We start from the raw sequence: 531496 nt of genomic DNA on the forward strand, positions 1-531496 counted from the left end.
GTTAGCAGGAGGCAATAAGCTGATGAGAGCAGCTGTAGCACAAGCACAGTCATTTTGATTGTAGTCACAGTTTAAGAATGCAGTACTATAGGTTTGTTGTAAAAATGGTTTGGCATGTAGCACTTCAGGAGAATAAATTGCCGCAGCAATGGTAGTAGTAGTAGAGAAAGGGGAAAATGAGGTGAAGAGAATAGCTGTGTGGGGTAAAGCGATAGAGGAGTTAAGAAATGACTCAAATTTAAGATAATCTAACTAAGTGGCTAATTGGCGTGGCTGCAATTCTAGAGATGACAGAAGAAGGCCGGGTGTAGGTTTGAGCTGGTGCTCTCTGTTGTGGCTGTTGGAACAGCTCTGATGCTTACTTATTGTGCATGGTGAAGTTGTGAAGTTTCTCTTTACAAGCACAGTGTGGCAGTGCACCAGGAGCTTATGACAGTCTTTTTGCCTGTATTTTGTTTTTATGTGGCTTGGTCCTCATTTGCTGGGTAATTTTGTTTTGCATGGCTGTTACTTTTCTTTCTTCTTCATTGCAGCTAGACATTAAAATAGGAGGCTAACCAAACTGCAAAAGCAAGCTAGAGGCCAAGCGAGACACTTTTTTAGCCTAGAATCAGGGCGGAACTGAAATAGAGTTCTTGATGTTCTGGGTGTGGTCTGGAGCCTAGAAAGAAATCCTGCAGATTGATGCTGGCCAGTCCTCCTCTCTGCTGCTGCCTGTAATCCAGTGTCGGTACAAAATGCTGAGTTAGCGGGACTGGAGCAAAGTACTCAGTTTGTCTGAAGACCAGGCGCATGGCGGTCTGACATACCTCTGGCTTCTGCAAGCGGACTGTCAGTCTCTGTCGAGTCGCCTCTGCAGCCCCTAACATGGTATGATTTATCCACTGCAAGCAAGTTCCCCTCTACTTGTTAGTAAAACCAATCCAGTCACGAGGCTCACTGGACTCTTCACCTCACCTGTGAACTGATGAACTGCTCCTGGGTGTGTCTATGACTTCCCCGGGTAAAAGCCCAGACTGCAAAGAGCTGCTTTGCCCTCGTGAGGGAGGGATGCGTCTTTCCTGAGCTGTAGCTTGCTAACGGGCCTGCAAGTGACATTGCATGGCCACGGAGCAGTCTGGAGTGCTCTGGACACACAGGGCAGTTAAAATGTCAGAGTATTTCAAATCGTTATCTTGAAAAGGCTATTTAGGATGATTAACTGACATTATCCTCACTCAGTGCCCCCCCCTCCCCCAAGCGTCTTCGGATGGTTCTGTACCTGGGATAGCTAGCCTGGAAGGCCTTCGTTTGATCTCTGACAGCCCTCTCGGGGAGTGTGAACCTGCCTCTTGTGATTGGTCGGAGGGGAGGCGGAGGAGAAGAGGAGCTTCTTGAGCTGCACCAATAGACCCTGGCAATTCTTGACTTCAGTTCCAGGCAAACAGGCTGAAAGTGAAGAACAGAATGGCTAGCGATATGGCTGAATGCAATTTTAGTGGGGAAGCATCAACACGGTTGTAATAAAGGGAAATCCTGTCTCCCCAGTTTATTAGAGCTCTTTGAGGGGTCAACAAGCATGTGGACAAGGGGGAGCCAGTGCATATAGTGTACTTGGATTGCCAGAAAGCCTTTGACAAGGTCCCTCACCAAAGGCTCTTAAGTAATCTGTCATGAGATGGGTAACTGGCTAAAAGACAGGAAGCAAAGAATAGATATAAATGATAAGCTTTCAGAATGGAGGGAGGTAGATTGGTGCCCTCTGAAGGTCTGTAGTGGGACCAATCCCATTCAATATGGAAAAGGTGATAAACAGGGAGGGGACAAAACTTACAGATTATACTAAACTGCTCAAAATAGTTAAGTCCAAAGCAGATTGCAGGCTCATCTGTTAACTGTGTAAGTGTTACACTTTCACATCCCTAGCCTCAATTACAGTGGTTACACAATCACATAATTAAGTGCATGTTAACATCCCGAACTGAGGATTAGCTACAGAAGTCATATAATTAATTATGGAGCATTTTCTCATTGATAGATTTTAAGGGATCCTTTTCAGGTTTAAAAAAAAATCTAAACCAAGCAGAATGTGGTAAGTATCGAATCAGTGATCAAGTACATCTGGTGAAATCCTGGCTCCTCGAAGTCCATGATGAAACTCAAATGAAAGGTTTGCCATGGACTTCGGAGGGGCAGGATTTCACTCTTACTGCATCTCTTGCAGGTACAGTTGGAAGTTGCCCTACAGCAAAAGCTGGCGCTCTAAGGCTAAAAGCAAGCATGTTTTCTCAGTTTTATTGTAGGGATGCCCATCTACATATGGCTGTTGTGACTAGCAATATTTTCCTTTTCTCACTGTAACAATGTTAATGAAACTTGATGTTTCGACAGAAGCTGTTTACGTTTCTGTTGTGCATAACAGGCCAGTGCTAATGTCCAAGACATCTTTTCCCTTTGGGCTATGTCTACACTCACGGCTTCTTGCGCAAGTAATATGCAAATGAGGCTAAGCGTGGAATAGCGCCGAGCCTCATTTGCCTACATAATGAGCCATCATTTTTTTCAGAAGAGACTCTCGCTCCAGAAGGAGCGTCGACACTGCCCCTTCTTGCACAAGAAAAACCCTCTTGTGCAACGCCGTTCTTCCTGTCGAGTAATAGGTGTAACGGCTTGCGCAAGAGGGTTTTTCTTGCTCAGGAAGGTGCAGTGTAGACATAGCATTGGAGTTTAATTTTGTCCCAAATGTGGGTTGATTTTTTTGAAAAGAACCAATGACTTTTCCCTCCCCTGCATAGAAACCTTGTGAGGAAAGACCTTAAATTTCACTCAACTCTTTTAAACTTGGACATGGGTGGGCATGACCGTGTCTTCAATCCCCAGATGGCCGTGTTGGCTATGGAGCAGAAGAATTGGAAAACACAAATAACTAGAAACACCATGGCTGCATACGTTTAGCGTGAGTTGCCAACCTGAGTGAAATGTAAGAGGCCCAGTCCGTAGCGTGCCAGGCCATGATACGATGCACATCCTACTTCTTGACGGGGAACTGCTCTTCTTCCACCCAGGTCCCTTCACATCTTTAAATCCTCCTGCAATCTTGCTACCACCACTCATTCCTAGCTTCGTATCCGCTCAGTTCAGAGACTACGGAGTTCGTTCAGTTTTCTCAGTCCATAGCTAATATGTTAAATTGTTCCTTCGCCTGAGCCCTGTGGGAGGCCAATTATTCTTCCAAAGGGATTTTCTGCCTGGGGACCAGATCTTTGCCTCTGTTCCAGCCCTTCCCCATCTCTCCTGTGGTGGAAAAAGAGTCTAACAATGACTTGCATAATGATCAGAGCATTTCTACCTGTTGGGCAGTCCCTGGGGGACGTAGATTGCAATTTGGCATTCCCTGACTGGCATGAACTTGAGGATGGAGGTGGCTGGGTGGAATTTGAAGGATCTCTGAGGAGGGTTGAAGGATTTAGAAGCATGGGGAAGATACACCAGTCACCTCTGATGTCCCTTGGATGCAAGCAGGGCTAAGGGATGAGACTCCAACTTTTAGCCAATGAGAAGGAAGGGCCTTGTCTAGTTTGTTCTTCAGCATTGCCTGCATTTTGGATCCCATTCACGGCCGCCGGTGCGAGATCGTCCGACAGGCGTTAGTGAAATCGAGGTAAATTGCACAGTGGGCCTAGTCTGCGTGGCAGCCGGTAGGCAGCACAAGAACACTGCGTTGTGCGAAGAGCAAGCGTGTGCAAGGCAGGAAAGGGCAAGGTTAGGGTCGCGTCACAAGCGCCCCCTGGAGTGACCTTGATCCCTTAGTAAGCATGCAGGGCCCTGAGCCGGGTGTGTCGTAACCAAGGAAACGAGCTGGGAGAAGGGACCAGTGGAAGTGCTGCTCCCCCGGCGAGGCGGAGGCCTGCAGGTGCTGTGGAGAGTCCGAGGGTTCCTGCCCAGTGCGGGGTGCAGGCTGGGGCCCAGGGTGACCAGCTAATGGGCCCCCACATCCGTGTGGCCGTGTTCTGCCTGACGTGTGGGTGGTGCAGGCTCAGGGGGGAGTTTGAGTGTGGGAGGGGCCAAGGGGTCAGGCTCTGGGAGGGAGTTGGGGTGCAGGGTATGGGCTGCAGGAAGGGGCTGGGGGTTAGCATTTGCCTTGGCTCCCAGAAGTGATGGGCCCACTCCCTGGCAGCGGCTCCTAGGTGAAGGGACCACCCTGCAGCTCCCATTGGCCACCGTGACCAGCCAATGGGAGCTGCGGAGTTGGCGCTCAGGGTGGAGTCAGTGCACGGAGACCCTCTCTCTCCCTCCACACAGGGGCCGCAGGGACTTGCTGGCTGTTTTCGGGAGAGGTGCGGAGTGAGGGTGGGAGAGAGCCTGCCTTAGCCCTGCTGGCGGCAGCTGGGGGAGCCCACACCCTTTAAAATCGCCTGAGCCCCCAGGTAAGTTCCCTCATTGCGCCCCCTCCCCCCCATCGGTGGGGCTGCCTGGGAGAATAGAGAGCAGACACCAGCAGGTGAAGGCTGCCAAACTCCTCAGTGTGAGGAGGGAATGGGACCTGCTGAAAGACACTTGGCCCCTCGTAAGGAGGTGGACAGTAATTACCTAAATTACTCCAGCTGTTGGGGAGAGGCCGAGGCTCCTGCTATAAGGAGACATGTAAAGACTGAGAAGAAATCCCTGAGATGGCTGGGAGCAGAACCATGGGGCAGGCTTCAGAGGAGCCCTGAAAACCAGACCCACTTTTATTTATTTGGGACTTGGGATGGAGCCTTTTGCGGGAAGTCTTGCAGTGAACAAGCCACTAGGACGGCATTGTTGGGTCAGACGTGCCTGAAGTCAGCTATGGGCTTCCTCAGAAGGGCAACTGAGGCAGGGATCATTGTGTTCCTGGGCCTCAGGATAGGACAAGGAGCAAGGGGCTTAAACTGCAGTGAGGGAGGTTTGGGTTGAACATCAGGAAAAACTCCCTACCTGTCAGGGTGGTTAAACACTGGAATAAATTGCCTAGGGGGGTTGTGGCAGTACCGCACTGACACAGCAGGGGGTGCTGCAGGGCAGGCAGGCTCTATGAGATCTTGTTGACCTAATTGATGATTTCCGAGCACCTTGGCAGGCTGCTAGTTGTGCTTAGGCTGAGCGGCGGAGCTGGGACAGCGCTGGAGCCCTTCCCTGCAAGGAGCAGACAGATGAGTTTTCTGCGGGCGAGCTGAATGCACAAAGGCCCTAGATTTTCCTTCCCTCGTCTGGCACCGGAGCGAGAGGGGAGAACCTTGCAGGGCCCTGTAATTCCAAACTCTGGAGCGGGCCTGGGCCCATGTCTGGTGCCAGATGAAGTCAAGTGCCCTGGACAGGCTTGCAAAGGAGCACTCCGAGAGACAAGTATTTATAGAGTGGAATTAAAAGGCGGGCACCATATGCGCTGCCAGTCTGGTCAGGGTGGCAGAGCCATGGTTGGCGCATTCCCGGTGCGAGAGACCCACAAAATCTTAGAACCCTAGAACTGGAAGGGACCTCGAAAGGCATCAGGTCCATTCCCCTGCCCTCACGGCAGCACCAAGCACCTTCTAGAGCAGTGTTTCTCAACCTTTTTTTATAAAGTAACCCTTTAAAAAAAAATTGTAAGTACCTCCAGTACCTACAGTTTTCAGACATACAACATTTTTTCTGCCATTGCAACACATTTGTTTAAACAACTTAATTGTAACCAGGCGGGTAATGAAATTTTTGGGTGTAAAATGTACAAAAAATAATAAAATGCTGTAAAACTTAACACACACATTCAGTTTTCTCCAAAATTCAGTCGTGTTGATGTACACCCCAGATTTCTCTCAAGTACCCCTAAAGGTACTGGTACCACTGGTTGAGAAACACTGTTCTAGCTCATCCCTGCCCGGTGTCTGTCCAACCTGCTCTTAAATATCTCCAGAGATGGAGATTCCACAACCTACCCAGGCAATTTATTCCAGTGTTTAACCACCCTGACAGTTAGGAAGTTTTTCCTAATGTCCAACCTAAACCTTCCTTGCTTCAGTTTGAGCCCATTGCTTCTTGTTCTGTCCTCAGAGGCCAAGGAGAGTGATTTTTCTCCCTCCTCCTTGTGACACCCTTTTAGATACCTGAAAACTGCTCTCATGTCCCCTCTCGGTCTTCTCCTTTCCAAACTAAACAAGCCCAATTCTTTCAGTGTTGCCTCATCGCTCATGTTCTCTCGGCCTTTCATCATTTGTGTTGCTTTTCTCTGGACTCGTATGCAGCTTATGGTCCACTCTGACCCTTTGATCCCTCTCTGCAGGGCTACTGCCTAGAGAGTCGCTTCCCTTTCTGGGATAGTTCAGCCTAATCCCTGAACCCCACATGGTGGCTCTCTTGGGGCATCCCTGTGAAAGGGAAGCTGAAGATGTGGGGATGGGGGAAAGCAAAGCCATTGCTTGAACCATTCACATTCTTCAAATTCTGTGTAGGGACGTTCCAGGTCGAGTCATTGAATAGTCGCTGCAGTTTGCATCAATTATTTGATTAGTCGATAGGGCGCCTCCGCCTTTGCAGTGCAGCAACAGACCTAGCGCAAAATTGCTGCGTGGAGCCCGGGGTCAGCTGAGGACTCCCCACACTGATCCTGGTCTCCATGCGGTGCTGCCTCTTTGAGATGCCATGGGGAGCATGGGGGCTGGCCCCAGGCTCCACACCACTCTGAAGTACCCCCTCCGCTTCCCCCCCTTGCTGCCTCTTTCTGGGGGGGAAGGGGGAGGAGGGAAGTGACTAGTCGATCACATCCCTAATCCTGTTAACAACCCATATTAAAACTAAACTCCCCAGATTCCTTACCAAATAAAAATTCCTTTGCAGGAGCTGAGCAGAGATCCAGAAGAACAGATGAAGCTGCTTACTGAAGGGTGGAGGAGCCAGAGAAGGTCAGATATCAGCTGTGTATATGATGAGATATCGACAGGAGAGCAGAGAAATATCTACCTAGCTGGGAGAGGCAGCTAGCGGATTTGGGTCCTTCCAAAGCTGATCATTCGAGGGAGGGAGAGGGAGAGAGGCCGAGCCGAGCCACTGATGGGCCAGTGACTCTTGACAAGTCCAGGGATGTAAAAGCGAGTCCAGCTACCAAGTAAATAGAGCCCTGCAAATCTGTGGATACGTGCTTTAGATCCGCAGCTGCAGAGGGGGAGGCAGATATCCGCAGCTCATGTTTTGTGGATATGAATGTGGAGGTGGATGCAAACTTTGTACCTAGAGCCCAGCAAACTTGCGGCTATCCGCTTTGTAGCCGCGGGTATCTGCAGCCGCGAACGTCAGGGAGGAAATCTGCAGCTCATTTTTGCAGATACAGATGTGGATGCAAATTCTGTATCGGCCCAGGGGTCTACGAATAAAGCTAAGAAACTCAAGGGAAGAAAGCTGCCCTGTGGAAAGGCATCATCCAGGCCAGACCGTGCATACCTAGACATGGGTTGCACTAGTTCTTTATTTTGGGGGGGTCTGCCTTTGAGCCCATATTTGCACACCAGCCGTGATGCAAGTCCTTGCACCGTGCATACATTGGTGCAAGCCCTTGCACACTGCATGCACGGGCCAACAGGAGGCTGGGTGTGATGAAAACCAAACTTCCCTCCCGCCAGGCACTGGTAGATCTCAAGACCCTGTCAGGCCTGCTTACTCCTTTACTTATTACAAGGAAAAAAGGGAGCAGGCTGAGAGTGAAAAATGGGCATGTCTGCAGAAACCTGGATTTAAGTGCATTCCTCTCTGTGCAAATGAGGCACTTAGCAACCTCTTGGGCCTTACGAGGTAGGAAAACCTTGGCAGGCGCCCAGCAGCGTTCTGAGGAATGCAGGATCAGGTTCCCATGTGCTGCCTGGCCCGGCTCATCGCCTTTTCCCGGGAGTTTATACACCCTGCACTCCACGCCAGCGCTACGCAGAGCAAGCCCAGCACGCGGCCCCCGAGAAAACCGTCAGCGGTCGTAATATCATCCTGGGATCCCGCTTGCCCATCGCCAGAGCTGACTCAGCAGCATCCGTGTGAGATGGATTTCCTTAGTGCTTTGAACCTGGACCGTTCATTTCATGCACACAGTGGACGTACCTTGCCTCTCGTTTATCATTGCTTTTTCCTCCTTGCAAGAGGATTGTGTACCATATTATCCCAGAAATTTAAATCCAGGCCTTTCCCCTCTGCAAGGGCTTTTCTGTGGTTTGAACTTGGGATCTCACCAGCTGAAGCAAGAATCCTGACGCTAGAACAACCCACACTTTTTGGAGCAACCACCATGTTAGTCTGTTTCAGTATAAACAACAAGGAGTCCTGTGGCACTTTTAAAGGCTCACAAATGTATTTAGGCATAAGTGTTTGCAGGCTGGATCCTACTGCCGCAGGTGCCTGACGTGGAAGTGTCAGTTTGGCAGGTGTGTACACACATGCGAAGCTGGGCGTGTTACATTACTACGTGGTGGACCAGCGCTAAGGAGGTCAGTTCCATCAAGGTGAATACCAAAAGAGGGAAAATGACTTTTTGCAGTGAGCCAGCAACTCCCATTTTATAGTCAGACCACAAGAGTTTGGTTAAAATAGTTTTCAATTTTTTTATCATATGTTACAGGTACATATACAATTTGTGGTTTGTAAGCTGGTTCTCTTGGCTATTTAAATATGTTGGAATTAGTTAAAACAGTGTTATAGGCTGGCCCCGTGCATGAGTGAGATGAAGTGCTGCATAAGAGTCCAGTAAATACAATGCCCTCCGTAATTACAGCCAATTACTCTTTTATAACGCTCCCGGTGAACACAGCACGGACCAGCAGAGACCTGTGAAAATACATTTCATCACCCGATAGCTTCTGTTCTGTTGATTATGGGAAAATGGGTCTGAGACCGCATTAAGAGCCGGTGCAAAACAGAGCTCTCGCAGAGTGTACTGTGGTCTTAATGGTTTGTGAAACAGGTCTGCCTGCAAAATATTTGAAGGCGAGGCGTGAGGTAGCCCTCTGAAAGCAAGCCTGTTCCAGCAGGGCAGCAAGAGCTCTGGGAGTGACCGCTGTTCTCCAGAAACCAGTGCTGAAATCCGGAGAGGAGAGGAAGTGAAGGAGTCCTTGCGATGTTCCCAGGGACGAGTAACCCAGAGAGCGGACCACAGGGAGTCTGCATTAACAATCCCCATAAAACAGGCTTCATCAGTCCTTTGAATGAGCTGTGGTACCGTTGTATTGGACCGCTCGTTTGCTTTCCTTCTAACTCATAACTTTATGCTTTAAAAACCAAAAAACCCTGTTGCTCAGAGGCCACTGTAAGAAATCTGGAGTCACATTTTGATGACTTCGAACTTCACTAAGGCGTGTACGTGTGTGTTTTGCACGGGCCACAGAAATACAACTGTTGCAAATCCAGCCACGTCCCCCATGAGAAGTAGCACAAGGACCAAGCATCTGATGGGTTGAGCTAACAGGCCAACGGGCCCCAGTTCTTCCTGCTGCAGAGCTGATCTGGAAAGCTAATCTTCAACAAGAAGCGGCTTCTCCCTTGTCATGCTATTTAAGATGCCAAAAGAGTAACAGGGTCTGTGTTTAGTCTGACAACTGGCAAGCCACGGAAAAGCAAAATTCACTGCCTAGGCTGCCACCTAGTGGGGCTTTGAAATATCGCCCATGGTAATGGATTGGGCGGCTGACCTTCTGGAGAAGCAACCTGCCTGGCTGCAGATAGACAAGCTGGGGGCGGTGATCTCTTTTATCGGTGTGAGGGACGGGCCAGGTCTGGGCGAGGTGCTGCCACCCTCATGGCCATGTGCCAGGGGGAAGACAGGAGGTCTTAGCACAGTCTGTAACCCACTGCGCCCCTCCCTGTGTCCTGCGACTGCAGGGGTGTTAACGGGTCGCTGCGCCCCTCCCTGTGTCCTGGGACTGCAGGGGTGTTAACGGGTCGCTGCGCCCCTCCCTGTGTCCTGCGACTGCAGGGGTGTTAACGGGTCGCTGCGCCCCTCCCTGTGTCCTGCGACTGCAGGGGTGTTAACGGGTCGCTGCGCCCCTCCCTGTGTCCTGCGACTGCAGGGGTGTTAACGGGTCGCTGCGCCCCTCCCTGTGTCCTGCGACTGCAGGGGTGTTAACGGGTCGCTGCGCCCCTCCCTGTGTCCTGCGACTGCAGGGGCGTTAACGGGTCGCTGGGCCCCTCCCTGTGTCCTGCGACTGCAGGGGTGTTAACGGGTCGCTGCGCCCCTCCCTGTGTCCTGGGACTGCAGGGGTGTTAACGGGTCGCTGCGCCCCTCCCTGTGTCCTGCGACTGCAGGGGCGTTAACGGGTCGCTGCGCCCCTCCCTGTGTCCTGCGACTGCAGGGGCGTTAACGGGTCGCTGCGCCCCTCCCTGTGTCCTGCGACTGCAGGGGCGTTAACGGGTCGCTGCGCCCCTCCCTGTGTCCTGCGACTGCAGGGGCGTTAACGGGTCGCTGCGCCCCTCCCTGTGTCCTGCGACTGCAGGGGCGTTAACGGGTCGCTGCGCCCCTCCCTGTGTCCTGCGACTGCAGGGGCGTTAACGGGTCGCTGCGCCCCTCCCTGTGTCCTGCGACTGCAGGGGTGTTAACGGGTCGCTGCGCCCCTCCCTGTGTCCTGCGACTGCAGGGGTGTTAACGGGTCGCTGCGCCCCTCCCTGTGTCCTGCGACTGCAGGGGCGTTAACGGGTCGCTGCGCCCCTCCCTGTGTCCTGCGACTGCAGGGGCGTTAACGGGTCGCTGCGCCCCTCCCTGTGTCCTGGGACTGCAGGGGCGTTAACGGGTCGCTGCGCCCCTCCCTGTGTCCTGCGACTGCAGGGGCGTTAACGGGTCGCTGCGCCCCTCCCTGTGTCCTGCGACTGCAGGGGCGTTAACGGGTCGCTGCGCCCCTCCCTGTGTCCTGGGACTGCAGGGGCGTTAACGGGTCGCTGCGCCCCTCCCTGTGTCCTGCGACTGCAGGGGCGTTAACGGGTCGCTGCGCCCCTCCCTGTGTCCTGGGACTGCAGGGGCGTTAACGGGTCGCTGCGCCCCTCCCTGTGTCCTGGGACTGCAGGGGCGTTAACGGGTCGCTGCGCCCCTCCCTGTGTCCTGGGACTGCAGGGGCGTTAACGGGTCGCTGCGCCCCTCCCTGTGTCCTGGGACTGCGGGGGCGTTAACGGGTCGCTGCGCCCCTCCCTGTGTCCTGGGACTGCGGGGGCGTTAACGAGTCGCTGGGCCCCTCCCTGTGTCCTGGGACTGCGGGGGCGTTAACGAGTCGCTGGGCCCCTCCCTGTGTCCTGGGACTGCGGGGGCGTTAACGAGTCGCTGCGCCCCTCCCTGTGTCCTGGGACTGCGGGGGCGTTAACGGGTCGCTGCGCCCCTCCCTGTGTCCTGCGACTGCGGGGGTGTTAACGGGTCGCTGCGCCCCTCCCTGTGTCCTGCGACTGCGGGGGTGTTAACGGGTCGCTGCGCCCCTCCCTGTGTCCTGGGACTGCAGGGGTGTTAACGGGTCGCTGCGCCCCTCCCTGTGTCCTGGGACTGCAGGGGTGTTAACGGGTCGCTGCGCCCCTCCCTGTGTCCTGCGACTGCAGGGGCGTTAACGGGTCGCTGGGCCCCTCCCTGTGTCCTGCGACTGCAGGGGCGTTAACGGGTCGCTGGGCCCCTCCCTGTGTCCTGCGACTGCAGGGGCGTTAACGGGTCGCTGGGCCCCTCCCTGTGTCCTGCGACTGCAGGGGCGTTAACGGGTCGCTGCGCCCCTCCCTGTGTCCTGCGACTGCAGGGGCGTTAACGGGTCGCTGCGCCCCTCCCTGTGTCCTGGGACTGCAGGGGCGTTAACGGGTCGCTGCGCCCCTCCCTGTGTCCTGCGACTGCAGGGGCGTTAACGGGTCGCTGCGCCCCTCCCTGTGTCCTGCGACTGCAGGGGCGTTAACGGGTCGCTGCGCCCCTCCCTGTGTCCTGCGACTGCAGGGGCGTTAACGGGTCGCTGCGCCCCTCCCTGTGTCCTGCGACTGCGGGGGCGTTAACGGGTCGCTGCGCCCCTCCCTGTGTCCTGCGACTGCGGGGGCGTTAACGGGTCGCTGCGCCCCTCCCTGTGTCCTGCGACTGCGGGGGCGTTAACGGGTCGCTGCGCCCCTCCCTGTGTCCTGGGACTGCGGGGGCGTTAACGGGTCGCTGGGCCCCTCCCTGTGTCCTGGGACTGCGGGGGCGTTAACGGGTCGCTGGGCCTCTCCCTGTGTCCTGGGACTGCGGGGGCGTTAACGGGTCGCTGGGCCCCTCCCTGTGTCCTGGGACTGCGGGGGCGTTAACGGGTCGCTGGGCCCCTCCCTGTGTCCTGGGACTGCGGGGGCGTTAACGGGTCGCTGGGCCCCTTCCTGTGTCCTGGGACTGCGGGGGCGTTAACGGGTCGCTGGGCCCCTCCCTGTGTCCTGGGACTGCGGGGGCGTTAACGGGTCGCTGGGCCCCTCCCTGTGTCCTGGGACTGCGGGGGCGTTAACGGGTCGCTGGGCCCCTCCCTGTGTCCTGGGACTGCGGGGGCGTTAACGGGTCGCTGGGCCCCTCCCTGTGTCCTGGGACTGCGGGGGCGTTAACGAGTCGCTGGGCCCCTCCCTGTGTCCTGGGACTGCGGGGGCGTTAACGAGTCGCTGCGCCCCTCCCTGTGTCCTGGGACTGCGGGGGTGTTAACGGGTCGCTGGGCCCCTCCCTGTGTCCTGGGACTGCGGGGGTGTTAACGGGTCGCTGGGCCCCTCCCTGTGTCCTGGGACTGCGGGGGCGTTAACGAGTCGCTGCGCCCCTCCCTGTGTCCTGGGACTGCGGGGGCGTTAACGGGTCGCTGCGCCCCTCCCTGTGTCCTGGGACTGCGGGGGCGTTAACGGGTCGCTGCGCCCCTCCCTGTGTCCTGGGACTGCGGGGGTGTTAACGGGTCGCTGCGCCCCTCCCTGTGTCCTGGGACTGCGGGGGCGTTAACGGGTCGCTGCGCCCCTCCCTGTGTCCTGCGACTGCGGGGGCGTTAACGGGTCGCTGCGCCCCTCCCTGTGTCCTGGGACTGCGGGGGCGTTAACGGGTCGCTGCGCCCCTCCCTGTGTCCTGGGACTGCGGGGGCGTTAACGGGTCGCTGCGCCCCTCCCTGTGTCCTGGGACTGCGGGGGTGTTAACGGGTCGCTGCGCCCCTCCCTGTGTCCTGGGACTGCGGGGGCGTTAACGGGCTGCTGCGCCCCTCCCTGTGTCCTGCGACTGCGGGGGCGTTAACGGGTCGCTGCGCCCCTCCCTGTGTCCTGCGACTGCGGGGGCGTTAACGGGTCGCTGCGCCCCTCCCTGTGTCCTGGGACTGCAGGGGCGTTAACGGGTCGCTGCGCCCCTCCCTGTGTCCTGCGACTGCGGGGGCGTTAACGGGTCGCTGCGCCCCTCCCTGTGTCCTGCGACTGCGGGGGCGTTAACGGGTCGCTGCGCCCCTCCCTGTGTCCTGCGACTGCAGGGGCGTTAACGGGTCGCTGCGCCCCTCCCTGTGTCCTGCGACTGCAGGGGCGTTAACGGGTCGCTGCGCCCCTCCCTGTGTCCTGCGACTGCAGGGGCGTTAACGGGTCGCTGCGCCCCTCCCTGTGTCCTGCGACTGCAGGGGTGTTAACGGGTCGCTGCGCCCCTCCCTGTGTCCTGCGACTGCAGGGGCGTTAACGGGTCGCTGCGCCCCTCCCTGTGTCCTGCGACTGCAGGGGCGTTAACGGGTCGCTGGGCCCCTCCCTGTGTCCTGCGACTGCAGGGGCGTTAACGGGTCGCTGCGCCCCTCCCTGTGTCCTGCGACTGCAGGGGCGTTAACGGGTCGCTGCGCCCCTCCCTGTGTCCTGCGACTGCAGGGGCGTTAACGGGTCGCTGCGCCCCTCCCTGTGTCCTGCGACTGTAGTGGTGTTAACGTGTCGCTGCGCCCCTCCCTGTGTCCTGCGACTGCAGGGGCGTTAACGGGTCGCTGCGCCCCTCCCTGTGTCCTGCGACTGTAGTGGTGTTAACGTGTCGCTGCGCCCCTCCCTGTGTCCTGCGACTGCAGGGGTGTTAACGTGTCGCTGCGCCCCTCCCTGTGTCCTGCGACTGCGGGGGCGTTAACGGGTCGCTGCGCCCCTCCCTGTGTCCTGCGACTGCAGGGGTGTTAACGGGTCGCTGCGCCCCTCCCTGTGTCCTGCGACTGCAGGGGTGTTAACGGGTCGCTGCGCCCCTCCCTGTGTCCTGCGACTGCAGGGGCGTTAACGGGCTGCTGTGCCCCGGAGCCTTTCCACTCTGTGCTACCTGCACCCCTTGCGGTGACACCGGCAGCGCCACGTCCTGTGCGCCCCGTCCAGCAGGGGTCAGCGGTTCAGGTTTGGATTGTGCTGTGGGGGCGCTGAGGAGCACGGCAGTGAGTGCACTTCAGGTAAGAGAGCAAAGGGGTGCACAGACCCCCCCTTCCCTCCCCCGGCACTAAGGGGTTAATGGGCGGGCAAGCCTGCTCCTCAGCGGGGCTGATTGCAGGGCCAGGCACAGCCCAGGGGCTAAGAGGCTGCAGCTCAGCGGAGGGGGAGGCTGCCAGAGACCCGGGGCCCAGAGAGGCGCGGCCCTTGGCAGCAGCCTGGTAGGAAGTCGGATCCCCAGCGAGGGAGAATCCGAGACTGGGAGTCTCTGTGCAAGAGGGGTAGGGGCAATAGATTGTGGGGAGCTGTTCCCAGGCAGGGTCCCTGGACTGGAAGCCAGAGAAGCGGGGGAGGGAGCTGAGCTCCCCTGCCAGCCCCCCAGCAGAGGAGATAGTAAAATGCAGACGAGCAAAGGGGGCAGGGAGTCTGCAGTGGCCTGTGATTATTGAGCCCCTAGTGAACCAGACTCCTCATTGCCTCGGAAGGAGAAAGGCTGTAAGGCTACGTCTACACTGGCGGCTTCTTGTGCGAAAAATCTTCTACAAGGGGGCGTCTACACTACCATACCCTTTTGTGCAAGAGATGTGCTTTTGTGCCAGAGCATCCGTGCCAGTGTAGACGCTCTCTAGCGCAAGAAAGCTCTGATGGCCATTTTAACCATAAGGGCTTCTTGTGCAAGAAATTCACATTGCCTGTCTACAGTGGCCTCTTGTGGAAGAGCACTTGCTGAAGAGGGCTTATTCCTCGTGGGGAGAGGAATAACTCTTCCGGAAGAAGCCCTGTTTTCCAACTCTGTACTGGAAATTTACTTGCAGAAGAACGCTCATGCAGTGTAGACAGCAGGCAAGTTTTTGCGCAAGAACGGTTGTTCTTGTGCAAGAAGCTGCCAGTGTAGACAGAGCCTCAGAGCTGCAAGAGGAGACTCACCCAGCACAGGGCCAAATGACTAGTGGTGGGATGGGGGAAACTGAGGCCCGGTTGCTGAGACACTGTGCACAACCACCGGAGGGTGCAGGCTGGCAAAGCCATGCCAGGACGGGACAGGACAGCTTTTCTGGTTTATTGGTTCCATGGGATGTATGCCCGCGTAGAGTTTGTCAACCTCAAGAGGTTGGCTTGAAAACAGGGCTTCTGATTCTAGGCTGTAGCTACCAACCCCTGATAAAACACCCCAGTATCAAATAAATAGATGAAAATTGGTGTTGAGCCAGTAAACACTGGAAATGGCTATTCAGTGTGTGTGTTGGCTTCACCTCCTACCCAGGGCCGTTTGCTTACCGAGGGGACGTCACTGTTCCCTGGCTTGTCGCTAAGGGCTTGTCCACACAGAGCAGTAAAGCAGGTGACAGGGGTTATTGCTAAAGCTCTCTGTGTAGCACAATAATTGACTTATACAGACCCTCCTGGAGTACATTAAAATGTCCTTAGTGCTCTTTAAGGCAGTGCAGTTTCAAACGGTGTTATGTGTATGTACAAAGCAAGTGCCCCCAACTCTTCCAATTATTGAATATAGAGCACAAAATGGCTGCAAATGAACCCTGAAAGACAGAAGCCCGACTTAAATGTTTTCCTATTGGTTCTTGAGTCTTTGGGTGTCGTGCTTTCTAGTTTTTCTCCACAGCCAAGAGGGTATACAAGTTACTTTTGTTAAATAAAAACCTGGATTCTCACCTAATCCCAGGACTCCAGAAGGGGAGCTTTAAGAAAACCACTAGATCAGTGTTTCCTGATTTTATTTGGCCACCGAACCCTTTTCAGCTTAAAATAATTTCAGGGAACCCCTAGGGTTCCCAGAGTAAAATTTGGCAAGCAAAAAAAAGAAAAAGCCCCACCAGACTTGGTTGAGCAAAAAAACCTGCAAAATGCTCTGTCTCTTTAAGAGGGGGCGGGGCAATGCCGCGTTCGCGCGGAACCCTGGGGTTCCACGGAGCACCAATTGGGAAACACTGCACTAGATAGTGGGAGAGTCACAGAAGAATTGGCACCGTTCTCCATATTGCTCTTGCAAAGCAGTGAGCTGGAAATTTTTGGAAAAAATGATGGAAGATTTTGCTGAAAGAAAAAACCCCAGCAGGTGCCTACTCCGTGATTCCACCCTTATCCCCTTCCTGCCACCATTACCTCACTTTTCCATCTCCAGTCTGGTGTACTACTTGCATGGGAAGAAGGAAGCTCTTTTGGGAGCGAATTGGGGTGTGGAGGCTGTGAGCATCAGGGCCAATTCATCCCCTGCCTGCATGTGGAAGTCTTCCTAGATCATTTGGCTCGGGAGGAATTTGTGGAGCTCAAAGACCCGTGGCATCTTCATTAAATTCTGGCTCACTGTGGAATCCAGCTGGTAGCCTTTCCAGCTACCAGGGCCCTGAAGGTTTGTAACCACAAATTCTATTTGCCACTGATATTTTCATTTATTATCTGATCTCCAGAATTGGGCTGCCAACCTCCAGGACTGTCCTGGAGTCTCTAGGAATCTATCCAACCATAATCAGCAGCCCTATGCCAATAGTCCTTGCGGAGCCAGTCGGGAAGGAGGCTCTGTGATGGCAGCAGTATGGCCAGGCCATAGCAAGGCTAGTCCCAGAGAGGGCCTGGATGGAGGGTGAATTTTGGATGAGTAAACCAAAGTATGCAGCCAGTTGTCTGCATGCGTAGAGTTATGCACAGGGTAAAGACACGTCATGTTCCTGCATCATCCGCTCAAGATAGAACACTTACAATGCACCGCTAACGAGCGCGCTGCAGCACCACGGTGATTTGTGGAAATGACTCTGAATTTAGAATGCGGAATAAATTAAGAGAAAATGATGAACTGTTTGTGGAGAATCCAGGAGCAGAGACTGCTCCCCCCACCCTGCAAAAACGGTTCCCTGCAGATGAGTTGCTCAGCACCGTTCAGAAGTTTCCAATGATCAGAAAAACTTTCTGCAGGAGGAGGAGGAGGAGGGAAATCACTTAACCTGCCTGAACCTCGGCTTCTTCCTCTCGAAGAGGGGAGGATATTACCGAGTGGTATTTCTGGGGAACTGGGACTCTCTTCTCAGCATTTGCAAAGTGGTTTGAGTTCCGTTGTTAGCAGGTATAAGAACAGGAATAATCTGCAGAATATGAACATATGGTGGCAATTAAGGAACCAAGGTGATCAATAATTGCAGAATTGTTATTTTTTATTATTTAACTGTTAGGCTTTATTCGAGGCAAGAAATCATCGATGCAGAACTTGGACCAGTAACCCTGGTACATGGCATAGTGTGTTCTGGGCTGTATCCTAGTCTAAGGAGGCGGGTCTGCAATCCTAACAGCTCCAGAGTAGGCAGTTGGCAGCAGGAATCAAAGCCGGGGTCTCTGAAGCATGAGCTAGTTCAGCGATGGGCAACCAAGGCTAGTGAATGGGCCGTCTGAGCGGCCTCCTTCATCTCCGGGCTGCAAGATTGTCCTAACCAAGACGGTCTCCCGCGAAGGGTCATTTTCTATCTGCACTTGCGTGCCTGGAATTTGTGGGGGTGCCGCGGGAACCGTAGCTGTGCTGTGATTGGGTGCAGAGGGAGCACCAGTTCACGTTGTGCCAATCAGTGCGCTGCTCACGTCACGTGCGTGTCACTTTAGTAATGCCGGTAGGGGAAAAACGACGTGGGCGGAAACTCGCGGAATCGCAGGATGCAGAACCCCGCTTGCCCACCACCGTTCTGCGGGGACACGGCTCTCGAACTCCGACCGCGGCAGCCCTCGAAAATCCTTCTGTGATCCAGCCAGGAGAGGGAGACAGCCATACTGTGGGAGCTCCAGGGGACCTGTGTGTATGAGGGCTTTGCTAGCTGGCAGTCGGGGGCCGCGCTGGGTGCCCGGCATGGGAGGTATTTGCTACATATCAGGCCAGGTTCCACAGGGCAGCACGTAAGGAAGCGTAGGTCCTGCAGGGGAAAGAGCCCATCAGGGTGCCTCTTGCTCATAACCGAGACAGCTACGACAAATCCCAAACAGATGCTTGCACCTAAGCATCTATCACGGCATCTCCAAATGAAATGCAGCGATACCGTGCAAGGGGCGTGGCAACCAGGAGTTAACATAACAAGGGCGCCGGAGACCTGTGTTCCCCTAAGGACGTAGGACCCTTGGATGCATCCACTGGCCCAAAATCATAGCCGCTTTTCAAGAAAATAACAGAACAAAAGTAAAACTCATACACTGTAAAAGATCGTCAAGCCCCAAACACCCTTGCAGCAGCTGGTCTGGCATATCCCCCAAAAAGCACATCCTTCGCCGGGACGTCACGTCAGCAGAACCTCACGCAATGTGCTGCGTTGAAGGACAGGAGAGAATCCATTAACTCGGAAGATGGGGACGATCCAGGGCTGTGTCTAGACTGGCCAGTTTTTCCGGAAAATCAGCTGCTTTTCCGGAAAAACTTGCCAGCTGTCTACACTGGCCGCTTGAATTTCCGCAAAAGCACTGACTTCCTACGGTAAGAAATCAGTGCTTTTTGTGGAAATACTATGCTGCTCCCGTTCGGGCAAAAGTCCCTTTGCGCAAAACCTTTGCGCAAAAGGGCCAGTGTAGACAGCTGAGATTTGTTTTCTGCAAAAAAGGCCCGATCGCGAAAATGGCGATCGGGGCTTTTTTGCGGAAAAGCGCGTCTAGATTGGCCACGGACGCTTTTCCGCAAAAAGTGCTTTTGCAGAAAAGCATCCGTGCCAATCTAGACGCTCTGTTCCGAAAATGCTTTTAACGGAAAACTTTTCCGTTAAAAGCATTTCCGGAAAATCGTGCCAGTCTAGACGTAGCCCAGCTGTCTCCCTGGCCGTGTGGCTTTGTTTCCTCTACGGCCCAGAATCACAGAGTGCGCTCAGCTTCCAATGGCTTTTTTCTTGTCTAGCTGCTCCATTTGCCACGTCCGCTGGGTACTGTGGTTCTCAGCACTGGTGGGGAGGGTGAGCAATGGAAGGGAGGTAAATGCTTCGTGAGTGTGTGTCCTGAAACACAGCGGTCTCCTGTCTCTGTTTTCTGCTTTCATGTCTTTTAAATAAACAATCCAAACCTTCTAGTTGACTAGCGTCCCCGGAGATGGCAGAGCTGTTTGTTTATTTCAGGTCGCTCCTTGCGGCCCAGCCCCTTTTAAAAAAGTGTGTCAGTAAAAAAGCGCCAGACGGCTAGCCCAAGGGACTGAAACCCTCACCGAGCCATGGCCTGTGCCTGAAACGGCTAACAAAGTGGTCAATTTCACCTGTGGGCTGTGCGCTTGATACCCATTGGGTCTTTGATCTGTCACCCTGGAACGCACGGTCAGCAGATGAGAGGTCCCCCTCTCAGGCCGAAGATCCAAACAGGCTGAGTTCGTGCATAACTGGAGGGGTTACATTTACCTCCCCTAGGGATTTCCTGGGACATGCATATCCCTTGCTGCCCACCCTCGGGGATGGCATATTGTGACACAGAGAGAAATGTGAAGAGAATGGTGCAATGATTCCAGCGAGGGTGGCAAGCTGAATAACGCACCAGGTTCAAGTCTGGGTATGGACTGAAATGTCAGACGTAGGTACCAGGGAATCAACAGGCAAGAGAGAACATCCGTGTGTTGTCCCTTTTATCTGTGTCACATTCTACCGTAGGTTTGGCAAACGCAGTGACCCAGGGCGGGAAAGTTTTCGGAATAGAACAAGAAACGTTTCCTCCTAAGGCACATGGCTTTCCAGCCTGCAATCTGTGTGGCTGTGCTGAACCGGATTTTGAAGGAGTTATACCTTCTTGGCTTTGTGATGCATGCGAGAAGTCCTTTAGCTGTAGATCTCTTTTCTGTAGGCCTCCGCCGTGATTGCCCAGTGGCAGAGAACAGCAAGCGGGTTTCAGGGAAGATTTTAGACTTTGGGGCAAGTTTTGATTCCTCTTTGAACATCAAGCATGTGCCCGCTTCCTTTGCCTTTGGAAGTTTAAGCTCTGGCAGCAGACGATGGGACGATATCCTGCTTTCTGCGGAGGAGCAAAAGCCACGCTGTCCTCTGTACAGGAGCGGCAGCACTAGTCTCCGTGGTCAGAGCCACATGTTCCGGGGTTCTCCCAGGAGCAGTGATCACAAAGGCTACTTTGGGGAAAGGAAACAAGCACATTGCACTGGAGGGATGAGCCGGGTGGAGCTTTGAGGCCTATGTGGGGGTCCCACGTGAGTTGGTTTGACGGACACCTGACATTACTTCCTTTCCCAATAGGCTCCCATGTGTGCTGAGCTGATTACCATATGCAAATGAGCTTGATTGGGATGGGGCCATACAGGGCTGTTCTCTGGGAGGCTTTGGAGATCTGGGTCTGACAATTCCCCCTCCTCCCTGGAGCACCCAGGTGGGCTCTCTTACTTCTGTAGGTCCCTGAACCGTTGGGCCTCAGTTAGCTCCAAGGGGGTCCCGGGGGCTGCACGCTTTGGAAAACGTGGCCCAGCGCGTGTCCAGTCGCCTGCATGGATGCCGGTGATGGCTGCACAGACTGCAGTGCAGAGGCGGCTAGCAGAACGACTGCATTTTGTGTGCCCCTCCCACAGTGCTGGCCACGTGGCATCCTCATTCTGCCCCACGGCCGGGCAGCTGCGTGTGGCACCGCCAGGCAGCAACGGGTATCCTGGCACGTGGCTGGGGGAGCGCGCGGGGGCTTGGCCCATGGACCAAGTGTCTGCTCATGACACCGTTTCCTCCCCCAACCAATGTTTTCAAAGCCTGGATTACAAGCTCTTTGGGTCACGCACTTTGTGTTTCCTTAGAGCACTGAGGGCCTGTGGCCGACTGGCCTGAGACACAATCTGCTCATCAGCCCAACTCCTGACTAATCTGTTGGCTCCCCTGCACCTCTCTCTTGTGTATCCCTGTATTGCAGAGAGGAAACTGAGGCACACAGCAGTTGGGTGACTTGCCCGGGACCATAAAACAAGTCAGCTGGGTATAGAACTAGAGCCAAATGGAGCTGCTGGAAATAATTCTTTGTTAGACTGATGTGAGGCAAGGAAAAAGCAGCAAAATCAAGCTACGTTTTTGGGGGGTTCCTACAACGAAGAAATCTTTTTCATTCTTGCTTTTTCGGGAGGGCTGGACAAGGAGGGGGGGGCGAGGAGGCAGGATTCTCCATTTCTTCCTTCCTACTCCAAGCATCCGTAAATTAAACCACAGACCAGAAGCAGGGGTGATGACAATCCTGGAAGTTGCTTTTGGAGATGCCCTGGACCTCCTGGGATCTTCTCTCTGGAATCGTTCCTGCTGCTCTCAGCGTGACGTGGGGCTAGACCCCCTCGCTGCATGCTCCAGTCAGCGGGGAGGAAAGGCCGGGGGAAAGCGGCTCTCCGAGGCAGAGAAACTCCTCCCACCTCTGGAAACACCGGGAGGAGAGGCTGAGTGCTGTTGAGAAGACAGGACAGTTTCCGTGACTCCTGCTGCTTCTTCCAGGGGAAGAACCCGGCCTCCCCTGGACTGGGTGGGGGACCAGACCTGCCCGGGGCCACGTGTCCTTCAGTTCCCCTGACTTGGGCGCTGAGCAGCTCCCGGGATGAGCCCGAAGTGCTCGGGGAGGAGGAGTTTCCTGGCCTCCGACTGCAGAGCGTTCATTTGTCAGAACTAATTAGAAGCTGAGCTCCATTCTAGCAGGGAGGGGGAGGGGAGTGTGACAGGGGACCCACGGTGCCCTAGATTTATTAGCATCCAGCCACGGGCTCTAAGGTGTGAACCCCGACTTACCCTCAGCAGGGGCGCTCTGTGCCCACTTGGCCCTGCTCTGCACTAGGGAGTTTTCTAAATCACCCCAATTTTGAAATAAGCGGCTCGTCCGCACGACCAAGCCCAGAATTTCGACCGAACGGGCTGGTTACTTCGAAATCCAAACTGCTGCTTTCCTCAGGGAATGAGCTTGTTTCGAATGTAGCTATTTGGAAATCATTTCCTAGTGCAGACATGCCCGAAGAGAGGTTAGGGACTGTGTGGGGCTTGGGCGCTTCCTGAAATCGACAAGCTCACAATACATGAAGAGGGAGGAAGACAGCCGAAGTTCAAAGGACCCCTGTGTTGCTCTGCTGTGCCAGGAAGCTACCCAAGTACACTGGCTTGCTGCTTTCCTCCGAAGCAGGCAGAGCCCTGTGGCTTGCTGATCACATTCCGGCACAGGGTGCTGTGTGGCAGGTGTCACTGTCCACTGTACAACCCAGCCTCAGCAACCCCGCCCCGGCCTCGGGTCGACAGTCACTGGTTTGCTCCTTTGGCTTCAGTGGCACAAGCCACCTTCATGAGCCTGCAGGGTCACCCCAGGGTTCCCTGTCAGCTGGATGCTTGGGTGGCCTTTCAGGAGGGATTCAGGTGTCACCCAGCTGATTAGCAGAGTACTCACAGCCAGTTATGTTGTTTCTGCTGGTGGTGCACATGCCTCGGTGCACATGCAAAAATTATTCTACACACGGATGGAAAAGATGAGAGGGAAATTGGCTCACACCCATAATCAAGGTTTAACCGGAGAGAGGATGGCTGTACCACTGCTTGCTTGTAATCTTTGGGTCCAATCTTCTGCCAGCACAAGTTACGGACTTCAGCGGAGTTCTGTCAGAAGAGAATTCGGCTCATACTTGCTCTCCTTGTATTGGGCTAAATAATGATGAGACTTTCCCCCCACAAGAAATGTCTTCTGGTGCTGTGGGAGGTAATTTCTGGGGAGATCCTGCAGTGAAAGGAAAGCTTTGTTAATGTGGGATGATTAAATCACAACAGAAAAATTAAGCTGGTGAATTCTTGAGCAGCTGGAGCGAGGAGCAGGCGTGGTTCCTGCGGAGGCATAAGGGGAGGGGATGTTTCTGTGCTGGTTACTCTGTTCCCTTAGAACATCTTCTCCAAGGCTTACGGGTGGCGGTCGGGAGTGACTGTGACTCAGTTCCCGGGAAGGGGAAAACGTTTAATCGGTTGCTGCATCTGGCCAATCCTCGGGCAGCCAGTGAGTGCCGCTGGGCCGCAGCAGAATCACCTGATTGGCTACGAGGGTCCGGTGCCTTGCTCTGAAGCCCAGCAGCCGACGAGGGTCCGCAGCTGCTCAGTGCACGTGGTGTCTGGCATTTGGAGCCGGACACTGATTCTGATCGTCAGCTCCCAGCCCTGGCTCTGGATTTGGGCTCTGACAGTAAGTCTGTGACCGCTAGGCAACCTGGTCTCCCGACAGGCTGAGCTGCCCCTCAAAGGAAGGGATTGGTAGGGAGGAGAAGGGTCTGGCTCCTGGGCCTGGATCCCAGCAAGACCAATGTCTTCCTGTGGGAAAAGGAGCCCCGCAAGCACAAGCCATTCCACCAGTCACCCCAAACCTCACCTCCTGGAACTGAAGAGTCCGCTGCCGGGTCAATTCCATGAGGAGATCCAGGAGGAGCTGGCCTGGCCTGGATGCCTGCATCAAATTATCGCTGACTGACGCAGGGCTGGCAAGAGCAATGCTCAGTCTCCCAGGCCTTGCTGGGCTCCCTGGGCTTGCAGGGAGATGAGGCATTTGGTAACTGGAGAAGCAGCCAGCCCAGGACTGCTCAGAAGTCCCCTAAGCCCTGGTCCCGCTGCTCCCAGAAATATCATAGAATAATAGGACTGGAAGGGACCTCGAGAGGTCATCGAGTCCAGCCCCCCGCCCTCAAGGCAGGATCAAGCTCCGTCTACACCATCCCTGACAGATGTCTATCTAACCTGTTCTTAAATATCTCCAGAGAGGGAGATTCCACCACCTCCCTTGGCAATTTATTCCAATATTTGACCACCCTGACAGTTAGGAATTTTTTCCTAATGTCCAATCTAAACCTCCCCTGCTGCACTTTAAGCCCATTACTCCTTGTCCTGTCCTCAGAAACCAAGAGGAACAAATTTTCTCCTTCCTCCTTGTGACACCCTTTTAGATATTTGAAAACCGCTATCATGTCCCCCCTTAATCTTCTTTTTTCCAAACTAAACAAGCCCAGTTCATGAAGCCTGGCTTCATAGGTCATGTTCTCTAGACCTTTAATCATTCTTGTCGCTCTTCTCTGTACCCTTTCCAATTTCTCCACATCTTTCTTGAAATGTGGCGCCCAGAACTGGACACAGTACTCCAGCTGAGGCCTAACTAGTGCAGAGTAGAGCGGCAGAATGACTTCACGAGTTTTGCTTACAACACACCTGTTGATACAACCTAGAATCATATTTGCTTTTTTTGCAACAGCATCACACTGTTGACTCATATTCAACTTGTGGTCCACTATGACCCCTAGATCCCTTTCCGCCATGCTCCTTCCTAGACAGTCGCTTCCCATCTTGTATGTATGGAACTGATTGTTCCTTCCTAAGTGGAGCACTTTGCATTTCTCTTTATTAAACCTCATCCTGTTTACCTCTGACCATTTCTCTAACTTGCTAAGGTCATTTTGAATTATGTCCCTATCCTCCAAAGAAGTCGCAACCCCACCCAGTTTGGTATCATCTGCAAACTTAATAAGAGTACTCTCTATCCCAATATCTACATCATTGATGAAGATATTGAATAGTACGGGTCCCAAAACAGACCCTTGAGGAACTCCACTTGTTATCCCTTTCCAGCAGGATTTAGAACCGTTAACAACAACTCTCTGACTACGGTTATCCAGCCAATTATGCACCCACCTTATCGTGGCCCTATCTAAGTTATATTTGCCTAGTTTATCAATAAGAATATCATGCGAGACCGTATCAAATGCCTTATGGAGAGAACTCGTGAAGAGGGCGTCAGTTAGCCCCAATCCTAACGAACGGGCCGGCTTCACTACTCCGCCTGGATTCCACGATGTACAGCTAAAAAGCACAGCGAGGCTGGGGAACGCTGCAGTCGAGAGAGCGAATGGGGACTCACCCTCGTTCCTGTGACAGCGCGTCGGGGTTCCCCTGATCCCACAGCCCCGTAGCAGCCAGCATAGACTCTGCCAGCCAGTAGAACAGAGCGGGGTTATTGCGTCTCCGGGTTACAACCCAGCACAGATGTGATGAGGATGCCTCCGACCCCTTGGATCTGGGGGTCCATTGTCACCCCAATCCCCTCAGCCCAGGCTGTTTCCTTCCTGGCTCCCAGCCAGCAACTGCCCCTTCCCTCAACACTCCCTTCCTTTGTTCCATCCCTTCCCTGAACCGGTCGGACCGGTTCGGTCACTGTCATGGGGGCCCTCAAGGCGCCCCTGCTGGGCCGTGCTTACAGACAGAGGCCAGTAGGCGTCATCCACAGCCCAAGCACAGCAACCAGCAAGGTACTGACACTACATCCCAGTTATGAAGCCGGGGGCACCTGTTGATCATATGAACACAACGAAGCCACTGCCTGCCCCGAGGAAACAGCAGCAGTAGACACAGAACACGCATGCGGCAGGGGAAAGTGAGAAAGTATCTGACAACTTGGCTTCGGTCCCCAAAACTACCTAACCCTTCTGCAGCAATGACATGCTCAGCAGTCTCTGATCTGTAAGGAGGAATAATTCTGCGGCCCTCGTGTCCTCCCTTCTCGGAGCACTCCCCACAGTACCGTTGTATGATTTGTATTATAGTATCACCGGGAGGACTCCTGGAGTCAGGTGCTGTACGCACAGAGAGAGACAGAGCCCGCGAGATAAGCAGACAAGACACAGGGTTGCGAAGGTGGGAGGGAAGCGCCAGAGAGATTAAGTGATGTGCCCTGGTTGCAGAGTTAGTCAGCAGCAGAAGCTGTAGGAACAGAAATCGTGTCTCCTAGCACTCCATCATGCTGCCTCCGATCGGCTCATATTTCTAAGCAGCCCCGGGACATAGACACTCAGTGATACTAATGCAGGCTAATTCCTGGCCAGCTGATGGCTTGTTACCCCAGCTCCCTTCCTAGCTTTGTTCCTGGTCCCAATTGATTTTAGCCATCCGTGGCTGTAAAAGTCAGATCTTTTACTGGCCCTTCTTCCGTTGAAATCAAAGGGGGGAGCAGTGCCAAGCAGAGAGAGCCTGCAGGATCGGCTGGCTACTGTTGCTTTACGGAGCCTCATACGATATGGGGGTCAATAAGAAAGCAAAAAGCCCAGAAGCACGACATGGACCACACAACAGAAACATTCGGTGTTAATGGGCAGAACAGCTAAGGAGCAGAATGAATCTTGGAGGGAAATAGGTTGCCACTTTTAGTCTTCTTGCTGAATTTGCCATGCTCCTTATATGTTTCTTTTTCTTTAAAAAGCTAAATGCCTGGGGCTAATGGTATGAACCAAGAAACAGGCTAGAATGCTCATTTCTTAAGCATTTGAAGGAAGTTGGCAGAATACTAAGCTGGAAATCAGACAGAGTGTCAAAAGACAGAGGACTGTAATGCTGCCAATTAGCTTTATTTCTGGCCAGCATGATGTGTGGCTGGTTGGTGTAGTAAGAAATCTGCACTGCAGGGTTTAGTCCACACAGAAAAATAGTAGCAATGCTCTGCAGCTTTCTTGGGTGTGTGTGTGTGTGTGTGTTAAATGCTTTATAAATGGTGGTATTCATATTTTCCAGATGGGGAGAATGAGGTTAAGAGACTATCCAAGGTCACTCAGCACACCAGTAGCAGAGCTGACCCCTCCGATCACTAGTCCACCGCCCCCCGCGCTACATCACATTGGTTCCCTGTCTCTGATAATCTCGGGGCTAACGCTCCCTGTCATTCTCTCGCTTTCCTTTCTCGCTGCCAGTTTGGATCTCCCCATCCCTGGCAAACGAGCCAGCAGAGACCTGCCAGTTACACTTCTCAGCAGCGTTCCTGCTCTGTGGGGGCCAAGCGGGTTATGTGCTTGCCTCAGGGCTGCTCCGGTTTGCAAACAGCCATGGAAGAAGACAGTGAGTTCCATGGGGCAATATATGAGCCCCGTGCGCCAGCTCCTGTGGGGGGCGATGCTCCCCTCGTACGGCAGCCAGAATTAGAATCCTCTTCCGCAGCTTTGTAGAGGGCAGAGACTCCCTGGTACTCATTAAGTCTAGCGCCTGCTGGCATCCGCACCCCAGAGCAAGCAATCCAGAGTCCTGCCTCCTGGCACCGTGGGGAAGGACTTGGGGAATTAGGCGCCTGTGGGAATGTCAAAGGCAGAAGAATCTCTGTGTCACTGTAAGCAGCACAAAGCCAGGTCTGAGGGTTTGGCTGCTTTGGGCGAATCAGCAAATGCCCTCTCCTGCCAGCTGTCAGTCACACAAACATTTAATGTGGAGCGGATCCTGACAGTTTGCTTGGTGATTCTCCTCCCCCTAGTTCTATCTAGCAGCAGAGCACAGAATCCTAGAACACAAGAACCAGGAGGGTCCAGTCCCCTGCCCTCAGGTGCCTTACGGCTTCCCACATAGCAGGACCAGGCCAATTTTGAAGGGGCAGTTTCATCTCTAAGGTTGTGTCTTGACTGCAGGGTTTTTTTTCGAAAAAAGTAGCCTTTGTTCGAAAAAACGTCACCTGCGTCTAGACTACAGCCACGTTCTTTCGAAATGAAATCGAAAGAACGCGGCTTTTCTTTCGACAGCGGTACTCCTCATTTCACGGGGAATGATGCCTTTTTTCAAAAGCGCTCTTTCGAAAAAAGGCGGTATGTAGTGCAAACTGTGCTTTTTCGAAAGGGAGTATCCAGACTGCCTGGGTGCTCTCTTTTGAAAAAGCAGCTTGCTTTTTCGAAAGTATGGATTGTAGTCTAGATGCTCTTTTTTGGAAGAAGCTTTTTCGAAAGTATCTTTCAAAAAAGCCTCTTTCGAAAGAAGCTTGCAGTCTAGACGTAGCCTAAGGAGGAGAAGCATCCCCAACAGAGAAGAGCGCTTGAGCTGGTCCTAGAATAGTGATAGAGATGTAGCCGTGTTAGTCTGGTGTAGCTGAAACAAAACACAGGACTATGTAGCACTTTAAAGACTAACAAGATGGTTTATTAGGTGATGACCTTTCGTGGGCCAGACCCACTTCCCCAGATCCTTTGACTTTCCTTCCCGTGCCATAGGAATGTCACCCACAAATCCCAATAGTCGCAGAAAGGGGCTGGAGCATTCCAGGACCAGATCAGATCCCACAAGTGTGTTTCCACAGTGCTCTTTTCCTTCCCCTCGCGCCGTTCAGCCAGTCATCCCGGGTCTGCTGTTTGGTTGGCAAGTCTTATTTTGGTGCCTGCTCAAAACATCAGGAAATGGTGCCAGTTCTTACAATAGGAGGGTATCCTAGGACATAAAGGAGGCCAGCTGGCACAGCCACACAGCAAACGTCACTGGTCGAGGAGAAGCGATCTTGGACGAGATGGTGCAATCCAAACATCGGATGTTCTTTGAAGTGGTGGCCTAAGGCGGAGGACTGGGGGGAGAGGGAACGCATTGACCAGAGGACTGACAACAGTCAGAGGTTCTCAGCCTAGGATCCCCAGGGAGGTCACAGTTAATGTCAGAGGTCAGACCACACTGCCAACTTGGAGGGATGACCACCGCCTAGATGGAAGGGGGAGTCCCAGGCTGGTCCTGCCCTGGAAAAAATCAAGAGCCACTGGGCTAGGTCACCACATCAAACAGTCCAAATGCACAGCCTCCGAGAGTTATTGCTGCTTGTTGACCCGTGTGGTGCAGGCTGGTAAGTCTTAGGGGAGGGCTTAGTGGGCAGATGTCCACACTGCAGGAGCCACCGACATGACTGGCAATCGCTGGCACCTTTATTGGCAGTCTCAGTGCAGAGAGGCTGAAGATTAGAATGGGGCTAGAGCCTGAACCTTTCATCCTCAGATGTGGTCCCTGCAGGGCACGGGAGAAGGGCTGCATCCATCCCCCCTGCCCACGTGGCGACTGTTCTGGGAGTAAAGACACGGCCCCAGTGTCGGGGGAACGTCGCCTGGCGCAAAGGCTGGGATTGTCAAAGACGCCCCAGGGAGCAGTAAGGTGACTAACAGCCAAAGGTGCCACTGAATATTGTATTAGAATTAATTTTATTGACCCCACTCTCGGACTAGGAACCAAACGCCTCAGCTCCCAGGGGTGGGTAAGGGAGATCGAATCCCAGCCTTAAATCACCACGGACAATTAGAAATGGAAAATACATCAGTGGGTTGCCTCTTGGAAGTGAGTAGTAGGCCCGGAATCAGCAAGGAATTTAAGCACCTCGTTAAGCTTGCTTTTAATGAGATTAGTCCTGCTTAAAATTAAGCAGAGGCTTAAGTACCTTGCTGAACTGGGGCCTTACTGCAGGTTTCTCTCAACCTAAAAAAACCTCAGGGTCATGTGGACATAGGGAGGTGTAGGGGAGAAGCAGAAAGCCAAAGAGAAATATGTTACTAAGTATATAGGGTACGTCTACACAGCAAGGCTAAAGTCAGATTAGCGTAGCACGAGTCAAAATAGTTTAACTTGGCATTTGGCGCTGTTTACACAGCAGGAAGTGGAAGGAAGAACAGTCTTCCTTTACTCCTTGTAAAATGAGGGTTACAGGAGTTGGGAGTGAGAAGCCCTTTATTTTGAAATAAAGCCTTGTGGTGTAGACACTCTTTGTAACAGGGCTGTGTGGCTGTACCCTATGATAAATGTGCCTAATAACACAATCCCTTGCTTGAAGTTGAAGAAGAATGACTCAGACAGACGACATGCTTTAAGTATCCCGAGTAGTGGGAGAAGTATGCATTAAAAAACAACCCAAACCCAGATGGCTTCCTACCCGCTGGAGATCTGAGTGGACTCATGCACTATCAAAAGCCAGGGGTAACTCGTGGGAGAAAGGTACATGCATGACACTGATTTCAACTCTGCACGGGAAAGATGGTGGAATACAAGGAATGTCAGTATCACTACTTCCACCTGTTCTGGATAATTCCACCCCCATTCCATTCTGATTTGGAGATACGGATACACGGGCTGACACCCCCTATTGCACCATCCTTACCCATCGCCCCCAGTGATTTGCAATCCCATTCTTGTCTACCCCCCTGGGAGTTTTGCGCTGAATTCTTGCCGGACTTTGCCTGTAGAGCACCGAGCCCTGCCTTTCTCCCTGCCAAGGACACTCCCGGCACAGGAGCCCCGTGCACGTGATTGGGGCTGCCCCCCCCACTGAAGTCAATGGTAGACGGCGGCAAAGCAGGCAGGCCCAGGCCGCGGGATCCCCCCCCCCCTGTGTCATTTTCCACCCCAACGGGCAGCCCCCAGGGGCAGAAGGCGCCTCTGAAAAGCCGCCGCTAATTAACGGCCCGGGAGGCCCGGAGCGATGGTTTTCGAGCGGATTGCGGGGACGTAAAGCGGGGCGCAGCCTCTCCGGAGACGCGGCTTTTCTGGGGTCCCCTCGCCGCCCCCCTTGCTCGGAGCGTGCGTGTCTGAGGGAGGCAGCGGGCCCCCCCTGGAAGGAGCCATTTTCTCCTCCTTCCTTAGGCCAGTTCGCTCCTCTCCAGCCCCAATTCCCAGGTAATCCCGAGCCGAGCCAGCGGCGGGGGAGGGGCTCGGCCGCCCCAGGCGCCCTGCCAGCTCGGAGCCGGGGCCTCTGCAGCGCCGGGGCCCCTGACTTGGCGATTCCGCTGCAGCCGGGTAAGCGGCGCGTCCTGCCCGGCCGGCGTGTGGCTCCGCGGGGCGCGAGGGGATGCGAGCGGAATGCCAAGGGCTGCAGAGAGCGGCTCGGCTCGGCGCGCTCCCCAGCCCGGCCCGCTCGCTCCAATCGGGGGGGGGGGCGCTGCCCATGTAGCCCAGGGCCCCGCCTGCTGCAGCCACCTGCGCCCCGCGTCCTTGCTGCAGGCGGAGGGGCGGGCGGGGCCGCCCGGGCTCCAGGCCTGGCACGGAGGTAGGTGCCTGAGCGCGCCCCACGGGGTTGCCCGGCGCCCCCGCCCCGCGCTGCATCCCCGAGGGGGCGGGGAGTCCTCGGCACCTCCCGCAAGGGCGCGGGCTCCGGCTCTCCCGGTGCGGGGCGGGGAGTCCCGGAGATCCCCCGCGGGGGCGCCGCGCGCCGGATTCCCCGGGATCCCTCCCCAAGGGCGCTCCGGGGGACTCACCTGCCCAGCTGCGGGGCCGGCCCGGCCCGGGGGACAGCGGGGCCGAGGCGCGTCCCCTCCGGGCCCCGGAGCTGCCTCGGGGCCCCGGCCCCCCGCGCGCGCTGCGCCCCGGCGGGGCCGCCCGGGGAGGTGCCGGGCGGGCGGGCGCCGAGCTTACGCCGTTTCCGGTCCTCCAGCGCCTCTGTTTCCCCTGCCGAGGCGGCGGCCCCCCAAATGGCCTGGCCAGAGGCGGCCGCTCCGCTGCTCCGCGCCGCCACTGCAGGAGGCTCCGTGCGCCAGCAGCAGCAGCAGCGCCCGCCCCGCTGCGCCTCCCGAGCCGCCGCAGCCCCGCAGCCCGGACAGCAGCCGGCATGAGGCGCGCCCCGACCCCCGGCTTCTCCATGCTGCTCTTCGGCGTGTCCCTGGCCTGCTACGCCCCCAGCCTCAAATCGGTGCAGGAGCAGGCGTACACCGCGGCCGTGGTGCTGGAGGGCAAGGTGCAGGCGCTGCCCGGCCCGGGCAATGGCACCCGCGAGCCCCCCGCCCCCGCCGGCGCGGTGCTGGTCAAAGTGCTGGACCTGTGGCCCCGCAACAGCGGGGGGCTGCAGCGGGAGCAGCTGATCCGCGTGGGCAGCGCGGCGCCCTGCTTCAAAGTGAAGCGGAACCGGCGCTACATCTTCTTCCTGGAGCCCACGGAGCAGCCCCTGCTCTTCAGCCCGGCCTTCGCCCCCCTGGACACCAGCGGCAAGACCCTCAAGAAGGACGTGGCCAGGATCCTGTGCGCAGACTGCGGTGAGCGCCGGGAGCGGCTGGCGGGAGGGAGGGGGGCTTGGGGTGTGTGTGTGTGTGGGGGGGCGGACGCAGCGGGGGGGCCGGGCAGGGGCGCGCACCGGCAGCCCCCCGTGGGGCACCACGTCGGGCGGCTGGAGCGACGGGCCGTGCGCCACGGGCTCCCGCCGCCAGCAGAAGTTGGGTGTCTTGAGCGTGCGAGTTGTGTCTGCGGGGTCGGGGGTCGGCGCCTGCCCGCCGGCCGCTGGGGACTCGCCGGGGCGGGCAGGGGGGCGACACTGAATTTGGTTGGCGGCTCTGGGACTTGCTCCGGTTTCCAAACTCCTGCTGGCTGCAGGGCGAACTCTGCTCCTGTAAACAGCGCCAGGCGGGCGGCTCCCCGCGACCCCGGCCGTCGGCGTGTGGAGCGCGTCTAGCCCCGTGGGCCGCGCTGCGCTTTCCAAGGCTCCGGAGGGGACCCGAGCCAGGCCTCGGAAGGGGACCATCCCTGGTGGCTTGATCTGTCCTTTCACTGACGAGTCTAATGCAGCCTGGAACAAAATCGCCTCCCGTTGGCGAGGATGATCCGTCCCGGGAACTTATTCCTGCTGGACGTTGTCGGTTGCGTTCTCACACCTCGGGGCAATCCGAATTGACCGCATCCCTCCCCTCTCTGCTAGTCGCAGCGCGAGCGTGCAGGTGATCCGGCAGCTAACGCCCAGGGGTCTGGTGGAATGGGGTAGAGCTCACAACGCAGTCCTCGGTGTCGGAAAGTCAAACAGACACAGGCTGCTTGGATACAGTTTGCAGCTGAATCCAGAGTCAGGTTTGCAATTAGACTCTGCTGCTCCTCCAGACCTGTTCTAGCACCGCAGTAGTTGGGGTCAAGTCTCTTCTAGTTTCTCATATTTCGTGTTTCTTTTTGTTGTGGATTTTCTTTGATGGCCGCAGCCAACCTACTGAATGAAAGACCTTGTCATGTCCGGAGGCTCCAGCTCTATTAACTGTAGCTACTGAATTGTATCTGAGGCATTGCTTTCTTAAAGGAGAAAGCATGTTTACAAATGCAGACAGATGTTTTGTTGACAGGTGCATGGGTTTTGGAAGAGACTCGTTTGCAGGGAGGTGTGACAAGTTTTGAATCAGTCAAAATGGCGTGATAATGTTCTGAATTTTTTTTCTTCCACCATATTTAGTTTTTCTTTGAGTAACAAATGGTGCGATGTCTGTACTGTGTAAAGCCGCATTTCTCAAATTGTGGGTCCCGACCCTCTGGGGGGTCGTGAGCAACTTAGGGGGGGGGGGGGGTTGTGGTGTCACAAAGTTTGAGAACCCCTGGTGTAAGGACTTTTGTTTTCAAGTAAAGATGTCAAATGATTCAACAGGAAAGTGTTGGTTTATGACTGCTTCTTGCCCTGAAATTTCATCTCTGTGATCTGGAAAAGCTGGTACATGGGTTGAAATGTCCTGGTTTGATGACCTTTGATTATTTGGGTTGCATGGAATGATTTGGACCAGCTGTAGGGTGTGTGTGTGCACTACGTAAAACTGGCCCGTAGTGTGGTTTTAATTCTCAGACACCACCCCACTGAGCCCATAGGCAGAAGCACTGGGATGCAGTGGCAAATGAACAGTGAATTTCTCCTTAGGACAGGTTCCAATTTGGTCAATGGATTATAAATATACACAGTGCATATCTCAAGATGATTCAGATTCCCTATATAGGCACTCGCTCATCAGGTTAATAGACCTTTTTCCCATTAACGGCTATTTGACATGCTAGTTCTACTTAGCTCTATAATGAGCAGCTAATAGCTTTTTTTTTTTTAAAGTAGGCTTTCCTGGGGCAAATCCTTCACCATTCAAGAGGATTGATCCTAGCCTGTGAAAACAGGCGCTGTATGTTTTCTAATTATCACAAGGAGAAGTTTACAATTGTGATTGCTGGGAGACAGGGACCCATCCACACCATAAATTGCTGAATGGGCTAAGAATGTCAGGAGACCTGTGCTTAATGTCTGTATTTGGGCCAGCATGAACATATGACGTTTAGTGAAATAACTATCACAAAATGAAAAAGTACCTACAATGAACAATATTGGTAAATTTTCATGGGGTTGTCATCTGGAGTCTGATGGTACCACAACAGCTAGTAGGTTGCACACTTGTCCCTCAAGAAAAGGCACAATCCTGCAAGGTCCTAGGCAACCCCAAGTGACTCCTGCAAATCACAGAACGCTAGAACTGGAAGGGACCTCAAGAGTCATCAAGTCCAGTCCCCTGCCCTCACGGCAGGACCAAGCACCGTCTAGACCATCCCTGACAGGTGTCTGTCCAACCTGCTCTTCAATATTTCTAGTGATGGAGATTCCACAGCCTTCCTAGGCAACTTATTCCAGTGTTTAACAACCCCGACAGGAAGTTTTTCCCTAATGTCCAACCTAAACCTCCCTTGCTGCAATCTAAGCCCCTTGCTTCTTGTCCTGTCCTCAGAGGTCGAGGGGAACCATTTTTCTCCGTCCTCCTTGTAACACCCTTTTAATGTACTTGAAAACCGCTCTCATGTCCCCTCTGTCTTCTCCTTTCTAAACGAAACAAGCCCAGTTCTTTCAGTCTTCCCTCATAGGTCATGATTTTTAAATCTTTAATCCTTTTTGTTGCTCTTCTCCAATTTCTCCACATCTTTCCTGAAATGTGGTGCCCAGACCTGGACACAAGACTCCAACTGAGGCCTAATCAGCGCAGAGTAGAGAGGAAGAAGGACTTCTTGTGTCTTGCTCACAACACTCCAGTTAATGCAGCCCAGAATCACGTTTGCTTTTTTTGCAACAACTTCACACTGTTGACTCATATTTAGCTTGTGGTCCCCTGTGATCCTTAGATCCCTTTCTGCCGTGCTCCTTCCTAGAGAGTCGCTTCCCATTCTGTGTGTGGGAGACTGATTGTTCCTTCCTAAGTGGAGCACTTTGCATTTGTCCTTATTAAACTTCATCCTGTTCACCTCAAACCATTTCTCCAGTTTGTCCAGATCATTTTGAATTCTGACCCTGTCCTCCAAAGCTCTTGCAACCCCTCCCAGCTTGGTATCATCTGCATACTTAATAATCGTACTCTGTATGCCCTCATCTAAATTGTTGATGAAGATATTGAACAGAGCCAGTCCCAAAACAGACCCCTGCGGAGCCCCACTTGTTATGTCCACCCAGCATGACTGTGAACCATTAATAACCATTCTCAGAGTAGTTATCCAGCCAGTTCTGCACCCACCTTACAGTAGCCCCATCTAGGTTGTGTTTCCCTGGTTTATTGATGAGAAGGTTGTGCGAGATGGTATAAAATGCCTTACTAAAGTCTAGGTATCCCACGTCCACCACCTCTCCCTTAGCTTTCTTTGATAGGATAACATGTTTTGTGGGTATCAGATTGGTTTGATATGATTTGTTCTTTACAAATCCATGCTGGCTGTTACCTGTCACTTTATTATCTTCCAGATGTTTGCAGATAATTTCCTTAATTACTTGCTCCATTATCTTTCCTGGCACAGAAGTTAAACTGACTGGTCTGTAGTTTCCTGGGTCGTTCTTATTTCCCTTTTTATAGATGAGCAGTAGCTTTGCCCTTTTCCAGCCTTCTGGCAAGGAATGCTTTCAGCCTCCCTGGCTCAGAGGGCTACAGGAAGGCGTGTAGCTTGCTGTAGCTAACGATAAGAGCTGGAGTCTGACCACCTCGGTGCCAATGCTTTGATTTCTGTTTTTTAACCATCGGAAGGAGGTCCCCTGGCTTAACGAAGCTGCAGGTTGTCAAGGCCGTTGTCTCTTCAGAGCCGTTTGGCAGGTTGCAAAATAATAAAGCCGGTTGGTAATAACTGCCCTAAAGGTAGTTACGTTAAGCAACAGAACCGAGCAGGAAACATCATTGCACTAAGCTTGTGGCAACCTGCTCTTGTGTGTGCCGTCCCATACTGGGAGGTTGGTGTCGACGGGGTGATCTTTCCCCTTGCGATGCCCCCAGCTGGTGGATGGGGTGGGTGTTGGGCAAGCAGGCGACGTTTTGTCTTCTCCAGTGCAAGGCAAGCGGGGAGAAGAAAACTGGCTTGTGTGGCGAGTTGCTCCCTGCTGTGAAAGAGGGAGATGGAGGTGGCCCCGGAGCTTGAGAACGAACACGGGATCGTGGGTGCCTGGTTGGATCGTGGGGTGCTCTCCAAAGGATCGTGGGGTGCGCCGTGGCTTGGAACGCTGAGAACTAGACTGTGCAGAGCTCGGGAGACCGGACACGAGGGACCCATCCTCCCCTGCCAAGGAGATGGACTCCGCTCCAAAGTCCTTTCGGCCGGGCCGGGGAATTCAAGTGGCTGCTTGTGTCCCCTCTCGGGCCAGGCTAGCCTGGTGTCTAGTGGTCTGTGCTCTGCGCTGCAGGAGGGGGCCGGGGTGCCCTCTGCTCCCAGTGACTTCGCTGGGAGCTGAGCGTGTCAGGTGGCGCTCAGCCTCTGCCAGAGTCAGGTTGCTGGTTTGAGTCACGGGCTGGCACAGAACAGTGTTGGAAGGAGGGTCTTTTGAGTATCCAGCCGGAAGGCTGTGGGGCAGGCTGCACAGGAAGGGACAGGCCAGGTGATGAGGGTCCCTGCTGACTTCTATTAGAGCAATAAGTCTTTAGGGTGCAAAAGGGCAGGACGATGCATGTGATAGGGAAAGTCTGCAGCCATCAGGAACCTCCGCTGCATCTCCCTTAGCTGTGTCCTGAGGTTGGGGGTGGCATGTCCCCATAGCTAGACCAACGCTCTAGGAGTCAGGGCGCCTGGGCTCGCTGGCCAGCTCTGCCCTTCCTGACTTTGGGGAAGTGCCTCTGGTTCCCTATTTGTAAGGTGCGTAGAAGAGCCGTCCCCTTGTCTCGGTGGAGCTGGGGGGTTAATGAATGCTCGGGAACCTGGCGGGTTGCTTACAACGCGGTGGTGTGGGGCGGGTGTTGCGGGAGAGCGTGAATCGGATATTCATCAGGCTGACAGGCCATTTAAACAGCCTCCTTGACAGCCAGTATTCTGGCTGTGTTGTTGCTTCCTGTGTTGCTATATAATCATTTCCCATCCTCCGTCTCCTTTGCATGGATTTTCTTTTGGCCCCAATTTGCTGCTTGTTTTGGGGTGATCTAGATCGCCAGGCCTGGGGGGGGTGGGCTGAGGAGGAAGGAATACGTCTACAAGGCAGCCTCCGCTTCCCCTCGGGCCGTAACAGGGACCCGGCTTCGGCCTGCTATTGCAGACGGCGTGGTGGCGTGCCACGGGCTGACTTCAGCATCTTTGACGGGTTAAGTGCCTAAATCAAAACCACGCTGCGAGCTTGATAGCTAGTGTCGTGAGGGGGAAGGTGGGTTTGTGGCTTCAAGCGCAGGATATGGAGACCTGGGATCCATTACTGACTCCCTCTGTGGCCTCTTTAAGCAAACCAGGTGAACCCCCTTGTGCCTCAGTTTCCCCACAGGGACTTCACTGCCATCCTGTCTTGCAGAGCCGAGAAAGCTCGGTGGAAGTCCAATTCAGGCCACGGTGGTCACCATGACGATGAAATAGGGCTGTTCCCAGCAGAAAGAACGCTGCCCCATTGACAGGAGGTCTGGGCTTGGAATTTATTACTCCAGTTGATGTTCCTTCCAGACAGAGCGTCTGATCTTGCCTGCGATAGACGTTCAGCATTCTCCTTCGATGCCGGGGCAGTTTTGAATACGCAATGACTGCAGGGGGGTCCCTAAATGTCACCCCACTTGTGCAGGGAGGCCTAGTTCTCGAGTGGGCAAGCGTGGAGTTGCCTTTGCAACACCCCCTGTTGTTAATCGGAGGCGGGCGGCCAGCGTTTTGAGCACCCGGTGGCAAATATACCCCCGAGAACGGGATACACGCGGTCCCATCCCAAACAGTATGTAACACTCAATGCTAGCAGCTCATTCACCATCTGCAGAAAAGGCTCTTTCCTTTCCTTTGGGTAATTCATTCAACACATTGAAAACAAACAGTGAACTGAATATAATGCTGGGGAAAGGTGCTGGCTTGACAGTCTCTCTCTATCCCCAGAGCAAGTACAAGCCAGGCAGCAGCGGTGTCAGCTCCCCCTGCTCGTGGCCCTGCTAATTAGAGCGGTCTGAAGCTATTTCGCACCCACCTTCAGAAAATCACACTTCCTTGGGCTTGCGGGAGAGCGAACGCTGTTTCCTTCCAGCCTGGCGCGTTTGCAAACGGAGCGCGGTGGTTTTGCTGCAGAAAGCTTTCCCTGCTTGCAAAGACGGCGCCTTCACGCGGGGGGTCGACTCACAGCTTTGCTCCGGTGTGGGAGTTTTGCCTCCACCCTGCTGCGGAAGATGGCTCCGACTTCGGGACCTGTTCCGTCCTTAGATTCTCAGCCGAGCCTGCCGAAAAGGGGGCCACGGTATTTATTGCACTGATCACTTTCGGGGGCATGGACTTGGCTGATGGCAGGTGCACGTGTGTTAGAAATAAAGGCTGAAAGAGAGGTCGAGCCATTATTAAAATAAACCCAGGCTATGAAACGAAGACCAGTTGCTCTTCTGATTCCGCTTAGCTCAGAAGAGCTTGGGTAAAAATGCCGGTCTTGCCGCCAGTCCTGGAGGTCAACAGAGACGAGGGCAGGATCTGAACCATAAAAGGTTTTATAAGCAGCAGCAAGGGGCTTGAATGGCGTTTGGGAACCCATGGGAAGGCGGTGATCCAGCACAGCCATCTCCATGAGAAGCACCCCGTGTCTGTTAGGAGCTGCGCTTTGCAGCAGCTGAATCTCCAAGTGTTCCTTGTGAGTAGGCCTAAGCAGAATGCGAAAGACTAATCCATGCAAAGCCTCTGTCAGTGTCTGCTGCCACGGTAGTTTTGTGGTGAGGGAACATCTTGGGAATGAACCGGGAATGAACATCTTGGGAATGAACCATTCGGCCAAGGCCACTAAGTAGCAGTCCCCAAACGGACTGATCACCCGGGTAAAATTCTCCAGATCTTTGTAAGAGCCAAGCCAATTGACAAGTGACACAGCCGTCCTCCCGGCCAGCACCCACGCCCCAGGAATTCCCGTCAGGCAAATTGCGCAGGGCTTTGTGCATGTGTCGTCCAGTAAGAATTAAAACAGCACAGGCGGGTGTAGACTTTGACATCAAGGAAATCCTGCTGCAAGCAAATCTGTGGCGGGCGTTTCAAAAGGGCTGTGGCCCGTGCGGCAGGAAAGCAGAGAGCTCCTTGCTGGCTGCTTTTGGAACTGGTGGAATTGCCAAAGCTAACAGGAGCCAATGCTCAGGCGTGGAAAATTTGTCAGCTTCCTGGGAAAATCTTGGCTGTTGCCTCTAGACAGATGGTTAATAAAGTAGCAGGGCTAAGCACGAATTCCCCTGTCTCACCTTTGCCGCATGCCCTTCCTAAGGCATCCCTGTATCCCGCAATCCCCACCAGCCCCTGACTCAGACGTGGCCCTGTTGCCTTGCACCAGCTGTTGGAAACCCCAGGGGTTAAGCAGCACAGAGATGGTCAGATAGGGGCCTCCTGACGAGCAGTGCCGCGGCCACGGATGGTTCTCTGCAGGGCTGTCCGTGTCTGCGGGATGGAATTAAGCCGAGGGCTGTTAAAAACCTGTATTGGGGTGAGCAGTGAGGTTCAGTGCAGGTGGTGCAGCCGGTGGCTTTGGCAGAGAGCGTGAGAATGCGAAGAGAGCCCTGCAGACGTGAGGCCAGGTGCCTGGCAGGTCCTGTGCTAGCCCCAGAGGCAAGGAGAGGCCTAAGGGACATGTCCATTTGCCCCATCAGAGAACGTGGACACCCCAGGGCTGGCCAGGCACTGAGCGCACCAGTACCCCCGCTTGCCACGGGTGTGCAGCGCTGTTTCTCGACACACATGGCTGTGCATTGGAGGATGTCACTTAGGGTCTCCTGCCTTCCTGCACAGGGCAGACGTCCCCCGTCCAACCCACACAACCCTGTTCTTTGTACCACATCCAAGATCCACTTGTCTCTGCCACGAATTGGCCTGGAGCGGGCAGCTGGGGCGTCCTCTCCTCTGACTGGTGTCCGGTCCGTCTGTTGTGTCTACTCGACCTCTGAGGTGAGCTCAACGCCTGGAGGGCCCTCCCGGCAAGGCACGGGGTCCCTGGTGTGCTCAGAGCAAGAGAGTGAAGTCACCATGCTCATGTTAGCCCCAGCTGCTCCCCCGTGGCCCTCCAGTCCAGTCCTTCCTGGTGGCACCTGCATGCCACAAGAGACCCATCCCTCGTACCTCGGCCTGCACAGCCAGCGCCTCCTGACGGAGAGGAGGAGGTTGTGGAGGATGAGGCTGGGCCTGGCTCTCCATCTGTACCTCCCCGTGGGGAATTCACTGGTGCACTCTCCTCTTGTGGACGGTGGGGTGACAAGAGACCCGTTAGACAGGGAGAGGCCGTATGTAAAGATGCAGCGGTGGGTGGATCTGTGTGGGGGACACATTGGTTGGTTTGAGCTCTGCTGGCCAAGGCCCATGGGGCAATATTCATGCCTCGGACCCTTCTAGTCACTGCCTGTGGCGCGCGATACCTCAGGCACTTTGGGCTGTGTTGCTGCGGGCTAGATTTGGCGGTTGGGGTGCGGGTGCTGGGGGGTGTTGGCGACCTGGGAGATGCAGGGGAGCAAAGAGGTGATTTCAACTGCAGATCTGTGGCAATACGCAGAATCCCCAACACAGCGCTGGTGGGCGTATCCCTCACGGCCGCTGGGGCGCGGAGAGCTCACCTCGGAACCCACGGAGACCTAGCAGGGCCAGCTCACCAATTCTGACAGCACGTGACAGGGGATGGACCGGGGAGGGGGGGGGGAACGGGACAACAGACAATATCTAGCTGAAAAGAGTTTCATGCCTGGGGTTGCCAGATGGTTTCCACAAAAATACCGGACACACTTGACATTCCATCACAATCGACATTACATCTTATTTAGAAAATACCGGACGTTTCTATTTTCTCAATTTGTTTCCCAAACAGAAAGCTCAAATACTGGACTGTCCAGTTTAAAACTGGACACCTGGCAACCCTATTCTTGCCCCATGGCTGCCTAAGAGAAGTGTGTGTGTGTGTGTGTGTGTGTGTGTGCGCGCGCGCGTGCATGTGCACAAGTGCACACAGTGTTTGGTTCAGGGTCGTATGTGAACAGGGGCCATCCCCCCAGCCCCAATCTCGAATTTCTTCCTTGTAAATTCCAGCCTTTTGACTTTAGCTCAGGTTCTCCATCAGGCTCATGTCGATAAAAGCAAATACAGGCAGTCCCCGGGTTACGTACAAGATAGGGACTGTAGGTTTGTTCTTAAGTTGAATTTGTATGTAAGTCGGAACTGGCGTCCAGATTCAGCCGCTGCTGAAACTGACGCCAGTTCTGACTTACATACAGAATCAACTTAAGAACCCCAAGCATCCCCAAGTCAGCTGCTGCTGAAACTGATCAGCAGCTGATTCCAGGAAGCCTGGGGCAGAGCAACTCTGCCTTGGGCTTCCTGTAGTCAGCGCTGGTCAGTTTCAGCAGCGGCTGACTTGGGGACGCCTGGGGCAGAGCAGCTGGGGTGCTGCTGGGTTGCTCCAGTAGCACCCCTCGGCACTACTGGACCAACCCGGCAGCACCCCAGCTGCTCTGCCCCAGGCGTCCTGATTCAGCCACTGCTGAAACTGACCAGCAGTGGCTGAATCAGGACCTGGGGCAGAGCAGCTGGGGTGCTTCCGGGTTGGTACAGTAGTGCCCAGAGCGGGTGCTGCAGGACCAATCCGCAGCGCCCCAGCTGCTCTGCTCCAGGGTCCAAAACAAAAGCCTGGTCTGCTGGGGGGGGCACACTATCCGCGCCCCCCCCCCCCCAGCAGACCAGGGACACAGGGAGCAGAGCAGCAGCGGCAGCGGGGTGCCGCACCTCTGAGGCTTTGCTCTGGCAAAGTCTCAGAGGCGCGGGCCCCCCCCCCACCCGCGGCTGCGGCTTCAGTCCCGGTGCCTGTGGTCTGCTGGGGACGGTCCCCAGCAGACCACAGGCACCGGGTCTCAAGTGGCAGCAGCGGCGGTTCCCCGCGCTTCTGAGGCTTTGCTCTGGCAAAGCCTCAGAAGCGCGGGAACCCGCCCGGTGCCCCTGGTCTGCTGGAGACGGTCTCCAGCAGACCAGGGGCACCGGAGCAGCTTACGAACGGGGCTTTCTCGCCCCGGAGCTCGCAGGTAGCAATCCACTACATTGACCTTCGGGGCGAGAGAGCCCCGTTCGTAAGTGCAGATCCGAAGTAAGTCGGATCCGCGTAAGTCGGGGACTGCCTGTACAAAGGACAGGGCCAGAGCTGGTTGCAGGGAACGCTGTCCGCTTCTCTTCCCAGTTCCTGCATTGGAAGGGTTTCTACGAGACTTCTTGGGAAGACTGTTTGTGGCTCAATAACCGTCCAGTGCTGTGACGTAGTGGGGGTACCTGGCTGGTTTCTATGCTGCTGGCTCTGGGGTAACCCCCACTGGCTGCCGTGGGTACCAGGACCCAGCAAAACAGGATGAGTCACTATGCAAACCAGTATGGCCAGACACCCCCCATGGAGAGGAACAAAGGAAGGTGGATGCTGCCCTGGCTGGGGGGCAGGGCTGGAGGAGAGTGAGTTGGTTGCTGGCTGGGAGCATGGAGGAGACAGCCTAGGGAAAGGGACTGGAGTTTAGGGGCCCAGTCTCCCCCATCTCAAGGGGGCCTGAGACATCCTAGCCCAGCTCTGTGACCAGATTACATCTGTGCTGTGCTGTATCCTGGAGAGGCAATAAACTTCCTCTATTCCACCGGCTGGTGCAGTCTGTTCATGCCATTTTGGGGTGCAGGAGACGGGGGACCCCCAACGCGCCGTCACAAGTGCGTAGCAGAAACGTGCGGCATGGCAGCTCCAGCACGTAATGGTTCTGTTGCAGGGAGCTTGGGAAGCAGAACTCCTGGGGCTTGGTCCTGCTGACCACCCTGACTAGCTGTAAGATGCTGGGCCAGCCACGGAACGCAAGAGCGGCCAGACAGGGTCTGACCAAAGGCCCATCTAGCCCAGTGTCCTGTCTGCCCACAGTGGCCAATGCCAGGTGTCCCAGAGGGAGTGAACAGAACAGGGAATCGTCACCCCTCCCGTCGCCCATTCTGACAAACAGACCCTGGCTAATAGCCATGGATGGATTCATCCTCCATGAATTTATCTAATTCTTTTTTGAACCATGCTCAAGTCCTGGTCTTCACCATGTCCTCTGGCAAGGAGTTCCACAGGTTGACTGTGTGTTGTATGAAGAAATACTTCCCTTTGTTTTAAACCTGCTACCTATTAATTTCATTTGGTCACCCGTAGTTCTTATGTTATGGGAAGAAGTAAATGACTTTTCCTTATTCATTTTCTGCACGCCAGTCATGATTTTATAGCCCTCTAGCATGTCCCCCCTCCTTAGATTCCTCTTTTCTAAACTGAAAAGTCCCCATCTTTTTAATCTGTCTTCGTATGGAACCCGTTACAAACCCTTCATCATTTTTTGTTACCCTTTTCTGAACTTTCTCCAATGCCAAGGTATCTTTTTTGAGATGAGGCGACCACGTCTGTAGGCAGTGTTCAAGATGTAGGATACCCTGGATTTATAACTGCTCTGTCTCTCAGTTTACATATCTGTACAATGGGCATGGCCATTCATGTGAGGCCTAACTAATTGTTTGCAAAGCGCTCTGGGATCCCCAGATGTTAGATGCTATAGAAATGCAAACGATTGTTGTTTAGCTTAGAGTCGAGTTGACTTACCTCTGCTGGAGGCTGGCGCAGGATTTCGAGCAGTTGTTTCTTTCAGAGCTGTAGGAATCAAGACATGCTGAGGCTGAGGGCATGGACAGCTTATTGAATTACCCCCCAGCTCAGTGGCTGTGCGGGAGAGACTGCTCCCCACGTGGGAAATCTTAGGGACTCGGACACACAGCTTCCACTGAAATTTGACAGGGGGTGGGCACCTAAATCCCCTAGGCTGCTTAGCAAACCCCAGCCTGAGTGGTCAGGCTGAATGGAGGGAAACCAGCCAAGGCAGCAAGTAGTCAAGGGCAGAGCAAGTCTGAACCCCCCCCCCCCGGATGAGACCGAGGTTCAGGGGGGCTGTCTACACTGCCCTGCGCCCGGGGCTGCGGACAGCAGAGCGCGCCAAAGTGCTGTGCTCTAGCTCCCCCGTGTGGATACTGCAGGCAGGAGCTTAAAGATCCCTAGTCCACCTGAACATGGTCTGGATAGAGGCAGCAGCGAGGGGGATGTGGGGGGCAGGAGGCACCGTGGAGACAGTTAGGGGAACCAGCTTTTAAGTGGGCTCCCCCCAGCACCGGCTCCTGCTTCCCCCTCCCCTTGCTGCCTCTGATGCAGAGTAAGCGGTTGGGAGGGGGAGAGAAATGCGAGTAGTTGACTCAACTACCCCATAAGCCCAGGCTTATGGGGTAGTTGACTAGTCGGCAACTCGCTTACATCCCTAATAAGAAGCCCAGAGCTTTACCCTCTAGCCCGGTGTCCTGTCTGCGATGGTGGCCCATGCCAGTGCCCCAGAGGGCATGAACGGAACAGGTAACCGCTGAGTGATCCATTCCCAGTTTCTAGCACACACGGGCCAGGGACACCATCCCTGCCCAGCCTGGCTAACAGCCATTGGTGGACCTAACCTCCATGAATGTATCTAGTGCTTTTTTGAGCCCTATGGTAGTCTTGGCCTTCACAACATCCTCTGGCAGGGAGTTCCACAGATGGACACTGCCATCTCTTAACCAGATTGATTCATCCCCCATAGGATAGAAAGGAGCATTCTCCGCTTCTTTATCATTTTCCCCGGAAATTCATCTCTGCTGCTGAGTCGGGCTGGGGCGTACCACGTCCCCAAGGAGTTGATGAGATTTTCTATGAGGAAAGGGTCCTGTGACACATGCATGAGTCACATGTCATATTTTATTTGTTAAATATGTAGGTACCCTGTGAAATGGAAAAACGGCCACTTTCATATGTATTCATGCGAGCCCCTTACATAAAACATGTTCTTATATGTAGCGGGTGTATAAGCTGCATCGGTTTTTGTTCCACTGATGGCTTTGGATTGGTTCATTAGACCCAGAGACAGGTGACCTGTGCTCCATTTCCATCTCTGACCCTGACCATGGATAAGTCACTTAGCAGCCCTGTGCCTCAGTTTTCCCCATCTGTGAAATAGGGACGATAATGCTGTAAATGGTGTTGGGATGGATAGATGAAAAGCACCAGGTCTGTTGTTACACCTCAATGTCAGTTATTTGTGTTAATGTTGCTAATAATTAAAACCTTCCGTTTTAATTGTTAGCAGTGCTGGGATCTCAAAGCACGGTAGCAGTGTGAATCCGTGCCAGCCTGCCCTTGAAGGGAAGCCCTCATCCCTGTCCCCATGCTGTTTACGGCTGTGTCCTTGTGCACACCTTGTGGCAGAACCAAGAATAGTACTTAGATGGGCTGGCAGGTGTTCACTGGAGATTGCTAGCAGGCAGGGAAAGCCCTGTGTTTGCTCCTGGGACTGGCACAGCGTGGGTAGAGTCAGTGCTGGCTCCTTTTGCCCACCATGCAGCCACCAGCCAGCTGGTCTTGCCCCTGTGCGGGGGGCCAGAGCGATGGGCTGGGCTGAGCCCAGCCCACAGCAATGAAAACTCAGCGAGCTTCAGGTTTGCACGTGGCATTTAGTGTGTGTGTGTGTGTGTGTGTGTGTGTGTGTGTGTGTGTGTGTGTGTGTGCGCGCGCGCACGCGCACTACAAAGTACACATGGGAACTTCCACTGTGGGAAGATGCAGTGTTTTCTGAAATCCAAGCTGCGTTTGTTACGCTGTCATGTCCCCAGGACTGCCACTAGAGGGCCCTCGCAGCCCTGTGAGCACCTCACATTGGTGCATTGCATCCTGGAGAGAGATTTTTTTGAGGCAGCGTCAGGACTGGCTTTGGGGAGACTCTTGTGACCGTGGAAGACGTGGTCTCTAGGGCAGACCCGACCCTCGCCTTGGGGAATGCAAGTCCATGTGCAGTGCACAGGCCTTTCGTGTGGCGTCTTGCCTTTGCCCGGCTGGGTTTGAATGGTCCTGAAACTTGCAAACAGGGTCCCCTGAAAGCCAAGTGATGCCCACCCAGCCCCAGACAGGACATCTTGTGCAGCCTTACCTGCCGAGATCCCCACTCATGGGGCGTGGGGAGAATTCACTCTCTTCTCAGACAGCTGCTCTCTGAGCCATCCAGTTCTCCATCATGGTCAATTTCAGTCTGTCCTTTCACAAGCACAATGGGCTGGAGCTGCCTCCTGGTCAAACTAAGAAGTCATGCCGGTGATGGTGCAGAGGTTGGGGGAGGGGGGGAGTTACATTGGGTGAAACGGGTGTCAGGGGAGAATTGGGATCTGGCTTCCTTTGGTGTAGCAATCTGTGTTTCTGCTCTTGAGATCCTTCGCTGGCTGTCAGCCTCTCCTCTCTCGGGCGGGAGATCTGCAAGTCCAGCAGCGCTGGCTGGAGGAAGATGGGACGTTTTAGTTCACTAGTCTCCCTGGCTGTGGATTTGGGGCTCTGCTGGTGCACAGTGCCCCTCTGAGGTGCAGGGTGCACATCCGTTCCACTCCCAGCTCAGCTGTCTGGGTGCTGGGTGACCCCTTGGGCAAGCCAGGTACCTGCTCTGTGCTTCGCCCCACCCCTTTGCCGTAGGGGGTGAGCATCTGCTCTGAGTTGTTCCTCAGCCTGCGTGCGTGTGCGTGTGCGTGTGCGCTCCAGTAGTGCTCAGAATGCATTCACCGGCTTTTCCTTTTTAGGCTTTAGCTCCCTCCTGTGGCAGTGGGACGAATGCAGGCAGCCCGCCCCCGCCAGCAAGGAGCTGTGATTCCAGGGCTCTCCTCTGTGGCTGGCCTGCGGCCCCGTGCACTGCAAGGCGGCTTGCAACAGGCCTGGCCTCTCCTCTCCCGGCCAAGGCCTGCGTCCTGTGTCCTGAGCTCTGTTTCTCTGGCTGCCCGACCAGCAGCGCGGCGTTTGAGCACAGCCTCCTGCCCTCTAAGGCAGGGCCTGAGCTGAGGCCCTGGCAGGGTGAAATCCGCAGATTCCAAGGGCTGATGCGCTAGCCGGACCAGCCCTGTGGCGCAGGCAGGGGTCCCTCGGGTCATCGCCCTTGCCCAGAACAGAGCCAGTCTGGACAGACACGCTGCCCGTGACGGCGGTGCCCCGGGTTGAATTCTCCTGCCGTTTCCCTCAGGGCAGTGGCAGCCGCGTGCGGGCTGCACGGGGGCTGGGAACTGGCTGCTGAGGGGGAGAGAAAAGGGCGAGTTGCTCACGTCTGAGCTGGGAACCGTGTCGGGAGCAGGATGGGAGACACGGGCGCCATGCCTCCGAGGCACCCGGCTCCCTGTCCTGTGCTGCCAGCCTGCCGGGAACCTGCTTACCCAATGCCTCCTCCTTCTGTCCCATCACACCCCAGCCTGTTCAGTTGGGCCCCGAGAGCGGCCAGATTACACCTGCCCTGCACGGGGGGAAGGGGAGACGGGCCAGGCGTGACCCCACGTGTCGAGGGGCTCGCAGGCCCAGCTCCAAAGGGGTGGTAGGTGCCAGAAGGAACAGGGGAGGCATGGCCCTTCCCCGCCGAGTGCATTGGGTGAGCGGCTGCTCCGGGCGAGCGTGGCCGACCTGCCGCTCCCGGCTGTGCGGGAATTCCCAGTTCTTCCGTTAGTGATGTCTGAAGCATTAAGCGTATTGCATGGGGGGCTGCAGCTTGCCCACATGCCAGGCAGGTTTTGTGAGGCAGCGTGTGGCTAGACACGCAGGCCGGATGCCTCTGGAGAAATGCACGACAGCCCCTGACGCTGCATGTGATCTCCGGCACGGTGTTTCCCGGCTCCCTTCCGGCCCGGATCCCCACCTGTCAGCCCAGGGTGAGGCTTGAGGTACCAGCCCCGGGGGCAAAGTGCCTGGGCAGGGCACCCAGCTAGAGATGATGCGGAGGATTGTGATGATCCTCCATCTGCGCCATGCCAAGGGGGTCTGTATTTCTGCTGATGGCCGGGGGAGGGAGACGTGTCTGCCAGGATGGTCTTGGGGCAGACCAGTCTCACTCCAGCACACGTCAGTATAATGCAGATGGCGGCTATAGGGTGCTCTGATGGGGGGCGGCAGCCAACCCGGGCAGTCAGCCTCATTGTCTGAAGATAAGAAACGTTGAAATCCTCTTTCCAGTGACAATGCAGGTGCCTTTCTGCTGGTCCTGCCTGCAGCGCCCTGGGAGAAGTGGCACCGATGGTGGGCAGGGAGACCAACCCAGGGAGATCAATGATTCCCATCCCAGAATCTCCGCACAGTCGCTGTGTTTGTCTCCCCACCTTGCTAGGCTGTAGGGCCAGAGGGGATCTCTGTGTCCCGGGGCTGATGCCTGCATATCACCGGCCAGAGAACACGAGCAGTCCTGGGCATGTATATCGCATCACTCGCTTTTGTGGGCAAAACCCCCTTTGTCAGATGAGCTGGAGTGGAAATAACAGAAACCAAGAGAGAGCTATAACAGCAGAGGGCCTGCCAATTCTAGGACCTGTGTTAATGAGGCTAATTAAGTGGGCTGGATGTGGCCCATTCATTGCTTTTAATGTGAAGATGCGGACGTGAAAGGCAGGAGAAACTGGCTTTGTAGTGCGCCAACTAGTTAAAGTCTTTGTTTGAGCCCAGGGTAACGGTGTCAAATCTGTAGATGAATTCCAGTTCTGCAGGCTCTCTCTGGAATAAACCATCTTGTTAGTCTTTAAAGTGCTACATAGTCCTGTATTTTCTCTGTAATTGGTGAGTGAAATTCCTTTGTAGAAAAACGGCGACTTTTAAATCCATGTCCGAGTGCCCAAGCAGGTTAAAATGTTCCCCTGCAGACCAGAGAACTTCCTTCAAACAATCTCTAGGGCAGATCTCTTAGAAAAACACTCACACTTGGTTGAGAAATGGTCAGTGACGGAAAATCCACCCTGGCCCTTGGTAAATTGTACCAGTGGTTAACCATCTTCATGGTTAACAACCTCCTTCTAGTCTGAGCGCATCTAGCTTCAGGTCCCAGCCACTGGGTGGAGCCAGATCTTTCCCGGCTCGATTGAAGAGCCCGGTCTGAAACTTTTGCTCCCCACATGGGTACTGTCAGACTGCGAGCAAGTCACCCCGGCCTGTCTCTGTTCAGCTCTCATGGCTCCTCTCTGACCCCTTTCCAATGTATCAACCTTCCTCTCAAAGTGTGGAACCAGGCCTGGATGCAGGAGTCCAGCAGTAGTTGCCCTGGAGCAGTGCTTCCCAATTTTATTTGGCCACAGAACCCCTAGAGTTGCCTTAATAAAAAAAAAAAAGGTCCTTGCCACACTTTGTTGAGCAAAAACAAAACCAAAGCCCTCTTTAACAGGGGGCGGGGGAGTGCCGGCTCTTCGCGGTACCCTTGCTTTTGCTTCGCGGATCCCCAGGGTTCCCCGGAGCACCCATTGGGAAATACTGCCCTAGAGCCAATACAGCAATAGAACAACCTCTCTGCTCCAACGCGCGGTTCCCCTCGTTATGCACCCAAGGTGCATTACCTGTTAGCCTCAGAGTTGCACTCCAAGCTCGTGTTCTGCTGCCGAGCCGCAGTGTTGTATGGATTTCAGTGTATACCGTGTCCATATAAGTCTGGACTGGCTAACTGCATTTCATTGTGGAGTCCATGTATTTCAATGCAGCGTGTATTTATTTTCTGACTTGCGTTTATAGAGCACAACTAGCGGTCATGTCTGTCTATGATTTTGGCACGACACACAAGATCCAACAGATTGAATGAGGCCCCTTCCTAAAATAGAAGAGCATCAATTCTGTGTTGGCAAAACAACTTTCTTAGGAGAGAAATCATCAGCTGGGGTAGAGATGGGTGAATCTGGAGAAGATTGTGGCAAACAGCTCCCCGTCCCATCTGTGCAGAGGCAGGGCATTGCTCGTGTGCGGTCTGCTGTGCTAATAGGCACCGATCATCTTGAAAGTGGGACCATCCAGAGGGATTTTATTCAGAGCAGTTTGGCAGCTTAAGGTTGTCTTTCAGGGAGAGGAGAGCACTCAGAGCAATCTACTGGCTGATCTGTCGGAAGGAAAATCCTCACTCTAGAATTCTGACTCTGACGCGCGGTTCAAAGTCATTTTCTCTCTGGTCTGTAGAGCACAAAGCACAGGAAGCCAGCTTACGGGGAAATAAACCCGCTTCTTCCCGCCGCAGCTTGACTCGCCCGTGCAGAGTTGTCCTTAGGCCTCTTCTTGTATTTTCCTTCCCCTGCCCAAGCAACATGGGTCCTTGTCTCGTTTGCCGTCCGGCGGCTTTGAGAGCGTGCGTTCGGGTGGACGCTGGGGTGGTTCTAGATCGGCCAGAGGGGCGCGACTCTGGTTTCCTGTAGGCTTTCCTGGCCGTGCGATGGGATTTCACGGCGGCCACCCGATTCTCCTTCCAGTTCTGGAGGTTCTAGAGTCCTTTCAGTAGCTCTCTGCTGGGTTCCATCCCTGTTGAATTCTGTAGGCGTTTCCCTACGGGAGGGCCGGTTTGGGGCCAGAGATGACCCTCAGCACGCCCCGAAGTCCTGTACATGGTTACCCCGCTCCCGTTGCCCCAAGGGGGACCTGGCAGTTGTCCTGATGTTCTCCCTGTCTCTGCGGAACCGGTGACCCCAAGACTCTCTGGCTGCCAGCATTCTGGCCCTGCTCCCGCTTGCTCTGAGCCTGCTCCTAGGGAAGGAGAAGACCCCCTCCCCCCGACCTTGGTGGCAGGTGGATCGGGCCCTTGGTGAAGAGCAGGGGCAGGAAAAGGCTGCTGCTCTGTGGGGCAGGCCTCCAAAAGCGACTTAGTCTATTGAGGAAGCTGCTTTTGAAACTCTCACCCGGTCTCCTTTCGCGCGGGAGCTCAGAGGCAGCCCCGTAGACGTGCCGATTGGAGGATCTACGAGAGCGACCGTCCCCCCGGCTAGGAACTGAGAACAGCTCCACCCTCCCGGGCACAGCCCTGTGTCCGCTCCCGTGAGAGCCTTAACACGGACGATCGCTCCCTGGGGTGGAGGGAACCCATGTGACGCCCACAACGCCTTCTCCGTCCCATCCACGCCTGCCACGCCAGCATTCCCTCGTTGGCCTTGCGGAAACACACCAGCCTTGCCTGTTTCCCCAGCTCATCTCTGCTCCGGGCGTGCTCGTACCAGCCCCGCCCCGACAGTGCCAATCCAGGCGCGGTGACGCCCGCTGCTCTGGGATGAATCCTCGGCAAGGAGATACCAGCTGCCAGGGGCTTAGCGCTGGGCGGAGCGACGGCCGGGACCAGCCTGGCCGAGGGCCTTGGCAGGGCGAGCTCCTGGGCGCTGTCTGGGCAAGTCCCTGCTCCTTGCTCTATCTGCATCCTGGGTAGGAGGGGGCCAGTCGTTCAAGGGCAGCACTAGCACGGCCTGTGGGGGTGCAGGAGGCCAGAGTTTGTGTGTGGGCAGCGATTCACCCAGCTGGCCAGTCTCCTGCCCTCGGGGGACGCGGGTCCTTGGGCCCGTGCGGGTGGAAGCTGTAGGGTGAGAGTGAGACTGGCCGGAAAGGCGGCCGGTGATGGACGCGACGGACGCCTTGGCTGCCCAGCTCTCAGAAGGGGGGCAGGTGGCTGCCACACGGGACAGTTACACACCCAGGAAGGACCCCGGGTTTCCAGGACACGTCAGTCGCACGTCATGTGCCTGGCGAGCGTCACAGGCACCGGCTCATCGTCTGCCCTCCGCCGCCTGCTCTCTGCTTGCTGGGAGGCAGCACCCCGAGCTCACCGGCCCTGCAGGGCTCATGCAGTCGGTGCGCCGCGCCCACCAGCCCCTGGCCGTGCTGGGCGCTTTCGTCGCCCTGAGCCAGGGAGCAGAGGAACTGTCTGTAGGCAACATGGCTTGTGTTCGCCTTCCCGCCTAACCCACAGCTCTTCGGTAACCCTGCCTGGGTTGATTGACCGAGCTGGCAGCTAGCGGGCCGTGCTGGGCTTGCAGCCTGACAGAGAGAGGCGAATGAACCCCTCCTCTGAGGAAAACCTGGTTTTTGCTGCTTCTGCTGAGTGATACCTCGCTGCAGCCTCTGTCATTTCAGTCCATGCACCTTATTCCTGCCCCCCGCAGCATTGGGGAGCCCACCATCTGCTGTGCCCCCCCCCCGCCATCATCCTGTGGGGCTGGAGCACACAACTACTAGCCCGGGCCCCCGGGGCTCTGGTGTGTGAGGGGAAGGTGGGGAAAGTCTTTCTCCTCAGTTGGGGCCGCCTCCGTGAGGGGTTTTTTCTTTTCTTTTTGCTTCTCACTTCTGTGCGGCCCCCAGATGATTTTTCTGTGGGTCAATGACCCCCGACCCTAAAAGGGTTCCTCACCCCACCCCAAGGCACCCTGTGGCCCGTGTCCGAGTCTCCTTCCCCCCCGGAGGAGGAAGAAGTCTGCGTGTTGGTCAGGAGACGGGGCGTGAGGCGCAGAGAGCGGAGGCGGGCGGGCGGGGGCGTTGGTGCCGGAGAGAAGTGGGAGACAGAGGAAGGGCCGGGTGCGGTAGGTGCAATAGCTCGGACTGATTTCTCTTTGGCTAATCCCGGGCCCTCAGGGAAGCGCTGGCTGCTGGAAAGCCAGATGCCTGCCTCCGCAGGGCCCAGGAATGCAGGGCGTCCATCTCTGGCCGAGTTTACTAGCCTGTCTGGCGTGGTCTGACTGGCATCCTGCTCCCAGCGGACACCCTCCTCCTGCCGCCGCGTAAAGAGGAGCTGAAGAAGATCTGTGAACCCAGGCACATGCCGGCCCAGGGGTAGGCGTGATCCAGGGGATTAGAAGAACTCTTATGCAAGTTGATGGCTATCCCGGGCAGGGATACGTGATATTTAATGGTCTTCTCCCCAGCCTGGCTGTCTCTAGATGCCCTGAGTTGTAAAACGAAGGGGGGGACACAGAGCAGACGCCAAAGGAAAGCTCTGATAACGCAGTATCGATGACCTGGAGACCTCATTAACACCCCGTCTGGACGGGAGGTCTGGCATTGGGGTGCCTAGCAACACCGTAGTTCCTTCAGGGGGTGTGGTGTGTGGTCACGTTGCAGGGCCCTGGCTGGCTGGCTGGTGTGGTGTTGCTGTGGTTGACCTCACCATCGGCATATTCCAGGTTGGAAGTGGGCTGCGTTTCAGTGGTGAGTGGTTACTGTGTTGCCAAATCTGGTGCTTTGTTGAGGAGTCTTGCCTATTGGGTGTTTTTCCTCACAGCCCCAATTCCTGGAGTCCTGTGATCACGAGAGCTTAACAATCTGCGTGTCTGCGTCAGCAAGAGGGGCCGATCGGTCTCTTGCATTTTTAAAAAATTCATCACTTGATCTGGCTCCTAGGTGCACAGTATCGATTAAAGACGCTCGCACGTGAATTTCACTGCCCCGCACAGACAGCTGCTCCCAGCCTCCCAGAACCCCAGCGAGGGTCTGCTGGGCCGCTGTGGTTGTAGGACCCCGTAAAAGTCAGTCAGCTCTGACTCCTCCATACAGCCAGAGACCCTCCATGTGGATTCCAGCCCTTGGGAGCTCGTGTCTCCAGAAAGCCAAGAGCACCAGTCCCAAAGGTAGCCAGGCGTCCGTGTTTCTCCAGCCTGACCTGCGCTGCTCCCGTTGCTTGTGGCGCTCTGCTTTATAACCCCCTGGGCAAGACGCAAAGGGCAGTGGGGTGTGTCGGGGGATCAAATGGCACGGAGATGGGCAGCGTTTGGATACAGGGCAACGGGCAGCTCACGTCAGCCTTTCAGACTAAAGGCCTACGGGTCTAAACGCTCCAGAAGGGGCAGCCCAGCGGCCACCTCTCCCTGGGAGGCAGTTTGGGACCAGAGCGTAACAGGCCAAATGAGACGCAAGAAAATAAGCGACACATTGTGTGCTGGGGTGAGCCTGAGACACTGGGTCTGATCCTGGCCCGGAGTTTCTCCTGTGGCTCCAGGATGCTCCTGACAGCTTCGCCCAAGGCCGGGGCATAGCCGATACACTGGGGACCCCGTGTCAGGAGAGCTTCTCCTGCGTGGGGCCCTGCATCACAGAGGGCCTCCCTGTCTATCTGCAGAAGGACACCTCGGGGGGCCGGGAGGGGACACGGGTCCATGCGGTTCAGCAAAGGGGGGCTGGGAGGAGATACGGGGGGGCCGGGAGGGGACACGGGTCCATGCGGTTCAGCAAAGGGGGGCCGGGAGGGGATACTGGGGGGCCGGGAGGGGACACGGGTCCATGCGGTTCAGCAGAGGGCACCGTCGCTGTAGTGGACGCAGAGCAGGGCCGCGCCGCCGGCTTTGCAAGTGACGAGAAACATGCCGGGTCTCCCCGTCACTCAACGTGCTGTGCGGCACTCGGAACTGGAACACCGTGTCCTGAGTCCTGCGTCTCCCACGTGGCCACTCATGCAGTGCAATCCGGTCCCATGAACACGGGGAAGGAGAGATCTGATAGAACCTCCCGGCGCGCTCCCAGCTCTCGACTGGGACTGACCGAGCAAGACCGGATCTTGAAGGGATCGTGGGATTGCTGATGCAAACCATTTGCAGCTTTCCCAGATGCACAGAGAACTAAGGAGGACGTGATGAAGATAAATATTAAAAACCCAGCACATGGGGCTGGATTGGGCAGGCTGGGCTTGTTCTCTGTGCCTGGCATTTCACAAGGGCTAATTAAGGACCTGTTAATTGATTAGCATCACCTGAGAACAAAGAGCAACTTGATTAATTAAGGTTAATAGGTGGCACCTGCCTTTACTGGGGCACAGAAATGTTTACTGAAAAGGACTGTGAGATCCTAGCCCATACAGCATGGGTTCCCAAACTGGGGGATGTACCCCCCTGGGGGAGCGTGAAGAGATTCCAGGGGGGGTGCGAGGTGATTCAGCCCCCCCCCCCCATCAAGTTTTGCTGCCCCAGTCAGTTCCTTTTTTTTTTTTTTTGCTAAACATGTTTTGCTGCTGTTTTTTTGGGGGGGGGTGTTCAAAAATCAAAAAGTGGGGGTGTGATGCCGAAAAGTTTGGGAACCACTGCCATACAGGGTGCGGTTCTCCCCTGCTGTTGCAGAAAAATTCCCCCAAATTGGGTACTTCGAAGTAAAAAGATTACCACTTCTTGTTTAAAGAGACATTCAGATTAAAATCACGTATTTGCAGATAATTCATTTCCTTGCATCTGGGATTAATAACACCGTGGATTATAAAGTTTAAAATCTATTTTTTCCTGCGAGTTGATTTTTTTTTTACATTTTTCTCAGTTTGCATGATTTAAAATCGACTGGTCAGTTTCATTTGCTTGCCAGGTCAGTTTGACTCTCTGGTTCTCCTGTGCTGACACACGCCTGCCCATATGCATGGGATGATATTTGCTGACATGACAACTATTGGTATTGGATTTGGACAGGTTTGGGAGTACAGAGGCTCCCATAAAAACAGGAGTAGGGAACTGAACTGGGATTCCTACAAGTGCACTATATCTAATTACATCACAAAACCGCATGTAAAGAAAGATAAGTTTGCAAAATCAAGTACTCACAATGTAAGAAATGCTGGTGTTAGTGTTGCCTGAGCTGTCTTGGGCCTTTACATTACGAGTCAGTCTGTCTTTACAGGGCTAAATGTAATGGAGAACGGACGCAAGAGAGGCACCAAGACGTTCATGCCAAAAGGGTGCACTCTGGAGGTTCCAGTCAGTCTCACTGGCTAAAATTTGTCAGCGATAATGGAAAATCAGGTCTTATAATATGCAGCATCAGGTAACCTTAACGATGGGCATCGCTGCCTGCACTCCCTGTAGTAATAATTAATCGTTGTAGGAGTTGAACCTCTCTGGTCTGGCCACATCCATGGTCCGGCGTGATTCAGGTTAGCTGGATGCCCTCCTAGCATGGGGGTGGCCAAATTTCCCACGGTCCCTCCGTGGCTCTGAGCCCAGCAGGCAGTGCGAGTGTTGGTGATGCCGCCAGACAATACTGACCTCCCATGGTTGGCAGATGCTCTGGTTTGGCCCCGGTCAGGTCCCGTGGGTGCCTGACTAGAGATGTTCAGCCAGTAAGTACTCTGCAATTCTGAGGCAGCTTTTGCCTGCACGTCTCTCGTGAGCTGCGAATATTCATGAAATATCTCAGACGCCCCCCTGGGATAACCCCATTTTACCAAGGGGGAGAGGGGGTTGGAAAGTTTGAGTGTCTGGACCCTGGTTTCTGGCCAGTCGGCAGTAGGACGGGGAAGAGAACCCAGGCGTTCTATTCGAAGTCCTTTGCTTTCAGCTGGGAACGCCTCTCTTCCTCTCCCGGCCCTTGTGGGGGAGCTGGGCTGCCTCCGAGATGGCAGGAGGTGTGAGCCCCTTGTGAAATCTCCTGGCGGTGCCCTCACAGCAGGGTGCAGACCAGGGAGGGAGGCCTCAGCAGGTGCTACAGGATTTCTGGCCTGATTTTCGGAGCGGCTGAGCCGCCGATGTCCATGGGAGCTGAGGGTGTCCTGCACCTTTGGAAACCAGGGCACGAAAGCGCCGTCACAAACAGGAAGGAGCCGCGGAGGGCGGGAGAGAGGGGCCTGAACCACATCCCTTCGTGAGTTCGGAATCAGACCGTGGCGCTGGCTGAGATCCTGGCGGGGCAGAGCTGGGGGGTGCATGCCAGGAGCTGGCTAGATGATCCCAGAAGGTGAACCGACGCCGGCCTTCAAGGCATTATTTGCTTCTGTGAAGCTGCAGAATCGTGGGTTCAGCACTGGGCCAGTAAAAGTCGATGGAGCTGATCTGCATACCTTTGAAGATGCTAACCTGGGTTCATACCCACCGACACGGCGCCGTGTTGCTGTGTAGCTAGGGCGCTGGAGACGGACCCGCTATAGCTAGTTAAGCCAGCGTTACTCATCCAGCATCTAAATGAGACCAGCACAGGTTGCTGGTTACGGTTGGTTGTTGCTTTAGCTTGAGGTTGCTGCTGCTCTTTGTTGCTTACGTATTTTAGAGACAATTAACTGTAATCCGTGGCCAGTGCTCCTCAGACGCCATCTCGGGTTTGTCTGGGCCATGCTCTGAGCTGGTCCACGTCTCCCGCTCTCTGTAGCGGCAGCCTTGGTCTCTCGGTGCTGAGGTGTTCCTGAGCTGCTACCGTGCCGGTTCTGAATTCCTTTGCGGTTTCGCGCAGGTCTCCTGGTCCAGGCTGGATGACTGGGGGGTGGTGATCTGGGCTGTGTCAACATCGCTCTGTCTGTGTGACCAGAACGTTTGTGGATGGAGGACGGGGCAGGAGGGGAGCCAGGGAGTGGCCTGAGAGGGAGCCTGTGGTCTCTGCTGCAGGCTCCGCTCCTCATGGGGCAGGGCCTTTAGTGACCGCTAAGGATCTCCAGAGTGTACAGCCGGGACTTGACTAGCGTTGGCTTTGTACCCAAGGGACCAGCTCTGGGCCAGCTGGGACCAGACTCCATGATCCAATTGGTCCCTTTGATTTCTGATGGCTCAGATTCTCCCCTGATCCCCCCTGTAATGGGACCTCCCCCATGTCCGGGTCCTGCCCTTCCCAACTTCCCGTTTCCCTTTCCACTCCAAACAGCCAAGCTACGCCTGGGGTCTGGCTGCCCCTAAGCCTCGGCAGACCCTGCCCCGGCTCTCTCTGGAGCTCCTCACAACTGGATCGGTTGGCAGCCATTGCAAAATGAAAGCATCTCCTGCAGCGGTTTTCAGTGTTTTCACCAAAACGTTCGCGCCAGCGGCTTCTCCGGCAGCCTCGCCCGCGCTCGGCGACCTGGACGGGACGTGCGCGTGCCCGTTTGGCAGCGCTGGGAGCCCCAGCAACCATGTCTCTCATGTAAGTGCTCTCAAAGTCCTGATTTGCTCCCAAGGCGCGGTGGGCGTTCTGGCATGAGACTGACAGGTGCCCGCTGTCCCCTTTTCTTTCAGACCTGGCGTGGTGCCTGCCTGCCTCTGTCCCCGCTGGCCTAGAAGGGAAGGGCTGCCCGGTGGGTCTCCAGCTGGCCACCACGATCCCAGACCCGGCTGCTGTATAACCAGTCAGCGGGCCATGTGTGGGTCGTGCCAAAGCAGACGGGGTGAGTCCATCTGCAGAGAACAGCCGGCAGGTCCGGTGGCAGCGTGGGCGTGAATTCCCAGTGGAGCAGCAGTCAACAGGGCTGCAGAGCTGTGGCTGAAGCCAGCGTAGAAGCCGTATCCTGAAGGGCTGCTGGCGGGAGGAGGACTATGACTCCGTGAATGGGGATCATGTCGCATTAAGGTGTCCGCTTGTCAGACGTACTGGTTGGGTTGCTCCACCTGTCTTTGCTGGTTGCTCCCTGTGGTCTTGCTGTTTGCTTTTGTTGCTCAGGGCCTGCGCCTTGGTGCTGAGACAGGAAATGGGACAGAACCTCTGTCTGTTGTTCCACTTGGCCAGCGCCGTATCATCCCAGCCTTGGCTTCACTGAATACAGCTGAGGAGGTTTCTGCCTCGCCCTTGGGGAGACAATTGGCCAAGACCACAGGGGGAGGGGAAAGTTTGACCTCCCTTTGCAGCCCAGGTGTGGGCCTCTTGCTGGTTGGAACTAGAGTAAACGGTGGATTCTCTAACCTTTGAAGCCTTGAAATGGAGCTCGGAGGAGGACCCCAGGCAGCCTGTGCAGAAGAGGTGGGTGAGGTTCCGTGGTCAGACGAGACGATCGCGCTGGTCGGCCTGGCCCCGAGAGCTAGGAGACGGTCAATGTACCTTACGGCTAGGATGTGCTCTTTGAGAGTCTCCCTTACTTCCATCCCATGTGCCTGACGTTCTGCTGCAACGTGGCCCATCCGGCCCCAAACCGTTCCCCTCGGGCCTCCACTCTGCAGCTATGTCTAAACTACACAGATTTTTCGAAAGACGATATGCAAATTCCGCGGGAATTTGCAGATCTTCTTCCGATCCCATTTTTGAAAGAGGCTCTTTCGAAAGTGAAAGTAGTCTGGACGTGGTTTTTTTGGGGAAAAAAACCCTTTTTGAAAAAAACCGCTCTTCCTAAAAAAAGGAAATTTATGTGGGTTTTTTTGAAAAAGGTTTTTTTTTTTTCTGAAAAAACTCACATCCAGACTCTTTCACTTTCGAAAGATCCTCTTTTGAAAATGTGATCGGAAGAAGATATATGCAAATTCCCACAGAATTTGCATATCCTCTTTTGAAATCAAAACGTAGTCTAGAAGTGCCCCTTGCGTGATACACAGTGACCCGTGATCTGTCGGTGCTTATGGGACGGCTTGGGGCCAGACCTAGCTCGTGCTGTCGCGAGCAGGGGGCTGGGCATACGGATGCCTCATCCTCTAGTCCCACCTGGAGCAAGCACATGGACCCGTGTACGCCATGCGTGTAATGGCACTGCAGCATGGCTGAGATCTGAGTGCCATGGAAGACAGTCGCGAGAGAGGGGCAGAGGGTTCTTATTAAAGCCAACCAACGCCCAGTCGCTGATCGACTGGATCCCGACGGCAGGGAACGGGACGCGGTTGCTCACTCGTCATCTCCATGCCAGTGACTTCCCTACGGACTTGCGACCTCCTGAGGCCCAGCGATTCTCCAGGGATGGTCGTCAGCAGCTGTCTGCCGCGCCGGGGCGAGCGTGGTGCCGTAACAAGCGGTGCTGGGAATGCTCAGCCCGCCTGATGGATTTGGACTCTGGTGCGTCTTCCATGGCCATATGAGTCAGGAGGGCAGGGTGCAGCAGACTGGGAGAGGCCGAGCTGCCTGCAGTGAGGCAGATGGACTGGTCCTCTTGGACTCGCCTGCTCTTGCGTTTCCCGGTGAGCTGAACCCTGGGGTGTCCAGGTTGTTTGCAGAAGTGCCCTGTACAGCGAGGAAGCCCCGGGGGGCCTGGGAGGCGTCCTGCTTTTCTCTCTCGTTTCCTAGGGACGAAGCCGCAGGAGGAAGAAGACGAGCGCTCCAGGGAACCGGAGAAGACCCAAAGAAGCGGCAGGGACAAGACCCTTGGGCTGAAACTGTTATCCGCCTGCTTGAATGTCGGGAAAGGGAAGAGGGGATCATTTCCAAATGCACGGGGTGGATTTTTGTCTCCTGGGGCCGTATGGGTGTCCGGCCGTCGTGCTCCAGTTTGCTCCTTCCCTTGGGGACCTGCTCCCCCCGCTCAGCCCTGTATGCAACGGCCGCATGTGCGTCCAGCCCCCCAGAATCCCCAGTGTCCCCTGGGTGATAACCTGGGGAAAATAAAAGGCGCCTGCTCTCCGGAAGCCACTCGCTTGGCCGCGTTGTCTTGGCGGCTGTTCGTGGCGCGAGCGTGGGCGCGGGATCGGTTGCAGGCAGTTGGATGGACCTTTGGTCTGAGCTGGTCTGGCCGTTCTTGCGTTCTGAATCACAGAAACTGGGGCAGGTGGGGCGGGACTAGGCTGCCGGGTAACCGTCGCTGGCATGGATCCCCTGGTGAGGGTGATGCTTACCCGTGAAATCGGTTAAGCAGTGAGCCCCTCCCGCCCGGGAAGCGATGACGCCCTGCGTGTTTTCCCATCCCAGCACTAGGTGTCAGTGCAGCTCCCCACTGCTGACATGGCCCCGCGAGACGCAGACTGCAGCCGCTGTGCTCGGGCTGCGCTTGGCCCTGGGGGGGCTGAGAATGATGCCGCCCACCCTGGGCTCTCCCCAGTGGGACTCTGCTCGCTCGGGCGGTGCGGCTGTTCTCAGGGCCAGTAGCAGGGCACAGGGGGGTTTGCTCCTTTCCAGCGTGGGGTGCAGGACGGCTGTATCCCCCGGCTTGCCTGGCATGGCCGAGTCCCCCCCACTGCCCTCTCCCACTGTGACCGCCTGTGTCTGCCTGACCCTCCGCCTCTGCCACAGCATTTTACCTTTGCTGGCTGTGATGGGGCAGGGCTGGTCTCTGCCGCTGGTCCTGGAACAGGCACCCGGGAAACCACAACTCGGCTCCAGCCCCCTGGCCCACCTCCCTGCTTGGTGTGGCAGGGCCCTCGTCATCCCCCCCAGAGGCTGGGTCATCAGCATGGGCCTTTTCATCTCCTGGATGCAGAGTAGCAGCCAGGCCCCATCTCCTCAGGACTGGGAGCAGGGTCCTTTCCCCACAAGAGGGTCAGCTGTGGCCACGGGGTCCCAATACTTACACCCTAACTGCTGTGTTACCTGCGAGGGGGGGTGGGCTTGGCCCGCTGCACCCTCCCTCTTGCCACCCCCGCCGTCCTGAGCAGCATCCCCCGAGCTGGGGGCCTGAGCGTTAACACCCCACCGGGAGGCAAGGGGGCGGTTCACCCTTCTCAGAGCAATCATCTCGGGCTGTCTGCCCACTCAGGCAGGCGGCGCTGTGCCCGCCGTGCCTCGGTCACCTTTTCAAGCTTGGGTCTTGGCTGCCACGCGTGCGAAACGTTTCCTTTCAGAGAAAAAGGGTGCGGTTGGGTGTCGCCGTGCCGGGGCCGGGCCAGTTGTGCGGATGCTGCCACCCGGTTCGCTCTGGCGTGGCTGTTGGAGCAAAGGTGCCCAGAGAGTATCTGTGATAAAGCCCCCCCTTTCACTGACTCCTCTGTCTTCTAAACAGGCCTCTTGGGCTGAGACGCCGAGTACCAAGTGATTTGAGATTCCGGCCTTAGTTGGATTCATGTGGGGCCGGGCAGCCAGCAGCCTGGCCTGTATCTGCTGGCTAGCGGCCATGCCCCTGCGGTGTGTGGGAGCGACCGCCCAGCGCTTAATTTGTAATAAGGGGGCCGGGCTCAAACGCTTTGAGAACTGCGTGGCAGGCCAGGCTGCGCTACCACGCCGAGAGGTGCCGGGGCTCAGTGGCAGGCCGTGGCCCGGCATGCCCAGAGAGAGGGAGCTGTCGCCTCCAATGGGGCTGTCTCAGGACTCCTCGATGCTGGGGCTTGGTGGGAGCAGGCACCACATGTGCAGTTGGGCTGCAGACACTGAGGTGTGTGCTGGGGGGCGGGATCATTCGTAGGTATAAAGCGACGTCCATGGAAAAGTCCGAGTGGGATCGGGGCTCCAGCTGGTTCGAGGAACTTACCAGCTGTTTCTCCTCCAGGAATTCTGCACCAAAAATGGAAACCTCTGTTCCCAGACCCCCCCAGAATCTGTGCACAATATTTTACAACGCTGTGCATTTTCTTTGTCAGAGCAGCGCTCTGTAATCACGCCAGTTTCCATTATTTTGGTCATTTATTTTGCAATGCCTGTCAGCAAGCATGTCTGTAACAACACAGACACACGCCAATTCCCCCAGGAGCAGAGCGTAAACGAAACCCCAGCGACAGCCCGATTCCCAGTTCTCTCTCCCCTGCCCCCCAGCCCAGACACCCACCCCTACCCCTGAGAGGCCGAGGATCCAGAGGGATCAAGCCTGATGCTCAGTCCTGGGCTTGCAGTTTCCTGCCCGCCGGATGTGCAGGGAACTGCAGCTGTTGGGAACCCTCCATCTCTCTCGCCCTGCCCCAGCAGTGTCTTCTCTTGTGAGCTGGACTCTACCAGCTCCAGCGGCCCCCACCCCATTTCTGTGGGGGAGAGGAAGGAAATTGTGCATGCTCAATGCTAATTTCTGCAAAATTCTCCAGCGCCGAAGTGGAGAATCCCTCTGCCCCCTGGAGCAAAGCCATGCTGTGCAAAAGTTGGGGAACTTGCAAGGTCTGCAAGCCGGTTAGTGCTGGAGGTGCTGACAGAATCTGCTGGCTACCAATGACGTAGTGCCTGAGCCAAAGGATCCGGTTATCTCGGCAAGGTGCATGCCGCGTGGCAGGGCCTAAGGAGGCAAACGCAATAGCTCGGCCAGTTTTCTCTTCCCTTTGAAAAGCATCTCACCGCGCCGCCTTTTGCTTTCCAGGTCTCCTTTAAAACTGTCTCCGCAGCTTTTGCGTTTGTCCACGTGTAACTTTACCTGCGTAATTTTACTCTTAGTGAAGTGCAAACAGGGCTCCTGATCAGAGTATTAACGAGCTTTCTTTGCACTTGCTTTCCAGTGGAGCAGGTTTGCTCTTGGTGTCGCTGCCTGGGGATACACTGGATCGGGAGGGCTGCACGCATCCACATCGCTAAGCGGGGCAGCCCTGTTGTCTCGCTGTAACTGGGCCTTCCACGCTGGCCGCCTGCTTTTATCTGATCAATACGCGCCAGCTGTGGCGTGGACACCTGACACCACCAGCTCCTTTCTGAGAGGCTGCCGAGTGTGGTTCTAATGTTGGATCGCTCTCGGGTCAGGCTGGATTGGAACTGGTGACGTGGAGCAGAAACGCTCTAAATCTGAACTTCGTGGGGGGCGCGCTGCCAGCTGGAAAACAAGCAGATGAGATGGCCGAATGTACACAAAGGGGTCTCGTTCACTAGAGAAGGCCTGGAGATGTCTCCTTTGGTGAGTCGTTGAACTTCAGGGTCATTAAAACTGCGATGACCGGATGTATAGTCGGGACTGGACCTTCTCTTCAAAATATGATTGTTAGGGGCTTTTGCCTGGTTCTTTCACCCAGGGCGCAAGACCTGATGTAACTGCCACTAGCCATGATGAAATTCCGCCAGCTGAGGGAGTAATTTCGCAGGCAGGGTACAGTATCTTTACATGGAAGTGTGGACATAAGAATGTAAGAACGGCCGTACTGGGTCAGGCCAAAGGTCCTTCTAGCCCAGTAGCCTGTCTGCCCACAGTGGTTAATGCCAAGTGTCCCAGAGCAAATGAACTGAACAGGTAATGATCAAGCCATCTCTCTCCTGCCATCCATCTCCACTCTTTGACAAACAGAGGTAGGGACAATTCCTTACCTACACTGGCTAATAACCATTAATGGACTTCACCTCCATGAATCTAGTTCTCTTTTAAACCCTGGTATAGTTCTAGCCTTCACAACCTCCTCCGGCAAGGAGTTCCACAGATTGACTATGCGCTGTGTGAAGAAGAACTTCCTTTTATATGTTTTAAACCTGCTGCCCACTTGTTTCATTTGGTGGCCCTTAGTTCTTTTATTATGGGAACAAGTAATTAACTTTTCCTTATTCACTTTCTCCGCACCACTCATGATTTTATAGACCTCTATCCTGTCCCCCCTTAGTCTCCTCTTTTCCAAGCTGAAAAGTCCCAGTCTCTTTAACCTCTCCTCATATGGGACCTGTTCCAAACCCCTGATCATTTTAGTTGCCCTTCTCTGAACCTTTTCTCGCGCCAGTATATCTTTTTTGAGATGAGGAGACCACATCTGTAGGCCGTATTCAAGATGTGGGCGTACCATGGATTTATATAAGGGTGATAAGATATTCTCCATCTTATTCTCTAGCCCTTTTTTAATGATCCCTAACATCCTGTTTGCTTTTTTGTCTGCCATTGCACACTGCGTGGATGTCTTCAGAGAACTATCCATGATGACTCTAAGATCTTTTTCCTGATTACCGTATTTTAGCGAATATACCCCACACCCAAATATACCCTGCAGTTTTTCCGAATTGAGTAAAAAAAAAATTGTATACCCCGCGCACGAGTATAACTCGCAGGGTATACAAGACTTTTCTTTCAAACTGTTCCGGGGTATATTAGCTAATTTATGGTGCTGGGGGGTGGGGGTGGGCGGGGGGAAATTAGCCAGCATAAATGCCCCGGTTCCTGTGCAGCCGCCAGCCTCCGGGTGGGGGAGCGCTCATCTCCTGGTTCCTGCACAGCTGCCAGCCTCCAGGCAGGGGAGCGCTCATCCCCCTGGTTCCTGCGGCTGCGCAGGAACCAGGGGGATGAGCGCTCGCCCGCCCTGAGGCTGGCGGCTGCGCAGGAACTCACCAGGTGAGTAAAAACGATATTGTATACCCTACACCTAAGTATACCCCGTGGGAGGGAGTGGGGGGCATATAACCTGGGGGTTATATGTGCTAAAATACGGTAGTTGTAGCTAAATTAGCCCCCATCATATTATGTGTCTGGTTGGGGTTATTTTTTCCAATGTGCATTACTTTACATTTATCCACATGAATGTGCCAGTGTCTCTTGCGCTGCTGCCTTTCCAGAGACTCTCCCCGTGTCCTGGCCAGCCTAGCTGCAGCAGCGCTTGAAAGGTCGCCACGTCCAACGCTGGCCCGAGGACAGGTTCAGGACCCTCGTATCTGCAGAGCGTGGCATCTGGTCTGGAGAGGGGAGGGGACCAATGGTCGGCGGGCGGGCAGGCTGGGGCATGTACCAGCTTGCTGCTTTTGCAGCCTTTGGAAACTAAGCAGGTTCACCAGGCTGCGTGCTGCTGTAGCACACGCCTGCTGCCCGTTGGCGACCTGCAGCTCGAACAGGCTGACTCTTGCAGGCGATGGTTCCAGTTGGGAAAGGGAGCCCGGGGCAAGCAGAACGTTGGCGTTTTTGAACCCTGGCCTGGTGCCTGGCCCTTGTTTTGTGCTGTCCATCACAGGGTGAGGCTTTGTGCCACGTGGATGTCAGGCTGATGAGATGGGGCGTCCATTTTCTGAGGGCCCTTTTCCTACAGGTTTGGGATTTGAGCACCTGAGACGTGGCAGCGCCCTGAGCAGCCAGCATGAGCACCCCCTACTGTTCAGAACGCTGCATGCACGAGTAGCAGCACTGTCTTCCAAGAACGGTGGGTGTGTCACCGTTTGGAGTTTGGCCTTCCTCCAGCAGCAGAGCCACTGAAATCAACAGGAGCAAAAACTAGTCCTTTAATCCACATGCTCCCTGATGGCTGGAGATCCAGCAATGGGCTAATGTGATGGATTGTAACTAGAGCTCATCGGGAAATGTTGGCTCGGAAAAGAATTTGCTGAAAAGCATTTTTTTTCTTTGTTTGCATTTTTCTTTGACATTCTCCAGGTTTTTGATTAAAAAAAGAACCACCTGGACACTGGACATTTTTCAGTTTTTAGGTCTGGGCTTTTTTGACCAAAATGGGAAAAATGCCATCGAAAATTAAATAGCCCCGGGAGACGTCCATTTTGATGAAAAAGCCATTGGAAAAAAAAAGATAAAGAATTGTTTCTGCTTGCTGCAGTTGTAACTCGCAGTGCCTGTAACCCTCTTGTGAGCATCTCGGCTTGTCGGTCTAGCCTCTGCACATGTGATAACTTACCCATCAGGGGTTCTAGGCCTGGAACAGTGCTGAGGCTTAACCGATTTCCTAAGCAACTGGTTTAGGCTCTGCAGAAGGACTCGCTGACTTTTAGATGAGAATTCTGTGCTGTACGCAGCACATTTCACAGTCACCTCTGCACTGGCCTGGGCGCACCAGGTCCAGGGTTGGAAAAGTTCCCAGCCTTTTTTCGGGGAGTGCATGTGGTTATCTTCAGCTGGGTTTTGGGGGCAAAGGTGACTTTAAACCTGCTTTACACACCTCAGATGCTGGAGATTGCTTGGGGTTGGGTTGGCTGCAACATTAACTAAACACTTATAAGGAGGCAGTGTTTTCCTAGAGGTTAGAGTTGCAAACTTGGATTCAAGACTCCTGGGTTCTAATCCCACTGCTGCCACCAATTTATAGATCATTTACTCATAGGGAGAACAGGAATAATATGGGTTGATATTTTAATGTTTGTCATAAAATAATTAAAGTTTCTACAAAGTTATAGGATCCTGTGATGAGAGATGTAAAACATTATGATTTCAGCAGAATAAATGCTCAGAAATGACTAAAATAATCCTACAGGGTGATAGTTCCTATGAAAATAATGATCCACTATTCAGCCTCGGTAGAAATAGATAAGGTCTTGCCTCAGGACTAGGCATGGCCTCTTGGCAGGGCCCCATTCAGAAGAGATGCTCTCTTGGCAAGAAGGGGTTAATATGACAGTGGGTACTGTGATGAAGCAGCATGTATAATAGAGTTAGCTCCTGTACTGACACACATAATCGTAACTATGGACCTGTGATCTGGGCACCTTCCTTTCACTCAGATGCAGTGATTGCTGGTACCAGCCACAGGTTATAAACTCCTTTTGGCAGAAGGCCATAAAACTCCTCCTCGCAGGGAGACACAGCGGCGTCTGGTGTCAGGCTGACACAAACCATTTCACCGGGGGAAAGTTCCTCTCCCTGTGGGATTGTGTAGGGCTGCTCTCTTGAGCGGTGTGCGAGGTGCACAGAGGGGCTGATAGCAGGCATTCATATTTACGGCTGTGGGGTTATCGGGCCTGCTGCTCACCCAAACTCCTGAGCCTGCTTTGGTTCTTATCCGCTGAGCGCAACAGGTTTATCGGCAAGTTCAAGCACGTTTGGACTGCCAGGCCGTTGCTGGTGTCTGGAATGCGAAGCTGCCGGAATCTGCCGTTCGTATCCTGCCCGTCGCTCAAGATACCGTTAGGCAAATTCCCTCTCGCCGCCAAGCCCCTCTGCTTTGCTTTCCTAGGCGCCTCTCCTAGGGCCACATTTCCACTGTGCAGGAATGGGAGGGGCAGGACAGCAGGCGCTGACGGGGCCTCATGGTACAGCCGTGTACAGCGGCTTTCTAGGAGCAGGCTGGGAAGAGGCTAGGTCGGAGATCCAGCTCTGTGGGAATCCTCGGGTGCCTTGCTCCTGTAAGACACCCCAGACAGCGAGGTGACGGGCGCTAAACACCTGCAATAACGTAGGTTTACGATCCATGGACGCTAGAGCCAAACCGGTGGTGATGGCTCGTCGTCTGCAACCGTCTTTTACGTTTAATTAGAATCTTCAAGTGCTTGATCCAGCAGCTCCTGCTGCCAGTGATGGGAGTATTGCTTGAGTAAGAACTGCTGGACCAATTCGTCAGGGGTCACCTTTGATTCTTCTTCTCCTGATGGTATATCCCCATGTGCCTCTAGCTGGCACATGCTCATTGTTCCTCTTGCACAAGCCACCTGTCCACCGGGATGGGCACAGCGTAAAAGTGGCTTGTTCTAATCGCTTGAGCAAAAGGAAGTGAGTTATTAGGTTTTGCTTTGTGATAAGGTTTTAGTTTATTGTCTCTGGGCTCGTGAGCGCCGGCAACCAAAGCTGAGACCGTTTGGACAGAGACGAAGTGTTGGATGCAGGCGGATAACGTTTCCTGTCTGATCAAGGCCTCACAGGTCCGCGTAATGACAACTGGAAAGGCTCTTCCGTTTTGTTGTGACGGAGACGATTTCCTTGTTCCGCTCCATCCCAAGGGCAGAGGGCTTTTGGGGACGCTTGTGAACGAGGCCTCCATCATCAGGGTTGCGGCCTTTTTGAAAAAGCTCTCTGCCTGTCCAAGTATGCAACAGCGGAGCTGAAAGCTTCCAGCCGCTACACCTGTGGGAACAGGCTGAGTGTGTCAAGGAATGATGCAACTCCATGCAGAAAGAATGCTGCTTAGATAATTACAGCGGGTAGTTAATTAGATAATAACAAGGTAACAGAAAATACGAAAAAGCTGCTGTCGTTTCCAGCACACGTCCGTGGTGGGAGGGGTCATTAACGCGGTGGGCGAGGGATGCTCCAGTCAGGGTTGGGAAGCGGGATTGCAGAGGTTGACAGTTTCGCCAGGCTGACGTCCTTCCGGGCCACACTGGGCCTTCACCTCCAAATAACGTGCCGGGAGCTGTTTTTCCAGTTGTCAAACAATGTCTTGGGCTTCCTTTGGACGTGAAAGGACGTGAAAACCTCCATCACGTGGGCTTGGGAAGGTCGGACGGAAGGGAGCACCCGAGTTTGTCTCAGGTCTGCTCTGAGAGACCCCGACACAAACCTCCCGAGTCTGGGGCGCAGTGAAAACCAGTGCAGCTGAGCCACAGTCCTTCACGCCCGTCGTCGCAGTGTGTGGGTGCCACTCCCACCGATAAAAGGGCCCACCCAACTGTTATGCAGGGAAGGCCCCCAAGTGTCTGCCCTCGCCTGGCGTGGCTAGCCCCCAGAGCCATCCCCGAGGCGATTGTTGTACGGATCTGGCGGCTGCTTTGTTCATCTGTTACTCCGCGGCCGTTACTAACGGATGCCCAAGGAGATGGGTCCTGAAAGATGGCTGACAAGCACCCACATTTGGTGGGAAGGGAATCTCACAGCCACTGGTCCCTGACTGGGGGTGGAAGCAGCATCCCTGCGCAGGTGAGATGGCTGGAAGGGGGCTGTCCCTTGGTCAGACAAGATGGCCACCAGCCGAGGGGCGTGGGGAGAGGAGAGACCCTTCTATTGGGAATGCCCAGGGTTTCAGCCAGAGGCCGTTGACTGCAGCGTTCCCCTCGGCTGCAGCAGGAAGACCCAGATGGAAAAGTGGTGTCTGAGACCGTCTGGGTCTAGCCGTGAAAAGCCAGCACTGGGGATTGCGCAGGGAGCCAGCGGGGAGGCGAGACGTCCTGGGCTCTCTCCCCTCAGACCAGGAAACGAGCGGTGGCTTCCGTGTCCTCTTGTTGGTCACACCCGAGTAGAACGTCTTGCAACAGTACGACCAAGGTGCTGGCGCCGAGCAGTGTCCCTCCTGCGGAATAATTCAAGGCAGCTGAGGTTCCCTGGGACCGCCCAGACTCTTGTTGTTGCGCGTGATTGTCTCTGTGGCCCGGGAGATGGCCACGGCGTTGGCTGGGCAGGGGTTGATTGGAGGGCCTACGGAGAGCGGTCGTGTGGATGGAAACAAGCAGAGACTGCGACAGAGAGGAAGATAGGCCTCTCGGCCGTAGTCAGAGCTGGGCCAGTCCTCATTCCTACCCAGCCTGGCTAATAGCCATTTATGGACCTAACCTCCATGAATCTATCTAGCTCTTTTCTGAACCCTGTTAAAGTCCTAGCCTTCACTGCATCCTCTGGCAAGGAGTTCCACAGATTGACTGTGCACTGAGTGAAGAAGAACTTCCTTTTGTTTGTTTTAAACCTGCTGCCTCGGCCAGAGGAGTCTGAGAGCTGCTTTATTCCTAGTTGGTCAGGCTCAGGTTGAGAGTCCTGCCACTGGTCTCAAGGTCTCTGTGCTTACCCTTCCTCAGCCAGTCTGGGTGCCCTGGGGGTGCTGGGTGCCTGGGGGGCACCAGTCAGGAGTGGGGGTAGGAGGAGAGAGGAACATCACTCGGTTGTCATAGAAAACAACCTGCCACCAGGGTAGGTGCTCAGCAGGCTTCTCGGGGCCCATGGATCGGCACCTTCTCTGCCCTTGACATCTGCTGAGGCCACGGGGGCCTGTCACTGTCTATGGCGCATGCAGACGCAGCGCGGAAAGGGGGCCAGTGGCGACAGGCCGCCCCGGAGCAGCAGCTCCAGTGTGGACTCCACCCTGGGCTGGCAGGGCAGCGGTGTCTGTCAGCCCTGGGACACGGCGGGTCGTCCGCCTGTCGGGCCTGCACACCGGCTCTGCTGAACAGGCGACTTGCTTCCCTCCGCATGGGGGTTGGGGAGTGGCAAGCGACCAGCAGCAGAACAAAGCTGCCCTTGAAGCCTTTAAAACGGACTCGTGGAGGGACGCCTCAGGGAGGGGCGGAGGAGGGGAAAGGGAAGGATTGGCCAAGGAAAGTCGGGGGGAAGACTCCATGTTTGAAGCCGTGTACTGCAGCCAAGACGCCTGATTCCAGACAATGCTGCGCCCAGCCCAAGCATGCTCCGGAGTGGGAGGAAACTGAGGCGGGCGGGGTGGGGGAGGGGGAGCAATGAGATCTGGGTGTGACCAGAGCCTAGGTTCCTTTCATTTACAACACCTCAGGATTCGGCAGTTGGGTCCCCCTGTGCCGTAGTGGGGGGCTGTCTGCTCTGTAACGGGGTTCCCCTGCCCTGTGATGTGCGATTCCCTCTGACTCACCCACATGTGGATTGGCCCAGACACTTAGTCCCAGCCTGAGCAGATGACAAGGGGGGGGAGAAAGGACGGGAGGGGGAGACAGCCGCCTGGCTGGGGGGCAGAGCCTGGGAGCTGCACAGTTTTGGGCTGGGAAACACGAAGAGAAGAGAATAAGCTGAGTACTGGGGATTCAGGGCCTGTGGACCCCACCCCAAGGGGCCTGAGGCTGCCTGGTCCCTCACCTGTGGATGCCCTCATAGAATCCAGGCTGGGCTGTACCTCGCAGAAGCAATAAAAGCTCCCTGTTCTACTGGCTGGTGGAGTCCCATCTTGCTGCAGACGGGGTGCAGGATGCGGGGGTACCTGCCACACCGCTCAGAACAGCCTGCTGCGTGGCCAAGAGGGGTGCTTGACTGGAGCTGCACTAGCCGGACATGTCACAGTTGTGCTGGTGTCTGGCCTGACGTGTCTGGGCTGTGCTGGTTCCCGGGGCCCTGACACGTTTCTTTGCAGAGGTAAAACACTCCCAACGTTTTATTGCTTGCTGGGTAGATGCAGGAAATCTTATAGACAGGAAAGTGTCCAAATCTCCCCAGACTTGAGACTCTTCGCCCGGGCCGAAGGAGGGTGTTGCTTCCTATAAAAAAAAAAAAAAACCGCTGCAGGAGCAGAGAGGCCTCCAGCCAGAATTGTTCTTCCCTGCCCAATGATGGGCAAACCTGTGAAGAGAGTTTATTTGTGTTGGGATCATGAATCAGCAGGAAAAATTGTGGGTGGGCGTGTCCCCGTGGAGGGCGACCAGCGGCCGTCTCCGAGCACCACATCGGCGCCGCTTCGAGCAAGTGTTACTCTGCCAAATCCATGGGGGCGGCCCTGCTTATGCCCTCAGTACATTTAGTCCTGGGGGATGGGGTACTTAGAATGGGCACATCATATCATGCACAGACTCATACCGAAGGCGGTGCTCAGCCAGGACACAACTCAAGCAGAGACGTTTATTCGCCTGTTCCCTGACGCTATTGCTTGTGACGTGTTCGGCGTTTTCACCCATTGCTGGTTTCTTACACGTTCTCCAAGGAACATCTTCTCGGCGGGCGAGAGCAAACACGTGGAAAACGTACCCCTGTGGGTGGATAGCACCTTCATAGTTTGTGGGGGGCCTTTCCAAGCATGGCTCAGTTTTGGCATGAAACGTTTCTCAGTGAAAGAAATATGTGGACGTAAAGTCTATGGGTCCACGTTGGTGCAGTTAGACTCTGAGGGACATCACTACACTAGGCCTAAATACGTAAATGGAGGACATGTTGAGGCAATGTGCATTTAATCATCCGAATGAGAGACGCATTAAATCAACTGGCCTCGCGGTGGCATCCATGTGACTCAGGAAGAGCACAAGCGTGGCCAGACTGGGTCAGACCAAAGGCCCATCTTGCCCAGTGGCCATTGCCAGATGCCCCAGAGGGAGTGAACAGAACAGGGGATCATCTAGAGTACGTCTACCCAGCAGGGCTAACGTGGAATTATGGTATGCAACTTCAGCTACCTCAGTTGCATAGCTGAAGTCGAAATAGCTTAATTTGGCTTTAGGCACTGTCTACACAACAGGAAGTCGAAGGAAGAGCTCTCTTCCTTTGACTTCCCTTGCTCCTCGTGAAATGAGGGTTATGGGAGTTGGAGTAAGAAGTTCTCCAGCTCGGCATTATTTCAAAATAACAGCTTGTAGTGTAGACAAACCCGAAGTGGTCCCTCCCCTGTTGCCCGTTCCCAGCTCCTAACAAACATTCTTACCCCTCCTGGCTAAGAGCCATCAATGAACCTGTCCTCCAGGAATGTATCTTTTCTGAACTCTTTAAAATCCTAGTCTTCACAACATCCTCTGGCAAGGAGTTCCACAGATTGACTGTGTGTAGAAGAACTTCCTTTTGTTTGTTTTAAACCTGCTACCTATTAATTTCATTTGGTGACCCCTAGTTCTTATGTTATGGAGTCACCTTTTTCTTATTCACTTTCTCCACACTAGTCATGATTTTATAGACCTTTATCATGTCCCCCAGTAGCCTCCTCTTCTCTAAGCTGAAAAATCCCAGTTTTATTAAATCTCTCTTCATATGGAACCTGGTCCAAACCCCTAATCATTTGTTGCCCTTTTCTGAACCTTTCCAGTGCCAATCTATCTTTTTTGAAATGAGGTGATCATATCTGTACGCAGTATTCCAGATGTGGGTGCACTATGGATTTATACAGTGTCAGTAAGATATTCTCCATTTTATTCTCTATCCCTTTTTAAATGATTCCTAACATCCTGTTTGCTTTTGTGACTGCCGCTGCGCACGGAGTGGATGTTTTCATAGAACTAGCCACAGTGGCTCCGAGAGCTCTCTCTGGAGTGGTAACAGCTAATTTAGTCCCCATCCTTTTCTATGTATCATTGAGGTTGTGTTTTCCAATGTGCTACGTTGCATTTATCAACATTAAAATTAAATTTAGTCCCGTTTAATTAGAGTAGGGCAGCCAACTCCCCTGGGTTCCTTTCCAAGGCCCATGGATCAGTGCATAGAGAGTGCCCATTGGACCCAGTCCTGCTGTCAGCTGCGTCATCCCTGGAAGTGAGTGGGGCTCTCGCATGGTGGCCCTAGGGGGAATGCAGGGGCTCGGGTATTACACAGCTCTGCAGTCGGGACTATTTCCCATCGGTGGGATTTTTCTTGGGTTCTGAGGTTTGTGCTCCCCCAGCTGGGCAGCTAGATGTCCTGCCGTGGCAGCTACGTGTGATCCCTGCAGCCCTTTTGGGTGCTGCACCTTTGTCCTGTAGAGTGGGAAACTGCCAGGCCTTCCAGAGAGAATCGGTTTCCACTCGCTCGCCAGTTCTATCATAAACTTCTGCTCGGACCCGTAGCGTTTCCCTGCCTTTCTTTCGGGTCTACACGCAGGTGCTACACACAGGATCTGGGTTCGTCTGCGCCAGGCAACCCCCCTTTCCAGGCTACCAGGCCTGAAAAGGACTCAAGAACCTTCCACAAAGCGTTTTCTTGTGGGATTGTTAATCGTAGAAATGTCCCGCACTGCCCAGGCAGGTGTCCCTCGTCCCAGCGTGCGAGTGCTCCGTGCGTGCCGGCCCCGGCCCTGCAGGAAAGAGCTGTCTATACACCATGCCAGGGACGCGAGAGGCGTGTCACACGGAGCTTTGACTGAGCTCCGTCACTTTGGCCCAGTTTTTTAAAGCACTTTAGGCCTTGCATCGCCAACGCCTAACTGATTTAGGAGCTCCGATCTCACTTCCAAAAGGGATTTAGGCACCGTGTGAGTGAGGGTCGTGCAATCTGGCCTGCAGGGAGTAGCGAATTGGTTTTCCAAGGCATCTGTTAAAATAGCTCCATGCCAGCCTTATAATTAGGGATGTTAGCGAGCAGCTGAGTGGAGTACCTGACTTCCCCCACCCCTCGCTGCCTCTATGATACAAATTGTATCGACTATATGATTAGCCAGATAACCGCTACTGAACATCCTTATTTATAATACAGTTATCTTGGTCTCATAAATACCCCGCTCGCCCCACAAATATCTGTAAGGAGGCTACATTGCGAACCTTGCACGAGCGCTGCAGAAGTGACCATGCCCCAAGTCACAAAAGGGAAACATGGCCAGGCTAATGAGACTTTCTCCTGTGGAGGTACCAGCATTTTATGCTACCGGCGCCTCCAAAGGCGGATGCAGGAATCCCTGGGAAGAGGATTATCTGCGTATCGAAAGGCTCTTGGTTCATTGGACTGAAATCGGTAGGAAGCGAATGCGGAGGGGATGACTGGCAAAGGCAGCCAGGAATGGCAGTTTGCAGGAAAGATGCAAAGATACCTGTCAGCTCTTCTGCCTCACTTCGCTTCCCGGCTATGGGTAGCGGATGAAAAAGGAAGGAACGTGACACACAACATGGGGCAGGGAGTGAGAGGTCCCTGGGCATGAATGTTAGCGCCGTTTGTACTAGCGCTCAGTGGAACTGACTGTGACTTTTGGGTGTCCGAGCAGAGATGGCGAATGCACTCAGCAATATTATTTTCCTGCATTACTGTGAGCGTTCCTACTGAGGATGCGCCGGTCCACTCGAAGCCTTTTTGCTCTTGGCCACCTCGATGAGACTTTTAAAGAGCCGATTCCCCGAGAGAGGCCAGCTTTGGGCAGCTGCCATTTTACTGCAGAGGGAAACTGGAGCTGCAGGTTTTTCCTCATTTCACGCTCCTGGATTTCTCTGCCTAGGAGAGGTGTCCTGTTGGTGTCAGGGCAGAAGAGGTCACGTTTACAGCGTTGGGGGGATGTTTCTTTCCCCTCTCCCACTCTGATAGCAGCTCTGGGTCTGCCTGTGCCTTGATTCCCCACTGCTAAATGTTCGATAGTAGCAGGCCGTCCGCTTGGCTGTGTACGGCGAGAGGGGTCATTGGGTGTTTACGTTTTGCATGATGATCAAGCAGAGTGAAGAGGCAGCTTCCTGACACTTATTTACATTGCTCTAGCTGCGGGGGGAATAAAAAGGCAAATTTCTGTAAGGTCACATTATGAAAGCAGCGTTCCCTGACACGAAAGGCCCAATCCTGCAACAAGACGGGCTACGTTTTGTGCTGCATTTTTGTGACAAAGTGCGCAAGCCGCTTAGGCACGCTTCCCTGGGCGAGCAGGTAAACAGGATGGGAGCTGTGCTGCTAGGCACACGCTCCTGCTTGCGTTTTCCAGCCTGGAATGGGCACTTCTTGGATTTCACAGCCCTCCCCAGGCCCTGACCTGCTGCCCCGCCCCCTTCCCAAGTGGAGAATTTTGCTCCAGGTGGCCTGATGGGAGATGGTAATCCTCCGACTTGTTTCAGAGCTCGCTGGATCCCCTGCCAACTGGCTGCTTTTGTCTCTGTGGCTCAGAGAGGTAGCGTGATCTGGGGCTCTCCGTCGCTGACAGGTCTTGGTTGACAGCTCCCCTTCTTGTTTTGTAAAACCGGGTTGCTAGTTGAGACATGACGAAGTTTTGAAAGAGGGAATTTTGTTACTTGTGTAGTTTCCTGAGAAAGGTCAGGATGCCGCCCACGGTGCCACGCCGGGTAAATAAACACACACAGCTGCTGCGGCTGAAACTGACGCACATCAGGCTGTTTGAAAGCACGCAGGGTCGCGATGGCGCTCAAGGGAGGGGTCTACATAGAGCTCTGGAGGAGGGGTCTGTGTAGAGCACTGGCTCTATATGGGATCACTGCGGTGTCAGCTCCAGCCAGGGTCTCTGCACAGAACTGGTACAGACACCTGCTCTAGTTGGGGTAGGTGGAGGTATAGAACCATAGAGCTGGAAGAGATCGTAGAAGGCCATCAAGTCCAGCCCCCTGCCCATGGCCCAACTAAATCAACCCAGCCGGGGCTTAACACCTGTAGGCGTGGAGATTCCAGTACTTCCCTAGGGAACCCATCCCAGTGCTTCACCCCTCTCCTAGGGAAAGAGTTTTTCCTAATATCCAACCTGGACCTCTCCCACTGCAACTTGAGACCATTGCTCCTTGTTCTGCCACCTGTCACTACTGAGAACAGCCTCTCTCCATCCTCTTTGGAACCTCCCTTCAGGAAGTTGAAGGCTGCTCTGAAATCCCCCCTCACTCTTCGCTTCTGCAGACTAAACAGACCCAAGTCCCTCAGCCTCTCCTCATAAGTCATGCTCCAGCCCCCTAATCATTTTGGTTGCCCTCCTTTGCACCCTCTCCAATGTGTCCACATCCTTCCTGTAATTGGGGGCCCAGAACTGGACACAATACTCCAGATGTGGCCTCACCAGAGCCGAATAAAGGGGAATGACGACATCTCTGGATCTGCTGGCAATGCTCCTCTTAATGCAGCCTAATATGCCATTAGCCTTCTTGTTTACAAGGGCGCACTGTTGACTCATGTCCAACTTCTCATCCACTGTAACCCCCGAGTCCTTTTCTACAGAACTGCTACTTAGCCAGCTGGTCCCCAGCCTGTAACAATGCTTGGGATTCTTCCGTCCCAAGTGCAGGACTCTGCACTGGTCCTTGTTGAACCTCATCAGATTTCTTGTGGCCCAATCCTCCAATTTGTCTAAGTCACTCTGGACTCTATCCCTGCCCTCCAGCTTATCTACCTCTTCCCCTAGCCAAGCAAGAGCCGCGCGACAAGACATCGCTAGAGTGTGCCAGCTTTCTGCCAGCAAACTTCCATTCGCACAGCTGGAGAAATGCTCAAATTGGGAAGTTAAAAATGTCGGCTATTCGGCTCTCTTCCCCACAGTTTCAGCTACGCCTTGCACCAGGGGCAGCGTGTGCCACCTGGCTGAGTTAGCCCGGGGTGGGAGCCTGGGCTTTGGTTGGCACATATTTCATCTCTCCCGAGGGTATTTACTTCCCCTCATTCTGGTTTAATGGAACAAGAGTAGCAGGTAAAAGGGAATCGTGGGGAGGGAGGAAGAAATAGAAGCAAAAGCCCTGGGGCATGCAGCCATGACCAGCTGCGGCATCATCCCTCCATCCTGATGGTTCGGGGGATCTGTTTCTCAGCATGTGATGCAATTGCACTGGCGTTACGGCTGGTTTCCACCGCTGTAACTGAGAGCAGCATCGGGCCCTCGAGCACTCTGCTCCCGCTGGGGCGCAACCATCCTTGGGCTGAGCCCATGTGGTGCTTTTGTCATGAAGCTTGGGGAGGTGTGACTGTCGTTTGCAATGGATTTGGGGCGGGGCGGGTCACAGCGATGCACCTTTCCACGTGTTTCACCTTGGTTTTGTATGGATTCAGAACAGTGGTTCTCAGCCCCCAAGCTCATGGGCGTGTTGGCCAGTCCCACGGCGCTGGCGTGCCTCATTCTCCGCTGTCCGTTTGGGTTACAGAGCAAAATATATTCAGTGCTTTCCTGGTTGCCCTTTGGCGATAGGGTTGCCAGGTGTCCAGTACTGATCTGGACAGTCCGGTATTTTCGCCTTCTCTCCGGGTAAAAAAAAAAAATCTGAAAATACCGGTCACCTAAAATGTCTGGTATTTTCGGATTTTTTTTTTCCCCTGCCAGGAGGCGAAAATACCGGATACCTGGCAACCCTACCACCCTCAACAACCGGGCCCAGCCCCCGGGCTCCTCCTGACCTCCCCCTCAGCTCCCTGAACCCTCTCTCCTCCCGACTTACCTGGTTCCGCAGGGGAACTCTCTTCCCACACTGAGTAAGAAAACAAGATGGCCGCCGGCAAAAAAACCCCCAAAGACCTTAAAGGGGCCATGCTGTTTTTTTGTATTTTTGTTTTGCTTAACTGTTGGGGTTTCTTTTTTTCCCTCAACAACTTTGGTCTCCCCCCCTTTTTTCTCTACATTGTTGGGTTTTTGGGGGTGGGTGGTGGGGGCGTTGGTATTTTTGGTTAAAGCATCTGGCAACCCTATCTGGTGAGCTAAGGAGTTTCAACATGGAGCCCTCGTAGCCAAGAACACTGGCAGCATATTGGGGCTGCATTAGGCGGAGCATTGCCAGCAGATCTAGAGAAGTGATTATTCCCCTTTATTCAACTCTGGTGAGGCCACATCTGGAGTGTTGTGTCCAGTTCTGGGCCCCCCACTATAGAAAGGATGGGGATGCATTGGAGAGGGTCCAGAAGAGGGGCAGTGCTTAGGGGACTGGAGCACATGACTGATGAGGAGAGGCTGAGGGAGAAGAGTGAGGGGGGATTTGATGGCAACCTTCAACTCCCTGAAGGGGGTTCCAAAGAGGCTGGCGAGAGGCTGTTCTCAGTGGGGGCAGATGGCAGAACGAGGAGCAATGGTCTCACGTTGCAATGGGGGAGGTCTAGGTTGAAACTCTTTCCTTAGGTGGGTGGGGAAGCGCTGGGATGGGTTCCCTAGGGAGGGGGTGGAATTTCCATCCCGGGAGGTGTGGAAGGCCTGGCTTGACAAAGCCCTGTTTGGGATGATTGAGTTGGGGTGGGCCCTGCTTTGGGCAGGGGGTTGGACTCGACTCCTGAGGTCTCTTCCAACCCTAGAATTCTACTGGTCACGGGATGTTATGTGATGGTGAATGAAAGAGGAAGTGATCTGGTGGGGGAATAGGTGGGGGAGTATCTATGGAACAACCGTTGTAAGGGTCAGGTACTGCAAAGTCACGGGAAGATTGTCCCAGCAGATCAGGAAAGAAAATACCAGTCTGTCTTCCAATGGACCGTAGCAGCTGAGATGAATAACAGATTCAGAAATTACCGCATCACTCCTATTTCATTGTATTTGTTTCTTATAAATTGACAGAGAGCAGAGCCAGCTCCGTTTGTTTGTGTGCGCAACATGTCTTTAATTTTCCCTCTCTGTAAATTTTCATAATTAAGAAATAACTTTCCATGGTTAGTGGAGGGGGAAAAATGACTAAGTAACATCTGAGCTGCCAACTGCACACAGATCCATTGGGCAGAGCTGTGTGCCCATGAGGAGCAGGACTTGAATGGGGCTTTGTGTAGGCATCAGGCTAGGCCCAAGTGAAACAGATGATAAGACTGGGGCCTTACTGTTTGCAAGTGACAAAAAGGTAAGAAAAGAGTCTCAGAGCCAGGCCAGTGTATTTTCTCTCCCTTCTTACCACACACTGACCTGTGGGGCTGAGACCAAGCCTGTGATATTCTGCCCAAATGAGGGTTTTTGGAGAAAGTTGTGAACACAGCACAGGGGGTGGAATGTCACCAGCTGAGATCTGTGTTTGTGTATCAATCTCTGTAGATTCTACGTAGTGTCACTGCCCTGCACATTTGGCTCCTGAAAAAATCCAGAGTCATTCTGTTGGCTGCACCAGTGTAAACAAGGACAGAATCTGAACTTTTGTTGTTTTGGATAACTGCATATTGGAGGTCACTGGCTGTTGTTGTCCTTAGTCTGAACCAACACAACTGGATCTACTGAGTGGATTTTTACCAGGGCATTACATATCCTTAAAAGCAGCCTCGTGTCTGAAATAACGATGAAACTGACTATGGCTCAGCAAAATATTAACCTTCACTTTTAAACAAAGTTTTATATTCGGACTGCAACACATTAGATAGATAGGGCTGAATTACTCTAGACTGGCAAAATGCCTGATGAAGACAACAAGAGATTGTCCTCTGTTGGAATCAAGTAGAGGCCTCATCCTAATCGTTAATCTTTTTCAGGATTTAGTGCATGGGGAAAATTCTTTGCTCTGCAGGGTTGATTAAGTTAAAACTCTTCCATGTGCAGGCAAGATATTTGTTAACCATTCAGTGTAATGGGAGTCGGGAGTAGCGCCGCTGACATTGAGTGGGGGTGGAGAGGAGTGCCGAATCCAGCCCGATGGCTGGAATACAAGATCTCATTGTTGGCACATGAGGCTAGATCTGCCTTTGCTCCGGGAAGAGCCCAGAATAATTTGCATGGCCCGGTGCCCACACGAATTGCTGGGTACAGAATGGGGCCCATCGAATGTTTTCAGACCGCATGGAAACGATGTGGCGAGAGGGACCCTAGGGAGAGCTGCGGAGGGGGCAGGTGCTGGGTATTGTTACTCAGCTGTGGTATGACAAGAATCGTGTGGGCATCTTGCACGCAGGCTGGGCATGTTCCGACAAATGGAAAACTTCCGTCTGAAAACAAAGGAAATTCCACAAGCGCGTCTGTTACAGCACGAGCCTGATAAAATGAACACGGTGCCAGTCGACAGATGTGGCCCCAAATTCCCCACGAACGCAACAGGAGTTTGTGAAAATGGCCATTTTAATTGCCAGGAGTGTCCCAGGACAGGCCCAGCAATGGACTAGGGCCTCAGTGGGTCCTTATGGTTTGCATTGCAGTAGTGACAATGCCCACGGCCTTGATACTGCATACTTGCTGCAGGGACGCTATGGAGGGTACTGGAGGGAGAACCGGTCCCCTTTCCTGCAACCCGCCGGCAGAGCAGAGCCCTCTACGGACCCCGCTACGGCGCACAGCCGAGCTGCCCCATGGATGCAGGAGGCCAGATGAGAATTTCACGGCATGCTGGTGCTTACAGATATGTGATCGCAGCCTTGACTTGCCTGACCCCATCCCTGGGCACTTCACTCTTGATTCCTAGAAGAGAGCACAGTGGTCAGCGAGCCTTACCTGTGCAGCACAGGCCAGAGACCTGCCCCGAATTAACTTCTGTCTGAGCCAGAGCGGGTCTCTTAGGAACAACATTCAGTCTGGACTTGAAAATTGGCTGTGATGGAGGAGCCACCACGACCTCAGTAAATTGTTTGTTACAAATTTGTGCCTTGGTTCCAGTGTGAATGGGTCTCTTTAGCTGCCAGCTGTGGAATCAGGCTACACCATTGATAGTCCTCATGGCTCTCCTCAGGACCGCTCCGACTTATCAGCATCCCGTTTGAACCGCTGACACCAGACCTGGACACAGGATTCCAGTAGCACTCGCATCAGAGCCAAATACTGAGGTAAAATAACCTCTCTAATCTGACTGGCGGTGGCTGTATGTGTGTCCAAGGATCGCTTTGCTCTTTGGGTCACAGTGGAAACTCGTATTCGGCTGATTATCCATCATGACCCCCATCTTTTTACAGTCACTGCTTCCCCCCCACGTATGGCCCCCAGTCTTTGTTCCTAGCCTTTACTTTTGGCTAATTATATTAAAACACAGGTTTGCTTGTGTCCTGCTTTCCAGGTGACCCAGGCCTGCCATCTTCATCACTGATCCTGAGGTGTTGCTACCATCCAAATAGCCTGCTCCCACTGTCGCATGGTGTCCGGGCAGGACGTGGGCCTGTAGCTGGATTGTTGTCACGGGGCAGGTGTAGAAGCCGGCCATTTCTATTTTACTGAGCTTGGGTCACAGTTCCTTCAGTTCAAAGGAGTGGTAGCTTGGACCCAGATCACAGGCAGCCGGTATAAGAGTCTTACTGCTCAACCTGTCCCCTCTTCCTAGCTTTATTCTGACCGTTTCTGTAGGTTCCCATAGCAGACTGGTGTCTCTTCCCCTGAAATGGATTTGTTAACTTAACAGCTTGCCAGACCTATTAGCATAACATTGGACTTGAAGGCTAGGACTATAACAGAGTTTAAAGAGAAGCTAGATAATTTCATGGAGGTTAGGTCCATAAAAGGCTATTAGCCAGGGGATAGAAATGGTGTCCTTGGCCTGTTTGTCAGAGGCTGGAGAGGGATGGCAGGAGACAAATCGCTCGATCATTGTCTTCGGTCCACCCTCTCCGGGGCACCTGGTGCTGGCCACTGTCGGCAGACAGGCTACTGGGCTAGATGGACCTTTGGTCTGACCCAGTACAGCCGTTCTTATGTTCTTATGACTTGTGCAAGAGCCATTAAGTGGCAATGAAACCACTTAACAGGCATGTGCCAACCCCGAATTTCCTGACATAACCAGTTGTGCATCACTCTGTCGACAGGAACTTTAGTTTAAAACTTGCTTTAACGATTTCTTTAATTTGGTGCTGAAAATTATAAAATCACATCTCTTAAAAAAAATCCATGCATAGATATTTAGATGCACCAATCTGAGTATTCAGCGCTAGCCTTAAAGACTTGAATCTTCAGACATATAGTTTTAAAATAAATTCTTCAAAAGACCACCCTTATCTAAAGTACATTTTAATTTTAATTATTATAGTACAAACACTTGCTTCCAAAGTCTTCCTGTCCTTTCTACCCATATCCACTCTTTTCACTCACTCCATTGAAGGAAGCCCATGGAAGGGACAGCATTAATTTTCTTCCCAATATCTAGACAAATATGTTTCCCTTTTATCTGATGAACTCATTTTAAGAGAACTCTCCATCAAAATCAGGACCTTACCAAGATATAAAATCCTCTGTTATGCCCCAAATCTTTGGAAACATATTTTTAACATAAACATATAATGAAATACTATAAATATGTCTCATTATGAAAAATCACACAAAATAATTTAGCGGTCCTTTTTTCTAAAATAAATTAACTTGGCTATGAACACACTGCACCACTCTGACAATTTAAAATAATGTCTTTGTTTCAGTGAGTTTAAATATGTAGCAATCTGGAATGATTACTTTATGAAGGCTTAAGAGTATATTTAACATCTAAAATCAGCTTAGAAACACTGATGAAGAAAATATAAAACAGAGAATGTCTGCATCATCTGTTCCATAATATTTAATGTTGTATTCAGCAGGACAGCTGACTTGCCCTTACTATAATGTTTTTGCTAATAAATCTCTGACTGACATTTTTTTATTCCCAAATTTAGTGGTTTTAATTAGGTACCTTCTGCATGTCCAGTCTTCACAACCTGGCCTATAGTTGAAAACATGCTTCATTTTCTTCAGAAAGAAAATTTAGAGTATCTTTTTCCAAATGTCATTTGCTGCAGTTGGGTTCAGGAATTTGACTGGAAGGTGTGAGCAGAGGGGGCAGGGAAGAGAAGAGGGAGACAGCGGGGAGAGGGCGGAGCCTGGGCACAGTGGGGGCGGGGCCTGGGCAGAGCAGTGGTGGTGTATGGGTGGGCCCACATGCTGGCTTTATGGCCTTGGTGAGCAGTAAATACAACAGCGGAAGAGGCTCTCGGAATGAAGACAATATGGAGAGTGAGTGATCGGTCGCTGTGACCTGCACAGGACGGGCCGTGTTTGTTTTTCTCCCAGAGGATAGAAGCGACTTCGTCTGTCCGAAATGCAAGCTGGTCTCCATATTGAATGGGAAGGTTAAAGGACCAGAGACCCGGGTATCAATCCCGCAGTACCTGAGGAAGGGAAGAATTCATGTACCCCCAGTGCAGATAGATGTAAGAAACCGTTTTCGGGCTCCCTGCACAGGTACTACAGAGTTACTTGAGGAAAGGGATTAAAAGGGGACCCATCGGCTGGAAGGCCTGGGATGCATGGTCCCAAGAGGAGGAGATGGAGGGTTGGTGATCAGGGATTCACTTCTAAGGGGGAGGGAGTCATCCCTCTCCTGTCCAGACCAGGAAACTCGAGAAGTGCTGCTTGTCTGGAGCTAGAATTCAGAATGTGACGGCGTGTCGGCCGAGACCGATCAAGTCATCGGGCTGCTACCGCTTCCTCCTTTGCCACCTGGGCACCAGTGATACTGCCAGGAATGGCCTTGAGCAGGTCACTGCAGATGATGTGGCTCTGGGAGGAAGGATAAAGGAGCTTGAGGTGCAAGTCGTCTTCTCGTCCATCCTCCCCGCGGAAGGAAAAGGCCAGGGAGGGGCCATCGAATTCTGAAGGTAAATGCGTGTTTGCGCAGGCGTGCTGGAGAGCGGGCTTTGGATTCTTCCACTATGGGATGTTGTTCCAGGAAGAAAGTGATGGGATCCACCTAACAAAGAGCAACTTCACAGGCAGCCTTGCTAATCTCTAGAGGAGGCTTTAAACTAGATTTGCTGCGGGATGGTGACCTACAGCCTGAAGTAAGTGGGGAAATGGGATACTGCGAGGAAACACAAGGAGGAGAGTACAGCAGGGAAGGCTCCTGATTCATACTGAGAAAGTAGGACAGTCGGCAAGTTCTCTTAGGTGCCTGTGTACGAGCACAAGAAGCCCGGCTGCCCCTCCAACCCAGTTTTCTACCCAGGGTGCGATGACACCCAGCCGCCATGTGGGCTCCTCTCCGAGTCCTGCCCTGACTGCTGTGGTATATTTCCCGAACGACGCCAGACTGCAGTAACCTGGAAGTTCAGGGGAATACACCCGCCGTTTGATCGCGGCCTGAGATGGGCCCCGCTTCAGCAATGCACGTGCATGGAGTGTGACAGGCGTGTAAGTACTTTGCTGAGGGGCCGAGTGACAATATTTGGGTGGCACTGACAGCTCTCCCTCGGTGGGCCTCATTTGGGACATACCGCAGTCATCTTGCTGAGAGGCAGGCGCTGCTCCCGCTCCTTCCTGGCGTTGTCTTTGCCTTCCAGATACTGCATTTTGAATTATCCACAGCAATTAGGTTACCTGCTCCCATAACACAGCACCCCAGGGACGACGGTCGCGCCTGGTTGCCTCTGAGAATCATTCGTTCTCGTCTGTTTGGATACTGAAATGGCCTGGCATGCCAGGTGGCACAGAACGGACATAACTCCCCCCTCGTGTTCTTTGTGGCATAGGGGGAATCGCTCCTGCCTAATTGGATTGGCCGGCCTCTTGAGCTTAGTCTTGTGTCTGCTCAGCTTAGTAGGCTCGGTCGTCATGTGGGAACCTGTTTTGACTGCTGTGTAGTATCTGAATGAGTGCGACCCCTTCCCCGACCGAATGCTGCAATTCGGGAACTCTGCCTCCGGCCAGGACAGAGCAAGCTTTGTGAGGCCAATCCGGCTGGAAATGGGCAGTGCCACAGATACGCACTGGTGTGTGCTCCAATTGCTGCTACCAGAGCCCTGCGTTGTAGAAATTAGCAGGAGCCTGATTCCTCGATAGGTGCCAGCAAGGTCAGATCACTGTAGGTTCCTCCCAATGCACCTGTAAGTAAATGTACCGCACCTGTGTGCAAATACCCCAGTGCTGCGTGCGGGGTGTCCACTCACCTGTGTGGTGAAAGGTGGGCACAGTCCCACCACAATGGGAGGTTGGAGGGAAGAGGGAGAAAAGCACCATGAGAGGAGGAGGAGAGAGGTGGATATAAAGAAGGTATCCGCGGAGTTGCAGGCTCTACTTATTCAGCATCGGTTGAGTATTTGGGCCTAAATAACCCGCACGTGGCTGCACAGCACATCCGTGGCCCAGCTGGGCTGAGGCTGCAGAAGCTCTGATTGCGGCGTTCCTGCTCTGCCAGATGGCCTCACTGCAAACATCAAAACTAAAGGAAAAGGCTGTTTCTGGCTCTGGAAAGATCTTTCCGCAGCTGCAAAGCCAGTGCAAGACAACAGTGCCCAGAAGGGCTGTCTCACCCCTATGGGAGCGGGGTGGGGAAGGGGCTGTGGTCAGTTTCAGGGATCGGACTCCTGTCGAGTGGTAATTAGCCCGAGCCAGCCCATACAGCTCTTTGCGTGGTTTTTGTACGATTGCCTACCTGTGTGAATTCCTGTCATTGGATTGTGCTCTCTGCAGTGAAAATTTGACTGGGCCCTTAGCGTGTAGTGTCATATGCAATGCCGTATGATGTGAAATATGTGCACAGGCCAAGGTCTTCCAACGTGATTCATAAGAACATAAGAAGGGCCAGACTGGGTCACACCAAAGATCCATTTAGCCCAGGATCCTGTCTGCTGACAATAGCCAATGCCCCTTAAGGAAAGGCTTTTTTGCTAGTGGCCATTTTGTTTTTCTGCTCTAGCCACAAGACAAGCCCCTGCAGAACCAGGTAAGCAGGGGAGTGGAGGGCTGGGCCCGGTTGCTGAGTGTGTCGTAGGGTTGTCAGGTGTCTGGTATTTTCGCTGGGTCAATACCGAACACCTGGCAATCCTATTTGCCAAACAGGCTAGGGACACCATTCCTGACCATCCTGGCTAACAGCCTTTGATGGGCCTATGCTCCATGAATTTATCTAGTTCTTCTTCAAACTCTGTTAAAGTCTTCACAACATCCTCTAGCAAGGAGTTCCACAGGTTGACTGTGTGCTGCATGAAGAAAAACTTCCTTTTGTTTGTTTTAAACCTACTACTTGCTGAGAATCTTTGGATGTCTGACTTTGGATGTCAGAAAGGGGAACTGGTTTTCAGAGTCTCTTTGGTGTCTCCCCTTGGGCACCCCAGGCTCACTAGTGACTATTGAAAATCCCGGCCTGTACGACCAGGGCAGAAGTTCTATGGGAACCTGCGCTTGCATTTCTCGAGTTCTAGTGATGTGAAGTGGAAAAGCCTGACCCAGGTGCTGCGAGCATCCCCGTGTCTCTGGCAAAGGGCCTCTGGTTTTGCCTGTGTCCAGCCAGGCAGAAATAGCAGCTGTTTGCCCCAGGGCGGAAAAGGCCAGCGGGCGATCTCGGGTGGGAGAGGGGCTTTGCCATAATGAAGGAGGGAATAACACCTGCTGCTCCAGGGCGTGGGCTGACCAGCTGCTGGGCTCAGAAAGGAATTCAAGCCCCGCCCCACGCATTGTTTGGGCCTTTTCGCGCTTTCCGGTCCTTGGCTGCCAGAGACTGGGACCAGACCCTGGGCAGCCCAGTGCGCCGGGAGGCCCTACGTGGGGTTTGAACATCTCCCGCCCCTCAGGAGGGACCCTTTCCCCTGACTCCATGACGGTGTGCGCACTGATGGTCTGCGGTGATGTCAGTGTGGGGGTGAGCGGTGCAGCGCCCCCATAGGGCCCTGAGGCGTGCAGTGCAGTCGGGGGGGGGGGAGCGGTGCAGCGCCCCCACAGGGCCCTGAGGCGTGCAGTGCAGTCTGTGGGGGAGGGGGGAGCGGTGCAGCGCCCCCACAGGGCCCTGAGGCGTGCAGTGCAGTCTGTGGGGGAGGGGGGAGCGGTGCAGCGCCCCCACAGGGCCCTGAGGCATGCAGTGCAGTCTGTGGGGGAGGGGGGAGCGGTGCAGCGCCCCCACAGGGCCCTGAGGCGTGCAGTGCAGTCTGTGGGGGAGGGGGGAGCGGTGCAGTGCCCCCACAGGGCCCTGAGGCGTGCAGTGCAGTCTGTGGGGGAGGGGGAGCAGTGCAGCGCCCCCACAGGGCCCTGAGGCGTGCAGTGCAGTCTGTGGGGGAGGGGGAGTGGTGCAGCGCCCCCATGGAGTTTGGGGCTCCCCAATGAAGTCAGTGTTCCAGGGCTAATTCATTCCCCGCAGCAGCTGCCGAGAAGGGCGGGGAGGGACCTGCCCTGTCTCCCTCAGGGAGGGAATTTGGGCTCCATCAGTGCAGTGCAGCGTCTCCTGAGGACGTGCTATCGCAGGCTGTCGGGGGGCTAGACGTGGGCCCGTGGGTCCAGGGCGTCCGGCAGTGGGAGGCCTGTCGGAGCCCCTCTCGCAGGGGAGCCCCGCGCGCTAACGCCAGAAGGGGAGCTGTGCTGCGGCGGGCGTGGAGTCACTGCAGCCCAGTGCGGGCATGAGAGGAACTCGGTGGCGGTCCGGTGACTGGACAAAGGCAGACCCAGGAGGGTGAAGAGAGGTTTGAGAGAATCCTTTATTCACTTCCCTGCACCATTTGCCCAGTGAAGTCCTGGGTAATGTGTAGCATGCGGAGGAGATGGGGAATAGGGGGGTTCCCTGTGGGGCGGGAAATCCCCTTTTGGTTGGGGTTATTTACTAGCCTGCCTCAGTAGATTGTTCTCCTGGTTAATGATGTGCCAACTATTGTTTGGCTTAATTGCCTGGAATATTAACAGGGCCAATATAATGCTATTAGGTTAAGGAAAAGAATTTCTTCCCTGAAAGGAAAAGATGTTTGAGTAACAGGCTTGCAAGACAACAGTCTGTGGCCAGACACTCAGATGGCTACAGGACTGGGTCAGATTTCTCATTCGTGCCTTGCTCCTGGGGCCGGGGAGGGAGCGGACGCACATGAGCACACATGCCAGGGAGCCCAGAGAAGGGCTCTCGGTTCAAAGCCAGTGCTGGGGGCCTCGGGCGGGATGGGTCGGGGACCCAGCGACTCAGGCTGTACAGAACGAGGCAGCACAGACTCAACCCAAGATCAATGGTTGAGGTGATGAAGCTGGGTTGTCGAGTCCTTCACTACGGAGGGCTGGGTTGCAAAGTGACCGCTGCCTGGGAGGAATTTTGACTGAATCCACTAGTCTGCCTGCCGGGGTGCACAGGTAGGAGCGGCCACTCTGCCAGCAGGGCGTGGTGTGCTCTGCACCTGGTCTCTGCCCACCCCTCTGCCTCCCTTTAGGTCCTTGCCAGGAGCAGTGTCCCTGCCTGCTGGCCTGACACTGGCTGCCTAGTGGGCAGAGCGTACTGCCTGCTAGCATCCCTGTGGAGTCAGGCACGGTGGAATTTTCTATTAGGAACACAAGACGTGGAAGAATGTTTTCTGTTGCCCAGACATCACAACAGATCATAAGCGTTGTCGGGGGGAGCACAGCTCGCACGGTTCAGAAATCACAGCTGGGCAAACCCACAGAAAGGGTGAGTGATTTTTCCCGGCTCTTCAGCAGCAATGGGCAGGAAAACTGGCAAGATGACGCTTTTGGATGGGTTTGAGGGAGGCAGGAGATTCCAGCAAAGCAAACATGGAATGTATCTCCCCAAAGGCTTTGGTTCTTTATGGGGCTGGAGGAGGACAGAGGCATTTAACCAAGTCTGTTCTTTCGTGAGTCCTTCCGCAAGACCCTGACCTTTGCTGCTAGAAAAGCCATCAGGTTAGCATTAAAATCCAACTAAGTTAGCTGAGAGACCTACATGCATCAAACAGCCCAAATCAGCTTCCCTTCTACCCAATGTTGGCTTGAATGACTGAACCGTGGGAGAGGCAGGAATTTTTCTATCCAGATAAGAGCACAGATCCTAGCTGCGGAAAAAGACCATCTTGGCCAACACACTGAGTCGTTTATGGTTTCAGCCTAATCCCACCATCCGGCTTCTTCCCCAGATGCCTTAATCCTCTCCCTCCCCAGAAACCGCACCAGGTATCTCCTGAACGCCGCTGCGTCAGTGGCCTTCGTCAGTTCGTATTCCATGTGCTCCCGGAGGAGAGTGAATGCAAATGCAGTTTGCACGCTGGGGTCCGTCTGATTTCCATTTCCCAGCTCCTGCCTGGACGTCGTGGCGCTGGTTGCTCTCTGCGGGCTACCGTTCCATTTCTCTGTTTCTCATTTGGGAGAATTCTGCTCTCGTTACTCCCTGCTGGTTTCTGCTCTATTTTCCTAAGCCGCCACCGAGTCCCACTTGATTCTGGTGGGAGACAGTTGCCAGGAGGCAGCGTTCCCAGCTCTGCCGTTGGGGAGAATCCCTCCCTTTGCCCTTCCGTCTCCTCACAGCATATCTCCGGCATGGCCAGCCTGAGACCAAATGGGGCACAGGCGGGGAGGGTCTGTGGTGCCCCCTTGCATTTGAGAAGGGGCGGAAAGCCTTGCTTTGTATTGCATTTCTAGCCCAGGTCACCCCTTGGATGCACGATTTGTAGGCACGGGAGGCCACTGTACCGCCCTTTGGGGCAACTAGCCTCTGTCCCAGCCTCTTCTGTCTGAGTCCTCACCCCTTGCCCCCTTCTGCCTCCCCTCCCATGCAGGAGCTCAGAGTGCACCCCTCACAGCCCCCCATCTCAGCCCGGGGCCGCCCGAGCACCCCCAGCCCTAGAGCTCCCGGCAGGCTGCCAACTTCAACCCCAGCCTTGTAGCACGGGGCAGCAAGATGGCACCGTCCCAGCGCCCTGTGCAGGTGGCGAGGCCCCATCCGCAGCTGCCCCACATCTCACCCCCGCCCTTGCCAGCCTGGGCTACGGTAGAGCAGGAACCAGGAAGGAGGGAACCGCAGGAACGGGCTTAGGGGTGGATTGTGGGCAGGGCCAGCCTGATTCCCCCACCCATGCTGGCAGGCCCGGTCGATCCCGTCAGAGAAGACAATAAACATGTAAATTTGTCTTTGTATTTGTGCATGCTATGCAGAATCCCTGTCCCAGACATAGGCTGCACGGTGCAGCTGGCTCTGGGGACCAGTGGGTGGGGGGACACCGTGTGGTTTTGGCAGTGCTGAGGGCTGGCTGCCCCCGCCCCGCCCCTTCCACCCAAGGCCTCATCCCATTCAGGGGCATGAGGCCGGTCCCCTCCATGGTGCCAGGGGTGCAGAGTCCTGTCGGCTTCCCTGCCATGCACACTGGTTGCTTTCAGTGCGCTGGCTCGAGCGCTGCTCGCTGTCTGCCCAAGCTACAGCACGGCCCTGGCCACAGAGAGCCGAGAAGGGCAGAGGCAGAGACAAGCGCTCTCCAAGACAGCAGCAGGGCCTGAAGACACACGCTGGTCTCTCTTTGGCTGTGCCTATCCTGCAGTAAGAACCCCCCCCCCCCCCACCCCCAAGCTGGCTTGGGTCAGCTGGGGCTGCGGATCTGTCAAATGGCAGGACATGGGCAGGCTGAGTCCAGGGAAAGGGGTGTGAGGTTGGCTGGGAAGTTTCCTTAGCAGGGTCTGGATGTGGAGATTTCCTGCATCTCTCGCTGACCCCAGGCATGGGCACTTCTGGAGCCTGACGGGGAGAAGCCGCATCAGGGTGGTGGCCTCCGCCCCATGCTTGTGAACTGTCTCAGTCTCACCTTGTATTTTGACTCTCCAAGACTTAGGGATGCTTGGATTTTGTGCGTTTCTGCTCTGGGGAGAATCCCACCCTTTAGGGGCAGAGTTGGGCCCTGAGTTCTTTCTAGGCATTATCCATTATACCCCTTGTGCTACATCCTTCTGCTTCCTGGGGAGCTTTGGAGGGCAATGACTGCATGTCCTGAATTTTCCATCCTCAGAGAAGAAGGAAAAGAGAAGCAGAACGTTTCTGTTAAAACGAGAGAGCAGACGGAAGGCGGGCTTTTGTTACCTAAATCTCGGGCTATTAAGGGTGAAATGGATGCCAGAGAAGGTCATTACAATTTCATTATAACACAAAAGGAAGAACAAACACTTCATGATGCTAAACAGAAGAGTTATGGGCAAGAGAATAAGGCAGGGAAGCTATTAGCTAGGCTAATTAAAATAGAACAAGATGGTTGAGCAATTCCCTGCCTGAGAAATAATTCATCACCCAGGAGGGGAAAAGAGAATGGGAGGTGGGGGAGATTGGAGGACTGTGGTGCCAGGAATTCTGCTCCTTCAGAGCATTTGTGCTTAGATGAGATTGTACCCGTGCCTGCTGAAACGTAACTGATTCTCCAGAAATCTCGAACGCAGAAGATGCTCCAGAACGAGCAGCGCAAGAAAGCGAGGAACAGAAGCGTGTCCTAAGGGTCGTAAGGCTGGAGAAGGGATCCCTGGCCCAAGGTGCCAATCTTGTGGGGCCCAGGCCACTAACCCCTCCCACAGCACCCGCACACTCAGCCCGACAACCGAAGTGAGGCCAACGTGTGTCAGCCCACAGGACACAAAGAATGTCAGAATGGCCACACGGGGTCAGACCAAAGTCCATAGAGCCCAGCGTCCTGTCTGCCCACCGTGGCCAGTGCCAGGTGCCCCAGAGGGAATGAACAGAACAGGGAATCCTCAACTGATCCCTCCCATCGCCCATTCCCCGCCTGTGACAAACAGAGGCCAGGGAACCATCCCAGCCCAGCCTGGCTAACAGCCATCGATGGTCCTGTCCTCCATGAATGTATCTAGCTCTCTTTTGAACACTATAGTCTTGACCTTCACAACATCCTCTGGCAAGGAGTTCCACAGGTTGACGCTGCACTGTGTAAAGAGTTACTTCCTTTTGCTTGTTTAAATCTGCTGCCTATTCATTTCATTTGGTGACCTCTAGTTCTTGTGTTATGAAATGGAGTTAATGACACTTTATCTACTTTCTCCCCAACAGTCATGATTTCATGGATCTTAATCATATCGCCCCTCAGCCACCTCTTTTCCAGGTTGAATAGTCCCAGTCTGATTAATCTTCCCTTGCATAGCAGCTGTTCCAAACCCTTAATCATTTTTGTTGCCCATTTCTGAACCTTCTCCAAGATACCTTTTTTTGCGATGGGATGACCACAGCTGGATGCGGCATTCAGGGCGTGGGCCTGCCATGGATTTATGCAAAGGCAATATGTTCTGCTCAGTGCCCCGGCCTTCCCTGTCCCGTGTCCTGTGTCCGGCTGTGGCCATTCCTGAAGCTTCAGAGGAAGAAGCTTGACCCTGCTCCGCAATGCATTGGTGAGGGATGCAGGAAATCCCCATCCCGATCCCTGCAGGGGCCAGGCCGTGCATTGTCCCATCAGATGTGTGTCTCTTGTCTTTCACATCTGTGCAGATTGTCTGTGCTCAGCGTAGGCATCAGTCAACCTTCTGGCTTAGCTCTCTGGGGTGCATGTAACCCTGCATGTCAACTTCTGCTTGTACTAATGGCTGCTGTCCCGATGGCTGCCCAGTCTCTCTTCCCATGCTTAAAATGCTTCCCTTTGGGAGTAGAAACCATGCCAGGGGAAAGCTGTTGCCCTGGATGCATGTCTCACATTGACTGGTGCAGGTTCATGCCTTCAGCTATCTGCGAAGAGCGAAAAACCGATAGGGGAAGCCAAGGGCCGACGCTTCTCCACATCAGCTATTTCTCAAATGTTCACGAGGACTGAAGACGTTTATAGAGACCCGGGGTGGTTCAGGAACATTTCACAAACAGGAAGAAGGCTTCAATTCCTCAGTTAATTCATTTGTAACATATAATTAATTCATCCAGCTCTAGCTATTAAACTAGCTCTAGGCTGGGAAGCCAGGAACCAGCGGCTTTCTGATTGATTTGAAGAAATGTGTTGGGCTACATAATTTTTATGTGGGATTCCAGAGCTCTCTGTGGTTTGCTATGGAAAGGATTTCTTTCCATTTTTAAAAAATCACCGGGAAGTAACAAATTCCGTTCTTGTTTTAATATCATCGCTGTATGAATTGGGGAACGTCATTAAATAAATACAAAGACCTGTCCCTTTCCTTGAGTCTTGACTGAGGTCTAGAATTGGATCAGCCTAGTTTTTTTTCTTTCATGTCTCCCTTTTACCAAATGTTTTTTTAAGCCTCCAAACTTTTGAGTTTTGGCTATCACTGGAAATGGAAGTGTCCAAATAAATTGAGCAAAGTATTTCATTTGCAATTTCTAGATGTCCAGAAACCTCAGAAGAGACCCCTTGCCTGTGAAATATTCCCTGATGGAAATGTCCTCTTAGACTTTAAGGACAGAAGTGAGCCTGATCTTCTGAATATTACAGGCCACAGAAACTCACTCACCTGCTCCTATAATAGGCCAAGAACCTCTACCCCACATCGGAAAGTTGAAGATACGCAGATCCTGGAGTTGATGTATCTTACTTCGCATTTCTGCCTGGACCACGCAGCTCCTTGTGAGGTGCAGGAGTACTAGTGCTGACGGGGGTGCCTTCTGAGATCGATTTAGTGGGTCTATACTAGAGCTGCTAAATTGAACCCCGGAAGATCGACCATGGCAGCGTCAATCTTCCACGTGGGGAAGATGTGTCCTGGCTGAGTTACTGAAATCGTCAGCTCTTGATTGAAATACTTCAAGTTCCAGAAAATCTACCGCTTCCCCTAGTGCAAACCAGCTGCATGCTGCAGAGTTGAATGTACTAAGATAACCTTTGTGTAGAACAATTAATTCAGCCTATAGAATCTTACACCAGGGATCTCATTCCTACTAAGCCTCTGTAGATTTATTAACATTCCATTATCGTATTATAATTATGAATTGTTACAGTACTTTTAATAGTGCCATACACGTATGTGGCACTTTACACAGGCTAAAACTGGACTAGCAATTCAGAGTGAAACCTGAGCGAAGCCCCATTTGGGTGCCGAATGTCTCTGGTAACCAGATGGCATGGCTTGCTCAGTCCAGTAATAATCTCGAACTCTTCCATGCCAGACAGGACCTTTGTGGTCATTTAGTCTGGATCGCACAGGCCAGAGGCCAGCTAACCACGGCTTGCATAGGTGAGAGTGGGACCTCTGGAATTAGAGCGATGCCCTCAGGGAGCCGGGACTTACTGGCAGGCTCACAGAGGGGAAGAAATGCAGGTCGGAGTGAGAGTGTGTTGCTGGGCTGAATCCTCCTGCAGCCTGGTTAGGGAGAGGCCATTCACTGCTCACACCAGCTCTGCTTTGCCGGTTACTGCCACACTAGCACACGTGCCAATCACCTGTGTTGGGGGCAGTCCTGTCAGCAGCAGCGCCCCTCCTGGGTGTAGTCATGCAGTGGACAAGTTTGGAATGGGCAGGCCTGGAGGGGGCAGCTGTGATGTGTGTGGGGGAAGAAAGGGGTGGATGTGGAAGGGCTGGGGGCAGAAGGGATGAGGCAGGTGTGATGGGGGAGGAATGGGTGGGGGCAGAAGGGATGAGGCAGGTGTGATGTGGGGGGAGGAATGGGTGGGTGCAGAAGGGATGAGGCAGGTGTGATGTGGGGGGAGGAATGGGTGGGTGCAGAACGGATGAGACAGGTGTGATGGGGAGGAATGGGTGGGGGCAGAAGGGATGAGGCAGGTGTGATGTGGGGGGAGGAATGGGTGGGTGCAGAAGGGATGAGGCAGGTGTGATGTGGGGGGAGGAATGGGTGGGTGCAGAAGGGATGAGGCAGGTGTGATGGGGGGAGGAATGGGTGGGTGCAGAAGGGATGAGGCAGGTGTGATGTGGGGGGAGGAATGGGTGGGTGCAGAAGGGATGAGGCAGGTGTGATGGGAGGAGGAATGGGTGGGTGCAGAAGGGATGAGGCAGGTGTGATGGGAGGAGGAATGGGTGGGGGCAGAAGGGATGAGGCAGGTGTGATGTGGGTGGAGGAATGGGTGGGGGCAGAAGGGATGAGGCAGGTGTGATGTGGGGGGAGGAATGGGTGGGTGCAGAAGGGATGAGGCAGGTGTGATGGGGGAGGAATGGGTGGGTGCAGAAGGGATGAGGCAGGTGTGATGGGAGGAGGAATGGGTGGGGGCAGAAGGGATGAGGCAGGTGTGATGTGGGAGGAGGAATGGGTGGGGGCAGAAGGGATGAGGCAGGTGTGATGTGGGGGGAGGAATGGGTGGGTGCAGAAGGGATGAGGCAGGTGTGATGGGGGAGGAATAGGTGGGTGCAGAAGGGATGAGTCAGGTGTGATGGGGGAGGAATGGGTGGGGGCAAAACGGATGAGGCAGGTGTGATGGGGGGAGGAATGGGTGGGAGCAAAACGGATGAGGCAGGTGTGATGTGGGGGGAGGAATGGGTGGGGGCAGAAGGGATGAGGCAGGTGTGATGTGGGGGGAGGAATGGGTGGGGGCAGAAGGGATGAGGCAGGTGTGATGTGGGGGGAGGAATGGGTGGGTGTGGATGAGACAGGTGTGATGTGGGGGAGGAATGGGTGGGGGCAGAAGGGATGAGGCAGGTGTGATGGGGGAGGAATGGGTGGGTGCAGAACGGATGAGGCAGGTGTGATGTGGAGGGAGGAATGGTTGGGGGCAGAAGGGATGAGGCAGGTGTGATGGGGGGAGGAATGGGTGGGGGCAGAAGGGATGAGGCAGGTGTGATGGGGGAAGGAATGGGTGGGTGTGGATGAGACAGGTGTGATGTGGGGGGAGGAATGCTTGGGGGCAGAAGGGATGAGGCAGGTGTGATGGGGGAAGGAATGGGTGGGTGTGGATGAGACAGGTGTGATGTGTGTCTGGGGTCTACACTAGACCTGGCCACGCAATTTAAGGTACACAACTCTAGCTACATAGGATACATAGCTGGAGTCATCTTTCCTTAAGCCGAGCTTGGCAGCGTCCGTACAGCAGGAGGCCGACAGGAGCAAATGCTCCCGTTGGCTTTCCTTGTTCCTTGCCAGAGGAGGAGTGCTGGATGCTGGTGGGCGTGCCTTCTGAGTTTGACTGAGCGAGTCTTAACTAGACTGGAAGATTGATTGCAGCAGCAGCAATCTTCCTTTTAGTGTAGACAAGGCCTTGGAGGATAATGGCATTGGAAGCAGGCACCATGGGGTGTATAAGAAACAGACTATAGCAACAGCGTCTTCCTGCGTAATTAAACAATTAAAGGAAAGCAGGAGATAGAAAATCACTAGCTTTGAGTGAAGAGTGTGATATGGTATAACAAGGATCTTAGTTGAGACATCCGTTCAAATTGGGCTGGATACATCTCTTGTGACAAGGGCCAAGGACTTCTTGGTGGGTGAATGACAGCTGCATCTAGGCTGGGGCAGGGAGGGTAGCAGGTAGAACCCTCCAGGGGGCTGTTCTGGGACCTGTTTTGATGTTTATCTCCCAAGCAATCGAGAGGAGGAAGCAGGAAACATCTTAATTACCTTTTAGAAGAGATGTTGCAAATGCCCTGGGAGAACAGCAAGAAAAGAGGCAGAGAGGCTGGAGGATGAGCAGAAATTAATAATGTGGGTTTGACATCTGTGACGACTCAGCTAATACCTTTGGGCAAGAATAATTCTGAAAGCAATTGTGTAATGCCAGGGAACGGTTTAGAAAGAGATAGCACGGACACCGATGAGGGCTGAGAGCAGATGACAAGTCAGATGGGTTGTGGCACTGCTGAGCCGTGCCTTCACAGGCATGAGACCACAAAGCAAATCATGGAACCAGACGCAGATGATTCCTGCTTCCACGCTGAGGCTGCGGCTACCCTGGGACCTTGCTCAGGGAGTGAGCTACTGACGGACAAGACAAATGAGGGAGGGAAGCAAAAGTGACAAAGGGGCCGGATGAAATAACCGTCCAAGACAGGCGCAATGAAGGAACAAAGCGTGCACAGGTCCCCGACGTCAGCGGAGCCAGCCCGGAAGGCTGTTTGGCCCTCGCTATGTGCGGTTAGTGGAAGGGAAGTTAGGAGAAGGGAGGCAGTAAAAGGCTGACGTGCTGTCGGGGCTTCATCTCATTCAGCATGTGCTTGGTAGTTCTCCCGCCTGTCCATTCTGCGACTGCCTTGCAGGAAGGAAGTCCTGTGGATTCTCCTTGGCCCCTCACTGACCCACACGATTTCCTCTCACCCGCTCGTTGTTCTGGGCTGCCCCTCCGGCCGGACGTGGCATTTTGGCGACTCTCCTTCACTTCTGCTCCTCAGGGTGTCAGCGTCTGCTACCAAGGGGGCTTGTTCTTCCAGCCAGGTCGCATGCTGGCTTTGCCTTTTCTGGGGTACCAGTGTCCCGTGCAGCGCCGTGGCAGAAGTCGACACGTCGAGGTTCCTCTTTGGCATCTCTCTTCTTCCACAGCAGCGGCAGGTAGGGCTGCTCCCTTGAGTGCCTCAGACCCACAGACCAGAATATCATCTTAAGTAACTTCTACCCACCCTTCGGCTCACCCCTGTGCTCCACTGGTTGGCAGAGTACCGACCCACCGGGCTGAAATTTTGCTCCCTTTTCAAGGCCCCCTATAGCAGCTAACTCTACTCTGGTAGTTTTTGCATAGTTCTGCCTCCATCTTGCTCCTGTCAGCTCCTCAGAGTGGGAACGCCAGAGCAAACTTGAGCTACCAGGTGCAGCTGCGCAGGTTTCGGTCCATGTGGGGTTATCCGCCCCCCCGTCAATACTTCCTCGCTGTCTTCTCTCTCTTCCGGTGAATTGAGACCCGCGAGAAACGGCTCCACTGAGAAATGCGCCCCTTGCTGTAGCTCCCTCCGAACTAGGAGCTGACCCGGGCGTCTTACGCTTTAGCAGTTTGGCTGGCGTTGAACTGTAAAAGCTTTTGCGTGTCTAGAGGCGAGGAGGAGAAGGCTTTGAAGGGGTTTAAATAGGACGGGATGTGGTCAGCTGGGGCAGGGGCATGGCAGATGGTTTTGCGAGTCCATTTCGGGTGCATTGGAGTAGGGGGTGAGCCAAGGGCCTGGGCCTCCGGAGAGGAGCCTGTAACAGTGTCACAACATGGCGCAAGCAGGGAGAGTAGAGCGAAATGGACTGACAGGCCGTGGGAGTATTATGGCAGGACTGAGGGACAGTCTCAACATGGGGAGAAAGAGAAAAGGGGAAGGATCAAAAGTGACACAGAGTCAGGGAAGATGGCGGAGTGATTGAAAGAAGCTTGCAAACGTGCGGTGCGGGAAGACAAGCTACAGTGTGAGGTCCCTGTCTGTCCTGGGCAGCAAGTCAGCACAAACCCAATGATGCTGCACTGAATTGCCAGCCTTGTGCTGTTGCAGGCATCGTCTTCCCAATAAGACATAGACATGGTGGCCTGGCCGCTTTGGGTCACACAAGATCCCATGGCAGAGCCTGCAAGAGGAGTGTCATGATCTTGAGAATAGTGATAGAAATGTAGCCGTGTTAGTCTAGGGTAGCTGGAACAAAATACAGGAAGTGTACATACATAGTCCTGTATGATCTTGAGAGTTAGCCAGCAGCCTGGGGACTAAGGGGTTAACTATGCCCCTTACCTAGCCAGGTGGAGTGGCCAATAGGAATGTAGGTAGGAATTTCAAACTGGGACAAAGGAATTTTTGGTTTTTCCCTCCTTTGTTCTGGGCAGTTCTCTCCAGCTATTGAGGGGGACAGGCACTACGTCTCCCTCCAAACAAAGACCCTTTCTTCACTGTCTGTAAGTAGGATAAAGTTGAGATAAATCCATTAGGTTTTATTGTTTATGGCTTGGGTCTGGGATCTGATGTCTGTGCACTGTTTAAAAGATGTTTGGCTTTTCTTTGTAACTAAGTTCTAGGCCCATGGAGTTGCTCCATGAGTATATTTTGTGACCTTTCCATCTAGTCATTATGCTTGCAACAGGAAGATTGAGGTGATAATAAAAGTTTTCTCTTTTCCTTTTGTTAACCTGCCATTGGTTAGTGGCGGTGTCCTGCTTTTTACTTTAGGGGTGAGATTTTCCCAAATGATCTCTCCCCTGGTTTCTTTATTAATTTGGGTGGTGACAGTGGAGAGTCTATCCCCAAAATCGAGGGTTTTACGATGTTGGGGGGAAGTTTTATACCAAAGCCTGGGAGATAAGGTTTTGGGGTACACTGGCTGGCCCCCACTTCTGCATTTATCGTGCTAGAGTGGGGAAGGAGCCATGACAAGGAGCAACGTTGCTGGGTCCTGGCCAGGTTCTGCCTGGGACTGCTCTTGTCCACTGCCCAGTTTCCCCTGTGGAATATGGCGTCGTTTTGCCCGGGTGCAGTGGGTCGCTGCAGCGTGTCGAAGTGTTGGCTGGGAGGGTTTGGAACGAAAAAAGCTAGTTGCAAATGTTCAGTGTCTTTGGAACAAGAGAGGTTTATAAGGAAAATGCCGTCTGCAAAATATCGTCTCCCCTACGCCGATGCAGAGCTGTTCCTTCCAGTCGTTTGTCCAGGCTTGCTTGGAATATCCTGAGCAGTAGAGTTCCCGCTGCTTCCCTTAGGGAGTCCATTCCTGAGCCAACAAGCGGGGAAAGGTGAAGCGTGAGATCTCAAATGGAGCTCAAAAGGCAGATTATGTAGATTTTATTTCCCTGTAGCATGTCAGATTCCGGAGTGTGGCGCCAACGCACACAGAACAGCGTTTTGCCCCATCTAGCCCACCGGGGGTAGTGCGCAGGGACTTTGCTCTTCACGGACGGCCAGAGATGTTTCTGGGGAAGATTTTGTGTCGTTGCCAAGTGCGTTCTATTCCTGTTAGAAATGCAACGAACCCCCCTCCTCCGAAGCTCCTAGACACGGCCATTCCTCTTCTGCTCGGAGCCGGGTCCTCGCTCCCATGTCCCAACGCTGCGTCACTCTGCGATAGCCGTGGGGCCCGCTGGAAGAATGCAGGCAGCACGTGGCGCCAGAACTGCAGGGTGCGTGGATCCCGTTGAAGTCTGTGCCGAGAAACCTGCTGCCCCCCGAGATGTACGTGCCGCGCTGCACTCCTGAGGCGACTCACAGGCAGACCTGACCTGTGGCTCCTGGACAATGGGGTCGTTGGAAGGCAGAGGCTCTAGATTGCAGAATGGACCTTCCTTTACCTAGTCCCACTCCCCCCCACTTCCTCCGTGTGCTGCCACCCTCAGCTCGCTGGGCTTGGCGGTGTTTGGCATGTTCATGCATTGCGGGCGGGGCGGGGCGGCATGCTGGGAGCAAACCTGCTTTCTCTCTGGCCGGGCTGCCTGGCTACGGAATCTGACACGTGCCACCGCGACAAGCGAGCGCCTCACCATAGCCTGTGGGTTGGCCCAAGGCAGGGCCCTGCAGAACTCGGTCCGCTGGCATGGGAGAGCACCGCCCGGCCTCAGATTGCAGCTCACCTGGGGTGCGCGTGGGGCCGGGCGAGGGGAGGCAGCGCTGCAGCCAGGCCGGCCGTGCTGCACTAGCTGAGGGTTGTCTTGCTCCCAAGGCAGCTCAAGCCTTGCAATGCATCTCTTGCTTCAGGCTCAGTCCGTGAGCCTACGCAGGGCCTATGCCGGCTTGCAGCCCTCAGCATGAAGGCTGGCCCCTAGGGCCGTGGGAGAGAGGCCACGTTGCTATCACCTAAGTGTAAACACTGCTGAAGGTAAATTCCCGCTTTCTCTGGAGCAGGCTGCAGTGTGCTTGGCCATAGCAGCTGCACCAACATATCAAGGACACACAAGAAGGCCTGGGATTTGCAACCCACTGGCTCTCGGGTCAGCCCGACCGGTTGTTGGGCTCTGGGCCAGCCAGGGCTCCGTTGATTTGCTTCCCGTATACGTTGTTCAGGTGACTGCAGTAGGGGTGAAGTGGGGACACAAACCAGGGAAGATCGTTTGGAAGGAAAGCGCAAAGCTCGCTAAGCTCTCTGAGGAACGAACAGGGGAAACTAGAGGGCACTCGGAGGGAGAGGAGGGCTAAGCTGGTAGGGATCGAGTCCAGCTAAATCAATAGCAAGTGATTATCTATGTGCACAGGCTGCACCAATTGAACTGAATCAGTTTCCAAACTGAATTAAACTGGTCCAGTTTCACTTGTAAACAAGGCCTTGCTCTCAGACATGGCGCTTGAAGAAGGACTGGAGAAAGATTGCCTCTGGTAAACTGTCCCATGCAGAGAGAGAGCGGGAGCTACTCCCTGTTTGGCTCCACGGGGGGACTATGCTCCGGCTGAGCCGGAGTTCCCTTATCCGTCGTTGAGAAGAACCCGCGTGTCTCGGCACTGTCTTCGCACGCATGGGTAGCCTCGCGCTAAGCGCCACAAGGCCTGCAGGCGGCAGATACGGGGACGGCAACGTTCCATTTGCGCTCCAAGTGGAGGCCAGGTGTTGGTCAGCTGGAACTTATTGGAGACAAGCCAGCGCTGCATGTTTCTGAGCACTCAGAACGGGCGGAGTGAAACGATGCAGGGAGGAGTGAAACGATGCAGGGAGGAGTGAAATGGTGCAGGGATTGCCAGCATCTCTAAAGGAAGCTGCGGCGCAGCCGTCCCTGCAAGTGTCACCTGCGACTGACAATCCAGTCGTTGGCCCATCCAGGATTGAGCCATCTGTAGGGTAGGATTGTAGACCGAGACAACTCTGAGTACCTAGCTGGCTCAGATCCCCTTGACCCTGGTCCTTCTGGGGACAGACCTGGGGTTGGCAGGAGGGCATCTCTGTCTCAGTACTGCCCGTCACAGGCTTGGGGTCGTTCTGCAGACAGCAGGCAAGGTTGCTCTTCAGTGACTTGGCTCCAAGGGTTCTTGTGTGGGAGGGTCTGTCCCCTGGCTTGCCCCCGCTCTGTTCAATGCACATAAGGAGACAGGGCCAAGAGAGAGACTGGTTATTACAGCTCTTTATTTCTCTCCTCTCCGGTGCTTGGTAGAGTTTGAGTGGAGGGTAACTGGTGACTGGCTGCACCTCGCTCACCATTGCGATGTAGGAAGATACGGGCCGGGAGCCGCAGCGTTGGGCACCTTCAGGAAACCCTGCAAGTATTTCCCACTGTTGCCAACTTTGAGTATGCCCCCAACCAGCCATAACACATGGCCCCAGTGTGGACAAGTCAGAGAACCTTGCTCAGAGCCGGCTCCAGAAGCCATGTTAGTCTGTTTCAGCAAGAGCAACGCCAAGTCCTGTTGTGCATAAGCCTTTGTGGGCTGGAACCCGCTGCTTATGTCCTACCGTTGGCTATTGTTGTGGAGTGTTACAGGGCACTGGTACAGTTCACCCCAGAAGTGGCTGCAGTTTAGCTATGGATCAATTCAGTTTAGATATAATTCCGCTCTATAGCCCCTCCCTTTGTTAAAGGTAAGATGGCTGCAGTGAGTAGAAAATAACTGCCAAGTATGTCACAGGTTCAATGGAAAACGACAACAACATTTACAAGTAAGTCTTCAATGCCGTTTCAAGCTAACCATTAAGTGACTGGTGAGAACATAACTATTAAAGCCTGTGCAGATAAGATAAGGTACTATACACAAGATCTGAATTCCTTTGCAGTAAGGATGTTCCATCACACGAATCTAGCCATGTGAGTTCTGAAGTATTATTACGGCCTTACCATTTGTTGTCATTAGAAGCGCATTCAGATTGTTCAGCAGGAAAGGGGTTTTATTAGCCCTGACCCTGCAACTAGATCTAGATACGCAGATGCCTGTACAAGGGGCTTGCCCATTTGGATGTGAAAGCAAGATTCATACCTGAATGTAAGATCGGTACCTGCCAAGATAAAATTCATATCCGGGAGTGATTTCTGATTCATGCCACAGAGTTGATCATTAACACTGCAAGAATGTCCACGGATCTATTTTGTTTTGTGCCACGGATGCTGGTTTTTTTGCTGTTTGCATTTCCCACGGCTAGGACACTGAGGCTAAGATGGACCCTTTCATTTTTGTTTTTATCCACCTTTGCTATCTGGTACCCTGGCTTTCCTGTGTGCACAGGGGTTTGGATGCGCATTCACCCTTGCAAGAGAAAAATGTTGAAATTAAAAAATAAATAAATCTGTGATTATTCATTGGCTTGAAAAAAAATTCTGGAAAACATTTCTTGCCATAGTCCCACCAACACGCCCCCCAGAGTCTGCCATATACAATATAGATGGTGTCTCTTTAACTGAAGCCCTCAAAGCAAGATTTAAAGACTTAAAATGACAAAGAATCCACCATTTGCACTAGTTTAAAGCTGCAAGCAACCCATGGCCCATCCTGCAGAAGAAGCTGATGTCTTTTTAACTGTAGTTTAGACCCTAATTTATGAGGGAGGGAGGGAGAAACAGGCATGTGTAGCTTACCTTAGAAATTAGGAAAAACCAAACAAACAGCCCCTCAGCTCTTCTGTTAAGTGATTGTCCATGCAAAGTCCTATATGTACCAGCATTCCAGAGTGTGAAAAGGCTTGCCCTGATTCCTCAAGCAGACAGGCCCCGAGCTTTGCCTCCCGTGACTTCTGTGCCATACGTCTATGCTGCTATTAAACAGCCCGTCAGCCGGAGCCCTGCGAGCCCGAGTCTGCTGATGTGGGCCAGCTGCAGACCTACCCTGAAGGGCCAGGCTGTGCTGTTATAAAATCCAACTTCATGTTCACGTGCACCAGGAGAAGACTTTGCAAGGACGATCACGGACAGAAGAGCGGAGGGCTGTTTGTTTGGGTTTTCCTAATTTCTAAGATCAGCTCTGGGCTGGACCGGCGATGTGCAGGAAGTCAGACGAGGTGATCATGCTCGTCCTTTTGGGTGTTATCTGTGAGATGAGAAGTAGGTTTAATGGGCTGCTAGGGATTTTCCTGGCATGAAGTCCCCAGGAGTGTTAAGGCAGCATATCTGGGCTACATCACACAACCATCTCGTCCCTGGGCCACTCTCAAGGGAAATGGGGAGGACACGGTAGGTATTTCTCACTCTGCCATGGCTCCTGGGTGTTAGAGCAGCCTTTGGGTCACTGACTTGTGCAGGGAACTGGGCTAGTCCCCAGGCAGTCCCAGGATCCAAGGCCACGGAAGTGGTACGTGTAAAGCCACCTCCATCCACCCGTCCTCATCCATTCTATGCTGGGTTAGCATCCCAGAGAGACTCTTGAGTCCCGATGCTGCCTCGCATTCCTGGGAGCTGCTGCCTTTGGCTTATATTTACATTTTGTTTGATCTCAGGTACAGAAAAAAAATCCAGCTGAAAAAACGGCTGTAACATCCTGCTGCCTCTTGGAGCTGTTCCGTATGCCCGGCCAGAGGCAGAATCACAGTGAGGGAAATATAAGCAGCTGGATTTAACATTGTCAAGACAGCTCTGATCGCAGCCGAGTGAAATTAGCTCTGCGTTTCCCCTGCTCTCCCTCTCCTTCCCTTCCCACTATAATTCCTGCCTCTCTTTAGGTGTCTGACAACGGGGGCAGCAGTAAGCAAATAGTTAAGTTTTGCTTCTCCACCCCGTGGAGTGTTGGGGGTGTTGCCTGTGTCAGAAACAATATAAGAACAGTCGGAAGTTGCAGTTGGCAAGTGAGGCTTGGCGTAGCAGTGGTGGGGCATTTAGATCTGGTGGGGACTGTTTTTTCACTGAGACTGTAGACACTTGATCTGCCCAGAATGCCTGAGAACAAGAGGAAAGGGAGAGGAAAGGGCAAAAAGAACAAAGAAGGGAAAGAAAGGGAAAAAGAACCAGACCCAGGAAAAGGTACTTTCAATTTTTAACAAATTTTACTGCAATTAAAAAAAACCCTCTGGCAAGTGTGTACTTGTAGATTGCATGAGTCCACCGCAGTAATAAATAGCATCTATCAAGCCAATCTGTCTCCATCTCATTCATATCTGAGGCAGGTAGAAATCTTGCTTTCTCAAATCCTCCTCCTTGCTAATCCAGCTAGAATTTGGGGCAGTGTGTTCTCTAGAAATAGCAGCACTCCTGATCTCCTTTCCAGTCGGGACATACTAATTACAGGGTTTCAAGCTAATCCTTTTTTTTCTTTTCCTAAGGTACAATTCAAAAGTCTCTGGTCAGGCATGGGGGGATATACCTTGGGATAGATGAACGATCATAGACCAAATCTGATTTAATTTACTGCATCGTTATTCAAGCAACTGTATTGCATGTCAGCTAAAAGCACGTGTAGTGGAAACCTCCATGCTTGGGTTTGGTAGTGGATTGTTAATTACAGGCGCTGCAAGATGTGCTGGCTGGTCCCTGCACCTAGCACTGTAATTGCTTAGCTGATGATGGGAGGACGGTCATGCTGCGTTGCATTCATAGTGTTTTCTGCAGCACTGTTTTGTGCTGGGGAAGAATGGACAATACGACTGTTCTGGTGGCGACGTAGCAGTGTGGTATCTCTCTTTCTCGCTTGCCTCCATTGTTCCTGGGGGTTACTGATGTGCTGTGTCTGGTAATTTATCTGGACAGTGCCGCGGCTTTGTAATGGTTTTGCTTTTTACTGGTATGAAGAGAAACTAGAAGCTGGACTCCTGTCCTGGGGTAAACTTTCCAATGGCTTAGCTCTACGGGGGTTCCTAGCTTGTGACCCACATTCTGTTCTTCCCACAGCTCTGAACAGACTTGCCCTGGGTTTTCCCTGGTGTAACTGATGGCAGCATTTGTCTCTGCCTTCGCTCATCATCTTTTCAGGGCTGTCCCCCTGTCTCCCGCCTGTGCCCAGGCCGCGTGACCATGTTGGGAAGCCAGGAGAGGGGCTGTGCGGGGTGCTGTCCAAGCTGCTACGTTGTGGTGCCATGAACAGAAGGGTCCGTCTTTGCTGCAGGACTAAAAACCAGCTGCTGGAGGAGGGAGAAAGTTCCGATTCACAAATAAACACTCCCATGATGGGGCAGCTGTTTCAGAGCAATGGGAGGGTGGGAGTGGCGTCTGCCCTGTCCCATGCGCAACTGGGGAGGGGCAGTGCCTGGGGAGTTGGGTTGTGATTAGGGTACATGGGGGGGTACCTAACACTATGTGGTTGGGCTATGGTGGGTGGGGGGCAGGATCTGGGATGGGGGTGGCAGGAGGCAGGGGCCCGGTTCTGGAGTAGAGGGGCTGCAGGCGGTGGGGGGTGTGCCTGGCCCTGGGGGAGAGGAGCTACAGGAGGGGGGGTGCCTGGCCCTGGGGGAGGGGAGCTGCAGGAGGGGGGTGTCTGGCCCTAGGGGAGGGGAGCTGCAGGCGGGGGGTACCTGGCCCTGGGGGAGGTGGGCTCTAAGCTGAGAGCTTGGGCAGCAGCCCAGGAGAGAGTCAAATGCCGCCCAGCTGATTAGCAGAGCACCCACAGTTCCTGCAGCTGGCAGCCGGTGTTTCCACTGGTGGTGCCCATCTGCACATGTCTCAGTGCACAGAACAAAATTTTATTCCACCCAGGGACTGAAAAAATTAGAGGGAACGTTGGTGGGGTGATGTCTCTGTTGGTTTCAGCCCTCCTGTGCAAAGCTCCAAGTGAGACCGAGGGAAAAGCAAATGAGAAAAGGGCCCCACCTGTAGCCCCCTACCCTAGGGCCAGCCTGGAGAGGTCCAGAGTCCGGGGTTGGCCTGGTTCCTTTCTGCTGCCCCCGACTCGCCCTCCAGCAGGGTGTGCCCCGGCACTCTGGGGACCCATTTCCCAGCAAGTGCGGTTCCCTGGGGAGGAGAAACGTGCCCCGTGTTGCTGCTGATCTGACTGGGAGTTGCATGCAGGGCAGTTCTCTCCCTTCCCACCCTGTCACCCTTGGGAGAACCCGGAAAGGTCCCTGGGAAGACAAAGGAAGGCATCATGTAGCGGGGGGGGGGGGGGGGCTAAACACCCTGTCCCATTGCCTCTGAGGTATTAAGCTCCTAACTCCCATAGAAAGGTGTGCAAGTTGGGTGCTTAAATACGTCTGAGTAGCTGGGGCTTGGGCCCTCTTCCCCCCCCCCCCCCCCCCAGGAATATGAAGGTACCAAATTCGGCTCCTCCAGCTCTGGCTCTCCCCAGGCAGCAGCGAGCGAGAGTGCGGGCCTTCCTTCGTACTAAGCAGATGTCTTACTGGCCTAGCACACAAGGCCGGAGTCTCTCCTCACGCAGTCCCGCTTGATGGAGCCTGCAAGGCCTCTCCTCCCCAGTGTGTGAGGAGAACTAGCCCTCCGGGGGGGGGGGGGTTTCGTAGCCAAGCCTGGGACACCCCCTGGAAGGGGAGATCCGTGAGGCCTGATGGGCCCTGTGGGAACGGTCTTTCTGACTGCCGACTGTGTGACAAACGCGGGAACAAGCTCTGATTTTCCAGAGTGTGATAGAGGAAAAAGTTACACCTAATGTATCTGCTTTCTCATTTAATATACCTGGAGCAGGCTGAGAAACTATAGGAATGTACAAGGGGAGAGGCATCGAAAAGGGGACTAGGAATGGGGGATAGAGCCTGTAACCAAAGGGTCATTGGTTCCAATCTCAGTGACTCTGTGCTGTTACCATATTGTTACTCCTTGGTGACCAATGTGAAATGACGTTTGGGGGGCTCTGTTGCTTCCAGCAGAGAGGTGTCTATAGATCCTTGCAAGTGCTCACACAAATTCCTCTTGTGAGTCAGCAGCGGGACCTGCGCTGGGTGATACAGGGACAGTTTAGTCTCCAGATCTGTCAGTTGCGGCCTCCCTCTCCAGCATGGAAGTACTGCCGGCGGGAGCACCGGTGAAGGGTTGTAACTTAGGGGAAGAGTTTCCCAGCACAGATTTCAGCTCCTGTTGGCTTTAGGCGTCCACGGACATGCAAAAAGCACAAGCGGCAGGCTGACCTCCGGGGCGGGCTAGCCCCGTGTGCGGATGAGGAACCGAGGGAAGGCACGCCCTGCCGGTTCTGCCCACTGCTCTTGCAGCAGGCTGGGGTGGAAGACTTGGGGGATGCAGGTCTGGAGGAAAATGCCTCCGTGGGAGTGCAGCTGAGAGGGCGGTGGGTGGCGAAGGACAAGATTTTGGGAGGTTGTTGCCAGTCTCCTTCCTGCTGTGACACTTATGGGACGGACCTCGGAGAACAGGGCCAAAGTCACTGGTGACCGGAGGGGAAAAAAATCTTCCCAGAGCTGGAGACCAGCTGCCAGAAGAGCCGCGACCAGGGGAGCAAAGGTTGTGTGGAAGCCTCCTTGTTAGGATGAACAAGGGGGAGATGGCATGATGCCAGGGCACTGGAGAGCGCCTAGTTCCCTCGAGGGTGCACGGAAGCGTTTATAGCATCGTAAACAAGGGGAAGAGAAGCCAGACTTCCAGACGGGAGGAATCCCGAGAGGTTGGGACCCTCAGCTGTGGGCTCGAGGGCAATTTGCAAGGGAAAGACAAAGAGAAATGGGCAGTACCTTTTGGCTGAGTTCCTGAGCAGTTCCATGCGTTCTCTCTTCCATTCTGGTGGCTGCACGGAAACTATTGTGTGTGCAGAATTGTGGGCTGTTCCCCATTGGCGATCAGGCAGGGAGACCGCGAATCACGCTGGGAAGGGTAAACTCTGAAAATCAGGGTGTAACGGGAGTGAGGAGGGAAGGTTTCCAACGCTCCCTTCTGAAGAACATGGCAACAGATGCGTCCTTCTATGTGTGTGGTTTTCACAAGAGTCGGGATTTGATCGTAATGTCCCTCTGGGAGATGTCAGCAGGCAGAGACAATCTGCATGAGAGAGAAAGTCTTTCTGCGGCTCTTCTGTGCTTTGGTGAAGAGCGTCAGGTTAGAAATAGAAGGGTCAGTCTAATTGTCCACATTACGAATCTCCCAAGAGTGGAGCATCAGACCCGAGCACGAAGGTGAACTCTGATTCGCCCAGTAATTCTCGACGGATACGATTTACTCCCCAGTGCCGCGTAGGTAAGAACGCCCCCTTGCGGTAAGTATTATCCTGGGGTAGGCTTAGTTCTAAGCACTTTGCCAAATGGCAGGGCATGCGCTAAGCCTGAAATGGGTCCATGAAGATGGGAAGACCCCAAAGCAGGATCAACCTCAGGAGCCAGGCCTGTTTGTTCCTGATGGAGAAGAACTGAGGAAGGAAGAAATCTGTCCAGAGCTCCTTAGACCTATTCAGCTTTTCTCTCTTTGCAGTTCCTCTGGGTGTTTTAAGGGGGGGGCGGTAAGTGGATGTATCCCCAGGAATGAATTTGGCCATGTATTTATTGAATTTTAGGGAGCGCTATGCTTCAGCATGGTTAAGGGCTACGTTTCTTCTGGCTCTCAGAGGGGGCTGTTTGCGTGGGGTGGAATCCACGCAGGAGCCCTGGTTTGTGCATTCTGATCCGGACGCGAACAGTGTCTGAAGAGACGCTGGAGAAATGATTTCCTTGTAGTGTCTGGGCCTGGGGCCCCTTCAGGCCTGGCCATGATGCCAGCTTCCTAGCGCTGCTGAGGTGTTGCGAAGGGATAGCTGGGTGACCCCAAGTCCTACAGGCAGCATAGGCGGCCCTGACTTACTCGCTGCTCCTCTTTCGTGGAGAGGCAGGGAGCAGAGGGCCTGCCTGGGGCTAGAGGGGTGGGGCAGGAAGCCCAGCGTCCCAGCCAGCAATCCTGGTCTAGTGCAGCAGTCCATGTGAGACAGCGCCTGCCGACAGCACCTAGAGCATCCCTTTGGCTGGCTCAGGATGGGGGAGCAGAGAGACGCTCCCCTCAGCTGCCTGAGCGTGGACTCGGCACGGCCGAGGGCTTTAAACCTGTTCCAGGCGGGACTCAGGAGCCGAGGAGGGCTGGCCAGGAAATCTGCCTGTGGCAGAGGTTTAACTGAGGCCAGGCGAGTCTGCCCAGAGCGCCCACCTCCCGTGCCCTGGGCGAGCTGGCCCGCGATGACCGCCAGGCAGGCAGGAAGTCGGAGAGGAAGACGGACCTGGAGAAGGTGAGGCGAGACGGGCTTCTTAGTCACATGAAGAGCAAGAAGTGCCGTCCGTGCCATCCACAGTGCTGGTTTCCTGAAAGGGCCGGCTAATGGCCAGCCCCGGTTCTCTGCCTCAGGGGTTCCTTCCGTTCCAGTGCCTGTCGGGGCTGCTCTGCACGAACCCACCGAGAGTCACCCGTCCCCCCCCCATTGAAGACTCTTGGCGCGGGATCTTGTGGCTGGGAGACCAGGCCCATTTTAGCCATGGCTTGCTTTGGAAGTAGGAAGCTATTGAAACAGTGTCGGGGCCACAGGGGTCTCTTCCCCGCGATGAGGCTGGTGTTTATGCAACTGGTTTTCTTTTGGCACCGTTAATGAGAAATACTTGTACTAAACTCAGGGTATCCTTCGAGAGAAAGATGCAAATGAAGACATTTGAAATTGCAAATGAAGCCGGGATTTAAATATCCCGTGCTTCATTTGCATATTTGCGGTATGGCACTATTTCAAAATAGCTCTATTTTGAAATAACAGACGCTGTTAAGACACGGTTTTTTCGAGAGAAAACCTTCTTTTGAAATAACTGGTAAACCTCATTGTATGAGGAATAAGGGTTATTTTGGGAGAAAGGTTTTCTCTTGAAATAACCGCGTCTTAACAGCGACTCTTATTTCAAAATAGCGCCATAACGCAAATATGCAAATGAAACACAGGATATTTAAATCCCGGCTTCATTTGCAATTTCAAATGTCTTCATTTGCATCCCTCTCTTGAAAGAGGGTGCAAGTGTAGACATACCCCCACAAGTAAATATTTAGGTAATTAACAAATTGGTAATTGTGTTTGGCAGAGTCTCTCACCAGGGCTTAGCTGGGATCTCTGGGCAGGTCCTGCAAAGAATTAGAAGTGTTCTCATGTTTTGTTGGACCAGTGGTAGTGATGTGATGAGGAGACGTTTGTGGAGCCTTCAGTCTGAGGATCCCAAAGTGCTTTACAGGCTCCTGCTGATCCTCGTAGCCTCCCTGGAGCACAGAAGTTGCACTTGTGATTATGGACATCATTTAGTCTGTAAAATATTTGATGGGTGATGTGTGGAAAGGAAAGAACCCAGACTGTTCTCAGATCCCAGTCTGAGACGATCTGGCTGGGGGTTAGGAAAAAAACCCTTGCTAGGTGCTAATTGGTTTGAGACAGAACAAATAAGGAACTCCAGAATGCCCTCCGGAGTCACTTTTTGAGGTAGAAGTTACTTTAAACTGTGTTAAAACCCTATGAAACACAGGGGAGCTGGCATGAAAGTTTGATAGAAACCCTCGCTCCAAGGGAGCGTGTTGCCACATTCTCTACGTTTACAGTCATTTCAAACAAACGCTTCTATGTGTGTGTACCCAGATTTGCCCACGGCCATCATTTCAGAGAAAAACAGGTTCAAAAGAATAGGCCAGCTTCTCAGTGGATGTAAATTTGGCTTAGCGGTGCTGGCTGCCATGGAACTGTGCTGAGTTGACCCCCGTTGAGGGTTTGACCCACTAGTTTTCAACTGAGGTTCACTTTGAGGATGGGAACCATTTGCAGCTACCTGAGGGGGTTGAAACCAAAGCCAGGACTGCTCCCGCCCAGGGTGTTCAGTGCATTTCGAATGGCTGTGGAAGGCAGCGGGTGGCTAAGCTGTTCTTGGGAGATCTCTCTGTGTCTCCCGCTCCTCCTTCTCCAACCCTCCATGCAAAGCCTGTGCAAGGGTTGCCAGGTGTCCGGCATTCTACCGGACAGTCCAGTATTTGCGCTCTTTGTCCGGTAAAAAAATCAGAGAATACCGGACATGTGCAATGTCCGGTATTCTCTGATTTTTCCGGCTGCGCACCGGACGGAAGCCTGGCATGGGCGGGGGAGCGGCTGGAAGGCGGGGCTCCAATCGGCACTAGGAGCCTGTGATTGCTCAGAAGTCTGGCAGGAGTAGGGGAAGTGGCTGGGAGTCCCTCCGCCCCCTGCACTTCTGACGCGCCCAGGGCGGTGATCGCGGGAGTCCCAGCTGGGAGGCGGGGCCGTGATTGCCAGTGTGGGAGAGTGGTTGGGAGAGGCAGTACTTATTATCCTGTGCTCCTTTTTTGGGTGGGGGGGGGGGGATGGTTCTGGCAACCCTATATGCAACCCCAAGTGAGCGGAATCTCTTTGCCAAAGCAAAGCCTGAAAAGATTCCCACGTATCTGACCGGATTCCACGACCTCCCGTGGCACTGTGGCCAGCTCACCTCCATCGTGCAGCTCCTGGTGTCTTGCCCAGGCCTTGCTGAGTCGCTTGCTTCCCTTTTAATAACTCTCCCATTGAGAACCAGAGTGCTACTGATCTGGTGGGTGGCTGGCGACGGCCCCTGGCTGTGTGCTGCAGTGCGTGGGATGTGCCATTCATCTCCAGCTCCCTCGCTGCTGCGACACTCACGCGGTGTCTTTGCCAAGCCCAGAGCCACCCGTAAAAAGCTGCTGTCAGTTGTTGGCAACCTTGTGAAATTGCTCGATTCCAAAGGCAGGCCTGCCCGCTACTGCTCCTAGAGACTGCACGCTGGTGTTAGGCAGAGGGCCTCTGGAGCGTCAGGGTTTTAACATTCTCTGGTTTTGACTGATTAGGAAAATATTCCTAAAAAGTCAGCACATGTGTTTAGTATTTCAGCTTTGTATGGTTTTTCAGGGCCTTGCAGGTATCTATTACCAGCAAAAGCACTCAGAATTCACCAGTTGGAACAGTTTGCTGCTATCCAAAAGTGCTTCCTGAAATGGCTTGAACATTGGAATGAATCCAGAGACCCATGGCCCTACCAGTCTTACTCAGGCAGGGGCAGAGGAGCACAGTCAACTTGTGGAACTCCTTGCTGGAGGATGTTGTGAAGGCCAACGCTATAATGGTTCAAAAAAGAACAGGATACATTCAGGAGGATGGATCCATCAATTGCTATTAGCTGGCATAGGCAGGGAGGGTGTCCCTCGCCTCTGTTTGCCAGAAGCTGGGAATGGGCAGCAGGGGAGGGATCACTTGATGATTCCCTGTTCTGTTCATTCCCTCTGGGGCACCTGGCATTGGCCACTGCAGACAGGACACTGGGCTAGATGGATCTTTGGTCTGACCCAGTCTGGCCGCTCTTCTGTTCTCACCTGATGCTCTCTGTTGGAGGGCAGGCAGGCAAAAGGCCTCAGCTCCCAAAATGCGCCTGACCATCTGAGCGCTTTTGAAAATCTGGCGGTACTTTGATGATGTGGGTGTCTCCGTGAATTTCCTTGCAGCCGAGTGCTTTCATCGTGTAGGCTGTACATTTGTGTTCAGCGGCCAGTGCGCCCTTCCACCGATTCTAGCTCCAGCTGCAGAAAGCGTTGTCAGGGCCGGAGAAGAGAAGAGCCTGGCTGAGCAGAGAAAAGGAGGAAAGGATCATCTTCATCCTGGTAGCTAATGCGCAATGTGTCGATCACTTGCATAATGCTGCTAGCCCTGTGGAGCATGGAGCTCCAGTTTCCGAAGGCTGTGCTGGCTTCCCACTGCCGGGTGCAAAGCCCATATACTAAGCTCCATTGTTTTGGTTTTGGCTGTTTGTGACACGGGCTCTGTGTCTTCACAATAACTAATGGCAGCAGGGTTTCTGGGCAGGTCCCGGATTGGTAGATCTGGATACTGCAGGGGGGATGCTACAAGTTTTGGGAATTTTCTTTCCCAGTGTGTCCATCAGAACCAGAGTTTGTTGACCTCGCAAGGATCCTGCATGTTTTGCCTGTGGGGTGATCCTGAGGAATGTGATGAACTTTACTCTGGCATGGTATTTTGTTTAGCATTTGTCAGTAACAAGTTTTGAGTTCCTGTAATGTGCCTAGAGATTGTCTGATAGGCACATTTAATCAACCCTAAAATATCTACAATCAACTCTCCCGCTAGGTGTTGGGTAACAGAGTCGAAGAGGTTCATTAGGAAAGAAGTTCAAGGATTAGAGAGATGTCAGTTATATGGCCAGGAAAAAGGGACTCTGCCCGGAGGAGAACCCTTCCTGGCTCTAGCTATGGAATGACGACTGAGCACCAGAATACTGAATTCTGTCCAGTGAGGTTCACGTAACAGAGCAGGACAAGGGGATGAGATTTAAGGATGGTAGATTTAGGAGAAATGAGAAAAGTCGTCAGTAAAATGCAATGGAAGGACGTATTAAAACCTGTGGGTATGGAGAAGCCATAAAATGCACCGCAGTGAAGGTTCATTAGGACCAGTGGTTCTCAACCAGAGGTATGTGCACCCCGGGGGTATGCCGAGGTCTTCCAGGGAGCACATCAACTCGTCTGGATATTTGCCTACTTTTACAACAGGCTACAGCATTAGCGAAGTCAGTACAAACTACAGTGTCACACAGACAATGACTTGTTTATCCTGTTCTCTATGCCGTACCCTGACAGGGAAGTACAATATTTATATTCCAATCGATTTATTTGATAATTACATCCTAAAAAAATGAAAATGTAAGGAATTTTCAGTCATTGTGTGGCGTGAAAGTCTAAGTAAAAATACTCTTGTACTTTTAGTAAGCAAGTAGTTTTTCAGTGAGGTGAAGCTTGCGGGTGTGTGTCTTTCTATCTATCTATCTGTCTGTCTGTCTGTCTGTAGCGCCCCCTCTCCACCTGGTTACCTTCTTTTAAAGCCAATCTCCTTTCAGGTTCGGATGGATAGGTCTGGATTCTTCTGGATCCCGCCACCCACTCAATTTTATTCTTTCTGATTGATGTACTTGGCAGTGCCTCCACCCCCCCTCACTCCTTCCTAGCAGGGTCACCAGGGCAGCTTGGGAGGAAAATTCTAGCCCAGGATAATCCCCACGTATTTGCCAGATAGTTGGAGACTCCCAGAAAATAACACAAACACATACACTATAACAAACACAATTATATTAAACAGGAGACAATTGTAACAGAACAGGGTAAAACACTATTTTTAGGGTCACCGGTGCCCAGCAACTGTGAGGTTAGTGTCCCGTTGGTACGCGTACTTTGTTGGGGCCCTTGATGACTGTTGACCACACAATCCTTCTCTGCAGTGGTTTAGCAGTGGAGCTGACTAGGTCCAGTACAGCCCAAAGGACTCACACATGGGAGAAGGCAGCAAATCCCTCCACAGTTTAATATGCTGCAGGTAATAAAATCCCCAAACAAATTCCCTGCCTGACTAACTAAAAATTGGTGCACTCACACACTCCTTGAATGACCTCAGGTTGAGAGATGACTCAGTCTCTGCAAAGGGCTGCTCTCTTCTCACAGGGGTCCTCTTCAGGCAGGAACCAGGCTGCTTCTGTCCCAGGATTTCCCCTCCCCGTGAAGGGGTGCAGGGCTCAAGATGCAGGCCACACAACTGCACCAAAATTCAAAACTATAGCCTCCCCCCCAGCATGCAGACCCACCCAGCAGGCAGCAGCCCTGAACTTGCTGCTAGAGCCCAGCTGACCATGCGGTGACTGGTCTCACCCAGGGAGCCGGAGCCAACTCAGCCTGGCGGGGGAAACCTCCCAGCAAACTCCACAACTGGAATCAACAGGGGAGACACAAACCCAGCTGAGGGATCCTGCCTTCAGGTCCCTAGAGGCCAGTTCTCAGGGGAACCCTGCATGCAGGCCTGGGGCTTACTAGCTCCCACAGCCAGCCTCCCCTTCCCTGGCTGGCTCCAGACTCCCCCCAACAATGGTCTCTCCTTCCCCCCCGGGAGGGGCATCTCACTCTATGTGGGTTGCCGGGCAGACTCTGGCCCTGGTAGGGGGGGGGGAGCCAAAGCAAACTCAGAGCCTCTCCCTGAGCTGCCAGCAGACAAAGCCCCGGGAATCCAAGCAATCTCCTTGGGGGTTACATATCTATCTATCTATCTATCTATCTATCTATCTATCTATCTATCTATCTATCTATCTATCTATCTATCTATCTATCTATCTATCTATCTATCTATCTATCTATCTATCTATCTATCTATCTATCTATCTATCTATCCCCACCCACCCCCTCTATCTATCTGTCTGTCTGTCTGTCTGTCTGTCCCCACACCCCCCTCTATCTATCTATCTATCTATCTATCTATCTATCTATCTATCTATCTATCTATCTATCTATCTATCTATCTATCTATCTATCCCCACCCACCCCCTCTATCTATCTGTCTGTCTGTCTGTCTGTCTGTCTGTCCCCACACCCCCCTCTATCTATCTATCTATCTATCTATCTATCTATCTATCTATCTATCTATCTATCTATCCCCACCCACCCCCTCTATCTATCTGTCTGTCTGTCTGTCTGTCTGTCCCCACACCCCCCTCTATCTATCTATCTATCTATCTATCTATCTATCTATCTATCTATCTATCTATCTATCTATCTATCTATCTATCTATCTATCTATCTATCTATCCCCACACCCCCCTCTATCTATCTATCTATCTATCTATCTATCTATCTATCTATCTATCTATCTATCTATCTATCTATCTATCTATCTATCTATCTATCTATTCGTTCAGGCGTGTGGAAAGGATGAGAACCGCTGAATTAGATGGTGATTTTCCAGAAAAAAGGAAGGTGAAAGGAACTAGAATTAGTCAGGGTGGCTTCACAAGCAACAGCTCAAAGATGGGAAACGAAAGCTGAGAACCTGTCTGGGAAATTGAAATGGGAGAAGTACAGCGCCCCCTCACTCTGGGGAAAATAAGGCATCAGCCTGCGGGGGGAAGGGGAATATTAAAGAGAATCAGAGGCTCAGCATACTTTGCATTTGATAACATTGTCCATCTGAGGAACCCAAAGAGCAAACATGAATGAATCACGTCCCATTAACATCTTGTCCAATAAATTCGTGTTACTGTCTCCTTTGACTAGAGGGGAGACTCCGAGGAGGTTAAATGACTTAGCCCAAGGCCAGGCAGGAAGTCAGGAGTAGATTGTGTGCCCCACACATTGCTCCAGGGGCCCATCGGGACACAAAATGTGTTGACCAGGCTAGTGGAGAAGCCCTGGTGGCAGGGGAAGGGGGGCTTACAGTGCATGGCGCAGTGTGATCCTCGGGGGCACTGCGGCCCACAGGCAGTCGCGGGTGGGCTGCCATAAAATAGCCCAGGTGGGAACTGCTCTGATTCATGCAGGTAGCCTTCTCAGTTCCCAGAGTGCTCCAGAATCTGGAAGGCACAAAGGTGAGCGGAAAGCCACCAGCTTCCTGTCCGGAATGCAGCTTCTTGCTGTGCTTCCTGGAGCCGCGTCACAGACTCACCCCCACCCCGCCCCGATGACTGAGCTGGGAACAGAATCCCAATCTTCTGACTAACAGCTGCTCTAATCAGGGGCACTAGCTGGCCTGTTGGTCATGGGGAGGCTGGTAAATCCTGACCCAATGACTGAGATCAGGGCTTGAAAAGGTCGCGTCCCTGGATGACTAGGGAGCTTTCTTGGGCAAGTGCTGTCAACTTCTGCAAAAGCCCAGCCTTCGTTTCTTAAATTAGGACAGTCACTCTTCTGTTTGCAAGGTTCATCTTCCCCAGCCAGAGGCGTCTTCCTGAGTCTGGTGACAGACAGGCAGCTCCAGTGTCTCTGCTGCTGCTCAGAGCTTCTGTAAGCTTCAGAACCGTCTCTCCTCACCTCCTTTCTGTGCCTGCCCTGAGTCTCCCAGGGGACTCCGTTTTTGATTGCTGGGGCTGCACAAAGCTGCCCGGACTGGCCTGGTTGGTTTGCCTGGGCACACCTTAGGGGTCTGGTACCAGAGTGTCTCTGCCTCTCAGGCCGACAAGTAACTAGTCAACAAAACTCTGATTCCTCTGCCGGACCCAGCAGCCATATACCAATAGTATACGTCTCTTGGAATCCACTTGAATTCAGATAGCTGAGCATGGGGTTGATTGAGGGTCTCCGAACCCATGTCCTCTAGGAGGTTTGGAAGATGTCTTCAATTCATCTGGCCCCCAGATTCGTGGCACTACTTAATGTACTTTTATAGGTAATTTTGGAGCGTTGACAAGCAATTCTTAAGCTACTTGGAACTCTGCCAAAAATTCTTCTCTTGGCCTAAATTGAATACAAATCTTATGCCCATATCTGCGTCTTATCAAAAGTTAGGAGTGTGGCAGCAGTGGGTGACGATAAAACTTACTTGCGTTCAGTCCTCACCTTTGCATTGTAACTGGTGCCTCCGTAATAGTGGCCCATGTGTCACTGACATATCACTAAAATGCAGGAGGAAATGGAGCCGGGAGCTATAACCAACCTGGGCTTACAGAGAACAAACTGTACGAGAAACACGTGATGGTTTTGTGGATAAAATGACAAAATAGCTGCCTGAAACGAGCCAGGATGCATGTATGTCGATTTTAGCAAAATCACGTGGTACGCTATCTTGGGAAACCGTAATGCTGCAAATGAATTCCAGCTGGCAGGAAAGCTGACCCACGGCTTGAAAACTGGGTGGAGGCCCATTATGAGTGGGTCATGAAAAATGGCAGCGTGCCAGATTTCTGGGGGAAGGTGCAGTTGTGGTACTTGCATGTTGCCAGTTGCCTTACATAATAGCTAAGTTTTGCCAAGTCTCCAACGGGTTGCCGTGTTAGTCTGCATCTGCAGAAACAAGGGGCAGTCCTGGGGCACCTTAAAGGCTAACAGATATAGCTGGGCACCAGCTTTCATGGCCAAAGACCCACGGAGTGCCTCTACATGAAGTGGGCCTTTGGCCACGAAAGCTTTTCTCAAATACCTGCCAGTCTTAAGGTGCCGCAGGACTCTTCATTAAGATTTGCCACTAGCGAATCTCAGCAGTATTCCGGGTGTTTCCTATTGTAATTAAACAGAGTGAGCAAGGGAATGCTGTGGACTCCGACGTACCCAGAGCTGTTCATCTTAAGTCAAGCTGCATGTGGGTCAGTCCCCTCTCTGTCACAGGGTTCGCGTTAGCTCCACCCAGCTCCCCTTAGAGTTAGTAGACAGGCTCCCACTGAATTCAGGAGTGGTTTGATTGGCTTTCTCCGCTAAATTAGGGCCCAAAGGGCCAGGGAGCGGTTAGAAAAATGACATTTTTGTACCCCTCTCCCCAGTGATAGCACGTGCCGTACAACAACTGTACAATGTCCCACTTTCCCTCACGGGACGGAGGAGGTTTTGGCCTTACCCTGCAGCACAAAATGGGGCTTCTGCCCGGAAGGCCCATTAAGGAGGCAGCACTCAGCTCTAGGGTTGCCAGATGGTTTAACCAAAAATACTGAACCCCCCCCCCCCCAAAAAAAAACCCACTAACGAGGAAAAAATTCTGTTGAGGAAAAAAAAGGGGGGGAGACCAAAGTTGAAGTTGTTCAGCAAAGCAAAAAAAAAAAAAAAAAAAAAGAGAGCGCTGCACCTTTAACTGGCCCCGGGCGCCTCACGCCCCTCCCCTCGCCAGACGCGGCAGGGGAAGATTGTCCCTGCCAGGCTTCCGGCCGAGGGAAACAGGAAATACTGGATATTTTACATGTCCGGTATTGTCTGTTTTTTTTACCGGACGAGGGACGTGAATACCGGACTGTCCGGGTGGATACCGGACACCTGACAACCCTACTCGGCTCTGTATAGGCCGTGCATGCCCTCGCCGAATGGAGATGCTGAAATCATGTTTCAGGCCTCTGCACGAGGGCGTGGAGGCTTATGTTGGCTCTGGGCTCTTGCTGTGAAGGGAGGCTCCATAGACACAATTGCATTGATTTGTTAGTAAGGAGCCTTTTCTCATTCTGGCCAGTTTCCTGAGGCCGTGGGAGCGCGTGCGTGTCCCCTGCTAGTGACTGGCAGGACCTTCTCCGGCTCCTGGGGCCGAGGCGTGCGGCGTGCGAGTGGATGTTCCCGTGCGACATGGTGTGTCCCGGGCTGCCATAGGACGTGCACTAGGGCTGTGTCCTGCCCCGGTCCTGACTGACTGCCCGTGGCTGTTCCCGTAGTGAGCCCTGGGCCCGGCTTGCCTCGTGGTGCCAGCGTCAGTGAGAACCTGCTGTGTGGAAGTGATTGGCGGCGTGTGCCATGCTGGATACATAACACTGTGAGTAAGGCTGCCCCTGGCCATCGTGCCTGCTTTGTGCGGGTGCCAAGGCACACCGGGCTGGTCCTGCCCTACAGGCAGCCCAGGCAGTTTTCTAGGGCAACGGGAGTGAGGGGGCGGCCCAAATTAAACCTGGCAGGGAAAAAAACAACAAAACCCTTGCCTGGCCGCACCTTGCGCTGGGTCCTAATGCCCCTCCTGTTTCTTGCCTTCCCCTACTCCTTCCTAAGCAACCATTGCTCAGCCCTGCCCTTTGGCCCTCCCTGCATGGACTCCACCAAGCACAGGTGTTAGCCGAACCCCGATGGAGGTGCTCAGAGCCTTGCCCCTCCAGCGTGGGGGAGAGGGCCCCCCTCGCGTGGGCTCCAGCAGGCGATCTTCTCCCCGGCGTGAGTCAGTGCAACCCTTGAGCAGAGGCAATGTGCCATGCGGAGCCAGGGTCTGTGTGCATGGGCCTGTGTGCGCCTCTGGGGCACTGCGGGCAGAGCCTGAGTCGTGGGGGGTGGGCAGGGGGGCGAGTGAGTGATGGGAGACAAAGGAGGAAAGGAAGGCAGGAGTGGCTCAGTGGGGTGAGCGAGAGCGAGATGGAAGGGCAGGAGCGAGGGCGAAAAGGCGGCAGAGAACAGGAGGAGGTGGAGGGGTTGGGCTGCGCAGGGAGAAGCAAAGACAAGAAGGTTCTGCACTGGAGGAAAACCAGCCAAGGAGGGAGTAAAAGATCCCCCAGATCCAGTCGATGGAAAGAAGTGAGAGTTCCCTGTAAGCTGAGCGCATAGGCGGCCTTCCAGGAGAGATTCAGATAGCCCCAGCAGAGTGCCCATAGCAACCGCGGCTGGCAGCGTGTGTTGCTACCGGTGGTGCACATCTGCACATGCCTTGGTGTACACAAAATGTATTGCGCACATGGATGGAGTGAGTTTTAACAAATGTTGCATCAGCAGCAGTGGAAATTGAAAGTAACTGGTTCTGTTAAAAGCTGTGCAGGCGGGGATGGGCAGGAGGGGTGGATGCGTATGTGGCAGGGTGGGAAGGGAGTTGAATGCACGGTGCTTTGCCCGGGGCAGCGAGGATGGAGGGCGGGCCCTGAGTACCAGCACTTGGTGAGCGTGGGCGGCGCTGTGTGGGGAGCAGAACGAGAACGGGCGCTGTGAGGCTGTGCACCGGGAGAGCATGCCGTGGGGTGTTCAAAGCCCTGCCCAATTCACAGCCAGCTCACCTTGGCCTCCCACCCTGCCCGCGAGGAAGAAGACGCGGACGGAGGGGACATTAGGCCTATCAGCCACCTTGTATTGCTGGTAAGAGACGTCACGCTTGAGATTCGAAAATGACCTGATGGGCTGCCCAGCCTGAAATCCCTTGACCCTGGGTTTCAGAGGTGCTGAGCCAGGGCAGTGGCTGGAACTGTGGGTGCTCAAGGGGGCTCTGTGCTTCCTCCTCTCAGAAATGGAGGCGTTGCTTTGCTCAGAGCCGCCCCCAGGCCTAGTCTTGCTGCACGTCAAGTGCACTCAGGAGCCAAGCTGTCAAGGCTGATTAATGCAGAATTGGAGGCTCACAAAAGTACCCCAAAACCTTCTCTCTCCAGTCTTTGGTATAAAACTCCCCCCCCCCCCCCAAATCCTAAAAACCTAGTTTTAGGGATAAATCCGCTGCCACCATCAAGTGCTTTTGAACCCACAAGCAGGGGTGGACACTTGGAACCAACCCCAGGGGCTGGTTTGAAAGAGCTTGAAAAGAAATGAGAAAATACAAGCTGCCGTCTGCAATTGCCGCCCTTAGTCAGAGGCATGCAGATCCCACAGACAGACGTTCCAGGACACAGAAATGAACCAATACCAGGTCCAGTAATAAAAAAGAAAGAACTTTATTTCTCAAAACAATACTCCTGTTTCAAGCATAATGAGTAGAAAGAAAAGTCACCAGTGAATACACTCACGGGGGACTCCCATGGGCCAAACTTAGTTACAAAGGAGAGGAAACCCCATTTCTAAATGCACAGACATCCCATTCCCATTCCCAAACCATAAAACAATAAAAGCTAACGGATTGATCTAGACTTTGCCCTACTTACAGATGGTGAAGAGTCTTTTCTTGGAGAGGGACATGTTGTCTGTCCCCCTCAGTATCTGGAGAGTCAACTGCCCAGGGACAAAGGAGGGAAAAACCAAAAATTCCTTTGTCAGTTTGAAATCCCTGTCTGCATTTCTATTGGCTGACTGCTACTTGGCTAGGTACAGTTAACCCCTAGTCCCCAGGCTGCTGGCCATCCCTCATGACCATGACACGAGCGCACTTGGAAAACGAGGAGAAGGCTCCTGAGTTGAGCAAGGCCTAAATCCCCAAATTCTCCTCCAGGCCATGTGCAAAGCTGGCACCCAGCATGGGGCCGTGTGCAGCGGGGCCCGCTGGAGGAAACGACTCCCGCTCTCGGCGAGGAAGGGAGAGGCCTGGCTGAGGCCTGCCCGTTAGCGCAGCTTGTGTCTGGGGGGCGGGGGGATGCGGTCTGGGTATCCCTGTGCAATGTGTGTCGGGGAGCTGCAAGGGCTCTCTAAAGGCATTGCGGGAGGGGGAGGGACCCAGGAACCTCGCTGCGTGAGCAGGGTGGTGATAGCTTGGGGTCACACAGCAGGCATGCGAGTGATGTTGGAGGAACAACGGAGGAGATATCCCAAGGCACAAAGGGGCAATAAGAACTGGGCACCATTTGTGCCGTGGCAAACCTTCCCCGTGCGTCTTGGAGATGCTCCGAGCCTCTGACATTCATAGAGAGGTGGGGCTGGAAGGGATCTCAGAGGCCCTGTGCTAACTAGCCCTAGACCAGCCCTGAGCGGGGTTTGTCAAACCTCCAGTGATGGGGATTCCACAGCCTCCCTCGGTGCCCATTCCAGAGCCTAGCAAGCTGTAGAGTGAGATGTTTCCCCTGTGGCTGTGTCCATTACTTCCTGTCTTTGTACTTTCAATGGGCTTGAAGAACGGTCGATTCTCGGCCCCTTTCTAACAGCTCTTCATGTATTTGAGGACTGTTATTGGGTTTCCCCTGGGCCGCCTTGTCTCAAGGCTACCCGTGCCTCGTAGGTCAGGCCTTCTAACCCTTCCCCCGTTCTTCTCACTCTGCTCTGCACTCTCTCCATTTTGGACCCCAGGCGAGGCTTCACCAGCGCCAAGTAGAGCGGGACAGTCTCCTCCCGTGTCTTGCCTATCACCTGCCTGTTAATACACCCCAGGAAGAGTGTCCTTTTTGCAGCTCCGTCAGGTTGACTCCTTTTCTATTTGTGCTCCCCTATAATCCCCAGATATGCCGACTGCCTCCCCAGCTCTTCCCCACTTTTGAGTTATGCACTTTTCCTTCCCCAGCGTGGTTCTTGGGATCTGTCCTTATTCCATTTCGTCTGGCTGATTTCAGACCGATTCTCCAATTTGTAAAGATGAGTTTGAATTCTAATCCTGCCCTCCAAAGTGCTTGCAACCCCTCCCAGCTTGGGGTCACCTGCAACATCTATAAGGGTATGTCTACACGAGCCACCCTAGTTTGGACTCATTGCAGGAGGAGTAATGGTAGTTCGAATTAGGAGCTTTAGTTTGAACTACCTAGCCCCTGCCGCGTGTAGCCGCGGGCAGGTAGTTCGAACAACCGGGCATTTAAAAATGGCGGCGCCCGGAAACATTCAAATGAAGCCCGGGATATTTAAATCCTGGGCTTCATTTGCAGGTTCGAATGACTACATTAGCCACCCTAGTCCGAACTAGGATGGCTAGTGTAGACATACCCCAAGAGTTCTGTCTAATCCAGTATCCAAGTCCTTGCTTACAATACTGAATAGTACTGGATTGAGGTTATCCCCCATGGGATCCCTCTGCATGTGCCCTCCTTGCCTGACAGCAAACCATTGGTAAATACTCTTTGAGTACGATCTGTCCACAGTTTTGCATCCTCTTTTATAGTAACTGCACACAGACCACACCCCTCTAGTTTGCTTATGAAAATGTCATGTGTAACTGTGTCAAAAAATCATGGCAGCAGTTTCCCCTCTCTCCACTAGGCTAGTAATCCTATCAAAGAAGGTTATTACGTTGCTTTGGCATAATTTATTCTTTACAAATCCATCCTGGCTATTACTTACAATACTGTTATCCTCTAGATACTTACAAATTGGCTGCTTACTAATTTGTTCCATTATCTTTCCAGCTATAGAAGGTAGGCTGATTGGTCTATAAATCCCCAAGTCCTTTTTTCCCTCTTTTTAAAACGATAAGTATGTTTGCTCTTCCCCGGTTCTTTGGGATTGCACTCATCCGCTGTAAATTCTCCAAGAGAATTGCTAATGGTTCAGAGATTGTTTCAGCTAGTTCCTTAAGTATCCTAGGATGAATTTCATCGGTCCCTGCAAACTTGAATACGTAGCGAAAGATTCTTTAACATGCTCTTTCCTAGTTTGGTTTTCTCCTTCCCCTGGTTGTTGATATTAATTGTGTTATTGAAGTAAAATAGGCATTAAACACCTCAGCGTTCTTGATGCTGCCCATTATTAGCCTGCCTTCCCCGCTAAATGGAGGAGCTTCACTTTCCTTCCTCTGCCTTTTGCTCCTAATTTCTTTCTAGAACCTCTTCTTATTCCCTTTTTACGTGCATTGGAAGGTGTAACTAATTTTGTGCCTGAGTCCTTCAGAGTTTGTCGCTCCACGCTTGTGGTGTTCTGTTGTACTCCGCCGTAGCAATTTGTCCGTATTTTCCATTTTTGTAGGATTTTTTTATTATTATTTTCAGGTCATAAAAGGACTCATGATGGAGCCATATTGGCCTCTTACAGATCTGGCAAATTTTCTGCACTATCCTTGGAAAAACCCAACTGAATGAAGTTTAAGTATCTCTAGGGTCCATTGTAGTAAATGCAAAGTTTAGGTAGTGTTGTGGGCTGGGGTTGTGTGTATCCTCTCTGGGGGCAGATGGGATGTGAGTTCTGGTTGTTCAAAAGACTAAAAGGCGACCCCATTGCCATCGCCCTATACTGGAAACCTACTGATCATTATTCTTACCCACATGCATCTACCTGCCCTCCAGGACACATCACATGGTCCATTGTTTACAGCCAGGCTTAAGATACAACCGGATTTGCTCCCATAGACAGAGACCAACACCTACCGGATCTCGACCAGGCATTCTGAAAACTTACATACCCACCTGGGGAAGTGAGGAACAGACTGACAGAGCCAGATGAGTACCCAGGAATCTGCGTCTTCAAGTCAGGCCCAACAAGGAAAACAACAGATCAGCACTAGTCATCACCTACAGCTCCTCCAGCGCATCACAGGCAGTCTGTCCTGGAAAACCCTCCCTCGCTCTCACAGGCCTTGGGAGACAGGCCAGTTCTCGCCTACAGTCAACCCTCTAACCTAAAGCAAATTCTTTCCAGCAGCCACACGTCACACTTCAGACACACTCACCCAAGAACCCACCCCCACAATAAACCCTTGGCCAACTCAGTCCACACCCCCACAAAAGCAACACCATCACAGGGCCTAAGCACACAAGCCACAATTACAAATTGCATGTCACAATAATACAGGCATTGATAACGTCCCTTGGATAGGGCCTCGGCTCTATTTTCACACGTGTTGGTAATGTGAAAACACCCCAAAATCTTGGTGCCTCCCAAGCCAAGATACTGCCCTTGCTCCATAGAGCTTACAAATCTAGGGCTTGGCCTACGCTTACAAATGAGATTGACCTATTTCGAGACATCCCTTATTCCTCGTGGAACGATGTTTACAGCGATGCCGAAATAGCATGTCTGTTATGTCGAAAATTATTTTAGCGGACGCATTCCTTGTATGCGGGGTAGCTATTTCGGGATACTTCCGGTATCCTGGAATAACCTGGCAGTGTAGACATATCCTTAGACCTCCTCTGCCGCGCATGATTTTCCAACTCCACTACCGTGAATGCTCCCACGTAGTTATAGTGACCAGGAAACATTCCCCGCACTTAATCTCTTTAAGGAAGAAGCACAGAGCACTTACTAATGCCCTGCCACTGCGGGCGGTCCCTAGGATTTGGGGAGCCCTAGGCCGTGCCCCTATGCCCGATGGCCACCCAGAAGGGCGGGGGATAATGATTTTTTTAGAGAAGGGATTTTATCATCTTTGGCCAGGCATGGAGGCCGTATTGGAAATTCAGTTTTACGTGCCGATCCCGCGGCCTGACGCAGTCAAGGCAGAAACGCACCGGCGCGGGCAAGAGCCTCGTGAAATAGCTTCAATACCATTTGAATGGCGCGGGCACAGGCTGGATGTTCTGCTGGTCGCTCGGGCAGGTTCCTTCACTTTTAAGTTAACTAGCTCCTCCCCGTAGAGCCACAGAACAGGGATAGTCAAGTATCAGAGGGGTAGCCGTGTTAGTCTGAATCTGCAAAAGCGACGAGGAGTCCTGTGGCACCTTATAGACTAACTGAAGTGTAGGAGCATAAGCTTTCGTGGGCAAAGACCCACTTCGTCAGATGCATGTAGTGGAAATTTCCAGAGGCAGGTATAAATATGCAGGCCAGGATCAGGCTGGAGGTGACCAGGTGGATCCAATCAAGGAGGATGAGGCCCACTTCTAGCAGCTGATCTGGAGGTGTGAATTCCAAGAGAATAGAAGCTGCAACAGAACAGGGATAGAAAGAACAGAACAGGGATAGAAAGAGGCAGGTGGATGGACAGGAAGACCCAGCGGTGCCTATAGGGCACCCCTGGGTCTTCATGCCTATGCTTATTCTGCATATGGGGAAGGACGGCTCTCCCTGTATCCCCCCTCCCAGTGGCATGGTTCTCACACTCTCCCCCTGCACTTGTTTCTTTGGCTGCAGCTACCCTGCCTGGCTCCTTGCGGCAGCGTGGCCCAGAGGGCGTCTGTGGGGAGCCATGTGCCGCAGGGAAAAGCAGGCTGTGTCCACACCAGGCTTCCTCAGCAGGGAGCTGCCAGGGTCTTTCCTTGCAGCCGGAGCTTTCCTGGACGGGAGACATTCCTGTAGCAGGACCTGGTGTTGCTAAAAGCAGCCGGGTAGACATGGGCAGGCACAGAACTGCATAGGGTCCATATCCCCAGGGCTGTGGCGTGTCTCTCCGTGCCTCAGCAGTGCTGCACTGTCCACACTGCTATTTATGCCCCTACTGGGGGCGTGTGGCGGATGTGCTCTGTGTACTGCTGAAAGGAGGCTGTAGTGTAGATGGACCTTTCCCCGCCTGCTCCCTTTCCCTTCCTTTCCTCCGGCACGTGTTTTCTTGTGTTGCTGGGCACACTGGGCCAGAGCCTCAAACCGATTTACACTAGCTACCTGCACTGACTGCACCGGTTTATACCAGCTGGGGATCTGGTCTGCTCCCTGTCCCATTCGCTTCTCTGCAGCCTTCGCCCGGGGGCTGCCTCCAATCTCCAGAGACAGCGGCCACCCGCTGCTTTCTCCAGCTAATTCTCCGGGGCTGGAGTGTCCCGTCTCCATCCAGAGCTGAAGGGTTTTTAAAGTTTGATCAAGCTTGAGTCAGCTGTTTGGTGTAGGCCTGCATAAAAAAACACAAAACTTCCTTCCCCAGGCATGTAGGCAAGATTTAAAACTGTGCCTTCCAGGAGAATCTATAGACTTTTCAGTACATTGAGCATATGTCTTGGCTAGTGTTATTACTTGGCCTCTTTTCTTTTGGATATAAAAATCGTCAGTAAAGAGAGTATTTAAAAATCCCCAAGAGTCAAGGATTATTTATCTTGGCAAGACAAATGAGAGGAAATATAACAAGAGGTTTGTAAAATGATGACTAGTATAATGAAGTCCAGCTGATTTTCTGCCTCCAATTGCTGTCCCATATCACAAGGACAGAGTGCACAGTGAAATGAAAAGGCAATAAATATATATTACATTGTGGAAATACTTTATCTATGACATACAATTAACAAGTGGAATTCACTGCTGCAGGATTTAAAGACAATTAAAAATGCACTTTCTTTTAAAAAGCAAAGACTTTCTTTTAAAAGGCAAAGTTTAAAAAAGGACATTTCCAGAGAGAATGGGTGGTGCGTTAAGTGTTAACCTTATCCAATTTTCTGAGTGCATAGTTAATAAGTTTATTTCCCTTCTCTGAAGCGTCTAATAAAGGTAACGCTCAGAGGCCGGTCTCAGACTAGAAGTCGACCTGTCTGGGTGTTCCACTTCCTAGGGGTTTGTAAAGATCTCGCCCACTCAGCTCTGTTTGAAGCAGAATATAAAACAAGTTTATTAACCACAGAAGTGCAGAGTTTAAGTGATTCTAAGTAGCAGGCACAGAGCTCAGAGTTGGTTTCTTAAGAAGCAGAAAATAACCCCCCAGTCTAAGTTCTACAAACTAAACAGGATTTGAATCAAGCGACATCTGACCCCTGACGGATGGTAGAAGAAGTCACAAATCCTCGGTGTGCAGGCGGAGACTCTCTCCTGGCCTGGGAGCGCCTTCCTTCCCAGGCTTTGTTCTCCAGACTGCTCCAGGTGTGGAGGTGGGAGGGGAGTGAGGCCAAGTGACGATGTCACTCTCCCTCTTTTATAGTTTCCTCCCCTCACTGGAAAGCTCTTTTGCCGTGATGTCTAGCTGGTGCTTGGTCCTGCCGTGAGGGCAGGGGACTGGTCTCAAGGACCTCTCGAGGTACCGTCAAGTGCTATGATTCTGTGATTCTGTACCTCCAGCTGTGGCCCAAGGCCTCCTCTCTTAGCTGTTTGCACAGGTGGGGCTTTCATTGTAGGAGCCCTGTGTGACTGTAGTGTTGACCACCTGTACCAGCGCTTGTTTCAACCTTCCCCTGTTAGCAGCAGAAGAGCTAATGCTCTTAGCTCTTCTGCTGCTACGAGTCCATCTCCAGATTGTACAGAGGGAAACTTGACTGTATAACTTACCTTGCACTAGGGATGTAAATCCTGTTTAGTCAGGTAACCAGTTAAACATTACATTTAACCAGTTAACCACTGGCGAGGCCCCTGGCTAATCAACACCCGGCTAGGCCGCTGGCTAACTGACACCTGACGAGGCTGCTGGTTAACTGGTTATCAGTAAGCGTCAGCTGGGGAAGTTAACCCTGTCTTGCACTGTGCCCCTTACAGAAGCAGGTTTTCACACTGGTCTGATTTCTCTCTTCCCAGCGGTTCCTCCGAAACTGAAGAAACTGAAGAGCCCAAACGTTCACGTGGGGGAAAAGATTTCGCTGAAGTGTGAGGCTACTGCGGGGAATCCCCAGCCCTCTTACAAGTGGTATAAAGATGGCAAAGAACTGAAGAAGAGCAAGGACATCCGAATAAAATACGGGAACGGCAAGTAAGTATGCAAGGTGATTGCTTTGCATTGTAATAGTTAACATGGGTCTGGTCCAAATTCATTGGCTTGCCCCCTGCCAGCAGACTTGCAGCTGTATCTGTTTTCCCTGTACTCAGACCTCCTTCTGCAGGGAGGCTGTCAGATTTCACAAGCTATGTAGGCTAGTCTAGGTTGGTGTTTGGAGGGGAGCTCACCAAAAAACTCCTACGTGTGTTTTCAGAGTTACTATTAAGGGGTGCTCTAAGGTGGTGTTGGAGGCCAACGTGCTGCTGGAAGACTGAAACAGGCCAGTTTCATTAAAGTGGCAAGTTTTTTGCAAGGGTAGCATCGTTAACTGCAGTGTCCTGGGCAAATTCCATCACCGATGTCCTAAGCATGACTTGCAATTTCAATTGGGTGCACTGCTCCTCTTCACTTCCTGCGCTGCACTTAAACTGTGGTGCACTTTTGCACTTCCTCTTGGCACAGGAGAAGGCCTGGGGTGGCAGAGGGACCAAGGAGAGTGTCCAGAAAACCACACAGACAGTTGCTGGGGCAGAGTCATTTTACACGCCTTGCTTGGCATTGTTTGCGTAGGAGAATCCTCCCAGAGCAGCAGTCTTCCCTGTAAGCTAAACGCTTGGGCAGCCACCCAAGAGAGATTCAAACGCTGCCCAGCTGATTGCCAGTGGTGAGTGCTCTGCTAGCGTGTGTTTCTACTATTGGTACACAGCCACACTGGCCTCAGTGCGCATAACAAAATTTATTCCACACATGGATGGAAAAAACTAGAGGGAGCACTGCAAGGCAGCCTTGGGGCCTGTGTAACAGGCTACAAAACAAGACACACTGATTGTAATGAAGCCATTCTATATTTGGTGAGAACCAACACCATCGGAAGATGAATATGTCATTTCTTCAGCATAATGATCTTTACCAGCCACTCACCCATTGCTTCTGGCATGAGACGGACTATGCCTTGGGCAAGTCTTCACCGCACTGTGCCTCAGTTTCCCCAAGTGTAAAATGAGGATAATTACACTGACATCCTTTGTAAAGCACTTTTAGATGTACTAATTAAAATCTCTGCAGAAGCTGGTTGTGGTTAATGCATTCATGATAACATTTCTGGGGTCCCATGACACCAGACACAGTATCCCCTTGCATCATTTATTGGGGTGAATAGAATGGAGCCATTTATTCAATGTCGTGGAAGTACTGGATGTTAAATATTTTCCATGACACTTTCTCCATGGATAACCCTTTGGCGTGACAGAACAGCCGACTGATAAACAGGAAGTAACTGCAAAGAGGTGGCAAGCGATAGCAGGAGTCGAGAAGGGTTCTCTCCTGCAAGGCTTGGGAATGTGGCAGCCGACCAACAAGCCCCGCAGGCGCTGAGTCACCATAATTTCACAATTAGTCATTTAGTGTTGACATTTGATGTGTCACGTACCTTCCAACCCATCCATCCCTAGCTTGGTACAACCTGAGACAGCTGACAAAGCAAGAGACTCTAAATATAGAGCTGGTTGGTCACTTGGAAGTCTGAACGTTAATTTTCAGCTTCCCTATCCAGTTACGGTGTGTGTCGAATGTACATGTTAAGATTAGAAGTGATTACAATCAAATAAAACACGTTGAGCCATTTTAGCCCCTTCCAATGTTAACTGCCTGCCGTTAGAACAATCTTACTCCTCTTCATGCTGATTGTTCTGTGGTTGAATGGAAGTATCAGTACAATCTAACCGTGGCTCTGAGGCCAGCCCCCTCTGTAATTGTGTATCCACACAGTCTGAAGGCAATAGTGCACAGACTAATATTCACGGGCATCTAGGATGTTATATAGAAATTATCTGTGAACATCCTTGGTAGGCCCAAAGTGTATGGAACTGCATGTGTGTTTCTCTCTCCCTGTGGAGTAGCTACAGGGCTTTGTTACCACGGTACCCGAGCGCCTCACAATCTTTTATTCATTTACCCTCAACGGCCCATGAGGCAGGGCAGTGCTGTTACACCCATTGAACAGATGGGAGAATTGAGGCTCAGCAAGTTAAGGGACTCTTCCCAGCTCTCCGGGGAAGACTGTCTTAGAGTCCTGTTTATCAGACTAGCTCCGTAACCTGTGGGCCACCCTTCCACCCTTTCTCCTCCCTCAACCAGCGACCTTCTCCTCCCACCGGCTGGACCATGTTCCTGCCTCTCTCCTTGGTCCCAGAAGCCCTCTGCTTCCTGTTTGGCGCCCTCTGACACAGAGTGAGGCTGGCAGGCTGGAAGCAGATGGCTTCCCACTTGCCCGGAGCATGCCTGGGGACCACGGGGACGTGTGGCTAGTGACTCCCGTAACTGAAGTGACAGCGTGAGACAGAGCCAACCCTCATCTCTCGAGATGCTCCTGTCAAACCACAAAGCGGCATTTACCCCTTTCCAAGGCACCAGCTTGGCCTGCAGCCAGCGACGGGCGAGACCAGCACTTCCTTCTGACAGAATCAAAGGCCCCAATCCTCACCCGGCCCAGTGCCAGAGTCCGGCCGTGTCCAGATCCTGAGGTCTCCTGACCCATCCCAACCTGCCCCCCGACAGACCTCCATCCCAGGGCAACTCCGCCTTTGGCCCCCAGCCCCGCTTCCAGTGAGAGCAGCGTAAGTGCACCCCTGGCGTTTCTGACTCTCCCTTCCCAGGGCTGGTTCCCAAGGCAGAGGCAGGGACGTGTCTGCCCAAGGGCTACTGGAAACATGCCTGCCCCTGCCCGGATGAGTAAGATTCCACTTTCCCTCCTCTGTCGCACACACAGCGCTAGGTGGCTGCTGGCTCGCTTAGCTGTCGGGTGCAGGCAGGCAGGGGTTCGGCAGCGATACGGGATGTTCCCCTCTGCACTTGGCGGAGAGCAGGCATCCCCATTCAAAACCCAGGTGAAGGATCCGGGAGCTGCGTGTTTGTCTGCAGATACCTCGCCCATCACAACTACGAGTGTTCCAAACCAGGCCCTAGGGGAGAGCAGGGGGCCCCGGGAGAGAAGCCAGGAGGGACTGAAGGCCATCCCTGCTGAAGGGTTCCCTGAAAGCAGCAGGAGATCCCTGCTCTGTGCTCCGGGGGAACCCAACCAAGGTGGCCTTGGGAATGTCTCTGAGCCAAACATGGACATAGGACAGGAAGAGATCGCCTGGACCCAATGCCTTCTTTCACAGGCAGCCCCGTTGTGCCCGTATCTGGCTCCACATTCCAGCTAAGTAAGTGCCCACCTCCATGACTGCTATGCCACCATGGCAAAATAGCCGAACCCCTGTGGGCATGTCGGCCTCCTGGCCAGGTGGGACCTCCTGGGGCAGAGGGTTCAGATCCGTTTCCCTTTGGGGGGTAACGGGGAGAGAAGATCTTAGCCAGGAGAACAAGGAAAGCCTCTCTTCTTGCAGAAAGCAGCGAGGGCTGTATCATGCTCCCACAGCGTGCGTTTCCGGTTCTAATCCAAGGGGCCCGTTCACAGTCAGCGGAACGCTATTCTGTGCACTGTTCGAGCCAGGCCAAGGGCATCCGGGCATTGCACAGAGTTGGGCTTTTTGGTTTTTAGGAATCCCGCACATCTCCGAGGGATTGTTCGGTCACAACCCCGTCTCCAGTTCTTTGCGATCCTCTTGAAACAGTTGATTCTCGGTGCAGCCCAAGAACGGGAGTCAGGAGACCTTGATGGCACCTCCCTGTCGCACCGTTTCTCCACTTCTCAAATGGGGGTGCACGCCTTGCACTAAGGTGCTGTGAGATCAAGAGGTGAAAAGTGCAATGGACGCGCTAAGGGCTGGTAAAGAGGGAGGGGATGGAGACTTCTTCATGTCCCCCAAATGGGAGCCACATGCCATGAAACCGAGCGTACGGCACCAAGCAGACTAGCAATTACCTGTAAGTCAAAAGCTCAGATTTCTCATCAATTATCTGTCCGCGTTGTTAGCTACAAGCACCACCTTCCAGCGCCAGAGGGCAGGGGTGTTGTCTTCAACGAGTTCACAGGAAGGAGGGGGAAATTCCCCATCCCTCCTTACTGAACTGCATGTTCCCCTGCTAATTAGGAACAGGCTTGGGCCAGCCTGCCGTGCACTGGAAGAAAACCTGCCTCTTGGGTGCAAGAGAGTATTGGCTGGCGTCGCATCACCTGCTACATTGAAATACCAAGCCACTGATGGGACTGGAAAGAGCGGAGTGAGCTAAGCTGTATTCAGATCGCCAGAGCAGACCTTCCACCGCCCAGGCTGCTCCGAGTCTGGTAGATCTTTTCCAACACCCTGGGAAATACAATGACGATTGAGTTACTCTGCTTGTGGTGCCTGGCCACGCGGTCCAGCCCTGGCCGGGACAGGTGTGCGGGGGCTCCCGTTTGTCTAGGAGCAGGAACTGTCGCTGGCATTTCTAAGCTCTTCGTTGTCACGAGCTCAAACCAGAGAGCGATGCACATGGCTCTTCCCGGGCTCACACGCTGGGCGGCCTGCTGGTTCAGGTTGCTTTTCTGTCCCAGGCTTGAGGCGAGCTCTTTGCTGTGGCACGAAATGTCTGACTGAGACGGCGAGGCTTGCCCGTCGCGCGCGTGACGTGCTCTGGATGCTCCGTTCGGACGAGGCTGACCATTGGACGAGCCTGCCGAAATGTAAACACCTCTGTAATTTCCCCCTTGGGGTGTCTGCGCTGCACTGTCTAACCCTGGTGCACTGGGGTCTCTCAGCTGTGTGAATGCATCCAGACTGTACCAGTACCGGACACCTAGTAACCCTAACCAAGCAGGTGGGGCTTGTTGGGCGGAGGAATGGGGTCAGCTGGGGTATGGTAGGACACCTGGCTGGCTGAGGGCAGCAGCTCATGGGGTGCTCAGCATGGGGTTGCTCTTTCTCCTGCCTCGCTTCAGTCCTGTTCTGGGCTTGCCCCCGATGCCGGCTCCACCTCTCGGCTCCAGTTCCAGGTCCCCACCCCGGCTCAAACCGTGGAGCTGGGCTGTGGGTCCCTGGCCCTGCCTTGGGGGTTGTATTCTGGCTGCGTATCACACTCCATGCGTAGGAGCTGGTGAGGGCCCGGTGTTCCCTAGCTCGAGAGATTGGGAGGGTCTCTAGTGCGTTATGCGAATCAAACTGCTCCCTGCTCAGGGCGAACTCCTGCAGGCTAGGGTTGCCACATGGTTTTTAACCAAAAATACCAACCCCTTCTCTCCCCCCCCCCCAAAAAACACCAGGGAAAAAATTCCGTTGAGGGAAAAAAAAAGGGGGCGACCAAAGTTGTTGAGCAAAAAAAAACAACAACCCCCCGAGAGTTGTTAAGCTAAGAAAATAAAAAGCAGCACGGCCCCTTTAAGAAATGGTTTTGAGGCTTTGTGGCCCTAACAGGCTGCCGGCGGCTGTCCGTCACCTTGCCTCCCTGCTCCGGGCCGGACAGCTCCCCTGCGGAACCCGGTGACCACCTGGGATTTTCTCCTCCTGGCCGGGAAAAAATCAGAAAGTATCGGACATTTTAGGTGTCAGGTATTTTCTGAATTTTTTTACCGGACAGAAGGCGAAAATACCAGACTGTCCGGGTCAGTACCGGGCACCTGGTAACCCTACTGCAGGCCCCTCCGTGCCATGGCCCTGGGTCTCGGGTTACAGCCTCGCCCGGCACCTGGGCAAGGTGGGGGGAGGGCTGGCTCCATGCTCTTGAAAGGGGTGGGGCAGGGCCTCAGGAAAAAGGGGCGGGGCCAGAGCTAGTGGGCATGCCCCCCATTCTCACTGCTTCCTGGAGTGTGCCATGCAGCACCCCGGCCTCCCCAGGAATGCCTAGGGGCCGCCCAGGGCTCTGGGGGCAATTTAAAGGGGCCAGGCTCCAGGCACCACCACTACTGCAGTGATGCAGCAGCCAGCGGCCCTGCGCCCTTCTGAATCACCAGCCCCTGGGCAGCTGCCCCCCTTTGTCTGCCCGGATTGTCTGTTCCTGTTAAACACAGTCAAATAAAACTCGAGTCTTTTCTTTAAACGGACTTGAAGCCCCCGCCCCCACGTTTCCAGGTTCCCACCTGGGCTGCTGGAAGCTGGACCTGCCTCGGGACGGAGTCCATCTTGCTCGGGAGCACCCAGGCTGTGCCTTGGGGGCAGCACGGGGGCGCTGTGGGGTTCCCCACGTGGCTTCTTGCTCTGATTGATGATTGACAAGGATGCTCGGCCCCGAAGGGAGTCCAGGTCCTTCAGCTAGATTCTGCAGGGCAGGGGGATGTGTAATTTCCATTCCCTCCCGTGCCGCCGGCCTCGCCAGCTCTGGACACGTCAGGAGCCCCGAGCCGGGCAGTGAAAGGCTGCTGGTGGCGACAGCTGCATAGCCAGACAGCGCAGCGTCATCTGAGGAGGGTCTTAACCCTGCTTCCTTGGAAGTGAGGCAGGGCAGGGCGGTCCTGCCCGCTAGGCAAAACATGTAGCGACGTGAGGCACCGCATTTCATAATGCCCAGTGCAGCGGTGTGCTACCTCTGGGCCCCGGCTGCCCCATCCCCCTCCCGGCTCAGTTCTGGTCTATCTCCATCCCCCGACTTGTCCCCCCAGCTCAGCCCCCTCCCAGGCTGGAGGGTGGAGCAGGGGGCAGCTAGAGAGAAGTGATGTTTTCCCCTGAAAAGTGCCCTTCTCTCCAGCCGGCTGCACGGCCGGCTGCTTCTCCTCTGGCTCGGCTCCCTCCTGGCCTGCTCCTGGTTGCCAGCTCGCCCGGCGCGGACGGACATGATGTCACTACAGTAAATGGCGTTCAGTCTGGGAGAGTTGGCACCGGTACTGCCCATGGCTGCAGCCTCCCCCGCAGGGGTCCTGGCCCTGAGTCGGAGCCAGGGGAGAGTAGGCGGGTGAGCTGAGGGAGTGTCGGAGGTGGCTCCCGGAGCCCCAGAAGGGCGCTAGTGGCAGGAGAAGGCCTGGCAGGGCCACCACAGGTAACGGGGTAAGGGGGGACAGGATAGAGGGACCCCAACCCTCCTCCCCCGGGCGAGGATGCTGCTTGTCTAACCACTTCCACACCTCATTTCCCGCTTTTGTTCATTTTCGGCCATTTTATGTTTCCTGTTTGCTGCCTGTTTTTATTGCCTAATCTCGACATTGTGCACTGGAATACAAAACTGCCCGGAGCCATGCAGCTGTGCATTGTTTTTCTACCCTCCAGGTGTGTCTGGCTTTCAGAATTGTATTCTATAAAAAGTGAACAAAACGTCAGGTGAAGAAATAGGTTGGGTCAAGTTGGGAGAAACGTCAGGGTTGTGACTCATTTCTGAACCAGGTGCTTTCCCGTGGCCATGTTCTCCACACAATCCATTATACTTCCTTCTGAAGCCATTGATGGACCTACCCTCCATGAATTTATCAAGTTCTTTTTTGAACCCTGTTAAAGTTCTGGTCTTCCAACATCCTCTGGTGAGGAGTTCCACAGGTTGACTGTGCGCTGAATGAAGAAGAACGTCTTGTTTGTTTTAAACCTGCTGCCTATTCATTTCATTTGGCGACCCCTAGTTCTTGTGTTATGAGAAAGAGAAGGGATAGATGTTTGGGCCAGGGCCTCCATAAGATGAGACCCCACGAAAATCTGTGCCTGCACACCCCCTCCCCCATTTCACTTCCCCTTGCTCCCCTGCTAGCAATAGGGGTCAGGGCAGGGGTTTGCCCCGTCCACATACCTGGTGCTTCAGGGAGTGTGGCAGGGGCTTCTTCTGCTCCGCTGACCAGTGCTCCCAGCAGGGGAGTTGGGCTACAGCATGGAGGCTTGCAAGCCCCCCCAAACCTACTCCCCTGGCCCATCTGGAGCAGTGGGTGGAGACTCGGCTCCCCTGGACTCTGAGCCGAAATGATTCAGAGCAACCCAACCATAATATTCTAAGCAGCATACAAAGGCCACAGTATCATCGGTACGGAGGGTTAACAAACCCAACAGTGTAGAATCTAACCAGCCAATGGAGTTGCACCAAGGATGAATTAGAACACGATCCTGGCCCTTTAGCTGAATGAAGAGAACATGGGAGCCAGGGTGCTGCCTTCCTCAAGAAAAATGCGATGGTCTGCCTGGCGGGTAACACTCCTGAATGGATCTCAGCAGGGAATGCGAAATGAGTGAGGAGGGAAGACTGAAAGAATTGGGCTTGTTTAGTTTGGAAAGGAGAAGGCTGAGGGGGGACATGAGAGCAGCTTTCAGGTATCTAAAAGGGTGTTATAAGGAGGAGGGAGAAAATTATTCTCCTTGGTCTCCGAGGACAGGACAAGAAGCAATGGGTTTAAATTGCAGCAAGGGAGGTTTAGGTTGGACATTAGGAAAAGCTTCCTACCTGTCGGGGGTTAAACGCTGGAATCTTAGAACTGGAAGGGACCTCCCAGCAGGACCAAGAACCATCTAGAGCATCCCTGCCAGGGGTCTGTCCAACCTGCTCTTATATATCTCCAGGGATGGAGTTTCCACAACCCCCCTAGGCAATTTATTCCAGTGTTTATTATCGAATACATTTCTTAGGGAGGTTGTGGGATCTTCATCACTGGAGATACTGAAGAGCAGGTTGGACAGACACCTGGCAGGGATGGTCTAGCTGGTGTAGGTGCTGCCGTGAGGGCTGGGACTGGACTCAATGACCTCTCGAGGTCCCTTTCAGTTCTAGGGTTCTATGAAAAATTGTCAAGATAGTAGAAAAATCTCAACAGGATGAAAGATCAGAGTCTTGTAACCTTTGGAACTCAGATCCCTGAGCGATCAGTGTCAGCACTAGCCTCTCTGCTTTCAGAACTAAACTCAAAACCCCGTTGTTTGACTTACATTTCCCATCCTAATTGTACGATTGTTTTAAAAACGCACAAACCAATCAACCTCAATAAGCCCTTCCCTAGGGGAAATGTTAAGTAAGCCAAGAACTAATTCCTTTGGCACCTCCCTGGAAACACCCCAGTTAAAGATGATTTCCTATTTACAGTAACATTTTGAGACTTATCAGTTTGCCCAATGTTTAATCTATTTAATTGGCACCAGGTTAATTTTATACCATTCCGGTTTTTTTAATCAAACTAATGTGCAGTACTACGTGAAAGTATGTTATGCCAACTCTGTTGTGCTGTGTCAGCCACACTTTGTAATCTCTTCAAAAAAAGATATCAGGTTAATTGCACAGGATCTGTTTTCCATAAACCCATGTTGACTTGTGTTAATTATATTACCCCCCTTTAATTCTTTATTAATCAAGACCTATACCAGCTGCTCCATTATTTTGCCTAGGACTGATATCAGATTCAGAGGCTTGTAATTATCTAGGTCATCTCATTTATCCTTTTTAAAATATTGGCAAACAAGCTTTTTTCCAGATTTCTGGAACATCCTCGCTGCTCAAAATCTTACTGAAAATCAACATTACCAGTCCAGTGAGCTCCTCAGCCAGCAATTTAAAGACTCTTGGATGCAAATTATCTGAGCCTATGGACTTAAAAAATGTCTCTCTTTAGCATATGTTGTTTAGCATCCTTCTGAGATATTAGTGGAATGGAAAGAGTGTTAGGATGTTCTTTGATGATATCGTCTGTTCCTTCCTCCCCGAATGTAGAACAGACATATTTATTGAACACATCTGCTTTTCTGCTTTATTATTGATAATTCTATCAGTACTATTGATGAGATTCTTTTTGTTCCTAATGTACTCACAAAACTCCATTCTTTTGTCCTTTTACCTCTGCTGGCCATAGATTTCTCCTTGTGTCCCTTTGCTTCCTTTATCAATTTTCTGCAATTGCTAGTTTCTGATTTATATTCATTACTATAAACTTTTCCTTTCCTTTTATTTAGTTATGCAATCATTTATACATACATGCAGTTGCCTTCATTTTTCTTCTAAATTCTTCTTCGATTGGGGCTTTTAGGGCATCTAGCAAAGTGTTCTAAAACAATTCCTGTTCATCATTCACATGTGTCTGATTAAATTCTTTCTCCTAGCAGACTGGGCTCATAATTGTTTTCAGCATTATGAAATTGGCCCCTTTAAAAGCACCAAATATCTAATTCTGGACTGGACCTAATTCTGTTTACACACGCTAAATGTAATCAAATTATAATTACTTATTACTAAGCTACCATTACTTTTTAGTTCTACAATCAGCTTCCTTTTTTCTGTCAAGGTCTAGTATAGAATTCTCATGTGTAGGATGCAGAACTTTCCGAGCTAGGAAATTGTCATCTATAACATTTAGAAATTCCCAGCATGGTCAGCAAGAGACCGTTCAATTGGAGTGATGCATGGAAGTCCCCTATGATGTCCCCACTCTTTTCCCATTCGTATTATAGGAGGAGCCAATTATCCTGTTCCCTGGTGTCATTGATGGTCTGTAGCAGACACCAGCAGCTACCCCGTCTTGTGCGTTATCTGTTGGGACATTCAGGGTCATTTTCCTCTGTGTTCGGGCGCCGGCACACTTCTCCCTAGGGGCTGCCGAGCTGCTCTCCCGAATACCTGTTCTCTTGCTAATTAAGCGCAGATGGTAACGTTAGTTGCAGCCTGGTCCAGTGTGTTTGCTCCAGGTGTTTCTAGCCGCTTGGAACCCTGGAACCCACGTGGCCTTCGGACCCTGTGTGTTAGCAGTACCGAGGCTGGGACACTACCTCTAGCTGCTGGCCAAAGGGAGGCTAAAACCGGCCGCCCTGCTAGCTCCAGTAGCAGAGGGCTGGAGTGTGAAAGCCCTGCATTCAAGCCCCGCCTCCAGCTTCGCCTGTGTCCAATCAGAGCATAGTACACACCACTACCTTCGTGGTACAGGTTGAACCTCTGTAAACTGGGACTCTCTGGTCCAGCAACATCTCTGGTTCTGAAGGGCCATGGATGTTCCAGGACCAGAGAGCCTCGGTAGAGGTCTGGCGCCCGGGCGCGACCCAGCTGGGCTGCCCAGCAAGGCTGGGAGCTGGGAGGGGCAGGGGGGATACCGGCAGGGCATCATGGCTGGCACCTGGCGCGGGGGGGGGCAGGAACCAGAAGGTCAGTGTCCAGTCCAGGGCTGGGGGGCTGGTAGCAGTGGGGCCAGTTATGACCTCCCCTGGTCTGGCAAAATGCCGCATCCAGGACGGGTCAGGCCCCAAGGGTGCTGGACCAGGGGGGGTCCCATCTGTACGTGATCCTTGAGGAGTTCAGACTCGGTGGTGCTGGCTTGCAAGGAAACGTGTAAAACACGGTGCTCGAGTTCATGTCTCCCGCCAGTGGCTGGGTCCGGCGGCTCTGCGGAGGCGTGGGAATACTCACCATGCGCCAGTAGCCAGTTGCTGGACCTGGGTTCCGCCCACCCCAGATAACTCAGATTGTCTAGGTGTCATTCCACATCCACGGGGAGATAATCAACCCTTTAGTTACAGGGCTGGAGCATAACGCTCAGCTCCCAGGCTGCTGGCTTCATCGGGAGACAGACCCTGCCCCCGCGTCCGCGAGTGCCGCTCTCCGGCCTCGGCTCCCTGCTCGCTCGGGGCAGAGCATCACTTCCTGCGTTACGCCCGAGCGCTTTCCTGGAGTGCTTGCAATTTCCCCACGCCGATCAGACTCACCCCGCAGTCGTGCCTGAGCTCAGACAGCCTGCCATCCGCACCACGTGACTGTGCCAGCCAGGCACAGGTGGGGGGAGAGGGCGCTGTGTTTTTAACCTCATAAACAGCGTTCATGGGAAAGTAAAAAAAAAATATATTTTGTTTTTCGACAGAAAAATTTCCAGGCTGCAGTTCAATAAGGTGAAGCTGGAAGACGCCGGGGAGTACAGCTGTGAAGCAGAGAACGTGCTAGGGAAAGACACGGCCAAAGGCAGCCTTGCTGTGAGAAGTGGTAAGTTGAGAAGCCAGAGGCTGTCGGGAGACGGCTGTTGCCTTTCTTACACGGGGGCGGCGTGCTCTGCACAGGATCTGTCGTGTGTGTGGGCTGGGGCTTCCATGCACTCCTGGGAAGCCATCGTGGGAGACAAAGGAAAACGCAGCCTTAGCATAAGTGTTTATGGTCACTCCCCACTGCTGGCGGAGCGGGTGAGCGACACTTTACACCGGCTGGAAACAAAATACGATTCGAAAGAACAACGGGAGGCGGGGGCAGTGGAGGGTTTACACTCTGAGAAGCAGAGTTGAGCAGAAGAAGACGATGGCTGGGGCAGGTGGGGCTTGTTGGAGTGAAATGCCAACAGATGGGCATCCAGTGAAGTGTGCTCCCTCTCTCGGAGGGTCATGTGGGCTAGTGGGTGGAGCCTGTTTCAGTGTTACTGGAGTTGGGCACGTCACATGATCCACTTCCTACTGCACATCACAATAAGCTGCATTGCTCCCAGCTGTATCTTCAGCTCGCAGCATTGCCTCGCCGGTGCTCGTAGGCTTGGGCCTCCATTGGTCACCTCACGTCATCACTGTCTCCCTGCATGGCTGAGCTGTCCCATCTGTAAAAATAAAAGGTGCACGTCTGTGTCTGTACAGGCCTCCGGATGCTACATGCTGGCTGTGTGTTAAGCATTGTGTGGAAGAGGCTCTGCTGCCTCTTCCAGTTTAGGAAAAGAACCCAGAGTTCGCTAACTGGACAACACAACCCCTTTAAACAGTTAGAACAGCATTCTCAAGCCTAGGCATTGCATGGGCAGCAGGTGATCGTGCCTGCAAATCAGACACAGCATATACTTGGTGGCCTCCGCTTAAGCAGCTGGGTTTTGAAGATGTAGCCCTTTCATATTTCATGCATCTGAGACTGGTAAGTCACTGGCAGGACAGGTCGAACCTCTCCAGTCCGGCACTCTGGTCCAGCAACCTCAGTGGTCCAGCATGATTCTAATTAATGGGATGGCCGCTTGTCATGGGGGTGGCCAAGTTTCCCACGGTCCCATAAAGTTTGTTTGCAGCTCCCAGCCCTGGCTCTCGGTGCTCTGAGCCGTTATCTAGCTCTACTTTACCCCGACATGTCCGCTACGAGCCCAGCAAGCAGGGGAGGCGTACCTTAGGCGTGTGGCCGCTGGCTGCATTAGCAGTAGCACCTTCACTCTTGGGCCTGCCAGTGCCAAGCCTCAGTGCAGAGTAGCCGATGCTGAGCACAAGCCTGGGGCTCTCCTGTTGACGGCTTGCGCGAGGTAAAGAGAAGGGATGGTCGCTGCATGCAGCCGCAGTCCGGCACGGCGCTGACCTCGCCAGTCTCTTCTCCAAAGTCCTTCCCTGGCTCCCTCTGCTTCTGCACTAAATTCAAACCTCCCCTCTCCCATGCCACCTGCACCTCTGCTCTGTCGCCTGCCAATCCGCGCTGCTGCAAACCTCCCTCCTCAAGGAGCGTGTGGTGCCTTTCGGCGGCAGCACGTTTCCCTTGGCGCCGGGTCCTCTCTGAGGCGGCAGCGAACCCCCCTGTCTTATCTGCCAATTCCATCGTAAGTTGCTTGGGGCTCGTGCCTGCCTCTTTCTGCATCAGCCTGCCGCTTGAATCTCTTTCTCACTCCACCAAGAACATGGAGAAAACAGGAAGGAAAGCAAGGAACACAAACGCAGCGCAATAGGATGCAACATATGCATGCCAGAGCAGTGCAGGCTGGACGACACAGGCAGTCAAAGGAAACTGGACATAGGTTCCCCGCCTGATCTTTTTAGGCCTTGGAATCTTAACTCCATACAATGGACGTCACCTGAGTAAAGCAAAGAAGAGAAAAGGACGAAATAGGAATCAAACGCCACTCTAGGAGAACAAGCGCTGCCGAACCCAGGCCTCCGGCAAGGAAAATCAGTCCAACAGGCGACACCTTTGTATGGCGATAAGCCGAATGCCACGTTAAATGATACGATAAATGTTCTGTCTGACCCAGACCCTGGGCGTTTGGCAGCTCCATTGTGCCATGTACATTGTGACACCGCTGTGGGGTTTGTTTGGTTTTGTATTTTTAATTAAATGATGAGTTTAGCTCCGTTGAAATGTCCTGGATTGGCACCGTGCCCTGAGATTCAGAGAGCTGGTGCCTGCTGCCGACCCTCCCAGCTGAAGCTGTAATGAAAGAGACCCTGGGGCTCAAGGATTTACTTGTTAACTTTAATCTCGTTCTGACTTTGGGTTGGTATTGATACCACCACACTACATTCAGTCCTAGCGAGTTTGACAGAGTAGCTACTGGAGGTACTAGTGGTAGATATTACAGCCAGGCGTTTGCAGCATATGCGAAGCGTGTGCAGAAAAAAATTAAAAACAACTTCCGGGAGAAAACAGTGTCACTGTATTCCCTAGCCGCAGACCTATCCACCTTTGCTCTGGCTCTCTTCCGGTGTTGTTACAGTGTCATTCTCACCTCTCCCTCGTTCTCTGCCCTCCTGCGACTCCCTGCCCTCCGAATGAACACACACACACACACACACACTCTCTCTCTCTCTCTCTCTCTCTCTCTCTCTGCAACCTGCCTTTGTTCAATGGAACTAACAATAGCTGCAGTCTCATGTTGCACTGATACTTAACAACCAGTTAAACACGTCAGTATATAAAGCCGATGGACCCTGGTTATCAGCAGGTGGAACTGAACCTGGAACCTGCGGGGCTGATGCCACGTGCCCCTACTGCGTGAGCTAAAAGCCAGCGGCCCCTTTGTTAAGCGGACTTCGCTCTCCCTTGTCAGTGGTCTCAGTGCCTCTGGTGACAAGTAACATAGTTAGCCATGTCCTCTTTGTTCTCTACATTATTAAGGGGCATTGTTAATAGAAATTGCCAACGTATATTTCAGTGTGGCCCGAGCAAATGTAACCTCACTGGGGGAAACAAACCGACGTAAGAGCTTTCCCTCCCCTGATCCTGCAGTGCTTGGGCAAGCAAATATATCTGTGCCCTCTACAGGAGCCCTGAGCTGGACTCGCTTTCCAGTCCTGCTCCCGCCCCGCCCCACCCGCTCCCAGCTGCTCCCACCTGGTTTGTGGGAATGTTTATCCTGCTCCTGCTGTTGTGGCGGCAGGTCGTGCGGGGTCCTAGTCCCAAGGCGGGGTACTATTCCCTGCTGTTTTTCTGTCCTCCTCCCCTCCTCGCTTTGCACCCTGGGGGCCGCAGTGCTTGACCCTCCCCGCTTTCAGTCCTGCTGGGCACCACTGTGCTGGGAAGTGTAAGAAAAAAACATTCACACCAGAAAATAGAGAGGTTTTGTTTTTTTACTTCCTTAACGGATGTGAGACGCCCACGAAGGCCCTTTTCTGCTGTTCTCTCTCTTCACCTCTGGGCGATGGGGGGGGGGGCTCCCAGGTCTCCCCGCCTGCGGTGATTTCCCAGCAGTATCGCCGAGGTCTCGCGCCCTGCTGATTTCTCCTTTTCTCGTTTGCAGATTGTGAGGGAGAGACGAGGCTGGGCCCTGGGTAGAGAGAACGCCCATTGGCGAGGCCTCTCAGTCAGTGTCTAGCATTTTCCAGTATTTCTTATCCACAGACAATTTCCATTGCAAGGCAAGTCGCTAGCCTATCTAGACTGGTATAACTCCTTGGGCGGTGGCCAATGTTCCCTCTAATCTTTTGCATCCATGTGTGGATTTTTTTCCACCCACGTGCAGAATAACTTTTGTGATGTGCACTGAGGCATATGTGAATGTGCACCACCCGCAAAAAAACCCCCACAAGTTGTGGGTGCTCTGCTAATCAGCTGGGCAACATTTCAATCTCTCCTGTGCAGCAGAGGAAGGTTAAAAAACTAGCAGTTAGCCATAGTGAAGCTGAGAAATTCCTTCCTGTCTTCTGCAAACTGATCAGTCTGAGCCCGTAAGCATACATGTTGACCATCTATTGCCTTCCTTTATCTCGCACTGCCGCCAATGTTGCGTACAGTAATAAAATGACCCTACCTTTCCTTAAACTCACTCACCGCTTGTCTCGGTGGCTTCCTGTGGTTCTACCTTTGGATACCATCCTGTCAGGGAAAGAAACATCATTCCACTGTCTCCTCCCCATGCCAGAGTCAGGCCTGTATCTCCACTTCCTGAACTCCTCCGCATTGTAAACACAGGGATGCTAGCTGAGTGAAGCGCCTTCTATCAGGTGGCTCAACAAAGAAGTGCACTCCTTAACGGGACTCCTTTGTGTGATTATTCAAATGAGAATGCTAAATAGGCCAATCACAGCAAACACATTTAAACACCTCCTTGTGTGTTCTGTACCAGCAAGACCCTCCCCACCTGTTCCAACACACCTTCCCAAAATAGCTATTCCACCATGATCTTCAGCTGCCAATGGATATTCATTGCTTTCTACCTTAATTTCCCCAGGAACAACGAATGCACCACAAGTCTTACCTGCCTCAGAAACTAAATTAGTTGTAATGGAAGAAGAGCGTAAGTATCATTTTTCCCCCTCACCCAATTTTTCTCTCTTTCTTTACTTTGCTTCTTCAACACATTCCACTTTAATACTTTATTATAGTCTGGCATATACTTAATCTCTGCTTCTGCTCCATTTCCGAGCAAGGATTTGACCACTAAGTAGATCCTTCAAAAGAAATGTTTGTTTCTGACATCTAAGCTGCAGAGAGAGATGGTATCCTAACTTGAGGATCAGGGAGCTTTTAATGTCCTTAGCCACATTTTAAGAGATGCAAACTCTTTCAGTGAATATATTTTATTTATATAGGTCAGATATATAACTTTCTTTTCTGTTTTTCAGTTTAAAGTTTCCCCTACTCCCAAGGTGAAGCAGGAACATAGGAAAACCAAGAAAAAAGTCCCTGCTTAATGTATACATGCACAGGATGGATAATAGCAGGAAAATAGAGTTGCACTCTATTGCTGCATTTTTATCAGACATTTCTCGAAAGTAAGAGTAGATTTACTGAAATATTTCATTGGGCAGAAATGTTTTTGTCATTCATTTTTATTAGATTTCTCCCCAAAAGGAATATAGACCATTAAAAATAGAACTATACTAGCCACCAGGCAGGAACTATATAAAAGCCCAATGTCTGACAGATATATGTATTATCCCGCAGTTTGTTCAGGTGTATAATGCTGTTTCTATAAATGGGTCCCCCTCTCTTTTCAAAGACACGTGACTAACCTAACACAGACAATACCCTGGACATCCCATAACAATTGACTCTCAGCTGGATCTGTAGACCAAACGATGTTGAGTTCCTTGGTACATTTCCACTTCTGTAGAGTGAGTCCTGCGATTAACAGTACAGAGCGCTAGGGGGAAGATGTCAAGAGTGGGTCCAAAATCTTTCTGACGTGAGAAGGTCGTGCTCATACTTAAGTCTGCAGGATCAGAGCTTCGTGTTAGCCCTTAAATCCCCTTGTATCCCCCACAGTCTTTTCAGCATGTGATTTCTCACCCATGACGGCACTTCATTTTTATAGCTAAACGTTTCGGTAAAACGAATCCACGGGGGTTACAAACCAAGGGGATGCCGGCTGTACGTTTCTAAGGAGCGACTGATGGCCCTTGCTGTTCACTAGGGCACTGTGTGACCACATGTGGCAGCACAACCACTTCGCTCAGGGAGATGTTATGTAGGGCTGGGTCCTTACGTGAAATTGAAGGGCCTGATCCTGCAGCCCATACTGCGGGCTAGTTCAGCCAGGCTCATGTATTTGTTGTCATTATCAATACCATGTGATATGTGTACACGCAAGGAAACAATAACATCCCTGCCCTGAAAATGTAGAGTCTAAAGCCGGGGTCGCCGATGGGGTGGGGCCAAAAGGGAAACCGCCCCAGAGCCCGATGACTGAAAAGGGTCTTCTTGCTGTCACTGCCACTATCACATGCCTGGCCTGAGCCTGGGGCCCTTTAAATCACCGCCAGAGCCCCAGGACAGGGCAGTGCTGAAGGGCTGGCTCCGCCCCTCCCGCCCAAAGTCCGCCCACCTTGCTCAAGGCCCAGCAATTCTATTGGGAGTCCTATCTAAGGCGGGAGTTCTCAGTCCAGGATATACGGACTCCCGGCTACACAGAAGTCTTCCAGGGCTACATCAGCTCATCTAGCTATCTGCCTGGTTTCACAACAGGCTACATAAAGAGCAGGCGCGAAGTCAGTACAAATTAAAATTTCACACAGACGATGGCTTGTTGATACTGCTCCGTATACTGCATACGGGAATGTCAGTCCAATACTTATATTCCAATGGCTTGATTTTAGAATAATATGGTAAAATGAGAAAGTCGGCCGCTTGTCGGGAGCAGCGTGCCGTGACGCGTTTGTACATTTATGTCTGATTTTGTACTCAAGGGGTGAGGTGAATTTGGGGGTACACAGGACAAATCACATTGCTGACAGAGGGACAGTCGTCTGGAAAGGGTTAGGGTCGTAAAGGCTGTACCTTGCACGATTTATCCACGTGAGTGATCTGAACACAAGAAGCCCTGTTGGGTTGGATTGGACCTGGGGAGTCAAGCTCTCAGGAGAAGGCTGTAAATTAAGATATGCCCCCCCCCCCCCCAAAAAAAGTTAGCAGATTCTGGGTTTGGGGAAAGGGTGATTTTAATGTGGTTATAATTTTAATGTGGATGCTTCTGTTTGGCAGGATCCATCTCCTGGCTGTTAAAACTCCCTACCAACAGACATGATCGTTCTGGTATATTGATAGGTATATTATTAAGATTTCTTAGGAGACAACATTAAGGACTTTAAGCAATCTCCCAGCCTGCTACCCCAATGATTTAAGGAAATAAAAATCCACGTGTATCTAGGTAAACTCTTCAGCCCATGTATTTATAGTGGGTGAAGATTTCAAGTATATCAGCTACCAGAGTAATACATCTGGATACAATTTTGTTAAGGTTCCTAATGAGAAAAGCGGTTTGTCTTTAAAAAAGGCTCATTGTTTTTGAGGCCGTCTAATTTAATCTTCTAATTTAATCTTGTGCTTATGCTAAACGCTGCGTGAGCCACATCAGGCTATGATGTGGCAACTTATGGCATCATAAACACAGGACTCACCAATCTGCTCTCAGTGACGCCAGGAAGAATCCAGAGTCATGATCTGCTTCCCTGGAGTCCCTCTGGATTTGCACAGGTTTAACTGAAAGCTGACTAGTAGAAATCCCCTGCATCATCGAGCTTTTATGGGATTTTTTCCGGGGTAACCGGTGTGGAAAATGGGCTCACACTGTGTCTCAGCACAAAAAGGAAAATCAGAAAATTGCTATGCAGGAAAACGTTCATTGTTTGTCTCTTTCTTTTCCACCCCAGCTTGCCTCTGGGTGAAGGTCTCCCTCTTTCGGTAAATGTCACCTCCACTTTGACAGCAGGGACACCTGGTTATTTTGAAGCTGTGCTCTGATTGTCGTTCTTATGGGGAGGTGGGAAAAGCGCCATCACTAAGGCAGCAATTGGCTTTTTCTGTTATAAGCCTTCCTGGGAACCCCATCAAAGCTCACCAGCATGAAACTGCTGTGCTGGACATTTCTTACGTGCTCACTGGAAACCAGGGCCAAGTCCGTGTATTGAAGTGTGAAGTCAGTGGAGAAAGGCGTAGGAGGGATTTACATCGTGTCATCATATTTTCTGTCTTATTAACTTTCTCTTTCCTAGTGGTTCCTAACATGGTGTGAGGTTTTGTGACTGTGCTACGCACGGAACAGATGTTTTCTTCAGAGAACTATCCACAGGGACCCTTTTCAGCAGTACTGTTGCCTATGGAGTTATTTCCTATTTTGTAGCTGGGCAGTTACTATTTCCTAAATGAAGCATTTTACTGATTATCTGAACTTCTTTATACATCATCCTCTGCCTTGCTTATTTCAGGGTGTCTGGGGTTGGGGCTTTTAACCCTAGGCAGCAGCATGCTGTGTTCCAACTATAGATGGACTATAATAGGTCCTATAGGTACATAGCTAGAAAATGTTCCACCTAGGTGGTGTGTGCAAGAGATGAAAAAAAAAAAACCTCCTTGAGGGTATGTTTACACTACGCAACTATTTCGGGATACCAGAAGTATCCAGAAATAGCTACACTGTTCCTTAAAGAGCCACCTGTTATTTTGAAATATTTTTTTAAATAACGGGCGTGCTATTCCGGCATCCCGGTAATAAGGGATGTCTTAAAATAGTGCTTTATTTCAAAATTTGGCGCCATGTAGACGTGCCAAATTTCAAAATAACCTATTTCGAAATATAGGTTTGTGTAGCGCAAATTGCATATCTTATTTCAAGTTTATGGTGCAATGTAAACACACCCTGAGATATATGAAGCAGTTTGTCTGGAGGCAAGAGAAGAGAACTATAATAGCAGAGTGGATTGATTTAAATCACATTTAAAATAATGAATTAAATCTGCAACCAGAGAGCCTTGATCTGAACTAATCAAATTTAATCTTATTTTGCATTTGTGATTTTTTTTCTTCTAAAGAAAGATTGGTTCTCATTTTCTGGTAACCATTAAAACAAGTTGATTTGTAACTAAACATAACTTTTACACTAAATTTGGTGGTAGTGTGTGCTAACCAGAAGGCCACATTGTACCTAAGTACATTTATTTAAGCGGCTATATAGCATAACTTACATTTATCCAGATTCCTAATATTTACATTTTTATATTATGTTGGAAATAGTCAATGACATATTTTGTACTTAGTAGATGATGATTTATGTCACACACTGTTGGAAATTGGAATTCCATTAAAAAGTCACAAATAACATTTTAAAATTGTTTTAGCTCAAGAAAATAAATGAGACAGTTTATTAAAACAGTTTGCATTTAAAATCGATTTTATTAAACAAAGGGCACATTCTCTTTAGTGAACTAAACTGATTATTTCTGATCATCATGGTCTTCAAGATTTTAGAACTAGTAGAACTCATCCTTTGGCACTTCATTTTTATTCGTAGACTAGAAGTGGAAAACAAGCATTCCTACTTCCAATTGATTTTTCCCTGTTTAATGAACTACAACTTGGACTGAACTAGCTGAATAAACCAAAATAGGAAACTATAAATATTTACATTAAATAAAAAGAGCAATATTCAAACTGTTTGTTCGCTGCCAAAGTGCTAAAGCAAGTCGATTCACTGAATTGGCACCCACCCTACAAAGTCTGGTGTGTGCAGCTTCACCAGTTGACTTCTGCCAATTCAGTGAACCGACTTGCGTTAGCGCTTTGGCAGCAAACACGTACAGTCTGAATATTGCTCTTTTTATTTAATTTAAATGATTTTGAGAGGATGTGGCAAGTTTAGGCCTTCATGTGGGTTGTTATTTACACTTTAAATAGGTTTGTTTTAAAAATGAAAGTCTATTTAATCAAAATTTTAAAATCCAATTAAAATAAAAAAAATTTTGTATCTTAAAAAAACTTTAAAAAAAGGAAGTCAGGAGAGCTGGGGTCTATTTCCAACTCTGTCATTGGACTGTTGTGACCATCTCCAGGCTTAAGTTTCCTCATCTAATAAGGCACTTTAATATGACTGGAAAAGAGCATCCTTAGACGGGTACATTTATTGTTGGGGTTTGCTGTGGGTTCAAGACGATGGATGCTGTGATGCTGGCAGGTGCTTTTGGGGCGCAGGAGAAAATGAATCAGACAACGGAGCTTCAAGAGATCACTTGAGAAATTCCTCTTGAAGCTTGACAAAAGCCATGTGCAGGTTTGCTCTGACTTGCAGCTGCGAGGCATTGAAACAAGATGCCTCTTTCTGTGGAAAAGCTCAGGAAAGACAAGTGCAAAGTGCTTCATTTAGGAACCATTAACTGCCCAGCTACAAAATGGGAATGAGGCAGTACAGTAGTGCTGCTGAGAAGGGTCATTGTGGACAGTCCTCTGAAAAAAGCATCAGTTCAATGTTCCGCTCAGCCAAAAAACTCACAAACTTAGGAGCCATTAGGAAAAGGGCTGTTAATAGCACAGGCAGCCAGGTTATGTAGGTAAAGGACTATTTGTAATCCCTTCTCTGAAGAAGCCATAATGCCATAAAATGGACTGACCTTGTGAGTGTGCCGTATTGTTGTTACAAGTGAAGTGTCTGTCGTGGGTGCTTGTGTCACACTACAATCCAGGAGTGTGGTTTCCCGGCTGTGGAGCCGGTGTGACTGAATAGCGGCGTATCCATAGTGACGCAGGTAGCAGTGATGGAGGAATGGCTGAGCTGGGCCAAATACAAATGCACGTGAAAACCATGGTGCATCGGCCTAGCTGCTCCTCTGGGGCCGCTACCCATGCGACCAAACCTTCGCTGCTATTTATCCTTGCGCTAGCCTATTTCAGCATCCGCGACTATGTTCGCATGGTCCATGTTGTATGGATAGCGGCCTCCGGGCTCCAGTTCATCACATAGCCCTAGCCGGTGTGGCACGTGCTTGTGGCACCCTGTGTTGTCACTCTGGGGGGCCCTCAAAGCCCTTTCGCCAACAAGATGAGGCCATTACAGATTAGGCCATTTTAAAGAAGATCTAAATGTTGGGATATGCCCAGAGCAATAAACATGCAGGCATGGAAGGCCTCCAAAATCCGAAATCTCCCCCCATCTACCGCCAGCCTTGTGCAGGTCTGCTCTGACTCACGTGGCTTTATTTAGGAGGTTCAGACACATTCACGGTTCTTCAAATAGCAACCCCCTCGCATTAAGGGTCAGCTCGGACATTGAAGCGCGACCCTTTTGACAGTGACAGCCTTTGCCTGAGAAGATGGGAAATATCCACATAGAACCCCATGCTTCGCTATGTCCGTCTGCTTTCGTTGTCCCTTCATGGACTTCGGTGAGTTAATCCAGAATTACACCAAGAGGATAACTTGGTCCAGCGACCTCGCTGTATTTTGTCTCTGATGGAAGGTTGGGCAAACTAGTGCAAAGCAGCCTCGGATTCTGTGTTTTATCAGAAAGTGCATTAGGCATAGACAGAGCGAATGATTTGTATACACTCTCAAACCTGCTGAATTCATCTGTCAAACCTAATGTCTAAATATTGAGAGAGTGAAGTGTCTGTACGCTATGAACCCAGCGTTCAATGCACACGGTGAAAAGCAGGGCTTAACCAGCACGGTTCTCCTGCTCTGATAAACTGTAGCTGTCGTTCATAAAAAAACCCTACAATTTGTAGCCCACGCTGCATTAATTTGGAGACGGCAGCTATGGTATCGCTGTGACCTCCTAAGCGGTAATTTGGTTGGCAGCACGTTGAAAATCAGTGGTCACAGGGTTACATCGTATCTGATGGATGAGTGGTGAAGGGTGAGTGGCATCATTCAGCCTTGCTTTCTGGGCGCGGGGAGCCAATCATGGGGATGCTCGCACCATCTGTACGGGTGTGTGAAAGGTTTTTCTTGAGCAGAGTCCCTTAAGGGTTGTGCATGTGACCTCCACGGTCTTACGCTCCTCCTCTTACGTGCCTGGAGAGCGAGGTGACCCCATCTGCCAGCCAGTTCCAACAGAATGTCAGAACTTCTCAGCATGCCTCTGAGCTAGCCCCAGTGCAGGACGGATGGGCAGCTTACCATCATAGTTGGCAGGCGCTTTCTTTGATGCGTGTGTGTTATTGCCTGCTGGCAAACAGAAAACAAAACTAGGCAGCGGTGGAGACGGGCTTTTCAAGCTGTTACGTCTTGGTCACCCTCGGCAGGGATTAAAACTCATCTGTTGTGTGGAGGACTAATTCTGTTGGAAGATGGACGTGATGTGCCCATACTGATTCAGGGAGGCCCATATAATGGCTAAGTGTGATGCCCTTGAGAAATGCACATCAAGGTCCAGAATGACCTCAACATTCTCCTCCAGGATAAGTCCATGACAACAGCTTCTGACAAAGAGATTCTGAAAGAACAAGGAACCCTCCCTCTGTGTTCCTCGAATACACCAGAGAGGAGGGGAATCACCCAGTCTTAAGGGTTCAAAGAGCTCTCCCAGATCTGAGGGGACCTTGTATCGGCACGCTCAGGTCATTTGGGGAAAGGATGTCTTCAGTTCCTTGCTTGTAGCTTAGTGTTTAGAATGACCATCTCCGGCAAAACTGGTGTCGTATAACTACATGCAATGGGACAGAATCAAAGACTTCCAAGGTAAATTCCCAGCAGAGTTAGAAGAATCGACTTCCATCTGCTCCGGAGGAATGCTGATTGCAAAAATGTCAGCAAGTGGCACTGAACTCAGACAATGTGACCTGTGGGAACTGTCCCCATGAGAAGAGACTCTTGACTTATTGCATTGGGCTTGCTTAGTGAGGTCCAGACTACACTCCGGGCCTCCCTTTCAGTGGGCAAGATCTCTTCTGTGCGAAGACAGGTGACACGTTGCATGTGTTAGAGGACGCCAGGCCACATGAAGGTTGTTTGGTCTCCATGCCCTGGAGGTCAGAAGAAAGCAGTATAGACCTCAAGCTTTTACCAAACAGGGTTCTCAACCGGCCACTTCGAAATGTTTCTTCCATCAGAGACCTTTAGATCAAGGTACATGGAGATCAAGATTCCAGAGGAGGAAATTCTTTGATCCATCTAATATTTTGGCACCATCTGCTCATCCTGAAAAGAATCACTTTTGATGCGGCGGTTGAGGATACATATACAATCGACTGGAATTTATTTCCCTCCCTTTTTTTTAAGAGGAAGGTCATCCAGAGGGGCAATATTATACAGTCCATAGATTCCTGAACACAAGCAATCTGTCCTGGGGAACTCCATGTCAGCCCCTTTTTATCAAGAAGCCGTGTTGCAGTGGGAAGGTTGCAATACTAAACACAGCAAACACTGGAGTCTCCATCTGCTGGGACAGGCCAATTCTGTGCTTCATCTGGACCCTGCATCTCTGGACTTGGCAGTGTGGAAGATTCTGGGTTAATGCCCAACTAAGGGGAATGTTTATTGTCGGTATAAACAGTCGTCTTGCAGAATAGAAAACATTCTTCTAGAAAAACAGAGTTGGCAAAATGAAAGAGAATTTCAGCTGGGGTGATGACAAGTGGATGTGTTCCTACCTGTTCTCCTATTCCACTCTTTCTGGAATACCTTTGAAATGGCTTAATTTGTCTTTAAGTTCTATTTAGCAGCACTTTTGGCACATCACCCACCCATTACAGGTTTTTCTGTCATTTCCCATCAAACAGTTGTCAGATTCCTAAAAAGGTTTGAATCTCATGTTTCCCCCGGCTAGAAACATATCTCCCCCGTGGGACTTTGAATGTAGTACTTTTGGCTCGAACACTCCCTCTTCCCCCCCCCCCCCCCGCACACCGTTTTCCATACTCAGAGTCAGATTAAGACTTCATCCTAAATTCTTACCAAAGTGCCGCTGGGACGTTCATATTAACCAGTCTGTTGAGTGACCACTTTTCTTCCTAGGCCTCGTGTATCAGACATGCAGAGTATGACATTTTGATCTCAAAGGGGAACAGCCCTCTTATGCCACCCAAATAGCATGAGAGCATTTCAGAAGAGCCTTAGGTTGTTCGTAGCTCATGGCAGCCCTCTCTCGACTAACAGACTGTCGTGGGCTGGATTAGAGCAGCCTATGGGTCTGAAAACTGAACCATCCTTTGGACATCTTGGCTCACTTTCCCTTCAGGAGCTGGCTGCAGCAGGGTAATTAGTAGGAACATGCAGGGCGGCTACGTGGTCACCAGCTCATGCATTTACTAGGCATTACTCATTGGAAGCTTCCTCCAGGGTGAATGCTCAAACTGGAGGAGCAACCAGTCTGTCTGCTAGTCTTGGTTCAGACAAACCCTGTAGCTCCCTCCTCCAAAGAGGTGAACAGCTTGACCCTCAGCATGGGTGGGACCCAAAGAACGAGTGCTTGCGTGCCTTACTCTGTGATTCTTGGAGGTGTTCTGTGCGTGTGGAGCCCATGACCCGCCCTTCATCCTCACAGTTCGGCGTCTGCTCATTGAGGCTGTGGGCGGTGAAGGATGTGGCTGGCCGTTGGGGGTGTCCCATTCTTTATGCTCTCGGGAGGATGGATTGCATCTAGGGGTGGGTTCCCCACCCCCTGAACATCTCACACGATCAGTTACTGTACGTTAAGTGACCGTTCTTTTCTCTGCACAATTGTTAGCTCCTTTTCCAAGCGTGCAGTGTGTGCAAGGGAAAACGGGCGGGGGGGAGGAAGGGTGTGCGATACTTATGTCAATGTGAGAGCAAGGAAACAATGCACATTTCCATTTCGGGGCCAAACTAAAAATTCTGGAAAAAGAATTGATTGGTCTTTAAGCAAAAGCGAATATTTTTGTTTTTTCTCAAGGAAATTAAACATTTTAAAAAATTGTCCGTTCGAAGTGACATTTCATTCTCAGGTGCTTTAAAATGATGGTTTCCAAACGGTCCGTTTCAATATTTTTCAAAATGGGACACTGACGTTATTGAAATGTTTTCATTTTTGTGCTGCTGAAACTGTTTGCTGAGTTTGAGCCACATTTAGTAATAGTTTCAGTGCCCCCCAAAATATATATTTGCCAAAAAAGTCACCTCTCTCTGTCACCCAGTTTTATTACTTTAGAGCAGCGATGTCTTTTCATTACTCTCTTCTGTTACTCCTGAATGTAGCGTACTTGGATTCCTAGATTATTCAATAACTAGAGCGCTCGGCGTAGGTATCCAGAATTCCAGCTGGGCAGGAAAGGGTTTCCTAACTCACAAACACTTTTGATAGTTTAAAAATGACCATTCCCAATTGGGATGAAACGCTGAAGTCTCAAAACATTTCATGAACCAAAACTCAGGTCAATTATAATGTGGGGTTTTTTTTCAAGGTTTTTTCCTTATAACCTTGTCATTCTCACCATTTATTTGAAAAATTCCTGATCCGCTTTAGCCACAATACTCAATTTGTTACATAATATTTTTTTTAATTAAACCCTGAATGTGTATTTTTGATGATGTTCTTATTGATGTGGTGAATAATAGCAAATAATCTGGTCTGTTAGCACTTGCCAAATCTCCGTGCTACTACATCCCTATTCCCCCTGTGTTCCTTGGAGGATCCTGGGGGCCGACAGGGGAGAGCTGCGTGTGTGGCTTAGAATCTGATGTCTCATTGCTGTGAGTCGGCGCAGAAGGGTGTTTTGTGTCGGTTCCGCCTGCGTCCATTCAGAGCTCCTCTGTTGGCTGGGGAAGGTGTCGTTAATACTGATTCTTCACATTTGCCTTTCACCGCTTTTTTCCCCGTCGTCGGCATCACGACTCCCTGCAGCATTTTGGCACCCAATTCATGTGTGAATGGTGTTGCTGTACCAACAGCGGGCTGGGACGTGGGGGTGCTAAGAGCCACTGAACCGAACTGTAAACCCTGTTTATCAGGGGTGGGGAACCTCAGGCCCGGGGGCCGGATAGGGCCCCCAAGTCTCAGGGTCCCCCCCCAGCATTGGGGAGCCCTCACTGGTGCGCCAGCCTCCCCACTGCCCCACCACAGGGCTAGAGCACACAAAATCTACTAAGCTGGGGCCCCCCAGGCTCTGGTGTGTGTGGGGAATGTGGGGAGCGTTGCTCTCCTCCGTTGGGCGGGGGCATGTCAGTGAGGGTTTGGGTTTTTTTTTGCTTCTCACTTGTGTGCAGCCCCCGACTGATTTTTCTGAGTCAGCAGCCCCCAGCCAAAAAAAGGTTCCCCACCCCTGCTATAATAGAAACCACTTTACGCTGTGGGGGGGGGGGGGGAGGGAATACTTCAGCATCCCCCACCCCTTCTTCCAGCACCTCTGTGTGCAAACCTCCTCTTAGCCACCTGTTTTAATAAAAACAATATACTAGAATGGAAGCTTCCTGCTACCTGAATTGCACCTCCCCCTTCTCTTCCACAAATGGTTCCCTCCAGTAATCAGACTCCCAGCTGTGTGACACTTCCCGCATCTTGCAAGGCATGTGGGATAAATAGAGTTGTCCCGAATAAGGGCTTGATCCTGTGAAGTGAACCAAGGGGGTCGGAGGTGCTGCGCCCCGGGGGGGTGGGGGGGGAGGAGAAGGCCTGGAAGTTGGACTGTGCTGGACGGCCCAGCAGAGGGGGCGGTTCTGGAATTGCCTTTCTGGGTTGTCTGGTGTCATCGTGAGGCATTCAAACAGATGTAGCAAGGGAATGTAAGCAGGAAACGCTCCCGGCAAAACACACCCTCATTTCTGCACTGTGGACACGGTGCTGTTCTCCGTGCAATTAGCGACAGACCTCCCTTTGACTTCAGAGGCTTTATATGACCACCCATCAGATGGCCCACGGTGACGGGAGATAGAAATACACACGAGCCTAATCTAGCATAAACAACGAGAACTTCTGTAGCACTTAATAGACTAAGAGATTTATCGGAGCATAAGCTTTCGTGGGCAGTTTTCCCTCACTGGGGTCAGGAAGGTTAGCATCATCGTGCTGTTTTTCTGACAGGTGAGGAAGTGGGCTTTTGCCCACGAAAGCTTATGCTCCAATAAATCTGTTAGTCTATAAGGTGCCACAGACTTCCCATTGTTTTTGAGATTCAGACTAACTTGGCTACCCCTCTGATACTTGCCTAATCTAGTGTGTTTGCTTGTAAATCTGAGACTTATTCTCGCAGGTTATTTTAGGGGAGAAATGCAATCCTCACTGAAGGAGGAGGTATCCGACCAGCCTAAATTCCTCATACATTTTCAGTTGGCTGAATTATTCCTCACACTGACAGCTCAACTAACTGTTCTGTACTCTGGTGTGTGCAGCTGCACCAAGGCTGCATTTCACTCCAGAAGTGGCTGCATTTCGGAGATAGATGAAGTGAGGTCAGTGAATAATCCCATATGAATCTCTATTTATGGAAAGTAGTTTGGGATCCTTTTAAAACACAATAAAAAAAAAAACTGAACAAGGCAGTGGTAGAAAAACTACCTGAGTGTGCATTTTCCAGGCAAAAATCACTCCCCTAAAAGATCTGCTTTCTAGGTGCGCCATATGTGAGTTTTAACCAGCGACAGAAGATTGATTTTATTTCTGTTTCATTTTGTTTAAAGAGCAGTGTCTATGTAAAATCCGATTAAAATCACATGCAGTCCAAGCTAGAGCCCGTTCTGTAGTGGAGTATCCCAATTCTCCATATCTGTTGTGCCTCCCTTAATGCGATGTATATAAGTTCTACCTTCTTATATTGAGTGATTTATGTGCTTTCTGCAGTAAGGGGATATAGAGTCTTGCTCCATTATTCTTCCCCTCTCTCCCTTCCTCACCCTCTTTGTTTACTATGGGAAAACATACTCCAGAGCATGGGCTTTCCCTGCATGATTTGCGAGGTCTGACTGTGCCAGAGTAGAGCCGGGGAGCTGCTTGCTAGCAGTTGACAAATGCCCCAGTGCTGAAGTTGGGTGGCCTTGTTCTGGCTGAACGTGTTCCTCTGGAACGTGCCTTTGGCTGGGCACTTGGGCAGGTACCAGGGTGTTGGCAGCATGCTGCTCAGAGCGGACTCGGCTGCTCTTGCTTTCAGCTTAAAGGAGCTGTTGGAGTTCTCCCATTCGCGGTGCGGGGGGTGGCAGCTTTCTTCGGAGTCGGAGGGGAACCAGTGTCCCTTTGGTGGGCCACGGCTGCGGCTCTCAAAGTGCGGCGGCTCCCCAGCCTCGTCTTCCCCCGCGAGGTTGGAGCACCAGCTTGCAGGGGAAGGAAGCAACTCCCTCCCCCCCCCCCCCCCGGCTGGGGCAACGGCAGCACAGGAAATGGCTCGTCTGCAGACTTCCCTGCGGCTCCCATTGGCTGGAATCACAGCCAATGGGAGCAGTAGGGGGCAGTGCCTGGGAGTGGTGGGAAGTACAGAGCCAGGAAAGCATCTCCCATTCCCCTTATGCCCAGACCTTGCACCCCCATCGCCCTCATGCACTTCCCCTCCCGCCAAGACCCGGCAGCCCCATCCTTCTCCTGCACCCACCTTCCTGTCCAGTCTCCCGCCCCGCTCCTGCACCCGCCTTCCTGCCCAGTCTCCCCGCCCGGCTCCTGCACCCGCCTTCCTGCCCAGTCTCCCCGCCCGGCTCCTGCACCCGCCTTCCTGCCCAGTCTCCCCGCCCGGCTCCTGCACCCGCCTTCCTGCCCAGACTCCCCGCCCCGCTCCTGCACCTGCCTTCCTGCCCAGTCTCCCCGCCCGGCTCCTGCACCTGCCTTCCTGCCCAGTCTCCCCGCCCGGCTCCTGCACCCGCCTTCCTGCCCAGTCTCCCCGCCCGGCTCCTGCACCCACCTTCCTGCCCAGTCTCCCTGCCCGGCTCCTGCACCCGCCTTCCTGCCCAGTCTCCCCACCCCGGTCCTGCACCCGCCTTCCTGCCCAGACCCTCCGCCCTCAGTCCCCTCCGGCACCCTACCTCCCATCCTGGCCTTGCACCCCCTCCTCCTGCACTCATTTTGTCATCATGGGTGGTTGGTTGGTGGTCCATGGAAAGGCCCAACAGTTTGAGACCCACAGGGCTAAGGGGTGCTGTGCTGCTGGATAATCTCTCTCCTAGACGTGACATGGACTGTGCAGAGTGGTGACTTTAGAAATTCCACAGTGATTTGGACACACAATTCTCATTAATTTTAATAGGAACTGGGCATCAAATCCCCCACAGCAGCTTTGGAAATCTGTCCTGCTCACTAATGATCCCATGATGTTTTTTCAAGAGCAGGGTTAACCCCAGAGTGGTAGCTGAACGTGATTCTGCTTCTCTTAGGACCAGTCCTTCTTTTAATGTATGTTTCATAGTTGTTGCTCTTTCTTCTAATCGGCTTGGCTCTGCTATGAACTGTTACAGCATCGCCGTGCTCCACGCTAGGGTCAACTGCATCTCTCCCATTAGTGACGTGCTTCCTCTATCGTTTGTAAAAAAAAACAACAACAACCCACCAAAGCAAATAAAAATGCTTTGGGATGAAAGGAGCTGCTTGCTGGAAACCACAGAAGTTATTGTGATTAAGAAGTTGAAGGAAGCCAACTCAAAAAGCCCTTCTGAGATGCGCAGTGTGGAGATAGCCGTGCGGAGAGCGTACCCCGCGCCTGCTGTGTCACGGCTCAGCACAGCTGACAATGGAATGGTTGTGTTGCCTAAGCACACAGCAAACAGTGGGTGTTAAAATACACCACTTCATTATACAGGTTGAACCTTTTTAATCCGGCGCCCTTGGGAACTGACCAGCGCTGTACCAGAGAATTTGCCAGGAAATCAATATTGTCTAGCACAGTGGTCCCCACATTTTAGGGCTGCCGGGCGCCCGGAGGTGGGGCCGCTGTCGTGCCGTGCATCCGGGGGCGGGGCTACACATGCAGCAGGGCCACCCACGCACCCGGGGCCAGCACCGCACGTGTGCCGCGCGCCCGGGGCAGGGGCCAGCCCAGATGATTCGGCGGACACACATAAATGCCTCGACGGGTGCCATGGCGCCCGTGGGCACTGTGTTGGGGACCACTGGTCTGGCACAATCACCAACACTTCCACGGCTTGCTGGGCTCTGAGAAGACATTCAGGGGTAAACTGGAGCTAAATCACAGCAGAGCACTCGGAGCCAGGAGGGGGGGCTGTAAGCAAACTTTATGGGACCCCGGGAAACTTGGCCACACTCATGCTAAGTGGACATGCGGCTAACTCAAATCCTGCCGGACCAGAGAGTGCATCACTAGAGAGGTTCAGCCTGTATATAACAGAAAGTAAAATGTGAGGGTAACAGTCTGGGTCACGACTGGCTGAGGCAATGTGTGATCTGATCCGCTTCCTGAGCATAGAGACGCCACGCGACGACAAATCCGCCAGCAGGTCCTCGTAGAAGTGAGAGTTGCTGAACAAACCGTTTCGGTTGCTCTTACACCAGGCTTACGTGTGTGAAATTGTCCAGCATATGCGAGGGGCTCCCCGAAATGGCAGGACTTGCCGGTCAATGGGAGTCCACTCTTCCTGACAGTGCTAAGTTGGCTCACCTCGTGTGCTCTGCGGGCGAAGTTGGGAAATCGGAGCAGAGAGTCTTTTGCCACCGGGTTGTCGTGGATGTTTGGCTGCGTGCGTGTTCTCTTGGTGTGTTGTGCTGCGGCGCCAGATCAGATCACCCATACAACAGGATTCATTCAAACTTCCCAAGGAGACCACAAGGCTTGGGGTAGTAAAGCACCTGGCCAGGTGTGTTGTGGATGCAACAGGATGTCTCGGCTCCAAGGTGGGGTCAGGTGTCCTAACACGTGTATGCCCGTGACAACAGACAGCTCACTCCGTGCCCACCGAGTTAAAGCAAGGGCGTCCCAGCGCTGACAGACTGAGACAGAGTCTGGGGCAGCAGTTTCCAGATCACCGTGTGTTTTCCCTGTTTGTTACCTCCCCTGGGCCTTTCCGCCTCATGTTCCCAGCAAAATGTCCCAGCTCGTCGCTCTTATCAAGCTATCTTACTGAGGGCTCGGCTGGGGCGGCCTGCTGGGATGTTTACACGTTCCGTGTGTTTCGGCAGTGCTCGCAGTACCCTTGCCGAGTTCATACACCAGACCTTGACTTGCGGGCAAACATCTGCTTTTGGGCCTAACTTTTGCTGACTTTGGCCTTGCACCAGGCCCAAGCTGCCGGCTGTCTCTTTCTACAACACAGACCACAGACTCACATCCAGCCTCTGGCTTTAGTTACCGCCTGATGGCTAGTTGGTGACCTGTTGAAAAAAGGCCTGGGGGTGAGGAGACAACATTTTTTCTTACTCTTCGTCTCTGGTTCCTGGCAGTTGAAAGAGATGTTTGCACAGAACTTGTTCCGCTTATAAGAAGCACATGGGATCTTTCCAGGGGGGATAAGGCAATATGCCACGTTTATTGAGAATAGAATGGTAAAGCAGTTAGCATATGTTTACAGAGAGACACACACGCAGACACACGCTGTCTCACCAATCAATGTTCTATTTACCAGTCCATGGTCCATGGCCAATCAGATTGATCACAGATGGAGGAGCAGGGGTCTATTGGTCCAGACTGGTGTTCCATTCTTGGCAGGACGTCCCCCCAAATTATGGCAAAGCAGCTCCTTTTTATAAAAGTTTTCCCTCACAGGGATCTGTAAGTTTTGCTTCTGTTGGGTGTTTGTTGTCTCTGGTTGTTTATCTTGCTCCTTCTCTTCTTTGCTCCGCCAAGCTGAGCTGGATTCGATCATGAATATCTTGTCCCAACAGATAAATGCTCCCCTCTTTCCTCGGTGGCCCAGGTTGCCAGTCTGCTCTCGTTTGATATGTAGTCATCTTTGGCACCTCCTAGTCTGTTGTCAGATCCTCCTCCTAGCATCTGGTTGACTTTCACACTTCTTTCCCACACGTTCCTCACTCTCACGCACAGAACAAGGGTTACAAGCAGAATTTCCAAAGAGCAGATCAGGCCATTCTTTCACTATATTATATTACAATATCTACTTCAGAACTAAAAACAAAATAACAACCAGAAGAATCTAAAACTATTTCTACTTCAAAATGGTTTGGCAGAGTATACAACCATGAAACATATTAAGACTTAATACTTAAGACTTAAATGCTTAGAATATTCTATCTCTATCTCTATCTCTATCTCTATCTCTATCTCTATCTCTATCTCTATCTCTATCTCTATCTCTATCTCTATCTCTATCTCTATCTCTATCTCTATCTCTATCTATCTCTCCCCACACACACCTGTATCTATCGATCTATCTAAAAATAGGAAATAGTAATTTTTCTGGTACAAACTGTCCCCCCACACTTTGTATGCAAGATGCACTGCTGTGATTGGAGCATGAAGACTGCCATTCAAACCTCAGAGGCTCCATGTAGGTCTAAAGCTCCGACAGCCAAGTCAGCTGACTCCCCCCCCCCCCCCCCGGTCAGGGAGCAGATGTATGGTGCGAAGGAAGTAACCCCGTACCTGCTTGTGTCCTTTGCAGTGACGACCACGCTCTCCTCCTGGTCGGGACACGCCAGGAAGTGCAACGAGACAGCCAAGTCCTACTGCGCCAACGGCGGGGTGTGCTACTACATCGAGGGGATCAACCAGCTGTCTTGCAAGTGAGTGAGGGGTGCGCTCGGCTGGGCGCAGAAGCAGCTCTCAGCGGAGGAAGGGGTGGGAGGAGAGACCTGGGCGGACGGAGGTTTCCTGGCGCTTGTCCCGACCAGCCTATGCAGGGTTAGCAAACAGGCGTTTCGTGGCGGCATTGCCTCGTCCCAAGGGCCAAATTCACAGCCATGGAGAACGCGTCCCAGTGTGTGAAATAAGCCTTTGCTGTGCAATCTAGCTATCGGGGGGAGAAAAAGGGGCAGAGCTGGGGCGCCCCATCCAGGGTCCTACCGTTTCCCTTGAACCGGCTGCTTGTTCCCAGGCTGGACGGGATAGGGCCTGCTTTTCCCCGACAGCCGCAGAGCTTCCTTCACCAGGAAGAGGGACCCCGTGGTGGGTTTCATCTGCCCCCTCCCCTCTAAGAGCAACTGTGCCAGGGAAGAGCAAGTCCTGTCCCTTCCCCAGCCTAGTGGGGAGCCCCGGATGGGCTCCCAGCAGCCGGAGGCAGATTAGAGCCATCTCCGGGAGCCTCTTGCAGCTGCAGGTAGCTCACAAAAGGGGGGGTGGCAATCCCGTGACTCCCACCCTCACAATCCCTTTTAGGTCGGGACCCCACACTCACAACACCGACATTTCAGATGTAGACTGCTGGGAACATGAAACTGACTAATTTGCAAATCCTATGGCCGTGAAATTGACCAGAATGGGCCGTGGATTGGGTAGGGCTCTATTTATCCCTAAGTACCATAGGTCAGTGGTTCTCAACTAGTGGTTCAGGGCCCGCTGGGGGGTGGGGAGGCTGTGAGCAGATTTCAGGGAGTCTGGCAAAATAAGCCAGAAGAGCCGGGCCAGCGTTGGACACACTGGGCCAGCGTCCTCCCCATTGAGAGAGGATGGAGCCTTCCCTTGGAGCATGCACATCTCAATTCTCAGCCCGAGGGGACCCTGACGAGTGACTCAGAGCCCCCTGCTTTCCTCCCTCCCTGGTGGGCCAAAGAACGGGGCAGCCTCCCAGCTGGCAGTTAGAACTCTTGTGCTTCCATGCTTGACTTCCTGAGGATCTTCTCGGGGCATCCGAGTGTTGTGTTTACTGTTTCCTTTTTATAGTAGGACCTACCGAAAGCTCAGGGAGACGTAGTGATTCATCAGTGAACCTGGAATGTCCTTCACAGGGTGGAGGGCAAGTAGTAATTGGCCGTGAGAGCCTTTCACCTCTAGATCACTGTTTCTAACCTAGACCAGGCCAGCGGTAACCCAAAGCTAAAGCCATCGGGCAGCTTCACATTGGCAGCCTATGTGACTCGTGGGTTGCCGGGCTCAGTCTAACAGGCAGCGTCAGACACCTGCACGGCAGAAATAACCAAGCCAGTTTGCAGTCGAAGCGGGCAGGCCTAGAGCAGGAAAGCATAAACCCCTCGAGTTGCCTCCGAGCTGAGGACAGCCTGTCAGGCCTGGAGTCGCAGGGTTGCTCTGCCATTGGGGACGCCGTATCAAGTTGGTGGGCGAATTCTGGGGAAAATGAAGCCTCCTTGTTTTTCCATCCCGCCTCGTCTACGTTGTAACATGTAGGAAAAATAGCAGTTGCTCAAATCCGTTCAGTCAGGGATAGGCCGACAAGTCTGGCTTCAAGCAAGTACTTGAACTGACTAAACGACAAACTATTTTGGAAGGTCAGCAAAGTTTGGCTGGGTTTTGATTGTGTTTATTTCCACCGTATTTTGCATGCTTTGGCTCTCCTTTGCTTGGCAGGGAGCACAAGCTACGGGCTGAAAATCAGCCAGTGAGCCTGGTTTCCCCATATTTATGACCCTGGAGTGAAAAGCTTGGATGGATACTTGAGCCAGCGAGCGTAAGTGGTTCCATGTGAACACAGTACCAGTAACCCTTGTATGTCATGGGCAGGCCTGTCCCTGGGGGGAAAGGAGGGGGAAGCAAAAGGGACAGTTGCTCCAGGGCTCCCAGCTGCGACAGCAGGCCCTTTAAATCGCCACCAGAGCACTGTGCTGCACGCTCCGCTTGGCTGTGGGGGGGGGGGGGGGGTGGTCCAGCACTGTGGTCCTGGCAGCACTGAGGGGTGGCTGCCCTGCCCTGCCCCTTCCACCTGAGGCTCCGCCCCTTTCGGAGAACGGAGATGGGCCCCACCACACCTTGCCTGGGGGCTGCAGAAGCAGTTAGTCCCACGATCAAGGGCTTGATTTTCAGAGCTGCTGAGTTCCTTCAGCTCCTGCTGACATCAGCTGGCATGGGGAGGGATCCACACCTCCTAACTGCAGCCCTTGGAGCCTGAGCGCTGTCTGGAGGAAATGCAGGAGAAGCTGTAGGGAGCCGTGCAAGGGCTGGTGCAGCACAACCCTCATTTTTATATGGAGATATACCTGTCTCATAGAGCCGGAAGGGACCTTAAGAGGTCGAGTCCAGTCCCCTGCCCTCATGGCAGGACCAAGCACCAACTCTGACAGATTTGCCCCGATCCCTAAATGGTCCCCTCCGGGATTGAGCTCACAACCCTGGCTTTAGCAGGCCATTGCTCAAACCACTGAGCTCTCCCTCCCCCTTGGATCAAGCTGGGAAGGCAGCAGAACAATCGCCTCTGGCTTGTCACAGGCCGTAGGGGTTGACCCCATACACAGTTCAGGGTCCAGATACACTTCAGACGTCGGGCAGTGGTGACGGCTTGGGCCTCCTCATCCCGAACAGTCAATAAGGTGATGACTGACGAGCACAGCAAGAACAAGAACTCCACGGGCTGGGTCTGTGCACAGTTTGCAGATAGAGGAGCTAAATTAGTTGGATAATTTATTTGCAATAAATAATTTGGCCAGCTGTAGAATTTAGTCTTTCCCTCTTCCAGCACATGGTTTGAGCTGAGCCAAAACACTAGCGCTGAATGCCCTCCCGCTTTGGGAAAGGGTCAATCCACATCTGGATTTGGCCATTCAGGCCCATTTCTATTTCCATATGGCGCGAAATGCCTCGTGAAACTCACTGCACGGTTCTCTGCATCTGCAGCTCACTTAGCTCCCCAGGCCAGATCCTTCACTGCTGTATATGGGCACAGCTGGGAAGCTGGCTCAAAAGCAATCAGCAGCTCTTATGGGTGAGCACGTTGTGGTGTTTCTGAAGTACTCCCGGACATGCCCATCAGAGAGAACCATCAGGCACCCGGGAGATCCCTTTAGAAGAGGGGAACAAGGATTTTTTTTCCCCTTTCCCATCACTGGTTCAGGAGCAGTGCAGAGCAAAGCATTACTGGTCCGGGACTGCTCTTGTCCTAGCTTAGTCATAAAAGCATACCCCTGGCAATTAATAGAGAGGGAGCCGTGTTAGTCTGATCTTGCTAAAACAAAAGGAAAAATTATGTAGCACTTCGAAGACTAACAAGATGGTTGGTTAGTCTTCAAAGTGCTACATCGTTTTTCCTTTTGTCCTTACAATTAAGACATTGACTACTCATGAGGATTTTTAAGAACTTTAATTCCATCCTGATTTTAGCAGCCAAAGCCTCATGCAGCCCTGGAAATAGACCCGAATATTTGATAGATGATCCTGTTGGGAAAGCTGCAGGTTTTTGTTTTCAGATGGTCAGAGGCCTTGGTTTGCACCTCTGATGAGTGGCTGCTAAGAACATGTTGGGATTGACAGGCGTGTGCATGCTTCGGTAGTGGGGGAGGTCAAGCACTGACCAGAAGTGATTTCTAAGGTCCAAACTATAACTGTCCGCCTGCCAGAGCGTGGTAAGAAAGCCCCATGCTAGTGGAACTCCAGTTCTATAGTGCGACCCCTTCATTTCTAGTCCTGGTGTCCTGAGAGACACGGGGCATGAAATCTGGTACCGGTCCCTTGGTCTGCCAGGAATTTGTAACCACTCCTTGGAGACTGACCGTGGCAAGTTTGGGTTTCGGGTCGTTTACAGCCCCTAGGGAATTGGAGGCAGCCTCTGGCTACCTCGTGACTAGTGTGACGTTTGAATGTGGACCTCAGAACCCTTGATCTTTTCTTGTGAAATGAGGGATTCTTAGCGGCGCAGAGAAGCTGACTTCCACTGCAGGCTGGCGGAAGGTGAGCCGAGGGAACAGATGCTTTCAGAAAGTGTGCTCTCAGGTCCGCTTGGGATCCGCGGCAGCAGTTTGGAAATGACAAGTTCAGAGACGAGCGTAGAAGGGGAAGGCGGGGTGGGGATGAGGAGAGGAATAAAAAGTTTGATCCGTACTCGGCCTTCCCACATTGCATGATGGGTCCTGTTCCTGTCCTCAGCCCCTCCCCATCTCCCCTGAAAGGGACTTGGCCATTGGTCCTTTCCTTGTGCAGCCTGTTAAAATACTTGGAATCCCCACAAACTGTTTCTGGCCAGGGCTGGGTAATGAAACGGCGGCAAGTCGCCAGGATTAGCCTCTGGCGGGCCCCTGCTGCTGTACTGACCTGCATCTCCGCAGGTACGGGCAATTGCCACTCCCATTGGCCAGGAATGGCGATCCGCGGCCAATGGGAGCGGTGGTCCCCTGTACCTGCAGCGGCGCAGGTAAATCCAGCTGTGTGAAGGCCCGGCGTTGGCTAACCCCGGCAGACCGGATCCAGCCCCCGAGCCGGTATTTGTCCATCCCTGGTTTGCAACGCTCAAAATGTAAAAATTAAAATACGGTTGAGAATTGCCTCCCATTAGAAAATACAAACCTGCAGGTGGGCCCAGCGGCGGGCTCTGGCGCGTTTCACGCCTGGATCGAATCGGTGTGGCTCGGGCCCGCCTCGTCGTAAACCACCCCAGGCGATGCAGCGAAACCGGGGCTGATAGAAACGTGCACAGTCCTCGCTTCCAGCCTGCCCTTTGTACCTCTTCCTCCCTGGCAATGAAGCCACTATTGGGATGCTCAGACCTTCTCCCAGGCCGTATTATTTTCCTTTAGCCGTGCGGAAAGCCGCCTGGTGTTATCAGTTTTTTCAGCGTTCCCCTTCTGAGATTCAGCAATTAGGAAAACTGACGGGGGAACATTCCGCTCGTCCGCCATGGGCTTTTATCTCCTCAGCCAACTTACCGGAACGTATTTAATTATACAGAGTGGTCCACACAGACAGGGGATTCTTTCTGTGGATGTTATCGCGGTGCTCTGGAGCAAGAGAGCCAGTCGGCCTCTGAAAAGAATACCTCTCCTGACGTGGCTTCATGCCTGAGATGGTGCAGATATTTCCCAATGAAAGAGGGGGCAGCCCATGGTTGAGACTGAACTTTTATAGCGGGGTCATCAGCAAATTGCTCCTTCCAGCCACCAAAAACCCAGGGAGGAAACTGCAGTGAAAGCGTTGCCTGGAGCTACGTGCCAGTACAGTTCAGCATTGGAAAAATAATCCCGCTGGAGGGGTGACTGGAAATACATTTCTAATCTGCGGCGGATTGCTCCAGCCATGCTTGAGTGTGTGCCGAGGTTTTGCATAATTTAGGCTTTAATGTCAAAACACCCTGCACATTTTGGTTGCTTATGCCCCAGGCAACGCTGCCATCCTGAATCTGCCAATGGCCCGCCTGAAGCTAACCCCTAGAGGGGCATGACTGGCGGATTCCAGCCTGTCCGCATCAAAACTAGAAGGGCTACACCACGTACATATGTAATTGACCAACTGCCTCTGACCCCGAGGGAGATGGGGAAGGGGAGGGGGAGAATAAGAAGTCCTTCCCCAGGCCATCCTGCTAGGAAAAGTCTTAGAAATGGGCCTCGTAGCTTCCGTTGAAATTACAAATAACGCTCCCCCTCCGTTCCAGAGCCTTTAAGAACACCTGCTGGCTGGCAGGCAAATCGCCAGCCTCAGCCTCGGGGGTGCCAGCTCACCAGGATTGCCCTGGCGCTCCAGGAATGAAAGATTGATCTTTAATGAAAGATTACGTCCCGTGTCGGAACCACCAGGCAAAGAGCCAGCCAGCCCTGCTTGAGGATCCCAGCACGTCAGCTGATCGCTGGGTCTGGTTGAGTTGTGCTTGACCGCGTATGCCCAGCCGTGGGGCTCTTCAGCCCCCGGCACAAGCTACAGGCGCCTTAGGGTTGCTCCAGTTGGTGTTGGCTATCAGACCCTTGCTCCAGTTTGGGATTGCCCGTGCACGTAGGGCACCCTCCCACCTCTCTTCCCCTGCAGTTTATTGGCATGCACCCTCTGCTGGGGGGTTGGAGAGTTGTGCCAAGCCGGGGTTCCCCCACAGTGGAGCAATCAGCTACCCAGTTAAGGCAGCTCATCAACCCTTCGACGTCTTCCATACAGCTGTGCACAGAGCCAGTTTTACAGTTTAGTGGCCAGACTGAAAGATGGAAAAACCAACAAACAGGTTTCCAGTTGACCTAACATGATATAAAAAAAAATATTTTGGGAACCAAACAAGTTGACTGAATTTCATGTCAGGTTGAATGAAATATTTGGATTTGCTTTGGAGGTATTTTTTTTACCTTTTAAAAGACTTTAAATCAAATTTAAGTAAAATTTTAAAAAAAGTTGTTTCTGGTGGAAAGTCTGTTTCTAAACAAAACATAGTGCCTCTTTTTTTTTTTTTTGGTCCAAAGGAATCCTGTGAATTTGATACAAACGCATAAAATGTTTTCACAAAATCTGCATTGTTTGGTGAGGAAATAATTTAGTCGAAAAATGTTTGCTCAGCTCTAATTATCAGCGGGGTAGAAGGCAGCTTTAATACAGGCCAGATCTAGTCCTCAGCTTCCAAATTACAAGCCACCAGACACCATCAATTGCTTTATAAATCAAAACCAAAATGATGAAAAATCATATCTGCAAGAAACCGCTTGCAAGATTTAATGGCCCCAATAAATGAACATTCTGTCCTTGTATTGGCCATGAGTACAGGAGTGTAGAAGACCCAGAAGGCTGGAAGATCACAGGCTGAAAATGAACAATTTCAGAGGCAGGGAAAGATTTTACTAAGAGACAAGCGTTTGCGATAAATAGTCACTTTGAATTAAAACTGCTCCAAATGGCCATCAATAATTTGCTAAACAAAGCAAACATTTTTTCATGTCTTCTGCGGCAGGTTGCTTCAGAATTTCGGATTCCCATCAATAGTGTCCTCACAAAACCGCACAAGATGGGAGGAAAAAAATCCACCCAAGTTTGTGAAATTTCAGACACGCCCGCCCCTTCCACAAAGTGCCGCCTTTGTGAGTCGAGCTGATAGTTTGCACCCAAGGTCTCCCAACGCTCAGAGCTGCCTCGCACAGTGTCTGCTGCTCCTTTTCCCAGTGTCAGGATCCATGCATGGCTTCCTCACACGGCAGGCACAAGAAATTGCAAAGTTGTGCACTGCTGGGAAAGTGACCCCAGCCGCCTTTAGTTTCTTTCCCAGCCTTCTGCGCCGTGTTCTGCTGCTGGTTCCCCCAAACAATTCCTACCATAGGGCTTCAGGAGAAGAAAGGGTTTGATTTATTTTGGATTTATTACTCTCGCTATCCCTGAGTGCCAGGCCAGATTTATAAAATTCACAATGGCACGGTTATAGCTGCAACTCCTCCCCTGCCCCAGGCATGCCAATTGTGGGGTAAACAGCTTGTCATTTGGTTTGCATTATGCTCCTATTTAAAAAGCTTCGGTCATCCAATTGCGGGGAGAAGGGGTGTCGCGGCCCTGCCAGGTGACTTAGCTGCCCTGTTCACACCAAAAGCCACAAGCAGTGAAACGGTGAAGGGAACAGGCTGCAGACAGTCAATAAGGGGATGGCTGACACTCCCGGCAAGAACATTGTCAGAATTCAGGGTCTGTTTGTGAACAATTTGCAAACAGATACAAGGGCTACAGTAGTTGGATAAGGTATTTGCAACGACTGATTTGGCCAGCTGTAGAATTCAGCCTCTCTCTGCCAGCGCAGGGGCCGGTCATGCTAGCTGCGGGGTTATGGTGTCCTAGGAACTCCAGCCGTGATTGGCTCCAGCCCCCAAGCTGAGGCCGGACAAGGAGGCCTAGAATGGGCCCCTGCCTCCGTGGGCACCCCCCACTCGGAACGAGACTGGTGCCCACCGGCTCACGTCACATAGGCCGCCAAACAGCCACTGGCCGCTAGCGCCTGTCCGACACCGTTGGCGTTATCTGGGCAGGGTAGGAACTGGCGAGCTAGAGGTGAAACTCCCCCTCCCTGTGCCAAATCCCTTAGCCAGTCCGTAGGCCGTGTCGGTTGCTGGCGCTGCGGGGCTGTGGTCACCCTGCCACCCCTCCCGCGACTCTCCTGTGGAACGTGGTGAGCAGCCACAGAGCCTGGACGTCTAGCTCGCTGCTGCTGCAGGCAGTGAGAGCCGAGCCGTTGTCAGTGGCGTTGAAGTGGGCCGGCTGTAGCTCCGCCGACTGTAGCGTGGGTGTCCCTGTCCCTGTGGCTCTGGATAAGGCCTTGGCGTTTGCTCTCTGCTTTCTCCTCTGCACGGCGGTTGCCTGCTCCGGCCTCTGTGGGACGGGCCAGGGGACAATGACAGAACAAGCCTCTTTTTGACCCTCTGCACACGGAGCAGCAGGCCTGATTTCTCCATCCGCTTCTTTCAACGGCGGGCGTCCTGCTGCTGCCTCTTCTCCATAGCCTCGGCCATCCATCCGCCTGCATTGCCATGCTTTTCTTAGCGGCGGGGGCATCCCAGCTGGGGAGGGATCTCAGCTCGCAGAACAGCGCAGAGACCCAAGGGCATGTGCCAGGCCTTAGCGCCTGGTGTCACCCGAGAGCGGGCACGCGGGACCGGTCTGCACAGGGAGCTGGTATAGATGGCACTAGGTGGATGGCAGATTTGCTCACCTCTCGGGAGCTGGGTTAGCTATGCCTGCGGGCACACCTCTCTCAGGCTCGCTGGGGCCGGGTCGGGGGCAAAGGGCGCAATTTCCTGGGGCCTGGGGTTCCCAGCTGCCACCTCCCTGGACCCTTTAAATCGTCACTGGAGTGCTGGGTGGCACGCTGCAGGTGGCTCTGAGGGCTGCCAGGTGTGGGTGTGAGGGGGGGGCTGCCCCACTCTTTCTGCCCAAGGCCCCACCCCTTCCAAGAGTGCGGACCCAGCCCCCCCGCTTTGCCCAGGGGCCCGGCGATCCTGTCAGCCCCCTTGCTCCCACAGTGCCGGTGTCTGTAGCATTTCATGTGTAGGCCAAGCCACCAAGAGCCCCTCGAAGCCCGTAGCAGCAATGGGCGGAGAGTGGGGGTGTCCGTGTGAGGCAGGGACCAGAGGGTCCCTTGAGCCGTGTGGCTGCGCCCAGGGCAGCGTACGCTCTGCGGGCAGCTGGAGTCCTGCTGCTGGGGGGGCGCAGAGCTGCTCTGTGGTGACCCTGCGGGGCTGGGTGCAGGTGGTGCCGAAGGGGGACGGGCAGAGGCAGGCCAGTGACGCCAGTTCCTACCAAACCGGCCCGGCACAGCGCAGGAACTGACGGTGGCTCCTGGTGCGCCACAGGACCGGGAGTGGGGCTATAGACCTTCGCTTGCGGCCGCCTGGGCCTGCCCCCTGGCTGCGGGGCTGGCGCTGGGCCTCGCTGGGCGCTGACCGGAAGGTTGGGAATGAGGGAGATTCCTGCTGTGGACAGACCCTGTCCCCCCGGCGGGCCAGGCAGGAGCGATGGAGCGGGACGGGGCGCCCAGTTCTGAGGGGGATGGGGGCGCCCAGTTCTGAGGGAGATGGGGCTGCCCAGTTCTGAGGGGGACGGGCCGCCCAGTTCTGAGAGGGACGGGGCCGCCCAGTTCTGAGGGGGACGGGGCCGCCCAGTTCTGAGAGGGACGGGGCCGCCCAGTTCTGAGGGGGACGGGGCCGCCCAGTTCTGAGGGGGACGGGGGAGCCCAGTTCTGAGGGGGATGGGGGCGCCCAGTTCTGAGGGGGACGGGGGAGCCCAGTTCTGAGGGGGACGGGGGCGCCCAGTTCTGAGGGGGACGGGGCCGCCCAGTTCTGAGGGGGATGGGGGAGCCCAGTTCTGAGGGGGACGGGGCCGCCCAGTTCTGAGGGGGACGGGGGCGCCCAGTTCTGAGGGGGACGGGGGCGCCCAGTTCTGAGGGGGACGGGGCCGCCCAGTTCTGAGGGGGACGGGGGAGCCCAGTTCTGAGGGGGACGGGGCACCCAGTTCTGAGGGGGACGGGGGCGCCCAGTTCTGAGGGGGACGGGGGAGCCCAGTTCTGAGGGGGACGGGGCCGCCCAGTTCTGAGGGGGACGGGGGAGCCCAGTTCTGAGGGGGACGGGGCGCGCCCAGTTCTGAGGGGGACGGGGGTGCCCAGTTCTGAGGGGGACGGGGCGCCCAGTTCTGAGGGGGACGGGGCCGCCCAGTTCTGAGGGGGACGGGGCCGCCCAGTTCTGAGGGGGACGGGGCTGCCAGCAAAGGCTCCGCAGGGCGGGCCCAGCTGACGGGCGGTGACGGGCACACAGCAGTGGTAGCCGATGGCGCGCCAGCAAGGACCCAGCCCCAGAGACCTCCGCCGTGGTGGCCCAATCCCTGCCCGTGCTGTAGAAAAACACCGTCTCGAGTTCCCCCGACCCTTGGCGATTGGTCCAAGGGCGAATTAGCCTCCCTGGAACCAGGTACGCTGCACTGTGGAATCTCCATCCCTGGAGATAGGGAAGAGCAGGTCAGACAGACACCTGGCAGGGAGGATCTAGATGGTGCTTGGTCCTGCCGGGAGGGCAGGGGCTGGACGCGATGAGCTCTCAGGGTCTCTTCCAGCCCTAGTGCTCCAGGAGTCTGTGATTTCCAGTCAGCTCGGCGGGCCCGTAGCCCCAATGGTGTGGCAATCCGTGCTGTAACCCGGGAGAACAATAGCAAAGAACGATACCCCTCTTCGGCTGTGTCTACACTGGAGCGATCTTGCGCCAGAGATATGCAAATGAGGCAATATTCCGAGCCTCATTTGCATATCTAATGAGCCACCATTTTTGCAGAAGAGGCTCTTGCGCCAGAAGGAGCTGTCTACACGGCCCCTTCTGGTGCAAGAAAGCCCCTCTTGTGCAATGCCGCTACGCTGATTATTTTCAGGAATAACGGCATTGTGCAAGAGGGGTTTTCTTGCGCAAGAAGGGGCCATGCAGACAGCTCCTTCTGGAGCAAGAGCCTCTGCCGCAAAATGGCGGCTCATTAGATATGCAAATGAGGCTCGGTGATATTCCACGCTTAGCCTCATTTGCATATCTCTGGCGCAATATCGCACCAGTGTAGGCATAGCCCTCCTGAATGTAGTGCGGCAGGGACTCCGGGAACAAAAGCAGCCCTGGCTGGAGACGGTGCCCGATGATATCCCCGTGTCAGGCGCCGCGTTAGAGTGAGCTAATGAGTGCAGAAGGCGTGTGGCCGGTCTCAGGCAGCTCCCACCAGTCGCTGCCCAGCTGTGGGGCAGCATTGAGGATGGGGAAAAGGGCAGGACGCTAGAGGCTTCGGGATCAAGCAACCGAGCATTGGCAGTCACCAAACTTGCTCCGATTCATGTTTTTCTCTCCTGCTGCATAAAAGCTGGTGTTTCCCCAGCCACGCTTCCATAGCATTGACAAACCAAAGCCCCCTTTTGGGCAGTGTTAGGGACCCACTGATCTAGACCTGTAGTAAGCAGGGAAGGTTAGCAGTGAGCTCCGGAGATCGTGGGTACAGGAGTGGTTATTGCATTCGGACTTCTCCGCGGGTCTCTTTTCACAGACACCAGGTATTTATTTTGTTGCTTAATTTCTCGCCATTTTCTTCCACAGGGGTTTATTCCCGCTCCTCTCATTGTTCAGTCTTGCCTGAGTGGGATGCAAATGCAAGGATGTTCTAGTTCTGGCCCGCTACCTGCAAATAAGCTTGGCAAACTTTGAGTGCTCCGGGGCGGTGCCTCTGTTATGACACAGTAAAACCTCCGAGTTGCAGACACCTAAAGGGAGCTTGGCTGTAACTCGGAAATGTGCCGCAGCTCTGCACAGGACGTTATGAACGTCAGCCGTGCGGGCATGGGGTCTGCAGGTGCAAGGGCGGGGGTGGGAGGGGAGGCTGTCACGGTTCCGGGAAGGCGGGGTTGGAGCTTCGGACCCTTGAGACCACTGGGGCTCCAGGCTTTTGCCCCACAGGGGCACCAGGGCTCAGGGTGTTAGATCTGGGGGGAGCGCTTGGTCTTGGGGCTTTTGCACTCCAGAAAGACGGTCTGAGATGGTGCATACTGCAGAGACAAGGATGACAGTTTCAGTCCCCTCAGTGACTTAGAAAGCTGGCTCCCTCTTTCGGACGTGACTTGGGAACTTAGGACCCTCACTGAAAGGAAATGGGATTTAGGAACTTCAGCACGGTGGGAGGGAATTGTGCTCTCAGATACACGGCATGCAGAGCTAGGGCTGGGACTGGATTATGAGCGAGCCCTCGAAGGGAAGGGACTAGAGGATTGGGGCCCCTGTACCTGACTGGAAGGAAGGACCAGTGAGAGCCCGCAGCGGGAGAGAGATGGGGAAATGGAGTAGAAAGGACCGAAAGAGTGGGCAGGCTCTTAGCTTGCTGAGACTTGTTTTTCCATCTCAGAAATCTTCCCATAATAGAAGTTACACGTATCGGTGCATTTCTGGAGAGACCTTCACCCAGGGGTGCTGGAATCCTAGAATAGACTCACAGAACACTAGGGCTGGAAGGGACCTCGGGAGGTCATCGAGTCCAGTCCCCTGCCCTCACGGCAGGACCCAGCACTGTCTAGATGATCCCTGCCAGGTGTCTGTCCAACCTGCTCTTAAATATCTCCAGGGATGGAGATTCCACAACCCCCCTAGGCAATTTATTCCAGTGTTTAACCACCCTGACAGGAAGTGTTTCCTAATGTCCAACCTAACCCTCCCTTGCTACAATTTAAGCCCATTGCTTCTTGTCCTGTCATCAGAGGTTGAGGAGAACAATTTTTCTCCCTCCTCCTTGTAACACCCTTTTTATGTACTTGAAAACCACTATCATGTCCCCTCTCAGTCTTCTCCTTTCTAAACTAAACAAGCCCAGTTCTTTCAGTCTTCCCTCACAGCTCATGTTCTCTAGACCTTTCATCATTTGTGTTGCTCTTCTCTGGACCTTCTCCAATTTCTCCACATCTTTCTTGAAATGTGGTGCCCAGAACTGGACACAATACTCCAGTTGAAGCCTAATCAGCGCAGAGCAGAGCGGAAGAATGACTTCTCGTGTATTGCTCCCAACACGCCTGTTAATGCAGCCCAGAATCACGTTTGCTTTTCTTGCAACAGTGTCACTCATATTTAGTTTGTGGTCCACTATGACCCCTAGATCCCTTTCTGCCGTGCTCCTTCCTAGACAGTCGCTTCACATTCTGTGTGTGTGAAACTGATTGTTCCTTCCTAAATGGAGCACTTTGCATTTGTCCTTATTAAACTTCATCCTGTTTTCCTCAGACCATTTCTCCAGCTTGTGCAGATCATTTTGAATTTTGACCCTGTCCTCCAAAGCAGTTACAACCCCTCCCAGCTTGGTATCATCTGCAAACTTAATAACTGTATTCTCTATGCCCTCATGTAACTTGTTGATGAAGATATTGAACAGAATCAGTCTCAAAACAGACCCCTGCGGAACCCCACTTGTTATGCCTTTCCAGCATGACTGTGAACCATTAATAACTACTCTGAGAATGGTTATCCAGCCAGTTCTGCACCCACCTTACAGTAGCCCCATCTAGATTGTATTTCCTAGTTTATTGATAAAAAGGTCATGCAAGACCATATCAAATGCTTTACTAAAGTCTAGGTATATCACATCTACCACTTCTCCCTTCTCTACAAGACTCATTATCCTATCAAAGAAAGCTGTCAGATTGGTTTGACATGATTTATTCTTTACAAATCCAGGCTGTCTGTTACCTGTCACCTTATTATCTTCCAGGTGTTTGCGGATGAATTCCTTAATTACCTGCTCCATTATCTTCCCTGGCACAGAAGTTAATCTGACTGATCTGTAGTTTCCTGGGTTGTTTTTATTTCCCTTTTTATAGATGGGCACTAGATTTGCCCTTTTCCAGCCTTCTGGGATCTCTCCCGTCTTCCGTGAGCTGTCAAAGATGATAGCTAAAGGTTCAGATACCTCCTCTGTCTGCTTCTTGGATGCATTTCATTAGGCCCTGGTGACTTGCAGACATCTAACTTTTCTTACTAATGTTTAACTTGTTCTTTTTTTATTTTAATTTCTAACCCATTCCCACTGGCCTGAGAAAAAAAAAAAAGGTTGTTAAGCAACTCTGCCATTTCCAGGCTTTCTGTTATGGAGGGACCCCTCCTTTTTTCCTTTCTTAAGCGGGCAAAAAGGGGCAGAGAGGAGTGAGTGGCAGGCGGGGCTCTGGAGGAAAGAGGCGGAGTGGAGGCGGGGCCCAAGTGGGCACCTGGGGGGCGAGGGTGGAGTGGAGCTGGGGCGCAGAGTGGAGGCGGGGCCCCGGGGGAAAGAGGTGGGGCCACTGTTAGGGCACTGGTTTGCTGCCCAATTTTGGGGAGTGTCTGTGCTCCTGCCCTCGTTCCCCTGCCCATAGGACGTTTGAGGACATACTTTCCATACACTCCAAATGTCGGAACGTCCAGACCCACCACCGTCCACACGGGACTCAGGCGTTCCCCCCGCCCCCCGCCGCTCTGAGCCGACCGGGGAGAACTCAGCCCTTGACTTGGCTCCGCCCGGGGCTAGCCATGGGCGGGAGAAGTTCTCCTTGGACAGCGCCCTGTCCACATCGGCACTTAGACCCGTGTCACATCACATAGGGGTCTGGCTTAGTCTCACCCCTTCCCGACAGCCGTTATAGCGCAGTGAGCTGGAATGGAGCCACGGCCTAAGTCGGGTTGCATCGGCGTGGTCAGACAGGCCAGGGTCTCCCTCCCTCTGGCCCCCGTGACCACAGATTGTGTGATTGGCAATTGGCTCCTCTGGGACTCTGACACAACACCACAGCCAGGCCTGCGGCCAGGGGGCGGGGAAAAGGGGCAGTTACCCCCGTGCCTGGCAAGGATCCAGGATTCTGACTACTGCTGCAGTAACAGCAGCTGGAGCTCAGACCTTTTAAATGGCAGCAGGAGCGCTGTGCACTCCACACAGCACTTCGGCCTGGGGCAGGGGGCTTGTCTGTGCTCTGGGAAGCACTGCAGGTTGACTGCCCTCTGCTCCGCCCCTTCTGGGCGTGTTGAGCTGCCCTCCCTCATAATACGATATACAGAGATACACCATCTCATGGAGCTGGACGGGACCTCGAGAGATCATTGAGTCCAGCCCCCTGCCCTCACAGCAGGACAAAGCACCATCCCTGACACCCCAGATCCCTAAATGGCCCCCTTAAGGTTTGAGCTCCCAACCCTGGGTTTAGCAGACCAATGCACAAACCACTGAGCTATCCCGCCCCCGTCTTGCCCAGCGCCCTGCAGAGTGGCCGCAGTAATAGCCGAGGGACTGCCTGACCCTTGAAAGTTACCAGGAAGGGGGGATTTTCCTGCTCGGGGTTAGCAGCAGCCCTTGCAAATGTTGAATGATTGCACACGAGCATGAGTAATAGCAAAGCACCCTGGCCAGCAGTGCCTAAGGCGCGGCGTGTGCAGCGGATCCAAGCGAAGGCTGTGCTGGATTAGATGACCGTGCGAGCGACCCTCCGGGGGGTGCCAGTCCTAGATTCCAAAGGGCTCCCTGGCCCAGGGGGACAGCTAGAACAGGAAGTTCCAGCCAAACACATTCCAGCCGGAGCCAGGGCAAGTGTTTCGTAGGGAGGGATCAGCCCACGGTACACACTAGCCAGGGAAGCGAGGGATTCTCCTTCTCCCAGTCTGGAATGTGCTCAGGGCTGGGGCACCGGGTGGCCAACATCCACAGGTCAGCCTGGCTGATCTCTTGCGCCCTTCTGGCCCAGCAGGCTACGATGCCCATAGGCTGTAGTCTAAGGTGCGCCAAGCACATTACAAACTCGGAGCTGCCCTGCTTCCTAGCAGAGTCTGCACGTACAAGGGGAGACCTGGAGCTGCCTGGAGCTCCACTCAGTGCAGGAGGGAGGGGCCCAGCTGGGCTGCGAGCTGGCTTTGTGGTGCCTGGGATGCCCCAGAAGGGAATTCTCCAGTTCAGAGGCACGTGCCCCCGCTTTCTGGTGGCTGCTGCGGCGCGATGGGGAGCGATTCGGTCTCTGGCCTGCTCCACATGGGGAGTTGAGGTCGAACTTACCCGCTTTAGGTGGAATTTCTAACCAGCGAGTCCACGCTGCCACACCCATTCCATTGACTGCGGGACGTCAGCTTTCCACGAGACCTAACCACAACATTCGACCTTGCACGGTCGACTTTCCAGTCGTGCAGGCGCAGCGCTGGTCTCACAGCCCTCCCTCGCCCAGCTGGTGCACTGTGGTCCCCGTCCCGCACTCGCAGGGCCTGCAGGGTGTGTGGTTCCACCAAGGGAGAGAAATGTTCCTGCCCAAAGCCAAAACCACATCCGCTCCTTTGGTAAAGGTCCATTCCTGAATGGTCATGACTTAGATGGGTTGAGAATTCGGTCACACCGTGGTGTCATGCCATGTGCCACAAAGCGCTGCCCGAGTCACGCTGAAGAGCCGCTTGCAATCCGAGCGCTGCTGGGGACTGTCAGACCCAAACAGTGCAGCCTGCCGGAGCCCGGCTGGCCAAAGGTTAGGGGGCCGGTGCCAGGCGAGGGAGCCCATTTGGGATCGGACAGGGGTCTGTGGGCTCGACAGAGGGTGCTGAGAGTCATGGGCAGGTCAGGACGGGGTTGGGCCATGGCCTCGTTACGCTAGGAGATTGGGTGCAAGCAGAGAAGGAGGAAGACAGGAACCTTCATGGGTTTTTTGAGGAGCTTTAAAATTGTTCACGGTTAAACCTCCAGCCCCCAACTTTCTGGGGTCCATTCCTATGGGGGAGGTTACAAGAACCTTCTGACAAAGCAACTTTCCTGTCCTTTTGGACCGGCCTTGCCAAGCTCGTGCGAGGTGCCTCAGCGCTCACCATCCTGCTCCCGGGGCCTCCCCTGCGCAACTCTGCCTGCCACACTGTCCCCAAGTAACGGGACTGACTCGGGACCTGGTCCGGGCCTTTCACTGGCTTGCCGCTGCCTGGGCCCCAAAGCAAAACCTCCACCCTGGTGCACCAGTGTCAGGACTGCAGGGAAGGTGCTCCGGGTTTGCACGTGTGTGACAGAGGCGGAATTTGGCTCTGTGCTTGCAGATCATCCTGGCCCAGTAGTGGTGACTGCGGGAGCCAGGAGGTGCCAGCAATTGGATAGATTTTCAAGGACTTGTTCTAGTGCAGCTTTATTTTCTATCCCTGAGCATCATGGGTGGCCGGGAAGGCTGGGGCCACAGCATGGCAGCGCTGCTCCCTGGCTGCCGGGGAGGGATGAGGTTGGGCCGCAGTACGGCAGCCCCGGCCCTCCAGGTAGCCAGGAAGGATCGGGTTTGGAGTGGGCGGGGCTTGGCTCCAGGGGCGGGCTTTGGACAGAAGGGGCGGGGCTGGTGCTGACCTTCCCCAGCTGGGCCTTCACCCGCTGCCTGTGTTGAGCATGGAAAGCTATGGAGAACGCTCTCTCCATAACCCCTGGCAGAGTGGAGGAGTAGCGCATTTGCTGGGCACTTCTCACCCCTGTGGGACTTGCTGCCAGTCGATGTACGGCGTGTCTGAGCAGGGTGCTCATTAGCATAGAGCCCGCCTCCCGCTAGAGTGGCAGCTGGCAGAGGTTATCAGCAGTGCGCATGTGAGTAGGAAGGCGATAGGCCTAGGAAAGGCGCCTTGCCGACACCTGGCTGCCTGGAGCCTAGAAAGAAGAGACGGTTGATCTAAAGGAAGCCCGCAGAAACAAAGCACAGATTAAATGCAGGGACTGCACCTGGCGCTTTTGATTTGATTTTTCCATTCATCACGATGCACTTTTATTTCTAACCATAGCCTCGAGGATGCTGCCAGATTTGTTCTGTGATTTGTCCCCTTTTCCTCCTCCAGATGTCCAAACGGATTCTTCGGACAGAGATGTTTGGAAAAACTGCCTTTGCGATTGTACATGCCAGATCCTAAGCAAAGTATGTGTGAAGACAAAAAACGCACCAAACTCCTTAAATCTCCTGGGCACAGCGCAGCGCTGGACTTAGCGAGGTCTAGCCAGGGCTGTGTTTTGATATTATGCTTGGGCTAGGGTTTAGGGAAACAGGTAAGGGATCAGGCTGAGAGCAAACCTGTAGGACTCATGGAAGGGACCCGAGGTGGCGTCAGGAGGGGCCGCATTTCAGTCCACGTGGATATCATTTTGCTATCTTGTTTCTCTCTTTCTGGTTTTCTTTCTTTCGTTAGGTGTCCGATCGAATTCACCGGGGACCGGTGTGAACACTTCGCAATGGTCAGCTTCTCCAGTATGTCTCTTTCTACTTCTCTTTCTCCCTGATTGCCTTAGCGCTATGTGACAGCTTTACAGCAGGCTCTTCCCTTCCTTCTCCTCTTGTCACGCCTGCCTAGCTCTGGCCAGCATTACTGGGAGCTAAGTGACTGTGGCTAAGAGGAAAACGAAAGCTCGCAGTGGCTCGCAAGCATTCTGAATGGGTCTTGCTTTCACTGGTCATCCAATGCCATGTAGGATTGTGCAGTTTGCTCTATTCGTGCAAAATCCAAATATGCAAACATGTTCGAGTGTGCTGTGGAGCACAGCCCGAGCGATAAGAAACCTCCATCGAGGTCATCACGGGAAGCCGCTCTGCCCCGTGCGCAGGGATTTTGTCCTGAAACTTTGAAAGTGAGTGGGCTCCGTGAGTGTCTTGGTGCCAGTTTGGAACTCATGGGTGGAATTGGGCTGAAGACCGCCAATTATTTCGGAAGAACGGTCAGACTGGGCCAGACCAAAGGTCCATCTTGCCCACTATCCTGTCTTCTGACAGTGGCCAATGCCACACACGTCAGAGGGAGTGAACAAAACTGGGCAATTCATTGAGCATCAATCCCCGTTACCCTGGTAGCGAGAGACTTAGGGGCACCCAGATCATAGGGCGGTGTCCCTGACCGTCTTGGCTAATAGCCGTCGATGGGCCTTTCTCCCAGGAACTTGTCTAATTTTTTTAAACTCACTTGTAATTTTGGCCTTCACAAGATTTCTCTGAGATTTCGCATAGACCAGGCTGTGTTAATTTTCCAGCAGCTAAGCCAAATGTCATTCACTGTGAAGTTGAGATGATCCATTACAGGCTTTGGATTAAACCCAAAGTCTTCTCTACTGGCTGGATTATGGCTGTTCCTTTCAGACGTTCTTGGTGGTGCAGCTCCTGAAGCGGAGTAGCCGTAGAGATCCCTCCTGCGGACAGAGTTCCTCCTACAACTCCCTATGGGATATGGCATCCTCCCACTGCTTCCAAAGTGGGACAGGACCTGATGTAGATCACTGAGGCCTTCATTTTCACTAGGTGCCTGATCAGACAAACTCCCTTTGTCTGGAAGTTTGTAGTGGGAGTGTGAAACTCAGGCCAAAATACTGATGAGTGTAAATCAGGAGTAACACCACTCAAGTCATTGGACTTGCTCTGGTTTTACACCAGTGTGACTAAGAATCCAGCCCCAGGCCACACCATTAAACATTGGGCTTCTCAGATGGTCAATTGTGCAGCCTGGACACTCAATAGTGCACATGAGTAGCCCCAGTGACTTGAGTGGGATGCTCGTGGGGGTGTTACTCAGCGTGACAAAAGTTGCAAAATCAGGCCGTGAATTAGTGGCAGATACTCGGTTAGACAAAAGGTGCAAGCAGTGTTGTGTCCAGTGACAAGGGGGGTGCTCCCTGCGAGGTCCTGGCTACCTGGCTTACGGGTGTCTCCTGAGTTCTGGCAGTGCAGATGTTCGTTCAGAATGCATGCATTTATAACACGGCTACATCTCTATCACTATTCTGCATTTATAAGGTTTGTGAACGTGGGCTGCGACGTTCTAAACATTCTAAAACGTTTGCCTAGATATTTCTCCTTAGCGTGGGTCATTGTTTCTCTGCTTTGCAAAATGTGCACCAGGCGCAATGTAAGAATTTAGGGAATTGCACTAGATGTATTTTCAAAACTTGCTCAGTTCTTCTGGCGGTTATTTGCCCCTAATTTTCATCAAAGGTAAGCCTCAGAGCTAAAGAACCCCAGACTGTCATGAGAGGCCCCCGAGATGTGACTATTTGCCAAGGGTCACCACAAACCCAGTGATATCTAAGTTCTGTCCTTACACCACTGTTTCTCCTTGTAAATATCAATAGTAAATGTGTAGTAACAGCTGGGAAATGTTAACTTTATAACAGTTTCTACTGCATGCACAAACAAGATGCAATGGGTTTTGTCAACAAGGATTTGGCTAGAGATGCGTGAAAATTGGATTTCTGTCCCATGTAAAATTTAGCTATGTTTCCATCTTTTTTTTTTCCCCCCAAATTAGGATGCAAAATTTAAATGTCAATTGTTTTGCTGAACAAAACATTCCAAAAATTAAATCTGAAAATGGCAAAGTGTTTTTGTTTCACAATTTTTGGTCAATATTACACAATTTCCTATTTCCGAATCAGGCCAATTTTTGAACTGACCCAAAATGTTTCATTTTGAGCTTGTTCAACATTACTCCATATTTCCCAATAGAAGCACATTACCTTGTGGGCAGGATCGGCCCAAGGGGTTTTGGCACCCTAGGTGAACCAGGACTTTGGGGCACCCCTCATTCAATATAGAGAAAAAGGAGAAGTCTAGAATCCGATTTTACTGGTATTGACTTGGCATTCGAAATGAACACTGCAAAAATAAAAATTAATATTTGTATTGATTTGTTCTACTTTTCATTAATCGTAACATAAAAAAATGACGAATTTGCAATGCCACGGGACATCCGAGCATGTAGCTCTGCCTGCTGAAACTAGTCCTGGTGAGTTACTGCACATGCCAGGACATCACAGTACCATACATCTGGTAAATTGTAATTTACTTGATTATTTCAGTGTTCACTTAGGACTATTTAAACATTAAACAGAAGAGCAGAATTTCTATTCTTATCACACCTTATTGCAATTTGAATGGAAAGGAATGTATATGTTAAGTGGCATTTGCTAACAATAGCAGTCAGGTGTTCGAAAATTAGGGCTTTACTATTACTTTAATGATAACAGTCTACAATAAATATACACTCTTACAAATCTTACACGTACTTATGACTCTCCTTTTACAATCTTGTGAAAACTTCTTACCAAGTTTTTTTAAGACCAACACAATTGAGTCTCTTTGTGGGCACGGCGTCTTCAGGGTCACGGCTCGGAACAGGGCAGACCAGCTGTTGCGGGCCGCTGACTGGCCTTTGCTAAGCCGTGAGCAGCCCTGACACAGCTGTGTGACTGGCCAGCACGAGGCTACTGAGAATGACTAAACTGCCAGGCCCTGCCTGCAGGCAGCAAACGCAGGTAGCGCTCTTTTGAAACTAGGCCGTGACACATTTGAACTGTATTTACATACACAGCCGTGCTCCACAACGGGAAATAAAGAATAGAACTCGACTTCTGACGTGGCCATGACGCCCCACCGTTTGACGGTATTTTGCCATAGCTGATCCTTTCATTGAGAAGAGATAACATCTACATACATTTTTAAATAGAAAAAAATTCACTTCCATCTCTTTTTGTGCCCCTTAAAGCTTGGTGCACTAGACAACTGCCTAGTTCATGTATATGGTTGGGCCGGCCCTGCTTATGGGAATTCTAGTTCAGGTACAATTCCTCCATTCTCTCCTATGGACTATCTGACCAGGCCACATTTACTATGCTGAACCCATAGCAATGTGATTCCCATGATGCACCATATCAGTCGGTCAGAGGGGAGACCATAGAGTGCATCATGGGCGATGTAGTTTGGTCTCAGAGAGGTGTCATCCTTTGTGCAAAGAAGTTTTGCCAGTTACTTGCAATAGGAATTGCTTTTTTTGGGCATGCAAACAATGAATTTTTATCAGTGGGAAGTGCCTTTTGCTGGAGTATTCATGGCAAAAACTAATTATGCTTTGATTTTTTTTTTGCAAGACTGTAAAAATGTGATTTTTTTTCCATTGGTGGTGAGAGCTTTTTATTATATTCATAGCTTAAAATGACACTGTCACCTTTAAAATCACATATTACAATCAAACCCATTTCTTGGCTGACATCCCCTACTGATGTACTCATAAACAGGATGAGGTTTAATAAAGAGAAATGCAAAGTGCTCCACTTAGGAAGGAACAATCAGTTCCATACATACAAGATGGGAAGCGACTGTCTAGGAAGGAGCATGGCGGAAAGGGATCTCGGGGTCATAGTGGACCACAAGTTGAATATGAGTCAACAGTGTGATGCTGTTGCAAAGAAAGCAAATATGATTCTAGGTTGTATCAACAGGTGTGTCGTAAGCAAAACTCGTGAAGTCATTCTGCCGCTCTACTCTGCACTAGTTAGGCCTCAGCTGGAGTACTGTGTCCAGTTCTGGGCGCCACATTTCAAGAAAGATGTGGAGAAATTGGAAAGGGTGCAGAGAAGAGCGACAAGAATCATTAAAGGTCTAGAGAACATGACCTATGAAGCCAGGCTTCATGAACTGGGCTTGTTTAGTTTGGAAAAAAGAAGATTAAGGGGGGACATGATAGCGGTTTTCAAATATCTAAAAGGGTGTCACAAGGAGGAAGGAGAAAATTTGTTCCTCTTGGTTTCTGAGGACAGGACAAGGAGTAATGGGCTTAAAGTGCAGCAGGGGAGGTTTAGATTGGACATTAGGAAAAAATTCCTAACTGTCAGGGTGGTCAAATATTGGAATAAATTGCCAAGGGAGGTGGTGGAATCTCCCTCTCTGGAGATATTTAAGAACAGGTTAGATAGACATCTGTCAGGGATGGTGTAGACGGAGCTTGGTCCTGCCTTGAGGGCGGGGGGCTGGACTCGATGACCTCTCGAGGTCCCTTCCAGTCCTATGATTCTATGATTCTATGATTATTAACTGTCCAGATTACCTTTAATTAATTATTTGTTTCTTGTTTATATTTGTCTCATCTTTATTATTAATAATAATAATAGAAGTGAGATTCACCTTTATGTATAGCTGGTCTCATTTCCAGGTTTCCAGAACTGCAATGTTTAGAATGCAAAAATGGCAGAGGACTGCTTACTTAGTTTCAACTTTTTCCAAATGGAAGATTGAAAGGAAAAAGCATTTCGCTTGGGGTTTTTTGTTTCTTTGTTTGTTTACAAAATCTAAATAGGGGGCCCACGCAAAGTTAGCACTGCCCCTTCCATTATCTTTCCACTTCACGCTATGCAAGTGAGACCGATCTGAAACAGAAACAGATTCAGACAGGCCCAGGAAAAATGTCCAGGGGAAAAAAAAAGAAACGTGCCTTGTGATTCATATTCCCAGCACAATGTCAATGAGTAACATCATTAAATAAAATCATGAATCATTGTGCCCACTCGAAAGCCTTATTAAATGCATGTTGTTGTGTTTAGATGCTCGTATCCCCACGAACCTGGGTGTGCTACTACAGTGTAAATATTACATAGTCACAGGGAATGTTGGGGTGGCAGAACCAAAAGGTTGAGGCTGATACCAATTCAGGATCCTGGCCAGACATGCAACTTGGTCAGATCCTGAGATGTAGTTTGCTTCCTGAGGGTGACTATGCCTCCTGGTTGGGCTAAACCCGAGAGTCCCTACTCTGTATTTACTCCAGCCTTGCTCAGGTAAAACGCTCATCGACCTCGGTGGATGCAAGATATTATTTATTTGCCAGAGAGTAGTGGAGGGTTGTTCTTCTCTGATAGAAGAATCTGTTCCCAGACTCTGTGGGTATGTATAGACTGCATCATAAGAACATAAGAACGGCCGTACTGGGTCAGATCAAAGGTCCATCAAGCCCAGTAGCCTGTCTGCCGACAGTGTCCAGCACCAGGTGCCCCGGAGAGGGTGGACCGAAGACAATGATCAAACGATTTGTCTCCTGCCATCCATCTCCAGCCTCTGACAAACAGAGGCCAGGGACACCCATTTCTATCCCCTGGCTAATAGCCTTTTATGGACCTAACCTCCATGAAATTATCTAGCTTCTCTTTAAACTCTGTTATAGTCCTACCCTTCACAGCCTCCTCTGGCAAGGAGTTCCACAGGTTGACTACACGCTGTGTGAAGAAGAACTTTATTTTATTATTTTTAAACCTGCTCCCCATTAATTTCATTTGGTGTCCTCTAGTTCTTCTATTATGGGAACTAATAATAAGGTCGACATTGCAGATGAGGCAGGGATTTAAATATCCCGCACCTAATTTGCATAAAAACGTCCGCCACGTTTTGCTGATTCAGCACTCTGTCGGCAAAAAGTGGCAGTCTAGAGGGGGATCTGTCCAGAAAGAAAGCCTTTTTCGACAGATCCCTTCTGTCTCCTGCACAATGCGGTGGCCATTTTTATGCAAATTAGGCACGGGATATTTAAATCCCTGCCTCGTTTGCAATGTCGACCTGCCTACTCTACATCCCTTTGTCGACAGAGGGATGCAGTCTAGACATACCCTGTGATATGGAGAAGCTGAAATAATTGGATGGTTTCTCTCCCCATAGAAAGGTTTTCCACTCTGTTCTTAGGATCATGTGATTGAGTAGCTATTGCAAGTCCCTGCTGCTAATTTTTGCCCTCCTATATTTTGCACCATGCAGTACCCCCAGAAGCTTGTTCCCATGAGAAATTCTAATGATATTTGTGGCTATGTGACCATACAGTTAAAATACTGAAGTGGAGTTTTTTCTAGAGATCGTGCTTATGCTATTTCAGTTATCATCTGCTGGCGGGGGAATCTTTTCCAGATGAGTACGGAGAAACTCACTGCCATGAGCACTGTCGGAAGAAATCTGGAGATTTCGACTCTGATTTTGCCTCTAGACAGGTGAATGGCAGTTAACATTAGCTGGCGTTTGCCAGAATAAAACTTGAATAAGGATTTCCAGATTTGTCCACAGAAGGTTGCAATGACTACTGCGTGTAGTTATTTTTTAGTTGTAATGCAAAAATAATCAGAAATGTGTGGAAATACTGGAACAAAACCAAATGCGTGGGAAGAATACTTACTTTTGTATGGGTAACCGTGGTCCTTGGAGATGTTTTGTCCATGTGGATCCCATGTATAGTGGGGTGTGTGCATGTGCCATATGTAGGAGCCACAAGGACAAATACTCAAATTAGATGGGTCCTTTTCTCCCGTTTCACACACAGAGCCACAAAACATTGCTAGAGACATCTGCAAAAATGGTTAAAATGGTAGGGGAAAAGGACAGATTTACCGAGATGGAGAGCTGTCTAAGATGCAAAGGATAAGTAACATAAATGAGGTCCTGATCCTGCGTTGGATACATTGTGAAACGTATTGTAAGATTAGGGCCTAAACTGGGATCATAGCGTTGAGATGTTCGTTGGTTGAGATGTTGGTTTATAGATACCAACAGGACTGCATCCTACATTAAAAAGACTGTTACATCTATTTTAATTTAGATTGAGGGAGAATAAATAATGACTTGAAAAGGCATACCAAATGTAATTAAATATATAAAAGAGAGAAGAACCTTTGATATTTTAGAGTCCTATTAAATGAAAAGGAATAGTCTGGGCTTATCTGCACTGCTTATGAATCATCATATCTTCTTGTGAAAGTATTTTTCATTTCACACGCTTCATGTTTGTGTAATTATGTCTCTTGACAATTATAATTACAAATGTATGTAATATCTACATCAATAGGGATATATAATAATCAGAGATCGCAAGCCAAGAATGTTGAAACATACAGCAGCCATGAGATTCTCATCCAGCTTCTAAAAGTCACATGGCACAGCTGTGATGTAATCAGAGGATTGTGAGGGTTACAGCGTGAGATATGACCTAATGGTGTAAAACCTCAGTCCAGTGGAATGACTGTGGCTGCATTTTAACCAATAAAAATGTAATGTGCAAATGAAGAGAAGTTTGCTTTCCTGATTGGCTGGGTTGACTTTAATGTCATAATCTTGCTACCAGCTCTCTCCCTATTTAACTGTTCATAACAATAGCTAAATCAAACAGTAAGTTTAAAAGAATGACACTATTGATTTTCCGTGTTTGTAACTGTTCGGTGTTTCGGTAAGCCCAGGCTGTGTGCCATAGCTCATACATAGCAGCATTCTTTTATATCTGTGCATAATCTTAGGTCTTGTCTACAGTATGAGGTAAGGTCGATTTTTAGCATCCAGTTTTGTAAAGTCAAAGGTGCATGTCCCCACTGTGCGCAAGAATTCAATGTAGTTCAAAGTAATGTGACCCCAGGAGGATGACTTCTGTCGACTTTGAGAGCGATGCATTTTGGGTAACTACCCCACAGTTCCTGCCCCCCTTTGCGGTCTGGGTACTACTCCCAGAGTAAGCTGGAACCACAATTGTGCAGCGGGTGGTTCCGGGTACATGTCATCAGCGTCCCATAATGCACTTGTCCCCTCTTCTTCCTCACTTGAGAGCAATGGCAAACGATCTTTTTGCACCCTTTATTTCCCTGGTTATCCGTACAGGTGCTACTGCAGAGTAAGCATGGAGCCCATCATGGAACCGTTCAGCAAAATATTATGGCCATCATATTAGCCATGGTGCACCGTATGCTGGAATATATGCAGAGCATTTCCAGGGCCCACCAGAATGAGGACGAATCTTGGGAGCCCATAAACATACTCTTCCATGAAGCACTTGAGTTGAGCGAGTAGCAGATGTCACTGGCATTTGATCCTCTTGATCCAGGAACACCGGTCACGGTGCCACGAGAGATGCACAGCCTGGTGGGACCACGTAGTTATATGCAGCAATGGGACGATCGGCAGGGGCTGCAAAACTTTTGCATGTGTAAGGCCACTTTCATGGAAGTTTGCGAATTGCTCTACCCCTCCCCCCCGGGAGGGCAGGAAGGCCAGAACGAGACCCGCTCCGACAGGAGAAGCGTGTGGCAATAGCCGTATGGACGCTTGCAAGGCCAGACAGCTACTAGTCAGTTGAGAATCAGTTTGGAGTGGCGAAACCTACAGTGGAGGCTGGTACGGCCCAACAGCAACCGAATGGCAGCCAGTCAGCCTCCTCGGTGTTCTAGAACCGCACCAGCCGCGTGGCACCCTCCGCACAATAAGGACTTGTCACCCCAGTCCCCCGTGGTCTGCTGAAAGAATCATAGAATCATAGAATAATAGGACTGGAAGGGACCTCGAGAGGTCATCGAGTCCAGCCCCCCGGGTGTAGTGGAGGGGGAAAAGCTAGGAGCTGCCTCCCATTCAGTGTTGTGCGCTCATGGAAGGGATGGAGAAACCACCCAGATGGTGACTGAAAAGCACAAGTGTCCTCGTGTCCTAAAGAGCCCTGAAATCGTCCCCCGCCCTACAGAAACCGGTGCATGGAGGCCAAATCTGCGGTCTGAGGAGCTGCTTAAATGACAATCCCCTGGCTCGCTCAGCATCAGTCACGCTGTCACGTTAAAATTCTTGCTTCTGAACACAGCCTCTGCCGTGCAACCAGCGCACGTGTGTTGTTAAAAATGTCAAAGGTCACCATGGTGCTTGTCTTCAGGTAGCGGCCTGTCTGGATGCCGACCCACACCTGTGAGTGGTGGATTTTCGGGACGTAATAGTAGAGTCAATTAACCGATAAGCAAACGGTTATAGGTTAATGCTATAGACTACATGCATTTCCCTCCCCGCACCCTTGCCAGAAAATTTTTTAGCGGGCTGGCCAGCAGCCCAATTCAGTTCTGGCTTGCACCGGGTCCAGAACCTACCCCCATTGTGGCTCTGCATTTAAAGGCTGTGTCTAGACTACATGCCTCTGTCGGCAGAGGCATGTAGATTAGACAGATCAGCAAAGGTAAATGAAGCCGCGATTTAAATGATCGCGGCTTCATTTACATTTACATGGCTGCCGCGCTGAGCCGACAAACAGCTGATCAGCTGTTTGTCGGCTCGCGCGCTAGTCTGGACGTTCCCCCTGTCGACATCAAAGCCCTTTGTCGGCAGCCCCGTTATTCCTCGTGGAATGAGGTTTACCGGGGCTGCCGACAAAGGGCTTTGATGTCGACAGGGGGAACGTCCAGACTAGCGCGCGAGCTGACAAACAGCTGATCAGCTGTTTGTCGGTTCAGCGCGGCAGCCATGTAAATGTAAATGAAGCCGCGATCATTTAAATCGCGGCTTCATTTGCCTTTGCCAAAACAACAAATCTACATGCCTCTGCCGACAGAGGCATGTGGTTTAGACGTACCCAAAGTGTATTAGGAGCAGGTTCGGCAGGCAATCTGACTCAGTTCTGTCTCATGCTGGTCCAGGCGTTCAGATCCACCTTAGACAGGGGCTGCTGCCACCCCATGCTGCTGCCTCTTTATCAGAGGCAGCAGCACTGGGCAACAAGCAGCTGGTCCACTAGGGGAGCCGGTTTTTAAACTGGCTCCCCTCACAGACCAGCAGCTCCTGACACCCTGCACTGCTGCCTCTGATACAGTGGCTGCTGCCCCTGGGGACTATAAACTAGTCAACTAACGGATAAGAATTCATGAGGTTACTGGACTATTCAATTTACTGATATTTAACAGCCTTAGTGGATGTTGCCAAACCCTCCCAATCTGATTAACTGCATCTTGCGACAGAGTCTGAGGCCTCTGTTCTCACCTTCGGGAAAGGGAGGGGTTTCACCTGCCCCTAATAGCGGGCACCGATGTGCTGGCCAGTGCTGCTTTGTTCCTGAAAAGCCAGCTGCAGAGGAGCGGGAGAGTCTGACAGTCCTGTGGAGATGGAAGAGGAGCTTGGTGGAGATGAAAGAGGAGCTTTCTTATGCTCAGTGTCTGGAGGCAGCAGCTGCTGGAAAGCCCCACCAGACTGACGTGGCGTCACAGTGTCTTGAGGATGAACCCGAAGAGCGTTTCTCCACCGACTAGCTCCGTGCCTGGGGCATTTGTGGCAGGATATGCGAGTCGTGGCGTTGGGAGTGGTTCTGAGGCTGCATGCAAAACTGAGGAGGATCGGCAGGCAGGGGGAGCAACGTATAGAACCCAGAGAACGCTGGACAGGTTTTGTTCTTAAAACATTTCTACTTGTTTTGTTTCTTTTTGTGTGTTTGTTGTAAAATCTTTTTGGTGTTTAATTTGTGTGACACATTAGGAGCCCTAAGTGCAGTACTGTTCAGCCAGAGACGATGTGCTGGAAGTGTTGGATAAGTGTTCTCTGGGGGGTTTTAAAAGCCTTTGCTTCAGGTAGTACTGCCGAGCTGTGTTCCACTTTTCAGGACTTCCTGTGACATGCATCAAATGGAAATTTTCTGAATTTGCTTTAAGTATTGGGGTACATCATGTTTCCATTACTGTGTGCCATGTTTGATTTTCTTTATACTAGAACATAAGAACGGCAATACTAGATCGGACCAAAGGTCCTTCTAGCCCAGTGGCCTGTCTTCTGACAATGGCCAATGTCGGGTGCCCCAGAGGGAATGAACAAACCAGGGAATCATCAAATGATTTATCTTCATCACTCATTCCCAGCTCCTGGCAAACATCAAAACACCATTGCCACCTATCTTGGCTAATAGCCTTGAATGAGATATTCTCCATTAATGTATCTAGTTCTTTTTGCACCCTGTCATAGTCTTGGCCTTCAAATCATCCTCTGGCAAGGAGTTCCACTGGTTGACAGTGTGTTGAGTGAAAAAAACACTCCCTTTTGTTTGTTTTAAACATGCTGGCTATTTGTTTGATTTGATGATACCTATTTCTTATGTTATGAGTAGGAATGGAAAACACTTCCTTATCTACTTTCCTTATACTAGTCATGATTTTATAGACCTCTAATAGAGTCCCCCCTTCATTGTCTTTTTTCCCAGTTGAAAAGTCCTAGTCTTATTCAGCTCTTCTCATATGGAAGCCATTTCATACCTCTAATTGTTGTTGTTGCCATTTTCGGAACCTTTTCCCATTCCAATCATTTTTTTCTGACGTGAGGTGACCACCTGTTCACACAGTGCACCATGAATTTATACAGAGGCAGCATGATATTTTCTATCTTGTTATCTATCCCTTTCTTAATGATTCCCAATATTCTGTTTGCTTTTATTGATTGTCAGTGCATGTTGAGTGGTTGGTTTTAGAGAAGTATTCCGAATGACGCCAGGATCTCTTTCTTGAATGGTCACAGCTAATTTAGATGCCGTCATTTTATACATATAGTTGGGCTTATGTTTTCCAATGTGCATGACTTATTTTGTGGCCCAGTCACCCAGTTTTGTGAGGGCCTTTTGAAGCTCTTTTCTGTCTGCTTAGTTTTGTATCATCTGCAAATTTTGCCACTTCACTTCCCTCTTTCTCCAGATCATTAATGAATATGTTGAATAAGACTGGCCCCAGGACAGCCCCCGGGGGGACAGGAGTTACCTCTCTCCATTCTGAAAAGTGACCATTTCTTCCTACTCTTTGTCTCCTGTCTTTTAACCAGTTCTCAACCCAGGAGGGGACCTTCCCTCTTTCCACATGACAGCTTACCTTACACAAGAGCCTTTGCTGAGGGACCTTGTCAAAGGCTTTCTGGCAATCCAAGTACACTACATCCACAGGGTCCCCCTTGTCCACATGCTTGTTGACCCCCTCAAAGGATTCTAGTAGATTGGTGAGGCAGGATTTCCCTTTGCAGAAACCTTGTTGACACTTCCCCAACAAATTATGTTCATCCATGTGTCTGACAATTCAGTTCTTAGTTTCAACTGGTTTGCCTGCTTTTGAAGTCAGACTTACCGGCCTGTAATTGAAGGGTTCCCTTCTGGAGTCCCTTTAAAAAACGGGCATCACATTAGCCATCCTCTAGTCCAGTGTTTCTTGAACCTTTTCAGACCGAGGAACACCAAACAATTTTTTTTTAATGAAGCACACCAAGGATTTTTAGTTGAGCAAAAAAAAAAAAAAGTCGGAAGTTTTTGAGGAAAAAAAAAGTCACCTGCCCCTTTAAGAGCAGACATTTTGAATTCTGTTGTTCTCTGCAGCCGTGGAACACAGTTTAAGAAACACTGCTCTAGTTTGGTTTAAATAATAGGTTACAAACCACAATGAACAAAGCTTCCCAACTAGTGCCCCGTACAATGCATCCGTGTCCTGTGCTCATTAGTCTCTGTATCCCCCCTAAAATACGTAGCTCATTGGCAGCTTTCAGATAATAGCAGCTTTTCACTGGGACCTGAGAGGTGGCTGTTAAACAGAATCCACTGTGTCTGTTAGAGCCCAGTCTAGTTCCTTTTGAAGTCAAGAGGAGTCTGACCCAAAGTGAGAGAACATAAGAACGACCAGGCTGGGGGAGACCAAAGGTCTCAGTGTCCTGTCTTCCGTCAGTGGCCAATACCAGGTGCCCCAGAGGGAGTGAACAGAACAGGGAACCATGACATGATCCTTCTCCTGTTATCCATTTCCAGCGTCTGACAAACAGAGGCCAGGGACACCATTCCTACCCATCCTGGCTAACATCGATGAACCTCCATGAATTTGCCTAGATCTTTTTGGAACCCTGTTAAAGTCCTGGTCTTCAAAACATCCTCTGGCGAGGAGTTCCACAGGTTGACTGTGGAAGAGAAGTCTTCGTGTTAGCCGTATTGTAAAGATATGCTTGAGCCTTTTGGGGAAGCGATGATTTGGACTCACGCTCAGTGCTGGTTTTATGCATTTGTGGTGAATTCGCTCCCATCCACTACCTCAATATAGGGTTTAATGGATCTTCAGCTTTTCTATGCACACCACTTAGTATATTCAACAGTTTCTTTCCTATGGGATAACCAGGATATAGTGAGAAGGGTAGAGGGCAAATTCTTTACTTCTGTTTGTTACCGACTGGATCAAGGAAGTCCGTTCCCCTAAAATGAACACACTAGTAGACTCTTCGTTGTCCTTCCTCTTTCCCCTCCTCTGCCTCTTATTCATCCGAATTCAGCATCAACAGTGAGTAACACGTTACATTCCACAAGGATCACACATCTACCCTTTGGAGGATAACTGCCAACCACTTAATTGCAGGGTAATTTCTGTGCCATATTGTGGCCAGGAAATTACAGGGAGTTAATGGTTCATCATAGTAATAGGGTTATTTATCAGTCCTGAACTGTAGTGCAGGTTACACACTGAGTCCAACAAGGTTAATTACATAGTAATCACAGGAGCCTGCTAATATGCTGCCATGTACAGGGTATTTCTGTACAAGCAGAAACCTGCTGTTGTTTTTATTAATAAGGTACTGGGCAAGCTAAGCTGCTGTGCAATTAATGAAAAGTTATGGGCTAATTGCAGCCTGAGATTTGAAGTATTACCCATCATGCCCTTCTCTTCAATGCATCATCTCCCCTCCTTGTGTTTCTAAGGGGAGTGTGTGACTTTTTCTCCAGACATTGTGGCGCAAAGCTGAACCCTTGTGCAATGAGAATTGACTTTATTATCGGGAATTTTACATGCCTGCCCTCGGATGTTTTTCCAGCTGGCTTTCTTTCTCAGACCCGTTGGGCTGTGGAGGCAACTCAACACGGCATGGAAGAGGATAATTTATGATTGCACTGACCTCCTGACCTTTGTGTTGAGGTTCTCGAGGGCCCGGGAGCTTCAGCAGAGAGACCTTCCCTGAAATCTATAATTCCGCAATGGCCATCTTGCCTGGGACTGTTAGTCACACGGAGATGCTTGTTTCACATTTGTAATGTGGCCAGGAACTCAACAAGGACCCTAGAGCCAAAGGTCTGCCACTGCTACACCCACCCTAGCTGCAGCGAAGAGCCACAGCAAAGCTCCAGTGTGCCGTCCCAATAGGCAAAGGAAGTGCTACTGACAATAGTTGTCCAGACATCCCTAGTTTAGCATCTTACCGTTTTAGTTGTAGGGTCAGTCTCTCCATTTAAAACCATATGCTCTGAACAAGTGCTGGCGAGCTGCTCACGACACCACAAAGCAGCGATAGCACTTGCAATCAGATGGAGTCCTCGCTGTTTGTATGTTTTATTTCCTCTGGGTGAGGTCCGCCCCTGGGCAGGGGCCAGCCCAAGACATATGTGTTACTTAGTTCCCACGCAAGTCCTATTTTGAGGAGTGAAGCAGTGACCCAGTGAGGGATATCGCTGTACTGTGGGACTCAGTCCCTGAATCACAAACATGAGACAGGAAGTGTAGAACCTACATATTTTATTGTATTAGCGCAGGAGACCTTCCTACCCATCCTGGCTAACAGCCATTGACGAACCTAACCTCCATGAATTTACCTAGATCTTTTTGGAACCTTGTTAAAGTTCTGGTCTTTACAACATCCTCTGGCGAGGAGTTCCACAGGTTGACTGTGGAAGAGAAGTCTTCAGAACAAGGAGCAATGGTCTCAAGTTGTGGTGGGAGAGGTCCAGGTTGGATATTAGGAAAAACTATTTCACTAGGAGGGTGGTGAAGCACTGGAATGGGTTACCTAGGGAAGTAGTGGAGTCTCCATCCCTAGAGGTGTTTGAGTCTCGGCTTGACAAAGCCCTGGCCGGGTTGATTTAGTTGGGATTGGTCCTGCCTAGAGCAGGGGGCTGGACGTGACCTTCTGAGGTCTCTTCCAGCTCTATGGTTCTATGATTCTATAGGACTCACCCTCATCTCCTTGTTATTTCCCCTCTTTTGTCCCTCTTGCTGTTCCATTACCTTGTACCTTGGAATGATCTTTCATTAAACGTACAGTTGGTGGGTGCTTAACCACTTCTACACCTACTCGTCATAAAAAATCGGTCCCGCGCGCCTTGGGATCAGAGCGGGACGGGCGCGGAATGGTTCTCATGGTGGCCTTGGTTTGAAGTGCCAATCCAGGCCAGGCCTCACCCTCCAGCCGTTGGATTCAGTGAGGTTTGCTCTCTTTTGGAACACGCTCACTTACTTTGCATATTTCGTGGCTGATGCCACCAATTTTCCGCTCTGTCCAGGAGCATTGTAGCATGGGGAAAGGCGTTCTAAGCGCCAGCGTTCCTTCTTCTCATCTGTTCACTGCCCTTTCCCGGGGCGGCTCCAATGTGAAGGAGAGGCCTGGCCCATCCATGCTTGATTCAGATGTCACTTACCAGCGTAAGTCATCTCCCGTGTATTTCCGCGCTGCTGAGGCCAGCGTATTTACCATCTGACACAGCTGCTTGGATCTAAGCGCGTGTAGAGCGTGATTTCTGTTTCCAGGGACTCTGTGAGAACAGAAGCAGACCCGGATTGTTGTGTGTTGTGATGCCAGAGTTGTGGGAGATGACACACTGTCTGATCGTAAAATCACTGGCCTGGGATTAGAGAGAACTGGCCTCTGGTTTTGGGTGTGACACTGACTTGCGCTGACTTTGGAAGCAAGTCACTGAAAGCAAACGTTTCTGAAACTTGGGTGCCTAAAGGCTCACACCTAAATCCATAGTGGGGCATCTAAATACAAGTGGTTTGACTTTCAGAGTAGCCGTGGGTGCTGAATATCTCTGAAAATGTGGTCCTTCAGCCCCAGAGATTAGCTGAGATGCCTGCGTTTAGGAACTCAGGTGTGAAAATTTCGGTCATCACTTTTTTAAGCTTCCACGATCTCTACAACTTTTCAGGAGAAATCCCGGATGATTGGAAAAAGGCATTGGAAAAGTGGCCATCTTCAAAAAAGGGACGAACGACGATCCAGGGAACTATTGGCCGGTCAGTCTTACCTCAGTTCCTGGAAAAATCATGGAAGGGATCCTTAAGGAATCCATTTTGAGGCACTTGGAAGAGAGGAAAGTGATTAGGAATAGTCAGCATGGATTCACAAAGGGCAAGTCGTGCCTGACCAATCTGATTAGCTTCTATGATGAGGTAACTGGCTCTGTGGATGTGGGAAAGTCAGTGGATGTGATATACCTTGACTTTAGCAAGGCTTTTGATACGGTCTCCCACAATATTCTTGCCAGCAAGTTAAGGGAATGTGGATTGGATAAATGGACGGTAAGATGGATAGAAAGATGGCTAGAAGGCCGGGCCCAGCGGGCAGTGATCAACGGCTTGATGTCAGGATGGCAGTCAGTTTCTAGCGGAGTGCCCCAAGGTTTGGTTCTAGGACTGGTTTTGTTCAATATCTTTATGAATGACCTGGATGAGGGGATGGATTGCACCCTCAGCAAGTTTGCGGATGACACTAAGACAGGGGGAGAGGTAGATACGCTTAAGGGCAGAGATAGGGTCCAGAGTGACTTAGACAAATTGGAGGATTGGGCCACAAGAAATCTGATGAGGTTCAACAAGGACAAGTGTAGAGTCCTGCACTTGGGACGGAAGAATCCCAAGCATTGTTACAGGCTGGGGACCAACCAGGTAAGTAGTAGTTCTGCAGAAAAGGACCTGGGGGTTACAGTGGATGAGAAGCTGGATATAAGTCAACAGTGTGCCCTTGTAGCCAAGAAGGCTAATGGCATATTAGGTTGCATTAAGAGGAGTATTGCCAGCAGATCCAGAGAAGTGATTATTCCCCTTTATTCGGCTTTGGTGAGGCTACATCTGGAGTATTGTGTCCAGTTCTGGGCCCCCCACTATAGGAAGGATGTGGACGCATTGGAGAGGGTCCAGCGGAGGGCAACCAAAATGATTAGGGGGCTGGAGCATATGACCTATGAGGAGAGGCTGAGGGAGTTGGGTCTGTTTAGTCTGCAGAAATGAAGAGTGAGGGGGGATTTGATAGCAGCCTTCAACTTCCTGAAGGGAGGTTCCAAAGAGGATGGAGAAAGGCTGCTCTCAGTTGTGACAGATGGCAGAACAAGGAGCAATGGTCTCAAGTTGTGGTGGGAGAGGTCCAGGTTGGATATTAGGAAAAACTCTTTCCCTAGGAGAGTGGTGAAGCACTGGGATGGGTTCCCTAGGGAAGTAGTGGAGTCTCCATCCTTAAAAGTGTTTAAGTCTCGGCTTGACAAAGCCTTGCTGGGTTGATTTCGTTGGGATTGGTCCTGCCTAGAGTGGGGGGCTGGACTTGACGACCTTCCAAGGTCTCTTCCAGCTCCATGGTTCTATGATTCTAAGCTTCAATTTTTCCTTCTATAAAATGAAGACCAGTTCCTCCAAGTAGCTCCCTCACGATGTCAGTCTGTACGCTGAGATGGAAACCAAAGCCCTGTAGGTGGAAAGAAATGGGTGCAAGTGGACTGTACTGCCCCAGTCCCGCTCCGAGGAGGACTGTTAGACCCCTCTGTTGTGACCACAAGAAGAGAACAGGCGAAGGGTTCAAAAATGCAAAACTTTTACTTCTCTGGAGTGTCACGGGGGAGCTGTATGCACGCGCTCAAAGTCACTTTCTCAGCGCAAGGGGATATTGCTTTCCTGCTCAGTCAGCATGGAACTGAATTGCACCTGGCATGAATTGAGTCTCTGGTGGACTTTTCAAAAAGGTTTTTTAGGGGGCGAGGCACTCAAGCGCCATTGACTTTCAGTGACAGTTGGTGTCTACAGCCAGGTTTTCATCGGCCTGAAGAAGCTGGACTCTACAGAAGCACCCAAGGGAGATAGGTGTCCCAGTCCTAGTGCTTAGATGTTTTGGAGAAACCATCTGCCTGCATCTTTAGGCACCTAAATCTCTTTGAACATCCCCACCCGCATGTGTCCATATGCTTGAATAAGTCTTATAACGGTGCTGCTGCTTCAACGACCTTCTGAGAGGAGGTTAAGTGATCTTCTTAGCCAATAGCAGAGCTGCCACGGTCAGAACGGCAGGCAGCTTGGATGCATTAAATTGAAAATTTTCCCTCGGGTTTTACTCTGTCCTTGCGTATTTAAATCAGCCTTTTACCCCCCACTTCGAATCTTCGTTCTCTGGGGCAGTTCAGGGTTGAAATGATTTTTCTTTTCGCCTCAACTTTTCCCTGTGGTTGTGTTTCCTCCCGTGTGATAGACACAGGAGAGCACAAGAGCCAGGAAACGGGCTTCACAGTCCTTCACTGAATGTGAAACAGGTTCGGATGTCTCGGATACAAGGTTTGTGCCGCGAACGTGCAGACTCTTTGGCCCCCTGCCTCTGAAATTGTATTAACAAATACCTAGGCGGCGAATGCGTGTTGGCGAACGTGTGGCAGTAGGAAAGACACTTTACATCAGCAGGTCCCGTCTCAGCTCTCTGGACGGCATTTGGTTGTCCAAGGACGTCACAGCTGTGCGTTTGTACAGTGTTTATTGCGAAACCGCAGTGGCGTGAATGCCTCGTTAACGTTAAACGTTTATCTTGCAAAAAAGCCAGGAAGTGTTGGTTTCATAATACTATTAACTCCATCACTTCTAGTAGGCCCCAGTGAAAACGTGCTTGGGGCGCGCGGTCCTAATTCCCCAGTGTAAATTCCAGGTAGGGAGCCTGCCCCGACCACTGCAGCAAGACGAAATACCCGAATGCAGATGTTGGTTGTTGAATGGTGACTCCCGTGTTGGTATCATAAATTATGTTTTCAAGCCAGAATTTTCAGAAAGGCTCAGTCACCACAATGAGGACCAGATTTTCCAAAGAGTGTCAGCCCCAACATCTGGCTGTGATTGTCACGATGGGCTGAATACGTCTGGAAAGACGGCTCCAACAGTGGAGGCTCAGCCAATGAAAATCTGGCAGGACAGTCTTGTGACAAACATGGGCCTAAGCACCCTACGCAGTGATCAAAAGGATGCTCTAGGCAATATGGATTTATTATTGGTCCTATGAGAACTATGCAGGTCCTAGGCCTCAATATGTTATCTTATTACTATCTGCCCCTGTGGATCCCGTTGATGTCATTAGCAATCACTAACGTCCTTTGAGTAGTCTTCTTTCAAGGACGACTAGATCAGAGCATATTAGTGAACTGTTACTGCAGGGCCCACAGGGACTGTTAATCCAAGGCAGCTTGGTCCTGCCTTGAGGGCGGGGGGCTGGACTCGATGACCTCTCGAGGTCCCTTCCAGTCCTAGTATTCTATGATTCTATGATTCTATAAATGTGCAGGCCCGTTTGCTGCAAATTAAATATTTGTGTGGACAAACCCATATAAATCCATTTAAATTGAATTGAGAGTGTCTACACTGTGTTTTGCAATGGCTTAATTAAATCAGTTTAACGACCAATTCAGAGTTAATCTGGTATAATCTTCTATGGATTTTAGAGAGTTTGTCTTTTTGTCTGTTTGATCAAGAACTCCTCCTACATGGTAACAGTTAGGACCACCACACTCGGTGTATAGCTGGAAGCAAGAGAAGGGTTTGGTTGTGCCAGGAAAATGGAGTGTACCTGGAATGGGATTGCTTCTCATAAAATCAAACAGAAAGGAGCCTGGACCTCCAAAGCAAGTACCGTCCTCAAAACTGACATAACTGAGTGCACGTTGAAAGAGACTGAGCCAAGATGAGCCAGAAAAATAGGGTGAACCTGAAATAGGATTACTTCTCAATCCACCTAACAGAGAAGAAATAAAATGGAGACATTCGGAGTAGTGCTCTGTTTTGCCACAGCTAAATCAATGCTTAAGGTTTGAAAACTAAAAGAAAATATCATTGAAAACCAAATTGACTATACCCCTTTAAAAAAAAAACACAAATGATAACATTTTATAGAAACGAAGAAAAAAATACACTTGATGGAATTCCCATTTTAAAAAGTTATTAAAAAATAAATGGCGAAAATGTCACAATCCCCTTTTAAAAGAAATATGAAATAAAAATCAATAAAAATATAACGCTATTTTTGAAAAATGCAATCATTTAAATAAAGTATGTACATTTTCCTTTTATTTAAGAAAAAGCCTTAATTGAGTTAAGGACCTGAGCTAGTTCTGAGTCTAGAAACGGCTGGGCTTTCTTTTGTTTCTTTGTTTTGGAAGAAAGCAAAGGGGACAAGAGAGAGGATTTTCCCCGTGTGTTAATATTTCTGTGTTCCCAATTAGGGCTGTGGTTGTTCCCACACAACATTTACAGTCACTTTTATGTCAATTGTCCCAGCAGCAGCCTGGTCCTGTCTAGCCAGACAGGGAAACCGCATTGGGTTGTCAGAAATAGTCAGGATTTCATTTGGCTGTGCTAAAATCCCAGCAGAATCTAAGGGTACTTCTGCACTGGAGCTGGAGGTGCTAGCTTTGATTGATCAAGTGCACTGCAAATAACAGGGTAGTCCTGGCAGCACAGAGAGCAGGAGGGGCTTAGCTGTCTTGAGTCTAAACCTAGGTCTTCGGATTGGACTCAGGGCAGCTAGATTTGGCTGTTTTTCGAATAGATGTGCACTGAGTTATTTCGGAGACATTTGTTGTTACACTAGATTTTCAATGATCACGTGGTCCCTTCTGGCGTTGGAATCTGTGACCACAGTCAGGCCATGTTTCCACTTGAGGCACCGGAGATCAATCTTCTGGCGTTTGACTTAGTGGGTCTAGTAAGGGCCTGCTAAATCAAACATGGAGGGTGCCCCACAGTTGGCGCTGATACTCCTACTCCTCACGAGGAGTAAGGAAAGCTGATGGGAGCATCAATCTCCCACTGTGAAGACAGCGCCAAGATTGGCTTAACGTATGTCGATTCCAGCTCTGTTATTTACATAGCTGGAGTTGTGTACCTTAAGCCGACCTTCTGGGTCTAGAGTAGACCTGGCCTCAGTGCATGTGCAGATACCCAAGCTGGAGATTACGTGCCCAGCTAGTCCTCGTGTAATTTTCCAGCTTCACCCTTATGGAGTTTGCTCAGAGTGATGTGACGTCACGTTCATCATTTCGATGCTTACCTCCTCTCCCCAGACCTAGTCAAGCTGCTCAAAGAGATCCATTTCTATGCAGTGTTGGCCGGGGTTCGAGTTGCGCTCGTTTTGAGTTATTGGAGGCAAAGAATCTCCCAAGTCTTAGGCAATGTCCACGTTACAGACCTTACAGCGCCGCAGCTGTACCGCTGCAAGTGCACCACTGTAAGGTCTCCCGGGGGGAGAGAACTCGCCTGCTGGCCTCATTAAACCACCCCTAATGAGCAGGGCGAGTCTCTCCTGCTGGCACACCGGCACTTTTGTTGGCGAAACTTACGTTGGTCAGGGGAGTGTTTTTTCACATCCCTGAGCAACAACATTGTTACCAACAAAATGTCTAGTGTAGACAAAGCCCTTCAACTCTGCATCAACCTCCCTGATCAATGGTTCAAAAAAAGTAATGGGATTTCTTTCCAACTTTCAACAACAGCAGCACAGTATCTCCTGCCGGAGACCAAACTAAACTGTGGTCCCAAAAGAGACGTTTTCAGAAAGTTTTATGTATATGGGAAAGTGAAAGTTACAATGGAAGCTCACATGTAACCTTAGCGATAGAAGTTACTACAAAAATGATACACTCTAAAATACAAAAAGGATACGTCACACGTGTGTACACTCTGTGCGTGGAGGCATTCCCCAGGGGATAAATAGCAGAACTGCATGATAAATTGCAAAGCCGGGAAGTCAATATTTTTCGTTCACATTGGTGCTCTTTTGTTTAAAAGAATTCCACCTGCCCTTGAAATGTTTCCTCCTTTGCTCCCCATATATGGTGTTTCTTGCAGCTGTCCCCCTGTCCAAGGCCCGGGGCAGGGGGAAATCCCCCATTTAAGAAAGCAGGGAATGATTTCCCAGCAGATTAATTTAATTGGAGGTGGCGCCGGTGATGATGGCTTTCGTAAAAGTTGCTTCTAACTTGCTATTATGATCCTCTGTTTTCGGTTGCTTCGAACCTTGCCACACTGAAGTGTGAAGCCTTTTATATAAATGTAAAGAACTGGCTGAAAAATAAAAGTAGTTCACAAACATGCCAAGAACTTCCAAGATGGTTTTATTATTTTACTTTTGGAAATGGGTTGATTTTCATTTTGTGAACATTTCTGCTGAAGTTTAAGCACCCTGTATCAGTTTACAAATAGAACATGGTCCGCTTTTAAACATTTCACTGTGGGACTTACCTGGCTACAACGGTAGGACAAGAAGCAATGGGCTTAAATTGCAGCAAGGGAGGTTTAGGTTGGACATTAGGAAAAACTTCCTGCCTGTCATGGGGGTTAAACACTGGAATAAATTGCCTGGGGGGGTTGTGGAATCTCTATCACTGGAGATATTTAAGAACAGGTTAGACAGATATCTATCAAGGAGGATCTAGACGGTGCTTGGTCCTGCCGTGAGGGCAGGGGACTGGACTTGATGACCTCTCGAGGTCCCTTCCAGTTCTCGTGCTCTGTGATTCTATGCCCAATGAAAACTGACAACGAAGAAGAAAACCCCTCACATAAAACCAAAATCTAATAGCACACCCAGAGAATAGAAATGAAAATGGGTGATGAACAAAACATGAAATGTCAGTTGAAAACTGTTGAGATTGGAGAGGTTTTTTTGCCAAAATTTCTTGTTTTGGAAACTGGGTAAATATTGTTAATATATTTTTAATCATGTCCATCTGAAGTTGCTCAGGCATTTGGAATGTTAGAAGTACTGAGGATATGAGAAAGGGGTAGAGCCAGGGAGCTCGATAACCATGCATGAAAAATTCATTTATCAGATGTATCCACAAGTTAGCCCGTTATCTAAAAGCTGAAATAAAGCCAGGCTTGAATTGACTAGACCCAGGGCTTGTGTGATGAGCAAAAGTTTTCAAAAGAAGAGGTTAGTTGGACCCATTTCTCTCCTGTCCTCCAACCTGGGGTTGTCATTTATACCTGCAAAATGGTTGTGAAATGCTTCTCGATGGCCGCATTTTTCTCTCTTTGGCCAGGTATAAATGGTGACATGGTGCAAAGCAGAGGAGACTCAGTCTGTGTGGAAAGAAAATCAGCCAATACTCAAAAATGGAGTTTAAAAGAGAAACCTGTTTAGATGAGAGTTTTCTCTAGTCCATAAGGGTTTGTGCTAATCTCCCAAAGGTCAGGACAATAGGGGTATGTCTACACAGCAAGGTTATTTTGGAATGCCAGAGGTATCCCGCATCTTTTGAATGCGTCTGCTATTTTGAAATATAGCAGATGCGCTATTTTGCCATCCCTGTAAACCTCATTTTACGGGGAGAAAGGGATGGCTCGAAAATAGCGCTTTATTTTGGAATTTGGCGCTGTTTAAACAGTGCCAAATGACTACATAAGCTATATCAAAATAAGCGACATGATTTGCGTGGCGCAAATTGCGTATCTGATTTTGAGTTTCGGGTGCTGTGTAGACGCACCCTAGCAGAGCAAATCTTGTCTTTCTCTTATGCAAAAGTGATTCCTGTGAAAATTGGAGCATAGCAACGTTCACTTCCACAAATCAGGAATGATCATGTTTTGTGTATGTTGGCTTGAAAGAGCCACACTCTGTTTTATATGCAACACGGGGTCTGAATGGGCATTCAGACGAATCTGCTGTTGATGCATATAGGAGGTTTCCTGTATAAGGCTGCGCCATCGACACCCGCTGGGTGTGATGAAATACAGAACATTACGTGAATCAAAGCATCACCGCTATTTTGAATATTTGCAAGTCCAGTCAGTGAAATGTGTTTCTCTTAGCAATAAATTCCCAACCCAAATCATTTCCTTATTTGCAATGGCTACAAAGTTTAAATGACACATGGTCAGATTGGTGTTTAATTCAGCCCTACTCCTGTTCTTCGGAAAGAAAGCAAGGGCACAGTTTATGCCAAAGGTGGAAGAGTATTAACGTCACAGAAACTTGGAGAACAATTCTAATTTCTGGATTCACAGCGATTTGTCTTGCACGGGCAGCTACATATTTGTCGAATTAATTATATGCAGGGCCTGCACACTGAACTACACCCCCGGAACAGCTGCTGTAGCCAACACCACCCGCCTGCGTATCAGTGAATTTTAAAAGCCAGGCCGCAGGCTGCACCCGTGTATCTGAGATCAAACTCAGACAGTGTGCACAGAACCCTTCTTATTAAGTGAGGGTAATAATTGATCTTCTTTGGCTTCGTGCTGGGTGGAGGCCCGCTGGCCCAGAAAGGGTTGAGAAATTCACTAGAGCAAGGTGGGCAAATACCAGCCCACGGGCTGGATGCGGTCTAGCAGGGTTAACTCAGGCAGGCCCCCACACCGCCGTATTTACCTGCACCTCCTCAGGTACGGGGAACACAGCGCCCATCGGCCACAGCTCGCCGTTCCTGGCCAGTGAGAGCTGCGATCGCCCGGACCTGCGGAGATGCAGGTCAATAGAGCAGCAGTGGCCCACACGGGCTAACCCTGGTGAATTGCCGCCGTTTTATTGCCCAGCCCTGGACTCGTGCCTACTCCTGGCATGTACGTTCAGAAGACCGTTTTAGGAGATTCTAGTGGCATTATTTGTGCTGGCCTGTCTGGTGCCAGGAGATGTCTCTCAGCAGGTACATGTATTCTAACTAAACGCCTGACAGACCTGCCTCGTTTCTTGAGAACTCATGATTAAGTGCCATTGTGACCTGGCCATTTCTTTACATGGAGCAATTCTCTTGGAGGAATTTAGAACACATGAAAGCACACGTGGTGTTCCTAGTTACTGCTGCTGAGCCAATGGCTAGGAAAAGCTAAGCTGCTTTAATCGCATACTGTGTGTATATTTTGTGTATTTAGAAGTCTCTGACAGACCTGTTCTTGTTTTTTCTTTCTCTTCCTCGTCCTCTTTCTGCATTGGCAGAGCATCTGGGATTTGAATTAAAGGGTACGGAACAACCATTCATTTGTTAACCAGAAGCCATTAAGAGCTGCCCATGGTCCTAAACATTACGGCTTTAACGGGATGATTAAAAAATCAGCTGTTCTGCTCTTTTTCCTGACACCCAGAAAGATATTTGGATGAAAAAAAAATTCAATGTGAACTGAGAAAAATTACCTGCGTATTTGTAGCAGCACGTTATCCTTTGCCGTGGACAGAGGCACATTGTGGAAGGCAGTAGTGCAATACCAAATCGCTATATGGCTCCTCACTGCAAATTTGTATTGATCTGGAAGGGCTGGGGATTGTGTCAATTTGGAAGGTGACCAGCAAATATCGCTTGGTAATGGACAAATATTCCGGTAACAGAATGTCTAGAATTTTGGCTCCTGGGGAGGGAGAAGGCCGGGAGTCTGCATGCAGAACTCTCCGTGGAATCACGGAGGATCGGGCTCCGAGTCAGGCTGGGTTTGAAAGACACTGGGTTCAGGAGAGAGCCAGCAAAGTTCTCCTGGAGGAGCGTTGGGGAGTGTTTTTCCATAGAGGGTGCTGGGCTTTCAGCAGCCCTGGGAGGAGAGGTTGTCCTTTTCAAAAGCACCTGAGGCCCGGACCCTCCAAGGCATACAGGCCATACGTTCTTTTGAAAATGTTAGATCATTTTAGGGAAAGGAAAACCCCGTTTGGCCCAACACCTGGCTCCTTTCTGGGGCATCATAATCCCACACGTTTACCCTGTGTTCCCCTTAGTTCTCCCCAGAAGTACAGTGCGAGGGGGCTCTTGAGTTCGCATGTTGTGCTGCCTTCATCTCCGCCCGCACTGTCCCCCCTCCCGTTTCTTTGCTGCGTGTGCCATAGGTCTGTGTACCCCCTAAGTTCTGCATTGCCAACCCCCGAAGAGCCCGGCCCTTATTTGTGGCCATGCTGGGTTCTAGAACGAAGGAGCTGGCATAGAAGCGGACGGCCTCGTTCAGCCGCTAGTTCTTACTCCGAGCTCAGTTTCGCTTGGCTCAGACGGCGGGATTTGGCCTGCTGACTAGCTGCTGCTTCTTTGCAGACTGCTCTCGCACTCCCCAGGGGCCGTGGTCTGCACTCAGCTGCGCCCATGGAACCGCATGGGCGGCGGTGGGATTAGGCGCAGGTATCTGAGGGCAGAATTCGGTTTAAACGTCCAATCAAAGTGACCCGTGCTCTGTAATCCCGGCCTTGGCTACTTCCCGCGGGCCCCTGGGACCTGCCAGCATCCCTGTTGCCCTGTGCTGCAGCCTACGTGATCTGATTCATGCCCAGAACGGCTTTCCCCTCGGCCTCTCCCTCTTTGCGCCAGCGTCAGGGCAGCTAGAGAGAGGTGGCGGTGCAGGGGAGCAGTGGGGGCTTTTGGGCACCTACCTCTTTAGCTGGTGCTAAAGTCTTCTCTTAGCTATTAGTGCGAATCACCAGACACTAGTGTAATGGGAGTGAACTTTGTCTCCGGGGGACTCAGATCCTTTCTTCCCCAGGGGCCAGTCCTAGCTCGCATGGGTTTGAACGGAAACGAGGGCTAGCGTCTTGCGTCAGGCTCCCGGTGCTGGGTGTTTTCAGTCCCCAAGGGCTATTTGTCCACCTTTCCGAACTGTCACAACACCGGGCAGGACGGGGCCCAGGGAGTCGCCTCTGCTCCAGAGGAGCCAGACCCCGCCTGCCCGCAGTTCTAGGCTGCTGCTGGGGAGCTGCTTTGGGAGAAGGAATTCTAGAGTAACCGGTGCTGCTATTCAAATACCGCTTGGAAATGGCATTTGGAATTGAGGATTTTTGGCATCCCTTTCAGTTTCCTTCCCTCTTGTCTTCCTTGTTCATTCCCAGTGTCATTCTTAGGCAACAAATCTTCACATGCCGGCTCTTTCGCTGCCTTCTCTCCTGCATCCATTCCTCACTGCCCATCTGTTTGCTGTCGTACCATGGCTGGAGCGGTGCCTCTCTCTGCATTACGTGACACGCAATGATTTGTCCCCCACGTCACTGGTTTAGAATGAGGAGGGTGATGGCTATTATTGATTCTTTGGGGAGCATGGCACACCACAGACTAAAGTCCACTGACCCTACCACAAAGACCTGATCATCTGAATGAGGCATTCCATTGTGGCATCCGCTTGCGTGGTGTTTTCGGTCACTGTCCCCAGGAGTTTATGTGACCGGAAGGTTTGAGGTTCTGAGCTATCAGTGTCATGAGATTTTGTGGAGCCAATGAGTTGTTTTAATCTCAGGTTTGCAGCAGCGACAGGTGGCTCCAAATGTCATTGCTGCGGGCTTGTCACAAGCCCAGGCTCCCGATCCTGCATTTCTGGTGCATCCAAAAATTCTCCGTGAAATGAAATGGGATTTTTAGCACTTGCCAGGAAGCCAAAGTCAGGGTCCTGCATGGGATTGTGCTGCCCACTGAAGCTGGGTTTTGATTCAAGGGGAAAAGTTTGTGGTATAGATGAGAGTTGGGGGATTAAAACCAGCTGATTTGGTAGCTGTGCCTCCCCCATCAACCCCTTCTCCTTTTCTCCTGGAAATAAAAGGCAGGGTTTGCATCAGGAAAAAAAATAACATTTTTGCAGCAAAAAGTGTGAATCAGGAAAATTCTTGATGAAAACGTCATTTCACCTGGGTAGAATCCGATCACTTCCTCCTTCCCGCCTCTGATGAAGCACGTTCACGCGGCAGAAATTCTTGAACAGATTCACCCATGAGCAGTGCAAGTCACGTCTCGCTGTTTTGGCAAATTATTATTAAATCTTTCAAAAATCCAGGCTCTTTGTTCACAAGCACAATCCTCCACCAGAGTGATCAAGCGGAGAACAAACGGCTTGCTGTCTGCATGGAATTAATCCCACCGGCTGTGAACAAGAGACTCTCAGAACTTTCCACACGTCTACCAGAGTTAACTGTAAATGAAGATCCCGAAAGGGGCCTTGTTCAGCCATCCATTTGTTTTTAGATTGGATTCAAATCAACATGAATTTGGAGTTTGCATAATCCAGGAAAAAGCTGTTCCCCCCCCCCCATGTTAAATATGTGATTATGTCCACTCAAAGAATAATATAATGGAGATATACCATCTCATGGAGCTGGAAGGGACCTTGAGTCTGGTCTCCTGCCCTCACAGCAGGACCAAGTACCATCCCTGACAGATTTGCCCCAGATGCCTAGGTGGGCCCTTAGGGTTTGAACTCACAGCCTTGGGTTTAGCAGGCCAATGCTCAAGCCACTCAGTTATCTATTCCCCCCCCAACCACTCCCTGGAAGCAGTTCACAAAATCCATGGAAGGGAGGCATTTCTGGACTTGGGGCAGCCAGTCCTGACAGCTCCGAGGCGGGATAACTTCCTGTTTGAGAGGCAAGCAATGCCTGGAGCCCGTGGATCACGGCTCCCCTCCGCAAAATAAAATCCTGCTTGCTGCCGGGGTTAGCCGCCCTTCTTGTTTTTGTGCCCCTGGTGCCACCAGCTGCAACAGCCCAGTTGCTGCTCCTTCGCTATCAGTCACAAGTGTCGTAGACCAGGGTAGCCAGTGAAAATCTCCCAATCTCTGGTCCCTGCGCTCAGGGCATGGCCCCTCTGGGCTTTCTCCAGCTCAGTGACTTCCCACGATGGAATCTACGTTTCCGTGAATGATTCCAACAGCAGCACGGGGAGAATGTGGAACATTCGGCAGCGTGAAAGGAGCCAGACGGATGAAATCCAGGCACGGAGAGGCACAGATCTCTCTCTTTCCACCCTTCCCCCAGTGTAGAACATGCACAGCATCCCGCACCAGGCAAAAAATACAGGGCGGGGGGAGGTAAAAAGCAGAGCTAAACATCCCAATCCAAATGGGAGCGCTTCCCCAAAGAGGACACTGGAGGATTTGATGGAATGGGGAGGCCAGAGGGCATCCGATCAGACCGCAGGCTCCAGCCACCTAAGCATCTGTATGAGTCAGCCGCACAAAGGAGAGCCATCACCACTGGGCAGAAGGTCAGGATGGGACCTGGGCACCAGGAGGCCCCACCTAACCCCATAGGGCCAATGCAGAACCTTTGGGCTGCCCTTCTGCATAGGGGTAAATCTGAGCCCAGTTGAGGAGTACCTGGATGAATTGCTTCTCAGAGGGCACACGGACCCGCACTCACTATCGGCCAAGGAAAGCACACGGAGGTACCAAAGCTTGGGAGATTCTTGCTGCCACCCTCTCGAAGGAAGGAGGCTGCTGGTAGTGGTGGAACTAGGGTGCAGAAAGGACAGATTAGGTAAGAATTTCTCTGTTCCTGTCACCTGTCGTAACGACTCTGGTCTGCAGTGCGACTCTCCATCGATCCTGCCTTCGTTCCCTACCCAGAACCCGTATTCGGTTCACCAGACACGTGACAAATGGGGCATGTGCTAACTGTGCCTTAGAGATTCCCGGAGCAGCGTGGACTGAGCGAGGGGGGGTTCCTGCCCCTTTTGGAACGAACGCTCGCAGGTGCAAAACACAAGACTTCGGACTGATTTTTCCATGATGATAATGAATCTTGACACCCTCTGGCTTCTCAAGCAGCCATTTCTGTTTTGCTCCTTCTCTCAGAAAGAGAATCGTTTTTGCCACATTCGATACTTCCAAAAGCGGGGGGGTGGAGTGGAGAGAGGCTCAACTACCAAATTATTTTCTCTTAGCTTTGTTTTTATATTTATTATGCTCCTCCCATGCACGACCCTAGCATTCCTAGCACCTACTGCCATTCTTGCTCTCCTTCTGGTTTTACCTCCGATAGCTTTGCTGGGGGTAGCAGAAATAGTCTAGTGCGAGGGCGCCATTTTGGGCGTTCGGGGGGACAGCCACCGTGCGCTCCAGGACGTGCTTGCTTTTCATCCAGTGCCCCGGACACTAAGGGAGTGAGAGGAAAGTGCATGCATTCCGTGCATGCCTCGTACACCTGCCTGGTGAAGGGAGTTCACCAGCCAGGTGTGAGAGGAATGCAAACACTTTCCCCTCATTCCCTTAGTGTCTGGGGCATGGGATGAAAAGCCAGCTGCATCCTGGAGCACATGGCTGCTGTCCCCCCCGCACACCCGAAATGGCGCCCGTGGTCTAGTGAGAGCACATAGGGTACGTCTGCACAGCAGCGCTCTTTCGGAATTGCAAAGAGCGTGTCTACAGTGCAAGCCGTTACTTGGAAATATTGTCGAGCTGAAGGACGTCTTACTCCGACTCCTGTAACCCTCATTTCACGAGGAGTAAGGGGAGTCGGAGGAAGAGCGCCCTTCCCCTTGGACGTCCGGCTGGGTAGAGAGTTCCAAAAGCCGAGTTAAGCTATTTCGACTTCAGTCCGCAATGGACGTAATTCGACTTTTGCCCTGCTGTGTAGACGGTCCCGTAGTGTCCTCGGGTGGAACATTCCACCATAATGAGTTCCGGAGGGTTTTTCTGGCTTAATGTACATGAGAAAATGTTTTCGAGACTGGTAATGAAAGGACAAACACCAGGGATTCACGTTATCGGGGCAGATGGACTTACTCATGGGACAGGTCTTTTTTGGGATTCTCCCTCCCAGCAGGTAGTGGGCCAAGTTCTTCTCTGAGTCCTGCGGGCAGAAAGCCACAGTTACCCCAGCGATTTCAGGGCAGAACTTGGCCTCCTGCATTCATCCACGAAAAATGACTGTCCTTAGCCATGGGACGGGTCTCCTTGAGGATATCTGGGTTGAACGGCATTGACACAGTCTAAATAAGAGCTTCCTCCCAGCTCCATTCTGAAGAGTTTTAGAGACCTGGCCTGTTTGGATCAATTGCTTTCTCTCCAGGAGTGTGCTCTTAATCTCTTGCAAGTGACTGATGTCAGTGGCACTGAGAAAGCTTCCATTACAAATAACTATGGAGCTTTCTGGCTCGTTCCAGCCCTCTCTTGCTAGAAGCAATAGCTCGCTGTTGATGTGCATGTTAATTTCACAAGTGACTTGTACAGTGCGGTTGAGACCACGCAGTGTCCCATGAGTCCACGCATGCCTGGAACACAATGGCCATTGTAGATTCACTGAGATGAATCGGGATAGGTGGGAAAATTAATGTAGTTGCTTCCCAAGATTTCATTGAAAAAATCCACGGCTTTGGTTGGTTCCTAGATTTTCAATACTCTATCCCCTCCCTGTCTTCCGGCAGCCTCGGCACCTCTTCTCTATGCCTACCCAACCTTTGAGTATTTCAGAGTTTTTCTGTTCAGCACCCGAGTGCTTTTGTGCACCAGACTGTGTGGTCTCTGGAATAGTTCTAGAACCCGTAGCTTGCAGCTGTTGCAAGAAAGAATAAACCAGTCCTGAGACCATCAGAGAGAACCCAGAGATGCTGGACCTTGTGATGAGGCTATCAAAGGACCAGTGTGTACGGGTGGGCGTGACAATCAGAGGGCGGAGGTTCCAAACGCCAAAGAATAAGCAATGGTGCCAACTGGCTGTATGGGAGGTTGTTCTGTGTAGGGATGTGTTGGGTCAGGTCTTGTATGAAAGCTCGAAATGTGCTGGCCATGGTCTGTAATATTGTCACCCCCACCAGGTCTCTGAGGTGTGTGGAGTGTGTGTGTCAAAGTGGACTGGTAGTTGGGGATTTCAGGTCCAGTGTTCCCTCTAATTTTTTCCATCCATGTGCAGAATAAATGTTCCGTGCACCAAGGCAAATGCAGCCGTGCATCACCACTAGACGCACATGCTGCCGGCTGTGGACAGCTGAGGTGGCTCTGCTGAATAGCCGGTCGGCCCCTGAATCTCTCCTGAGTGGCCGCCCAAGCGCTCAGCTTGCAGGGAACGCTGTTCAGGCCCCCTGCAAGGGGTTGTGAGGCTGGTGGAAGACACGGGGAAAATGTACGTTCACAGGCTGAGCGCTGCTCTGAGCTGTGGCTGCTTAGCATTAAGGCACCACAGGTCACAGGGCAGGTGGTGACCGGACCCCGTACTGGGCTGGGCGGTCCCCAAAACGCCGCAGCGACGGTGTTGGCAGGATTCGGACTTGTGTGGGGAATGTATCGGTAGCCAGCCTACCAGCCTAAGGGTGACCGCCACATCCCCTTTCCGGCCCAAGTCCCTCTCAAGTTACCCAGAAAACAAACAGAAAGGTGCTCTCCACCCGGCACATCTGAACAGTTTCCCAGCATGCTCTGTGTCCAAAACAGGCGCTTCACTTGGAGGCTGATCCTCCGGTTTTGGGTCTCCTTCACCTCAGAGCCTCCCTCTGCCAAGGCTTTGCCAGTTTTTGCCTTGCTCTCAGACTACCGTAATTCATGGAGAGGAATCCCCTTCCGCTCCTAGGCTGGGTTCGCAGCCCCATAGTAAGTTGACTCAACTGCTGTGTTGCTGGGAAGTGTGAAAAATCCACAGCCCGAGTTACACTGTTAAGCCCCCGGGGTAGATAGTGGTAGGTTAGTGCCAGGGTGCGTCCATCAACCTACTTATGAGGTGGATGAGCTCCAGTGATGGGAGACCCCCTCTTCTGCTATTGCGAGGGTGGCCAGATACTAAGGGTGCAACATCCGGGTGGAGCCAGGGGCTAACAGGCGCCTTGTCACGGGGACATGTCCCTAGACAATGGGACATGTGCTCACCCTGCCGCGGGTGGGCACGCTGCCTACAGCCGTTCAAGTTTTGCAAGGCTGCACCCTCTACCCCACGTTGATTCTGCGTTTTCCCGTTCACTCGGCTGGCCCCCCGTGGTCACGTCCATTGTCCCAGGCAGTAAGTTCTGTGTAAACAACTGGCTCAGTGATTGTACTAACAGCTGCCTGCTAGTGTAGTTCCGGCCACGAATCCACTAGTCTGTATACACAATGACACACCCGCCTAACCCCAGGCGGCACGTGGCCCGTCCAGTCGCAACACTCCCAGCTTTCATGAAAGACCTGACTTGGCATCGTTAGAAACCCAGCAGCATTGTATCCAGCCAGCCGATTCAGTTGCTTATTCTTTGGGGCTTGGACCCCCCCCTTCTTTCTGTGAGCTGTCAGGACCCTCGCTGTCGCCGTGGACACGGTCAGGGTCCTGTTTGTTGGACACCCGGGGAATCTGCTGGGAAGGAAAGAGAAGAGTTGTGGGAGCTCATGGGCTAGAGGGAGAGCGGGAGGGGAAGGAGAGTCAATACTAAGTTTGCTGGGGAGCAGAAGGGTGGGATCCCTAGATGGGAGCAGGGAGAAGAGAGATGAAGAGGAGGGGATGGCAGGAGATCTCAGTGTGTGGGGGTAGGTTGGGGATAATCATCCACCTCTTTGGGTGCTTCTCAGAGCTGACCTATGGGACACTTTGAGATCTGCCCAGGCGTAGGCCATATCGGTAGGATGCTGCTAGTTCTCGTGTGTTCAGAACACGTCCTCTGCAGAGGAGCCGGGGTTTAACTAGCCTGTCATTCTCCCCTTTGCAGAGGCCGAAGAACTCTATCAGAAGAGAGTGTTAACCATCACGGGGATCTGCGTGGCTTTGCTTGTGGTCGGAATCGTGTGCGTGGTCGCCTACTGCAAAACCAAGTGAGTGGCAGCCAGCAAGCCCAATTGGACAGCTATATTCCAGGTTGGGTTCACGTGTTCCGCGATAGCCCGGGCCGACCTACGCTGTTGCACAAAGGAGATGCTGTGGAGTGCTATCTGCGTCCACCAGAGAAAACACCAGGTCTAACAGGGCTGGGAAGTGGAAAGCGAAAATCTCTCTATGCCTGCCCTTGCCCCAGAGTTCATAGGTGTTCCACGAAGTGCAGGATGTTCTCCGGTTCAGCCGAATCCACCCCGTTTTACTAAGTGAGTCAATGCCCCGTGGGTGCGAGAATGAGGCTCCGCTAGTACCGGGACCTAGTGACCACGGCGTCTCGTCCCAGCCCTGCTGACGGTGGGCCGTGTTTCAGCAAATTCCGTAGCAATGACCATTGAGCAAAGCTTCGTAAGCATCCCTGGCAGACAATCAAAGAGATTTCCCTCCATTTCACAAATAAGTCAGCTGAGAGGTGGCACAGGGTGGTTGGTGGCAGTAGTGTGATTGGAACATAGGTCTCCATGGCGCAAACCCAAGTCTCCTTCAATACCTCATCAAATCAATATGCCACATCTATGTGCCTGGCTGCTCTAACCACTAGACAACACTTCTCTCCCAGAGCCGGCAGTAGAACCCAGGACTCCTTATTCCCAGCCTTCTGCTGCCCTCTAGAAAATGGTTATCTAACCTGCCGGCAAAGTGCATGTTCCCCTCATCCCCCCTTCGGTGGCTGCACCTCCCTGAAGATGATGGTTGCTCCTTGAGTTTGGGCGCAGAGGTCCAAAGGTCCAGGGCTCAGGTCTTGCTGACGGCCCATCGGGAGAGTTCTCTGGAGGGCTGAAGCTAGAGCGGGGAAGCTGAACTTAGATTCAGGCCGGAAGTGAGGTGTAGCACCTAACCGTGAGAGTACTCCACCATCGGCGCAGGTGACCGAGGGTCCTGGTGGAGTCTCCCTCACTGTCCATTTTGCAGCCTGTATTGGGTGTTTTCCTAAGAGATCTGCTCTGGGGGTTATTTGGGGGAAGCTTTCTAGCCTGAACTAATATAGACAGTCAGACTAAGCCGGCCACCATGGTCAATTCTGGACCTGTCATCTCGGAAGCTGTGAATTTTCTTTTGAGATATCTACGGGTTTATTTAATTCACGGAGTGAGGAAATAGCTTTAAAAAGGGGTGTCAGCCCAATAACCTGTCCGTCACGGTGGGATGTGCGCCAAACCCCACATGTTCCACATGGCGGCCAGCTGTCGCACGTCAGCTTGTGTCGCCCCGTGACCGGCTCGAAGGCCAAGAGGTTCTCCGCGGGAAGGACAAAAGCACCAGGTGCACAGATACTCTCTTGGTTACTGGCGCTTTTGAACACGTCTCCCATTGGCCCAGGTAGAAATTTTCATGTCATCTGCACCGGGGGAGGGGGAAATCCTGCACCCGGAGCGGGCAGGATGCCCCTACGAGATGAGAAGGGAAGGGGAACGTGTCCTTGTTGCACCGGCTGGGTTGGCCGGGCCTGGGCGGTGGAGGAAACATCTGTGCTTCCGTGGGACTCCTCCGGGTGGCCCAGGACAGGCAGTGGAGACAAGCTACTGCAACTCTGGCCCAAAGACCATCTGACTTCAGACCATCCGTTTGGGTTTGGGCCCACTGTGGCGTACGTGCTCCGGGAAACCTCAGCCGTAGAGAGGCCCTACGCTTGTAGACTTCCCTGCTGTAAGCGTCTCTGGGACGGGAGGTAGATGCACAGCGTCGCCCTCGTTGTCTGTCTTCCTTGCAGGCTTGGGTGTGAAGAGTCCGGTGAGCTATCAGAATTGCCAGTAAACCCCCTTCCTGCATTTCTCCTTTGTGTGTTTGTAGGAAGCAGCGAAAACAAATGCACAGCCATTTGCGGCAAAATATGTGTCCCGCCCATCCGAACCGAAGCCTGGCCAACGGCCCCAGTCACCCCCAGCTGGACCCGGAGGAGATTCAGATGGTGGATGTAAGTGGCATTGGTGCAGAACGTGTGTTGAGAGTCTGTGATTTTGGGCAGGTTCTCAATTGGACGTTAAAAGCTGAGGACTAAGACATGGGGCTCCGGTTCCGAAAGCTAACGTTGAATGGACGTTTGTTTTTAAACATGGCTGGGCCAGGACAGAAATGTAGGAACTAATCACGTTACATCCTCTTGGCCGCTCTGTGGATTGCCCCGGGTATTTCCTGTTCCTTCAGGATATCCCAGAATGCACCATTCTGAGCCACTACAGATACCACGGACTCCATAGCTGCGTCTCTCTTTAGGAGCCATCGGTGTGCATGGCACTTTACATGGGGTCTTATCCGGCCACCTGCTTCCACTGGGTAGCACTTTGCTCAAGGTGGAAGGTCTCGTCGGTGCCACTCGGAGAGGCCCCGTTTAAAACCCAGCAAAGGCCTTGGTCACACGGTCAGTGTAACGTACGTGGGTCGCTCCATTCCCTTCAATGGGGCTTGGAATGTGACTGGGTTGATCTGGGGCATTGCAAAAACGAAAGCAGGAGGAACTCAGAGGTGGGAGGAGAAAACACGCAGGTCGAGATTCCCTCCTGTGCCGGCAATTCCCAGTGTCCGAGCGCTCCACTTTGCAACCGTCACGTTGGACCAACAGTGTGACGTGTGATGGTTTCTATATAGCCCTGTTGGCCCTGGGGACAGGTCTGGCGGGTCCCTTGCCAGCTGCACACATGCTACACTCAGACTCAAAGGCGGGAGCTAGGAGTATAGACAGGCATGAAGACAGACAGACAGAAAGCAGCACTAGCGCCTGCACAAACCTGTGCAAAATCTATTCATGCTGTGAGTAGGACCAGTCCCTGCGAGACCTGTGGCTGATCACTGCCAGCTCAGGGGACCTGTTGGTATAAACATACAGACTCATCTCCATGTCTCCCAGTGTTCAATCAGTGGTACATGTAGTGGCCCAGAAATCGATGGTATGTGCAGTGGCCCAGAAATCCCTGGTACGTGCAGTGACCCAGAAATCACTGGTACTTGTACTGGCCCAGAAATTGATGGTACATGAGTGACCCAGAAATCGCTGGTACGTGAGTGGCCCAGAAGGCGCTCAATGTTCATCGAGGCGCTCTGGTGGCGCTCCGGTGAGGCGCTCCGGTGGCAGCCTCTCTATGATGCAGTGAAGAGCCCAGAGCAGAGCCGCAGAACAGCCACGGCTTTCTCACGGCCTGTAGCTGCTGTTGGCCTCTCTCCTGTGCTCCTTGCAAGCTCTGCTGTGTAGACTCAGGGGCAGTCCAGTGCGAAGGGACCGGCGTGGTCCGCACATCGCAGGCCACGGACCCGCGCCCACCCGACCTCCAATCCCGCCACCGAGATTCCAGCAGCAGGGACAGTGGGTATCGCAGGCCACAGGCCAAGCCTCCGTAACCCCGAGTTGTGCCCTACCACAGCCTGGCCCAGTGCCCTGGCCTGGCTCCCCCCGGCCCTGCACAGCCGGTGAGGGTCCCAGCACTTGGGGGCCAAGCCCGTGTCCTGGAGCCGCTTGAGAGTCGGGTTGGTGGCCCAGGGTCCGAGTTGTTTGGCCAAGGCTCCTCCAGCCGGGGTGGGGTGGGGTGGGGAGCTCGGAGCTCTGGCAGGTGGAGGTGGGGGCCGGACCTCGCATAGCAGGGGCAGGGCTGGGGGGCTGGTGTCCCTGCAGGGGTATTCCTGCCCTGCGCGTGTCCCCCTGCGTTACTAGCTTGAACCTGCCCATGACCTGGGCTCCTGGCTGCGGAGGAAGGAGACCCCCCCCCCCTCCAGTTAATCCAGGAGCCGTAGTCTGAGGCTTGGGACTCTCTTTATTCCAGTACATTTCTAAAAACGTTTCTGCCACTGAGCACGTGATACGGCGGGAAACGGAGACGACGTTTTCGGGAAGTCACTCCTGCTCCCCATCTCACCACTGCTCCACAGCCACCCCGACTTCAAGCCAGAGGTGAGTGCCCCCATCCCTACTCTCCCTCTCAGACTCTCTCCCGACTGTAGCGAGAAGCCCATCGCGTGAGTCACAGCAAACGCAAAACGGTTTTGCTTTTCCCCGCCTTGCTCACGGCTCGTGGGTCTGCGCAATGTCCGGTCACTTCGGGAGCGTCTACACGGCCCCCTCGCTCTGCAAGTGGCACCGCTTATTTTGAAGTCATTTCGAAATAAAGGGCTGTTCCGAACGTCCCTTAGCCCTCGTGGAACAAGGCTGACAGGGACGCCGGAACAGTGTGCCCGTGATTTCGAAACCGATTTTGAAATAATGGGCATGCTCAAAAGATGCGGAATAGCTGTTTGGGGATACTCCCGGTATCCTGCAAGAGCGCCGCAGTGTAGACGTTGCCCTAGAGTGGCGCAGAGGAAATAGAGACGCGAGAGAGAAGCCGTGGCAAGTCTTTGCATGCTGTTTGATTTGGTAATCGTTTTGGACGAAACCCTTATCGGCTGTGGCGTTGGGAACACACACAACTCGGACAATCGGCGCACACTCGACACCGGGGAACATTTTCAAGAGTAACGCAGGAAAAATGTTCAGATGCTCCTAAGTCTCTTTTACCAAACAAAAAGAAAAGAAAGTAGGGCCAGATGTTTAGAAATATTTAGGAGCCTGAAGATGAAAAATGGGCTTTGCAAAGGAGCACATTCTGTACTGTCCGACTGTGGATCCATCTAGATCATTAGGCACCTACTTATCTGTAAAAGTCCAGCCCTCAAGTGCCTACGTCGCTTCTGAAGATGGGACGTAGGCTTCTAAGGCATGTAGGTGCTTTGAAACCCTGACTCTGTCTCTCATCTGCACGCTGCTGGCCTCTTTCTTAAGTGCTTCAGGCGGCACTAGAGATGGAGTTGAACTGCACAGTTTGGGTTCTGATCCCTGTGTTGAACAACGCACATTTCAGAGGTATTCCCGGGGCATTTCCAAAATACAGATCTGGAGCCAGGCGGAGCTCTGGGAAGCCCTGACGTGTCAAGAGGGCTTGGAGTCCGGGGTTTGGGTTGGGACCCTCACTCACAGTTTCCCTTTTCAAAATGTCAGAGCTCAGACCTCTGACCCCAGAGCTCTGAAATACAGCTTTCTCGTGGCCTTGTGGGGGCAACGGTGCTTTTCCTCCGCTAGCCATGAATATGCTTTGCATGTCTGCACGTCGGATGAAGGCTGCCAGGAAACATTTAGCACTAAACTTCAAACCGAGCAGTCCCTTCGCAAGCTACACAAACAGGAAGTTGTCCACAGGACAGCTCACGATATCTGTACATACATTCGTCCCTGAAGTGCGCCTAGCTGTGCATTTCGCACAGGCTGTTGCCTGCATATTTTAGACATACGAATGAATTCTTTACTCACATTAGAAATTATTCTACTAGACACTCCCATCATGTGTACGAAGAGAGGATGATATATATTGGTAAACGTTTAGGTGCAGATTTTCAAAATTAGAGTCCGATTTGGCAGGTGCACTTTTGTCCAACAAAAACTTGTTTGTGTAATTTGTTGCAGGCAAAAAAACAAAAACCAACGTTGGTGCAGATGTGCAGGTGTGTGCCTTACACCTACCCATTGGTGGGTCATTCTGAACATCTGGATCTCAGTGTTTGTGGGGTGAGGTCATCGGTGAAATAGCATAAGGCAAGGGATGTCAGGGCTGATTCGGATCTCAGACCAGTTGCCTACCAGTGTAACTCCAGCACTGGCAGGTGCTGATTAACCCTTTGCACACCAGCTGTTCTGTGAGGGAGGCCCAGACAGCAAATGTTACCTTCTCTAGAAGACATTCTCCTACGTAAGTTGCTGGAGCCGTGTGGCGGTTCTCTTAGCCAGGCCTCAAAACTTGGGGACAGAGACATAACGTTTTTAGGGATTGTGCATTCACGAATTGCTCACACAATGCACACGAGGACGTGCAATTCTATGCAATGCACAAGAGGGCATGCAAAAGACTTTGCATGCCCAACCCCTGTGTACGTGGTTGTGGGAGGTGTTTTGCACTCACTTCACAAGAGTTAGGCCTTATGGCAGGCAGGTACCCATTTGGGATTTGCAAAGTGCCTAACTCCCATTGAAAGCCGGTGGAAGTGAGGTGTCTAACTCATTTAGGCATTTGTAAATCCCACGAGGCACCAAAATACTGCTGTGAATTGACTCTTGGTCTCTGAAACCGTTTCTCTGAACAAACCGCATGGAGCAAATCCTCCTTAAGACATGCCCGGAGCAGATCGGTGGCCATTTCACTCCTCTTTTCCAACTGGAGTTGTAAATGCAGCTGGTGATGGAACCTCGGGTCTGTTTTCTTGCTCGGGCATCCCTGTGAAACCTCTGCGGGTGTAACTCCATCAGCTCTGCACGCTCATGCCCGTCGGGAAGGGCGGAGCAGACTGGGGCGGCCTTGTGGAAACTCGGAGGCCAACCAAATGCTGCACACGTTGGGCTGATTAGCACTCCCTGGAGACCGACTGTGCTTTGCTTTGCCTCGGACCGCCTGTGCTCCCTCCCCTTCGCTGCACACTGGCTCCGAGTGCCCCTAGAGGTGTCTGCTGGTCTGACCCTCTTCCAGATAGCGCTGGCCTCTGCCGCACGGAGCGCTCCCTGCAGGACGGGTGTGAGCAGCACCTGGACTTGAGCTGCTTTGCTCTAATCATTTTGCCGGCACAAAGCGGCATTCACCGGGCCTCGCGTTTAAAGCCCCGGTGCCCCGGGCACCCTGTGGGTGAGTAGCTACAGGGATTGCTTTGGGGGGATCTCTCTGAGGGTGTCAGTGCGCATGTGCAGCTGGCCACGTGCCCGATCGCCACGTGCCTTGCGGCTGTTTGTCCTGCTGGAACCCAAACGGCACCCGCATTCAGTTCTCCCATCGCCGATCTGTGCTTTGCTCCGCAGGCAGGAGAGCCACACGTGGAGCTTGGACCGGACGGAGAGCCTGACGTCGGATTCGCAGTCTGGCGTGATGCTGTCGTCGGTGGGCACCAGTAAATGCAACAGCCCTGCCTGCGTGGAGGCCCGCGCCCGGCGAGGCGCCGCCTGTTGCGTGGAGGACTCGCGACGGCCCACGATGCACTACAGGGATTCCGTGGATTCGCTGCGAGATTCGCCGCACAGCGAGAGGTTCGCCCTGACACCACCGCTCCGGGGCGGCAGGCTCTGTCCTGGCTCCCTCGGCTCCCCTGGGGGGTGGGAGAGACAGAAGAGAGGGACAGATCCAGGCTGGCCCTAGAGCTTCCACCAGAACCGCGAGGGGGGGGGCGGCTTTGAGAATGGGCCCAAGCAAAAGCTTCTGAGGCCGATGCCGAACTAACTCCCAGATCTCTCCCTCGCGCCGGCGGGTCCTGGTGCTGTGTGGAGTGTCCTGCAGCCGAGCGGCGGGCGGGGAGCGTGGGGCGGTGGGTTGCCTTTCGTGGCAAGAGAGGAGTGTCTGGATCGGAAACCTCCCCCGCCTGGCTCGCTGCTACATTGGCCCTCGACTGGGAAAGGTGGTCCATTTTGTTCCCTTTTCGTGAGGAGGGAGGGGTTTCCCCCCGCCCAGTCCCCATGGGCGGTGGGTGAAGGCCCAGCCCCGCCCCTTCTGCCTGAAGCCCCGCCCCAGAACCAAGCCCCGCCCACCCCAGCATAATCCTTCCTGGCTACCTAGAGGGCTGGGGCTGCCATGCTCCGGCCCCGGACCCAGGCCTCCCTGGTGGCTGGGGAGCTGGGCTGCTGCGCCGCGGCCCGAGCCTTCAGCAGCCAGCGTGTAGGCAGTTTGGGAAGGCAGTGCCTTCCGCCGCCCACCCCCGTCCCCATGGGCTGCTGCAGAGTCATGGGGCTGGCCCTGGGAGAATGCCCCCGGATGGGCGCTGCATCAGGCTGCCGTGTGGCCTCGGGGAGGGTCCCTGAGCCCTGTGCTAGGGAGCGCGCTGGGGCCGGGAGGAGCGTGTCGGGGTGGGAGGGAGAAGAGCTGCGGGGACCGCCCAGCGCTGCCGCCACGGGGACCAGGGAGGCCCTGCCTGCGATGCAGGCTTGGCCCTAGATCAGCCTCCTCCCTGGACTGCCCGGCCGGGCGCTCACAATCGCTGGGGCAGGAGCCGGCAGTGGGACGTAGGGCGCAGCAGATGCGCGTGACTTGCCTCTCACGTGATCTCCTCCTGGCCAAGCGAGATCCGTGTGGAGAGGCCCCAGCCAGCCACCATCCCGGCTTAGCAGCCCATAGAGACAGTGCTGCTCTGTTGGGCACCCGGCGTACCCACACCGCTGCTCCTTTGGTGGCCTCTACGGACAGGCTCCACTGTAAACAGCAGCAGGTTCACACTGACTCTCCTGTGGTACCTCCGGATTAGCTACATCCGCCTCAGACGTCCGTGTTGGCTCCCGGGCCCTCTCCGCTCTCTCTTAGCTAAGGGCCTGGTCTGCACTTTTACTCTGGTGGGATCTGCCCTGCCCTGCTACTTCCTTACTCGCTCATCGGGACCCGCGTGGCCACGCTCTGGTTTTCTTCTCTGGCCAGGCAGATTTCACTAGCCGTTACCTCCCTTGTCCCCAGCGCAGGCATCTGTCTGGCTTTCCCCTCGTAGGGGTCCAGAAGCAATAGGCCAGCTTTCCTGTCTCCCCTTGCTTCCAGCAGCCCGGCCTGCTGCCTGTCCAGTTCATCTCCTTTGGCCCCGGGCTTGGGACGTTGTAGTCAGCTCTCCTGGCCTTCCCCCGGCGCTGATGGTACCGTATGTGCTGCGCCCGACAACCTCCGTTCAGAACAATGGTGCACTCGCTCACGTGCCCTCGGGGTAGTGTGATAGAGCAGGCCCTTTTGGAAATCAGCCCTACAGTCTGTAAAACCCCTTGGCACTTGGTTCTTCCGGATGACATTTACATGAGGGCGCAGATGTATTAGTTACCATGCAAGGGGTGTGGGTGTGTCAGTTACGGTGCGAGGGGTGCGGGTGTGTCAGTTACTGTGTGAGGGGTGCGGATGCGTCAGTTACTGTGTGAGGGGTGCGGGTGTATCAGTTACTGTGTGAGGGGTGCGGATGCGTCAGTTACTGTGTGAGGGGTGCGGGTGTATCAGTTACTGTGTGAGGGGTGCGGATGCATCAGTTACTGTGTGAGGGGTGCGGATGCGTCAGTTACTGTGTGAGGGATGCGGATGCGTCAGTTACTGTGTGAGGGGTGCGGGTGTGTCAGTTACTGTGTGAGGGGTGCGGATGCATCAGTTACTGTGTGAGGGGTGCGGATGCATCAGTTACTGTGTGAGGGGTGCGGATGCGTCAGTTACTGTGTGAGGGATGCGGATGCGTCAGTTACTGTGTGAGGGGTGCGGGTGTGTCAGTTACTGTGTGAGGGGTGCGGATGCGTCAGTTACTGTGTGAGGGATGCGGATGCGTCAGTTACTGTGTGAGGGGTGCGGGTGTATCAGTTACTGTGTGAGGGGTGCGGATGCGTCAGTTACTGTGTGAGGGGTGCGGATGCGTCAGTTACTGTGTGAGGGGTGCGGGTGTATCAGTTACTGTGTGAGGGGTGCGGATGCATCAGTTACTGTGTTAGGGGTGCGGATGCGTCAGTTACTGTGTGAGGGATGCGGATGCGTCAGTTACTGTGTGAGGGATGCGGATGCATCAGTTCCTGTGTGAGGGGTGCGGGTGTGTCAGTTACTGTGTGAGGGGTGCGGGTGTGTCAGTTACTGTGTGAGGGGTGCGGATGCATCAGTTACTGTGTTAGGGGTGCGGATGCGTCAGTTACTGTGTGAGGGATGCGGATGCGTCAGTTACTGTGTGAGGGATGCGGATGCATCAGTTACTGTGTGAGGGGTGCGGGTGTGTCAGTTACTGTGTGAGGGGTGCGGGTGTGTCAGTTACTGTGTGAGGGGTGTGGATGCGTCAGTTACTGTGTGAGGGGTGCGGATGCGTCAGTTACTGTGTGAGGGATGCGGATGCATCAGTTACTGTGTGAGGGGTGCGGATGCGTCAGTTACTGTGTGAGGGATGCGGATGCGTCAGTTACTGTGTGAGGGATGCGGATGCATCAGTTACTGTGTGAGGGGTGCGGGTGTGTCAGTTACTGTGTGAGGGGTGCGGGTGTGTCAGTTACTGTGTGAGGGGTGCGGATGCATCAGTTACTGTGTTAGGGGTGCGGATGCGTCAGTTACTGTGTGAGGGATGCGGATGCATCAGTTACTGTGTGAGGGGTGCGGGTGTGTCAGTTACTGTGTGAGGGGTGCGGGTGTGTCAGTTACTGTGTGAGGGGTGTGGATGCGTCAGTTACTGTGTGAGGGGTGCGGATGCGTCAGTTACTGTGTGAGGGATGCGGATGCATCAGTTACTGTGTGAGGGGTGCGGATGCGTCAGTTACTGTGTGAGGGGTGCGGATGCGTCAGTTACTGTGTGAGGGGTGCGGATGCGTCAGTTACTGTGTGAGGGGTGCGGATGCGTCAGTTACTGTGTGAGGGGCGCCTGTGCATCAGTTACGGTGCGAGGGGTGCGTGTGTGTCAGTTACCGTGCGAGGGGCGCCTGTGCATCAGTTACCGTGTGATGGGGTGCGTGTATGTCAGTTACCATGTGAGGGGTGCAGGTGCGTCAGTTACCGTGCGAGGGGTGTATGTGTGTGTCATTTACTGTGTGAGGGATGCAGATGTGTCAGTTATTATGCAAGGGGCGTGGGTGCGTCAGTTACTGTGTGATGGGCGCCTGTGTGTCAGTTACTATGTGAGGAGTGTGGATGCATCAGTTACCGTGCAAGGGGCACATGTGTGTGTCAGTTACCACACGAGGGATGCGGATGCATCAGTTACCGTGCAAGGGGCACATGTGTGTGTCAGTTACCACACGAGGGATGCGGACGTGTCAGTTACCGTGCAAGGGGCACATGTGTGTGTCAGTTACCACACGAGGGATGCGGATGCATCAGTTACTGTGCAAGGGGCACATGTGTGTGTCAGTTACCACACGAGGGATGCGGACGTGTCAGTTACCGTGCAAGGGGCGCGGGTGCGTCAGTTGCCATGCGAGGGGCCCGGGTGTGTCAGTTATTGCACAAGGGGCGTGGGGTGTCACTACACAAAGGTGTGGATGTTTTCGTTCTGTGGCTCTGGTGTCTGGAGCCCAGGGTCAGGTACTCTAGTGGAGAAGAATTATACCAGGGAAACTCTTGTTAAGCGGGACCGTAACGTGTTGTTTCTCTTTTTAGGTACGTGTCTGCTCTGACAACACCAGCCCGTCTTTCTCCCGTCGACTTCCATTACTCACTTGCTGCCCAGGTCCCCACCTTCGAGATCACCTCCCCCAACTCCGCTCACGCCGTGTCCCTCCCGCCAGCGGCGCCCGTAAGCTTCCGCGTGGAAGAGCAGCAGCCGTTGCTGCGACGCTACCAGGTGCCCTTGCAGGAGATGCAGCGGTACGACGGCTACTACCAAAGGAAGAGCTACTTGAACGAGAGCATGGGGAGCCTGCCGTCCAGCCCCTTCCGCATCACGGAGGACGACGAGTACGAGACCACCCAGGAGTACATCACTGCGCTAGAACAACCAAAGAAAACAGCGAGCAACAACAGGCGGTGGAAAAGATCCAGACTCAACGGGCAGGTCTCGCACAGAGCCCGGACGGTCAGAGACTCCTTCTCGGGAAGCAGTGCTTCCTACAGCGAGTCGGATGAGGAGCTCATGGCGGAGAGCACCCCGTTCCTAAGCATGCAGAACACTGAGGCAATGAACATAGATTCCCCGCCGCTCTACCGGCCGGGAGACAGCAGGACTTACTATTCCTTCGAGAGACGCAGCGCTCAAATGGACAGCGGACACAGCAGACTGACGCACACAAGACCCAAACAGGACTCGGCTCCTCTTTAGAAGCCACACAAACTCACGCACCCGCAAACACCCCGGTCTCGAGGAGGAGGAGAGAGATTTTTATTTTGTATAAAAGAGGAAAAAAAATATAACAAATCAAATGTTTTATTTTCATTTTAGCAAAGTTGTCTTATAATAGCTAACAGCAAAGACTTTTTTATAGGGAATCTCTATTTATATGTAACATCTTGACTTACAGCTTCCAAGGGGGTGGGCGGGGGGGACACAAACAAAAAGAAAAGAAATAAATAATATAAAAGATGGGCCAATTTTTGACTACTTAAAAATAGAAAAAAAAATATCGTGGTGCCTTTTTTTGCTGTATGCTAATGCCAGAGTCCGTACTGAGGATTACGTTTCAGTAGCATTCTAAAGATCATAGTTTGTTTGGTTTTTTTGTTCAAGTGTTAAGGGCACTTTCCCATTTGAAAAAAACCAGCATTCTCCACTTTGTTCCGTCTCTGGATGTGTGTGATCTTGTCTTTTAAAATATTGTTATAACACACAGACAAATGACACGTGTGTGTATTTTTCTCATTAATTCTGCCTAAACAGTATCTGCCTTGCCCAGTAAAATAGTTGTAGTATTTGCTTATTTGGGGATGAGAAATTACATACCAGAATGCAGAAATAATGGGGCTTTTTTTTTTTTGCAACATAGTAGGAAGAGGAACAAAAAGCATACAGTAGCAACAGCCCTTACCGTATAGTTGCTGATCATGTTACTCGTGGGGTCCCAAGCAAAACTGACTCATTTTGGCACCATTTTGTGAAGTTGTAATCAAATGAATAAAACGTTTACATGAATGTGGTCAAACGTTATGTTTTTATACATGGTTGAATCCACTCCATTGGTGCAGCCCCCGAGGGGAAGGGAGACAGCTCGTTGCAGATAAGCACTCACGGCCGGTAAAGTGCGTTAAGAGACGGCCCTATTGCAAGAAACTGGCGCTCCAGCAGGGTCTTGTATTGGCTGTGACCATGCGGAAGAGTAGAGCAAAGAATGAGGCACGTAGGTGATAGCAGGATCGCCCGGGTAGCCCTGCTAACTGCTGTGCATCAACTCCAGATCGCATTGCGCATGCTGCCTAGTCAATGAATACCTAATTAAAGTCACTGTAAAGTCCTGCCCTGGTCAATGAAAGGTGGGCGATGCATCAGGAAAGCCATTAAGTGGATTCTCCTGTACCCATGTGCCGTGGATTGTAAAGGAAGTTGTTAGCACAATGTGCCATGTTACATAATAACTTGCTATCCAAGATGGGTGCCGTGTTTGGGGCAGCCCTGGCCGCCGGACCCGTGGCTCTAAGAGACTCGTGTGTCCAAGCGGCAGAAAATTCACATGTGAAAGTGCCCCTCCTTCCAGTCCACCGCAGCAACCCCGTTTACATTGTAGCCGGCCTTCTTCCTTTGTATCTTTTCACTTCTGCATGTCCTTTGCATTTCAGACACTGTAGATTGGATGCATGGGGAGCTGTGACTGAGAAGATAATACAACAATTGACCGTGTATTTCATTTAACTTTTAGCAATAAAGTAACTAAACCCGCTATTCCTCATCCACGTGGGGTCAGATGGAAACTGCTAATTTGCCATCAGATGATTGTAACCATTTGCTCTGGATTGTCAGAATGTCTGAACTCTTGACTGTTTAACACTTGAACATTTTTTTAATATTATAAATAAAATAATAAATAATTAACATGTTTCCAGCATTACTCTTACAGCAGTGATCAGACTGAGGGCAGGGGTGTGGTGTTATACAATCGCAACCTCCACCCACAGTCTGAAGAACCCTCCACAGCCCTGAACTTCACTTCTAGCCCAGAGAAGCTGCATGTTGGAGCTAAGATTCTCAGTATCAAACTGATGTGAAAGTGACATTTCAACTCTCAGCATTAGGGTTCAGAGTTAACACCTCATTGAGATGAATGGGAGGGTGGGGCCAGGCTATTCAGTGCTAGTGTCACCTTCTCTGTTTGCAGACCAAATAAGGCAGGACTGCATCCAGAATGTTTCTTTTGCGACTGTAAGACTCAGAGACACGCCTCCAGATGCTCACACATGGTCAGTAATATTGGGGGCTTCCCTCTTTGCAGGGCCAAATGGACACCTGTTGAGGTGGGAGGTCTCAGAGGTGCTAAAAGATGGAGTTGCTGGAGCCCTGATGGAAATCAGGCCCAGCGCATCTTACGATGGACACAAACAAGGAGGAACGCAAAATCTGAGGCCACTTTTGAAAATGTCGCCCTTCAATTTAAAAATGATTTCACTTACTTTTTTGAAGACAGGTGACATTTTGCCGTTGCTGGCAGGGCCAATGGGAATGTGCCAGTATGAAAAGCCAACCCAAAAGTTGCTTGCTGCCTGTAGCCGCTGTTCACAGGATACTTGACAGCGGCCTTGACCACTTGCCATGCTTTGTAACCGGTCATGACGCTGGCGGGTTTTTCTCCTCATAACACCGGATTGTGTTTACAGCTGATTAACTCCCCTCAGGAGTTGGCTACGTGGATATGGTTGCAAGAAAAGCAAACATGATTCTGGGCTGCATGAACAGGAGTGTGGTGAGCAAGACAGGAGAAGTCCTTCTTCCGCTCTACTCTGCGCTGATTAGGCCTCAATTGGAGTGTTGTGTCCAGTTCCAGGCACCACGTTTCGGGACAAATGTGGATCAATTGGAAAAGGTCCAGAGAAGAGCAACAAAAACAATTTTACTCCCTCCTCCTTGTAAAACCCTTTTAGGAACTTGAAGATTTCTACCACGTCCCCTCTCGGTCCGCTCTTTTCTAACTAAACAAGCCCAATTCTTCCAGTCTTTCTTCATAGGTCATGTTCTCTAGGCCTCGAATCATTCTCCTCGGCCTCTGAGGACAGGACAAGAAGCAAAGGGCTTAAACTGCAGCAAGGGAGGGTTAGGTTGGACATTAGGAAAAACTTCCTGCCTGCCGGGGGGGTCAAACACTGGAATAAATTGCCCAGGGAGGTTGTGGAATCCCCATCTCCGGAGCTATATAAGAGCAGGTTGGACAGACACCGGGCAGGGATGAGCTAGGTCAGGGCTGGGCAAACCCCCCTGCTAGACCCCCAGGCATGGAGCTTAAAGTTCACTCCCTGCATCCCTGCAGCAGGGGGAGGCTTCCTACAATCTCCCCGCCCCCAGCCTAATCCTCAGCTCCGATTGGCCAGAAGCAACCGGCCAATAGGAACTGACCCCAGCAATCTCTTAGCTCCTATTGGCTGGAAACAACCAGCCAGTAAGATCTGAGAGCTGGGCCTGGAGGGTGGGAGCAGCACAAATCCCCTCCCCCTCCCCAGCTGAGAGCCAGGGGCGCTTTGCAGCTGCAGTTGTGAGTGAGCTGGGGCTGCAGCGGGGGGAGCCCGGCCTGCCTTGGGGGGCTGCAGGGCTGCTGGCTCGGGCAAGCGCCTCCCAGCCAGAGCCTGCCCCTGCCCCCCAGAGTCTCCTGCGCCCCAGCTCAATCCCCAGGTCGCCGCCCAAGCCCTCCGCACCCCCTGCCCCCGTCACAGCTCCCCCCCAGACCCTGCACCTCCCTACACCCCTCCCCCAGGCCAGAACCCTCCCCCGCATCCAAACACCCCCCCAGACCCTGCACCCCCCTACACCCCTCCCCCAGGCCAGAACCCTCCCCCGTACCCAAACACCCTCCCAGACCCTGCACCCCCCCTACACCCCTCCCCCAGGCCAGAACCCTCCCCCGTACCCAAACACCCCCCCAGACCCTGCACCCCCCTACACCCCTCCCCCAGGCCAGAACCCTCCCCCGTACCCAAACACCCCCCCAGACCCTGCACCCCCCTACACCCCTCCCCCAGGCCAGAACCCTCCCCCGTACCCAAACACCCTCCCAGACCCTGCACCCCCCCTACACCCCTCCCCCAGGCCAGAACCCTCTCACTCACCCAAACTCCCTCCCAGACCCTGCACCCCCCCAGTGCCCCTCCCCCAGGCCAGAACCCTCTCCCGCATCCAAACACCCCCCCAGACCCTGCACCCCCCCAGTGCCCCTCCCCCAGGCCAGAACCCTCTCCCGCATCCAAACACCCCCCCAGACCCTGCACCCCCCCAGTGCCCCTCCCCCAGGCCAGAACCCTCTCCCGCACCCAAACACCCCCCAGACCCTGCACCCCCTCCTAGCGCCCCTCCCCCAGGCCAGAACCCTCTCCCGCACCCAAACTCCCTCCCAGACCCTGCACCCCCTCCTAGCGCCCCTGCCCCAGGCCAGAACCCTCTCACTCACCCAAACACCCCCCAGACCCTGCACCCCCTCCTAGCGCCCCTCCCCCAGGCCAGAACCCTCTCCCGCACCCAAACTCCCTCCCAGACTCTGCACCCCCCCAGTGCCCTTCCCCCAGGCCAGTATCCACTCCTGCCCCCAAAGCCCCACCCTGCCCCTACACCCCTATCCCCTGACCCAGATCCCAACCCCCTCCTTTGCCTAAACTCCCTCTCAGACCTCACACCGTCTCCTGCCCCCCACTCCCTTACCCCGTGCGCCCTTCTGTGCCCAACCTCCACCCTAGACCCTGCGCCCTCCACAGAAAAGTGCCGCCCTCGACCACCTTCCAAAATCTTGACGTGGCCCCTCGCCAAGACTCATTGCCCACCCCGGATCCAGCCGGTGCTTGGTGCTTCCGGGGGGCAGGGACTGGCCGTGATGGGCTCTCCGGGGCCTTCCAGGTGAGTGTCGTAATGTCCACGTGTCCACGTTTACACGGTCACATCCCTATCGGACCGAACTGAGCCGCTCCCTCCCTCCGCCTCGAGCCGCCACGTTCAGGCGCTAAGGGGTGTCTGGAAAAGGCGAGAGAGGCATAAACATGGCACCTGACGTCTCTCTCTCCTTTGGTGCCGTATTCTGTTTCCACGTGTTGGCGTCGGATTGCGGCGAGGGGCCTGAGACGCTGGCAGTGGCCGCCGGGCCTTTCTGGAGCTGTGACAGGGCCCGAGGAGAGACTGAGACTGAGACGCTGGCCCCGCCAGGAACAGCTTGGCTAAAGCGGGGTGGGGAACCTATTTTGGGCAGGGGGGTCCCTGACCCACAGAAAAATCAGTCGGGGGCCGCAGACTAGTGAGAAGTCCAGCCCCTCATTGGCGTGGCTCCTGACAGAGAAAAACCCTCCCCACGGTCCCCTCCCACACCAGAGCCTCGGGGGGCCCGGGCTGGTAGATTTTGGGACAGCAGTGGGGGAGGGGCTGGCACGCCAATGCAGGGGCTAGATCCTGTCACGCCGGGGGGCCACATCCGAGCCCTGGACCTCAGGTTCCCCACCCCAAGCGAAACACTTCTCTTTGACGTGGGCAATGGCGTTACGTGGCCGGAAACTGTCGCCCCGGCACAGGGCTGGTGACTCCGCTTGCGCATTTTCCCAGCGGCCAGTGGCACGTTGCCTGGCGATGGGCCCGGGGGGGGCCCGTGCACGCCCCACGCACGGCTCACTCCATCCGTGCGATGGCTCGGACACGTCGAACCCCGTGCACGGCAACCCGCCTTGTCTGCCACACGCGGGGTCTTGCTTGTTGGCCGGCGCCGGGGGCTTCTGCAAGGGCTGGCCGGAGAGCACCGGATTTACGCCTGGGCCAGCGAGGGGAGCTCTGGGCCGGCCGGTTCCAGCTCCGGCTACCCCCGGGAATGGGGCTTGCTCAGCGAGGGGGCGTCGCCCGCGGGTGGGGTGTAAGCTGGAGACGGGGGCTGTGCTGGCTGCCCCTCGTTTCCCCGGCTGTGAGACCGAGCCCAAGCCCAGCCCTGCGTGGCAGGGTGACTGTTGGGGGGCTCGGCCGTGAGGGGAACAGGCCCAGCACAGCCCCTCGCTGGACACCAGTGGCCACAGCAGCAGAGGCGAGCTGGCATTCGCCCCGGGAGAGCAGCCCCGGCGCCGCCTGTTCTTCACCGTCAGACTGACGAGCCAGGCCCTGCGGCCCCGACCGGCCCTCGGCTCGGCTCCAGGTGCTCCCGCGCCGCTCAGGGACAGCAGCTGGGAGCCAGATGTCGCCCCGTTCGTGGGGCCATTGGGTTTGTGGCACTGGGCGGATTGTTAGTGTTCCCCGCCAGCTGCCTCCCTGCACACAGAGCACGAGCCGGCTCCTTACTGTTGGAGCACTAATGCATTTAGCCTCACTCGACCCTGCTGCGGCCGGGCCCTGCGGTTCTCTCCTTTGCACCATCCGGGAATCAGGACGGGGGGAAACTAAACTGCACTGCCAAGGTCATAAGGTGAGTATGTAGCAGAGTGGGCATTCCCGGCTCCCTGAATTCCTACGGAAGAGCCCTAACCAGTGTCCCCTATAAGCTGGGTGCTTGGGCAGCAGCCCAGAAGAGAGTTAAATGCCACCCAGCTGAATAGCCGAGCACCCACAGCCTGTAGAATGTTTCTGTGGGTGGTGCACATTCACACATGCCTCAGTGCACAACGTAAAATGTATTCTGTACACAGATGGAAAATTTAAAGGGAACATTGACCCTAACTCTTAGGTCACACTCCTCCATGCTGGTAGCATGACTGGTTAGACATTTCACATCCAGACTGGGCACATACAGCTGTTTGCCACCAACTTTTTTTTTTCCTTGCGTCCCGATGAGTAGGAGGCTGCAAGTCGCTATCATATGGTGGCTGCTGGGACATGAGATGGTGAGCAGGGTTCCCTGGAGGCCAGGCGCTTGGGCGGCCCCTCGGGAGAGATCCCAAAGCTGCCCCACTGATTAGCAGAGCACCTGCAGCTGGGTGTTGCTTTTACTGGTGGTGCACATTCATGCCTGCCTCAGTGCATGTAACATTATTCCACACATTGATGGAAAAGATTCGAGGGACCACACACTGGCCCACCGGCATCCATGGACCCATGCTCAGGTGAAGACGACTAGGCCGGGCGAGGATAACACACACTGCCCTTGATCTTGCACGTGCTCCTTGTGCGCTGCAGACGTGGGAACCCGAGTAGCTGATCAAAACTGCAGCCACCGCACGAGTGCCTTGGCTTCGCTGACCTCGGTGCTGAGCCGCGGCTGGTGGCAGGACACCTCGGGCTGCGCCGTGGGCACGGCCGCTGCGTTCCGCGGCGTGGTCGCTCTAACAACGGGCTGCCGGTGTACGGCAAAGTCACGTGTCTAGGTGGAGTTTTGACTCTGCTGGGGCTCTCTGCCCGGAGCCGTGTCTGTCTGTGTGTGTGTGTGTGTGTGTGTGTGTGTGTGTGTGAGAGAGAGAGAGCGAGAGAGAGATACGGCTGTTCTGTGGCAGGCAGTAACAGGCCCGGGTACCGGCTGGAGCTGGCTACACACTTGCCCCATGGCTGTATGCACAGGGGCAGGGTGTATACACTCCCCAGGGGGCTTGGCCACTTCCTGCAGCATCAGCACCACGTGCTCCAGCTAGAGAGTCACGCCAGCAGCGAGCAGGGTTTTACCCCTCCCTGGGGCTGGCTGCACGAGGGGGGGGATGTCAACTTTTCCTTACTGCCCCCCCCCGAACTCCTTCCAGCCAGCCAGGGTCTCCCTGTGACCCCACTTTCCAGCTAGCACCATGACCCCGGCTTGTCACCCCTCTGGGGACTGCCCCTCGCTGGAGGACTCCTGAGCTCCTGGTACAGGCGGCCTGAGACTGGCGAGCAGGGTGGCCCCCGGCTGCGCTCAGGTCACGCCTTCAAGCACCGGGCTGGGAACCCTTTTTTTTCCCCAACGGAAGGAAAAATCGGGTGACTAACTCCCCCCCCCCGACTAGTTCACATCTGTCATCACGCCCCAGGTGAGAACCCCGCCCTAAGCCAGTGGCTTCCTCCTCCCCAGCTGAGCGCAGTGCCCTGTTCTTAGAGCCCTCACCCCGTGTGATTCCGCCCCAGCAGGACCCGCCGAGGCTGAAAAACCTGGCGCCAATGGGACTTTCGCCAATGAGGCCGGATTCGCAGCTACACAAAGGGAGTTTTCCGTCCAGAGGGGCACCGTGCGGCGCGTGGCCACGTGATGAGGTCGAAATTCAAGGATCCGGTACCCGGGGAGACCCTGGACGTCGTGGCAATGCACACGTCGCCGTGAGAAATGGACTTAGACCAAATCCCTTTATCAACCGATTCAGCTTTATTGTTATTTCTTCATTTGACATGATTCTTAGTGCGTCCTTTCAAAGAAACTATCAAACTGTACAAAGAAACCGAGAGACCAAAAGAAGAGGTGAGGTAAACGAAGAGGTAAAATTGGGTGGAGGTGTTATGCGCGGTAAGAAACATCATGAAAACCCAAGAGTCTATAAACCCTCCGAAATGGACAAGGGTCCAAACAAAAATCTTTTTTTTTGCCCCTTAAAAAAAAAAGCTGCAAAAATATAAACTGTAAATTGCTGTAACTAGCAGCTACAAGATCCTTGAAAACCGGAACTTGGTTACTGTGAACATGCCTAGAAAAAAACCTAACGAAAATAAATAAATAAAGTGCCTCAGGCATCTGAAATGCAGTGGGATCGTTTCTATTACAACAGCAAATCATCGGACCACAGACAACCGCATGAAACAGCAACACAATATCCCGCTGAAAGAGTATAGCCGGCTCATAGCAACATGGAGGAAGTACAATACAACTGGACAGGAGTTACGGCTCCCCCTGCCCCGGCCGTGTAGCGAAGCTCGTATCTGCAGGACAGCTGCTCCGATGGGGCCTCCGTCCACGGACACAAAAGAAGCAGTGGGGAGGCGGGATAGTTCAGTAAGCGCCAATAGCAAAGCCAAAGGGGATTGCATTGCAAATGGAAACCAAAATGGAGGCAACTGCATTTTTAAAAAAAACCCAACGTTCTGCTACGTTACGAAGACCCCTGTAGCCTCAAATCGCCTTCCCAGCCGTCTCGCCCTCGCCGTGTTGTAACTTTGACGCCACCTTTCAAACCCACTGTAGCGTTTCCTTATATATATTTATTTATATATCTTTTATATGTATAAAAACCAAGCAACAGTGCCCGGGAGCTCACGCTTGCCGTGCACAGATCGCTCTTTGCACACGCATGGTGATGCCACCCCGTGCGCCTCAGTAAATACCCTGCTGGACTTGTATTATTGCAATAGGGAGAGGTTTGCTCCTCGATGTTGTGTTTCCTCCTGCTGTGTGGTCGTAAGTGCTGCTGGTGCTGCAGGCCTGCTGCGGGTTGTTGCAAGGGATGGATCCGAGGCCCCGAGAGCCGGGCGTGTCTCCGTGTGGCAGCAGTCTGGAAACGTCGGTGATGCAGGGGCAAGCTGCTGGAGAGTGAGCAGCCCAGCCCTGGTACAAAGAACGGGTCCCTTTATTGCACGCACACAGGGAGCAGGAGGGAAAGAAACACTGATGGGGAGACAGACGTGAGGAGGAAACAGTCAATGACGCTGAAATGTCAGGGCACGGGGTGGGGGTGGGGGAATCAGCCACGAGTGAACTAAAGCTTCTTCGATTTCGTTCGCTGGATCCGTCTCCACGGCGCGTACGGCTACCGGTTTTGTTCGCGTGGTTTCCTAGGTAGAATTGTGCTCATCGATCTAGTCAAGGAGTTCCGAGCCTCGCCGACTGGTGTCTCCCGCACCAGAGTGACCTGTTAAGTGTTCTGCGCTCTAGCGTCCTTTTCCCCTTTGCCGGGCAAGCACGGGTGTCCTTGGCTCAGGGAAGGGCTGGAATGTGTCTTCCGCAAGGAGACGTCGTCAGCTTCCACCAGGAAAAGGCTGGCTTCGATCTTCTCCAGGTCGTCCGTCCCCACTTTGATCTTCACGCACAGCAGGTTAATATACGTCTCGTAGCGGCTCTTCTGCAGGGGGACACAGAACAGAACAAGCAGGCGGGTAACAGGGAAGGCACAAGACACAGATGTACTGAGAACGCTGAAGAACCAGCTGCAGTCACCCCTCATCATGCACTGGGCAAACCCCTTTGCTCCCAGGCAGGTGGACAACATGGATTGACTGAACCTTGCGGTACATAAGCAAAGTGGGAATCACAGTGGGATTGGGGCTCCTAGCGAGATGACCCTGCCTCTGACTTCTGGTCTCAGTCACCTCCAGCGGCAGGAAGAAACACGAGCTCTAAGCCAATGTGGGACTGAGCTGTGGGCCCGACACTTGGTTCCCCGCAATTAGCGGCTCCCTCTGGGGACGGCCCGTGCGTATAGGCTGACTCAGCCATCGCCTAGGGTGCCACGTTAAACACCATTGAGGGCAGTGGAGGCAGGGGCGCCGATCGCGCATTCCGCCTGGGGCGCCAGCTGCCGGCAGCCCGCCTCGGGCCGCCCCGGCTCCCTCTCACGTTGGTGTACAAAGGAGGGGCTGCTCCTCGTGCTTTTGTGCAGCATACGGCATTTCAAAGCTAGCTCAGGTCGGTGTTTGCGGTCCCTCGTGACACGCAAGTCCTGCTGCATCTCAGACCGGCTTCCCGGCAGCTGCTGGACCGTCCGAATCTCCGCCAGCTGGCCAGACTGGAGCACCGTGCTCCGAGGGAGACATTCCCCAGCCGGTACCTAGCCCCGGCTCCCTGCGTGGGGGGGGTGGGGGGGTGGGGAGTACGTTCAGACAGGGACGGGCCATTCTTCACCCCAATGTCACTCTCAAGTGCTCAGTACCCCGCGCCTCCTCTGGGCATCTTTAGCGATGTGGGGTATCCTTCCAGGGCCTGTTCCCTGCTAGGCCCCTGCCATCTGAGAACCCATCAGCGCAGTTGAACGGGTAAGCCAGGGGTTCTAAGCACAGGACAGGTGCCCTGGGGGTACGTGGAGGTCATCTAGCTAGCTGCCTAGTTTTAGCAGGCTCCATGCAACGCAGGAGCAGAGTCAGGACCAGCTCCAGTGCCAGCCCCGGACATGCGCGTGGGGCACTCTCCACTCCGCGCGGCAAGGGGAGGACGATATTTCTGTCCCAACGGACGTATGAAGCTGGGCTCAGAGGAGCCCGGCAGCCGGGTTTCGGGATGGGCGCGGCGCTTGTCTGGGTCTGCAAGCCAGTCGCTTCCAGTGGCGTGGAAAGCGAAGCACAATGGGGAACCGTTGCCGGGGAAAGCTGAGGGCCGCGGGTTGGAGCAACAGGGAAGTGTGTCCTTTTCCACCTAGCCAGCTGGCATTGGGCCTGCCACTGTGGGCCTAGTGGCTTGTACGCGGGGCTACGCGACCTGGGGGCTGGTCCCAGCGCTGCCACTGGCTGGAGGCTCTGTGGGCCCTTCCGGGGAGGTGGATTCTGCAGGTAGCCTAGATCCCTGTGGCAGCAATTCTGTCTCTCCTCCTGTCCAGTGCTGGCGTCTGGCGGGCGGGGCCGTGGGTTCCTATATGCAGCTCTTGACTAGTCCCTGGGGCTGCTGGCTTGTGTAGGTTAGTGCAGCTAGCCCAGGGGTGGGCAATAAAATAGCGGCGCTTCACCAGGTGAGCCCCGACGGGCTGACGCCGCTTCATTTGCCTGCCCCTCTGCACGTACGGGCGATCGCAGCTCCCGTTGGCCGCGGATCACTGATCCCGGCCCATGTGAGTGGAGGGAAGTGGCACGGACTGGGACACTGCTTCCCGCAGCTCCTATTGGCCAGGAACGGCAATCCAGGGCCAATGGGAGCTGCGATCACCTGGGCCTGCGGAGGTGCAAGTGGATACAGTGGTGGCCAGCCAGGGGCTAACCTGGCGACCGGATCTGGCCTGCAGACCGGTATTTGCCCACCCCGAGCTAGATCCAGGACTGGGAGAGTCACAGGTCCTGTAAAGCCAACCTTAGCCCCTCTCTGGCCCGGACAGGGGGTCAGACTGCCTCCTTCCGGCAGGACAGGGACTGGTCGGGCGCCAGGACAGCGGGCTGGGGGCTGAGTTCTCTGGTTTTTGTGGGGTTTACAAATTACTATGGAAAATCCTTTTTTTAAATATTTCAGAAAAGACCACTACTGTCAGTACATACTGCTCCGTCTGTGCACATGGGCTTTGCTGCACCCCCGTGAACACGGACATGCACACACGTCTCGCCCCCGTGAACACGGACACGCACACATGTGCACCCCCCATGAACATGGACACACACACACACACCTCCCCCCTGTGAACATGGACACGCACATGCACACACCCCCATGAACACGCACACGCACACATGTGCACCCCCCATGAACATGGACACACACACACACACATCTCCCCCCTGTGAACATGGACACGCACATGCACACACACCCATGAACACGCACACGCACACATGTGCACCCCCCATGAACATGGAAACACACACACACACATCTCCCCCCTGTGAACATGGACATGCACATGCATACACCTCCATGAACACGCACACGCACACACCCCCATGAACACACACACGCACACACACCCTAAACACATGGACACACACACACAGAGGAGCCATTCCAGGCTCAGCAGCTCCTGTTGGACTCCTCCCTGGCCTGATTTATCATAGGAGAGGCGAGCGCTCCCTTACCTCGAATGTTAGATAATGCTCCTTCAGCTTGTATTCTTCAGCCTCTTTCGACTTGAGGCTTCTCTCCACAGGATGCAGCTTGTGCTCCGTTAATTCGTCCGCAATCTGCCTCATCTTGCTTTCATGGGACCTCAGCTGGTCCTCCTGTGGAGAGAGGCAGGTCACGTGTTGGGCGGCGCTTGCGGGCCAACACACAGGCCGGGCGCGGGTTCGTCTGGTCAAGGTGGTCCCGGCCCAGCCTGGCCTCTGTGCTGGGGACAAAGGGCTGCATTCGAGTCGCAAGCTCACCTGAGAAGTAGCCCAACGGGGGGGGGGGGGCGGGGGGGGGGCTCTGAGGGGGACCAAACCCCATCGGTCCTTGCTGTGGGAGTGGAGGGACATGGCGCCACAGCACCTCTGTAACGCACATGTGGACTGGGCTGTGGCCTTGAACGCCTGCCCACCACCGACCGGAAGTCCAGATTCACAGACACAGCTGGGTTCTCAGCCTCCAAGAACCACAGAACTGGAAGGGACCCCGAGGTGCCCTCGAGTCAGTCCCCTGCCCTCATGGCAGGACCAAGCACCATTGAAATCACTGTTTCTTACGCTTTTGAAGACCGAGGAACACCAAACAATTTTTTTTATGAGGAACACCAAGGATTTTTTGTTGAGCAAAAAAAAAATAAAAAGGTTGGGGGGAAAAAGGGTCAGGGGGAAAGTTATTGAACTAAAAAAAAAAAAAAAAAAGTCGCCTGCCCCTTTAAGGGTGGCCATTTTGAATTCTGTTCTCTGCGGCACACCTCCGACTGCCCCGCAGCACGCTGGTGTGGCATGAAACACTGATCTAGACCCTCCCCTACCAGTGTCTGTCTCCAGTCATGGGGATTCCACAACCTCCCTCAGCAGCTCGTTCCTCCCTGCGTCTTGTTCCTTCCGGCCCAGGCACCCCCCGACCTTGTGCCGTGGTAGCCATGGGGTAACGGCCTGCCCGGGGTGCATTCCTGTGGTGACCCAGGGCGCTGTGTTTCACCTGGCTGCTGAGGCGGGTTTGTGGTGTGTTCGTGGAGGCCCCCGCCCCCGGCCTGGGGGTGGTTCTGCCAAGCCGAAAGGCAGAAGATGGCCATTGAGCGGAGTGGGGGCGGTCGGCAGGACCAGGCTGCTCCCAAGGGTCTGGGCCACCCTGTGCTAGGGCTGGCTGGAACACCAAGTCGGCGGCACAAAGCAAGCCAAAGCGCTGCCCAGCCCAGGCCTTCGGGCACCCACACATGGGAGGGCCCCAGAGAGGAGCCCCGGGATGGCCAGGTGGTTCAGATCCTGAGCCCAGCCAAGACTTGTACCTGCATCTCCTGCCTTCTAGCCACCAGTCCGAGTCAGCCCCAATTCTCGGAAGCTCCTGTTCCACTCGGTAGAGCTAACGTTCCTCAGGCCAGCAGACTGGCACCCAGCTGGGCCATGGGAGACTGAGCTCAGACAGCTGGGGATGTGACGCTGGGTCTCTCCCATGGCGGCTGAGTGCCTGACCCCAGGGTGCTCTGAGAGTGGGGTCTCCATCTCGGAGACCTTAGCCTGCAAAACGTTTGCCCGAAGCAATTCCTGGGCCCCTGGCCTCTTGGCCCAATAGTGTTGAAAGAGCCTGACTGAGGCTGGCCCGGTGGAAGCAAGGCAGACCCAGACAGCAGTGGCTACGGGCTGGCTAGTGCTGGGCCCAGGGACGTAGGAGACAGGCTGAGCAGTGTCCAGACCATCCCAGGACAGAAGGAAACAGCCATGAACAGGGCCAGCGAGAATGACTCCGAAATGGAGCCGGGACATTACGGCTGCAAAGCCTGCTGGGTCAGCGCGGACTGGCTCTGCCTCAGAACGAAATACGGCGCCTGTGGCTAACCCAGTCCCCCCCGGGCCTCCGGAGGGGCTGGAAGGCGAAGGTGGTGTAAGAGCTATGGACGCTGACAATTCAATGCCTGCTCATGGATTGCCCCAAAAAGTAACCAGCTGGCCACTCCTGGCTGCACGTCCCAAAGCGTGAGCAGTCGCTGGCCACCGAGGGAGCCGTCTGGCTGCACGGAAATCCAGGGGCGTTTGGGCCCGGAGGCCGAGGGGAGGCAGGTTGTGCTTTCCATTGTATTCTGGGTGAGGGCTGGATTCGATGCTCTCAGTATCCCCATGCTCCAAATGACATGGGCGCCACATGCTCTGTAAGAAGGGAGGCTTTGGCGGCCAGCACAACCAGCCACAAGCCAGCGGGCCTGGCGCACTGCGTGTTCTCCTTGAACATGGCCATGTGCCCCGTGGGCTAGTGGGGCACCGTTACTGCCGCCAGGGCACCGGGGCATCTGATTCCTACTCCAGGGTGGGACGCAGCAGCGTGCCCAGGTTTCCATCAGCATCCTGCCCACTCTGACCATGCCCTCTGCCCTCCCTGCCTCTCTAGACTTCGGCAGGCACTACTGGCGCCTGCAGGGCCTGGACTACTGGCGTGCCAGGGTTTGTGCACCGCTGGCTAGGACAGGCCTCAGTTAGGGATGCCAGATGATTGAAACAAAAATTCCGAACACTCGCCCCTCCCTCCCGCCAAAAAAAAAAAAACAACGGGAAAAAATTCAGTTGAAAAAAAAATGGGGGGGGGAGACCAAAGTTGTTGAGCAAAAAAAAAAAAAAAGTAAAATAAAATGAGACAGCATTAAAACAGCATGTCCCCTTTAAGAGTGAGTGCAGGAATAGGAACAGGGGAGTGGTTGAGCACTAAGACCCAGGGGAGTCATTGCTTCCCGTTGGTCTTTTTGCTGGCTGCCATTTTGTGCCGGCAGCCTTGTGGAACCAGGTAAGCATGGGGGCTGGGGACTGGGGGTGTTGGGGGAAGGGGAGGCCGGGCGCTGAGTGTTTGTAGGGTTGCCAGGTGCCCGGCATTTTCGCCTCCTGGCCAGGGAAAAAAATCAGAAAATGCCAGATATCTTAGGTGTCTGGTATTTTCTGAATGTTTTTTTACCAGACAGGAGGCAAAAATACGGGACTGTCCAGATGAATACCGGACACCTGGCAACCCTAGACTCAGTCCCAGCCTGCAGATCGGGAGCGGGGTTCTCTGCTCATGGCACAAAGCCTGGGTAGAAACCTGAAAGGAGCAGCAGATCCACCTTGGCCACATCCCACAGTGCACCCGGCAGCTACCAAAGTCTGCCCCATGCCGGCCAGCGTCCCAGCCCCTGCCGTTCCCGCAGGCCTCACCTGGCACAGCTTAGTCACTGAGGACGGCAAGAGGGGACGGCAGAATTTCTTCATGGAGCAGATGGCAGCCGGGAAGGCGGGGGCAGAGAAAATGGCGGCGACGAGGTTTATTCTCAGTATCCAGGACAGCATTTCTTCCTTGCTTCTGTCACGGGGAGAGAGAGTTAGGGTCTGCCCCCGCGCTCAGGCCTGCGAGCGGGAGGGACGCTTCGGAGGCAGCCCTGTCGCCCGCGGCCTCGCTTGGAAGTAGCCCTGCTTTTCGGTGCCCGTGGGTTTGTCAGGGTTGGAACCCAGCAAGGTCTCAGCTGTGTCCAACCTGCTCTGAAGCAGCCATTGGAGTAGCTCCTGTAGCGCGCTAGCCACATTATTCCCACACGGGAATAGTGGCTTGCGTGTTGGGCACCATGGGGCTGTGGGACTGTTCAAAAGTCTCAGAGGGAGCCGGGTTAGTCTGTAACTTTAAGAACACTGAGCAGTCCTCCGGCGCCTGAGAGACTAACAGCTAAATAGATACAGCGTCATGAGCGTTTGTGGGGAAACCCGCTCCCTCTGCGGCGCCTGGGTGGAGAAACCAGGGGAACTGTCAGACGCAGGACAGGAAACAAAGGGAGAGGAAAAACCGTCCCCGCTGTGGTCGTGCCGGGGCCAGTGAGGTGAATGGAGTGGGCTGGACGTGTCCTGTTCTGAACTTTTCCCCACTCGAGCGCGTCTGGGGAAGTGGGTTGTGCCCACACCAGCTCCTGGTTCTGTCTACGCATTTCTGAGTCTCTGAGGTGCCACAGGACTGCTCCTTGTTTTTATGGGATTGTTAGTTACCCTCCTCCCCATCCCCCCCAAATTGTCCTAGCGAAAGCCCGAGACGCCAGCTCTCCATCTCTGTCCACACAGCCCGAGCGATGCCATTTGGTTTTATGCCCAGGCCACGCAGCAATGCCGGTTCCCAGCTACGGGCCCTGCCTTGTCCTGGGCGGCTCTGAGCCCCTTCCAGCACCTAACCCCCCTCCCAGGGCCCACACCCTGCACCCCTGGCCCCAGCTCCCACACTCTGAGCCCCTTGGCCCCAGCCCTGAGCCTGCACCCTCCCCCCAACTCCATCCGCCTGTCCCAGCCCAGGGAAAGTGAGTGAGGGTGGAGTGAGCAGGGCGGGGCCTCGAGGAAGGGGTGTGGCCAGGACAGGACCTCGGGGAGGGTGCAGGGTTAGGGGCGGAGCCAGAGTGTTTGTGTCTGTGTGATTGGACAGCTGGCCATCCTCCCGGTCCTTCAGTCAGGCCTGCGCAACAGCCAAGTAAGGAGCCCGGGATCTGGCAGCCACACCGCAAGGAACGGCCCCACTCTGGCATCCCCAGCTGCCTCTGCGAGGTGACTTAACACCCGCCCGTTCGATCCGGTCCATCCTCACACCCCATTGCACAGGGGGAAGCGACGTGAGGTGACCAGACCACAAGTGTGACAATCGGGGAGGGAGGTAACAGGCGCCCCCGTGAGACAAAGCCCCGAACACTGGGACCGGCTCCATAAAACCAGGACATCTGCTCACCCCAAAGCGGCTGCACCCTATCGGACAGAGATGCACGAGGCCAAACGCTGCCGTACTCACGGAGCTTGGAAGAGAAAAACTCTCCAGTCGGCCGTCTTCAGCTTGAGCACGTTGGCCTTCTTGCTGTAGTCGGAGGCTCTGGTGGCTAAGGCGTGGTGGACCCGGATGGCGTTTTTCAGATCCACTTCCGACAGGTCTTTGTCGGGTTTATATTCGTCCTGCCACGAAGGAGCAGTCACAGGAGCATGACCACGCTGGCGTCTGGGGGCTCTTTAACAAACCTGCGCCGGGGGACAAAGCACCCAGGCCAGGAGAAGACTCGGCTCTACATGAAATGCTCTGGGGTGATCATGCTAATTAACGTCCTTCTGGAACCTTCTTCCACTGTTCCCTTCCCCGGGAAAATGTCAGGTGCCACATCCCCCCGCCTGCTAGGGAACGGACAATACGGGCGTCCGTCCTGAACCCTCGGCTCACTTGCCCGGAGGTCGGCACAGCCCCTAGAACCTGAACAGAACTGATTTTCAGCGGCTGGTGGCTGGTTTCTCGAGCTAAGCTGATGGACATCACCAGAGATGAACCTGCCCTGCGGCTAACGCTTTCCCTCGCTGCAGGAGGATGCGCGGCATTAGCATTTCAGCGCAAAAGGCCTCTCTCCATTCAGGCTACGTCTACACTACAGGGGTTTCACGCAAAAGCCCACGGAGCGTCCACACCTCAAGCGTGTTTTTGTGCAAATAAATGTACAGTAAATCAAAACAGGGGGTTTTGCGGTGCAGGTATCCCTCGTTCTACGAGGAATAACTCCTTTTTGCGCACGAGTGTGTGTGGACGGGTAACGGGGGGGAGGGGAGAGGTTACACAAAAAAAGCCAATGGAGAAAAGCACAGGTGCTCCGGCGGCTATCCCGTGACTAGTAATCAGACCTGTCTTGCGAGAGAGCGTCCATGCAGTCTGGATTCTCTCACGCAAAAGCGCATCGTTTTTCCGATGTGCTTTTGCAATGTGGGTGCGCTCTTGCGCAAGAAGGTTTTGCAGAAGATCAATTCCGCAAAAAGCTTCTTGCGCAAGAAGTAGCCTCAGATGCGCCCCGAGAACCCTGCCTCCCGTTCAAACACAGCCCAAGAACAGGGGCTCACAGGCGACCCAGACCCCATCTCTAGTGTCTCTAGCTGACGACACAGCGCTTTGGCAGCCAAAACGTATTTGTCCTGAGCTCCCAGTGCTCCCTGTGCAACGCGGGAGGCCAAAACCTTTCCGCGGCACGAGAGCCGCTCTGTGCAGAACCCAGCTGAGGGCTTGCCCCTTGCTCGCCTAGATGGGCACAGACTTTGCAGGGCTAGCACGAATACAAGTATCTCTGCCCGCAGGGAGGAGCAGCAAAGCCGTCCAGCCAGCGGCCGCCGGATGCTGAGTGAGAAGGGTCCATCCGTACAGAGCTGTGCGGCTGCCCGTAGAAGTGCCTGAAAGCTGCTTTTCGGAAGCAGACAGAAAAACCCATCTGTGGTGAAATGCTGCGACGTGTATGAGCACACGGCCGCCAGGCCTCCTGGGATGAGATAGTCAGCGGAGCCCGGCCAAGAAAAGTCTGGAAGCAAATGCCTACCTGGAGGGCCTGGCTCCTTACAGGCAAACCGCAGAGAAAACGTGAAGGTTGCATCACCTGGCAGGGAAGGGGGTGGAGGGACAATGGGAGGCAGGTCTGAGGGGCTTTTCCCCACCGTAGGGACTCGGGGTGTGTGACCTCGACTTCCCCGGAGTGTTCTAACATCGCAGCACACCACGGGGCTGGTCTGAAAGGGCTGTGGGTTTGGAGATGCAGCAGTCTCACGTTTATGTGGAACAAACCATGGCCACATCCATAGAGACATCAGGAACCGAACCCGGGGCCCGCAGCACTCAAAAGGCCAGTGCCTCTGGTAGCAGAGCCGGTCCTCCGTCACACCCCCTCCTCAGCCAGCTGGAGATAGCCTGCCCTAACTGGGAAGCAGAGTCAGCTTCTCCCTAAGGAGCCTGGGGCTCCATAAAACCCTCCAGAGAAGGACTTGGTAGGGACAGGTACAGGAGGGGAGTAGAAGCAGGGAGGTAGCTCTCCCTTAGGGACAGGAGCAGGAGGGGAGTAGAAGCAGGGAGGTAGCTCTCCCTTAGGGACAGGTGCAGGAGGGGAGTAGAAGCAGGAAGGTAGCTCTCCCTTAGGGACAGGAGCAGGAGGGGAGTAGAAGCAGGGAGGTAGCTCTCCCTTAGGGACAGGAGCAGGAGGGGAGTAGAAGCAGGGAGGTAGCTCTCCCTTAAGGACGGGAGCAGGAGGAAGGGAGACAGGCAGGGAGTAGAAGAGGGGGAGGTAGCTCTCCCCTCCCTATGATGGAGGGTTCCTGTAAGGGTGAAAACCGGGATGGGAAGATGCCTGTGAATAAGCTGCGCCGTGGTTACCAAACCCAGGGTCTCCGAGTGACTCGAGGCCTGTTAGGGACAGAGTCCAGGCAGCCCCGTTACACATGGGGGCTTGTCCGGGAACGCCCGTGCCAGCGCAAGTGGCAGCCAGCCCAGATCCCCTGCAAGGCTGGTCAGGCAGCAGGGGGCAGTGCAAAGGCAATGCAGAGCCTTGCCACCAGCTGGAGAGCCAGGCCGTGCTCACCTGGCCAGCAGACGGGCCTGTGGGGCTTTGTGCCGGGGCGGGCCGCCAGCCAACAGCGGCTCCTGCAGAAAGTGGCAGGTCCCAGGGGAGGGGCCGGTGGCTGGGCGTTGTAACGGGCCTGACACGTGACCCTAATGCCTTCCTAGGCACCTTTGAGCGGGTAGCCCCTGGGCTGGATGGGGCAGGCCAGCTGGGCCCTGCGAGTGGCTCCCTCCCAAGTGGCCTACCCGACTGTAAGTGACGAGCAGGCAGGAACGAGGAAGCGGTAAAGGTGGCCATCTTGGCTGGGGCGGGGCTGTCTGCAGAGAAGCGGCACCCGATGCTCCAGTCGGCGAGGTGGACGGGCACACGCCCAAGAGTCGACGGGCCGGGCCACCTGGTGGCTGAGGCCGGCTGCCCAGACGGGGGGCGATCATAAGGTTTAACCGTAGGCACTTTTAAGAGCCCCCCAGAACTCACCGACGGGGTGAGGTACCACCGAGCGAATGCGGTGGAGGTGGCTGCACGCACGGGGCGGGGTGCGGAGACAGACTTCCCCAGGAGGGAGGGGAGGCGGAGAAGGGAAGTGGAGAGCGGGAGGAGGACCCGAGCGACCCAAGGCTGGAGAGGCCCCGGGGACAAATGGGAGGAGAGCTGAGGACCTCCCCGGGGCCCCACTGGCAGCATGGATGACAGGGACACAGGAAGGGGAACTCCCCCCACATGGCTGGTGGGGTGGGGGTCCCGTCAGCCCCACTGGCTTCCCTGCCACCTGCTGGCCCTTGGGGTCCTGTCATCCGCCAGCTCCCCCCACACAGGGTCCGCAGCCTGCTGGCTCCAGGTCCGGGCCTCAGCTGGGTTCCTCTGTGGGCGACGAGGGGACCGACCGATGGGGCAGGGTCCTTGGAACAGTTGTGGGGCCCCGGTGGCTACTGAACCCCGGGTCTCAGAGTGACTTTGGGACCTAGCAGCGGCAGAGCTGAGGCCGCCCTGCCGCAGGGAATGTTTGGCTTGGGGTGAGGCGCATGAAAAATTGAACAGAGAAAAAAATCGGCTGAAAAATTGAACCTCGTTTCTCTAGGGTGTTGCTTCATGGGAGTTGTAGTTTGGGCCCCCATTGTCCGCGAGGAGTGAGGCTGCCTGGAAGACTACAGCTCCCACAATGCAATGGGGAGTGGCTGGGCAGCCCACAGAGGGAGGCATGGCCACACACAGGAGACAATGTATTAAATGTCCGTTTCCAGGCGCTGCCCACCTGTGAACAGGCTTCGCCAACGCTCTAAACCTCGCGGGGCTGCAGGGAGACCGCCAGCGGGGCCGGATGCATGGCGAGAAGAACGTCTCGGGGTACGTGGACTCACCTGTTTCCCATCCCCGCAAGCACAACTGACAGTGAAATGTACGTGCGTCTCTCTCATTGGCTGCCACATTTCTTGCCCCTTGCTGATTTCAGTGGCAGATGTGCTCACTTCACAGGCCAAGAGACATTTTTTCCCGCTGCTGACTCTAGGGCCGGCGTGGCAAGCCAGGTCATTTCTGGCTTGCGCATCATCCTTGACGGTCGGTTCTGCCCAGTGACTTGTATGTATCATTAGCTCGCTGGGGCTGCTCTTTTTATTCCTTGGCTACGTCTAGACTGGCAGGATTTTCCGCAAATGCTTTTAATGGAAAAGTTTTCCGTTAAAAGCATTTGCGGAAAAGAGCGTCTAGATTGGCACAGACGCTTTTCCGCAAAAAAGCCCCGATCCCCATTTTCGCGAGCAGGGCTTTTTTGCGCAAAACAAATCTGAGCTGTCTACACTGGCCCTCTTGCGCAAAAGGACTTTTGTCCGAACGGGAGCAGCATAGTATTTCCGCAAGAAGCACTGATTTCAGACAGCAGGAAGTCAGTGTTCTTGAGGAAATTCAAGCGGCCAGTGTAGACAGCTGGCAAGTTTTTCCACAAAAGCAGCTGCTTTTGCAGAAAAACTTGCCAGTCTAGACACAGCCCTTGTGTGTAAGGCAGCTAGAACAACAGGCACTGGGGTATAGAGGTACTACCGTAAGACTAATACTACTAGCTGATTTATAAACTATCCCTGGAGATCACATGCCCTGAAATGCAGCTACCTCTGGGGCGAAATGTGGCAGCTACTGAACAGCCCACAGCAACGATCCGCAGACAGTCTGCATGGATGGGTAGCAGAATGACCCAGCAAACAGAAACCGCAGGAGGGACTCTAAACTGGCCGATTCTATTTACCCCCGTTGGTCTCTGGAGTTAATATGGCTTCAGACCTCCCGAAAGCCAGCCTCTTCGCCAGTGTGGTGGCTACCCGGGGGACTGGCTGAGGACTCACAGAGGTAGCTAACATCACCCCTCTTAGATGCCACAGCCTCCCTGCTCCCGGGCTGCCCTAGCCGGACTCCGCTACGCTGGGTGTGACAATCCAAACAGGCGAGAGCAACAGGCATCCAAGCCATTCCCATCAGCCTCGGGCGGATCGCTGAGCGTGCGGACCTGGCACCCATCAGGGTGCGAGCGTGGGGCTGAGTCACAGCTTGGTGCTGCCCCGAGGGCCCCGCGTGCCTCTCTTATATAATTGCGTTTGTTTACCCCCGTTGTGCTGGAGACGGGAAGGCGACAGGAAGGGCCCTAGGGGTAGACAGGAGGCCACCGGTGACAACAGCGCTGGGCCCCAGGGGTGGGGTCCTACAGCTGTTCTCTGGGGCGGGGCTGGGGCTTTGCCTTGCCCCTGGGCACACAGGGTGAGCAGAGCCGTGGGCGTCCATGGCCCCTTAGGGTACGGGCTGCCAGAAGAGACTCCAGCGTGGATCCCGCCTAAGGCCCCGGCTCAGCAAAGCCCCGGAGCCCATGCCTCGCCGTAAGCAGGCACGTTTCCCATGAGTCCACTGGACTATCTGTGTGGGCAGTGGCAGGCCCATGTGACCGCCTCGCTGGACCCCACACCCACCACAGCAAAAGACCAGCCTGACCCTCCACCGACCTCAGCAATGCGGGTGCCCCCCTGCCGCCTCCCCACGGTCTCGCCTCATTTCCCCTCCCACCTCAGAACGTGGCGCCTCGTGCTGCCCTCTTCCGTGGCCTTCCCGTGCCACGGCAGCACTGCTCTGGAGCCAGCTGAGGGCCTACAGACCAGGGCGGGGCGGCGGTGGATGGTTTTACCTTTTGCAAATACAGGATGGTCCCTTTCAGCACAGCGTAAAATTTCTTCCATCCTCTTCTGCCTCTCGGGGCTGCAAGGAAGCAGAGCGGCTTGTTACCCGTGGCTGGGACCAGGGTCCTCTTCTCATTGGCCACGTGCAGGGAACGTCCGTGGGGGCCCTGGAGAGTAGCTGCATGAGGGGTTGTCCGTCGTGGGCAGGGAGGGGCTGCTCAGAGGGGAGCCCTTGGGGTGTCGGGGGGTCTTACTGGGTCTCTGCGCCAGGCCCATCCATCTCCACTCACAGAAGGAATCCCTGGGGGGGCTGCTAATTGCCGGTCATTGCAGAACCTTTCCCTGCCTCTCTCCTGCGCTCCCGTTTCTCGGCGCGTGACTTGGCATGGTGGCGCTCAGGCAGGTAACGGCGCTATGGAGAGGGGCCAAAGCTGCCTGGGTTCAGGGGCTGGCCGGGGCGAGGCTCGTACTAGAGATGGGCGCTGGGGCTGGGCGTTCGTTCCCTGTCGCTCAGGGCGCTGGGATGCCCAGTTTGGGTTAAGCCCGGGATCGGATGGGGCCAGCTGCAAAACGGCCAGTCGGTGCCGGGCGGCAGTGCTCTGGGTTTGCCCCCCTGCTCGAGGAGTGTTCGGGGCTCCAAGGGTGGGGTGGGATGGAGATACACAGCCCCACTGGGAGCCCCAGGGTGCTGTCCTGGCATGTCTGGGGCTGTCCTCTTTGCCCTCGGGGGCCCTGCCCGGCACGCCGTGCTTCTCTGCCTACCACCTACTTCTCTTCCCGTCCGTGTCGGCGTGGGTTTTCCGGGTGAGGACGCCGTGCTTGTAGGTGACCGCGTTCAGCGCCTGCGGCAGGTCCAGGAAGGGATTGCTGCCGTCTACGATTCTCGTCACCTTCTTGGCGCTGGCTCCCAGTTTGTCGTCCACAAGTTCCGAGAGCGATTTCCTCAGCTCGTCCTCGTCACTGCGAGAGAAACCCAGAGAACGTGCTGAAGGGAGGGCGCTCGCCTTTGGCACCGGGCCCGGCTTTGAGCGCGGCGCAGGGGCAGTAGAACAGGGAACCGGCTTGCTGGGAATTGAAAATCCTGGCCACTCATCAGTGCGGGGCCAGACTCCCCTCGCGTGAGCAGCAGCGCTGCAGCTTGGTGACATTCCCGAGCCGAAGGGGAGACCGGGCGTTCGTGTGGCCGTCAGCGGCATCCTGGCCCAGGCAAACGAAGCGTGGGGGAAGGGCGGTTCGGCCTCACGCTGCAGGGTGTAGGCCAGCTATGAGCAAGATCTGAAGTGGGGGGCAAACTACCCCACGTCAGGGCTCCCGCGGCCGCATCTGGGTACTAGACTGGACAATAGGGACGCAGAACTCCGTGTAATTAGTTAACCGGTTAAACGTTATGTTTGACCAGTTAACCTATTAAACCGGGCGGGCAGGGGGTTGCTCCAGCCCCCGCCGGTTAACCGTAACCGCTAGGCCTCAGCTGTGGAGCTTACTGGTTAGATGGTTAACCTTTCACGCCCCTCCGAGAGAGCCGGAGCCTGGCGGAGTGGGCTGGAGAGCGCGGGCCAAGCCAAGCCGAGTATGGAACGAGGCCCACCTGAGAGCAGCAGGCAGCTGGCGCTAGAGACGTGAGAGCCAGGTGCACGTGGGGAGGGAAAGGCACCGATGCTCGGAGGGAGGGAAGCTCGCCGGGCAGGAGGTGCTGCAAGAGCCCCTGGGCGGAGCGGGGCGGGCAGAGCTCTCCGGAGTGCTGGGTCAGTCTGGACAGGATCTGAACTGCCCCAGCCTTGGGACGCTGCTGCCCTGCGGCTCTGTTCTCCCGCCTGGCTGGGTGTGGGCGCGGCTGTGCGCAAGGTAATCCAGCCTTGTGCAGTGGCACCGTCATCCCTCCGTCCCTGCCTTCAGCTGCACTGTCTCTGAACTCTTATATAAATCTCCTGCCAGAGGCCAGGGCGCTAGAGCCGCGGTCCTGGAGCCAGAGAGCGCCCCCTGGTGGCTACGTTACAACAATCCTCGAGCTTCTTTGCTGAGCTCTGGACCAGGCTACTTTGTCTGCCAGGATTTCGCTCTGTCTCTCTCTCTCTCATTTATTTTGGGTGGGATTTTCAACAGCACCTAATATACCTCGGTGCATAATTCCCATGAATAACCACCGACTATTTCGAAATAAGCTATTAAGTCTAGAAATGCGACCAGACCATTTGTTCTTTCTTTCTGTAGCAGACTCACTCGGCTACCCCCTGAAGCTCCTATTCCGGAATAGTTATTCCAAAATAGCTTCTTTTGAAATAGCACGTCTACACTGCAGCAAGGCCTCAAAATGAGTCCAAGGCAGGCTCCCCTACTGTAGCCGGGCTATCTCCAGTTAGAGCCCCAGGAGGCACTGGGGAGAAATTCCTTAGAAAGGCCCTGGTGAGGGGCTATTTCAAAATAGCAGCAGTGGAGCGTCTACACACGCCTTATTTCGAAATAGCTATTTCGGAGCAGATGTTACGTGTCGTGGAATGAGGTTTACAGACGTCGGAATGAGCGGTCCGTTATTTAGAAATGCTTTCGAAATACCGGAATGGCCGTGTAGACACTCACACATTGTTATTGCGAAATAACGCGAATGATCTCGAAAGAACGGTGCAGTGAAGATGCACCCTTCGGGTATGTCTACACTACTAGTTCGAACTAGGGTGGTAATGTAGGCAACCGGAGTTGCAAATGAAGCCCGGGATTTGAATTTCCCGGGCTTCATTTGCATATTGCCGGGTGCCGCCATTTTTAAATGTCCGCTAGTACGGAGTCTGTGCCCCGCGGCTACACGCGGCACGAACTAGGTAGTTTGGACTAGGTAGTTCGGATTAGGCTTCCTATTCTGAACTACCGTTACTCCTCGTGGAACGAGCCTAATCCGAACTACCTAGTTGGTGCCACGTGTAGCCGCGGGGCACGGAGTCCGCACTAGCGGACATTTAAAAATGGCGGCGCCCGGCGAGATGCAAATGAAGCCCGGGAAATTCAAATCCCAGGCTTCATTTGCAACTCCGGTTGCCTACATTACCACCCTAGTTTGAACTAGTAGTGTAGACATACCCTTCGTGAAGTAGAGCCACCTACAGCAGAACAGCCAGACCAGGCCAGACCAAAGGTCCATTTAGCCCAGTATCCCGTCTTCTGACGGTGACCAGTGCCAGATGCCTCAACGGGAACATCTAGAACAGGGCAATTATCAAGTGTGATCCGCCCCCCGTCATCGAGTTCCAGGTTTAGGGCAGGCAGTGAAGGAAGACTTGCCAGAGGAGACTGTGAAGGCCAGGACTGTAACAGAGTCTAAAGAGAAGCTAGATAATTTCATGGAGGTTAGGTCCATAAAAGGCTATTAGCCAGGGGATAAAATGGTGTCGTTGGCCTCTGTTTGTGAAAGGCTGGAGAGGGATGGCAGGAGACAAATCGCTTGATCATTGTCTTCGGTCCACCCTCTCTGGGGCAGCTGGCATTGGTCACTGTTGGCAGACAGGCTACTGGGCTAGATGGACCTTTGGTGTAACCCAGTATGGCCTTTTGTTCTTAAGACTCACCATGGGGCAGCCTCCCCGATAATCATGGCTACTAGTCACTCGTTTATCTAATTCATTTTTAATTCCAGATATCCTTTTGGCCATCATGGCATCCCCTGGCAAGGAGTTCCACCAGTTGACAGTGCACTGTGTGAAGAAATCCAGTGTGTGTGTGTGTGTGTGAGAGAGAGAGAGAGAGAGAGAGAGAAGTCCTCTTGCTTTTCTTTGAATTGGTCATTTATGGAATAAAATTGGCTGGTTTGAAATGGCTCTTGCATCATTAACTATTCAGAAACTAGCCAATTAGCCCGCCATAAGACAGGATTTTCAGGTCTCTCCTGAGCCTCCGGTCTCTCTCTCTCTCTCTCTCTCTCTCAGCTCTCCTCTGCCTCCTGCCTCTCTCTCTGTCTCTCTCTTTCTCTTCTCCTCCCCCTCCTGCCTCTCACTCGGGGGACCGCGGAGCCCAAATGGCCGTTTGGGCTCCGCACTCCCCGTGCTGCATGGGGGCTGCGGAGCCCAAACGGTCGCTTGCGCCACTTGCTCCCACGCGGTGGCCCGGCTGAGCGGTGCAGAAGTCAGCTGAGCGCCACGGCAGGAGGCAAAGGGGGCGGGGTGGTGACGTTCACGGCCGGGGGCGGGGCCTGGAGCCGCTGTCACGCCGCACGTCGCCGCCCCCTCCCCCTTTGCCTCCCGCCATGGCACTCGGCTGACTTGTGCGCCGCTCAGCCGGGTCCCCGCGGAGGACCAAGCGGCGCAAGCGGTCGTTTGGGCCCCGCACGCCCCATGCAGCACGGGCCGCTCAGAGGGAACAGCCGGCATTCCGGCGTTACTATATATACGATATGAAAAATGGTCCAATCCAAACAACATTTTTTGTTCATCCCCCAAACAATGCCCCCTCCCCCCCCACACTACTTTTCAATTCACCATTTTTTAAAAATATCTTTTCTCAGGCATAATGATTCCCCCGCCCCCAACTTTTTGAAATGGCCAGCGAACCAAAATATCCATGATTCCCCCGGCGCTATTCCTCGCCCAATCGCTTTCCAGGAACAATCAAGCCAGTCGACGCATTCACTAGCGCAGGGCCCCTGCCGCTGGCATTGGTAACTGGAACCCTTTAGCCACAAGTCACTCGTGAGCATCTTGGCTCTGGCCGGTAGTGACCACTAGTCCTTATCACCTGATGGCCCCCTTCTGAAATGACTCAGGCGTCTCAGGCCCGTTCCTGATACCGAGGCGGGTGCCTCATTAACACCAGCACCACCGCTGGTAATAAACCAGCCTGGGAGAGTGAGCAGGAGGGGAATGGGGCAGGCTGAAAACGGGTCTCTCCCGAAGAGCCAGGGGAGCAGCTCTGTGGGAAAAGGGCTTGGGTAGTGCCGCACGGCCCTGAGGTTCTCCGGCTAAGCACAAGCTCCCAGGGCCGCCAGCTGCTTTGCAAGAGCCACCCAGGGCATCTCCGGGGTACTCACATGGCCCACTCCAGCTTCTCGTTCTTGATGGAGTTGTACAGCGTCTGAAACAAGAGCACAACGTGAGCGGGGGCTTTCGCTGGCCTGCCGGCTCCTCACCACGCACGGCAATGCCGACGGCAATGCCCTGGCCATCCTGGGAATCGAATCCCGCCCTGCCCCTCCCACAGGGCAAGGGCAGGACGGGGCGCTCACCTTTGGAAGGGAGGTAAGGACTCTGGCAGGGCGAGACACCGGCCACTGGGAATTCCCTGCCCCACGCCCGGGCAGGTCAGCCCGGGGCCCAGCTGTGAGCTTGGTTCATAAAGCGCCGGGCAAGAATGGGAACGGTTCCTGGGCGAATTCCTGCCTCCTGCAGGGCTCCAAGGGACGCCCCATGTCCAACATGACAGACCCCGACTGGAGTCCCACTGGGACTTATGTGGCTGAGGAGGGCGGGTGGGCGGGCGGGGGGGAAGACAGAGCTAGTAGCCCTTGGAGAGGCCGGAGTAGTATGAAGGCAGAGCTGTGGCAGCAGCCAGGCGGAATCCCGGCTCTCTTCCCGGGCTGAACGGAGCAGGAGCTCTGAATCCGGGCTGGGCCTCCCTGGCAGGGAAGGGAGCTGACCCCGGTTATTTTGGATGCCTTGCTCTTAGCTAGACACGCTGGCACGGTGGCCATGTCACGGCTGAGACAAACGGCTGCTCCTTGCTCCGCCCCGAGAGCAGCAGGAAACCGAAGCGCGCAGAGAGGAGGGCGCAGAAAATGGACATTCGGACGTGCCCAGCGCCTGGCGCGGTGTCCGCTGAGCTGAGGAGCTGCAACGCCCCCCTGGAGGCGCAAGGGAAGGCACCTTTGGACAGGCAGGTGGGGACGGCATGAGGTAACCCAGCAGCAAGGGCCGCAGGCGAGGAATTGGGCTCGCCAGATTCTAGTCTGAGCTCTGCTTTGCACGAGACACTGTCTGGTGGCCGCCCCGCCTGCCTGGGGGCTATTTGATGCTCATCTCTTCCGGGCCACGGCAGTCTCTCACGACGTGTACGTACAGCACCCAGCACATCGGGCCCGCCTCGCGGACGGCGCCTGTCGGTGTCACCACACTCACACGGGCGCAGAGCCCACACTACCTTCAGCAGATCCTTTGCAAAGTCCTTCCCGTCATTTAAGCCGTCCAGGTTTGCTATAAACTGTTGGCCCGACATCTTCTTTCCAACGTTCTGCAATGCAAACAGGCAGCGCATGAACGCCCCGGATCGCTCCCGGCTGTCGCGCTTGGGGCAACCCAGCAGCCTTACGCTAAACACCGGGGACATGCCGGTTCCTCTCGCCTGCGGTGTCGGGGGCCTGCCGGCGGAACCTGCCTCCACGTCCCCGCCCCACACAAATCCGCAGCGTTCCCAGGCCAGGCCTGGCGCCGGCCTTCCCCGGCGGGCTAACCTCGGGCAGCCACCCATGCCTGACCCCAGACTGAGAGCCCCACACAGCAGCTGTGTGCCTGAGCCCATGCCCTCGGCTCCCGCCCGAACAAGCAAGCCCCCACAGCCCCAGTCCTGGCCCGTTGCCCGTGTTTCTCGGATAAACGCTGCTGAAGCAGCTACAGCCTGCGCCTGCCCCGGGGCCGAGAGGGGCGGCTGTCCGTCAGCAGGTATTGGGTCTGGAGCAAGAGGAGACCCAGCGGTGGGCTGGCTCGTGTGCGCCCGGCAGGGCCCCGCCTGCAGTGCGTCAGTGCTATGGGCACTGGAGGGCGACAGGATGGAAACGAATCGCTAAATGCCAGCGAAGCAAGCACCCCCCCGAAGTGCGCCCCAGGCACTAGCCCTAAACCCTCCAACGCCATCAAACAGCAAAGGTGGAGGAACTGGGAACGTGCCGCCTGCCCGGCCTTGGAGCTCTGGCCCGGGCCACTAGCTCACTCCACAGGGCAGGCGTGGAGCCGCAGGGCGGGCGTGACCCCGCCGTGTTTGAACGGAGGCCGCGTTTGGCTCGCAGCTGCTCTGGTGGCCGGTGCCACTTGTGACTGACGCTGAGGTTCCCAAGGATGCCTGCTCTCGCGAGCAGACTGTGGCTTAGAGCTCCCGGGGAGGTCAGCGAGGACAGCCTGCCAGGGCTTGGTGGTCGGCTCCGTGGCCCTGCAGAACGGCCCGGCAGCCACGGAAAGCCGCTCCTCGGAAAGCCCAGGGCCACACTGCTGACGTGCGCAGCCATGGAACGGATGTGCCGGGCTTTTCCAAGCAGCTCCCGTGGAGGCCTGAGCTAGGCCTGGAAACCAGGGGGCCATCTAGAAGCCGAGCTTTCGACTGTAGCGTGTTAGAGACTCGCTGTTACAGAGCAGGCTGGGCAATCGTTTTTTGCTGGGGACACTTGAGAAATTTCTGAAGTAGCTCTGGGCTGCACTGGAAGGGGCGGGGCCTCAAGCAGAAGGGGGCGGGGCCAGGATACTCTCCCCCCCCCCCAACCATGATTGGTCTGGGGGTGGGGGAGCGTGTGAAGTCTTTGCTCCCCACCATAGGTTCCCTGTAAGCGCCCATGCTCCTGGCAGTGGGAGGAGACTTCGTGTACCCCCTTCTGCCCCCAGGCCAATCAGGGCTTGGGGCGGGGGAGCCTGCAAAGTCTCCTCCCACCCTGCCAGGAGCACATGGTGCTTCTAAGCTCCGCGTGCTCCTGGCAGGGCGGAGGAAACTTTGTGCGCTTTCTCCCGTCCCTAATGGGGCCCTAATCCGCATGGTGGGCCGGATCCGGCCCGCGGAGGCCCCTTTGCCCACCCGTTATCGAGTGAAGCGCTGGGACGGGTCCCTAGGAGGGGGGTGGAATCTCCGTTTGCGTCCCGCCGTGCCCAAGCCCTGGCTGGGACGGATTAGTCGGGTTGGTCCTGCTTGGAGCAGGTGGGACTAGACACCTCCTGACGTCTCTTCCAGCATTCATCCCTGCTCGGGAGCTAACGCGGGCAGCGCTGGAGCTGGGGTGCAAGGGGGAGCAGGGCCTCGCTGGCCAGGCTGTGGTAGAGCGACAAGCTGCCCCGTCGCTGTGGGGACGGAGCTTGGGGGAGAGGCAGGACAGACCAGCGCTGGACCTCCCGGAGAGGGACCTGGGGCCGGCGACCGAGGGGTGGAACACGAATGTCTCCGCACCTTGAATCCTCCTACACACGAGCCCCCCAAGCCCTGCGTGGTTTGACTGGCACCGGCCTAGCTCTGGAATGACCCGACCTGACTCCGAGCCCCCGAAAGCTGATCATTAAGTGGGCACGCACGGCGGATCAGGGGACTCTGCCCAGTGACCCACGCCGCATGCACAGCCGAGCTGGCTGGGGGGCCAAGCCACTGGGCTTGTTGTGTCTAACGTTTGGAAAAAAATGCCCTGTGATTTTAGGGCTCCTGAGCCGCCGTGCCGCACAGCACCAAGCTGGCGATGGCAGAGATCCTGCCCCAGGCGGCTCCCAAAGCAGGCTGGAGAAACAGCAATTTGGACAGAGGGTCCTGCAGGCCTCATACAGGCCAACGCTCACTTGCGTTCACGGGGGGCTTGGCCTGCAGGAAGCTGGCACGATCCGAGTCAGACCTCAGTGCCGGCCCTGGGCAACTCACGGGTGCAGGGTCCAACCGCACAGGGGGCCAGATTTCCTACTGTCCTCACACTGCCGACCTGCCGACCCCAGACACTCAAATGAGCCAGGGCCCCCAAATCATGAGTCTGTCTTACCAATCCCGAGATTTTAGAAGAACAATGAGGCGGGGGAGGGTCTAACTGTTGCGCTTTTTGGGGTCACATTTTCCCTCAGGTTATTAGTTCATCACATGACTCCAGAGGTTGGGGCTTTATGGAACCCCCCCCATGCTATAAACAGGGGTGTGACAAAACCGCCAGGCTCAGTAACGCCGTGTTAGGCCTCAGTGTTGCCTGAGGTGCCACAATCAACAGCGGTCGTGCTCTAAAAGCCCTTGCCAACACAACCCAAGAGGTGTCCGGCCTGCAGTAGCAAGCTCCCGTCTGGCACCCAGAGGCAACAGCCAAGTCACACTGTAGTGCTGCCACCTTGCATGATTTTACTGCAAACGCCTGTTCTTTGATGCTGCTCCCAAAGCCCCAGCTCCCGGAGTCAGGGGATTATGGGGCACTCGGAGCTGTCATTCCACAGACGTTCCCGGAGCCTTTGGGCCAGCGAGAAGAGCTTGAAGTCATCACCCCAGTGTGCCCTGCAGTCGTCAGCTCCACCTACCCCAGCAACCAACTGAGGTGAGCCCCTCCCTGGCCACCTCTCGGCAATACAGGGCCATGTGCTGAAACACGTCTCCACTGATACACAACGTCCCAGGCGAGCTTGTTACAGCGCCTGTAGCCACGCAACGGGGAAGGTGGAAGAGCAGATCACATCTTCGGCCTCACTTGGCATTTAGTTTACAAGGGGCATTGTCACTGGATCTTTGGTTTGTCATTAACGCACGGTCCCCGCCCCTGGAACTGCGCTGTAGCGAGTGAGCCTTGGGCAGACGATGCCTGACCCACTGAAATGCAGATGGTGGGAACCGTTCAGGATGTTCGTAGGGTCTGCAGGGAGGGGGTGCCAGAGCGGGTGCTGGCAGGGTCAGGGAGAGGAGCGCACAGGCTGATAGGTGATCAGGAGCATGTTAGAGGAGCCCCATTGCTGTTGGTGTCTGGGAGTTGTGCAGAAGCAAGGAGTCATCCTGTGGCTCCTTGGAGACTGACAGATTTACTGGGGCATCAGCTTTGGTAGGTAAAGCCCACTTCATCAGCTGACGTGGCGTGGGAGGGCAGAGGCAGGGGGGATATATGCAAGTACCACAAGGGGAAGTCGATACTTCTCAAGTGGGGGAGCAGTGTTCATGAGGCTAGTCATGTCAGGGCGAGGGGGCTCGTTCACAGCCACCGTGGGGGAGATGTGGCTCTGAAGAGGCGTTAAATCTTTATTCAGGCCTCGTGATTGTACTGACCAGGCAAACGAATCCGAGTGCAGCCGGCTCCCTAGGTGAGCAGGGTTTGAAATGCTTTTGCAGGAGGATGGCTACTTTCCAACCCATTACTGACTGGCCAGGGAGGTTAGGGGGTTCCCCTGCAGGCGTGTGTGTTCCTTTCCTGCCGTCTGATTTGTGTCCATGTATCAGTGTCCACGGCCGAGGGGCGTAGCCGGCACTTGAGGGCAGGGATCACTTTGGAGGATGAGTCCCGGATGTGGCGGCTTGTGGGGTGGGCAATGATTCTTGGCGAGGGGCCACTTCAAGATTTTGGAAGGTGGTCGAGGGCGGCACTTTTCTGTGGGGGGCGCGGGGTCTAGGGTGGAGGCTGGGCACAGAAGGGCGCACGGGGGAAGGGAGTGGGGGGCAGGAGACGGTGTGAGGTCTGAGAGGGAGTTTAGGCAAAGGAGGGGGTTGGGATCTGGGTCAGGAGATAGGGGTGTAGGGTCAGGGAGGGGGTGTGAACGCAGGAGAGGAGTCTGGCCTGGGAGAGGGCCACTAAGAGGGGGTGCAAAGTCTGGGAGGGAGCTGTGACCTGGGAGAAGGGGCAAAGGGGGTGCAGACTACAAGGTGTGGGTGGTGACTTGGGGCAGGGGATTGAGCTGGGGCGCAGGAGACTCTGGGGGGCAGGGGCAGGCTCTGGCTGGGAGGCGCTTGCCCCAGCCAGCAGCCCTGCAGCCCCCCAAGGCAGGCCGGGCTCCCCGCCCGCTGCAGCCCCAGCTCACTCACAACTGCAGCTGCAAAGCGCCCCTGGCTCTCAGCTGGGGAGGGGGAGGGGATTTGTGCTGCTCCCACCCTCCAGGCCCAGCTCTCAGATCTTACTGGCTGGTTGTTTCCAGCCAATAGGAGCTAAGAGATTGCTGGGGTCAGTTCCTATTGGCCGGTTGCTTCTGGCCAATCGGAGCTGAGGATTGGGCTGGGGGCGGGGAGATTGTAGGAAGCCTCCCCCTGCTGCAGGGATGCAGGGAGTGAACTTTAAGCTCCGTGCCAGGGGGTCCCAGCAGGGGGGTTTGGGCCGGATCCGGCCCCCGGGCCGTATTTTGCCCAGCCCTGGCTTAGGCCCCGTGCGGGTGTCACTGTGCATGTGTGGACAGAGCTGGCCGGGGGCTGTTGCAGGGCTGGGTTCCTGGGGGAGGTTCCTGGGGTGCTGGGTGGTTGCTGGAAAGACTTAGGTTCAGGTCCAGGGGGGGCGGCTGTCTAGGCGGGGACTGGCCCGTCCCCCCAAAGCCTGTGCGAGCGAGGGAGGGTTTTCCAGGACAGGCTGTAGCTGGTCCGTGATGTACTGGAGGGGGGGGGGGCCTGGAGGCGATGACCAGTGGGGCTGTGTTATTTTCCTTCCTGTCCTGAAGTAGGTGACTTGTGGGTACTCGCCTGGCTCTGTCCGTCTGGGTCCTCACTGCCCAGCAGTGCTAAGTGTTCAGAATGCCCGGGAAGGAGAGTTCTGCTACTGCCGGCATTTGGTAGGAGCAGGACGGGGCCGCTGGGGTGTAGCATGTAGTTCAGACACTGTGTAAAGTACATTGTTGTAAAGCACAAGCACGTAGGCAGCCACACACAGGACGCTTTGCACAGGACCAAAGCAAATCAAAGGCCAAGACTTCGAAGCAAAACACCACAGTCACTGCACTTACCACCTGGTAAAGGGTTAAAGAGCAGAAAGAGGGTCCAGGCGCAGGAGGAGGAAAACGAGGAGGAGAAGAAGAAGAAATTAATGTCACCCGTGCAGGAAAACAAAGAAAAGAACGTTCACGGCGAACAGAGCCCGTCAGCCTGGGAAACCACCGTGAGCCTCATTCCTACCATTGCTGCCCCTGGACAATGAACAAAAAGGGCTTTTGAAACGTGTGATACTTCCCCAGTTTTTCAGTGTCAAACTGCACATGCAAGGCTTTGGGCCCCTGGGAAATGGTCCAGTTTTCTGGAGGGGCTGGATTTTCATCCCAGTGCAGGGGAATAGGGGCCAGAAGGGGATTCCTGGCTTTAGCTGGCAAGGCGTTTGGTTGGGGCAAAACATGCTTTGATGGACAAACAGCTGAGCAGCAGGACTCAGTCTGCGCGGAGGATTAGTGAGATGGGCTGTTCTTGCACAACCCCGCTCCGAGCCCAGAGTGAGGCGCATGAAACACTTGCTCGGTGCAGATTTCTGCTCCTGAGCGGAACTGGGAAATCGAGCGCACGTGACGCTGGGGACCCTGCGATTCATTCGCCAGCGGGTGAGAGTCCAGCCAGCCGGGGACAGCCCAGACTGTTTTATGGGACTTGTCATGTTGAGCACTCCGCATGATCTGGGGGGACTCCAGCTACACACATTCGGGGGGGGGGGGGAAATCCAGCTACATACATTCAGGGAGGGGGGGGGAATCCAGCTACACACATTCGGGGGGGGGGGGGGAATCCAGCTACACACATTCAGGGAGGGGGGGGGGAAATCCAGCTGCATACATTCAGGGAGGGGGGGGGGAATCCAGCTACACACATTCGGGGGGGGGGGGGGGAATCCAGCTACACACATTCAGGAGGGGGGGGAATCCAGCTACACACATTCTGGGGGGGGGGGGAAATCCAGCTACACACATTCGGGGGGGGGGGGGGAATCCAGCTACACACATTCGGGGGGGGGGGAATCCAGCTACACACATTCTGGGGGGGGGGGGAATCCAGCTACACACATTCGGGGGGGGGGGGAATCCAGCTACACACATTCAGGGAGGGGGGGGGGAAATCCAGCTACACACATTCGGGGGGGGGGGGAAATCCAGCTACACACATTCGAGGGGGGGGGGCAATCCAGCTACTGGAAAGCCCAGCTCAGAGGGGCCATGAGAAATTTTCTATTTACATGGTTTGCATCTCTGTTGCACTAAAAAAAATTTTCTTTGTAGCTTAATTTAGCAATCTCCCCGGCAATCCTGCACCTAGCTCTCTGCCCCACACCCAGCTCTCCCTGCTCCAAGCCAGCCCCATGCTCTTCCCCTTTACTCTGCCCCTAGCTCTGTGCTCTCTCCCGTCTGCTGCATCTCTGCTTCCCCACAAAGCACCTAAAGGCTCCCACCCACCCACGATTCTGCAGACGGGGCTTGTCCAGAGTCCCCTTCTCTGCTTCTCCCCACAGGCTGGGGCTGCCCAGGGCCCCGGGTGTCAGAAGGACTTCAGAGGTGGAGGGGGTCCTCTCCGAGCACGTGAAGTCACAAACACCGCCTCTCGCTCTGTGCTGACAGCACCACTCACATTTAATCTGCCTCCCTGGAGCCCAGACAGCCTTAACAAATGTTCCCTCCAATTTTTTCCATCCATGTGCGGAATACATTTTGTTCTGTGCACCAAGGCATGGACAGATGTGCACCACCAATAGAAACACATGCTGCTGGCTGGGGTGCTGTGGGCATCCTGCCACTCGGCTGGGCAGTACCTGAATCTGTCCTGGGCTGCTGCCCAAGCGCTCAGCTTATGGGGACACTGCCCTTAAGCGCCTGCAGGTCTGTGATTGTAGGGAAAAGCCAGCGGGCTCCTTGCTCAGTCTAGACGTCTCCAGCCTCTCCCCCCCGTAGCCCTCCAGGCTGAGGGGCAAGAGGAACATGGGTGGGGCAGTGCTGGCCACGCAGGCGCCTTGGGCAGAATTAGAGTTAAATCTGATCTGGTCCTAAAAACGCACCAACGAACCCCAACGCTCCTCCTGCGAGCAGTGTGCGCGTGGGGAGGAGAGCTCGCCAGAGGGGCCGCTCGGGCCGGGGCCTGGCAGGCCAACGCTTGCTTCCCTCCGCCCATGAGTGTTTGCAGCCAGAGGCTCGTTCTAGGGGCGATGCCGGTGTGCATGCCTGATCTCCACCCACGCAGGCGGGGAGCACAGCGGGAGGGCCCAGGCTGGCGCCTCCAAGCCAGGCCAACCCGCTCCCGGTAGTGCCTCGGTTTCACCCCTCTCTGCTGAGACCCCTGCGAGATGGAGGGACAGCCCCCGGCTGAAGAGGGTCCACACAGGGCAGGACGTGGCCCTACTTGCAGAAAGCTAATCACAGATCTAAGGGCCAGGCTGCATGCTGGGGTGTGGGGTGGGGATCTCGGGAGGCCCACGCCCTTTCCTGACATGCCAGGGGCTACAGTGTGGGGGGGGGGGGGGGGCTCACGGCCACACCCCTTTAACCCCCCTCCCCACCTGATCCCTTGGCAGGACTGCCATCCATGGGGTGAAAGTGCACCTGGCTTTCACCAGGCTGTGCTCATGGGGGGGTGGGCAAACATGGGGTTAAACTGGGGTACGGCCACCGGGAATCCTGATTTTATAGGCACAGCCCTGATGTTCGGGGCTTTGCCTGAGATGGGGGGAGGGGAATTTTTCAGACTTACTACCCAGCCCCCAGGCTGGTGGGGAATGCTTCACGCCCCGGCCCAAACCCCGCCCGTTGCCACCCCTAATGCTGATGGGGCAGGAGGGGAGCCCCTGGGAATCAGGGCCCAGGCGCTATTCCTGCGCCAGTTTCGCCCAGGCCAGCCGGGCCCAGCCCCGTGGGGCAGCGCAGGCTGGGGGTGGCGGGGCTCTGCCGGAGGCCTTGCCCACACGCGCATGCTGTAGGTCAGGGGGCGTTTTGGCACCGTCCCGGGGCGGCACACAGCACTAGCGGCAGCCAGGGGCCCCGCTGGCCCCAGGAGTGACAGCTGTGCCCAACAGGGCTGCGTGGGAACAGGGACTCTGGGGGAGGCTGAAGCAGCATGAGGCCGGGTGTGAGACTCCTGGGGTACCCCCGCCCACGGGCATTTCTTTGCACTGCACCCTGGGGGACAGGCAGGCCTGGGTCGGATCAACTGTGCCCAGCAGCCTGGCAAGGCCGACCCCCTCTCCCAACACCCCCACGGCTGCGCTCTTGCCGGCACGAGAGGTGACAGGACCAGCGCCTACGTGGGGCAGGGCTGGGGCCTCTACCACTTTCCCTGCATTTCCCGGACTCCCCGCCAGGTACGTGCCCCCCCAGACACGGCCTGGCCACCAAGGCTTCCTTTCTGACCTGACCCCTCCTCCAGCAGCAAGATGAATAGACCCCGTGGGCAGCGCTAGGCAAGAGCCCTCGGCCAGCTGGGGAAGTCGCCCCAAAGAGCTCAGGCCGGGGCCGGAGCAGCCGTCTCTCCCTCCGCGGCTTGGCCGGGGCGGACCAGCGCTGGGGCCCGGTGCTGGGGGATAGCAGCTGGAGGGAGGCGTCAGTCCTAGCCAGCAGGGCTGACTCGTGTCTCCGGAGGAGAACCAGCCGGGGTGAATTTAACCGCAGCCACCCCGCAGTCGGTGGCAAACCCAGACTGAATGCTCAAGGAGAACCGAAGTCCCTCCCCCCGGCTCCGGGGCCCTCCCTCAGCAGCGCGGCCCACAGGGCAGGAAGGAAGGAGGCCCCCAGACGCTCTACTCACATGGCCGTGGAGATCCGTGTTCAGCAGCATCAGGGCACAGGTCAGCGTGTGAATCCCGTCTGAAACACACAGCAAAGGCAGCCGGCTCTTAGCGCTCTCCGGAGCCTGGTCCTCCATCCCCTCAGCCCCCGTGACGGACACAGCTGGGCTGGGGGGAGGCTTTCATGCAGTTGGACTTAATCCGCTCAGCGGTGCTGCCGGGTCCAACGGGAGGGCAGAGGGTTTGTTACGTAGGAACGTAAGAGCGGCCAGACGGGTCAGACCGTAGGTCCATCCAGTCCAGGGCTCGGTCTGCCCACAGCGGCCAGTGCCAGGTGCCCCAGAGGGAGGGAACCGAACAGGGGACCCCTCCCGTCACCCATTCCCAGCCTGACAGAAGAGGCTGGGGGACCCCTCTCTGCGCAGCTTGGCTAATGCCCATTGACAGACCTACCCTCCCTGGTCGCCACACAGACCCCTGTGGGACACGAGTTACTGCTCTCCAGTCTGCAAACTGACCATTTATTCCTACCCATTGTTTCCTATCTTTTAACCAGTTACCTAGGAAGATCTTCCTTCTTATCCCACAACCGCTTATCTTGCTTACGAGCCTTTGGTGAGGGACCTTGACAAAGGCTCTCTGGAAATCTAAGTACACTACATCCACCGGATCCCCCGTCCACATGCTTGTTGACCGCCTCAAAGGAGCCGAGTGTATCGGTGAGGCAGGATTTCTCTTTACTACAACCGTGTGGGTGCTTCCCCAATAAATTGTGTTCATCTGTGATTTTGTTTACACTGCCAATTGAGTGAGAAAACTTTTGTTGTTCACAGGTACGTAAAGCCCCGCCCCCACCCCACACAAAAGTTTTTTCTTTTTTGAACCCTGTTAAAGTCCTGGTCTTCACAACATCCTCTGGCAAGGAGTTCCACAGGTTGACTGTGTGTTGCATGAAGAAATACTGCCTTTTGTTTGTTTTAAACCTGCTGTCCATTCATTGCCTTTAGTAATCCCTAGTTCTTATATGATAGAAACAAGTAACTGACAAATATTATAAGAGGCAAGAAGGAAACTGGATTGTCAGTGGACGTCACTCTTCGGGCAGTCTCAGTAACACGAAGAAAGACCGTTTGTTTTTAGATGTAGATAGGCCCGGGTTGATTCAGGGGTCAATGCGCCTTCTGCACAGGGGCCAGGTGGGTGATGGGAGATAGAATTAACATCCCCAGGAGCAAGCTGGGACGAATCCTGTTCCCCTTCGTAAGCCAGCTCTACAATGTTATTGGGGGCCTCCCACCCGGGAGTGACTCTGGCTAAACAAACCATTTCCACGTGATTGATCATCCCCAGCAAGCAACTTCCCAACTTCCTGTGGCTGCGACTGAAGATACGAGTATTTAAAAGAGGGTTTTCCCCATCTCTGCTCAGCCTGTACAGCCAGGTCACGCGGCGCTCGCGAGGGTCTAATGGGGGCCATGCAGGTGGCTGTGATGTCACTGTCACACACTCACACACACACACACACACAGTCACCTTCTCTCGCCCGGACGCAGAGGAACGCTGCCTGCACCTTTTGCCCGCCCCCGCGCACCTTGGAGTTCATCCTGCCGCCACTCGGGTGAGGGAAAGTCTCCGCCCGGCTGGATGGCTCAGGAGCAGATGCTCCAGGCAGCCCCCCAGTTCAGCAACACAGGAGCTCCACCAATGAGCCGACTCGCGTGTTTAAAGCAACACGTGTCTAAGTGGCTGGCTGGATCGGAGCCGTAGGCAGGGACCGGTCCCCCAGTGGCACCTGAGTTCACAGCCCAGCCCAACGCCCACTGGCAAGGGCAGGGGAGCAGTGTCCGAATGAGGCTCGTCACCCGCGGCTGCTTGGACCTTTTTATTGTTCTCGGACGGAGGGTTTTCAGAACGGTCTCAGCTGCACTTCGGACGCAGCACTGAGGGCAACGCCGTTCCTTTGGTAGCGTTCGCCCCAGCGCGGTTCCTCTCTCCTTCCCACGCCGTTGGGCACCGCGGGTCAGGCGCTGCAAGAGAGCAGAGCAAAACCTCATTCTTCACGTGCCTCGTCCCATGCACACGGACAGACCAGCACGGCAGGTCTCGCCCCAGGCCGGGGAACGGGCTGTGAGCCACTTCTCCTTGCTGTTCGATGCCCAAAGCCTTTGTCTGCTATCCCGAGAGAGAATTCAAGCTGAATGAGCCGTGCTGACGGATCTTACCTCTTCCTCCTGCAGGGGGCAGCATCACCTCCACGGCAGGGGTCAGTGCGCCCCCTGGTGGCCTACAGGCACACTGCCTTCGGCTCCCTCTTCCTATCCTTTACTCAGCCCCCAGGAGGACAGACACACATGCCCCAGCGTGGGGGCTCGGATTTATGAACGCAGCCCCTGTATACAAACCCCTCCTCAGATACACACGCTGCTGGGCTCCCTTTCCCCAGCTCCAGCATCTCCAGGCCTTCTCCTGGTGCTGGGTTATCATTCCCACGCTCCCTGAAGCAGGAGCTGGGGTGTAAGTCAGGCCAGCTGCAGGCTTCAGACAGCTTGTCCCCAGGCAGCCCTTTCTCCCCTAGCCTGGGAGGGGGCAGCAGGCAGATAACCCTGGGGCGTGGGAGGAGACACCTGGCTGGTGCAGAAAGCTGCCCATCCCGCACTACACAGCTCCTGGTCTCAGGACCCCCACGGAACAGTTGTGGGTCTTCCCTCAAACACTGATTATTTCCCGGGATCGCGCCCTCTGCGCGTATCTGCCTCCACCGCGCCCTCGGCCCTTGTGTGTGTCAGAACATCCAGCCCCTGAAGAGCCACACCCAGGGACTGGCTGAGCCCTCCTCTCCACGGCTCTTCGCGGGGCCAGCTCAGCCCGGCATAGGGTGGCTCTGGGAGGAAGGCTGATGCTGATGATGAGGATGGTGACAATAATCCTCTTTGCTGTGGCCTATCTATAGTTAATCCCCACAAAGCCCCTGGGAGGGACATCAATGATTGCCCCTGTATTACAGAGGGGTAAACTGAGGCACGGGACACTAAATGGCTCGCTCATGGTCACACAGGGAGTCAGAGCAGAAGACGTAAGCCAGGATTCCTGATTCTCGCCCCCTGCTGCTGTAACCATTAGGCAACACTCCATCATTTTACATCACTGAAGCAATGAAGAGCAGGGATTGTATTGTGCTTCACGCTCTGCCCAGGAAACACCCAGATGCCAGAGAGCTCTGCCCTACCCAGGTTTCTGGCCTAGCTCCTGAGACACGCTCGGCTAGTGTTTAGGTGCCTAACCCCCTTTGGATCTGGGCCACAGAGCACACAGGTCTGGTCTGATCACCAAGCTGCTGGGAACATTTCAGGGGCGCAGTATATTTAAACAATGATGAGAGAAGATCTGGAAACCGGTGGGTGATGAGGAAAAGAACCTGTCCAGGCAGTCACCTCCTCACGAATGTGTCAATGAAACACATGAATGAGACCACACAAACTTACCAGGGTGCACGGAGCGCTGCTCCCAGGGACACAGTTCCTCCCACGCGTCGCTCCGCCGAGCCGTCCACGGCACACGTCTCGTCTAGGTGACACTCGACTCGCTGTCAAAATCTCTTTTCTCTTCCGGAGCTCGGCGCTGCGGGGCCGGAAAACGTCTTTGCTGTTTGGAAAGATGTACGAGAATGTGTCCCGTGCTCATTCACGGAAGGGACATTCAACCCAAATTGTGCACAAAGGCTGTTGGCATTACTTGTGCAGGCATACCTGATGGGGCGGGTTAGGGTCCAGCGATGAATTCCGGGAATTCCAGCACTTGTCACGGTCCTCGTGAACGTGATCATCCAACCGGTAGCAGGAAGCTGGCCCCCATGTCCGGAGAGTATGTGTCAGGGCCACCAAGGGGCCATTAACATTGACTGGCTCTGCCCTGGTAGAACAATGAGTTTGCTACCGGCAGAACCATTGACTTTTGATGACTATGCCCCAGAAGTTCCTAGGGGATTGGAGCATGGAAAATCCCCGGCAGAAGTGTAGAAACCAGCAAAGCTGGCACCGATTGCTTGGAAAAGCGGCATGCTCTGTCAGCCCATGGAGCCGTTCCACCACCCACCCTGAACCCCCTCGGGCAAGTTGCAAATCCCAAGGACTCTGTAGCCATGAAGACTCAAGAGCGGGGTTGTGATAAAGTCATGTGTTGATTTGCCTAGATTGGTAAACGTCCTGTGCTATCTAAGTGCTGTTTACACTGTAACACTCGGGAGATTAATCCACATTTACTCTAGGTGTAAATTTAAAGTAAATGAGTTAAATGAACTGGCATTGGAAAAGGTTCAGAAAGAGGCAACAAAAATGACGAGGGGTTTGGAACGGGTCCCATATGAAGAGAGATTAAAAAGACTGGGACTTTTCAGCTTAGAAAAGAGGAGACTGAGGGGGCGGTATGATAGAGGTCTATACAATCATGACTGGTGTAGAGAAAGGGAAAAAGAAAAAGTTATTTACTTGTTCCCACAACATAAGAACTAGGGGTCATCAAATGAAATTGATAGGCAGCAGGTTTAAAACAAGCCACAGGAAGTTTTTCTTCACTCCGCGCACATTCAACCTGTGGAACTCCTTGCTAGAGGATGTTGTGAAGACCAGGGCCTTAATGGGGTTCAAAAGAGAACTGGATACGTTCATGGAGGTCAGGTCCATCAATGGCTATTGGCCAGGATTGGCAGGGAGGGTGTCCTTGTTTGTCAGAAGCTGGGAATGGGCGACGGAATCATCACATGATCCCTCCCGTTTTGTTCTCTCCCTCTGGGGCCCCTGGCGCTGGCCACTGTGGGCAGACAGGATGCTGGGCGAGATGGGCCTTTGGGCTGACCCCGTGTGGCTGTTCTTAGGTTCTTATGTGAACTGCATTAGAGCCCCATATGACCCCCTCATTCAGAATCAAAGTGGCCTTAATTTATTTAGCTTAATCTGCATTGGGATTCATTTTCTAGAGCGTTCCTTTGTAGACAAGCCCTAAGAGCGGCGTGTGCGTGTTGAAGTTCCTTGCAAAGCCATGTGTCTCTGAGGAGAAAAACGAGAAACCAGACTCCCTCCCCCACCCGGGGCAGAGGCGGGAGGGGGTGCGCATGGGAACGTGCAGAAGCCTTGGAAGGTTCAGCCGTGACCGTGGGGCCCGGGGCAGCTGGACTGTGAGTGGGCCTAGTGGAGGCAGCAGAGTCAGTGCCTAGCCTCTGCAGGTGGGATCCAAAGACCACAGCCGCAAGGGAGACCCCCAGCCAGGCCCGCGGCCTTAGACAAGTCGGGTATAACTCGCGGCACCACACAGCCCGACGTCACAAGCAGCTGGGCCACCATGGAACCGCAATCTTGTCTTGAGCAGGGGCGCACCCGCGAGGCAGCCGGCGGCTGGGGCACGGTCTAGTCCACAGGCAGCCCAGGCCTCCCATGTCTGACTTTCAGCCAGCTCCCAGCTGTTGGAAAGGCACTCGGCCGCGGCGAGTATCACTGGCGAGCAGCTACCCCGACCGAGCCTGGACTTGCTAGCGTTTTAGTTGGCGTCTGTACAGTGCGCTGTAAGAACACGCTCCCGTCGGAGCACCAAAGCTGGCCGGGCATTGCAGAGGCATGGGGGCTGGTTTCGATTCTACAGCATGAACCTCTCTAGTCCGCCACCCTTGGAACCTGACTGGGGTCGAACCAGGGAATTTGCCGAACCACGGGAGGTCAGGATTGTCTGGAAGCATTACCAGCACTGCCGCTGCTTGCTGGCACTTAGCAAACACGTGGGGCAAATTAGAGCAAGATAACGGAGAGCCAGGGCTGGGGGCTGTAAACAAACTCGATGGGTGTGACCGAGTTTCCCAGTGTCCCATGCTACGTGGACGTGCGACTCACTCAAATCCTGCCGGACCACGGGTGTTGTCGGACCCGAGAGCGCCGGACCAGAGAGGTCCAACCTGCAATATTGTGAAAAGCAAACCTATGGCCAACGTCGGCCCTGCATTTGGAATCTGCCAGTCTTACTCGCACAGAGCAGCACTTACTCGCACACGCAGATTTGAAAGCCCCGTGGGAAGCTGAAAGAATTGGGGCCTTAGATTTAATAAAAATCAGGCTCTGCAAAGGCCTGTGTCACCCAAACTGTGTTGTGAAATCCAACAGCCAGCAAAGGCAGCCAGACCAGCAGGTTGGTTTGGATTTAAACATTTCCTTGCAGGGACTGCGACCAAGTTCGCTATTGGCTACCTCCTCCGCCATATTGGCTACCTCCCCCCCCACCGCCGCCCAAAGCCTGCTCTCTCTCCAGTCCTGCCATTGAACTGAAATTTCACTCAGGTGGCTCCCTTTTCCTGACGCCTGGCCCCTCTCAGCCAAAGGCAATAATGCCTGGCATGAACGGTGAAGCAGTAAGATTCGTGTTTGCAGGACGTCACGATAACGGGCTGCCCAAACTTCCGCTTGCGAAGCACGCCAAGGACATGGCAATGGCAATACACTTGATCTTGCAGGCCTCGTCCCCAAATCTCCAGTTTCTCTCATCTTTGCGGTGGGAATTGCCCGAATAAATGATTCAAATGAAAAATATTCCCCCACCCCAGCTATGTTTTTGTAGGGTTTGCTGGGGCAATATATAGACGGTGGGAGCAGCACTATATTCGTAAGTAGAGCCCCGTGCAGATACAAAATTTGTGTCTGCATCTGCATTTATAGCTGCAGAACTGAGCCACGGATACCCACAGCCACAGAACTGAGCCACAGATATCCACAGCCACAGAACTGAGCCACGGATATCCACAGCCACAGAACTGAGCCACGGCCACAGAACTGAGCCACGGATACCCACAGCCACAGAACTGAGCCACGGATACCCACAGCCACAGAACTGAGCCACGGATACCCACAGCCACAGATGCACACACAGAGCAGATATCTGCAGGGTTCTAGACACAATTTGTATGAGCATCTGCTTGCGCAGCCACAGAAATGAGTTGTGGCGATCCGCATCCACATCCACAGAGGTAAAGCGGATGGCAGGGTCCTAGCTGGAGGAAGCTGCTCAGATGAAAAGCTCAGCTGTTTCTCTAGACAATGGGATCACAAAGATACTGACTAGAACCTTGCACGTGCCGTTGTACGATGGCAAGGAAATCACCACCGCCAGTCGTCTAGATGGGGGTTCTCCAACGTTTTCCATAGAGCGGATGAGCATCCGAACGTAGAGATTCCTGTGGGTACACCTATTTCCAGCTGCAGCCCCATCCGCCGCCTCCTCTCCCCCATGTGTTCATGCCACCCCCTTCTGGGACGGTATCATAGGATAATGTATCTGGAGATTTTAGTGACCTTTAGTGAGAAAAGCCTGTTGGGTTGCACTTTATTTCAGTCAAACACTGGAATAAGTTGCCTAGGGGGGTTGTGGAATCTCCATCCCTGGAGATGGAGAAGAGCAGGTCGGACAGACACCTGTCCGGGACGGTCTAGACGGTGCGTGGTGCTGCCGTGAGGGCAGGGACTGGACTCGATGACTCTCGAGGTCCCTTCTTGTTCTAGTGTTCTGGGATCCTCTGATTTATAGGAAAGTGCCATTTTTAACTTGTTTATAAGGGCTCATAAATATTTAGTAGCAGTTTTAATGAGCAGAGAGGGCCACAGGGGCATGGCTTGGACCCATCTCCCACACCTTGCACTGCTGGTGTGGAACCCCCCAGCACTACAGATTGCTCCTGCCTGTCTCATCCATTACGAGCTACGGGCTATTGATAAATGTCCCCTTCTCCGAAGTGCGACCCGGCTTCGTCCTTCAGGAAGGAGTCCCTCCCACCCTCTGAGTCAGCACCCGCCGCACTGGGCACATTCCCAGCAGGTGGCTCCGGGCCGCCAGCTGGGGAGGGGAGGTGGCCGACGGGAGGTACCTTCGGAAGTGCTCTCTTCCGGGTTGCACTGGCAGTATCTCCGGGAGAAGTGGATCAGCACCCGCTCCCGCTCCTGGGTCTCTCCCATCAGAGGGAACGCCCTCAGGAAGGTTCTGCAAAGAGAAAGGGACGGTCCAGCTTAGTGCTCTAGAAGTGGGGAGCGAAGGGGCATCAGCCTCTCCCCAAGTCTACGGCGCAAGAGGGGAGCTGCTCCGTGGCCTGTGTGCTCCCGTGTGACCCCAGAGACCAGCCCCCTGGCATGCCGGGATCCGGGCCAGCTCTGCTCCCAGAATCCAGCCCTGCCCCTCGCCCAGGAGAATGGGCCCGGCTGGCTTTGTCTCGTGGTGAGCCAGGTGTTACTTCAAGAGGGGGTCCCAGCTAGAACCCCGGCCCCAGGGGAAGGGTATTCAGCCCATCGTCTCATCGAGGTAGAACTCTGACCACGGCCTGGATCCCTGTGAGCGCGGTGGGGAGGGCACTTAGTGCGAGTCGGTACCTGCTCATGGGCAGGCTCCACCCCCCGGAAGGGGCGGGGCCGGGACTAGCTTCCCCCAGAGTTGTGTGGGGCCGGAGGCTTTGGATTCGAAACACGGCAACGTTCTCGCGGCTCTCAGCCCCGCCATACCGCGTGGCCTGGCAGCCGCACAGGGTTTCTGGGGCTATGTCAAGGGCTCCGGTGCCTGCCGGGTAGCGCCGCGACCGCGAGCCATTTAACTCGGCTCCTGCTAACTGAGCCGCTGTCTGGAAATTCCGGCAGCGGGATGGAAATAGAAAGGGACCAGAGGCAGATCGGGGGCTGGATCAAAGTGTTAGGCGGGCTGGATTCGGCCCCGGGCCGCATCCCGCCCTGCCCTGCGTTAGAGCCACACATCCGCCAGCCTCCAGCTGCCATTATACACACACCCCCGGTGTCAGACCTTCCTGGCAGAAGCAGGGCTGTGCTACACGGCCACGAGCCCCCGGCAAACGGGACGCACCGGATTTCTCGCGTTCAGCGCGTCGCGAGCGGAAACCGAGCGGCTCACCTGAGCGCTTTGTCCAGGCTCAGCCCAGTGAAGTCGAAGAAGCGGAGATATTCTTCCGCGACCAGCTTGCTGAATTCGTTGCTGCAATTGAAGAGGGAGCGGTCAGCTGAGCCAGCGGGGAAGAACCTCAGGAGTCTGGTCTCCTGGCCAACCCACTTCCTGCAGGGACTCTCAGAGATCCTACAAGCCCCCAGGCAAAGCCGCAAGCAGTAAATCCTTGGGGGAGATTTTCACCGGCACGAAGGGCACCTTGACGGGTGTGTGATGCGAGCTGAGCCGCGTGCTGCCCTGTGTGCCGGTGAAAGTGGAGCTGGGGGCTAGCTCCCCGAAAACCTGCCCCGTGACCCCTGGCTGCCTACGGGAGGGGCAGTTCAGCTCCGGGTTAGGACAGCAAGGAGCGGGTCTTTGCTGGGTCCAGCCACTAGAGGGAGACATAGACAACGACACAGACCAAGCCAACGAGGTCGATTCGGTGAGCTGGTTTGATGATGTCACAGTGCCCAGCTGGGACCCGCTCACCGAATCACACACGTGGCCCTCACGCCCATCACCTGACAGGGTGGAAGGGACAGCCGGGAAGACCACAAGGCCCCCTGTGGGGCAGGAAGGAACGATAGAAGAGGCTGGGGAAGGGAGGTGCGATGAGGGGGATGAAGAAAAACATGAGATTTGGAGTGGTGCTCTCACCCACGGTGGCCTTTCAGCTGCATCCCGGCCCGGGCCGGCTGACACCACTTGGCAGTCCGAAGGGTTTTCATTGGGAACCACTCACCGCGCCACATTTTAGGAAGAAAGTTTCATAAAACAGACCCCCTGGACCGCAGGCCAGAGAATGTCACCTGGTTACCACTGAACCGAGCCTGGTCTCTGGTCAGGCTACCAGTGTCCCTGTCTGTAGGATCGTCACGCCGAGGAGCCCTCCTCCTCCTCACGCGCCAGAGTCCCGCCGTGCTGGCACTGGCCGAACAGAACAGGCAGGCAGCCCTGGCCCCAGACAGCGTCCTGTCTAGGGCTAGGACGGAAACCACAGAAAGACACGGAGACAAGGAGGCCATGCTGGCCTGCAGGAGAACGGGCCTCCACCCCGGCTACGGAGACCTCAAGAGCTGGAGAGGCTGGTCACGCGTTCCCGGGGTTAATCACCCGCATTCGCAAAATTCTCAGCCTTTTTACTGCAATTTGTCTGGCTTGAATTTCCAGCCTTTGGTTGGCCTTGTGCCATTCTCGGCGAGGTTAAGGAGTCTCAGGAGCCAGAGTTTTCCTGCTAGGGACGGTGCTTGTACGTGGTGAACGAGTCACCGCTCGAGCTCTCTCTTTTCTTTTGGTGAGCTGAACAGGGAAAGCGCCTTATGCTGCCGGGGGCTGGGCTTGAGGGGAAGGAACCCAAATAAAACTGTGGAATGCATCAAACAGGGCAGCTTGAAATAGGTATCGCCCCACCCCCCACGAGGGAGAAAAGCATCTCCCCTTCCCTTTATCCCTCTCCTCCTCCGGCAGGGACTACATTTCAGAGTGGAAGGAGACAGTGCAAACGCCCTCCCCAACTGCTGTTAAAGGCCGAGATGCGTGGTGGGCCGTACTGGAAGGACACGGCGGCTCCCGGTTCGGGGGCCGCCCCGGCAGACAGAACCCAGTGTTCTGACTTGGAAACCGAGCCACGCTGACAAGGGAGGCATGAGCGGGCACAGCCGGGGGGAGCCCCTGGTGACGTTTTCACGGGCTCCACTTTTTTCTGACTGTGGCGCTCCAAGAAGTGACATGGCAGCTGAACGCAGGGCCCACTGCCCAGGAGAGAGACTTCGGGCAGGGCCAGCGAGGACCAGCCACGTCTCCCAGGTGCAAAGGGCCTGGTTCATGTCCGAGGAGCCTCGGTGGTGGTGGGTGTCACTCGCTGCCTTTCATCGGAGAGCCGCTCCCAGCGCAGCCAGGCGGGGTGGACCCCAGGCCATACACAGCTGCTGGGGGCGCCGGGCAGACCTGCACTGGGCTGCTCTAGGGGACCCACAGTGAACAGCCAGGCGGGGTGGACCCCAGGCCATACATGGCTGCTGGGGGCGCCGGGCAGACCTGCATTGGGCTGCTCTAGGGGACCCACAGTGAACAGAGGCTTGGGGATGGAGCTGACGGGCGTGGCTGACTGAGGGGAGGGGCGGCGCACACACCCCTGCAGCCATTCTGGGCGCTGCCGCCCCCACGGGGATCATGGGTCAGCGTTCCCATCCCCCGCCCTGGCAGTGTCTGGCCCAGGCTGGGAGGCAGCGAAATCCGGGGCTGACTCTTGGGCACGTGCCATCGGGAGCACGAGGCGCGCCGGCTAAGAAGGAGCAGCCTCCACTCTGGAGGTGTCAGGAACTGAAAGCTGCCCTACCCCCCGGCTCCTTGGGCCCTCCGAGAATCTCACCCCAGCCAGTCGCCCAAAACAGCAGCTTGTTAGTGGCCAGGACCGTCAGCCCCGATCCCAAAGTGCGGGCTGAAAACTTCTCGCTTGCCGGAAGAGCGCTGCACCAAAGCCCACGCGTTTCCTCTGGCTGTGGCGCTGCCGCCCGGCTCGGAACTCTCCGCGTGGCGCGCGTTGGCCGTGGCGCTGCCGCCCTGCTCGGAACTCTCCGCGTGGCGCGCGCTGGCCGTGGCGCTGCCGCTCTGCTCGGAACTCTCCGCGTGGCGCGCGCTGGCCGTGGCGCTGCCGCCTGGCTCGGAACTCTCAGCGTGGCACCCGCGCGCTGGCCGTGGCGCTGCCGCCCGGCTCGGAACTCTCCGCGTGGCGCGCGCTGGCTGTGGCGCTGCCGCCCTGCTCGGAACTCTCCGCGTGGCACCCTCGCGCTGGCCGTGGCGCTGCCGCCCGGCTCGGAACTCTCCGCGTGGCGCGCGCTGGCCGTGGCGCTGCCGCCCTGCTCGGAACTCTCCGCGTGGCACCCGCGCGCTGGCCGTGGCGCTGCCGCCCTGCTCGGAACTCTCCGCGTGGCACCCGCGCGCTGGCCGTGGCGCTGCCGCCTGGCTCGGAACTCTCCGCGTGGCGCGCGCTGGCCGTGGCGCTGCCGCCTGGCTCGGAACTCTCCGCGTGGCACCCGCGCGCTGGCCGTGGCGCTGCCGCCCGGCTCGGAACTCTCCGCGTGGCGTGCGCAGGCCGTGGCGCTGCCGCCTGGCTCGGAACTCTCCGCGTGGCACCCGCGCGCTGGCCGTGGCGCTGCCGCCCGGCTCGGAACTGTCCGCGTGGCACCCGCGCGCTGGCCGTGGCGCTGTCGCCCGGATCGGAACTCTCCACGGGGCGTGCGCTGGCCGTGGTGCTGTCGCCCGGCTCAGAACTCTCCGCGTGGCACCCGCGCGCTGGCCGTGGCGCTGCCGCCCTGCTCGGAACTCTCCGCGTGGCACCCACGCGCTGGCCGTGGTACTGTCGCCCGGCTCGGAACTCTCCGCGGGGCGTGCGCTGGCCGTGGCGCTGTCGCCTGGCCGTGCTCCGTTAGTATTTGACAGTGACTCAAACGTTAATGGAAGAATGCTTGATGGATGGTTACGAGAAATGGGTAATTATCTCAGCGTAACGGCACATGCCCTTTGGAGGCCCAGCAGTTCCTGGAATGATGGCCCTTTTCCGTCTCATGAAAAATGCAGCGCTAATGCTAATTCTCCCGCAGAGAGAGCCCCTTTCACCTCAACGAACCCTGAAGCATTTTACAAATGGAGAGGGATCACTCATCCAGCCTCGTAATGCGGCTGCTTCTGGGGTGAAACAGTGCTCCACAGCTGGACACAACTGCCGAGGCCAGGAAGAGCAGAGCCTGCAGGGTTAGTTTAGGGAGGCAGAAAGCAATGATCTGCCTTGGAATTTGTCCAGGACGTTGGGCTAACATCTGCATCAGCACAAAGGGGCCCTGCAGCGTTAGCATAACACAACTCAAGCGTGCAGGGAACTCCGCAGAGCAGAGGAGATTATGCCCCGAAGTGTAGACACTTGCAATAGAAGTGTAGCCATGACACCCGGCGAGGACAGAAATGCCAGATGAGAGAGACAGGAGAACAAGGGCCCAAGCCCCGAGCCTGTAAGTGGATCCAAGTGCAGGGTTTTACTCCTGGAGTACAACGGAAGAAGAGCAGAGCTGTGCTCACGGCTCCTTTCATAGACTCATAGATACTAGAACCAGAAGGGCCCTCGAGAGGTCATCGAGTCCAGTCCCTGCCATCACGGCAGGACCAAGCACCAGCTAGATCATCCCTGATAGACATTTATCCAACCTGCTCTTCAGTATCTCCAGAGACGGGGATTCCACAACCCCCCCCAAGCAATTTATTCCAGTGTTTAACCCCCCTGACAGGCAGGAAGTTTTTCCTAATGTCCAACCTAAACCTCCCTTGCTGCAGTTTAAGCCCATTGCTGCTTGTCCTGTCCTAAGGCCAAGAACAACAATTTTTCTCCCTCCTCCTTATAACACCCTTTTAGATACCTGAAAGCTGCTCTCATGTCCCCTCTCAGTCTTCTCTTTTCTAACTAAACAAGCCCAATTCTTTCAGCCTTCCTTCATAGCTCATGTTCTCTAGACCTTTCATCATTCTTGTTTCTCTTCTCTGGACCTTCTCCAATTTCTCCGCATCTTTCCTGAAATGTGGTTTCCAGACCTGGACACGATCCTCCCACTGAGGCCTGATCAGCGCAGAGCAGAGCGGAAGAAGGACTTCTCGTGTCTTGCTCACAACAGTCTGGTTAATGCCTCCCGGAATCATGTTTGTTTCTCTTGCGACAGCGTCACACTGTTGACTCCTATGTAGCTCGTGGTCCACTCTGAGCCCTAGATCCCGTTCTGCAGGGCTCCTCCCTAGACAGTCGCTTCCCATTCTGTGTGTGAGACACGGATCGTTCCTCCCTCAGTGGAGATTTGCAGGGTCAGAGGCCATAGACATGGAACTGCTTGTTTAGCCAGGTGGGAAACTTGCCGCTGCTGCCGTGTTTTTGGTGGCGTTGGCATCAGAACTGGCCCTGTGCTGTGAGTTTGTGCCGGGAGAGCTGGGCAGGCGTTCGTGGTCACAGCTGGGCAGGACTCGGGCTTTCTGGCTCAGCCAAAGGGAGGCGGAACGACGCTTCCAAGCGGCAGCCTGCGGAATCGGCCCAGTGCTAAGTTAGAGGGAACCCGGCCGCCCAGCTGCATCCCCAACTCCACTTCCCATGTGCCGGGATTTCCGAGGAGGGCTCCCAGCCAGTGCTCATGGTGTGCCCAGGCTGAGCCTGGCACCTCTGGGCCTGGCAGGTCCCAGCTCCATCACGTCCGGAACCTCTGGGCGCGCTGCATCTGTTCTGAACATAGACCAATTGCTTGTGCGCCGGCCCCGCTTCCATGACAACCGGAGCACCCGCTGGTGCGGCCGATCTTGCCGCGCTCGTGCGATGTGACGGCGTCCCACCAGAAAGCAGGTGGTGTGTGATTTCACTGGCACGTGTGTTTATTTTGAACGCATGGTGGCCTGGACCCCGTGCTGCCGGCGCCCCACACGCATGAAACACGTTCGACACTCAGCACCATGGATCTGGGGGTACGTCTACACTACATGACTTTGTTTGTTCAGCAAAGGCAAATGAAGCCGTGATTTAAATGATCGCGGCTTCATTTACATTTACATGGCTGCCGCGCTGATCAGCTGTTTGTCGGCTCGCCGCTAGTCTGGACGTTCCCCCTGTCGACATGAAAGCCCTTTGTCGGCAGCCCCGGTAAACCTCATCCCACGAGGAATAACGGGGCTGCCGACAAAGGGCTTTGATGTCGACAGGGGGAACGTCCAGACTAGCAGCGAGCCGACAAACAGCTGATCAGCTGTTTGTCGGCTCAGCGCGGCAGCCATGTAAATGTAAATGAAGCCGCGATCATTTAAATTGCGGCTTCATTTACCTTTGCCTACAACCCTAATCTACATGCCTCTGCCGACAGAGGAATGTAGTGTAGACACAGCCTAAGATAGTGATAGTGAGCAACACAACTGTGAGCGAGCTGTTCCAGCCGCGGCGTGGCCTCCGTGTTCCGCTCCCTCTCCTTCCCCAGGAGAGTGTGCTGGTCACGCAGCGTGTCCTTCAGTCGTCCACTCTGGCTTTGAGAGGACACACGCAAAAACCCAGGCCGCCCCTTGCCGGGAAAGCCCTGCGCCAGCTCCTTGCCACTCCATCCAGAGCCTGTTCTGCCAGCAACCTGGGAGAGCTCAGCTCCCCTGCCGTCCCGGAAGTGAAACGTCCCCTTTCCTCCCGTCCGTTCACTGGCGTCGCTCACCACCTCCGTGCCTGGCCCCAGAAGGCTCTCTTGCCAGGGATCTCACCCAGGCAGGAAAGGGGCCCCAAAGGCAGCCAGCCCCTGCAAGGAAACAAACCCCATGCTGGTTAGCAAACAGGTTTCAATGGGAGACAAGAGTCCCCCGGGAAAGATCCCAGAACGACGGGGAATCAATAGGAATCTTTCTATTAATGCCAACGGGCAGGCATCGAACCCTAAACGGATACAACCAGGGCAGCCTGGCCCTCCATAGGCTCGTAGTATAATTTACAGAGCCCAGGAAAAGCCGGGCCTGGAAAGAAATGAGATTCCCATGCAGGGGTGAGAGAGGTCCCTGGACTAACGGGCCAAGCCAAGCAGAAAATCCCACAGGGCCCATATCTAACATTATGTCTCAGCCTGGTGTTTTCTCCCCTCTCCAAATTCCGACCCTCTTGGGAAGAGCCGTGACCAGTACGGTTATCAGATTGCAGCAGTCACCAGCGTCTTAGTCCGGAGCCAGGAGTAGGACTCCGCAGATCTGAGCTGTTCAAATGTGTCTCCCCGGAATTCCGGCAGAGGGTCAGAAGTGGATCTGCACGGCATTGGCTGAAGAGCCGTTCACGGGCCACTCTCGTCTGCGTAACCAGCGGGGTTGCTCTCCCAGCTCAGTTCTGCCCCCTGCTCTGAATTCAGAGATTCCCTCGTAACAGTACGTAGCGAAGGGCATAAAACCACTTACGTGCCGGGGAGAAGGTCCGATTGCTACATCCTACAGGTCCGAAGGGTGCGCCCGGGGGTGGGGAGCGTGCCAGCCCACACCAGGGCAGCTGGTGGCGCCCGGGGCAGTAGAGTAGCTGTCGTCTCCGTGCGCGTGCTCCATTATTGCGAGTGGTTTGGTCAACACGCGCTCGGGTTCTTATTCCCTGGCTCGCAACGCAAGCGGCATGCTGAGTCGCTGTCCGAAATGCCCTGCCGGGGGGCCCCCGATTGCCACCGGAGCCTGGCGTTGGTTCCTGCCCTTTCATGCAGGTGTGCGCGGCAGGGAGTGGATGACCAGAGCTGGTCTGACCCTGCTCCGTACAGCGCCCCTGTTCGTTCCGGCAGGCGCTGCGGCCGCAGGACCGATAGTCTAATTGCCACGGGGCTCGTGCATGACAGTGGCACTTTTAACAGAAGCTGCTCCTGACCCGGGGTCAGACCTCCGATGGAAGGGAGAGCGTGGGGCAGTCGCTGGCAACAGGCGCAGACCACACAACTGTACACAGCAAGGAAAGGCACCATCGGCCAGGCAACAGCCTCAGAACCAACCCTTCCCGGGATCGCCCGGGGCAACCGACTGTGCAGCGCTAGGAGAGGTCCCTTCGCAGTGACCTCGGCTCTGCTTTGTGTGGCAGAGAAAACGAGGTCCCTGATTTATACACGGCTGAGCCCACTGGAGGGCTGCAATAAAACCACCGCTCAGAGTCCTACTGAGCTTCTCCCCAACAGCCACCTCTTCCAAGCAACGTCCCCGGGGGGCTTACGTCAGATTTCAGTACGTCAGAAATGGGTGCAAGTCACGAAGGGCAGACCCGGATCTCCGAGCCCTCAGACTCTGGGGGCAAGTTTCAGGGCTCTGGACTGGCCTGTTCTAAAGTCAGGAGGCATTTGCTCTGTGGGGCAAGGTCTGGTTCATCTGTAATCGGCAGCGAAAGGGAGCCATGGTGCTGCCCGACACGCTCAACGCCCCCAATGCTCAGGAGTGTCTGGATCGAGAGGCGTGGGCGGGGCCCATGTCAGTATCACCCAGCGCTTATTATCCAGAACCGTGCCAATGCTCTGACCCGACCCTGGCTCCCAAGCAAGCCCCAGAATGTCCTGGCCCGACAGAGCTTTCCCCTACGGAGTCCCTCCCATCCCCAAGCGAAGCAGCGTTCGGTCACTTCCGCCCCATGGAGTCGGGCCACGCTTCCATGCCGGCTCGGAGCCCAGCCAGACCAACAGCGGCAGCCTCCTCTCCAGGGTCCACGCCCTCTCACGCTTGCCGCGGGACCTGGCCACTTACTTTTTCCCGAGCTGGCGCGCCACATCGCAGCGCTTGAACCCTTCCAGCTGATAGAGGCGCTTGGCTAGGCGCTTGGCGGCGGCGCTGTCTGCCCTGCAGCCGTTTGCTAAGGTGTCCGTGCTGCCATGGTCGAGCTGTTCCGTGCTGCCCAGGTCGGAGTCTGAGTCGGAAAGGGCGTCTTTTAAGCTGGCGTCACTGCGGGGTAAAGAGGAATCAATGAACGAAACAGGCAGGGGATTTTCCGGAGCCCTCAAAGCAAATCCCCAACTGCTCTGTCATGGAGCTGTTTGCAGAGAAACTCAGACACCTTCCCTCAACCAGCTGCAAGATGTTTGTCAGAAACCCAGACGCTTGGTCAGACCTGGGCAGGATGGTCCCTTTCTGGGGCCACGTCTCCACTTGCTGGAGGATTGACGCGCTGGCGATCAATCCTCCAGGGTTTGATTTAGTGGGTCTAGTAAAGCCCTGCTAAATCAAATGCTGAGGGCGCCCCCATCAGTGCCAGCATGCCTCGCTGTCGTCAGGAATAAGGGAAGTCGACGGGCGCATTTCTCCCATCGTGGGGCTGCCCCAGAAAACTGGTGCATGGCACGTCAACTCCAGCTCCGCAATTTACATGATTCTTCCACCCTGCCCCTAGTGAAGGGAAGAGTAATGGAGCTCATTAGAGTTCTACATCAGCCGAGTTACACAGCTTCAGCATCTCTAATTCAGACCGACCCCGTTTCCTTGTGTTACGGCAATTCCTCTCGTAAGCGGCTCTGGCGTGCACCATCCTTCACGCTCGCCAAGGACTCTGTGGCTGTACAGGAAATTCATAGAATACTAGGACTGGAAGGGACCTCGAGAGTCATCGAGTCCAGTCTCCTGCCTTCTAGGCAGACCCAGTACTGTCTAGACCATCCCTGATAGACATTTATCTAACCTGCTCTTCAATATCTCCACAGAGGAGGATTCCACAACCCCCCCGGGCAATTTACTCCAGTGTTTGACTACCCTGACGGTTAAGAACTTTTTCCTAATGTCCAAGCTAAGCCTCCCTTGCTGCAGGTTTGTCTGTCTACGTCTCGCCGTGATCCCAGGCTTGGGTCCCACTAAGAGAGAGACTGATGGACACGCGTCCCCCCAGATGGATACTGGCTGTTCATTGCCATGGCACGTAGGGAAGCACAAGATAGAACAATAATAGTCGGCAGTGTCGAGGAGCACGAGTTAGGTGGATGGGCTCCGCTGTGCTCGGTGCTGTACAAACACAGAACAAACACCACGCCCAGCCGCCGCGCTCCCCGCCTGCCTTACCTGATGGAGCTAATCAGCTTCGAGGCGTCTTCCTCCGCTCCCTCGACGTGGAACCCGTTGGGGATGTTTTTCAAGGATAACCGGCTGAGCACGTTCTCCGACCGGCTGCTGGTAATCGAGTGCCGCAGGGGGCTCCCCAAATCGCCCTCGGCTGGCTTCGCGGCGGCCTGCTCTTCCTTATCCGCCTCCAGGGCTGCGTTCTGCTGGGCCCCCAGTTTCTGGTCCCCGAGTTCTGGGCTTTCCTTGGCCCGTTGCTGAATGAGGGGGGTGAGCGGCGCCTCGAAGCTGACACAGCTGTCGGTCTCGTCGGTGAGGGAGAGCACGTCCAGGGAGTCCAGGCTGCTGTAGTACGTGCCCTTCATGAGCTCGGACTCCACGATTTTTTCAAAGGTGGAGCTGAATCCATCCCTGATGTCTTTCAGCTGCAGGTGCTCCTTGTCCTCCTCCAGGCAGCCCTGCGCGGCTTCCCCCGCTGCCAACCTGCAACACAAGGGCAGTCGTGTGAGCCCCGGGGCGCTCGCGCAGGCTCAGGGCGGCCCAGTGGCCCCAAGCCCTAGGCCACCTTGGAAGCAGCCACCGGCTCAGTCCCCGACTTGTGGGCAGGTCACTTAGGCCTGAGGACACAGGAACGTGACTCCTAAGTCCCTATTCTGGGACCAAACCCAGGGCCGGCCACAACATTTTGGTACCTGAGGCGGGGAGCTGAAATGGGCCCCAGGCCCCCTCGCTTGGGCCAAAACTTTGCAAGGTCTCGTTCTGCCTCCTTCCGGTTCCGCTCCCCTCACGGGGCTGCTCCGCTCCCTACACAACGTTGTGCACTCTGGGTCCTAACGGCGCCTCCCCCAGAGTCTGGCACCCGAGGCGGCCGCCTCAGGTGGCCTCATGGCAGGGCCGGCGCTGCCTGAGCCCCTCAGCGTCTGTGGTTTGGCAGTGGAGGTTCCCTCACTGGCTGTTTCTGCCACTGGGGACCCTCACCACTGCCTCCCCCGGGCACCTGCCTTCGCCTCAGCCCCACAGCGACGCACGAAGCCAGGTGCAGGGCCCCGTCCTTTGGGTGCGGAGAACCACCTGCCTCCTCAGGCAAGCTCACACACACGAGCGGGGGGGGGAGGCAGAGGGACCAGCCCCCTCACCTAGGGTTAGGGTGCTCCCCCGGGATGTGGGAGACCCCGGTTCAAATCCCCCTGCAAAGGGATCTGTCGCCTCTGTGGTGAGACTCCAAGTGCTGGGCTTCGGGGCGCTCTGCCTGCCTGGCTGCACCGTGGATAAATCCCTGAAGAGCTTTGCAGCAGGACCCCGGAGCTCCCCGCTGGGCCCGTGCTCGACTCACCAGGCTCCGGAGGCCCGCGCTTGCCAGCCCAATGGCTCTTGGAGAGCGCGTTGAGCGAGAGCTGGAGCCGAGGCAGGCTCCGAATCTGAGCTCCACCGCCAGGACTGGGGAATGCTGGTCCCAGCAGACCCCCATGGCCCCACCGCTCTGAACCGAGTTTGGGACTTGCCTGTTGCTCCGGGAAAGTCAGGAGCAACAAACCAGAATGTACGTGGATCACTTCAGGGTTCCCTGCTCTGTTCCCTCCCTCTGAGGCCCCTGGCGCTGGCCACTGCGGGCAGACAGGACCCTGGGTCTGACCCCGTCTGGCCGCTCTTCTATGGCCCGGCTCGCCCCCGCCGAGCACACAACGCCAGGACACGCTCCTGCCGGCTGGGACGGACTCTCCCACGAGCACAGCCCTGGATTTGGAACGTCAGGGGGCCACGGAGGACTTCAGCTCTGACAGCCCCAAACACAAGCCTCTCCGGCCCGCCCCGGGTGTGCCCATCCCTCTGGGCCAGCTAGCCCGGAGCACTGTGCCGTGTGCGGGGGAGTTTGCATTTCCCCTCTTCCCAAGGGGGGGGGAGGCTTAGCTCCAGCGTGTGCCAGTGATAGAAATGTACATAAATAAGCTGTGATAAATGAGGGCTGCTTCCCAGCAGGGAACATGTTAATGAGCTACAGGCAGAGACGGAAGACAAGGAACCAGGGCCAGCATGTCCCCAGCAGCCTCACGCGGTTGCAACTGAGCAAAGAAAGCCCAGGGGCAGCACATTTAGAGGGTTTTAAAAGGTGCCCCCAGGATGCCTCCACCGGGTAGAACCTGCCCCTAAGTCCACCACTGTCAGAGTGCACCGGGCAGAGCATGCTGGACGGGGGTGGTGGGGCTGGACTCAACTGTACCCCCTGCCTGTGAAAGGAAACCCCTCGAGCCGAGGGGCGCAGCAGCCCCCCAGCACTGGTGTTTCAGTGCCCGTTCTGCTGAAAGCGCCCGGAGGGGCGGCGCCGAGCGGGACTTTCTCCACGCGGCCCGGCGCCGCTCCAGGGCCGCGTGAACAACGCCAGGCTGACGGGAATACCCGCGTGGGGCTGCCGCAGCTGGACGCCGGTCTGCTGAAGGCCCCTTGCTGCCCTGGGCAGGGGGCAGGGAGGGGCGGCACCTCGAGGTCGGGTTTGCAGCCAGAGAGGCAGCCAGAGAGGCAGCGTGCCGGGTGGGCGCCCCGTGGCCCGTCCACACGCAGCCCGTTCCCCACTCGGCTCCAGGGCCGGGGCAGGTCGGTCTGTGTTGGGAGACCCCAGCTCCCAGCCCACTGGTGCGAGGCTGCCCGGGCAGCCAGTGTCCCTTCTCCAGGGCTCTCCTGCCCCGGCCGCCGCAGCCTCCCACTCCCGGGGGCTGGGCAGCGCCTGTCGCACCTTTCCTGGGGGGTCTCGACCCCCTGCGGGCATGGCTGCATCCTCCTGAACTCCCAGGGTCCTCTGGGGCAGGGGGGCGAATCCATCCCCCCGGCTGGGGGAGGGGCATTCCCAGGGCCGGCCGGTCCCCTACTGAGAGCAGGGACCCCACGGCGTCCCCACGGCGATCGCAACGGAATCCTGGGGTTCCCTAGCAACTGCTGGCTGGGTGCCCCATCGTCCTTTGCTCACGGCCGCCTCACTCCCCCGGGGGTGATGCTGGGGTCTAGCCTGGCTGCCTGGAGAGCCGGGGCAGGCAGGGGGCACTTCCCGAGGAACAGCCTGACCCCAGGCAGATCTCCTACAGCCATGCCAAGCAGCCCCCCGAGGCTCTGCTTGGGGTATGGACCCAGCCTCCTGGCCAGCCTGCGGGAGCCTCAGAGGTGAGGCGGGACGGTGGATCGCTGGAGACGGAGAAGGCCTGACAGGCAGCCTAGGCCGGGGGTGGGGAGCCCCAACACTGTGTGCCCCCAAATGCCGTGGGGGGGAGGGGCAGGGGGCCAGAGCCTCTGGCGGCCGGGGGAACACGTGGAGGAGGCTTGCATTTGCAGCAGTGGGTGGCCCCAGGCATTCACCGGAGGCAGCTGGGGGGGGAAGAGGTTGAGAGCTGTGTCACTCCACTTTTTCCTGCCCCCCGGGGGGAGGGAAGGGGTGTGTGTGTGTGGGTGTGTGTGCGCGCGCGAGCTGCTGGTGCCAAATGCCCGCTAGTTCCCCATGTGGCCTTGCCCATGGGAGAGATCTTGGGGGAAGAGGCAGGGTTGGGGCAGGGGCAGGGCGGAGTAGGGGGAGAGGCTGGTTAGAGATGGGGTCGGGGCAGAGAAGAGAAGGACTTGTCCTGACATCCCCTGGGCCGGGGGGGCCTGGGGAGGAGTCACGTGGGGGGCGGTCACAAGGCAGGTGAGCCCCTGAGCCCCCCTCCTCAGCACTCTCCCCTGCATGGGGCCGGATCCAATGCATCCGGAGAGCGGAGGGAAATGGCTGAGGCCACTGCGGAGCCGTCGGCCATTCTCTGAGGTCTCGTGGTGGCCCCGGACGGGTGGAAGAAGGCAAATGTAGGCCCATCCCGGAGCAGGCCCTCGAGGGACCCGTTCTGGAGCACGTGGAGAGAGGGAGGTGACCAGGATTCACCAAGGACAAGTCCTGCCTGACCTGATTGCCTGCCGCGCTGGGGGAACCGGCTCCATGGACATGGGAAGAGGGTGGATGTGACCTACCTGGACCTTAGCACAGCGTGTGTTACTGTCTCCCCAGTTAAAGGCGGCCAGGCTGGACGAACGGACTGTGAGCTGGCTAGATCACTAGGCTCAGCAGGTAGCGATCGACGGCTCGATATCTGGAGTGCCACGGGGTCAGTCTTCTTTAACACTCTGGAGGGGCTGGTTGCACCCTCAGCAAGTTCCCGGATGGCACTACGCTGGGGGAGAGGCAGATCCGCTGGGGGGCGGCGATAGGGCCCAGAGTGACCTGCACAAATCGGAGGACTGGGCTAAAAGAAATTCGAGGAGGTTCCCCAAGGACAAGTGCAGGCTGGGGACCGCGGGGCGAGCAGCCGTTCGGCAGAAAAGGCGCTGGGGGTTCCAGCGGAGGAGAAGATGGAGAGCAGTCGACAGGGCGCCCCTGTAGCCAAGAAAGCTTGTAGCTGGGCAGAGCACAGCCTGGCACCCCCTGGCTCCACAGCCCGCCGAGGCGGTAGCAGGCCCCAACACTGGGTGTCCGGGAAGGAGACGAGGGTGAGGACAGACATGGAGCACAGAGGCGTGGGTCAGAACGCGGCAGAGCGGAGCAGGGGCCACCCTGAGGAGGGCCAGGGCCCAAGCTCTCCTGCTCAGTCGTTCTTAGCGGCACCTTTTCAGACTAGCACCTAGATCCCTTCACCCCCGCAATCCAGGGCTGCACGCAGAGGCCTCCCAAGTGTTGCTTGGAGCTGGGGAGATACGGAACGGTTGTCCTGGCTCAGGACAGTGGTTGAGAGTTTCTGAAGTGTCTTTCACACCCAGAAGGAGAAGAAGTTGAAAGTTCACGGGGTGTCCTAACCCCACAACACACAAATCACCCGGCCGGATTCGTGGAAGGGTTTTCTTTCCACGCTTTGCTTTGATGTTGTTGGCCCTTTCGTGAACTGTTTAACTACAACCAGCTTCACTTCCCCAACCAAAAGTCAGTTCAAAGGGGGGCAAAAACCCGACGCTGATTTCCAAGAAGGTCAAAACGGGACTTTTCGATAATGTTGAAGAGAAAATTTCCAAACAAACGTTGCAAGGAGAAATTCACGGAGGAGAACCGCTTCCTGCTAACGGGCTCGGTTGCGAGGAATTGGCGTCTGTCCTGACAAAAACGAGCCATGTGACGATTTCCACCGTTCTCCGGAGCATGCACGTTGGTTATGACGCGTCATGGCCGGCGGAAGAGATTGTCCCACGTGAGTTGCAGTGTGTGGCTAGTTTCACGGGGAAACGCTCCTTGTGCTTTGGTGTGTCCTTCTGCCTGTCCTCGGGAAAACATTCACCAGCCGTGCTCCTAATGGCCAAGCAGGTCTCCGCGATGCTTCGCCCAACGGTTCCATCCATGAGCAGTTTCCATGGGCACCAGGAAAGGAGGCTGGCCTTTCGGGGCACCAGGAAAGGAGGCTGGCCTTTCGGGGCACCAGGAAAGGAGGCTGGCCTTTCGGGGCACCAGGAAAGGAGGCTGGCCTTTCGCGCCACCGCTGCCAGCAGCAAGATTCAGGCTGGGAGGGTAATAGCTCGGGTCTTGCATCCCTGCAGGGCAGGAGTCGTTGTTCTCTGCAGAACCCTCAGGAGCGCTCCGCTTCGGTGACCTTGCATACGCCTAGAGACGGTGAGTCCTCACCTGCCCAAGACGGGGCCGTCTACGCTGCAGAAAGGCCTGTGCAGAGGGCCTGGCTCATCTGGCTTCCAGCTCGCAGGGCTCGTACCATGGAGCTGAAATAGCAGTGAGGCCGTTTAGCTTCCTGCTATTCATCAGGTGTTGCCTGCCGTCATCGGGGACCTGCCCCTTAGGCTGGGGCAGCAGAGGGGCCGCCCTTCCCCAAACACACCAGCGTTGAGGCAGCGTGGTTCAAGCCATATTTCCACGGACACTCGTAGCCAGACGTACTTCTCCGGCCCTGTTCCCGCACTACCTGAGCGCCTCGTGGTGGGTAGGGAAGGGCCATCGAGCCCCCATTACAGATGGGGAACTAAAGCCCAGATTCTCAAGGGCCCATAGGCTCCAAACTTGCCCTGAAGTCACTACTAGAGTGAGGTATTAAGAGACTTGCCCAAGGTCACACGGAAGCCTGTGGCAAAGCAGAGACCATAACCCCATGTGTTCTGATCCAGCCAGCTGATCCTTCTCCCCTCCACTCCCCAGCCTGTCTCCTGGGAGAAGATCCTTTCGCATGGGGCCCTGGCTCCACCCAGGCCCAGGGTCTGAGATCAGCCTGAGCCGCTGAGGGCAGAGAACTGAGCTCGGGGATAAAACAGAGTGAAAACTTTAGGGAGGGCTGGGGAAATGAAGGCTTTGCCGAACATTGTGGAGTGGAATTTGCATAAATCAGAGTAGAGATGCATGGAAGTGCGCAAATGTATGCTAATGGATGCAAACGACAGCAGACACTTCCAAAGCGGTGGCTGCTTCCTGGTTTGTTGCTAAATATTTCATGTGAAAAGGTGGCTAACGCACTCATGGGCAGGGGACCGGACCCATGGAGGCCAGAGCTCTTTGCCAAGCTTGGACACTGACTCCCTGCATGTCCTTGGGCGACTCAGTTGTCCTGTCTCTAAAATGGGTTATTGCGACTGTCCGCCCCACCCCCCTTTCTGCAAAGTGCTTTGAGATCTCTGGGGAAACATTCTGTACAAGTGCAAATGAATAACTAATGACTAATTAGGATCTATTATTCAGGGCTTAGATGCCCCAGGCGAGGCATCCAGCACACACAACGGGTGACAGCAAAGAACAATGAAATCGCTCACAGAACGTAAAAGCAAGTTAGAGCTGGCTCAGCCCCACGGACTGCCACAGAACCTCGGCTCCTCCCCTCAGCTCTGCATTCCGTCTTTCTAACGGCTTCGGTACTCACGTAACGAATCACACCGGCTCTTAAAGGCCAGAGCGTAATGGGGGGTGGTGGCCGGCCTGGCAGTTCCTGAATGAAGACTTGAAGATCCATTGTGTGTGATATATCCAGACAAACTCAGTCCTCGTGCAAGCAGATGGATCTCTGTGGATTTTAGTAGAGCTGCACCTGCTTACACCAATACTGAATTTCCCCCCACCTAGTTGCTTCCACGTAGCAAAGCATAGGTAGCAGGTTTAAAACTATCAAAAGGAAGTACTTCTTCATGCAATGCACAGACAACCTGTGGAACTCCATGCCACAGGATGCTGTGAAGGCCAAGACTTTAACAGGGGTCAAAAAAGAGATTGGTAAATTCATTCAGGTCCCTCAATGGCTGTTAGCCAGGATGGGCAGGAATGGGGTCCCTAGCCTCTGTCAGGGCTGGGAATGGGTGACAGGGGAGAGACCATGATTGCACCTTTCTTGTGCCCTCAGTCTTTGACAAGGGAGGCTTTGTTCCTCTGTCAGCCCGGAGCCGGCACAATGCATTCCTGAGTCCGGCGGCAGTCGCATGCATCACTGCACACCCGTTCTCTTCTTATCCGTGGAACTGGCGCCCTGAAGCCATGTTGCTGCTCTCCCGGCCTGGGAGCTGGGTCAGTACCATGGTGTCCAGGCTCAGGTTGCGGGGCTCACCAGGCGGCACACTGGGCTCTGTCCTGCAGAAGACCTCAAGGGACAGCCAGGCCCCAGCCGTTGGCGTAGATTAAACTCGCCCTTATGGAACGGAGGAGCCGCGTGCGACGCCCAGAGACCTCGGCAAAGCGCCACTGGCCCGTGCGCTGGTTCTGCCTCCCTCGCGCAGTGGGGCAGCCGCCTCTTTTCTGAGGAGACTGCCAGACTCGCCCCCTCACCCTGGGAGACGGCCCCAATCTGCAGCCCCCATGTCCAGGACGCCAGGGCAGCCCCTGACGCCTCACTGTGCCCCAGGGCTGTCCCGAATGACTTGCTGCCCTGCTTGGGACGTGGGGCAGCCCTGCGGGAACGTCTCCCATCCCCGTCCAGAGGCCCACGCACCCACTAATCATGCGCCTCGCGGTGGCTGTGCTACCCCCAGGACAGCGGCTCTGTTCAGGCTGCTCGTGCCCCTAGAAATGCCTGAGGGGAACAGGAAATCCCGCGCAGACCCCCTCGCAGAGCGCCCTCCGGTGCATTCCCCAGGGAGTGCCGGGGATGGACGGGCCCCCACACCCCATAGATCCTGGGGGACCCAGCAGGGTCTCTGCTCTCTGCCTGGAAGCCCAGGGCATCCCTACCACTTCTGGCCCGCCCAGGGCAGCTGCATGGGAGGAGATCCCCCTCCCTCATCAAGTCCGCCGGGGGAAAAAGCAAGCCAGGCTCTGGGTTGTGCATGAGGCTTGGCAGTGGGATGGTATCTGCAACTCCAGCCCTGCGACCAGCCCGCTGCACCACCCCGGTGTGCCCCTGCAGAACCCCCAGCCCCGAGGGGGCTCGGCCGGGCACTGGGGTATGGAAGCATGGTGAGCCGGAAGGAAGTGCTCCTTCTGCCCAGGGAGCAGCCTTCCCCTCGCCCAGCACCAAAGCCGGTTAATCCCCCCCCCCCCTCGCACCCATCAGAGCACCTGCGGGGAGTGGACCTCACACCCCTGGATCTAACACCTGAGCTGCTGTTGCAGGAACTCAGGGTCCAGGGCAGGGACCAGTTTGTCCAGTGGGGGGTGCTGAGAGCCCTGGAGCCAAACTGTGACCCCCCGTGTGGAACGGAAACCCCTTCCGGCCCCGGGAGCCCACGTTCTAGCCCTCCTGGTACAGGCCCAGCTTGAGATAGGTGTTTAGGCACCTACCGTCCATTGGTTTCAATGGGAACTGTGGGTTACTGCAGGGTGGATGTAAGTCCCGGGTGGGGGGTTACGGCAGGGCGGATGTAAGCCCCGGGTGGGGGGTTACGGCAGGGCGGATGTTAGCCCCGGGTGGGGGGTTACGGCAGGGCGGATGTTAGCCCCGGGTGGGGGGTTACGGCAGGGCGGATGTTAGCCCCGGGTGGGGGGTTACGGCAGGGCGGATGTAAGCCCCGGGTGGGGGGTTACGGCAGGGCGGATGTAAGTCCCGGGTGGGGGGTTACGGCAGGGTGGATGTAAGTCCCGGGTGGGGGGTTACGGCAGGGCGGATGTTAGCCCCGGGTGGGGGGTTACGGCAGGGCGGATGTTAGCCCCGGGTGGGGGGTTACGGCAGGGCGGATGTAAGTCCCGGGTGGGGGGTTACGGCAGGGTGGATGTAAGTCCCGGGTGGGGGGTTACGGCAGGGTGGATGTAAGCCCCAGGTGGGGGGTTACGGCAGGGTGGCACGTAAGCCCCGGGTGGGGGGTTACGGCAGGGTGGATGTTAGCCCTGGGTGGGGGGTTACGGCAGGGTGGATGTAAGCCCCGGGTGGGGGGTTACGGCAGGGTGGATGTAAGCCCCGGGTGGGGGGTTACTGCAGGGTGGATGTTAGCCCCGGGTGGGGGGTTACGGCAGGGTGGATGTAAGCCCCGGGTGGGGGGTTACGGCAGGGTGGCACGTAAGCCCCGGGTGGGGGGTTACGGCAGGGTGGATGTAAGCCCCGGGTGGGGGGTTACGGCAGGGTGGCACGTAAGCCCCGGGTGGGGGGTTACGGCAGGGTGGCACGTAAGCCCCGGGTGGGGGGTTACGGCAGGGTGGCACGTAAGCCCCGGGTGGGGGGTTACGGCAGGGTGGATGTAAGCCCCGGGTGGGGGGTTACGGCAGGGTGGCACGTAAGCCCCGGGTGGGGGGTTACGGCAGGGTGGATGTAAGCCCCGGGTGGGGGGGTTACGGCAGGGTGGCCCATGAGTGCAGAGCTGCTGGCATTAACTTGTGCCAGGAGGAGAAGGAAGCGAACCTCTTCTCTGCACACCCCCTGCGTGCCACGGAGGCACTGGTAGCTGTGTCACCCCTCGCCGGAGAGGAGGAAATAGGGGCTCAGTCCTGCAGGGCGCTGGGTGCTCTGGCCTGACCCAGGGCCAGCTGCTGTCTATGGGAATCTCTGCATTCACTCCAGGCCGTTTTGTACGGGTGCACCTCTCTAGCCCGGCATTCTCCGGTCCAGCAACATCCCGGGCCGGCAGGTTTAGCCGGATGTCCACTAGCACCTTACCCGCGGTCCCATCAAGTTTGCTACCGCCCCCACCCCTGGCTCCCCGTGCTGCGGGTTAGCTCGAATCCCCCCCATGCCTCTCGGAGCCCGGCCGGCAGCGGGGCGCGGGGGGATGCTGATCGCCCAGGGCTGGGGCAGGTCCCGCGGGTGCCGGACTAGCGGGGTGCAGCGCGGAGCCCGTGGGGGGGGATGCACATGCGGGACCCCACTTACCTGCGCCGCTGCTCCGCGTCCTCGGCACGCAGCGCCTCGGGCGAGTCCGGGGCACTGCGCGCGCCCCGCAGCCCCCGGCTCGGCCAGGCTCCCTCCTGCAAGCCGGCCGCCTCCAGCCCGGGGTGCACCCCGTTCGCCAGCGCCGCGCCGGCCGGGCTGCTGCTGCGGCTCCCGGGCGGCTCGCGCTGCCGTCCCCTTGGCACGTGCGGGCTCTCATTGGCCGGGCTCCGGCGTTCCTTCGCGCTGAGTGGCTGCGGGCTGGCCCGGGGGCGGGCCCTGTCAGCCGCGGGCTGGGCGCGCCCCTCGTGGTGCTCCGCGGCGGCCGGCTGGCGGGGCGCGTGTTCGTTCATAGTCCGGGCTCCGGGCCTGCGTGGGGAGAAGCAGCGTGAGCGGCCTGGCCCTGCGCCCGGGGGGGCCCCCCTTGCGGACCCCCGCCTGGCTCTGCGCCCGGGGGGGCCCCCCTTGCGGACCCCCGCCTGGCTCTGCGCCCGGGGGGCCCCCCCTTGCGGACCCCCGCCTGGCTCTGCGCCCGGGGGGCCCCCCCTTGCGGACCCCCGCCTGGCTCTGCGCCCGGGGGGCCCCCCCTTGCGGACCCCCGGCCTGGCTCTGCGCCCGGGGGGGCCCCCCCTTGCGGACCCCCGGCCTGGCTCTGCGCCCGGGGGGGCCCCCCCTTGCGGACCCCCCGGCCTGGCTCTGCGCCCGGGGGGCCCCCCTTGCGGACCCCCCGGCCTGGCTCTGCGCCCAGGGGGGCCCCCCTTGCAGACCCCCGCCTGGCTCTGCGCCCGGGGGGCCCCCCCTTGCAAACGCCCCCGGCCAGGCTCTGCGCCCAGGGGGGCCCCCCTTGCAGACCCCCCGGCCTGGCTCTGCGCCCGGGGGGCCCCCCCTTGCAGACCCCCCGGCCTCGCTCTGCGCCCGGGGGCAGGGGGGGCCCCCGGGCCGGACCCTTTGGAAACTCGCCCCCTCCCCTCGGAAGAGCAGGGGGCGCAGGGCAGGGGCCCGGCTGCGTTATGCCCTGCAGCGGGCAACAGCTGCAGCCCCCGCAGATCGGACCCGGGGCCCGCGCGTGGCCTGCTCCCCTAAGGAACCCCCCAGGGCTTGTGCACCCGCGGGGTCGGACCGATAACCCGTGCGCCCCGATCCAGCGCACCTGCCCCGCGGGGTCGGACCGATAACCCCTGCGCCCCGATCCAGCGCACCTGCCCTGCGGGGTCGGACCGATAACCCCTGCGCCCCGATCCAGTGCACCTGCCCCGCGGGGTCGGACCGATAACCCGTGGGCCCCGATCCAGCGCACCTGCCCCGCGGGGTCGGACCGATAACCCGTGTGCCCCGATCCAGTGCACCTGCCCTCGCGGGGTCGGACCGATAACCCCTGCGCCCCGATCCAGCGCACCTGCCCTCGCGGGGTCGGACCGATAACCCGTGTGCCCCGATCCAGCGCACCTGCCCTCGCGGGGTCGGACCGATAACCCGTGTGCCCCGATCCAGTGCACCTGCCCCGCGGGGTCGGACCGATAACCCCTGCGCCCCGATCCAGCGCACCTGCCCCGCGGGGTCGGACCGATAACCCGTGTGCCCCGATCCAGCGCACCTGCCCTCGCGGGGTCGGACCGATAACCCGTGTGCCCCGATCCAGTGCACCTGCCCCGCGGGGTCGGACCGATAACCCCTGCGCCCCGATCCAGCGCACCTGCCCCGCGGGGTCGGACCGATAACCCGTGTGCCCCGATCCAGCGCACCTGCCCTCGCGGGGTCGGACCGGTAGCCCGTGCGCCCCGATCCAGCGCACCTGCCCCGCGGGGTCGGACCGATAACCCGTGTGCCCCGATCCAGCGCACCTGCCCCGTGGGGTCGGACCGATAACCCCTGCGCCCCGATCCAGCGCACCTGCCCCGCGGGGTCGGACCGATAACCCCTGCGCCCCGATCCAGCGCACCTGCCCCGCGGGGTCGGACCGATAACCCGTGTGCCCCGATCCAGCGCACCTGCCCTCGCGGGGTCGGACCGGTAGCCCGTGCGCCCCGATCCAGCGCACCTGCCCCGCGGGGTCGGACCGATAACCCCTGCGCCCCGATCCAGCGCACCTGCCCCGCGGGGTCGGACCGATAACCCCTGCGCCCCGATCCAGCGCACCTGCCCCGCGGGGTCGGACCGATAACCCGTGCGCCCCGATCCAGCGCACCTGCCCCCGTGGGGTCGGACCGATAACCCGTGGGCCCCGATCCAGTGCACCTGCCCCGCGGGGTCGGACCGATAACCCCTGCGCCCCGATCCAGCGCACCTGCCCCGCGGGGTCAGACCGATAACCCTTGGGCCCCGATCCAGCGCACCTGCCCCGTGGGGTCAGACCGATAACCCGTGGGCCCCGATCCAGCGCACCTGCCCCGTGGGGTCGGACCGATAACCCCTGCGCCCCGATCCATCGCACCTGTTCCCGCGGGGTCGGACCGATAACCCGTGTGCCCCGATCCATCGCACCTGCCCCCGCGGGGTCGGACCGATAACCCGTGCGCCGCAATCCATCGAACCTGCTCCCGCGGGGTCGGACCGATAACCCGTGTGCCCCGATCCAGCGCACCTGCCCCGCGGGGTTGGACCGATAACCCATGTGCCCCGATCCAGCGCACCTGCCCCGCGGGGTCGGACCGATAACCCGTGTGCCCCGATCCAGCGCACCTGCCCCGCGGGGTCGGACCGATAACTCGTGTGCCCCGATCCAGCGCACCTGCCCCGCGGGGTCGGACCGATAACTCGTGTGCCCCTATCCATCGCACCTGCCCCGCGGGGTCGGACCGATAACCCGTGTGCCCCGATCCATCGCACCTGCCCCGCGGGGTCGGACCGATAACCCGTGTGCCCCGATCCAGCGCACCTGCCCCGCGGGGTCGGACCGATAACCCGTGTGCCCCGATCCAGCGCACCTGCCCCGCGGGGTCGGACCGATAACCCGTGTGCCCCGATCCAGCGCACCTGCCCCGCGGGGTCGGACCGATAACCCGTGTGCCCCGATCCAGCGCACCTGCCCCGCGGGGTCGGACCGATAACCCGTGTGCCCCGATCCAGCGCACCTGCCCCGCGGGGTCGGACCGATAACCCGTGCGCCCCGATCCATCGCACCTGCCCCCGCGGGGTCGCACCGATAACCCGTGGGCCCCGATCCAGCGCACCTGCCCCCGCGGGGTCGGACCGATAACCCGTGCGCCCCGATCCATCGCACCTGCCCCGCGGGGTCGGACCGATAACCCGTGCGCCCCGATCCAGCGCACCTGCCCCGCGGGGTCGCACCGATAACCCGTGTGCCCTGATCCATCGCACCTGCCCCCGCGGGGTCGGACCGGTAGCCTTTGGGCCCCGATCCGTTGCTCCGGTCCATTCCTAAAGACTTCGGAGCCTTCTGTGACCTCTGGCCCCGTGGGGCGCTCGCAGGCCGCCAGTTTCATGCTTTCGAGTCTAGAGGGGCCCGGGTCCAGCCCTCCTGGGGGGGTGCCCGTCAGGCCAGAGTGGGGCAGGAGCTTTAGGCAGGGCCTTTAGGCTAATCCAACACGAACTCATCGAACCCAGGGCCAGCAGGGACCTCAGCAGCCATCCAGCTCAGCCCCCTGCCCGAAGCAGGACCAGTCCCAGCTCAACCATCCCAGCCAGGACTGGAACACCTCTAGGGTCGGAGATTCCACCCCCTCCCTAGGGAACCCAGCCTGGCGCTTCCCCACCCGCCTAGGGAAACAGTTTTCCTATTATTCTACTCAGACCTCCTCCACTGCAACTTGAGACCATCCTCCTCCTTCTGTCACCTGTCCCCTCTGCCTCTCTCAGCCTCCTCCGAACCCCCTGCCGGGAGTCGCAGGCTGCTCTCAAATCCCCTCACTCCTCTTCTGCGACTAAACAGACCCAAGTCCCTCAGCCTCTCCTCACAGGCCATGTGCTCCAGCCCCCTCAGCATTTTGCTCGCCCTCCGCTGGATTCTCTCCAATGCGTCCACATCCTTCCTGTAGTGAGGGCCCAGAACTGGACACAACACTCCAGACGTGACCTCCCCAGAGCCGAATAAAGGGGAATAAGGACATCTCTGGATCTGCTGCCAATGCTCCTCTTAATGCACCTAATGTATTATTAGCCTTCTTGGCTACAAGGATTCCTATTTAGCACTCGGTGGCTGCCGACGGGCACACCGCTCCCTCTATGACCCTGGCAGCCCCAGCCGCCTGCAGCTCGAACACAGCACCCTGTCCCAGCACACACACAGGCTGGTGCTGGGAAGGTGCCCAGCGGTGGGTTGACAATGCGGGCTGCTCCTTGTTTTAGTTTCACCCCGGGCCTGGTGCTAGGGCTGCAGCCATCCAGGGAATGGCCCAGGTAGCACCAGAAACGCTCCTGCTGTGTCTGCCCCTCCGCTTACAGCCCTCCTCCGCCGTGAGGCCTACAGCCACCCGAGCAACGGGGCTGCGGCCGGCTGAGCCCACGGCCTGTCACGCTGACCCAGGCTGCCTCCGGGTTTCCCTGGGCTTTTCCGCCTGTTGTCTCCTGTCTTGGGCTTGGACTGGAAGCTCCCTGGGGCAGGGACCCTGGTTTGCTCTGCATTTGCACAGCGCCTATTGAGATGGCCCGTGGCCAGGACTTGTTGATGCTGTTAGACTAGAGTGAAGCTCAGGAGATATCCGACTCCCAGGGGCGTGGGCACCAGGCCCCCACCCTCGGGCGAGGGAGAGATACTACAGGGTTAGCTGCGTCGGGGGCGGGGCTGTTTGGGGTTAAAACAGCATGATGGGTTCATGGCACTGCAGGCGTGGGGGCAGGGGGCTTGTCTCCCAGATGGGTGTGGTAAGCCTTTACCTCCCAGTTCAAGGCAGATTCAGTCTGGGGCAGGGGGGTGGGAATCACGGGGGGAGTTACAATGTCGATAACGCCTTGTAGTGCAGCCGAGATGTGCAAACTTGCAAAATGATTCCTGCTGACTCTCCCTGTTTAAAAATAGCCCCTTGGCTGGCAGCGTAACGCTTCTTTCCCTGTCCCGCACAGACTGCGGAAACGTGTCACCGGGCTGCCACTTAAGACCATCACAAACGTGTCCTTTATGACTAGCTGAAGGGACGGTACCCGGGCAGGACAGAAGAAGGACAATGCAGTGCTGTGGATAAATACATGTCACTACAAAAAGGCACCTTGGCTGGGTTTTTAAAACATGTAGATATAAAACCTGCCACTCTTGCAAATGCAGTAAGTGTTGCTGATTACAAAGTAGTATTCCCATAGAAACGAGTTGCAACGACATCCAAGCTTGGTATGCAGAGGAAAGCTGTGACCTACAAACCGCACTCCGATATTGCCGAGGTTTCAGTATTCTTGGGGCGGGAGTAGGCATGAGGGGAAGGATACCTGAAACAACTGTAAAGAGAAATGAATTGTATCCAAAGCGGGAGCATGGGATCCTCGATAGTGCAGAGACCAGCCAGCCAGGATGCCTGGGTCCCTCCCATTGCTATTTCTGTGTCTAACTCACTTGCTGGAGCAAGTCCTTCCGTTCCCGGGCGCGAGAAATAGGGACCGTGCTGTCCTGTCGGGCGCCGGGCAGGATTCGTTAATGTTTGTCCAATGCATTGAAAGGCCTGGATGTCGGATAAATGCAACTACTCCTAAGTAGCGACTCCCATGGCACAAATTCCTAATTATTCCTAAGTAGCAACTTCCACGGCACAAGTGCACGTTGGCTTTTGGGACCCCGATACACCCCACTCTGCCCTCCGGCTGACACAGGCTTCCCCAAGGAAGGGGGGGATGCGAGACTCTTCAGTCTGAAACTGGAAAAATGACAGAAAGAGACGGGTGCTAAAAAGGGACAGCTTTGCCCTCCCTCTTCCCTCCTCCCCAAGCCCGCCAGAGAGTGAGAAGCACAAGGGACATTTCACTGCACAGGAAGGAGGTGGAGTCTCCATCCCTGGAGGTGTTTAAGTCCCGGCTTGACCAAGCCCTGGCTGGGATGATGTAGTTGGGTTGGTCCTGCTTTGGGCAGGGGGCTAGACTCGATGACTCCTGAGGTCTCTTCCAACCCTGGGATTTTAGGATTCCATGAAAGCTCATGAGACTGGCTCTTCTTGCAAGGGTTCTTCCTAGCAATTAAAAAAATTAATTGCAATTAATCACATGATTAAAAATTAATCACAATTAACTGCAGGGCTTAAACAAATGAGTTGTGATTGTGCAATTAATCACACTCAATAAGAGAATACCATTTGTAGACATAGTTTTGGGTGTTTTCCACATTTTCAAATATATTGATTTCACTTACGCAGCGTACAATGTATACAGGGCTCACTTTATGATTGTGATACACATGTGCACTGTCGAAACAAAAGAGATGGTTTATTTTTCAATTTTCTGAATACAAGGACTGTTGTGCAAACTGTATTATGACACTTGAACTCACAAATGTAGAACTGAGTACAAAAAGAACTGCAGTCAAAAATAAAAGAAAGATAAAACGTTACCTCCTGCAAATTGTACCCAAACTTATGTGGGCAATTGGCTAACCCAGGAGAACCGAGAGGACTTGTAGGCACTCAAGTTTACATTGTGTTGATTTTGAATATAGTTGTGTCTAAAAAAACTCCATTTGTAAGTTGAGCTTTTATGACTTGGCACTACAACGCTTGTATGAGGTGAATTGGAAAATACTATTTCTTTTACCATTTTTACAGTCCAAATATTTGTAATAAAAACAATATAAAGCGAGCAGTGTACACTTTGTACTCTGTGTTGTGATGGAAATCAATATATTTGAAAGTGTAGAAAAACATCCAAAATACTGAATATATGTGAATCAATAGTCTATTGTTAAACAGGGCGATTATAACTGCAATGAATTGTGATTACTCTTTTAATCATGATTAATTTTTAATTGCATGAGTTCACTGTGAATCGCAAACCCTCGTTCTGCCATTTGGGGTCACTTTGGCATACGAAGAGTTTATTCGATGTTTGGGCCTATCGAATCTGAGCCCAAGCCCTAGCTGTGATGTAGCCTCAAATCCACATACCAGCCCAGTCCAGATCTGGTCCAGATCCGCACACAGCCTCTTCAGCTCAATAAGGAGTGGGCCTGGCCTGTTCCTGAAGGCAGCATACTCTGTGGGTGACACATACTCAAGAACTGTGCAGGCCTGGGCCCATAGCTAGGGACTAAAATCTGTGCTCTCCCAATGTGCTTTCATGGACTCAGTAGGATGCAGAGAGCAGCAACAGGGGACGGCCTAGACCCGGGACAAGAGGATGAGATGGCCGAAACGGCCAGGCCTGGTTTGCACAGAGCTTCAGCTGGCCTAAGTGGCTGCAAAGATAACACCCCCTGATGGAGCAGAGATGGAGGTGGAATAGTCAGCAATTCCTACGGCGCCGGGAAATGAGCAAGGCGAGAAGAGGGTCGTGTTTCTCTCCGACTGAGCTCGGCCGCAGCGTCTCGGTTTAAGCAAGGAACTCTCCTGAAGGCCGAATGGGCTTGGAGAGGCAACGCCCCCAGCTGAGAAGAAAAGCAGAGACCAGATCCCATGGGGATTTCATGATACAGCACCCAGGGGAGGGATTCGCTTCCAGCGCCTGGGCACCGACTTCCGCCTTCTCGCAACACCCCGACTTCCGCCTTCTCTCCCAAGCAACACCCCGACCTCAAGGGACCGAGCGTTGCCGTTTTGCTGAGCTCCGCGTGGGGAGGGACGCGCTCCTTTTGAAGCCTGGCCCTGGGTTTGCAGGCGCTAGGACACCATGGGGATGGGCTCTCCTGAGGGTGCCGTGGGAGGTGATGGAGCAGAACTCCTGCCACTCAGGGCCTCCCCTCGTCCTACTCGCCACTCCAGCAGCAAGCCCTCCTTTGCTCTACACACCTGCACAGCCCCCTAGCCCAGCCCGGCTCCCACCCCTCTGCTAAGAGCAGGATCGTTCCAACCACGTTGAACAGACGTGCGTCCGTGGGGTTTTGCTGGGGCTAGGTTGACGCTACGCCCGACTCCCGCTCAGCACACCAGGCAATTGTTAATATTCGCAAGGGGATTCTTTCCCTTTCCTCCTTCACGTGTGTTTTTGTTTTCTTGGGCAGCGCTCTGGATTGCCACCTCTCTCCAGCCCCGCAACGAGGTGCTGTGTAAATGATCAAATAGCTAGGTGGAAACGGGGAAAACCAGCAGCGGTCTCAATCAGCTGTAATGAACTCTAGCGGGTAAAGCACGCTTAGGCCAGTGATCCGGTTCATTTCTCTCACTATTGGTCATCGCATCTACCCCCGGCATGATTTTGCGGAAATGCTTTTAACAGAAAAGTTTTTCCGTTAAAAGTATTTCCGCAAAAGAGCATCTAGATTGGCACGGATGTTTTTGCGCAAAAGCATCCATGGCCAGTCTAGACGCGATTTTGTGCAAGAAAGCCCCGATCGCCATTTTAGCCATCGGGGCTCTTCTGCGCAAAACAATTCTTCCCTGTCTACAAATGAACCATATTGACATTTCCAAGTTAGGGTTTTTTCAGTTTTTTTCCCCCAGCTGAAATGATGAGCTGAATTTGAATTCACGAATGGGTTTGGTGCCTGGAAAGATGCAATTTTTGATGAAGTATTCTTGCACAAGAGGGCTTTTTCCTGAGCGGGAGCATGAAAGTATTTGCGCAAGAAGCACTGATTTCGGACAGTAGAATGTCAGTGCTCTTGCACAAATTCAAGCGGCCAGTGTAGACAGCTGGCAAGTTTTTGCGCAAAAGGGCTGCTTTTGCGCAAAATCTTGCCAGTCTAGACGCACCCCCTGTGTATTATTATTCTGGGATACTAATTACTGCATTAGCTCCCCCCCGAGGACACTCTGTCCCTCGGAATTGGAACCCCGGTCGGTCAACATTCAAAGTGAGCCAAGAAGGGATTTTTTTTGGCCAGGAACAAACAATCAAACCACCCACCTTTGCTCCCAGTAGCCATCTCTGAACCAAACCTGGATTCGGGGGGAGGGCGTTGGTGACCTAAACACAAAAATGAAAAACCCCCACAACCCTTTCATTCAGAGCAAGCCAAATATTTCAAATGTCAATTGAATTGACATTTCATTTAGGAAAAAGTTGTCTCAAATCGACATTTCATCTTGAAAACATTGTTTTGAAACCAAATGTCAAAATGAACCATTCTGACATTTCCAAGTTAGGGTTTTTTCAGTTTTTTTCCCCCAGCTGAAATGATGAGCTGAATTTGAATTCACGAATGGGTTTGGTGCCCAGAAAAATGCAATTTTTGATGAATTTACTATTCTTTGAAAAAATTCCCCCGGCCTTCATCAGCACTGCTGAATGGCATTTTCCGATCTCCATGGACTGAAATCGTAACGGACTCAGCTCGCCTCTGGCATAGCTTATTATCCAAGTAGGCATTTTTCCAAGTGTTACCGTCAATAGTATAATGTTTATGAGTCTATCACAGGATTTCACTTGACTTTCTGCAGGGAGACGATGACAGATAGACGGAGGCACAAATCCTCGGGCCAAGTGAACGCTATCGCCCTACCGCACACATGCTCAAATGTCTAGCCACGAAACCTATTCTTACAGGCCATGATGGAGCACGCTCCCTAACTTTTGTGAATAAGAATTCACTGGGCCTATGTAGCGCTGTGAAGAATGTGCCTCTAGGCCATTTTACTGATGCACACTTCTGGTGCAGCCCTAAACAGTTTCCCCCGACAACACGCAGTCCCTCTCTCACTGTTTGACTGATTCATGTGTGTCCCTTTGGAAATTCAAAGCCCCTTCTTAGCAATGTTGCTGGCCATCAGAAATCAACTCTCCCAAGGTATGTCTAAACTACATGCCTCTGCCGACAGAGGTATGTGAAATAGGCTACCCGACATCGTCAGTGAAGCCGGGATTTAAATATCCCTGGCTTCATTAAAATAAAAATGGCCGCCGCACTGTCCAGCTGATCGTCAGCACAGTGCGCGAGTCAAGACGCAGATCGGTCGACCGGGGAACCCTTTGTCGACTGCTCCCTTATGCCTCATGGAACTAGGTTTACAGGAGTGGTCGACAAAGGCTTCCCCGTAGACCGAGCCACGTCTTGACTCGCATGCCGCGCTGACGATCAGCTGAGCCAGCACAGCGCAGCGGCCATTTTTATTTTAATGAAGCTGGGGATATTTAAATCCCGGCTTCATAGACTATGTCGGGTAGCCTATTTTACATGCCTCTGTCGGCAGAGGCATGTCATCTAGACGTACCCCCAGTGCCTGCGGGACTCGGGCGGTGTTCGGCATTTCTAACGCTGCGTTCAGAATCCCTTCTGTGTCCAGGAGAAATAAAGCGGCCTTTGCCACCCCGGCGATGGGATGCAGTCGCAAAGTGTCACGTTTCCAAACGCAGGTGCCAAGTTGCACAATGACACCAGCCGCACATTGTGCACGTCCCACTGGCAGAAACACACATTAAGTGGACCACTGCGCAGGCACTAATAACCTTTGCACGTGCACTTTTACCCAGCCTGCATCTACATCTAGTGCATGTGGATTTCATCCAGTCACCTGTGCAGTGTGCTAGTGGGCACCTGGTTTTGTGAATGTAGCCCGCTCTGTCCTAACCAATGCCTAACAGCTACAGTCCATAACAAGGGACCAACATAAAGAAAGATACAGTTCAGAGGAGACTAACTTACTCATTTGGCCAATCGCCATGAGGTCAGCGTCGTCTGAGCCTCTGTCCAGTGCTCGGACCAAACCAGCATGAGGTCTGGAAAGGAGACTAGTTTAATAGCAGGTGCCCCTAGTAGACATCCAAAGACATTTTCCATTGGTTCCTACTGGTTCCAATTAACCAACCAGATCTTGGAGCAGAGTAAAGAGGCTTTTAGTCCAACATTTCCTGGAAATTACTTGTTCCTGAAACAACTGATCCTGCAATTTCCTCCACTAGATACCACTAGAAGTCAACCAAGACCAATATAAAACAACCGGGCCTACAGAAACCAATATTGAGGAGCGGCAATTTGCTGAAATTGTCACCAGAGTGCTGTCAAATTGTCTTCTACCTGTCTCCTCTGGTCAGAAGCAGCTGCTGGTTTGGAGCCCAATTTCTAGTCTAAATAGGCTCAGAGAGTTGTTTTTCTTCACACAATGCATAGTCAACCTGTGGAACTCCTCGCCAGAGGAGGTTGTGAAGGCCTGGACTCTAACAGAGTTCAAAGAAGAACTAGATCAATTCATAGAGCACAGGTCCATCAATGGCTATTAGCCAGGCTGGGCAGGGATGGTGGCCCTAGCTTCTGTTTGTCAGAAACTGGGAATGGGCGACAGGGGAGGGATCAGTTGATGATTCTCTGTTCTGTATATTCCCTCTGGGGCATCTGGCATTGGCCGATGTCGGCAGACAGGACACTAGGCTGGATGGACCTTTGGTCTGACCCAGTCTGGCCGTTCTTATGTCCTTCCTAGAGTCCTTACTCAATCCTTCATCCTTCAGCAAACCTCCCTTTGACTCCAAAGAGCTTCTCCTGAACAAGGACTGAATAAATCCTGAGTAGGCACCTCAGGATCTGTCCTTCCTCCAAGATGGTTAAATTCTGCCCTAGGGCTTTATCTACGACAGGGCTACTCAACACGCGGCCCAGGGGCCACATGCAGCCCGTGACCCGTTTGTTGGCAGCCCACAGTGCGGTTTGGGCTTACGTGGGGCTCAGTGTGGCCCATGGGTGGGAGCCAAATCGAAAAAGGAGTCAATAGAATGATCTTCTGTTGATGTGCATTTTAGTAGTTCAATTCCTGGACTGTCACTGCTCATTAAAAGTGCTGTCATATGGGTGCCAATCGGGTAAATACTGCATTTGATTAATATCAGCAGAACTGACTTCAATGGGGCCTGCGTGTTGTGTAGTCGTGCCTTAATCTTTGTATTCATGCTCGTTGGTGTGAGATTCCATTTGCATATATTTGCATATCTATTTGCATGTATATGCAACCACGTTCAAGTTGCAGCCCTTGGCGTGTGCTGCAAGTATCGCTGTGGCCCCCGGAGCTTCCAAAGTTGAGTAGCCCTGGTCTACAACTAACTTTTGTCATTTACCGGTGCTTAACACCCGTCTCTCGCCAGGAAGGGCCAAGTTTTGCTGTGCCAAATGGCAGTGTAAGCGTCTCGTCATCGGTAGGAGCGCTCTCCTGTCGACACCGCGAACCCCGCTCCTAGGAGGGGGAAGTATTTTGTCAGCAAAGTGCCCGCAGAGAGTTTACACTGCCATTACGAAAGCGTGTCTAGATTGGCCACACATGCTTTTTCCGTTAAAAGCATTTCCAGAAAATCATGCCAGTCTAGAGTTTATATAGGGGAGGGAGCCAATCAGGAGCCACGAGGCTGCTGCCTGTCACATCCTTGAGGCGGAACTTCCCTGGGCCAGTGTCCATGGACTCTCATGGAAAGGTGCGCAGGCTGGTGACGGCTGCTGCTGGGGGAGGGCGAGGCCAGCTGCCGGGTCGCTCTGCAGGGCTGGGCTCTAGACTGGGAGCTTTACACTTGAGTACCGGAGCAGCAAACTTCAGCAGGGGCTAATCCTGGGAGCAGTTACCCAGCACGTCCCTTTATTCCTCCGAACTGCTCCATCTTCCTCTAGACCAGGGGTGTCCAAACTTTTTTCAAAGAGGGCCAGATTTGATGAAGTGAACATGCGTGAGGGCCGACCATTTTGCCTGACATTCTTTGAACCATTAAAATTAAATGCAAATTAACTATTTTATGCAAAGTTTATTGCAAACGGCATACTTTTCATTTAGTCACATGGATGACAAATCTAAACAGGTGTTAAATCACTCTGCCTTTCATATCTGATGAAAAAAAAAATCCAGGAAGCTGAAATATATGTCAGGAACATTGTAAAGTACATTACATATTATTGGTAATAAAGGTTGTCTGTCAACTTTTAAGTTCAAAAAATATGAACAGGAACATAACACCAAGTATACATGTTGTGTCCAAATTTATTTATAACTGATTTAGACCAACTGACATTAACTGAGATTTTACAATGTATTCATCTCAATACATATGGATTCGTTGGGGGCCATAAAAGATAGATTTGCCAAATTACCTGTGGGGCCGTATTAAACCGGAACACGGGCCGCAATTGGCCCGCGGGCCGGACTTTGGACATGCCTGCTCTAGACGGTGCAGCTTTGATGCCACTGAATCGCTCCCATGTGCGGGTCCCCGGCAGGGCCAGACTTACTGATCAGTGGCTTCATAATGAACATGCCGGTCTCAGAGCACTGCCTGTAAACTTCCCTGTGATCACCCCAGGTGACCTCTGGCTCTTTCTTCCTTGTGTTTGCCGTGGGGCCAAGGACCGTGGCGGCGGCGAGATCTGGAGGAGAGCTGATCACAAAGGGAACGGTTCCGGATGAAGCAAGTTTGCCTGATTTTTAGTTATGACTGGACACAACACAGCAGTTCTTTCATGAGCCTGGCTTGGAAACCCACCAGCTCTTGTTGAAGCTGAATGGCCAGTGGAAATTATTTATTTTTAATTTTCCTCCCAGTCTGCAGATCTGGAAGGCTTCCCGCTGCTTGGCTGCTCCCGCACAGAGAAACTTGGAAACGCCACTGGCGCTTATTTGTGTCCTTAATTTGGGCATGGCAGCAGGAGAGACAAGGGGAGGGGACAGACGGGTTGTTTGAGCAACCTGGGTCTCTCCTTCGGCAATGGAGGGGGCCTGGCCGCTCTTTGAAAGGGGACGGTGCATTTCTTGTTTTGGACCAAGACCCAAAGAGACAGGATTGGGGGAAGAAGGGAAAGGCTGAGGAGGGCGCCTTGTGGGCACTGGAGAGGAGGAGAAAACAGACGCGCCCCGCTCCCATGTGACAAGTTCAGAGCCTTGGCCTGCAAGAGGCAGCTGGGGAAACAAGCGGGCACCGAGGGAAAGAGCGGCTTGGCTTGGACGTCCGGAGTCGGGCCCCCACCTTGCACCGTGCGGAGGTACAGACACCGCTGTGGGGGCTGGCGTGGGGCCAGGTCGCACCCGTACTGCAGTGCCAGGGAACTGTGACCTGAGCAGTCCCGCGGCGGGGGGGCTCAGTGTCTCTTTCTGCGGAGTCGGTGGCAAACCAAAGATGGCAGCTGCTAGTAGTGTCCCGGGATCCACGCCCCTGCTCAAGCAGCCTCAACCTCCCTCTTTCTACCCCCTGAGCAGGGTTGCATGGGGTCAGACCAATGGTACCTCTGGCTCAGTGTCCAGTCTCTGACCGTGGCCAATCCCGGATGCTACAGCAAGAACACACACAATCAGAACAGGGATCCAGCCCCATCGGACCGTCCCAACTTCCAGCAGTCAGAGATTTAAGGGCACCCAGACCAGGAGGTTGCCTCCCTGACTGACCTGGCTAGTAGCCATTGATGGACCCAATCCTCCAGAACATCTCTAATTCCTGTCTGAGCCCAGTGATACTTTGGGCCTTCACGGCATCCTATAGCAGTGAGTTCCACAGGTTAGCTGTGTGCTGTGTGAAGCAGCACTGCCTTCTTTGAAACCTGTGGCCCGTTAATTTCATAGGGCGATGCCTGGTCCTTCAGCTCCGTGAAGCGGCAAACACCACTTCCTCCTTCACATTCTCTACCCCAGTCATGATTTTATAACCCTCCATCATCACCCCCCGTAGGCAACTCGTCTCTAAGCTGAACTGTTCCCGTCTTTTTCACACCTCCTCAGAGGGCAGCTGTGCACGCCCTTCCTCATTTCTGTTGCACTCACTCCACCTTTTCAAGCTCTAGCAGATACTTTTCGAGAGGCGGCAACCAGGCAGTGTTCCTGGGATGGGCGAACCAGGGATTTCTAGAGCAGCTTTATGATATTTTATCTTAGCCCTTTCCGAACGGCTCCTAACAGTCCGGTTTTGCTGCACCCTGAGCCGGTGACTCCAGAGAACTGCTCACAGTGACTCCGAAACCTCTTTCTTGAGTGCTACCAGTTCGTTTAGACCCCTTTCATTTTGTGTTGTGGCAGGGTCCCTCTGCCCCGGCCAGTGTGTGGGCCGGCAGCTTCCCCCTTTGCCAGGGGTGGGGGCTTGCAGCTGGTTTCGGGGGTAGGGAGCCCGGCCACTCCTTCTGGGACCCCCGCCCCTGCTGTCTCTAGCGCTAGAACTGCCAGTCCTCCGTTCCCCACCTTCTAACTGGGGAGGCTTTTAAAGGCCCCCAGCGGGCCTGAAGTGGAGTCAGCTGGCCCCAGTGTGCCTGGGCCAGCTCCCTGCCAGCTGCTCCCACTTGTCCTACTGCCCTTAGCCCCTAAACAGCAGGCCCTGTGCCCGTTTGGGGCTGCCTTTCCCCCTCCGTAGCAGTCCTGTGGCCTGACCTAGTCCCAGCGTGGATCTCCGGCTTACGTCTGACTGCACCGCGTCCCAACGGAATCTGAGCGTCTCCTGCAATCCCGGGACTCCAGGAGCTGGGACTACGATAAAACGGCAATGTTGCTGTGTATCGCGAGAGTTGTGGCATGTGTGTGTGTGTGGGCGGGTCGGGGGCGGGGGCAGCCAACAATGCTGCCTCCAGCAAAATATCCAGAAGAAAGACAAAAGAACTGGCTTCCTGTCCGCCCTGTGCCCCTCGTTCCCTGTCCCCTTCCCGTTTCTCTGGGCACGTCCCACCCCTCCATGCTGACCCAGCAGGGACCCAAACCGGGCTGGTCCCTGGCGATGGCTCCCCTCCCTTTCACGCGCTTCTGCCCCTTGTTACTCGAAACCTCCCGTTCTTCAGCACGTTCCGCGGCCTCCTCTGGCTTGTCACCAGCATCTATTTTTATCTCCTGCCTATTCCCTCTCTGTCCCCTCCCTTTCCCAATGCTCTCTCCCCCTCCCGCTTTGCGACGCTAGACCTGACCCTCCTCCTCTGGTTCTGCAAGGGGCTGGGATTGCATGCCCCCCCCCAGCGATGTCTAGTAAGGGGGATGTGAGGGTGCTGGACTGAATGTGGGGGGGGGGGGGGGGATTTGTCAGCCCGCTTGCCAGCTCTTTCCAGACACCCAACCTACATTCTATAGTGTCTGAAAAAACCATTTTGTCTCAGGCCCCCCCGAGCTCCGCTAGCCCCCCCCCCCCAGCACCTGCCTGGGTGTCTGCAGGCCGGCTTGTGGAGCGCACCCCACTGGGTCCTTTCCACGGGTGTCTTCAAGGTACAACCCCCGTCCCTCGGCCTCGTTTGCTGAACACCACAACACGCAGCAGGATCCCTGCCTAACAAAGCCGCTCCATCTTGTTCCCACCACGGCCACGGCGAGACGCTTCGGAATGTGTCATTTCTGAAAGTTACCTTTCAAGTCCCATCTCTGTGTGTGCGTGCGGGTGTGTTTCAAGTCCCATCTCTGTGTGTGCGTGCGGGTGTGTTTCAAGTCCCATCACTGTGTGTGCGTGCGGGTGTGTTTCAAGTCCCATCTCTGTGTGTGCGTGCGGGTGTGTTTCAAGTCCCATCTCTGTGTGTGCGTGCGGGTGTTTCAAGTCCCATCTCTGTGTGTGCGTGCGGGTGTGTTTCAAGTCCCATCTCTGTGTGTGCGTGCGGGTGTGTTTCAAGTCCCATCTCTGTGTGTGCGTGCGGGTGTGTTTCAAGTCCCATCTCTGTGTGCGTGTGCGTGTGCGTGTGTTTCAAGTCCCATCTCTGTGTGTGCGTGCGGGTGTGTTTCAAGTCCTATCTCTGTGTGTGCGTGCGGGTGTGTTTCAAGTCCTATCTCTGTGTGTGCGTGCGGGTGTGTTTCAAGTCCCATCTCTGTGTGTGCGTGCGGGTGTGTTTCAAGTCCCATCTCTGTGTGTGCATGTGCGTGTGTTTCAAGTCCCATCTCTGTGTGTGCGTGTGTGTTTCAAGTCCCATCTCTGTGTGTGCGTGCGGGTGTGTTTCAAGTCCCATCACTGTGTGTGCGTGCGGGTGTGTTTCAAGTCCCATCTCTGTGTGTGCGTGCGGGTGTGTTTCAAGTCCCATCTCTGTGTGTGCGTGCGGGTGTTTCAAGTCCCATCTCTGTGTGTGCGTGCGGGTGTGTTTCAAGTCCCATCTCTGTGTGTGCGTGCGGGTGTGTTTCAAGTCCCATCTCTGTGTGCGTGTGCGTGTGCGTGTGTTTCAAGTCCCATCTCTGTGTGTGCGTGCGGGTGTGTTTCAAGTCCTATCTCTGTGTGTGCGTGCGGGTGTGTTTCAAGTCCTATCTCTGTGTGTGCGTGCGGGTGTGTTTCAAGTCCCATCTCTGTGTGTGCGTGCGGGTGTGTTTCAAGTCCCATCTCTGTGTGTGCATGTGCGTGTGTTTCAAGTCCCATCTCTGTGTGTGCGTGCGGGTGTGTTTCAAGTCCCATCTCTGTGTGTGCGTGCGGGTGTGTTTCAAGTCCCATCTCTGTGTGTGCGTGCGGGTGTTTCAAGTCCCATCTCTGTGTGTGCGTGCGGGTGTTTCAAGTCCCATCTCTGTGTGTGCGTGCGGGTGTGTTTCAAGTCCCATCTCTGTGTGTGCGTGCGGGTGTGTTTCAAGTCCCATCTCTGTGTGTGCGTGCGGGTGTTTCAAGTCCCATCTCTGTGTGTGCGTGTGTGTGTTTCAAGTCCCATCTCTGTGTGTGCGTGTGTGTGTTTCAAGTCCCATCTCTGTGTGTGCGTGCGGGTGTGTTTCAAGTCCCATCTCTGTGTGCGTGTGCGTGTGCGTGTGTTTCAAGTCCCATCTCTGTGTGTGCGTGCGGGTGTGTTTCAAGTCCCATCTCTGTGTGTGCGTGCGGGTGTGTTTCAAGTCCTATCTCTGTGTGTGCGTGCGGGTGTGTTTCAAGTCCCATCTCTGTGTGTGCGTGCGGGTGTGTTTCAAGTCCCATCTCTGTGTGTGCGTGTGTGTGTGTTTCAAGTCCCATCTCTGTGTGCATGTGCGTGTGTTTCAAGTCCCATCTCTGTGTGTGCGTGCGGGTGTTTCAAGTCCCATCTCTGTGTGTGCGTGCGGGTGTGTTTCAAGTCCCATCTCTGTGTGTGCGTGCGGGTGTGTTTCAAGTCCCATCTCTGTGTGTGCGTGCGGGTGTGTTTCAAGTCCCATCTCTGTGTGCGTGTGCGTGTGCGTGTGTTTCAAGTCCCATCTCTGTGTGTGCGTGCGGGTGTGTTTCAAGTCCCATCTCTGTGTGTGCGTGCGGGTGTGTTTCAAGTCCTATCTCTGTGTGTGCGTGCGGGTGTGTTTCAAGTCCCATCTCTGTGTGTGCGTGCGGGTGTGTTTCAAGTCCCATCTCTGTGTGTGCGTGTGTGTGTGTTTCAAGTCCCATCTCTGTGTGCATGTGCGTGTGTTTCAAGTCCCATCTCTGTGTGTGCGTGCGGGTGTGTTTCAAGTCCCATCTCTGTGTGTGCGTGCGTGTGTGTTTCAAGTCCCATCACTGTGTGTGCGTGCGGGTGTGTTTCAAGTCCCATCTCTGTGTGTGCGTGCAGGTGTGTTTCAAGTCCCATCTCTGTGTGTGCGTGTGCGTGTGTTTCAAGTTCCATCTCTGTGTGTGCATGCGTGTATGTGTTTCAAGTCCCATCTCTGTGTGTGCGTGCGTGTTTCAAGTCCCATCTCTGTGTGTGTGTGCGTGCGTGTTTCAAGTCCCATCTCTGTGTGTGTGTGCGTGTGTGTTTCAAGTCCCATCTCTGTGCGTGCGTGCGGGTGTGTTTCAAGTCCTATCTCTGTGCGTGCGTGCGGGTGTGTTTCAAGTCCCATCTCTGTGTGTGTGTGTGTGTGTGCGTGTGTGTTTCAAGTCCCATATCTTTGTGTGCGTGCGTGTGTGTTTCAAGTCCCATCTCTGTGGGTGCGTGTGTGTGTGTTTCAAGTCCCATCTCTGTGTGTGCGTGCGGGTGTGTTTCAAGTCCCATCTCTGTGTGTGCGTGCGGGTGTGTTTCAAGTCCCATATCTTTGTGTGCGTGCATGTGTGTTTCAAGTCCCACATCTGTGTGTGCGTGCGGGTGTGTTTCAAGTCCCATATCTTTGTGTGCATGCGTGCGTGTTTCAAGTCCCATCTCTGTGTGTGCGTGCGGGTGTGTTTCAAGTCCCATTTCTGTGTGTGCGTGCGTGTGTGTTTCAAGTCCCATCTCTGTGTGTGCATGTGTGTGTTTCAAGTCCCATCTCTGTGTGTGCGTGCGGGTGTGTTTCAAGTCCCATCTCTGTGTGTGCGTGCGGGTGTGTTTCAAGTCCCATCACTGTGTGTGCGTGCGGGTGTGTTTCAAGTCCCATATCTTTGTGTGCGTGCGTGTGTGTTTCAAGTCCCATCTCTGTGTGTGCGTGCGGGTGTGTTTCAAGTCCCATCTCTGTGTGTGCGTGCGGGTGTTTCAAGTCCCATCTCTGTGTGTGCGTGTGTGTGTTTCAAGTCCCATCTCTGTGTGTGCGTGCGGGTGTGTTTCAAGTCCCATCACTGTGTGTGCGTGCGGGTGTGTTTCAAGTCCCATATCTTTGTGTGCGTGCGTGTGTGTTTCAAGTCCCATCTCTGTGTGTGCGTGCGGGTGTGTTTCAAGTCCCATCTCTGTGTGTGCGTGCGGGTGTGTTTCAAGTCCCATCTCTGTGTGTGCGTGTGCGCGCGTGTGTGTGTGAAAAGATAACGCGAGGCACCAGCCAGCATCTGGGCAGAATGAATCAGCAGAATTCCCAAGTCATAACAGGCAGTTTCTTCTCCAGGTGCCCCCGATGCGGATCACTCTGCACCCCCCCCCCCCCCCCCAGGTGCTTCTCCTATTCTAGATTTCCAACCGCCCCACCAGCCAAAATCCCACCTTCCTTTTTTTCTAGGGACAGAAACACACGTTGGTGTCGGTTTCATTTGATTGGTTAAAACATCTGATTTCAATCCATCTTCCAGGTGACCCGGGAGACGGAGGTGGGGCCCACTCATGGTCAGCATGTGGCACGTGGCCCCAACCCTTCCCCAGTGGGAGCACGGAGGGGAGGAGAACGGGGGGGGGGGGGCGTGGCCCCGGCCTTCCCCAGAGCATGTGGTAGGCTGCCCCCGCCCCAGAGCACAGGTCAGCCCTAGCCTTCCCTGCCCCAGTCTATTGTGCTGCGTTACTGTGCGCTGTTTGACAGCTGCCATGATACGCCCCAGAGGTGGCCGCATTGGAGTAACGGGCAAAGTGATTTTTTTAATGCTCATGGGCACACCCAGCCTAATGCTTACTCCAGGGGGTAATCCTTGCTCGTGAACCACTCAATCCCCTGGTGCAGGGCTGCTGTGCGTAGGTGCCGAGGGGTCTCGCCTGTCGCGCTTGTCACCTCTGTGGCCAGGAGCGGCAGGCGCCATGCCAGCGTCTGACACGCAGAGGGCCTGGCACGAGGACCCTGAGTTTATCCTCATGACACGCTGGCATAACCGGGTCTGTGCCTGCGCTGGCCAAGGGTGCGCCGGGTACAGGCCGTTCCTGGACCAAGGGGCGTGTGCCCGCCGGAGAGCCCGTGCCTGCCCGGAGAGGGCAGCGAGAACAGCTGAGCAGCGGAGCCTTCCGAGCGCCCCCAGCTTTGCCATGAGTCTGCCTCGGCCCTCAGTCCTGCCACCTCCGAGGGCCCTGGCGGCTCCCGGCAGCTCCACCAGCCAGGCCATTAAAAGTCCAGCTGGCGGCCCAGGCTCCTACCTGCCTCGGCTCTGAGCGGAAACAGCTACCTGGTCCCTGTGGCTCCGAGGCACAGGGGCTACCTGGGGTGCTGCCCCGCCCCCAGTGCCAGCTCGGCAGCTCCCATTGGCTGCAACTGCGGCCAATGAGAGTGGGGGGGCATGCCTGGGAACACAAAGGCAGCCCCTGGTGCATCCCTGGTCGCCCCTGTGCCGAGGGGCTGCAGGGAGCTGGCAGCCACTTCCCGGGAGCCATGGTGAGCGCTGCTGGCACCTCTCACCCTCCCACCCCGTCCCAGCCCGGGGTACCCTCCTGCACCCCAGACCCCTCATTTTCCCCCAGAGCCCACACCCTCAGCCCCCCTCCAGCTAGGAGCCCCTCCCTGCACTTTAATCTCCTTGCCCCAGCCCCCCTCCAGAGCCCACCCCCAACACCTCAAACTCCTGCCCTGCCTGACCCCCACTCAAGTACCCCAAATCCTTCATTCCCAGCAAAACGGAGGCCGCAGATAAAACAGTCCCCACGGACTACCTACACCAAGTGCCTGCAACACCTCTCCGCCCCCATACACGCGCCTTTGGGTAACCAGAAATCCCGGTGGGGGGACCTGGCTTGCCCTTGATGCCACATGCGGTCGGGCCTCGTTTTTAGTTTTTATTAGCGCCTGCAGAGCCGTTCCGGTGCGTTTGGAAGCAAATAACCTGACCCTTCTCATCGTGAGAAATAACACCACTTTTCCTAGCCCCAGGCAAGCCAGTCTCCAACCCTCCACTGCTTTTATGCTGCTCTCCTCCTGCCGTGACTCAAGGGGGGGAAATAAATTGAGTCAATTCTTGGGCAAATATTCTTCCCCTTATGCTGAGTTTGCAACCACACAACATGTACCGAGCCCTTCTCCCGCCCGTTGCATTAACGAATGAAGCCGCTCCCCCGGACATCTGTGAGTCCAGCCCACAGCGGGGTCAGTGGGGCCTTGAGTCCTGAAACTTAGAGTTATCAGTAGACCTCAGAGCACTTTACAGAAGGCGGAAATGGCTTCTCCCCATTTTACAGCAAGGTAAACTGAGGCACAAGGGGGCAGGCTCATGGCATTCAGAAAGCCCAGGGCACAACCAGGAACAGAATCCAGGTCTCAGGTCCCAGTTCAATGAGTTCGCCACTCAGCTACACTTAAGCTACATGCTTAAGTATGGGACCAAGAAAGGAGCTTAAACGCGAGCTAGTCAAAACTTTTACCTCCTTTCCTTTTAATTTTCAAAGGTAGTTTCATTCCATTGTTTCAGAATGGATCCTCTTTAAAAAAAACGATGGTACATTTGTAATTGAAAAACTGATTCCCCCCGCCAAATTGTACTTTTCAAAGGCATTTTTAAAAAATGTTGCCAGCAAAATTTTCCCTTTTTGAGTCATTTTTATTGTGAACACTCCCCTCATGTAACTATGCCACCGGATCAAAATTGGCAATAAGGAAACACATGCAAGAAATCCAAACCAGTGGGCAAAACATTGAAAACTGAAAGCAAATAACCCCCCAGGCATTTCAAGAGACTGAAATTGCTAAGAAAATGTCAACCTTTCCAAAAGGGCTGGATTTCATCAAAATAAAATATGTTGCGAAGGGGAAATTTGGAGCCGCTCTGTTACAGACTGAGGTCTAGTCTACACATGAAATGGATAAAACTATGTTGGTGGGATATTTACTGGTTTGGAGTGTGATACGTTTACACTGATACAGTGCACATGTAGTTATATCATCAGAAAGGAGTGCAACGTGGGTATAGCTTCTTCCCTTGTAATTCAGGAATAGCCACTGAGTATATATTTGCGAGAGTTTGCCTGTCTGTCTGTGTGTCAGTTTGTCCAAGAACTCCTTACACACAGGAGGAGCCAGGACCAGCAAAATCAATATCCAGCTTCCTCTGATCATACCTTAGAGCAAGTTTGGTTGTGCCAGGACACTGGGATGTGTCTGGAATGGGATTGCTGCTCATAAAACCACAGAAAAGCAATCACCAGGCAGGTGAAAGGAGGTACCTGCCCCCATCCAGGGCTTCCCCAGCCCCAAGTCCCTCACCCTCCAGGTGCCCTTTACAGAGGGTGGGCTTCCTGCCCCGTCGCAATTCATACGGGGACATTGCTGGCTGTTCCCCTTTGTCAGGGAGCGAGGGGAAAGAGCAGTTTGCTGCATTCCTCACTCTGGCTGGCAGGGGGCAGACAAACCTGGACCTGCCTCAGCCGGGGAACATGCCCCCCTCCCCTAGGTGTGTCTGCTGCAGCAGCCATGGAGAGACGCTTCTCACCTGGCCCCAACCTGCTGCGGTGAGAGAGTGCTGGGGTATCCTCTCTCCCCAGGGCAGCCTGAACCTCTCAGCCCCAGCCCCAACCAGAGCAATGATTTACATGAAGCAGAACTATATTTTTGGAAAGCCCAACTCCTTGCTCCAGAATCCCTGTTTTCATTTTTTTAAAGAGTAAGCAGTTGCAGAGATGAGCTTGGAAACACAAAATTCAAAGTTTCAAAAGACAAAAGGTACAAAAGCTCCCACCCTGACACCCAGCCCCGCCCCTTCTACCCAGGCCCACCCCCACGGTAGCATCCCCAGCACCATGGGGAGGGTGGGTGGCTCATGGGCACAGAGTCTGGGGAGGGAGGACAGTGCCCTGGGGCAGCAACACTCTGCCCTCAGCACGCATACAGTCTACGTCTAGACTGGCATGATTTTCTGCAAATGCTTTTAACATCTAGACGCGCTTTTGCGCAAAAAAGCCCTGATCACCATTTTCACCATCGGGGCTTTTTTGCACAAAACAAATCTGAGCTGTCTACACTGGCCCTTTTGCACAAAAGGACTTTTGCCCGAACGGGAGCAGCATGGTATTTCCACAAGAAGCACTGATTTCTTACATGAGATCGTCCGTGTTCTTGCGGAAATTCAAGCGGCCAGTGTAGACAGCTGGAAAGTTTTTCCGCAAAAGCAGTTGCTTTTGCGGAAAAACTTGCCAGTCTAGACACAGCCCAGGTGTTTGGAGGCAGAGTCTGGGCGGGGCTAGGCTGACGGTTTGGGAAGGCAACGCCTCTCCCTGCCTTGGATACCCGCCACCTCAGAAAATAATTCAACTTTTATTGTCGAGCTCTCATGATTCTGGGGGCTTGACGCAAAGTTTTGGAATGCGCAGGGCAGGCGCTAGGTCAATGCCCATGCCCTTCCATTCTAACACGGCAGCCGGTTTGACCAGCCTGGTAAGTTACTGCCCAAGAGAAGGCAGGAGGCAGTTAATGAGTGAAGTGGTTCACTGATTAATTGCCCCTAGCACATTATTTAATGCATAGTAAGGACTCGAACCCCAATAACCATAAAGGTGGGCTACGTCCCCAAGAGAGACACCTCCCTTGCCAAGACAAAGAAGTTCAAAGTCCTCTGAGTAGCGAGCTAAGTAGATTACCAGGTCACGTATCTTGTAGGACAACACACCCATACTCTGCAGGGCCAACAGCAGGGAGTAAGCTCCAGAGATCAGGTGCCTTTAACTGAGAAAACCAGGGATGCTGCTCCGGAATCAACAGGGCCATCTTCTACAGAGGCTCTTGTCCATCAGAAGCTGACATCCACGGAAAGAAGCCGAGAGGCAGAGCAGCCAGCATGGCAGAGACACAAACTACGTCTTGCTATTGGTGATAACATCATGCTAAGGGCTTTCAAGCTGGGCATCCAAAAACCGAAGCTCTTAATGGTCCCTTCTGTGGGTATGTCTACACTACCCCGCTAGCTCGAACTAGGAGGGTAATGTAGGCATACCGCACTTGCAAATGAAGCCCGGGATTTGAATTTCCTGGGCTTCATTTGCATAAGCAGGGCGCCGCCATTTTTAAATCCCCGCTCGTTCGGACCCCGTGCCGCGCAGCTACACGCAGCATGAACTAGGTAGTTCGAACTAGGCTTCCTAGTTCGAACTAGGAAGCCTAGTTCAAACTACCTAGTTCGTGCCGCGTGTAGCCGGGCGGCACGGGGTCCGAACGAGCGGGGATTTAAAAATGGCGGCGCCCTGCTTATGCAAATGAAGCCCGGGAAATTCAAATCCCGGGCTTCATTTACAAGTGCGGTATGCCTACATTACCCTCCTAGTTTGAGCTAGCGGGGTAGTGTAGACATACCCTATGAAAATAAGAGGCCACCCACAAAATACCCAGTCTGAGACTGGAGGGAAAAAAAGGATCATCTGACAGGCCACCGTTTGTAGTACGGGCACGTTTCGAACCCGTTTGCGAAGGGTTACTAAAGGATGGATGCTCGCAGCATCCCGTGGTTATCGGCAGGTGCAGCGGAGACTGGCCAAGACTGAATGGACGTGGAGGCCTATTCTGGGAATGAAGAGAGGCCTCGTCTTTCAGCCCTGCAAGCTTGGCCCCTTTTGCCTGCGCAAAAGGAACTTTAAAAAAAACTGGACAGATCGAGGCATGTTTATTTAATGGAGCTTTCTGCGGCAGCTCGAAGAGATGCGGCCATTCTCCGACTCCCAGCAAAAGCTGACAGCTCGAACTAACAGTAACGCTGGAGCCGACAGGGCCCAAAATAGCATGAGCACGAAACCAAGCGACAGGCCGATCTGACCCTGCCGCATGCTGCCACTCTGGGACAATTGCACTATGTTACACGTGTCCCAACCGGCCTCGAGAGTTCCTCGTTCTTGAGGTTAGTAGAAAACAAGCCGAATCCCAGCACTGTCCAGGAGATTCTGATGATGTTTCGGGTTCAATGAGGGGTGATCATGGATGGCAGGGTCACAGAAGGTACGTTGACACGGCAACGCTCTTTCAGGATACTGGAGTATCCCGAAATAGCTATCCCTCATCTTCCCAGCAAGCCTGTTATTTCGGGCTTGCTGTTCCGACGTCCCTGGAAACCTCATTCCACGGGGAGTAAAGGGCATTTCGGAGCAGAGAGGTATTTCGACATTTGGCCGTGTAGGCAGCACCAAACACTAAAATAAGCTATTTCGAAATAGCATCGAAATACGATCCGCAATTTGCGTTGCTCAAACTGCGTCTCTTATTCTGAGTTACGGTGCAGAGTAGACGCACCCAGAGAGAGCGAGTGGGAGATGCAAAGGGATGAACATTTTGAGAGGCTTCACCTGGACGCGGGACCACAGGAGAATGAATCTCGAGGAGGAAAAGGATCAGTCCCTCCATCTTTCCTCAGTTCTGCCATACACATTTGGCAAAGGAGCCGCTGATTTGCATAAATCCTAGATTCTAATACCAGAAGGGACCAGTAAGATCATCGGTTTTTGGATGCCCAACTTGAGAGCCCTTAGCATGTTATTAGAAGCAATAAAGTTTAGTTCTGGAGAGTGTCCCAAAGCAATGTCATTCCACTGCTAGGGCATCTCTAGGCAACCAAGCACTATGCTGGGAGCTGGAAACCCACAGCTTCTAATCCCACTTCTGCCACCAGTTTATTCTGTCCTTTGCCAAGACATTTTGTGCTGCACCTCCAGCTCTGCCAGCTGGGGAGGGAGGAGAGCAGCTTTGTACGACCATCTGAGCCCCCAGAATCTAGGCTGCCCCAGAGGTAGGTCAGAGGAGCTGGCAACTCCTCTAAGGTATGGCACTCCATGAAGAACAGCCTATGGCCTGTGGCGCAAGCCAGAATCTACACAGCTCTATGTGTCTACCACTGCCTTCAGCCCATTCCCTATCCTGGGGATTAAGAGGGGGTCATCAGAGTGCTATACTTGGGAAATTCACATTCTAGTTGTGGGGCATTAGCAGCCCTGGTGGCTGATGGAACAGTTTAGAGGGGCCAGAGTCTGTCCTGTAACGGCTCTGTGCCTCAGTTTCCCCACCTGCACCCTGAAGATGGGCGCCTCCCTGGCCAATGGTGAGGAATGGAGCGTTAGCACCTGGAAGGCACGTGGAGGCTTTCAGTGAGGGGTTCTGAGGGGCAAAGGATTCCCCGCACTGTGAAAACAAGGGGTAGAGATTGCAGCCGAAAGAAATGCCCTCTCCTGCCCCCCACAGGTCTTCAGCACGCAGCGGCTGTGGCAGGGGTCCTGCCCCACTTGCGCTAGGCTAAGAGAGAAAACCTAAATGCTAATTAAAGCATCTCTTGGCAGAAACCCCATCTGCAATTACAAAAATCATTTCTTTTTTTTTTGAGTCAGAAGCCTGTGGGGCCTCGTAATCTAATTAACTAAAGCGCATCCTTCCGCCTGCTCCTGCAGCTCCGGTGTCCCAGAGAATACAAATAGCTGAATCCCTGGCACTGCGTATCCCCTCCTGGCCAGCCAATCAGCATCATCCCTTCCACAGGGCCACCCCTGCCTCCCTGAGCTCTCATTGGGCAGTCTGTGAATGGAGGACACGGATTGGCTAGCACCAATCACAGCGCATGCCCCAAGAAATGGGTGCCGCAAACCCTGCACCCAGCACTGCCAGTGCAATGCTTTCAAATGAAGCAGCTTCAGTAACGGGAGCAAGCAAATATTCCTGATCCCACCGCTGCCCCCCAGAGAACAGGAGCAGAGAAACTAAGTGGAAAAGTGTTCCACCGGGGCCATGCTCTCTAGGGGGCGCCAGAGGGTAACACATCCCCAGCTAGATAGCAGCGCGCACGTCAGACTGTGGGAGTCGCGGAGGGTGGGGGGCAGCAGAGCCATGTGGCCTGGGGGCTGTGAGCACCATGCCCTTCTCTCAGGGGCAGAGAGCTGGGCTTTCCTCTGCTAACGGGCACCAGGGGGACCTTGTCATCTACGTCAGGGGGCTGTGTTGGCTGGGCCACTGTGCCCAGGCATGAGCCGTAGGCCGCCACAAAAGTGCACGGAGCCAAAGCCACAAGAATTTGGGGCACTCTGCTGGGAGCCTTTGCTGGCCACTGTCTCTCACAGCCCCGCACTGCCCCAGGTGGCGGCTGGTCCCTGACCGAGTTCAGCGTCAGGACCACAATGCTGATCATCAGAGGAGCCGGCCGGGGGGACGTGGCTGCTCCTCAGGGCATCAGGAGCCGTTACACGTTCCCTCCCGGCTCCTCACCACCTCGTCAATTCACCGGCCTCCCCGGTTTGGCTGCAGGCCCTTCCGCCTCACTGCTGGTTCCCCCTGCGTCACAGGCACCTCAGGGCCCGGTTCACGGGCCTGTCCTGGGCCCCTGCGTGGGGCTGCCCCTGCACAGGGACACCTGACCCACTGTCTGGCTCACCCCTTCCCAGGGCAGTTCCTGGGAGCTGCGGAGCAGGAGTCTCTGGGGCAGTCTAGAGACCTAGCACCTTTATAAGGGCACTAGGGACGCCCAGCACCCATGGCGGGCTGAATCGGCAGCATTAGACCTCTTGTACTGCTGGGCTGGAGGGATGCCCGCGCCGGTGGCTTTGCTGTGCAGGGCCCTACCCGCCCGCACCTGCTGCCAGCCCCATGTTTCCCAATCACAAGGCTGAGCTGCCAGCGTTACCAGACATCACAAGAGTCGCAACGAACCCAGCGGGGGATCTTTTCCTTTCCTCTCGGGCTTCTGCCCCTTCCAGGCACCCTCCGGCCACATTTTCACGGGTTGTGTCTGCGACCGGGAGGGCTGGAAACTTCCTTTTTCCCTTGAAGGGGAGAGACTTTGCAGCCGGCCCGTGGCGCGTTCTAGCCCTGGTCTACACGGGGGTTTCATTTCCAAATCACCCCCCTTCGGATGAATTCAGCAGCGGCGCGTCCACACCAGCGAGCCCGTTCCGTGGAAATCCCGGTGGCGCAGACGCTCCGGTGTGGCTATTTCGAAATAACTCTGCCCCCGGGGCATTCAAACTCATTACTCCAGTGCTCCCGGGGGCTCTAAGTGGAGGAAGCACGTCCACGTTCTCGGGGCCTGCCTTGGACTACGGCTTCCCCGCAGCGAGGGCGTGCTAGCTCGGAGTCGTTATTTCGGGGGTTATTAAATCGATTTTCGTTATTTCAAAATAGTTTCCGAGTGTGGACAGCCAGCCTGGGGGAGCCGGTTCTCACGCGGCCACGTGCAGGGGTCCTGTTGGAATCACATGCTGTGTGCGTTGGGCCACGGAAATCGTGTGGGGAGGGCTGGGCCACGTGCGTGGCTCTGTGCCCCACGTGCCGTGCCTGTCCCCTGTGCTGAGCGCCTGTTGGGGGTTCATAGCGGCAGCCTCGGGGGAGCCAGGGGGCAGCTGCAAACCGACTTGCCGTGGGGGGGACCGGGCTGCCCTGGCCCGGCTGCAGCAGAGGGAGAGGAGGCTCCAAGGGGGGAACACCCAGGCAAGAGGAGAGCAGGGCGTGAGGAGCGAGAAGAGACATTTGGGGAACCAGTGACGTGGCCTCCCGGAACTGCTTCAGGCCAGGCCGGCACTAGGCGGAAGCCTGGGTGGCAGGACAAAAGAGGCAGACGACAAGAGGCAGGAGTTTGAGCTCCTGGATTGAGTTCCTGGCCCCCCGCGTAAGCTAAAGTAGTTTCGAGGCTGCTCTAACCTAGTCTCTGCTTCCCACACCCCCACTGCGCCACCGGCGGGGAACTCGGAGAGCAGGCAGCACGCACGCCGGCGTAACCCGCCACGGGGCCCGGAGTGGGGACTCGCAGCTACGCCTGTCCAGTCTCTGGCAGCCGAGCTGCTCCTGGACGGCCTCTGGGCTCCTCAGTGTGCGTGCGCTGTGGTCCGGTGGGTCCATACCTGGGCCGCCCAGAGGCTGGTCCTTGCCCGGGCTACCCAACGGCAGAGGGTAAGGCCCCCTTCTCCCCATCCCTCCTGCTGGCAGCCATAATCCCGGCCTTAGAGACCCACCGTTACCTCAGCGAGCGGGACTCCGATTAACGATCCTGGGGGAGGACTCCACAGGCCGCCCCGCCCGTCAGGGTCGCTTCAGTACTTGGCAAGGGCCTTCTGCCATGTTTCTACCCTGGCGGGGAGAGCAGAAGATTTGAAGGCAGGACTCCTGGGTCCTCTGCCCAGCAATATCACTAATTGTGGGATGACCTTGGGGAAGTCACTTCACCGATCGGTGCCTCAGTTTCCCCACGAGGTGCTCATGTTGTCACCGGGGCAGAGGCCTGCAAAGAATGGAGACAGCGAGAGCGAACTGCCATAACACTCCGGAACCCCATGGCCCCGGACAAACAATCTCGAGGGGGGAAAAACCCAAGAGGTTGCCGTTTTGGGGGGAAAGCGTCTGAACTGAGAGCCATCCAGCTTGCCCATCCGCCGACCCATGGCCAAATCCTCCGGGCTCTGCCTCCCATTTTCCGACGTCCCCCTTGTTTGTTCTGGACTTGTCACAAACCCCCTAGCCAAACGGCGTCCTTTGAAGAACTCAGCCACGTACAGCCTGCTAGACACATGCGGGTTTCATTTCCACAAAACGTCTAATGAGAATATGCTACATTTTCTGGCTAAAAATATCATCCACTCAGACGTGGAGCTGCCATGCCAGCTACTAGAATGCAGGCCTGGAACACCATGGCCCATCACCCTCCCCAGCCAGAAATCTCTGTTTATCCTAGCAATTAATCCTCCCCTATGTTTGGTGATATTATAATTACAGACACATTGCCATTCTGATGGGCTGGCTTCCACCAATGTATTTTACTTTATTTACATCTCCACAATAGGCGACAACAAATAAAAAAAAGGGGGTGAAATTGTATTTGGCGAGACAAAGCCACATGCGTTCCCAATGCATTTTGTAGCTGTAAGTCACCCTGGCTCCAAATTACACACTTATTGTGGGAGCACACAATGAGAGCAGATTAAATATTGACTATCGCCGGCCGAACGCACGAAATAATGAAGAGCACAATAGTATGATTTAATCCAAGCCACTAGAGAAATGCACATCTGTACCATGCAACATGCTTTTCCCTCAGAAATACGCTTTGCGTTCTAGCTGGCCGGAGGCAGGAGAATTCCTTCCTCATAAATGATGTATTTTTTTTTCAGTTGCCAACACATTCCCTTTACCGGTTGCAACAAAAATGCAAATTGCCTGGTTTATAAACACCCAGGCGGTGCTATCTTAGCATTGTAAAAGCTGGGAGGGGGGTGTGTGTGGAAATGGGAAATGAATATGGCTAAAATCAAAAAAATATTTCTCCTTTGTCCCAAAAATGTGAAACATGCCTCGTCGTTATAGGCACCTCATTACAAAGTACTTCACACCTAGCCGAGGATCCGCAAACTGTGCTCTTCCCTCCCCTTTCCAATCCGACAAACATCATGCAAAAAGCCCCACAAAAACCCAGCGAGACCCAAATGCCAATATAACGATTGCGATAATAATATAGTGCAGAGAGGGCTAAACACACACTCTCCCCATATGCTAACCCTCTAAATCCCGTACGTCTGGCCTGCCTCATTCCAGGATAAAAGAGAACCGTAACCTAGCAAAGAGGAAAAGGCACAGAAGGTAAGAAAAAGCCCCTGGATCAGGAAAAGCCTGCTACAGTCCAGATGCAGTCATATCACTTCAGCTTCTCTGTACCATCTCCATGACAACCATGTAATTTGGATGCTCTACCCATTGCTGAACTGATCTTTAAAAGCTAGCTTTGTTATAAAACAGAGGATAGAATATGCCAAGGTTTGGGTACAGAAAACTTGCCCTATAAAGGAGGGTGGTAATTAAGCAGTTCTGTTTGCATGCTCCGCTCCCAAATCGCCCCGAGGTTTTAAACGGCCAGGAGAATGAACGGGTCGGAGGACTTGGAAATCAATAACCACCATCATCAATTGTTTTGGGGGAGTCGCGAGTCCAGGTACTACCCCTCGATCCCTCGGCCAGCCACCCGGCCGGGAGTTGGAAAATAGCTGAAAGCAGAGTCAGAGAATGGACATCTGGAAACACAGACACACAGACACACAGACACACAGACACACACACACACACACACACACACACACACACACACACACACGAAGACAATTCAATCACACACACACACACACAGAGTAATTGAGACAATCCGATCCCTCCCAAAGCTGGCACATCGAGGAAGAAGAACGCTGCCATGCCTCACCGAGCAAAACAGGACACAGGATGCCCGAGAAGGAATCACATACATGATCAGCAGTATATTGTCTGTGCACTTACCCGAGCAACGAGCCTTTTTTAGCTCCCCCCAATGCAGCGCTCTTTTCTCCTCACCAATCCATGCACAATAGCCAGCCGCTACACACGAGGAGTCACCCCACCCCCCATACCTTCCTAGACTTTCCCTGTATGGGGGTTTTTGGCCCCCTGGCAGTGGGTCACACCTCCCAGGTTTTCCTTCAGGTGTCAAGAGATTGCTGGAGATCCGGCAGGCGGAGTGGGAGGGAGGGAGAGGGGGAGGGAAGGGGAGGGGGGCGAGAGATAAGGCTGAAAGGGGAGGCTGGCGACTGCAGTCAATGAAAGGGGGGGGAAGACCTTGCTCCAGAAACCTAGAGGAATAGATTGCGGCTCAGCCCTCGCCTGGAAGAGGACACTCACTCCAGTGGAGTGTGAGGAAACTGCTAAGACTATTCCGCGTTTCCCTCCCAGCCCAGAGGGACAGATCTGCGAAGGGCCAGCCAATCGCAACCCTTCAGACTGGAGCGGGCACACGCCTGCCAAGCAGACGGGCCGTCTTTAAGACATGGACCAAATAAATAAATAAACAATCGATGAAAAACCCACCAAAACCGACAACGGTGGTAAAACCGAGACGGCTGCTGAATGCCTGTCACAGGGCCGAGACCCTGGGCCACAGGGGAGCAGGTGGGCCCCGGGAAAGGCATTCACAGGGCTTGCTGGAGCCGTCCCAGGGCCGTGTGCCGCCGTCACCCGGCTTTGCGCCTTCCATTCCCATCGGGTGCTAGGCTGGACGCTTCCCATCCCCAGCGGCTGCCCCCCAGAAAGGGCCTTGTCCCGGCTGGGCTTCCCATGGAGCGTTTTCTAGGAAGTCACCCTTCACGGCTTGGCCGTGCCCTCAGATGGAACCGTGTCCCCATAATGCTCCCGCCAGTGCGAACCAGCCTCTGCAGCCTGGGCTTTACGTTTTCAACTCACGCCGTTTCCTGTTCCCGGCATCCCGCGTCTCTTCCCAACACGGAAAGGCAGCCCCCGGAAGGGGCACACTGGCTCTTGGCACAAAGCTGGCTCTGCTCGGCAAAGGGCCAAGCTCACGAGAAAGAGGGGCTAATTCTCAAGGATTCACAGGGCACGTCTACACTAGGAAGCTATTTCGAAATAACCAAAGTCGATGTAATGACTCCCGATTTAACAAAATCGAACTAGCATGTACACAATGGGGAAAGCCTTGAAATGAGGCCGAGGCAGGCCCTGTTGATGTGGACATGCTACCTCGACTTGGAGCCTCAGGTAGCACTGGGGAGTAATTCATTCGAACAACTCTGGGGAGGAGTTATTTTGAAATTGCAGCACCGGAGCGTCCACACCACCGCTACTCCGAAATAACGATTTCCAAAGGAGCGTTATTCTCCCAGGAAAGCAGGAGGACAGATTTCAAAATAAGCGGCTTATTTTGAAATAATGGGCTTGGTAGGGTGGACTCTCCGCTTATTAATTCAACCGCAGGGGGGTTATTTGGAAATTATGCCCTAGTGTGGACAAAGGCTCAACGCCTACCCTGTGGGCAGAAAGGAGCCACTTTCTCCAGGGAGCTCAGCACGAGCGCTGGTGAGAAACCCAGAATCACACTCCCAGTGACGGGTAGGGTTGCCAGATGGTTTAACCAAAAATACCGACCCCCTCTCCGTCCCAAAAAAAACCCCAAAACACCAGGGGAAAATTTCTGTTGAAGGCGAAAAAAAGAGAAGAGACCAAAGTTGTTGAGCAAAAAAAAATTAAAAAATAAAACAGCTTTAAAACAGCATGGCCCCTTTCAGTGCATGCAGAGTCAGAATAGGGATAGGAACAGGGGAGCGGTTGAGCACTAAGACCCAGGGAAGGCATTGCTTCCTCTTGCTCTTAAGGCTTTTTGCAGGTGGCCATTTTGTTTTCTTGATCAGGCCAGAAGGCAGCTTCCCTGTGGAACCAGGTAAGCAGGGGGTCCGGGGTGGGGGGGAGGCCAGGGGCTAGGCCCGGTTGCCGAATGTGTCATAGGGTTGCCAGGTGTCCGGCATTTTTGCCTCCTGGAAGGAAAAGAAATCAGAAAATACCGGACATGTTAGGACATTTTAGGTGTCCGGTATTTTCTGAATTTTTTTTACCAGACAGGAGGTGAAAATACCGAACTGGCTGGGTCAATACCGGACACCTGGCACCCCTAGTGATGGGGACATAGCAAGGTAGGTGTGGATGTGCCAACAGCCCTTCCTATGCGGTGAACGGAGCACGTGTGCAGTCCCGGAGCTGTGTCTGAGGTAAAGAATGACTGCACGATCCATTGTAGCCTTCACCTCAGGCCTCCACCCATGAAAGAGCATCTCACTAGGTCCACGTTCCTATTGGAAAGCGTGCCCTACAGGAAGCACGCCTGGACAAGCCTTCGGGGACGACGCTAGTTACCTGTCTCCATTTTAGTCTTACCCTTTGTTTCTTATCTTTTAAAAGTTACCCATCCAGGAGAGGACCTTCCCTATATCCCACGCCAGCTCCCTTTGCTTAAGAGCCTTTGATGAGGGACCTTGTAAAGGCTTTCTGAAAATCTAAGTACCTGCCTCCACTGGATCCCCCTTGTCCTCATGCTTGTTGACCCCCTCAAAGAATTCTAGTAGATCAGTAAGGCAGGATTTCCTTTTACAACAACCGTGCTGACTTTCCCCCTGCAAACTGTGTTAATCTATGGGTCTGACAATTCTGTTCTTTACTATAGTTGTAACCAGCTTCCCCAACATGGAGACCAGGCTTACCGGTCTGTCATTGCTGGGATCACCTCTGGAGCACTTTCAAAACTTGGCATCACATCAGCTGTCCCGCAGCGTCACTGGGGCACACAGTGGTACGTTTGTTGTCTGAGGAGTAGCTCTGCAACACAACACATGGGGTTGTTTGCAGGGATCGTACCTGTAAGGACCCACCCACGTAACGAGCCACCCTGCAGCTATGCTCATGAGTTCTCCAACAACTGCAGGTGTGAATGAAGGTCCCTGAGCTGCAGAGAGAGATTCAATAAAGATCCTGACAATGGGAAAGACCAGTATTAGTCTGGCAAAGTCAGGTATGGAATGAGATTCAAGTGAGCCTATGGTTAATGTCAGCCTTCTCGCCTCTGCTCAATGTTACTGTACCCGTACGCAGGTAATTGTCAGGTTGTGATTCTTCAGGAAACCACGATCAACATTCATCGGTAGGTCACCCTGGTAGGGTCTCCAGGCAAGTAGCAGAATCCAACTGTTGTCCTTTGAAGGGACAATCTGCAGCATGAGAAAGTGCGGTTCTGGTTTCTGAGCAGAATGCACAGGCTAGCTGGGATGCATAACAAGAGTTCCCAGTCATGATGCTTCGGGGAAGGAACTGATCAACAGCTGGAGTCAGGAAGAAATGCCTCCTCCCCGTGCTTGAGAGCTGCATATTCGTCCTGCTCTGGTAAGGGTGATGCTTACTGCTTACCCGGCTAACCACCGCCTTCCCTACTACAATCCACTCATGCTTTTCCTAGTGCTCTGTATAGAAATACCACCCCCTTCAGGATTCTCCTGCTCAAACATCCCAGGATCCCACTTTCTGTCTTAGCTCCCACTTCAGGCTGGAAGCTCATGGGCAACCAGTTATTGAGCATGTCCCCTAACTCCCTTTCTGAATTGCTGCTTTCCAAACACTGCCCCACCTAGACGAGTGTCTTACAGTCTTTGTTCGTAGGCCACGTCTTCACTAGGGGGAAGATTGGTGCCGCCGGGATCAATCTGCCAAAGTTCGATTTAGTGGGTCTAGTAAAGACCCACTAAATTGAACTCAGAGGGCACCCTGTTGGCAGCCGTTACTTCTGCTCCCGTGAGGAGTAAGGGAAATGGGCAGAAACGCACATGTGTGGTGTGCAATTTCACCACGTTACTGCATGGGGGTTCGACCCAGTTCTGTGTTGGATGGATGGGAGCCCCTCGATATTGAATCCAGCCCTGCTTGCTGGTGGCACCACCTGGCAGAAGGGTTACAGAATACTTCTCCCTTTTCTGCCTCAAGGTTGACAATTTTACACTTTCCTAGTAACCACCATTTGTAGTATTTTTTTCTCCATATACATAAACATATCTTTCTTATTGCCTTTCATCCTACTGCCATCCATTTGTCATGGGTGCTGTTGGCTACCCTTATAATGTCTCCGCTAATTTTTATTATTATTTCTTTTACTTCCTGCTAATAACTTTTTAACTGAAGAGGCTTCTTTCTGATTGAAGAATTGGGAGAAGGCGGGTTGGGGTGTCCGATAAAGTTTTCTTAAACAAGTCCCACTTGTAATGTACATTGGTTTTCCTCACAGTCAATCATATTCAGACTTGTTTCTAGGATTTAGGTGTCAACCTTTTAAAAAGTGCCACCTGTGTCTACTTGGGACTCTTTTCTGTTTGCACCTCTAGGCAACCCGCAATCTTTAGGGGTATGTCTACACTACCACCCTCGTTAGAACTAGGGTGGTTAATGTAGGCAACCGAAGTTGCCAATGAAGCCCGGGATTTGAATTTGCCGGGTTTCATTTGCATCTTGCCGGGCGCCGCCATTTTTAAATCCCCGCTAGTTCGGACTCCCTGCCCGCGGCTACATGCGGCACGAACTAGGTAGTTCGGAATAGGCTTCCTATTCCGAACTATCTGTACATCTTGTTCCACGAGGAGTAACGGTAGTTCGGAATAGGAAGCCTAATCCGAACTACCTAGTCCGTGCTGCGTGTAGCTGCGGGCACGGAGTCCGAACTAGCGGGGATTTAAAAATGGCGGCGCCCGGCAAGATGCAAATGAAACCCGGCAAATTCAAATCCCGGGCTTCATTTGCAACTTCGGTTGCCTACCTTAACCACCCTAGTTCGAATGAGGGTGATAGTGTAGACATACCCTAGTTTAGGGATCAATTCATCTTTATCTGTCCGAATGAGGCTGATTTGGAATTTCTCTACATTGTTTGCAATACATTTTGTTGGTTCAAAAATCATCATCTGTGCTTTTTGGAAACTCGAAGGACATTTTGCCCCCACACCTCACCTCAGTACCAACGGCGGATGGTCGTGAGAATGGTTGCAATGGTTACAGTGGGGGTCAGGCCCACTACCATAAGTCTGGATAGCTCTGACGATGGCTTCATTTGGTTTCATCTCTACGAGAGGAGACCACTGCCAAACGTTGTCGCGCCGGTTTAGCCGATCAGTTTAACAAGGACGCTTCTCAATTTCTTCACATTCAGAATCAGAAGGGAAGTATTTTCCCGCAGGATAGTCTAGGGCAGCAGGTTTCAAACTTTTTGTCTCTTGACCCAGTTCAAGAAAACTGTTGATGCCGCGACCCAACATCATGTGACTGGAGTGTGGGCTCCGGGGTGGGGCTGAGGCTGAGAGCTTTGGGGGGCAGGAGCGGCTCACTTGGAGCAGCTCCCGGGCAGCGGTGAGCTTAAGGCAGCTTCCTGCCTCTCCTGGTCCCGCAGACCATGCTGCCCCAAGAAGCAGCCGGCAGCAAGTTCCCAGCCAATGTGGGTGCAGAGCTAGTGCTCGGGGCAGGGGCAGTGTACGGAGCCCTGTGCACTCTCCTCATCCCCACCTAGGAGCCGGGCCTGCTGCTGGCTGCTTCTGGGGTGCAGCATAGTCTGTGGTGCCAGGACCAGCTGGGAGTTGCCTTGGCTCCTCATTGCTCCCTTGATCCCCCTGCAACCACGAGCCCCAGCGCCCGACATCCCACCGCCCGGTCCTGGGGTGCCACCCCTAGCTCGAAAGCCCCTGAGCCAGGTCTCTCCACTGAAGGGCCGTACGGGACCAGATACAGCTTCAGTAGTTGCCCAGGTCTTGCTGACTTGTTTGACACTCGGATCCCGTTTTCCGGCCAGGGCAGTCGTCCGTCTACGTGCTGGTTCTCCCCTGAGCCACGCGGAGGGGCAACGTGCGTAAGACTCATGTGAAGGAGTCTGAGCTTTGGCAACAATGCTCGGCTTAAGCAGCTGCCTTTCCAAGCCGCTCTAGATGCAGCAATCCACTGCCTGCCTTTTCTAGCACCCCCGCCCCCCGGCCCCGCTTTCATGCCAGCCAGCTGAATAGCCCCTGTACCAGCTCCAAACGCCGGAGATCATCCAATGGCTCTGTTTGGCCCTGCTCGGGCAGCTGTCAGTCTCTCCAGCACCGACGCTGTTGTGGCAGGTGCCGTACAGATGTGGGGCTCACGAGGGGCTGGGCTGGGAATAATGGGAGGCATTAAATGCACTTAGTAAATACCTCGGAAAGGACCCTCCAACACCCCCCCCCCACCAGAGACCAAAGGCATCCGCACCCACCCAGCGCCTGCAGGACCTGCGATGGGCATGCCGATCTCACATGTAAATTGCAGAGAAGGGATCCAACAGGGCTTCGTGGCTCAGCGGCTCAAAGCCAGCCCGGGAAGGGGGTTGGATGGCCAGCTCTTATGAAGATGAATGGAAATTGGGTCTGAACGCCTTAGGGCATGTATAACGCACATGTCCAGCCGTGCAACAACCGTTTATCGAGTAGGTCACATGGTGCGCAGGGAGAGCGGTGTCTGGCGCGTCGACAGGCCCCTCGCAGTTGTAGGGTCTTCTGGGAGCTCAGTCTGACTCCGTGTCGTTCCTGGGCGAGAGGGCCTTCGACCCCAGCGGTCTCTTGCTTAGCACTGCACGCGAGAGCCTCACCTCCGCAGGGTCGGGGAGAAGACAGTGACTTAAAGGGGACTAGGAGTCCTGGGTTCGAGTCCCAGGTCTGTCCCGGGTTTAAGGCCAGCCAAGAGCATCATGACCTCAGCTCAAGACACAGGCCAGAGAATTTCCCTTCGAAATTCCTGCCTCGTGCCTGGCCCAGTACATTGCAGGGAGCTGGTAGCGCAAGGAGGGGGTGGGGCTGCTGGAGCCCGCAGGGAGCTGGGGGTCACTTGGGGAGGGTGATCCGTGGCCACGTTGGCTCTGGGACGCTTTGCAGCGTGTTCCCGGCACTGCTTTGGCCCAGGAAGGAAGTGGGCGCCCCGGGAAGCGCTGTGGGTACCTCACAACGGCCGCGTGTTCACCATCTCAAAGAGGCACGTCCTTCGCCATCCTGGCGGTGCAGAGGGCCACGCGGCGAAGGCAGGGGCTGGGCAGCCTGGGCGGGCCTGGGGACTCCGGTGTGGGTCTCCCCCCAAGAGAGGGTCCTGGCCGCTGGATGTTCCACCTTTATCGGCAACGGCCCCTTCCAACCACACATCTCCTCCCGGGGGCCGAGCCCCGGGTCACTGCCGTTGGCTCAACTACCAAGGGAACGTCTTCGCTCCCTCTTTGCACGGCCACGGCACGAGGCGGGACATGGCACTTTGAGAGCCAGACGTGAGCCTGGATTGGCCACCCGAGCTGACAATCACCCCGGGAACTTCCCCCGCCTCCAAAGGGTCCTGGGGAGAGAAGCCCTCTGTTCAAGGCCCTGCCTTTCAGACGGGGGCCGAGCTGGGGGCAAGGGGCACCCAGCGGAACGTAGCTCTATTGCGGTTCCGTTATGGGCGGCGTGCCTTCAAGTCTCGGCAGTGGGTCTTGCAAGCTGCCTCTCAGACGGCGTTAGCACCAGCGTGAGAGCCTCCGGCTTGTGCCCAGTGCATCTGAGGGACAAGTCTGAAAATCAAAAACTGGAGCGGTGCCCTGGGTACCCGAGAGACTGCCCAGGAGAGGGAAACAGGAACAGACACCCCTGGACTGAGGAGGATACAAGCTAAGCTACCAGCCTCTGGGGGTAAATGTCCTGGGCTAGGGGCTGCGGGCGTTAACCAGCCCCAGCAGAGAGCCGGATGCAAAGCTCCCCTGCAGCTGGAGGCCGGAGCAGAGCGAGTTCCAGCCTGGGATTCCGGGGAGGGCGGCGTGAAAGCGTCCGCTCCCTTTGCAGAGAACAGGCCGCCCCCCAAGGACGGGGCCTTGCCCTAGCCTGAGGATGGGCCTTTTCCCACATACGAGTCCCTCCCACCCCCAGATCGTCAGGCCTCTCCCTTCCTTTGCTGCACGGTGGCTGTGGGTGCCCGATGGACTTAGGCCAGGGGTGGGACCCGGGGAAGGGGTGGAGCAGGGGTGGTGCATGGCCTGCAGCAGGGTGGGGCTGCCCCAGGCCCTGCACCCCTCTCAGGATGGCCCTGCTAACAGCAATAAGTTATTTGTTGTTATATGCAAGACACAGGCTTGTTGCAGCTTGGTTTCCTATCGTGCTGAATTCTGAACGGCTGGGAGCCAGCCTCCCCCGAGCCGCAAGGGAGCTGGCGCAGCCGTGAACTGGACCCCAGGGTGCGCTGGTCGCCGATGTCGAGTCGCGCAGCCCGGTCATCGTCCTGTGGAGATAAAGCATGGCCGGGGGAGGTCAAGGGCTAACGTACCGATTAGTCGCATCCCAGGTGGGCCAGGCCCCCTCAGCACGGTGGGAGGAACCCAGGTTTTGATACACTTGCCCTGTTCTCTCATTCCAAGGGGAGGTTTTCAGCAGAGCAGGCTGCTCCGCGTTTCCTCAGGCCTCGAGAACGCGCTGTTCGCTTGATACACCAATATAAGGAGCCTCTCCGTGCCTACCCCCCACCCCTCAAGGTCCTACTCTTCTTCCCTTCCGGAGGCACCTACAGCCGTTTGGCTCAGTCCATCCCCTGCACGACTCTCCAGGGGCATTGCAGGAACACCTTCCTGGCGCCAGCTGCGACGTGAGAGGCCTAGACCTCTGAGCTTGGAGTCAGCACAGAGATTCCCAGGGGGGAGGTGTCGCTGCTTTGGGGAGCGGCCTCCCGGAGTCGAGTCTGGCGCCCCGAACCAGCCCACGCCGGGCCAAGCTTGGCATCTGTCTCCGTTCCGGCCTGATCGCCAGCGCTGGTCTGCAAACCAGGCAGAGAAGAGGGCTCTTTCCTGGCTCTTTGCCTTGGCTGCTTAAAATTCAAGAGGTTGACTTTCAAAGCCGGCAGAAAAGCAGCAGAATTAGAACAGCCAGGCCTCCCCCCCCTCGGGGGGCAAGTCTGTATGGAGGGAATTGTCCAGTTTGAACTTGGCACGCCAACCTCTAGCCTGGAAGGACACCAGAAGACTTGCCTATGTCAGCTGCTTCCTCGCCTTGCTGACTTGACGCTGTCCTTCACAGGCTCGGGGGACATGTGCGAACCTCCCTTTTCAGCCGGAGCGGGATGAATTGGAAACAAATCAATTGCTTGGCGAATTTCACCTGTCCGCCTGCAGACAGACTGCAACTTTCTTAGAGGGCGTCACGATTGCAAACTGTTTCACAGTCTTCCCCGAATTTATTTTACTCTCTGGCTTGCTGCCGGGGGAGCTTTGTTCTGATTGATCATAGAAGACACATCTGGTTTCCTGTCTCCGAGTGTCATTTTTTCACTAGTGCTGGTGCACCGTGAAGCTACAACTTGCTCCCCAGGGCCAGCGTGCAAGTAAGAGAGGGCGAAATGCATGTTGCGGGAGCACTAGGACGAATCAAGTTCTCCGCGTGAACGTGCACAGCACGGAAAGGCCTACGGGACAGCACAGCTGGCGTGCACTTGTTTAAACACAGCAGCAGATACTTGTGCACTCGCTGCAGAGCTCTGTTCTGAACCAAGGGAGGGAGCTCATATCCCAGAGAGTTAACTCGGCTACGTAACCTCTTTGATTATGTCAAAATCAGAAACTTCTCCGTGAATTTAGCAAGTTTTGTCCTTAGTCCTGCTCCTTTCCCCGTCAGCCCAAGATCAAGGGCTGAGATCTTTAGGGGAACTTTGCTAAATTGTCCTTCTGCTTAGATAACCTCCCCAATACCATTCCTTGAGGATACACATAACCCATGGGTCGCCCTCTCTGTGCCTATCCACAAAGACAGGGGCTCGGCCGCAGCTACAGAACCTTAGCTAGAGCTACTCACGCTTCTGGAAGTTCTTGCTCAGTCCCCGGATGTCACCTTGTGGACAAACAGGGTGGGGTTTCTTTAGGGATAGGGAAAGTGAATCAACAAAACTACAGGCCCCCTTTCCTGGTGGGCTCAGACCCAGTGCTATGGGGGTGAATGCATACACTGCTCACCTCCACCTCCTTCCTCTCCTGGAAGGGGGCAGTGGGAAAAACCTACTCAGCATAGGAGAAGCGCCGCGGGGCTGGGAATAGGGGTCGAGGAGCAGAGAATTTCCGTGGAGCCCAAGAGGGACAGGAGAATTATTCGTTTAGAGATTTACTTGGACTTAACGTTGGACCTTTTGTCATCCCAGAAGGGGACCGAACTTTTAAGTGACCTGGTTGGAGGCCAGAAGACTTGGACAAAACCAGGCTATTGTGGGGCCTAGGAAGAGGCCACCAGGGGGTGCTAGAAGTAAAATCTCCTGCAACATTGCCCCTTCCCAGTAGGGGGCAGTCTTGTGGTAGCAACTGTTTACCAAGTAGGAGCTGAGAATAGGGATCAGGAATGCACCAGGTTTTAGTCTGTGAATTTAAAGCAATTCTCCTCCTGTGGGGGTAATAAGTCTTGAAAGGACTCCCTGCCTGGCAGCCTAAGATCTTTTCTTACTCAGTCTCTTCCAAGACTTGGCTCTATGTAGGGGCAACCCGTCCATATGGGTGAGCTAGCCGGTCACCTAGGGCGCCAAGCTAAATGGGGCAGTATCATTGAGGGGTTTGGGGGTGGGGGTGCCGATTTCATGGTTCACCTAGGGCGCCACTTGCTGGCAGCTAGTCTAGGGCCGCCCCTGGCTCTATGCAACACAAGCTCTCCTGGCTGATTTGGTTTCTGCACACCGACCAGCCCGCCCGAGCTGGCATGTTCAGTGTATTGACCCATTCGCTCAAAGGCCCGAATCGCCCGCAACGTGTTTGCTCTGCCCCTCGTGACGTGCCGCCGCTCCAGCCGGGCCGTTAGGGAGCTTGGAGATCTTCCCCTGAGACGTGTCTAGATCCGCTCGCTCTACCGCAAGGCCACCAAAAGTCGCCGCGATGCACCACAGCCCCAGACAGAACGGGGGGGATTAGAAAAGAGCAATGAGAATGACCAGGAGGCCGGAGGGAGTTGTAGCTTAAAGGAACGGTAGCGGGGGGGGGGTTAGGGTTAAAGTCTGGGGGTAACAGCCCTATAGGGCTATTTCACAGGTGTCAGCAGCAGCATGTGAACATAAGAACGGCCACGCTGGGATGGACCAAAGGGCCATTGAGCCCAATGACCTGTCTGCTAACTGGGGACACCACCAAGTACCCCAGAGGGAGCGAACAAAACAGGGAATCATCAAGCAATCCATACCGTTGCCCCATCCCAGCTTCTGACAAACAGCCATTGATGGATTCATCCTCCATGAATTTATCTAGCTTTCTTGGAACCCTGGTAAAGGCCTGGCCTTCGCAACATCCTCTGGCAAGGAGTTCCACTGGTTGACCGTGCATTGCGTGAAGATGTACTGCCTTTGGCTTGTTTTAAACCTGCTATTAGTTTCTAGTTCTTATGTTACAGGAACAAATAAATAACCTTGTTCACTTTCTCCAGCCATGATTTTGTGTGTGGAGAGGAATCGTTTGAGGCTAGTCAAAGGCAGCTAACTCGGGAGGGTGGCTGCAACAGAGCAAAGGGGAAACACGGGCTCACGAGCACGCAGGGCACCCAGTGACTCTGGGGTGGTAGAGCTGTCTCCCAGCGAGGTGGCAGCACACCTTGACCTGAAGCACCGAAAACCAGCCTAGCGCACGGGCTAGGAACCCGTGAGGAGGGACGCTCCTGTCCTGGCTGAGGCACCCTCTCCATCTCCAGAGCTTCCGTGCAGACCCCTGCGGTGCCTCCATCAAGAGAAATTCCACGGGGGGGGGGGGGTCATCCTCTGGCCCCACAACCTCGCCCCACACCACAGCAGCCCAGCACCGCACTCAGGGCCGGACCTGTTTTCCGCTCCTCTAGCCACGCACAATCCGCTGTGCCCCCCAGCCTGCCACGGCAGGCAGAACACAAAAGGCCCCCCCGACGTGAATCAAGCCAGCCCTGCCCCCTCGTTAACTCCGGCAGCCTGTCTACTTACATTAGGCTCCCCGAGGCGCGCCCTCCCTGGATCCAGGCTCTGGGGGCTCCACGCCAGCGTCCTGCGGGCGCGTCTCTTTGCCAGGGCGCTGGGGCGTTTCCAGCCGAGAGGCAGACAAAAGGCGGCGACGGCGGAGCCTCCGTTGCTAATGGGGTGGGAATGGTTAGCGAGGCTCTGGGGGCTAATTGGATCCGAACGACCCTCCCTGCCCTCACCAAGGCAGCCCCACGTCCCCCGTCCTCACGCTCACCTCCCTTCTGGTTTCAGACTCCCCCCTCGCCCTGGCCCGGCTCCTGCAGCCACCTGCCAGGGGCTGCACAATTAACCCCCGAGGCCCTCGGGCGGGCTCCCCGGGTGAACCGTCTCCTAGACAACTGGCTGGCTGTGGGGGCCTGGACACGTAACGAGGGCCCTGCCAAATCCAGTCAGGAAAACCCCATCGCAGGCTGCCCCCCCATGAAATCTCCCCTCTCGGCTGTGTAGATGTCAGGAGGGCACCAAACGGGGGGTCCTGACTCAAAAGGGCGTTGTAGGCGGGTGTTACGGATTTGCCTTACTGCCGGGGGCTGCCCTGTGATCCACAGAGCTCCCTGCAAGCGGAGCGCTGGGGTGGTCGCCCAGCAGAGAGTCAGATGCTGCCCAGCACCTTGGCACAGTGCCCACTGCCACTAGCATGGGTTTCTGCAGGTGGTGCGCATCCACACATACCCCAAAATTTATTCCGCACACGGATGAAAGAATCAGGGGGAATGCTGCTGATCAGTCTGGGAATGAGTTCACTTCAGCACCAGAGCACCCTTTCTCTGCAGCATGGCTACCTTTCCCTTTCAACTTCTCCCCTCCAGACCACAGCACCCCTTACCTCTGGAGACTGCCCTCGGGGCAGTGCCCAAATCCCGGTTCCTCTCCTCCCCGGGGACCCAATTCACCCAAGCCCACCGCTGGCCTGGGTGACCCCGCCATCCTTCAACAAGCCCCTTCCCGCGGGGGCAAACCGCAGCCCGAACTGCCCAGTCTCACTGGCAAGGGGGCGTGAGGACCTGCTGCCTAGTGCCTCTCGGCAGCCCGCAGCCCCGCTCGGGTCCCTGCATGAGGGCCTGAGCCTGGGTATTAATCCGGCTGGAGCCCTGCCTCTCCCAGCCCCGCTCTGCCCATGGCACCCAGTGTCTCCTACGTAGCATCGCCACCTTCCTTGGAGAGAGAGAGACCGCCTACTGCCCGGGCCCATTTTTATAAGGCCTAGCCCAGCCCTGATTGGCTGCCACCAGCCTCCTTCTGATTGGCCCCTGGCTCCAGCCCTCTCCAAGGGCTGATTTATTCCCCTCTGCTCTGGTGCCCCATGCCAGGGGTCACAAGGCTGCGTGAGGGGCGGGAGGCCATGGTGTTGCCATGGTGTCGACGGGCAAATTCCCTAGACCGGGGTGGGGAATTTAAGACTTGTGGCCCGGATGCAGCTCCTGACGCTCAGGACTCCCCCCCAGCTTTGGGAAGCCTGTGCTGGCTCTCCAGTCCCCCTCCCATCCCTCCACAAAATCTACTAGCCTGGGCCGCCTTGGCTGGGGCGTGAGGCGAACGTGGGGAGGGTCTTTCTCCTTTCCAGTCGGGGGCTACATCAGTGAAGGGCTGTTTGGGGGGCTGTTTGCTTCCCACTTGTGTGCGGCTCTGACTGATTTTTCTGTGGGTCAGCAGCCGCTGACCCCAAAAATGTGCCCCACCCTTGCCCTAGACACTGGGTAGCCAAGGGGCACCTGCAGCCCACACGCTATCCGATGGCGTGTCCACATGGTGGCCAGGAATATTTTGTTGTTGCCATTCAGGACTCTCTCTGTGGCTTAGAAGTGAGACGACACAGAATCAGGAGCCGCCAGATGCTGGAGAGCTGGGCCCCCACCTGCCTGAACAGAGACCAGAAGAAAACAGCCGTACAAGCCCCGACTCTGCTGGCTCTCTGCTCGGGGTGGGCTGGGGAAAGCGGCCTGCTTTTCTTCCAGGGACGCCAGCTGCTAGGACAAGTAGGCAGGCAATGTCACAAAGAAGGACATGCAGTCACCCGATTTTAGGAAAGGCAAAAATAGATCGTCCTGCTGGAAAGTAGGGCAGGCCTGCCCAGAATAGGACAGCTGGTCACCCCAGCGGGAGCCGCTCCCGAGAGTCTCGGAGACAGCTTCTCCGTGTACACAGCGGCCGCCCGGGGTGGGAGGCAGCGATGGGAGACCAGGTGGAGAAAAAGCAGCACGATGCTTTCACGGTGACAGTGGCTGGGCATTTTTCAAGTGTGCCGGCCTCTCGTCTGGTGCTCACTTTGCATCTGCCGTGGGCACGAGGAGTTCCTAGGCCCGGCATGCAGCGTGTCGTGCACAGCAGCACCCCCGTCAGCACAATCCCCTTGGCACACCTCGGTGTGTCCTGTCACCTTCCAGCCAATGTGCTTCCCATCATAAATATCCTGTGCCCTAGAGTGCACGTTGGCTGATGGTTAGACGAGATTCCTGGGTGCTGAACCTAGCTCTGCTACAGAATCACTGTGGGGCCTCGGGCAAGTCACTTAACCGCTCAGTTCCTCCGTGTTGGTAAAATGCAGCTGATGGTACTTCAGTGCTGGGTGTCCTAGTGTAAATGTTGGCTGATGCTTAGATGGGATTCCTGTCTGTTGAACCTAGCTCTGCTACAGAATCACTGTGGGGCCTCGGGCAAGTCACTTAACTGTATGGTGCCTCAGGGTCGGAAAATGCAGCTGATGGTACGTCAGTGCCTGTTGGGGAGGGAGGGAGACTGAGCTGGATGCTTGCAAAGCGTTTTGGATGCTGCCTTTGATACCGTGGCCCAGATCCTGAGTGGGTGTCGCTCAGCCCACTTCAGTGGAGCGGCAGTGAGCGCCATCGGCTGACAAGCTGCACCCTGCGTGTGAACGGCGACACCCACGCGAGGCGATTGGAAGAGGAGCGCGACCGGGAAGCAGCGCCGCATTCCTGCGCAGAGGTGCTGCAGTGAGTCCCGTCTTCCTTCTTCGACACATGAGCAACCCAGGCAGGAGGCTCTGTGCGTGGCCACCATCGGTCGCTGGCGGAGGGGGATTCTCACCACAACTCACACTCGTGGCCAGAGTGAATGTGGCTCCTGGTGCTTGATGCTCCTCTGGTGTGTCGCTTTTGAAAAGGCAAGTGCAAATCCCATCTCCGGTATTAACTCGGTATTGCAAAGCCACCGGATTTAAGCTGTGATTGCTATGGACGGAGCGGCCACCAGGGCACCTGTGCTTTTTCCTCTTCCCTCTTCTTTCGAAAGAACTCCCTCTGCCCCGTCCACACACGCCTTTTCCCGCAAGAGCTCTTTCGGAAATGGGCTTCTTCCTCGTAGAAAGAGGGTTACCAATGTCGGAAAACCCCTCTGTTCTTTCGAAAGAACGCCATTGCAGTGTGGATGTAACTCAAGTTTCTTCAGGAAAACGGCTGTTTTTCCGAAAAAAACTCTGTAGTGTAGACATAGCCCAGAAGTCAGCCCCTCGGATAGGACGTGGTGCATCTTGTGCTGCAGTGTTACTCGGACCCTCTTGTGATGGCACGTTGGGGTTTTCCCGTCTCCTGCACCCCCGAAATGGCACGAACAGACTCCACCAGCCAGTAGAATAGAGGGAGTTTATTGCTTCTCCAGGATACAGCACAGCACAGATGTCATCTGGTTCCAGGGCAGGCCTAGGATGCCTCAGCCCCCCTTGAGATGGGGGAGACTGAGCCCCTAAATCCCAGCCCGTTGCCTAGGCTGCTTCCTCCATGATACCAGCCAGAAACCTAACTCCCTCACTTCCCTCCCTGTCCCCAGCCAGGGCTCCACTCCCCTTCTCCCCATTGTTCCGCTCCCTGGGAGATCACTGGTCAAACAGGTTCGGAGCCCCCTTGCATAATGACTCATCCCCTGCCCTGCTGGGCCGTGCTGCAGCCAGCAGCCAGTGGAGGTCACTCACAACCCAAGCCTAGCAACCAGCAAGGTACCCACACTACGTCACACCTCCGTAACGTACTGTACTACAACGCAGCGTCAGCTGACTTGGTACAGACTCCAGCACACAGCACCGGGTGACTGAGCAGGGCGAGACACCCTCAGGAGGAAGGCTGTACTGCTCCGGTCAGCCAGCTGTGTTCAGTGGCTAGCACTTCATCGGAACATCCCGTCGCTTTATCACATGGGGGTCGTTGTAGGGGAGGGGTGCCGGCGTCTCTGACCGAATGAGCACCTTGCGGGTGCCTGTCTGAGAGTGAGACGAGGGCCGGGCTTCCCTGTAAGCCGAGTGCTCGGGCAGCCGCCCGGGAGAGAATCAAATGCCGTCCAGCTGATTAGCAGAACACCCACCACCCTCAGCGTGTGTTTCTCTTGGTGGTGCACATCTGCACATGCCTCGGTGCACAGTACAAAATTTATTCGGCACCTGGATGGAAACAATTTGCGGGAACATTGGTCAGGCCTGGCTAGCTGGGGCTCAGCTCACTGAAAACAGAGAAGATGCCTCCAGGGCGGGGAAGCCATGGCAGACAATGAGTCAGAGTCCTAGCGCATGCAAACCGAGCAAGCTCAGCAGGGCCGACAGCCCCCAGAGGTCCCGGGGGGCAGGGTGTGCGGAGGCCCAGCTCTGCACCCCCAGAAAGGCGAGGGGGAAGGGGCAGGGCCGAGGGCAGCCAGACCGGGTGCCCGCCTCTCCCCACAGGCAGTAGCAGCAGCAGTGGCCAGGAGCTCCGGCCCCTTCGAATCTCTAGGCCCCAGATCAGTTGCCCGTTGCCCCCCCCCAAAAGGGCAGGCCCGACCGACCTGAGGGACTGCAAGAGGCCTGACGGGAAGCAGCATTTCCCTGCCACAGGGCGTGCCGCCCTTTCCAACAGGCATGTGGCGCAGGACTGGCAGCAAAAGCGGGAACGTCGACATTTCCCCTGGAATGCAAATTCCCAGCCGGGTTTGCTGGGGGCCCCCCCACGGGGCGCGACCGTCCGTGGGTGAGCACGTGGGGTTTGATCGCCACGGGACGGCCAGGGATTAAACTCACGGCGCTCACCCAGTGCGGGGGCCTCTGCTCAGGGGCTCCAGCGCCTGCGCCCTGCTTGCTCGTTCCCCGCCTTCGGAAGTCCCTCGCCGCCGCCCCTCGCGCTGCCGCTCTGGGTGCGGGCGCTGTGCGCACCAAGGACCCCACCCGCTCGCTGCAACATCCCTCCTTCCCTGAGAGGCGGGGACAGGCGCTTCCTCCTTGCTGATGGATTTCCTAGCCCCGCACCCCCTGGTGGGTCTCTGGGCCCAGGAACCTCGCTGGCCCCCAGCACACGTCCAGCGGGGCTCAGCCGGGGCTCCTTGGGGGTTCCTACCCTCCCCCGCGGGAGAGCCTGCCCGTTCACAGCCTGGCCACAAAGCTCGCAGGGTACTCGACCCACTGGCCCATTCGCCCAGTCATTTCTGGGGGGATCTCTGGCCCGGTTCTGTGTGCCCCCCCTGCGCTAGCCCCCCCGCTCTGGTCTGGCAGGGCTGGCATGGAGCCCCGCCTAGCCCTGGTTAGACGGGGGTTGTTTCTCCAGGGTCCCTCGCTGCAGGCCCATTCCTTCCCGGCGCCCTTCAGGCTCGGCTCTGGTTCCTCCGGCTGCATCCCCGGCCTTCCTGCTTTCCACTCGGCGAGACAGCCAGGTTCTCGGGCCCCCTCTGGTGCCCAGACCCTGAGCGTGCACTGGTACAGCAGCCAGGCAGCCAGGCCCAGCCGGGCCACGGCCCCCCAGAGGAGCCGGCCTGCCTTGGGGTATTACCCTCCCCCCAGACGCCGCACGGGAGACGCGGGGCCCGGATTTTGGGCGACTCTTTGGCGGTGCAAGGCGCACGTCCCTGCCCGCACACGGAAGGCCTCCTGAGGGGCCAGATCCCTGGGAGAGGGAAGGTCGCTCCCTTAGTTACCGGAGCTCTCCTCAGAGCAGGGACCCCCTTCTCCCTGCTACAAGGCAGAGGAACCTGGGGTCTGATTCGCCCCTCGCTTCCACCAGGGTGAAATGGGGCTCCCTCCACCGCCACACGGGGTGAGGCTGGGTTTGGGGGCAGGCGGCCTCGAGGCGACGGCGTCAGCCCACGAAACAGGTGGCAAAGCTTGAGGGGAGAGGAATTTGAACGAAAAGGCCCCACAGAGGCCGGGGCCAGCCCCTGGCACTAGCTCTGGCGACGCTGGCTGGTTCCTCGGAAAGCCCCAGCTCCTGGAGTCATGTGAAGGGGCGAGACTCTCTGTGTGCGCTGGCGGGACTGGCGGGCCAGTGGCTGGGAGGGAACGCTGGGTAACATGCCGGCCGCAGGCGAGGACCCCGGAGGGGTGTCACACCGAACACACTTCCCTTACAATTGTGTTTCAAATCGGTGACGTTTGAGCCTTTCCGGGGGGGGGGGAGGGCTGATCCCTGAGTTTTGGGGCTCTGGGTTTGTCGGCGTTTCGCAAGTGCGAGGGCAGGGGATGCAGTAAGGATCACCCGGACAGAGCGGCCGCCTGCCCTGAGGAGTGACCAGCGCAGGAGGGCTGGGAGCGCCTCTCGCGATCGTCTCTCCTTCCTCTCCACCCTCCAGGCTCGGGGCTAGGGGATGGCTTTGGCCAGGCCCCTGCAGGGACATACAGGGGAGCAAGGTGTGGCCATGCCGGGGCTGATTCTTCTGGGTGCCAAGCAGCAGGGTCAGCCGGCGCAGGGGTGCAGAAAGTGCTGCCCTTCCCCCCCCGAGAGAGTTGGGGAGCAACAGTGACACTGAGAGCCCCATTTCCTCCCTGGCTGGGCCTGCTCTGGGCCGGTGCCGGCTTCATCCAGAGGGCAGGGACCCTGGACGGCCGCCCCGGCAGCGCCCTGGGGCACAGTGGATGTGGAGCCAAGGAGCCAAGCCGCCGAGGGGGGCAGGAGCTGAGGGAGACAGGACTGGGGGAGGCTCTGGCCCTGTCCTGGGGAGAGGCCTCACACCAGCCCAGCCCTGCACGCCACTTCGCACGGCCAAACCGCAGCCGGAGGGGGCTGAGAGTCTGACCAGTCCCCTCCCAGCTCGGAACGAGAGCCAGGGCCCCCACCCCCTCCCCCGCCAAGTCTGACAGCCTCCCCCCCTCCTCCCTGAGGGCCCAGGGCCTCCAGCCTCCCCCCTCCTCCCTGAGGGCCCAGGGCCCCCAGCCTCCGCCCTTCCTCCCTGAGGGCCCAGGGCCCCCAGCCTCCCCCCCTCCTCCCTGAGGGCCCAGGGCCCCCAGCCTCCGCCCTTCCTCCCTGAGGGCCCAGGGCCCCCAGCCTCGCCCCTCCTCCCTGAGGGCCCAGGGCCCCCAGCCTCCCCCCTCCTCCCTGAGGGCCCCCAGCCCCTCCCCCCGCTAGGAGCCCAGGACACCCCCAGCTCTAGCGCCTCCATTAAATCCCCTCTTCTCAGCCGGTGTTTCCCGGGGGCTCTGAGGGCTAATGGGGGGGGGGGCCTATGCAAAGGTCTGGGCTCCCCCATAGCTCCCCTGAGCCCTGCCGGGGGTTCACTGGGCCCGGTGCTGGCTCTCTGCACAGGGTCACTTGCTCCCTGCTTCCCCAGCCAGCGCTCCCGTCTCCTCCACGCCCAGGAGGGAAGGGCAGACCCCAGGGCACGGGTGTGCGTGCACGCCCCGGGCCCAGCCCCCCTCTGGCATCGACGCGGGCACGGCAGTGTCCCCGCCTCCGGCTGCCCCGGCTCCCGCGGACACGAGGGCGCGGGCCCGGCAGGGCGCCGGCGGGCAGGCGCGCAGAGCGGGCCCGATCCTGGGAGCTGGCCCGAGCGGGCACGTCAGAGGGTGCCGGCGGGCAGGTGGGGCCGGGCTCGCCTCTCGCCTCCAGGCAGCGGTTGCCCCGTGTCCCCGGCGCGCAGCATGATGGCTGAGAGACCAGCCGTGTTCGCAGCAGCTACCTTCCGGGCAGGAGCCGTTGCTAGGAGACCGAGCCCCGGGGAGTCTGCAGCGCCAGCGCACGATCCCATCGTGTCAGCGGGAATGGATGAAGCCGCTCAGCGCCCTGGGGGGGGAACGACGCCGGCTCCTGAAAGGGCCAGGGTGGAAAACCGCCGCTTGGTGCAGAGATCTCGCTTTCGGGGCCCTGGGAGTGCGTGTGTGTGTGTGCATGTGTGTGAGTGTGTGCATAAGTGTGTACATGTGTGTGCATGCGTGTGTACCTGTGTGTGTGCTTGTGTGTGTGCACAAGTGCGTGCGTGTGCGCACGTCTGTGTGCATGCATGTGCGTGTGCGTGTGCATGTGCATAAGTGTGCGTGTATGCGTGTGCACGCACACGTGTGTTTGTGTGCAAGCGTTTATGAGTGTGTGTGTGTGTGCGTGTGTGTGTAGAAGGGGGGTTGTTCTGCAGGAGGATTGTCCGACTGTTGTCCCATTATTCTCCCCCAGTGGCCTGGGAAGGAGACTTCCCTCACTGGCACTCTAGGGGCGCAGAGGGGACCAAAGGAAACCCTGGTGTTGGCGGGTGGCTGCTTTCAGCGGAGGCAGGGCCGGCGGTTTGGGGGCCGCACGGGGCGGGGGCGACACCGAGGAGCCGAGCGGCAGGGGTGCCTCGCTGCTGAATCCCATGCCGTAGGCCAGCGACATCGCAGCCCTGTCTCTCAGCTTCCCCATCTGTAAAATGGGGCTGATGGCTCCGGCCGCCTGCATTACCTTCCTCCCCCTTTGCCAAGCGGCTGTGAGAGGCGCAGGCGGCAGGCGCTTCAGGAAGGCAGCATGTCACTGCTTTTCTTTCCTACTGCGCCTTTCCACCGGGAACTCCGCGAAGGCAGAATTCCCCGACGGCTAAGCCAGTCTGGATTTCTCTGGGATGCAAAGGGAAACGATGCAGTAGGAGAAAAAGTTTCGGCGTCCCTCTCTTCCTTCCCCCTGGCTTTCGGGAGCTGCACGCTGGGAGCCTTCTGGGGAAAGGGAGCAGGAAACACAGTGACTGTTGGGTAGCATTCAGGTGGCTGGGGGAATGGAGCACAAACTAGAGATGAACCATCACTGGGAAATGGGGGAGAGGAGGGAAGGGTTGCAAGGAACAGGCGCCGGTCCGCTAGCACAAGCCAAGCCGGCTGATGCTTTAGCTGAGAGGTTCCTCTAGGGCAGGGGTCTCCAAACTACGGCCCGCGGGCCGGATGCGGCCCGCGAGGCCCTCTCATCCGGCCCGTGGAGACCTTTTTGTCTGGCCCCGCCTTCCGCGTGCTGGTGTGACGAGGCGACCCCCGCCCGTCCCTGGGGCGCCGCCGAACGGGCCCTTCTTGCCACGGGGGGGGGGGGGGGGGGGCCCTGTCAGGGGTGTGCGGCGTGTACTCACGCCGCGCCGGGGCAGGAGAAGCGGGCCGCTCTGCTGACAAGCGGCCGCGCGGCGGCAAACGGCGCAGGGGGCGGGGGTTAGCACGGGCGGCGTTCCCCCGCCCAGACTGACAGGGCAGCCGGCCAATCAGGGGGCAGGATGGGCGGTGGTGGTAACGCCCGCCCAGCGACGTGCACAGTCCTCTCAGACATCTTCTTCCTCCAACCTCACAAGCAGAAAGAACTCTTAATGCTGATACCAATTTATGTCTTACAATATGATGATTCTAAAATAAAATAAAAGTCACATTCTGTAATTTGTTTTTCAAAAAGAAAGCAATATTAGAAATACATTCTCTTTCAGTTGAGGAAAAGCAGCTTTAAATAAAGATGTATTGTGCTTTGGGGGTGGGGGAAGGAGTGAGCGGTGGCAAGCAGGAGGGGAGGACAGCGTGCAGAGGAAGGGGAGAGCAGGGGGAAAAGCCCCCCCCCCCTTCTCAGGAGTCCAGACCCGACGGCCACCCAGACGGCAGGACCAGCCCCGGCGGGAGGGGTGGGCGTCTGGATATACGACCGTCAGCCTGACGGACGAATCAAAGGTGACCGCCCCACGGTGGGGGGAGGTAGAGGGTCACACGAGGAGGGAAAGGAAGCAGCCCAGGGCAGAACTCGTTAGAGTTGGCGGGCTGACGAGTTACGGCAGGACCCCGTCAGCCGGACCGGAGCCAGCTGGTTCCGTGTCCTTAGGGCCCTGGGCTGGGGCCCGTGAGTGAGGGTGGGCCGGGCCCCCCTTTCCCTCCCCTTCAGCACTGGAGGGAGTGCATGGTCAGAGTACCGGCCGCGCTGCGACAGAGGGCGCAATAGGCAACTGAAATTCCCCGTCGTGAAAGCGGCCCCCGAACTGCTGTTTGATAGTTAATGCGGCCCTCGGGCTGAAAAGTTTGGAGACCCCTGCTCTAGGGTGTTGTTAGGCATCACACCCAATGAGGTCATGTGGGCCATCAGCAAGGTTTTGAATCTTCAGCACCATGGCTCACACCCGTTGAGCTAACAAGGTAATTCCCTCATCTGGCAGCAGTGGTAGGCTGTTATCCTGTTAGTCACCCAGGAGAGGAAGAGTCCACCAGTCTGTTAGGCTACGTCTACACTGCGGCGCTATTGCGGAATACCAGAGATATCCCGAAATAGCTATTCCGTGTCTTTTGAGTGCGCCTGTTATTTTGAAATATAACGGGCTCGCTACTCCGGCGTCCCTGTGAGCCTTATGGCACGAGAGCTAAGGGATGTTTCAGGATAGCGCCTTATTTCAAAATAATTTATAATAAGCTATTTTGAAATTACCTCGAAATAAGCTTCCCAGTTTGCGTAGTGTATTTCGAGGTCGGGTGCTGGGTAGGTGCCCCCCATCAGACTGGAGTTCTGGGCGCCTTGTGTGCAAAATAATGTTAATGGCCGAACCGAAAAACCAAGGATCATTCCCCTTTCGGGGTGACCTGAAGTGACTACGTTTGATTTTTCTCACCAAAATGCAAAAAAAACCCCAACTATTTGGGGTCAAATGAAATAGCTCGTTGGCCCCACAACATTTTGATTTGGTTTTGAGTGGCCTTTACCCCTTTTGTCTGCATTAAATGTGCTTAAATTTCCCCAGGCCTGCCGACAGGCGTGGAGCCGGGCCCCCCCATGTGCTGTCGCTCCTGCTGAATTTCGGAGCAAAACAACATTTTTAAAGTCCAAGTGGAACGTTAGCTGCCCCCGGCAGCCTCGTTTTTATTGAGCTCAATCTTTTCATGCACTTTCTAAGGTCAACATGCAATTGCATTTTTCAGTGAATAAAGGAATAGCCAGAAACATTTCTCCCGGTTCTGCTCAGAAAGATTAAAAGAGCCCCGGGTGCTTTGCTGGTGGACCACAAGGATCTCAAATGGGCTGTGACTCCAGGGGTTGAAGTTTGGCTTCTGTGTCCATATTAAGACACCTCGAGAAGCAGCTTGATTTTAGGATACGCTCAGCACCCCGCGGATGCCAGGGAATTCTCAGCAGGGACGGAGGAGCGAGAAAATCGGGGTTGTTCATCCGAGAAGAGCACCCCCTTGTGGGGCATTGCAGCGCTTTGACAGTTGCTCTGCCGGCTGATGGTTCCTCTGGTCCTCTGGTTTGATTCTCCAGCCCGCTCACACCACCGTCCCCACCTCTGCTGGGGAAAGAGAAAGTCTCGGCACGGGGCGGAGCCCACCCCTCCTTCCGGTGGCGCCCACAATTCTGGGCAGAGGTTTCTTCACTTTTCTCTGGGGCTATGTCTAGACTGAAAGCCTCTTTCGAAAAAGAGCGTCTAGACTGCAAGCGGAACTTTCGAAAAAGCAAGCCGCTTTTTCGAAAGAGAGCATCCAGGCAGTCTGGATGCTCTCTTTTGAAAAACCCCTGTTTGCATTCAAGAATGCCTTTTTTCGAAAGAGCACTTTCGAAAAAAGGCGTTCTTCCTCGTGAAATTCGGTTTACCGCCGTCGAAAGAAAAGCCACGTTCTTTCAATTTAATTTCGAAAGAACACAGCTGCAGTCTAGACGCAGGTGAAGTTTTTTCGAAAAAAGGCGACTTTTTTCGAAAAAAACCCCTAAGTCTGGACACAGCCTGGGGGTCCTGGCATCTTTTTTCCCGCCTCAGGGGCTACACGCCCGCTTTCTAGATTCCCTACTCAGAGAGGGGCAGTCCCCGGAAGGGAACCACAGGGATCCACCCATTTTCTACCGCCCCTCTCCAGCCAAGCAGGGCATGCACAACGTGCCGAGAACCCAAGGGACCACTCCCTCGCTCGCATGCTTCGCCATGATCTCCGGGGAGCCAGGGGACAAGGAGCTGATGCCAGCTGGCTGTCTTGCAAAGGAGTTTGAGAGTGTCCTGCAGACCCCACAACCTACCAGGCTGATGAGGAGAAGGGGGAGCGATGGAGTCTCCCTTTCGTCGTGCCAGCGCTAGCTCGGGGACCCATGTCTGTCTGCAGGCACCTCTGTCCCTATAGAGAGAGGGACCAGCTAGCAAGTGTGGAAAACCGGGGCGAGGGGTAATAGGTGCCTATATACAACAAAGCCCTAAAATCAGGACCTCCCGGTACCATACCCGTTCCCTGCTGCTCAGTGCCAGCTCTCATCTCCCTCTGCTTCCATCCTTTGTTTAAACTCCCCGTGCCCTGTTTCCTCGTGCAGGTGTACACAGGCATACAGGGTCCTCAGACCCCCCAGAGACACCCCAACCTAGCCACTCACATTGCGAGGATCTAACGCCACGTCATAGATGAATGTTCGTTATTTGAGGATGGCAGCTACCACGGAGGGTGGGGGCCTCTCCAAACACAGGAGAAGACCCTGCCTCTGCCCCGAAGGCCAGGCCGTCTTAAAGGAACAGAGGCAGGAATGGAGGGGGAGTCACTGAGGGAAGGACAGGGCACATGCCTAGTTGGTCCCATGGCTTGATGTAAGGCTGAGCCATCTCCAGTCCCCTTCTCCAGCCTCAGTGGAGGCTGGTTCAACCCCAACCTCCTCCCCGCTTACCAGTTTCCAGCTTCGCCTGCACTGCCCCTGTGCCCCCCTCCCTTGCAGAAGAGGTGCCCAGGCCGGAGACAGTTGAGTAGGACTGGGGCTGTGCGGGCGCGCTGGAGGAGGCTGAGCGTCCGGAGGGACGGGAAGAAGGATTTGCATTTCAGTCGCTCCCTCTCATGCCCGCGTGTCAGAGCTGAACTCAGGACAGCTTCTGCGGTACCCCTGCCCTTGGCTTCGCAGCACAGCTGGCGGCGTGTGTCTTCAGGGTGGAATAGTGCAGTCGGTTAACCAATTCACCGATAAGCAGAAACTTATCAGCTAATGCTATAGAGGACATGCATTCCCCCTCCTGCTCCCCGTAAATGTTTTAGCAGGCTGCCCAGCAGCCCATCTTAGTCCCAGCTTGTGCTGGGTCCAGGACCTACCCCTGCTGCGGCTCCGCATTTAAAGTGTATTAGGAGCCAGGCGGGAAGGCAGCCTGGCTCAGTTCTGGCTCCTGCTGGGTCCGGGAGCTCAGATCCCCACTGGACAGGGGCTGCTGCTGCCTCTGTATCAGAGGCAGCAGCGCAGGGTGACAGACAGCCGGGCTGCGAGGGGAGCTGGTTTTTAAACTGGCTCCCCTCGCAGACCAGCTCCCGCCGGACACCCCACGCTGCTGCCTCTGATACAGCGGCAGCAGTGCGGACTGGCAAGGGGTTCCTTGGGTGTGGGGCCGGAGCCCACGATAAAAATTCGTAAGGTCACTCGACTATTCAGGTAACCGATATTTAACATCCCTAGCGGGGAGCAGTAGGACGGAGGCCCTGCTGTGAGGGGGCTCCAGCGAGGCACGAGAGAAGGGAGCCGACTCCTCTCCAACCTTGTTAAAAGGTGGCTCCCGAAGATCTGGGGCTTTTGAGTTCTCGCGCTGCCTGGCCGCGAGTGCCGGGACCTGCCACATCGGTGGGTCTTTCTCCCGGTTTCCCAGCCAATATCCCATGGCGGGGGGTGGGGGGCTTGGAACGAAGGCCCTGCCCGTTCCTGGCTGGCGCTGTCCAAGGGGATGGGGGGTCTCTGGGAGCAGGCCCGTCAGCTCGCCATGGGTGTGCTTTGTGGAGCAAAGGCCACTCCAAGGAGGAACCAGACCCCTCGGAGGTGCACTTGGCCGCCTGTGGAGCTTTGGGTTATGGGACTCTATGGGGCCCACTGTCTTTGGCTGGGATTTTGAGGGCAGGCCCCAGGCTTGTGCCAGGCGGGTGAGAGTGGATGATCCTCATGGTCCCTTCTGGCCTTGAAATCTATGAATCATTATGGGGGGAGTCCCTCCCTCCTGGTGCAAGCCACAGCACACCACAGAAGGGTGAATTAGGTTCCTTGGGGGGCCAGGCGGAGGAGGGGAAATCCACCGGGCATCCTCCTCATTGTTTGGGGGAGGGCAACAAAGGTGCTCAGTGCTCTTCTCATGGCCCGTTGAGAACAGTCCTTACCACATTTGAGGACCATTTTCAGGGTCTCACCCCGGGCCAGGCCCACACTGGTGGAGAAAATCGATGCAAGATACGCAAGTCAGTGTGACAGCCTTAAATCGATTTTCTGGGGCAGCCCCACAGCGGACAGGAGGAATCGCGAGGCGTTCTGGGGTTGAGGGAGGCGCCCTCGGTGTTTGATTTAGCAGGTCCTTACCAGACTCACTAAATCAAATGCCGGAAGATTGACCACTGGAGCGTCCTTGATGTGCCCTCAGCCTTCTTTGCTCAAGACTACTCAGGCCCAGTAGGGCTGCCAGGTGTCCGGCTTTGAACTGGACAGTCCGGTATTTGAGCTCTCTGTCCGGGAAACAAATTGAGAAAATAGAAATATCCGGTATTTTCGAATTATTATCATGAGTATCAGGACGTAGCTGCGCACGGCGTGAGCGTGTCGACCAGCCAGGCAGTACGCAACTACGCTGTAGAGAGGAGGGGGGCGGGGGCGGGGGTGGGGTGGGATGGAATCCCTGGGGCTGGAGCCGCCCGTGTGGCCCACTGGGACCGTGTGCGGGATGGGCAGCGCCCCTGGATCTGCATGCGCCTGGGCCAGCCCCGCTCCCCACCAGCTGGTTCCCCTGCCCCACTTACCCCGGGCAGCTCCGCTCCTCCAACCCCCTCCCGGCCAGTCCCGCTCCCCACCAGCTGGTTCCCCTGCTCCACTTCCCCCCTGGGCAGCTCCGCTCCCCCAACCCCCTCCCGGCCAGTCCCGCTCCCCACCAGCTGGTTCCCCTGCCCCACTTACCCCGGGCAGCTCCGCTCCCCCAACCCCCTCCCGGCCAGCTCCGCTCCCCACCAACTGGTTCCCCTGCCCCGCTTCCCCCCTGGGCAGCTCCGCTCCCCCAACCCCCTCCCGGCCAGCCCCGCTCCCCACCAGCTGGTTCCCCTGCCCCACTTACCCCGGGCAGCTCCGCTCCCCCAACCCCCTCCCGGCCAGCCCCGCTCCCCACCAACTGGTTCTCCTGCCCCGCTTCCCCCCTGGGCAGCTCCGCTCCCCCAACCCCCTCCCGGCCAGTCCCGCTCCCCACCAACTGGTTCTCCTGCCCCGCTTCCCCCCTGGGCAGCTCCGCTCCCCCAACCCCCTCCCGGCCAGTCCCGCTCCCCACCAGCTGGTTCCCCTGCCCCACTTACCCCGGGCAGCTCCGCTCCCCCAACCCCCTCCCGGCCAGCCCCGCTCCCCACCAACTGGTTCTCCTGCCCCGCTTCCCCCCTGGGCAGCTCCGCTCCCCCAACCCCCTCCCGGCCAGTCCCGCTCCCCACCAGCTGGTTCCCCTGCCCCACTTACCCCGGGCAGCTCTGCTCCCCCAACCCCCTTCCGGCCAGTCCCGCTCCCCACCAACTGGTTCCCCTGCTCCACTTCCCCCCTGGGCAGCTCCGCTCCCCCAACCCCCTCCCGGCCAGTCCCGCTCCCCACCAGCTGGTTCCCCTGCCCCACTTACCCCGGGCAGCTCCGCTCCCCCAACCCCCTCCCGGCCAGTCCCGCTCCCCACCAACTGGTTCCCCTGCTCCACTTCCCCCCTGGGCAGCTCCGCTCCCCCAACCCCCTCCTGGCCAGCCCCGCTCCCCACCAGCTGGTTCCCCTGCCCCGCTTCCCCCCTGGGCAGCTCCGCTCCCCCAACCCCCTCCTGGCCAGCCACGCTTTCCGCCAGCTAGTTCCTTCCCCTGATATCCCCCAGCCAGCTCCGTTCCCCACAATCCCTTCCGGCCAGCCCCGCTCCCCACCGGCCGGTTCCCTCCATGGCCAGCCCTGCTCCCCCCAATCTCCTCCCGGCTAGCCCTGCTTCCCACCAGCCGGTCCCCCGGCCCGGTCTCCCTCCACCATCCCTGCTCCTCTCCCAGCCGGTTCCACCCCCCATGTGAGATCAAGTGTTCTGGTATTTTTTTGAAATCATCTGGTGACCCTACGGCCCAGACTTTTTATACTTTCCTCCCAGGCCAGGTTCACTAAGCCTCTTCTCACACTGCCCACTCTCCCATGGCGAGGGTCTCCAATGGCTGCTTTCTTCAAGCCTGAGGGTGAAGGGCTGATGGGGCAAGGGGCCAGCAGCTGGCTGGATCGGGCGGGTTGGCACAGTCCTACCCAACAGGCGTTTTGAGAGCCCACAGAGGAACGTAATGCCTGATCCAAACCCAGAGCAAGTCGATGGCAAGATGTAAGTTGACTTCAGTGGTCTTTGAATCAGCTCAATGGACTCCCGGAAGCGGGTCCTTTTTAACCTCGCCTGTTCCCTCACTCACACGCTGAGGGTCAGCAGCTAGGGGGTAGGTGGTTCTTAGCCCACAACCCAATCTGCACACAGCTGCAGCACCGCACACCCGCAGGGCCATGCCAGTAGGATGTAGCGTGTGTGGTTGCAGCCACGTGCCAGGCTGGCAGCTGTATGCATGGCCCACAATGGTGAATAGGGTGAGCACAACTGGATTAGACTAGCGTCAAAGTCCCGCTAGTTTCACATCCAGGAATCTGGAGCAGCCTTCCCCAAGGGAGCAGGAGGGGCACAAACCCGACCTTCTTTCAAAGCGGCACTTGAGGAGTTCGTGGAAGGGGGCCTGACGAGATTGCCGGCTGCACACGGCCCTTCCGCGGCTGCTATTCGGAAGCCTCTCCAGGGGCTGCAGATAAGGTGTGTGGGGCGGGGAGGGGGCGGCTCTGAGCTGTTACAGCGAAGTCTTTCTTAAGTGTCTGGCTGGCTGGTCCTGCCCACATCTGATCACCATGTCGGGGGTCAGGAAGGAATTCTCCCTCCCCCCAACATCAGAGTGGCAGAGGACCTGTGGGCGGAGGGTTCAGCTTTCTCTGCATTGGTGGGAACAGGACACTTCCTGGCTTGAACTGGAGTCAAGGCCGGATTCTCTGCAACTCGAAGTCTATAGAGCGAGATGCGAGGACGTCAGTGACTCAGCCAGGAGCAGGCCAGGGTGAGGGGCCGAGGCCTGCGATGTACAGGAGTCAGACAGCTGATCACCACGGCCCCTTGGGGCCTTAACGGCTGAGTCTCCTGGAACTGCGGAGGTCACCGGCCGCTCAGCTTGGCAAGTGCAGCAGGGAGGGGGGCGGGCGAGGGACGGGTTTTCCCTGTCTCGGCTCTGCGGTCGCGTGTCGAAGTCTGACACCGTGTGGAACGTGGCAGTACTGTAACCACGGCGCGCGGGGAGCCCTCCTGCGTTTCTCACCGGAGCGCTGTGCTCTCAGGGAGTTGCTCCTTGTTTCCGTCGCAAAACCCATTCCCCATTCCCTTTGCGCCTTGCCTGGTGTGTGCCGGTGACCTTCCCTGGCATTGGGCTGCTTTTTGCAGGAAGGAATTTCTTCTGCCTTCCTCTCTCCTCCGCCCCTTGCCTCACTGGAAAGAATCCCCACATCCGAGCACACTGCCCCCGGACGTGTGCAGGTTTGAACCGGGCTTCGAGGTTGCTGTTCTGAGGGAAAAATCTGGCTCTTGGCCCGAGGAGCCTCGCTTTTGTGCACGTAACATTTGGGCCGGGGTCTGCCTTTGCTGCATTCCTTGCGTCAGCACAAACCTAGAGCCGGCTCCGGAGTCCCAGCTGGGCAAAGTCCCGGCTGGGATGGTCGAGTTGGGTCGGTCCTGCTTTGGGCAGGGGGCTGGACTCGACTCCTGAGCTCTCTGCCCGCCCAGGGGTTCTAGGGGTCTAGGAAGTCAACCAAGCTGCTGTGAGGACGTGTGTGTGTAGATGAGACGCGGGGTGTATGCGGCTGGCAATGGATTCACAGCCCGCCTGGGGTCCTGCCCGGATGCACGGCAAGTAAGGCCGCTATCTAGCCCCTTTCATCCGATCCCAAAGCCCTCGGCTCGCTTTGGAGTGCGGCTCTCGCCGGCTTCCTACCCACGGAGCGGGTGGCACGACGCACTGTCGGGTTCCCGGAGGCAGGACACCCGTTTTGTGACAAGCCTCGGTTCTGCCGGGGGACGAGATTCGCTGCCCCCTCCTGGGGCCCCCATGGCTGCACAGCTCCTGTCCCCAGCCCACGGACTTCCGCCATTTCACCTCCCCACCGCCGCCAGGGCATATAGACAGGCAGGCACGTGGCCAGCCACCCCCAGGAGCCTCTGCTCCTGGCCCCCGGTGTCAGAGGCTGGGGGGTGGGAAGGTGGGTGCCTGCACCCCTATTCATGCCTGGGGACGGTGGGGTGGAGGAGGTCCTGGCAGACATTTCGGAGCGGTGGGTGGGGGGAGAGCAGGGGGAGGAGTTCCCAGAGGTCCAGGTTTTCCAGGGTGTGAGCTCTGATTTGATCCTCCATTGGGGTAGATTTTGCAAAGGAAAGGTCCGGGATTTCCAAGGGGATTGGTCCTGCTGCTGCCGCCGCGGCTGCCAGGAAGCAAAGCCACCAAGTATCACATGGCCCCACCGCAACTCAGAGCCCATCAGGGCGGGGGTCAGGGCCAGGCCCCAGCTCCCTACACCGGGGAGGGGAGAGGCCAGCAGACAGGTGCTGGCTGACGAGCTGGCCCTGCCTCCGGGTGTGCACCAGTGACGCTGTTCCCCACCTGGAGTGGGAGACGGGGGCTGCCCTGTGGCCGGGTGGCACTAGAATGCCTGGCCGACGAGGGACCCGGCAGGGGCGGGGGGGCGAAGGCAGGCTCCTGGCGCGGTATGGCTCCCGGAAGCAGTCCTGAACCCTCGCTGGGGTGGGATCAGGCCCTGGGCCGTTCATCTGCTCAGGCTGCAAGTGGAGCTTGTTCACAATGATGCAGAGGTTCTTTGGGAGGAGCTGGGGGTATTCCACGTGGGCATCGGCCTCGGATCCTGACGCAAGTGCAAAACACCACCGTCTCGCGGAGACCTGGGCCCCCGTCAGCCGCTCCAGAAGTGGCACGTCACCAGGATGCACGAAAACACCCAGCCTCCCGTGCTCACAAACGTCCCAGCCGCGTGCAAAGGGGTGCACTCCCGGGTGCCATTATGGGGCTGCCGTATGGGATTCATGGCTTCGTCGTCGGATGGAACGAGACCTGGGAACTTCGCTACCTGCCACCTTCGTCCGTGGTCACGCTGCCTGGCACGTTTCTTTGTAGCCTGCGTGTGCGTCGTAGGCTGGGCGGGGCTTAAGCTCAGGGTTTGCACTTGGGACAGAGGAACCCCAAGCCCTGCGACCGGCTGGGGACCGAGGGGCCGAGCAGCCGTTTGGGACAAAAGGGCCTGGGGGCTGCAGCGGAGGAGAAGCTGGAGACGAGTCGACAGGGCGCCCTTGGAGCCAACAAGGCTTCCGGCATATTGGGCCGCATTAGGCGGAGTATTGCCAGCAGATCCAGAGATGTCATTATTCCCCTTTATTCAGCTCTGGGGAGGCCACGTCTGGAGTGTTGTGTCCAGTTCTGGGCCCCCCACTACAGGAAGGATGTGGACACATTGGAGAGGGTCCAGCGGAGGGCGAGCAAAATGCTGAGGGGGCTGGAGCACATGACCTATGAGGAGAGGCTGAGGGATCTGGGCTTGTTTAGTCACAGAAGAGAAGAGCGAGGGGGGATTTGGGAGCAGCCTGCAACTATCTGAGGGGGTCCAAAGAGGCTGGCGAGAGGCTGGTCTCAGTGGGGGCAGGTGGCAGAACAAGGAGCAATGGGCTCACGTTGCAGTGGGGGAGGTCTAGGTTGGAAATTAGGAAAAACTCTTTCCCTAGAGGAGTGGGGGAGCGCTGGGCTGGGGTCCCTAGGGCGGGGGTGGAAGCTCCATCCCTAGAGGGGTTTAAGTCCCGGCTGGACACAGCCCTGGCTGGGCTGATTGAGTTGGGCTGGTCCTGCTTTGGGCAGGGGCTGGACTCGGTGACTCTGGAGGTCTCTGCCCACCCTGGGATTTGCTGGTTCTATGGTTCTCTCTCTGCAGCTGCGTGGCTCTGGGTGGCGTCAGCGTGGCAGCCTTGTGGTTCTTATCGCTGGCCCGGAGCTGCGCTGCGAGGTATTGAGTCCAGGCGCTAGGGCTTGGGGTCTCACGGGCCAATCCCCCGCTGCCCTGCAGTGGCCGTGCTTTGGAGGGGAGTGCACACGACGCCGTTGGTGTGGAAGGGGGGTTTCGATCCCAGCCCGCCTGGAGCCGGCTCGGGGGGGTTCCTGTGCAGGGCGCCGCGGGGGCCCAGTGGAGAGGCTGTCCGAGGATAACCGGGCTTGGCTTTCGCCAGTGGCGTTGGCAGCTCGCCATGTGACCGCCAGGTCCGGGAAGTCAACCCCCCAGCTGTCAGCCTGCTGGCAGCAATTAAATGAGCTATCGATCGAGGAATTGTTGTCTGCAGGTTTTAAAGATAAGATCGATGGGGACCAGAAGGTTTCGGCTCCATTTGCTAATTATCCCCGGACCGGGGGAAGGAATAAGTCTCGAGTCGGAGAGAGGTGGCGAGAGATCCGGGGTCGCTGTCTGCTTCTTGTGTCCTCCCGGCAGGATTATCCTCTCGCGGCCCATCTGCCTCGCTGTGCTGCCGGCGGCCCCGGGCATCCCCATGCCAGGCACGTTCCGGCCCTTTAAATCACCCAGGCTAATGACTGCAGAGCCGCACGGGCGGGGCGGGCGTGCGGTGCCAGGCTGTCTGGAGGCGGGGGCTCAGACGTACACTCTGCTCTCCCGCTCCGGGGGGACGCGAGTGTCTCGGGGCGATGGGCAGAGAGGAGGTTTGTTTTTCACAGCAAATCATCCCCCAGTTCGGTCCTTTTTCCAGGCCTCGCGTTAGTTACGGCTTCCCGGCAGCCCGGACGTGTTTCTTGTCCCAGGGATCTCACGCAGATCCCAATGCACCAGATCGGCTTTGTCGCCTTTGTGCTGAGCGGAACCAGGGGGTGCCCAGGCTGGGAGTCCCGGTGAGACGTTCTGATGGTAACTGGTCCAAAGGAAGACAACTGGCCCATGTGCCTCTGCAGGACCAAATTCTCCTCTTGCTTCTGCCCCAGGGGGCATCGGGGTCCCTGCGTCTCTCCTCCCGCGGCAGAGGGCGAAATTCTGCCTTTAAGAACCAGTGTGAAGTGAGCCGGGGCCGCGAAGAGAGGGGCCTGCAGGCTGGAGGGAAAGATTTCTGCCTCCTGTCTGTAGGCTCTCTGCCCGCAGGGACCACAGCAAGAGCCACGTGGGCAGTTGGGAGGGCTGGGAAGGGCTGTCTCCGTAGACCCCCCCCCCCCCCATGGGAAGGCACTCGGCGTGATGGGGCCATTTGCGTGGTGTTGTCATGGCAGCGCCGACCCCCCCGGCTAGAAAAGTCCCGGAGTGCAGCCAGGGAGGGGACTCAGACACGCTCGCCGGGAGGCAGAGCCAGCCGGCGGGGGGACGGAAAGGGATGAGACGGAGGGTGGTTCCACCGGCGCCACAGGAGCGCAGAATCCGTCCTGGCGCCACGTAGCCTGCGGTGCTCTGACTCCCTTCTCCGCACGACAAACCCCTCCCTACCCAGCACTGGGGTCTGTCTGGGCCAAACCCGCCGGGGCTGGACTGTCTCTCCCGAGATAGCCGGAGGGAGCCCAGCCGGAAGCCGCAGCTCCACCCTTCGCAGGGTTGTGTAATCCGGACACGGTGGCAGCGCCCACCAGCACGTCGTAGTGTTACCATCAAGGTTTCTGGTTCAGGACACACAATAGCGTCTCGTTCCGAGGGCAGTTCCTGGTGGCCGGCGTACCAACTGCTAGCGTCCTGCCCCTGGGTTTGCAGCCAGCCCTGTCTGGTGCCCTCCGCTCACGGCACGATGGAAAGGAGCCCGTCGGCGTCCACAGGCCTGGCAGTACCCAGAATGCTTTTCCTGGCCGGAGGACGGCGTTCCCCAGAGATGCTGGTGGCAGCGCCGCGGGAGGGTGGCCGTGGCGGCACGTCGAGAGAGAAGGCCGTCTGAGCGTGGCGAAAGGACCCTGGTCCGTGGCCCCTCACAACTCACAGACCCACTTGGGCTCACCCGACCCTGTTCGTAAGCAGGCACAGTCCCCCCCCACCCATTACACAGGGCCAGCGCCTTCTCCAGCAGCAGGCTGCCCAAGGCAGGGGAAGGGAGCACCAGTCTCTTGGCGAGGTCGGGGAGCCGTGGATGTGCACGACCCCGTGGGCGAGTCTTTCTCCCTAAGCCTGGCGGCCATGGGGGAGGGAGCCGATGGCCCTGCCCCATCCCAGGGAACCCTTGTCCCGCGGGCATGGTGGAGGCTGAGGGGGCCACGGAAAGCGGCAGCTCTGGTGCAGCCGGGCCACGCCTGCTGTGGCACGCCCCGGATCCTCAGGGGTGGCTGGGAGTCTCAGGTTTGGGGTGCCTAGAGGCAACCCCTGCCAGAGCGGCTGGGGGAGAACCCAAGGAGGGGTCCTCCTTCCAGGCCTGGCTCCCTAGGGTCTTGCCTTGGGGAGGGTTCACACACACGGGCCCCCAGCTTGGGATTAGCGCATGGTCCCCCATGCCAAGCCACGCCCCTTCCCTGCCTGGATCCCCAGCGGGCGGCTTCCCCGGCAGTGGGGGAGAGGTGCCGGGAGCTCTCCGGGAAGGGGGGGCGTTTGTGGCATCACCGCCCAGCCGCTGAGAGGCGAGTCCCCCGGCGGCCTGGGGTACCCACAGAACAGGAGGCTGTCGATGTCACGTTGGCCACCAGAGGGCGCTCACGGTGCCTTGCAAAGGAGATCGAAGCCCATTGCAAGGGACCAGGGGAAATCGTTTGCGATGTGACATGAAGGCGAGAGAGCAAGGCGGGTTCGCTGGCGTCTCCACGCAGCGGATCACCACCGTCTGGGCGCAGGGCAGGGGTAACGGGCCTGAACGGCCCCTGGCCCATTGTTCGGCTCCCCGGGCCTGGAGCTTTGCTGAAACGGGTCGTCCCTGGGCCGCACCACGGCTACAAGCCCCGCTTCCACCTGCCAGCAGCCCCGAGCAACGTGGGACACGTGGCGGGCGCCTGGAGCCAGCGGGGAAAGGCCTCACGCGACCCAGGGCTGGCAGCGGAGGCTAGAGAAACACAGCCGGAACGCGCACGATTAACCATTGGGGAGAGGCACTCGGCACCATGGGGGTTCTCTGGCGGTGTTTGCCTAGATCCGCTCGGGGAGTTATCGCCGGGCCGGTCTCTGGCCTGCATCCTACACAGGGGACAATCTCATAATGGGCCTGCTGGCCTTGGAGTCCCCGACTCTCTACAGCAGGGGTGGCCAACTCGCGGCTCACAAGCCACGTGGCTCTTCCCTGCAGCAAGTGCGGCTCGCGAAGCGTCCCCCGCGGCTCGTGAAGCCACCCTTGCCCCCCTACAAAGGGCCCCTGGTTCCCTGTGCTCACCGGGCGCAGGGGAACCGTCTGGCGCGGCGAAGCAAAATGGCGCCGGGAAGATAGTTCCAGAGCCTGATGTGGCCAAAAAGCCAAACCAGTTTTCATTTAAAGGGGCAGCATCCTTTTTTTTTCCTCGACAGCTTTTATCCCTCAGCTCTTTGCGCTATGTCCTCCGCAATTTTGGCTCTTTGCCTGTTACGGGTTGGCCACCTCTGCCCTACAGCATCCACCCCAGTGTTGTCACCTTCCCCCACCAGAGTCCGAATGAAACGGGAAGAATCTGGCCCTCCATCCCCTCTTCTGAGCTCCCTTCTGCACACAGCCCCTGCCCCACACCCTGCCCCCTCCATGGGAAAGTGCAGCCCTCGACCACTTACCACAATCTTGGAGTGCCCCCCCATCCAAAAACGTTGCCCACCCCTGCTCGAGAGAGAGACCCAGGCTCAGCCCTTCCTGTGTGGAGCACCTTTCTCGGCTCCCGGGAGGAGACACCACAGAGCTGCTGGGTAGCCGCCCTCCCAGCCCCCATCGCCGGCCATTGTTCAGCAGGAGTATGCAACAGGCTCTCGGTAAAGTTCTGAGCCCTGCACCCACCCCAGGCTCGTTCCAGGCTCTGTACTAATTACGGGCCCTACAGATCCACCCCGACTGTAGAACGAGCGAGAGGGAGAGAGAGGGAGGGCTCCCAACAAGTCCGAGGGAAGCGCAGAGGAAGGACGGACCCATCTCATCCAAACAAAAAGGCCTCCTGATGTAACGCAAGGGCCTTGTCAACACCAGGCCTGGTAGGACCAGATACTGGTGACCCAAACCGGTGTGTTGGAAAGTTGGCCTAGTTGGCAGCCAAAATAACGAGGCGGGGGCTCTTCACCCAGCACTCCCGCCGGGACCCTTAAAGAAAGAAAAAGTAGCTACTGGAACAGCCCTCACCCGCAGTGTATCCTGGGACCCAGGCCTTCCTCATCCCAGGCCGGGCCAGACAGGGGGACCCAGATGACAGCAGCGCCCCAACCTGCTTAGCCGAATCCCAGCCCCCGCCTGGCATGACATGGGATCAGACGTCTCGGCTAACTTCTTTCCCCTCAGGACAGGAGTTCCCCTCCACAAGACGGCCCGGCGGGGGGCGGGGAAGGGGCATTACCAACACTCTCTCCAGCTAAAGGGACAGGCACACAGGGGTGCTATCAAAGGGTGCGGGAGGGGGCTCAGGGCAGGGGGTGGAGGTGCGGGGTCTGGGCGGGAGCTAGGAGGTGGGAGGGGGCTCAGGGCAGGGGGAGGAGGTGTGGGGTCTGGGTGGGAGGTAGGAGGTGGGAGGGGGCTCAGGGCAGGGGGTGGAGGTGCGGGGTCTGGGCGGGAGCTAGGAGGTGGGAGGGGGCTCAGGGCAGGGGGAGGAGGTGTGGGGTCTGGGCGGGAGCTAGGAGGTAGGAGGGGGCTCAGGGCAGGGGGTGGAGGTGCGGGGTCTGGGCGGGAGCTAGGAGGTAGGAGGGGGCTCAGGGCAGGGGGTGGAGGTGCGGGGTCTGGGCGGGAGCTAGGAGGTGGGAGGGGGCTCAGGGCTGGGGCAGGGGGTTGGGGTGCAGGTCGCTTATCCGAGGCAGCTCCCCTTTGGTGGCGCAGACCCTGGGGAGGGGCGGGGAAGGGGCAGGTGGCTCTGAGCACCGTCCCCCGCAGTTCCCATTGGCCGTGATACCTGGCCAATGGGAGCTGTGGGGACAGAGCCTACAGGTGAGGGAAATGCCCCCCCGCCCAGGACTGCCGCAGCCTTAGGCCTCCCACCCGGGCGCCTGTAAGGGAACACTGCTGGCTGTTCCCCTTGGCCAGGGAGCCAGGGAATGCGCCCAGTTTGGTGCGTTCCGCCCTCTGGCTCGAGGGAGCAGGGGGCAGACAAACCTGGACCTGCCCCAGCCGTGGGACATGTGCCCCTGCCCCAGCTGTGCCCGCTGCAGCTGCAGTGGCCATGGACAGGCGCTTCTCACCGGGCCCCACCCAGCTGCGGTGAGAGAGGGCAGGGGCTGTCCTCTCTCCCCGGGGAGCCTGCACCCTGGACCCCCTTCCCCAGGGCAGCGGTTTCAATGAAGCCTGGACATTGTCCTTTTATTTTCCAAAGCACAAACGTGACTTGAGTGAAGGACCCGAGCGCCGCCCGGGCGGTCGTCGAGTCCCTCGTCCAGGGCCAGTCGGCGGAGAATAGACAATACACGGGAGCCACTGGCTGGACGATGTGAGGGCCAAGCAGGGTAACACCGGCCGACGGGCCAGGGCCCTCCGGAGCTAGGAGCCGTGGCGAGCACCGCGCAGAGCCGGGCTGGGGACGAGGAGGCGGTAACGGTGTCCGACCAGCCGGCTTTGCCTGTAACGCCCTGTCCCACGCACAGCTCACGGGGCAAACAGGTTTATCGCCTCGGCCCATCACTCATTCACCCTTTAGAAACCTGCCATAGACGAGCCATCGTCACGCCCCCCCCAGCAGAGTCTGGGCCAGACGTCACAAATGCGCGTCAATGAATCGCCCTTCTGGCTGTGCCGCTGGTGGAGGGGCCGGGGCGCGAGGCGGGAGGCCAGGGCGCTGGGGAGGTTAGGAAAGGCCTGCGGCGGGTGCTAGCGGTTGGGGCGAGTCGCGGCAGTAGAACCATCACCCTTGAGCTGAAGGGAACGGGGGGGGGGGGGGCTGCAGGAAATATTGACCTCATGGGAGCGTGCGATGAAATAGGCCGAGCTAGTGGCTCAGCTGGGAGCTGGCCGGGTGCTCTCACAGTGGGTTTCCGACCATGGGTGGTGGGCGAACCTATGGCTGGGGGAGGCAACCTCCCCAGCCCTGCCTCTTCCACCCAAGGCCCCGCACTCTTCAGGAGCCAAGGGGCAGGGCTCCAGCTCCCCCTTCCCCCGCAAGCCACCCCCCTGCAGGGACAGGTCTACAGCCCCCTCCCCGTGAGCCTCCCCAGCCCTGGAGCGTGGCTGAAGCCTGGGGACAGGCCGGGAGCCAGGTTGGAACAGGGGGCAGAGCATGGGCGGGACCACGGTTGACAGCGTAGGAAGGCAAGGCCTTCCCTTGCCTCTTACACCCACCTCCCAGGCTGCCAACTGTGTCCGTCCTCCTCTGCAGCCCTCCCCTGAGCCCAGGCAGTGCCGCGCTCACCCCGTGTCCCATTGGCCTGTCCCAACCAAGGAACAGAGCAAGTCGGAGAACATCCATCCCAGAGCAACACATGATTTGATCTTTGGTGCCCTGTGGCTCAGCTCTCGGTCTGGGCTGCTTCGCAGTAGGGCTGGCTCCGTGCAAAGCCATGCAGGAGGCTGGGAGACCCTAAAACACCTCCTGACCCATCGCTGCCTACCTGCTGGCCGATGGGACCGGCTCCCCATCCCGCCAGACCTGGTGGCAGGGGAGGGGGAGCATCCCAGTGCCCTGGGGGCGGGGGAGGGCTCTGATTCCCACCCCTAGCCCCCCGAGACTTGGCGTCTTCTTACGGAAAGGCCATTTGCCGCAGCCAGTCAGCCCGGTGCTTCTGCTGCCTCGCAGGCCCGCATCCTGGCTATACGCTGCGCTGGGGAGAATGATTTAAAGGCCTCGAAAAGGGGCTTTCGCCTCGCCCCGATGGCAGGACAGATTCCCCGTTTCAGCGTGTCCTTTGTGTTTCCCATGCAGGAAGGGCTGTGTACACAAATAATTAAATGGAAGAAGCCGCGTGATTAGGGCAGATGATTATTGTCAAATTATGATTTATCTTGTCGTGAAATTAGTATTCCCCTCCCCCCCAGGGCTCAGTCTAGCGCGGCGAATGGCCACCGCGCGGTTGATTAATAGCTGTCTTTAGAAGGTCACCTACATCTATTGCAGATTAACTCAGTGGGAAAAGTTCTTCCAGTAATTCAAGCTGTTCTTCTCCCAGGCTGTCAGCTGGTAGTGAAGAGGATAGTTCCATCCGCTACGGGCGTGCTATTGCGTGTCTCCCCCCCCTCCGACGCACGCGGATGATAGATGATGCGCGGAGACATGGATGGCTGAGGAAACGCACCAAGGGAAGACAACACACACAATTACAAGAGAGGAAGGAAGAGCTGGGTTGTGGCTTTCGGCCAGCGTGTGCGTTGTAGACCATGCAGCGTCCTAGTTGCATCGGGTCAGGGTGGGTATCAGCGGCTCTGGCAGCTGGGGGAGGATGCAAACGAGAGCATCCTTGCGATCCAGGTAGTGAAGCCAGCAATCCGCTCCTGAATGGCGCCATCTGGGCCGGGTGTGAGGCAGGCTGTTCACGGGGAGGCAGGACCGGCTGGGGGTTAAGCCCATTGCTTCTTGTTCTATCCCCAAAGGCCAAAATGAACAAGTTTTCTCCCTCCTCCTTATCACACCCTTTTATCTACCTGAAAACGGTTATCATGTCCCCCCTCAACCTTCTCTTTTCTAAACTAAACAAACCCAATTCCTTCAGCCTTCCCTCATAGGTCATGCTCTCTAGGCCTTTAATCATTCTCGTTGCTCTTCTCTGGACCCTCTCCAATTTCTCCACATCTTTCTTGAAATGCGGTACCCAGAACTGGACACAAGACTCCAACTGAGGCCTAATTAGCGCAGTGTAGAGCGTTAGAATGACTTCTCGTGTCTTGCTCACAACACACCTGTTAATGCATCCCAGAATCATGTTTGCTTTTTTTGCAACAACTTCACACTGTTGACTTATATTTAGCTTGTGGTCCACTATAACCCCTAGATCCCTTTCTGCCGTACTCCTTCCTAGACAGTCACTTCCCATTCTGTGTGTGTGAAACTGATTGTTCCTTCCTAAGTGGAGCACTTTGCATTTGTTTTTATTCATCTTCATCCTATTTATCTCAGACCATTTCCCCAATTTGTCCAGGTCATTTTGAATTATGACCCTGTCCTCCAAAGCAGTTGCAACCCCTCCCAGCTTGATATTATCTGTAAACTTAATAAGCATCCTCTCTATGCCAATATCTAAATTGCTGATGAAGATAGTGAACAGAGCCGGTCCCAAAACAGACCCCTGCAGAACCCCACTTGTTATACCTTTCCAGCAGGATTGAGAACCATTAATAACTACTCTCTGAGTACGGTTATCCAGCCAGTTATGCGCCCACCTTATAGTAGCCCCATCTAAGTTGTATTTGCCTAGTTTATCTATAAGAATATCATGCGAGACCGTATCAAACTCCTTACTAAAGTGTAGGTATACCACATCCACCGCTTCTCCCTTATCCACAAGACTGTTATCCTATCAAAGAAAGCTTTCATATTGGTTTGACATGATTTGTTCTTTAGCAATCCATGCTGGCTGTTCCCTATCACCTTACCACCTTCCAAATGTTTGCAAATGATTTCCTTAATTACTTGATCCATTATCTTTCCTGGCACAGAAGTTAAACTAACTGGTCTATAGTTTCCTGGGTTGTTCTTATTTCCCTTTTAATAGATGGGCACTAGATTTGCCCTTTTCCAGTCTTCTGGAATCTCTCCTGTCTCCCATGATTTTCCAAAGATGATAGCTAGAGGCTCAGATACCGCCTCTATCAGCTCCTTGAGTACTCTAGGATGCATTTCATCAAGCCCTGGTGACTTGCAAGAATCTAACTTTTCTAAGGGATTTTTTACTTGTTCTTTTTTAAAAATTGTATCTTCTAAATCTACCCCCTTCCCACTAGCATTCACTTTGTCAGGCATTCCTTCATCAGACTTCTTGGTGAAGACTGAAACAAAGAAGTCATTAAACATCTCTGCCATTTCATAGATAGGTGCAGCCTAACAAAGTCTAAACAAGAGCAACCAGGTCCCCCTCCCCCAGGCAATATGTCTCCAAAGGGGCTTTCTAGTCAAAGGAATGGTTTTGCCCCTCTGGATTTTGGCCAGGGCCTGGCCAGATGGGTCATGTGTGCAGGTCAGAATACCCCGCCCTAACGTGATGGTCCTGGGTGGATTGCAAACCAGGTGTTTACATCTGTCGCATTCAAGATAAAACAGGGGCTTTGGGATGCAGGTTAAACTGGATAACCAAAGGGTAAGGAGAATTCCGCTCCCCGAGAAGATCGTTGATATCTGCGATGGTTTAGCTTTGCCTTTCGTTTTACCTATGGATGCTATTTTAACACTGTAGACAAAAGCAGCTGAACAATGAACGTTCCCTCAGATCCATCATAAATCCCAGCAAGTGTTGGGCCCACAGACTGCTCCGTGTGTCACTCAGGCCCCTCACAACGCAAAGCCAGGGTCTGTGGTTTGGGGAAGTCTGGAGACCCTATGAGGTGTGTCGCACAGCTTATGACGCACACGCCTGTCACTCAGAGAAGCTCTCTGCGGTGCGGTTGATCTAGAGTGGTGATGTCAGCCCAGCAGGCCTCAAACATGGGTCCATGGAGCAGGGGTCAGGGGCGTTGTCACATCCAGTCTTCCACCAGGCAGTAGCTGGCACCAAGGCCCAGAAAGTTCAACTGGTGTATAAGCCCCACCCCCATGCCCTGATTGGGTGGGCTCCAAGGCTTCTGATTGGGCCGCAGAACCTATTTAAGCCAGCGGGAGAAGCCTGAAGACATCTGTACAGCTCGGGTTTTGCCCTGCCATAACTGTTGACCTCGTGCTCACCTGTTTCTGCCTTCCGGTCCCAGCTGCCTGACGGTTGGTAACTTGATCCCTGCCCTCCTCTTTCTGATCCTGCAAATGGAGCTTGAACATGTAAATAAATTGCCTAGGGGTGTGGGGAATCTCCCTCACTGGTGATAGGGAAGATCAGGATGGACACCTGTCAGGGATGATCTAGACCAGGGCTACTACACTTTGGAAGCCCCGGGGGCCACCATGATACTCACAGCACATGCCGAGGACCGCAACTTCAGTGTGGTTGCATGTACATGCAAATATATGCAAATAGCTTTTCACACCAACGAGCATGAATACAAAGATTAAAGCAAGACTACACAACACACAGGCCCCATTGAAGTCAGTTCTGCTGATATTAATCAAATGCAGTATTTACCCGATTGGAACCCATTTGACAGCACTTTTAATGAGCAGTGACAATCCAGGAATGTAACTAAAATGCAGATCAACAGAAGTCTGTTATATTGACTACTGTTTTGTTTTGGCTCCCACCCGCGGGCTGCAAACAAACGGGCCACATGTCGAGTAGCCCTGACCTAGACGGTGCTCGGTCCTGCCGTGTGAACAGAGGATGGGTTTGGCCGCTTGAGGTCTCTTCCAGTTCTAGGGTTCTATGTGAATGAATCCTAAATACTTCTAAAACTTTGTGATTTTTGGGGGGGGGACACTTACAAATACGTTTAACTATGGGTGAGTCCCGCTTTCAGGATGCCATGATACTAAGTGGGAGGGAAAGGCAGGGGGCAAGTCCAGGACAAATAAGGTGAGTTGTGTAGCAAATCCATGTCACCGCGCTATGCTGTCTCTCTACCTCGTGTTTCTACATCACCCCTCTTGGGATCGTATCTCAATTCTGCTGAGGCTCAGGCGAGCCAGGGCTGGAAGAGGGGCCTGATGGTGAGCGGGGGTGGAGCTCGGCAGCGGAAAGCCAGGTGACGGGCGTGGCTCCTGGGAAGGGACTGGCAGGAAAGCCGGGGCATCGCAAAGGGCAGAGGGAAGAAAAGGGCGTGTGAGCTGGGCTCAGTGGAGAATTGAACTCTGCTGCTGTCTAAGCCTCTTTACGATGGTGGGGTGTGGGGCTGGGAGAGCTGAGCTCTGTGGCTAAAGTGGGCCATGCCCGGGAGATGGAGGGCTCTGCCCGAAGGACCCTGAAAGACCGGCAGCAAACACACCCGGCCAAATCCGTCGGAGATCCAGGGCCCACACGGCTTCTCTCGTTAGCCGCCGTGCCCTGGGAAAGGTGCACTCTCCAGATGTGTAAATCAAGGACAAAGTCAAACCAAGGCTTCAGAAGTGGCCAGGGCGTGTTACAGAAACCGGGAGGCCAGGGGGGCTGCATTAGAAATAAAAGGGAATGACCACCACTGGGCCATCGCTGTGGAAATCAGCATTGCACCACTAGGGAAGGTAATGGAGCCGTGTGTGTGTGTGCATGCCCAGCCAAGTGTGTGTATGTGTGCCCAGCAGTGTGTGTGTGTGTGCATGTGTGCATGCAGCCAAGTGTGTGTGTGCCCAGCCAAGTGTGTGAATGCATGTCCAGCCATATGTGTGTGTGCCCAGCCAAGTGTGTGTGTGTGTGCACGCAGCCAAGTGTGCGTGCTCAGCCAAGTGTGTGTGTGTGCCCAGCTAAGTGTGTGTGCCCAGCCGTGTGTGTGTGTGCCCAGCCAAGTGTGTGCGTGTGCGCATGCAGCCAAGTGTGCATGCCCAGCCAAGTGTGTCTGTCTGTGTGCACCCAGCCAAGTGTGTGTGTGTGTGTGTGCCCAGCCGTGTGTGCGTGTGCCTTCACTAATGATTTCCTCAGTACTGTTTACCCCAAGAGTTTAAAAACCATGAATCTGAAGGCCAAAATCCTGAAACTGCCTAAATCTTGAGATTTAAACCATTTTATGGTTTGTCGTTATCTTGGGTAGCCCGTGCACCCCCCGCCGGTATTGTGATCCGACAGTAAAACCCCAAACTAAAGGGCCTAGAAACCCTGCACCTGCACCCGTTTGTAGGCCCACTGGGCCTGCCTCCAGCTGCCCTCCTGTCTACTGTCCAGAGTCTCCCCTGCCCCCCGCTCTCCCGGCGGGTCCCTGCGTGCCCCCTTGAGAGCCTCCCACTTCCCCCACCCTCACGGAACAGCCCCCATGGCCCCAGCAGGGGCTGCAGCTCCCTAGTGCCCCCAGGCGCCCCCAGCTCCCCTTGCAGGTTCTGCCTCTTTCTCCAGCCTGCAGGAGAGGAGGCTGCCCTGGGTCCCCAGCTCCATCAGCCCCTCCCTTCCCGCAACACAGCGGCCTCCTGGGGTAGAAGAGGCAACTGCAGCCCGAGCTCCCTGTGGCCTGTGTGCATGGAGCCCCCCCCACCAAGTGGGCCACCGCAGCTTGGCCAGCCCCTGCGCCCAGAACTCCGGAGCCAGCCCCCCAGAGCTAGGGGACTGGCTTAGTGAGAGCAGCTCCTGTTGTTTGGGGTCTGAGCCGGGCGGCACGCGCGCGCCGGGGGAATTAGTGTTGATCCTTTCACGGAGCACGGCGAGTCTGGTCCCGCCGCAGGGCTCTCGTGGCTGCTCGATACTTCTTCTCCCACCCTTCTAATCCACTACTCTGCCCCCATCCCCTCCCCTGGGTTTGCACCCCTCTCCTCCTGCAGAGGGGCGGGGGACGGAGGCTGAGGCAGACTCAGGGAGCTGCTCTGTCTGCTCCCGTCCCTCACCCCTCTACCCAAGCCCGGCTCCTTGCTCCTGCCAGGGAGAGTGTGCTCCGTCACCCTCTGCGGCTTGGATTGGCTGCGCTTCCCCAGGAGGCAGGGCAGGCGGGAAGGCAGCCAATGCGTGTGAGGGGGTGGGGTTAATTCTTAAGGGCTGGCGTTTGTGGCCTGCGAGGGGACGGTCGCCCGTGGGGGTTCACGTCCAGTCACTGGGGAGGGAATCACCAGAGCAGGCAGCCCTGAAATCACGACGCAAGTGTCAGCCACGTGGCGCACTGCGAGCCAGGGGCAAGCGACACCGGAAACCTCTAGTCCCGGCCCGGTGCCAATCTCTGGAATGACTCTACAGAGGAATACTCGCCCCGCCCCGGAGACGAGGACGGCTCATATCCCCCCTCACACCGGCACAGACTCTGGCTGCATTTTCCCCCTGTGGGGCTTCGGAGTCTCTGACACTATTCTCCAGCTGTGTGCAGGCCCCAGCCTCGCAGACCCAGGTCCAACATGGCTGCAAGGTGAAGCTAAACAAAATCTGACTGGAAACCAGGTGCAATTTGCTACCTGGGAGCAAGCACCCAGTGGGACAACTTCCCACAGGCCGTGGGGAATTCTTCAGCGGGTATGTCTACACAGCAAAGTTATTTCGAAATAACAGCCGTTATTTCGAAATAACTTTCCTAGCGTCTACACAAGCCAACTGCTATTTCGAAATTAATTCAAAATAGCAGAGGGCTTCTTTCAAAATTGGTAAACCTCATTCCACGAGGAATAGCGCCAATTTCGGAATTGCTATTTCAAAATAAGCGCTGTGTAGACTCTTATTTCGAAATAGGGGGCCTCCAGCCCTTCCCAGGGTGCCCTGGTGGCCACCCTGGCCGTAAGGTAACTTCTGACCTGATGCCCTGCCAGAACTAGTTCCGGTCGGCCTTAAATGCGATTCAGCCTCCAATCAGTGTGGACGTGGTATTCTGAAATAGCAAAAAGCTATTTCGAAAAGCATTTTGTGTGTAGATGCATTATTTCAAAATAAGGTATTTCGAAATAACGCTGTAGTGTTGACATACCCAGAGGGAGGGTTTTTGCCCCTAAAAGTGCTTCTCTCGTTCGGACAGGAGTCAATTCAGGGAAGACCTATCGTGGGAGTGACGCAGTGGGTCAGACTGGACGGACGAGCGCAGTGGTCCTGCCTTGCTTTATCATCCAGAGATCCTTGCCTGAGAGTGCTTCCAGCCCAGGAGACAGACACGAAAAGTCTCCACACGGCGCTGGAGGCACGCTGTCGCATTCGCGAGCAAGCGAGGGGCCTTCCGTGTGCTCTGGTGCAACGTGGCGAGCGACAGCAGAGCGGCGGTCTGACTTGGAGAGCCCCGCCCCCGGCCTTGGTGTCTCCGTGTAGCGCGTTTCCCGCAGTGAGGGAGCGCCGTGTCCGGCCGGGAAAAGAGCCACCTGGTGGAATATTTGTGCGGTCCTGAATCTGGTGGCCTATTGCTCGGCGCGGCGGCATGCGAGCTTCATTTTCCTGTCATTGTGGCAGGTAATATCAATGGGGCATTCTTATCCATGGTTATCCAGCTTCATTTCTCACAGGGCGTCACGGCGCCAGGGGAGGGGCCAGACAATAATTAGCTGACAGTAGCAAAGTGGAAGCTGTAATTGGAAACACGCCTTGCCAGCACCAGCCAACCAATAGGGTTGCCAGGTGTCCTGTATTGGCCCAGACAGTCCGGTATTTGCGGCCTTTGTCAAGGAAAAGCAGAGGCCGCCTGGGACATTCCTCCCCTGCCGCGTCTTGCGGGGAGAGAGGGGAGATTTAAAGGCACAGTGACTCTTTTTTGTGTGCGGGGTGGAGGGGGGGTGTTTTGTTTTTTTGCTCAACAACTTTGGTCTCCCCCGTTTTTTTTTGTTTGTCTTTTTTTTTTTTTTGCGCAACCAATTTTCCCCCCACCATGTTCGGTATTTTTTGTGAAAGTATCTGGCAACCCCACCAACCACCCCCCGAAACTACCCTTAACTCAGCCCCGCCTTCGGGACCCGGTGGCTGTTCTCAGTGGAAAGGTTGCATCGCGGTGTGCGGATGGGGAAATCAATGTTGACTGATCACAGTCGAATCCTTCCAAGCTGACTCATTCCTGGCCCTGCACTAACGCCCCGAGCGGCCTCCAGCCAGCGGCCGGCTCCCTGCAGCACGCAGAGCGACGTACCGCCTGGGTGTGAGCAGGGGCATCGGGCCAGAGGCAAAGGCAGCAGAGGGGGGCGGGGAGCGCGGGGGGTTGAGAGAGCTGGACTGAGGCCCGGCGGCTGGCCAGGGCCTGCGACAGCTGCAGAGGAAAGTCGCAGGCTGCAATCTGCCGGCAGGGGGACAGTGCAGAGGCGTGGGGAGGCGTTCTCTGTATTCCTAGGCGCTGGCAGAGTTTCCCTACAGGCCTGGGCGATTCGTGGGAGGAAGATAAAGGGGGCACCAGCCCCCATGGGACTAGTTCCCACCTGCAGCCGGAGCCCCCATGCCCCACGTTTCCTGGTGAGGGGCAGGGGCACTGGCCTGCCATGCTGCCGGCCTGGGAGGGAGTAGCCTCAGGCCGGGTCCCTGGCAGCAGCGTGGTTGGGACCAGATGAGGAAAGGCTCTGGCCCCGCCTTTCCCTTCCGGCTCGGCCGCTGGCCCCTTGCCCCCCTCGGTGCTCTCGGGAGGGGGTAGTGACCTCGTGTGCCCCTCCCTCGCCTCGGCCTGTGCTGCAGCCAGACCTGAGAGGGCTGACGGCAGGCCGGTCGGTCTGAGCACGGCTACGCCCTGGCTCCCGTGATCTGCAAGGGGGTCCCTCGGCTGAATTTCGGAGGCCTGAGACCCAGGGAGTGTGGGGGAGGAGACTGAGAAGCAGGAGACGGGGGCAGGCAAGGGGAAAAGGGCTTCCCTAGGCAAGGGGCTGTTGTTCTCAGCGAAGAAAGCACCAGGGGAGGGGGCCTGGGTTGCCGGCACAGCTGGGCCCGAAGAGGCGGCGATGGGCTCCCAGCACAGGTAGCGAGGAGGCCGGTGGTCTGGCTGGTTTGTTTAACTAACCCTCTCCGGCCGCCGCCGGGGCCTCCCCGCCCATAGGCCCATGTTACGACTCCACTCTCCGGTGCCAGGCTGAGTTCCCTCAGCGCCGCGGCAAAGGGCTGCCTTGCGACACCACGAAAGACGTGCTGCCGCACGGGCAGGAGCCACGCTTTGGCTAGGCCACGGGTCCGTGAGACAGGAGGAAGGAGGCATTTTCACCTCCTGGCCTTAACAGGGTCGTTTCTCATGAAGGCGCAACCTTGCTCTGGTTTGCGTCGGGGTGAGACCGACAGGGAGAAAGGAGAGAAAACAGCCAGGCCCGGGTCGCCAGAGGAAGAAACAGGGGAAGTCCTGTTGCTTGGGCCATTGCCATGCAACTGGGAAGGGTCCCTTGGACTCAACGGGACGAAGAGATCAGTCAAGGTCCCACAGGGAATAATCCACCATTGGCAGGAGACGGGGTAAGTCATGTAGGAAGGCTTGTCCATTGCTGGGCTATTATATGGGCCAAACGCTCTGTTGGTGTCACCTCCCCCAGCCCCGTTCCTCCAGCACGGAGGCTGGCCCACTGCGCGCGAGCGTAAGTCACGCGTAGACCTTTGCACATGGGAGCGCAGGGTTTGGTGCGCAATGTGTCGGTGGAAAAAATAAAAGAGAAAGAAAGAAAGTTTGCAAACCGAAAATGTCGTGCAGCGATCCAGGGAGCGAGCGAGTGACAGGAGAAAGGAGGACAATTAAAATGCAGCTGGTGCACGGGCTTGAGTGAAAGGAGTCGAAGACGGCCACCCGGAGCGGGCGCTTAGAAACGCACGATAAAAGCTGAATGCAAAGCTGGCAAATCAAACCAGACGCAATAAGCTGAGGACAGCAAAACAGGCAGCCAGCGCGCAAACAAAGACAAGGGAGCCCGCGGCGGGGGGAGCGGGCATGGGGTTGGCACAGCGAGCGGAGGAAGCTAAGTGCCGATGAGGGCCGCCGAGGGAAACAAAGGCACGTCGTTTGGAAACGGGAAAAGCAGCAAGTGGGTGGCTGCCGCATGTGGGCCCCAGCGGAAAGGGCTCATCTCGCACGCCCTCGCACGGAGGCTCCCCGGGAGCCCGCCTGCACTCATGTGCAGCCTGCGTTCTTTCAGGGTCAGCGCACGGTACCTTCCCCCTTCCCGCCTTCGTGCCTCCTCCCACGCGGCCCCGTGCCAGGCACGTCTCCCGGCCCCGGAGCCCCGCGCCCTCCCCTTGCCCCGTTCCAGCCCCGTCCGCGCGTCAAGGGAAAGCAAGCGGCTCCCTCCTGGGTGGAGTGGCGGGGTGGGAGGGCCAGGTAAGGGGCTTGACCCCCTCGGACCTGCTGCGTAGCAACGGCGCCTCGTTTCCACGCAGAGAGCCCCCGCTCCCCCTCGCCAGTGCGCCACGCGCCGCGCAAGGGGGCTTGCGAAATGGCCGCCGACCCCGAGGTGAACGGGGTCATTCTCCCCGTAAGAGCCAGGGCTGGCTGCGAAGGCATTCCCAGCCCCACGGCGTAGGCTGTTTGCCCACGCTCACTCGCAGGCCTGCCGACGGGGCAAGCGGGGCACTCGCCCCAGGGCTCAGCGACCCAGGGGGGCCCGTAGCTCCCTGCGGCAGCGCTCGGAGTCCCAGGCTTTGAATGGCCACTGGAGCTCCACACGCTCTGGGCAGTGCTAAGAGCTGGGGGTGCACTGGGCTTGGGGCACCATACAGGGCTGGCTGCTCCAGGCCCCGCCCCTTCTGCACAAGACCCCGCCCCTTCTGCCTGAGCCCCGCCTCTTCCACCTGAGGCCCCGCCCCTTCTGCCCAAGACCCCACCCCTTCTGCCTGAGGCCCCGCCTCTTCCACCGGAGGCCACGCCCCTTCCTCCCACACTTTGTGCAGGGACTCACCGAGGTTGTTGGCGCCTCTGCTCTCTAGGTAGCATTTGGATAGCCGAGTAGTATGGGAGCACGCAAGGCAGATAGCGCCAGGACATGGAGGTCTCCAGCATGGGTCCCCTGGGGGTCCACCCAGGTGTCATTGTGCTGCAGCCTTCCACCTGCGGGCTTCACGGGCATGTGCTAGAATTGGGACTCTGCGAAATCCGGCTCCACGGTTGCATCCCATAGTGGTGGGACCTGCTGCCCCTGCATAAGCCAGAGGGAAGAACAGGAAGTGGTTTGCCCCACTGGGCTCCACCCTGCATTAGCTCCCCCATTCCTGGTGCCTGACTCTGCGTTCCTCCTGACTTCCTGGTTCTGAACCCCAGACTTGCTCCCCGCTAGGCCCAGCCACCTATGCCCCAGCCCTGACAGGACGCTGGATGCCTAATTACGAGATTTGCACCTCCAGGTGCCATGCACGGGGGCCGACGCAGGCTGAGCGGCTGGCTGTGAAAAATTGCCCATCTCCGTCCATGTTCGTGGCCCAAGGAGAGGACTCCCTGGGGGGGACTGTAAACTCTTTTCCCATATGGATACTGATTTATGCGTCTGAAACCAATAAACAAGGCAGCCACGTGCACAGACACCCGGCAAGGGGAGCAATTTGGATTTAAATCTCCATGCGCCTTCATCCCTCCGTGACACGGGGATAATGACTCTCCCATAGATCACCACTCGGCTTTGCTCAGCTCCTGGAGACCGTGACATGGAAATCTCTGCAGTTGCTGGAGGGTGGACATTTGCAGGTGCCCTGCAGAGGGGGATGGTGGGCTGGGAACGGGTTGACTTCGCCTGACGATAGCAGCTGGATTCCACGAGGGCAGGAGCACATCTGCAGGGCAGAGAGCAGCCGGCTCCCCAACAGCAATGCCCCATTGAAGCCACGTGCTTTGTGGCTGCAGACAACGCCCGTGGGCAGCGGTGGATATAGGGCAGGGCGAGCGGGGCGGCTGCCCTGGGCCCCGTGCTGCAATAGGCCCCGTGCTGAGCCCAAACGGCCGCTTGCTCCCGCGCGGCGGCCCGGCTGAGTAGCACAGAACTCAGCCGAGCGCCACGGTGGGAGGCGAAGGCCGTGACAGCGGCTCCAGGTCCCGTCCCTGGCCGTGTACGTCACCGCCCCGCCCCCCTTCGCCTCCCGCCGTGGTGCTCGGCCGAGTTCTGCGCCGCTCAGCCAGGTCGCCGTGTGTTCCCATTTGGGCTCAGCACGGGGCCTACTGCAGCACTTAGAAGTGCCATGCGCCCTTGGCAGGGCTGGAGGAGACTGCACACGCTCCCCTGCCCCCAAGTCGTGATTGGCCTGGAGGCAGAAGGGGGAGTGTGCAAAGTCTCCTCCCACCGTCAGGGGCATGGGCACCTAGGGGACCCTCAGGGTGGGGCAAAGACTTCACGTGTTCCCCCACCCTCAGACCAGTCATGGTCTGGGTGTAGAGAAGCAGGGAAGTATCTTGGCCCCGCCCCTTCCAATTGAGGCCACGCCCCTTCTAGTGAAAATTATTGCCCATCCAGGGTAGACGCTCACTGCAGCAATGGGAGTGGGTCTCACACCGCTATGGTGAGTACACTTTCTCCAAAGGCGGTCGTTGGGTCAAAGGAAGAATTCCTCCATCAACTTAGTGCTGTCTACATCACCAGGGGTGTGGCGCTTTCACGCCCTGTGGAGAGCCAGGTGGGTCAACCTAATCTTTTAGCATCGACCCAGCGTGAGGTGGTGTCACATACACGGGGCAATGAAACCCCTGTTGACTTCAGTAAGAGTGTTGCCTTCAACGGGGCCAGGGCTTCACCCTGAGGGATCAGAAGAAGGTGTATGTGACGACCACGCGGACTATACTCAACTTGGTTTTCCATGACTTGTGGCCTGTATATTTGGGGGTTACACTTTCTTGCTGGTGGACAAAGTCCTGCGTGCTTGTCCTCCAGGCCCAGAATATTCAATGTAGAGCCGGTGGACTCATTCCTAACTGGAAGCTCACGTTGGCCACAACGACGTGCGGTGTTTTCATTTTGCTTGTGCGGGTAGATCCTTTGTGAAAGGAGATAAGTCAGGGTGAGAATTATCAAGGGATTGCCTTGCCGTCTACAGCAGGTAAAGTTCTTGCCCATATGCTCTGAAAGCAATTCTTTCCCCTTGCTGAGGAAATATCGCTGGAATCTCGGAGTAGTTTCTGAGGCAACCAACATCATCTTTATGGCCTGCCAGGTCCAGGAAACGTCTCAGGAGCCAAATCAGGTATTGTGCACGGCATTCATCAGTTTGACAAAGGCCGTTGCCTCTGTCAATCGCAAAGCCCCAAGGAAGGTTTGCACACACTGAGAATGGCATCCGGTCCACACTGGCGTTGCGTGCACAAACTTCCTGAAGCCTAGGACTCACTCTGGACCGAGAAGACCCGAGTGCTCCATCAGCCTAACAAGTCCCCTAGGGTCTGTCTACACTAGCCCCCTAGTTCGAACTAGGGAGGCTAATGTAGGCATTCGAAGTTGCAAATCAAGCCCGGGATTTAAATACCCGCGCTTGATTTGCATCTTCCCAGCCGGTCACCATTTTTTTTTTTTTTTTTTTAATTTACAAGTCTGGACTAACTACCCGCGTCTACATGCAGCAGGGACCTGGTAGTTTGAAATGAAGCCCTAGTTCGAACTACCTGTTAAACCTCATTTCCTTTTTTTCCCCATTGTGTCCAGTTCTGTATTGTGTATTGAGTATTGTGTGCAGTTCTGGGCACCACATTTCAAGAAAGACGTGGAGAAATTGGAGAAGGTCCAGAGAAGAGCAACAAGAATGATTTGAGGCCTAGAGAACATGAGCTATGAAGGAAGACTGAAAGAATTGGGCTTGTTTAGTTTGGAAAGGAGAAGGCTGAGAGGGGACATGAGAGCAGTTTTCAGGTATCTAAGAGGGTGTTACAAGGAGGAGGGAGAAAATTGTTCTCCGTGGCCTCTGAGGACAGGACAAGAAGCAGTGGGCTTAAACTGCAGCAAGGGAGGTTTAGGTTGGACATTAGGAAAAACTTCCTGCCTGTCAGGGTGATTAAACATTGGGATAAGTTGCCTAGGGAGGATGTGGAATCTCCATCATCAGATATTGAAGAGCAGGTTAGATAGACATCTATCAGGGATGGTCTAGACAGTACTGGGTCCTGCTGTGAGGGCAGGGACTGGACTCGATGACCTGTCGAGGTCCCTTCCAGTTCTAGTGCTCGGTGATTCTACGATTCTAATCTCCTTCTTAGAGAACAAGGAAACTCACCACCTTGAACTTTATAAAATACCCCATATAGTTTAACACCCATCCCCCATCAACACACAAATCACTAATTAGCGCCAATCAAATATTCTAGACCTTCGGTATTGAACTTCAGGCTCCTGGACACAGTCATTTTACAGCAGCACACTCAATCTCTCAGGTGGTATTAGCTCTCAGCACGGGTAATTTAATGACTGGCCTTTCCTTTCAGCTTTTCTTTGTGTTCTGTCAACAACACTTTAGGTGTAATGAGAGGTGCCCTTCTGGTGAATCAAACTGTCTTATGGTCTGAGAAAAGAACTCCTTGAGTCATAATCAAAACCAGCTGGACTGATTTATTGGTATTTAAGGAAGTACCTTCAATTGCACGTGCCCGATTCACCATTGTGTGTTTGTGTGTGTAGGGGAGAGGTGCGGGTTGTAAGATCTGGACTAATGGATCTGTTTACTCGAAAGCTTTTCCTGGTCTGTAGCAAGACTCCTGACTTCTGGCCATCGCTGCGGAGTTGTGGGATCCAACATCAAACAGAAGCAAAGGATCCTCTCTCAAGAGTGGGGAAGTTCTGTAATCTTGCATAGCCAGGTCTGGCTTTTCAGAAATGAAAATTGCGATGAAAAATCGTCGCCTTTATCAACATGGTCCCCTTTTTTGGGACAAAAACAACATCAAAACCCTGCTGGAAACGGGAGGTTTGGAGTACACGAAACGTTTCAAAAATGAGTTTGCCAAAGGAATAGTGCGGAGAGGGGTGGCAAAACATGGAACATGGGCCCCACTTGAACCTGGTAAATAGAAACACCTTGGAAATGTTGATGTTTTTCCTGGTGGACTTGTTTTCCCATTTCCATCCGGCGAGAAAAGTTCTGAGCAAGCTGCTGGAATGCTCATGCTAGACCAGTGTTTCTTAAACTTTTTAAGACCAAGGAACACCAAACAATATTTTTTTTAATGAGGAACACCAAGAGAAAAAAAAGAAGGGAGCCTGTCCCTTTAAGGGTGGCCATTTTGAACTCTGTTGTTCTCCGTGGCACACCTCCAACTGGAACACAGTTTAAGAAACACTGTGCTTGACCCTTGCCTGGGCCACCGTAGCCTGGGTTTCACAATCACTGAGCCTGGGTTTCACAATCAGCTGATTTTCTTTGAGGCTCACCAGCTCAAACTAAGCTCCCAGCTTTCGCCAGCCAGCGTGAAGAGACTGGTTGCCACCTGTTGCCATGGGGGAGACGGCGCATCAGCAGAGATACCTGGGGCTCTTGCTTCCTTTCAACCCCCCGGCCTGTTTATTTCTTGTATGACGCAGGCAACCTGGGTGGGATTCAAATGACCTCCCCGTATCGTCATGCTTGGCCAGAAACAATCAGCTGACGTCATCAGTGACCGGTAGATCCTCTCCTGCTCCGGGATAAACAGAAAGTCGTAGTTCTGTAGCTGCGGCATTCATCTTTGTAGCCGGAAAGCTCCTTTTCATGATTTCCCCCCCAAAGCTTGTGATAGGACTCTCCCGTAATCTTCTGCACACACCCAATGGAAGGCCAAGCGATGCCTCTCTCGCGCGTTAATTCTGTGGGTGGGAGAGAGACAGACGCACCATCTACTAGCTCCGCTTCATTCAGTAACGCAGCCCAGAGTCACCCTGCGTCTTTACCCCCAGCCTCAGCGTTGTCTCGCAGGGCACCTTATCCAGCATGGAAACTGCCTCGAGGCAGAGCCCTGCTACAGCTGGCGCAATGGGATTTGCTTGGGAACCCCTCCAGGGTGGCTTGAAATTCCCACTTTGCCGAGCCCTCAAAACTGGCTGCTCAGAAGAGCCTCTGGCTGCAACATGGAGGCCTGCTGGAGATTGACATGTAAACACCCGCAAGCAGTCGCCCATTCTGGCACAGGCTCACTAAGCAGAGACCTTTCTCGTGCCTGGAGAGACACAAGGTCAAAGCTCTACCAAGCCGGCGGAGGAACGAATTCCAGAGCTTGGTTCTGATCCCATCCCTGTAATCTGTCGAGCAGTAGCTCGTGGGTGCAATGGGAGAACTGCTCTGTTCCTTTCTCCCAACTGGGGCCGTGCGATGCGTTCCCAATTGTTTCTCCTTCACAGCAGCGTCTCGTTGCGCCTCCTGTAGTTTTCCTGACAGTTCAAGGACTCGCCCATCTACCTGCCGACTGTGCATGTCTTGTTAGAGGCATTTGCTGCAGCATGCCGTGCTAATGAGGTCACGGTTTCCATGGGGGATAATGGAAGCACCTGGCACAAAGGGAGCGGAGGAAATAGCTTTGCAGATGCTGTATTTTATCTACGGTACAGGCGCCTTGTCAGCCATCAGTGTGCGGCGTGGCACGTACCTCTGGGGCCGCAGCTTTTTAATGGACATCAGCAGCGTGTTCTTTGCCCCAGCCTGCCTCCAGTCTGAAACACTAGCGTGGCTAAACGGCACCTTCTCCCTCCCTCACATCAGCCCCTTGTGCATCAGCCTTCCAGCTGGTTAGGGCAGTGAGCAGCGTAAGATATTTTCCCGCTGCATTTCCCTCCTGGGAGTCCAGCAGCCCCCGCCGAGCTCCAGACGTGGGAGTTGGTGTCTGTTCTTGCAAACGAGTGGCGCCAGCGATCCAAACACAACCCACGGGCTGTCCTGGCACATACTCAACCGCGCATTCAGGGGAGACATTTCCAGCGTCTCAGTCCTTTGAAACGGTATCCGGCCCCCTTCGAAACGACCATTTAGTAGGTGGCTTATACCGTGGGCTCCCCCGGTGGCCAATATCCCTACCCTTTGGTACAGCGGCAGCTGCCCAGAATTGTAAGTCTCTTTTGTGACAGATGCTTTCTGCTCACGCGTTTTTACAATCCTGGTTGACAACGTGATTTAAGGTAGGATTAGGTTAAAATCTGATGAATGGCGCCTGCTTTGTATCCGTGTTTCCGCACATACTATTACCTCCCCACCCCTTACTCATTCATGCCTTCCGACGGGTGAGAGCAAAATGCCGCTGCTGGGGGTGGCCTCCCTCCCCAACCAATCACAAGGCAGGAGGAGCAGGAACGGGTTCCTTACCAAAGGGAGATTAGCTTTTCAGCTGGGGTAGTCTTTGGGGCATCTGATTGAGGGCTGTAGGGCGGGGGACCAGGTGACGTGGTCTCCAGTCTGCACTGCACGCCGTGGGCTTCCTCCAGGTACGCGGCCGGTCAGCCTGTGGCCCAGCTGATCTCCTCGGGGGAAAGCAGAGGCATCGGCCGTTGGTGGTCTGACGGTGGCCCTGCAGGAACACAACGTCTTCTGTGGTTCCCTGGGCCTCTTAAGGCTGCAATTCATGGCCCCTCCCAGGAGATCTTCCGAGCAAATGAAAGGATCACAGGTCTCAGACCCTGCCAACGGGGTCCAACCTTGGTCAGCTGGGAAGGTCCCCGTGGAAGTGGCAAACCTTCTACACTTTCCTGTGGGAGGGCTGGCCTGGTTTCAGTGGGGCACCCCCAGACTGTTGTAAGGGGAAAGCAAGCTTCTGCATCCCCGTGGGTTTGACTAGAGCCCAGCCCCGAGCCATCCTTGGAGTCTCTTGGCACAGTCGCGGGACACAGATCCTCAGTCCAGGTCCCCCCCCAGAGCCCCACGCCAAGATGTGAGCCAGGGGGGTTGGTTTAACTCCCTGGGAGAGCACGCAGTGGTGGTGAAGGATGCAACACGGACAGATGCTGGGGGCGGAGTCCAGTGCATCGTTTTCTCTTTGCTAACGCACAAAAGAGCACGCAACAGACTTGCTAACACAATGCCCTGCGCCCGCTCCCCCGCTCCTTGGGAACCCTCTGTGCTCCTGCGTAGTGCGGGTCCCTGCTCATTGGGGTGCATCTCTCTGCTCCTGAGCCCCCAAAAAGCAGCTCTGCCTTCTTCCGCATGGTTTTTGTCACATCGGTCAGGGGACATCCTGCTCCAGCCAGGTGCCGAGTTTTTCCCTTTGGGCAGGAGAGCATTTAACAGCAGTGTTTGGTTATTCCTTGGGCATCCGTGCAGGCAAAGGTTGCACCCTGACTACAGAGTTTGGGGGTTGGTAAAGGGACACCCAGAGAGCTCCTCCTCCCTCACCGAATTCCTAAATCAGACAGATACACTCTCCCCGATCCGTCGCACGGCTGCAAGCCGCCTGCCCCCAGATGCACCGATTGGGAGATACGCAGGAGGTGGAATCAGGGAAGCCGCTCCAGCTTCCAATGCAGATGGCTCTAGATTCACTGGGGCCTTGACACGTTCGTGGGTGCACCTTGTGAGCTGAAGAGAAGGAGCCTTATTTTCTCACCCACTCGCCCTCTCCAAGCCCACTCGAAGGCCCCGATTTGGGGAACCAGCCCTTGGTAGTTTACCCAAGTGAAAGGTTCCCCTTGCTGTCGGCAGCGAGGGTGAGCAGCGACCTGGTTTAGAGCCGGATCATCCCAATGTAATTTCAATGAAAGAAAATGAAAATGTATACGCTCCAGGCCGTGCTTTCGTGGACCAATGTCCTTCGCGTCAATAGCTGGCTTCCATTCCCTGTCATGGACTTGGACATAAGCTTCTGCAAGGGGCAAACGATGGAAACAGGGTCATAGCCACCAGGAAAGAACCATCCGCCATGTAATGCCACTTCCCAAAATGCTTCTCTGACCCCTTCATCCAGGGAGCTGGCGCCCTTTTCCGAACAGGGATACCTTATCGTGAGTATCTGCAGCATTGTAGTGTTCAGTGGAGACTGGGCTGGGTGTTGAACCAATGTACTGTAATTGTGGTCTCTGCCCCAACAAGCTTCCCATCAAAATCGACTAGGTTGGGGGTAAAACCAGAGGAATGAAGAGAGGCAGGTCACGTAGGAGATCCGTGGGAAAGGCGGGAGTCAAACCCTGATACCATCTTGTGTCATACCCACTAGGTCAGTGTTTCTGAAACTTTTTAAGACTGAGGAACACCAAACAATACTTTTTTTAATGAGGAACACCAAGGATTTTTTGTTGAGAGAAAAAATAAGTTGGGGGGGGGGGGGGGGAGGAAGGGCCAGGGGGAAGTTATTGAGAAAAAAAAACGGAAAAAAAAGGTTGCCTGCCCCTTTAAGGGCGGCCATTTTGAACTCTGTTTTTCTCCGCGGCACACCTCTGACTGCCTTGCAGCACACCAGTGCGCTGCGGAACACAGTTTAAGACACCAGTGTGCTGCCCTAGGTCATGCCACAACTCCGCAGGAGCTGAGGTGTGATTCCCTGCGAGAGTAGGTATAAACATGCTCCCATTGCTAGAAGCTTTCAGTTGCACATCTAGGATCTCAGATGGGTTTGCCCTGGCCAGCTACTCCCCCTGCTCATGCCCTCGGGGTTACACTTCTATCTTTGGGCACTAGCTCAGTCAATCACCCCCCCCCCCCTCCGTGCTCCTGTTGCTGTGCAGATGCACTCAAAGTGGTGAGGGCTTGATGATAAAACCTCTCACTTCTAGCCACAATGAAGATTCGAAACTGCAAAGAGCCCTGCACACCGGCAGGTCATGGCTGCATCGGAATGCCTAGGAAGGCAAAAAAACAAACAGCCCTTTCCATCTCGCCGGCAATGGGAGGGTTGAAGGACGTGCCGATGTCATTCCATTCACACGGTGACCCCGTCATCTTCCCCTTCACAAACCAGCAAGCGCAGAATCGAAAGCATCATCACGCTGCTTGGGGAAACACACAGCGTCAAGGGCGGGGTGGTTTTACCCTCCATGCATCCCCACTGTATGTGCCACAGCTGCCCCCGATACAGCTGGACTCTGTTTGGCCCCCTGGTATAACCACCCTGCTCTGTGTGCTAGTGGGCGGCGGGTGCTGATTCTCTTGCTTGGCGCTGCAGGTCGCGTGGAAAGCGCGGGATTTCCGAAAGAAGAAATCCCGGGGCAGAAATGAGGACCCCACTGGGGGGAGCTGCTCTCTCGCTTTGGAGCAGGAGAAGAATGGAGAAGGCCGAAGGGAGCAGAGATGGGAGGGAGCATGTGAAAGTGACAGGGGAAGGGAACGCTGAAGTGTCAGCGAATAAAACAGGGGCATGCAAAAGACAGCCCGTGGGCTGCATCTGGCCTGCCAAGCCACCGGAGTCAGCCCATGGTCCAGCGGGAGCCTGGGGCAAGTTCCCTGCCTGCCCTGCCCCCACACACCCTTAGAGCAGCTGGCTGTGGGGAGCATGTGCCTCTGCGTGTTGCTGTGCACCGGGGAGGGGAAGTGCTTTGCATGCTGCCCCGCCTCCAGCACAATCTTGCAGCTCCCATTGGCCAGAAACTGGGCTAAGAGGGTGAAGGGGCACAGCAGGGAGAGGACAGTGATCGGGGAGCATGGAAAGGGCCGAGGGGTGGGCAGCAGGGATGAATATAACCGGCCACTGCCTGCCAGTGCTCACCAGGAAATGGGGTGGGGGGTGAGGGCTGCCAGCTGGCCGAGAGCCAGCCCGCAGCAGGGACCCCACAGCCTCCCCAGCAGGGGGAGAAGCCAGCCCTGCACACTGCAGCTTTGCACCGTCAGCCCCTGGAGTCCCCTCACTCATCCCCTCACTCATGGGTGGGCATCTTGTGAAGAAGCATCCAGCCAGCAGGAGGACCCGCCAGCCCTGATGGGAGGAGACAGACAGAAAACATGGGACAATTGGCCCATTTTTTAAGAAAAAGTTGGAACACCTGCAGGGGGGCTTAAATACAGGACTGTTCCTTTAAAAACCAGACATCTGGCCCCCCAGCCCCGCCAGCAGGAGTAACTGCGACAGCCCATGACACGGACACCTGAGTGCCTACCCCCCTTTTGAAAAGGACAGGGAAGCTCCTAAACCATGTAGGCATTGCAATGCTGAGCACAGCAGCGCCTAAATACCTTTAACCCTCTGGGTCTGAGTCTCTGCCTTGTTTGGAGCTATTAGCACTACTCTACCCGATAGGGGTGCCATGGGGACATTAAAGATTGGGCAGTGATCAGCAGCTATGCGAAGGGGAGGGGGGTAAGTATCTCCCTGGAGCAGACAGAGGGGTCCTTTGCTAATAAATAACAGAGCTTGGAGAATAATCTCTCCTGCAAACAGCCATTCAGATCTGTTGATGCTCATGTGCATATTCATGGCGGCGCTCCCTTTCCTTGGCATGAGTTGGTAGGAAAATGAATCTCCGGAATACTGGAAGGGCTCCTGAGCTGCTACCAATCAGGGACTAGAAGCAATTCCCTCTGACCAATCACAGCAGTGGCTCTCCGCTGGCCTTGCCAATGCTCTCCAGACGATATTTACCGCGTCCATTCCAACAGCCCCTGCCTCTGAGAACAGGACAATCTGCTCTCGGGTATTGTGTGATGAGAAAAGAACAGCTCTGGTCATCACATCCGTTCTTCACTGTGAACCATTTGTGCAGCTCTAATACTAATAGATAATGCTGCCTGTTTGCTTTGATATCTCCCAAGATGTAGATCTGAGAATCACAGAAGATTACGTTTGGAAGAGATCTCGGGAGGTCATCTAGGCCAACCCCTTGCTCTAAGCTGGACCAATCCCAACTAAATCAGCCCAGACAGGACTTTATCAAGCCGGGACTTAGAAACCTCTAGAGATGGAGATTCCACCCCCTCCCTAAGGAACCCATCTCAGTGCTTCCCCACCCTCCTAGGGAAATAGTTTTTCCTCATCTCCAACCCAGACCTCCCCCACTGCAACTTCAGACCATTGCTCCTTGTTCTGTCACCTGCCACCACTGAGAACAGCCTCTCGCCAGCCTCCTTGGAAACCTCCTTCAGGGAGTTGCAGGCTGCTACCAAATCCCCCCTCACTCGTCTCTTCTGCAGACTAAACAAGGCCGAATACTTCAGCCGCTCCTTGTAGGTCATGTGCTCCAACCCCCAAATCATTTTTGTTTCCCTCCACTGGACTCTCCAGTTTGTCCACATCCTTGTTGTAGTAGAGGGCCTCCCAAAACTGGACGCAATACTACAGATTTGGCCTCACCGGTGCTGAATAAAGGGGAATAATCACTTCTCTGGATCTGCTGGCAATGCTCCTCCAAATGCAGCCCAATATGTCATTGGCCTTCTTGGCTACAAGGGCGCCCTGTTGACTCATATCCAGCTTCTCATCCACTGGAATCCCCAGGTCCTTTTGAGCAGAACTGCTACTTAGCCAGTCGGTCCCCAGCCTGTAACAACGCTTGGGATTCTTCCATCCCAGGTGCAAGACTCTACACTTGTCCTTGATGAACCTCATCAGATTTCTTTTGGCAACATCTTCCAATTTGTCTAGGTCACTCTGGACCCTATCCCTGCCCTCCAATGTATCTATCTCTTCCCTCAAACTTGCTGAGGGTGCAATCCATCCCCTCATCCAGGTCATTCATGAAGATGTTGAACAAAACTGGCCCAGGACTGACCCCCAGGGAAACTCCTCTTGATGCCAACTAGACATGAGCCTTTGATCACTACCCATCAAGCTTGACAGTCTAGCCAGCTTTCTACCTATTTCTTTACAGTCCATTTATCCAAGCCAGACTTCTGGAACTCGCTAGCAACAATACTGTGGGAGGCCGTATCCAAAGCTTTGCTAAAGTCAAGATATATCACGTCCACTGCCTTCCCCATGTCCACAGAGCCAGTTACCTCCTCATAGAAGGGAATCTGGCTGGTCAGACAGGACTTGGCCTTCGTGAATCCATATTGACTCTTCCTGATCACTTTCCTCTCTTCCGAGTGCTTCAAAATGGATTCCTTGAGGATCCCCTCTATGATCTTTCCGGGGACAGAGGTGAGGCTGACTGGTCTGTAGTTCCCTGGATTGTCCTTCTTCCCTTTTTTAAAGATGGGCACCATGTCCAAGAGCTCCCGCAATCGCCACAAGAGCCAACGGCTCTGCAGTCACCTCATCCAACACTCTCAGCGCCCGTGGATACATTTGATCCGGCCCCGGGACTTGTGCACGTCCAGCTTTTCTAAACAGTCCTCACCCTGTTCTTTCACCCCCGAGGGCTGCCCACCTCCACCCCACAGAGCAGTCTGGGAGCTGACCTTGACTTCACAGATACAGTACCCTGGGGTTTGGAGGCCCTTCGGAGTGGTCTGGGGGGTTCTGTTTTCTGGACCTTGTGGGCTGGAACAACCATCACATTTCAGCTTTGTTTCCATTCCCTGTGTGCTAAGGCATTTCACCCCCACAGAACAGCACTGCGCACCTGCAGCGGACACGTTGGTCCCGTCAGGAAGTCCAAAATCAGAACCATGCTGCACAGAGTTGGCCAGAATGGATCCTTCGACCGCCTCGTCTGGCCTTCTGCATAGCACCAGCAATTTCACGTCACCCCATCGGCCCTGGACTGAACACAGTAACTTCAGCCGAAAGGAAGCACTTTGGTCCCCAGGAAATGGAGCTGTTGTATGCCCCAGGCATACAAAAAAAGCTTTGCGCAAAAGGGACTTTTGCCTGAACAGGAGCAGCATAGTATTTCCGCAAGAAGCACTGATTTCTTACAGTAGGAAGTCAGTGCTTTTGTGGACATTCAAGCGGCCAGTGTAGACAGCTGGCAAGTTTTTCCGGAAAAGCAGCTGATTTTCTGGAAAAACTGGCCAGTCTAGACACAGCCCTGTGGTTTTATCTGCATGTAAGGTTTATAGGGGGGAGATGGCTCCCAGGCCTGCAATTTTCCTCTACAACAAACAGGATGCTGGCAGGTCTCACACGAGTGTGTCCCCTGGCAGCAACAGCTGAGAGCAAAGCGGTTGACGATCTGCTTGTGTTTGATCCTGGTCCTTTTCATCTGCGGCCCAGAATGCATCTTCCAGAGACCATGACAGAGGAACTTGAAGTTCCGGCAAGACACAGGCTGACTCCCCAAGGCCCAGGCCGCCGGATAAGCAATTTCACAGCGGGACCCTTCTGAAGGTCAGAACAGAGAGTTACAGGTGTGGTGTCTGGTGTAGGTGGGGACGGGGAGCAAACTCCTGCAACGCCGGGTGGTTGTGCCAGGTATGGGGTGTGGGGTATGTTCACCACAGTCAGGCTGGTTTCCATGGTAACATGTTGGCTCTTGCCGCCATCTTGCCCAGGCCCTCAGAAGGGCGTCTCCCCTCCACAGGCTGGGTGTTGGGAGCAGTTTGGTGCTACCGGATATGTCCCTATGGCCGTGCTGCGGCAGGGCCATTCGACTGGTGTCCGTAAGGGGCGCTCTGGTCTGTGGATTGTGAGCATGAGAGGCAGAAAGGGGCAGGAGGTGACCATGGAGCCTTGGCGGGAATCCTAGAGTCATAGACTGGTAGGACTGGAAGGGCCCTCGAGAGGTCATCGAGTCCAGTCCCTGCCCTCACGGCAGGACCCAGCACGGTCTAGACTGTCTAGGAAACACTAAAAGATCCCACCAATTCCACCCCACTGCTCCACCTCTCCATGCGGGTGATCGGGTTGCAGGAGGCCAGGGACGGGCTTAGGTGAGCTTTGGGGAATCGGCGTATTCATTTAGTGCAGGGTGAGATAAAACTCAGAGGCAGCACGGATCAGTGGCTGGATCTGAATCTGGAGACCCATTCCTGGCTCTGCCCCTGAACTTGGCTGTGAATTTGGGCAAGTCCTTCATCTCTCTGGGCCTCTTTCTCCTTCCGCTTTTGTCTGTCATGCCTGAGCAGGTCAGAAGCGCTGACGGGCTGTCCGATCAGACCGCGGGTCGGACCATAGGGCTGGGAGGCCAATAGGTGCTACCAGAACACAATTCACTTCTATTTAGCCTGTGCTGAAGGCTGATGGCTGGATTTGGCTGGATTTGAGACAGATTCATGCCACCGGTGGAAGTTAACTAGACCAGACTGCGGGGAATGTTTTCCAAAGAGCCTAGGTCCCATTTTCAAAAGCAACCTGGGAGCGGGTGTGAGTGTGGCAGGCCTGATGTGGGTGTATCAAGCCCAGGTTTAGGAGAGCCCTTGTACGTTTACACTTACTTATGACACCAGGTTAGGAGCTACCAATGTTCCCCTTAATCTTTTCCATCCATGTGCGATTTGTTTCCATCCACGTGTGGAATAATTTTATGTGCACTGAGGCATGTGCGAATGTGCACCACCAGGAGAAACACAAACCTAGCTGGGGGCACCGTGCTAATCCTCAGGGCAGCATTTGAACCTCTCCTGAGCAGCTACGCAAGCCCCCGGCTTACAGGGAACTCTGGTCCCAACCTGGGGCATCAGTATCTGCACTGCAGCCGGTGAGTCTGACTCCAGCCCCCCGGATCCCAGACTTCCTAGCACCTTCCCCGACTGTGGCTGCTCCAGCCCTTTGTACATGTGGGCAAACTGGACTGTCCAGAGGCAGAGCCGGACTAAGGGGTGGGCTAGCCGGGCAGCTGCCCAGGGCGCCAACCTATGGGGGGTGTCTGGCTCCCGGCGGGCTGCAGCAGCTGCCCAGGGTGGGGGTCACATTAACCCCTGCAGCACCGGCCAGCAGCGCCCTTCCCCCCCGCGGGCAGGTCCTTGCTTGGCCAGGCGCAGCCCGCCCCGGGCAGCGTGCCATCGGTGGTGGCCAGGCCGACTGGGCAGCGCATGCACCGTGCGTCCGCCCATGCACCCTGGGGGCAGGCCTGCGCATGCGCCGTGCGCCTGGAGGTGGGGCCGTGCACTCCGGGGGCGGCGCTGCACGCCTGGGGCCCAGGGCGCCAAAATGTCTCGGGCCGGCCCTGTCTGGAGGACAAAGAAAGCCAGCCAGCCCTGCGATGCTTTCAGCGCACACCCGCTGCATGAGTCTACACGGCAAAGAAATAGCCCTGGATCTGGGAGCCTGGGACCCTGAACCTGAGCCTAGGGCTGGCAGGGTCCCTCCGCCCCAGCCAGCGTGGGCCGGCAGCTTCCCCCTTTGCCAGGGTGGGGGCTTGCAGCTGGTTTCGGGGGTAGGGAACTGGCTGCTTCTTCTGGGCCTCCCCCGCTGTCTCTAGCACTAACCCTGCGAGCACTTTGTCTCAGACTCATGCTCCCTGCCTCCCCTCTCTCCTCCAGCTGCGACCTGAGGCTTTTAAAGGCCCCCAGCAGGCCTGGAGTGGAGTCAGCTGGGCCAGGTCCCTGCCAGCTGCTCCTCGTTGTCCTGCAGCCCTCCGCCCCTGCTCAGCCTGGCCTGTAGCCTGGGTTTGAACCCTGGGGTTATACTGCAATGGAGACGCACCCACGTCTCATGAAGTCAGTCGGACTTAGGGACATAAATCATCAAATTCCCTCAGCTCAGGAGTCACCCTCGGTGGTGAGGCCTTTCTGCACACACAAACACACACCACACCTTTCTGCATACACAAACACACATCCACCTTTCTGCATACACAAACGCACACCAAACCTTTTTGCACACACAAACACACACACACCAAACCTTTCTGCACACACAAACACACACCACACCTTTCTGCATACACAAACACACATCCACCTTTCTGCATACACAAACGCACACCAAACCTTTCTGCACACACAAACGCACACACACCAAACCTTTCTGCACACACAAACACACACACACCAAACCTTTCTGCATACACAAACACACATCCACCTTTCTGCATACACAAACGCACACCAAACCTTTCTGCACACACAAACACACACACACCAAACCTTTCTGCACACATAAATGGCGATTTTTGTCCCCAAATGGCCTTTTTGTCCAAAAAGTGAACATTTTTATGACCATTTTGACATTGTCCAAATTTTCCATTTTTGGTGACTTTTTTGCAATATTTTGACCCAATCTTTCCTGCGCTCAGTTTGCTCAGTTCACTCAATCTCTGGTTGCCTTCTACCAGCTCCAGAGAAGGTGGCTTGGTCACCCCACAGAGATGCTCCAGGGAAGACAATGGGATGGAATTGGGAATGGGGCGGGGGGGGGGGGCACTAAGTATGGTCAGTGGCACCTTCGCGAAGGTGAGTCAAGGGTTCGCGTGTTCCATCTCAGAGCCCTGGGGCAGGCTCTCCCCACACTGGGCAGTGCATGCACCTGGAGCAGAGCACAGTGTCTCCCTGCAGTGCCCGTCGGAGAGCAGTGCCTCCCTGCAGTGCCCATCAGAGAGCAGTGCCTCCCTGCAGTGCCCGTCGGAGAGCAGTGTCTCCCTGCAGTGCCCATCGGAGAGCAGTGCCTCCCTGCAGTGCCCATCGGAGAGCAGTGCCTCCCTGCAGTGCCCATCGGAGAGCAGTGCCTCCCTGCAGTGCCCGTCGGAGAGCAGTGTCTCCCTGCAGTGCCCATCGGAGAGCAGTGCCTCCCTGCAGTGCCCGTCGGAGAGCAGTGTCTCCCTGCAGTGCCCATCGGAGAGCAGTGCCTCCCTGCAGTGCCCGTCGGAGAGCAGTGTCTCCCTGCAGTGCCCATCGGAGAGCAGTGCCTCCCTGCAGTGCCCATCGGGGAGCAGTGCCTCCCTGCAGTGCCCATCGGAGAGCAGTGCCTCCCTGCAGTGCCCGTTGGAGAGCAGTGCCTCCCTGCCGTGCCCGTTGGAGAGCAGTGTCTCCCTGCTGTGCCCATCGGAGAGCAGTGCCTCCCTGCCGTGCCCGTTGGAGAGCAGTGCCTCCCTGCTGTGCCCGTCGGAGAGCAGTGTCTCCCTGCAGTGCCCATCGGAGAGCAGTGCCTCCCTGCAGTGCCCATCGGAGAGCAGTGCCTCCCTGCAGTGCCCGTTGGAGAGCAGTGCCTCCCTGCCGTGCCCGTTGGAGAGCAGTGCCTCCCTGCAGTGCCCATCGGAGAGCAGTGCCTCCCTGCAGTGCCCGTTGGAGAGCAGTGCCTCCCTGCCGTGCCCGTTGGAGAGCAGTGTCTCCCTGCTGTGCCCATCGGAGAGCAGTGCCTCCCTGCTGTGCCCGTCGGAGAGCAGTGTCTCCCTGCAGTGCCCATCGGAGAGCAGTGCCTCCCTGCAGTGCCCGTTGGAGAGCAGTGTCTCCTTGCAGTGCCCCCGTGGGAGCAGCACCTGTTGACGGGCAGCACCTCGCTAGTCAGATCGGCTCCTGGCTGCAGGTTCGCCCATTAGAGGACAGCGGTGTTGTCGCTTTACATTAATTAATTGATCATTTATCATGCCTTTCTAGACAGAAAATGGTTCCTGTTCACATGGCTGTTTGTTTCTGTCACATAGTCAATTCCCCAATCCAATACGCTGGCTGTACACTTATTTTATGAACCATACCTTGGGGTCTAATTAATGCAATTAATCAAACTTTTACTTAGGCAGGCATATCTTCATTTCTCCCGACAGTCTGCCGGGACAGCTGGGCGTGTTGGCTGCAGGATATTCATCCTCTTCCGCCAGGACGATGCTCTGGATTGCACTCAGAGGACCCAGCTCCTGGCAGCCGAGTGGTCCTGGTCAGGGAGGTGGGAGGGAGTTCTGGGTCCTGGCACCACTTACTGCAGCTCCCAGGAAGCAGCCACCAGGTCCCTGTGGCTCTTAGGTAGAAGGAGGCTCCCTCCCTGCACTGTCCTCCCTCCTGCAGGGGACACCCCCGCAGCTCCCAGTGGGTGCACTTCCCAGCCAATGGGAGTTGCAGAGCTAGCACTCCGACTGCCTCCACAGCTCCCATTGGCTGGGCACCACGACCAATGGGAGCTTCAGGGGCAGTGCTTGTGTGCAAGAGGCAGCCTGCAGACAGAGAATTCCTGCCCCTCGGGGTCACGGGGGACCTTGCCTTAGCCCTAGGCCCCCGCTGTGCCAGCAACCAGATTTTTAATGGCCTGACTGGCAGCGCCAACCAGAGCCAGCAGGGCCCCTTTTCAACTGGGCGTCCCACTCAAAAATCAGGTGCCTGGCCACCCACGCTGCACAGTGGCTCTGCTGCTGCTCTGGTTCCATCCCCCAGTGCCAGGGCCCCCGAGGGTGGCCATGGCCTCCGGCAGGACTAGCCAGGCTTGAGTGATGCCTGAGGAGGTGTAGAGGGCAGCCATGCAAAGCTGGCAGGGGCGGAGCAGGAAGGAGGTGACATAGTGACAAGGAAGGCCAGGGGGCAAATGGAGAAGCACAGGAAGGAGCGGAGACACCCTGACGGGCAGGCGTGTGTGGCTAAGCGATAAGCCGAACCGGGAAGGGGACAGCGTGCGCCCCTCGGACTGCCGTGCTGGCAGCCGTGCCCGTGCGCCGTGTGGGCGAGCATTGAGCCGTGCCAGGGCGAGTGCGAGTCGTCACTTCGCTTCTCTGCCTCAGCCAGAAACAACGGACTCGGGGGGGAGACCCACCACGCTCAGACGCCCACGCGGTGCAGGGCGCAGGACTCAGCCAACGCCAGTCCCAGTGTGACGTTGAAGGCACACACGTCGGTGTGATCCACGCGCTAACGTGCCTTTCTGGTGGGACCGGTTCATAGCCACGGAGGAGCACGCCATGGTCACGGCAGCTGGGCCACAGCAGTGGGTGAGCTCTCCTGCACCTGCTCCCCAAGGCGGGACCCTGGCGGCCAGAAGGAGAACCTCCCTTAACTGCTCCCCGTGTGCAACCTACTGCGCACGGGGGAGCAGTTGTGAGTCTGGCGTGTCAGGACACCACAGCGTATCGCACGGGGCTTCAGACACTGTGTCTCCCCACCGAGCCATGCAGCGCGGCTTAGCCGAATGGGATTCCTCTTGGTTTGATGGGCACTATAGCTGCAGTGCAGCCAGGGCTGGGGTGGAACGGGGCAGCTGCGCGTGCGAGCCAGCGTTTCACAGCCGACGAGGAGAGGAAAGGGCAGCTGTTTGCTCAGGCAGGCGGGTGTTAGCCTGGCAGGAACTCATGCTGTGACGGAGTATGGCCGCGATATTGGGCCTCGCCCCCGTTAGCTTAGATGCGGCGCCGCAGGATTCTCCGGGGCGGTCAGCGGTGAAGCCGTGTGCGCGGAAATGGGGGCGTGAAAGGCGGTGACATTCCCAAAGTGGCTAGTGATTTGGGAGAGCTTGGAGGCCCGGTTTCCAGGGCTGGGTGGCCAGCACTCCCCAAAACAGCGGGTCCTGGAAGGTGTCCAAGCCAGCCCCCCCCACGGGTTTTTTTGCGCGTAGGGGGTCGTATCACATTCCCACTTGACGAGTGGCAACATTTCCACTGACGGCAGCGGAACCGAAGCCAGGTTCCGGCTGAGCCAGAAAAGGCCTGAGCCGGTAGGTGGGGCCGTGCCCGGGCGGTGGGGAGTGCATGCTGAGAGTCTGCATGCTGGCATGGAGTTAACGGGGACCACGCCCGTTCTGCAGTCGGTTCGCGGCGGCCAGCAGAGGCAACAAACACAGCTGTGTATCTGTGCAGGGCTGCAGGCACCGTGGCTGCCCTGCCACCGCCCCAGCTGCCGGCCTGGAACAGGCTGAGCTCGCCTCTGCGGCAGGAGCATCACAGCCGAGACCCGGACGGGCGTGGGGATAACACTGCAGCGGCTGCAGGAGCAAAGGCTCAGCAAAGCACAAAGGCTGCCCTGTGTCTTACAGGTGACTGGCAGGCTCTCGGCTCCTCCTTCGCGCCCGCTTGTGTTCACAGCCCTTGCCTCATCGGACCCGCCGTCCGGGTGCAGAACGTGGCCAGGGAGGCCCTGCATGGGGCATCACAAGAGCCTTCAGTTACTCTTCCCCCGGGCTGCCGCAAGCGGGGAGAGAAGATGCTGATTAGGACACAGCCCCATATCCCCCTGTAAACTGGGCCCTCGGGCAGCCACCCAAGAGAGAGTCAGGCACAGCCCAGGGAATTAGCAGAGCACCCACAGCTGGCAGCGTGAGTTGCTATTGGTGGTGCACATCTGCCCATGTCTTGGTGCACGGAACAAAATTTATTCCACACATGGATGGGAAAAAAAATAGAGGGAAGACTGCTCAACGCCCCCTCCCCTGCTGATTGCGAGCTGAGAGAGCTGCAGCCCGTTTTCAGCCTCCTCGAGTGTCTTTGGAGAGTTCTTGTAAAAGTCGGTGAGGCCCAGGCCAAAGACCTGTGCTCTGTTCCTGGCTCTGTTCCTAGCCTGCTGGTGACTAGTGCCTGCCTCTTTCTGGCCTCAGTTTCCTCATGGGGCTCATGATATTCATGAGCTTTGAGAGCCTGATGAAAGGTGCTGTATAAAAGCTAGATTGTATAGCTAAGGGCTGTTGAATGGGGGGGGGTGGCAGTGAATGCTGCCCCTCCCTCCCCCATTTTCGTGTGCTCTTTAGGGTTAGCACGCTCACCAGGGCTTGTGAAAAACACTGCACCTGCCGGATGGACTCAGAGAGCAACGTCTCCTGGCTGTTCCTAGCAACCAGGAATGACGCGGCAACCATCTGCCTGGCCCTTCTACACACTGATCCTGCCCCCGCCCCACGCCGAGAGGCGGAACCGAGTGTGGTCTCCGTGGCCTCCGTCGGGGCTTGGCCTCTCTGCTGCGGTTGTCAGCGGGGGCGGGGCAAGGTGGCCATGTCCACAGTAGGGAAAAGGGTCCTTCTTAAACCGGCTCCCCAGCAATGCTCCTGCTCTTATTGGCCTCCCCGTTTCCCTCCTGAGTCACCTCAGGACGGGAGGGAGGGTGGGGGATGCTCCCACCTGCAGATGGACCTGGGCAAGGGTGCTCGCATGCAATCGCAGTTAAACAGGCTGCCCGAAACGCTCTAGGGCAGGGTGGCAGGGCAGACCATGCCCTGAGGCCACAGAAGGGCCATAGAGAAGTCCTCCCAGCAGGGTAGAGTGGCTGTGGAGGAACCAGCCAATCAGGAGCCAGGAGGGACTATAAAAGGAACTGCAGGGCTAGCAGCAGCTCAGTTGTAGCCCAGGCCTGGAAGGGAGAAGGTGGGGACAGCCAGCCAAGGGTAGCTTTTTAGAGTGGGGGGTTGTTACAACATTGTCTCCAGGAGGAGAAGCTCTCCTAGTGAGGGGGGAACAGGCTGATACAATCCCAGCTAGAGAGGAGAAATGATGGGGACTAAATTAGCTGTTACCACTCTAGAGAGAGATCTTGGCGTCGCTGTGGCTAGTTCTGGGAAAACATCCATGGGCAGCGGCAGTCACAAAAGCAAACAGGATGTTAGGAATCATTTAGAAAGGTAGAGAATAAGACAGAGAATATTTTATTGCCTCTATTTAAATCCATGGGGCGCCTACGTCTTAAACACTGTGGTCACCTTTTTAAAAAAAATGATCTCTTGGCATTGGCACTGGATCAGAAAAGAGCAACATAAATGAGGAGGGGTTTGGAACAGCTGACGTGAGGAGAGATTAATAAGACAGGGACTTTTCAGCTTAGAAAAGAGGAGACTAAGGGGGGATATGATCTATAAAATCAGGTGTGGAGAAAGTGAATAAGGGAAAGCTATTTACTTGTTCCCACAATATAAGAATGAGGGGGTCACCAAATTAAATGAATAGGCAGCAGGTTTAAAGCAAACAGAAGGAAACGTTTCTTCACACAACCTGTGGAACTCCTTGCTACAGGATGTTGTGGTTTTTAACAGGGTTCCAAAAAGAGCTAGATAAATTCATGGAGGTTGGGTCCATCGATGGCTGTTAGTCAGGATGGGCAGAGAGGGTGTCCCTAGCGTCTGTTTGTCAGAAGCTGGGAATGGACGACGGGAGGGATCACGTGATAATTCCCTGGTCTGTGCCCTTCCTCTGGGGCACCTGGCACTGGCCACTGTGGGAAAACAGGACCCTGGGCTGGATGGACCTTTGGTCTGACCCAGCCTGGCCGCTCTCATGCACAAATGCAAACTCCCTCTGTAGAACTTGTGGCTTCTCTAAAACCAAATTTCCTTTCCCTGCCTATGTCCGCAGATGCTCCTGCCCCCGGAACAGTCCCTCAGGTGTAGGCCCCCAGGCGTACGCAGCCCGATGCAGCAGCAAAGCCATGCTGGCTCTGAAGGAGCCATCCCCCAGTACCAAATGAATCCAGCAACAGCCCTACGCACCTCAGGGCAGCGTGACGCTGGGTGCGCTCGGCTGGCCGTCAGATGAGCTACTGAGTGTCCTCAGGGGGGACTGAGATCAAGATCTGGCCTGTAGAATATTTTGCTTGGTGGGTCCCTTCTTGTGTGTGTGCAGGGGGGGCTCTGAACCCCCCCAAAGAAATAACGTCAACCATCCGCATCACAGTCACTCTGAGGCTGACTCCAGGTTCCCAAAGCCGGGAAGGCTTTGTGCCTTGGCTGAGCGGCCAGTCTCCGGCCGGAGCGCGCTGTTATAAATCATCGGTGACTCAATGGGAGCAGTGCAGCAGCTCTGCTCGCCAAGCAGGAACAGCCGGGCCTGGCTGCCAGCCAGCTCCGCGAAGGGGTGACGGACCCGCCCCTCGCACTGGGGCGAGTTCGGAGTCTTCTCGCTGGCTCTGCTGTGAACGGGGGAAGGGAAGGGGGGTCTGTTCCCATTGATTTCTCATTCTTCATTTCCAAGGGGGTGGAACGCTCTCTCTTTGGGCTGGGGAGAGGGGACGGGGGGTGGTTTTAATATTTGGGGAGCGGGAGGGGGAACCCCCCACATGGAAATGAGCAGCAGAGGGGTTCCTTGGGGATAATCTGCGGACATGGGGCTCAAGGCCGGAGACCTCATTCTAGGGGAGGAGATCCAGGGATGGATGGAGGCACATGTGATAGGATTGGCCGGGTTGGATTAACGACTCGCAGCAAACCTGAGCCGGGCGTGGAGGGGCTCCAGGGTTGTATGAAGTCGTGCTCTCCGGAAGGGGTGGACAGCAATGTTCCCTCAAAGTGTTTCCATCTATGTGCAGAATAAATTTGGTGCTGTGCACCACCAGTAGAAGCATGCGCTGCCGGCTGCGATCAGCTGTGGGTGCACTGCCAATCAGCTGGGCAGCACCTGCATCTCTCCTGTGGCCGCCCAAGCGCTCAGCTTACAGGGAACGCTGGTGGCCAACGCAGTTACAGGAGGACAGCCTCTCGGACGTGCCACCCAACATAGTGCCCGCGCCTGGGAAAAGAGCCGCAGCACATGACAGCAGATGGCCTCGCTGGGTGGCTCCTTGCTACAGGCAGAAAAGGAGGTGAACTCCGACTGTGCAGCTGACCTACACCCGTAAGAGGGAACGCTTCCCCTGGCCCACAAGGAACAAAATGTTTGCTGAGATGGCTGGAGCCAAATTCTCCAGCAAATTGGATGGCTTGGCAGATTCCCTGGGGACGGAGCCAGCTCCCAGCGCTGCCCTTTCTATTGCCCTCGGGGCAGATCTTGATTTTTGAAAGGGCCTTTCCACTGTGAGCAGCCTGGCTGTGTCCCACCGCCCCAGATGCCGTCAGCAGCGCGAGGGTCCTGGGATGGTCTAAGACCCCTGCCCATCCTGCTGCCACTCTGTGTTTGTCTCCTAATTTCCTGGTGCTCCCTGGAAACCACCTCTTGGCTTGGGTCTTATTCTGAGCTTGGCAGCCCTTGAAGCAAGGGCCGGTCCTTTTGTCCTGTGTTGTAAAGGGCTGGCACAGCTGGGTCCTGGCCTGTGAGGAGGCCTTCCGGGCGCTGATACATAAATAATCAATAATAGGACCCGGGCAGCACAGCGGCCAACATCCGGCCTGATCTGTGGCTGCAAATTTGTGCAGAACCGGAGTAAGGCTGCTCGTCAGTTTCAGGCTGGAGCGACCTGCCCGGGAGGGAAACTGACGGACAGGGCACCCCTGGGCTCTCAGGTTCAAGAGAAACCCAACGTGCGGAGAGCCCGGGGCACAAAGGAATTCCGACCCCACCCGGCAGAGTGAGGTTTGTCCCCGAGTTCACCCCCCGGGTGTGGCGCTCAAACAAGGCCCAGAGGAAAACACCTTCCCCACACTCCAGGCTGTGGCAGCTGGGGCCTGCCTGGAGCATGCTGCATTCCGGGGTTGCTTGCATTTTAGGGACCGTGGACAAGTCCCGGGCCTGGGTCACCTCTGTAAAATGGGAATAATGGTCGGTCCCTACCGCCTGGGGCGCTGATTGTTAGATGTTTGTGAGGCTCTTGCCTGCTAGGGGAATAGGGGCCAGATGGGCTCTCAGAATCCAAAGGTGGACTGTGACCCTGAAGGAACAATCCGTGTCACACACGCAGAATGGGAAGCGATTGTCTATGCAGGAGTCCTGCAGAAAGAGATCTAGGGTCAGAGTGGACCGCACGCTACATAGGAGTCAACAGTGTGACGCGGTTACAAAAAAAGCCAACCTGAGTCTGGAATGCAGTAAGAGGAGTGTTGTGAGCAAGACACAAGAAGTCCTGCTCTGCTCTGCTCTGCTGCTCTGCTCTGCTCTGCGCTGATTAGGCCTCAATTGGAGTATTGTGTCCAGGTCTCGGTGCTGCATTTCAGGAAGGATGTGGAAAAATTGGAGAAAGTCCAGAGAAGAGCAACAAAAATGATGAAAGGTCTAGAGAACATGAGCCATCAGAGAAGATTGAAAGAACTGAGCTTGTTTAATCTGGAAAAAGAGAAGATGGAGAGGACATGACAGTGATTTTCAAGTATTTAAAAGGGTGTGCCAAGAGGTGCTGCCCCTCGCTCGGGACCTCCCTCATCCTGGCCTAGCCTTTTACAGTTCCTCCTCTTGGGGTAAATATGGCCTTCTGGCTCAGTCTTTGGAAGTCCCCCCTCTTGGGGCAAATACGGCCTTCTGGCACAGTCTTTGGACGTTCTTCCTCTTGGGGTAAATACGGCCTTTTGGCTCAGTCTTTGGAAGTCCCCCTTCTTGGGGTAAATACGGCCTTCTGGCTCAGTCTTTGGAAGTCCCCCTTCTTGGGGTAAATACGGCCTTCTGGCACAGTCTTTGGAAGTCCCCCTTCTTGGGGTAAATACGGCCTTCTGGCACAGTCTTTGGAAGTCCCCCTTCTTGGGGTAAATACGGCCTTCTGGCTCAGTCTTTGGAAGTCCCCCTTCTTGGGGTAAATACGGCCTTCTGGCACAGTCTTTGGAAGTCCCCCTTCTTGGGGTAAATACGGCCTTCTGGCTCAGTCTTTGGAAATCCCCCCTCTTGGGGCAAATACGGCCTTCTGGCTCAGTCTTTGGAAATCCCCCCTCTTGGGGCAAATACGGCCTTCTGGCTCAGTCTTTGGAAATCCCCCCTCTTGGGGCAAATACGGCCTTCTGGCTCAGTCTTTGGAAGTCCCCCTTCTTGGGGTAAATACGGCCTTCTGGCTCAGTCTTTGGAAGTCCCCCCTCTTGGGGTAAATACGGCCTTCTGGCTCAGTCTTTGGAAGTCCCCCCTCTTGGGGCAAATACGGCCTTCTGGTTCAGTCTTTGGAAGTCCCCCCTCTTGGGGTAAATACGGCCTTCTGGCCTACTCCTTTGGCCTTCGTGCCCTTCTGGCCACTGGGGTGCAGCCGTGGGGGAGGATAGGGGGAGCCGGGCCCTCCCACTCCACCGGGTCCCAGCCCAGGGCCCTACTGCCTGCTCAGCGAGGGGTCCCTCCCCTCCACCCGCCGAGCACTCGGGGCAGCATCACTCCCTGCCCTGGGCTGCCTCCTACCTCCCCGCCGTTCCCCGCGGTCGGACCTCTCCATGGTCTCCGGGGCTGGGCGTGGCGCGGCGGCTGGGGCTGGGGCGTTGGTTCCGGCCGCACGGACTCCTCTGGGTCAGGAACTGGCCTTTTCGGTCCTCCCCCTTCGGCTATCAGCCCCCAGTGCGCCGGCCCCGGGCCTTTTATAGGCTCACCAGTGAGCATGCCCGGCACGGCCATGGGGCAGGGGCCCTCTCCGCCAGCTGGACCCGCTCAGCCAGCGGGGCCCTGCTCTCAGGTTCATTTATAGCGCGGGGCGGGGCCGCCCTGTCACAGGGTGTTAAAAGGAGGAGGAAGAAAATTTGTTCTCCTTGGCTTCTGAGGACAGGACAAGGAGCAAGGGGCTCAAACTGCAGCAAGGGAGGTTGAGTCTGGCCACCAGGAAAAACTTCCTGCCTGTCAAGGTGGTTCAGCACTGGAATACGTTGCCTAGGGGGGTTGTGGAATCTGCGTCTCTGAGATCTGGAAGAGCAGGTTGGACAGACACCTGGCAGGGACGGGCTACGTGACGCTGGGTCAAACCACAGCAGAGGATGTGGAACAAGCCACAGTCACGCTGAGGACTGTAACAGGAGGAGGGCTGGTCAGAAAAGGGAGTTTCCATTTTTGTGGAAAACTTTGGGTTGGACTTGTTGCAATTTTCCAGTTCGAACAAAACCCCCCAACGTTATGGAGTGTTTGGTGTCATGGAACAATCCCCTTCTGTGCCGGTGAACCTGTAACATTGCTGGCCTGCATCCCCGCCCTCCGCCCCGCCGTTGGCTTCCGTCTACAGCGCAGATGGAACCACCTGCTCCTGCCGATCCAACAGAACCGACGCCCTCTGCATTTCCTGCGGGGGACGGGTCCATCGGGGAAACTTCCCGCCAGCTCTAAATAGAAGCCCGATGTGCTGGCCCGGAGAGCGGACGGGGCCAGCTGGAAGGAGAAGCTGGGAAAGTTGGAGCGCTACAGGCCACAACGCAAGCCGTACATACGAGGCGGAGAAATCGGCGCTGCCTGTTCCCGATACAAACCGAGCTTTCAGGGGCTTTGGGAGTTCATGGGAAAGGTGGAAATGCGACGACCCCTGGCTTGCTGAGAAGGAAAACGTTGGGGAGACTCTTTCGGGGCCTCTGGGAATGGGGAAGGCACCCCAAGGAAGAGCCGGAGAATTACACCTTGGCCACGCACGCTGACACTCTGCCGGTGGGATGACTGTATTTTTGCAGCGTGTCGTGCAGCAGGGAATAATAACAACTAGGCCTGGGATAAGACCCCCATAATAGATGAGGAATCATTTGCCCCTGTCCTGTATTGCTGGTCTCCGGGGCATGAGACACCAGCCTTCAAGCAGACAACTCCGGACGGCCTTGCGAAGTGCCCAAGCTCCTGGAAAGCGAGCGCAAACCAAAATCAGATGGACGTGCCGTCTGGGAAGTGCTGAGTCGCCCAGTGTGGATTTCAGATCTTTGCTGGAGCTGTGGGGGTGGAGGGTGGGGCGGGGCTCTGCCTCGGGGAGCGCATGCCAGATCTCCAGCGCTTAGAGCTGACTTAGGTTTAAGAACATAAGAGCATGAGAACGGCCAGACGGGGTCAGACCAAAGTCTACTGAGCCCAGGGTCCTGTCTGCCCACAGCGGCCAGTGCCAGGTGCCCCAGAGGGAGGGAACAGAACTGGGAATCCTCACGCGATCCCTCCCCCGTCGCCCATTCCCAGACACACAGAGGCCAGGGACACCACCCCTACCCAGCCTGGCTAATAGAAAATTGTTGATGCCGCGACCCAACATCATGTGACTGGGGATGAGCTTGGGGTGCACGAGGGGTGTCTCGCTTTGGGGGGCAGGGCTGGGGCAGGAGACGCTGACCTCGAGCGGCTCTGGGCCAGGGGTGCAGCGGGGGGGGGGGGGGGTTAAGGCAGCTTCCTGCCTCTCCTGGCACTGCAGACCCTGCTGCCCCCAGAAGCAGCTGGCGGCAGGTTCCCAGCCCATGGGAGTGCGGGGCTGGTGCTCGGGGCAGGGGCAGTGAGCGGAGCCTGTGCACTCCCCGCCCTGCCCACACACACCCCAAGCTGCCGGCTGCTTTTGGGGCGCAGCGCAGTCTGCAGGGCCAGGACAGGCAGGAAGCTGCCTTAGCCCCCCTCCACCGGTCACCTGATAACTCTGCAACGAGCCCCAGGGCCTGACGTCCAGATCTCCAGGCCGGGGTCTCTATTGTACCATCTTATCCATCCCCACGGGCTCCGAGCACCCGCTGTGTAAAATCCGGAGCAGCAGCAAAGTTCCCGGGGACTCCCAAGTCTGACACTTCCTTCTGTTCGGGGTAAGAAACCATGCCCCACTCAGCTTCCTGCTTCCTATTCGCCAGCCTGGTTGGCTGCTGTTGGCGTAGGAGCCAGACGCTTCCCTTTCATCAGTGGCTCTGCAATTGCTGTCCCGGCACTCCATGGCCTGGTCAACACGACAGACCTAGCTCGGTTGGAGCTCGGGGTGTGAAAAGTTCAGTGAGGTGAGCTAACTGCACGGATGGGAGCGCGCTCTCCCGGCAGCTGCATCCGCACAGCTGGATCGCTGCACGTCCACCAAGGCCACGTAGACCTGCCCTAAGCCTGGGAGGTAAAATTATCCCCCTTTCATGGGGGACAGAGGGGAGGACTGAGACTCGGAAAAGATGAGACCACCCCAAAGCTCCAGGGGGAACAAGCAGCCACCCCCCAGGGGTGAGTAGAACATTGTTGTCAATGGAATGGACCCACTTTCTGCTCAGTGTAACCCCCGCCCCAAGAATACACAACCTCCCCCGGCCTCCGCAAGCCGTTCCCTGACTCGCTGCATCCCTGCCTGTGCCCAGCCGGGGGCCACGACGGACACGAGCGCTTTCCAGTGCCTCTCTGGACCATCAGACACTTCCCCGCACACCTTCAGGAGATAACGATTCTGCATCATCGTGGGGTGACGCTTCAGCACAACAGGCGCGGCTCAGCCACTGAGCTGTTGTGCAGTCGGGTCGGTTACGTGGCCAGCCAACAGCCCCCCCCCCCCGCCCAGGGCAGACTCGGGTGGGCGGCCAGAGCCAGGCTGTTGGTTGCTGACTAGAGAGACCCAGCCAGGACGCTGTTCGAGCCAAGGGGCCCCGGCCCCCTTGTTAACGTCTCTGCCCAGCAGCCTTTTGGCAAGCGCCAGTCCTGATTAGTGGCAGAAACGCCGCCCCAACAGCGCAAGAGCGCAGGGGTGCACAGCAGGCCGCCAGCCGCCATCTCGGTTATTCTGGGGGAGTGGCGCCGCTGTCGGCCTGGAACAAACCCCCGCTCCCCCCGCGAGCGCTGCTGGGAATAGAGCCTGGACGCGGTTCCGCTTGAGCAGATGGCTGAAAAACTTTGGCTGAGAAATAAATTGCCTGTGACGGTCTGAGGGCCAGTCGCAGATGGATGGAATTCTAGCGGCCTCCCCCACGTCCTGGGCGGGGACGTTCCCTTCGGTTCCCCTTTGCGCGGAGACGCCAGGCCAGGATTTTCCATCGGCGCATAAGGGGGGATGGTCCGGAGCGGTCCCCCATGTCCCATGTGGGGCTCAGCATTTCCGGGGCGATCGCTGGGCACCTCCTAAGCAGCAGAGCTGTGATCCCAGCTGGTGTGGCCGCACCAGCTCCTGCAGCAGCACAGGCCAGCCACCGGTGCACGTACCCAACCTGTTCTCCGGGCAGGAAGCGCCAGGCACCGGCCGTGCGGCCACAGCCTCCTCCCACAGTAGCGTTGTCGTGATCCTCCCAGCAGGCGCCTCATTATTTACAAGGAGGAGGGAGAAAAACTGTTCTCCTTGGCCTCTGAGGGCAGGACAAGAAGCAACGGGCTTAAACTGCAGCAAGGGAGGTTGAGGTTGGACATTAGGAAAAATTTCCTGGCAGGGGGGTCAAACACTGGAATAAATTGCCCAGGGAGGTGGTGGAATCTCCATCCCTGGAGATATGTAAGAGCAGGTTGGACAGACACCGGGCAGGGATGGTCTAGATGGTGTTTGGTCCTGCCGTGATGGCAGGGACTGGACTCGATGACCTCTCGAGGGCCCTTCCGGTCCTAGTGTTCTAGGAGTCTATACCAGGGCAGGCAGTTTCCTGCTGGGTAGCTGCTAGTGAACATTGCAGGGGTAATGCACCCAGACGCTGGCACAACGACCAACCTGCATCGACGCAATTTCATGTTGTGGCTACTGCTAAATCTTTGGGCATTTGTAGGTCTGAAGTACCCACTATCTCCAGCCACCCTTTTCTTTCTTTCTTTTCTTTCTTTCTTTCTTTCTTTCTTTCTTTCTTTCTTTCTTTCTTTCTTTCTTTCTTTCTTTCTTTCTTTCTTTCTTTCTTTCTTTCCTTTCCTTTCCTTTCCTTTCCTTTCCTTTCCTTTCCTTTCCTTTCCTTTCCTTTCCTTTCCTTTCCTTTCCTTTCCTTTCCTTTCCTTTCCTTTCCTTTCCTTTCCTTTAACGGTGATGCCGGTAGGCAGAGATACATACTCGAAGGCTGGCCCCTGCCCGTAGAGGCCAGGTGTGGGTCACCGGGCAGGGGGGCCGGGACAGCATAGCCACCGACTCATGGTCTGCAGCGGGAGCAGCCGCGTGTGTGGAAAACAAGCTGCAGCATTTCTGCAATACGGGAGCGAGAGAGCAGCCCTGGCCGCTGACTGCCACGCCATCTCATTAGAGGATCCTGCCGATCCGGGTCCCCCGAGGTCTCTGGCGAGGGGGCAGCCATGCAGCAGAACGGTTGCTTAGGAAAGGGAGCGCTGTGAAAAGAGGAGGTGGAGGGGAGCAGTGGAAGCCAAAGCAGCAGGGGGATTCAGGTTAAAAACCTCCCTCCCGTGCCCACCTAGGCACCCAGCCAGGGCCCAATATCCTTTTTTCATGCTCATCACCTATGGTAACAGCAAGGCCCGAGATGGCGAGAGCATCTCCCGTTTCCAGGGCACGCCGGAGGACGCCAGAGCGTTCTGTCCGTTCTTTGCGCAGGCATCTGTGCCCATCCTGTCACCGGTCAAAACGCCGCGTTCAGAGAACAAAGTTAGGGTTGCAGAATCAAGCACTCGGGAGTTAGGAAATGCCTGAGTTGAGGTTGATTGTACAACCCCAGTCCGGACCTGTGTGTACATATGTACTCAACAGCCTGTTATTACATGATCATAGGATTTCTTTCCACCCGATCCCTCCCCCATTCAGAGCAAGGGAGGAATGATGCTCATTCAAGGAGCAGCTACTCAATGTTTCATTTTCTCCTCTTTGTTTAATGTGTGGCCCAGGCCTTATTTACTGCATGTTTTTCAAACCCTGCGTGGAGTCCAGATATTTACTTGTTTTGTTGTTGCCATCCTCATTTGCAGTGTCTCGCAACCCTCCACTGATAGATCTTCACAACACCCCCGAAGAGGGTATGTGTGGATTATCCCCATTTTACAGATGGGAAACTGAGTCACTGGGATTAAAGTCAAAAGTAGAACTGGGCAGACCCCGGAATCCCTGTTTCGTGGGAAAGACCACCCTTTCAATAAAAAAATGTTCTGAATCGGAACAAAAAAATAAAAACATAACAACATGCTGAAATGTAACATCAGAAAGGGCTGATGTTGCCTTTCAAGCTGGCAGAAACATTTCATTTGGACTTTTTCGGCTTTCTCGGAACCATAAGTCAGAAAAGTCAGCCATCTCCTTGTTGTCTGTTTCAGTACATGGCATGACGGTGTAACATTACATTACCGTGCGACTATAAGGGTACAGTTCCCTGCCACAAAGGCCACCCCCCACCTCCTGCTGTCAATAGCCAGGTCTCTGCACTGAAGCAGAGGCGGAGGGTGGGGGTGGGAGGGCTGGAACTTTTCAGGGTAACAGGCTCGTTTTTTCCGAAAGGGACAAAATGACGCATTCTGCCGTAGTCTCATTCTCAGAAGCAGGTGGACTGATCTGCCTGAAACATGGGGGAGGCAGAGAGAGGCGGATCAGCCTGAGGTCCTTTGGGTCCAAGAAGACAAGCAATAGCACAGGAAACTTCAGCCCAAATGGTCAAAGTTTGGCAAAACTATAAGCAACGGAACCCGACCGGGGGGGGGGGGGGGGAGAGGGCAAGGCATGGATGGAACCTGTCAGGCCATCTTAGTAAGAGGCGGAGCTACCAGCCCCGTCTAGAACAGGTGTTCGATTAGAAAAATGCAGAAACAATCGGCCGGTGAGTGACTTTCCGGACAGCGGGAAGGAGGGTTTACAGCACCTCGGGGCTACACCCTGCACGAAGGTGCGGCAGTGGATGCTCATGTGAAATTTCGTAATCCCTTGTGTGCCCGCAGAATTCCATGTGGTACCCATGACTCCCACCTGCCTCCAAATCCACTACCTGCATGGGAGCCGCTACCAGGGTCTCAGGGCGGGTAGGCCAAGCAACCTTGGACCAAAAGGACCTCAACTTGATTAAAGCTTTTTCCCAGGGGCGTTGGGTCTTCCCAGGGTGGGGTCCGTCCATCCACGCGTCTTCAGCTGGACCTTCTATCTCCTGCCGAAGAGCCCTGGATGCTTGATAGGCCAGTGGCGTGACCAGTAGCTTCTGTCTGTTGAGTGTGTTCCCGGAGTGACCAGCATCAAGATGAATGTTTGAGACTACGCCCAAGAGCCCCACAGTACAGGCTGGACCTCTCTAGGCGGCCAGTATTGTCTAGCAGCATCACCAACGCTTCCACTGCTCACTGGGCTCTGAGAAGACATTTCGGGGTTAATTAGAGCTAAGTAGCAGCACAGAACACTCAGAGCCAGGACTGGGGGTTGTGAACACACTTCATGGATCTGCGGGAAACTTGGCCACCCCCTGGTAAGTGGCCGTCCAGCTCACTCAAATCATGCCGGACCACGGAGGTTGCCAGACCAGAGAGTGCCGGAGTGGAGAGGTTCAACCGCTAGTTGTGCGTTACACTATCAAGTGCAGGCCACCCGAACGTTGTCACTCCTCAAAATTCTTGGTGCAGCCTTGATTTCCCAGGGCCCTGAAGAAGGCCAGCTGCATTGTAGCCCTTGCCTGGTCTCAGTAGGGCACTGCTCGATTACAAGCCTGCATCGCTGAGCGGTGACTAGAGGTGTGCGACGGTCTAGGGAGAGGGTGCAGCTTTGCACGGTGGCGCAGTGGTAGGACAGGAACCAGCGTGCCCAGAGGTGGATGGTCTGGTTCAGAAAGACGCACAGACCCAGCCTCGGCCTAGAATCAGCACCACCCTTGAGTCATGCTGGGAGATGATTTCTCGCCCCGAGTTCTTAGTTTTGGAGGTTGCCATGCCACCTGGCTTGGACCGGGCCGAAATAGGCTGAAATAAACAAGTCCTATCAAAAGGCCCACATGCACCAGCGCCTCATTCGAATGGCCTCCCAGCAAGGAGAGAGTCGTCCCCAAATCTACAGGCGTGCGGTTTTGAGGCCTGAAGAAGCCATGAATCATCTCCCCAGAGCTCTCGCAAAGCACAGGCTGTAGCAGTCACGCTCCGAGTCCCATCGAGGGCAGGTCCGGCAGAACGGGTTTGATGTAACGATTCAAGCAGTGAAGAATCCACCGTGTCCCTTGGGAGCCGGTTCCAATTGTGAACTACCATTATTGTTCCCTTATTTCCAGTTAACATTTTTCTAGCTTCAGCTTCCAGGCAGATCTTGTTCTGCCTTTGTGTGCTAGATTAGAAAGCCCTCGCCCAAATCACATCGTCCTGTGAAAGTGTTTATGGACGGTGAACTCTTGTTTCAGTTCACCTGGGTTTGGGCAAATGATTTCCTTGGTCGCATCCAACATCCCCTGGACTGGATTTGATTAATGCTCTCTGGGTTTCACCTAGTTTCTGGTAGAAACTATTAATTGGTCCCCACAACCCAGAAGCTTCTATCTGCAGTCAGCCCAGATTCAACTCAGAAGATTTGGGGGCCACCCAGAAAGTCCCACCTAGCTTCCATTACGAAAGTTGGACCCACATTTAGGTTAAAATTTCCTAAGACACGGAGAGGAAGTCAGCAGCTAGCTCCCCTTGGAGAGAGGCTTCACTAATGACCTGTGCCTGCTGACGGAGCTTTGAATGCGGATAACACCGTAATGAAATGCCAGAGCTGGCTGTGCTTTAGAACTAACCTCCGTTTTATAAAACGGGTCGCGCGTGTGGACAGTGCAGCATCCACCCCTTGAGAGCTAGGTTAGTGCTGGAGCTGGTTGGAAAACGGTAGGAACTGCATGAATCATAGAATACTAGCATTGGAAGGGATCTCGACAGGTCATCGAGTCCAGTCCCTGCCCTCATGGCAGGACCCAGCACTGTCTAGACCATCCCTGATAGACATTTATCTAACCTGCTCTTAAATATCTCCAGAGACGGGGATTCCACAACCTCCCTGGGCAATTTATTCCAGTGTTTAACCCCCCTGACAGTTAGGAACTTTTTCCTAACGTCCAACCTAAACCTCCCTTGCTGCAGTTTAAGCCCATTGCTTCTCGTTCTATCCCCAGAGGCCAAGATGAACAAGTTTTCTCCCTCCTCCTTGTGACACCCTTTTAGATACCTGAAAACAGCTCTCATGTCCCCCCTCAATCTTCTCTTTTCTAACTAAACAAGCCCAGTTCTTTCAGCCTTCCTTCATAGGTCATGTTCTCTAGACCTTTCATCATTCTTGTTGCTCTTCTCTGCACCCTCTCCAATTTCTCCACATCTTTCCTGAAGTGTGGTGCCCAGAACTGGACACAATACTCAATACACAATCCAGAACTGGACACAATGAAAATAAAAGGAAAATAAAAACAATTAAAAAATTTTCACCAGGGGAATTTTTTCCTTCTTTTTCACGGACACATTCTGATTTCGGTTTCAAAATTCACGCCCAAATTGATTCCCCACCCAAACAACTTCAATATTCCACTTAATGTACTAAAAAGGTAATATTTCAGACGACGCAAGCCTTTCCTAGCCCTGCAGACCCGTTGCCATATTATCTGGGTCCCTCTTGCTGTCGGTCCGGATAGATCTATTGGCCGCGAAGCGAACGGACACTCGAGCTGCTTGCCTGTTTGCTCCATGCCACATTGCAGCGCCGTGCGGGGCCACGAGGTGGCATGCGACGGTGGGTGGCAGCCGCGCTCAGCGGTGGGCGATGGAGCCGGAGCAGATGTGGCGGGGCAGCGGCAGCGGCTATATTGTGATGCAGAAGTGTTCGAGCTAATCCGCTGCCATCTGTCTTTATTTTGCTCGCCCATTCAGGCGGGCTCCGAGGCGCTGCATTCCTAGCAGACAAGCAGGGGAGCCCAGTGGCCTGGGCAGCTCTTGGATTACTGGCATGAAAAGAATCCTTTTGTGCAGAAGCCAGGACGATTAGCCGCCCGCCCCGCCGGGTCTGCTTGGTGGAGCTGGAGAGAGAAGACGCACCCACTTTTGCTGCCATGGCCTCTACTTTTAACCTCCTGTAGACCATGCGCAGGGCCTGCCTCTGCTATTCTCTGTCTCTTTCCCTCTCTTCCCTCTGATGCTCAGCGGCTCCTTCCTGAGGGCACGGTCCCGTCTTCTAACCAGCGATGCTGTTCACGGGCTGGAGAGCTTGGACGTCCAACTTTGACGAAGAAATATAGCGTTGAACACGACTTTCGAAAGAAGAAAATCCTGTCTCCTCTTTCCCTGCGCTCGGGCTGGCAACTGGGATGTTCAGAGCAGCCCCACTCTCCTCCTTTACCTGTGGCCCCTGCTGGGAGTGAAATTGACTAGGATCACCTGATCCTGCTCAATTTCACTCCCAGCAGGCGCTGGGGATAAAGCGCTTCCGAGCAAGGCTGCGCCTCTCTTAATGCTCCTGCTGCCAGCGCTCGTCGGGGAGACGTTGCTCGCCACAGCATGTCCTGGGGGGCAGGCGACTGATTTGTTCATGCCCAGTGGCCATGCGGTTCCTGACCCATTTACCAGTCCCCGAGCCACTTACGAGCGAGTCACGCCCCACAGCGGGAGAACCACTTCTCCGACAGAGAAACCACGGAGCTGCTTAAACGCAAGAACTCTGTGCTGGAAGGGGAGGCCGGTCTGCGTTGGCCTCCCTGGGTGCCTCGCCCTCACCCTTGCCCTCTCCCTCCAGGGTGCAAAGAGGAAATCACGTTTCTATCCAGTATAAAAATCAAAAGCCGACACAGTCACGCTAGTCCAGTATAGACGTACAACGCCGTGTGTCCGGCTGCTCTGTCCCATTGCCCTCTGCATAGGAGTGGGTGCTCTGAGCCCAGTGATTTCTCCTTGCAGTGCGCTCTGACATCCGTGGATTTGTGTTGCAGGAGCCGCGACAGGCCACCTGTGATCAGGACCCTGTTGTGCGAGATCCCTGCCTCACAGAGCTTACAATCTGTATCAGTGAGGGGCGACCGAGGCCAGTGAGTGGGCCGTATGAGTCACCTCCTTCATCTCAGTGGCCTGCAAGACTGTTGTAACCAAGACGCTCCCCCGGCACAGGGGAGTTTTGCTCACTGTGCTGCATACTGGAATTTGTGGGTGGTGCCGGTTGAACCATAGCAGGGCTGTGATGGGATGCAAAGGGGCAAAATGTCTCACAGGCCCCCCACAAAACCCCGATGAGTTGCATGTGGCCCCTGGGCCACCGCTTGCCCACCACAGATCTATATAGACCAGACAGAGGAAGGAGACGCAGAGAGAAAGGAACCTCCCATCTTCCAGGCCAACTGAGGCCCCGAGAAATTAAGTGACTTGCCCAAGGTCATTCAGACACATGTGGCAGAGCTGAGAGTACCATCTAGCTTTCTTAGCACCAGGATAGTGACAGCAATATGCTTCCTCTGCCATGGTGAGAACACTAGTGAGGTGCCCAGTCAGCTGGTGCAGGGTTAGCTGCCGGTCGTAAGCCATCTTGTTATTGAATTCCCAAGCAAACACTCCGTGAGCTGCAAAGTTAATACAGCCCATGTGCAAACCAGGGAACTGCAGCAGCTGCTCCGATGGCTGCATTGCCATTGAAAATCCCTTCGCATTAAAATACTGGGACAGGATTTGCATAAATAGTCCACACCCATCCCGGCGCCTACGGCTAGCTAATGACAGCAGCGCTCCCTGCAAACGCCCCCGGCACGGCCTGATCACCACCTGTGCTCTGACCCACAGGGCATGCTCAGCAACACGTGTGGCTGGCACAGCTCTACCCGTGTGTCGCTGACCAGATCACGTATGTTGCCTGCACAGAGGGGAGGAGTTTGTAAATATGCCTTGTGGGTCGTGTGACTCCACCCTGGCACAGCTGCCCACCTGCACAAAGGTGAGAGATCCTTCGCAACTTGGCCTCTGGAAACAAGAGGATTGGAATGGCCACAGCCATGCTCCTTAACATAGCAAGCGTAACTCTCCCCTAGCACTCCCAAGGGGAGGGGGATCCCCTGGCTCGTTATGTGCCTGACCCCCCACTCCCCTTTGCTCGACAAATTGTCCTTTTTTTTTTAACCATCTGGCAATCCTACGGGTGAGCCGGGCAGTTGCCTGGAGCTGCCAATTGGTTAGGACCGGCCCTGCCCGTATGGAATAACCCTCACTCCGCGTCCATGATCTAGGGAAGCAGACGGATAGCAGGGAGCCAGTTTTATCACACGCTCAGTGGTAAGTAAGAGAGGAGCCACCAGGCTCCATTTAAGCCCAGGGCAACACTCCTGTGGACTTCTGTGGGGTGAGGCTCCGGTCTGGATTTTCCAATGTCACTAGTGATTTTGGAGGCCTCGTGCTTTGGGTGCCCACAGGGCTGCCGGTGGAGGGGGAGGACTAGGGAGCAGATGACCTGGCACTTGAAAGGCTCTGAGATGCCCAACCACTATTACAGCAGCAGCGCCAGCACCTGGCCCTTTAAATCGCCGCCAGAGCCCTGCATGGCACTGAGGGCGGGCTGGGGGAGGCACGGCACTGAGGGCTGGCTGCCGCTAGCCACGCCCCTTCTACCCATGGCCCCACCCCTTCTGGGGCACTCTTCCTCCCGCCCCGCCCAGGGCCCCGTGACGCCTGTCGCCAGCCCTGGGTGCCCCCCTGCAGGGCTTGCTTTCCAGGGGGTGGGTGCTCCGCATTTTCTGAAAAGCAGGCCCCTGGGCATCCCTCGTCGTGTTTCGAAAGGCAGGCCAGAGGAGGCTTAGGGGGCCAAAGGGGTGTCTCCGCCCCGTGTGCAGCTCCCCATTGGTCTGGGGAGCCCCCGCCGGGTACAGCTTGGCGCCTTGCCCTGCAACTTCCATCCTGAGCTTCAAAGGGTCTCCAAAGGTCAAGAGCCTGCAGGGAGAACTGGGCCCAGGCTCCACTGTCGGATCCGTTCTGACTTCTCCGAGGCCGGGCCAGCCTGTGGCCTTCCACCGCCAAGTATCCTCGCTCGCCGGCGCTCGGGAGGCAGCCCGTTCCCTACAGCCCCCGTGCCCAGGAGAAACCGAGGCGCCCTCGCCACGGTGAGCCCGGTCCAGTCCAGTGCAGCTGGGACTCAGTGTGGGGGCCTGATCCTGCAATCCTGTGCTGGATCGGGCCCGCTGAGATCACCGGAGCCTGCCCGCCTGACAGCCGGGCTCTGAAGGCCGGCGCGCCGGTCGGTGACTCAGCAATAATGCTTTGGGTAGTTAACATTTCATTATCATTTTTAAAGGCTAAGTGGCTTTTACCACCTGAGAAGCAAATTAATGGCCCCAGTAAAACCCTCCCCCGAGTGCCTTAATGCTGCTGTAATATTGATTCCCTCCCCCCCACGCCCTCCTTTCCTGCTTTCTTTCGTCTTCACAACATTTTGGCTTCTTCCCTGCGTGTGTCCCCCCATTGTGAAAAATACACGCGCGTTTGCACAGCACGGAGAGGAGGGGTAATGCTGCTCTCTGGCTAATGACCCCGCCGAGTCTCCTCCCCTTGCGCTTGTGTTATTCCCCAGAGCAGACAGACAAGAGGCAGATGGTGACACAGTCCTTCCCGATCCCAGCAGATGATCAGCTTATGCCCGGAGGCACAAGGGGTTTCTTTATCCCTTGGGAACGCTTCTGTCCTGACCCGCCTAGCTGAGTGGAGCTGTTTGTGCTGTATTTGCTGCCGTCTGTGTCTTATGCCCCTGGCTGGCCCACTGGACTGCCTGTGGGAGTGATTTCCTGAGGCAGGGAGTTCCGCGGATGGATTTGCAGTGCAAGGAAAATCACTTCAGCCACGTTCAAACTTTGAAAATGCAAGGTGAGCGGAGTGCCTGGTCCCGACGCCAGCTTGACAGTCCAGGCTGCATCACCGGGAGCGAAGCAGCGACGGATCCATCCCTGGGCCAGGGCAGAGCCTGGCCGTGGGGCGCAGGGGGGCTGCCCTAATTTGTACCCTTGTGGCAGTGGCACTGTAAGAGCACAGCTCTGCCCGGGTCATGACCTCTTGTTCCCCGGATTTACTCCCTCCCCCCTCCCATGCCCTGGAGGCTACAGCGCTGGACACCAGCTCCCCATGTGGTGAATGGGGCCATGGCAGGGGTCTCTGACCCTCGCTCCCTCCTGCTCTGCCTGCAGCCCACAACAGCGTTGTCTCCTGAGGAGCTGTGATGCTTTGATGTAATGCTGGGCTGGGTGTGAGCGTGAGGGGGGTACATGGGGGTGTTACTAGCATGTGCTGTGTTGGACACCAGACCAGATGGCCTGCTGTCCCTTCCGGCTCTCTCTATAAGTCTGCGTGACACCCCCCGCCCCTGCCCCAGGCTTTATGAAAATTGGCTGGTGAATATGAATATGTGTAACTTGAAGATGCTTTAAACAAAATACTGTGACAGGGTGTTGGCCCCTTAAGGGTTAAAACTGAGCCCTGGAAGAGGGCTGGAGGGCGGAGCTAACATCTGCAGCAGCTAACAGCCAATTAGGGCCCAGCTGAGGGCAGTATAAATAAGGGCTCCTGGCAGACTCGGTGCTTGCTGGGCAGCAGGAGGGACCTGGGTGCTGGGGAAGCTGGAGGCGTCCTGACTTAGGGCAAGGCTGGGGAAGCTCCGGCCAGGCAAGCTCCCAGGCTGCAGGGCCTGAAGCAAGGCCTGGAACTAGGGAGGCAGCCAGGGGAGGCCAAGTCAGCAGGTCCACACCCCCTTGCCACTGACAAGTGGCCATTTCAGACGGCAGTTTGCCCCTGAGGCAGGGCTAGATGGAGACTGGCCGTGGGTCACTGAGGCAAGGCAGGCCTAGGGGATCCCCAGACGGGGAGGACCCTAGAGTGTGGGGCACTGCGGCAGGGCAGTATCCAAAGGGAGGGCGCTGAGGTCTGGGAGGGACGTGGGGCCTAACACAGAGGTGGCAAAGAATAGGTAACAGCAGACGAGACCCCAGCCAGAAGGGGGTGCTCCAGCACCCAAGCTGATTCCCTGAGTGACCAATAGGAGGCACCTGTGGTGATGAGCCATGCCCTGTTACAGACCCGATCAATTTTAATGCTGCATTCTGCTGAATCTGGCTCTCCTGTTCTTGTGCATGCACCATTCGGGGATGTGAAGTTAGAAATAGGAAGTGTGAATCCGTCTATACTTTTTGACGTGTCAATGGGAACCATTACTGGTGCTCTGGAAGCCTAATGGCTCAGCGACTTGTAAACAGCCTTGTCTGTCCTGTAAGCCCATGCGGTGGTTGGGGCTAGAAAGACATGTGACTGTACCATGTGGTGCTGGAATCCATAAGATTGTGCCTGAAATAGGAACAGCTGTTTTGGGTGAGACTCTGCGTGTGATAAGTTTGCCAGTGATGTAGAACTAACTCTGCGTTTTCTTTTCACTTTAATTTAGTAACGTACTTTGATCTGTGTTTTCACTTGCAACCACTTAAATCCCACTGATGTGTACTTAACAAAAACACTTTTCTTTACTATCCGGGCTGGTGTAAATAATTGTTACCTGTGGGGAGCAACCAGTGTGCATCTCTCTCTTTCATTGATAAAGGGATGAGCAAAGCAAGTCTTTCAACGGTAAATCCCCAACCTGCTGCTTCTCCCTTTGCTGATCCAAATACCCGCTGACCCCCTCTCCGCTGTTCTGAATCACCCCCGTTTGCCCTCAGCAATATCCACAAACATCTCTCCAGGGCAGATTGACAGGAGCTCTTAACTCACCCAAAGGAGACCTCATTTCTTCTTTGGCAGTTGCTGCCTGCTTCCCAAGCTGGCGCTCTCTCTTCTCTAGCGCCTACATCCACCTGCCCCCATCCAAACGACGCCGAATCTACGTCCCCCTCTTGTTGCCTTAACACGCATGGAAATAAAACTGGATCATTTTATTGCATTAATAAAACCCATAACCCGTTTTATCACCTTGTACCTGCCTATTCCACACCCATCTGTGCCTAGGTAACATTCCCAGATAACAGCACTGCCAGATCTAGTTTCTTTACCTTCCTCCTTCAAGATCGCAGAGAACGCCTTGCCGACCCACTGACTGGGAAATACGGCCTCCGAAGAACCTTTGTTCCTTGCTCTTCAATCCAAGCTGACTCCAAGCTTCCCTGTTTTTCAGACAATCGTCTCTCCCTCTATCCTGAAGTCTATTGTGATCACATCCTGAGCCACCACCCTTTCATCCATCCCTATCATTACAAAACACGTTTAAACCTCTCCAATCTCCCACCCAATCCCATCCATCACGTTGCCAGGCCTCTACTGCTCTACTGGAGTAGGATCCCAAGCTTTATTGAATGAACTCCTTGTGCTAGTAGAAAGGCAGTCCCCTCATATGTCCTTCCCTGTGCTTATAAACATTGGGTCTAGCCGCCACCTGCACTATTCTTTATTCCCTTTCTCCACACCACTCATAATTTTACAGACCTTGATCATATCCCCCCCTTAGTCTCCTCTTTTCTAAGCTGAAAAGTCCCAGTCTTTTTAACCTCTCTTCATATGGGACCCGTTCCAAACCCCTCATCGTTGTTGTTGCCTCTTTCTGAACCTTTTCCAATGACAAGATACCGTTTTTGAGATGCGGCAACCACATCTGTGTGCAGGATTCAAGATGTGGGCGTGTGACGGCGCGTTGGGGGTTCCCCGTCTCCTGCACCCCGAAATGGCACAAACAGACTGCACCAGCCGGTGGAATAGAGGAAGTTTATTGCCTCTCCAGGATACAGCACAGCACAGATGTAGTCTGGTCACAGAGCTGGGCTAGGATGCCTCAGGCCCCCTTGAGATGGGGGAGACTGGGCCCCTAAACTCCAGCCCCTTCTCCTAGGCTCTCCTCCATGCTCTCCCACAGTAACTAACTAAATTCCCTTCCAGCCCTGCCCCCCAGCCAGGGCAGCATCCACCTTCCTTTGTTCCTCTCCATGGGGGGTGTCTGGCCACTGGTTCAACAAGTTTGGCACTACCTTTGCATAGTGAGGTTTTCCCTGCTGGGTCTTGCTCCAGACAGCAGGGGTCACCACAGCCCAGCAAGTACCCCCACTACGTCACAGGGCGGCCCATGGTTTAAGAGTTTTAAAAGAGCTGGCTGAAATGCTTTCTGCGCTATTAATGTTGACATTCGATAAGTTTTGGAACTGTAGGGAAACTCTAGAAGACCGGAAGAAAGCTAATGTTGTGCCAATATTTAAAAGAGTAAATGGGATGACACAGGTGACGATAGGCCTGTCAGTTTGACATTGATCCTCGTCAGTACGATGGGGGCTTGATTAACAAAGAATTAAAGAAGAGTAGTATAATTAATAATTAATGCCGATCAACATGGATTTATGGAAAATGGAGTTTGGGGAAGGGTTTTGGGAAAATGGATAGCTTGTTTGATGAGATGGCACATTTGGCTAATAAGGATAATAGTGTAGATGTAGTATGCTTAGAATTCTGTAAGGGAGCATCTACTCTGCACCGTTAGCTTGCAATAAGCTATGCAATATATCTACCCAGCGCCAACGTTTGCAATTGAGCGCTATTCAGAAACGTCCCGTAATCCTCATGGAACGGGGTTTCCAGGGACGTTGGAATAGCGTGCCTGTTATTTCGAAAGCTATTTTGAAAGTTTTTTCAAAATAACGGGCATGCTGTCAAGACATGGAAAACGCTATTTCGGGATGCTGGAAGTACCCCGAGATAGCGCTGCTGTCTAGACGTACCCTAGCAGATTTGACTTGGCACTGCACAATATTTTTGTGAAGAAGTCGATATACAATTCACATGGGCACTCGTGAAATGGATATTGGCTAAGTGATCCGTCTCCAAGGTGATTGTGAAGGGCGCCGCGTCCTCAAGAAGGTGTTTTTCTAGTGGGGTCCCACAGGGATCGGTTTTTGTTCTCGTGCCTTTTAACATTTCTGTCAGCAGCATGGAAGGCAACGGCGGCACCGCAGCGACAGTTTGCAGAGGACACAAACATTGGGGGAGTGGAAAATAATGACGAGGACGGGCCCCGGAAACGGAGTGCTCAGGCCTGCCTGCTAATCCGGGCACAAGCAAACATCATGCCTTTCCTACGGCTCCGGCAATGCGCACCGCTAGGAACAAAGAACGGAGGCTCCTGACGGGAGGGGGACTCTTCTCTGGGAAGCAACGACTCTGAAAAAGATTTGGAGATGGGTGGTGTGGAGAATCCAGTGACCGGGAACTCCCAGTGGGAGGCTTTGGCCGAAATCCTTGGATGCATAAAGGGGATAATCCCGACAATGAGCAGACGGGGGCTTTTACCTCCGCAGGAGAGAAGACGACGAGCCATTCGAGTGCCCACAGGCCAAGGGGGATGGCGACAACTTGGCGAGGGTTCAAAGAAGAGCTGCGAGAAGGATTAATGGGCTGGAAAACCTGCCTGTCCGCGACCGACTCGAGGAGTTCGAACTACTTAGCTTAAGGGGTGACTCGACTAGCTGTCAGTACCCACACGGGGAGCCAATATTGAATGCTGGGCTCGTCAAATTAGCAGAGAAAGGTCTAGCATGGCCCAATGGCTGGGAGTAGAAGCTAGACAATTCTCTAGGAGAAGCTAGAGAATAATTGACCATTGGAGCAACTCACGGGTGGGTTCCCCAACACTGGCAATTTTCAAATGAGGGTGGATGTTTTACTGGAAGATCTGCTCAAGAGATTATTTGGGGGCAGGCGGTCGGACCGGACGATCCCAGTGGAATCCGTTGTGGACAGAAGAACTGGCCCGTGGCTCTGTGGCTGGGGAAAGCGGGGTGGGTCACCCTCAGGGACGGCGTTCAAGGCAGAAGAGTCCAGTCGTGGCAGGCTGGCAGAGGGCGTGGGTCTCGCACTGGCCCTGTGAAGAAGGGCCTGGCTCCATCCAGAGCCTAGCAAGAGACGGTGCCCATCAGAGCCCTTTGTGCCCAGGGCTCGGTTCCCCTCCTGAAGAGATCGGGAGAGAGGCCGAGCTGCAGGCTGCAGCCAGGGGCAGTCTGAAGACACAGCAGAAGGTCTGAACAAAGGACTGGACCCCGGAGTACGGGATGGGCATGGGGTGGCTGCCTGGCCCACGCAGGAGAGGGGCTGGGAGGCCCACAAAGCCTACTATTGGGACAAAGCTCGGGCAAGACTGCTCAGGACGGGTGCTTGGACGTCGCTTGCCCCAGAAGAGGCAGGATTAACAGCGGCCTGGCCACGAGACCATGCCACAAGGAGAGGTGGACCAGAGCGGAGCTGGAGCGGTGTCTGTTTTCGGGATGGAGCGTGGTAGCTAGTGGTATCCCGCAGGGGTTGGCGCTGGGACCAATCCCAGGGAAGTTGTTTCTAAAGGATCTGGAGAAAGGGGGAAACAGGGAGGTGGCAACATCTGCAGACGATACCAAACTGCTCAAGATAGTAGAGAACAAAGCCGACTGTGAAGCGCTTCAAAAGGGTCTCACCCAACGAGGTGAGTGGGCAACGAAAGGGCAGATGAATTCTGATAAATGCAAAGTGATGCAAAGAAAACATAATCTCAAGCAGAGGTCTAAAATGACGGGGATTAAATTAGCTGTTACCACGCAAGGGAGAGATCTTGGAATCGCTGTGGCTAGTTCTCTGAAAACATCCACTCCGTGTGCAGCAGCCGTCAAAAAAGCAAACAAAATGTTAGGAATAATTTAAAAGGGGATAGAGAATAAGACAGAGAGCATCTTATTGCCTCTATATAAAGCCATGGGACACCCACATCTGGAATACTGCCTACAGATGTGGGCTCCTTATCTCAAAAAAGATCTCTTGGCATTGGAAAAGGTTCAGAAAAGGGCAACAAAAATTATGAGGGGTTTGGAATGGCTGCCGTATGAGGAGAGATTAATGAAAATTGGACTTTTCAGCTTAGGAAAGAGGAGACTAAGGGGGGATATGCTAGAGGGCTATAAAATCATGAGTGGTGCGGAGAAAGTGAATAAGGAAAAGTTATTTACTTGCTCCCATAACACTAGAACTAGGGGTCATCAAATGGAATTAATAGGTAGCAGGTTTAAAACAAACAAAAGGAAGATTTTCTTCACACAGCGCACAACCTGTGGAACTCCTTGCCAGAGGATGTTATGAAGGCCAGGTATTTAACAGAGATTCAAAAAGAGCTAGATAAATTAATGGGGGACAGATCCATCAATGGGTGTTAGCCAGGCTGGGCAGGGAGGGGTCCCTGGCCGCCGTCAGAAGCTGGGAACGGGCGACAGGGGAGGGATCACGTGATGGTTCCCGGTTCTGTTCCCTCCCTCTGGGGCCCCTGGCACTGGCCGCTGTGGGCAGACAGGACCCTGGGCTGGAGGGATCTGTGGTCTGACCCAGTCTGGCCGTTCTGTTGTTCTGTCAGCAGGAGGCACCAAAGGAGGAGAGCCGCTACACTTTGCCCAGCCACAAGGGGGCGCCAGAGGTGAGTCGATGAGGCGCTAGAAGAGGAGGGGAGCTGCCCTTCCACACGCTGGCCTGAAGGCAGGGTCCCCGTAGGCTGAGTGCTTGGGCAGCCTCCCCGAGAGCCCCCTGCCTCTGGCAGCGTGTGTTTCTACTGGTGGTGCACATCCACACACATCTCAGTGCACAGAACAAAATTTATTCTGCACATTCCGCTCCCAGCCATGAGGGGGCACCTGTGGTGAGTGGATGGGGGTGCCATAAGAGGAGGGGAGCCGCCATACCACACCCCGCCACAAGGGGGCCCCAGCAGTGAGTAGCCTGTTTGACAGGGAGGGGCGCTCGCGAGTCTAGGGGAAAGTGTGTCTCAAGGGAGCAGGCACGAGGGACACAGTAGCCCCCCAGGAGTGCGCAGCCTATAGGGGAGAAAAGAGCCCCGCAGGGCCCCCCGCCCATGTTGCGAGGGGTGGGAGCGGCCAGCCCCGCCCCCACAGCGCAGTGCCTGGTGGGCCGTGCCACCTCCTGCGTATCTTGTTTGAACAGGCAGCGGCAGCGCTAAAAGCTTTTCCCCAGCGCCCGTGAAAGACGCTGGACCTCAAATGAATTTCGCCCCTCGCTCGGCGGCAGACAATACAGAGGGGATATTATGCGCGGGGAGAGAAAGCCCTTTTTGTCTGGGCGCGGAGACAGCGGCGGTCTGTTCGTGCGCACATCGCAACACAAGGCTGGGGAGAACGGCCCTTTAAGTTCAGCTGGCGCAAAAACCACACAGGCCCGCCTCACAATTAAACACAGTATCAAACCGAGAAAGGATCAATTGAGCCTAGACCAGCACGCTCCCCATGTGACAGATTCCAGAAAGTACGTGAGACACCGTGCCCTGGGCTAGTGCATGCCTGCTGCGCTTCCCAGTACATGATTAATTTGACTCAGGGCAGGAGGCTGCAGGCGAGGAATCTGCAGCACACGCTGGAAAGTTTTAACACTTTGAACGCTGGCTGCGGAGCCGAGCCAGAGAGACGAGAACGAAGCGACCGTGATGGGGGGGGGCGAGGGGAGGAGGTGGCCAACCTTTCCTTTTTTCTCGGGGGGGCATTTCCGAATCGAAGCCGGAACCAATGGCCGGGGCTTCCCTGTGCTTTTCTCTACATTATTTGCTCTCCCGCCCCAACGATACTGTGTCAAATAAAGGGGCAGAGAGAGGTTTGGAAGCGATGCTCGATTGATTTCTGATGGCCACTGCAAATCGCGGCGGAGAACACCCGTACCTGCTGGCAGCAGGCGGGGGAAAGACGGCCTTTGGGCTTGTTTGGGAATCAGCCAGGTGGGGCCTGTCCCCTTGCCTCCCCTTCCAGGTGACCTTGCGAAGGCAGAGAGATTGGCAACAATTAATTCGTTCCCTCTCCCCCGCCATTCAGAGGCAAAGACCCAGGATGCAGTTTCTCCTGGAGACGAAATGATGGCGCTGTAACACCAACCGATCTCGGCCTGCCAGCGGCAGCGTGGCGTGGCTGTATTAACACCCTCTCACCGGCTCTTTGATCACACCGGCGCCCCGTTTCCTGCTTCATGGGGCCCGGCGCAACAAGCAGCCTCTGCATAAACAAAGCCAGCTCAGCCACCCAAAATAATCCTGGCTGGGAGGTTGCTTGGGTACCCACACGGGCAGGTGATCTGTGCCGCTGGCTCGCCGGGATTAGCGGGAGAACCCCCCGATTCCACGAGGCCGCTGGCGTGGGATCCCTGGCCCGCCACGTAGGAGAAAACAGCATGGCCAGTGGGAAAGGAGGTAAAATCCCAGAGCGTCCTGGGCGGGGGGAGATGCCGATGAGCTCTAGAAGCAGACTGGGTGCGCACGGCGACTGCGTTCTGTTTCCTGGATCCCAGTCTCTGGAAGGGCAAGGTAAGAGACCATCCCCCAGCTCCGCTGTGGCCCTGGTCTATAACACATCATAACCGCCCTCCTTTCAGCCAGGGACTCCCCGGTGCCTTCCCAAGGCGGGGCAGTAGCATGGCCTCCAGGGATGGTGCTTGCAAAGGAGCCACCAATAGCTGGAGGAGAATTTGCCCGGAGCGGGAACAACACAGCCAGGCAATCGGACAATCGGCCCCTCCTTGCATGCCCTGGCCTAGTGACCGCGCAGGGGCATCAGGGCCCGAGGAGCCTGGCTAGGCTGCCTCCACACTGCTGGGAGCTAAGCCTGGCTCCACGCAGCCACGCATCAGGACCACTGCTGCCCCAGACGCAGACCCCCAGGGGCTGGCCGGAGCATTGCAGCCAAGGAAGTGGAAGAGCCTCTAGGGCAGGGCACCAGCAGTCAAGCCTCGAGGATCATGGGGGAGAGCCGGAGAGGGCAGGGTAGTGAGTCTGCGGACCCAGGCCTGAGGAGGGGGGCTGTGCAGACCAATGGGGTCCCAGCGAAGAGGGATGACCCCTCCTGGGGTGGTGGAGAGTGGCGCAGGCCCTGGAGACGTGGGAAGGAGACGATGTGAGAGAGCGGCCCAGTGGGACATTGTCACCTTGCCGGGGGTGGGGGGGCAGGGCGGAATGGTGACGAGGGAGCACCCCCAGCCATGGAGCGAGGGGGGTGCAAGCATGTGGAACAGATGGCAGGGAGCCCGGATGGGACGAGAGCCAATTCCTGGGCCTGGCCACAAGGAGGCGCACCGGCAGTGCGTGAAATCTGTTCCCCGTCATAGCATCATGGACGAGAGCCACCTCCCAGGGCCTCCTGGTTAATTGCCACTTGCAAAGGGCTGGGAAGTGCCGTGCAGTGTCAAGCCCCAGAATGGGTTCGAGTGGGGGGCCGCCGAAAGTCAGAGGGTCCCCCCAAGGGGACTGTGGAGGGAGGCGCTGACAGTCACCTGCCGGCTCTCCCTGCTGGGCCCTCGGCCAGTTAGTTCTGTCCATCCGCAGACAGTTCCGACCAGGCACCCATGGAGGTCAGCACCATTTGTGGTGGTGTTAGACCCCGGCCACGGCGTGGAGATGACCCCGGGGCTAGTAGGACAGGCTTTGAATGTCGTTTCCCAGCCAGGCCGGTGGGCTGATGCAGCCACAGAACCAACCAGAGAGGCGGTCCGCAAGGGCAGCCTGCAAAGGACATCGGTAACCTGGAAACACTCCTGGGAAAAAGCAGGCAAGAAATGCCCCAGCGTGGGTCCAATGCAACCCTCTGAACCCTGGGCAGAAAACCCACCTGGACATACCTGCCTGGCCCTGACTCAGCTAACGCACTCAAAATAGCAGCCGAGCGTCCGTGGCCCAAGCACAGGGACAGGCTATCTGTCCCGAGGACAACCCTATTCGCGACCCAGAACTCACAGTGACCGGCCCATCACCCCGCAGGAGCGCCGCTTCCATGTTCAGAGTGTCTCACCTGTGCTGGCCTGCTGGAGCTGTTTCCAAAGCTGGAAATGAAACCTCCCGCTGTAATGTAGACAAACCTAGACTGGGCACCAGCAAAATGTTTTGCCAAAAGAGCTTCCTTGGTTAGGAGGGAGAAAATGCATCTTTCCCTTACTGACGCTGCTATGCTGGGACAGATGCATTTATAATGAGTGATGGGGCACCTACCCCACGCTGGCACGCAAGGGGTTAATAGGCACCTACGGAGGCTGTACCGGAAGCACCCAATAGGAGAAGGGCTGTGAGGAACAGCCAATCAGGACTCAGCTGGCGCATATAAGAAGAGCTGCAGGGCACAGCAGTCAGTTACTCCCTAGAGCTCAAGGAGGATGAGTTGGGTGCCAGTCAGGCAGCAGGAAGCTAGCACCGTAGACAGACCAGTGCCGCTAGCAGAGCCCAGGGCTGCTAGAGAAGAGCTCCTGGCAGGCGGAAGGGATGTGCAGGCGGGGGCCCTGTGGCAAGGGCGAAGAGGGTGCTGCGGCCACAGGGAAAGTGTCCAGACGATTGGTGCGGTCGCCATGTGGAAGTGGTGGGACAGTCGGACTGCAACACTCGTCCCTGGAAGGGGGGCACAGATCGTGACATGGCTGGAGGGCTGTGACATGCAAATAATGCGGCGTTTCTTGGCATGACACAGGTCCAGGAGCAGACGTGGCAGTGGGTGGGTACTGCCGGGAGCGGGGGCACCGACCTGCAGAGCTAATCCCCTGCTAAGCAGCAAGAGGCGAGTGCGGCCCCGATACACGCTGCCCAAACGTGTTCTTTACATCTCCACAGCAGTGATGTGCCGGTCCAGAGCTACGGGTAAATCAACACCAGCAACGCTTGTCGGGGGCGCGCCAGGCCTGACGCTTGTGCTGTGGGTGCAGGCGAGACAGCACCCAGCCCAAACAGGAGCGATTTCACACCCGCGTTCCCCAGGGATCGGTGATGGCTAAAACCAGGCAGCTAATCGATATTTTGGTTCACTGGCCACACAGAACAAGTGAGGGGGAAATCACTTTGGATCAACCCAAAATGATTTTTTTGTTGTTTTCTTGGCAGGATGAAACAAACCCGCTCCAAAATACAGTTTCATTTTCAGGCAGTTTTGGGGAATGTCATCCACCAGGAGGTGGAGCAGGGATTCGAACTCAGGACCCTCACATTACAGCTGACGGCTGTCGGGGTGCTCAGACACCGGGGGGCGTGGCCTGGCTCTCCTGTTGAAGTGGTGCCACTTTGTGGAGCTGCTTTGTTACTGGGCTGGAAAATGAGGGCATGAGAGTGACTCCGTAGCCTTTTGAAAGTGGCTCGTTTACCGGGGAGAGGAGTGGTGGGTGGGGCCTCAGGGGGAAGGGGCGGGGCAAGAAGCAACCATATTTGTTTTCTGGTGCCCCCCCCCCCACAGGAGCTTCCACTGCCCCTGATTCGGGCAAAGGAGGGCAGAGCCTTGGCCAGTAGCCTGGGCCCCACACCTCCGGCCCCAGGGAATCTAACCTGAATGGTGTTTCCTGGCCATGCCGACTTAGCGACTTCACAGCGAACTCCCGGCTCGTTTCCGTTGCCCCGAAAGGGCATTTGGGGGTGAATAAGCCAATTGCCCGATCGCTCCCCCGAGCTCTGTTGGCAGAACATGGTACAAGGCCGGGAGGTTGGCCTCTCTGGGAGCCTTCCTCAGCGCCAGGGTTGGCGTGAGGCCCCGGCTGCCCCCCGGCTGCCCGGCTCTGCCGTGCCTGCCCAGCAGGCGCCGAGGGACGGGTTGCGGTGCGGCCTCGGGAGGTCATTTGTGCAGTGTGACATCATGGAATTTCCCCAGGCACGAGATGCGTCCCTCAGACGTGCTGGCGGGGAACCACATTGCTCCCCTGCTCTCATCCTCCTGCCTCCCCCTCCCAGGACCCAGCCTCTCGGAAGCACAACCTGTTCTCCTCTGCCAGAAATCCTGGTCATCCTGCGGCCTCCTCCCTAGCCTAGCACTGCCTTCCCGGCAGGAGCTGGAAAAAAACCCCAGCAAAAAATCTGTCTTCTCTAATTAACGAGGCGAGCCGGGCTGCAGTACGTGTTTGGGATCGCAGGCCCCCAGCCAGGGGAGACGGGGCAGGCAGAACAGATGACACGCTGGGGCCGGGGGGAGGGAGAGGCCTTGTGCTTTCACACGCCCCTGTTATCTGATTCTCAGCGCGTTACTGGCTTCGCTTTCAAAGGTGCCTTGCTAAGCCTCCCAGCCCTTCCAGGACGGTGCTGTGACCCACAGGAAAGGCGGGGGGCAGAGGGGAGCAGACTGCACCTTTTCACAGCCTTCAAAGAACCGGGGTGGGGAGGCGAGGGGCGGTGTCCGGCTCGCCGGGCTGGAATCCGCGAGCTGCCTCCGCGGCTGTTCGCCCGCTCTCAGAAATGCTTCATGTGAAGCGTGGCGAGGAAATAGAGAGGCGGCTTCCAGATATAGTCTCCCTCCGTCCATCTGCCCTCCCGAGCAATGCCAGTTCCCAGCCTCGTGGCAGGAACCGTGCGGCTGGCCTGCGGGCTGCTCTTAATATAGCTCCCACTGAAACGGCCCTGACCTCACCGTGCTCGGCCGGGGCCGGGCCCTGTTTGGGGACCTGAACCACGCGGAGGGGGAGCAGGGAGGGTCCTGTGTTCCCAGCAGAGAAGCCGCCCGTCTGATGTCAGCTTGCGGTGGATTCCAAGGATGTGACCGTACAAAAACCCCCAAAAGGCCCTGGGAGGCCGGCGGGCAGGCGGGCGGGCGGCGTTTCCAGCCAGCGGAAGGCTGGAGGCAGAGCGGGAGAGAGGCAGGCTCTGGGTGTTTGTCACTTGGAGAGGGCAGGGCCAGGAGCACACCCCGAGGAGGGAGCTGGCAGGAAGGGGATGGCGAGGCAGCAGACCCGCTCGCCCTTGGCGTGTCACGGACCCCGTTTGCAGGCGGGGTTCGCCGTTTCCTGCAGTTGCAAAGGCCGAGTTTCAAAACCCGGCTCCTGCCTCGGGCACAGCAGGAGCCAGGCAAGCTGGTGTGCCAAGATGGATTCTCCGTCCGACTTCCCTGCAGTGACGTATTGGGGACGTAGGCGCTGGCGCCGGAGGGAGGGCCCAGCACCCCGGACGGCTGTGGGAAGTTACTTAGTACCAGCCCTTACGGGCTAGCTAGGCCCTGCCAGTGCTTGTGCCCAGGGCAGCCTCTGCCAAAGCCTAGCTGTTAACCTAAAGTCGCTGGCCCCAGTTCTGAGCAGTGGCAGAAGCCAACCTAGGGCACCTCCTGGAACACGGCTCTAGGGGCCTGGGCACGAGCCTAGCGCGTAAGAGACTTGGGTTCATTCCTGCCTCTGCTACTGACTCACTGAGTGGCCTTGGGTGAGTCCATCAACCTTCAGTCCCCACCGAGCACCATCCTGACCCCCAGGACCTACTGATGAGAAATGTGAGGTGATGTTATTATTGCTTGTGCAGGGCCTGGATCTGGGTGCTGGCTGGGCCAACCGGGGCTCCAGTCTGCGTCTCACGCTGCCCTGACTTCTCCCTGCCCCCCACGGGGTCATTCCGGCAGCCAGGAATAGCTGACACACTTGGCACCATCCCCCGGGCCATGCCCCCTATGCCCAGGGCTGGGCAGGGGCGTGGCAGAGAGCAGCCGTCCCCTTGTGTCCCTTTGAGCCGGGAGAGCCGGGGGAACCCGACTCAGACCCACTGGGGAAGGGAGCGTTGTGGGGAAAGCAGCCGCGGAGCAGGATCCCGGGGGCCTCCGGGCTGGTGGAGCTGGCTGGGGAGTGTCTCCTTTGGGACAAGCAGTGGCCATTTCTCCCCGTGCCTCTCCCTCCCCGTGGAGCTGTCGGGGGGCGCCCAGCGCCGGGGGGCTGAGGAGCACAGTGGCTGGGCCTGACAGACTCTCCTCCACCCCTCCTCAGGCAGGGACACCTGGCCCTGGATGTCAGCGACTCACCCAACAACTGGCCGGCCCCCACCTCCCTCCGGGAATGCCAGCCGGGTAAAGAGAGAGGCCCCGTGGCCGGCCCTGCGGGTCAGCTGGCTCCAGCGCTGTCGCCCTGTCAAATTCCAGCGTGGAGGGCTCTCCGCCAAGGCTGCCGGGCCCCGTCCCCCCTCTGAGGGTCTGCAGGGGACGGCGTCCCGGGCCAGAGGCAGGTATTACTGCCTGTGCCGGCCAGAGTGCGGTGGGGGGCCTGAGGGCTGCCACCTCCCGGTTCCCTGTGGCAAAGGCCCTCCTGAGCAGGGCACGTCCTTTGCCGAGGGAGCGGGGCTCCGGCTCGGGACAGTCAGGCCCTGGCTCCCCGCGAACGAGGGGTCACATTGTCCCCTCACAACCTCCCTCAGTCCCTGGGCTCCACCATGGCTGCCGGAGCCGTGCGGCCTGGCCCGTGTGTGGCTGCCGCGCGGCTCGCCTGCCGTGTGCCCGCCGGCCCTTCGGGGGTCTGGATTCTGTGCGCAGGCCGGAGGAGCCGGGCGATGCCGGAGCCCCGTCCCCGTGGCAGGATTCAGCGTTCTGCTCCAAGAACGACGCTAAAGGAGAGACACGTCTGGCCTGGCCGTGGCCCCTTCCTCGTTCCACCATGCCAGCCACAGCGGGGCGGGGGGGGGGGTCCTGTCTACCCTGCTGCCTTGCCTCGGCCTGGCTGGTTTTGCACCCCGGTCTCCTACTTGCCCACGCGTTTCCCCCTGTGATCCCGCAGCCTCGCGAGTGCTGAGTTTCATCATGATTTTGTGAAGGAGTCACAAGATGGCGCTGTGACACACAGTCTTCTCCTGCGCCTGTGAGCTGGAGTGTTGCAGTTTCTTTGGGCGGAGCTGTTGCAAACATCCACAGAGGTTTTTGCCCCTGAGAATATCAGGTGTGCTGTTTGTAGCCTCCTCTGTGCAAGGGCTGGCAAATAGCATCTCCACAAATAAATTACCCTAAAAATATGGTCAGACTCCATCGCTGATTTCTCCTCCCCCGGCAACCAACCTGCAACGTCCTAAAATCTGCCACCACAGAAGGGCCACACCCTGGTCATTCTGAATTGCATTTATTATTTGCTGAGCCCTGCGGAGGTGGAGGAATTGGGCAAAGGCAGGGGCAAAATGGAAAACTGGTTTTGTGAACACGAAACCACTGAAGTAGTTTCTCTTTGGTAGTGTTTCAAAACGGGGCCTTTTTTGACATTCTGCTTTTCGAAAAACATCAAAAACAGTCCGGTGAAGAAAAAAAATCAGTCGAGGAAAAACATTGCTAATGTTTCCAGTAAACTTTTTTAAAGGCTTTAGATGGTTCACACACACACACACACACACACACACACACACTCTCTCTCTCTCTCTCTCTCTCTCTCTCTCACACACACACACCCTCACACCCACCCACCCTCACACACACACACACACACACACACACACACACACACTCTCTCTCTCTCTCTCTCTCACACACACACACACACACACACACACTCTCTCTCTCACTCACACACACACACACACACTCTCTCTCTCTCTCTCTCACACACACACACACACTCTCTCTCTCTCTCTCACACACACACACACACACACACTCTCTCTCTCACACACACACACACACTCTCTCTCTCTCTCTCACACACACACACACACACACACACCCTTCCCACTTTCAGAAAGGCCGGGTTTTTTTGCAAAGGCCGTTTTTGAGTGGGGAAGGGGAGACGTTTTGGGGTGTGACGATTCCGCTGGCTCGGAAACCCTGGACTCCAAAGCAAACAGGCACCGTTACTTCTGGAGCTTTGTTCCTTATGAACGTCTTGCTCCGAGAGTCCAGCTGTTCCGGCCACATTAGACCGTCCGAGGTGGCCATCCCAATGTCTTCAGATTATGGCCCCCGGCAGCACCTCGGCGTGCCCCTCCCTCGTGCAGCTGTGCCCGATTAGACCGTGGTCAACCGTCGGGTTGCTGCAGAAGCTGGAATGGAGTCAGAGCTCCGGGGAACGCAGAGCAGAACCCGTGTTTCTGCCCCGAGCTCTGGCTGCAAGGGGCCGTGTGTTGTTCCCTCCCAGTGTGCGCCAGAAGGCCCGGGGCCCGCTCCTTGGGGCGGGAGCACAGGCCGGCCGAGGAGAGCGTGGAATCAGTCCGGAGGGCGCTGGGTAAAGTGGCTTTTCGCTGACTTTATGCAGAGAACCATCAAATGCCAGGGCTGGAAGGGGCCTCTGGAGTCATTGAGTCCAACCCCCACTAAAGCGTCCCAGCCACGGCTGTCACGTCAGGACTTACAGCCCGGGCTGTCCAGACACTGGGTCAGAGCTCCGAATAGACCAGGGTCTCTGGAAGGCTGCTGTGGGCTGTTTGATCTGCACCGGTGCCCCGGCCCCGGAGGAGGGGGCTGTCTGCCGGGGATGAGCCTTTCCCCCGCCTCCTCGCCCGTCCCCTGATGCCCTTTTGCTTCACTCAGGCCCTCTCTGTCCCTCGCTGGGAGGGGAGCTGGTTCCAGGCCCCCCTGTGAGCCCAGGCGTGAGGCCGTTTTGTGCCACGCAGCCCTCCTGGATTAGAGCCTCGAGCCCCGCCTTTCCCTCTGGGCCGTGTCACATGCCTGGCACGTCACTGGCACGTCACAAGTGACAGCCCATGCCAGGCCTCTGCCAGGAGGCGGGCACGTTGTTTTCCAGCCGTTTCTCCAGTTCGTCCAAACGAACGCTGGGGGACAGGCCCGATGCCCGTCCCTTGGCCATTTGCTTTCTCCACTTGCACATCCAGCCCTCACCCCGTGCCTCAGTTTCCCTGTTTGGAATGGCAGTGATACGCGGGGGTGCTGAAGTGTACCGGCCAGGGATTGCTGTGGGCGCCCGTGTGGGCGGGGCCTGCCAGGGTCTGCCGCCTTGTGGGGCAGAGCAAGGAATGCTGCCCAGTCTGCTTGTTTCTGACACGGCCACGCTGCCTGCTCTGTATCGCCTCTCGGAGCGGAGGCGCGCCAGGGAGATCAGTGAGAATAAAACATGGCCTGTATTATCCGTGCAGGGGGCTTGACTCTCCGGCGACTGGCTTCCCATACCAATCGGGCTCCCGCGGAGGGGATGCCAGAGCACGGCTCCGGTGCTGGAACAGGGTCACACACACGGCTGTGCACGCCAGACCCCTGCAGTCTTCTCTCTCGCCAGGCGGGCGGCCGCCCAAACAGCTCTCCGGGAGAAGAGAAGGGAGGCAGCCGATTCCCGGGCCAGCAATGCCCTTTGCCCGGGGACTCCTTGGGGAGACCTGGCGGGGAGGCTGGTTTTGGGGGAGGGCAAAACACACAAAGACCCACGTTTTGCTTGAACGGCCCCACCTGGGATCAGAGCTGAGGCTACTCCTCCACGCCTGACGTTGCAAGGCCTGGTATTTCCCCTTTGCCGGGGGTTCTGCAAATATATATGTTGGCCGCGGCGGAGAGGAGCTGGAATGCCTGAGTTTCCCTGGGAGCTGGGAGCAAAAATAAACCTCCATGTCTCCAGGCCCCACACTGCCAAAACTCACCTCATTCCTCCTGGCTGAAGCCAGCAAGAGTGACCTGCTTTCCGCCTGAGATCATGCACGGGGAGCTCTCAAATTGGGTTCAATGCTGCCAGGGCGATCTCTTTGTCAGCCTCCTGCCCTGGGCCAGACACTGCCCGTCGCTCCCGCATCATGCTCTGCTCCCCGCAGCGCTCAGAGCACGTTCCCCGCTGCTGCCGGACGTGGCCTCCAAAAATACCCCAGTTCCCCTCCCGGCTTTTGCTGCTATCAGATTCTTCACTCTGGTGTGTTGCTTTGACCTGGGAGGCTGGGTTGGTGGGTGAGAGCTGCAATCAAACACCTGCAACATTCCCATTGAAACGGCCGGGGGGGGGGGGGTTCATTTCCCGTATGAGGGAGAGAGGTTGTGTGGGACAATCAGATCTGTCTTTCCACTGTATAGGACAGGCCCGCTCGGGTCTGAGCAGCTTTGGGGCCCTGCCCTGCTGTGTCTCGGGTCTGTCTGCTCTGCGGATGGGCTTGGCCCCCAGGTAGGCAGGCGGGGAGGCGGCGTGGGAGTCCAGTTTGCGCAGAGCTGGCCGTGGAAACCAATATTTTGATGCTGCTCCGAGCACGTTTGGAAATCGCAGCGTGTTTGCCCCAACGCGGCCTGCCAGGCCCCTCGGTGCCTTTGGGACCCACGGCCCGGCTGCCTGCTGCCACGTCTTCCACGTCTTCCCACCCCTGCCCTCGAGGCTCATCACACCTGCGGTCTGCCCCGCTGCCTCCCATCCTGCAGGTGCGTGGCAAGGTCTCCCTATTGCAGCTTCCATCACACAGCACCAGCGGGCGGGGGGGGGGGCGGGGAGGCGGCGGCTGCCGACTGCCCCTTGTGGCTCTTGGCCAAAGAGGGACCCTTGCAAGGAAAAGCCTGGAGAGGACTATGCCGTGTGGCTCCGGCGTGCTCCGCAGGCCGGGTCCTTCCTTTGGGAGGCTGCGTGCGGGGGTGGAGTCTCGCTATTTTTGCTGGGCGGGTGGGTGGAAACCAGTCGGGATTCTTGGCCATTGTTTGATCACAGCACCCAGCTCTTTTGCCCTCCCAGAACCCGGGAGACACTGCGGTGCCTTTGGGTTTGGGGCTCCATCAGGGAACCCTTCACCTCTTTCTGCCCGGTGAAATCCACTGACGTCAAGAGGAAATTCCAGTTGGGTTCCACCGGTGCACTGTATGTGTGCACACTCCTAGGGCGTGTCTATACTGCAGATCTCTGGTCAGAGACTCCTAGAACGGGAAGGGACCTCGAGAGGTCATTGAGTCCGGTCCTCTGCCCTCACGGCAGGGCCAAGCACCACCTAGAGTAGACCATCCCGACAGGTGTCTCCAGCTGCTCTTCAATATCTCCGTGTTGGAGATTCCACACCCTCCCCAGGCAATTGATTCCAGTGTGTCACCACCCTGACGGTTAGCACATTTTTCCTAATGTCCAACCTAAACCTCCCTTGCTGCAGTTTGAGCCTGTTGGCATAACTATGTTGCTCAGGGGGTGAAAAATCTGACCTACCCCGTGTAGACAGTGCTGTGTCTCCAGGAGACAGCTCCCATCATCAGAGCTACAGCCTTCCAGGGAGACGGATTAACAACCCCCACGGGACAGCTCCCTCCCATCCAAGTAGGAGCATCCGCACTTAAGCCCTAGGATGGCGCAGCTGCATGGATGCAGCAGTTTAAAGGTAGCCCTGCCCGTAGACGGCTTTAAGCGCTGGTTCATAATGGACTTCAGCAAAACCAGGTTAAGACGCTCCCACCCCATGGAGAGTATCCGCCCTAGGAGGGGTTCCACCAAGGTCACTAAGTCGGCCTCTGAGCGGATTCCGTGAAATTGGTGCACAAACCCGGTGTGGACGCGGATCTTGCTCGTACCGGGCAAAGCCAGCAGGGTGCTGCTCAACAGGCCTACCTGCTCAAGTGACTCTGTAGGGATTTAAGGGCAGGGGGTTGTTACTGTATCTCAGCTGGGCCATTCTGTATTGATGGGCTGCATGGCGACCGGAACAGGGCGGGTAGCACGCCGCCGGGTTAGTGAGCGTACCCTGGCCGTGTCTGCTTCCCACGGACATGCTAGGGATTCAGCTGATGGGGAGGAATGTCCGCGGGAAGGGTGAATTTTAACTGAGGACTGGTGGGCATGGGTGGAAAGTGACATTAGGGCGCACTGGCCCAGGTAGAGGGGGGATGTGCCAGAGGTCTATGACAAGTGCAGAGAAAGTGAATAAGGAAAAGTTATTTACTCCTTCCCCTAACTTAAGACCTTGGGGTTTCCAAATGAAATGAATGGGGAGCAGGTTTAAAACAAACAAAAAGAAGTTTTTCTTCAAGCAGTGCACTGTCAACCTGTGGAACTCCTTGCCAGAGGATGTTGTGAAGACTAAGACTTTAGCAAGATTTAAAAAAGAACTAGATACATTCATCGCGGTTGGGTCCAACAATACTTATTAGCCAGGATGAGCAGGGAGGATGTCTCTCGCCTCTGTTTGTCAGAGGCTGGAAATGGATGACAGGGAAGGGATCACATGATGATTTCCTGTTCTGTTCACTCCCTCTGGGGCAACTGGTGCTGGCCACTGTCGGCAGACAGGATCCTGGGCTAGCTGGACCTTTGGTCTGACCCAGTCTGGCTGTTCTTGTGAGAAACATGATTGTAAGTGCAAGCTATGCTGACCCTTATCCACCCTGTCACTCCAGTAGCTGAACAACTCACAGATATTGATGAATTGATCTTCACAGCACCCCAGCCACGCAAGGAGCTATTATTATTCCTATTGTACAGACGGAGGCCTGAGTTGTGAAGAGGTTAAGTAACTCAACCAGGGTCATACGCGACATCTGTGGCGGAGAATGAAATTAACTCCAGATCTCCTGAGTCCCAGTCCAAACCCTTATCCGCACATCCACCTTTTCTCATCTCATCGACTGAGGAAGCAATTCCAGGTCACCCCACATGCAGTCCGAATAGCTCACAGTTCGGACATTGACCGTCTGTTGTTATCAGCGGCTTGCCATTGATTGTTGGCTACACCGGAGAAAAACTGTGACTGGCCAACAGGAAAAGAGGGAAATAAGAATTGTGCATCCTTGAAGTCCTGCGATGAAGGGAGAACACCAGTGGGCGACTGCTCTGCAGATCTTCCAGGCCTGGTGCCATCCCTGGGCTTCTGGGCAGGCCCGAGGACTCGCGACTGCCTTGCTCGGGCATCGGTGTGCGTGCCAGATGTCCGCGGGGCAGAGCTCGGCTCGCGGGCCTCCCGGGGCGATTGGTCCCGACAAGGTTTCGTTTTTTCTGTGCGTCGCTCTTACACATTTGAGAGAGGACAGAGGCGGAATGTGCTTCCCCCTCGGGGTGCTCCGCAGCATTGAAAGTCCCCGCGTCGCTGGGAATACTGGCGAGGGGGCGGCCGCGAGGAGGAAAGTCCCTGCTCGGCGCTGGTGGGGGGCGCCTGCCGGGCGCTGATCTCAGAGCAGCATAAGGCATCGCCTTGGCTCCATTCAGCTGCAGCCTTCCTCTCTGCTCCTGCACTGCGACATTTCCTTCCCGGCGCTGGCCTGGGCAGGCTGCCGAGCCTGACCTCTCACCTGGACGGAGGAACGTGCCTGTCTCCTAGGACACCGTCGCTAGCGCTCGCTTCCTCCAGGAGCCAGCTGGAAACGGCCACCACGTGCTGACCCGCCAGGGCCTTGCTCCAGCTGCTCCCCTCCCTGCACTAGCCAATCATCTGCCCCCCAGAACCGCTTCTCTCCAGCCCCCTGGACCACCTCTCTGCCACGGCGCCTCCATTCCCAGTCGCAGAGGAAACCGCCTCTGTCCCCCGGGCTCCTCCCTCGCCGCCGGCGTTCCCGCCTTAGCGTTGGCTCCCGCGTTCCATCAAACCCACCCTGGGCTCCGCCAGGCCCTTGACTTGCAGCGTCTGCCAGCAAGTTTTGCAGCAGCCCAAAGCGGCTACAAACTCCTCTGTGGCAGGGCAGAGATGGGGCAGGGATTAGGGATGTGACTGGGTAGCCGGGTACCAGGAGATGCTTGCCAGTGATGATTAACCGATGGAGCAGCTCCCTGCCAGCCCGCGGTGTGGTGTGGTGGACCCAGCCTGGCCGGAGCAGGCCCCTCCTGTGGGCCCCTGCCCACCCCCAAGTAAGCGCTTAACCGGTTAACCAATGCGACCGGTTAACTGATTAAACGGGGTTTTACCTCCCTAGGGATTCACCAGCGTTCCCCAAATCTGCAGCAAGACTCCATTGCGGTTAATAGCTCAGTCCCTCGCTGCCTGCCCGGAGCCGCCCCCCACTGTCCCCCTTATGCTGCTGGTGCACCCCAGTGTGAATGAAAGCTCTTCTCTCCCCCCCCCCCCGAGCCCCAGGAACGCGCTGTGGGGAGGGGGTAGAGGCCCAGCTATTCCCCTCTCAGGTCAGAGGAGCCACGGACACAACCATGCAGCCCCCAGGACCTGCTGGGTGACTAGGCCGTACGAAATCCCCCCCGGCCGGCGCCTCCCGAGGCCCTTGGTAAATGCCCTCCCCCGATGTGTCCTCACAGGAGACTGGTCGTCCCGCGCCCAGATGGCAGTCGCACTTTCGCCTCTGCCTGACCAGGGCGCCCACACGGGAAGGCCACGGCAGCATTCGGCTCAACGGGCACGTCCCTGCATTTCCTGTGGCCTGGCCCGGGGACCTGCTGCTACCACGAGGCCTCCGATTTGGAAACTGGGCCTCGCCTCTCCCTTCTGCTCTCTGCTTCTGGCCTCCGGGGCAGGATCTCGCTGAGGGCGGCGGGAGGGCTCTGGGACAAGCCAGCTGCCACGGCCCCGCTTCCGAATTGACGGGGGGCCTCGGACCTTCCTTGTCACATCATCACCGATGACCGTATGGCGTGTCCCCTCCTGGCACTCCCGGCACAGCCCACCTCCAGCCAGCAGCCTCCCTCCCGCCAGCCCTCGCCCCCCGGCTGGAAATTCGGGGGCCACTGCAGAGTCCTGTCGGTAAGTCCTGTCTCCTGTCCAGCCGTGGGTTCGCTGTCCCACACGCCCGGCCACACAGAACCTGGACACACCACCGAGCCAGCGTGCTCTGTTGGCGGAAGAGACGTCCGAGGTTGGGCACAGAGACTCTGCCCTGAAACCTCACCATGTAAACAGACCACGAGTGGGATGGGAAACAGAGCCCCGCCGCGGTGAAGTGACTGGCCTCACGGCACTCGGCACGGCAGTGCAGGACAGGGATCAAAGCCAGATCTCCCGAGTCCCTGACCCGTCGGGCACTGCTCCGTACCGCCTCCATCCACGCGATGTTATTAGTTGTGTAGTGCACACGGGTTCTTCCAGAACACGCACAGCATGACGCCAGCCTATAAAATACATTGCCCATGTGACAACGGATATGGTAACCGCGTCACCTCCCAACACAAGGAGGGTCTGTGAATCACCGTCGGGACTAATGCAGAGCGATGACAAGGATTATAAATATTTATACCCAACTGGTGGACACCCCATTCATGTCTCCTTGCTGAGCCAACCTGTGGAACTCCTCGCCAGAGGATGTTATGAAGGCCAGGACTTTTCCAGGGTTCAAAAAAGAGCTAGATAAATTCATGGAGGTTAGGTCCATCAATGGCTATTAGCCAAGATGGGCAGGGAGAGTGTCCCTAGCCTCAGTTTGTCAGAGACTGGGAATGGGCAACAGGGGAGGGATCACGTGAGGATTCCCTGTTGTGTTCACTCCCTCTGGGGCACCTGGTACTGGCCACCAGGACACTTTGGTCTGGCTGCTCTGATGTTCTTATGTTCAGTCTCTGGGAGGTTCCTTAGTGGTCAATCTGCAGATTTTGGCCTCTGAAAAGTCAGACAGGACTTGTACCCTGGATAAGTGTGTCTCTGTGGCATATCGTCCTATGAGCAGTACAAGGCTCTTCCTCCAACTAACCCTGCCTCCCGAATGCATTTTACCAGCTAATCGGGCGGGTTCCTGTTTTTCTGCGTGGACCTGAGCCACGTGGGACGTTCCATCCACCGAGCGGGATGATGCTTGGGAATTAAGATTGCTTCCTTAGCTACGGTCACTCCTCCGTGGCCAGGCACTTCCTAGTGACAGGTGACATCACAGAGAACCAGCGTCTCGCTCAGAGGAGACAGGCGCAGTGAATCTGTCGGACGCGCTGACGCCTTGCAGAGCTCGCTCGGCCCCCCTTGGAGCCACGGTGCGCCTTCCACGTCCAAAGGGAGAGCGCGTTCCCGGAGGAAGGACGCTGGCTGGGTGGAGCAGCAGCCATTGGAGTGTAGGGTCAGCCTTGAAACAGCAGCTGCATTAGGCTGGGGGGTACAGATTGAATATCACATGGGTATGCGGACAATGCCACCGTTCATCGCTGCTGTCTGGCAGCTGCTCGCCACAGCCACCCGGGGCTTGTGACCGGGGGAACTGACCGACCATTCTCCAGCCGCACAGTCGTTCCACGAGGCTCTGTCAGCCCGTTTCCCTACCCCGAGACCCAGCCCGGTGTGGGTCCCATGAGCTGAACAAGGGTCCGCGGCTGGTTTCACGCTGCGGCTGGCTCCCTGCTTGCTCGCTCTCTGGGGAATGTCACAGCCCCACACGCGGCTCCTAACGGCATCTCCCTCGCACCGTGGGGCCTGGCCTTGTTCGGTTTGCGCCAGGCTGCGTGACTCATCGGTGTCAGGCTTCTCCCTGCCATCTGGTGAGCTGAGCCAGCTCCCAACTCCCTCTCCTCGAGCCCCAACCGCAGGTGCGCCTGGGTCGCATCGCGCTGGCTCTGGTCCGGACGCCGCCCCGGGGTAGCTGTCTCCGGCTACTTGGCACATTCTCCGGCTACTCCTATTTTTAACCCCTCTGAAAACGACTCAAGGAGGGGCTCTGGCGAAGGAGACCAGCCCAGTAATCCTCCCCTGCCGGAGATGCTTGTCATTCAGCAAGAGCAGGGCTGCTGGGGCTAGCGCCAGCGTGTTTGCTTCCTGTCACTGGGCGGATTCCTTCAGCATCACGTCTGTGTCGCTGGGCCCCACTGTTCTTTGTTCATTACGGCCGGGACTTCAAAGGGGCCTGCATGACGCATCGGACGTGCTGCTCTTATTAGCATTTCTGGGGCAGGCCGCTTGAGACTCAGAACCGGAGCGGGCTGGAATTGGGAATTTCCACCCCGGGGACGGGCTCCGATTCTGGTTTTGTGCCGAACTGGGACAAAAAGTCAAACTCTGGAAAGGTTTCGGCAAGAGAAAGATTCTGACGAGCCAACTGCTCGACCCGGTGTGAGGCTCCCGGGTCAGCTATGGTAAAGCCAGCGCGCTGAGCCCCAGAGCAAACTGCGTCATTGTTTCCCACCAACAAAAAAAAGTTGATCAAACCGATGAAATGTTTCAATTTCCCATGGAAAACTGATTCTCCAGAAGGTCGTGCACAACCTTGCACAGTGTTACCGCCTACCTCAGCGTGCCCCCACTGGGAACGTGCCCAAAGCCGGACGGGTTTAACCCCACGGCTCTGCTGGGTTTGCCTAAGCCAGGGGGTTTCAAAGCACAGACAGCGACCCACGCCGGGGTGGTGGAATGCCAGGCACTGGCTGCTTTGCTGGAGGGGGGCCAGGTGACCAGTGAGGGTTGCTAGGCAGGCATCCTGCCCGTCCTGGCACCATGGACCACACTGCACCCCAGAACAGGGTCAGCAGGGAGCCACGGGGCTCCACGTACTGCCCTGCCTCTGAGCACCGGCTCCACGCTCCCATTGGCTGGTTGCCGGCCAATGGGAGCTGGGGTGGGCGGTGCTTGCATGTGAGAGCAGATCTCAGAGCTGCTTGCATGCTTCTGCATTGAACTCAGACCTGCTCGTGGCTGCTGCCGGGGCACGGCGTGGTCTGAGGTGCCACATCATGGTGCGGTCTGAGGTGCCGGGAGACGGCAAAGAGGTGCTGGGACATGACGCGGTCTGAGGTGCCAAGTCACAGCGCGATCTGAGGTGCTGGGACACAGCATGGTCTGAGGTGCCGGGACACGGTGTGGTCTGAGGTGCCACGTCATGGCGTGGTCTGAGGTGCCAAGTCACGGCGCTGTCTGAGGTGTCACGGCACGGCACGGTCTGAGGTGCCGGGGCACAGCGCAGTCTGAGATACTACGTCATGGCGTGGTCTGAGGTGTCACGTCATGGCATGGTCTGAGGTGCCACATCACGGCGTAGTCTGAGGTGCCAAGTCACGGCACGGTCTGAGGTGCCACGTCACGGTGTGGTCTGAGGTGCCAAGTCATGGCGCGGTCTGAGGTACCACGTCACGGTGTGGTCTGAGGTGCCAAGTCACGGTGTGGTCTGAGGTGCCAAGTCACGGCACGGTCTGAGGTACCACGTCATGGTGTGGTCTGAGGTGTCACGTCGTGGCGTGGTCTAAGGTGCCAAGTCACGGTGCGGTCTGAGGTGCTGGGGCATGGCGTGGTCTGAGGTGCCGGGGCCCGGTGCAGTCTGAGGTACCAGCACAGGTGAGAAGCAGCCTTAGAAACCCCGCTGCTTTGCTGACTGACTCGCTGGAGGTTAGCCTGTGCCCAACCCGGCACCATAATCTCCTTCCCCAGCCCTGCCCCCCAACCGCTCCTTCCTGGCCCCACCTCGGAGCCCGCACTCTAGTCAAAAGATGCAATGATGTTGGGTCAGGAGCAGCAACCATTTCCTTCGACTGGGTCATGAGCGAAGGGGTTGGAGAATCACGGTCTATCACGGCAGGAAAGCCGACTGGGGAGACAAAGCGATGGGCAAACGGACCCGAGCCAGGTGCTCTCCCATGCGCGCTAGCAACCCATGCGAACACGCTGTGCTGGTAGCACGGAGGCGCCTGGGGGCGAAAGCGGAAGCGCGGAGCTAGGCGGCTCTTGTCAAACTGTGGCCAATGCTTTCATTTGCGCCCATCGGGCACTCAGCGATCTCCTAACGCCCTGCCAGCCTCGCGCATGGAAACCAGACGTTTGAAATGCCCACTGGATCCAAGGTTTCCACCGACGTCATGAATAAGGCCCCAGGACCGAATTCTCAAAGGGATTTAAGTGCCCAACTCCCATTGGCACAAGTGCCCGACTCCCTTCAGCAAAGCAAGTCTCCTTGGTCCAGTCGCCGACAGAGACACAGCTGCTGTCTGGCATTCCTCGCGCTCGTTGGCAAGAACGCGGCCACCGCTGCGTCCTGTGTGAACCTCTTCAGAGCCCCTTCAAAGCACAGCTGTGCCTAGCTGCTCCTTCCCAGGTTTGCTTTGCCTGCGCAACACTCCCCATGGCTCAGCCAGGTCGCCCAGGGACGGTTTTGTCTGCCAAAGAGTGGTCACCGTGTTTCATGAAAGCATTTTTCTGCCCTCCGGTCCCTCTGCAGCCCCTCCCCTCTCCCCGGTTCCGGGCACCTGCTGGCATGCTACTTCTGCTGTCCTAGCGGGTCCCCCAGCTGGCCTCGAGGGCCCCCCTGTGCCTGTGGCCTTTCTCCCAGCTCCCAGGGTAAATCCTCCCCCTACACCCGCTTCGTTCTCAGACTCGCCCCGCGTCCAGTTCCGGGCCAGTCACTATCAACAGGTCTGCTCAGATGCCCGGCCCCCACTTACCCAGGCAGCTAGAGCGCCAGTCAGTGCCAGAGAAGTGACTGGTGTTAGTGTGGGTCTGGATTGGCCTTGCACCCACATGGCTCGGGACCCTGCTGCTCTAGGGGCTGTACACGCCCACGTCCCTTTACGGTTGGTAGCAGCTTTTCACCACCTGCCCCTCTCGGAGGTGACCAGTTCAGGCGGCTGTGAGGACACCCCACAGCACAGGGCTGGGCTGGGGGGGGGCAGCTGGCAAGCTGGTTGGCAGGCCCCCACTCCGCAAAAGAGCGGGTGTATGGCCGGATGTAGGGAACTCCAGTCCCCTCGGTCTCTCGCTGCCGAGAGGGAGCCCGGTGGCTGGATCTTTCCGCCCTCCCGATGGGGCTGGACCGCTTTGCGGTTTCACAGCTGGCGAGCAGCCGCTTTTTACAGAGAGAGATGAAACTCTCCTTTGCCTTTCCAGGGCTCCAGGCTCCAAGGCCCCCGGCAGGGGACTCCCTGGAGGCTTCAAAGAGCCCCTTCCCTTCACCGCAGCACTGCCAATTTGTGTGGCTTCCTACCAGCACGGCCGCAAAGCACGAGACAAAGAGCTTTGAAGGAGCCAATAATCAAGCACAACCTTTCCCCGGCGCTCGAGCCACGCCCGAGCCTGTGGCGATCGGCTCCCGTCTAGCCATTCCAGCAGCCGCCGGAGGGGCCACGCTCCTTGTGCTCGCACCGCTCCCGAGCGCACGATCAAAAGCCAGCTGCATTTGCTTGTATTTTTGCTGAACAGCGCCGCGCATGAAAGCCCCTTGGGGCGCTGGTGGCAGGGGGTCGGGCGCTGGTTCACAGAGCCCTGGAGTCCAAAGCCAGACGGGACCATCGAGAGGATCGAATCCCACCGTCCGGACAGCACGGCCGGGGACCTGCCGCCTGCTCGTTTCTCCAGCGGAGCTGGCAGACAGGACTCCAGTCTGGATTTTCAAGTGAGCTCCAATGGAGAATCCACCCCCCGTGTGGCATTTCTGAATGTGCAGTTATGAACAGGGACTGTGTGTCCGGCTGGGCAAGATGCTTCCAGGCTGGACGGCTTGTGCGGCCTTGGGACAAAATTAGCTGGGGAGCCTTCCTGGGAACACGTCAGGCAGCCTGTGGACACGGCCGTGCAACCGTAGAATCCTGGCAGAGACCTCAGGAGTCGAGTCCAGCGCCCTGCCCAAAGCAGGACCAACCCATCTCGACCATCCCAGCCAGGGCTTTGTCCAGCCAGAACTTAAACACCTCTAGGGACGGAGCTTCCACCCCTCCCTAAGGAACCAGCCCAGCGCTTCCCCACCCGCCTAGGGAAACACTTTTTCCTCATCTCCAACCTAGATCTTCCCCACTGCAACCTGAGCCCATTGCTCCTCGTTCTGCCACCTGCTACCACTGAGAACAGCCTCTCGCCATCCCCTGTGAAGCCCTCCCCCTCAGATAGTTGCAGGCTGCTCTCAAATCCCCCCCTCTCTTTGCTTCTGCTGACTAAACAAGCCCAAATCCCTCAGCCTCTCCTCACAGGTCCTATGCCCCCTAAGCATTTCGGTCGCCCTCCGCTGGACCCTCTCCAATGTGTCCACGTCCTTTCTGTAGTGGGGGGCCCAGAACTGGACACAACACTCCAGATGTGGCCTCGCCAGAGCCGAATAAAGGGGAATAATGACATCTCTGGATCTGCTGGCAATGCGCCTCCTAATGCCAGATCACATCATGCTCAACTCCATTTTGGTACCTGTATTTTTCCACAAACCAGGTTGGGTTCTTGGCTGCAAACAGCAGCGCTCCTGCCCTCTGGAAGATGGGGAGTGACAACCCCACACAGGAGAACACTGGGACACACTGGAGGTCCCAGACTAAAACAGCCCAGGCGTGGAACGTTGGTGGACTGCTTGGACCGTCAGATGGAGTGAGATGTTGCCGACCCAAATCCTGTCTAGTATATCAGGCTTAGTTTGCATTTTTGTTCAATTTCCTCGGTAACTTACTTTGATTTGTTTGTTATCGCTTAGAATCACATCCCACCTCCCTTGCTGCAGGCAGCACACTTGCTTTATGTTTTATCTTGAGTGTTTTTGAGTAAAGTGCTTGGAAAACTCTCTGGGCTGCATATGCCTCTCCGCATCCAGAGGACAGCAGGCTGGCAAATCAATTCCTAATGGTTGGGCTTCTAACCAGGACAGGATGGTGCGGTTCGGGGGTGCTAGGTTAGGGAGCTGGGGTATTTTGGCTGTGGCTTCTCTGTTGTTACTTCATGCAGTGACTGGCCAAAACCTGCATGCAGCTGCGGCTGGGTGCATGCTGGTGGGGGTGGTGGGGGGTGGGGTAGGACCAGGAGCAGATATGCAGCTTGTCACGGCAGCCCAGTGGGAGAGGGAACCCATGCTGGTGAGTCAGAGGGCTCAGTGGTCCCCCAGTTCCAGGGAGCACCCCAAACTTACAACCCATCTCACTGCAATCCAGAGAACCCTCCCCCGCCCCAATGAATCCCCTAACGAACCTGCAGGGTTTCATGAAAGACCCTCACCGGGTACGTGGCACATGTGAAACCATAGTGTACAAGCAGCTGGGTCCATTGCGTCTTCCCTGGGGTTCAGACCCCCAGTTCTCCCCTTGGGGTGCTGGGACCCCGCTTGTCCCAGGTGTTCATAGACTGCAATCGAGTCACACCCCATGTTCGCTGTGTGCCGCGAAACCGAGGGAGGCGCCTGAGTCTTCACCCCCCGGGGAGTGTGCTAGATGAGGAAGGAGCTGCACCATCACGCCCTGCCGTGAGCGGCCTGCCCATCGGTGGGTCCACTCTTCCACACGACGCTTTCAGCCGCTGGGCTGTGGGCTGCGCTCCCCCTGCCTGCTCTTGGCAATGGCACGAGGACTCTGTCTGTGCTCGCGAGGGTAGATCTCTGGGCGGGAGCCATTCCTGGGTGACTTCCTGTCTCCCGGAAGCTAGTCGGCGTGTGGAGCAACCTACCTGTGAAGGGAGCACCCCCACGTTGTCGACCCCGGCGGGCTGTCTGCTGCCTCTCCCGGTCCACCTGGGCTTACGGTGACTTTCTGCAGCTGCTCAGGGGCTTGGGATGCTGGGAAAAGCCCCAGCCGAGTGGGGGGAGGCATGAAAGATGTATGTGTAATAAATGCCTTTTATCACATGGCTGCAGAAGATACTGCATGGATTTAAGATCATCTCTGAAATTCAGGGCACATAGGGAATTCCTGATGGCTGCACTCATTGAAGAACCTCAGACTAAAGGCCCACCTAGCCCAGCATCCTGTCTTCTGACAGTGGCCAATGCCAGGTGCCCAAGAAGGAACGAACTGAACAGGGCAATTACCAAGTGCACCATTCCCTGTGGTCCTCTAGGAGAGACCAGGATCATGGGGTTGTCTCCTTGGCCTTCTTGGCTGATAGTCACTGACAGATCTACCCAGCAGGAAGTTCTCTAATTCTTTTTTTGAGTCACTTGTACTGTTGTCTTTTACAACATCCCCCAGCAGGGAGTTCCACAGGTTGACTGCGCATTGCATGAAGACATACTTCCTTACATTTGTTTTAAATGAATTTCAATGCCGCGGCAGAGAGCTCTCCCATATACGTAGTAACGAGCGACTGTAGCTATGTCAATGGGAGAAGCTACCACTTGGGCGGGTGACATTTATGTTGCTGAGCAGGGGTTGTTTTCTCACCCTCCCCAGCAACGTACGTTTTGCTGGCGTACACGGTAGCGTAAACCCAGCCTTGTTATTGCTCCCTTCCAAACCGGTCCTAACACGGTGTTGGCTTTTCTGACTGCGGCTGCACCCGGAGTGGACGTCGTCCGAGAACTCTCCCCAGTGACGCCGAGAGCTCTCTCTGGGGTGGTCACCGCTAATGTAGGCCCCATCCTTTTCTATGGATCATTGGGATTATTTTTTCCAGTACTTTGCATTTGGGACTATGGGCACAGGCGGCTCGCTGCCTTGCTCGTCCTGCATGTGTAGCTATATGAGAAAAAGCCAAACATCTGGGATACATAATCGGTATCTCCTGGAAGCAGGGCTGTTGAGAAACCAGAATAAAACCTGTGCAGTCATTTTAGAGCTCCTCCGGCACCTTAGAAAATAGGTATTGTCTCTTCAGGGCCTTGGGCCTAAGGACAGCTGGGGGGATTTGCAGTCTCTGGTGCCGGAGGATGTTGTGAAGGCCAGGACTTTAACGGGGTTCAAAAAAGAACTAGATACATTCATGGAGGTTAGGTCCATCAGTGGCTGTTAGCCAGGCAGGGCAGGGAGTGCGTCCCTGGCCTCTGTTTGTCTGGGCTGGGAATGGGTAACAGGGGACGGATCACGTCATGGTTCCCTGTTCTGTTCACTCCTTCTGGGGCACCTGGCTTTGTCCGCTGTCAGAAGACAGGACATGGGGCTAGATGGACATTTGGTCTGACCCAGTCTGGCCGCTCTTATGTGTCGACCCCACTGCTTTGCCTGTCTCCATTGGGCCCTTTCCAGTTGCTGATTGTTCAACGATCTGTATCAAAGGGGTTGGAGGATTCAAGGAAGTGTCTTTGTATAGCACCGGCACTATGACCAGCACTCCTAGGCATAATGGTAGTGCAAATAATGAATAAGAATCTGCTCTCCTGGTAGCAGCTAACGCCTACCTTCTCCAAAGAGGTCCCTAATGGGTCTCTTAGCCTGAGATACCTTGTGGCTGTTTTTGAAGGCTGAGCTGTAAATGAACAAGTCTTCACTAAGTGGAAGATTGATGCTGCTGCCATCGATTTTCTGGAGTTCGATTTAGCGGGTCTAGTAAAGACCTGCTAAATCAAACTCAGAGGATGCTCCCATTGGTGTTTGTTCCCATCGGTATCCCACTGTGGCAATGGCGCAGAAGCTGACTCCAGTTATGTGATTAACATAGCTGCCGTTGTGTATCTGCATTCGACCTTCGCTGTTAGTGTAGGCCTGGCCTCAGCAGAGGTGCTGCCAACAGACAAGCGACAGGGCTTCCTGCAGAACGCCTCCCTATGATCATGGCATGACTTTGGTCTCCAAGTCTGCTCCCCAGGGCATCTCTCGCCTGTTCTGACGGGCATCATGTGACCTCAGCAAACCTTCAGTCTGGCACGTGGGCTGTGGCATCCACCGCCAAAGAAGCTCCAAACAAAGGACTGAACGACCCATGCAGTGCGGCTGGACTCCAGAGACTTGACCTAAGACAGAAGATTATTCCATCATTCCACAAGCCAAGAACTTTATCACTGGTTTCTGAACTTGATTCCTTCGCCAATTGTAACGCTCACCCTTTCTTTCTCGTAGGGACAAACCTTCCGGTTTTAGAGGAGGAAGGATTGGCAACAGTGAGCTTTTGGGGGAAGGTGCTGAGTTATACCTTGGCCTGGGAATGTGGCGAGTCCTTTGGGTTTGCAAGAACCTTTTTATTTGACAAGTTTGGTTTTCGTAACCTCTCCTCTGTACAAGGAGTCATATTGGTGGTGACACAGAAGACCTGGAGTTGCTGGGATGACTTCTTGTTAGCCAACGTGAACTGGAGTTTGCTCTTTGTGACTGGTTTGGTGCCTTCCAGTGGAAGACCCTGGCCTTGGGCAGTGAGGGTGTGTCTAGACTACACCGCTCCGTCGACGGAGCCATGTAGATTTGTTTATTGGGCAAAGGGAAATGAAGCGGCGATTTAAATAATCGCGGCTTCATTTAAATTTATATGGCTGCCGCGCTGAGCCGACAAACAGCTGATTGGCTGTTTGTCGGCTCAGCGCGCTAGTCTGGACGCTCCGCGGTCGACATCAAAGCCCTTTGTCGGCAGCCCCGGTAAACCTCATCCCACGAGGAATAACGGGGCTGCCGACAAAGGGCTTTGATGTCGACCGCGGAGAGTCCAGACTAGCGCGTTGAGCCGACAAACAGCCAATCAGCTATTTGTCGGCTCAGCGCGGCAGCCATTTAAATTTAAATGAAGCAGCGATTATTTAAATCGCCGCTTCATTTCCCTTTGCCTACAACCCTCATCTACACGGCTCCGTCGATGGAGCCATGTAGTCTAGATGCAGCCTGAGTAACGCAGCAATTCACCCTGTGTCTCCCCAAGACGGGTGGCGTATTGCAATGAATGATAGCTCTCAACAAATCACTGTGAGTGACAGAGCCGCACGGCAAACCATGCCTCGCCCGCATCACTGATTGCTACTGACTATAGCAAATGGCCCAGCGCCCATTCTTGCAAAATAAAATAACATCAGGGCAGCAGGATGGTCCAGGAGTTAGGGTGCAAGCCCTTGGGAGACTTGCACTTAAGCCCTCGCTCTGCTACAGACTCTCTGTGTGACTTTGTCAACTCACTTAGCCTTGCTATGTCTCAGAGAGGCTCTCTGCATGGCCCTGCCCCCTAATCCCTCACCAGGGACACTACTGGATAAATACACAAAGGATTAGGCGGTGCTCACATGCTGTGGGAAGGGGTTGCCTTCACAGACCGGCCACAGATGTTCTTTAAGGCTGCAAGTTCTAAGGAATGGCAAGGGTCCAAATCCAGTCACATTTCCGTGGAAACCTGGCACCTTGCAACTGCCAGCCCTCGCCTTTCAGCTCAGCAAGGCCCACCAGCACCCGTGAAACGCTGCCGCCCGCGACACGGCAGTTACTCTACATCAAAGGGCAGCCTGGATGTTCCAGGAGCATGAAGAAGCCGCTTTGGTGTGGTAAAAATCCAGGGACTAGGGACTGCGGCCTGCTGTGAAATGTTACGGCCTGGCTTTGAGTATGATTCATCACGATGCCGTCGGCCCCCGAGTGGCTGAGGTGCTTGCGTGGCCTCCGTGCTCTGACAGCTCACGAGCGCCTGGCCTAAGGCGGAGATTCTCCACTAGGGTCCATGCGCCAGTGGGCGCCAACTCCATGGCGCGCCAGGGCTCATGCACCCATAGAAAAAACGCAGGGGGTCTCGCAACCCAGCTGCAGCTCCTGAGGCGCTCTGGGGCGGGGGGAGCGCACACGTGGCAGGGGCTGGCTGGGGTGAGGGAGAAGAGCAGGCGTGGGAAGCAAGGGCAGTGCCTTGGACGAGGGGTGGAAAAATACAAGTGCCTCAGCGTGTACCCATCTCGAGATGCGCCTGGTTGCACATGCAGCGACAGAGAAGCCCTGGCAAAGTCCGTACAAAGTAAAACTGCAGGCAGCCACTCGTTTCAAGGGCGCTGTCCCCTGGCCACTGACCCGCGGAACGATCAGGCTCCAGGTCACGGATTGCGGAACGATCCGGCCAGGCTGAGAACGTCGGCCATTTTCCAGCCCCCGGGCACTGGGACCTGTGTGTCTTTTGAGAGCGGATTTGCTAAGCGAGGCGCCGTTAAGCGAGGGCAGACGTGGAGGGGTGCAGGACGAATCAGAATGCCTCTGATGTTATCGTCTCGGGGAAATGGCTTCCCTCAGCTCCCTCATTACGGCGCCAGAGCTGGGCGTCTGGAGCACCTGCCGGGTAGACACACAGGTGCTGGAACTAGCCGGGGGGAGGGGGGGGTTCAGCGCCCCCTGACTTGAAGTGGTTTCAAGGGGGGGTTACAGTTTGGCTCAGTGGCTGTCTGCACCCCTACTATACAAATTGTTCCAGCCCCCGTGTAGACATGTCCCAAGGGCCTTTCAAAGGAACATGTACCCCTAAGTCACTTAGGCTCATCACCCAAAGATGTGTTAGGTGCCTAGAGGGGCGGCCCTAGACTAGCTGCCAGCAACTGGCACCCTGGCGACCCATGCCATCGGCGCCCCCATCTCCAAACCCTGCAATGATGGGCGCCAGCATTTGGCGCCCATTTAGCTTGGCGCCCTAGGTGACCGCCTATGGACAGGTCGCCCCTAGGTGCCTAACTCCCCTGAAATCTATGCAGGTTAGGTGCCTAAACGCCTCGGAGGATCCGGGCCTGAGGCTGCTTTTGAAAATCCCCCACAGGAAGCGAAGGGGGAAACTTCCCAACTACCGTGTGTGGCCAGGACAGATGGTGTCGCTCCGGACTCGGCTACTCTCCACGGCCCAGATGCCTGACATGTCTAACCGCCCTCTGCGGCCGACCAGAATCCCCCTCCTGCCTGTCCCAGGGCTTGCGAGTGCTCTGTGTCCCTCCTCTCCGGGGGACAGCTGCTCTGGCAAGGCGCCTTTGGTGTGCACATTTTCCCAGGTCCCTGTTACGATTTAGCAATTAGAGGGTTAAGTTTCTTCCCGGCCTTGCTGCATTAACTGGAAAGGAATGAAGTGTCAAGTCTGTTCTCACCACAGCAGGCTGTTGGAAAGCAACTCCCCTCTCCACGCACACACACCTCCCACTGCTACGACCAAATTATTTTCTATCCTCCAGAGACCCCGTATGCCAGACAAAATCTGCAGCCTGACTCTGATTCATTGCAAAAGGATGCAGATGTAATATTCCCTTTTTCCCTGGGTTTCCTGCGCGCTAATTCACAGACTGCTCCAGCATTTTGAAGAGTTTTTACTGCTCTTCTTCTTTTAGGGCTCGGCCCCCCTGCATCTCCCCCCCGGGCGGGGCGACATCCCCGCCTTCCCTCCCCAAAGAAAGAGCTTAACCTCGCATCTCAGAACGGGCAAATAAGCAGCTCTTCCCAATGTGCTAATTAGCCGACAGTTTGGAAGTAAATAGGTATGATTGGTGGTAATTTCCTGGCTGAAGGGATAATTATTTGTTTCAAACAGGCTGCAAAATAATCCCCGTAAGGTGAAATAGGAAACTAAATTCAAACGCGGTTTCCTATTCCCACCAAGCAGGACTGAGAACTGGTTTGAAATTCCTTTTTTTATTTATAGTGCACGGTATCCATGGAAACCTACAGAGGAGGTCATGGTAGCTAGGCCTCCGTTTCACCCTGCTCAAGGGATTACCGTTTCGCAGCGCTACACAGGCGTGTAAAAACGCGGAGCCGCAACTCCTCGCATGCCGCACCCCCCACCCCACGCCTGAGCCTTCCGGGAGGGCTGTGAGAGGAGATTCCCCCCCCCCCAAAATTATTTAATTGTTTACTTTGGCTGGTAAATTGGCTTTGAGATCTGCAAGCCATGGGCATTCCAGCCCCGATCCCTATTCGGGAAGGAGCCGCTGCCTTTACGCTGCCAGGGAGCTGCTCTGCGGTTGGGCTTCTTTTTTTTTCTTTCTTTCTTTCTTTCTTTTTTTTCGCTTGGGCAGTTGAGCTCGGTTTGATCAAGAGCTCCTGCTAGAGTGCGGGATGGTGTGTGCCACCTTGTCTGCTTTCAAACCAGCCAGTGCGGCCGGCTCTTTAAAGCCGGGGAAACCGCCTCCCGCGCTGTTTCAGGAGAACTTCTAACTTAACGCACCGAAGTGAGGCAAGCCCGTGTGTGATGTATGCTGCAGACGAATTACCGGGCTTATTCTTTCTTCTCCACAAACCCGCTCGGGATCAATATGATCTAAGGCAGAAAGGAGGGGCCCGGGTATTTCTCGGTGGAACAATCAACGTTTTGACACCTTGTGAGCTGGGGGCCTGGTCCTGCAAGGTGCCGGGGGCCTCCATCTCCTGCTGATTTCAGTGGGGAAGTGAAGGCGCTCAGCACCCTTCCTGCATCGCTCAGCACCAGGCAGGGCCGCGCCCTGGCCAGTTATGAACGCGAGAGTCTCCTGACCGGTGCTATGTAGCAGGACAATGGAGTATCGTTGGTATACGGTAGATGAAAACCAGTTGCAGTGTGTAGACACTTTCCAAGTGGTCACAACCACGAATAGTAAACACAAAAGAATGCTAGTTTCCAGCAGGTCCACTCATCTGCTGGGGAGTGGGTGTGGCTTCCCTTAGGGGCGGGGCTTTGGGCAGAAGGGGCGGGGCTAAAGGCGTGCCTTCCCCAGCCCTACATTCACCCACTGCCCATGGTCACCACCATGCACTGAATAGTAAATATAAAAGAATGGTGATAGAAATGTAGCCGTGTTAGTCTGCGGTAGCTGAAGCAAAATGCAGGACAATGTAGCACTTTAAAGACTAACAAGATGGTTTATTAGATGATGAGCTTTCGTGGGCCAGACCCACTTCCTCAGATCAAATAGTGGAAGAAAGTAGTCACAACCATAGATACCAAAGGATACAGTTAAAAAAAATGAACACATATGAAAAGGACAAATCACATTTCAGAACAGGAGGCGGATGCAGGGGGGGGGAGGAAGGAAGGAAAGTATCTGTGAATTGATGATATTAGAGGTGGGGAGAGTGGGATGTCTGTGAGCTAATGGTATTAGAGGTGATAATTGGGGAAGCTATCTTGGTAATGGGTAAGATAGTTTGAGTGTTTGTTCATTCCTTTTTGGAGAGTGTCGAATTTTAACATGAATGACAGTTCAGAGGATTCTCTTTCAAGTGCAGATGTAAAAGGTCTTTGTAGCAGAATGCAGGTGGTTAAGTCATTGAGAGAGTGTCCTTTCTGGTTAAAATGGCAAGAAACTGTTTTTTCTTTGTGATCTTGTCTGATATCTGTTTTGTGGGCATTAATCCTTTGGCGAAGTGTCTGAGATGTTTGTCCAATGTACATAGCAGACGGACATGAAAAGGACATGCTAGTTTCCAGCAGACCCGCCCGTCTGCTGGGAGTGGGTGTGGCTTCCTTTAGGGACGGGGCCTCAGGCATAAGGGGCGGGGCTAAGGGCGTGCCTTCCCCAGCCCTACATTCAGCCACTGCCCACGGTCACCACCATGCACTGAATAGTAAATATAAAAGAATGCTAGTTTCCAGCAGACCCGCCCATCTAGTGGAGAGTGGGCGTGGCTTCCTTTAGGGGCGGGGTCTTAGGCACGAGGGACGGGGCTAAGGGTGTGCCTTCCCCGGTCCTACATACACCCACTGCCCACGGTCACCACCATGCACTGAATAGTAAATATAAAAGAATGCTAGTTTCCAGAAGCCTGCCCTGCTACATAACGAGCAGGAAGTGCTGTCTACTCGTTAGACAGCTACTGACCGGGAGCAGCTTTTAAAAAGAGGTCAGAGGTCCATCTTCATTTCTCAGTATACCCACGTCAAGGTGAGGTTTTAAAAGAATTCAGCACCAAACATGCACTCAGTCTGCTCCACTCTTGGAAGACTGGCCCCAGGAGTCAAATCTTTTTTTTTTTTTTCACTCAGCATGTAATTGACCTGTGTAACTCATTGCCACATGATATCGTTAAGGCCAAGTGTCTAGGAAAATTAAAAAAAGTACCGGTCATCTATAGCTGTGTTTCTCAACCTTTTTTTGCTCCTGGCCCCTTTCTGAGCCTCATTCATCATACGCCTGGAAGTTAAGTTTGGGTGGCCCCCTCAGAAACTTACTGTGGCCCCCTAATGTTCCATGTTTTTCCATGTGGCCCCCTAGAAGTAAAGCGTGGCCCCCTGGGGATCCATATGGCCCACATTGAGAACTACTGATCTATAGAGGTATCAAGAATATCTAGTTATTAATGATGATGATTTGGGAAGGGATAGTAAATCTACTTCTGGCTTAAGTTAGCCTCTATTAGAGATCGGGTGCTGACCACTGCCTGCTAGCAGAATACTAGGCTAGATGGACCGTGAATTTGACACAGTATGACAATAAAGTAAAATAATGATAATCATATTAGGGGGGTAGTTTGCTTATTGCAAGTGCTTTGAGATCTCCTTAGGAAACTAGATAGATAGAAATGGATGGATGGATGGGAGGGGGGTGTATGGGGATAGATAGATAGATAGATAGATAGATAGATAGATAGATAGATAGATAGATAGATAGATAGATAGATAGATAGATAGATAGATAGATAGATAGATAGATAATCTAAGTATTAACTATTATTTGTTAAAGAATGTGGGCGAGGAGCTTTGAGATCCTTGGACAGAAAGGTGTTAGCTTTGTCATTTGGTCTATGGTCTGACTATTAAATGGATAAAAGTTCTCTCTGGCCTCCTTACATGGGACATTGGAGGAAACCGTTTGTTTGTCACTTGCTATTCAATGTATCTTTCCTAAAGCGACGAGGTGATTTGTTGTGACTAATTGAGTCATTGGGCTTAGGCCTCCTGCTCCTTTTTCATCCCATCCATGATTTTTTCCATGGACAGGTTGGGCTTTTTATGAACTTCCTAGAATTATGGAATCAGAGACGTACAGGGCTGCAAAGGACCTCAAGAGGTCATCTTGTCCAGCCCCCATGCTGAGGCTGAACAAAGTACAGCTAGACCATCCCTGACAGGTGTTTGTCCAACCTTTTCTCAAGAACCTCCTGCTATGGGGATGTGACGGCACGTTGGGGGTCCCCCGTCTCCTGCACCCCGAAATGGCACAAACAGACTGCACCAGCTGGTGGAATAGAGGAAGTTTATTGCCTCTCCAGGATACAGCACAGCACAGATGTAATCTGGTCACAGTGCTGGGCTAGGATGCCTCAGGCCCCCTTGAGATGGGGGAGACTGGGCCCCTAAACTCCAGCCCCTTTCCCTAGGCTGTCTCCTCCATGCTTCCAGCCAGCAACTAACTAACTCTCTTCCAGCCCTGCCCCCCAGCCAGGGCAGCATTCCCCCTTCCTTTGTTCCTCTCCATGGGGGGTGTCTGGCCATACTGGTTTGCATAGTGACTCATCCTGTTGTGCTGGGTCGTGGTACCCATGGCAGCCAGTGGGGGTTACCCCAGAGCCAGCAGCATAGAAACCAGCCAGGTACCCCCACAGCCTCTGCTGGATGCCTCTTCTAGAGTTTCACTATTCTTAAAATTAGAAAAGGTTTCTCCCCGCAAAGATCTAACCTAACTCTCCCTTGGGTGCAGATTAAGCCGGTCCGCTCTTCAGTGCACATGGAGAACAATTGATCCGTGTCTTTTTTGTAAATGCCCTTGGGTTGCATCTAGACTGGCAAGTTTTTCTGCAAAAGCTGCTGCTTTTGCAGAAAAACTTGCCAGCTGTCTACACTGGCCGCTTGAATTTCCGCAAGAACGCTGATGATCTCATGTAAGTTTGTCAGTGTTTCTTGCGGAAATACTGTGCTGCTCCCGTTTGGGCAAAAGCCCTCTTGCGCAAATGCTTTTGCACAAGAGGGCCAGTGTAGACAACGCGGTATTGTTTTGTGCAAAAAAGCCCCGATGGCGAAAATGGCAATCAGGGCTTTCATACGCAAAACCGAGTCTAGATTGGCACGGACGCTTTTCCACAAAAAGTGCTTTTGCGGAATAGCGTCCGTGCCAATCTAGATGCTCTTTTCCGCAAATGCTTTTAATGAAAAAACGTTTTCGTTAAAAGCATTTGCGGAAAATCATTCCAGTCTAGACGTAGCCTTGGTGTATTTTCAGGTCTCTCCTTCCGTCAGCTTTTCTCAAGACTCACCATGCCCAAGTTTTATTAACCTTTCCCCACAGGTCAGGTTTTCCAAATCTTTTGGTTTCATTGTTCTCCACTGGGCTCTCTCCAGTTTGTCCATCTTGTTCCTAAATTGTGGTGCCCAGAGCTGGACGCAGTGCTCCAACTGACACCTCTCTGGGGGCAAGTAGAGTGAGCCAGACATTCCCTGGGTCTTTAATACACCCGGAACGGTGTTGCCTGGTGGGTCAAACTCACCTGAGGCCAAAGGCCTACAACGGGAACCAAACTCCCCAGATGTGCTAAAAATAAATAAATGCCAATCAAGCATGGATCATTAATGACTAGGTGAGATGGAACCTGAAGAGGGAACACCATGCGCCGTTTGCACAATTGCATCGCCTTGTAAGCTCATGGTCCATTTGTGATCCACTCGAGCCGCGGATCGTTTTCAGCAGAGCTACCACCTCACCTGTTATTCCCCATCTTTGATTTTTCCGTCCGAAGTGCGGCACTCTGCATTTAGCCTTCTTGAATCGTATTTTGTTAATTTCAGAACCAATTCTCCAATTCGTTAGCGTGATTTTGCATTCTAATCCTGCCCTCCAAAGTGCCTGCAGCCCCTCCCAGCTTGGTGTCACCTGCAAATTGTTTAAGTACACTCTGCACTCCACTACCCAAGTCACTAAGGAAAATATTGACCAGTCCTAGACTTAGCTCAGACTCCTGCAGGACCCCACCAGATACGTTTTCCCAGTTTGACAGTGAACCCCTGATGAATGCTCATTCAACTAATTACGCATTCACCTTCTAGTCCACTTTCACCCACTCTTCTGATGAAAATGTTCAGTGGCACTGTGTCAAAAATCTTACTTAAATCAAGATAAATCATATCTATACTTCCTCTCCTCCAGTCCCATCCAGGAGTCTAGTAACTCTGCCCAAGAAGGAAATGACGTCAGTTTGGCATAATTTAAGAACGTAAGAACGGCCGTATTGGGTCAGACCAAAGGTCCATCTAGCCCAGTATCCTGTCTGCCGACAGTGGCCAGTGCCAGATGCCCCAGGGTGTGTCTAGACTACATGGCTCCATTGACGGAGCCGTGTAGATGAGCGTACTCGGCAAAGGGAAATGAAGCGGCGATTTAAATAATCGCCGCTTCATTTACATCGAAGTGACCGCTGCGCTGTGCAGAGCAGCTGATTGTCGGCACAGCGCGGTAGTCTAGACAGGATCAGCCGACCCCAGATCCCTTTGTCGTCAGATCCTGTAAGCCTCGAGGGACCTGGGGTTGGCTGATCCCGTCAAGACTACTGCGCTGTGCCGACAATCAGCTGATCGGCACAGCGCGGCGGCCATTTTGATATAAATGAAGCGGCAATTATTTAAATCGCCGCTTCATTTCCCTTTGCCGAGTACGCTCATCTACATGGCTCCGCCGACAGAGCCATGTAGTCTAGACACACCCCCACAGGGGGTGGACCGAAGACAATGATTAAGCAATTCGTCTCCTGCCATCCTTCTCCAGCCTTTGACAGAGGCCAGGGGCACCATTCCTTACCCCCGGCTAATAGCCTTTTTTGGACCTAACCTCCATGAAATTATCTAGCTCTTTCTTAAACTCCGTTATAGATCTAGACTTCAGAGCCTCTTCTGGCAAGGAGTTCCACAGGTTGACTGTGCGCAGTGTGAAGAAGAACTTTCTTTTATTAGTTTTAAATCTGCTACTCATTAATTTTGGTTGGTGTCCTCTAGTTCTTATAATATGGAAACAAGTAAATAACTTTTCTTTATTCACCCTCTCCACACCACTCATGATTTAAATACCTCTATCATATCCCCCCTCAGTCTCCTCTTTTCTAATCTGAAAAGTCCCAGTCTCTTTAGGCTCTCCTCATATGGAACCCGTTTCAAACCCCTAATCATTTTAGTTGCTCCTTTCTGAACCTTTTCTAAGGCCAAAATATCTTTTTTGAGGTGAGGAGACCACATCTGTACACAATATTCAGTATTTGTCCTTGACAAATCCATGTTGATGATGCCTTAGAACCCTGTTTTCTTACAAATTGATTGCTTAATAATTTGTTCCTTGCCTTTCCCCAGATCGAAATTAGTGTGGCTGATTTCTAATTCCTCTTCGTTCCCCTTTTAAAAAGTAGGCATTATGTTTGCTTTTCTCCGGCCCTTCAGGACCTCGCCCATCCTCCATGAGCTCTTGAAGATAATCATGAATGGTTCAGAAATAGCTTCAGCTAGTTCTTTAAGTACCCTAGGATGAATTCCATCAAACCCTGCTAATTTGAACACGTCTAACTTAGCTACATAGTCTTTAACCTGTTCTTTTCTTATTTTGGCTAGTGTTCTTTTTCCCTTGTTAATATTAATCATGTTAAGCATCTGGTCACCAGTAAACCTTTTAGCAAAGACTGATGCAAAATAGGCATTAAACACCTCCGGTTTCTTGATGTCATATTATTAACACACCTTCCTAGCTAAGTAGAAGATCCACCCTTTTCTTCATCTTTCTCTGGCTCCTAATGCATTAACTTCCATTAACTTATATGCAAACCACCTAGAAGTAGTTCAAAAGTTCAGCTAGTTATGTTCTGTAATGACTACCAACCTCTCACTGGATGAAGAACTAAATGTTCGCTCTAGAAAGGGAGCAACTCAAAGCCTACCATCAAAGACAAAATGCTCACGTACCACATTTGTGTCCTCAGAATGCTCGCGTATGGTGGGGAAACATGGACAACTCTTGCTCACCAGGAGAAAAGATTAAACGGTTTCCACCCGTGTTGTTTACTCAGCACCAAATGGCAAGATAAAGTCACAAGTGCAGAGGTTCTTCAAAGGACAAATTTACTAAGTGTGACAGCCCTACTCAAACCAAAGTGACTGCCCTTAGGGGCACTTGAGAGAAGTCTGCAGGGTATGTTAACACAACTGGAATTTGGAGAAAACTGAATTTTTGTTTTAAGTTTTACAGCGCTTTATTGTTTTTGTACTTTTTATACCCAAAAAAATCATCACCCACCCAGGTACGATTAAGTTGTTTAAACAAATGTGTTGCAATGGTAGAAAAAAAAGTTTGTGTCTGAAAACTGTACGTACTGGGGGTACTTATATTTTTTTTAAAAGGAGGTACTTATAATTTTTTTTAAAAAGGCGGTACTTTATAAAAGAAGGTTGGGAAACACTGGAGTAGGCCATCTGAGTAGGTTGGAAGATGGACATGCACCCAAAGACAGGCTATATGGGGAGCTAGCAGAGAGAACAACAGGTGTGTTGTGAGCAAGACATGAGAAGCCATTCTTCCGCTCTACTCTGAGCTGATTAGGCCTCAATTGGAGTGTTGTGTCCTGTTCTGGGTGCCACATTTCACGAAAGAGGTGGAGAAATTGGAGAAGGTCTAGAGAAGAGTAACAAAAATGATGCAAGGTCTAGAAAACATGCTCTATGAGGGAAGACTGAAAGAATTGGGCTTGTGTAGTTTGGAAAAGAGGGGGGACGTGATAGCGGGTTTCAAGTATCTAAAAGGGAGTTACAAGGAGGAGGGAGAAAATTGTTCCCGTTGGCCTCTGAGGATAGGACAAGAAGCAATGGGCTTACATTGCAGCAAAGGACGTTTAGGTTGGACATTAGGAAAAAGTTCCTAACTGTCAGAGTGGTTAAGCGCTGGAATAAATTGCCTGGGGAGGTTGTGGAATCTCCATTCGTGTAAGAGCAGGTTGGACAGACACTTGGCAGGGAGGATCTAGACGGTGCTTGGTCCTGCCGTGAGGGCAGGGGATTGGACTCGATGACCTTTCAAGGTCCCTTCCAGTTCTAGTGTTCTAGGATTCTATGATTCTCAGAAGAGGACCCTCTAAGCTTCGCTATAAGGACACATGCAAGCAAGACATGAAGGAATTTGGAATTGTTCCCAACCAATGGGAAAGCTTGGCACATGATCATAACAAGTGGCACCATCATCTCTATCGGCATCAGAGACCTGGCTCCTACAACTTGAAGAGAAAAGGGCCCAGAAGAAGCAGCATCTCCCAACCAAGATACGGACATTTGCAAAAGCTGCTGAAGGTCATGCAAATCGCGGATTAGACTCTTTAGTCACACGGCCAACCATCCACATCGTAATCTGCAGCTCCCACCATCTCTCCTTGACAAAGAGATGCCCACGAATGTATTTAAATAACCTTGTCTTGTTGTCTTGTCTGTCTTTTGCTAGGGGTGACGCCTTTTCTGCCTTTGTCCCTACCTGCTTGTGCTATTCTTTCGTGTTCCTTCCCTCACACATGGTCCCTACTTCCACTTTTTGTAGGGTCCCTTTTTGACTTCCAGGTCATCAAAGAGTGCCTAATGGAACCAGGTTGCTCTCTTACTAGTCTAGCTTTGGCTCAGGATACTTGGGCTGCTGGGATTTTAACACTATTTCTTTGAGTAACAGCCAGTTTTCCTGAACTCCTTTCTCCCTTATATTTTCTTCCCCTGGGACCTTGCCTACCAGTTCTCTGTGTTTCTTAAAGTCTGCTTTCTTGGGCTACATCTAGACTACATGGCTCCATCGACGGAGCCAGGTAAAATAGTTTATTCGGCATAGTCAAAGAAGCGGGGATTTAAATAATCCCCGCTTCATTAAAATAAAAATGGCCACCATACTGTGCCAACGATCAGTTGATCCGGCACAGCAAGGCAGTCTAGACACAGTGCGGTAGACAAGGGAAGCCTTTGTCGACCACTCCGGTAAACCTCGTTTCACGAGGCATACTGGAGAGGTTGACAAAGGCTTCCCTTGTCGACCATGCGGCGTCTAGACTGCCGCGCTTTGCCGGATCAGCTGATCGTCGGCACAGCGTGGTGGCCATTTTTATTTTAATGAAGCGGGGATTATTTAAATCCCTGCTTCTTTGACTATGCTGAATAAACTATTTTACATGGCTCCGTCGATGGAGCCATGTAGTCTAGACACAGCCTTGGAGTCCAACGCTCTCATTCTACCTCTCTCACTCCTTCCTTTCCTTTGCATTGCGAAATCGTGAATTTCACGAGCACTTTCTCCCAAACAGCTTTCGTTCAACCAATTCCACCCAGCTAGACAGGATCAAGTGGAAAATGGCCGTCTTTAGGTTGCTTCGTCCACCTTTTGAGACAAGTTGTCCCCAATACATTCCAAGAACTTATGCAACAGTTGTGTTTTGCTATATTTTGCACCAGACGTCTGGGTAGTAAAAGTCCCCCATTCCTACCACAGCTTTTATTTTGGATAGGTTTGATAATTGCCTTAGAAATGTCTCGTCCGTGTCTTCCTCCTGACTTTGTGGTCTATGTAACCCCCAAACCAAACCCAAGATTTCTCCAAGCTACATACTTTCCACGTTCCTGTGCAGGGCAGAATGGCAGGGAATGACCTGGCCAAACTGCCTTCATTCCAAACAGCCTGCCTCGGAAAAATCCTCTGGGTCCTTTGGCACAGAACAGTCTCAAATCGAGGCCTGTTCACGCAGGGCAGCCACGAAGATTTGAGCACCAGCGCTGGAAGCAGGCGTTGGGTTGGCCTTGTGCTTTGCGTGGAAAGCGATTGTATCGCCAGACGAGCAGTAAGACGGACACCTGAAAGCAAGTGACACGAGGCCACCCAAATGAACAGAGCAGAGAGCTGGGGAAGCCGAGGCACAGCTGACAGACTTGCCAGAAACAGACAGGAGTGGAGAGATTGCGTGGCTGCCCGAAGCGCCACAGGTGTAATAGCTAGTAGACCACATTCCAGCCACCATCTGGGCCTCAGAACAAGGGTCTATTCTCCATGGACAACGTAACACTGCTGGGGAGGTGCGGCCGAGTTGTGCCCAAGAAGAGACAAATCCCTGCTGAGCTGCGCCTCCCCCATCTGTCACCATTCGCCACGTCCCCCAGTTATCACCAGTCTGTCAGCACTGGCGTGTCCAGGCCAGGACCCTGCTGCTCAGGATGAGGTAGGGCTCAGATCTCACACCCCCTAGGTGGCTTCAGAACACCCCCAAATCTCTGCACCAGCCGGCTGGAGAAGGAGTCTGTCCCCCTGCGTTACCATGGTCTGCAGGGGTGATGAATAAACCCGGCGGCCCTGGCATTTACCCCCCAATGGCAGTGCACACCAGCAAAGCTTTGTCCCTCCACCCTGGCCCTACAGCTCGTCAGCCCATGAGAATCGCAGCGCAGAGAACAGCCTGACCCGTGCAGTCGCCCTGGGGCCGGCAGGAAGCCCAGCGCTGCAGTGGGAGGAACGAGGGAAGTGGCGCACGCGCTTAGCTAATAGCAGCAGGGGCGGAGAAGGGTCGCGCAGTGGAAGAGGGTTCCTGGGTGGCGTTTGCGTCTCCCAAGGGGATGCAGATGAAGACTGCTGCCGATAGCTGTGCTGCCCTGCTGCCCGGACCCCGGAGCGGCTCTTGCGGGCAGGAAGGAAGAACGCTTCATGAGAAGCTGCTGACGGCTGATTCCAAGAGGCCCCTCCATGCCATAGCCTCTCCGGCCTGGGACGGGGGCAGTTAGGCCTAGTGGTCGGAGCTGGAGTCAGCCGCCAGGACTATGCCAAGGGTCTGAGCCGGGGTCAGGAGCGAGCGATCGCAGCCAATCAGGCAGGCTGGAGGCTGAGTGACAGCCCCGCAGCAGGGCCGTTGTCCCTGCTGACCACCCAGGCTGTGTCTAGACTACTCCTCTGTCAACAGAGATTAGGCCCGTCGAAATTGCTAATGAAGCAGGGATTTAAATATCCCACGCTTCATTAGCATAAACATGGCCGCCGCTTTTTTTTTTCGAAACGGAGCTTTTTGGACAAAAAACCGCAGTCTGTGGAAAGTAAAGCCTTTTTCAACAGATCCTGTATTCCTCAAAAAATGAGCTGTACGCGATCTGTCGGAAAAGGGTTTATTTTCGACAGATCCGCATCTAGACTGCCGGGGGTTTTTCAAAAAAGCTCTGTGAAAACAAAGCGGCGGTCATGTTTATGCTAATGAAGTGTGGGATATTTAAATCCCTGCTTCATGTGCAATTTCGACGGGCTTGATTTGCATCCCTCTGTCGACAGGGATGCAGTCTAGACCTAGCCCCAGGGTGTGACGGGAACTAATCTGGTGCCCCCCAGGAAGGGGAACCCTGCCCCCCCGCCACGCCCTAACATCCCCCTCCCGCGAGCTGCCTGGGCAGAGATGCTGCAGCTTGTCTGGCGGGACCCCGCCGGGGTGGGCCCCACGGCGCCTTGCAAACCGAAGGGGGCGGGGGGGCAGACGCCACTCTAGGGGGCACCAATCTAGTCCCCCCCATTCGCCCTGTCATCCCTCAGCTTGCCTGCTCCTCCTGCGCCCGCTGCCACTGGCTGGAGCCTCCTCCCCGCCTCTCCGCCACCAGCCCCACCCTCCTCCAGTGGGTGCAGGGACCCGGCCTCAAACTGGAGGGGGCGGGGGAAGACGCGGTGCAAGCTCCCCCCCACCCCCAGAGTCGGGCTCAGCCGTGCACCAGGCTCAGGGCCCCACTGTGCAGCAGAAGCGGGGGGGAGGACACACAAATTTTGCCTTTGCCCCCGGCGCATAACACCCTCGCTATGCCTCTGTCCCCATCGGCACCCGGTCGCACGGGCAGCTGGTTCTTCACAGCCCTGCTCCCTTCCTGCCGGAGGGGGGGCTGCTGCCCCGTGCCGGCCGGTGCCCGGCCTTGCTTGTCTCCCTGGAGCTCTGTGCCAGGCCCCTGCTGGCCCGTGAAGAGCGGCAAGGCTGGTGGAGGGCAGGGGCAGACGCCTGGGGACGTGCCCACCCTAACCCTGGCCCAACAGGCGCTTGCATGGGAGGAGTGATGCGGCCAGCCCACTCCTGGACGGCCGCCGCAGCAGGGTGAGCCCGTCTGCACACCACGGCAAGGCCCCTTCTGCCTCGGCTGCTGGGGGGGCATGTGGGGAGCAGGGACAGACACACACCCCATGCTCCCCTCTTGTTGCCCTCTCCCCTGCGGCTGGGCACCCTTCTCCCTCCTGGGCCCTAGGAACGTCGCTGGGGCTACCGCACGGGACCGGCTGCTGACGCTGTGACGGCGGCTGTTTTCCCACGTGAACTGTCCTGTCAATCAACCTCCCTCGCTGCCAGGCAGCTTTTCCTGTTTGCTGGACTTTGCGCCGCGTCCCAGGCCCCTGGGCCTTGCTCCTTTGGGCAGGCCCCGGCCCTTTCAAAGTCCAACTTGGCCCCTTCCTGCCAGAACAAGAAAATGGCGGGACATCTGGGAAAGTGAGCAGGCAGGCCCTGTGAGAGCCAGGGGCAGGCAGACAGGAACCGGGCTGCTATTGTCTGCCTCGCGGTCGCACCTAGACGCGGCCCCGGCGGCCGGCCCCCGCGAAGCCGAGCGCTGGACACAGTCCCAGACGTTCCCTGCCCCGAACGCTGCCTTTGCTGCACACGCCTGGGCGCTGGGGCGCTTGGACGAAGGTTGGTGCTTGGTGCACGCTGGGCGAAGGTCCAGCCAGACCCCTGGGAGAACCAGGCAGCTAAGGAGACGTGCAAGTGCGGTTGTAACCTGCACACCGCCCGCCTGTGGTGCACAGTCAGAGAGCCAGCTGGCCTCTAGCGCGCACACTAAGCGCCAGAGGTCCCCGGTTCGGTTCCGCCTGTCGGCGCGGCGCCGTTTCTCACTCGAGTCGGCCTGGCAACGGGGGCACGATGCTCCTTCCGCCTGACCCTCGCTGTGCCCGGCAAACAGCCCTGCTGCCAGAGGTGGGTGGGGAATGTTCGTGGCTGCCCACAACTCCCCATGGCCTCTCAGAAAAGCCCCGTGCTCCAGGGCTTGCAGCGTTAGCACCGGCCTGAGGCGCCAGGATTCAGCGCCCCGGGTGAAATCCCGTTTGTAACCACGCCTGCGTGGGTTTGGCCAGTGGGGCCAAGGCGGGGCACTTCCCAGCAGCCCCCCCCCCCCCCCCCGAGTGGTAGCTGTGGCCTTTCTGAGGCTGGCTCCAGCCCTGTACGTGGGGCTGCTGGGAAGGGAGGAGAGGCCGACGGGCTTGGTCACCAGCCTGCTGCTCTGGAGAGCTGGGTTCTAGTCCTGGCTCTGCTGCTGCCCTGAGCGTGGACAAGTCACTCCCTGCTCTGAGCCTCAGTCTCCCTTTTGGCAACGGGGATAACGATACTGAGTGGGAGACGCAGCCCTGAGCTGCCTGCACCCCTCATCCTTGCCCCGCGATAGCAGCCCCCAGGTGCTAGCAGAGGTGACAGGGCTGTACCTAGAGAGCCTGCTGCTATGCAAGGGGGCAGGCCGGGCTCTGCTGAACAGCCTGAGGGTGTGTCTAGTCTACATGGCTCCGTCGACAGGAAATGAAGTGGTGATTTAAATCATCGCCGCTTCATTTACATCAAAATGGCCACCGCTGGGCCGATCAGCTGTTTGGCGGCACAGTGCGGTGGTCTGGATGCGCCGCGATGCCTCTTCCCTCGCTGGGGATTGGCCGGAGCAGACAACACACCCCACTCGTGGAAAACGCAAGGAGACGCAAGCGCTCAGTTTGTGGGGTACCCACAGGCAAGCCCCTCCGGCAAGCTGGTTCAGTCCTGGCTCACGCTGGCGTCTCGCTCCCTCCTGGGGCCTTTCCCGGCATCTCCTAGCTCCCTCCTGACCCGCCTGGCTTGCGAGCGCCGCACTAATCGTCGCCGGAGGGGAATGGCTGCAGGCGAGTAGTCTTGTGTGGCTCATTAGAGCTCGTACGAAGCGGGAATGGGCAGGTGCGTTGTCGGAGCCAGGCGTTCAGGGAGCCCGGCCCTGCCTGGAGCCCCGGCGCTCCGTGCAAGCACCCGAAATAAGCCCAGCCACAGGCTCTCCCGGACTCCTCCCAGCGCGTTTCACCTCCACAGACGCTCGCGGGGGCCAGCCCAGGCAGCCAGCACATTCTGCAGCGCCCCGTCCCGCGTTCGCTTTCCCCATCATGCCGCACGACTCCGAGACTCCAGAATGGACACCGGGGGAGGGAGGAGGCGGCGGATAAAACCCTGCGCCCCAGGGCTGCCGGGAAACGTGCTGTTATTGGACAGCGGCTCCGAAAAGCCCTAGCCGCGTTGCTTTTCAGATGCTATTTCCCATCCCTGCTCTTTGCCCTTTTGGGATCTAGCAGGGAAGGTGCTAAAATGCCTTGGAATTATTCACTCCCTGGGTATCCCTGGGAACAATGGAAATCTCCGATAAAGCAGCTTTTCGGGAGCATCCGCACTGCTGGGCTGGACAAGCCAAGGCCGGTGGCTGCTGAGCGTGGGAGGCGAGCAGGCGGCCCAGGGAAGGGTTAACTCGATGCTCGCCCGGCTGTTTTTTCCAAGCCCGGCTGCACCAGATTGTTCTGTTTCTCTTGGCACAGGCTGGGCTCTTGGGCTCAGCAGATCAGCTGACCGTGTGACCCTGGAGAGTCCCTGGAATCGGATGGCCACCACCAGACAGAGGAAGTCACTCTGCGGCTTATTAGCAAAGCAGCAATCTCTGTCTAGGGGAAGCCAGAGCCAAGCGAGTGGCATCAGCAGGAGCAAAACAAACCTCATCGGGCAGAAGGCGCAAAGCTGAGGCTGTTTATATGAGTGGCCCTTTCCCCGCTAGCAGCACTCTCAGAAACAGAGGAGAAGGCAAAAATGTCTCGTGGCCAGCCTCGTGTGGGCTCAGCGTTCTCCCCGCCCTGTAGTTTCTCCCCAGGAATCTCTTCCTAGGACTGGGGGGTCCCCATTATTCCAAGAGAAGCACCTTATTTGTTGGTGAATTCAGATCAGCAGCAGCCAAAGAGGGAGCCAGGAGACGGGGACACGAGCTGGCCAGCGATTGGACAAGGCGGGTGGGGTGGAGGACCAAGAAAAAAGTGGCCTGCCCATATTTCGGTGAATGACCCTGCTAGCTTCTGTTGACTGATTTGAGCCGCTTCCGATTCACGGCTATTCGGCCAGCTGCCAATGTGGGGGGGGATCGTGAACCAGTTTAGTCGTCCGCCAAGTTTTCGCACGTTGGAGTCTTCCGAAGTTGCACAGGCGAGCCGAGTTTGCTAGTCACGGTTCCTTATTCCGTTCCAGCTTTCGGGCCCTGATTCCGAACGCCGCGTAGGAACCCGCCGGACGGGTTCCTCCCCTCGCCGGCAGCCATGTGCCGCACGTTCAGCATGTTCCGTTTGCTGAATCAGGCTCTTCGGCGCCCAGTCAGGCCAGGGGTTTGATCCGGCGCGGCTGACACAGTCAAAGCAAATCGGGATAGCCCACTAACTAAAGAGGGGCCACCGTTGTAGCCTTGAGGTGACCGCTGCTCCCCTAAGGCTGGCTCCCCCGCTAAGTGCTGCTGGGTGGAATAGCTTTCGTTCTATGTCTCTGACTCCAGCAATGCCAAATCGGTCGGGTTTGCCTTCACCAGCGATTGAAAAGCAGCCCTGCGATGTTATCAGACCCCAAAGGCAAGTCCAGATAAAACGCACCAACCTTTTGCGGGGAGAGCATTGCTTTACAATTCCAAACCAACAGAAACTAAGACTGCGCCATGCAGCAGACTTTGTCTTCCGGCATCCTACCCTGCCCCGGAATTATCTGTATTACCCCGCACCTAGCCAACTCAGCCACAGTCACGGCCCCACTGTGCTCGGTGCTGTACGACACAGCGTAAGAGAGAGCCCCTGCCCCACAGCGCGTCCAGCCAAAGTAGAGCCGCATTTGCTCAAAAGCACACAACACACAACACATCAGCAGTGCAGGTGGGAATAGGACCAGGTCCCCTGTGAGCCTCTCACATATCCTACCCACAAGGCCACACTGCCTCTTCTTGGGCGCTAGTCCGGATCTCCACAGATGTGCTGTGTCCGGTGGCTTGGGGTCTCCCAGCTATGAAAAACCAGCCCTGACCTCCCTTGGACAGCAACTTGAAATGCAGGTAAAACCAGCCTTTTGGGGTGGGTGTAATTCCTTCTCGCTGATGTCTCAAGGCTGGTATTCCAAAAGTGGAAAAATAGTCAAAAGCCCACTTTATAGCAAAGCTTTGTTAGTAGAGTCCAATACCTACCACATGCTCAGGAGAGATGTGGAGGAATTGGAGACGGTCCAGAGAAGAGCAACACAAATGATGAAAGGTCTAGAAAACAGGAGCTTTGAGGGAAGACTGAAAAAACTGGGCTTGTTTAGTGTGGAAAAGAGAAGACAGAGAGGGGACGTGAGAACGGTTTTCAAGTACTTAAAAGGGTGCCACAAGGAGGGGAAAAAATTGTTCTCCTTGGCCGCTGAGGACAGGACAAGAAGCAATGGGCTTAAACTGCAGCAAGGGAGGTTGAGGTTGGACATTAGGAAACACTTCCTACCTGTTGTGGTGGTTAAACACTGGAAGGCTGCATCTAGACTGGCAAGTTTTTCGGCAAAAGCAAGCACTTTTGCGCAAAAACTTGCCAGCTGTCTACACTGGCCGCTTGATTTTGCGCAAAAGCACGGACGTTCTACTGTCCAAAATCAGTGCTTCTTGCGCAAATGCTTTGACGTTCCCGTTCGGGCAAAAGCCCTTTTCCGGAAATGTTTTTGCTCAAGAGGGCTAGTGTAGACAGCTAAAAACTGTTTTGCGCAAAAAAGCCCCGATGACGAAAATGGCGATCGGGGCTTTCTTGTGCAAAACCGCGTCTAGATTGGCACGGACGCTTTTCCACAAAAAGTGCTTTTGCGGAAGAGCGTCCGTGCCAATCTAGATGCTCTTTTCCGCAAATGCTTTTAACGGAACAACTTTTCCATTAAAAGCATTTGCGGAAAATCATTCCAGTCTAGACGTAGCCGAATAAATTGCCTAGGGAGGTTGGAGAATCTCCATCCGTGGAGATCTGGAAGGGCAGGTTGGACAGACACCTGGCAGGGATAGTCTAGACGGTGCTTGGTCCTGCCGGGACTGGACTCGATGACCGTCCCGTTCTAGGATCTATGACACTTATTGCAGCACAATTGTTGAGCCCAAGGGTTGAATTCTGTTGTTCTTTGCACACGGGCCACCCTGCAGACATCCAGCTGGTTTGCCCCAACGACCAGGCTGGACCCCTCAGCTACAAAACGTACCAGCCACACTCGAGCGTTTGGGAGTGGGAGGGACCCTGGATTGCTGTGAATGGCGACATTCTCCGGCTGGCTCGTAATACTTGTGATATGATTGTCCAGACAACCTTCCCCCCTTGTCTTTCCAGTCTCCAATGACTTTTATTTTAGCCCGAGGATAAACGACAGTTGTAAACGTCCAGTCGCCATGAAGAGAGCACAGAGTGTGGGGCTCTCCTCTCTACCCTGTGGCAGAGCACAAAATGGCCGCCTTCCCTGCAGGCCGGTGGATTTCTGAGGCAAGGAAGGGAGCAGCACAAAGCAAATGAGGGCACCGGGTTTCAGCGGCACCTGAACTCCAGGGACGCGGTGACCGCTTGGACTGGGCTGGCGGGAGCGCCGCTGTGAGCACGGGGCAGGAAATGCTTTGACGGCCTGGCTGTGTGAGGCAGGAACGGGCCAGGCAGATGGGGGTTGGTGTAATGCTGGCTGGCAGGGTTGGCTGGTTTTTTACTGGTGCCTGTTTGACGCGTCGTGGACGAGGTCCAAACCAGGCCGGGCTCACCCTGTGGCCGGGATTAGCGCGGCGACAAGGCAGCACCTTCCCAAGGCCTGGGAGTGCAGCTGCCGCGCTTTGGGCTCTCTCGTGAGGGTAAGATGCGGATTAGGTCGGTCTGATTTTTTAAGGGCCTCTGTGGATGGGCGATTGCCAGGGGTAGGCGTTCAAGCTGGGCGGAACGTCTCTCTGCAGGGCGCCAGCAAAAGGCACGCACCCACTTCCGTGCCAGGTAAGTCTCCAGGGCTTGCATGGGGCCCCCATCCCACAGGACAGGTGGGAGAGAGGGGGCAACTCAAGCGTCACACACACAAGATGGCCTGGCAGCAAGGTGACAGCTTAGTTCCAGGCCAGGCCCCGTCTCTGATCCCCGCTGCTGCCTTTGGTTTGTTTACTTGCTAGCAGAGGTACCCAGCGATGCTGGGTCCTTGGCCGTAGTCGTGTTTGGGGTTTGTACATGAAAAGGAAAATGTGCATGCTTTATTGACACGATTGTGTAGGGCTGGGGGGGGGGCTCAGAGCACGGGGCTGGGCGAGGGGCCTCAGGCACAGCATGGGGAGCAGGACTCAGGGCAGAGGGATGGGGGGGCTCAGAGCAGGGGGCTGGGCGAGGGGGCTCAGGCACAGCATGGGGAGCAGGACTCAGGGCAGAGGGATGGGGGGGCTCAGAGCAGGGGGCTGGGCGAGGGGCCTCAGGCACAGCATGGGGAGCAGGACTCAGGGCAGAGGGATGGGGGGGCTCAGAGCAGGGGGCTGGGTGAGGGGGCTCAGACACAGCATGGGGAGCAGGACTCAGGGCAGAGGGATGGGGGGGCTCAGAGGAGGGGGCTGGGCGAGGGGGCTCAGACACAGCATGGGGAGCAGGACTCAGGGCAGAGGGATGGGGGGGCTCAGAGGAGGGGGCTGGGCGAGGGGGCTCAGGCACAGCATGGGGAGCAGGACTCAGGGCAGAGGGATGGGGGGCTCAGAGGAGGCGGCAGCCGGGGGGTGACTCCATCACTGGTGCAGACGGCGGCTCCTAGTGCGCTGCTAGGGGAGTGAGGGCGTGGAGAGACAGCTCTGCCCGCGCCCCGTCCTGCCCACGCCCCCACCACGCCGGCCTGCAGGAGAGCCTCTTCCCACGCGCTGTCCCTGGCACGCCATCCCAGTGCAGGCCCAGAGGCGAGTTCCAAGCCTGGCAAAGCCCCATGGGTTTCGGAGGAAGCTGCGGACGAAAGCGGCCGACAGACGCCTCCACCGTCGGCCTCCGTCCACGCTGTAAATCGCTTCAGCGGCTTCTCTCGTCCTCAAGGGCCGACCAGCTGCAAGTTGTGCGCCCCCAGCCTTGGGCCCAGCTCCATCCACTAACAGATTTGCCCAAATCAGGGTGGGGGAACAAGGGGATCATTTCAAAGGACCAACCCCCCCGGCCCTGGGGGGCTACAGCACCATCTGACAAACCCAAAGGAAAAGCCGCTCTGGAGCCTGCGAGCCGAGTGACTGATAGGCCGCCCTAAACTGAAATGACATTGCTTATGAATGCATCACGCGGCGCCGAGAGGCCGTGCATGGAGATAAACAGGAATCTGAGTAAACCTGGCAGCCCTTTAAAAGATATTAATAATGCGCAGTGCGCGGTGATCCAGGCCGCCTGCAACGGCCCTGCAGGTAACCGGCTCTGACAGGCAGGACTGTAAATAACCCCACCGGGACCCCACAGGGCCCTTGCCGGATGGTCTAGGCTCAGCATCGCTGGGCAAGTCTCTGCCCTCAGACACCTCACCCCGCTGCCGACGCGCGGAGATTGTGCGGGGGCCGAGTTCGACTCCCCCGCCATGCACGATGGTGAGTGCAGCGGAGATGCCCTGTCTCAGCCTTGCAAGGTATTATGGGAGAGAGCGGTTAGCCGGCCACGAGGCCTTCACTAGCCAAAGAGCCATTCAGAGTCGGCTGAACGGTGCCTGTGTTCGATGCTTTGCAGCATGGGCGGCCAGCGTGCCAGGCCGGGGGAGGCGTTGCCTTCGCAAACAACCAGCCTGGCCCCGCCCACACTCTGCCCCCAGAGCGCCTGCTGCAGGCGTACGGGGGGGGTGGAGCGTTGCTGCCCCTCATGCTCTAGGGCCGGGGAGGTTGGGGCGTGCGCCCGCCTGCCCCCTCCCCGTGATGAGGGGGGGCGGGGAGGCGGCTTGGCTCCCATGGGGATGGGACTTCAGCCGATGGGGCAGGGCCAGGGTGGGGCTGGGGGCTTGCCTTCCCCTGCCCTACCTTCCCTGACCGCCCGTGCTTTTCGGGCTGCCCCCACCTTTATTGCGTGACATGCTGGAGGTTTGCGTGGTTTGGGTTTTGCTTTCATGGGAGGCCGGAAAGTAGGACAAGCCTGGTTATTTCAGGCTGAGAGTCACACCGAAGCAGGGGAAATTTGGGAAGTAAAAGCCCTGCGCTGTGAGCCTCAACCAAAGCCCTCGTGCCGGTCCTAGACATGAGTCTCTCTTGCCGATGTAGCCAGTCTCGGGCCCAGGGCTGGGCCCCGGCAAGATGCACAGGGGGGACACAGAAGCAAGAAGCTTTCTCCTTGCCCCGCAAGCAAAGATCTCAACCTCTCGGGTCTGTAAACATGGGCTGCAAATCTCACAAGAGCAGGCTTCCTCGGGAGATTTTCCGCAGCTTCCTGGTTCTCGTCGGGCAGGAAATACCAAGCAAACAGCTTCTTGCATGACTTCAAAACTTCCACGCCGGGGACTGGCCGGAATCCGGAGAGCAGAGGGCCAGATGGGAGCCAACCCAATGGAGAAGGTTAACTAGCGCTGTGTCTTCAGGCCTCGGCTCTGCCACAGTAGTGCTGGTGGTGTGTAAATCTCATTGTTCTTCCAGGAGAACCTACAGGTCTCCCGCATCGGCCGGTGGCCCGCGCCAGGCAGGTCTCCTGCTGTGATTTCGGTTGTTGGGGTGAGTGGCAGGTGGGCTGTGGTATCCATGGCAGACCAGGTGACCTTGGGGTTCCACACTGTGCTAGCCACTGCACAGACTCCGAGCGAGAGACAAGACCAACAAAGGGTGGGAGAGGAACCAGATGCTCAAAGAGGTGAAGTGAGTTGCCCAAGCACATACGTCAGGTCAGTGGCAGAGCCGGGAGTAGCATGAGGTTCTGCTCAACCTGCCGGGCCACACTGCCTCTCACCTAAGGGGCTTTCCCCTCCCCTCTGCAGGGCCTATGCGAAGGGGGCAATCTAGTGAGACAGCAGCTCCATGCTGGAGTTCAACCCACGTTTCTATGGGGCGGATTGGGTTCCCTCCACTGTACTCAACAGAATGGCTCCCGGCCCTGCATTCCTGACCACCCCCCCAAAGTGTCCCAGCATTGCCCCGAGATCTCTGCCTGGCTTCTTCCCGCCTCTGCTTGCATGCAGCCCCCTGCGTGGCCTAGGACGTACGGACCTGAGCAAGCAATGCCCACGCCAAACGCACGTGCCGCTCAGCCCCTGGGATCGCCACCCCGCCTCGGCCCCCGACCTGCCCGCTCCAGCCGGAGCCGGAAGAAAGATTTTCAGACAGAAAGTTCAGCCCCTGATTAGCGGTAATAAGGTGGGTGCCACCGTGGAGCTGGGAGCGTTTCCAATCGCGCTATTGATCCGCACTGCAGTTCATTAGCACGCGCCCGGCAGAGCCTGCGCTGCCTGGGGAAAGCACGCCGCGCCGGAACAACGCCATCCGGGGAAGCCAGGAGTGCTGCAGTGCGGGGCTGAGCCGGGGCACGTCGGCTTTGGGGGCACAAGAAGGAAACGCGCGGCCTCAGGGGTAGAGATCCGGGGGGCCGGCGGCGCGCGGCTCCTCTTGCAGCCCAGAGCTGGGCTGCAGCGGGCGGGAGGGGCCGTAGGAGACTGGCCTGCGCCCCAGGGACGATCACACTCCTGGATCAATGTTTCTTTGTCTCGCCACCCTGTCTCTGGCATGGCGTATTTCCGCTCGCCCCCCCCCCCCCCCCTCGGCTTGTCATCCTTTTCCTCTGAATTCAGGAGGAAAGCAGGAAGCCTATTGGCTGTGGGACTCCCGTCCTGCTTGGGGGAAAGGGCAGCTCTAACCCTCCTCCACCAGCTCTAACTCCCCCTCCCCTGCCGGGAGGCATCAGAGCAGCCAGCCGGGGTCAGCCCAAAGGTCCGTCTCGCCCAGTGTCCTGTCTGCCCGCAGCGGCCAATGCCAGTGGCCCCAGAGGGAGTGAACAGAACAGGGAATCCTCACGTGATCCCTCCCCTGTCGCCCATTCCCCGCCCCAGACAAACTGAGGCTCCAGACACCATCCCTGCCCAGCCTGGCTAACAGCCATTGATGGACTCAAACCTCCATGAATCTATCTAACTCTTTTGTGACCTCTGTTAAAGTCCTGATCTTCACAACATCCTCTGGCAAGGAGTTCCACAGGTTGACTGTGTGTTTCCTTATGTGTGTTTTAAACCTGCTGCCTATTAATTCCCTTAGTGACCTCGAAGCCCTGGGCACAAGAAAGCGAATCCCACCCAGGAGAGGCTGTGGGGCTGAAGGATTCGCATCTTTAGGACCGGAGGGTAAACCAGCTGGGATAAGACAAGAATGAGGGATGGACCTGGGGCAATTTACAGACCCTCTGGTGGGTTTGAAATCTGGATCTCGGTCACTCCTCTGCAGTTTGCGCTGATCCCTCCTGAGGGGCCCCTCAACCGAGGCCTCTTTTCGGAATCTGGATTTCACTTTTCTCCCCCGTAGGCCTGCCCTCCGGGGGCGCGCATGGAGTCTGCCGGCGTGGGAGGCGTTGGATTTGGGGCTGTCAGGAAGGGGCGACAGGGACACGGGGCAGCACTGACCCAGGTCGGCTGTTGCCCATCACTTCCCGGCCCTACGGCTAGTGCAATTCAGAGCAGATCATACCCGTGCGGAGGGGAGACTGGACCAACCGGACAGTAGCCGGGGGGAACCCGAGGGTGGAAGAGCAGAGAACTCTCCAGCCAGGAGTCGGGAAGCGGGAGGGGTCCTGAGTCGGTGATAGCGGGGCTGCCCCTCGGCTGCCCTGTCATCGCCCTGCCGCGGCACTCGGGGAGGACTTCTCTGATCCCGCTATTCCAGACGCTCTGATCCGGGGCAGGGCCCGTTGTGCTCGATGGGTCCAGCGCTTGTAATATTGTAATCGGACAAACCCAAACAGCCGTTACGGCCGGCTGGCAGCGCGTGGGGCTGTGATGGGAGGGGGGGGAACCGCCGCGGTTCCTGCGTCTCTCCTGTGCTCTGCTGTTGGCCCCCGACCTCCCCTGAAATCACTGGAGGGAGAGGCCGGGGCGGGGTGAGGGACCCAGCTGGCATTCTCGCCACTGCCCACACTTCCCGCATAAGCGCCTGGCCGCAGTTTGGCCCCGCCCCGCCCCCTCCCGCTGCCCACAGCCTCCCGCCGCAGCCGGCCAGGCCTCAGCCGTCACCGGACGCTGCTCAGTCTGCGGCTGTTCCAGGGAGACTGTGCAATGCGCCCGGTGTCTGTGCGGTGAGCCGGGGCTGAGCCCGTCCTGCCCCCGTGCGCCCCGGCGAGTGCACTGCTGACTCCCAGATTGCGCCTTCATCCGGCAGGCCTGCGGCTCCATCGGGGCAACTAGCTGCTTCCCCGCTGCCTCCAGGCTGGCCAGGACAGTGCTGGGAATGCCGCCGGGTACGGCCTTGGAGTTGTGCTGGGGCAGGGCTGCTCCGGGCTCCCCTCCTCCTGGCAGCCTTCCCTTAGGCCTCGCTGGCCTCGGCGGGTCGGCCTGGCTTTGCAGCCTTCCTTCGTGGATATGCTCCCACGCAAGCATCACTCGGCCGCACAGGAGGGCCTCAGGTGCTGCCCAGCTGAGGAGGAGAGCACCCCCTGCCACCCGAGGCTGCTAGCATGGTCTGTACTGGTGGTGCACATCCTCCTTTCCGTGGCGCGCATAATAAAATGTATTCTGCTCGTGCACGGAAAGAATTAGCGGGATCCTTGCTTGCAGCCTACACCCCGCCCACATTGTCCTGCTTATTCCTGTGTCTTCCCCTACAGCGCATCTCCATGGCTGACACACGAATGAGCCACCACAACAGGACGCAGCATTCAATGGCGAGGCCAGGCGATGAGCTGCAAGCCGGAGGGCTGATCCCCCGGCAGAGGGTGGCAGCAGCAGGGTGAGGCCAGCCCCCTCGCTCCTGGCCAGCCCGAGGCAGGGTTTGCTCGCCCACCACAAACGGGAACTGGGATCGTGGACCTCGGACTTATCGCCACCTCGCTGCGCTGCGCTGCCCTGTCCCCCCGCCCCGCCACTCCCCCTCCTCCCTCCCTGCGGGACTTGCCAGTCTCTCCCCCGGCTGCGGCAGAGCGATTTGTTCCGGGAGGGTTACGCTGACCTTGACCTAACGCAACTCTGCGGCTGCAGGAAGGGACATGAGCTCAGCAGCCTTCTGGGGAGAATAACAAACCTCCTGCCCTCCCCCGCCCCTCCTCCCCCGGCCCCTGCCCATCCATTTGGCGGGCGCTGCGGCCTCGGCGAAGCTCGAAAGAGCTCCCCGGCTGACACGCACACCGTATGGGAGCACTCAGCCGAAGGCAGCTGTAAATCTCCCCGGGCCTCGTCTTGTGGGGCACATTAGCTGTTTTAAGCTTGTCAGCTTTCAGCGCTGGAAATTGACTGTTTGGAGCCGGGCCTCCCCCAGCATCCTGCGTCGCCAAGGCAGACTCGCAGCCTGATTTCATCGGGCCTTGCGCTCCCCCTCCTCGGGGAGTGTTTTCCTAAGCTCGGTTTCCTCCGGTCCCACGGGTGGTATATCTGTCACGGCGCGCTCCCCTCCCCGACCGGGTGGGCGGAGGTCCATAAGCGCCCAGGTCTGTCCGCTTGTCTCCTGCGGGGACAGCGTATTCCGGTGGCCTCAGCTCCCACCGAAGCCAAGTCGGGGAGGGGCTGCAAAGCCGGCCTGACCTCCCGGGCCTCCAGTGGGGTCCGAATGCAGGGAGGTGCGTGTGCATCTCAGCACTCGCCGGGACCCGTGAGCAGAGAGACGGGGGCTGCTCTCCTGCTGCGTCTGCAGCCCGTGCGGGGCCGCCGAGCGCGAACGCTGCGCGGTGACCCACGGATGCCACGCGTCGCCTGTTCGGGCGCTTGGCGCCGGTGCACGGTGGGCTGAACCGTTATGATGTAAATCATCCTCGCCGGGGAGGAATTCATATTAAAAACCGATCTGGCTGAGCGATGGCCCCCACCCCCTCCCAGCTGGGGCATAGCTGCATCTGTGCTTTTCCGACACCTGGCCCAGAAGAGCCGGATCCTAACCAAGCGCACAAGGAAACGGGCTGGCGGCCTCGCCGCAAGCCTCCGGCGGGAATATCCCTGAGCAGATCAGCTGCCCGTCTCCACAGATGGAAAATCCCATTCCCAATGCCCAGGAACATTCGCCTGTCCAGGGCTTGACCCTGCCCTGGGGAGCTGCGGACAGCAGCGCAAGATGAGCAGGGGAAGCCGGATGTGGAGAGGCATGAATGAGGGGCAGCATTGCTGTGTGCTGCTGGGCCAGGGTGGGGCTGTACAGAGCACATAACTAAGTGCCTCACAATACGCTAACGATAGTGTTCCCTGTCATGTGTGTGCAGAATAAATTTTGTTGCGTGCACTGAGATCCGTGTGGATGTGCACCACCAGTTGAAACACACGCTGCTGGCTGTGGGCGCTCTGCTAATCAGCTGGGCGGCATTTGAATTTCTCACTGGCGGCCCAAGAGCTCAGCATACAGGGAACGCTGGCTAAGAGCCAGGCACAAGCCCAGATCTCCAGCAGACTGGCTGGTCTCACCCACACTCAGCTAAGGGTCCCTCATCCGGCCGGAGGCAAAGCTGCCCCGACTTCAGCAGCCCCAGGCAGTTCGGTGCCAATTCAATGCGAGTTACGTGTCAACTTCCCTTCGCCCGTCTCTGGCAGGGCCTGGTTCTCCCCCCTGACATCGCTGGGCATCGCCCCTTCCAGACAGCCCCAAATCCGACACCTCCAGCCACGTCAATAGCAGAGGGCTGCCAAGTTGGCCAGGGGACAGTGCGGCCCAAATTGCCTAGATCCGAGCAGCTTTCAACAGAGATAGACCTAAATCAAGCCCCTGTCTCGGGGCACCCCTGTGCCCACCCCCGCCCCCCGAACCTTGGATCCAGGTGGGAGCCGTGCTGCCGGGGCCAGCTCTGCTTTGGATCCTGGGCAATGAAACAATCAAAGGGGAGGCAGGATGCTCAGCCGGGAACTCTCGGCGAAGCCGGAATTTCAACCCGCCCCGTGTGCTGAGCAGTAATTAGTGTCTGTGAGAACGAAGGGGGCTTAGGAGAAGACGCCTCCTTTGCCGGGCGAGGCGATTAGCATTGTGAGCGTCGCCGAGAAACCAGAGCGTTCCAGTGCTGCTCATCTTCTCCTTGGTTACAGCGGCGGGGGAAAGGCTGCGGGTGCGAGAGGCAGAGCCGGGGCGGCAGGGGGCCTGCGCGGGACAAGCGCCAGGGCCTCGACTGGGCAGCGAGATTCACGGGGAGCACAAAGGAGTTGCCCCAAATTAGCTGAGCGTCTGAGGAAAGTCTGTGGGAGGCGGCGTTCGGCTGCGTTCCGGAGACCCGGCGGGCCGCCCTGCGCCGGAGCCAGCGGGGTTACGATGGGGGGTGGGCCCCGCAGGACGAGGCCTTGGCCATGCAGCGCCCGCGTGACGCCCACCCACCAAACCAAAATGGAGACCACACAACGGGGAGGCCCAGCACAGACCTGGCCTAGCATCCAAGCCTGCAGTGTAGCCGGAGGGAGGCACTGGGCCTCGCCGTCATCTCCGGGCTCCCCCACATTTCAGGGTCTCTCCAGCTTCCCAGCCTGAGACGGGGAACAGACCCGGCCCTCCGCAAACCCCCGTTGGTTGGCTCTCTGTGGCCATGGCTGGTGCCCAGACACAAGCTGGCAGCGGCCGAGCAGCGGCCCCCGCAGGGAAGCTGCGAATGGGACAGCGGAGGCCGTCGCAGCCCCTGTGCCCTTCTGATAACGCTGCCCTTTGTTCCTGGGAACCTGAGCCGAGGCGCGCCAGAGAGCAGGCAGGCCAAGCCGGTGCCCCTCCCGTGCCCAGGCACTGCCAGCCCTCGCTGCGTGCAGCAGCCAGTGGGGAGTACGGGAGTCGCCTGAGAGGGGGCAGCATGCGGGGGCTGAGTGCCAGAGAGTGGCCGGGCGGAGGGACCCGGGGCTGTGGGGCGGCCGTTTGGAGCGAGGCCACAGCATGGCAGGATGCCGACCCAGTGGCTGAGTCGCAGAGAGACAATTCGGACTGAAAACAAGGGGAAGATCTTTCCCGGTGAGAATAATTAACCCCTAGAACCTGGTGGAGTCTCCATCCTGGGCAGTTTTTCAGGCTCCCCCCCTTGCTATCCGGGTCAGAGCCCAGGATCACGATCCCTCGGGGCTATCAGTGGGGCTGGGAGGAAGGTGGGCTGCCCAGGGTCCCGGTGGGAGGTGGGGGAGGACAGGAAGCTGCTGGGGAAGGAACACGTGGCCCTCGCCTGGGTTTTAAGCAGAGGGAGCTTGGATTCTGTCAGGGAACCAGTTTTGCAACAAGAGCCAGGGAACCATCAGACCTTGGCTCGGGACCTTCCCCACTGGCCTCGTCCCACCCACCTCCTGCTCTCAAGGCCTGTTGCATCGTGTCTGCCAACGCAGCCGGCTTCCCAGTGGACTGAGATCTGCTGGCATCCGGGCCACTTGGACCCACATCCTCAGGCCCCAGCGTCCCTTGGGGCGATGGTGCTGAAACACCTTTGAGGAGCTGGCTTTGGTGCCCAAATGCGAGCTGAGCTCTTTGGCCGGCCGGCCCCGTGGACGTCTGACTTGGCCACGGCGGGCGAGTCCCTGGGCTCAGGGCCCCGGTTTCCTCTGTCTGTTCAGAGTGCGGGCGCTTCGGGGCCGCCAGCTGCTAAACAGTTACAACAGCAGAACAGAACGGGGGTCCCGGCACCACCTGGAGGGGGAGGCGCGGGACAGAGAGGGAATCTCTCCTCCTGGAGCTGCGCCAGGTGCTTCTGCATCCCACCACGTCCCTTTGCAACGTCTCATCCCAGCCAGCGTCCACTGGCTCCCAAAAACCTCCTGGCACTTCCCAGGCAGCACCGTCCTCCCAGAGATCCTCTGTTTGTCCCCCGGGGATCAGCTGGCGTGCTGGCAGGACGAATCTCTCTTTATTGCCTCTCCAGACTGCTGACCTCTCTGGAGCACCTCGCCTCCCGCGGTTGCATCCTCTGCAAATTGAAGTCGCCTGCTGCTGCCTCCCCTTTCCGGCTGGCTCGCTACGGCTCAGAGCGCCCCACAGACACCCTGAGCTGTAGCCAGTGCTCGGTCCCTGGGGCAGGAATCGCACCCGAGCCCATCTGAGCGCATGAGTCACCGTGGCAAGTGGCGGGCCAGCGCTGTGGGAGAGAACGTAAGAACAGCTGGACGGGGTCAGACCAAAGGTCCATACAGCTCAGTGTCCTGACAGTGACCAACGCCAGGTGCCCCAAAGGGAATGAACAGAACGGGGAATCCTCAAGTGATCCCTTCCCAGTCGCCCATTCCCCGCCCCAGACAAACAGAGGCTCCGGACACCGTTCCTGCCTATCCTGGCTGATAGCCATTGATGGACCTGTGCACCATGAATCTATCTAGTTCTTTTTTAAACCCTGTTAAAGTCCTAGCCTTCACAACATCCTCTGGCGAGGAGTTCCACAGGTTGACTGTGCGCTGCGTGAAGAAAATCTTCCTTTTGTTTGTTTTAAACCTGCTGCCTGTTCGTTTCATTTGGTGACCCCTAGCTCTTATGTGATGGGAACAAGTAAAGAACTTTTCTTCGTTTACTTTCTCTGCGCCCGTCCGGACTGATTGAGGCCCTGCCTCCCAGGGCTTCAATAGACTGAAATGTGGGAGAGGGAGCTGAAGGGGTCCCACTCGCCCAGCCTAGGAGGGAGCGGCTGCGTGCCAGGTGTCTCAGCTGCCTCGCCCTTCCTGCAGCTCCCTCTGCATGAGTAGGCAATGTGCTGCCCCGCCGAGGATCAAGCGCCACTCGGCTGCTGCAAAGGGCTGAATGTGCCGCCCAGCATCGGCCTGGCACAGGGCCACCCCTGCCACTCCATTCTGTTCCTGCCCACAACCCCCGTCCCTGCTATGCTGGCTGAGGACGGGGCGTTTGGCATCACAACCCCCACATCCGCTCTATGGGACAGGAGCTGCAGGGAAATCTATTGTCTGCAACACCAGAGGCTGGTCCGTGACTTTCAGAGGGGGTGAAGGCTGGACTGGGATACCGCAGGGCCAGGCCATGGTCCCGGACCACCCTGGGTTGTGACTTTGGGATCTGAGCTTCCTCGGAGACTCTCGGCTAGACGGAAAGTTGGGCTTAGGCAGAGCTGAAGCCAGGCCACCGAGCTAGGTTTGACTCCAGACTCCCCTGGCACCCAGGTGGGTTTCCGTCAGGCCGTTAGCGAGGGAGGGAGCCAGACACAAAATCCAAGACTGGATTTTACTGCCCAGGTTGGATTCAGACCCATCCCTAGCTTAGCTGGGAATGGGAGGTTGGGGGCCAGTCCGATTGCTTCCTGACCCGGGAGAGGTGAATGCCTGTTGGCTGTGAAAATGGATCATTTCCCGAGCATCTTATCGACCGCTGAAAATCTTGGTAGGACATGAATAGATTATCTAGCCGCTCTCCCACTGGCCATCCCGGCTCCCCCAGCCAAAACCCGCAGGTATTCATTAGCAGTGAAAGCCGCGTCCGGCCGCCATGCTGCACGGGGAAATGCAACGGGAAAACCCACAAACGCAGCCCAAAGCGCCGCCCAGGAGAGCTGCCCATGTCCCGGCGGGCCCAGCCTGCACCGGCCCTTCCACCAAAAAGCCTCTGCCAAGAGAAGAGACAAAGCCACTTACACGCACATCCCACGAGCTGTGAAAGCCCAGCGGGGCACCTCGGAACGGTCCCCAGGCGCGCCTCAGGCAGCTTCACGCCAGGCAGTGAAGGGGAAGGGAAGGCGGCAGCCAGAGCCAGTCACAACGGGAGGGAGGGTAGTTTTGTGGCACCTGGTTTGCGTCACCACTTCCCGCAAGCTCCGCCGTCCGCATCGCACCACACACACAATCCCACTCCCCAGACACACGGGCACGCACCCCGCGTGTGTCCCTACATGCACACCCAGACTACACACAATTCCATCCCTACATGCATCCCCCAACACACACACACGCACACGCATCTCCTGCCCGGATCCCGCCTCCATAATCCACGGGGGGCACCATTGCCAGCCGTTCTCCCCGCGTTACCCTGTCTCAGGACAATGGCCGTTGGTAAAGCCCCCGCTCCTGGGCTCAGGTGCTCCGGCGAGGCGCTCCGCTTTCATTTAAAAAAGAAGACGTGTCTAGTCCTCGTGGGTGCAGAGAAAAACTTGAACACGTGGCCCCCAGCAGCTCGGACACAAGGAGGCAAAGAAACCAACCCAGACCGGCTGTCGTAGCCAATTTCAGGAGGATCTGGGGGCCTCCGTGAGAGGCAGGGCAGGGCAGGGCATTCTGGGTTTGGGGCGGGAGGAGGTGGCTCTGGACCCTGCTCCCAGCCCGCTCTGGTCCAGCATAAGAACATCAGAGCAGCCAGACGGGGTCAGACCAAAGGTCCATCCAGCCCAGTGTCCTGTCTGCCCACAGTGGCCAGTGCCAGGTGCCCCGGAGGGAGGGAACAGAGCAGGGAATCCTCACGTCATCCCTCCCCGTCACCCATTTCCTGACAAACAGAGGTTAGGGACACCATTCCTACCCATCCTGGCTAACAGCCATCGATGGACCTAACCTCCATGAACCTATCTAGCTCTTTTTTGAACCCTATTAAAGTTCTAGCCTTCCCCGCATCCTCTGGCAAGGAGTTCCACAGGTTGGCAGGATCATTTGGTGTCAGGGAATGGCTGTGCTGCAGCAGGGCTGGTGCCGAGCATGGGCAGAGGTTATCCACCTCCCCGCTCCCGCAGTTCTGCAGCGCAGTCCCCGTGCTACCCCACTGCACAGCCCCTCTGCGGCATGGCCATGGCTCCTCCTCTCCCTGCCCCTATGGGGGGTGGCAGAGCCCAGTGGGGTGGGGAGCACACGCAGGGAAAGGCTCTGGGCGGGTCAGGCCCAGCACTACAGCAGTCCCCGGGGACATGTCATACAGACAATGGGGCGCAGGCCTGACCGGTGAAGGGGGAAGCAGGGAGGGGTAAGGCAAGGAGGCCCTCAGGACCCTCATGGAGACCGAGTGATCCAGCCAACGCCACGGCACCGCCCGGCCCGGCCCCTCCCTCACCGCTCCGCCAAAGCGCCGTGCCGCTCGTCCGGATCACCGCCGCCGAGGAGACGGACTCACCGCAGCCGGAGCTGACGTCTCCGCGGTTCCCGCATCCCAGCCAGGGCCGGAAGGGAGAGGAGTCACTATTGGTAGTTGGGAATCACTCGCTGGGAGGAGGCAGCTGCGGAGCCCACACGTCTCGGCTTTGCCCCGAAGTTTGGCTTCCCGGCTCCTATTTCTCACAGCCCGGGGGCTGGCGCTAGCGCGCTCAGCCCCAGAGATGGAGCAGGGAGGCCGGGGCGGGCCTGGATCATCGCCTCAGCGGCTGGGACGTCTAAGGGGCTAGTGGGGCCCTGCTGGCGATGCGTCTGCCCTGTGCTGCCCTACAGGGGCTCCAAGCAGGCTCAGGAGGCGGAGGGGCAGGCAGCCGCGGGGAGGCTGCTGATAAGGAAGGGCCGGCTGGGGCTGTATAAATATGGCTCCTGGAGGGGCAGAGAGACTCACTGGCTCTTGCTCCAGCTGTGGAGCAGGAGGGGCTGCCAGGGAGGGGCAGGCAGGGCTGGGGAGCTCTGGCCAGGCAAGCTCCCAGGCTGAGGCTACTAGGGCTGCAGGGAGGCAGCGGAAGGCAGCAGGTCCACCCCCCCCCCCCCCCCGCCAATGCTAAGGGGCCATGCCAGGCTGCAGCAGATGGGTCAGTGAGGCCAGGTGGTGTAGTGAGGGGTCCCAGAGGGGGAGGACCCCAGAGTGTGGGGCACTGCGGCAGGGCGGTGCCCAGAGGGGAGGGCCCGTGGCGCGGGAGGGTGAGCAGCCCTGCTGGGCAGTTGTTTGGGGTGGAAATGAAGGACATGCAAGCACCGAGCCACCTCCGAACCCAATGACCCTGCTGGAACCTGGCCAGGGTGGGAGGGGTTTTTAATGGTCACGTGAGGTCAGGCCCCGCCCTCCTCCTACTGTCCCCAAGCACCGGGTTGGCTCTTGCCCAGTTTGGCCATTCAAGCAGGAATTGGCAGCCCCCTTTTGGCCAGCACCCTGGGATGTGCCAGGAGCTCGGTTGTCCCAGGTGCCGACCTCGCCCGTCCCTGCTCTGCTTGTGAGATCTGACCAGATCGTCATCAGAGCAGAAGAGCAATTTGTGTGGTGCCACATGGCACTGGGAGCATGGTGCCACATGACACAATGGGGGTGTGGTGCCACGTGGCACTGGGAGCATGGTGCCACATGACACAATGGGGGTGTACTGCCACGTGACACTGGGTGCATAGTGCCACATGATACAATGGGGGTGTGGTGCCACGTGACACTGGGCGCATGGTGCCCCATGACACAATGGGGGTGTACTGCCACGTGACACTGGGAGCATGGTGCCCCATGACACAATGGGGGTGTGGTGCCACGTGGCACTGGGAGCATGGTGCCACATGACACAATGGGGGTGTACTGCCACGTGACACTGGGTGCATAGTGCCACATGACACAATGGGGGTGTGGTGCCACGTGACACTGGGCGCATGGTGCCCCATGACACAATGGGGGTGTACTGCCACGTGACACTGGGAGCATGGTGCCCCATGACACAATGGGGGTGTGGTGCCACGTGACACTGGGCGCATGGTGCCCCATGACACAATGGGGGTGTACTGCCACGTGACACTGGGAGCATGGTGCCATATGACACAATGGGGGTGTGGTGCCACGTGGCACTGGGAGCATGGTGCCACATGACACAATGGGGGTGTACTGCCACGTGACACTGGGTGCATGGTGCCACATGACACAATGGGGGTGTGGTGTCATGTGACACCCCAGGCATGTGGTGCCACATGACACACTGGGTGTGTGGTGCCACGTGACACCGTACAGGATGGAGAGCTGGGTGCTGCCATCTAAGGGCTGCATTAATACCTCCAGGAGCCGCACAGCTGGCTTCTAACTACAAAGGCCTGGCCAAGCCCTCGTCCCACCGACTCAGCCTGGCTGCAGTTTCCAACCTCTGCGAACCAGGGACGTATTGCCAGGCCAGAGTCTGCCCGCCGGGCCTGCCTCGCGGTCCTTGCGTGGGCAGTGCCTGGCGCTTCTGAGAACATCAGAGCGGTCACAGGGGGTCCGAGCGAAGGGCCCTCTAGCCCAGTGTCCTGTCTCCCGACGGTGGCCCAGGCCAGGTGCCCCAGGGGAGTGAAGAGAACGGAGCCAGGCGGTGAAGGAAACCCCATGCAGCCGTCTTGCCCTCTACCACAGGGAGGGGAACGGCTTCCGTTAGGTGTGTGAGATACCGTACAAGACCCAGGGTAAGTGTGTGCGTGTGTGTGTGCACGTGTGTGTGTGTGTGTGTGTGTATGCACGTGTGTGTGCATGTGTGTGTGTGTGCGCACGTGTGTGTGTGTGTGCACGTGTGTGTGTGTGTGTGTGTGTGTGTGTGTGTGTGTGTGCGCACGTGTGTGTATACAATCATAGTTCCTGAGCTCCCCAAATACTGGCTGGTCTTCCAAGCCCCCCTCAGGGGGCTGAGCGTGGGGGAGAGGAGAGGGACCCACCCTAGCTCCCCTGGCTGGCTGCCCTGAGCCGAAGAAGCTGCGTCCCTAACGGGGGGCGGTCACAGCCACCTCCATTCCCTAGGGGCTGTTGCACCAAGCCCCGGAGCTGCCATGGGCCACGAGCCCCCTCCCGCCCCATTGCCCTCCGGCGGGCGGGACTCTGCTACGCATGCCAGCCCAGCGCCCGCTCGCGCCAGCCCCCCTCCCCCCTGCTCTCCCGGTGCCTGCGTGTGTTAGTGGGCACATTTATCCTGCAGCTGCCGCGCCGCAGCTGCCGGAACAGGCAGCCAAGGTCAGCCGCGGCGGTAGCTAGGCAATTCACCTGACAGCACGGGAGGGGGAGGAGGGTTTGTCTGGCAGCCAGCGCTGTTCCTCCGGGTCCAGGAGGGCAAGCGCTTGCAAGGAAAAATACCAGCGTGAGGCCTGCGCTGGCAGCGTCCTTGGCTGAGCCCGCTGGCCGGGCGGCTCCCCGCACAGCACGCCCTGGAACCTGCTGCCTGTGTATCAAGGCACTAGCCACCGGCCCAGCGGCAAGGGCAGCAAAGCGTCACAGCCCAGGGCCACGCGAGGGGTCGGGGCACTGCAGGGAGCTGACGACAGGAGATGCACCCAGGCGCGTCCGGCCACCCGCCTCCCGCGCTGCGGCGGAAGAACTAAAACCCCCAAGGTCTCTGCCGGTCTGAGCTCGGGGGACTCCCCGGCCGAGTGCCCCACACGGTCAGTTCGCCCTGCAGCCTGTGAGCAGCACCCTCCAGCCAAGCAGCGGAGGGACAGGCCGCTCGGTGCCACCGCCGAGCCATGCCCCAGCGTCCTGGCTGCAGCCGCCGCCACCCTGGCAAGGAGATTCTTTGTCAGGGCCAGGCCCTACAGCCCAGGACCCGTTTGCTGGCTGCTCAAGGCAGCGTTCGTTGGCTGTGCCGGCCTGTTGCCCGCTTGCTCCAGGCCCCTTCCGGCCTTGGACCCAGCCCTGCGTCCGCCATGCCTCGCTCCAGGTATCCCCGCTCCGGCCCGTGGTGCCCATTCCTGACTTTGGCTCCGATCCCTGGCTATTGACCCCTGCTCCAACCACTAGGCATAACTGCCAACGTCTCAGTCCCGGACACCCCTGCAGCAAGTCATTTTAGCACACACGAACCAGAAAGGGACCCTCTGGGCTGCCCGGTCCGGACCCGCCCAGCAAGCCTGCCATACAGACCCCCTCACAAATTTGCCCAGCTTGCCCCTAAAACTGATAACGTAGGTAACCTGGTTACACCAGCCCCATTGGAGCCTCCTCACGCCCAGAATTCCCCTCGGCGGGGCCCAGGCTCTCCCCGGGGTTCCACATGCTCCCCAAAAGTGGGGCCCCAGGCAGGCCAAGAGAGATTGCCCCTGGCTTGGTGCCAATGCCTTCCTGAGACTGATTCTCTCTTGAGCCACGTTCCCTGGGGGTGACTCCACCGCAGACTCCGGCGCCCCTAGCAACTCATCCGCGTTCTCTCCACCTCCCGCCTTCGCCCCGGCTTAAGGAGCCGCTCCCCGATAAATCGGTCAGCGAGGCATGAGGCAGAACTGACTCCAGCTCGGCCTGGCCCGGCTGCACTCGCTCTGCAGGGCTACTGGGAGCAACGCTCTGTAGAGCAGACAGGGACGCTCACTCAAAGCCAACTGTGAGCACAGGCGCCTCAAGGACTGGCTGGTGAGTAGGCGTGTGTCTTCTAGATGGAATCAGCCCTGTTTGACTGTGTGTCTTAGTTCCCGTACTGCTCATGGCGATTCTCCTTTAGCTAAGTGGAGCTGGAGGATCTGTGTTTGGGCCTGTTCCTGCCTGAGAGGCAGGAGCAGCCGCTTCTGCTTCCAGCGTCCGGCACTTTGAGTGGCCAGAATTTCAAGCCTCTTTTGTTTTGTTCCACGGAGTAGACCAGAGCTTGCTCCAGCCCTGGGCATGCAGAGTTCAGCTCCGCCCAACCCCACGGCTGGAATGGCCAAAAGAGGAGGCCGGGCAGGCCCGTCTCTTTGAGATCACCAGTAGCCCGTGTAGAACCGGAGCGCCCCCTGTGCATCTGTAGCGCAGAATGGGTGCAGAGAGAAGTCTGGCTCGCCCTTTGAGATCTTTCAACAGCTGCCTGATAGGGAAGACCTTTCTTTCCCCTCGCCTGGGCTCTTTTCCAGCGCGGTTCTCTGGAGGGAGCGAAGGGAACAAAAATCCCAACCCAGAGCCCCGCCTAGTCCACCACATGTGGAAAATTCCTGCCATCGTGACCTGCCTTCCTGGGGATTCGTTCCCCCCAGTCTCCTGCACACCCCTCTCGCCTAGTACTGGGCGAGTGTTTCTCTTCCAGCGGAGAGAACCGGAGCGCCAGCATTTGTGCAAAACAACCTCCCCGTGCAATCCAGCCTTTGGGCCCTTTGGTCTTTGGGCGAGCTTGGTGTGCGGAGAGAAAAGGGGAAGTTCAGGATAAGAAGCCACTGCTAGCGGCCTAGGAATTTGCTGGGCAGTGGATTAGATTCACTGTCGGAGCTGGGGCACTCTTGGAATTCCAGCGGCAGGAAGCCAGAGACAGGGGGTGCTGCTGAGAATACTTACGGTACCGTTCTGCTTTGGCTCCTCTCCGCACTCTACAGGGTTTTCAATGGACCCGCTCTTTTGTGGCTAGAATGATTGAATTAAGATAGCACCAGCGGCTCGCATTGGACTTCAGGGTCTCCTTGTGCGAGGCACGATACAGACGCAGAGAGAGAGAGTCTCTGCCCCCGAGTGCCCGCAATTCCGAGGGACAGGCGTCGGAGAGAGGACGTGCTACGATGCCCATTTCACAGCTGAGGCCCGGAAGCCACACAAGGACTCTGCGGCACAGCCGGAAACTGAACGCGGGTCTCCCGCGCCCCGGGGCAGTGCATTAGCCGCAGCCCTGTGCTCTCTGCAAAACGCCACGCTTCAGAGCTCAAACACCCACAAGGCAATGACGGCACACGCAGGCTCTCTGGTCACCCTTCCCTCCCGGATGCGTTACAACGGCTGCGTTACAACTGTCCTTGCATGATCACTGGCCAGTGGGACTTCTGGGTCAGTAACAATGGGGCGTTAACCTTGCAGAAGTGGGGCGCTACCGTTGGCTGGCAGTCGAAGCAGGACGAAGTCAGACTGGGAATAAGGCAGGCATTTTTAATGGCCATTGAACCAATGTATCCCAAGTCATTTGCGATGTGGGGGCAGGGGAATTCTCCATCACTGGCACTTTTTAATTCCAGATCGGAGGTTTTTCTAAAAGCTCTTCTCTAGGGATTATTTTGGGGCAGGTCTCTGGCCTATACAGGTCAGCCTAGATGATCACAGTGGTGCCGTCTGGCCTACGCATCTGTGGATTCTTTGTGAATCCACAAAGTATTTCATTCCCTGGTAGCGCTAAGACCTAGCACTGAACTAGAGATTTGCATGATCAAAGTAGCACACAAAACTTAACGAATTAATACTCTCCAGTGCGCTGTTTGGTAGGTAAGTATTCGCCCTTGTACGGGCAGGGAAACTGAGGCAGCTTTTAAATGTGTCCTGCAAGACCACACAGTAAGTAGGTAGCAGCATTGGGAGACGTTCACCCCCCCCCCCCCCCCCGAGCTAAGTTCAGAGTAAAAAAAGTTATTCAGCTAAGTTTGTTTTGTGATTTTTTTGCAAATTATCTGACATTTGGATTCTGATGCAGGTTTTATTCATGACTGGTTTATACAGGCATACATCCGCCTATGGATAATTTGCGAACTATTCACGACTACCGTTGCTTCAGATACACACTAGTGAGTGTTTGCTATTTATTGCTGTGTGATTGGTCATCTACGTCACAAGGGATTGTTTCGGTTTCCCGATTGGATGCCCTGCAAAGGCACAGAGCATATCCAAGATGGGTGCCAATGGCACACACTTCTAGCAGGAATACATGTGTGAAAACACACCTGGAGCACGTTGCCTGTGAATTAAACTAGCACGTGCCCAACTAAATGACCCCGCGAGGTCCTCCCAGAGCGGTGGGATGCGGAACAGAGCACAGGCATCCATGGCTGTGACTATACGTCAACATTACACTTGCATGCTTCCGCGATTTGGCTGGCATCAATGATTTTATTTGCACTGTGTGTGCAGAACAGCTGCCCCGTAGTTTAAAATGGCTTCCTAGCCTAATCCAGCCGTTACAGCAGAACCAAGGGAAATACTCGCCTTTGTAAAGGCTGGTGATACATAGATACCTAAAATCATTTCTGTGTTGTTAACAGCAGTGGCAAACGAGGCTGGTGACCAACTTCACCGGGCCCTGGGCAAGGTGGGGAGGGTTGGCTCTGCCCCCCCAGCCTCTAAGGGGTGGTGCCTCAGGCAGAAGGGGCGGGGCTGGTGGCTAGCCACTCCCACCCAGGCCCCGTTGCATGGGGCTCTGGCAGTGATGTAAAGGACCCCAGTGCTCCAGACACTGCTGTTGCTATAGCGACGGTGGCGGGCCCTTTGAAATCACCAGGCCCCAAACCAGCTGCCCCATCCTCCTCCCCGCACCCTGCAAACATGGCTATTACGGTGGCGCAGGCCTGAGGCTCTGCTGTGTTGCACGCTGGACAAACCCACACCATCGCTGCCTCAGGCCTGCTGGGGATGAGAACGGACACCCCCAGTGAATTTCCACTTTCTAAAAATAAACACGAGGGGCCAGATTTCCTCCTGCAGGTGCCAAACTGTGGGTCTGAGCCCTGGCTGTGCCCAAACTGGCCATTAGCAGATATCGGGTCCAATTTTCAAAAGGGCTTACGGGATGTACGATCGTTACTGCTTCTCCCCTGTGCTTTGCCGAACGTACTATTGAAAACATCTGCTAGCAGGCAAAGCGGGGGTGGGGAGCCGGGGGCCGTACCAAAGCAAAAAAAATCAAACTTCACTGACAAGGCCCCCGACTGAGGAGAAAGGCAATCCTCACGTTCCCCTCACACACCAGAGCCGAGGGGGGCCCAGGCTAATAGATTCTATGTGCTCCAGCCCCACAGGATGACGGTGGGGGGGGCTGCAGCATCCGCGCGGGCTCCCTAATGCTGGGGGGCAACCCCAAGTCTTGGGGGCTGGATCCAAGCAAGCCAAGAGCTGCATCCGGTCTCTTGGCCTTAAGTTCCCCACCCCTGAGGTAAAGGCTAGACAGGTCACAACCCTGCTTCCGATACCGTTCAGGGGACTGGGGGTATCCATGTGAGGAGGACACAGCCCTGAATCTCTGTCCCGTTGCTTGGATGGCTCTGGGCCTGTTTTCTTCTCTTTCCCAGAATAAAATAAACACGGAGGGTGAAATTCTGTCCCACTGGAGTCAGTGGAAGTTTGGCCACTGAGCTCAGTAGAGTCATGGCGCCCCCCCGGCTTCTCTTCTATTTTTTGTCCATAGATCAGAAAGCTCTTCACAGAGGCTGAGCACCAGTCCGCCCCGCCATTTCACGGTGAGCCCCAGAGCAATGGGGGGACCCGGCCAAGGTTTCTCAGCCTGCTTGTGGCAGAGCCCATGTGGTCCTCTTCCCATTGAGCTAACTCAGTACTTCTCTACCCATCGTCACTGGACTGTGTGAGCGCCACATTGTCGTAATGGAGGTTCACCTCGCGCTGCATGACACTGAAGCACAGGGCAGATTAAGTGAGCTAACCAAGGCCATGCAGTGAGCTTCTAGCTCAGCTGGGAATAGAAACAAAGTCTCCTACATCAGGAGCCAGTCCCTAGGTGCTCGGCCGACCTGCTGCCTCTCTTGTTGCCAGGCCTGGTGAAATTCACCCTAAAGCTCTCCAGGAACCATCTGAAGCATTCTCGGAAACATTAGCCATTTTCTTTGAGAACTCCGGGAGACAGGGAAAATCCCAGAGGGCTCGAGGAAGGCAAGTGTAGTAGCTATTTCTAAAAGGACAACAAGAAGAAGCTGGGGAATTATGGCCCAGCTGGGGTAACTTCAATTCCCGGCAAAAGGGAGGCACGTGTTATTAAGCTATCAGTCTGTAAACACGGGCGATAAGAAATAGCCAATATGGATTTGTCAAGAACCAGTCACGCCAAACCAACCTAATTTCCTGTTTTGACAGGGTCACTGGCCTAGTGGGCAGAGGGAAGCTGGAGGCGCGATCTATCTTGATTTTAGGAAGGCGTTTGACACAGTGTCACCTGACAGTGTCATAAAAAAAATGAAGGCAATGTGGTCTCCATGCAGTGACTGCAAGGGTGGGCGCATCGCTGAAGAGCCGTCTCCAAAGAGCAGCTATCGCTGTTTCACTACCGGACAGGGAGGACTCTAGAGGGCTCCTGTCGGAGTCTCTCCTGGGTCCAGTACTAGTCAATATTTTAATTAGCGACTTAGATATATGTTGTGACAACACATGAGCTAATGACCTTCCAACAAACTTGTTTTAAGGCACTGTCATAGTCATTTGGCATGAAAAACATTTTCTTTGTCAAAGTCCATCTACAGATTTAACCTCCCCATTCCAGCACTCCCTGGTCCGGAAACATCCGTGGTCCAGCATGACTTGAGTTAGCTGGATGTCCACTTAGCTTGGGTGGGGCCAAGTTTCCTACGGTCCCATCAAATTTGTTTAAAGCCACCAGCCCTTGTTCTCAGTGCTCTGGGCTGCTATTTAGCTTGAATTTACCCCCAAAATGTCCTCTCAAAGCCCAGCAAGCAGTAGGAGCGTCGGTAAGGCTGCTAGACAATATTGACTTCCTGTGGTTTGGTGAATTCTTTGATATGGCACCAGGCAGGTCCCAAGGGTGCCGGACTAGAGAGGTTTAACTTGTACAGACATACCCCAAAGGTGTGGCGCTGTTATCCTGTTTATTAGTAGTTCTGCACATACATTTGCTTCTAGCAAGAGTATCTTGCAATAAAAGTAACTGTTGCCCTCATAAGCAAGCTGGGTTTTTATACGCATGTAATTTGCCTATGCTAATTGTAATGTACTTGTGGGGTATGGTTGAACCCCATTTGCATATATGTTGCAATAACTGCTAGTGGCCCTCCAGTTATGCTGTTTGAGATCATGGCATATGCTAATTGATAATGCATTGCAGTGAGACTTTGCGACACACAGTCACCCTAAGGAAGAAGTCCAGGGAGACGTCAAATCCAGACTTGCTAGATATTTTCACCATAGAGTGGACCAGGGCAGGTCTCTTTACTGACCATTCTTGCGGGGGTGGGGGGCGGGGGAGTCTGCATTGCGCAACTCAAGACGGTGAACACACAGGCACAATATTCTTCTTTGACCGTAGAAATCGATTTGCAACTCCGAAAGGCAGCTGCCACCTGATGATGCTACATTAAATGGCAGCGACTTCATCCCAGAAGATGTCAAGAGTTGTTTTGAGAAGGAAGACCATGTTTCCGCTGGTTGTTCGTCACGTTCATCTGGAGTGAGGAGCTCCTATTAGCATCACTGTAGTTTTGTGGAGTGAGTCTATCGTGGAAGAGGAAGAACATGCAGAGCCAGGAAGTGAAGTACGGCAATACGGAGTGAGCCAAACCGACCGGTTTTGTTCAACATCTTTATGAATGACCTGGAGGAGGGGATGGATTGCACCCTCAGCAAGTTTGCAGATGACACTAAGCTGGGGAGAGGTAGATATGTTGGAGGGCAGGGATAGGGTCCAGAGTGACCTGGACAGATTAGAGGATTGGGCCAAAAGAAATCTGATGAGGTTCAAGGACCAGTGCAGAGTCCTGCACTTGAGACGGAAGAATCCCAAGCATTGTTACAGGCTGGGGACCGACTGGCTAAGCAGTAGTTCAGCAGAAAAGGACCTGGGGGTTACAGTGGATGAGAAGCTGGATATGAGTCAACAGGGCGCCCTTGAAGCCAAGAAGGCAAATGGCATATTGGGCTGCATTAGGAGGAGCATTGCCTGCAGATCTAGAGCAGTGATTATTCCCCTTTATTCGGCTCTGGTGAGGCCACGTCTGGAGTGTTGTGTCCAGTTCTGGGCCCCCCATTACAGAAAGGATGTGGACGCATTGGAGAGGGTCCAGCAGAAGGCCACCAAAATGATTAGGGGGATGGAGCACATGACTTAAGAGGAGCAGCCAAGGGATTTGGGCTTCTTTAGTGCAGAAGAGCAGAGTGAGGGGGGATTTGAGAGCAGCCTTCGACTCCCTGAAGGGGGATTCCAAAGAGGATGGAAAGAGGCTGTTCACAGTAGTGACGGCTGGCAGAACAAGGAGCAAAGCTCTCATAAGAACATAAGAACGGCCGTCTTGGGTCAGACCAAAGGTCCTTCTAGCCCAGTACCCTGTCTGCTGACAATGGCCAACACCAGCTGCCCCAGAGACGGTGGACCGAAGACAATGATCAAGCGATTTGTCTCCTGCCATCCCTCTCCAGCCTTTGACAAACAGAGGCCAAGGACACCATTTTATCCCCTGGCTAATAGCCTTTTATGGACCTAACCTCCATGAAATTATCTAGCTTCGCTTTAAACTCTGTTATAGTCCTAGCCTTCACAGCCTCCTCTGGCAAGGAGTTCCACAGGTTGACTACAGGTCTCAAGTTACAGTGGCAGAGGTCTAGGTTGGAGATTAGGAAAAACTATTTCCAGAGGAGGCTGGGGAAACATTGGGATGAGTTCCCTAGGGAGGGGGTGGAATCTCCATCCCTAGAGGTGTTTAAGTCCCAGCTGGACCAAGCCCTGGCTGGGTTGATTGAGTCGGGTCGGTCCTGCTTTGGGCAGGGGGCTGGACTCAGTGACCCCTGAGGTCTCTTCCAGCCCTAGGATTCGATGATTCTGTGACCCACCGCTCTCGACAGCCCGGGCTGTGTTTCCACGAGAGGCCCAGATGCTGGAAGCTGGTGGTGTTCTCAGGAGCCAGCCTAGAAGCTCAAAGCCCTGGAGGAAACGTTTGAGCTTTCCCACCCAAAAGACAATCTCCACGCTATGACGAGAGAGACAGAGAGAGAGGCAGCTTGTGTGTGAGGGAAATGGAATGACAGCAGCCCAGACAAAACCAAGGAACGGAAACCTCCGGCAGAATGCCAATGAGTCCTCAGTGATTCCGGGCAACTGCTCCGCACGGGATTCACTGACAAACCCACATGAGAAGAACAGCGAGTGTCAGGCCACTGGGCTTTGTTTTACAACGTGCAGACAATGGCCGTGCGGCAGGAGCGAAAGTTTCATACTCCTGGGGCAGGCTTGCCTCTTGAGGAGCCGCTGGGGCCTTTCGAGCCCAATGTCTTTTGAGATGTGTGTTCTAAGTAGACTGCTACAATGCGGTACCTAGAGGGGTTGCGCTGTGATACCATCCCCTCCGCATAGAGACGTGTACCTTCACAAGCAACCTGCTTCACAAAGAGAAACCAACCGAGGTGTCTCCGTGGCGATGGAGATGGCATAAAACGGCAAGAAACATAGTTGGGGATAACTTCTCAACCAGCAATCAGCGTGCCGAAGGTCCCTGCCAGTTTGACCTGTGGTGTTGGAACAATCGGATGGATCTAGTCAGAGATACCATGTGAGATGCATTCACTCCACAACACAGAGAAACTGGTGGTGGGAGCCAAGGTAGCTGGGCCCGTAACCCTGTGATCCAAAGAAGGGCGGGCTGGTGAGAACGCTACTGCTGATGCATCATGATGAGGCTGTTGAAGGGGAGGAAACAAGAAACCCCCCTTAATCTTCCACTGCAGTGGCTAGAAGTGGTGTTGACAACCCAGGCCATTTTGCTAGAATGTACTCCTGCAGGCGCGAGATAAACAGGTGGCCAATGGCTCTGTTCTTCCTCATGCATCACGTTGCTGGCATTGCGAGTTTCACCGTTTGGCTCAAGCATCACCCTGCTTGGCATCACATCCAGCCAAGACACAGGAGGCGCCTGGTCCGTGTCAGCCTCGGAGAATGAGGTGGAGATGCAGCTATCAAAAGAAAAATCCTTGATTTCCACCTGCTCACCATGCTCATCCATACAACCCCCTTGTAGGGGGTCCACAAGGGAAGAGGGTACCCCATATGCACAAACTTTAATGTGTGCGATGAAAAACCTCCCTGCAGGAGTCTCATGCGGTGTGTGCCTGTATGCAATTTTCACACACCAGCATCCCTACAGAGGGGTCACCATGTACAAATTCATGGTGTTCTCCGCCTTGCTTGAGGGTCTTCCAGGCAGCTGACCTTGGGCAAATGGGACCCTGTTTGATAGGTGCTCCCTTGGGGGCTGGCTTTTGATTGGAGCCATGAAGGTTGCCTAGGGAGGTGTTGGAATCTCCATCTCTGGAGATATTGAAGAGCAGGTGGGACAGACACCTGTCAGGGATGGTCTAGACGGTGCTTGGTCCTGCCACGAGGACAGGGGACTGGTTTGGATGACCTCTCGAGGTCCCTTCCAGTTGTAGTGTTAGAATCATAGTATCACAGAGCTGGAAGAGACCTCAGGAGTCATCAAGTCCAGCCCCCTGCCCAAGGCAGGACCAATCCCTGTTCTATGAGTCTATGAGTGCGACGGTGGCACAACATTACCCCACAAACCAGGAGGCGGGTTAATGCTCTGGATTTTGCTTCTTTTCACGGTGCTAGTAGCTTTCCGGGTGTCGCATCAGCCCAGTCGGGATGCTGCTCCCTGCCGCGGCCCCTTGGGACACGTGCCCTGAGGGTGAGCCCGGGGTGTGAAGGAAGGGGTGTAGAGCTCATGCCAAGCCTGCGTTCCAGCCAGCAGGCATAACTAGCTGCTTAGAATGCAGCGCTGGGCAACCCTGGGTCCAAACCCACCACCTCGTCTTTCAATAATAGCTTAATTAGCTCATTTACATGTCGCTCTTTTCAGGGAGGCACGGCATGTTATTAACATTTGATTTCCTGCTGCCTCTCCGCGGTTTAGGAATACATTCTGGCGATTAATACACACAGCTGTCCCCCGCACCCCACCAGCCACCCCGCTGCGGGCTCCTGCCGCCTCCCGATTATCTCCGGGAGTTTGCTCTTTTCTCCTGCTCCTCTGGGAAACCTGCCTCCCTGCTCCAGGCACCCCTCCGCGGATTGTCTGTTTCACTCCGTCCTTCCAGGCTTCCCCTCCCTATTTCAGACCCTCCCTCTGGACCTGGTCTGTCTCTCTGCAAGGCTGTCTCCCGCTTTCCTGCTCCGGACCCACCCCCTCAATCTAGCCCGCTCTTGACAGCATGCGCCCATCTGTGGCCTTCCCCTTTCCGCCCGCTTGTGTCGCTTTTAACCTTTTTTTCCCCCTGTAAAAACCCCTCCATTGAAAGCATTAAGACTCCGTCCCGGCGCTCGTAACTCGTCGAAGGATCACGGAGTCTCTCAGCCATAGTGATATAAAACATTATGGAGTGTCTCCGTCACAGGTACAAGCATTTTTCTCCCCCCAAAGAAATTTCAGACGGCTATTAATAAACTCTCCAGCACAAAAGCCCCCCCGCGTTGCAGCCTGCCGGGATGGGAAAAGGCTGCTCGGAGAATTGCATCCGAGCTCGTTCCCGTAAAGGGGAGTGGGGCGTTCGGCAGGGCCTAAGGGATTTAGGGGCACGTGTCCAAAGGAACGGGGGACCCTGCCCGTGACGGAGCACTCCGGGGGGCAGATGTTTTTCCTCGTTCGGCCCATGGCACCGATGAATGTCGGCGGCGAGCCGGTCCGCTCGTCAGGGCGGCGATTAGTGCGGATCCCCCCTTCCCCACGGCAGGGTGACGGACATGCTGCCACCTTGCAGCCCGCCCTGTGCTGTGGCGCTCCCCTCCCCGCCTGGGGCAGGAGCTCACAGCCCCCCCAGAGCCTGGACAAGAGCGTTGACTGGAGCAAACGGGGATGGGATGGGGAGTCCACCCAGAGAGGGGCAATCTCCAGCAGCTGCCAGGGGGGTGGGGAGGGAGGCTGACTTCTGACCTCAGAGGAGATGGAGCCAGGAGTCAGGCAGCAGCTGGCCTCGAGGCTCGGAGGGGTGGCTACCTCCTCCCCGGCCTGGCCAAGGGGGAGCCGAGGGACCTGAAGGCTCCTCAGGGTGACTACTTGGCCTCTCCAAACAAAGGCGGCTCCTCCTCTAACAGCCCATCTCTGTGGCCGGCTGGCCTCGGGCTGCCTCCGTCTCCAGCGTGGCTTGCTGCAGCCCCGGCGGACGCTCCTCTCCTCGGGTTGTGCACGGCTCGCCGAGACTCTCCTCCCACTGACGCCGAATCACAGGCCCTGTGGGTGAACTGCAATCTCCTCCCGGAGCGGCAGGCATTTCGAGAGCGCGCTATTGATTTTCTGCGCAGCTTCCCAGCCCTGCCCCGGCTGCTAATTTAGCTGGGACAGCAGCAGGTCTCTGCTCTCGGCAGCGCAGAAGGCGAAGTCTTTGCTTTGCTCACCAGCCTGCTCATCAGACAATTCCTCGGTGCCAGAGGAGTCGATGCTTCAGCAGAGAGGGGCTTTTTTGGGAACATACGGTTTTAATGGGCATTTCGAACATGGCAAGGACGCAGGGGAGGAATTCTCCTGTGCCCTGGTATTTACATATTTTCTAGCACGTACAGCACGGGCATCGGAAGGGAGAGGAAAGCGCAGCAGAGGGAGGACTGCAAGAAGGAAGGCCCACGACTCGCGTTATATTTAGCATGGGCCAAACTAGGGCTTGAGTGGCAACTGAGCCAGGGGAGCATCTGCATCTCACCAACCCCAACGTTTCTAACACTACGAGTCACCCCCCCCGACACACACACATTCAGAGAGCAGTTTCAGACGCCCAAGATCTTCAAAAAACAATACATACTCCATTTGCTCCTGGGTTCTGAGCCTTGAGGATCAAATCGGGTCAAATATCCAGGCTTTTCTCTGCCAAGTATTTCTTTACACAATGCACAGTTTACCTGCGGAACTCCTTGCCAGAGGATGTTCTGAAGGCCAAAACTATACCAGGGTTCAAAAAAGAGCTAGATAGATTCATGGAGGGTGAGTCTTTCAATGGCCGTTAGCCAGGATGGCAGAAATGGTGTCCTTAGACTCTGTTAGGAGCTGGGAATGGGAGACAGGAGCGGGATCGCTTAATGGTTCCTTGTTCTGCTAATTTTCTCTGGGGCAGCTGGCATTGGCCACTGTGGGCAGACAGGACACTGGGCTAGATCCCTTTGGTCTGACCCCGTATGGCCGTTCTTGTGTTCTAAATGGGAATTAAGAGTCTCATGAATTCACAGGCGTCTGGCAGGTAGGGCTTGCAGCAGTTCTCCCCCCCCCCATATTGAGACTCGTGAGAGGCGGCCGCCTTCCCTCTATAGGGCCTGAGCTGTAGCGAGGGCAGCATTGTGCTTGTACAAGGGACCCTGTGTCTAGGGGTGTGGAGGGAGCAGGCGTAGGCCCTTAGAGAGGTATTGTTTGTGCTCTGCCTTGCCCCGTGAGCAGGGGGAATGGCACCCTGGCTACCCCCAGGCCCCTCTGTGAGTCTGTACGTTCCAGCAGCAGTGTTAGCTACCAGGCCCACCCCGGCGCTTACCTCTGGCTTCTGCGCCGCAGCCCTGTGTGGGGGAAGGAAGGATGAGCTCCCTGTGGCTATGGGGCGCCGGCCCTGACATAGGGCGCTGCAGGGAGCCGGCGCAAAGCCTGGAGCGGGCAATTCCTCCTCCATGGTGGGTATTTCTCAGCAAAGACAACAGCCCCCGGAATAGCGCAAGCCTTCCAGGGAGCAAGGCAAACAGGGCGTGGCCAGAGCGTCCCGGGTCCAGTCTCTGGCCAGCTCCAGGCTGTTTCCAGGGGGCCTGAATAAAGTCAGGGGCTTCCCCGACATGCCCGGCCTGCTGGAGACCTGGCTCTTCGTGTGGCAGGGCAGGGTGTCTGGGAGGCCTGTGCAGCGCTGCAGAGGAAGCTGGAGAGTAACATGGCCGGCGTGGAGCTTTGGGGTGCTGCTGCAGGCACTGCTAACGCAGAAGGTGCCCCTCGTGGACTTCGTTGTCATGGAGATCGGCGTGAAGGGGGAGCTGGCTGGAAGGCCTGCACCCAGCCACCCTGTCCGGCCCCTCCCCGCACGAACAAGGACCTGGCCAAGTGGCCCAGTTGGGACTCGATCATCCCTATCTTAGAGGAGATACAGGAGGAGTAGCATGGAGCTGCCCTGGAGGCTACAGCTCCAGACTTGACTCTGTGCCTGCAATGCCTACCAGCGCCAGAGTCTCTCCTCTGCCCCTGCTGGAGGTGTCAGCACCCTGACACCCCCTGACATAAGACGAGCTGCTCAAGAAGGGGTACCAGTGAGACTTAGTCCTCCAGAATCCTAGAAGGGCCAGGAGTGGCTACTGACCAATAGGAAGGCAGCAGGCCAGTTAAGAAGGCTTGCCTGCACCCTCTGAAGGGCAGTCCTGAGTGGGTCTGGACCGGAGAGGAGCTCCAGAGCCAGGTCGGGACCAGGGATTAAACACTAGGACGGAGCAGCCCCCTTTGGGTACGTCTACACTACAGCGCTAGTTCGAACTAACTTAGTTCGAATTAGTTAATTCGAACTAAGCTAATTCGAACTAACGCGTCTGAACTAAAAACTAGTTCGAACTAGCGTTTTGCTAATTCAAACTAGCAAGTCCACATTGAGTGGACCCTGAACAGGGCTTAAGGATGGCCGGAAGCAGTGCCGGCAGGGCATCAGAGGAGGACTTAGAGCGTGGAGATGCTGTCTCAGGCTAGCCGAGGGCTGCGCTTAAAGGGTCCCGACCCCCACCCCAGACAGACAGTTCTAAGGGGTGCCCCGCTTGCAAAGCAGTCCTGGCTTGGATTGCCCGGAGTACCCACACTGGGCACATCACACCACTCGGCCATCAGCCCGGCTGCACTTGCCGCAGGCTGCCATCTGGGGAGAGGGGGCAATCGGGGGGCTGCAGGAGAGCTTCCACCCCCAGAAGCCCGCAGAGCCAGCCCAGTCCTCCCCATCGGGGGCTCGTACCCCATTCCTCCCTCACCTCCTTCCACTTATCCTTCCCTAGCCCCCCTTCTTATTGATGTACAAAATAAAGATAACGTTTCTTCCAACATTGACTCTGTCTTTATTGAACAAAACTGGGGGAGACTGGGAAAAGGAGGTGGGAGAGGGGAAGAGAAAGGCTGGGAGAGGGGAGGGCAACTAACATGATCAGGGGTTGGGAACAGGTCCCAGATGAAGAGAGGCTACAGAGAATGGGACTTCTCAGCTTAGAAAAGAGGAGACGGAGGGGGGACAGGATAGAGGTCTCTAAAAGCAGGGGTTGGGTGGAGAGGGTGCATTCAGAAAAGTTCTTCATGAGTTCCCATAAAGAAGGACTAGAGGACACCAAAGGAAAGGAATGGGTAGCAGGCTTGAAACTAGTAAGAGAAAGTTCCTCTTCCCAAAGCAAATAGTTAACCTGTGGAACTCCTTGCTGCAGGAGGCTGTGAAGGCTACAACTAGATCAGAGTTTAAAGGGAAGTGAGATCAAGTCATGGAGGTTGGGTCCATGGAGTAGTCTTAGCCAGGGGGTAGAAGTGGTGTCCCTGCCCAAAGTTTGTGGAAGGCTGGAGAGGGATGGCACGAGACAAATGGCTTGGTCACTGTCTTCGGTCCATCCCCTCCAGGGTCCCTAGGGTTGGCCGCTGTCGGCAGACAGGCTACTGGGCTAGATGGACCTTTGGTCTGACCCAGGATGGCCATTGTAAGCTCAGGGCTCAGGGTCGGGGGTCTCAGTGGACCCCCTTGATTTTCATGCACACCTGCTCCTGGGTGGCCAGGCTGGCAGCTCTCCTGCCCTAGACAGCCACTTTCCTGTGCCTAGTGCGGAGATCATGGACGAGGTCCACGATGTCTGCACTAGCCCAGGAAGGTGCCCGCTTCTTGCGGTCCAGGGCAAGCTCCCGGGAGCCGCCAGCCTGGTCCCGGGAAGAGGGGGTGGGCTGGGGGACATCGGGTGGGTGGCTCTGTGCCGTGCCAGGTGCAGGGTCTGCTGGCTGGGTGCTGGCAGGCTTGCACCTGGCACGGGCACCGTAGCCAGCCCGTGCCCCTTTAAGGGATCCGGGGCCGGGAGGGAGGCATAGAGTTTCCCTGGTGTTGGCCAGAGTGGCCACCAGGGAAACCTGGGGAGGGCTAGCCTCCCACTAGTTCGAATTAAGGGGCTACACACCCCTTAATTCGAACTAGTAAGTTCGAACTAGGCTTAATCCTTGTAAAATGAGGTTTTCCTAGTTCGAACTAAGCGCTCCGCTAGTTCGATTCAAATTCGAACTAGCGGAGCGCTAGTGTAGCGGCTATGAATGTTAGTTCGAACTAACATTGTAGTGTAGACATACCCTTTGTGTTTTCCTTAGCTAGCTTAACGGTGCCAGAGCGACTTTGCTATTAACTATGTAATGCTGACGTCACACTGGCCCCGGCCAGTCCGCTCCAGCCTGGCTGCCACACGGTGGGTACAACCAGAGCTGCCACCTCACAGCCACAAATGGCTCTGCTCAGACGGAGCATGGAGACATCCTACCCAAACGGGAAACGGGAAGCTATGAGCGAGCGAGAGTCGGCGTCTCTAATGGAAATCCCCTGTCGGCATTTTGGAGCAATGGCCATCACGCTATTGTTAAGGTCACAACTGGGTCTGTGTTAGAAACGGGGTTTGGGTCCCCCTTTTAGATCCCCAAGCAAAGTCCTAGCAGCCTGAAAATCGGCAGATTGGATCTGGAGGGAGGTAGTTTTCCTACGAACATTGAACTCTGCTAGTAGCCTCCCTCCAGCTGGATGGTCACCTGCCAGCATGCCCATCGTGGTCTCCCCTTTAATCAGTTCCTCACCCCCCTCGATTTTCCTAGCTCGCTCTTTTTCCTTTGCCCTTTTCTAAAAACAGATACAGTATTAGCATTTCTCCGGCCATGGTGTACGAGCCCCGCATTTACGGATGCATTAAAAGTCCTTGCTTATTGGCAAGTTCACGTACCAGTTCCTTGAGTATTGTTGGACGGAGATTGTCCACCTCCTCCTGCATTTTGCCCCCATTAAACTGTTGGAGTTTGACTCCACTTTGAGGAAGGTAATTTCTACTTCCACATCCTCAATTCCATTAGCTGCTATGCCACTTCTCAGAAGCGCCTCGTTGCCCTTATTAAAAAGTGAGGCAGTGTTTGTTTAGGTGTTGAGCCGTGCCTAGATTATCTGTCCTCTCCGCCACATTCTCAGTGTTCAGTGACCCTTGTTTTCTTTGTCGTTATGTGAAGAACCTTTTGCTGTTTGTTTTAATTTCCTTTGCAAACTCTGCTTGGCGTCGGGCAGGTCTCAGGTTGTCCCGGCGATGTCTGGCCTCCAAAAGGGAGCTTCCCACGCTGATCTAGCCCATTCCTTGTAGGCTTTCAACTTCCTCTTCCTAACCTCTTTAAGACGCTTGGGCCTCCCGTTTGGTCTGCAGCCCTCCCCTACCACTTGCACGCTGGCCTCAGAGAGCTTCTGGGACTTTGACCTAAACTCTAAGCCTCCTCCTCTTTCAGACCCTGGCGTTCTTCACTCCAGCCCCGTTCACGAACCACGTCCCTTCATTCTTTCACAGTTTGCCCATTTGAAATCAAGGAGCCCAGCCCAGGACTGAAATAGCCTAAAATCCATGTGCAGAGAGCTGTGTCAAATTGGTCACGGGGCCTCCCTCCCGTGGTTCAATCCCCAGCCAGACATTTCACCTACGTCAGCCCTCGCCTGCTGCCGAGCGATGCTCAGGAGAAATCTCGCACAGCAGCGAGGGGGTCGTCGGAGCCGCGTGACGTGCCTGGCACCGGCTCCCTCGGCCTCTCGCGGCCTGACTCCCTCCCCCCACTGGCGACAGCACACAGCCGACCGCACGTCAGCTCTGATGTCCCTGCTTTTGCAATGCGCTGCCCCTGCAGCAGCGGGCAGGTTTCTGGTTGGCATGTGCCATGAGACAGGGCCAGCCTCTGGGGCCACAAACCCTTTGGCCGGGGCTTCCTGCAGCCTGCGGGCAAGAGAGAGGTCGGGGCTAATCTCGGGGAAGAACGTTCCTAGCGCTCCGGTTCGGATTTCTCCACCCAGACGCCTAGACAAGCAGCCCTGGCACGGGAAGTTAGAAGTTAAATCTCCTACTCTCCCTTATTCTGCACTCTCCTGGTTTGGGGAGGATTTACAGCAGGGCTGGGGAACCTAAGGCCTGGGGGTCGCCTAGGTCTGGCCTCCCCCAACACTGGGGAGCCTACACTGACACCCCAGCCCCGCTGCTGCCTCCCTGTAGCCCCCGGCCCCAGACTGATTTTTCTGTGGGTCAGCAGCCCCCAGCTCTGCTTTACAGGATTTACACATGGGGGAGATAGGATACATCAGAACCTAGGAAATGCCAGACTAGATTAGACCTCAAATCCTGCTAGTTCAATTTCCCGTCTCCACTGGGACAAGAAACTCTGGTAGCTGAAGAATAACCAGGCTTCCTGATTGAGAGAGGTTCATCCCTGACGCCAGAGCTTTCATGTCATTTTCTCACACCCCCTTTTTTAGCATTAGCTATTCTAAGTCTGGCTACTCTTGTTCTCTATGCAACTGTCCAATCCAACCTTGAACCTTGCTCTGGTTCTTGGCCTCAGTGACATCCTGTGGCAATGAGTTCCACAGCTGAACAGTGCCTTGTGTAACTGATTGCACCTCTTCCCAGGACATGACTCATCCCGTTGTGACCTGGCGTTCAGGAGCCATTGCGGTGGATAATGAAGAGTGGGCTGAAAATGATTCTAGGGTTGAGACATGGAGCTGTTCTCTGTTCCATGACTGGTCTTCCTCTTAGCTGGACGATCATTGGAAAACCCAAGAGCTGCTTTGGCCTGGGCCCATTTAACTGTGTTGTGTCCATCTCTCTCCATCTCTTTCAACTGGAGCTAGGTTCTCGTGGTCCCAATTAACCCCTTCCCTTCCCCACGGGGCTCTGTGTCTGCCTCCACCCAGCTGAACAGGCCTGCCAGTGGCTTAGTAAACCGTGCCCAGCAGCTCTGTGCCACGGCGTGTTTTTCAGATAGTCCAAGACCAGAATGGACCCAGGGACCATGTAGTCTGACCCCCTGTAGCACAGGCTGGAGAACTGCTCCCAAAATAATCCCTACGTAAGGGTCAGACGGAAGGTCCATCTAGCCCAGTGTCCTGTCTCTGGCAGCGGCCGATGCCCAGGGGGAATGAACAGAACAGGGAATCCTCAAATGACCCCTCCCCTGTCAGCCATTCCCAGATTCTGGGAAACAGAGACCAGGGACCCCCTTCCCATCGATGACCCAACCGCCATCAATTTATCTAGCTCTATTTTCTGACATTTGCTAGAGTTTTGGCCTTCACAACAACTTCTGACAAAGAGTTCCCAGGTTTGACTGTGCATTGGATGAAGTACTTCCTTTGACTTGTCTTAAACCTGCTGCCGGTTCATTTCACTTGGCGGACCGGACCCGTAGTTCTTGTGCTACGAGGAGTAAATAACACGTCCTTATTTACTTTCTGCACACCAATCATGAGCATATAGACCTCTATCATATCCCTCGTCAGTCATCTCTTTTCCAAGCCCCCGTCTAATTAATCTCTCCTCATACGGAAGCAGTTCCTTACTCCTAACCATTTCTGTTGCCCTTTTCTGAACCTTTTCCAATCCAAATATATTTTTTCTGAGATGGGGCAACTACATCTGCACACAGTCTTCAAGAGGAGAGTGTCCTATGGATTTGTATAGAGGCAATGTGATATTTTCTGTCTTGTTATTTATCCCTTTCTTAATGGTTCCCAATATGTTGATAGCTTTTTTGACTGCCACTGCACATTAAGGGAATGTTTTCAGAGAACTAGCCACAATGACTCCAAGATCTCTTTCTTGAGTGTAAATTTAGACCCCATCATTCAATATGCATAATTGGGATTATGTTTTCCAATGTGCATTACTTTGCATTTATCAACACTGCATTTCACTTGCCATTTTGTTGCCAAATCACCCAGTTTTGTGAGATCCATTTTTAGCAGTCTGCTTTGGGCATAACTATCTGGAGTAGTTTGGTTTCATCTGCCGATTTTACCACCTCATTGCTTACCCCTTTTGTCAGATCACTTCTGAATATAATGAACAGCACTGGCCCCAGTCCAGATCCCTAGAATGATCTCACAGAAAAAAAAAGCCAACCTTGATTTAAAAAAAAAAATCATTGATCCACCCTGATCCTGGGTAAATTGCTCCAAGGGTTAATGTCCTTTACTGTTGAAAGTGTGTCTCTTTTTTTGGTGCTACAACATTCTTGTGAGGTTTGGAACTCCCACGATAGTGGGATGAGCAGCAGCTTACTCAACTTTTTTGGCTGGGGAGACGCACCATGTGGTCTCCATGGACTCCAGCGGTATGACACCTACCTGCATTGTGCGCACATGGCACCGTGTGACGTCATACAGCAATGGCCTTTTTGCCTTTGGGGTGATGTGGGGTGGGCACAGGTTTGCAGAGGGGTGTCGTGGGGCGAAAGGGGGCAACTGCCTGGAGTTCCTGGCTACCACCGCCACCACAGTAGCCATCGTAGCTGGGAGACCTGGGCCCTTTAAATTGCAGCCGGAGCACTACACAGCATGCTCCGGGCAGCTCAGAGAGCTGACTGTGTCTAGCCCCGCCCCTTCCATCCAAGGCCACACCCCTTCCAGGAGCCCGGAGCAAATGTGACTTACCGGCTGCATCGGGAAGAGGTGCACTGGATCGCCTGCCCTAGCATCATGGGGTGTTGCCACCGGAGTAGCCAGTCATTACACCACCAACACAGCGGGCCTGGAGGCGCTGTGAGTGGGCTATTTTCAGTGCCGAAGCGGAGCAGTGTCCATCTTCTGTAGCTATAGGGTCAGGGAGTCACAGCAATCCAGTGTCAACAAAAATCACATTGGAATGCAGGGCTCAAGCCTTTGCCTTTAGGTTCTGTGCCCGGAGCCACACATACGCTCCCGTCACAGCCGGGCTCCTCTAAGCTGTGCCCACCTGCAACAGCCCCGCGGCAGCTACAGCCATGGCCTCTCTTCCCATGGTGCCCCAACATGCCCCCCATCCCGGGGTGCAGAGAGAGTAGCAAAGAGCCAGAGGTCCTGCTCTACGCCAGGATTTCCCCCGTGATAGGGCAATCTGTGGTGCCCAGCTATGTGGCTGCTTTGAGAGCACGGACCAACCCAAGGCAGGCGGGGGGGGGGGGGGGTGTCAGGAGCTGGTTCCAGTGAACGAGTCCAGGTGCAGGCCGGAGCAGGCACGACAGCATTCATTTGGGTGTGGCTCATTGTTTTGGCCTGGGGAAGGTGGCTCTGCTAAGGTCCTTGGCAGAAGGGCAGCAGGGTTACAGGCAGGCTGGCTATGGAGGGCACAACACAACTGGCAGGGCCGAGGCTGAACTGTCTGTCTCAGGGCAGGTGTGAGGGAACCTCTTGGAGCCCCCCTTGGAAAGCAGTGAAGGAAATCCCCGTCGGAGACCCCCAGCCTGGCACCGACGCCCGATTGGGTAGCTGATGGAAAACTGCAGCACTTCCCAGTGCCGGGCGTTCGCTCCCCGAGGACGGCCGGGGTGACTCAGGCATGTCAGCGTTTGCCTCTCCAGAGGGATACAGAACCCGAGAGGCTCTTGCTGAGTGAGGGCGTCGGCCATTTGCCGAGGTCCCTCCAGCAGCGGGAGGCCTACAGGTGAACAAACATGGTTGCCCTCGCTGTGAACAGCCGATTACCTGGCAACCGTGGCATGGGTTGACTTATGCACAGGAGAGCCAATATCTTTCGGGGGAGCCTGGTAGCAAGCAAAGGGCGCATGACTGCCCCCTACTGGTCACCAAAGGGCTAGCAGGGATGGCCGGTCCATCAGAGCACAGGGATGCCGCGGAGGGGACGTCCCGCCACATGGATGGGCCAGTAACTGCCCGTTCTGTCTAACCAGCCTGGGCGAAGTCATTCAGTGATGTCATCTCCCAGTCCGTGAGGTCACAATTCAGCCGCACGGAGGTGTGCCCCAGGCTGGAGACAACCGAGGGCTAGGCGGACCCTGAGTGAAGACGTCCACCTTTCACTCCAGGGACTCAGCGGGAGGCCTGGAGCCCTGCGGGAGGAAGCAGGATCCAGCAGTGAACTGGGTAAAACACACACGTTCATTTGTAAAACCCCTGCGTGTCTGGGAGCCTTTTAACGCAGAGCACAGGGGAGCTCCGCAAGGGCAAGATGCCCCTCTGGGTCCAAGGCGCTGGGGGATCATAGCACCAGTGCAGCTCAATGGGCAGCACCCTCTGCTCTGTACATCAGCAGGGCTCCCTTGCGGTCGATAACGCTACACCCAGTTGCACCAGCGGAGCAGCTGGAGCCTATCTAGGGAGGAGTCTCCGTGTGAGGTCGTGCCCAGACCGGAAGACATGCAATTGCTAGACACTGCCCGGTGGGCATCTGGGTGCTCCAGACCAACCTCAAATGCTTGCAGAGGCTCCCCCCTAGACTGCCCTTTGCCCAGCGGCGGGAGAGGTGGCGCAGGAGTAACACGGTGGGCAGCAATGCGAGCGAGACGTGGAGGTGGGTGAGTGACAGCTTGGGATGGGGCCAGGGGAGGATCAAAGGTGGCTGGCAGCGCTTCAGAGAACCAGGGACCATCAGACAGTCTGGGGAATGTTTAGAGGGGGAACAAGCATGAAAGAGGATGAGCAGAGCGGGGTCAGGGAAGCATGGGATAATAACCATCGGGCATATATATGAGACACACCCAGCACTGGGAAGGGCTTCAGCTCAGTAGAGATAATCAGACACTTGCGGGGCACCTCAAACTGCTCTGTCAACTACACGCTAGATTCCTGTCTGCCCCATGAGGCCACGTCACCCGCTGCTGAATGCAGCCACTTCTGGGGCATCGCCTGGTCAATGGGCCACAACCACATGACACACCCATTTAGGACAGGGGCCAGATACACTGAGACTTTGGGGGGATTGTTGGGGAGCTGAATACAATCACCATGCGGTCTTCACTGACGATACGTTCTCGAGACCTCCGTTTTCTTTCTCGCCCCAACACCAGGATCTTCAGCAGCACCACGCGGGGGCCACTGGTCTAGAGGCAAGAGTGCCTTGTGATGAATTACTAGCCCCACTTCCTGAGAGGCCTCCCCGACAAGCATTGCAGCAGCCCAACCGCGTGTAACTGCGAATACTACACAGCACAACAATGCAACGGGCGACAACGACAGAGAAAGGCAAATCTAGCACTGAAGGCGCTGGAGAGCCTTGGAAGGTTAGGAACAGTCAGTGACATCACCGAACCTGCTTCTCGAGCTGGAGAGATTAGAAGAGGGTCAGAGGATCACTGTGGATCTTCTCTTGCACCTGGCTGCTTACCTGTGACTCCTGCAAGCAGAGAGCAGCGTGGCTGAATGGAAAACAGCTTGTAGAGAACAGACTCGTGTCCCATAACCCTGGACTCAAACAGCCTTGAATGTTTCTAGGGGAGTGTCTCGGAAACTGTAGCCAGGACCAAACTGGCTCTGATCACTCTGGTGGGCTGAACCGGAGTCCTGACTCCACAATGCTCCTGAACACGGGGGTGTTCAATCGTCGTCCCTCCCCTCCCCGTACTGCGGTACAAGCCCCAGCGGGCTGTGCCGAACACTTGTTGGAGGTGCGCTGACCAGATCAGAGTTAGGATGGGTGGGGACAAGAGCAAGAAGGTGAATCGCCGTCAGAGAGACAGTCTCTCAACCAGTTCCCAGGCTGGGTAGGAACAAATCATAGAATCATAGAATTATAGGACTGGAAGGGACCTCGAGAGGTCATCGAGTCCAGCCCCCCGCCCTCAAGGCAGGACCAAGCTCCGTCTACACCATCCCTGACAGATGTCTATCTAACCTGTTCTTAAATATCTCCAGAGAGGGAGATTCCACCACCTCCCTTGGCAATTTATTCCAATATTTGACCACCCTGACAGTTAGGAATTTTTTCCTAATGTCCAATCTAAACCTCCCCTGCTGCACTTTAAGCCCATTACTCCTTGTCCTGTCCTCAGAAACCAAGAGGAACAAATTTTCTCCTTCCTCCTTGTGACACCCTTGTAGATATTTGAAAACCGCTATCATGTCCCCCCTTAATCTTCTTTTTTCCAAACTAAACAAGCCCAGTTCATGAAGCCTGGCTTCATAGGTCATGTTCTCTAAACCTTTAATCATTCTTGTCGCTCTTCTCTGTACCCTTTCCAATTTCTCCACATCTTTCTTGAAATGTGGCGCCCAGAACTGGACACAGTACTCCAGCTGAGGCCTAACTAGTGCAGAGTAGAGCGGCAGAATGACTTCATGAGTTTTGCTTACAACACACCTGTTGATGCAACCTAGAACCATATTTGCTTTTTTTGCAACAGCATCACACTGAGAAATGAGCCAGAGGAACACAGAACTGGAACCAAAGTGCTGATGTTCCGAATGGTGGGTTGACGGTGGGATGAGCAAGGTTCTGCCCACCAACACTGCCTGCCAACAGGTGCCAGGAAGAACCAAGGATCTCCCATGATGTTCCCACAAGATTTTAGAGTCTGAGGTTGTTCCTATGGGAAAGTTCCTACCCAGCCTTCTGTGAGATAACCCTAAATGAAATGAGTCTTTTGAAGTCTCTCATTGCTAAAGGCAGCTATGAAATTTTGCTTGACGGGGCAAATATTTATGATCAAAATAATCAACTATCCAACTGCAATAAATTCTATCATCCAGATTCCCCCCAAAGACCCCTAAACTACATGATTTGACGGAGAATCCAGGATGGAGCATAAATTCCATTCAGCTGGTTTCCAAACCATTAAATGTAATTTCCAAATATTTGTCAGGCTCTTCCACGAGATGAATTAAGCTGTGAGGTCCCTGGAGTTTCCGCAGGACGTTAATGGTGGAAAGAGCAGCGCGTGTCCCAGTCAATGTCGGTGCCAGGGGGTGTCTTAGGAACCGAGTGTAGGGAGACAGACCCACAAAGAGGCCAGGCACCTAACTGTCCTCAAACTCAGTCTGGAGAGGTTGGGCCCTGGAGCCTTTCAGGGAGGACTTCCTGGTGTGCCGCTAGTCTGCAGCAGAAGTGACCCACAGTTGTTAGCATCTGACGCCTGTCGGGGGGTCTGTGGGAAATGAGGGGAAGGAGACCCCAGTTCCCAAGGGATGGATGTCTCTAATCTTGGACCTATCTGCCTCGCTTGCCTGGAGGCTCAATAGAGCAGCCAGTGACTCAAGGGGACACGCAGCCTTCAGCCCTTCAAGATGACCCTTTAGGCACATTGGCAAGAACAGAAGAACATCAGAACGGCCAGAGGGGGTCAGACCAAAGGTCCATCTAGCCCAGTGCCATGTCTGCAGACAGTGACCAGTGCCAGGTGCCCCGGAGGGAGGGAATCCTCATGTGATCCCTCCCCTGTCACCCCCCTCCAGAGAAACACAGGCCAGGGACACCAGTCCTACCCATCCTGGCTAATAGTCATTGATGGACCTAACCTCCATGAATCTATCCAGCTCTTTTTTGAACCCTATTGAAGTTCTAGCCTTCCCCGCATCCTCTGGCAAGGAGTTCCACAGGTTGACTGTGTGCTGAGTGAAGAAAAACTTCCTTTTGTTTGTTGTAAACCTGCTGCTATGAGGAGCTACGAGGCAGCGTGCACTGCTGTCCCCCGCACCGGCCGGTTCTGGACAGAGGATTTCAGGTTCCAGGGCAGCCCGTCAGCAGGACTCATGACCACCAAACTCATTGACAGCTGCCCATGCTCCTGCAGCTCCAGAAACAGCTAGGAAGGGCGCCCTGTGTAAGAACAAGAACGTGGCCACGCACAAGCCCAAAGGATCAAAGCAGGCTCGGCCCCAGGAACCACCTGTTGCAATGAGATTCATCCTCCTCCTCCAGAAAGGTCACCTTTCACCTACCCATCTCAAAGATTTTTGTGTCTACACTGCAGCGTTTTTCTGGAAAAGCAGCCGTTTTTTTCTAGAAAAACAATACTTGTATCCACGCTGCCATTGCGTTCTTTTGACAGAAGGGAGGGTTTTTTTCAACAGTGGTACGAGGAAGAAGCCTTTTTGCGAAAAAGTGTTTTTGGAAAAGGTGTATGTGGACACAGAGGAGGGAGTTCTTTCGAAAGAAGAGGCCTCCAGGAAAAAGCACAGGTGTCTGGTGGCCCCTCCGTCCAAGCTAATCACAACTGAAATGCGCGAGAGCATCCAATCAATGTGGACACGCTCTTTCGAAAAAGCACATCGCTTTTTCATTGCGCTTTTGCTGTGTGGACGCTCTCTTTCTAAAGTAGCTTTTCCAGAAGATCTCTTCTGGAGAAGCTTCTTCCGAAAGAAGCCTGCAGTCTAGATGTAGCCCAAAGGTGGGGGAGCATGAGGCCCCTGGGGGAAACTGAGGCACGGAGCAGCACTGGGTTTTGCCCAAGGCCAGTCAGTAGGTCGGTGGGGGACTGGGGAACAGAATCCAGGTATCTTGATACCCCATGTGGTACCTGGCAGACGAGGCCGTGCTGTCTCCAAAAGCCACAGAGGTAAAATAACTGCGCCTTGAAGGCTGGTTTTTGCTAATGTCGCTTCTCGGCAGATTACAGGCCTGGTACCGGGCTCCCTTGCGCAAGGCAGATGCCTGCAGAAATGTCACGCTTCTGCACAGGGTAGATTTTGGCTGGGAAGTGATTACGCGCCTCCTCCCTGATGCTCCCTCAGGAACTGCGATCCTCACGCACACAGCCCGGCAAGCTGTGATGGGGAGAGGGGAGATCTGGGAAGCCGAGGGTGGCAGTGATAAACCTCCTGGAACTCATGGCAATTAATCTTGTGACGCTGTGAGTCAGCCTAGCCCAGAAGCCCAGCCCGGCGCCGACGCCAACCCCAGGGAGTTCGTCTCGGCTTCGGGGACTTTCACAGGCCACCAGGCTCCGGAGACATGAACTGCGAGGACTCACGCCAAAGGAGGCGGGCTCCAGCCCTCGGCCGTGAGACGTGCACGCACGCCGGCAGCGGCTGGCTCGCCTTTGGAGCTCGCGGCTGGCTGGCGGGCAAGCCCCCGTGTGCCCAGCACGGCATTTGTGCAGCTGCTTCCTTCGGGAATGAGAAACTCAAGAGTGGCCCGAGTCGAAGAGGAATGCCACACATCACGGGACCCCACGGGGCCGGTTTCCAGTGGGCCACTCCTGGGACAAAGCCCTCCAGTTAACCACCCAGTGGGAGAGCGCCCGGCTGCCCAGCGGGGAAGAGCTCTCCCCCCAAAAAAACCCATCTGCAGCGCTCCCCTCAGTTTGACACGCTGTCGGAGACCAGCCCTCTCCGGCCCTGCCGTGGGCAGGAATGCAGTTTGCAGTTTTGACAGCAGATGTCTCTCCTATTATGATTTATCAAAATGCTTAAAATAAATAATGCAAAGATATTTACGGGGAGAGATCCCAGCGCCAGCGCCCGCGTGTCACTTGGCTCCCCCCGTCCTACCGGAGGCCGACACCAGTCCCCCCCCCCCATGCAGGAGAGGGGCCCCGAGAGAGCTTTGTCGCTATTGTACGCGACTGTGGTGAGGAACCGACCCTGCCTTCCTGCCGCCTGCTGGCTGCGTGGCCCCGGGGCAATAGTAGAGGCCATTGAAGCTCTGCCTGCGTGGGAGACGGGGTGCGTTCCCTCGTGGCGCTCCTTGCACACAGCCTGCATTCTGCCCAGGGAGGAGACGCCTCGCCCGCCGGCCCAGCTGTGTCCAATTCCTCTCGGTGTGACAGGCCCGCCGCATGGCCCCAGCTGTAATGCCGAGGGGTGGCGCCAAGGCACGGCCGGGAGGGCTCGCGCTGCGGCCGCATGCAAATCCCATCAGCAGAAGGCCCCACGTCCCTCTGAGGCCAGCCTGTAAATCTGGCAAATGGCCGTGAAGAGCAGGGCTGCTATTTTCGACACACAAAAAGCTGGCGGCCTACCTGCCGGCGCGGCTGTGCTGTGAGGAGAAGTGGCCCAATTACCGCGGAGCACCTAGCCTGGCCGTTTCCATGGCTTCACAGCGCAGCACTTCCGTCTCTGGAGGCCGTCAGCGCAGGGACCAGCATCTTGTCAAGGCTCATGCAGGTTATGAGACTCTCCTCAGCCCAACCTGCGGACACCTAACCGCCCCAGCCACGCAGGAGACTGTCTGGGCCCGCAGGAGCCGGGCGCCCGTTTCCCTCTCCGGTTTGGGCCGAGCCTCGTCTGCGTTTTTAGAAGCCGCGAAGGCAGCATGCCGCCCGGGGCGCCGTTCAGAGGCTCCCCTTTTTCGCAGTCTTGTGGAAACTTGCTGGCCCGTGCCCCGGGCCCTTGGCAAGGTAGCACCTCCGGCAGCCTGCCCTGCGCGACCCCGTGTCAAGAGTAGGGGAACAGGGCCGGGGGGAGGCTGGCGTCCAGCCCACCGCACACGCTGTGGGGTATCCAGCCACGCGTCGCATATGGCCTGAAAAATGGGCGTCTGGCCGGACTGAAAGGCTGAACTGTGCACCCGAGCAAGACAGCCAGGCCCTCCTCGCCTTAGCTTTACGTCCCCCAGGCAGGTGCAGAGTCACCGCCAGCGGCCTCACAGCTGCATTCTGCACAGGGCGTTCGGCTCCCAGCCCCGAATCCTGCAAGGCCCTGGGCATCGGCAGCCCACGCCAAAGGCTGCTGAAGATCAGCTGGCCTGCTAACGGCGCCCTTGCGTCTCCCAGCAGCGTGGGCGGGTGCTGGGAGCGTGCGTCAGAGAGCTGTGGGAGCCGGCCGGGCCCGGCCAGAGACTGTCTCAGCTCGCAGGCTGGCTGAACGCGAGCGGAGAAAGCGTGTTCTGTCTGAGGTCTGCCTGGTCCCCCACCCCCGGGCTCTACAGGGAGGGGCTTGTACCCACTCTACCGGGTCCCTGGCTGCACCTCGCGGATCTGTAAACCACTCTCCTCCTGCGAGGCCGCTCCCAGCCCCAGGCCCGGATCCGGCCGCAGAAGGTAGCGCCTTGAGCTCCCAGTCCAGCAAGGCGCCCGGCGCCTTTCGGGGCTCAGGACGCGGCAGAGGAGTCCTCTGCCCGGAGCAGGAGAGGCCGCGTTGCACCAAACCCTCCTTCCGGCTCCCTGGCACTTTCCAGTGCCGATGCGCTGCCAGTGCCATGCGGCATGCAGTCCTGGGGCACCGCAGGGCACCGCCCACGCCCACCGGGGCGTTCGCAGTAACAACTCCCGAACCGACTGTTCCGAAGGACACGTGCTCCTCTTCGCAAGCAGGAGCTGCTATTTCCAAACAACGGGCTGGGTCATGCGGGCATTTCAAATTACTCCCCCACCCCCGTGCAGACATGCCCTCGTGACAGGGACGTGTTCGTGCCACTTGCCGAGGCACTGGGGAGCCCTGTTCCACAAAGCCGTGGGCACCCCTGGTCTCCCGCGCTTTGAGGAGGAGGAATTCAAAGGGGACCAGGTGCCGAGAAGAGCCGGGAGGGCGCCCGGGAATGGGAGCCCGCCGTATGAGAGGAGACGCCAGGAGCCCGGCTTGTGTAGCCAAACCAAGCGCAGGCTGGAGGGAGACAGGGTCGCAGCAGAGGGCCACATGCCGGGGAGGGACAGGAGGGATTTACGGGAAGGGCCAAGCGCTGGCACAAGAGCAAACTGGCCACCAACACGTTTAGGCTTCAAATCAGATGGAGGAACCAGCTGCGGAGCCAAAACCTGGAACCTCCTTCCACGGGAGCAGTGGGGAGCAAAACCCGGGACTGGCCTCAGGACCGAGCCAGAGACGGGCACAGAGGGGGCGGTGGGAGGAGATTGCTGCCAACGGCGTGTTGGTGATCTGCGAGTGCCAGCGGCCGCTGTCCCCAGTGGCTGGAGAAGAGACACTGCAGGGGGAGGGCTCTGAGTTACTACAGACAATTCACTCTCTGCTGCCTGCCTGGTGCATCTCACCCACATGCTCCAGGTCGAGCTGATCCACGTATTTGGGTCAGGAAGGAATTTTCTCCCTGGTCAGACCGGCAGTGATCCTGCAGGGGTCTCCGTGCACTGCAGCGGGGAGCATGTGTCACGTGCTGGTTCGGACCAGAATTAATGGCAGCGTCTCAGAAACCTGGCGTCTTTGCATCGTGACATGAGGACTTGAGTATCCCAGGCAGAGACAAGGGTCCGTTGCAGGAGGGGGAGGGTCTGCAGCCTGCAATGCGTAGGAGGCCAATGTAGATGATCACAAGGATCCCGTCTAGCCTAAAAATCTATATGCCCCCACCCCAAAACTTTCCGCCTTCCCTCTGTCAGAATTGACTATAACTTTGCTACACTTCCACTGGTCACCCAGGCCCGGGGTCTGGCCCAGGCGACTCTTTCATTGCTTTTGTGTGGCTTTTTTTTTTTTTTTTTAAGGTTTAAGCAAAACCGGTCCTGCCAGTTCTCCGAACAACCCCGGAAAATGTTTTCCCCGCATTAAGCAAATTCTTACGACCTTGCTGCTGGGAAGCCTTTGCGTCTCCGGGCCTGACATTTGGCAGTGGAAGGGGGTTCACTTTGGGCTTAGGGATGAAAACTCCACCCCAAGGTGGCCAGGTTAGACGCCTCCCAGCATGGTGCATTGCATGGGCTCGAGAAGTAGGGGATTGTTGAAGTTGGGCAGTCAGCAGCGTAGCATGCTCCATCCAGGGTCTTCTCCTGCAATGCCTCTTCCACTGGCCCAGAGCCATGGAGGTGCCCGGCCCCAGACCTGACCGCACTGCGACTTTCCTTCCTCCGCTCTCACGCCTCCTGGCTGTCTCCGAGACAGAGCAGATGAGGAGGGGGCAGCCATGCTCAGAGGGGGGAGAGAGGAGGAATGGGGAGGTGATAGGCACATACCTGTGAAAATTGCTTGCAGTGTGCACAGACCCGCCCCCCCCCCCCCCCCCCAGCGTCTGTCCATATAAAGGATAACAGCCTTCTACTGCGGCCGGCTACTCTGCTCTGCCAGTGGCATTGGTCTGTGGGGTGGATTTAAAGGGTCCAGCGCTGTGGATGATCCATGTGGTGCTAGGGGAGGGGTCAGCCTCTCCTGACCCCTGGGAAGGAGAGGGGAGGGCCAGCACCACACTTCCAGAAGGGGCGGGGCCTTAGGCAGAAGGGGCGGGACCAGGAGCAGCCGGCAGCGTGCCTCCCTGCCCCCCGGCTGGGAGCGTGCCGCACCGTGCTCCGGCAGTCACTGAAAGGGTTTGGCTGTTTGGAAATGCCAGCCTTAACGTGCCCCCCTTCGGCCGGTTCTCTAGGTCAGCGTGTAGTCAGGTGGGTTTTCCCACAGTTTTGGCTGTTCTCTGCCTAGGACCCCGCCTCAGTGGTTGCAGAAGCTGGGCAGTTTTAATGGTCCCGTAGGGAACGGGAGTCTATCCCGCCTCTGCCACTGAGCTCCTACGCCATGCTGGGCAAGTCACTTACCCAACGCGCGCACAGGTGGCTGCTGGTTTGCGCCGTGGGGCCCGGGCGGCGGAAGTGCTGAGTGCTCCCCGCTGCAGACCATGTCGCGTGGCGCGGTGCTCGAAATCACAGGGCAAACTGCACTGGGAGATCACGTCCCAGGCACCTGTCTGCCCCCCTAGTGCCCAGACACCTCTACCACGCAGCCCCCCAGCCTGCCTTCCCTTGTGCGAAGTGGGTGCTGTGGGGATTAACCCGGTCAGTGTCGGGGGCGACTCGAACCCGGTGAGATGAGCAGCACGGAGAAGCCCACAAGGACACTAGCAATTCTGTGTTGGGAGCAGGGTTTGAACCCTGGGTGGGGAGGGAGGCCCGGGGCCACCCGCTGGCTCAGGCGAATAACAACGAAGTCTGGAGTAGCCGCCTGTCCCCGAGCACTGTCCGTCCCACGCGCTGCGTGCAGCCAGCGTCCCATGCAGAGTGGCATGGGATCATGTAACACACAGCAAGCCCAGGCGGGGGGGGTCACAGCTTTCCTTGCATCCATTTGCAACGGAGGCAGCTGGGGGCCGAGCTAAGGTCCCAGGGCCTGCCTCTCCCAGCACCGAGTGCTCGGCTTTGCATGCTTGGCTGGTTTTAATGTAGCTTTTTGTGTGCAACATTTGCCCTCTCACCTCCTCGACACGGCCCCCGCAGGCTGGTCAGGCCACGCTCCCCGCTAGAGCTACGCCCAGTGTCCCAACCCGCACTCGGGATCCATTGGTAATACTGGGCTTTGCACAGTGAGGTCCTTAGCGCGTGTCCCATGGCGCATGCACAGCAGGCGTTTGGGCGTGCCACACGCAGCCATGCAGGCCTTTTTGAACAGCCCGTCCCTGGAGTCTTTCTGACGTTGTTCTGTCGTCCGGCGCGCGCGGGAGAATTGCGTGTTCCATCTGGGTGTCTGCCTCGTCACTGGCCTGCCCTCGGTTCTAACTGCCCTGGTGACATGCACAAAGTGCTGTACGAATAGTAACCAAGACATTGTCACAACGCTCCCGGGCAGGAGCCAGGCCTCGCCCCCGGGTGCCGGAGGGGAAAACTGAAGCACAGAAGATGCTGAAGGCTGTGGAACGTGTTTGTTGAAGAGGCGGGACCGGCGCTCCGGGACTTCTTGATACAAAGGGTTGCTCCATGTCACTACTGCCTTTCTTTGGGCCCTTGGGTGTGTTCCATGTGTTAGCTCAGTGAGGCTACATCTAGACTGCAGGCTTCTTTCAGAAGAAACTTTTCCAAAAGAGCTCTTCCGAAAAAACTTCCGGAAGAGATTGTTCACACTGCCAAAGCGCATCGAAAAAGCAATCTGCTTTTTCAAAAGATAGCATCCACACTGAATGGACACTCGCTCGCATTTCAGCTGTGATTACTATGGACGGAGTGGTGCTTTTTCCTTTTTCCTCTTTCCTCTTCTTCCAAAAGCGGCGAGGATTCAGACTAACACGGCTACCCCTCTGATACTTTCTTCCAGAATAACTCTCTCTACCTTGTCCACACATGCCTTTTTGCAAAAGAGTTCTATTGGGAAAAAAAAAGCTGCTTCCTTGTAGAAAGAGGTTTACCAAATTTGGAAAAAACCTTCAGGTCTTTCGATTTTTTGTCGAAAGAATGCAATGGCAGTGTGAACGTAAGTGAAGTTTTTTCAGAAAAACTTTGTAGTGTAGACATAGCCTGAGGCGCGCCCAGGAGAGTCGCTTCTCGTTGTAATTAATATGTCAGTGGTGCCTAGTGACGTCAGCGTTATTGAAAAGAATCTGCGTTTGCAGGACCGCCCTAAAAGATCTGTGGAAAGTCCCTAGGCTAACCAAATACACCTTAAAACACAGGGCCGTTACCGGAAATGTTGGGTTCTCATAGTAAAATCTCCCTCTTTAATTAACGTTTGCTTCATCATCCCAAACCTGCTTGTCTTACACCAGTCGGTGCCTCTCCCCAGGAAAGTGAGGTACCTGAGGATACAACCAGTCATTTTCCTTTACTTACCTGCCAAGACCGGCACTCAGGTCTCCGTCACTGTGGCTGGTGGACTCACTCACAGGCAGAGTAGGTTGGTGGAGGGGTGGTGATGAGAGTTGCAGGGTAAAAACAGTATCTGTATGTGGGTCTCAACCCTGCTAGAATCACTCTTGGTGGAGGGGACAGAACAGCCCATCCACCTGTGCTGGATCTCCCACTGCATAAAGCCCCTCCCCTCCCATCGCACCTTGTCACCCGCCCTCTGGCTCAAAGCAGGTTTGAGACAATCTGCAGACACCTGTAGAAATGTTCAAGCCAGAAGCGAGGGAACACGTTTAGGCCTGGCCTACACTGGAGTGGAAGGTTGACCTAAGAGACGCAGCTTCAGTACTTTAATTACATAGCTGGAGTCGATGTATCTTAAATGTGGGTCTAGACTACAGGGTTTTGTCGACAAAACTATACCTGCGTCTACACTACCGCTGAGTTCTGTCGACATAACGTCGACAGAACTCAGCAGTTTTGTCAACGGCTGTAAACCTCATTCTACGAGGAAAAACGCCTTTCTCAACAGAAGGCGTTTTTGCATCTACATTGTTCTTTGCATCTACACTCTCATGTCGACAAAGCGGCTTGCTTTGCTGACAGAACTGGATGTCTGTAAGCCTCTGTCGACAAAAGCCTGTAGTCTAGACGTACCCTGGGAGGTCAATGGGAGTGAATGCTCCTGTTGGCTTCCCTCACTCCTTGTGAGGAGCAGGAGTACCACGCCAACAGAGGGCACCCTCTGAGATCGATTTAGCAGGTCTTCTCTAGATCCACTAAATCGAACCCTGGGAGATCGAGCGTGGCAGGGTCCATCTTCACCGTAATGTAGACAGGGCGGCTCAAGAAGAGGGAAAAGCTGCCCAACAACCGGACTAGGGTGTTCAGACCCCAGCAGTGGCTCTAACCTACCCTGAACTCTACCACCATGTAGTGTATAGTCAGCCTTAGCAAACTGCGTGGTTATCCCAGCTGCTGAAACCTCCGGCCAGCCCCCAACAATGCCAGAGACTGCTCTCCTCCCCGAGATGACTAATCTGCCAGCCAGACCCTGACAGCTGCCTGGACCTTTTCTTCTTGCAGCCGCCTACGCCACCCTCTCACTCCCAGCCTGCTCCAAAACCTTCCTGCTGGGCTCCAGAGGTTCCCAGCCTGGACCCAGCACTTCCCAGATGTTAAGCGCACTCATATTCCAGATCCATCCACTGGGGATCTAGGTAGCCAGCGAAGACTCAGAGGAGGGTGTGCGGGAGCGGTCACTAGACTCCCTTGGTTGCAGTATCAGTGAAGAGGATCTGAATAGGAGCCAGTGCGGTAATGCAGCTACCCAAAGGCTAACGTCACTCTGAGCCGCCTTGCCAGAAGTGCCGTGTGTGTGATGCAGGAAATCAGTGTTCTGCTCTGCGCAGCTGAAGGCACGAATCTCACACTGGGCCCAAACGCTGGGCGAGAGGGGGGCAAACTGGCAAGCGTCCAGGAGAGCAAAGGTGACAAAAAGTTTAGACAACCTGCCACGTGTGGAGCCGTTAAATGCTGGGTGTGGTCAGTCTGGAGCAACGACAGCCGGAGGGGGACCCGATAACAGGCTTCAGTGACGCTAGGGACTGCTCTAAAGCGGGCGGTGATCAACGGGTCTCATGTCCACTGAAGGCAGGACTAGAGATAACAGACTTAATCTGCAGCCAGGGGGATTGAGGTTAGAGACTAGGAAAACCCTTCTGGCTCTCAGGCAGTGAGGCTCCGGAGCGGGTTTCCAAGGGAGGCTGTGGCATCCCTGCCATTGGAGGATTGGTTGGACCAACACCTGTTGAGGGTGACTGGACAAACCCCTGAACTCAATGACCTCTGGAGGGGCCTTCCAGCCCTGCCTCTCTGTGATTCTGTGACAATATTGCGTTGAGGGGATGGAGACAGGCGTCTCTCTGTGCAATGGGCCTGCCCTTGGATTCGGGCTCTCCTCTCTCCTCTACTCCTAAAGGAAGGTTAGATCCACATTCTCCACGCTGGAGAGCAGAGCCAGGCCTGCGAGATGAATAAAACGACATTCGGGGTGTAAGACTCAGATCCTTTTGCTGCTGAGATACCACTCCTGAGCCGTGCTGGTAGTGGTGGGAAGTTCCTGCCCTGTGAAGGCTGGTGAGCAGAGCATGGGAAATTACCGGAATTGTGCAAAACTTCCCCCCTGCCGTTTCTCAGAGGGGTTCACCTCCGTGGCTTTGTACCTCGTGAGCTTTGCTCCGAGTTCTGGGTTCAAGTGAAGCCGGGCTCCTGAACCAAACGCCAGTGAAAGCTACGGACGTTCACATCAAAGCTGCTGGGAATGTCACTGTCATCTCCATGGAAATTGTAACCCAAGCTCGAGTCTCCTAGACCAAGCCCCAGAGCAACTGGAATAGCGCCCCCCCTACTCCCCATACTCACCGAGAATGGGTGCGGAGTCAGCTGGTACGGATTGAGAATGAGTCAGCTGACTGGCTTGCAAACATGGCAGAAGACCAGTGTTGCGGTGGGTGGTGCGCCCAGATGAGGCCGGCATGATCGCACATTTATTGTGGCTGCTTCTCACGGCCTAGCAATGAGAGAGGGGGTCTGATCCAGTTCCAAGGAGTCTGCCATCCGCTTCTCAAAAAGCGACACTCTCCCCGGCAGCGTGGGAATTAAATGGGCCGTGGAAACGGACTTCCTCTCCGCTGGAGAGAAGGGATCTGGGCAGAGCCATGCGTCGATTGGCCAGCCTGCGAGAAATGTCGCACTTCTTCTGCACCTGTTCTAGGGTTAAACAAAGGACTTTGCTCTCCAGGGCTGTCAATTCAGCGGCTTTCGCCAGCTGTGGGGGAAGAGAGGAAATTTGGTTTAAAAAAGGAAAGCTCTCAGGGTTTCGTCTCTGCTGGCGCCGGCGCTATAGAGGGCTTTGTGAAGAATTGGCTTCCCCGAGTTCAGGAGGCTGAGAAATGTGCAGAATAAATTACTTTTGACACTTACTCCTACATTTCCAGGCTCACCCAGGACTTAGCCACACGGCTCCCATTTAAGTCAACGCGAGTTATTAAGGTCAGTGGGATCTGTGACAGGATTTAGCCACACACGGCTTTGAAAACAGAGCGGAATGAATTCTCCCCCCTCTGCCACTGTCAGGATTCGTCTCATCCCCGCACACGCCCGCGACCTATTCGTCAGAGCCCCAGCGAGCTCATGGAAAGATGGTCAGGCGGGCCTGGCCGGGGCAGCTGGGCGGCTGCTAAAATTTCAGACACTCTCAGTCTCAAATCATACCTTTAAAAAAATCCTTGCCTGCATTATACAAAGGGCCTCCCTTGATTACTGCACTGGACAGACGTGTTCATCTAGGGCTAGACCGCAGCTGCTATCAATGAACACATTTCCCTACCGGTCAGTATCTCTTTTGTTTCTGGTCAATTTCACGTGCGCTCCTTTGGCCTTTGCACAGCCAAGGCGGCTGTTTATATTTAACAGCCCTTTTCTTTGGGCTTTTTCAAATTCCATCCAAACGTTCCTCTGCTTGCTCATTTGCCCCGCCCACATTTCGGGCTCTGTTTGACCAGACACGTCCCTTCCCATATGACAGGCTCCGAGGAAGAAGGGATCAGTCTCTGTGACAGGACCTAGTGTCCTGTTTGGGCAGGATTACACGCTGGCGTTGCTTAACAAGCACGAGCGTGCGGGCAGGAGGCAGCGGTGTGGAGCCATCTTTGCACAAGCCTGCCCGGCTGCATTCGTCACTTTCCCTGTGTCCAGCGAAAGGGCCCAGCTTGCTTTTGGGCAGACAGCTCCACATGAACGGAGGGAGGTTTTTAAAAATGGCCACCTGAGCATGACGTATAAATGGTGGTTCTTTGTACTGAAGCCTGCCGAAGTTCAGGGCTCCACTGTGCTCAGCCCCTGGACAGGCAGCTAGAGACAGTCCCTGGTCCCAAAGAGCTCACAACCAAAACAAAGGTGATGTGCCTGGCACACGATCCCGCAGCAGGTCAGTGACGGGAACAGACTCTATGTGGCCCTCACCCGAGACCTTCTCTCTGACCACGGCTGATGTAAACGTGCCTCGTGGCCCCGATGGGTCCGAGATTACAGCCCGGACAAGACGGTGCCCTGTGTGACCTCAGTGGCTTACACTTGCGTCTCCTTGGCTCATTGCTGGTGTCGTTTTCACCCTGGCTCGCAGAGTGGGGAACACGGTTCTGTTCAGACCCCTCTCCTCTACCCAGAGCTGATAAAGTTCCAATTACACAGCCCATTCCTCCCTAAAATCACTTCCCCGGGCCTGCCTCTTTCGTCACCGATTGTCGGGGGAGACAGAGCCACACGATGTTTCATGTAGTTGGCAAAATTTGGAACAGAAGGCCGATTTGTCGGGTGCCCTGCGAGGACTGTGGGTTTCATCTCGGCCTGCTCCCCTGGGACTTACAGTCTGAACTCGCTTATTCCTCCAGCGCCTGAGACGGGACAGGGGTCAGAAGAAGGCTGCCTACACCAGTGTTTCTCAAGCTTTTTTTATAAAGTACCCCCTTTAAAAACAATTATAAGTCCCCCCACCCAGTACCTACAGTTTTCAGACACATTCTTTTTTCTACCATTGCAACACATTTGTTTCAACAACTTAATTGTAGCCGGGTGGGCGATGACATTTTGGGGTGTAAAAAGTACACAATTATTAAAGCGCTGTAAAACGTCAAACAAAAATTCAGTTTTCTCCAAATTTCAGTGGTGTTGGCGTACCCCCCAGACGTCTCTCGAGCACCCCTGAGGGTACTCCGACCTCTGGTTGAGAAACACTGGCCTACACCACCTTCGACACATGCATGAGCGTCAACGCTGGCTGCAAAGATGACAGCTAAGCCGATGGCACGTGTGAGCCCTGCGAGCCCACGTCCCTTTAATAAATAACGTTTCACAGACAACAAACGGTGAGTCTCCAAACGCTGGCTGCGTGTCGCCCCATCCCGCTGCTCTTTGGGGTCCAGTCTCTGCTGCTCGTTACCCTGCTGCAGGGCTCAGCGGCGGCGCCTCGTTGGCCAACGCACAGCGAGCTCTGGAACGAGAACAGCCCAACAGCGCGGCGCTGGCGTCCGGAGGCGTAATTTGACGCATCCCTCAACACGCTAGTCGCTCTGTGGACAGGACTGCCTGGCCCTAGGATGTGCAGCCACGCCGGCACCAGCGAGCCCTTGATCGTGGCTGGGGCCTCTGGGCACTACGGTGATAATCACGCGCTGCGGGTGAGAAGGTTGTCCAATAACGGCTGATGTCATTCAGAGCTGGATTGATCGGAGTCTCCTTGCACGGGATTGTCCCCCTCTGCCTGGCATGGGTGGGGCCTCCGCTGGCGTCTGAATCCCTGGCGGGGTCTCTAGTTGCGACTGTAGCTAGAGAAACAGAACAGAGCCTGGGGAACGCAGACAGCACGGTACAGAGAGTCCGATGCTCCTAAGAACAGAAGAGTGGCCAGACGGGGTCAGACCAAAGGCCCATCCAGTCCCGTGTCCTGTCGGCCCACAGCGGCCAGTGCCAGGTGCCCCAGAGGGAGGGAACAGAACAGGAAATCCTCACGCGATCCCTCCCCTGTCGCCCATTTCCAGCTTCTGACAAACAGAGGCCAGGGACACCCTCCCTGCCCAGCCTAGCTAACAGCCATCGATGGACCTAACCTCCATGAATGTATCCAGCTCTTTTTTAACCCTATTAAAGTTCTAGTCTTCACAACATCCTCCAGCAAGGAGTCCCACAAGTTGACCGGGGGCTGCGTAAAGAAAAACTTCCTTTGGTTTGTTTTAAACCTGCTGCCTATTCATTTCATTTGGTGACCCCTAGTTCTTGTGTTATGGAACCAAGTCAATAACTTTTCCTCATTCACTTTCTCCACCCTTGTCATGACTTTAGGGAAGATGTGGACAAACTGGAGCGAGTCCAGAGAAGAGCAACATACATGATCAAAGGTTTAGCAAACCCCACCTAGGAGCAGCAACCTGTGGAACTCCTTGCCGGAGGATGTTGTGAAGACCAGAACTTCAACAGGGTTCCAAAAAGAACTGGATACGTTTGTGGAGGACACTGGGATAGATGGACCTTTAGTCTGACCCCGTCTGGACATTGTAATGTTCTTAGGGTCACCCCGAGGGCTGCTCACATCTTCCCTTTGCTTGCTGTCCGGGTCAGCATCTGGGCACTGACCTTGCCTGTGAAGACTAAGGTTAAAAGAGCCATTGATTAATTCAGCTTCGTCCACCTCATCTCTTACTAGGAGCCTCCCCCTTCGATAAGGATCTCACACGTTCCCTGACACCTCTCCCCCCACGCCACCCCCCCGCAGCTCACAGACCTGCAGGAACCTTCCCATTCCCCTTCACAGCCCCTTCCCATTCCCCTTCACAGCCCCTTCCCATTCCCCTTCACAGCTGCAACTTCCACTGTGCTCCTGGGCTCCTTTCCCCCTCCCCTGGCTCCTTTCCCCCTCCCCTGGTGCCTTTCCCCCTCCCCTGGCTCCTTTCCCCCTCCCCTGGCTCCTTTCCCCTCCCTCTGGGCTCCTTTCCCCCTCCCCTGGCTCCTTTCCCCCTCCCCTGGGCTCCTTTCCCCCTCCCCTGGCTCCTTTCCCCCTCCCCTGGCTCCTTTCCCCCTCCCCTGGGCTCCTTTCCCCCTCCCCTGGCTCCTTTCCCCTTCCCCTGGGCTCCTTTCCCCCTCCCCTGGCTCCTTTCCCCTTCCCCTGGGCTCCTTTCCCCCTCCCCTGGCTCCTTTCCCCCTCCCCTGGTGCCTTTCCCCCTCCCCTGGTGCCTTTCCCCCTCCCCTGGCTCCTTTCCCCCTCCCCTGGCTCCTTTCCCCTCCCTCTGGGCTCCTTTCCCCCTCCCCTGGCTCCTTTCCCCCTCCCCTGGGCTCCTTTCCCCCTCCCCTGGCTCCTTTCCCCCTCCCCTGGGCTCCTTTCCCCCTCCCCTGGCTCCTTTCCCCTTCCCCTGGGCTCCTTTCCCCCTCCCCTGGCTCCTTTCCCCTTCCCCTGGGCTCCTTTCCCCCTCCCCTGGTGCCTTTCCCCCTCCCCTGGGCTCCTTTCCCCCTCCCCTGGGCTCCTTTCCCCTTCCCCTGGGCTCCTTTCCCCCTCCCCTGGCTCCTTTCCCCCTCCCCTGGTGCCTTTCCCCCTCCCCTGGGCTCCTTTCCCCCTCCCCTGGCTCCTTTCCCCCTCCCCTGGGCTCCTTTCCCCCTCCCCTGGCTCCTTTCCCCTTCCCCTGGGCTCCTTTCCCCCTCTCCTTGGTGCCTTTCCCCCTCCCCTGGTGCCTTTCCCCCTCCTCTGGCTCCTTTCCCCCTCTCCTTGGTCCCTTTCCCCCTCCTCTGGCTCCTTCCCCCCCCCCCCCCCCCGGACTCCCCCGGCTAACTCGTTTTCACTTCCAGCACTTTTCGAAGGGAAGTTAAACAGGTGCAGCAACCTCTGGGGATGTTCCCACTTGGGTTCCAGGTGGTCACTGGAGGTTCACGTCCACCAGCTCCTGCCGGGCTTCCGTCAGGTCCCCAGGAGCCTGGCTGAGACTGACAGGCGAGCATGCGCGCAGCGGGGGGGGGGTGCACAGTTATCTCCAGGGGCTCCTTTGGGTACCCAGGCCACTGTGCGCGCAGCGGGGGGGGGGGTGCACAATTATCTCCAGGGGCTCCTTTGGGTACCCAGGCCACTGTGCGCGCAGCGGGGGGGGGGGTGCACAATTATCTCCAGGGGCTCCTTTGGGTACCCAGGCCACTGTGCGCGCAGCGGGGGGGGGGGTGCACAATTATCTCCAGGGGCTCCTTTGGGTACCCAGGCCACTGTGTGCGCGGCGGGGGGGGGGGGGTGCACAGTTATCTCCAGGGGCTCCTTTGGGTACCCAGGCCACTGTGCGCGCGGGCCTGGCCAGAGCTCCCCGCCTCCTCCTCCTTCTCCTGCCCTCCCTGCGCTGTCCCGGAAGGCCCTGGTCCCTTCCCCTCCCTCGCACGCTGCCTTTTCCCACCCCAGGGTCTGCCCCTTCCTTTGCTTTCCCGGGTCGCCCGTGTTCATCCCGGCCTTCGTCCTGCCCCCAGGCCAGTGTCTCTCCCTTCTCTCATCCCACAGGAACCACCGGTGGCTGCCCATTGCCTCACTCTCCTCCCGGCTTCCCCCTTCGCTACCGCCACCTGCTCTTTCCTTCCTGAAAACTTCCCCCGCGAGCCCATTTCCCCTCCCCTCCCATCATCCCATTCCCTCCCTCTGCTCCGGCCGGGCTGGCCCCCCACGCAGTCTTATCCCGAGTCTGGCCCCTGCCTCAGGCTCTGGTGTTCACCCAGCGCCCACAGACAGGAGTGAATCCTCGCGGGCAGCCCCCGGGCCGGCTCGTCAAGCCCCCTCTCTGCCCCAAGAAGGGGGAGATACGGTCTGTATGGCCTGGTCCCATGCGCCCCTATAAGGACACGGCAGGATCCCCCCTAGCTCGGCTTGCCCCTCGTCTCTGCCCCAGAGGTAGAACAAATGGCTCAGCAGAAGGCTGGTGCAGCACAGACTCCGGCAGGGACGCTGGTGGGGGCCGTGGGCAGGGAGGGCCCCAAATGGCAGAGCCCTGGCAGGAGAGAGCTCTGGGACCAGACGGGGACCAGATTGCCCAGGCCAGCCACCCAAGCTCCGCCCACCAGTGAAGCTCCACCCACACCTGACCCACCTGGCCAGAAGAGAACCAGAATGTGACGCCCCTCGGGTGCCTCTGCGGCCTGCGTGCCCCTCCCACGGCCGCTTCTCTTCCCGGCTGGCCGCTGCGAGCCTTGCGGGGCGTCGGCCCCAGGCATCCCTCCGCTGCCTTCTCAAGCACCCCCTCCCCCCACAGCTGCACCCGGCCCCCCGGCCTGCTGGGACCGAGGGGCCGTTGTAGCACGACTGGAAGGGCAACAGCTTCCGGCTAGTTTGAACCAGGAGTATCATTTACTATGGGCCAAGACCTGAGTTTGTTCCCTGCAAACTTTTCCTAAGTCGGAACGCCCCATCCCCCCTCCTCCCGCCCCGATGTTGTAGCCTCCCTGTGGGGCCATCTGCTGACACAGCTCCCCCCTCTCCGCCTGGCTGGCCCGTTTTCTGACATGGCCCCCGTTTTCAACCCAGGGCGCTGCCTCAGGCCACTAGACTGCACCCCCGGAGCCGTGGGGAGATGCTAAAAGGCCAGCTAGCTTAACACAGACAGGCAGGGCCCGGCGGGCTCCATTGGCCACGCTCCTGAGCCACTCACGTGCAGGCCCCTCTCTGCCCTCGGCTGCGTGGTGACCAGGGTGGAGAGACAGGAGGTGTGGGTGTCTATGGGGCTAGCGCATGGTGCTGTGGCCCAGCAGACTGTGAGGTGCTCCTTTCATCTCTGCTACTGACTTACCGCCTCACCTTGGGCAGCTCTCTCTTCCGTCAGGTTTGTCTTTTGAGACGTCCAGCTCTTCACAGCAGGGCGTGGCCCCCGCTCGGTGTCTGCGCAGGCCCTCGCACAACGGGGCGCCGGATTGCAAGAGCACCTGTGGCACACTAATAATATTAAATCGGGTCTTGGCTACTCTGCGGCCGTGTTCCAGCTCCCTGGGAAGGGACCAGCTACAAGACCCAGCCACGGGCGGGGTTTGCCCACAGGGAACCCACCAACCATCAGGCCACGTGAGAAGCTGTCATTGTCCGTCAGGAAATCAGCCCCTGGCCTCTGGTGGGAAGAGGAGCCGGCCACGCGCCCTCCATGCGTTCCCGCCCCCTTTCGTGTCAAGCAATTCCGCCTGCTTTCCCCGTGGCAGGTCCCTGGCGTGGCCTCAACAGGCCCGATACCCCGGTGCCAGGCCTAGGAGAGAGAGGCCATGTCACAGCTCAGTAATACACCTCTGGCGGGGCCCTCTCGATGGCGGGCACCTCACTTGCCTTGTGTCGCTCTGGTGAACGGGCCCCGGTAACTCCCACATGTGGACCTGAATGTCCACGCCGTGGGGGGGGGGGTGCAGCCGCCAGGGTATGTGCGCAGCCAGGCCTGAGGGGGCGAAAAAGCCACCGGCCCCCGTGGTCTCGTTCCGGAGAGCTGCCTGACCTGTGACCAGCCGCCAGGCGCAGGGCGGGGTCGCAAGGGGAGACAGCGAACCTTGTAATTGTGTTTCCTTTGTAATAACTCGCCTGGAGCGTGCTCATCCCACCGCGCGGCTGCCAGCTGCTGGGGGAAGTCATTAGAATCACAATGGAGCTCCTCCACAGCAAGGCTGGCCCAGTGGGTCCGGCTCCGGGCTAGGAATCCGGAGTGTTCCCTTCAATCCCTCTCCGGGAGCGTCTGCACCGCAGGCTGGAGCCGGGACCCGGGCTCACGCTACCGCACGAAACACGGAGCGCTGGATTTGAACCCGGGGGAGGATTCGAAGCCCCCGCTCTGGCCCAAGCGGCGGCATCTGCACAGTCGTGCAAGGTCCTGTCCGCCCGAGAGAGGCGCCCAAGCCGGCCCCGAAGAGGAGAGCGAGAGGATTGCCTGCCATAAGTCGCAGCTCAAATCCGGAATTGGGACCGAGTGGTTTTCATTTGCAGTCTGGGTAGCATCATTAAGGATGCTGCCCAGACCAGTTCTGTGACTGGGGTGCCTGATAAGATGGAAGTGGGTCTGCGGCTATGTCTAGACTGCAGGCGTCTTTCGGAAGAAGCTTTTCCGGCAGAGATCTTCCAAAAACACTTCCTTCGCAAGAGAGCGTCCACACTGCCAGAGCGCATCGAAAAAGCCATCTGCTCTTTTGACAGAGAGCATCCACACTGAATGGGCGCTATCTCGCATGTAAGCCGTGATTGCTATGGACGGAGTGGCCACCAGGGCACCTGTGCTTTTTCCTCTTCCCTCTTCTTTCGAAAGAACTCCCTCTGCCCCGTCCACACACGCCTTTTCCTGAAAGAGCTCTTGCGGAAAAAGGCTTCTTCTTTGTAGAAGGAGGTTTACCAATGTCAGGAAAAAACCCTCTGTTCTTTCGATTTTTTTTTCAAAAGAACGCGATTGCAGTGTGGATGTAAGTGAAGCTTTTTGGGGAAAATGGCCGTTTTCCCAAAAAATTCTGCAGTGTAGAGATACCCTGAGTTTCTGAGTGTGCCAAGGCATGGGTGGGGAAAGGGGATCTCTCCCATCTCCCGCTGGCCCGGGCCCTCTCTTCCAGGAGATGGTAAGGGAGTGGGGCAGAGTGGAGAATAAGTGTATTGGGAGGCGAGTCCGTCAGGAAATGGGCTTTTTCCTCATGAGAAATGTGGATGAAAACGACGAGTTACTGCCACCAAAGGTGGTGTGAAATGTTGCACAGTTTCCCTGCAGAACTGAAACCCAGTTTCCATGTGGCTGTTTCCATCATTCCCGGCCAAAAGCTGCAAAGCGATGGATGAAAATATGAAAAGAAAGAAAGGGTTTGAAAATGGCGCTTGCCTGTGGAAACGGGCACGTCGACAGAAAAGAGCCGTGGAAAATGTCACTGTTGGGCCTTTATGGATTCTGGGCACCCGCTTTTGTTTTTCGGGTCTCTGACATCAGGAGCCTCTGGCTCAGCTCTTTCTTCTTCTGGGAAGAGCCTGACACCGCAGGGCCAGCACGACCCATGGCTGGGATTCTTAGGTGCAAGCACAACGCTGCCAGGCCACAATAATAAAAATACCTCAACTCCAGCCAGGGAAAGCAGTTACCTCCTCGCAGAGGGAGAAACTAGCTCTTTTCACGCATTTCTAAAGCCGACACACAGTTGCTGGCTGCAGGCCCACAGCTGCAGAACTGGGAGAGCCGTGGCCATCACTGTCAAGGGCAAAAAAGACAAAATAGAAATGCTCGGTGGCCATCTTTGATGTGGGCAACCCACCCCAGACTTCTTTGGGGAAGTCTCTGTGGGGCTCCGTTCCCTGGCTGTAAAATGGTGAGCAGTAGCCCTGCCCTCGGCCGGGAGTGCTGTGGGGATAAAGGCATTAAAGGCTGGGAGGGGCTCAGCTCCGACAAGCCATCGATAGTTTAGAGCAGCCGGGAAGCTGCTCTCACTTGCTTTGGGAGAGGGGCGGCAGCAGAGACCCGGGGGGTGGAGGGGTAACCGTCCTCCAGCCAGCCCCACCATCTGCTGAGCCACACAGGTGCCAGCGGCAGCGGAAAGTCTGGCTGCGCCGTGCTGCTGTACAGGCGAAAGGGGCTGCGCACTGGCTGCCCCGGGTGATGCTGCCCTCGTTCACATAGCGCAACACCTTCCAGGCTGCCCTGAACGGAGCCCGCTGGCTAATGGTGTAACTGGCGTTCCCTGTAAGCTTAGCACTTGGACGGCCCCCCAGGAGAGGTTGACATGCCGTCCAGCTGATTAGCAGAGCGCCCACAGCTGGCAGCGTGTGGTTCTACTGGTGGTGCACATCTGCCCCTGCCTGGTGCTCAGTACAAAATTTATTCTACACTTGGATGGCACAATTGGAGGGAACGCATGGGGTAACACAAACCTGCTGTGGATTGCAGAGTGATTTGCACTCCATCCGCAGCTCTTTCCCCCAACGCCCTCCACTCCTCAATTTGCCCCAAGCAGAGAGTACGTGTAACCCACGGGAGCCCAGTTCGCTCGGATTCTGCTCCGTGCTCAGCGCCCTGAGCGCCTTTCGCTGGTGCAGCCAGGGAGGTGACGCACATTGGCTCTCTGTGGCTGCCTCGCGGGTGCCTCGGAGGAGATGGGCACGGGCGGTGGGTGAGTTTGCTCCAGCCGGGCTCTGTCTGGGCTTTGGGATGGCTCTGAATGCCCTCACAGCTGCCTCAGAGAAGGCTGGGTTGGAGAAGTGCACGAGGCGGGCCGGTCAGCAAGGGCCCAAAGTCATTCGGCAGGTTGGGAACAACCCTGAGAACGCCCTGTCTCGCGCAGGGGTCTCAGGCATCTGGCCCGCGGGCCATCCCCAGCTGGAGCAACTGTGCAATTCGGGCCCAGGCCGGAGAGCTGGCCATTACCCGACTTCCCACCACCGCCCCCTTCTCTCCCCTCACATGGCGCCCTGTCCCCTGGGGGACAAAGCTGCAGGGATCGGGGGGCGAGGGCACTCACCAGGGATCCCCGAGGCTGCATACCTTGGGGGACAGGGTGCCATGGGGGGAGAGAGTGAGGGGGGGCTTGGAGAACAGTAACACAACCCCCCCCCCCCCACCTCCCTGCCCTGCTGGGATTCCTGGGTCAGACTCTGCAATTGCTCCAGCTGGGGCTGGCCCTCAAGCCGGGAGTCTGAGACCCTGGTCTAGTGCCAGAGGCCACAGGCTCAGTTTGCTCGTTAAATGGCTGCCGGAGCGCCACACCACCTGCTCCAGGCAGCACTAAGGGCTGGGGGGGGCAGTGAAGGCCGGCTGCCCTCAGCTCCATGCCTTCCAGGAGCGGGAGCCGCCTCCTCCCCCCCCTCCCGCCAGGGGCCACGGAGGCTGTCGGCTCTGGGGCTTTGGCTCGCTTAGACGCCCTTGGCCCACGCTGGGAGGCCGCAAGGCGAGGCCTGAGGATTCCTTCTGAAACGGGCCTGGCTCTTTGCGGGTTCTCTTCGGCCAGATTGGCGCCGCTGCGAGGGGCCCATCGGGCTCACGGCGCCTCCCTCCGGTGGGGGAAGCTGCAAAGGGTTGGGGCACTCGCCTTCCCTCTCTAGAGCCGTGTGCTCCCCTCCTGTCCCGCCGGCACACGCATGAGCCGGAGTCTCGCCCCCTCGCTCCCGGCTGGTCGCTAATCGGCCACCCGCCTGGGCTCAGTGGCCAGGCTCTGCTCAGGAGGCTAGCAGGGCTGGACTAGCAGGGGCGAGGCTGGGGGCCTCTGCAAAGCCGCCTGCAGAAACCTGAGCCTGGGATAGCAGAGATGGTGGCAGGTCAAGACTGAGGGCCGAGGCATGAAGCCGAGGAGAGCCGGAGCCGGCTAGATGGCGGCGCACTGAGAGGAGGCGGGCAGAGTTTGGGTGCCTGCTGCCTGCAGAAGGCCTGGAGCCAGCGCTGGTACCATAAACGCGACGTCCATCACGAGCGGGAAGGAGGAAACAAGGGTGTGATTCCAGATGGTACAGGGCAGGGATCAACCGCGGCGACAACAGGAGGCGGCCCGGTTCCAGTACCCGGCCCTGACTGGCCCACGCTGGCGCTGCTGGCTCCCTTGTCTAGCGCGGGCCTGGCCCCCAACACAGCCTTAATGCTGGCACTGCCGTTCCGCAGCGAGACGCTCCCGTGAACCCAGGATGGGGGCCGTGGCGCTGTCCCTCAGAGCATCCAGGATTTAGTCGCTTCCTTCTGCTGTGGCAGGCCGACCTATTTCCCACAAATCCTGACTGGTCTGGCCTGAAAGCCTCTTGCCGCAGTGCTGAAACCTGCCTTGGCGCAGCAGCCAGGCAGAAGCAATGAGGCCTGCGATTCCCGCTCTAACCGGGATTTGTGGAAACTTTCCGGAGAGCGAGCGCTGGGCAGAAACAGCGCCCCAGCCAATAGCTGGGAGGAGCGGAGGGGCTGGGGAGAGAAAAGGAGCCAGCCCGCGTTGGTTAATGAATAGCAGCAGAAGCAGCCACCTTCGCCGGTCGGGGCTGCGTGGGAGGAAGCCGGTCTGGGGCAAATGGCCTGTCAGGCTTTTTTTTACCTCAGCTTCACTCAGCTAGACAGCTCCCTTTGCTGTGCTGCTCCTGAGGAGCCCCTCATGTGAGCAAGCAACAGCCTTGTCACACACACACACACACACACACACACACACACACACACACAGAGTGAGAGCTACACACACACACACACACACAAACACACACACAGAGTGAGAGCTACACACACACACACAGAGTGAGACACACACACACACACAGAGTGAGAGACACACACACAAACACACACACAGAGTGAGAGCTACACAGACACACACAGAGT

General features: G+C 55.4%; 2 protein-coding genes and 3 long non-coding RNA genes across 12 annotated transcripts in view; 3 read left to right on the plus strand and 2 right to left on the minus strand.

Moving 5' to 3' along the window:
* LOC142818697 (uncharacterized) overlaps positions 1-8719 on the plus strand; it is an 11528-nt gene extending 2809 nt beyond the window's left edge. Inside the window, exon 2 of the long non-coding RNA XR_012896288.1 lies at positions 6814-8719. This is a non-coding gene — a long non-coding RNA (uncharacterized LOC142818697). The remainder of the gene's footprint in view (positions 1-6813) is intronic.
* A 20016-nt stretch (positions 8720-28735) lies between these two features.
* Positions 28736-228266, plus strand: NRG2 (neuregulin 2). 5 transcript variants are annotated; one of them, XM_075900098.1, is made up of 12 exons: positions 28736-31029; positions 31414-32008; positions 128795-128966; positions 140620-140738; positions 145144-145209; positions 162624-162744; positions 180967-181025; positions 214678-214780; positions 216630-216753; positions 218591-218718; positions 221641-221865; positions 225908-228266. In XM_075900098.1, the coding sequence occupies exons 2-12, from the start codon at positions 31588-31590 to the stop codon at positions 226563-226565; spliced, it is 2196 nt and encodes a 731-aa protein (XP_075756213.1). In that variant the 5' UTR covers positions 28736-31029; positions 31414-31587; the 3' UTR covers positions 226566-228266. The 5 variants fall into 5 exon arrangements, with proteins under 5 accessions (XP_075756213.1, XP_075756211.1, XP_075756212.1 ...); XM_075900096.1 differs by lacking the exon at positions 180967-181025 and adding an exon at positions 180622-180698 and having other exon boundaries at positions 30394-31029; XM_075900097.1 differs by lacking the exon at positions 180967-181025 and adding an exon at positions 180622-180698 and having other exon boundaries at positions 30394-30779.
* Positions 228267-234610: 6344 nt separating this feature from the next.
* On the minus strand, positions 234611-337292 carry PSD2 (pleckstrin and Sec7 domain containing 2). Of its 3 annotated transcripts, XM_075900102.1 has the most exons (16): positions 337133-337292; positions 327881-327995; positions 293524-293889; positions 283316-283795; positions 282017-282211; positions 273746-273826; positions 272721-272833; positions 264847-264905; positions 255613-255702; positions 254507-254550; positions 250265-250455; positions 249504-249574; positions 243784-243941; positions 242187-242331; positions 238980-239123; positions 234611-236335 (listed from the first exon to the last, which is right to left on the minus strand). In XM_075900102.1, the coding sequence occupies exons 2-16, from the start codon at positions 327928-327930 to the stop codon at positions 236129-236131; spliced, it is 2394 nt and encodes a 797-aa protein (XP_075756217.1). In that variant the 5' UTR covers positions 327931-327995; positions 337133-337292; the 3' UTR covers positions 234611-236128. The 3 variants fall into 3 exon arrangements, with proteins under 3 accessions (XP_075756217.1, XP_075756218.1, XP_025044884.2); XM_075900103.1 differs by lacking the exons at positions 327881-327995; positions 337133-337292 and adding an exon at positions 325140-325243; XM_025189099.2 differs by lacking the exons at positions 293524-293889; positions 327881-327995; positions 337133-337292 and adding an exon at positions 286041-286194 and having other exon boundaries at positions 234612-236335.
* Positions 337293-502432: 165140 nt separating this feature from the next.
* On the minus strand, positions 502433-505114 carry LOC142818698 (uncharacterized). The gene is made up of 3 exons (XR_012896289.1): positions 504979-505114; positions 503950-504108; positions 502433-502714 (listed from the first exon to the last, which is right to left on the minus strand). It is a non-coding gene; the product is annotated as an uncharacterized LOC142818698 (long non-coding RNA).
* A 1694-nt stretch (positions 505115-506808) lies between these two features.
* LOC112547223 (uncharacterized) lies at positions 506809-507887 on the plus strand. 2 transcript variants are annotated; one of them, XR_003090979.2, is made up of 2 exons: positions 506809-506946; positions 507633-507887. It is a non-coding gene; the product is annotated as an uncharacterized LOC112547223 (long non-coding RNA). The 2 variants fall into 2 exon arrangements; XR_003090973.2 differs by having other exon boundaries at positions 506856-506993.
* Positions 507888-531496: the final 23609 nt, after the last annotated feature.

The sequence above is a fragment of the Pelodiscus sinensis genome, chromosome 17 (assembly GCF_049634645.1).
Source record: "Pelodiscus sinensis isolate JC-2024 chromosome 17, ASM4963464v1, whole genome shotgun sequence".
NCBI classification, from domain to species: Eukaryota; Metazoa; Chordata; order Testudines; family Trionychidae; genus Pelodiscus; species Pelodiscus sinensis.

Excerpts from the sequence above, each read along its gene's own strand:
- NRG2 (XM_075900096.1), top strand. The coding sequence starts at position 31,588 with ATGAGGCGCGCCCCGACCCCCGGCTTCTCCATGCTGCTCTTCGGCGTG. Across the intron at positions 128,967-140,619 it reads ATAAAATACGGGAACGGCAA|AAAAATTTCCAGGCTGCAGT; the intron begins GTAAGTATGCAA and ends GTTTTTCGACAG. Across the intron at positions 216,754-218,590 it reads AGGAGATTCAGATGGTGGAT|TACATTTCTAAAAACGTTTC; the intron begins GTAAGTGGCATT and ends TCTTTATTCCAG.
- PSD2 (XM_075900102.1), bottom strand. The coding sequence starts at position 327,930 with ATGCCAAGTTTTGAAAGTGCTCCAGAGGTGATCCCAGCAATGACAGAC. Across the intron at positions 243,942-249,503 it reads CCATCCTGTATTTGCAAAAG|GACGAATATAAACCCGACAA; the intron begins GTAAAACCATCC and ends CCTTCGTGGCAG. Across the intron at positions 242,332-243,783 it reads GTTTTTCTCTTCCAAGCTCC|AAGCAAGGAAGAAATGCTGT; the intron begins GTGAGTACGGCA and ends TCCCCGTGACAG.